At 37.1% G+C, this 508166-nt stretch overlaps 1 protein-coding gene across 9 annotated transcripts; it reads left to right on the top strand.

Moving 5' to 3' along the window:
• The first annotated feature begins 35518 nt into the window (after positions 1 to 35518).
• Positions 35519 to 498626, top strand: UTRN (utrophin). 9 transcript variants are annotated; one of them, XM_088795414.1, is made up of 76 exons: positions 35519 to 35704; positions 36193 to 36357; positions 41046 to 41216; positions 129766 to 129827; positions 143459 to 143551; positions 144745 to 144822; positions 145191 to 145283; positions 147416 to 147588; positions 149945 to 150060; positions 150737 to 150897; positions 155368 to 155571; positions 156481 to 156662; positions 157367 to 157517; positions 158663 to 158782; positions 159754 to 159855; positions 162655 to 162762; positions 163048 to 163227; positions 164067 to 164236; positions 169078 to 169201; positions 173161 to 173248; positions 178275 to 178516; positions 178653 to 178833; positions 181235 to 181380; positions 182070 to 182282; positions 191444 to 191557; positions 192213 to 192368; positions 196156 to 196326; positions 197880 to 198059; positions 201039 to 201173; positions 202763 to 202912; positions 203847 to 204008; positions 204975 to 205100; positions 205791 to 205964; positions 207648 to 207803; positions 213040 to 213210; positions 217203 to 217382; positions 219473 to 219601; positions 219917 to 220087; positions 222184 to 222345; positions 222780 to 222917; positions 224080 to 224271; positions 225425 to 225597; positions 232052 to 232202; positions 233379 to 233554; positions 237634 to 237769; positions 239096 to 239245; positions 242487 to 242562; positions 244550 to 244764; positions 246874 to 246991; positions 253230 to 253435; positions 255017 to 255171; positions 269071 to 269260; positions 351212 to 351384; positions 361310 to 361466; positions 386178 to 386307; positions 400042 to 400310; positions 405673 to 405819; positions 408237 to 408315; positions 411446 to 411506; positions 426966 to 427027; positions 428636 to 428710; positions 437188 to 437389; positions 441841 to 441926; positions 446252 to 446409; positions 448392 to 448558; positions 453187 to 453298; positions 468476 to 468612; positions 474211 to 474249; positions 474476 to 474541; positions 475632 to 475697; positions 482426 to 482584; positions 482957 to 483197; positions 486428 to 486536; positions 487834 to 487926; positions 492162 to 492184; positions 496611 to 498626. In XM_088795414.1, exons 3-76 carry the CDS (start codon positions 41138 to 41140, stop codon positions 496617 to 496619), a joined length of 10299 nt encoding a protein of 3432 aa, XP_088651540.1. In that variant the 5' UTR covers positions 35519 to 35704; positions 36193 to 36357; positions 41046 to 41137; the 3' UTR covers positions 496620 to 498626. The 9 variants fall into 9 exon arrangements, with proteins under 9 accessions (XP_088651540.1, XP_088651539.1, XP_088651538.1 ...); XM_088795413.1 differs by lacking the exon at positions 35519 to 35704 and adding an exon at positions 35857 to 36067; XM_088795412.1 differs by lacking the exon at positions 35519 to 35704 and having other exon boundaries at positions 35857 to 36357.
• Positions 498627 to 508166: the final 9540 nt, after the last annotated feature.

Raw genomic sequence — 508166 nt, 5'->3', positions numbered from 1 at the left:
GATGGAAGTCACAGCCAGGGCCTGGAAGAGAAGTGAGCTAGAAAAAGGGTTTTCCTGATGTCTTCGTAAAGCCAAGCCACCATCCCGACTCTGGGCTACCAACCTTCAGACTTTCATGAAGACTGAAATAAACTGTTTTCTAAGGAAGGCTTCTTTATCTGCAGCCAATGCTAGTCCCACCTGATATTAGTATAAATTAGTATAAATATTAGTATAAGAAATACAAGAAAGCAGTCACTGCCCATCTCTATACTAGCACTTGAGCTTTTTCTTTTTATCACACATCCTCGCAATCCTGCTCTAAAAAACTGACATGCAGTTTAAGGGAATGATCAAATTTTCAACCTGTCCATCTGAATATTGATCTAGGGAAAAAAACCTCACATGCTTAAGTCTTTTGCTTCTAAGTGAAATTACAATAAATAATATTAAATGTCTGGCAAAGCAGACAACAGCCTCAACACACACACACACACACACACACACACACACACACATATATATGTATTTAATATATATATGTGTGTGTATATATATATATATATATATATATATTTTTTTTTTTTTTTTTTCTTTTTCCCTTCAGGACACTAAAGCATGAAAAGAGTTTCTGAAATTGAAGGCACTGGTCCCATTAATATGTTCCTCCTCTCTGGATCCCCCATTTTCTGCTTCCCCAAGGATCCTCAGGTATACGAGATTAAAATGCAGGAGAGAGACAGGCTAGAGATATAAGATGGGAGTCAGCAGCCTAGGGGTGGTAATGAAAGCAAAGGACTGAATAATACAATTATGGAAGACTAAGGAGATGAGCGAGGAGGGGGTCTCTGATGAAGTACTGTAGAAAGTTCACCTTTACATAACAGGTAGAGAAAGAGAACCCCCAATGAAGACTGTGAAGGAGTGGTCAGAGATGCTAAAGAAAAAAAAATTAAACATCAATGTCTTATTAATTCTTGATCAACTAACAGTATCAACTTCTTGTGATCTGGGAAATAAGATATGTATTGATAGGTTACTTGGATCTAGCAACTAGGAGATCACTGATGGTGGCCGATGCAAAAGACGTTTCAGTGGGCAAGGATGGGGCTGAGGGAGGGTTCAGGCAGTTGGAGGGGTCAAGGCTATGTCCAGCACGCAAACTTGGCTGCCTTTTGTTTGTGTTCAATGGCAAAGTCAGTTAAAAAGCTAGTTGTTTGATTGGACTTTTTCAAGTCCTTTGAAGACAATTAATATTTGTGTGCAAACCCAGCCTGTATTAAAGGAATGAGAAAACTGGAAAGCAGCCTTTCTTGGAGGGTAAAATTTTCTTTATGGCAGGTACTGTAGTCCTGCCAAAGTCCCTCTTACAGGCACCTGCGAAAGGCAGGGAACCACTAATGCACACCACTAACCTGAATATTCATTCACATTAGCCTCGAAAGGCATTCGAGGTCTATATCCAAAATTGAACATTTATCAGAAAGAGGGAGGCTGAACCCTGGGAGAGAAGAAATCTAGGCAAAGTGCTTGAGAAATTAACCTGCCTTTTGAGGGGTTAGAATTAGGACGGAAATTTGGAACTTGGAAGCATCTCTGTTTTTCCCCCTTGTTTGTATTTTCTATAATTATATCCTTTTTGCAAAAGGTTGGTAGTTTGTAAAGTTCTCCAATCATGTAAAGACAGTTTCTTCTTTTTATCTCTGTTTTTCAGTGCCTTGCATTATTGCACGCTAAATATATTTCACCATCTTATTTACTTTGGGCTCAAGCGCTGACACCATTATGTGACTTCTCTGCATCCACCTCCAAGCTGCAATTTTCAAAGATAAATCACTGTAATTATTTATTCTCTTGAAAAGGAGCAGGAGGTGTAAAAACCAAACTAATATGCACCTTTAGCCCACCCAAATGACATTTTAGAAACCGACTACTCAGAACCCTAAACTTTGACTCCGTATTTCTAGATTCTCTAATAGTATCAGATAATTGAGGATTGTGGAGTGAGTTGGAAAATTTTACTTATTTTTCAAAGACTGCCAACCATAGCTACATATTTATAAGGATTTTTATTGAGTCCTACAGGGTTAACCCTCAGGGTTGGTTAGCTCATCAGCAAATTCCGAAATAAACTGAAAACTAGAGATCTGGAATTCAGAATGAACCTTCAAAGCTAGGGCCAGGGAAGTTTTTATTCAGTTGATTTGGTTTGTTTTTAGAAGACTTTTTGTTTTTTTTCTATCTCACTAGCAATTTTCTTAGGTAACTTAAAATGCAACCATAATTATGAATTTGAATCCCTTAACTTTCATGGTGGCAGAAAAAGAAGTTTGCTAAAAATCATTTCCTATTCCAGTCTGAGGTAGACAGAGAAGTTTCCTGAAATTTTTTTTCCTCAGGTGGATGGACAAAAAATGGTCCACATAAGTACCTTGAACTGACTTTGTAAGTATAATATAACGTCAATCACTGTTTTCATTCAGGAAATGGACCGGCATCAGGGCCTTAATGTCAAATACAACTTCTTATCCCAACATCAGTTGCCAAGTTCTGCTAAAAAAAAATATATTTATTTTTCTACTGCAAAAATGTCTTGGTTCATTGTTCTCGAGTACCTCCCAGGCCCTTGGGAAAAAAACTTGGCTCATCAGAACTGGTTCATGTTTTTCTCATCTGTACTCCTGCCATTTCTATTTTAAACACTTTCCAAATGCACTCTCTTAATTGCACGCTACACAAGGAAATGGTGGTGGTGGTGAGGAGAGAAGCAGGATCCCAAAATGGCATCACTCATGCTAAAAGCCCATGAATCCAAACTTAGATGTAATACCTGAGCTAATTGCAATTTCACCTCTCCCATAAACCTAATATTAATCAACCAGTCTGGAATTTTCTGGTCAAGCACCAGTAAGGTAGTCTGTCACTTGGACCCTCCTCTATTTCCCACAGAAAGCAGAGGCAATCTGCATATCTTCCTGTTCTCTTCTCCCAAAGAAAAGGTGTCCTAGTCAAATAATTTCTTTTCTTTTGTATTAGTTCCCTTGCCCCATTCTTCCTTCTTCAGAAATCTTCCATTTTGTACAACCCCTCATCTAGCAACCCCATTCTAGTTGCTAGATGATATGCTGCCTGATTTATGAATTGCTTAATAAAACAATTGAATCTTCAAATTTATGCATTGAATTTTGTTCGGTAGAAAATATTAGAGTTTAATTCATTTTCACAAAAGCAAATGTTTAGAGATAGAAGCTAATCGTAAACAAAAACCAAGAAAATAATTTGCAGAATCCCAATTCCAAAAGCTCATTTATAGAATAATCTGATAGATCCAATTTATAAAATTTACTATTTGCTTTTCTAAAATGTTTGGTTTCTCAGATTTTCAGTATTTCATATGGGAATTTTTCAGTTCATACTTATTTCTTAATATACAGGATTGTTTTAGCTAAATTCTGATTTCTTTTTGGTAGTTTCAAACACGAAATTAAAATTTAAAGCTGATAGAGATGTGAAAATATTCCTGTAAAGCTAATTCATACGTTAGTAAAATTGATAAATCTGCTACTTGGCCATTTGGAAAATTTTCCTGATGCAAATTTGATGTGTGGTATCTGGATTAAGACATGGCCATAAGATGTCTGGCCCCAGCCATGTAGAATGTTCAGAGCTCCAGTAACTACAACAGCAATTCCAGTCTAATTTGGAGGAACCCACATATCCTAGAAATTCAAACTAAGGGGTTAAAGAGGGGCCAGCAGCACAGCCTGTAGAGTGTTAGCATCATCTGGAGGAGAATTTAAAAATCCTTGTATTCAGGTTGCACCCCAGACCAATTAAATGAAGATTCTTGGTGGGATCCAGGCATGGACATTTCTTTAAAAAGCTTCTTAGGTAATTGCAATATCCAGTTGTTGTATAATAAAACACCTGACTGGCATTTGTCCCCAGTTCCTTGAGGGAAGACTAAATTCTTGGAATTTCCTCAGTGATGGGGGGGTGTCTTTGTTATTCACGGTGGGCCTTTGGACCGCATCTGAGTTTCTGCTAAGGAGATGATTCAGAATGGAAACTGGTCATGACCAAAAAACCAACCATGTGATCAGATAGTTGAGTCTTTGAGCCACAGTGATATTAGCACCACCTCTCAACCTCCAGGAAGAGGAGGCGGGCTGGAGATTGAGTTCTCTCACCTGGCCAATGATTCAATCCATCATGCCTACGTAATGAAACCCCCAAAAAAACTCTGGACGTGGAGGTTTTGGGGAGCTTCCTGCTTAGTGAACACGTGGATGTGCTAGGAGGATTACGTGTCCTGATTCCATGGTGAGAGGGCATGGAAACTGTATTTAGATCCTCCTGGACCTCACTCTATTTGCCTCTTCATTTGGCTGGTCCCAATTTGTATCCTTCACAATGCAACTGTAATCATAAGCTTTTCTGCGTTCTGAAAGTCGTTCTAGCAATTACCGAACCTGAAGGGATAGTAGGAACTCCCAAAATTGAAATGCCTGAAATGAGGAAATCTTTTTGGCGACTTCCCTTAAACCTGTGGAATCTGATCCTAACTGTGGTTGGTTAGCCTGAGAACTGAATGATAGTATTTGCAGCAACCAAGTTGAGAACCACTATTCTAGGAAAAGGTGGTTCAGAGCATTAAGTGAGTGCCAGAATCAAATCATCCATCTTGGACAGGTCAGGGATACTATTAGGATCCAATTAGGATGAGGGGTGAGGTAGGTATGGAAGGAGGTAGAGGGAAGACAGGAATGAGGGAGAGAGGTGTGGCCTCAAAGACCCATATGGGAATGAGAGTAGAAATTATGAACCAGGACAAGGTCAGTTAGACAAAGTGTCTACTTATTGTGGGACACTGTAGGTCAGTGCTCTAACAAACTCCATTGTTCCCAGAAGCAGAGGACTTTGGTACAGAGTCACAGACTCTTTCCAGCATCACCATCACCAAACGTCATTGGAAAGAAGCTCCCTATTTAACCAGTACTCGTTTTATGATGAGGATGGCATTGAACCAACTGGTGCCAGAATTATCATTGCCATGGCTGGATCGATCTGGATCCAGTAAATGTAAGATTTAAATAATTAAAATTCTTCCCATAAGTGGCTTCTTAAAAATATGCCGAATATACCACAATTTCAATATGTCTCAGTGTCTTGAATTTCTTGATATTGAAGTCTGAATGAGAAGCTCTTGTCAAAGTCGTGTCGTCACTGAGAAAGTTCGGCTAACTGGCTGGCTTCCAAGAAGTATCACAAATTGGCATTTATCCTGAGGCATTAGCCACAGTCCACAGTCTCTTTCAGCTTTCCAGGTGCATAGTTTCCATCTTGCCACTACTCTAGAGTTGCTTCAACTTGGACAAGCCGACTCACACTGAGTAAACCCCAGGAGTCTGGAGTATACAAACCAGAATATGTGTTCATTCATAATCTATCGATATGACTAGGCTTTCTCTATACATAAAATTACTTGGGGAAACAAGTTTTGGAAAAATGTTACATGGTGAGCATGCAGTGAAAACAAGTCAAATCAGTTATACCTCACTTAGGATTCCTCATGGCCTGAAGCTCTCTTTGATGTATAAAGTCCATCTCCACCTTGGGGTGGTATGTACACGTGCAGTGACCGAGCTTCAGCTTTGCTGCACAGCACTGGTTAGGCCCCTGCGGTGATTGCCTCTGCAACTGTGCCTTGTCTTTGCTTTCTTTATTGATCCATGTTCTCTGTTGATTGAGTCTTCTTTCTTTAGATGTGTTACTAATTTTAACCAGGTGACTCCAAATCTTTCGGGCCTGAGAGCCATTCTGTCTCTTGATCAAGGTGACTTTACATAGCTCTCTGCTGGTCCATCAGTGTTTTCATGTTTGACTCTCAAAGGATAATTTTTTAAATTATCCTTAATTTTTTTCTCCTGATTTAAAAATACATTTTTTTGCATTGAGAAGTACGTAAAAACATAAAAATCATTCATAATTCCACCACCTAATTGGAACAAAATTATATTTTCTTTACTTACAAAGTTTGTTTCTGGGTTGCTGAGAGTATTCTGGGTTTTTAAAAAGTCATCTAGTGGGATATAATTTACATACAAAAATTCACCCACTGTAAGTGTCCAGATCAATGATTGTCATCAAATATGTGGAGTTGGACAGCCATCAGCACAACCCAATTTTAGAACATTTCTATCAGTTCACATCAATCCTGCGGGCCTATGTGCAGTCAATCACCATCTCAACCCCCAACTCTAGCTGCCACTAGTTTATTTTCTGTCTCGGTAGCTTTGCCTATCAAGACATTTCATAGAAATGGAACCATATGATATTTGATCTTTTGTTACTGGCTTCTTCTCACTTAGCATAATGTTTTTGAGGCTCATCCGTGTTGTAGTATTAGTACTTTGTTCCTTTTTATTACAGAATACTCTTCCATTGTTTGGATATACCACATGTATCCATTCATTGCTTGATGAAAGTCTGGATGGTTTTCCCCTTTTTTGGCTGTTATAAATAACGATGCTGTGAGTATTTCTGTGCAAGACTTTGCATGGACATACGTATTCATTGTTTTGGGTAGATACCTAGATATAAAATTGCTGTACCTCCTCCTCCTCCTGCGTCCCCTCCTCCCCTTCCTCCCCCCATTCTTTTTCCTCCTCCTCCTCCTTTTTCTCACCAGCTCATTTTAATTATATGCTTTGGATCTGGAAACCTTGTTGAAGTAATGTGTTCTATTTCTCCCACCATGCATGGGGTACTAGCACGAGAGAGCACTGGGAAATAATAGTCCCTGGGGTAGTTTCAGAACAGAGGACACTCTTTCACTCACCCCTCAGTCACTCCCATGTTGACATATGAAGTTCATAATAAAGGAGTTGATTTTCTTGATGTATTCCCTGGTCTTACTTCACCCAGGGTATTGAGTTCATATCTGAACATCACAATATGAGTTTTCTAGTAAACACAACTTGCTTTCCCTCTGGGAATACCAACTCTGTGATAACACCAAATCTATCATTTTTCTTTCCATAGTTAGAAGGATTGAAAAAGAATTGAATGGGCATTTTTTTCTTACCATGCAGTTCAATATTTTTAATGTCATGCCTATGTGCCACCTAAAATCATCAATCTGTTCACACATTTGGAAAGCCTACAGCCAAAGCCTACTCACACCAGTGCTTCCCACTCTTTCCCCATTTTTGTCACTCATGGAGAACCATATTGTGCGGCATGCTAGGGTAAATTAAGGCAGCTGCCTCAGCTCACCTAAGGTGGTAAATTAAGCTACTTCGGACAACTGGCCCAGGGCAGCTGACTTCAGCCCAGGCAGCGCCCTACCCCAAACCCCTCCGGGGCAGAAGAGATAGATATATTGACACACGAGTAACTCTTTCAGTGAGCATTCTATTAAGACTTCTTTTCTACAAGTCTATAATTCTACGCTGTTTACTCTTTAAGTTTCTGGAATTCAAACACTCAGCTTTAAGTAGTTACTTTTTGTGTGTATGTCTGTGAGGTCATAGGCTGACTAAGGACCATCTCTGCACCTTCTAGAAAATTCTCTTGTGAGATATTTGGCATCTCCCTCTATGCATATGACAGAGGAACAGCACTGATATCAAGTTACTATGTTACAATGGGAAAACAAATCCCATTTGCTCCCTGCCCACTAAATGAAACCAAAGACAGCTTTTCCTCTTTGATATATGCTACCCTTTCTTACAACTGATACAATGGAAAGTCTGACTCAGTGAAAATGGTGTGTGTGTGTGTGTGTGTGTGTGTGTGTGTGTGTGTGTGTCTTTTAAAGAAAACGTCACAGTCCTTCTAATGTGTGTATGAATGCATTCGTTCTGAAAACAATCAGTTCATTCTAAACTAAATAGACAATCAGGTAAGAGAAATTGTTGTCTAAGAGTGGTAGCTTTGGCTTAGGCTACCTTATTTGGAAGAATTTGGAATCTTGCACGGCTCTATGACTAGAGAACATCTAATACCAGTTTACAGATTCCGTGATTCATTAGATTTTGGTCTGTTTCAACTCCTTTAGTCTTCATCCTAAAGATTTCCCCCACAAACAGTCTTCAGTATTTTCCTGAATGGACAGATTATTTCTCTGAGTTTATTTGTATGTGTGTTTTCTGCATGGCTTTTTTTTTTTTTTCCTAATTGTGGTGATTTACTATCACTGGCTTTGGTCTTTTGAGTTCCCTTTTTGGGTGGTAGATTATTTTTGGCTTCAGGCTGGAATGTCCCCAAATAACTGCTTTTTAAAAGACTATTTGCGTGTTGCAATTTTAAGGAACTCTCATGGTTGAGGCTAAGATCTATCTATAGGCACCAAATAGAGTGGGAATATTTATATCTCTGATTTCTGCTTAAGGACTCCATTACTTCAAAGTACATTAGCTCAAATCTCTACGCAGCTTAGAAGAAGCAAAACAGTGGGTAGACATCTAAGAATGTGCTATAGACTGAATGTTTGTGTTCCCCCAAATTCATATGTAGAAACGTAATCCCCAATATCGTGGTATTTGATAGTGAGGGCTTTGGGAGGTAAATAGGTCATAAGGGTGGAGCCCTCCAGAATGGGATTAGAGCCCTTATAAAAGAGACCTCACAAAGCCACCTACCTCCTTGCTTCCGCTATGTGAGGACAGTGAGAAGCCAGACTGTCTATGAACCAGGAAGCTGGCTGTCATCAGACCTGAATCTGCTGGCACCTTGATCTTAGATTTTTTTAGCCCCCAAAGCACCTGCTATATCGAGGATCTTGTGTTGATCATTCTGGCTTAAATTGTAGTTGCTCTGCAATAAAGATGGCTGCATTTTGTGACTGTGCACTATTAGTTTACATACATTATTTCTAATAATTCAACAACACTGGTAGATGATCTCGTCATCTCCATGTTATAAACAAAGAAACTGAAACTTTGAGAAGCTAAGTGACTTGCCCAAAGTCACGCAACGAACAAATGACAGAGCTGACATTCACACGATGCCCTCCTAGGTGATCTGTTTTCTTTCCCATAGCAGATCTTCAGCAACATGAGGGAAGTGGCCATTTATCTTCATATCCTTAAATTAAAAAGAAAGAAAGAAACACCCGGTTGCCGAAGACCCCGTAGCATTTGTGTAACACTAAGGAGAAAAAACAAAACGAAGCAAAAGAGAACGAAAATCCCCTCCCATCTTGCTAGGGCTGCCAAAGCAGAACATTACAAACCAAGTGGCTGGAACAACAAAAACTTATTGTCTCCCAGTTCTGGAGGCTGGAAGTCTAAGATCCAGGTGTCTGCAGGGCCATGCTCCCTCTGAAGGCGCTCGGGAAGTGTCCATTCTGGGCCTCCCTCCCAGCTCCTGGGCGTTCCTCGGCTCGGCAGCATAACTCTAATCTTCACGTGGTATTCTCCAATGTGTGTGACTCTCTGTGCCCACATTTCCCCTTTTATAAGGACACCAGTCATATTGCATTAGGGGCCCATCTTGCCGACCTCACCTTAAAGAATTACATGGGCAACAATCCCATTTCCAAATGAGGTCACATTCTGTGGTACTGAGGGTGAAGATTTCAACATATAAAATTTTAAAGACACAATTCAGCCCATAGCCCATTGCTACTACATAGGTTCTATCACAACACTGATCCCGAAACCAGGAAACCTGAAGTAATTGTCCTATTGTACTTTTATAAAATCTACATGGCAGAGGGAACAAAGGATCAATTTAAACAGTTTCATTGCAACACAACTGAGCCTGGTTTTAGCTTTGATCTTCAACATATTCAGTCAGCCTGGCACCAATGTTAGTCTTTCATGTTAGTAAAAGAATTCATTCACCAACATAGCACCCAGAACTCGGTCTGCTTTAAGTTACCAGAACCTGTGATTCCCACTGCCCCTCACTGCACAGGTGCGGTGATTGCTGTGAGGTGAGATACCGTACATTATGATCCCTAAGTTATAGCCGATAATCTGTAAAACACTTAAACTTTATTGTTTCAAAGTGGGTTTAGCGTAGTACATTTCAGTAAGTTTCAGCAGTAAAAGGAAATGAAATAGTATTATCAAGAAATACTATATTGCTATCAAAAAGGAAGTGACGCTGGTCATTTAGGAAACCCTAAATGGGAATGGCCTATACAAAGTACTTCATAGTGCAAAATAGGTTATTATGCTGCAAAGTCAAAATTTTAAATATAAAATCCAACCAACCACAGAGTAAAGGGCATGTAAATGTTAAGAATATTGAATAGGCCAATTATGGCTTTCGTTCAATAGATTGCAGAATTCCTGAGGAAGGGAATTCACTCATCTGACTCAGTTTTTATCCCCAACAATGCTTAGCCCAGAGCACTGAACAGAACAGATTTTTGTTTTTTGTTTGTTTTTTGAGGAGGGCGCAGCTCACAGTGGCCCATGTGGGGATCGAACCGGCAACGTTGGTATTATTAGCACCACGCTCTAACCAATTGAGCTAACCAGCTGCCCCCCAGAACAGGTTTTAATACATTAAATTGAAAGCAGTTTGTTGCTGTGGTGGTTGTTTTTGTTGTTTAAATTGGTTTATCTCTCTTAACAGTGAGAGGAAGCATTCAAAGTTAAGTTTGAGAAATTAAGTAAAGATGGGTAATGTTTTACTACATGCCAGGAACTGTTCTACATACAATCAAGCAATGAGGTAGATTCTATTATTTCCATCTGCAAGATAAGGGAAGAGAGAGATTAAATACCTCACACAACTAGGGAAGGGGAGGCATTGGCATTCACACCTAGGCTGTTTACATTTATAACCCACATTCTCAACCATTGCGCTATATGGCAGTTAACACGACTGGCGAACAGCCAGAGCTTCTCTTTTCTAAGGAATTCCTCCACTGAGTTGTTTACTGTCAGCTAACCTGTGTATTCCTCCTGTTAAATTCAAGAAATGCAGTGTCGTGATTGAGCATTCTACCTTTGCCATTGCTCTAGACTTAAGTTCAAACCCTGGCTTTGACATAGCTTGGCTGTGCAACCCCGTTACTAGACTGGAGACTACCTGTTTAACACTTGTGGCACAGGGCTTGGTACATACTGCAAACTCCATCAATGATATATCTAAGAAGTATACCTACTTTGTAAGTAATATTTCATTGTATGGATATACATCATTTATTTATTCACGGTTGACATCCTTTTGGGTTGTTTCTGGCTTTTGACTATTACAAATAAAGCTGGTATGAACATTATTACACAAGACTTTGTATAGACTTATGCTTTAATTTCTCTTGGGAAAATACCTACAGTGGAACCAGAGATATGTTTAGTTTTTTTAAGAAACTGCCAAAGTGTTTTCTGAAGTGTTTGTACCATTTGATATTCCTACTAGCAGTGTATGAGAGTTCCAGTGCCTACACCACTTTGTCAACACCTGGGATGGTCACTTTGTCTATTTATTTATAGAAATTTTTTAAAAAACTGATTTAAAAAAATCATAACATTTACCATCTTAACTATTAAGTGTACAGTTCAATAGTGGTAAGTGTAGTTACATTGTTGTGAAACATCTCCAGAATGTTTTCATCTTGCAGAACTGGTACTCTATACCCATTAACTGAAAACTCCCCTTTGCCCTCTCCCCCCAGCTCCTGGCAACCACCATTCTTCCTTCTGTCTCTACGAATCTGACTACTTGAGATACCTTGTATAAGTGGAATTGTACACTATTTGTCCTTTTGTGACTGGATAATTTCACTTAGCATAGTGTCCTCAAGATTCATCCATGTTATAGTATGTGACAAGATGTCCATTCTTTTTAATGCAACATAGTATTCCATTGTATGTATATGAGTACCATATATTTTTTAGCCATTCATCTGTTGGTGGAAATTTTTTTTGCTTCCACATTTTGGCTACTGTGAATAGTGCTGCTATGAACGTGGGTGTGCAAACATTTCTTCTAGACCATGCTTTCAATTCTTTTCTATATATATGCAGAAGTGGGATTGCAATAGGCAGATGTGGGATCATATGGTAGTTGTATTTAACTTAAAATAGTATGAGTATTTAAATTAGTATTTAATTTTGAGTAACTAATTGACCAATTAACATAGTAATTAAAAATAGTATGAGGAACTTCCACAGTATTTTCCAAGGTGGTTGCAACATTTAAAAATCCCACCAACAATGCATAAGAGTTCCAACTTCTCAACATCCCTGTCAACACTTGTTCTTTTCTTTTTTCTTTCTTTCTTCCTTTCTTTTTTGATCTTAGCCATCTTAAAGAGTATGAGGTGATATCTCATTGTGGTTTTTATTTGCATTTCTCTGATGATTAGTGATCTTAAGTATTTTTTCATATGGTAGTTGGTCATTTGTATATTATCTTTGGAGAAATGTTTCTTGAAGTCATCTGTCCATTTTTTAATTAGGTAAACAGAATTTTTTTGTTGTTGAATTATAGGAGTTCTTTATATATTCTGGATATTAACCCATTATCAGATATAAGATTTGCAAATATTTTCTTACATTCTAAAGGTTGCCTTTTCCTCTGTCAATCATGTCTTTTGATGAACACATATTTAAGTTTGATGTAGTCCCATTTGTCTATTTGTGCCACTGTTGCCTGTGCCTTGGTGTCATATAAATGAAACAAATGCCAAATTCAATGTATGAAGATTTTCCTCTATATTTTCTCCTAGGAGTTTTATAGTTGTAGACCTTATGTTTGGGTCTTTAACCCATTTTGAATTAAGTTTTGTCTATGGTGTAAGATAAAGGCCCAACTTCATTCTTTTGCATGTGAATATCCAGTTTCTTCAGCACCATTTGTTGAAGGAATTGTCCTTTCCTCATTGAGTAGTCTTGTCATACTTGTCAAAGATCATTTGAGCATATACTTGAAGGTTTATTTCTGGGCTCTGTATTCTATATCATTGGTCTATATGGCTGTCTTTATGCTAGTATCGCACTTTTGATTACTGTAGTTTTGTAATATGTTTTTAAGTCAGCATGTGTGAGTCCTCCAACTTTGTTCTTCTTTTTCAAAGTTGTTTTGGCTATTTGGGGGTCCCTTGAAATGTCATGTGAATTTTAAGATGATTTTGATCTATTTTTGAAAAAAAATTCATTGAGCTTTTAATAGGAATTGTATTGAATCTGTAGATCACTTTGGGTAGTATGGCCATTTTAACAATATTAAGTCTCCCAATTCATGAGCATGGAGTGTCTTTCCATTTATTTGTCTTCTTTAATTTCTTTCATCAGTATTTTGTAGTTTCCTGTGTACAAATCTTTTACCTCCCTGATGAGGTTTATTCCTAAGTATTTTATTCTTTTTTGATGCTGTTGTAAATAGAATTATTTTCTTAATTTTTTTCCAATTGATAACTTTTACTCTGTAGAAATGCAACTATTTTTTTTTTTAAGAAAATTTAAAAGTTAGTTTATTTGATGGCTTTCTTTTCTTTTTTTAGCTTTTTTTTTTTTTTTTTTTTAAATTAGTTTCAGGTGCACAAGACAAAGCAAAACTTAGACGTTTATCATTTATATCCCTCACACTGTGTGAACCCCCCTCCCCCCATCCACTATCCCTCTGTACGTTCCCAAAACCTCTCACCTTCCCCTTATCCCCACCCCCCCGCCCCTCTAGCAACCCTCTGTTTTTCCTCCATGTTTCCAAAACTGTTTCTGATTAGTTCATTCACTTATTCTTTTCTTTAGATTCCGCATATAAGTGAGATCATATGGTATTTGTCTTTCTCTTTCTGACTTATTTCACTTAACATAATGTTCTCTAGGTCCATCCATGTTGTTGCAAATGGTAAGATTTCTTTCTTCTTTATGGCTGCGTAATACTCCATTGTATAAATGTACCACTGTTTCTTAATCCAGTCATCTACTGATGGGCATTTCGGTTGTTTCCAGGTCTTGGCTATTGTGTATAGTGCTGCAATAAACATAGGAGTGCATAAAGATTTTTGAATTGGAGTTTTGGATTTCTCCGGATAGATACCTAGGAGTGAAGGATTGCTGGATCATAAGGTAGTTCCATTTTCAGATTTTTGAGATACCTCCAAACTGTTTTCCATAGTGGCTGCACCAATCTGCATTCCCACCAACAGTGCACCAGCGTTCCCTTTTCTCCGCATCCACGCCAGCACTTGTTGTTTGTTGATTTATTGATGATAGCCATCCTGACTGGGGTGAGGTGGTATCTCATTGTGGTTTTTATTTGCATTTCTCTAATGGTTAGTGAGGTTGAACATTTCTTCATATGTCTGTTTGCCATCTGTGTGTCCTTTTTAGAAAAATGTCTCTTCATGTCCTCTGCCCATTTTTTAATTGGGTTGTTTGTTTTTTTGGAGTTGAGTTGAGTGAGTTTTTTATAAATTTGTGATATTAACCCCTTATCAGATATATCATTGGCAAATATCTTTTCCCAATCAGTAGGATCCCTTTTTGTTTTATTGATGGTTTCCTTTGCTGTGAAAGAGCTTTTTAGTTTGATGTAATCCCACATGTTTATTTTTCCTCTTACTTCCCTCACGCGAGGGGATATATCAGTAAAAATCTTACTCCGGGTAATGTCTGTGAAGTTTCTTCCTATATTTTCTTCTAGGAATTTTATGGTTTCAGATCTTACATTTAAATCTTTAAGCCATTTTGAATTTATTTTTGTATGTGGTGTAAGGAGGTGATCCAGCTTCATCTTTTTGCATGTGTCTGTCCAAGTTTCCCAGCACCATTTATTGAATAGACTGTCTTTACCCCACCGTACATTCTTGCTTCCATTGTCATAGATTAAATGGCCATATAGGCATGGATTTATTTCTGGACTCTCTATTCTGTTCCATTGATCTATGGGTCTGTTTTTATGCCAGTACCATGCTGTTTTGATTACTGTAGCCTTGTAGTATAATTTGAAGTCAGGTATTGTTATACCTCCCACTTTGTTCTTATTTCTCAAGATTGTTGAAGATATCCGGGGTCTTTTGTTATCCCATATAAATTTTAGGATTATATGTTCTATTTCTGTGAAAAATGTCATTGGTAGTTTGATAGGAATTGCGTTGAATATATATATTGCCTTAGGCAGTATGGACATTTTAACTATATTAATTCTTCCTATCCATGAACATGGTATGTGTTTCCATCTATTTGTATCTTCTTTCATTTCTTTCTTCAGTGTCTTATAATTTTCTGAGTACAGATCTTTTACTTCTTTGGTTAAATTTATTCCCAGGTATTTTATAGTCTTTGGAGCAATTGTAAATGGAATTGCTTTTTTAATTTCTCCTTCTGATGTTTTATTATTGGTATATACAAATGCAACTGATTTCTGAATATTAATTTTGTATCCTGCTACTTTACTAAATTCATCTATCAGCTCTAATAGTTTCTTGGTGGAGTCTTTAGGGTTCTCTAAATATAGTATCATATCATCTGCATATAATGACAGTTTTACTTCCTCCTTACCGATTTGGATGCCTTTTATTTCTTTTTCTTGTCTGATTGCTGTGGCTAGAACTTCCAGAACTATGTTGAATAGAAGTGGAGAAAGTGGGCAGCCTTGCCTTGTTCCTGATTTTAAGGGGAATGGTTTTAGTTTTTCCCCATTGAGTATGATGTTAGCTGTGGGTCTATCATATATGGCCTTTATTATGTTGAGATATGGTCCCTCTATTCCCACTTTCTTAAGGGTTTTTATCATGAATGGCTGCTGAATTTTATCAAATGCTTTTTCTGCGTCAATTGATATGATCATATGATTTTTATTTTTCATTTTGTTAATGTGGTGTATCACATTAATTGATTTGTGGATGTTGAACCACCCTTGCATACCAGGGATGAATCCCACTTGATCATGGTGTATAATCTTTTTAATATATTGCTGAATTCTGTTTGCTAGTATTTTGTTGAGGATTTTTGCATCTATGTTCATTAGCGATATCGGCCTGTAGTTTTCTTTTTTTGTGGTGTCTTTGTCTGATTTTGGGATCAGGGTGATAGTGGCTTCGTAAAAAGTGTTTGGGAGTCTTCCCTCCCTCTGGATTTTTTGGAAGAGTTTGAGGAGAATAGGTGACAATTCTTTTTTGAACGTTCTGTAAAATTCACCTGTAAAGCCATCTGGTCCAGGGCTTTTGTTTGTTGGGAGATTGTTGATTACTGATTCAATTTCCTTGGTGGTAATCAGTCTATTCAGGTTTTGTGTCTCCTCTTGAGTTAGCCTTGGGAGGTTGTATGCATCTAGGAAATTGTCCATTTCTTCCAGGTTGTCAAATTTGTTGGCATACAGTTGCTCATAGTAATTTCTTAGGATTTTTTGTATCTCTGCGGTGTCTGTTGTCACTTCTCCTCTTTCATTACTGATTTTATTAATTTGGGTCCTCTCTCCCTTTTTTTTAATGAGTCTGGCTAAAGGTTTGTCAATTTTGTTTATCTTCTCTAAGAACCAACTCTTGGATTCATTGATCTTTTGTATTGTTTTTCTGGTTTCTATTTCATTTATTTCCGCTCTGATCTTTATTATCTCCTTCCTTGTACTCCCTTTGGGCTTATTTTGTTGTTCTTTTTCCAGATCCCTTAAGTGTGAAGATAAACTGTTGATTAGTGATGTTTCTTATTTCTTTAGGTAGGCCTGCAGTGCTATGAACTTCCCTCTTAGGACTGCTTTTGCGGCATCCCATAGATTTTGGGTTGTTGTATTTTCATTTTCGTTTGTCTCGAGATATCTTTTGATTTCTTCCTTGATCTCCTGTTTGACCCATTCATTATTTAGTAACATATTATTCAGCCTCCATGAATTTGTGTGTCTTCCAGTCTTTTTCCTGTAGTTCATTTCTAATTTCATAGCACTGTGGTCAGAGAAGACAATTGGTATGATTTCAATTTTCTTAAATTTATCCAGACTTGCTTTGTGGCCTAACATATGGTCTATCTTGGAGAATGTTCCATGTGCGCTTGAGAAGAACGGGTATTCTGCAGCATTGGGGTGGAATGCTCTGAAAATATCGGTTAAATCCAAGTGGTCCAATGTGTCATTTAAGGCTGTTGTTTCCGTATTGATTTTCTGTCTGGAAGACCTGTCCCTTGTTGTCAGAGGTGTGTTGAAGTCCCCTACTATGATAGTGTTACTGTTGATCTCCATCTTTATGTCAGTCAATATCTGTTTTATATATTTAGGTGCTCCTATGTTGGGTGCATAGATGTTTACTAGGGTTATATCCTCTTGTCGAATTGATCCCTTTATTATTATATAGTGTCCATCTTTGTCTTTTAATATTTTCTTCATTTTAAAGTCTATTTTGTCAGAGATAAGTATTGCAACTCCAGCTTTTTTCTCATTTCCATTTGCATGGAATATCTTACTCCAACCCTTCACTTTTAGCCTGTGTGTGTCTTTTGATCTGAGGTGAGTCTCTTGTATACAGCATATACAAGGGTCTTGCTTTCTTATCCATTCAGCCACCCTATGTCTCTTGATTGGAGCATTTAAACCATTTACATTTAAAGTGATGATTGATAAGTACATAGTTATTGCCATTTTAAATATTTTTTTGTTTATGCATTTTGTATCCTGCAACTTTGCTGAATTTCTTTATTAGTATTAACGTTTTGTGTGTGGAATCACATAAAACGTAGGGTTTTCCACATAAAAAATTTATGTCATTTGCAAATAGAGATAATTTTACTTCTTCCTTTCCCATTTGTATACCTTTTATTTCTTCTTTTTCTTGCTTACTTGTGTGGCTAGAACTTCTAATACTGTGTTGAATAGAGGTAATTGGAGTGGGCATCTTGGTCTTGTTCCTGTTCTTAGAGGAAAAGCTTTCCAATCTTCCAACCCTGAGCATAATATTTGCTGTGGGCTTTTCATATATGGCTTTTATCATGTTGATAGTTTACTATGAAAATAGTTTCCTTATATTCCTACTTTGCAGAGTGTTTTTGTTTTTCTTTACCATGACGAAGTGTTAGATCTTGTCAAGTGTTTTCTCTGCATCAGTTGAGAAGATCATGTGTTTTTTCTGTTCTTCATTCTGTTAATGTCTTGTATTATATTGATTGATTTTAATATATTGCTCCATCCTTGCATTCCAGGAATAAATCCTACTTGGTCATGGTACATAATCCTTTTAATGTGCTATTCAATTCAGTTTGCTACTGTGTTGTTCAGAATTTTTGCATCACTGTTCACTAGGATTGTTAATCCCTAGTTTTCTTTTCTTGTAGTGTCTTTGTCTGGCTTTGGTATCAGTGTAATGATAACTTCATAGAATGAGTTGGATGTGTTCCCTTGTCCTCACTTTTTTGAAAGAGTTTGAGGAAGACTGGAGTTAATTCTTCCTTTAATTTTTGGTAGAATTTTTTAGTGATGCCATCTTGTCTTGGGTTTTCTTTGTTGGGAAGTTTTAAAAGATATATATATATATATATATATATATATATATATATATATAGAGAGAGAGAGAGAGAGAGAGAGAGAGAGAGAGAGAGAGAGAGAGAGACAGAGAGACAGAGAGACAGAGAGAGAGAGAGACAGAGAGAGAGCAAAACAGAGAGACAGAGAGAGAGAGACAGAGAGAGAGAGAGAGAGACAGAGAGAGAGAGACAGAGAGAGAGAGACAGAGAGAGAGAGACAGACAGACAGATATCTCCTTGTCCTTAGAAACTATAAAGCCTATACACGACTTGGAAATGAAACTGTACCAAACAAGGGCCAAAGAAGAATCATCCATTCCATGCCTTTTCTTTCGTTTAGTCACTCAGACATAAAGGTTATCAGCTATAATTAATGTTGCTTGTCACTTCCAATTATTTTGTGTACTGACTCACTCTTCTTACTAGGTATTGTTCTGCACAGGTTTTCTTTTTCTTCAGGATTCAGTTTTAGTCGATTGTGTGTTTCTAGGAATGTTACTATTTCTTGTAGATTATCCAGTTTGTTGTCATACAGTTGTTCATAGTACTCTCTTACAATTATTTTTATTTCTGTGGCGTTGGTTGAAAGAGCTCATCTCTTATTTTACTTATTTGAGTTCTCTCTCTTTTGTCCTGATTAAATCTAACTAAGGGTTTCTCAACTTTATTGCTCTTTCCAAAAAAACCCAACTCTTAGCATTGTTGATTTTTTTTTCTATTTTCAATTTCATTAATCTCTGCTCTACTCTTTGTTATAGCCTTAATATGGTAAATTTCATGTTGTGTTTTTTTAACCCAATTCAACAAAATTTTTAAATCTTTTAAATCTTTTTTTTTAATTTAAAAAAAAGAGAGAGAGCAAATCAATTTGTCCAGGGGAAGGTATAGGAGTGAGGAATTATGAAGGACTGTGAGGAAACTTTTCAGGTTGATAGATTTTCGTGATTGTGATGATGATTTCACAGATATAAACATATGTCAAAACTTATCAAATTGTACACTTTGCACATATGCAGTTTATTGTATGTCATTATACCTCAATAAAACTGCCAAATTGCAGATTTTCTAAAAATAAGTCAAATATTTAAATATTCAGGCATACATTATTCTAAGTGATTTTTTTCTAAGTGTAGTGTATTCAAAATTTTTAACTGAAAAGTCAATATGAGTAAATTTGTCTCTTTTACTTTACATGGTCATAGCTTTCCAATTTTGATCCTGATCTGCTGTTACAATTCTCAGTTCATTCATCTTAGTTTTCGTCAGAAGGAACAGCACTATCAAAGGACTTAAATTTAACAAAGATATGCTCTCAACCATTTCTCAATTAGACTCTTTCATTATCATGTTTTCAGATGGGTAGCTATGCCATCGAAAGAGGATTTTCCATAAAATAATATTACTCTCCCAGTTTTTTTCAAGCAGGTAACATTTATGATGTTATTGCTGACACTCCATACGTTGAACTTTGAATATTCATTTTTCAAGAGCTTTTAAGATGCTAATTGTGTTGTTGAAATTATACAGTTTAAACCTCAGATGTGACTACTTTTACACTAGTACTTTAAAAAAATCTAATACCCCTCATTGTTAAAATACCCTGAACTTAAAACACTAAATGTACTATATAATAGATAAAAGATGTTTTATGATAGCCAGACTTTGGTGCAGTTTGACATTTTTCTCTTTGACTCCTAATGGTTATGAATGTAATCACACCATGTTCAATGTAATCACAAGATTATTCCCTGTTTTTGCTTTCAAAATTAGAAATTCCCTCTTTTTCACTTAATTAATTCCACTATATCACCACTACCTTGTACACATACAGCAACTCCAACTCAACATAGTGGCTTAATCTACAATTTAAATCTTACTCTAATCATCCCTGTTGAAGACTATGGCTTCAACATAATGTAATAAGCATTTTCTTCAAAAGATATTTATACTATGTATCAGGGCTCTATACCACAGACAAGTAACAAATAAGAAAAACATAGTCCATCTACTGGAATTTGTTGTCTAATTGGAAGACAGATATTGAACAAGCAGTTGTAAGATTGATGAGAGTAACAATAAAGGAAATACAGATGTTTGCTATGGGAAAATCTCTTTTTCCTCTGGGCCGCAGGAGGAAAAACCACCAGGTTAAAAAATAACTGTATTCCCTCCAACTTCCTGCTCCTGGCAAACCAAAGGAAAGATTCCACATAGGGAATGTCTGTATTGAGAAGTAAAAACAAGTTCCTATGGCTAAATTTTTTCTTCCTTTTTAGGAAGGTAGAAACATCCTTCTTAGCAATAGGCATATTTCCAGCTGCTGACTGGGTAAGACTGGGTATTTATAACACTTCTAGTTTTCTCTTGGTGACTAAGCTGTTCCACATATTTAATAAGTATACCTGCCTGGGAGATACTTAGAAACTACCCTTGGAAAAAAAAGATTGCGTTCCCATGTTTTTAAATAATAGTTAAGGCAGTTGTGAGGCTATATGTACAAATTGGTTTCATGAAAGCCTTGAAGAGATTTTTTTTTCTTTTGTCTTAGATTTCTTGAACTTACTGGAAGCTCTCTGAGAGAAGACTGTTGACTTAAGTGCTATGTTTGCAAGTCAACAGTACAGAAACATTTTTGGTATGAAAACGATTTGGTGGATCTTCAAGGAGAGTTAAGCTTGTCAGAGAGTAAGTAAATGAACAACTCAGGTATCTCCCAAAGGACCCGTGGGTTCGACCTCAATGCCCGTGTCAACAACAGCCGAAACAACAGAAAAAGAGGGTCATGTCTGGTTAAAAATACAAAAGAGAGATAAGATGCTTCCAAAGGCTAATTTAGGATTATCTTTCAACCAGGGCTAAGCCAAACAGAAGATAAATGACATGTTTACATGCAGAATCCTATAGTTTTTAAGCCAGACCAGAATCCAAGCCCGCTTAAGTGAATTACTTTTTCTCCATGTTTGTCACCCTGTTCACAGAGATGGTAGAGGAGCTTTAGTACCTGCCACTCAAGTCTTCCCCCAAACTTGAGCCTTCTAACATCCCAGGTGTGCAAGGGTGGATGTGTGAGACTAGTTCAGCATTCCTGTTGAGTGTATAATTCTTCGGGCTTACAAGGACAAAACATTATCCTGGCAGTAGACCTGCAATAATAATTCACACAGGCAGCGCTTCTCTGTGAAGGTTAGAATCCTATAGTACAAAGAGCCCTAAACCTTTGGAAAATTCCCATCTCCTCTTGGGTCTCATTTTTTTCTTGTTTTAAAATGGGCTAGATTAGAAGATTGCAATCTAAATCACTGGCAATACTTGTTTAAAATAGGGATTTCTGGGCCACCCCTGCAGATTCTGATTAGTGGTCTCGTGTCAGGATGGCAGTTGGGGGTGGTCTGGGTAGGCATCAGGTTAGAGATAGAAGTCTGGGTTGAGATCTATTTTCTAAAAGCTCTGCTGGTGATTCTGTGGATGACCAGTTCAGTTCTGCTCTAAAATTCTCAGAGATGATTGCAGGAAACCACAAAGTTCATATTCCAAGTAATATACTAGTGTTGTACTATGTAAACTCTCACAATCTGTGCTGAAAACACAATATTTGTTGCTCTTTCCTCCTATCTCCCAGAGACTAATCTGGGTTGACCCCAGGGTTATAAATAGTAATAAGGATAATAACAAAATTTGCTACATGCCAGGCACTGTCCTAAATACTTCATATGCCTTCATACAGTTTTCTCAATGACTATGAGATCGAGTATTACTATTATCCCCATTTTACAGATGAAGAAACTAAGGCATAGAGAAGTCAAGTAACTTACATATGGTAACCCAGATAACAAAGTGTACCAGATAGATTCAGGCTGGCTCAGGGCAACTTTTGGTCTGAAGAAAGCCAAGTAGCTACCCTCTTACATTGGGTGGCAGCGTGGTTTTATGGAAACGCTTTTGGTGTCAAACACATATTCAAATTCTGGTGCAACTACTCTCTAGCTGTATGATCTTGGGGGACCTTACTTAGCCTTGCTAAGTGTCTTTGTCACATCGGGCTCCTATAACAAAATACCATAGACTTGGTGGCTTGAACAACAGATCTGGAGACTGGGACACCCAAGACCAAGGTACTACCCAGTTCAGTTCCTGGGTGAGAGACCTCTTCCTGGTTTGCAGAAAGCCATCTTCTTGTATCCTCATTTGGCAGAGAGAGAGAGAGAGAGAGAGAGAGAGAGAGAGAGAGAGAGAGAGAGAGAGAGAACTGGTCTCCCCTCTTGTCTTATAAGGGCACCCATCCCATTGTGGGGGCCCTACCCTCATGACTTCTTCCAAACTTAATTACCTCCCCAACGTCCCTCCTTCAAATACCATCAAAATGGGGGGAGCAGAGCTTCAATATATGAATTTTAGGGGGACACAAACATTCAATCCAGAGCTTTAAGCTTCCATTTCTTTATCTTCAAAATATATACTGTACCTATTTGTAAGGTTTGAGAATGACATAAGATTTTTATAAGGCTTTTGCTTAGTCTTGTAATAAAACCAAAGTAAAGCACTCAAGAAAAAAAAAAGACCATATATCAGGCACTGTTGAATAAAATCTAAAGAATAATGACCATTTATTGAATACCATGTGTTTCAGAACAATGCTAAATGCATTTATGCATTGTATTCATTGAATCTTTCATAACACCATTATGAGGTAAGTGTTATTATTCCTATTTTATAGGTGAGGAGACTGAGAGGTTAAACATTTTCCTGAAGCCAGAAGTGGTGAGTGGCAGAGCTGGGAATGGGACCACAGTGTGTGCTCTGATATATGGCTTCTTCTGTTCAGACAGGCATATATATTATTTAACATTTTTCATGAAATAAATCTAAATGAACATTTTTACCTAAGAGTTCTGAGGTTACAAGAAATGTTTACTATGAATCTCAGAAGGAGAGAATTCAGTCTTTTCATCTTTATGATGACTTTATTTTCTGACCAAAATTCAGGATACACAGGGAGGGGGAATCAGGAAGATACAGGTCAGAGGGTACATAGTTTCAAGAATGCAAAATGAATAAATTCTTGAGATCGACTGCACAGCACAGTTCATATGGTTAACGATTCTGTACTGTATACTTAAAACTTTATTGATAGGGCAGATCTTATATTAAATGCTCATAAAACAAAGAAGACGAGAGGGGCAAAAGAGAGACCAGGATTCCTAGATTCCTTTTTGGCCATTATCCCACTGAAAGATCATGTATCTTCATCTTTCTTTCCTTTTTTCATTTATGATTGACATACAAAAATGCTGCACGTATTCCCTCTCTTCCTCCCATCCTCCACTTGTGACATCTATTACCCGTGGCCAACTTTGAGGGAAGAAATATAGCTCTGAAATTATTAGCCTGAGGGCAACATTCTTTTCTAGCTCTAGAATTCTTTAGTGTATGAGCTGTCACCCAGCCCCTAGTTTTCCGTCTTTGATTCACTAAAGCAGCGTAGAAACATTTATACTCTCTCCTCTTGGAAGAATTCTGTGACCTTTTTCATCTCCAGCCCAGCCTGTAGGCTGAATATCTTTGTTAAAGATAGAAAAGCTTAGTTTTCAGGGAAACTGATAAACACACTGGGATTACGTTTCCTTTTTAGGACAAATTTCTGGATTAAAAAAGTTACTTTTAATATTTTAAAAAAATGTGTTGGTTATGGAATGCTTGGAACAAATATTAAGTGGTATTGAAATTTTCCGAAGAAACTACAGGGTAATCACACAACCACACAACTGGTATTAGAAATGAAAGTGCTGACAGAAAAGCCTCTTTTCCAACATAACCAGGAACAGGAATATAACCTCTGAATCTATTTGGCAGAATCCAAACACTCGGCTACTCCTGGTAACCACTGGAAAGGCTGGAGGTGCCACAGAGAAACCACATTATCCATTCAGCCAACTTGAGGCAGTTCATCCATCACCAAGACAGAAAAATGAACACTAAAACTTCCAGGATTTAAAGACATTTACCCCGGAAAGTTGTTGATGCAGCGACCCCTCAAGTTAATACCGAACAAAGCACACCATTAGCACAAAGATGATAAGCAAAATATGTAGGGCTCAGGCGCAGCTGGATCGAGCCACTTAATGGAGTAGCTCTTGGAGAAGGTTCGACTAGAAATGGCCTGGTAACAAATAACATTTTGTGATAATTAAACAAGGATTGCTATTCACAGTGATTATGGCACAACACCAAGAAATCAGCAAAAATTTACTCATATGTGTTTTAACCTCTTTCCTGACCTAGCTTATCGTTCCAACCTATACTTTTAATTTGGCCCAGCTTTCCTCATCCACTAAGTTTCAATTTTATTTAATTGTTATATAAACAACCTTAAATCCCATAGAGAAATCAGCAGATCACTAAGTAATTACTTATTAAGGCAGTGACAGCAATAAATTCTCTCTCTCTCTCTCTCTTTCTCTCTCTCTCTCTCTCAAACAAAGATCTGTTGTCAGTCTGGTGATCTCAAGCCTAAAGTATTTGGCTTTACCCTTTGTTCAGGACTCCTGGTAAACTGGGGTGAAGGAATGATCTACAATTAAGAGATAACCCCACCCCCCTCTTCTGCCCAAGCTTTGCATGTATAAATTGAGCCTTTGGAATTTTACAACATGCTAACACTCTTAAAGACTATTAATATTATTGCCTTTTTGGTTGACAGATTTATAGTTATTGTAACTTATTTGAGCTAAAAGATGAACTAGAGATTTTTGCCAACTCAAACAAAACCTACTATTACTTTGGGAAAAAGCAAAGAAACAAACAAAAAACCCGAAAGACTCAGCATCCATAATTAATTTCTAAGGACAATTATCAGAATAGTATTCTTCCCCCCCACATACACACAATGGGAAATTAAAAAATATATATGTATTTTAAAGGGTTTTGCAATTGCAAAGCACACAAAAGTCCCACCACTTAAAATGTGAAGTTAATAGTCTGTTCAAAAATCTTGCTAAGTTAATTAACGAGACCTCTTTCCCCAAGTACTCCCTGATATGTTTGTAGTTGAGGGGCAAAAAGGCTCCTTGCCCACCCGTCCCCCAACCAGCAGGAAGAGCTGGAGGCCTGGTAAGGGGCCAGCAAAGGGAGGGGTTTATTCCCTCCCTGTTGGGCTGGGTACTGTGAGTGCTACCAGGACAGGATGCTGGTTGAGTACAAGCCTGGTCAGAATTCCCAAATGAGACACAGCCTGGGTGGGGCAGAAGCACAGTCCTGCAAATTCACAGCTGCTATCAGTTTCCCAAACTGTTTTTAGAATCTGCAGAGTTGGGAGTGGACTAGGTTACACTCACTTAGTATAGTTTGGTTTGTGAATCTGGGAAGGGAGCCAGAGAGCTTTCTCCCATAATTCTGGAGATGATGTGTGCTCTCCAGAGAGATACAAACTTACAGACTTGTAGAAGTGGGCCTTTGGGGATTATCTAGTGACCCCATCCATTCATTTTACAGACCATTCAACAGAGGCTCGAAATGTTAAGACACTTGCCCAAGGCCGTCACATAGTTGGTCTCTCAGAGAGCTAGGACTCGAATCCAGTGTTTTTCTTCCAACTCATTTATGTTTAATAAGCCAAGTAGATGACAGTACACTACAATATTCAGATATAATTTGAAGATATATAAAATATGGACTTTGATATCTATCTATCTACTTTTAATTGTAGTAAAATATATGTAACATAAAATTTACATTGTAATGATTTTAAGTGTGCAGTTCAATGGCATTAAGTATATTCACATTATAGATATGCATATATGTGTGTGTGTGTGTGTGTGTGTGTGTGTGTGTGTTATAATGCTCTGTATCTACATGGAAATGGAAAAGGTCAGCCAAAATATTTTTCCCTTATCAATCAATTGTTGAATGGACCCATACTATGTGACCAACACCATGTTAGGATCTGACAGCCTCTGGGCCTGCCTTGAACTTATAATTTGTTCAGGCAACAATGTTAGTAATAGGAGGCTTTAAGTAACCATAAAAGGCAGTATATGATGCAGTTTAAATGCATGGTACTGTCAATAAGTGTTAAGAATCCAAAGGACACAATTATTACGGTATGAGTATTCAAGAAAAGAGAAGGTAGACTCGAGCCACATTAACAAAAGGGGAGGAGAAGTCACAAGAGGACACTCCAGAAGAAAGCACAGGGTGGAAAAATCCATGAGAGGGGGCTTTTTAAAAAAACAAAAAAGACTTTTTAAACAAAAAGTGGAGAGAAAAGTCTAAGAATAGCAAAAGTATAGTATGCTACTAGACTCAAATGGCTGATTTTATTCTGTGGGCAATTGGGAGCTGTTGACGACTCTTGAGCAACATGATTACCATGTTAACAAGTTGACGTGAAGGCAATATGTAAAATGGATTGAAGGAGGAAGAGTTGGATGAGTGAGGCCAATAAGGAGACTATTACAAAAGTTCAAGTACAGAGAAAGGGTGATAGGGCTGGGAATGGGTAACACAGCTTTGTGAAATATTGCAAAGGAAGAATCAATAGAGCTTATTAACCAATTAGATATTGAGAGTGGGGAGAAGAGGCAGGAATCCTAGGTTCAAACTAGAGTGACCCGAATTGTGGTACCAATTGAGTAGATTGGGTAAGTCAACAGAGGGAGATAATAATAAAGGGACGTTCAGTTGTAGATATGCTGACATGGAAATGATAGAAAGACTTGTAAATAGAAAAGAGAAAGTACTTGGAGAAATGTATAGAGTTTCAAAACTGCAGCGTATCATTATTCAAAACGTTTATAAACAATAAAGCTTTGTTTGCTCTGATCCCGGCACTGTTAGGACAAAACTGCTTTACACGATATTTTATCTTGATTTTCTAAATTTATTTCATAGCAATTATATCATATTGAAATGCTTGAACCCAGCAGCTTAATGTAAACCAATATTAAACTTGGATGTATTTTTCAATTTTCCGTAGGCTTATTCCCAACTGAATACAATGTTAAAAGTCTTTTATGTCTCCAGTTCTCTCTGCATTATTGTAAAGTGAACCTGACATTTGCCTTTGAGTTACAATCTTTATACTTCCATATGAAGAGTATGTCATTCATTGTGATGAGCTTAATCATTCCCATTTCAATTGGTTGAGGCAATCAACACTTTGCTCCCAAAGATGCCGGTGAAAACTAAAATTATATCATAAATGATTTTAAATGTTGATAGTATAATGGTAGGTGCCCACAAAGTCAAAAGTGCCTGAGACCCATGAAAGTCACAATGCGGCCTCCTTCCCATCCTAAGATCTGGGTCTCTGGTTCTAATCATAAACCACTGTTTTTGTACATTTCTGAACAAGCTTGTAATGTTATGTCTTGTTTGTTTTTTTCAGGTTTAGGTATCATTTATTGACTTTCTATAATGAAGAAGAGGATTAGAAATCTTGTCCCCTCCACTCTTACCAGATTCCGTCATACACTCTTCTCAGCTGTCGATGCTCCTGACTGAGGGTTATTGTAATCTTGATAGACTCAGGGTTGAGGATTAGCAATACTATGACTCTGTAGGCTATTTACTGTGGAGTCATGTAGTAAACTATGATTACTTTTCCTTTACGGCACAACTTGTCGTTTTCCCTCAGTTAAGAATTGTCTCGTTTTTTGCCTAGTTTTCTATGCACTTATCATTTCTATGTACACATGTCCACCCGAGCTTTAAATATCTTCTTGATGCATTCATTTGTATTGGGCATTAGATCAATTTTATCTTCTTAAGTCTCTTCTGGAGCATTTAGGCTTCCATGAGTCTGGGTGGGTTGCCCCCATGCTTGCTGCATCATCTTGGGTGTGAGAATTCCTTTTGCATTTGTTCTGTGTTGGCTATGTTTTATCCCACAATCGTGCCTTCCTTTTTCTTGACTTAATTCATTGTTTTGGTTGTACATACCCTTCAGTAACTCTCTTAGAATGGCATGTGTGTGTGTAGGAGAGCTGAAGTTTTTCACTGAAAGATCTTTACCCTTACACTTGAAAAGTTGGTTTGATAGTTAATATTAGTTAGAAATCATTTCCCTTCAGAAATTTGGATGCATTGCTCCATTTTCTTCTAATATCCTGTGTTGCTGTTGAAAAGTTCAGAGCCATTTGACTCCTGTTACTTTCCATGTGATTTGTTTTTCCCCCATCTTTTTGGAAACTTATAGAATTTTCTTGTTGATTCCTGTGTTCTGACATATCTCTAGGATGTGTCTTGGTGTAGGTCTATTTTCATTGCTAGATACTCAGTGAACCCTTTTACACTGGAACTGTATATCATGAAATTTTCAGAAATCTGAAATTATTTCATTGATGAAATAACGGTTTCTCCAGTCTGTCCTTGAGGAACTTTTCCTTGACTAATCTTTAAATTTGTTTATGCTTTCCCTCCTATTTTTCATGTATTTTTCTTTTTGTTTGCTTTCCGCGAGATTTCTTCTAGTTTATCTTCTATACATTTATTAAGCTTTTATTTCTACAACCATGTTTAAGTTTTTTCTCTCTAACTTTATTGTTTGGAGTCTCCTGTTTTTGTTTCATTAATTCAAAAACCTTCTGCTATCTTCTGTAGATATTAATAATAGTTGAAAAAATTTTTTCCTGCCTGCCTAATGATTATTTCCTTCAAGTTGCCTTTTTCTGTTTTACATTTTATTCCAACATTTAGGTGAAGGGGTATCCTCAGATGTCTGATAATTCTGAATTGTCTGTTCATGATTAAGGGTGTTAGAATGAAAAGCTGAGTGGAAACTCTCAGTGCAGCGGTGAATTTCATTGTTTTATGATGCGGGTGATATGGCTTAGCTGTTTGTCTTGGAACCTCTATTGTGTATCTTTAAGTGTTTCTTCTTGGGCTGTTGAGGTTTCCCCCATGGAATGCCCCCATTCTCCCTTGTGGAGGACAAAGACATGGCAGCCTGTATTCTGGAGTCAGTCAAGAGAGGAGCCTGGGGATATCAGCACTGAGCATACATACTCAACCTCCTTACTTGCGGTATAGTTCCCCTATGATTTGATCCCTAGGTCCAGAGATTCTCTGGCTTCCCAGGCCCAGAGAGTGCATTTTTGACCTTCTGCTGGGGTGGGGAGAGGCGGGTGCCCAGCTGTGTAGGGGGAATGAAGGAATTGAGGAATCTAATTACTTCTTCCAACCATTCCTTTACGAGCGTCTCCCTCTCACCCTCCTCTTTCAGGGTACCTGGTGTTTTCAATGCCCGCACTTTGGGCCAACACTTCAGTGGAAATTGGACTTATTCTCAGCTTCCCTACTGCTAACTTAGGGTTAGGTTTTCTCAGGCCTGAGAAGTCAATTTATACTTGCCTGCTTCAAAACTGTTGTCATTGTCATAGCTTCGTGTGGTCTTATGCCTTAAAATAAGTCTTTCTGGTATAGTTTCAATGGAGTTTTGGAAGGAGGAAGATTCGATGGTGTTTTTAATCTCCAATGTTTCCCTGGAAGTCACTGCAATTGGGTTTTTGTCTATACAGAGCTTGAAGTATTTAGCTTTTTATACACAGACAGTGATTCACGGGGCGGTTGACATTTTTGATAATATTTTATAAAAACTTGTGATCACAATGACCAGTCTTAACACAGCTATTGTGTGTGTTAACCCAATGTTTTACTAACTCGAGTAATGTTCTTACCCTATTTAAGAAAAAGTAAAGTCTATAGACTCTGGCACGAAGTTACATTATCTCTATAATGTTACTTAAATGTGTACAAACATAATTATGGACTATTTATGCTTATAGATCTTACACATGTATTTAAGCAAAACAAAAAAACTAACAATATAACAAAATCACATATTTCATTCAAATTAACAACATAAATTTAATGTGACAGGTGTTATTTTCATGGAACTAAATTGCTACTCTAAATGTAAGTATGGTACTTATTGCTGTGTCAAGGGTTGTTTTAAGTCCGCCATCCATATACTACCATGTGTTGCATGAGAAACAAATGTACCCATATCTTTGAATTTGAAATACAAGGGAACCTTTTTTCAGATAGCAAGATTTGTTATCATATGGGCATCATTTATCAAGAATGCATCTTCAGCCTATTGAGCCGACGTTTGTCCGTTTTATGTTAGTCTCTAACAAATAAAACAGCAGTTCACGATGCCAAGGGAATCACAAATGCAAAGAAGAATTTGGCCTTTATTTTAATTTAGAAGTATTGTCTGAGGAAAGCTCTGCCTGCACACATGAGTTGACTAATAACCTTAGGTTCTTAGACCACTGGGACGCCCCCTTGGCTGAGGTGACTGCTGTGACACAGCAGGCACAGAGTGTGTACCTGTGTAGAACTACAGAAATGAAAAACACCTTTCCTTTGCTTTCTTTGCAGATCTCCGAATAAAGATGCTTATCGGAGTGAGGGTACATTTGACATACCGTGTTTCCCCGAAAATAAGACCAGGTCTTATAATAATTTTTGCTCCAAATGATGCATTAGGGCTTATGTTCAGAGGATGTCATCCTGAAAAATCATGCTAGGGCTTATTTTTCAGTTAGGTCTTATTTTCGGGGAAACATGGTTGTAACATGATTTCATTCTAATGCAGGTCTGTGGTGGTTGTAACTACACTGAAAAGCAGTTAGTCCTATTTTTGTAAAACAAAATAGTTTATCAAAATAATCACTATTTAAAATTACATGGATAATACCAATAAAATACCAAATATTTTACCCTTTCATTGTTATTGGATCTTTGGGCTCTTCCTCAGGTCCACATGGCAGGAAAAAGATGTGGGCAGAGGCAAGACAACAGATGTCCTTTATAATTCCTTGTCATCCATTAAGGCTCAACTCAGGTGTCACTTCTTGATACCCCTTGTTTCTGTCTTCTTCCTATTGGGTTATGTGTTCCTTTCCTGGCTCATGTTACCTCTTGGCGGTACTGGCGTCCCCATATTAATTGATAATTGTCTATTTATGCATTGGTCTCTGTCACTAGACGATGAGCTTTGGGAAGACAGCCACTGTAGCTTATTTTATATTTATATGATATATATATATATTATATATTACTATATATTATTATTTGCTTTTATTATTATTTGTTATTGTTTATATATTATTATAATACTTTATTGTCATTTATTTTTTTATTATCGTAACAGGAGTTTGAGGACTATTTTCAATAAAATAACAAATGAAAATGATCACAAAATGGCAGCAGACCCGCTTGCATTAGCAGAAAAGAGAAGGAACATAATAGAAGTAAAAATAGTACCAGGCACTGTGATAAAGGCCTTATATTAAGTAATTCATTTGACTCTCACAACAACACTTGAGGGAGGTATTCTTTCTGTTTTACAGACAGGAAGCTAAAGGTTAAGCAAGTTCCACAAGATCATACAGCTAATAACTGTCAGTATAATAATTAGCACTTAGGTGACTTAAATCCAGCCTTGTTCTCTGTCAGCTGCACTATCTCTGTCCTCCCCATTCCCTCCTCCTCCTCCTGGTTAACAATGACCTGATATAACACAGGGATACTCTCTTTTTACTTAGTGATTTGAACATTTCCCCCCAACAGATTGTTTTATTTTACCTAAATGCACTCCCTAGCCTGTTTTGCATCTTTCATTTGTTTCTTTATCCACAAAATTAGAGCCTTAAAGGAGAGACTCTGCAACACCGTTTCCACTACCAACATTATAAAATTACAAAGTAAGTGAAACCAGGTAGAAGTAGCAAGTATGATAACCCCCAACACAAGGCACCTGTTTGATTCAAGAAGGCTTTCTGGCTCTCGTTGGGCAGACACCGTCCACTCTCTCTCCTTGTCTTTTTCTTCTCTTTCGGAGCCTCCTTTATGCTCCTCTTTTGTTTTATCAGTTGCTCTTTTCTCCCCAACAGCTTAGTCCTTTTATTTTGTCCTAGGCTTCTTTGGACCCTGAATTTAAGCCCCCATAGCCTCAATAGTCCTCGCCTCCCTGCCCTCCTGCCATCAGATGTCTCTTCAAAGCATCTGGTCAGGACTGGGGCCAGGCTTTGTACCTCAGCGCAGGTTGAATTGCCCAGGATGCTCCTGAGGTGTTAATGACCCTCACTAACCTCAAAGGTGATCACAGCTGAAGGAAACACTTGAATTCAAAGAGATAAGGCTAATGGTGGGTATTTTGAAATTATGATTGATCCAGTATGGATTTTTATTTTCTGTTAAAAGGGCCAGTTCTAGACCCCTGTCCAATCATTCAAAGTGGCCAATTTGAGGCCCCTGGGAAACTGGCTCGAAGGGCCATTCTCCAACTGTTCCTGACTCAACCTCGTGAGTTGCTTATTAAAACTGCAGCTTTCTGGGCCCCACCAGATCTAGTAAATCAGAAATGCTGGCAGCTGGCAGGCAATCTGAATTTAAAATATACATCTCGGTGATTCTTAAGCTCACTACATTGTGAGAAACTCTACCTTGTGCTAATTATTTTCTAAAAGTTTCATGCATCATTAGCATTATTATTTCCTTAATTGTGTCACAAAGGATTTTATTCATATCTGTCTTCAACTTACAGAATTAGTCCTAGATGCTTGACTGAAGAATTCCGCAGCAATTTCAGCAAATATTCTAGTATTTATTATATATAAGCCACAGATCTAGAGCTATACTTTCTTTACCTGAAAGAGGTAAGAAAGAGAAAATTTCCTAACCTTTGTCCTTCTCTTAAATGCTTCCATGTAGGGCTTTATTCATAGTCAACACCAAGGGTAAAACTGAATGAGTGTCTTGCTTTTCATACATTATGCATTTCCCCATGTTTCAGCTGTTTATAGAGAAACCGCATGTATATGCCCCTGCACAAAGTTTAGCAGAGAAAGCATACTTTGGCTCTTATATTACGATGCAGTTCCCTGTGTATGAACAATATCTATGTGAAATCATGTCTCTCTATATTATATATACATACATATGCATATATACATATGCATTACTCATATCATGATGTTTCCTCTTAGGTCACGTGTTCCAAACCAATGACAGCAGTTCAATTTTCTTAAATTTTCACTGTTCTGTGGTGACTGTTGGGCAATTCAAAGTTTGGGTTAATGGTAGGTCCAGGGCCTATCACTTTCTCCTAATGCTCTAATCGATCTTTGGAGCAGGCAGATAAAACCCCACTGAGCACTGTCATTACAGGCCCATGAACCTGCTGTGTGAACTGCAGTGGAATGCTGGTTGCAGGTGCACTAACAGCTATCCTCCTCCTGGTGGTCTGGCTCCCCTTTCCCCCCAATGCAATTCTGAGGTTTGGAAGGAAAGTCACACGGTCTCCTCTATGGAAACATAGCCCACTGTGGTCAAAATCGTCCACTAAATGTGGTTTCCCCACTTATAAAGGAAACAGGGGGTAGGACTAGCTTGGGACCTCTTGGTCATCCATCCCATCCATCGACAGAAGTTCTTTGTTCTCTCTCGCCCGTGGCCTACAGAGATTATCAGTCTGGGTATGAGGGGAGAAGGGCTAGAAACAGAGCACAGTTCCCTAGGTAACGCACCATAAGCCACTGAAGCTGGTGCGTGGAGTGGACTCACATGGTGGCTGTTGTCCCTACTGACCCTTTCCTTATGGCCTTTGGAGAAGCTTAACTAAACACGCCCTTAGAGCTTAAAAACTCAGAAATTCTAGGTCCCCAAATGACTGGTTTTCAAAAACTTTCAGTTAAATACATTAATATTTGTGTAACACTTTGCAATTTGCAGAGTGCTTTCCACTTATATAATTTTAACTAACGAACTCCTCAAACACCCCAATGTGGTTTTATTTTAAAGGAGGGAATCTGAATTTCCATCAGCTCAACAGGATACAGTGCACGATGAAGCAGCTTTAAGGGTCTGCAGAATTATCAGTTCAAAGGAAACCTCAATCTCCCTTGATATAACCAGACTCAAGTAGCACTTGATCTGTCATTTTCTTAAGATACTTACTGCTGATCTGGCATATCCTTGTTTACGTGCCTTATCTTACTAGATTTGAAGTTTTGTAAGGTAAGATCTCTATCGGATTTTTATTTGTATCATTCACAGTGACAGGGGACCAGGCAGGCCCCAAATTGGTGTCTGTTGAATGAACAAATGAAAGTGAAGGAATAAATCATAACCATTTCAAGTTAGTTTTGTGGATTTTATTTGGATTATATGAAGAAAAACTCTCAAGGAAGGAAGCTAAAAGAGACTATAAGAAACACTGTATCTTTCAGGACATCGTTCCCTCCCTCCCCCCAAAGCAATTAGGGACTGTAAAGCTTTCACTTTACAACTAATAAAAGGCTGGTGAATTCTTTCTGAAAAATTAATTGAAGGCCCCTAGTGGTTTATCTTTACTAACTTATACATTGTTAACTCTCAGATATTAAACCAGCAATGAACCAGAGCTTGCTTTATCAATCACCATTTCCTCTTTGTTTACAGGAACTAGAAACCTAGGTTGCTGTTTTTCTTTCCCCTCCCAAGTGTGAATTCCTTTACTTAAAGGAATTACACAAACATAGGGAAAATACGTAAATAAGAAAAACGCACACACAGTACAAATTCATTTCTTCTCAGGTATTTTTTGACCAACCCCTCAGACTTGAGACAGGCTCTGTAATAGATGTATGTATGTGTGTGTATATACTAGAAAAATAGAAAAATAAGGTCAGCGCAAACACTATTTTTAGGTATGAATGAGTATGAAACGAAATTTCAAGTTTGTCTTAGTATTAAAAACGACACCGAGAAAACTATATAAATATATCCTTGGAACTAGGACCCCAAATCAGCAACACCAGCAAACTGAGACGGGGGTGAGTGGAGGAGTAAATGGCAATTTATCTCTAAAGGAGAAAAAAAAAAATCACCCGAACTACCCGCTTTGCCTGGAGTGGGGGCGTGACTCACATTTTCGGATAATCTGAATAAAGGGATTGCATGCATGTGTGTGTGTGTGTGTGTGTGTGCGCGAGGCATTCACCCCTTCTAGCTCCGGACTCCCGAGCCGCGCGGGCGGGCAGCCCCAGGCCAGCCGAGAGCCCGGCCGGCTGCCGCGGGCAGGGAGGGAGCGCTGGGCGGGCGCTGATTGACGGGGCGCTCGGTCAGGTGACCCGGAGCGCCACGTTCCCGGAGCCCAGCCGGCGGTGGCCTCCTGGGCTGGGCCGGGGCCGCACCGGGAGCCGAGAGGGGCTTATCTCCCGGAACAAAGTTGGGGGGCGGGGACGACGACCGGGAGCTGGAGCGGCGCGGGCCGGCGGGCCGGACCTGCGCGGCCTCCTCTTCCTCGAGAGAGCGGGTCCCGGGTGCGGGCCGCGAGCGGGGTCCCAGGGGGTGGCAGCGCGCCCCGGAGCGGTCCTGCGCCCCACCCTCCTCTGCCTCCGGTGCTCGGCTCCAACAAAGGGGCAGGCCCGCGGGGGGGCGGGGAGGGGGAGGGGCCGGCCCAGCGAGCGCTGGCGCACAAAGTTGTGGAGCCGCCGAGCCTCGGAGGCGGGGAGCGGGCGGCCGCAGCCTGCCGCGGGCTTTCTCCCGCCGAGGGGCGAGGAGGAGCCTCCGGCTCCCGAAGCCGATTGGGGAATCACCGGGAGCGGTGCCCCCCTTCTTTTGGGTCATTTCTGCAGACGGAAAACTAGTGTTTGGCAAACTTGGTGCCTGCGCGCCTGTTCCAGGTTTGCACTTGGGACTGTTTTGTTTTTGGCGGAACTACCGGGCAGGAGGATTGCACAAGTCAGAGGCATTTTGAATCGGGTGTCAAAAAAAAAAAAATTCCTTTTTTCTTTCGGACCTTGTCTAGGTCTCCACATTTCATTTTTAAAGAACGTCGCACCACAGAACTCACGCTCGCGCAGCCCCCCCGCGGTAACTACGACCCAAACACATCCAGACCAGCCCTTGGCCGCTGGGGACGCGGCGGCGGCGGCGGCTGGCAGGCGAGGCGGCCCGCGGGTCACGGGAGCAGGTAAGTCCATGCATTATTGAAGCCCCGGGCTGGGGAATGTGACCACAACCCCGGGGAAACGGGGCGTTGGCTGCGGCGAGGATGAACTTCTCTGCGGTCCTGAGCCCAGGATCAAAGGCTCGACCTCCTTCCCAAGAATGTGCCTAAGATGTAATCAACTTTTGCGGGCACTTTCCTCGGAACCTGAGTTCAGCTCCCCCAGGGGCGCGAGAGAATGCCAGCAACGAGGAAAGAGGAGGGGTTTCTAGGAATCCGTATAGTTGCGAATGATCCAAACTCCTCTGCCTGGTTGGGGGCTACCCTATGGCTTCCCCCGATCTTCCTCCCGGCGGGGGTGTGAGAGTCGCGCATCTGTGCCTCGCGCAGTGAGGGGCGCTGGGCCAGTGATCTCCAAGGGGGGACGTGGCTTCCCAGGAGGGCCTGTCACACACGCCCTAGCTTCGGAAGGCGGGGCTAGAGGTGTCCGCTAAGAGAGGGTGGGGTAAGGGTGGCCGTGGTCGACGGGCAGGGGAGCAGTTCCCAGCCGTCCTCCTGGCAGGAAACGTGTTCGACCTCCGGGCCATTGCTGCTCGGGAGGGTGGGGCTCCGGTAAGGGGACGCGGGAGCCGAGTCGGTGCGTGGTCCAGTGCAGCCTCTTCTGCTGGTTTTCCGGACGCTTGCCATCTCTTACTGCAACTGGTAAGGTAATTCATGCCCACCTTTGGCTCCAGGTCCGAGGCTCTGGTTGCCCAAGGCCACTTACAAAACCAACAAAGCACGAATTTTAGGTTGTGCAACTTTTAGAAGGCACGCTGTTAAAAGAGACGTTCCCCCAAGCTCCGGAAAGGGAGTTGTTCTAGGGAAGGAGAAAACGTGCCCGACCTTTCAGAGCCAGGGGACCTGCAATTTGTTTTACACTGAATTGGAGAACTCTGGGTCTAACCTGGGTCTAACGGCTCCGCTTTCTGGCATGTCCCGGGGTGAGCTTCCTCTTTCCCAGCCTCCAGGTCACCTGGGTCACCAGGGCTTCGCGGGTCAGTTCCCCGTGTCGCGCTTGGGAGAGTCCGTGCACCGGTTGCCGCGACCGGAGCGCACAGAGTTCGCGGGGAGCCCGGACTTCCCAGGTCCGGATAGGAGCTCGCGGACTCTGGGACCTGCGGCAGGAATCGCATCCATTGCTCTGTAACTTACACAGGCCTCAGGAAGTCGGGTTGGCCCCTCCGGGCTGGTTGCTGGTGGGCGTGAGGGACGCAGCCCCGCGGATAGCGCTGCGGGCCAGCGAGAGATAGAGGAATGCGCAGCTCCTGGGTGCTTCAGCCTCCAGGGTAACAGGCGGCGAGGGCCGAGGTTTACGCGGAGTCATTCCCTACCCCCTCGACCCGTACTTATGGGACCGATGAGACCGCTCTTTAATTCTCCTTTGGGTATTTACACACAATTTATTGCCCCTGTAAACAGTATTAATCACTGTAGTATTCACCTTCCCTGGGAGCTCAGAGTGAATGGCAGGTCTTGGCACTGGGTGTCTTTTACTGTGTTTCAAGCAGAGCGGCAAACTCTTGCCCCTTTGGCTTCCCTTTCCACTACGTATCTCTAGCTAGGTTTTGGTTCCCAGTGTTAAATAATTTTTGCCCAAGGACCAGCATTGCATTTGCATCATAATTGTATATTGTTGAACATATTTGTATGACATTGTATAATTCCTATATTATTTTAAAGGCAAAAACTTGAGCTTTCCTTTTAAGGCCACCCTCTCCCGTCCAACTTGGTTTATTGCCACACACTCATGGCTTCAGGTCCCCATGACAGCCAGAGATGATCTGAAGAAAATGTTGGTGAACGTAGAGTTGAATGTATTGGTTTCAGTGAGAAAGATCTGGCTAAACTTTGGCACATAACCCTAGAGTCGTGGTACAATAAGTTACAGTTGTAAAGGGCTTAAAGCTTCGAAAGCAATGTCCCATTCATTTGTTCTGTTTCTTACCTCACTGTGTGTGGAAGGTGGCCTTCCCTGAGTTTCATAGATGTGAAAGTAGAGGGACACCCAGTATATTGTTAGTGACTAAACTTTGATTCTTTCTCCTGACAACCTATTATAAATCGCTGCTGCGTTTAGCGATTTAGAAGGAGGTATAGTATCTTTTTTGCCATATGTTACTCAACCTGGAGTCCCCAGCCATTCATGCAACAAGTGGCAGCCTGTGGCTATCACCGTTTAAATGGTCTCCGTCCTTCCCATTCTGTTCTTGTCCTCTGACATCCCTTTCTGCTGCGTCCTTGTAGTATAAGGGATTTTGATTATCCAGAAGAGAAAATTTGAGAAGTTATCTTAAGGAGAGTGGCAAAATAAAATATAATGAAGAACTTTAATGTGCAAATGGAATAAATTCCTGTGTAAACAGTTTACTTTTTTTATGGAGTGGGAAAAGTCTTTGGGAAGATTGAAGTGAAGACCTTTGGCTAACACCAGTTATGAAGGAGAGCATTAGAAGTATCTGTCAAAGGGAATAGTTGTGTGCCAGTAAAGAGAATTTTGTTGGGTGAACCTGATTTTCCATAATAAAATGTTATATGCATTCTTCTGAACAAAGTTGTTTGGTTTTTGAATATAATAAAATACAATTAAGAATTCAGTAAATCTTTTACAAGTATGTACCCCAAAAAGGGAACTTAATCACATAATAATCCCTAAAGTCTTAACAGTAATAGAGCAATATAAAACATGAAAAAGTTCTTTATAGTCATAAAATTTGGCAGACATATAATCTAATCCATATATTCCTCCCTATTGGAGAGGAAATTATTCCCGAAGTTTTAGAAATCTGCCACAGTTTTCATCTGCCTCAAACTCTTTAACACTTAAAATCTTTTTCTAAGGTAATTTTGACCTTTTTTTATTAGAACACACCCTTTTCCTGACTGATCAGGAAAATAATATAATAGTAATTATGTATTACGTATATTTGTATTATTATAAAATAACATGGTGTTTCCTTGAATATTATATATCAGAAAACATAAAATACTGAATATTACATAAATATACAAAATGAAATATAAAATAATACCATATGGTGTGTCCTTTAAGAATTGGCTTGTCTAATTCTACCTAGCAGTAAACTCTGGTTCTGATACATGTTGTAATATGTGAATTAATATCCATTATTCCCAGATTAATATTTGGATGTGTTGACTGTTATATTCCCAATTAAGCAATTATTTAATGTATTTAATTGGCATTTGCAGTCCGCAGAAGGGGCACTTAGGATAGAGCCAAGTCCCTGAACTTAAAATTGAATTCTGATTCTGTCTGGGTTTTTGGGGCAGTGTGTTTCAGAAAGTATTCAGGCCATGCAGTGCTCTGACATTCTTAAAGAAAAGGTAGTAAGTATTGCAGGATAGAATTCTCAATTCTTTAATTTCTAAAGATGCTCTGACTAACTACCAAAGATTAAAATTATTTTATTGAATTATAGCTATACTCAGCAGAATTCATGTGATGTACCTTCTAGAATAAAATGTGTCAATGATATAACATATAACTACCCAGATTTATGTCTAATCTAGACCATTCCTGAGATCAGACCTGTATATCCATCTGCCTTTTTGTTATTTCCATTTACATGTTTCAGAAGCACCTCAAACTCAGCAAATCCAAACTACATTCATTATTTCTTCCTCTGGTGGCTTATGCTTCATTACTCCCCAGCTCAGTGAATGACTCACCATCTACTCAATTGCCTAAATTGGGCAATCATTTTGTCTCATATCCAACCAGTTCCCAAATCCTATTGACCTTCTTTATTTAATATTGAAATGTCCCACATATCCACCCATTTCTTTCCATCTACTGTTGTTTCGGCCACAATCATTTCCTGCCTGTAATATTACACTAGGAAGAATAGAAGACTAAACACCTATATATATGCTCTTTAACTACATTTCCCACTTAGCATTTTCCAAAGTTCTTGCTCTCTGTCTCTCTCTGTCTCTCTCTCTGTATATCTGTATACATAAGTACAGAAACAGATATAGATAGGCAGATAGACATGCATAAATAAATAGACAGATATATGCTGTCCTGCTTGAACTTAAGTTGAAGATATTATCACAATTCATTGCTAAATATTTCATCACGTGTCTCCTACCATCAGACATTTCTTTGCATAATGACAAAACTATTAACCAATATTAAAGAAGTTTAATACTGATAGAATAATAGTGTCTAATATACAGCCCAAATTCAGACTTTTCAAATTATCCCAAAATATCTATTTTAAAAAATTCTGCATTCAATCAAGGATTACCTAAATTCTGAATTCTCATCCTTGAAGGCTTGACTCAAATGTCATTCCTTCAAGAAAAGCCTTCTTTAATTGCCCAGAGCAGGTCAAATTTCTTCACTATATGGTGATATTACTCTATGCTTCTCCTTTGTATGTTTGTAGCCTATCAGAAATAATTTATTGTATAATTAACTGCTTTGTGTCTATAAAGTTCATAATGGCAGAGGGGCTGTGATCTTTTTTTGATAGTCTTATCCCCGTTGTTCAGATCAGTGCCTTATACATGGTAGGCACTGAATAAATATTTGTTGAATGAATGGGTACTATATGTAACTATATATGACTATATTAAATAATATATGTATATATGTGTGTGTGTGTATATATATATTTTCAAGTCAATACTTTCTCTTTTTTCTTTAGCTATTGATGTCAAACTGGAGCATTATAGAAAATTGACAGTCTTAAAAAAGAGGATTTAGTGAAGTCTTTGGATATATCGAAACCCAGCAAAGATGGCCAAGTACGGAGAGCACGAAGCCAGGCCTGATGATGGGCAGAACGAGTTCAGTGACATCATTAAGTCCAGATCTGGTAGGTAATGGCAGCTTAAGAAAATGGCAGATTTTTATGCGTAAACTACTTAGAAGACGTAGGTGTTTGTTTGTTTGTTTGTTTGTTTGGCTTGTTTTATACCGTTCTTGTGAGAGAAACTTCTTTTGAGAAACCTAATTCTGACAAATGAGCATCATATTGTAAAAGGGAATATAATGTCTCTGAGTATCCCTCTTAATTTCTCCACCCCATTTCCTCTTATCATGTGTTGATTGGGATCGCGTGGTGATGGTGAGACTGTTACTTGTAGTTGGATGCTGTTCGTTTGTAACACGACCCCCTTTCAACACAAAAATACAGCTGGGCATTTGTTTTTTTCCTTTTCAGCCTGTTTTATGAAGTTGAAGGGATTATATGCTTAAAGTAGGAAGTACCATGGTTTCTGGCAGGATGGATCTTCCTGAGTTTTGCTTTATGACCACCTGTCCTCACCCCCATCTCTTTTGGTGGCCAGGGCTAGGCCAACAGGTGTCCCAGCTTTGCTTCCATTTTTGAAACTTCTTGTGAACCTCTCAAGGTACAGTTTTCACCTGGGTAATCTAATAAACTAGACTAGGACAAATTAATGGGTTTTGTATGAACATTTAAATTGGGGACCTAAGGATACCACTCTCCCGTCCCCAGTCTTTTTTATATAACTGAGTGCTTTTCTATTCTGACTGTTCAAATAAATCAACTGGGGAGCTTCTTAAAAAAAAATGCAGATGCACTGGCTCTTCTCCAGACAAAAATTTGTGTGTTTCTGAAAAGCTTCAAATATGATTCTGAGACAGGCTCTGAGGGGAGGTATTTTTGAGCAGGCAGAGCCTTTCTGAGCTTTGAAAATTACACAGCACTCCACCCTGGGTGTGAACACTATACTTAAGTAACTTTGAGAGTTACTCTGAGATATGAAATTACAACCAGTGCCACTTTTAAAAACAAGGAAAGGAACCTACAGCTTGTTTTGCTCTGCGCCATCTTTATATTATGTCAGGAGCTTATTTTTTATTATTTGGAACTGCAGAAATATGCACCAAAAATAAGTGCTAAATTAATAGAGATATACATTTAGGACACACATTTCTCTCCATGATACTGGTATTAGTTGATTGGTAATGATTTTGCTTATTACAGTCTTGGCTCTAAATATGTAGTTACTATTGCGTAGCTTGAAGGATCTTTTGGGGGTATAGCTTAATATCCTGTTTTAAAGATTGCTCTGAGGATGTTTTATTCCACTAAAATTCTTTTTGTTTTACATGCTTTAGTAATATAAAGTACTATGTAGATATAAGGGATTATTAATATCTTCTTAAGAGTATTGAATGTATATCCAGAACTGTGTAACTGTAACAAAGAGGAAAATGAAAGCAAGACAATTCAATATATATGGATGTTCTATAAATTGTGCGGAGGTCTATTCGTAAATGGTTTTCTGAATCAACCTCCATTACAGTATAGCCTTTGATATTTATAACTATGCACTTTATGTCAGTAAAAAAAGTAATTATGTAAGTTTAAAAATCCTGGGTATATATGATGCATACTCATATCTTCCAAACTATTCCTTAAATTATCATTTAAAAAGACTGACAGTTCTCATACACCATCATACACTATTGGGCAGAAAGTGTCACGTTTTTAACATAGGTATACCGATTGGCCCAGTAACTCTCTTTTTAGAGTTTTTCCCTAGGGAACTCACAGAAATGTACAAGCAATAAGTTGATCACAGCATTTTCATAATGGAAAAAAAATTGGAATCACCATAAAAATCCAGTATGGAGGATTAGTTAAGTCCTAATTTCCCAAAGTATTTTGAAAAGAACACAAGTTCTAATGTGTAATTAAAAAAGAATGGCATAGATAAATAACTTTTTGAAATAGTGGTTAACCTACTCTTTTCCTTTAGTGTAGGGCATCTAAAGAGATCATATAGAATATCAGTGGAGCTAATTGCATAAGGTTATATCCATAAAGTAGAAGATTATACATTCATAAAAATGTTATTGATGTGTGTATAGAAGCATAGAAATATTGATATTATTAAGTAAATATGTGCAATATGAAGTCATTTATGTGAAAATCAGTTTTTCAAAACAATTTAGCAGGGTGTACACTCAAGTGTTACAAGTGGTCATCTTGGCATTTTGGGATTATTATTTTTCTCTTTTTGCTCATATGTATTTTCTAAAGTTCTTCAATGAGCCTGTATTACTTAGTTCTTATATTTCTAAAGATTCTCAAATTGCTTAGTGTTTTAATGCCAAAGCTATGACTGTTACTTTTTTTTTTTTTTTTTTGGTGGCACTTACTTCAAAACACATTGAAAAGTTAGCTGTTGCATAGCTGAGATATGAATCACATTCTTTTGGCTGGGTTATGTTGCAAAAGCCAGTAGATAAATTTGGATTTGAATGGGCCTATTAGTCCCAATCTTGGCTTTCTGGAAGGCACAGTTTTGATTCTTTTAAGGTAAATATTAGTACACAGTGGTAACGTTTCATGGTATGCCAAAATGTGCATATTGAAAAGGGATTTTTAGTTCAGATTACATCACAGGAATTATCTACATATAATGCATATTTTCAAAGATCCTCCGTAGACATGTTTTATGCTGAAGTTGTTGCTTTGTCATTGTTTTAAAGGAATGTTTTCCTATGGGAGAACTTTGCTTCTAATCTGCTCTTCTAGGTTTCTGCCTTTTGGGTATTGGATATGGGGGAGGGAGCAAAGATTAGGATGGAAAAAAACTAATGTTGAGAGTATATTGATAAGTTTAATTTCTTGGTTTATGAAGGTTCTTCTCTTCTCCCCCCTCCTTGAGTTTGGACAGGTTAAAAGCCTGGCATAATAAAAGTATTTGTGCAATACGTTACGTTATTGGGATTGTTTATGTTGCCCTCATTCAATATCAACTTGCTTTATGATGTATGTGAGGTTTAAAAAATTTTTAAAAGTCATTTCCACCATCTAAACAGAAATGAAATTTTCAAGGGTAGGTGATAAAATAGTTTCATGAATATATAAAGCCTTACATTTCTTTATGGTTTTAGTATATTTGCCTTGGACTTGAGTGAATTTTAGAAAAGAACTTGAAAGAATATGACCTTTAATGACTAAGAGCTTGGGGTGGGGTAAAAGAGACCTTCCTTTCCCTAACTCAAAGACACCTATGTCAAGTTTGTCATCAATGGCTACATCTTTGACAGCCCGAATTAGGGGGCTTCAGAAAGCTTAACAAGTTAGTAAATATTTTGAGAGAGTACTGGTAGGCCAAGAAATAGATTTTTTTTTGAAGTGAACTATATTGCCAGTGGAATCTATGATGTATAAATTTCGTCTTGGAACATTTTAAACGTGACATGATAAAATAGTTTGTGATGCATGTCAATCAAAGAATATGCTCCTTGTTACTTTAGTCTGTCAATAGCTAACACACGGTTACAGCTAGTATAGAACAAGTCATCCTTTTCTGTTCTTCTCAGTGCTGTTGTGGTAGGTTTTAAGCCAGACCCCCCTAATGAGGCTAGAGCTCAAGGCTAAAGACAGTGTACCAACTGCCTACAGGTGGGGAGTTTGACACTTTGGGGATTCGAATCACAGACTCTCAGATGGGAAAGGGCCATTCATTGAACGAATTAGTCATGTAAGCTCCACATTGTTACATGATTCAATGTGTTCTTAAAAGACCGTGGGCAGGAAGCCTGCATGTGATAGTTGTATCATTTTTTTCTCTTCATCTTGTCCAATCCTGGGATCTAATTGCTGAGGGAACCTTAGAGGCCATATAACTTGGTCACACCTGTGAGGTAGTTTCCCAGGCTCTGCTTGAACATCCCCAGTGATGGGATCCCACTGGTGATGATGATGGTGCTGATTCTAGCTGCTTCCATTTACTGAACATAGACTGTGTACAGATATGATGCCTCAGAGTTTCATCCTTGCAGCCACTATTTCACAGGTTACAAATGTGAGCCACACAGAAGTAATTTGCCACACTGGCCTTCCTTCTCTGTCTCCAAAGGCCCAGTGGTGCCTGCCTCAGGGCCTTTGTACGTGCCTCTGACCTCTGTCTTTGTGTGATGAGCTCCTTCTTGTCATTGAGATCTAGGCTTACATGGCGTCTCTGAGAGATCCTCCCAGAAAGCTCTTTGGAAAGTAGCTCTCCCAATACAGTAGCTGCATCACTGTATTTAAGTTCCGTCTGTGTTCTTGTTGCTATCTAGCATTTGTCTTGTTTTGTGTGTTTGTTAATGGCCTTCCCACTAGAATTTAATTCTACAGGAGTAGGAACCAATATGTCCCTGGCAACAAACCCAGTGCCTAGCTCTTAGGAGGTGAGCAATGAATGTTTATTCAATGAAAAAGGCTACAGAGCTAGAAAGTGCCAGACTTGGGATTAGAACTCAGGTGACCTGACTCCAGAAACTGCATTCGACCTCTACATAGTGCGGGGGCCTTCTCATTTACAAGGTAGATTATTCCGTTGTTATTGGAGGAGTCTTCTTTGTGTTATGCCTAAAATCCATTGCTATTAGATGATTCGTCTTCATTCTATGCCTAAATCTATTGCTTTCAAATTTTTCACGGTTTTAATTGGATTTACACATCCCTCGGCCTTTTTCTTTATGGTTACCAAGGTTGGAACCCTGGGCTGTGAGGTCGAGCTTGTCTAGACCCCCCCTTTGGCATCCTAGCCCCTTCCTAGGGAGGACTGATTGGCGGAGACATGGCCTGCTGCTCCCAGACTGTCCTGCTTCCCTGGCCTCTGTCAAGAGGTAGCAAAGGGGAAAATACCAGAAGACAAGCAGTCCTTTGGGTGGAAGGTAGAGAAATTGATAATCTGTTTCTGACGTGAATTCCCTTTTCTCTTTTCCTTCAACTGCCGCTCAAGGGTTTTCACTGGCTGATGAAAAAAGGTAGTGGATTTCAGATGCACTGCGATTTGGCAAAGTTTCAGTCTTGGTCTGATGCCCAGATGGGTATCTGTGGGATTGAAAGAGTTGGTAAGAGGTGGGGGAAGGGGGAAGGAAGCAAAGAGAGGCCAGTGAAATAAAAATAAATTGAATTATTTAAGATGGAATATTATACTTGGTTACATTTAAAGCAAGCCTCCTAAAAAAAGATGCTATATTTGCAACAAAGTAAACTTTCTTAGCAAGATTCAGTTTTATGAAAGTTATGAGGAAGATTACCTTATTTGTTTATCTTTCAGAGGCCTTTCTTTCCTAAGGACAGTGGTTAAGTTGTATTTCAGAGAACCATTGGTCTGCTTCTTTCTCTTTCATTTAAAGAATTATCTGTGAGGGGATTTTTCTAAGGAGCATAAGAGACTGACAAATATTTCTTATTTTTCTTGTTCTCCATCTTCTTCTTCTTTTTTATTTCCTGAAGCTTACTTGGCTGGAATACCTGTGCTTTGAAGGACGGTCTTTGAGCAGGTTTGGTTTTTTCCATGAGCCCTGGGGATTTGTGGAGAGGGACAAGTAACCCTGATGGAAATTCAACTCGGACAGAGTTGAACAGCTATTCTTGTAATGCATGTAAAAATCTTCTCCGTGTTGTTAGCCTCATTATGCTGTAATAGTGCAGTCATAGCAAAGTTTGCTATGCTAATGCGATTCTCATGACTTGTTACTGTGGTTGTGAAAGCTCGGTAGGTGATCCATCCACGATTGGAAAACGTGAATTGCTGAGAATGTTCTAAGCGTTGGAAGTACATTAATTATATAGACAGGATGGAAAACTCAATTTTATTGAACCTTATTTGAGGCCAGAAGTTGAACTAGATGCTGATATGATGATTTGCTGGGAACAAGGGAACATGTAAGGTCATTGAAGCAGTTGTAAATATTAGTTAAAATTTAATTGTGAAAGGGTACTCAGGTGGTTTCAGATGCATTGGCTAGATTTTTTTTTTTTGTCTCTCCTTAAGCTGTGTGTGGAGACAGAGATATTTTCTAGGTTATTATTATTTTTTGCCATAACTGTATCATAATAAATACACTCAATTTAGTATTTGAAATGTGAGTCAGTGAGAGTTTTTAAATACATATCTATTTCTCTCGAGTCGATGGCTTGTGGACTGAGAAATCTAAGCCAGATTCAGCTCTTTCACTTTTGCTTTATCTGCCCCTGAATTTGCATGTCACCTGCAGGAGGCTCCCATGTAGCCTTTGAACTAGCAAATACCTGAAGTTTATTAACATCCTGTGGGGCTGCTCTATCAGAAGCTTGTACTCCTGGACTAGTTAATAAGGGGAATAGTTTGTGCATGCTCATTTGGCAGCTAAGGTTAAGGTTTGGGTGGTAAAACCTCACATCGGTTTTGAGAACTTCAAAAAAAAAAAAAAAAAAAAAAAAAAATCCTGTCTGTCACAGTTGTTGAGCCCAAAATGTAAAGTAGGAAAATAACATTTCATAGGTGAATACTTTCGAATGAACTTTTTTTTGGTGGGTGGGCGGCTGGCTAGTTATTATGATTTCTATAAAGTTCAACACTTTAAGCGTTTACTTATGTAACCAAATTTTTTTTTCAAAGAGCAGAAAAAAACACATAAGGACATTTCTGATGTAGCTGGGAATCCAATAAAAAATATATCACTTTGTATCTCTAAAGTGGCACAATTTTGCAACAAATACAGCTATGGTAGTTGCAAAAGTATCATGTATACATGGTCTCTAATTCCATAGTTTTAATACTTGAAAATTCCTTCTGTTCCATTTTCTAATTAAGATTTTGGTGTGATCTTTATGTGACGAAGACTGGGGTGGGGGGTGCGTAGTATGTTGAGGTTGATACTAATTGATTTGTTCTCTGGCTCCTCATAGGCCTGTGTGAATCATGTCAACATTAACTGAGTACTTACATAGATGTATGCATATGCTTTTATTCTGAAAGTTGGGTTTTGGGCTCATCCTATATGGAGTTCCTAACTCAGGCTGCATGTCAGAACCACCTTTGGGATTCTGATTCAGTCATATGGGTAGGGTCCCAGCATCTGGAGTTTTCACAAGCTCCATGGGTTATTCTGTGTAGTGCCATTGATTTAGGGACAAAGGAGGCAGGCTTAAGACTCCTGGAAAGAAAGAGAAAGTGGTCTGCGCATTTCAGAGGAAAAGGAGAGCTCTAGTTAAACGTTGAAGACTATTTCACTTGTAAACATTTCCCTTTAAACAATTTAAAAAGGTAAAAGCTATCTTGGTATTGGACATTTTTTTGTTTTTGTTTTGTCTTGTATTTTGAACAGTTGGGTTGTGCTGAGCAAAGGTAAAACCGTGGAAAGTGGGTCAGGAGAGGGATGAAACTTGTTGGTGCATTTCTTATGGCCCATTGAGTCAGATCATACCAAAATATTCAGCACCGAAATATTTCTTCATTGAGGTCCTTTGTCTTCCCCTCATTATATTTAACTTTTTCCTGCCGTGAGACTAAAGTCATGTGCTGAATTCTTTCATGGAATACTTGGAACAATTCATCACAAAAACTTACCATGTATATTTTCTAAGAAATTATTTCCAAGATAGATGTGTCTTTGACTCACGGTGTGGAAAAAACCCTCACATCCATCCTTTATGCTAGTTTTCATTTTTTTCTTCTTTTTAGTTGTTATAATTTATTCATACAATGGAATACTTTGTAATGAAACACCACGAGTTCTTTTTGTATCGATAAAGGATGATTTCTAAGATATGCTATAAAGTATATAAAACACAACATTATGCGGGGTTTCTTCTTGAAGATTACAGAAAAGCATTACATATTTATTTGCCTCCCTATTTTTGTAATTTTAAATAGGTGATATCTAGTACTTGTATTTTCTGTAACTACATTTTCTTTTGATATAAAATCATTTGCTTACCATTCTTTTAAAATCAGAGAATTTTAAAAGATGAATAATGATGTTTATGTCAGTGATAAACCAGGATTTAAGTGACTTATGGATCATCATAGCAAGTTCCCCAAAGGTCTATAAATCTTGCGATGTCCTTATATTGTTTTCAGCAAACTAAACCAAACACCAAACTCCCAATCTCTTGTAGTCCTTGAGTTATTTGCAGTAATGTCTTGGAGCACTAATCTTCAACCTCTTTTGAACATATAGGAAATGATCTTCATTTTTTCATTGATTAAACAAGCATCAGGGTGATTTAAGATACATAATTGCTTCCCCTTATGTCATTGTGTGGAATTTAAGATCACGTCTCAGAATTTAATGGGACCTGTTCCTGAGATAGTTTAAAGATTGAGGCTTAGAAAAGGACAGCCTGGTAAGGCCTGAGTGGGAAGATCATTTCTAGTTGCGCACAGATTTCTGTTCAGAGGTCGGCCGTGTGGAAATGTGGGTAAGTTTTAATGAATGACTTAGGAGGAAGCCTTTTTATATTTATGTGCAACTAACAGACCACAAAATAAAACCAGTAAAATTTACCCCAAAACAAATAGACTTAAAAACAAAATTTGGTTCTAAGTTGTAAACGTTCCATTTTTTCAAAGTGAATGGTTACATTATCAGTTTTAAAATTATATTGTCGTTTCAAAAATTGAGATGTAATTGACATATAACATTATATTAGTTACAGGTGTATAACGTAATGATTTGATGTTTGTATATGGTGTGAATGATCACCACAGTAAGTCTAGTTGACTTACTAAAATCCATTTTTCTTGTGATGAGAACTTTTAAGATCTATTCTTTTAGCAACTTCAAATATGAAAACCAGCATTATTAACTTTAGTTACCATGATGTACATTACATCACATAATCTATTTGTTTTGTAACGGAAAAAGTTTGTACCTTTTGACCCTCTTCACCCATTTTGCTGACCCCTCACCCCTGACCTCTGACAACTAACAGTCTATTTTCTGTGTCTATGAGTTCAGCTTTTTTAGATTCCACATATAGGTGAGATCATATGGTATTTGTCTTTCTCTGTCTGATTTATTTCACTTGGCATAATGCCCTCAAGGTCCATGCATGTTATTGCAAACGGCAAGATTTCCTCCTTTTTATGGCTGGATAATATTCCATTGTGTGTGTGTGTGTATCTCACATTTTCTTTATCCATTTATCCATTGATGGACACTTAGGTTACTTCTCATGGCTTGGCTATTTTAAAGAGCATTGCAATGAACATGAGGGTGCATGTACCTTTTTGAGTTAAGTGTTTTCGTTTTCTTTGGATAAATGTCCAGAAGTGGAATTGCTGGGTCATATAGTAGTTCTGCTTTTAAGTATTTGAAGATCCTTCATGTGTTTTCCATAGTGACTGCACCAATTTCCATTCCCATCAACAGTGCACAAGGGTTCCCTTTTCTCCACATTCTCGCCCACACTTGTTATTTCTTATAATAGCTATTCTACAGGTGTGAGGTGTTATCAGATTGTGGTTTTGATTTGCATTTTCTTCTCTGGTGATTAGTAATGCACCTTTTCATGTACCTGTTCACCATATTTATGTCTTCTTTGGATAAATACCTATTCAGATCCTCTGCCCATTTTTAAATCAGATTGTTTGTTTTTTTGCTATTGAGTTGTATTTATTCTTTATGCGTTTTGGAGGACCCATTGGAGGAGGTCCTTGACAGGATATGACTTCCAGGTGACCCTCAAGCTGGACCCAGGCGATCACAGGCTCCTTTCCCCTGGCCCCTGTTTTTGGAATGTATGGTCCACCCACTGTTCCCGCACTGGGAGCCACTTCAAGGATGCAGCCTTCAGAGAGTGACGTGTTATTGAAACCACCTGGACTGTACTTGTGTATGTGGGTGAACCCCAGTAAGGCCTCTGTGTAAACTCTTTAAGATTCTGGTGGACGGGTGCTGAGAGCGCCTCGTCTTGCAGCAGCCCAGCTGAGCCTCGTATGTACGTGCCCTTGCTTATGATACCTGCCACCTACCAGTCTGCGGTGGTCTGCCTCTTTCTTGGTCTTTCCTTGCCCTCGGTGTACCAGGGCCAGTTTCAAATTTCAGCCAGGCAACTCCCACGGTTGTGAACCAACATAACCCCTTATCAGGTTTATGATTTACAACATATTATCTTTTAAAATTAAAAATGCAAGTATTGACTCAGAGCTGGGAGAATGAATCTGAGTCTTACTTGGTGTTGAAAGCTCATGGCCTTACCCAGTAGCCACACACAAGTAAAACTCCATGTGTGTTCTAGTTTACGCTGTTACCCTATGTAGTTCCTTTATAGGTGTTTAGAAAGTGTTGTACTGCAGAATACGAAGATGTTTACTTACTTTTGTGTTTTTACATGTAGTATCAGTGGCCAGTTCTATAACATGTAACAAATTGGACCCTTAATCATATATTAAATTCTGTGTTAATATTGTGCATATACAAAAAATGAGAGAGACTTGAATTATTTTAACTTACATGTGCTTTTTCAAGAGATGTAACCTGTTATCGGTTAGAAGCGAGTCGGTATTTGGAGGCCACAGAAGCACTTCCTTGCTCTTTCTCAGGCCGGCCTTATTGAGCAGTCAGTGTAGGACAGATCTTATTCTGGGGACCTTCCATCAAGGCCTGTTGCTCAGAGAAGGGAACCCACTTGCATGCGTGCTGAAATGAACAATGAGGGAAGTCCCATGCCATCCTGTCTTGAGCCCCTCCTCCCTTCCCCAGTGAAGGAGGCAAATGGAGCCGTGTGAGGACCTGCCCATGGTCCTTTTCTTGCCTTTGGGAAGATGGCTTACGTTGGTTTCTGTGCTTGATTGTTCTTCTCCCCTCCCCACCCCTTACCCCAGTTTTGAAACCTCCATCCTTCAAACTTCAGCATAAATGCCACAAGGCATTCTACTCTCCAATCACCAAGCCAGCATCCATTTTTCCCTCTCGTTCACTCTTTATTTCTATTTTGGACTCTTCTTGCTTGTGTATACGTACATGCTTTCCTGATTTGACTTTCTGATGCCAGCCTGTAGCTTAGTTTCCACAAACACGAAGTGCTCTATAAAGGCTTACCGTGCACTTTCATGTTAAGAAATCAGACTTGCGTCTATACATACCTTATTCCCTCAGCAAATGGTGCTGTTCAGTCCTTGTGCTGGATGATGGGCTCAGAGGTAAGACATGCCTGTGTTCTTAAGGTGCTCTCAGGCGACGTGGGAAGAGAGGCATACATAGGCATCGCTGCACAAAAAAACAACAGTGCAGTGTACACAATGCTGTGGAAACACGGAAGGAGGAAGCACAAGCGCTTGTCTTGGTGGGAATGAGGGGGCTGAGAAGAGAGAGCCCAAAGAGAGGGGGAATGGAGGTGTGTGCTTTGAAAGATGCATTGGAGGCAGCCATGTGCGTAGTGAGGGAAGGACATTCTGGGTTGGTGGAAAAGAACAATGCATTTCAAGTCTGTAGCTTGTAGGTGAGTGTGGTGGGGGTGTTTTGGGTGATGGGAGAGGGAGGGGCCAGGTTTTGAAAGCTTGTTTGGAACAGGAGATGTGATCTTTTCTCTGTAGGGAGTCACTTTGGGATGTTAAGTGGTTAATGACTGGCTCAGTACTGTTTTTTCAGAAAGAGAACTCGGATGGCCCTGTGAAAGATAAATGGAGAAGGGAGTAGAATGAAGGGAGCAAATAAGAACTGAGAAAATGTAACAGAGGTTAGAGATTATGGCGGCTTGGACCAGCATGGCACAGGTGGAGATGGACTAGGGGAAAGGATTTGAAAGATGGTTAGCAGTTAGTCACAACGTATATAAAGCCATAATGTAAATTTACCTTCATGGAATTTGTTTTATATTTTTAGATCAGGCATACCATTTTTCAAATCATGTTATAATTCATGTTCTCAACAATTTCAGTTATAAGCTCTTCTTCCAGAATTAATTTTTTTAACTTGATTAATTTCTTAATATTTTAAAGGTAGTTTTATACCTTAGTCAAGTTCACTACTGCTATTTTTCTTTCATTGCCTCTTGGTTAGTTTATTTATGAAAGTTTAAATTGAATTAAGTTTCAATAGCATTGATATTTTCTCTCTGTATACGTGTTCTGAAAGACAGCTCATGCTTCAGATAAAAGTAGATTAATTAAAATGAGAGAAAAGAGAAAGTTTAGTTGTGTTTATTCAGTATAATATGAAAGTTCTTTGAAAAGATGGCAAAGAAAGGTAATATTAATCTCATCTTAGGTGAAGATAATAGCCTTGGGCAGCTAAAAGACAATTTATATGCAAAAAGAGCCAGGAAAACTATTTCCGAGGGACTTTAATTGACTGAAATGTTTCATGTGATGCTGTGAACATAATTTCATCCTATATTACTAATTTCAGCTGCAGATAGGATAGAGATAGTACAGATTAAAAATAAATTAAGAGCAGATGCTGAGAAATACCTTTCATTTTGGAAATCAGTAAGTGGTGGAAAGGTCATTGGAGTTTAGTCAGTAAAGTTGGGATGCTTAGAAATTATAATTATTCAGGCAAAAATGCTTTTCTTAATGCGAGGCTCTGCTTTGAAGGTCTGGGAATAGGAGAAAGAAGAGGCTGTTATTGTCATATTGTTTTTAAGTTCTATCTTTCAAATCCTTATATTCTGCAGGCTAACGTATAAATTCTGGTACGTAGGCCAGTACTTCAGAATTGTGGTTTCCTTGACCATTAAGAAAAAAAAAAAAAGATCTTATTTGAAAACTTTGCATTGTTGGGCTGTGCATTGGTGATGCCTACATTTTTGATTTGGCTAGTTGAGTTGGCTGTCTTGGCTGTGAATCTAGCTTTCTTTAAGATTCAGCTCTATCTTAAGTAGTGGAGATAATTAGAGAAGGACTTACTTGTCTGTCTCTGTTTATCTCTATCTATCTATCTATCTATCTATCTATCTATCTATCTATCTATCGATCGAAGATGTTTTTAATAGCATTTTGTTACCTTGCTTCTGCTATGTGTCAGGCACTGGGATTATTGGCCCAGGGGGAATCACACACTCTTCCAGCTGTCAACTATCTTTCCCCTACAGAAGCAGTTGCACAAGTTTTGAAGTAAATGGATTCAACAGGCAGTTTACACAGTTTGAAAAAGTAAAACAGCACAGGATGTTGTGTGAGTTCATGGGAAGGGTAGCTAGCTGATGCTTAGGGGTCTCAGGAAAGCATCTTAGAAGAATGGATGTCTACCTTAAGACCTGAAGAATGAATACAAGTTAGAGAGAGGGTGGGGAGCTGGAGGGAGGAGGACTGTTAAGACTGAGGGGCTCTGTGGCATATCAGAGGTTTGGAAGTGAGAACTGTGACTTATTCAACGTGGTTCAAGAGAGATGTGAGCAGTAATATACAGGCTGGAAAGTTAAGCTGAGACCAGTTGAGGAAGAGGGTTGTAAGCCGCTATCAAGAATTTGGATTGTATCCGAAGGGTACCTCTGAAGGATGTTTTATTTTTTAATTTAAAATGTTAAATTTAATGTCATTAAAAAAAGTAATGAAGTAGTTAATATAAATAAATGTACAGGAAGTGATATACCAAATACATGTGTGCCCTCCTGTGAAGAAATTTCTCAGCTAACAATATTTTGGCATAGTTGTTTTAGACCATATTTTAAAGAGCTAATTATGTCACCATAGGTAAATCTTGAAAACAGGTTTGAGTATAAATGAAAATCAAGCTGCAGAACATACTGAATGGTACCATATATTAAGTCCAAATACCTACAAAAATTATTAGGTAATGTTTATGTATTCATAAAGACATAAAAAAATGCAAAAGCTCAGCTGCCAGCACTTTGAGCTGCTGGGGAGTGAGTGTGCGTGTTGCCTCTGTCTGGAAGGCCAGTGTACCACGGCGCCACCCACCATGCTGTGTCCTGTGTCATTTTACTCTTGTCTACAAGTATTTGCATGCTTCAAACACTTCATAGTTTTTCAAACTTCAGCATAAAACAAAACAAAACCTTCCAATTTCTAGGTGCTTCCCACATTACTTCTCCAACTCTCTCTCTCTCTCTCTCTCTCTCTCTCTCTCTCTCTCTCTCTCTCTCTGTCTCTCTGTCTCTCTCTCTCTGTCTCTCTCTCTCTGTCTCTCTCTCTCTCTGTCTCTGTCTCTCTGTCTCTCTCTGTCTCTCTCTGTCTCTCTCTGTCTCTCTCTGTCTCTCTCTGTCTCTCTCTCTCTCTCTCTTCCCATCAAGCCCAATTCTAATATCAGGTCACATACTGTTTGTTTTTCTCTGGCAACAGGAGAGATGCCCACCTCTTCCTCACCTGGTGTGGGGAGACCTCTCTGCCTCCGAGAGGCCTTAGGCAGAGGGCTGATCTGATTGGATTTGTTCTTCAGGAAAAGAGATGACTTGGGTTGGGGTGGTGGATGGGGTGTGGCTGGAGGCCTCGAGAGCCGCTGTGTGACTGCCACAGACTAAGGGTAAGAGATATTGTTGGCCTGAAGTAGGGCGTGGTGGTTGGAATGGAGAAAAGGGAGAGCTGGAAAGCTTTAAGTAGGAGACAGATGCGATGGGACATCGTGGCAGGGGAGGAAGTCTGCATTCTGATTTCTGCCTCTGTCAGGGGCAGTAGGACATGCATCCCAGGACAGTGGGTGGCCTGGGCTGGGATCACATCTTTGAACATTGGCAGCTGAAGTCTTGACTATTTTCCTCAGTAATCCATGGAGCTCTTTGAAATATATTCTTAAAATTCCTCAACATTTCATCAAGAGCTGTTTAATTTCCTCTCTGTATTTTCTGAGATTTTTGACCGACCCTGGAAGATGAGGAATTAAGAAGTGGTTTTTGATTTTTAATACTTTTATGTCCAAGAGTCCTACGTAGGAGGCTGACATGCAGCTGTCATTCTAGCACACCTGGTTGGCTTGGGGAGGGAGGGAGTGGGTTTACTGAGAAATGCTTGCAATGTGTACAGATTTTTTATCTACTGGTATGTACCTCTGTACATTTTCTGGGAAAAGTGTTTACAGTTTTCTTTATATTCTCAAAGGAGGTCTGATCCACCCAGAAGTTGAATTGTAGTAGGGTTGTGTCTCCTGGTATTTCAGTCTTTTCTGATGGAAATTAAATTGGCATTCTGATACTCTGGCATGAATTTAGGGTCCCACAGTCTTGCCACTACTCAAATTCTGGGCCTCATGTTGCCTCATTGTCTCATAGCTATTTGAACAAAACACCTGATTGCTAGAATTAGGGTGAGTTGACACAAAGTTTGAAGGGCAAACTTTCTGATAATGTTTGACCCAGTTTTGCATATAATGAATTTTTATTTGTTGATGAATCTCTTCCTTTTGTTGCTAAAAGTGGCAAATAATCAGACATGAATTACTAATTAACAGTCTGCTTCAAATTTTTTTTTAAAAATTAGTGGAACTTGTGTTTCATCAGGCGCAGGTGGAGTGGGTATCACCTGCTTTATTTTTTCTAACATCAAAGGTAATTTCTTTTTTTAAAAAATGTTGATATGTCTGTCACTTGAAAATAGGCCAGTCAGTCTCTCCCATAGCCATGGAAGAAGAGTGGTGGTTCTCACCTGAGGACCCTGCTCCCCAGGGCCTTTCAGGTACTTCTTTTGTCCCACCTGCCTCTTACTCCCAGAGACCAGTCGTGCTTTTTCCCCTTGCTCCTCATTTCACATCTAGACCAGCACCGGCCCCCACCACATCCCCCACCCCCCACCCAGCTTCTCTCATGTCATCTAATTGTATCATCAGCTCAACCTTATTGTCGAAATGCCACTCTGTCCTACCATTACTCTGCTTTCTCTGTGATTTTTGTTCCTGGTTCACTGCCACTCTGTCTAAAAGTTATTCCTGTTTTAGTGATTTCACTGTGAACAGAGATGGTCCTTCTAACTCTACTCTCTCAGTTTTCGAACTTCTCTTGGCCAGCCATGTCATCATTTATGACTGCAGCCCCTCCATAATCTAGCAGGTTGATGCCAAAGTCATTGCAGTTTAAAAGGTTAAAAAAAATTGCAAAAACCGCAATTATTTTTGCACCAACCTAATACATGTTAAATGTTGTGCTTTCTACTTCCAGTTCACACCCTCCTGTGTCATAACTCTAGCAATCTCTGTCTTCAGTGGGGTCCATCGTCTGTTGGTCTTATGACCATTATGCTATCCCCTTCCCCCCTGTCCTGTCTTTGCTCTTTACTGAGACTCCATGGTCAACTGCAATCACTCTTTTGCTCATGCCTTCAATTCCCTTGCCTTCCTTGCATTGTCACCACTGTGTCAAAGCCCATGCCTGGCTAAATCGAACTCCCCACCTATTCTGTACTAGCCTCCATGCTGAGGAACGTGGCTGGAGAAGAACACAGAACCCTAATTCCTTGCCTCAGTGTAATTCGTGATTGTGTGTGAGACCTTAACGCTGCTTGGCAATCACTCTCCCACGGTCCTAGATGATTATTTCATGCTGACTTCTCTGTCCTTGTACCTTCTCCCGGTTATGACTCTTGGCTGATGACTTTGCCGACCCTTGTCCTAAGAAAATTGAAGTCAACTGAAGAGGAATTCAAACATCTACCTCACCCAGCCCCTGCCCAAGGCCACCCCAACTGTGTCATGATATCTCATCTTCTCTTGCTGACTCAAGGATGTCTCCCCTCTCCCTTCTGCATCCCTACTCTTCCCCTCGCTTGCAGGTCCTTTTCATCAGCCTGCAAACTATTGGTTTTCTTTTAAAAAACTTCTCTCTGGATCCCACCTCTCTCTCCAGCTCTCACCCTTTCCCTTTCTGAAGGAGTTCCTCGAAAGGGTTTTATATGCCCACCGTTGCAATTTCTCTCCTTTCATTCTCTCTTAAAACCATTTTAAACAGGCATAGCCCCTACCATTCAACTAAAATTGCTCTTGGCCAAGTGACGACAGGCTTTCCGGCTGCTGAGTCCAGTGGTCAGTTCCCTGTGCTCATGGAATTTCATTTCTCAGTAGCTTCAGCACCGTTGATCATTCCCTCCTGCAGGAAGTACGTTCTTCTCTTGGCTTCCAGGACACACCACACTCCCCGGTTTGCCACTCATTCTCCTTTGCTGATTCTTCTTCCTGACATGGGAGGGCCCAGGGTATCGTTCTTGGACCTCCCTTTGACACCTCCCCAGTCTCCTGGCTTTAAATGCCATCTGAACATTGGATTCAGATTTCTGTCTCTCCCGCCGAACTGCATATTTTTATTTTTAAGGGCCCACTTGACATCTCCACTTGTCCATTTGTGTGTTCAAATCTGAACTCCTATTATCCACTCAAATCATACCTGATCCCACAGTCTTGCTGTGGGGACAGAGTCCCAGAGAGCAGTTTCCAAGCTCTTGGCCTCACATGGGTAGCAGATGGCCGTCAGCTGTAAGCAGTTAGCCATTAGCTACTAATATAACTGCCGTGGCTGAGCTAGCAAACGCAGGTGTAGCTAGCAAGTGGGGCTGGTTGGCAGAGAAGTGGACGGTGGATTGTGCATCCTGTGGCTTCTGCTTCCTGTGTCTCCCACCGGCTGCCAGCGAGACTATAGTGGTGTGACTCCCCTACCTATGGCTCCGGGGGGGTTCCTTTTTGGCCTCACCGTATCCTGCATTGTTGTGTGGGGAGCAGGAGCTGAGTCCCTGCATGACACATGGCGCAGCGAGCAGGGTATGGTGGCTGCTCCTTTCCAGCCTCCATGCCTCCTGGGTTCAAGCATTACACTTGCCCATCTCTCTGAAAGGCAATCTGATTCTCCCAGTCGCTCAGAAATTTTGGACTCATCCTTGTCGTTCTTTCTTTCTCTTATAACCACACCCAATCCCTCAGCAAAAACTGTTGGCTCTGTTTTCTGCATATTGTTTACACAGAATCTGGTCTTATTTCACCGTCTCCACCACCCCTGCCCTGGCCCAGCCTGGATTTCTGCAGTCACCTCCACAGGCGTCTCCCTGCTTCCCCCTTGTCCCACCGAGGAGGGTCTCAGCCAGCAGCAGAGGGAGCTTTCTCAGCACAGAAGTGCATCCGGTCACTCTAGGTTCAGGATTCTGCAGTGACCTCATTTTACTTACAATAAAGGCTAAAGACAGTGACCGACTGGGCCCTGAGCAATGCTGCCTGGCCTTACGTTGCTCAGTGGAGACAGCCTTTATCCTGGAAGGTGGCCCCTCCTGCCTCAGGTTGGCTGACTCCCTCCTCTGTGCAACTTGCTGGACCATCTGATTAAAACTGCACACCCTCCCGTCAGCATTCCCCACCCCCTTTAATTGGCTTTATTTTTTCCGCAGCACTTTTCAGCGGGCAGCGCCTCCATCATTTACTTGTTTGCTGTGCAGATGACTGTCTCTCTCCTCTAGAATATAAACTCCATGAAGGCAGGCCTTTTGTTTGCGTTGAATCATTAGTATCTAGAACAGTACCTGACACATAGTATCTACTCAGTAGATAATATGAGTAAACAAATTGCATTTTTTGTTGCTTTCAACAAATGTGTGATCCCTGAGACAAATAACAGTTTAATCTTTATTTGTATCTTTCTTGCACTGAGTGATGAGCTTTAAGTTAGTCTAACACTGTGTTTCCCAAATGCTGGTTGGCAGCACTTGATATTTTCAACAGTCAGGCATGAAATAAGAAGTCTAAGGCCAAGGTAATGTAGGTATATGTCAGTGTAAGGTTGTCAACTGCCTTTTCTTTTCCAAGATTGTCCTTTATTCGGAGAGTATGTTCATTTTTTTTGTTTGGCATGAAAATGTTCATTTAATGAAATGATGGTGTAGTTTTTTTTATGAGATGACTTCTGGTTGTAAGAAGCTTTCTTCAGATTAAGCATGCCAAAAAGGGCCCAAGTATAGGGTTCTTGAAAGTAAGGATCCCTAATCCTTCCCTTTTGAGGTGATTTAGAGCCCTCTCTCCCTCCTTCCTTCCCCCCTTCCCTCCCTTACTTCCTTTTGCCTTGGCAGTTTTCTGAAAACAAGTTTTAGGAATGTGACAATGCATTGCTGCTCTCCTTAATGCAGGGCTGACAGGCAGAGGGAAGCTTTCTATAAAGCAAGGTTTGGGGCGGGTCCATCCCAGGCACCGGAGGGTCCTCCATGGTTTTTGGACCATAATTTAATATCACTGCTTCAGTTGGTAAATTCTAGAAAACTCGGGTGCCTTATTAAAAAGGAAGAACTTCTGTTAGTCTCAGAGAGGAGTTAGGTTCTAGTTTTAGTTCTGCAAATAACCAACTTTGTGACCTTGAATAAATCAGTCAGTCTCTGCACAATTGATTGATTGATTTGTAAGGTAAGGAGCGTGGACTGGATGACCTCACACTGATCGCTATATAAGCTCCAGAGAACCAAACTGTGCAAGCTTAATTGTCAAAGCCATGCTAGCAAAGGGTTGCATTCTATTACCTTCTTCCTCACTGCTGTCGTATCAGTTTTGTCTGCAGGGGTCTTGTCACCTTCCCAATTATTCTGTGCACTTGGACTTTTAAAGCAATCTTGTTGTTGGGATTATAGGATGGCATTGAGGATAAGCATTTTATCTCTAAAGTGGGTTAGGTATGAAGTGTAGCATGATATTGTTATTTTATACAATATTTGAAAAGCAGAATAGACAGTCCTACACATTGTAAAATTCTCATTAGCACTCTCTTGTGGTGATACCATAGGGAGTGGTTCAGAGATTTACCAGATGGTGTGGTTTTGAATGTAATTGTCAGCACCTATTGGCTGTGTGAACTTGGGCAATTTGCTAAGCAGCTCTGTGCCTCAGTTTCCTTATCAATAAAGTGGGGATAGTAATAGTACCTATTTCCTTGTGTTGTAAAAATTAGATAAACTAATATATGTAAAGCACTTGGGTGCATAACAGCACTTAATAAATGTTAGCTATTACTACCACACCAATACGTATTATAATGTGGGTGGATTCTTTCTAGTCTTTTAAAATGAACATGTAAAAATAGTTTGAATGATATAACACAAACAAAATTTGTATTTTTATTTCTTAAGTATATCTAGAATTTGTTTTTTTTAATTTTTATTTTCTGCTCTTTTACATTTAGTCAGAAGACATTCTAAGATAGACTGAACATTTTCAGGTCATTTTACAGACCTTTAGGTGCTATGATTAATTCTCATGTGGAACTCTTTTGTTTATTTTTTCTTGTGTGTTTAACTATGGGATACATTTTTTGGGTAGGATTTTTGAAAAAATAACTCTATATCCATATGAAATCCCTCCTCCCTTTCCCCACTTTTTAAATTCTTGCTAAGGCTTGGTATTACCATTTTTTTTTCTGGTCTAGGATCAATCATTGACTTATATTGTATGCTTAGTGTACCCCTGCCCCCAGAAAAAAATCTAATTTACAATCAGTTTGTTTAGATCATTTGCAAAACATATTAGAGAGAGGCTAAACTGGCAAACCAAAGAAACCTTAAAATTCTGTGACTCAAATAAGGTCAAAAATATTTTTTCTGTAACCTTACAGTTCAGAGTTGATGGGTGGCATTGGTGGCTGTTCTCCGTAAAGTCTCTTAGGGATCCTGAATCCTTCTTTCTTGTTCTGCCGTTACTCAGCATTGTCTCATCTTCGTGGTAAAGGCTGGCCCCACAACCTGATGTCCAAGTTCTAGTCCAAGGAAAGGAGAAAGAGAGGAAATGAAAAACAAGCAGTTTCCTTTTTAAAGGGTGTGACCGGGAGGCTTCATTCATGATGTCTTTTGCCTTCCCGTTGGCGGCAGCTTAGTCACCAGGCTCATCTAGCTGCAAGGGAGGCTGAGAAATGTGGTTTGTGGGAAGGCAGCTATATGCTGAGCTGAAACTGAAAGGGAGCAGGGAGAAGGCTGGATTTCTGCTACCAAGAAGAAGGGGACAATAGATAATGCCATATATGCTTTTATAATAGTTTGGTGGGCCGGGTTTGAATTCTGCAACTCCTCAGAGTTCTGTGACAGAACATGGCGACAGGAGAGAGCTGGCACGGACTTACCCTTTTGTTTTCCCATGTTGGCTCCATTCTGCACTGAGAAGGGCATTGCACACAGGTCGGGGGTCCCCCTAGCCAAACATGCGTGGTCTCCCTGTCACACTTGCAGATAGTGATGTGGCCCACCCTTGGGCTCCTTTGGGCAGGATTTCTGGTATCCTGGGTCCCTAGAGTAGGTTTTCGAAGAGGTTGCATGGATTCTGGTGCACACGTGCCCTTGGCCTTGTGAGCTCTCTGTCCCATGGGGTAGGGTGCAGCTGGAAGAGGGCCAGAGTAGGGCCCTCGAAAAGGCATGGTAGGCGGCAGGAGCACTTGTGTCTAGGTCTAAGGATGGTACTATAAACAGAAACATCAACTTGATTTAGTTCTCAAAGTTTTCCACTTTTCCCCATGCTACTGCTTCATTAATACTCATATTTATTATTTATAGCATACATGTTATCCACTAAGAGTAGAATATTTTTGGAATGAATGGAGTGTCGTTTTAATGGATGGTAAGGGTGGGGAAGGGTGCAGTGAGGGAAGCTGGAGAATATTCTCTTATTTAGTGTAATGTTTCAACAGCCTGAAAGAAAAAAAAAAAAAAAAGGCTTTGAGTAGCCCTTGTGATTCAATGGCAGTTTGCCCAGACTCGAGGGAGCCAGTGTTGGGACTGAAAATTAGACTCACTTTGAAAATCGAGAAAAGAAGTGACTAAACAGCTATAAGAATATGCCTGACAGTGTGGGTTCTCTGCGAGCCCACTGCGCTCAGCCTTGTCTCCACATTCTCTCTCTGCTCAGCCTCTCAGCTCCTCCCTCCCCACCCCCTGTGCTCACCCAGTGGGGCCCCAGGACACTGATTCTGACCTGTCCCAGGGCTGAGCCACTGCTGCGCTCAGACCTCCTAGGAAATGTAGTTGAAATCTAACATATAAGACTGTTCTTGGGTTGATTCAGCAAACCACCACCTCTTTCAATTTAGGAATGTATATGCAAAACCCTTGGAACCAGCTATGTTTCAGAATGAATGATTTTTGGTTTCAGAGCGCTTGCATCCATATCCCATATGTTATGAAATATCTCTGGGGCAGTTTGGGACAGCACCTGTACGTAAATATTTTAATATTTCTGTAGTGAAGTGTATGAATATTCACACTAAATGGGACATAAATAAGGTTATAAGTCATCTCAGGTCAATTCAGGTCATGTTTTGCTGCCAAATGGGTTATAAAATAAACTTTTGGTTTCCAGGACTTTCCGGATGCTGGCGGCGTGGATATGGGATTATGCACCGTGTTTAATGGTGACTTTTTCCTCCGGGTTTGCTCTGTGCCAGACACTTTCATGAACTGTATTTTGTAGTTCTCGTAACAGACTGAGGAGGAAGGTCTTTTATCCTCCCTCCCATTTCTCATTTGCTTGTTTGAAACTTTGGAATAGAACTTGGCTTGTGGAGTCCCATTTCACATTTAGTGGCAGCTGGAAGCCAATACGGCCCTAAAAGTGCCTTTGGGGATGATCATCCTCTGTAACCTTGTTTCTTGAGAACATGCCTCTCACAGTCACCCAGCAGGCACAGGAAGCAAAGGCGGGGAGCAGCCCTGGGCTGCAGCTTTGTGGTTCCTCCTCCAGGCCGGGCAGGGCCATCGCTCAGGGCACTGGTCCAGGGCCGACAGGGGTGTGGGCAGGGCGTGGGTGAGATGGAGGGCACAGGCAGAAGAGGTCAGGAATTGGCTGAGATTCTGACATTAGTTGGGCAGGGCCCAGTTCCAGGCCCTTGTTCCTGTTTTCATAGCGGTCGCCATGGGTGCTCCAGAAAAAGGAGAGATCGGTGTACGTATATTAGTCAGGACTTAGGCTTGGCCATGTTTTTGCCTTTATGAATATTGGGTCAGAGCAGCCCCTCTGGGTGGACAGTTGGACGAAGGTGGCCTCTCTGGAGAGAGATGGTCCGATGGACACACTTACTTAGTGGGTTGTGACTTTGTGCAGAGCAAAAGGTGTTCTTTTCCCTCCTAGTTACTGTGCTGGCTGGGTTTCAGCCCCCGGGGCCGCACTGGCCTGGTGCCTTCAGCAGTCGGCAGACTTCACACTGGAACGTGGCAATGTGATGTTAGCAAGGGTCTGCCTAGAAAGTGCTCTATGCACATGAGAATCCTTGGACTCGCTTTCTGATCAGCCCGTGGAGGGGCTGTGACACCATTTGACAGATGGGAATGCTGTGGCCCTGCGAGCTGCTTGAGCTCCTCTGAAGAGTTAGAGGCTCTGAGTGGTCACGGCTCCCTTGCTATCCTGGTCTGTTTCCTGTCTCCGAAATGAAAGCGACAGCTGAGAGGTTTCAGGATCTGTTTTCCCCAAGTGTTTCATCTTTCACTACTTCTCTTCTTTCATTTTTATATTAAGAAACGTACAGACTGGCAATGAGTCCTGTTTGGACCTAAGTGACAATTGGTAGCTCTTACGGACCCCAGGGCTGTCATTCATGTGGCTTGTATTACAGTGGGCTCATTGGGATGCCATCTGAATTGGGAAATGCAGTCATGGTAGAAGAAAACATCAGAAATGAGAAGGTCTGGGTAAATACACAGAGGGTGCCAAAACAATGTATACACATTTTAAGAACGGAAAACTGTATTAAAATTGTAATAATACATACTGATAACAAAAGATGAATACAAGTCATGTTTGACTTCTGCCATTACAAGAGGTGCTCAAAGTGGTTACCATCAGCATCCAGACACTTCTGATTATGGCGAACTACTGCTTGAGCAACGTTGACCAAAGTCCACTTGTGTACGTTTTTTTGGCACCCCTGTTATTAGTATACTAATCTCTTTGTTAGTAGTATCTTCATTTATGTGACCCTCATTTAAAATTAAACATGATTTGTTAAACTTTTACTTCATGTAATGTATGGGTCCCGGAGTCTTAGCCAAAGTCGGTGTTTTTTATGGAAGCATCTGGATATACATTAACATTTTAAAATTGCAACCAGTTAGTTACACCATAAAAGTTAGCAATGTGTGAACTAATTGCTTGCTTGCTAAATCCAGAGCACCTGAGGAAAATTAATTTGAGCTTGAGGAAGTCTTTCCTACAAGAGTAGAAGGAGGCAGAGAGCTCAGCTTATGTGCTGGGAATACATTATTTTATTTGCTCCCTACAGTAATTATATGGGGAAGATGTAATTGGTTCTGTTTTATAGATGAGGATACATCTAAGTTGTCAATCAGGTCTTACAGAAACTTTTTGTAATATTTAAAAGACTTACAATCCACCTAATTTCAGATTCCTACAGAAAGTCACATAAGAAGTAGAATTTGAAAAAAGAAAAACCAACAAAAATGCAGAGAGGGGTAGAAATGAATTGATTAGTAAGATAAACACAGAAATTCTGCCTGTTTTATATGTGGTGCCTTATCCTATTGTTAAACTTTAGATGCAAATTTACCTCAAAGTGTTACATTAGGGAATGCAAAGAGGACAGTGATTAGTTTTAAGGTTGACATTATCCATCAATTTTCAAAAAGACATTTGTTAATGTGACGGGCACAGTTTTCTTTTATTAACTCAGCCCCGAGGTTCCAAAAATCCTTTTGCCTGGAACTTTATGATGGGACAGTGAATAATATGGAAAAAGATATCTTTTCAGCTATATGTGTTATTTGGAATAATAGAACTCGCACTTGTGACATCCTTTATTGTCAGCCAGGTGGAAATTTATAAAGTCATTTTTAAAAATACAGATCGGAGGAAGTTCTGTGGTGATTTGCCTTACATCAGCAAACAATTTAAACAATTCTGTTATCTCGATATGTCATCAAATTGTCATAATATGAGGATAATACCTACCCTTACCTTTCTTTTCACAAATTAATTTTTTAAAAAGTGGTTCCTTAGACTTCCCTGTCAAGACACCCTTTGAGATGCGGTCACATGTTGTGGTGCTTTTTTTTCCATGGTTGTGTATAGATGTCTGCTCTCACAGTCAGTAATTCGTAACATAGCATTCTTTCTGGGTTAGTTCTTTCCTTCTTGTCTTTCCTGGAAATAGCTTCCAGATGGGATTATTTTTTTTGACAAACCTCAAGTCCTTATGTTTTACCATTTTTTGACCTATTATCTCTTTTCATGAATTTCGTTTTTGGCTTAGGTACTGTTTTTAGGATTTTTTTTTTTGTAATACTCTGTACCATATGCTGAAAGTACTTGGCAACTGTTACGAGGCTGCACAATAATTCTGGTAGTTTTGCAGTGCCCTGGACTTCTCTGTCACTCCCAGTTCTTGAAGGACAAAAACCTTCCTATGGTCTAATCCTTCTTTCTTACTCCTTTAGGTTTACTTCGAAGGTAGTAAGAAACGAAGTGATCCTTAGTTTATTCTTTATAATGTCTATTGAAAAAAATAGAAAAAAGACAAACTTTAAAAATTGTTTGAGTTAAAGTAAATTTTTGTAATATTTAATTAGGCTTTTTTTTTTTTGCATTACTCTTGTATATGTTTCTAAATTAAGCCACATGCATTTCACCCATTTAATGTCATGGTTCAAAACAGTGTGTCTGTCGATCAGGCAGCGGGTCTGGCATTTTCCCAGGAGTGCCATTTTTGGGTATACCATCTTTTCTGTACTTGCATGGTGCTTTCTGCCAGCGACCCAGATGCTTAATGATTTGTTGATAAAATGCTTTGAATTATTTGTTTTATGAGACTTGGTGCTAGGGATTTAGATTAAGAGCAACTCAGTTCACTAATATCCTTCTGCTTCCTGTCTTCTCACCGTTTCTGTAAAGAAGGGAGCCTAATAGGTTTTCCTGTAGAATCTTATGTACCATGAGATTGATTTGAGGTGTGTATTTCTCTCTTCAATGTTTGGTCCCACGTTACTTAAGGTACATTTTTCAAAATGTAAATTCTGAGGACTAAGTAACTGTTCTAATGGATCAGCAGAGTTGCTGTGAAGATTAATTGAGTTAAGAGTGTTTGGCTAATATTGTCTGAAGTTCTGGCTTTTGTTGTTGTTATGGTTACTTCTTGCCTTCATCCCTACCCTCTCTTCCCCTCTTTGAATCACTTGCTCTTGATTTTCCGCAGGTTGTTGAGGGAGACAGAAGGTCTATCTCTTGGCCCAAGTTACCAGGTCTGGCTGAATGGTCTCCGAGCCATGTTTCCAGCCACTAAATTGGCTGGCAAATGCTCAGACATACACAGTTTGGCATTCCGGTTGAATTTCACACGGTAGGGAATATGGGACGCAGCAGGCGGGTGAGGAAGTCTGTCAACTAAGGTGAGAGTGGCATTTTGGAGCAAGGGACAGTTTCTCATAGGGGGGATTACAGAAGTAAAAACATTAAAACAAATTAGTGTAAAAACATGAATCAAAAAATTTGTGCCATCCACTCTGTTGTCCACCCTTTCTTTCAGACGTGGTGTGAAATATATTAGCATTCAGGTTGATGATGGACTCGCATAAACTTTATTTAATACGGGGAACATTCACCCTAGTCAACTTTTTAATCTGCCAAGTCATTTCCCAACTACCGAGATTCCAGCTGTGCGTTCTTTACCAGCTTCTCTTACTGCCTTTTCCTGCTGATGGGGATGGAGCTGGGGAAGGTGCTGGCTGAAAGCACGGGGATAAGCTTATGCTTATAAGCTTGTGCAGCAGGGGCTGTGTGGCACAGGTGTTGGAATCAGCTGATCATTTTAAATCATCTCTATCTGATCATACTAAACACAGTTGCAAATGTTTGGTGTTTGCTTAACTTTAACCTGAAACCCCACATGCAATAACTTGGTGTATAAGAAGCATTGCAGTAACAAGAAGAGTAGCTTAATGGTTTTTGCTTCACCACTGAACAGTTTTACTATTATTTATTTATACACACCCACCCATATATGTGTATGTGTGTTTGTACACACATGCGTGTACATCTATAGACATACACACATATGAATTCATTGAATTTTCACAACAACCCTCTGGAAGGGACACTTCTATTTTCATCCCCACTTTTTAGTCAAGAGGCCAAAGCACCGCGTGATTAAGTAACTTACCCAACGTAGCACGTGTAGTGAATGGCACAGATAAACCCCCAAAGCTGGAACACACTCTTAATTACTACTCTGTAGTACTTGGCAGTGTGTAGTCTATAACTGCAAGCAAATAATAATTATCGTAAATAAGTTCAAAGTTATCTTATTGCGAGAGCATCTAAGAAAACTATGTAGTTTTTAAAGTGGGACGTGTTTTCTGTTGCTTAGCACATATGGGCCTGTGTTTGGGATTTGGCTATTTCTGTTTGTTCTATACAGACATTAGTAGTGTGGATGTTTGTGTAACAAATGACCTGTGTGACTCCCTGCAATGTGTCCTGTATTAGTGAGCAGCGAGCCAGTGTGTCCACTGGATGTACCATCTTGCCTCTGGGAGCATGTATCAGCTTACCCCAGAAAGCCTGCATGGTCTTTCACAGCTGCCCTGCAGGTGACTTTGAGGGCCAGGAATTTATCTCAACTACTGAACTCAGGGATGTAATTCATCACCTAGGGCTTCTGTCTCTCCTTAGTAGGTATTGGAAATTAAAGACACTGACTCAGAAATGTTTTCCACACAGCGGCCCATTGGATGAGACTAATCTCTTGGTGGGCAGAGTGTTGGAGTGAAAGTAAAAGAATTTCGTGGACCATTTTATATTACTGCCTTGAGCAGTGCTTGACACATAGGGGCTGTATACTTGTGTAAAGGATTGACAAAAACGATACTTGAAGCTTAGGACAGGAAAATGTGCAGGGAGTATTTGATTTTGATCTTTTTAGAAGGTAAATCCTATTTAAGTGTAGAGGGTGGTACTATTTTGGCTACCTTAGGAAGTCAAGGTCCAATTCCCACACGTAAGTAATAAGGACAGTTGTAAGGATGTGGGAAACTTGGTAATTCTTAAATTTGGTGATTGGATCAATTATACTTCCTTCGGTAGGCTATTAAATTGTCACGACCGCTGAGTGAATTGTGGATTATAAATGTTATTTGTGAATATTCCTCTCCATTCCTTTATCAAGATGGATTGATTATACTTAATAAAATTATTACCATTTGAGATTGGAACAGTCCTCCTGCTCAATTTAGTGATGTGATGGGAAAAAGCAAGGAAATAAATTGTTGAGATACTCCATTTTGGTAATGTTAGGGGGTCTTAAGTTTCCTGAGTCAGAATCCGTGGAGCACACCATTAATATTTATTTTGCTTTAAGTTTGAACTTAGTAGTAGTAATTACCTGTATTTTTTACTTCAGCTATCACAGAAACAGAAAGGTTTAAAGAAAATAAAGGAAAGAATATATTATTAAAGTTCTTTCTTTCTCTCTACTGCTTAGTATCTTTTTGTGACATATTAAAGATGGATCACAACTTGGGCAAAATAGTTTTTACGAGTTTCCATGACTTCCAGTGATTCAATCAAACTGGTTATATATGAGCTACCAACCCACATCATTTGGGCTAAAGTTTGCAATTTTCTGAATAGGTTGGAAAACCTTACTTTTATTAGTTTCCACCCTCCTTAGGTAGCCACAGTCAATTTCACTGGGTTTTATGGGGGATTATTGGCATCCAGCCATGAAGTTCTTTCTGGTCCACAAGGAAGTCTTGAAAAATTATTTCTGCACTTTGGCATGTTACAATCAGAAGCATATATGTTCCCTTTCAGCCAAGATGGGAACTGCTTTTTGTGTTTTTAAAACTTATAGGCAGTCCTCTCTGTAAGTGACAGGTTATAGGACCATTTATATTGGGTATCTTTTTCATTCTTCGTATACTTGATACAGCTATAGTTTTTTGCTTTAGGAAATATAGATGAACTTTGGGTTTCTGTGTTTATTTTAGCATATACTTTCAGAGATAAAACTTATTTAAATTTTTAATAAAGTTTTAATGCAGTTTAGTATTTTCAGTTCATAAAATGAATGTGAACTGAGGTTCTCCAAATCGCAGTTGTAATTTGGCTGCACTGAATTACTAAACATAAAGTAAAATTTCACATTTGAAGATAAAGCAAGGAAATGTAATATGCTATACCTGTAAAATTTTGCCACGTATGAAATCACTTTGTATCATATTGTAAATTTTGAATTCAAATTCCAAATTAATCATGAAGAGAATAATTAACTGACAAATATATCTGATTTTATGACTATTACTGTACAAAGTCTGCTTTTGACCATAAAGTATCCAGCCAGGTTAGCTTTAGGAATTCGAGGCCGTGAGGACCAAGTCTTGCCTGCACACTGCCACCACGTATGTCCTCCCAGCTCATGGGAAGGAGACCATGCTGGGAGTCTCCTGAAGGATAAACTGAAGAGAGCAGAACTTGTAGTTAAAAGCGGTGGAGTGGATATGTGCTAATCAGTGCTTGCTGCCATAATGCCTCTATAAGTATGGCAAAGAACAAAAAGGAATAAAGTCATGCGACCAGAGAGAAGAGGAGACGTACATGTTTCCCTGAAAATAAGACCTAGCCGGACCATCATCTCTAATACATCTTTTGGAGCAAAAATTAATATAAGACCCAGTATTATATTATATTATATTATATTATATTATATTATATTATATTATATTATATTATATTAGCAGGTCTTATATTATAGTAAAATAATACCGGGTCTTATATTAATTTTTGCTCCAAAAGATGTATTAAAGCTGATGGTCCGGGTAGGTCTTATTTTCGGGGAAACACAGTAGCTATAGATAGGCAAGACATCACATGTTGGAAGATGGTGGTGCAGTGGTTACTACTGAGGGGACCAGAGCAGGGGGTGATGGCAAGAGGCTTCCTGATGCACCTTCCAGAATTTGCCAACCCCCTGACTTAGAGTCACCAGTAACTGTCTGAGGTTGGATCAGTGGGAAGTGGGAGAAGTTTGGGATTAAAGACTGGGAGTTTAGTTTGGTTGAGATCTGTAAACAGCATACTTTGATGCCCTTCTTCCCCATCCGCACAGGAGAACAGAGATTTATATATTCTCTAGGGAAATGGGACTGTGACTTGGGGTCCCTGGTCCAGACAGGATGGCAAAGTTCTGGTTTGACATCAGGAAGATTAAGGGACTCCAGGACTGTCCCAGAATTCCTGAAGCTCCAAATCAGTGGATGCTTTTGGGAGTACAGTATAGTTACAGCATGGAAATGCTTACCTATTTTGAGCCCATCAGTTGGCAGGTGGCACCCAAGCTCATAGAACTTGAGCGTTTCATGACCTCATTTTGAAATGCGAGGGGCTGCCAGCATCCAGGTATTTGAGGAAACCCTCCATCTTTGATGTTGTACCAAACAAGCAACAGGAAAAAAGAATTTAAGTGAAATAGAGGAAAATAATTTATAATATGGTAAATATCCTCAAAGAGATGGGAAAATATTTACATCTTTGAAACAAGAACAGAATGCAATAAAAAAATATCAGATTTGGAGAATAAGAAAGATATCTTGGAAATTAGCAGTATGATATCGGAAAGAAAAAACTGGATAGAGACTGGATAGATTGATATAGGAGAGGTAAATCCTTAATTACTGTAATAAAAATTCTGTAAATAATGTCTGACTTATCTAGAAATAGTATAAGCGAAGTATTTAGAAATACATAAATGAATGTCAGAACAAATAGATAACAGAAGACATGGGTGGTCCCTTGAAAGCATGACTGAGTCAGGACTGCTGCATTTTTAACTATGCATTTATGACTTTGATAAAAATTGGGAAATAGTATAATGGGAGATTTACTTTGGAAATCATTTTGTTGAGAAATTTTATCGACACTGTAGAAAATGTTGTGCAATATGACTTTCGGCAATTACATAAACCTCTGTGAACGATAGGGTGTCCTACATTTTTTCAGTAGCTGTCTTTTCTCAGCACCTATTTCTTGCTGCTGTTAGGCATGGTTATCCTAACATTTCTTAGACCTTCTGCCAGGCCTGACAAGCTTTGTGGCTTTAGAAATCATTTAATGTGCATGTGAATTGTAAATATCCAAATTCATTTGAGACAAATTTCTCCTCACATGACAGCCACGTACTTTCTGTATTGCTGGTGGTTATGAGAATGTTTTCTCTTAGGCATTTCACACATTATAGTATCTTTAGCTCACTAGCGATGAAATACAAATTAAGGATCTGAGAATTCCGAATGAGTGCCAAGAGTGAGCGGACCTTCAAGCTGAAAAGGTTGCTTTCCAGCATCGCCTGACTTATAAATGATTTTTAGAGGTAAGTGGCCTCCTTCTGCCCTTCCCACTCAAAACCATGGATGGCTGTTGTGGCAACATGGACCTTCACGGAATTTTAGAGCTGGAAGATGCTTTAAGGGACCACCTAGTCAACTTTCTTTGCTCATTGAGGAAACTCAGTCAAAGAGGCAGGAAAGGACTTTCCAAAGATTAAATAGTAATCCCAAACTTGGCATTCTTTCTGCGGCTCTGGGCTTCTTGCGCTTCAAGGAAATGTCTCAAAACTCACTTTCCTTCAAATCTCATTCTGTTGTTGATGGGTGCCTGGTGAATTTGTGTCTCAAAACAAATACTTTCACAGATTTCCAGAAATTTTCTGCTGGGGCTGTTGGGGTATATGAATTTCTTGGAGTTATTTAATTTTACATTTACTGTGTGAAGTGTAGGGGGTTTTATTACTAAACTGAAAGAGACATGACACATACCTGTGGATTACAACAGACAGGCCATGGGCATGGAGTCTTAAGTTTTAGGGTAAACAGGAAGAGGGTCAGGGAGAGGGGGAATGGGAGGAGGAAGAACAGAGCAGGGGTGCGAGGACTATTTCCTTCCTGTTATTTTCCTTTTGGTAACTGGAGCTGCTGAACTGAACTTGCCAGAAACGGTCTTCATTTGTGTGAGAGTAAAACTGTGGTATTCAGTCTTCCAGAGCAATCCTAGAAGTGCAAGTAGGACCTGCTGACTGCCGTCGAGGTTCTGCAAAATTTGATTTATATGCCATCTCTGAAGTGTTTTCTGCTGACCCGGCCTCTCTGCATTGTCCATTGGCCTTCTAACTCCAGGCCTGGCCGCTCCCCTCTCTGGCTCCCCTCTCCTTTTTTCTCGGAGTGTTGTGGATGTTAAGGTTGGCTGAGTAAAGCGACTCACAGTAAGGTGTTAATGAGTACTCTGTGACTCCTCCTGCTGGGTATGTGCGTGTATTCATAGAGCTATTGCAGAAATAAGATGCGACACATCTCACACTTGTCTATGAGGGAGACCATTTCATGGATGGTGGAGATGCCTGACCACTGCGCTGTACACCTGAAGCTGGAGCTGAACAATAATGAATGTCAATGATAATTTAATATATATACATACATATATATATGTATGTATATATATATATATATATATATATATATATATATATATATAGTCACAGGATGTGGAGTACAGCATAGGGAATAGAGTCAGTGGAACTGTAACAGCCATATACGAGGTCAGAGGGGTAGTAGATTGGGAGTGGGGGGTTATCACTTTGTGAGGAGTGTAAATGTCTAACTATTGCATTGTTTTGTACAGCTGAAACTAAAAAAAAAAAAAAAAAAGATGGGACGCATCTCCAATTGGTAGGTAGAAATAGGAGTGTAATATATTTTGTAATCCTGCCTGCCTAGTATCCTCACTTTGCAAGCCTCGGGCTCAGTGGCTTGAAGATAACTTTTTCTGGAAAAAGTGGGAGAGTTTTCATCATTATCAGGACTATGTCAAGAATATTTCATAGTTGAACTATATGATAGCTATTAAACTATTTAAATGTCCCCCAAGAATTTCTTCTTCCACAGTTGTTTTGTACTAAAACTAATGAAATGAAGATTTTTATTTATTGTAAACATGACTTTTCAATTTAATAATTCTGTTTTGAATCATCTTTCTTTTAGAACCTTTTTTTTTTTTTACTTTTTCTCAGTAAAACTGTGTTCAATCCATTGAAAACAGAATATAAGTGTTTCTTTGTACATCAAATGTTGATATCTCATGACAGTTATCATTCTTTATTCTCATCACCCTCCTCCCCCCTTTTTAAAAAGCCATGGACCCCTTTAGCAGTTTGGTGAATAAAAAAAAAATGCATAAAATAAAATATGTAGCATTACAAAGGAAAACCAATTCTATAGAAATTTAGTTACAAAATACTTACGAAGCCCGTGATAGAGTAATATTTGTTTGTTGGTTAGTGCGTTCAGTGACAAGATCCAACAGTGGGTCTGGTAGCTGTTGTACTGTCCTGAGATGATGATGGGCCAAGTGATTTTTTTCAGCTGAAATGTGATATGAAAAGGGCTGTGATTTTTGTTGCTGACACAGTCAAAAGAACTACTAATAGTGTGCTTTGTGACTTACGTTTGTTAATAGCAGGGGAAGCACATTTCTGTTAATGGTTAGTGAAAACTAATTTTTTTCCTGTCCAGGTTCATGGACCCCCGGCCTTGTTAACAACCCCTGCTGAAGTTAATGGCTTGAAATGAACATTTGTTTCCTTAGAGCTTGGCAGTGACAGCCGTGTGCCACAAAGACTGTTTTTATAGAGACAACAATTTGAGATGGAAATAACTCTTTGATGAGTCAGGCTCTGTACTGGGCAACGTCAATAAAACGGATGAATGCTATGGCCATGATGCCCAGCTTCTGGGACGTCCAGAAACACAGACATCAAAGTGTAGAACGTACACGCAGTTGTTTAATTGCCGAGGGGATGAATGTGCTGCAGTGCTGGGAGAGTCTCCCGATGGGCCTTTCCCTGGCCTGAGAGGGGCGCTAGTGGGGAGGGAGGCCTTAAAGAAGCCATATCTAAGTGGACATCAGAAGAGGATGGAGGACGTTGGCTGAGGCCAGAGCCCGTGTGCAGGTCCCGAGTAGGGCAGACCTTGGCCTTCTGGAAATGCTGAATGAGGACAGAGATTGGGAGTGAAGTGAGCAGCGGGCTATGTGTTGAGGTTGGCAGAAAGATGTACAGTTTGCGTGTTGACTCGATAGTATTTTTAATCCAGGTTGAAGAGGCCGTTTACCTTTCAGCTTGATGGCATGTATTTAGTATATTAATGGATGGCTCCCTAAGAGCTTTAGAGATTCGTTTGGAATATGTAAGCTGAAAAATTGATTGCAAAATTTAGGAAAACAAGCTCGCTGGCGAGAGCTAGATACTGAGGAACATTTAAAAAAATTGTTTAATTTCTGAACATTTTTCCTCACCCAAAGTTTCATTTGGCTCGAATGGAAGAAAAACCTGAAGTGAAGAAGAGCTTGGCTTCTCTGCATTATTCTAAGCAATGTGAACAGCAGTGTTTGTAGAAATGCATACCTCCCTGTTCCTAGGCAGATCAGTGCTGTCACACGTCAGGATGTCAGGATTTTAAAGTGACAGGCTGCAAGGCTTGGCAGAAGCTCAGACAGAGCAGACCAGGATTGGGTGTGCACAGAAGCAGGAATGTCACCATTCTGGTCGGGGCAGTTGGGAGGGACGCCTCTCTCCACGGTTCCCATACTGTTTCACTTTGTTTTTCAATTTGACTCCATCAAAGCACGTCCAGCATAACTTTGTGACTTTAGAAATCATGCATGGTTGGTTCGTGAATCTCAACGGCCTTTGGAGGACATGCTGAGCCAACGAGAAATGGAAGTGACATCTGATTCCACACATGGAGACGTCCAAGAGCCACAGGCAGGTAAAGAAGGCTCGCTTAGAATGCCGTGGTTACTTAACCTTTGGTCCATTGGTTGTAGAAGGGAAACCTAGGCATGACTCAACAGATTCTAAATGATTTCGTACTCTGGTTGACCTTGGCATTTTTTACAAAATGTTTTCTCTTAATATTATGAAAGAAGTAAGTTACGTGTGAAGAATCTTACAATGTCAGTTATTAACCTCCTTTTGGAGATGTGTTCTCCTTACTAGCCTTGTAGATCTTTTAGTTCAGGGCCACTGTCCGCCTCAGAGCCTAGCACAGGGCCTGGCACTTAATGCATCCTTGTCCCGTATGAATGGATCGGTCCTGATGTCTAACGATACTCTAAAAATTATTCTGTCACTCCTCTGTGATACAAGGAGATTTGCCCTAAAGTGTTTATGTTGTATGAAACACAGATGGGAATAGAAATTACCTGCCCCCCAAACTATAAATGGGTTAATGAGTTGTAACCATGTTCCAAACCTCCGACATTGAGTCATGAATTAGCATTGGTGGACTCCTGCCTTCACTTAATTTGTCCATTCCTCTCTTGGTTTGTTCACTCACTCACATGTCATTTATTGCATAACTGTTGGTGCCAAGTTCTGTGATAGACTGCTGGGAAACAAAGACAAACAAGGCAAGATCCCTGCTTATAGGCCCTTGAACACAGCAATTCAATGCAGTGTGGTAAGAGGTGTGGTAGTGGCACGTAATAGGTGCTGTGGGTCCACAGGTTAGGAGAGATTCACTCCTGGAGGTTTGGTCTTCTTTGGAAGGTCAGGGAATGTTTCTCAGAGGAGGGACCTTAGAGGTGGCAGAGGAGAGAATGGAAGGGAGGGATTCCAGGCCGAGGAGAAAGTGTGTGTAAAGCCAAAGGTGTGGTGGGTGAATCACATGGTGAGAGGCCATTTCTGTATGTATAATGCACCTTCTGTCTCTCTGCCCATCGCCCCACCTGTGTCTGGCTTGTAGCTCCAGGAACACCCTCTTTTCTCTGCCTGGAATACCGCCCCTCCAGCTCTTGGCTGCTCCCTTCTACTCTTTCTGGGGTTGGGCATCAGATTAAATTGCATCTCTTCCAAGATGCCTGTCCTGACTACCCATCTGAAATAGATTTCGTCCTATTAGCTCCGACACCCACCTCTCCTGTTGCTCGCTTCAGCACAGTTGGCACGATGCTAATTGCTTTGTTTACTTTGTTGTTGGTAGGTCTCCAGACTGTGATCTCTGGAAGTGTAGGGGCCAAGATTTTCTTGTTTACTGCTCTGTCTGTAGTGCCTGACACAACCGCTGGCCTGTAGGGGTGATGGATCCTTGGAGTGAATGAATGAATGAATGAATGAATGAATGAATGAATAGAAAGATGTCGTTTTTAAAAAACACTCAATGGATTTGCTATTCCAGTTTATTCCTTGAAGTTTCAGCGAATTCTTAACTAGGTCCTTAAATCTCAGCTAAGGATTTTATTCAAGACCTTTGGGTATTACCTTGAGGTAAAAGAAAGTGAGAGTTACTTGGCTCTTGGAAGGAATGACTTGAAAAACCTAAGGATTCTTTAAATTGCATACATACGTAGGGATGAGAGAAATTCTACTGAGAATACTTAATACTGTTATAAACAAAAGAGAAATTCATGAATTTAAAGAAAATTGAATGAAGAGTGTCATTACATTGAATTATTCTTCACTGTAATTTTGTAAAATTATTTATTACAGTATATTTTTATTTGTACTTCTCAGTTCTCTGACATCTTCTGATGATTTTGATGATATATTCTTATCTGAGCTCTGAAACCTTATTCTTATAATTAGTATCATTATTTAAACCCTTTATCTTATATGAATTAGTGATGTTCTCACACTGATAATGTTCTTTTTAACACAATATTCATATAACAGACATTCTTCATCTCTGAGCTCAATTTCATTGCCATTTCCCCCCACCCCTTCTGTCAGTTTTTATAGCTCATCAAATGGCTTCATTTCAACTCCATCTTAGCCACACTTACATTTTTCTTACACATATCACATATAGCACAAGACATTTTACTATAAGATATAATCAGTGGATCGTTTTTGTCATGTTGAAAAGATTATACAACAAAATTTATTTTGTAAACTCTATAGTAATGGCATGTGGAGAATGTTATGTACAATGGCATATTGAAAGAAACGAAAATCTAAAATGGCATATTGAAAGGAAGGTAGATCGCTCAAATGAGTATGATTGTTTTTCCCACTTGGTCTTCTCCAAGTGAAAATTCCCTGCATAGATCGCTTAATCCCAAAGGGCTTCAGCCAGAGGATGGGTGATTGGCACATTCTGAAATGTTCATTGGCGGAATGTCGTGCTCTTGGCTTCTGACTCCAACGTTTTGTTCTCTTTTTGGAGACATGGGAAACAATACACTCATACATAACCCGGAAGGTAAAACTTTGGTTATTGCTATTTGTGAAGACAACGTTTTGTTTGTTTCATTCATTCATTCGGTAAATATTTATTTCCCTCCTTCTCTGTGCCAGCCACTATGCTAGTCACTAGGCATTTATATATATATAAATATTATATTTATAAAGTAAATATATAAAAATATATAATATATATATTATATATATAATATAATATAAATTATTATATTATAATATAAATATAATATATAAAATATTATATTTATATTGTAATATATATAATAAATATATATTAAATATATATATATTTAATGACCAACATTTGCATTATTTTAGAGTAAACTGTTTTAGGAGAGGACTATGTGAAAGAAGTCATGTGTCAGCAGAAAAATATTATTTGGTCCATTGGCTCATTATTTTATTTTTTTCACAATTGCTGCTGGTGAGAACATGATGATTTGAACTTCTGATATCATTGCTAGTGTTGGATTTCTGTGCTTGGGTCGTGTGCTGTGGAGGCAAAAGACGTTTGGGGAGTTGTCATTTCACCGGAACGCTGCACCTGTTGCTGGCTATTCTTGCATATGAAATTCACAGCCTAGAGTCACTTGCTTTCATTTCCTTTTCCTGCCCCCTCTTTCCGGTGCGGAGGGGGTCGGGTTAGTAACTCCCGTGAAGAGGAACCACCTTGTTCCTTCAGGGCTATGATTTTAATGCCCTTGGGAGTGGCATTGTGGGGTTCTTTTTTCGTTCTGTTGCTGAAAGCCTCATCTGAGAGGCCTCAGGTTCTCAGGCTTGTGTTTGTGCCAGCTGGGGACTGCGGTGGGGGTGGGACCAGCTTTCAGCAGCTGCTGCTGCTACCTGATACATGGAATCTTATTGCTGTTGAGGAACATGCGTTTCCTCTTGGTGTCACCTGGTTTTTGGCTATGACTCTGAGGAAGAGAGGAAGTATTGTACAGTATCATTTACTTTCAGAAAAAATAACTTTCAGATCTCTGGGCTTCAGAACTCTGCAAGCCAGGGAGCTTCTCTGGAAGTCCCATGAAGGTGGAAGGGAAGGCTGTTGGTTTGGGAGCTGGGAGCTGGTCCTGACGTGAAGAACACCCACAGCATGAATTTTGTGTTTTACTCTGTGTGAACAAACCTCAGTTACTTCATTTTTCAAATAAGAACTGAGGTATTGACAGAGCTTAACCTGTAAGTATTTTGCAGGCACCAATGAAAATAAATGTGCAAGAACTTTCAAGTTCAGAGGTCCCGAAAGTTGGTCAGCTTTTATGACCAAATTATATACTGATGTTCCAACAGGAACACTGGGAGTTCTAGCACTCTCCTGAATTGGCAACCGCCGGGAAGTTATTCTAGTCCAAACTCCTAATTTAAAACCAAGTTTGTTGTATTTGCTGTATTTATACTTTCATAGATAGACCAATTTACTCATGGAAATTCTCTGGAGGAGAGACGTTTATGGAAAAGGGCGATTTGTGTGAAACAGCACGTAAATGGTCCAGACCTGCCAACTCCGGGATGGCTCCATCAGGCACCCCCCTGGAATAAGAGGGCCTGACTTTGCTTTTCCCTGATTTCTGGGTCACTCTTTTCTCTTTTGTTGGACCTTCTGGTATTGTTTCCAAGTGCCACTCTCCCATCTTCTTGTCTGTTCTTTGTGACTTCTCAGAGTATTTTAATAGTCGGCTAGTTGTGCATTCCTTGTATCGTGTTTACTCCCACCCTCTTCCCTCTCCGTGCTTCTCTTTGCAGGCTCCGGCCTGTCTCAGTGCTTCAGCCTGGTCCCCGAAGCAGTGATAGCAAGTGTCACAACACTCCCTTCTATAGCACTGGCTATTGCGTCACTTTGCCTGGCCTGGGAACTGGTTCTCTTTACTGCAATTTGTGGAACAGAGTAGGCGCTCAGTAAACAAACCACTTAGCAGACAGGCTCTCTCAAGTGCTCCTCCCTGGGCCTTGAGCCCGGGAACCTTGAACCTTGTTGCTGAGTCCCATGGCTAATAAATTCTTGAGTGATGCACTTGACTTGCATTCTCTGTTCCTCACCGGGTTACCTCTTGGAAACTGTATCATCTTAGAAATCCCATAACTGATTTAAAAGCCTGCTGGTCAGTTCCTCGGCATCTGTTCTGGGTAATTCTTACCTGGATCCTTCATTTTCTCCCCATTCTCAGCCCTAAGTTGCTACGAGTAGATGATTATGCTTCATTCTCAAGTGGAGAGATATGACACGTGGGATGTGGGTGGTCGGACAGGGCTATCTGTGTGTGTTCTCTGCTGCAGGCTGAATATACAGATGACTCACCCTGGTTAACACCCCTGTCTTCTGGAAGGCCAACATCCTCAGATTTGCCTAAGGGAATAAGAACTCCATTGGAAAGACATTGAATTGAGATTGTCACTGCAGGCGACCAAGGGACAAAGTGTCGTGTGTGACATACCCTGATCCACAAGCCGTGTGCCCTATGGGACACTTAGGTCATTTCTCCCACTAGATGTTTTCACTGCTAACAAAGAATAACGCTCATTCTTCTCTCTTCACACCTTCCCGTGAAACTTGAGGGTTCTAGAACCCTCTAGAAAGTAGAGATGTTTTCCTTATGAGGCCAGCAGTTGCACTTCAAGAAAACTCACTTGCTGACCTTGACTCCATAGTTCAGCAGAATGCTGAGGCTTCTGCCTCTAATTGCACAGCACGTTTATTTCCAAATTAGTCCTTTGGTAAACCCGCAAGTGCCCTTCTTGCCTGGCACAGCTGTCTGTCCCCTGTGGAGTCCCTTTCTGCAGCAGGGAGATTGTTGAGTTTGCCCCAGAGCTTTTGTTTTTCACTTTGCCCTTGTCATGGACCATGCCAGCTCCCTTCTGCTTCAGGGTGGGGGTCGCATGCACTGTGCTCTTTGGGTGTGAGAGCTGGCCGGGCCTCCTCTCACCGTCCTGGTCGCTGCTGCTTCTGCTCTGTGTCATCCCCATCCACTCATCTCTCTTCTTTCAGTAAATGTTCATTTATGGAGTCCTTACGATGTGCCAGGCGGTGCGCTAAGGGATGGCAATACAAAGGAAACGGAGAAAAGATGTTTCGTTTTCACTTTATTGATAAAAACAGAACATGTAGAAGATTCAGAAAAATCACCCCCTTTTTCTTTCCTTTTAAATAATGTTTTAAAATTCCTCTTTCTTTTTAAAGCATTTGAGTTTTATTCATTTCTTTTAATATCTCTGTAAATAACTATTCCTGCTCCCGGAAGAGCCCTGGCAATGACCTTCCACCCTTCTGTTAGAAGGAGATGTTTGCAGCTGGAGAGGCTGTCCCAGGATGCCCTACTGTAAGCAGCGGGCACTGCGGGGTCCTTCCAGAGCCCTGGCAGATTGGGTCCTGGCATCTACAAAGTGGCATCACCCACTGGCTGCCTCACCTCTGTTGGTTCCAGGCAGTTGGTAGTCTGTTTGGAAGCAACTCGGCCTGTGAGAACCCCTGACACACCCTTGCGCACCCCCCCTCACCCCCAGACACCCACAGAGAGGAGGGTCACGGTGGGAGGGAACCCCAAGTTTCCTGCTCAGAACCCCCTCACCTCTCTTGGTGTCTGTGCATGTGCAACCTCTTTCTACCCCTCTCATTAAGAGATATGGTGACACTGTCTTTTACCTCTTAATCTCACTACTTCTATGCATTTTCCCCGAGATAATTGTAAGGAAGGTTATAATTTGATCCTTAAATACAACTTGTAGGAATTTTTCTTTCAATTCATCATTCCAAGTAGGTGTTTTGTTTACACATTAGAAAATAAAACCAATAATACTTAAAATATGATTTCATTCCTCTTTCGTTGGCACGTTCCTGCAAGTCTGCGTATGAGGTCAGCCTCTGCGTGGTTCGGGATAAATTCTCAACTCTTCTTGGGGGGAGGGGGTTGTTTAACTCTCTCTAACATGATTTTGTTGATTATAATGTCATTCAGTTCCATTAATATACTAATATGGAAACAAAGGCATGATTTCAGATTTTATTTATATCTTCGTGCTTTGGAAAAAACAATCTCATGAGAAATCACTCAGCCCATTAAATACCATCCTTGACGTTACTTTTTTGGGTTTGCTTGTTTTTGGAAAAGTTTTCCTGGCTTTTGCTTTTCGTAATTGTTTTCACCATACCAACCCTAGCGTAGTGAGTATTTTTAGACATGTGTTGTTAAAATCATGTGAAAAATGCTTTTTAAGTCAACATGTGGGATTTTGTTAGTAATGTGGGAGTAATGTTAGTTAACGTGGTCAAGAACTAAGGTAGAATTTCCTAGTGAGAAAAAAAAGGGGTTAAAAATCCTGATGTGTTCTTTGACTATTGGAGAAGTTGTATTCCAAAAAATAATTCCTTTGGTGGAAATGTTAAAAAGAAGGAATTAGATTGTGATAATATTGATGGTGGAAATGATGCCTTTTCCATTTTTGTGTTCTCCTTGGGTGTAATGCTGTGTGTAGATGGGCTGTACCGTCAGGGGACTGGCTCAGATGGTGGAGAGCAGTGTACACCTCACGAAGATTAGCCCCCCACATCCATCCATGGGAAATCTTTAAGCATTTTGAAGCCAGGGAGTTAGTTGTAGGTGTTTTAGAAAGATCATTCTGGGGGATTCGTGGGGGTGGGGTGGTATTGGATTGGAGTGGAGAGAGCCTGGAGGCAGAGGGGACATCACAGATTATTTAGCCAGGAGAAGGAGTGAAAGAGGGCATGGTGAAGAAGGGCAAGAGACGGATGAGGCCATGGATGTCATAGGTCCAGGTCCAGGACCCCACACTTGCAGTTATAGTAGCCGAAGAGGGTTCTGGAAACCAAAAGGTATTTTCTTCGTAATTCAGTGGGCAGTAAAACCTGAGTTTGGCCTGAACTCATTTGGTGGCAACATGTGACCTGAACTGCTGGGATGCTTTTAAAATCTTTATTTATCCCACTCACCATTCATAAAATACACATATTTGCTGCAGATGTATTAATGTGTTTAATTAGGGGACATTTCTCTGGGTCTCACTGTTTTTTCTTTTCTTTCTTTTTTTTTTTTTAAATGTAATATATGGCCTATGTGCTGTGTAACTTTTCTCAAATGGGAAAATTTCTGATTCAGGAACACATGTGACCTGAGGATTTTGGACAAAGGATTGTGAAACTATTTGAGCTATGTTTACAAGATAAGGTGACAAGATTGACAGATTAGCTCTGAAGAGAATTATGGAGGGAAAGAACATTTCTAGCCTGGAAGATTCAGTGGTTAATGACGACACTGCCTCATCAGCATAAAGGGAAACAGAACTTTTGGGGGACTCAGAAATGTTCATTAGATAATGCATGATTTATTAGAAAGGATGGATCCTGGATTTTTAAAGTGTTGCTTTTATGCAGGATCTTGGATTGTATCATGTTGCAGAAAAGAGGGAGCGATTGGAGAAATTTGAATAAGATCTGTAGAGTAGTTCGTAATATTGCATCAGTGCTAATTCTCTGGCTATGTAACGATGGTGACATTTGGGGAAGCTGGGTGGGTGAAGGGAATAGGAGAACTATGTGTACCACTTTTACAAGTTTTTTGGTAAATCTAAAATTATTTCAAGTTTTAAAAAATGAGACAAAAAGTTGCCTTGTTATACCAGGAAATGGCATCAGCTATGCTGCTTTTAAGTAGAGAATATCTGTTAGCAGGAGTGTGGTTTTCTTGGAGAATCCGAAGTCTAAAAATGCAAATCCAGTAAAATCTCAAAGTTTTCCACCCCTCCCTCTCCAGTTTTTTTTAAAGCTGACCTTTTTTTTTTTTAATCATAAGATGAATTTAGTATTTTTCTGATCTGAGGAAAATGCTTGATTCTAGCTTAAGTGCAGACAGAGGAGTTACAAAATGAAACCAGTCGTGTCTGGAGAGGTCACAGGAAGTGCTGAAACTCCAGTGTTCCCTTGTACTTGGTCTCCCTGGGACTGGAGGGTGTTTGTCTCTAGCTTTTGTCTGTTGCTCAGCCGGGTTAGAGGTAGGTTCATTAGTTAGGACTGACAGTTATAAAAAGATGCTCAAAGCCTAGAGGGTTTGCAGAGAACAAGGAAGGAAGACAATTCGTGGCTGTGCTGATGCTGCTGGGAGTATGTGTGTCTCCCCGTTGGAGAGAGGATTAGTTTCCAAGTGACTTTGCTTTGCTCTCTCACTTCTACACCACCTCCTGTCCTGTCAGCTGATTTGTTCTGAAATTTTCTCTGCAGTCCAAGCTTTCTTTCCTTTTTGATGAGAGCAGACAGAGGCTGGCAGCCAGTTACTGGTGAGCTATAATAGAGCTAGTGGTATGTACAAAATTTGATTACTGCTGTCAACACCAGATTGAATAAGAACATGCATACCCTAGGCAGATCCTTGCAACATAAATGGTCTGTTGATTTCACAAGAACTGGAAATGAGGCCGGCCGTGGAATCTAGCAGAAGAAGGGGTCTGTGGATGGAGAATGGGTCCCGACACTACAGAGCAGTGTTAAAAAGTTTCCTTCTATTAGATCTTCTTAGAAGAACCTTCAGATGACTTCGATAAATTTACCGTTGCTTTTGAATTACTTCACGGTCAGGTATTTACTGAAACTCCAAGGAAGCTTTGGTACTTCTATGTGTGTTCAGTGGTTTGCCTTTTCTAAGTAGAATCTTGTGTAGAAGCTATACTTGTTGATACAGACCGTATTTGCTCCTGAACTAGGATGACATTTCTACTTAGCTTAATATGAATGTTTTAGAGATTTCCCACAATGGAAAGTTCTATTTGACACAGGAAAGATCAGCGGTCAGTCTCATAGTCAGCTGTATGCCAAGAAATAATGAAAACAATGGATTACATGGTGCAGGCTTAGGACGTGGAAAATTTCTTAGAAGATGAGTGAATCATATTATTAGTACATGTTGCAAGGCCTGAGGCCTTATATTGGAAGAAGGAAAAAAGATATTTCATATATATATATATATATATATATATATATATATATATATATAGTATATATGTATTATAGCTTGTATATTGTGTATTATAGTTTGTATAATATAATATATATATAATATAATATATATATAATATATATTATAGCTTGTAGTGTTTTGTATTTTTTTATTATGCTTTATGTAGATTTTATTCTGTTTAGTGTTTTTAGGGATTAAAAAATTAAAATCCTAAAATAAGATATTTCAGGAAGGAGATAATTAATATTGTATATGAATTTGTTCAAGCATCGTGTAGTCTGAAAAAAATGATTATCCCTCTGAATTAGATTAGATGTTTTGAGTTTGATTGGTTAAGAACTTGAATTAGAATAGGTACTACCCTTCTTCCAATATCACATTTTTAAGAGGGAAGGAGAAACTATTGCTAGTGTCTAGGTCCTGATTTGTTGTCTCTCTGGGCTACTTTCAAAATTTGTGAGCTCTTCAATCTTCAGATCCATCGGCTCTAAAATTTCTTCCTGTAAATAATGAGGCTATTCACTTACAAAAGGCTGCTTTAATTGGGCCTGCCTCTATTTAAGAAGAAGACACATACAGAAAGACAGGTGGGAAGAACTGGTTAGAAACTATTGAGGTGTCATACTTCCACTGGGAATCTCATCATTTTATAAGTTTTCTTAAGCAGCGCTTTGGTAGAGCAAGAAGGGACAACTGCTTTAGCAGCTTCTTACCAGAAGGCCAGCAATATTCAGCTGTTATGAATCTGTACAACTATACCAAATGTTGACATTCTCTTATACCTGTTTGAAAATAGCCACTATTAAAGCTCTACAACTTCCAGGTCTTGCTTTAGCACTGTAGCCAGTATCCATTCTGATCAAGTGGTCTTCACGCCTTGCTGGTTGTTCTCAATACTCAAAAGTAGGAGTATTTAGCCCTGGCTATAAAAATGCAGACATTTTGTGGCTACTGGTAAAAATTGGGCTTTGATAACCATCAAGGAACTGCAACTCAAACCATAATGAGATGTCACTTTATATCTGGTAGGTTGGTTACTATAATAAAAAAGAGATGATAAGTGTGGCTGTGGAAATGGAGAAGTTGAAACCTTCATGCACTGCTAGTGGGAACAGCCACTTTGGAAAACTGTCTGGCAATTCTAAATATTCACCATAAAGTTACTACTATATAACCCAGCAATTCCACTCCTGGTGGTATATACCCAAGAGAACTGAAAACATATGTCAACATAAAAACTTGTGCACGAGTGCTCATGGAATCATTATTCATAACCCAAATGTAGAAACAACCCAAATACCCATCAACTAATAAATGAATAAATAAAATGCTGGATGTTCATACAACAGAATATCATTCAGCCAAAGAAAGAACTGAAGTACGGAAACATGCTACAACATGGATGAACCTTGAAAACATTATGTTAAGTAAAAGAAGCCAGTCAAAAAAGACCATATATTTTATAATTTTATTTCTATGAAATGCCCAGAAGAGGCAAGAAGTAGATTTTTGTGGTTTGCCTGAGGTTGCCGGGGGGGGGGGGGGGGGGGAGAAGGAACTGGAGCGTGACTGTTTTTTTGGGTGATGAAAATGTTCTAAAAGTGATTGAAGTGATGGATGCACAACTCTGTGAATATATGAATAATCATTTAATTATGTCCTCTAAATGGGTTAACTGCATACAATGTGAAATATACATCAATAAAGCTGTTACCACAAAATTAATTGGGCTTTGATAATGTGACATGATCTGTATCATTGTACTCGTCTCTTACGTCACAAGACTACAGGTGAGGTCACTACTCCCATTTTACAGATTTGGAGATTGAGCCTTGGAGTATTTTGCCAGAGTCATGCAGTTTCTAATCTTGGAAAAATACAGGGATAAAGAGGAGGAGAGTGGGCCAGCTACTCACTGTTTCTCTTTTCTATACCATAGTCAGTAGCAGGGAAGGAGATGTTTTTTAATTTAAACACTGTTTCCTGATAAAGGTACATATTCTTTGAAAATATTTGCTGATAAGTAGGAAGTTTCTATTTCAAAGAAGGCGAGAAAAAGAACAGGTGAGGTAACATGGGTAATGATTTTTCTTGCTTGTTATAAGTATATAGATTACATGTGTATAAGTGAGAGCAAAATAGTCTGGAAATATGAATCAAAATTGTTACCTATCTTAGAATTCTGTGTGAATAAGTTAATTTTTTCCACTGTAGCAATTTATAAGGAATTAAGAAATCCTTTTGAGTTTCATTTCCCCAAGATATACATGCATACTAAAGTGAAATAACCCGTCCAATTTATTCTTTGAAGTATAGTTAATGTGTAACCAAACTCTTCAGCCCCGTTGTATAGCCAGGGCAAAAAGCCTCTATTTATACACCTAGTGGGTAGAGAGGTGGGTGGAGGTGTCCCTTACCAGCTGATGCTGTGAAAACAGGAAGCAAAGTTATCATCTCTTTGTAGTAGATCAGAAATATTCAGAGGCTCTTAGTTATGATAATGAGAAAAACAAAACCAAAACCAAAAAAAAAAAAAAAAAATTAAAAAAAACAACAACACTCCAAAAGACCTAAGGAGTTTTCACTAACTGTTAAGTGTAACTTCCTGTCTGGTATTTAGAGGAGAGTGGGTTAAGTTTAGTCAGATCCTCTCATGGGAAAAAGAAAAGCCACCCTAACACAGGACATCCCAGTGTGCAGTTCGAAAGCTGCTTTTGTTGTCCACTTCCTCTGCATCTTTTTCCTCGTCATTCAAGCAAGTGTAGGTGATGAGCAGCCCGGCAGCCACTGCATTTCGTTGGAAAAAGTGCAGATTTGATTTGCTAGGGCAAGGAGCTCGCCGGGCTTATAAGCAATTGCCAGGTAAGTTTGTCGTCTTGTGTGACTACCCGCCTGTGAGATTTTGAAAAGAGGACGTCCACAGAGACAAGGCTCTCTCAGTCACTTACTGAGCCCAACTTGTTAAGTAACAAAGCTGCTGAAGGCAGGGCCTGGCTGGTGACAGGAACAGAACAGGCTATTCTTCCTGACGCCACATCTATTGTGGACTCTAAATAGTGGAGACCAATGCTGTCTGCTTCATCCTTTGCTTCAGAAGGCGATAATTTGCCAGATATTGGCTTATTTGGAAAAAGCACTCAAGGAACCATCACTTTGTTGTGACAAATGTGCTTCACTTTACCTCCCTGTATTTTCAAAGCAGCTTCTTACGCGTTGACTGTCTACTGTCGTGTAAAGAAAGTTTCCTCTGTGCTATAGAATAATGATAGAGATGATTCCATATTGTATTTGATTGTAGTGTTGGCTAAACAGATACTTTACGTTTGAAAATATATCGTTCAGAGCTGACAAAGGGGAGAATCGGACGCTTATTGTTTTGTGGGGGAGGAATGTTAAGTGAAGAGGTTTTTGTTTTAATGCAGTCTCCTCCTGGAGAAGTGTCAGTGCATAATTTGACATTGCTTGTGGTCATGTACTTTTCCATAATTGGACTTTACTTCCAGGGTGACCTCATTTTCTCGATGAGTTCAGATGTCTCTATCTTGTTCAATGTATATATGCGTGTACTGGTCATATAGGAGTAAGCTTTTTGAGGAAAAAAAATGATGCATTTTGTTGGATTTCACACTTGAATATTCTCTATGGGAAAACTTTTCGGCTGGTTAGAATGAAAAAAAAAATGTTTTTCTTTCCTTTGGAATTACTCTTTGCCTCTCAATGTTTTTTTTCCCCTAAGTCTATATGAATGAGGTGGTAAATCCACGTCCCTATGGAGTGCCTTTAAAGTGAAATGACTGAAGCAGCCCATATTTTCCTTGTAAATTTGGTTTCTACACCAAATATAATAGGAGATCAGTGTGCTTTAATTCTCTTCTTTGGCTATTACTTTTTTATTTATAGAACATGCGGTCTCAACAGAAAATTAAAATACCTTTCAGGGACATGAATTAAAACCCCATGCATTGGCACAGCAATTGCAGTATTGTGGCTTTGCAAAGATACTTTGTGACTCTCACTCAATCCTCTTTCTTTCTCTGGCACTAATAGTTTCCCTATATTTTGCTAGTTTGTATCTCATATTCTTGCTAATTATGGTGGTCAAAATCAGGTGACAATTGAAAGAGAAAACACAAACAAACCTTTAAATAGTCAGCAAACGTTAAAACAAGTAGATTGCAGATTTAAATATGAATTCTGGTCCATTTAGACAGAATTCTTTCCTGCCTTCTGACCATTGCAAAGGCTTTAGGAAAATAGCATTTTAAAAAATAAATTCTTCAGGGCATGTTATTTTAATAAAAATAGAAAACCAATGGGTACATGATTTCAAATTCCACAAGGTTCTAGGCTCTCTTCAGTTGTTATTGAACTGATTATTTACTTGTATCTGCAGGGTAGATCTCTTTAGTGATCTTGTTAGAAATAAAGATATTAAAAAATACAGTTTTATGGATGGAATATTCCATTGCAACACATTGCCGTTTTTGGTCTTCTTTATAGATTAAACTTTGGGATGACTCCTTTATTTCTAGTAAGGTAGAAAGTGAAACCATAAGTGAAACCGTCTTTTGCATTAAACTTTTGACAATGCAGAGGTTGATATTTCAAATGACTATTGCAGAACCTCAATAATAAAACAAGTAATGAAATGGAATAGATTTAAAATAAATGTTTGCTCAAAATGAATCTTTCTCTGCTATTTTTTTGAAATCATCAGTCCTTTGTTCTATCTTGTCATCTAGAGTGTGGAAATCTAATTTGGTGTGTTTGCCTCAGCTACCCATTGAAATGTAACAGGGAAAAATGGAGTAAGGTGAAATGTGAATATCTAGCTATCTATTTATATATCTATCTATCCTTCTTTGATATAGAATCTTTTTATTTTAAGATATTTACCCTAAACTTTTGTTAAAGATTTCCTTTCCTTTTCTTAATTTTGATATCTGTGTGCAAATGACCAAATGTTAAAAATAATCTAATTGAGGGAGATCAAAGTTTCTTTTTAAAAAAAGGCTTGAAAATACATGTGAAACGAGACATTATTTGGAGGCATTCTAAGACTTACAGGCATGCGCTAATGCACAGATGACTTATGTCTAGAAATTGCCCGGCTCAGGAAGCCACTCCTGGGAGGCCCTGCTTTTCTTGCCATCCTTCCTGCCTTCCTGTTGGCTGACAGGCTTCTATGTCAGCTGTTTCCATTTTAGAGGGACAGGTTAAATGCTTCTCAACCTTGGCTCCACATTATAGAATCATCAAAGTGCTGGAGACCCACACCCGGAGATCCTGATTTCATTGGACTGAAGCCTTGACTTTGAAGCTTTTCAAAAATATCCTGGTGCTTCTAATGTGGATTCAAGGTGGAAGAGCACGGGGCATGTTATTCGCTCCCTATTAGACTGAAAGCTCCATGAGGAGAAGGACAGGAAGGAAGCTTTGTCGCCATGGTACCCAGCACCTAAGTGTGTGCCTGGCCTGCAGGAAAGGCTGGGGTCTGCTTGTGGAATGGACGAATACATTCCTCTGAGCAACAGGAAGGTGGGAAGAGGGTTGGATCTCTTAATTTCCGGTCTGTGTTGACGTAAGAGAGGTATGTTATATGAGATTATGGCCCGTCTGAAGATAAGCTGTCATTTGGGAAGAAGCTCTTGGAAGAGTCGCAGGGGAACAGGCAAATCTCTGGGGATGCTGAGCAGACCTCTCAGAAGAGACAAGGCTCCCGGCGGGTGCTGTCTTCATGAAGCAAGGCAGGTGGAGAACAAGAATTTCATCAGGGGCTGGGGTGTGTGTGTCTGTGAATGTAGAGGTGGGGCCGGTTGGGGACACTATAGGAGGGTCTCCCGAAATGACTCATGCTTTGTCGCCAGATGAGTTTGAAAGGAAGGAGTGTGATTGTCTTTGGCAGATACTAGGGGCTGCCTGACCCATCAGGGGACTGGATCAGAATAAAGGAACATAGAATTTAGATCCGAGTGTGGTGAGGTTTGCCTGGGAAAATTTCTCTGGGCTTGTGAATTTTTAGCTGAGCCAACTGTTTACAAAGAAAATGAGTTGGTTGTTAGGAAGACCACGATAAAATGCTTCTTTAACATGAGAGTAACCCCAGATGGGAGCCACACCAATTCCTGCCCAGCTCATCATTCCAAAATAGGTGGAATGTAATTTACAGAGGCTTGAGAGAGAAACTTATTAAGTTGGGAGAAGAGGTTAGAGACAGAGTGATTTGTTTGAAACAAAAGAGTTTAGGAAAATGAGAAGTATGAGCAACATGGTACTGAACAGTTGTACCTGAGGCCCTGCATCTCAGTTCCTGCTATGGACTGTGTACGGGACTGACCCTCTGAGACAGGTCTCCCCACCAGCAGAATTCCCTCGGGGGGTCATGGTCAGCATTCACGATGTAATACATTTGAAATCACCTTGAAAGCTATAGGTAACAGTTCTAGGAAAACAGGAAAAGGAGTAATAAGTTCTATAACAATTATAAAAATCTAGTCAGTGGATAAAGAGCTTTGCCTGTTACCTAGAGCCTAGGAATAGGAAATCCACATGTGTAGTTGGCATTACAGTACTTAAAATATATTTCAGCTGAAGTGGCGTACCTTGTCATCTTTTTAGTTGTGTTTTTCCGTGGCATTACTTGAAAGGTATGCTCATGACATGGATCCTGGGGCCGTTTCATGTTTCATTTGGGTTCTCTGACCCCTATTTCGACGGCTCCATCTGCTTCCTATTCTGACCATTTGGAGATTCAGGATTTGGTCGGAGGGCCCCTGAAAGGACTGGCACAAGAATTAGATAGGATCTGGGCACAGTGACACCTCGCTCCTGCCCCAATATTTTGACCTTGATTTGAACAGTTCAGTGCACTGGCAACTCAAGTAGTTTTTTCCCACTGAACTAGAACTTTCATTGTTGTGAGAGGAAGATGAGTCATAGCCCAGTTTTACCATTGTGCCGAAGTGAAATTTTAGTCTAGGACTAAAGGAACACAGGCCAAGCTTTCTGTCCAAAACACAGAGTATTGAAATTTGGATTGTGAGCTGGGCAGGAATTGGTGTGGCCCCCATCTGGGATTACTCTCATGTTAAAGAACCATTTTATCGTACAAATGTTTTGATCCCTCATGTAATTTTTTTTTCTTTTAAAGCTACCAAACTATTTAATTTCAGTGACTAATTTTCTCGAGATGAGCCGTCGAACTTTCTCTGGGACATTTTTCTCCGTAGCTTCAGTACCTTGTCAGTAATATTTAAAAGTTGACGTGGAAGTCTAAGCAAAACGAATATTGTGCTGGCAAATTTTATTTGTCAACATGGCAGGGCCACAGTGCCTCATGTAATTTTTAATACTGTATTTAAAATATCTTTAAAAAAATACCGTAAGTCGTCAGGCTGCTTCTTAAAAAAATTCAATGCAGAATGAAAAAAATACGTAAAGTGGAAAATTGTCATTCCCTCTCCCCCTCCATAACCATTGTTAATAGTTTTGTTGGTCCTGCCACACTTTTTTTCTATGAATATACAAATTTACAGCTTTATATTTCAGTTCCCACAATCACAGTTTTACTTTCTGAATCAAAGTTGAACCATCCTGTAGTAGTGCCATCCCATTTTTAAAAATTATTAAAAATAATGACCTGTGTACACATCACATCTTAGTTCATTTGGGTAATTGCTGGGGCAAATATGCTTTTACTGTGAAATAGCTATCCACAAAGAGTAGAGAGATGAAAAGTAGAATTTAATTGTTGGAACTTGTGTTTTCTGTTTTTTTTTGGGTTTTTTTGGTGTGAAATCGAAGTTTTCTGCATGTGTTTATTGCTGTTTAGAAAAATTTCATCAGTGTATTGCCTTTCCATGCATTGCCCATTTTCTTCTGTTGTATGCATCTTTGACTTTTAAACTCTTAACTAATTCTGAAGGAAATTCCTGCAAAATGGCAGATTTTGAATGCCTACTTATTTGAGTTTCTTTTGAGTTCTAAGACAGTTACCTTCTATTTTTAAAAGACAGACATGACGTTTGGCTCACTAGGGCAAAGGTTCGAGTCTTTAGATTTACATTCTATATTTTCCCTCTTTTGGGTAGTGTTGAGGCTGTCATTATCCCAAACTATGCCGAAGTCGGTAATTGTTTAGGTGTCCTCACTACTTTAGTCAGCTTTCACATGCTAATTATTATTTGAAAATAATTTATCATATTCTTTTCATAGGGATGGTAAACCAGAGTTAATTACAGAATAACTCATTTCCACGTAATTTGTGGAACACGTTAGGGTCAGCAGGAAGAGACTGAATCCCAGTGATGCTGCGTCCCGAGTCTCAGTTTCCTCATTTGCAAACTGGAGATAAGGGGGCTGTTGTAAGTCTTAAAAGGTGTATGCATCTAAAATCTTTTGCAAAGTACTGGGCAAATGGCAAGAAGGATTATAATCAACGGTGGCTGTTTTTGTTGGTAGAGACTTTCAAGTTAGTGCAGGAAAAAAGAATACAGCTTCGATGTTAAATGAAGATATTAGCCTAAACGAGGCCCCGTATGCTCCATCATGCTGAAAATTTACATTTGTCCTCATTCCTCAATCTAGGTCTGTTAGTGATTTCTCCCATCAAAGCATCGAGGCTATAATTCTATGCTGGGCTCATTTAACCACAGATCCAGTACATGGCAAGAAATATAGCGCTATACAGGATAGCAAATGGCCTGCAGTTGCTTGGAGAATATCTTTGTGGCAGGGTGCCTAAAATGTTTTGCTGGTTTCAAAGTTCACTGTCATTTGTTCAGAAAGGTTTTTATTGTTTGCAAGCAAGCAAGGCAAGCAGAGAGAAAGGGCACACAGACTCCCGTATGACTCTGTACTGTATGACCTATTTGCCTTTTGGTGCCTTATATAAAAAGCTTTATTTAGTCTGCAGAGAGGACTAGTTCTCCAAATAGAGGAGAGCTGTCATAATGGTCTGGAAACATGATAGATTTCAGTTTAATGCCACTGATCCAGATACTGGGAGAGGCTGGGCTACACAGCAATTGTAAGATAGGCATCTTGCACAAATTCTTCCAGGTCACCTGCATTATCATCAATGGAAATGCCTCATCAGATAGCGATCCTCTTGGCCCTCTGAGAGACAGCTCCTCCTATCACACCAACATTGACCCTTTTCTCCTGGTCCCGCCAGACCCTAGCTAGGAATCTACTGCCAGCGTGAGTCTCCTGGCTTTGGACTTGGCCTGTTTTCTTGTTGGACTCCTGGATTCTGTGCCTTTAGCTTCTGTTTTAACTCTTAGGAAATAACTTCCTTTCTGGTGTTAGTAGTTCCTGGATTGTGTTTGACAGAAGAAATTTATTTCCCCAGTGGATTCACTTTCTCCCTAGATAACTCTGACCCACCCAGGCAATCTGGTAGTTGACAATACTCTCTGAGAGCTGTTTAGTCAGTTAATAAATATTTATAGTGTAACTCTGAATAACTAGTGTTACAGGAGGAAGAAGAAAAGTATAGTGTGTGTGTGTGTGTGTGTGTGTGTGTGTGTGTGTGTGGTTTATGGGACATTTAGGAATAAAGGAGAAAAAAATTAACATGAAATGAAAATACTTATTACATTTTATCTCTGCCCTTGCGAATTCTATAAAAGAACTATTACATTCTATCTTTGTTCATATGCATTTTACAAATCATGGTGCATTTCATAGTGATGAATTTTAAATTGAGAGGTTATGGATATTTTACAAGTGTTTTGAGAAACAGTTCACGTTTTCCTCCTCTCTGTCCCACTGGACCCTTGGACCCTTCTTATCTATCCATCTGCCTCCTACCCATTTCTTTTGCTGTTACAAGGAGAATCTTGTTTTGTGATGAGAATTTATTTTGTGGCTAATTTATTGTGTGCCCTATTTAAAAAAAAAAAAAAAAGTCCCTGAGATTTTATTCTGTGTATTCACTGAATTTGTTGCTAGGCTTTATGCTGTAAAACTTTCTCCGAGTAATAAAATCTAAATAAAAATGAATGATGGGTGTTGAAGGTAAATCTACCCCTTGATTACTGCAATAAAAAATTGACATTTGCTTCCCACAATTTGGAAATCATTCAGTAGGTAATATTTGCCTATGATAAACAAATGGAGTTATATGGTGAACAATTCTTAGTATATTGGGTTGGTATTAGGAAGAAAGTAAGCATTGATTTCCCTGTGATTTTCTAAAATTTCTCGTCTCATTTTGTTTCTAAAAAGAGCAGTGCTCAGTTTTCTGTCAACATCAACTGCCACACAAGGCTAAGAATTAAAAGTAAGGAAAAAAAAAAAGGAGCGTAGAACAAATGAATTAATAAGATGTTTCTTTAGACCTGCTGTTTTCTGTGACTTGTTATAGTTGTTGGTGTGTTTGAAATCTGGTTTTTTAACTTAGAGAGTCTCCTCCCCGGCAGCCCAGAGCTCTGTGTATGTCCTGCAGACTGCACTTAGGTTTCCGTGGACATTTGTCCCTTGGAGTGTGCGGTGCAGGGACATCAGGGAAGTGCCTTCGGTATTCATTTAATGACTGTTTTCTTGATTCACACTTACGTATTTAGTTTCTAGAGCTCAGGTGGCAAGAAGGGTAGCGAGCTTGAGTGCTGCTGAAAATTGACAGCATGACAATGGATGAGGTCTGCTGATTGTAGAGGAGACGAAAAAATAAAGAGCAGCGCAAAAAAAAAAAAAAAGGCTCAAAACCAAGCAGCCTGGGTCCTATTTCACTATATGTTGCTACTAAAGGAGGGAAAATTGGGAAAAAAAATTAGCACGTGAAAAAGCTCTTCCATTGAAGTGACTCTGCAGGGAGAAGGAAGGCGGTATGGTTTTGTTTTCTAGGTTGCAACATCCCATCAGGCGCTAGAATCCTGTTTGCATATTTTGTCGGTTGCAGTGAGTGAAAACAAAGCCCCTTTCTGGCCCTGGAGTGGCCCGAGTTAGGCTATCTGCACTGCTGGTTTCCAGCTGCGGTAGCCAGTGTTCGGGTTCTTTCTTTCGGAAGCACTGTAAATGTTCTTGGGACGGAGCCATCCCCGTTGTAAGCTGGGTGTGTCCTTTTGGTTTTTCTGCTGTTAGATCATCAACAATTCACTCCTATGGTTTATCGAGTACACCTTTTCCAGGAATTCTTTCCTCACCTCCCCTGATTGAAAGCATGTAGAACAGCCTGTCGCTGCCCCAGTAAGTGCTGTATAAATATTTGCTATTATTTTTGTTACTGTTATCTTCCTTCATTTCAATTATTTATTTCTAATAAGTTAAAAAGCATACAGCTAAGAAAGACATACCAGGATTTCTTTATATGGTGATATCACCATATGTATTAAAAATAAGGTTATGTTTACTCACCATTTGTCAGAGACGCATGCATATGGTAGGAAGATATATATAAGCTCCATCATTGAGGAGGTGTTTCCCCTTTTCTCGTTTTTTCTCACCTGCCATCTTCCTTTCTGATATCAGAGCCCATTCAGATAGCTTGTGGGTGTGGAATTTGGAGACCAGTTGTTGCCCAGCCTCCTTCACACCAGCCGAGAGCCTGCTCTGAGTTAATAGCAGCTCAGCCAGGCTTGAAGCTTGTACTGTTTGGCTCATGCCAAATTCGCTTCATTTCCCCATGATGATATGTTATTAGAATCCTGATCCCTGTTATTTGTTAAGTTAATCTGCACTTCAGGGATCTCAGAAGATCACAGCATTTTGTTTTCAGTGACCTCATTTTGCATTTTGTAATATACTGGGTAGGTGAGACTAGAATACAGACATTGAAGCCGAACAATTTAATATCTACACGTAGTGTTTTATATTTAACCTTCCTATCTGTTCCTCTTCAGCGTTGTAGAAACAGATGCTTCAATTGTGTAAGCAGAGAGTTCCTTGGTACTTATTCTAAAGTATCCATTTTCTTATTGACAGGATATAGGCTTATTTTTTTTAATCCTCAAATCCATGGGAACAGAATATCCGCTGGATACGAGTGAGGATCAGATGCAATCCCTCATGTTAGAATCATTGATCGCAGGACTTCCTGTGGAAATTCTGACAGCCTTATTTGTTTTCGCTTTTGAATCTACTCAGCTGTTTTTGATTATACAAATAATTATTTAAAATTTAAATAGGAGATAATGAAATTTAAATGTAGCAATTTAAAATTATTTAAAATATGAAATTCTTTTGGTTGAATTGTTGATTGTTATGTCTACTCAAAGTAGGAAACATACTTCCAAAGGCAGGTTTTACATCCCATATAGCAGATATGATCCGTTCATTGCTGTAGGGAGAGAAAGAGGGCTAGAGCCTATCTTTTCCTTCCCCCATCGTTTTCTCAGGCACACTTATATTTTGATTTGAGAACTTGGGCTTTGGAGTCAGGCTGCCTGAATTGCAATTCAGATACTTCCGTTTACTTGCTGTGTATAATCTAGGCAAGTGGCTTAACTTTAAGTGTCTGTGACCTATTCTGAAAAATGTGGACCATAAAAGCATTTACCTATTGTGGATATTGTGGGGGTTTCGTTATATATTAATTTATATAGGAAGCATTCAGTACATGCTCCTAATAATAACAAAGTCATAATGTTATTATCACTTCACATTCCTATTATTAATACATTTAAAACCATAGTTTAAACTACCTTATATAATGGAGCTGCTAAAATGAATTAGACTTAGGTGAATTGAAATTTGATTCTTTTAGCCTATTCTCTTTAGGTGATAGTGAGCCATGAAATAACTAAAACGTAGAAAGAAAAGTAGATTTAAAATCTAGATGATTTTTTTCTTACACCGAACAGTAATATTATGACTTCAGAATTTGAAGAATTTGAGGTGCTAGCGTTTGTTGCTGCTCCATGGAAATCTGTATTTCACATTTCTTGATATTAACTATCTTCTTAGCCTGTTAACTCTTGTGTTGTTATAATACGATGTTCCTTATTTCATTAAAAAAATAGATTTTTGAAAGAAAATTCTAAATATCTTATCTCCATTGTTGAGTGTTTTTTCTTTTAAAAACCACATTACTATCAAAAAATATTAGGAAACAAAAAATATCCCTTATTGTACTTACCATCTTAACACAATAGTAACTGTTATGTCTTCTTTTCCATTTGGTTTCTACATTCATATTTTAAAATACTTGTAATTATGCAATACTTTTAATTATTTTGTCCTAGTGTTTTAGTTTTATATTATTTCATAAGTGCTTTACATGTTTCTATTAAGTAGTTATCCTGTCATTTATTTAGCTCTTCCCCTGTGTTTTGGGATTTAGTTTATTCCTAGTATTTCAACATTATGCATAACAGTGCAGTGAAAAACTGTCTTTATTGATCTGTAAGATGGAGATAGCAAAAATAATTACTGTAGGGTTGTTCTGAGTGTTATATAAGTGAATAGATTTAAAGAAAGGTTTCTCAACCACGGCTCTGTTGCCATTTGTTCCAGGTAAATCTTTGCTGTGGGAGCACTCCTGTGCATTATAGGTGTCTAACAGCATCTCTGGCCTCTTCCCACCAATTGTAACAAATAGAATGTCTCCAGACATTGCCAAGTGTCTCCCATGGAGCAAAGTTGCTCCCAGTTAAAATCACTTCCCGTTGAGAAGCTCTGATCCAAAACACTTAGAACAGCCTGGCACTACCCTAGTGAGTGCTATGTAAAATTTGCTATTACTGTTATTGTTGTTGGGACAGTCTTCATTTCAGTTACTTATTTCTTACAAGTGTCTAGAAATAGAATTTCTGAGACAAGAGGTTTAATTTTAGGGTTTTTGACATATGAGGTCGAACAATTAAGTTCGTGAACTCATCCTAGAAAAAGTGCTACATACCTCATTGCTGAATATCACTGTGGTCACCTTTGAAGTACTCCCCTTGGGAAGCTATGCACAGACGCCAGCGCCTAGTCCACCCTTCAAAGCAATTTTGGAACTCTTTTTCTGGAATGGCCATCAGAGCTGTTGTTATCCTTGATGTCCTGAATGTCATCAAAATGTCTTCCTTTCAGTATTTCCTGCATCTTTGGGTAAAGAAAGAAGTCATTGGGGTAGCCAACTAACATCTTGACTTTTTACTTTGAACTTGATGAAAGAAGTGGAAAAATCAGGCCAAGAGCATAGAAATCTTTTGAAGACCTGTCTGTATAGGAGTAATAGAAGCGTAGAGGAGCTTAGTCTCCTTGATTCAAGAGACAATTTGGACAAATAAATACTCTCTGTATGCTGCTGCCTAGGGTGTCTCAGGAAAAAGTCTCCGCCCTGCCAGGCAGGGTGGGTTTCAGTATCCCTATCTGATGTGACTTCTTTCATACCATGGAGTTCTCAGGGGCCTGCTGGATTTCAGAAGGTCTAGTTTTCAGTTTGTGGCTTTCTCCACAGAGAGACTAACTAATATTAGGAAGAAAGACAAATCCTCATCTGTTGCTTTCCTAATTTTGGCCTTGTTTTTGAGATAAGTATTAATGCCTTGGGAAAATTTTTTGGCTTGCAGCTCTGCCAATTTGGCAGGCAGGGCAACAGTAGTTTTCATTTCGGTTTTAGTCTTGGAGGGCTGTGTTTGAGTTAAAACCATCCAGGAGTTGAGGGAAGACCTGACTGGTCTATTTCTGATTGCTAAAAGGGGCTTTGCAGGGCTGATAAGGAAGTGCCTTTTACATTGGAGGCACAGGTTGATTCCAGGGATTTTAGTCATTATGTTGCCACTTCCTTACTCCAATTTAAAGACTAAAAACAAAGGCCAAATTAACAAGAATAATAATAGTAATGGAAACAAAGAAAATGAGTAAGATAAATAGAGTTTTAAATATTTGCCTTGTTAATTAAAAAAAAAAATCAACTCATTCGATGGAGCTGATTTCTAAAAAGTCCAATTTGGCTAGATTAGAATGGCTAAATTTCTTTACATGAGTGGAGTCAGAATGCTGAGGCCCTGATGTGGGCCACCCACGCCAGGGGAGACATTTCCCTCTCAGGAGCTTCCTGAAACGTCCCTCTCAGGGAGGGTAGGTGATCAGCCTGTCCGTGAGCACCTGTTACCCTGGGTCCCTCCCACCCTCCCATCTGCCCATCACCCAGCTGCAGTGTTTCAGGGCACCCTCTTTAGACTGCAGGCCTCCAGGAACACTTGTCTTAATTAAAGTCACGCACCATAGCTGTTTTCGTGCCAGCAACATGTTGAATGAATGTAGGTTTTAAAAAGCTGAGGTCATTCCAGAGTCTTCCATGACCCTAGCTGTGAGTGAATGCAACCCAGAGTGACCAACTGTGAATGCGCGCCAGCACAGGTTTCACATTTTCCGTGTGAAAGTTCTTCCTTTGTTGTTTGTGATTAATAACCGAATAGGATATAAAGCCAAATGATTTCATTGTTGAACACAGGCTTGAAGGTCATGAGAAAGTTCCTGTTCAAATTAAACTTGGCCAAGATGTGGTTCAAAGGTCTGCATTACACCTGCATAGTTTTGAAACAAGGCAGAAAAGAAACAAACAAAAAAAGGAACATTATTTTTTATATGCTATGAAAATTGATTTCAACTAGATCAAGTGATGTATTGGAACTATACAATAGATGACCTGTGAGGCTGAATTTGCACTGTGAGTAGCATTTGAAAACAAAGGTGTATTGAGGACTTACTGTGTGCCAGGTTGTTCAGAATGAGTTTGTTGTGCCAAGAAATGTGGTAAAGAATTAGTTGTAAGTAAGCCTACTTTGTTAATAGCTTGATTTTTAAGTTTTACATCGTATTGGTTCGTTATTTGAAATAGGATTTTGAATGAAGTTTCTTAGTACGTAACACACTCTGCATTTTATTATTTTTTTTAAAAGAACTTAATAGTCTCACAATAACTGACGAAAATACAGTAGTACTTTAAAAATAGAGACACCAAGGCACATGAAATGCGCTCTCTTATGTTTTGTATCTTTTCTATGTGTTTTCTAGGCTTTTGAATCAGCAGGTTGGAAAAGTTTGGCTTCTAGTCTGTCCACTTTTACTTTTCCCACTTGGAGAAGAAACTGCCCCAGCTCTTAGTTTTATATTTATATACGTATGTCCATTTGTATCATGAAATGCCATGCGATGTAGCCGCTATAACTTTTAAATCCTAAAGATCAATTCATTTGAAAGCGACACACTTGAAATCCTGGTTTTCCCAGGACTGGTGCGATGTGAGCTGGTTGAGGGATGACGGCCTGGTTGGGTCCTGTTCCTTCCTGTGTTAGTACTTGCTTGCTTTCCAGCTGGGTCTTAAATCTCCTCTCCCAGGACAGCTTTTAGGGCCCAAGACAACTGGTAGGAATTTGATCATGTGGTAGGAATAACTGCAGATGGGTAGCGATGCACACTAGTCACGAAACAGTTCCCATTGGAATTTTTCCCTGCCTAAAGCAAACAAACAAAACAAGACAAAATAAAAAAAAACCCTCTACAACATTATAATTTGATTGGAGTTGAATTATCCCTATTAGAGAAGACATTTTCTTACATGGCTAACTCTTAATTGCTTCTGAACGATTAGGATTTTGTTCCTGTTTTCTAAGGATCACATCAGGTGATCTTTTGGGTAATTCAGTAAATAGTTATGGTATATTGATGGTGTATAAGGAACCACATGAAAGAGGCCAGGGAATAAGACAGTTTCTTCCTTCAGGCAATTAAGTAATGTCATCAGGAGGGGAGATCAATGTGGGCATACATGTATGTAATATTAACTCCCTAAGCTCCCCAAATATTTAGTTATAAGAGCAAAATATCATGTGAATTGGGTAGATGGGGGTGGGGTGGATAGAGGGTGGGAGTGGGAGGAAACTCTAAAGCCTTCAGGAAAGAGGGTACCATGTGATACGGAAGCTGCTGGGAGAGCTGGGGATGGAGGAAAATATTGCTTGTAGAGGGCACGCACCGATTAGTAGGGGTTGGCTGTAGGAAAGCACGCTCAATGCCATGAACTCTGTAACATACATATGTACCTGACTTTGATGTTTGGTAGGTTCTTTGCGTGCAGAATCTCATGATCATAAGAATTAATCTTTAAAAAAAAGGAGAATTAATCTTTCAAACGTGTTCAGGATGCAAATAGGAGGATGATAGTATAGGAGGTTGTTGTAATACATCAAATGGAGGAACAAGACCCTGCGGCTGGTAGCTTGGGAATACCTTTGCTCTGCTGAAGGACCAAATTGAGTTATGGTAAGGCTCACTCCCTGGTTTTTAGTATTTAAGATTCTGCTGCCAAAAGCTGAGTTCATTCTTCTCTTGGGTGTAACTGTGACTGAAAGAACGTGTGTGTGGAAGGTTCTCTCTTGTAGAGTTTCTCGTGTAGACACTCGGCTGATACCTGCAGAAATTGCTTTTGAATATGACCTGCTTCTGCCCCCTGTCTCGGTTGTGCTTTTCCAAGTTATTTTCCCTTGAAAAGTTAACAGGAGGCGCTTATGCTGAATTTCATGCCTTGGGGTCTGTTTGTGTGGCTTTGCCCCTTGTGCGGTTTTTGTTTGTTGGTGCCGATCTGTGTATTTTGCCCCGTTAGGGTTAGAGACCTGCTTAGCTGTGGAGGTGTCCTCCAGGCTTTGTGCTGGTGGCTACTTCTGAGCTTATGTTTTAGTTTGTGATTCACAGGCAGGGATGAATGACTGAGAAATGTTGCTGATGAATGGGTGGGTGTGTTTGTTTCCTGTCGCTGCTGTAGCAAATTAGCATGAATTTGAATAAGCTTTAGAAGTTTTAGAAGAATAATATTTAGAATAATTTTTAGGAAATGTACATTTCTGAAATATTCAGGTTACTTTTAGAATTAAAGTAGGGTTTTGTCTTAGACAAATAGATGTCAGTTAAATAACCTACAGGCTTAGACACTGACTAAATCTTTTGTTTTCCTATGATAAATTTGATTAGCTTTTATTTTCAAGAAGAAACTTACCATATTTTGCCGTGTATAATGCGCTCCCAGGTATATTGCACACCCACGTTTTTAGCCTAATTTTTCAGGGAAAAAAATCTTTTGTTTTAATTTTTTAATTGAAATTTTTATTTGGTTACATTTATGTACTTGTTTTTTGTATATAAAAGAATTTTAGCATTTATATTTTAACACATTATAGTACAAGAAATTTTATGTAACAGATAATTACAAAACACAAGAACAGATACAAGGTACAATAAATTTTATGTACCGGTAAAAATTTACGATGTTTATGCATCATAGAAGGCCAAGAACTCTTTGTCGTTGCGTTTGTCGTAAATTCAAAAAAACCGATTATCGTCTTCCAGGGTGTTATTTTACATACGGATATCGTTGTTGATTTCTAGAGTTACACTTTTAACTCATAAGCATAAATAAAAGAATTAAAAACACTTATGTAGATACAAAATTAGTACTACCCATGTATAAAGCACATTCTTATTTTTCCTTCACAAATTTGGGCAAAAAAGTACGCATTATACATGGAAAAATATGGTATCTTCAAGGAGACAGTTATTTGTTGGGTGAGGGTCAAGTGAAAAAGTGTAGCCATGCTAAGTCCCTATAAAAGGGGAAGTTTGTGTTTCTTTTATTACTGATAATCCTTAGTGACCTAAGGATTGAGAGCCTATAAATTTGTCTGTACATCTTCCTTTGCATTTCCTATAAAAGCCATCGTAGAGGCAGTTGGGAATTATCACATGGAGAGTTAAGATGCCTAATCCTAGACATTCTTTCCATCATTTTCTTTATTCTGCAGCATTTAGAAGAAAGAAGGACAACCCTGGGATAGAACAAATAAAGACATTAAGTAAAGAATAACGAATCTAGCTTGTAGTAGATACTCAATTAACAATTTTTAAAGGAATGAACCAAGTAATTTGTTTGTATATGTGGTTAAAGTTAGTTTTTACAGGGTAGATTCTCTTTCTCCCTCTCTGTTTCCTTTTGCTTTAGGAAAGGTGTTTGTGTTTTAGCTAAAAGAAAGGAATACATATCTTTAACATTTAGAACTATAAATTATAAGCTTAAAAATAAGATTACCATAGTGTCATCCAAAGAATTACAGAGGAGAACCTAAGAGAGATCTAATGATTATTCTTTCATGGTTTAGAAGGAATGTCTTTGCTGTGTTTGGCTTAAGAAATTTTGTTTTGTTATTTGATCCCTTAATTTCTGTCTTGACCTTTCATAAAATGAGACCTTAAAATATTCTTTTAAGATAATGTTCTAAAACTTTTTTGGGGTCAAAGGTCATGTAGAAAATTGATGGAAATTCTATCCTCACTCACAATCACATACCTAAGTACATAATTTTTCTCACAACTTCAAGTAGTTTGTTAGCACTAAAACTTATCCAAATATGGACCAAAATATGAACTTTTGTTCATTTTATTCATATTTGTCTATTCATTTCCATGGCTCTTAAGGCTTGTAAGTTTATCTGACAGAATGCTACTCTTTGTTTTATTTAAATAAAACACTATGTATATATGTTAAAAAAGTCAAATTTCATCACATAAAAATTATGCCTTACGCCCAGAGGGGAGATTTTTTTTTTAAATTTGTGTGTATATGCTAACATATATATTATAATATGTATTCACACTGCCTATTTTTAATACATAAAAGATTATGCTATTTGTATTGTTTTACAGGCATTTTTTCCCTTAGGTATACATTTTAAATTCTTTTCCATGCCAGTATGGGTAGATGCAGCATATTCTAGGATATGCTTTTAAACCACGATTTTATTCTTTCTTTAGTGTAAACATAATTTTATAGACATTCTAAAATAATTTGTAGACTGCCTTTTGTATTTAACATGGTTGGTGGAAGAAATAAGGGGAGGATAAAGAGCAACTGGTTGGAATGACATCTTAGCTGCTAAAACTCTGCTTTTGTTCCTCTTCTCAGTGTGTATGTGTAGGCATACATACGTTGTGAACAGAGGCTGTTGTTGGTCAAGAAATAAGCCTCCACCTAACAGAACACCCACTGGGATGATTTACAATGTTTGAGTCTCAGCAAAAATACCACTTGTATTTCAGATTCCTTTGTTTTCAGCTACATAACTCAATAAGAAAGTAAGTTTCCTACAATTGAAAAGAATAGACACTGTTCAGAGGCCAAGTTTTGCCTTTTAAGGCTGAATGTGCTTTGTTTTAAGCTACTCCTTCTTCTCAAGAAGACTGGGATAAACAAGAGGAGGGGCCTTGGTATTTCTATGCAAAGCGTCAGTAATACTGTTTATTTTTAAATTCATCCTTTTAAATCCTGGTTATGTATTTAGTGCCTGTTGTTATAGCACCTAAGGAGTTCGCTGAGTTTGCTGTTTCTGACGGTACATACTACTGATGAGAGGAGGCAGCTTGCTTCGGTTGGAATCCCTGTTTGAACTCTTATGAGCTATGAAGTTGCAGACCAGTTTATTAACTCTGCTTCCTCACCTATAAAATGAGGGATACTCATAGTACTATATAATGGTTATTGTGAGAATTAAAATACGATAATGCAAGTGTAAAGACAACCCAGAGAATGGGACAAAGTATTTGCAAGTCTGATAAAAGGAAGGTAGCATCCAGAATATATAGAGAATCCTTACAAGTCACAGTAAAAAGACAAACAGCCCAATTGAAAAATGGGCAAATATCTGAATAGACATGTCTCCAAAGATACAAAATGGCTAATAAGCCCCTGAAAACATGTTCAATATCATTAGTCTTTAGGGAAATGCAAATCAAAGCCAGAATCAGATTTCATTTCACACGGAGAAGGAGGGCTAAAATAAAAAGTATGGAAACGCACAAGTGTTGACAAGGATGTGAAGAAATTAGAATACTCATACTCGTGCATTGGGGGTGGAAATGTAAAGTGAGTACAGTGGCTTTGGAAGGTTTGCAGCTCCTTAAAAGTTAAATATCACCTCACCCTGCAATTCCCCTCTCAGTTATATGCTTAAGAGAATTGAAAACATATGTCCACACAAAAATTTGTACACGGCTGTTCATAGCAGCGTTATTCATGATAGGCAAAAGTGGACAACCAAAGCTGATGAATAGATCAACCAAATGTATTCTTTTCATATAATGGAACATTATTCAGACATAAAAAGAAATATAGTAGTGATACAAGCTACAGCACACACGAACCTTGAAAATATAATGCTAAGTGAAAGAAGCTTGGCAAAAAATGCCCCATATCATATAATTCTATTTATGTGAAATCTCTAGAATATGAAAATCCATAGAAAGTAGATTAGTTGTTGCCGAGGGGTCAGGGGGATGAGAGGGTGGGGAATGACTGCTAATGGATACAGAGTTGTGTGGGTAATGAAAATGTTCTGGAATTAGGTAGAGGTGATCGTTGCACAACTTTGCAAATATACTAAAAACCACTGAATTGTACACTTTAAATTGATGGATTCTTATGGCATGTGAATTATGTTTCAATTGACACAAAATAATATAATGCATGGCAATTGGTACCATGCTTTCCTCACATGGCATGAACTCTGCATATATTAGCTATTCCTGCTAGTGCTATCATCATCATCAAATGATAATTGCGTGTAACGTGGTTATGTATTTCTAGTTGTTTTTCCAAATTACACAAATACTAGCAAATTAGTGCTTGCAAAATGTTTTTAAAGATCTGCGTTTATGAGCCGATTCTGTGATGGAAGGTCTTTGAATTATTGTGAGTGTGTGTGTTTTCCCATTTGCTTGCACTGCATCTTCTTAGATAAAATAAAGTACTTCTTGGCAGGTCATATGGCATTTATAGATTTTTCCCCCTTTTTACTCTATTTCATTTGATTTATCTGATTGGACACACTCAACTCCTGTAATGGAGAGAAAGCAGAAACACCAAAAATAGGAAAATCTAGTGGAATTCCTTAATCTTGATGAAATGTCCTTTCAATATTTTCCCTCCTGCAGTTAAAGGAGTTTTTAGTCTTCTGGGCACAGTATGTATGAGACTTACAGTAGTATATACAATATGATAATATAACCGCACTTGGATGTTTTTTGAAAACATTTTATATAAAATACATCTAAAATAGATTCTTTTCTTTAGTCAGTTATATGGAATAACATTTGGACTGTGTTTGCTAACTATTGTGCACCATAGTCTAAACACTGTGATCCTTTTAGAACAATTGGTAGATGAGACGGGGGCATTTTATGGTTTTAAGGATTAAATGGTGTTTATGCAAATGTATAAACTTTAATAGAATAGTTTATAACATGTTAGCATATTTGATTATGGCAAGGAAAATGCACATTGTTTGCCTATAGTAGATTCTAAGATTGATCAGAACTGTAACTCATTTCTGGATTTACTCCCTCAGGCTTAAATGGTGTTCTAGTTTCATTATTATTATCATCAAGACAAGATCATTTCAGTTTCCTTGTAGCTGGGCTACATGGTGGTTTTTTTTGAATGTGTGACATTGTTTGACTTTGATGGTTATAGATCTCTACCCTCTGTCTGCTTTGTCTTGCTACTGACTTGCTATTTCACTTTGACCTTTGATAAAGCTGTTACACTGACTCTTTACGAGTGAGGACCCACCTCGTTGCCTGCCAGCTGGATGCTTTGGTTTTGCTTGCTGGTTGGAGTGTGTTCCTTGATGACCCTAAATGTTGGTATCCGTGTTTCCTAACTCTTGTCTGGGTGCTGCTTTGGGGCCACTCTCTTTTGTTCTAGTGCACAGGCTGGTTTCCAAAAATTACCACCTTCTGCGTGGCAATTTAATGAGATGCTTTTTGTTTTTTTCCACAAAGGGTAGCAGCTTTTTTATAAATGGTAGCATGTTTAATGTGAGTATTAATACTAACATTTTGTGTATGTAGGAATAAGTTACATATGGTTATTGTTTTGATACCCAGTGTCATTTTGAATTGAATTTTTCTAGAATAATTACTGTGTTCTAAACATTTATATCATTTATTTTCTTTACCCCCATTGTTCAGAAAAAATAATTTAATCAGCGAGTTATGATCATTTGTACGTTAAAGAATTATGTATACAACCACCATGGGTGTCTATGTTTAAATTCTTTTTTCAAAATTTCACTTGTAGTGAAGTGAAAAATTTACCACAGTAAAAATGGTCTTGCTTTATTACTTGGTTTATAAATTAAACAAGTCATAGTTAATATTTGTAATGTTAATATTAATAATGTTAGCTACTCTGAGCTACAGATAAGAAAAATATGTGAACCTCATTTGTCACAGTGAGTGGAATGACCAAAGCTATAGTTTTTCAAATTCAATGATTATTATATCTTTTCCTCTATCAAATAACATTTATTTCTTGGTGTATAAGTATATAATATATTATACATGTGTTTATATATAATTAAGTTTATCATAGTCTATCACTATGTAGTCACATAAATTTATTAAGTTAAAATATGTGCCATTTATCGGAGCTTGGCACGATTATGTGTTCACACATAAACCTGTGCGATCTTGGAATTAGCATCTTGGTGCTGGGCTAATGGTCTCTATGTATGAATGTGGGTGGAAAGACTGAAGCCTGCTTTATATTTATTTCCATCATGAGTGCCATGCACAGTTCTTTCTGGTTAATTGCTGCCAATTCAGCTGTTGGTCTATTCCCTGTGTGTGGCTTTGCCTCCCAACCCACACTGTGTGCTCTCAGCCCTACTCCGTCTCTGGTTACAAGTCAGCGCAGTATTTACTGGAAGTGAGTGACTGGGCAATGTTGCTTTACTCTGTGCCTTAGCGTGCCCTTACTGGTATTTCTTGGTTCTCCCATCAGTGGATCTCTGATTTCTTCATCAAAAAATAATCTTGTGCAGCAGAATCATGGTCCTCCTGGCTTTATAAATCCACTGGGCTGAAGAAAGGCAAACGATTATTCATCAAAACCTTTAACACCGGGATCAAATGTTCCTATTTAGATGAATCAGGGGTCAATTTCATTTTCTAATGAGCTTTAGAATTGGTCCTTTTGTTTGCCATTAGGGACTATTTTAATACCAGCTTTTCTTCTTTTTAATGTTTCCAGACGGCAAACTTTCATTCCTTGTCAATTAAAAACAGATCTTTAAACATGAGAAAAAGAGGAAATGAGAAAGAAAATCAGTGGGTTGTCTTGATAATTGTGATTTTAAAATTTTGCAGAAGGATGAAAGGGCCATATAGATATAACAGAATCAAGATCTTTTACTAATGTGGGCAAGTTAGAGTTCTAGATTGAATTACGGTCAATACATAATTTGTTTAGATTTAGCGAATACAGTAAGTAAACTCAGCAATAGTTTTTTTTCTTTTGGACAATTTGTCTTGGGAACTGCATATACTATGGTGAGCAAAGTAGACATTTCTTGCCCTCGTGGACTTATATGTATCAATATGTAATCAAATTGAGATAAGTACTAGGGTGCAAAAGGAAACAGGATGCTTTGAGACATTGGGGAGGTCTAGAAATCAGGTCTGAAGAAAAGATGTGTAATGTTTAGACCTGAAATAGCCATAGGAATTAAGCAGATTGAGAAGGGGGTGAAAAGTCCTTTCGGCAGACAGAGCAGCATGAGCAAATATCCTGGGGCAGGAAAGGGCTGGGTGTATCTGAGTAACTCAAAGGCCAGTGTTGCTGGAACTGTTGAGAACAGAGGAGAGCACTGCAAGATAAGATTTGGTATAGGTAGGGGTCAGATGATTCAGAGCTTTGTCAACCATGTTAATTGAATTGTTCCAAAGTTCATTGTCAAGCTGGCTACCATTTAGAAAGTGGATTAAAAAGGAACAAGAACAGAAATTAGGAAGCAGTGTCAGGTTATTGGCTTTAGTTAGTGGATTCCAAGCAAGAGATGACAGTACCTTGGACTAGGGGATGCCTGGGAGATGAAGAGTTGTGGATGGATTTGAGGAATTGGAATCAATAAAAGTTGGTGACGGATTCTGGTATTAGGAAGATTGTGGAATGCCAAGGATTGGTTTCAGGGTCCTGGCATGAACAAGTGAATGGATGAAAATGTGTGTACTGAGTTAAGAAAAACTGGAGACAGAATTGATTTTAAAGAAGACTGGCAGTTCAGTTTTAGATGTATTAAGTTTGAAATGAGTTTGTGAGATATCTCAGTGGAGATGTTAGGTAGGTGTGGTTGTGTGATTTATGTCTTGTTGCATAACAAATTACTCTGAATCTTAGCAGCAAATCTATATTTTAATCTATTGTGTATAGCAAATTACCCCAATGTTAACAGTTTAAAACAACAGATATTTATTATCTTTCGCAGTTGCCTGGGTCAGGAACTTGGGAGTGGATTTACTATGTGATTCTGGTCCAAGGTCTTCCGTGAGGTTGCAGTCAAGCTGTTGGCCAGGGCTGCAGTCATCCGAAGGCTTGACTGAGGCTGGAGGATTTGATTCCAAGATGGCAATGCACATGGCTTTGGCAGAAGGCCTCAGTTCCTTGCTGACGGTTGCTGGTGGGAGGCCATAGTTCCTCACCCCGTGGAACTCTCCGTAGTGCTACCCAAGTGTCTTCATGACATGGCAGCTGCCTTCTCCTAGCGCAAGTGATATGTGCGAGTACAAGCAGGAAACTGTAATGCCTTTTACACAAATCTCAGAAGTCCTACATCATCACTTCTGCCATATTCTATTTGTTAGACCTGAGTGACCAAATTCAACCTACATTAAAGGGGCGGGGAATTAAGCTCTACCTCTTGAATGGTGGACTAGCAAATCATTTGTGAACATATTTTAAAGCCATTACTCGTAATTTTGTAATTTAGTAGAGACGTTTGGGTTGGAAGTACACATTGGAACTTTTACACGTAGATGGTGCTTGAAACTATGAGAGTAGACTGGAGACTATGTAGTAAGAATGAATAAATTGAGATGAGGCCTGGGACCGATTGCTTAGGAAAGCTGACATTTAGGGGACCTGCTGTAGAAGAGCAGAGGAGAAGGAGGAAGTTGAATTTGGAAAGACAAGGAAAGAGTGTTATGAGAGGCAGAGAGTGGTTTATTTTGTAGAAAGCTACTGTGATGGCGATCTGACTTTGACTTTAAGAATTTGTCCTTGAATGAATGAAAGGATGATTAAATAAATAAGTAACGTATGTGTACAAAAGTTTAAAGCTAAATATGTTTATTACAGAAATGCTGATAAAATTAAAAACAGGAAACAGCATTAAGGATGTACAATAACAGGGTGGTAGAGGTAAATAAATTGCTGAATGTCCAGTCAATAAAATGCCTGTGGAGATTTAAAAATGATGTTATGAAAGAGTATGTACTGTCATGGAAGCATGCTCATAATGTATTTTTATTTTTATTTTTAAAGAATTGCCTTTTTTTTTTTTATTTTTTATTGGGGCAGGGGAACAGGACTTTTATTGGGGAACAGTGTGTACTTCCAGGCCGTTTTTCCAAGTCAAGTTGTTGTCCTTTCAATCTTAGTTGTGGAGGGTGCCGTTCAGCTTCAAGTTGTTTCCTTTCAGTCTTAGTTGTGGAGGGCGCAGCTCAGCTCCAGGTCCAGTTGCCGTTTCTAGTTGAAGGGGGCACAGCCCACCATCCCTTGCAGGAGTCAACCAGCAACCTTGTGGTTGAGAGGATGCGCTCCAACCAACTGAGCCATCCGGGAGGCAGGTGCCGTGTTCAATCTTAGTTGCAGGGGGCGGAGCCCACCATCCCTTGCGGGACTCGAGGAATTGAACTGGCAACCTTGTGGTTGAGAGCCCACTGGCCCATGTGGGAATCGAACCGGCAGCCTTTGGAGTTAGGAGCATGGAGCTCTAACCGCCTGAGCCACCGGGCCGGCCCGTCATAATGTATTTTAAGTGAAGGCTATAAAATGCGATGTATTTTATTTTTCATTTAATTTTTGTAAAAAAACCCCACAAAACAGCAAAAACGAAAAACCCAAAATGTCCAGGAGGATGGACACAAACACATTAATGGGGGTTATCCCTGCGTGGAGGGAAAATGGGTGATTTAAATGTTCTTTCTTTTGCTTGTCTAAATCTGCCTTAATTCATGTAGATTGATTTTGTGATAACATGTTTTCAGATGTCCTCCCAAAGCGAAGCCAAAGAGTTAAAATAGTACTTACACCAATGATACTTAAAATGTGACTGAGGAGAACTGTAGTAGCAGCCTCTGCGCTGACCCTCCTGCCAACCAAGACAGTGATACAGTGAGTGTGTGAAGTAGCACCGCTGTCCGGGAGAAAGCAGAACTCTGATTGGTCGGGACAGCCTGCCTCACTCCTGGTCCCCAAAGTGAGAGGATGGGATGCACATGGCCCTGTAAAGCCATCTCACATAAACGACTGAGATGTTCTTAAATCTTAGTGAAAGCGGAGAGCACACGTTTAAATGCAGGCTCTGTGAAAGCAGTTGTGTGGGCAGGAGGCAGAGTCCTCTGTGTGGCTTCGGCTTCTACGCTTTCTGGTGGTTTGGTCTAACAAAGTGGTGACGATTGCAGTATCCTGAGAAAATGGTGGTTAGCATTCCCTTAGACCGGAGTTGTCACCACATCTCTGTACGACTGGGTTCCCCCTGACTCACCAAGCCTGGTTTGGGTCAAGGAATGTGTATTTTGAGGACATTCTCCAGGGGGTTCTGATGTTTAGCTGTATCTGAGAATTTGTGCCATAGGCTATTCTTTGTGACAATGACGATGACAGTTACTTTTTATTGAGAATTAACCATGTGCCCCTTGCTACATATTTCAAGTATATTATCTTTTATTCTCTCTTTAGCCATGTCAGTGTTGCATTGTTTCTCCCCCTTGTACTTTGGAGGACAATCAGAGCTGTTGAATGAGTGAAGGCCCAAAGCTGTTAAAAAGCAGTAGTGGGACTACAGGAGCTACCTTGTAAGGGTGTTGGGATTAAGTGAGCATCCCTTTGTCTGGCCTCAGTAAACATTTAATAAATGTTAGTTTTATTAAGAAAAACGATTGCAAATAAAAACCACAATGAGATACCGTAACCTGACTCCTGTCAGAATGGCTGTCATCAAAAAATGAACAGACCCTGATGAGCCCTGGAAAAAATACGGTTCCCCCAAATTCCTGTTTAAAAAAGAAAGAAAAGAAAGAAAAGAAAGAAAAGCAGGTTCTGGTTCTAATCACTGACTCAGGTTTCTATCAAGTGCACAGACAAGAAAGCAGCACACTGATTGCTCTGCTCTGCTCTGAAAGGCTATGAAGGTGAAAATTGAGGGCTATAAAAAAGGTTGATTTTCTAAACCATATGGATATCACCAAAATTAAGTGGTCCAAAAAATGTACCTCTATATTTGTAGAAACCAATGAAATCTTTCTACTGAGATGAAAAACCTAAAATTAAACCGAGAGCTCAACATTTAAAAAAAAAATAAAAAAAAAATGAACAGACAAGTGCTGGTGCGGATGTGGAGAAAAGGGATCCCTTGTGCACTGTCGGTGGGATTGCAAATTCGTGCAGTCACTATGGAAAACAGTATGGAGGTTTCTCAAAAAATTACAACTAGAACTAGGTTATGATCCAGCAGTTGCTCTCCTAGACACTTATCCAAAGAAATCCAAAACACTACTTCGAAAAAATTATGCAGCCCTATGTTTACTGCAGTGCTATTCACAATAGTCAAGATATGGAAAAACAACCAAAATACTCATCCATGGATGATTGGATAAAGAAGCTGTGGTACATTTATACAATGGAGTATTACTCTGCCATAAAAGAGAACGAAATCTTACCATTTGCAACAACGTGGATGGATCTAGAGGATATTATGCTAGGTGAAATAAGTCAGACTGAGAAAGACAAATACCATATGATCTTATATGTGTAATCTAAAGAACAGAATAAATGAGCAAACAAAACAGAAAAAGACTCGTAGATACAGAGAACAAACTGATGGTTGCTAGATGGGAGGGGGTGGAAGGACGGGTGAGAAAGGTGAAGGGATTAGGAAGTACAAATTGATAGTTACAAAATAGTCACGGGGATGTGAAGTACAGTAGCAATAATGTACTGTAAAGACTATGTAAGGTGTCAGATTGGTACTGGGCTTATTGTGGGGATCATTTCATAGATTATATAAATGCCTAACCACTGCACCGTACACCTGAAACTAATATAAAATAATATTGAATGTCAACTATAATTAAGTATATAAGTGTGTGTGTGTGTGTGTGTGTGTGTGTGTGTGTGTGTGTGTGTGTGGTCATGGGATGTAGAGTACAGCATAGGGAATATATTACAATGGTATTATAATAGCTATGTATGGTGTCAGAGGGGTAGTTCACTTGTTGGGGTTATCACTTTTTGAGGGGGTGTAAATGTCTAGTCATTATGTTGTTTTGTATGCCTGAAACTAATGAAAAAAGAAAGAAAATATTATGTGTGGATTGAGGCTCATGACCATCGTCCATGCACTCATCTCACTAATCTAAGCATCTTTTAGCATTACCTCTCAGATGGGGTTAGTGACGTGGGGGCTGTTACATTTTAGTCTTATCAGTGTTCCTTATACAAAGGTAGATATCTAACTCCATCTCTAGATTAGAAATATTCCTGACTTTCTTCCCTCAGACTTATTAACTCAGTGGTAACAAATTGAAATACAAATGAGTTTACCTGCGAGTAAGAGAAACCCTACTACTCTGGCTTAATTGAGAAGAATTCATTTTTCTGCAGTAACCTTCAGTCTGTAGGTAGGCAATCCAAGGCTGGTTACCTGTTCAGGGACACTGGCTGCTTCTGTCTTCGTGGAGAAAGATGGAAGGCCAAGGGTAGAATGTTCACGCCAGCTGAATCTCGTAGTTTTTGTCACGGAAATAATAGCTTGGCTGGAAGTTCCACCCAATACCCTTTTGCTCACCTTTGGCCAACACTGAGCCATATGGTTATCCCTAATTGCAAGGGAAAGTGAATATTGTCACTGCCCACTTTGCTTCAGGGAAAAAATGAGATTAGACTGATAAGAAAGAAGGGGAGAAAGGGTGTTGGGGGGGAACAGTATCTACCACAATGAGTTTGAATAGACATTTCCCTCTTCAGTAATATATCTAGAGACATGGTCATGGTGAAAACAACTCTGATTCTAGAATTTAGAATACCTGCATTCATATGCCAAAACGAATGATACGTTGAAAATAAGAGTTTTAAAAGATGAAATTGGAACCAAGTGAAATTTCCCCCTTTGTCTTGTTGAGGAATGTATGAATTGAAACATACTCAATATCTCTTTGAAAATCAAGTTGAAACAAAAATGAAAAATGTTTATTGCATGTGCTTCCCCCCATTTTTGGGGGTACATTGCATATAACATAACATTTACTGTGTTAACCATTTTTAAGTGAACTGTTCAGTGGTATTAAGTACATTTACATTGTTGTGCGATCGTCATCATCACCATCTATCTCTATAACTCTTCATCTTGTAAAATGGAAACTCCGTCCCTATTAAACAATAACTCCCAATTCTCCTCTCTCTCCAGACTGTGGCAGCCACCATACTTCTTCCTGTCTATATAAATTTGACTACTGTAGGTACCTCATATAAATGGAGTCATATAGTATTTATCATTTTATGACTGGCTTATTTCACTTAGCAGTGTCTTCAAGGTTCATCCATGTCGTAGCATGTGTCAGAATGTTCTTCCTTTTGAAGCGCTGACCAATATTCCATTGTACGTGTATACCACATTTTGTTTATCCATTTATCCATCAAGGACATGTGGGTTACTTCTACCTTCTAGCTATTGTGGGTGATGCTGCTGTGAAAATGGATTTGCAGCTGTTTCTTCGAGATCCTGCTTTCAGTTCTTTTGGGTGTATTATTGCATGTGCTTTTAATTGGACTCAGTCAGGTTTGCTGTCTTACCCTTGTCCTGAGAGAATGCTAAAGCTTTCAAGAAAGAGTATCTGTCTGAACCTTTTTATTTGATTCACTGTCTTGCTAACTTCAAGAAAAATTTGTCATCATGAATTATATTTTGTATAGTCTAGGATCATGAAAGGGAAGGAGTAATTGTAGTGTTCTCACAAAGCATTGGTCATTGAGTTGCTGCAGTGCAAAAGGATCCTAGTTTTTAGGGTGTCATTAGGAAGGAAACAGGAGAGAAAATATAGGACATTATCCTTCCTTTGCAAAGCTGTGTTGACTGTACACAGGAGTTACGCTCTGAGATTCTGGTCTCTTAAGAAATGATTTAACAGTGAGAAACGTCTAGAGAAGGATACCGAAATTCTGGATTTCTATTTTTCTAAAACTTACTAAAATGATTAGGACTCTTCAGGCTACAAGGATGAAAGTGAAAAGAAATTATAATGACTGGCTATAAAGCATTTATTTCAGAAGAGCAAACAGGAACTTGTTCGTCTCCTCTTCAACTCAATTAATCAAATTAATCTTCAACTAAGTTAAATTAATCGGGACTTTTTGATACTTAAAAGAGGTACATTTAAGACAAAAAAAACAAAAACAAAAACGGAAGAGCTGTTTTACGTGGAAAATAATGACCAAGTTTGCTATACCCACAGACTGAATTTACAAATTTTCAGAAAAGACAAACAAGTGTCAGGCCCACAGAAGACTATTAAGTAAAGGTAGTGCTGACTTGAGGCAGCTCCTAATTTTCAGCAGTGACTTAGGATAAATGATCATGGAGGATGACATTGGCATGTTGGAGAGTGGCTTGAGTATGAGGTTTCTTGCATTTTTGTTCAATCTCTGGATTTTATCTATGTCCCTTGTCCATCCCTACCTAAATAAGCTTTTCAATAAAAAATATTAACAGCTCATGCAAACTTTTTACACAGCTATGTAAATTGAAAGTGAGAGAGGATGCATTTTTCAACATGATACTAAATAGTTGTTATTTTATTCATTGACTTTCAGCTTATATACTTTTAAGTGAAGAGTGCTATGCCTCATGGACCAGTTTCTTCACTGTGAGGTCCATGGGAAAAAATTTTTACCGCTGGGTGTTTCAAAGGGAAACATGGTTTTCCTTTCTGGCTTGTTTTCCCTGCTCATTATAAATATTTATCTTGGACAAAGGACTGCATTTTAATGGACTTGAAATTTTGAAAATTCAGTTATTAAACTGACTCTCTCTCTTTTGAAAATTATCTCACATCTTTGTTTTAACTTGTCATGGCTCACCATTTTAACTCTAAGATAGAAAAAATTTAAAAAGTACTTCTAACATATTCAGTTTTTCTTATTTTGAAATTTATATTTATAGCAGGTGGAATTTCATTAAAATATGTGAACAAAGAACGGAGACTCCTTATTTTGCCCCCAGGTGTATGTTCTTTCTACGAAAGTGAGTGAAATGTTAGGGCCTTGAGAAAGTCTAGGTAGTTCGGCATGATCGGTAGTAACATTTTTTGTTTGCATTAATCTTCTATTTTCTGTATTTTTATTTTAACAACTGATCACTACCCTGACCATTTTACCTAGAAATCCTTGAACTTACTGCAGAAGGTGTATTTTGAATGATGCAACTCTGTCTTCAACAGTGTTTCCATAGTGAATAGGCTAGAAGATGGGAAGAGAGGGCACTGTTATTTTACATCTGGCTAATGACCTCTTCAGACTGAAGTAGAAAAATGACTGGAGAGGTGGATATAAGTAAAAGCAACTTAACCTGGAGGGTTTCATTTTTAGAACTATGTGACCTTAACTGCATCTAGCTGAGGAAGGTGGCTCCTGATATATTTCTCTCCCCCATCCTGTGGGGTTTGGCTCCTTATTTAAGAGAGCCCTGTTTGTGTATTGAGTGTTGGCATCCGAAGTCCCTCCCTCCTTCCTAGATCCTTCCTGTCTACGTGTAATTACAGATATGCAGAAGTCTCTCTTATTCTTGCCATCCCCCTCCAAAGCAGACAGACAGACCTTCTCTCAGCCCCATTTATTTTTTAGCCGCCAAATTCTTTTCCCTTCCTACTTGCCTACATTCAAGTGGAGAAAAACACACCTTTTGCAGGATGGGTGCTTTAAAAAAACAACACAGAAGTATTATATATTTATTATAAAAATTAGCATGTATAGCTAGTAAAAATAGAATATAAGAATCTCTCTAGGTCTTCTTAGAAATAAACAGTGCTAATATTTTGATTCTTGTCTTTCTAATCATATATGCATGCAATATATAAATGAAACACTGTATAGAGTCTTTAATGACCAACTCTTTTATTCCTTAATATGTTGTGAAAATCCTCCTATTTTTTCTTTAAATAGTCTTCCTTATAGTGTCATTTTTAAGGGCTGTATTTATGCATGAAAATATACATTTAAACAATCTCCATGAATGGACATTCCAATTGTTTACGGTTTCTTCCAATTATGGAGAGTACTTTGAAGAACATCCTTTTAAATTTATCTAAATATTTGTGTGTCTAAGTATTTCCTTAAGATACATTTCCAGAATTTCTGAGTCAGTGCTTATATAATGTAAAAATATTTTTGTTTGAAATATTGTCATATTGCTCCAGGAAAACTTATAATAATTCACATGTCTGCCAGCCCTAAACCCAGCTTCTCTGTTCCTCACCACATCGTATGCCAGCTGGTTTTTAGCGGTCAAATTCACTTATCTTTTTTCAGGCCTCATTTCCCCGACTTCTCCCGTTGCTTGCTTTAACACTGTTGAATATGCCTTTCCTTTGAAAAGGTGAGCTTCTGAGCTTTTGAGATAGTGTCTCTTATGTGAAGACCGTCTCCTGTCTGATCTAGTCTTGCGTTTTCATGGACTTGCTTGATACGCATATCTTCACCTGAATATCATGCTAATATTTAACTCATTAGGGACAAAGAAGAACTGTCTCCTCTCCTGTGCCTTTTTTCTTTTTTTTCCCCAAATGGAGAGGCACTACCATCCTTCAAGTTACCCCAAAGCCTGGGAAGTTTTTTGACTTCTCTCTCTCCTTCATTACCCGTACAATATTTTGGTAGTCAGGTTCCGTCAACCTTACCTCCATAGGTCACTACCTCATGCATCCATCTATTCCTTTCTAATCTCACTGCTACTCTACTACTTACGGCTTTCAGATGTCTAGCGTGGGCCGTTATAATACGAAGCCTCAAAATAGCTTCCTTTCTCCCAGTCTCTCTCGCTACTAACCCAATTTTCATATTAAACTCATCTACAGCACACTTACGATCGCATCACTCCTTTGCTCAGAAAAAAAATCAGTGGCCCACATTGCTTGCTTTGTTAAACCCTTAGCTTGATATTCAAAACCCTCTGCAATCTAGCTGCAGCCTATTTCCAAAATTCAGTGGCATTGCTGCTCTGTTCCAAAAGCCATCCAGCCAGAAAAACTACTCAATTTTGTCTGTGTGTCCTGCCCTTTCATGCCTTTTAAACTTGGCGTCTGCTGTTCTCTGTTCCGCAGATGCCCTTTCCAACCTTTTGTACATGCCTCAAACATATCAATGCAAGGCCTAAATCAAATGCGACTTATTCCTTGACTCTTTCTCTGATCTCCTCTTCACCCCCATCAAGAAGAAATACTTTTCCTATGAATTTATGAAGGTATTTGTACCTAATACGTAAGTTACAATTATCTATATACTTATCTCACCCTTCACCCCATAGCTTCTTGAAAGCAGCACCTGGATCTCTTTTTGGACAGACATAGGAGGTGTCCAGTAAAATATGATCTGGTGCTCCCTAAATGGTACTCTTTTTTTCTTTGTACAGTGTTTTCCACATAATAGATTGAACAACTAATTTTCATTAAATGAATAGGACGTATAGAACTTTAAGTGATGAATATAACAAAGGGTTGAAAATATTTCCAATTCTTATTGTGTCTATTTATTGGACTAGAAGTCTTACAAAATGATTTCAACCAATTTGGTCGTGCACAATTGTTAATTTTTGCTTTCTTTTTGCTCAGTAATGTTAATTCCCAGTGCTTAAAAGTTGGGTGTGGGGGATACCCATTGTCCCACTGTCAGGGTTATAACAGAGGCAAGCTTCAGAGCAGATCTGCCAGGCACATTGGCATTCGTTGAACGATCATTATTAGCAAGCAGGTTCAACAGAGTTCACGCAATCCATTTCGTAAGCTTGGTAAGCTGCAGCTCTCTGTCCTTTTGCAGAACAGGACGTTTTAGTTCAAGTAACTGCAGCAATATTTTAGTGCTGGGCAATGCAGGGCTATGGCTACTGAGCCCCTGAACTGTACGTTCTCTGAGTTGAGATGTGTTGTAAACGTGAAACACACACTGGATTTCAAAGACTTAGTAAGAAAAAGAGAATGTCAAATATCAGTAGTTTTTGAAATATTGAGTATATGCTGCAATGATAATATTTTGGATATATTGGGTTAAATAGCATATTACTAAAATTAATTTTACCTCTTTTTTCATGTAGCTACTAGAAATTTGAAAATCATGTATACGGCTCACATTGTATTTCTATTGGACAAGGATGTTGTAGAGAGAGGACTTAGTTACAGGATTTAGCCAGCACCGCGTGACTAGAATCATCCTAGCCAATGGCTGAACACAGGGCCTTGAGGTTCTAGCCTCCCTACACTTGCTAGATTTTTATTCTGTTTAATCAGGGGTGGGAGATGTCAATAAAATATTTTGGCCAATTCACGTTCACTAAATAACATTAAATTCACCAGTGGGAGAATGTTTCTAATGTTCTAGTTTTGCCAATTCTCAAGCTACAGTAAAAACACATTTATCACATTCATTAAATTAATTAGCAAAGTCTCTGGTGTTAATGGTAACAAAGATAGCTGGTGCCTTTCTAGTGGCCACCTCTAGAGTTTAGCCTTTCTCATTAAATTGCAGCTCACAATTTTCTTTGGAGTGTTACCCTGGATTGGGACAACTGCGAGCCTCTAGAGCGGTTTGCACACAGGAATATGTGTGTCGCCCTGGGACCAGCTTTTCCAGTAGTTAAGGATCTGAGGAAGCCTCTTAGGTACCTGCCTTCTCCTTTCCCATCATTCCTTTCAGGATTCCCTTCCTCCACTTTACAAAAGAAAGAAACACCTTTCTCCCTCCCCAAATCTTACTGAGTTACATTGTGGTGAGGCACCAAATTAGGGGACAATTTAAGAATGCAAAGCCAATAATAACACTCCCTTAAAAATTATTAAAATGGTCAGTGCCTAATTGCATCTGGGACAAGGCTTTGTGCCCGCCATCTTTATCCATCCATTTTAGAATGAGAATTCTGATGTGAGCTGTTGCCCGGGAGATACATATGAATGTGGTTTTTAAATAGAAAACTAAAGTCATACTTCCCTTGTCAGAAATTAAGTGTGATTTAGCTGATTAGTTTGACAGTGAGGACTAGTTTTGCCAATTAGGGTACTAGAGGAGACGTTTTCTATTAATTGAATGAGCTAAATTTGCAACTCCTTAACAGTATGCTGGAAATTACATTTTCTTACCTGTTTAAATTCACCACAAATATTAGTTGTTAACTTAAAAATGTGCATGGGAATTCTTTTAGAGGTTCAGGAACACACAATGTTTGAAGCCTCTGACTTAAACTAACAGAAACATAACATTACCCTTTGTATGTTGAAATCTTTTAACATATGAATATACGATAGACGTCTCACAGGAGATTTCAAGAAGAGAGAGAAAAGATGCAAAAAGATATGCCATAAAAGAAATAGAAGAAACAGACTCACTTGGCACTTGGATTGTTGCAGGGGAGCCAGGACCCACGCAGGCAGGAGGAAGGCAGGCCCTATGGCTGAGCATTGCAGAATGATGACCCAGGCCAAGGCAGGTCCAGCGATGGGCATTGTAAAAGAATATTCAGGGAGGCAGGATGGAGGAAGGTTTGGATGTTCAAAGAAGCGAGGCGGGCAGAAGAAAGAGGTGGGTACTGAAGATGAAGAGGAGAGAAAGAAGGGAAGAGTCCCAGCCCCCGTGACCCTCCAAATGTTGGGGTGTTGTAAGAAGCCTGGTAGCTCTGTTTGCAGGAATGTTCATCCTCTCCGGTTGTCTAGACTTTTGCAAGGGTCTAGAATCTTGGAATATGTTTTTTTTTTTTTTTTTTTTAATTCTCAAGTTCTTTGAGGTCACATTGCTCTTTGCGGCGACCTGGGGACTTTCTGCTTAGCTCAATTGAAAGACAGCACTCATGCTTATATGGGTTGTTGTTGTATGGGTCTCCCTCTGTCCCAAGGTATTTATATGGGCCCTGACACAACGGAAGTAGTTCAAAGGAGGGAAACCAAACCCTATTGCCACGCCTTTTAATGCACTGGAGTTGTTGGCTTTGGAAGGTTATCATTGGCATCTACAAAGCTCATTCACTGATTAATAAATATATGTATGTATATATATCTCATATCTACAGCTATATATATCTCTGAATGTGACGACCCAAAGTCGTGATTTAGAAGACATACTGTACACAGGTAAAGGTTTTCTACACCAGCTCTATAGACAATAATAGCATTCCTACGTAGGAGTGCAGGGAGCTATGTGAGTACTGAAAGTGTCGTCTTTTTCTATAAAATTTTTAGTTTGAGAATTACTATTTCTTGGTTATTTTATTGTTTTATCATATGGGCTTATGAGGACTCTAAAAGAATCTCTTGGATTCCTCATAATATGGGGAAAATAATAAAGTAATTAAAATCAGAAAAACACTGAATGTTTAGCAGTCTTGAAAAGACATGTTGTTTTTTCCTATTTTGGAAATTAGAACTTGTCATGACAAAGTCTGAAGTCAGGTCACTGGAATGTTTTTTACAGTCAGAAAATTTTTTTCTCCACTCCCATGAAAATTCATGCAAATTTACATGAATTTTCATACATCTAGAGATATATGTATATGAAACAGTCACTCTTTTTTGAGACTTCTGTAGACAGTTTGTAGAACACAATAGATCTTTAATAGGAATAAAATGAGGAATCAAATTTTACAGAAATTTTAAAAATAACTAACTCTTGTCAATAAATAAAAAATACTTTCTATTGGCTTTCCATGACAGTGATTCATCATCCTTATGACTCATTCAGCAACTCCTAAATAACCTCTCCTTGTCCTGTGACATTTCAAGTGATTTTCATAAAACTCTTTCGTTCCCAGGACCAAGATCCAAAGTGAAGTGTTTGTATGTAAAATGTACAATTTCTTTTCCCATAAATTGAGTCCTTATTTTTTTGCATTTGCAAAACACATACTATGGTTGATGTCAAAGGTGTTAAGAGTTTTCCAAGGGATATTTCTGGAGAGAAGGTTTCAAACAAGGCCAGATTCCTATAAATCTCCCAGAGCTTCTTCAGGTTAAGTTTAGCAGCTCTAGAAAGTGAAAGTAGGAACACATTTTCACTTGTCTTCCTATGCCTTTGTTTAAAAAACTTGAGGAGCTCCTCAGGGAAAAAGTAAGTAAGAGATAAGTAAACTCTAAAATTAGAAGATGGTCAAGAATTAATAGATATATTTAATTCTGAAAATAAATCTTCGGAAGTAGATTAATCATTTCGCAGTATCGTGTGGATTAAATGCAAAAGAGCTATCTCTGCACCTCAGCTACTTGGGGTATCATGCTATTGAACTTGGGCTTTTCAGAAAGTCTTCAGGATATCTCAAAGTTGGAGTTTTTGCATTTTCAGAACGCAATCTTATGGTCAGCATCATTACTCATTAGAGAAATGCAAATCCAAACCACAACATACCATTGCGCACTTACGAGGATGGCTATAATAATAAAAAGAGGAAAATAAGTGTTAGTGAGGATGTGGAGAAATTGAAACCCATGTACAATTGCTGGTAGGAGTGCAAAATGGTGCATCTGTCATGGAAAACAGTTTGGCAGTTCCTCAAAAATCTAAACACAGAATTACCATACGATCCAGCTGTTCCACTCCTAGGTATAGTTTATGCAAAGGAACTGAAAGCCACTTAAGGGACTTAAACAGATACCAATATGCCAGTTTTCTTTGTAGCCTTATTCACAATAGCCAAAAGGTAGAAACAACCCAAGTGTCCACCAACAGATGAATGAATAAATATAATGTGGCATCTACATGCAACAAACTATTATTATTCAGCCTTAAAAAGGAATGAGATTCAGACACTTGCAGCAGCATGGTTGGACCTTGAAAACACTATGCTAAGTGAAATAAGCCAGACAGGGCAGGACAGATATTTTGTGATTCCACTTCTGTGAAAAATCTAGAAGAGGCAAATACACAGCGAGAAAGATTAGAGGTTACCAAGGCCTGAGGGAAGGCCCTTACAGAGTTTCTATTTACGTGTATGAAAAAGTTTGGGAACTAGATAGTGGCAATGGTTGCACAACACTGTGGGTGTCATTAACGCCACTGAATCATGCATTTTGATATAGTGGCAACTTTTATGTTATATGTATTTTACCACAATTTAAAAAATTAATAATGTAATATACCAAAAACCACTGAATTACAAACTTTAAATGGCTGAATTATATGGTTTGTGACTCATATCTGAATATAGAGATTAGAAAAAAAGGTAATGTTGAGAGCAAGAGGAGTATTAGGTAAGGAGACCTGGCTCCTGACTGGATTTGTAGAGCCAACTAACTGCATAGCATGGGATAAGCTTCTGACAGTTCTGGTCTCAGGGTGGGGTTGGATCAGGTGCTCTTATAACACTGTGAATCTGTGATAGTAAGGTGGGCGGTTTGGGTGGATTGGGTTGGTGCTCAGCCGGAACATACATTGTCCTCCAGTGATGAAAATGATGCGAATTCTGTATTCAGTTAAGATGGGGCTCCATCATTTTAATGAGTTTTGGTGCAGAGTGGATGGGTCATGCTAACTAGGTTTCGTTTGTGACTCTACTACTTGTTGTTGGGTACCGGGGTGATTCATGTAACTTTTGTCCCTGGGTCTCAGCTTCTCATTTGAAAAGTGTAGTTGTTTCCTCTTCTTTCTCACTCCATCCATCTCCATGCCTCCCAGAGAGACCATCAACTTGTTTTGTCCAGAGTGAAGCAAACGTCTATTTTAAATGCAGTTTTTAGCTTGAATAACTTCAAAGTATAAATGCGATAAACTTACAAACATGTCGTTTGACATGTTAATTGTCTCAATGTCTTATACACGTAAGTAGTTTTGACAGTTTTGCAAAGCACATTTTCAGTTTTTATGTTTTCCCTCAGGTCCTCTGAGGATGTCAGATTTTGAAACGAACTCCGGAGTTTAAGTACTCTGCTTGCTAATCATCTGCTTCCTCTTGTCTCTGCTTCATTGCCTATATATTTATAGTACTTTACAAATCATTACATAATATTTTTGTTTCTGGATGATATTTTAATACATATTGTTTGAATAAATGAATTGGTGTTTTTTAGAGACCAAAAAAATTGGGACTGAGAAAATAAGACAGGAGAATGACATGTCCAAGCTTTAGTAGTAGATTTATTTTGGGGTTGTTTCAAACAGTACTTAGAAAAAGAGGTGGGAGTATGGTCTGAAATGCTTTCATTGCTTCCAAAATCGTCTCTTTTGCTAATGAGCAACTGACGTTCTAAGTTGTATTAAATTTCGTGAAAGAGGCTTCAATTTTAAAATCAGTCCAAGTTTGTGAAATCATCCAACAGGACATTTCTTTTTTGACCTAAAGCCTAGGGACTTCTTTTCTGAATAGCTGCATTTTATGGAACTCAGGGTATCGCTAGTGAATTGGGCACTCTTCAGTTGCTTTGAAAATGTTAGAGGGTCCTGCTTTCTCTCTAATGGTTGAGTTTTAATAGTGGTGCACGTGTTCCTGAGACCTGTGTGTTTCCATAGGGCAAACAACTGCTAATTCTCTGCCATATTTCCAGTTTAAAATTTAAATTGAGGTTTGTTGCTAAGTTCTGCTAAAGGAATTTTTGATATGCCTTTGAGCTGGTGAAGTGAAAAAACTTTCAAACTAGTTCTCTTGAAGATTTATCAGGCAGATTGGCTGATGTTTCTTGCTTCATTTCTTTTACCCATCACAGAAATAAAATTCCAGGCGAGGCAGCCACCAAGGCCCTTGGATCTGCATGAGCATGTCAAAAGCATTTTAAGAAGAGCAAAATATTTAGAGGAAGAATTTGTAAAAGCCTTAAGGGATTTAACACATTTTTCTTCTCCTAATTCAGTCTCATGTTTGTCCCCATAATGGAGAAAGGTCGATAATGGGTAAGATTTACTAAGCCAGGAAGGGCTTTCAAAACGAAATGTTTTTCTAAAATCCAAATTAAAAAACAACAACAACCACAAAACACACTTGTTTGGAAACCTGAAAGAATATATTTAGAGCATAAATTAGACTCATTCATTTAATACATATATAAATAGCTATGTGTAAGTTTGTGTTGTCTGCACACACATTTTTGTTTTGGAGAAATTAAAATAATTAACGGCTTGATAATGGAGAGTCGAGCAAATTTGAGACTTGAAATTCTGTAGTAATTTCTGGGGAGGCAAAATGATTGATCAGAATGGCATGACTTAGATTTTTAGTTGTCTTGCTACCACTTTGGCAGCATATTTTTACCTCTCTGATACGGAGACCTGGGCTAAGTTTGACACTTTAATTGTTGTGGTGTGGAAGGCGGTTCTATACTAGTGTGTGTTCCAAATTTGTTATATTTTTAATCTCATAATTGAAAAGCTGCAGGCAAATTCCTATTTAACTGAATTCCTATCTGGTAGGAAATAAGGGGTGAGTGTGTGTGTGTGTGTGTGTGTGTGTATACGCTTGAACAAAGGCTTATTGAAATATGAAACTTCTTTTTTTCCTCTTTAGCTGTATCATGAAAGTGAATATAGAGTTTTATATAAATTCTGAAGTATTTTTGAAATGTTTGTGTTCAATAATTTATATTTTACAAATACTTTATTTCATGTCAATTACTTAGGTTCATATTCAGACTTTGATTAGACCCAAAGATCAAAGACCTTATTAATTTTTTTACAAACATCTCTGTATGGTAGTAATCTATTTTTAAAATTTGATTTCACTCTATATGTGATAAAACATTTTTTTTTAAGATTTTTTATTGGGGAAGGGGAACAGGACTTTATTGGGGAACAATGTGTACGTCCAGGATTTTTTCCAAGTCAAGTTGTTGTCCTTTCAATTATAGTTGTGGAGGGCTCAGCTCAGCTCCAGGTCCAATTGCTGTTGTTAGTTGCAGGGGGCACAGCCCACCATCCCTAGCGGGCATCGAACCAGTAATGTTATGGTTGAGAGGACGTGCTCCAACCAACTGAGCCATCCGGGAGCTCAGCGGCAGCTCAGCTTAAGGTGCCGTGTTCAATCATAGTTGCAGGAGGCAGAGCGCACCATCCCTTGCAGGAGTCAAGGAGTGAAACTGGCAACCTTGTGGTTGAGAGCCCAATGGCCCATGTGGGAATTGAACTGGCAGCCTTTGGCGTTAGGAGCATGGAGCTCCAACCGCTTGAGCCACCGGGCCGGCCTACATGTGATAAAATTGAAAGGCCTTATTTATCATTTGATAAGGTGACAGGCACTAATATCTTTGTCTACTCTATACCTGGAGGGGAACCTGTATAGTATTAGATAATTTAATATGTTTTTGAAAATAAGAAGGCAAAATGCCTAGAAAAGAGGTTAAGAAAAAAAAAAGTAATATTTATCCCTTACAAATTTCCCCATTTTTATGATCAAGCATTCTTAAGTTGTATGAAGATTAGAAATTTAGAGAATTTATGGGCATTATGTATATATTTTGTTCATAGCATTAAAGAATCATAGATATGGCAAAATTTATAAAAATAAATGCTTGTCAGGTAGTGGGACAAATAATTACATTTTCCAAGTGCTCCAAACACAAATATTTAATACGGAATCCATATTGGTGGGGCTGGTGTAGTGCCTCTTCAGGTTGGTGTCTGGCTGCCTTATGTTCTGTATATAATCTCAGGTTTGTCCTTCTTGGGTGTGATGGTCAAGGTTGGGACATTCAAAGTGTGTAAGCAAGTTCTCTTGGTTAATAAATGTGTTATATGTGGCACTGATCAGATAGCAGAAAGCCTGAAAGCGGGGCTGATGCTGACTACCTTGTCCTTTCTGGAAGGAAGGCCTCCTGTCAGCACAATTAACATCAAGAAGTTTCTTAGAGAGCAGTTTTGTTTTTCATCCAATTGCCCCCTTTGTGTCTTGGCGTCAATCTCCAATTACCTCTATGGATCTGTTGAAGTGTACTCTTTTCTGAAGCTGCTGCTATATTTATTCCAGGAAGGGCCTTTTAATGACAAACTCTCCTTCCAGCAGAGAGTAAGCACCAAAGATACCACAGACGTGGTGAAGTAGGGGGTGAACTTCCAATTCTGCTGTTAGAGATGAATGAGGTCTGTGTGGAAGGAAGCCCCTTCAGACTGACACATGCAGGGCAGGGCCTTCTCTGTTATTTGTTCCTGTTGTCATGTGGGAGGCAGCCTGGCAGTGTGGATGGTAGTGGAACGAGCAGGTTATATAGCTACACAAAACCACAGCTTTCTGCACTCTTCCAAACCCTCCTTAGGCAGCTTTCAGAACTACTTAGAGATTGCTAACATGCTGCTTTGTAGGATTTAAGCCAACGCGTCTTGCTGGCTGTAACAGAGAATTGGAAAGCAGTTGAAACGGATATGATTAGAAGTAAAAGAAAGGGTAAAATTGATGTTTATTGGCCTTGTTTACACGTATATTATAATAATTATAGCAAGACCAAGAACAACAGAACTGAATACCAGCTCTTTGCCGAGTGTTTTCTGTTTATGTTCACTAATCCTCACTGTGCCCTTACAAGCTGGGTGCTATTCATCCGCATTTTACAGATGAGAACTCGGAGATGTTAGGACGACTTACCAAGGCCACAGGATAAGTAGTTTGCGATGTGGTCTGTGTGCTTTGAAAGCCCCTTGCTCTCTTAGGTATACCACCCAGTCTCCTTATAACCAACTGAATAACTGCCCATCTTCAAGAAGTTCAGGATGCTTTAGTGTTTTAAAGTCAACTTTCGTTTGTTGTGCCTTGGAAAATGAATTTGTAATCGAAACCAAAGTTGATCATTTTTTAAAAAAAATGACCGATTTCTCTATTTGCAAAATGTGTAGGTTGTTTTTATAGAATAAGATCATTAAAACCTTGCCAAGTGAGTTTTACTACAGGAAAACAGGTTAATTGACTATGAACCTTATATTATACTTACCCTAAACCTTATACTAGTTTTTTCCTGGGAGGTGTAGGACTTGTATGAAAAGGAGGGAAACATGAATTTTTTGATTAACATGCAAACATTTTTATCATGCTGAAATTTTACTTCAACAAAATGTGACTCTGTATTGCATATAGTAGTTCACAAGTGAGGTCCTGGTTCTATCCCACAACGGTGGATTTAATGGCTGGTGGCCGTGTGTCATCGCTTAGGGTGAAGAGCCAGCTCCCTTGGGCAAGGTGCCTGAGACTCCGATTGCTACCGGCTTTCTCGGGCTCCACATGCTGACCCGTCAGCCATCACGTCCTTCCTTAGCTGTGGATCATTGCGTCTCATGAACTCTACTAACAGCGCTATTTAAAATTGTCCAGGATGGAGATGATCTTATTTAGCACCCTTACTAAAGGTACAATAGCTCATACTTTTCTCTCTCCTTTTTCCCTTCACAGATGAACACAATGACGTGCAGAAGAAAACTTTTACCAAATGGATAAATGCTCGCTTTTCAAAGGTAACGGAGACTTTCAAAAATTTTATGATTGAAATGCCTTATTCTGTTTGATGGAGTTTGGTTGAAAGTGCAGTGAACTTTTCCCATGGAATGTGATCTAACAGAAATATACAGTTACATTTATTCTTCCTTCATACTCTTCTAAAATAGGTTGATGTGGACATTCTGATGTAAATGCATTCATGGTGTAAACAGCTCTTTATTTTTACCTGGCATTCTCTGGATATCAAGCCAAAAATGTTCTGCTTTTTGACTCTGTGAATCCTGGGAACATTTAGGAAATGAATATATCATTGGGAAAATTTTTTGTTCACTTAGCTGAAAAGATAGTGATTTCTTTTGCCTGGTTAAAATCAAATTGTTATTATTCAGGCAGCCATTTAACCCTATGCAGAAATTTTAGGGATTTTTCATACTTATGGATGTGGCTAATGAGGTTTATTTGCCCTGTGGTTCTTTTCTTGTGAACCTCCTCACTTCTTTCCCCAAAGATCTGTTCTTTCCCAGCATTTCTAACTACTTGGGTCATAGTCAATGTTTTGATCGATATATTTTTTTTAGAGGCAGAGCAGGCTGAAGAGTGGAATTGGCAGTGCTATTTTCAAACTTGTTCTAATACAATTATCCATTGGTTATTGAACCAGTAACCTTACTGGTTCCTTTATGGTGTTACTAGGTCATCCAGAGGCTACTGGGATTTTGTCCTATAAGTCTGAGATGGGAGGAGAATTTTCAGGTTAATGGATTATAGGATGACACTATAGAGCAAGACGAAAAATAAACGTTTCTCTGAGAAACACCATTATGGTATTTTAAAAGTATGAAAGCTATTTTAATTAGTAATTATTTTTCAAAATTTTCTATTTGAGAAAGTTGCAAAGGTCAAGAAAGTAAGCATTGGTATTTCTTTGAAACCAAATGAGAATGTTTTAGGATTACTTTGAGTAACAGTGCAGTGTGAAAATTGCTCCACCTCCCAATGTTTTCAGTTGTTCATTTGATTGCAGTATGTTTTTAGGTTTGCAAGTTTTTGTTGAGGAATATTTTATCTTGTCTCTGAGAATGTAAGGAATGTGAAAACTGTCTGACTTTGACAGAAAGGTCAAGAATAAAGGAGTGCTTGCATAACTGGTGGTTTTCTGTGTAGGAATATTCCAAAGTAGACATAGCAATTTTTTGATAAATTAATTTTGTTCTAGAGGCACAGGTAAAATCTGGGTGCTTTGGATTTCCAGAAGTACCAGAATAATTTACTTCATGAATTTGATATTTAAATTTGTACATTTATCATGTATATACAGTAAGTGCCAAAAAAATGTATACACATTTTAAGGAAGGAAAACTGTATTAAAATTGTAATACTCAATATATACAGATAACGAAAGATGAATACAAGTCACATTTGACTTCTGCGATTACAAGAGGTGCTCAAAGTGGTTGCTATCAGCGTCCCGACACTTCTGATTACAGCAAACTAATGCTTGAGCAACGTTGACCAAAGCGTCCACTTGTATACATTTTTTTGGCATCCTGGTATTATTTTATAATACTAAATGTCATACTATTTTATAATACTAAATAAGTTCCATGTAAATTATTTGCCCCAGGAAGTTTGTAATTATGCCAAGACAATGAAAAGACAAGGTAATGTTATAATTTTTAGTAGCAGCTGCAGTTATGTAAACTGACGAAGCTGAAAGCTTGTGTTTTTTTTTTGAGAAATAGTATAAAAGTAGAGCTGACCCTGGAAATATTTCCTTTTAGATAACTTCTAGTAAAAAAATCCAAGTCAAGAAGGAGCCTGTATGTGTCTAGAATAGGTTTGTCAAATAAGTTATGAGTACTTACATATAATGAGATGGAGGGCTAATGGCAGTGACACTAAGCTTCATCCATATGTTTTTCTTTTCTCTGGCTGTCTTAGGACCATAAGTCAGACTGCTTCCGTACTGGTGGCCAGGAAAGGGAAAACATTCTAGACTGGGAGATTTCCCTAGACTCCTTACACAGTTTAACTCCCCATGATCTGGCGTAAGGTTATGTTTGGGTATAGTGTCACTAGGTAATCTAGAGACTAGCACAAGAAAAAAAATCCTGTTGAAGGGAAGGCATTTTATGTCATTTCTATTTTCTCTGTGTCCTTTGGTATATCATGGTGGAGTTTAAAATAGAATAATTGACTGAGTCTGCTGCTTCCCTGTAATGTGGGTCCCTCTATAGAGAAATAGTGCCCCTGTGCTGAGAAATCCAAACAGACCCTGATGGCATCTCTGCCACTTAGGAATTTGTTTTAAATTCCTTCCCTGGATATTTCCTTTGTGGCCCCCTTCCCAGCCAAAGTCTCAAACACCAAGTCTTGTTGATTCCAGTACCATATGGATTCAACATTGTCCATTTCTACCCATCTTTACCACCTCCTTTTGCCAAGTCATTGTTATCTGAGTTAGGAAAAATGGTGAAAGACTTTAAGATGAGCAGGAAAGATTAGTGGGAGTCCTGCCAGCACATCCATCTGGGTTATCTGCCTTCCATTATCTTTGAGCTGCTCTACAACTCTGAGCTGTGGGCACAGATAACAACGCAGATGATACTTAATCATAAAAATGAAAAGTAGTTTGGAAGTCAGTTGATTATTACCCTTGGATAGACCTGTTTTGGCATCCATTGTAAATGTGTTTTAGCTTTCCTTTATTGCATGTAAACATGTGACTTTTGGAATTCTCCCATGAACCAGTTGTAACCTAGTGGTTACCTCATTAATTAGTAAGTGGAAGTCTTTGACACATGTTAATATTATATTTGTAGGAGATTCATGACTACCTTTTTTGAAAATGATCCCTGACCATGGTCATCTGCTAACTGGCTCTTCCTTCCTTTCTTCACCTTATTTATCTCCTTCCTTCCACTTTCTATAGAGTAGCTGGACTGATCTTCGAGTGTAAATACCTCCTTAAGCCGAAATACCTCCTTTCAGTAAAATCTTTCAATAGCTGCCCACTGTTATTAGTTGGCTTTTAAAGCCCTAAATAGTTACCGCCACCCCCGATTTACTCCTGATTTCATTTTATTATACCTCACCCCCTAATTACGCTCTGGCCACATTGTCTATGTCCCCTTCCCCGATGGGTCTTCCCATGGCTTTTACACACACGCACCTTCCTCCATCTTTTTCTGGCCAACTCCTACTCTTCCTTCGTGCCTGAGCTTGTATGTCACTTCTCCAAGGACACCTTTTCTGAGCTCCCAGAGTAAGGTAGGTATGCTCTGTACTCATAAAGTGTTAGGATGCACTTATCGTAATTGTAATTTAAATAACCATATCTGAAAATATTTGTCTCTCCTCTTCTAAACAGTGGTATGTTCCGTGGGTGCAGAAATTGTCTATTTTGTTTACTGGCACAACTTCTAGCATTTAGTAAGCACCCAGTGAGTATTTATAGGCTTCATAAATAAATGAATGACAATGATAGGAACATACATTTAAATGCCTAATGTTATATATATCCATAAACCATTTAGAAGTGGTTGTATTGGAAAGAGATAGGAGTGTGGAACTGAGAGCAAAATAGCATAAACTTTTATTTCATGGATGTGAATACATCAGGGCTTTTACTGCATTTATTCACAAAAGCAAACAAACAAATCCAGTTATGCAAAGTTTCCATATTTACCTGTTTTCTTGGAGTTGTGCTGCAAAGATTGTTAATTCACCATTGGGACTTAATACGTATGATTCTCTTGTTTACTGGATAGGATTTTTCAAATAGGACCATGTATAAATTTACTGTAGGGAAAAATGAGATTTCAAACTTAAATCGGCACAACTCATTCCTTAAGGGATTTGGTAAAGAGCTTAAGAATATTGAATAATATGGATGTAAAACCACATTTTGATTTTTATATATAGAAATACAATAGCTAAGACAGCATTCACTATAAATACGTGTTCTTTCTGCTATAAGAGCTCGTTAATAGCTCATAGGGTACACAATGCTTTGGAGTTTAGGTATCGTGAGACGTCACACAGTGTAGAAAAATGTACTAGATTTTGAAAAGTTATGAAGAGCTGAGAAGATTATCTAAAGGAGCTAACAGTTAGGAAATTAAACACTTCTTCCTGGATATGCTGCTCATTTATTTATGACCTCTGGCAAATTATTAGCCAATTTTTTTCAGGTCATTTCGTTTTTATTTCTCTAGCTACAAAACACACTAGATCATAATTACTTGAGTCACATTGCTAAGAAATATCGAGGCATTATTGTGAAACGTTATGGGAGATCATAATTACTTACAAATGCTAAATTAAAACCCTGTCTGGTACTTGCAGGGAATAAGTCTGAATATGTATGCCTGGTCTGTGATATACATATATTTTAAAACAGAAATGGAAAAAAATTAAGCATTGGCTCATGAAGCCCAGTTTATTCCATTGCCTGGTGGGTAAAGTGTGAGTGTTCTGTTCCCTCTGATTTGAAACCTTTAGTTTGTTTGTGGCCTGGTCTCCTGAGGGTGGTAGCGAAGGCCTCTTGCTTCACTGTGGGGAAGTGTGTTCTGACTTTAAGCCTGCATTTTCTTTGGCTGGCTTTCACAGTTGCTCATCTGGCAGAGCTGAGACATACAAATTGCAGAAGCATTTTTATCAGTTTTGTGAAGCGATTCTCAAAAAAAATTTTAACACTTAAAGTTTAGGTAGAGAATATGCAAACTTAAAATTGCTGAACTTGAGTTCGGGCAGATATCTGCTTCTCCCCTTTTGAAGACAAAGGTGAGCCAAGTTTTCATTTAGTTACTATTGCATATCTGAAATTTCAATTGATAGAACATAAACGAGGAAATCTGTGGAGAATTTTTTATAGATTTCACGGTGAAGAGCCATTCAAATGTGTTCCTTTTGGAGGCAGTGGGACATTGCTTTTAGTGTGCTATAGTTTTCCCATTTTTCTTTTCATATTAGCAGTTGATGGCCACAAAAATAGAAGTGGGGAAAGAACAGGGAGATTTGTAGAGGAGGGTTCAACAGAGGCATCTCACAGGTGTCTAAGCCTCTTTAGCACTGTGAAAGAGATTGTACAAGCTCCCTTGTGTCATGATAAACAGCATCTCTAGCAGAGATTTGAGCTTGAGACTTGCACACTCGGTCTACCATTGATTTGTTTTCGTGACTATGGGTATGGCAACTCAACTAATTGTTTTAGGGGCCATAACCATTCAAGTGGTTCCTTAAGAAGTTTGAGTTTATGTCTATTCACCAGTACCTCTAAGAAGCATACAGTAAAATATATTCCATATTCCTAAACAGGTTCCAAATAGGTTTTGGCTATCTTATGTAAGTTTGCTTGTTGTTTTTTTTCCTGTTGTTTATTTTCATTCAATTTGATTTTTTTGTTTGTTTTGGTTCCAAACATACTTGCGAAATGACTTTCACCAGGCTACTATGGTTAACGTAAAAAAAAAAAAAAATATTTCACATGCTGTGCCAAGTACAGAGTGAGTACTTAATAAATGATTTTGACTGAGCCTATTAGTATTTGTCATTGTTAAACACATTTGGTAGTATATGCTGAGTCTTTGTAATTGAAGATCAACTTTGGGATCGATCTGCTGAGAGAAACGACTTTTCACCCTCCACCTAGAAAGGGGTGAGCAGAGCTCTTCCATTCAGCTGTGTGACTCCAGCATTTCCACCTTCAGAGATGGGCCCTGATTGGTGCAGGGATGGGTAGGCCAGTGAGCTATAAAGAGAGGATTGTTGCAGTGGTGGTAGTTGTCGGGGAAAGAAGCTCTTTCTATTAAGCAGAGCTAGGACACCCATTTTCAGCTGCACCTGGTCCAGAAAGCTTTTAGCTCCAATTGCTACAGGTAGCTGTCCGCTAAACATGAGGGGAGCCAGACTGAAGGGTAGGGTCAGGGGGAGTTCACATTGTTTTCCCTGTTGGGGAAATAAAAAATTATGTCAACAAAAAATCCCCTATTCATTATAAAACACTGAGAAAACACAATTTATTGTTGAATATACAGATTGGGTGCATGCAGGCAGTTGGTAAAAGACTGGAAAGTCTGAAAGAATTTCATGCAGCTATACCATAACGTAGAAGAAAGTGCAATGGGTACTTACCTCTTGGAGAGACAAATGGATGCACCTTGTGGGGGGTCTCCTGTCTACCTCCTGAGAGATTCCTGAGGAAAGTTTGAGGTTTTTGTTATTTTGCATTGGAAAATTAGAGACAATTGATCTAACTCCTGACCAAAAAGTTGGGTCTCATATGTTTTTAAGGAGACACCCTAAGGGGAAGGAAGGGGCAGGGCAGCTGCCCCTCCTCTATCAAACCAAGAAAATGTCACTTACCTTTCTATGATCATTATCACGGCCATGAGAAGGCCTCGCTCTGGTCCCGTGGAGGCCTCACCATCTTTTGAGGAACTGCTTCTTCAGACGTTGCCACTGCTTTGCCAGTTGTGTATGTGGGTTGAGCTGCGCTGTCTCCTGAGTCTGCCTCCACGCGTGCCTGCTGTGCGTGTGGAGTTGGCTTTCTTCAGCGTGCAGATCTTACCTGGTTGTTTGCCCATGGAGTATACACGTGGCCCTGCCTCTGGCCGCCAGGTGTGGGAGCCCCACATGTGGTTTCTGATCACCCCAGTTTGGTCAGCGTGATCTCAGTGACTTGACTTACCAAAAACTGTGTTACTTGCTGTATGACTTCTGATGCTCGTGAAAGGTATTACTTGGTTTAGCTTATGTTTTATAGTATATTGTAATTTTTCAGGTAAATTTTCATTGATTGGATTCCCACATGAACGCTGCGTAAATCCTGGCTCTGTGGGTATTGTGGTGCTAGTGTGACTCCCTGAGCCATCTGTTTCTCTTGGGTGTGTCTCTCCCTCCGTCCTTCCAAGCCAGCTTCGAAATGGACTGTTGTTCAGCTCGCTGTAAGATCTTCTGGTGACAACCATGATTCTTAAAGAGGAAGGCTGAGAGCTGTGCACGCACTAGTTCTTTCAGTGACTGTAGCACATCCTGCTGGTTTGCCTGGTCAAGGGCTTCCAGACCTGTTGGGGCATTTCGTAGCACTCATTGTGCTTCCAGTCAACAGCCTGGCTGCCTTCGTTCCTCCACCAAGGGGTTAAATCACAAAGTCTGTGCTGAAGATGATACAGTCTTCATTTCATTGCTTAAACTACACACTTCAAAGCTGTGATAAACCTCATTTTATCAGTTTACTTCATCTTGACTAGAGATAGCATTTTAAAAAATCCATTATTTAGTTACACAATAATACATATTACAAAAATATAGGTAACAGAGAAATAAAAAAAGAAATTTTTTTCTTTCGCCACTTTTAATTCTACTACCAAGAGAAAAGTATAATATTTCGTTGTTGTAAAATATTTAAAAATATATATTTATAAGTAGACGCACTGTAATCAACCAAAATGGGATTGGACACTGTGTTCTCACACTGATGCATTATTGATTTTGAGAAAATGAAGAATCACAAGAGCCAAGAAGGATGCTACATTTGTGTCAGTGCTGAGATTTGGGATTCATAAATTAAAGATTCTGAGTCTAAAAATATTAAAAGAAATATTAAGTTAAATTACTCATTTCTTTTTGAATTTTTAAAATAACCAACCCGTTGCAAAGAAAAATCACTCAAAGGAAAATAAAAGAGAGTGAGATTATAGAATTTACAATATGTTATCAGATGCTGGAGCATCATTTTTCAATTGATCGGGGGCATCAAATGAATCTGAAAAGAATGCAAATACATTATGGTATATATACTATATATGTTTGTGTATGTGTATATGACATATATACACATACACTGTAAATAGTGGGGATAGTAACTGAATTGCATGGGCCACCTTGAATCCTGTTTTGAAAATAGGCAGGGCATAAATAAATATCAGAATAGCCGAACAGTGTCAGAGGGCTCACATTTATTATTTGTTTGTAAGATACCGTTATCAGACATGTTAGTGGTGAAAGCATTTAAAAACTTATCTTTTCACTCTTTATTATACACAGTTCTAACTTGATTCCTTATAATGGGATTAGGTAACTCACTGCACAGATTCTGTCTCTGTACAGTGTCTGTTACTTGGTAGACATTTGGCAGAACCAAGCTAGTTCATGAGTCTCTGTGAATGTGCTCACATGTTTGGTTGGGCCTGCTTGTGTTTACATGTGTTTGGAGTCTGAGTGCCTTGAAAGCAAGGACGGCGTTTGTCAGCCTGACTGCCCAGTGTCATCACAGCACACCACAGAGAGGCACGGATCCGTCTTCCAAATGGAAAATCCAAACCCCAACTTCACCTCTGGTTTGTTTGTTGTCGGTACAAAGAATTAGCCCTTTGCCCTTTGAAGAACTCCAAACTGCACTTCCTGAATTTTCCCTTCTTATTCAATCATTTATAGGTATTTTTCTATTACTACTACTATTGTTGCTGAAAAACTTGACCTATGATGGAAATAATGATGTTTTGGGAATATTGAGGAAGAGGAAGACTATTACAGTATCAGACTAGAGAGAGGATGCAGCCTGTGGGGAGAATGTGTTTTTGAGGTAGAAGTGAGAAGTGGGGACTGAGTGACAGGGAAATAATCTGGCGTGATTCCTTTGTTTTTTGGTATGAACAAGTATAATGACTCTGCTGGTACTTTGCATTCAGTTATATTCCCTAGCCAAGGGATGGTGTTTTGTGTGTGTGTGTATGTGTGCGCGTGGGAGCACGTGTCCTTTCCACAGTGTTTCTCAATTCCTCAGAGGATTCACTGTTGACTAATCTTATGCTTCACCCATATGTGGTTGTGCCTTCTGCAGAGATTGCTAATCAGTCACCCTATGATCTGGGATGCTTGTACACATGATTTGTGTATCTGGCCCAATGTTTTAGAAAGTGACATATATCAGGCGATTACACATATAAATTCAGATTCCCAGCTTCTTTTGAAAAATACCGAAAGTCCAAATGACACTGGGCTGGAATTCCCACATGCCACCCTTAGCTGGAACTCAGCACTGGCTGTTGCTTTCAGCCTTGAGAGCTGGCCGATTCTGCAGGTGTGATGGGACCATCAGCTTTCCTTCATTCTGTTGGACCATCACTTGGACACGTCACATGTATTTGCAGCTCCTACCCCCCCACAGATCCCACCTGCTCCTCGTGCAGTGTGATGATATTTACTTCTGTCCTCTGACACTTAAATCCAGGAGCTTCAGTATTCCAGCTGCAGGTATTAATGAGAATCCCTGTTGTCAAAATTGTGGCGTTAGAACTGGTGCTATGAGCGTGCAAAGAAGTACAGGGAAAAAGGGGGTGAGAGGAGGGGGCAACCAAAGCCGGTTACCTGGGATCTGATACCACAAACCGGGCTCCAAATCCGTGTTCTCAAAGTCTGTGTATAACTGCTACTAAAATTATGAGGGCACAGGACTGCCACATACAGGGCATCTGTCATCTGGACTCATATCATATTGCCTTTTTAATTTTTTTAAGTTTACATGCAACCTGAGGCTTATCTGCTCTCTAAGTTCATTTGTATTGCTTTGTGTTTATTGGAAAACTATGGAAATCCTCTCTTGTGAATGGGGAGGGAGGCCAGAATTTGGCATTTCTGCAAGGCCAGTCACAAAGGAGATATTCACCCAATATTTGTCTGATTGAATTATTAAACTGTATTCTCTCTCTCAGAGAAGTCTCTACAAATACGTCTTTACAAAGAATTAAAAATCTAAATAAGAGCTTGACTGTCAGGATGACTCAGTTTTTATTTTTATTAAATGTTGACTTCTGACATTTTCAGACTGCTCCTCAGGGTGGATCTCATGTTCAGAGCCTGTGATACGAAAGCACCAGATATGCTTTAAAACTGAGTGCTTTGGAAAAAAATAGTCTTCATTTTGAGTTGATTTAAATGTGATGTACATATATCTTGTTGCTCTTTTTGTGAAATCGCTAAATATAAACCCTTCTCTTCTTCCCCAACCCCCACCCAACTGATTAGATCTTTCCTGCCCCGTATGTGGCAGTCCTGTGCCCTCATAATTTTAGTAACAGTTATACACAGACTTTGAGAACACGGATTTGGAGCCCGGTTTGTGGTATCAGATCCCAGTTGTGCCCCTCACTTCTCATGTCACTTCTAGGTTTGTTTCCTTACATTAAAATACTATTATAAAAAACAAACACTACATGCAAATAACACATCGAAATCTCTTAAAACATCTGAGCGATTGCTATTACTATGTTAAAGAACATTTCACGTTTCTACTCTGGTTTTGTATGGCCCGTGAGCTAAGAATGGTTTTTGTGTTTTTAGATGGTTGCAAGAAATCAAAAGAAGAATGATACCTTGTGGCACGTGGACATTACATGAAATTCAAATTTCAGAGTCCACAAATAAATTTTACTGGAATGCAATCATTCTGATCAGTGTATTCCTTTATGTAATGTCTGTGACTGCTTTCAAATTACAATAGGGTAGAGTAGTTTCAAGGAGTAATTTCAGTAGAGCCCACCTGGCCGGCAATGCCTATACCAGGTTCTCTCTGGACCTGTACAAAATAAGTTTTCTGACCTCTGCTCCAGGGCTCAAAGCACGAATCACCACACCTCCAGGTGTTACTCTCCCGAATTGTAGGTGGAACTTGCTCTTTGGCATAGGCTGGTTCTTTCCATTCATATCTGGGACGTTCTTAAATTGTGTTTGTCAGGAATATGTAGAATTTTGTAGTGATTGGCCGTGTATGTGGTGCCGCTGTGTTTTCTGTGTAAGTTTTAAACCACAGTTTTGGGTTTGTATGAGCCCAGGTACTTTCCTTCAGTCTGTCAGGGAGCAGATTCACAGGTTGGCTGTGTTTTCCTCTCTTCAGCCATCCCGAAGGTGGACGTGGAAGGTACCAGCTAGGAGTACACCCCAATAACACCTCCATTAGGGGTGGGGTGGGAGAGTGTTGGGAGAAGGGGATACAACACGAAATATATTTCTTACTGATTGTCATCAATGTTTATCTGAAATTTTGAAACAGAATAAAGAGAGAATTGTTGTTACTGTAGGGTTTTTGCTTTTGTTTTCAAAGAAAATAAAGTCATTGGTTACCTCGGGTGAGTGACGATTGACTTCTAGAAAGACAGGGTGTGTCTCGGTCATCTCTGTTTCGACAGAGTGCTCCACAGGGAACCTTTCTCCAAATTTGTTGTTCAGTAAAGAAGTGAATGGAATGGATCAGAGAGAAATGAACAGCGTGTCTCATCCAGAAAAATGAATGCTTCCTCTTAATTAATGCCTCCTCCTTCACCGTTGAGCAGCGGGAGAGTTTAAAGAATGATCCAGTGAGTCTGAATTACGCCCTGTCTCATGGTGCGTTCCTAAGTGTGCTCCTGTATGATTACGTTCATTATTTTTGAATGGGAGGTATCCCTAGGGCTTGCGATATTAGTGAATTCAAAAGAGAAAGACTGGGAAGGTCTTTCTCTGTGAATTGACACCAATACGTACTCAGGTTCACAGGCTGCTTTTACAGTCCTGGGAGGAAGTAGTGCTTATTTGCTTTATCCATCTTTTCAGATAGTGTTGACATTTTATGGCACCTTTATAACAGTTATGCTTGTGACATGAATGAGGATATCAACAATTTATTGAACATTTGTCATCTTAGTTTTTAATAGATGAGCAAATAGACACAGAAAGGCCAAGTAACTTGCCCAAAGTTATACAGCAGGTAAGAGGTTTCCTGTCTACAGTGAGGTCATTGATGGACATTCAGAATTATTTGTAATATGGACTAATGTTTACCTGCACTTTGTTTTATATGCTGCTGTTTTATGCTCTTTATTTATTTTTGGAAAGTGGGTAATAGATTTGAAAAGAGTTAAATGCTGCCCGGACGTTACTTAGCTGCCCTTGTCATCCGTATTTCTGACGATCCTTTCTGAGCTTAGATAGCCCTATTTGTGTCTCCCACGAACTTTACCTATATTCTTGTCTTTTCTCTCTAAGATCAGGGTTGATCAGCTCTCCCTGAAAGGGAATCTGGTTATTTGGTGGCTGCTTTGCTGAAGTGTAGTTTGGTTGGTTTAGAGAGGGGAAAAGGTCAGAGGCAGCAGATGACGAGGGCCACTTCTCCCCTGTACTTTCACTGACAGCGGGTAGGAAGTCTTTCATGTGCAAGAAGTGTCTCCTTGCTGTGCCTCCGGAAGGATTTCTGCCTCTGGCAGGAGTCTCCTGTATCATGCAAATCTGTTTGTTATTGCAGTCTGTGGAGATGATCTGTGTGTCCACGTCCCCATCGCTGCTCACGAAAATGGCCACTGGGAAGAGAAAAGCAGCTTTGTTTCTGACACGAATAAGTTAAAGTTTACTCTTTCCTGTGTCCGTGGTGAAAACTTTACCATACTTCCCCTCATTTAGACTATATGGATTATGGAAAAGCCACATGTTAGAAATCATTAGCTGACTATACATTATACTTAATTAAAAACGTAATGCATCAGGAGGAGAGGAAAAAAAGGGACAAATGCCAAGTTTCAGGAAACCTCAGGATGGGTCCGTCTCCCCTCCTCCATTTCAAGCTCAGAGTAAAATTTTGCTTCATATGACTATGTGTGTTTTTTTAAAGTGAGAAGGTTATAAAATGTTTTTATTATTGACAGGACTTAGAGACTATTAATCTCTGTGGAGATTTTATATTAGAAGGGAATAATTTGATATAACATAATGATACAATATTTATTGCACTGTGCTTTATAGTTTTCTGGACATTTTCACATAGTATTAATTATTTGATCTTTACTAGAACCTGTGATTTGGAAAGAGGTTAAGTAGCTGACTTAGGTTCGCCAGTAAATTAATGGTCAAACTGAGGTTAAAACGGAGCTTCCTGATTTTCTGTGAGGTAATTGCCCTGTTGCACATAACCGTCAGATCACACACACACAGACAGGTCCGCATCTGCCTGGAAGGGATTGTATCTTCTGGCTTCAGACACTAGAGTATGTTTATCGGTGGAAGCTGATGCTATTTATCAATCAGGGATGAAAGTTTAAGAATTCTATAAGCTTTGTCATTCAAGACACTGGACTGGGACTGGACTTAGGCACAGAGCCCAAAGTGTCCTAATCATTCAGAAAGTAATAGCTAGAAATATAGACGTAGCACCAAAGAGCTGAAATTGATAATGAAATGACCTGTTCCCATAATGGAAATGCAGAAAGACAGCATCATACAATGAATGTCAAGGGCAGTGATGGAATAAGAATCCACACACTTTCCATTGGCCTCTGTACCCAGGTGTCGTATCCTCATTTATATTTTTAATGCATCTTTTCATCATGTCTTCTCAGGGATGTATACCATCGTCAAGTCATATTGACATTAACCATAGTTGTATTCACTCCCTTTCTAATAAATAATACAATTTAAATTTTTCAGCTTAAAACATTTCTTAAGAGATTTCAAAGTCCTCTTTATTTGTACTTGTTCTTTCAATTCAAGGCAAACTTCAATAGTCTGCTGATCATCTAGAATTTTTAATTAGGAAAAAAAATGAAACCCTTCATTTGTTTCAGGCATGTATGGAATTTCAGCTACTGAATTAACTGGTATTTCACTGTTTCTTATACAGAGTGGGAAACCACCCATCAGTGATATGTTCACAGACCTCAAAGATGGAAGGAAACTATTGGATCTTCTAGAAGGCCTTACAGGAACATCACTGGTGAGAGAATGTTTGAGAACCAGCTTAATGGAGTGTCTGTCTCTGATCATTATTGATACCTGAAGACTCACTGTGCGTACTTACAATGTAAAGGCTGAAATAGGAATATTAAAAAAGAGTTTCTTTATGAATTCTTTGATAGAGCAATATTTAGGCTTTCTGGAAGGCTCCATTTTTATCAAAGATAAAAATTACCTTAGAAGTTTATTGCTCTCAGATAGCCCAGCAGAGAATTTCAAAGAAGAATGGATATGTGAAGAGGGTATAATGTGTTGAGTAATAGTGTAGAGACAAACAATAAACTGTTATTCAACAAATACTAAAACAAGGTTGTTAAAAGCTATGACATTTATTTTTATTCATGTTTTCAGTATTATCTCTGCATTTGTTTCTTCATCAAATCCCACTCTATTACTTTACGTGTGAGATACTGTGCTGTCACACAGAAGTAACTCTGCTAATGAAGGGGATGCATTTTGTGGGTGCAAACTTGAACACCAGAGGTAGAATTACTATAAAAGGCATAGAGAGATGCACTCCCGGAGATGAATCCCTTTCTTGCCAAACTGTGGGTTGTTACACTCTCCCTTTTGCATTCCAGATGGTGGGTAGACCCTGTTGGAGAGGCTGATCTCTGTCAGATAAGATTCCCTGGCCAGTGAGGCAGAAAGAAGCTGCCGAGATCACCTTTCCCCAGGTGGCGATTCCTGCCTTCCCAGTGAACCCTTGTAATGCTAGCTGGAACCTGGGAGAGTGCTTCTGAATCCCCCTGCTCTGTGCCGTGTGGAGGTGATGCGACTTCTAAATCTCTCTGCATCCAGACTGATTTAGATAAAGGAAACTTTGCCCCCAAACTTGTTGCACATTAGAATCACCAGGGAAATCTTTCCGTGAGTTCCAAACCTGAACTACACCTGAGACTCACTAACTCACAGTCTTTGGGGGTGAGGACAGACAGAGGCATTGGTATTTTTGGAAGCTCCCTGGGAAATTCCAGTGTACAGATAAACTAGGGAACTAATATCTGAAGATGTTGTTGGTGAGGGAGTTTGCGTTCTGTCGACGTTGGCCCGCACGTGGCCTGAGAAAGCAGCCAGAGCAGCTGGCACCGATGCTGTTCTCTGTCCTTCTCAGTGTCCGTGTCTGAGGAGGTGCAGGGACTGTCTCATTTGATTTTGTGTTTTGTTTTCCAGCCGAAGGAACGTGGTTCTACAAGGGTACATGCTTTAAATAACGTCAACAGAGTGCTGCAGGTTTTACATCAGAACAATGTAAGTTTGCCGTGTGACTTTTGGAGGTCTTTGGTGCCTCCCAATGATTCATTGTGAAAATTATTCATTCATTCATTTATTTGTTGTGAAACCAGCCGCCTACTCTGTGCATTGGCCTCAACTAATTTTTGGAAACAATTTTCTTAGGAGAAGTATTGAACCTTATCAGTGAAGGAATAGTTGTGCTTTTTCTGATTGCTTTGTTGATCTAGGGTACAAATCATACATTTTTGAGATTTAGGTTTACCTGATTCTCTAAAATGAAATTTCTCTCATCATGCACTGGTATTGCTGTCCAAAGGTGCTAAAACAAAAACCTGGGCTTCTGTGGAGAAATTGTCCTAAAAGTCCTGTTTTCATTTTCTTAGGTGGATTTAGTGAATATAGGAGGAACTGACATTGTTGACGGAAATCACAAACTGACTCTGGGGTTGCTTTGGAGCATCATTTTGCACTGGCAGGTGGGAAATTTTTAATCACTTCTTTATAGGAATTGAAAATGTATCATTTGTGTATTAGTTTCTTAGGGCTGACATCTTAAAGTACCACAAACTGAGTGGCTTCAGCAACAGAAATTTATTTTCTCACAGTTCCAGAGAAATCTGAGAGCAAGGTGTCAGCTGGATTGGTTTCTTCTGCGGCCTCTCTCCTTGGCTTGCACACGCTGTCTTCTCTGCAGCCTCACGTGGTCTTCCCTCTGTGGGCGTCCATATTCTAATCTATGCTTCTTATACCAAGATACCAGTCATACTGGATTGCCCCCCACCCCATATGGCCTCAATTTACCTTATTACTTCTTTAAAGACCCTATCTCTAAATACATTCACATTATGAGATTACTAGGGGTTAGGACTTCATTCAAAATATGAACACAATTGAACTCATAACAGTTTGGAATGGAAGAGACTGACTGCTCTATTTTCCTGGCATAGAAAAACAGTATCTTTTTTAATACTAAATTTAAAAATTGACATAATTTTAGTTGAAAAAATAGCTCAAAGAATTCCCAGATACCTTTGACTCAGATTCCGCAGATGTTAACAGTTGTCTATATATCTATGTTCTCTCCCTTTCTCTTAGCTTAAATACATCATTGTGCATTTTCTAAAAAGCAAATCATTCTCCTGAAAACAAGGAATTCTCTTGCGTGACTACAACATAATAGTAATATCATAACATAAAATGTATATAATAATAGTGATATTTATCGTTAATTTACTATGTCTTGTTAGTCTTCTTTATCGTGTAATAGATTCTTTCTTTATGTTTCAAATTTGGAAAGTCATTTTTGAAGAATACTGGACCGTTATTTTGAAGACTGGCCTTCCATGTTGGTTTGGTTGATACTTTCTCATGCTTAGATTCAGGTTACTCATTTTTGGCAGGAATGCCACGAAAGTGACATTGAGTTCTCAGTGTACCACATCAGGAAGCATGTACTGTTCATTAGGCCTTTTCTGGCAGTGTTAACTTTCAGCATTTGGGTCATGTCGCTGCAAGTGTCTCCACTGTAAAGTGACTTTGTTATTAAAATATATCTTGTGGGATATACTTTGAAACTGTGTAAATATTCGGCTACTTATCAAATCTTTGTCCATTAGTTTTAAGATCCATTCATAATTCTTACCTGATCATTTATTGTTATGATGCTTGGCAAATACTGATATTCTAATTTCATCATTTCTTGTACATTTTATTAATCGGTTTTCTACTTGTAAGGAAGAGCTTTCCCGTATCTCTTGTTTATCTATCTATCCATCTATCTATCTATCTATCTATCTATCTATCTATCTATCTATCTATCTATCTATCTATCTATCTATCATCTATCTCTATCCATCCATCCATCCATCCATCCATCCATCCATCCATCCATCTATCTATCTATCTCTATCCATCCATCCATCCTTCCTTCCATCCATCCATATATTAGTGCACCCTCAGGGATTTTTACTTATTTAGTAGGTTATAATTTTCTACTCTCATTATTTATTTTGATGTTCATATTGTCCTAGATTTGGCCCATGTGATCCACTTAAATCAGCTCTTGTTTCCTTTTGATATGTCCACATCATTCTTTGAGCCCTTACTTAAAACACATATATTACTTTAGACTAATGTTGTAAAATATTAGTTCTTGATTATAATTGTCAGTGCCACTAGGAAAGGTATAGCAGTCTTTCATCTTATAGTCAGTCAAAAGTTCTTCCTTGCATCCTTGTTTTTGTAGAAAATAAAAACTGAGTTTTATTCCTATTAAATGGTCTTTGTAAATATATATTATTAAAATATTACTTTTTTAGTGACTATGAAAGTAATGTTCATTGTTGCCAAACCTAATATAAGTATTGCTTAAGATATAGAAACTACTGTAATGTGTAAAGGTGATGTAACAATCATCTCCAAATCCTAGTACCCCAAATAATTCCTGTTCAAAATGCATTTATCTTTCTAATGTTTAAAGGAAAGTTTGAAATGAAATGAATACCAATGACCTCATCCTTAATAGTTTATTAATCTAATATTCCGTAATCAAGGACTTGATTCCAGTAACTGTTTTAAGTTATAGGCAGGCATGGTTTCTCTTCCACAGGTCAAAGATGTCATGAAGGATATCATGTCAGACCTGCAGCAGACAAACAGCGAGAAGATCCTGCTGAGCTGGGTGCGCCAGTCCACCAGGCCGTACAGTCAGGTCAACGTCCTGAATTTCACCACCAGCTGGACGGATGGACTTGCCTTTAACGCGTTGCTCCACCGACATAAGTGAGACATTACTCAGACGCGGGCTTTCCAAATCTGTGACTCCTCTCTGCTTCTCTCTTACTACTTCTCCCAAAGCCCTCTCCCCACTACCACCGCTGTCCTCCCTGCACACGCGCTACCAAAACATTAAGAAAAGAAAGGTCATGGAAGAAAACTACCCATCCAGTCTTCATTTCTGTAAGACTTAAATGGCACCGTGCAACCTCCATGGTGCCCTCTACATCTTTATAAGTTAAAAAAGTGTAAAATGATTCACATATTACAGTTCAATCCTACTCATTCAGCACTAACCAGTAATATGTACAAAGAGTTGTGTTAGTGTTCAATCTCGTACCAAAAGGAAAGTTCTATAAATTTAATGTAATCCCAATTAAATACAGAAAGTGATTTTTTTTTTTTCCATGAAACTGGTAAACAGATTCTAATGATATGAAAGACCAAAGGTCCAAGAAGAGCCAGTACACTCATAAAGAAGAAGATCCAGGCTGAAACACTTCTCAAACAGGAAACCAAAATTAATTATGCAGCTATGTTAATTAAGGCTATGTAGTACTATGAGTACGCTAGTGTAACTATAGGCTGAACCATGTGAAATTGTTAATATTTGACGCTATTGGACATATAAGAATGGCAGTTTCATATATTGCAACCTGACAAATAAAGAGCTCACATAGCTCTATCCTGACACATAACTGAACCGATATTTCAGATTAATAGATGGTATGGCACAATTGGTTACCCATATGTAAATAATTTATTGGATCTCTACCTCACGATACCCACAAATAAATTTCAGATGAAGCAAGGATTTCAGTGTGAAGGCAAAATTTATTATATGTTTTATTACTATTTTAAATTATTTATTTTCTCAAGTTTTGATTCCTGTATGTTCTTTGCTGGTCTATAAAAATACAGTTGACTTTTTACAGCTTAGATCTGGAAACTTGTTAAATTTTTACAAATTTTAAATTTGTTTCTGTGGACTGAAAAAATTTTTTTGATAGACTGTCCATGAATTATAATAGGTTTTTTCTCTTCTCTTTTCTTTTCCCTTCGTTTGTGCCTCATCCTTCAATACAATGTTGATTTGAATTGGTGATAATGAGCAGAAAGTTTCCTTCTTGATAATGAGGGAGTGGTTTTAATGTTTTACCATAAGAATGATATTTGCTGTAGCTTTTTTGATATACTTTTTATCTGGTTAAACAACCCCCAAACCCAATCTTCTTTCACTTCTCCTTTATCAGTTTAAGGAGGTTACCCTTTGTTGCTAGTTGGTTAAGAGATGTTGTTAGAAAACTTGAATTTTAGCCCAAACTTTTTTTCATTGATTACTTAATTGATTTATAAGTATGTGTGGAGTACTGTCTCTGTGCTAGGCACAGGTTGTATATAGAGAACAAAACAGGCAAAAATCCCTGTTTGAGTTTACATTCAAACAGAGGGGAACAGACAATAAAAAATAATAAGAAAAGAAGCTGTAAGTTGTACAGCATAAAGAAGTGATAAGCATGCTCAAGCAAAATTTACCTGGCAAGAGGGCAGGAGATACTTGGTATGTAGGAGGCCAGGGGGTGCAGTGGCATGAGTAGGGGGTGTCATAGGAGATGAAGTCAGAGGGAACTGGGGTGGGAATGGAGGAGGCAAATCCCGGAAGTTAGGTTAGGTAGGTCTAAGACGCAAGAACAGATAGAGTGCAGGGAAAAAAAAAAGATAAACTTTTGGTTAAGTCAAAGCAGTAGTAATGTCCAGTTTGAGGGATTAAAATAAAATCAGGATAGAAATAAAATACTAGACAATAGGAATATGGAGGAGGGTGACTGGAGGGAAATTCTTTCAGGGCCTTTGTTTTAGGAGCAACCTGTGAGCAGATTGAAGCTGGATTTTTCTACTCTGCTAATCTTGGTCTTTTAATTGGAGAATTAGTCCACTAACATTGATGGTGATAATTGATATATTTAGGTTCATTTTTACCAATTCTTTTGAGCTTTTCATTTCTCTTTTCTGTATCTTTTTTCTTTCTTGTATTGGTAGGTTCTCTCCCTCCCCCCCTTTTTTCTTTTACTATTTAGGAAATATTATATGACATTTCTAGTCTTTTAGTGGTTACTTGAGAAATTTTAAATGGCGTATTTAACTGACACAAAAACCTTGGAATGTTTTACCTGTTGTTTTCATATTTATAAGTTATTTTAAGATATTATATATGAGACAAGTCTTTGAAATATAAAATTAAACTTTTAATTTAAACTCACAAATAAAATCTAAAACTGAAATGTATTAGATTATAATCATGACCACTTTGTTTCCACATATTTCATCTTTATTGCATTTTGTTTGCATGGTGATATTTCAGACCTGAACTCTTCAGCTGGGATAGAGTTGTCAAAATGTCTCCGATTGAGAGACTTGAACATGCTTTCAGCAAGGCTCAAACTTACTTGGGAATTGAAAAGCTGTTAGATCCTGAAGGTATTGTTTGGTGTTTAATGTCAAGTTTGATTTTGCTTTACAATTTTGAATACTTGAAAAGCAGTGTTTTTCTTTTTAGAAGTAATTATGAGAACTGAGTAGTGATTTTCCTTTTGAGGTATGGTGCAAGTCATTTTATTGCAGACAAGTTATTATTACTTTTGTACTAAACAGTTTGTAGAATCCTTTGGGAAGAAATTTAATTACATCATTGGAGAAGAGTTATTTGATACCAGTATAAGATTTAAAGTTTTAGAAAAACAGAATTATTAGATAAACAATTCAGTATTTGGTTTATTTCATTACAGTGCATTTTTATGTAAGCTTTTTGCATGTGATGTAAAAATTTTAGTTACAAATGTTGTAGAGTTGAAGTCTAGACTTATTTTCATAATATAAATAAAATCTGTGGCATTACCTTAAATGGTAGCTGGTCTTTGAGCATTTGGGGGAAGCTTTCAGGGAAGAATTTTAAGAAATGGGATACTGAACAAAAATAAGTGACTGTCTTTGCCTTTGTCTCATATATGAAATAGAAACTTACTGACCTATGGTATTGCAAAGATCATATAATTGTATTGTTTATGGGTACTCAGGATAGTTATATCTACCATTGAGCAATTCACATATTTTGGACATCTAATTTAAGCTGATCCTTATTTTCTTCCACTTTCAGATGTTGCTGTTCAGCTTCCTGACAAGAAATCCATAATTATGTATTTAACATCTTTGTTTGAGGTGCTCCCTCAGCAAGTGACTATAGATGCCATCCGTGAAGTAGAGACACTGCCAAGGAAATACAAGAAAGAATGTGAAGAAGGAGAAATGAATATACAGGTACAAGTCAATTTTTATTGAAATGTTTGACTTGCCGTATTTCTTTTCTCTTAGGTACTAGATAAAAATACTTTTAGGGGATTTTTTGTCTTACCTGAGAACATCTTGGTTTGTCAGCTTATGTAAGCCTCAGAAGTTCAGTTTATCAGGAAGAACACTGCCACATGTCACATGCATGTAATGGAAAACCATGGCTCAACTGATTTTATTAAGAAGGAAAATATATTATTTCACACAATAAAGCTGGAGTTAGGGTCCAGAGCTGTGATCATGCTCCCGCTTCATGACGTGCTTAAGAACCGATGTTTTTCTTTTATTTGGTCGCCATCTTTTATCACTGTCATCATGTGCTGAAGATGGTTTTGCTCATGTCAGCCTAGCTTTGTTCTAAGTACTAATTTTCCTTTTGCCTCTAACAAAAGGATGTTTACCGTTATGTTTTCACAAGGACTATCAAAATACAAGCTTTATTTTCCCTTTCATTTAGGAGGAATAATTGACAATATGTTACTTGGGGAGTTTTTCACTTGAAGGCTTGCATTGGTTTTACTCATTACGATATAAATGAGTTTTGTTTTTTTTTCTTGTTTCTTTTCCAGGAGATATAAAGTCATGAATTTTTCTTCCTGAATTATCCTGCCTTGAATCAATCTATATTTTATCTTAATTCTGTTTTAGTCTAATTAGTCCTCTTCACAAAATGAGAGAATCTTAATAGTTGAGCGAGATTTTTAAAACGTCATTTGGTGCAACACTTTAGCAACCAAGAAAGATACACATGAATTTCAGAATAGGAAAAACACTTTAGAGGGCAGAAAACATGGGCGTTGAAGCTTAAATTTTATCCCTGTTCCTACTTGTTTTGGATTGGTTACTTCCCTTCTCAACCACAGTTTCATCTGTAAAATCTGGATAAAACCATCCAGTTCATAAAGATAATGAATTCAGAGTTTCTAAAATAATATTAATAAGCACTCAGTAAGCAGCAGCTATTATTATTGTAATTTTTCCTTCTCAGTTTGTTTTGTTATCATTCATTCTCACTCAACAGGTTCCTTTTAAAAAAATGTTACTTAATTCTCATATAGTGATAATGATCTTGAATTGGCATAGCATCTCTTTTTCTTTCTCCAAGGTTCAGAAAACTTATTATTTCAGATTTTTTGGGGGGTAGTAGGTACCAGTCCTTTTAATTTGTTCATTTAAAAAAAATAGCATGATTTATAGGAAAAGAAAAAAAGAAACTTACTGAGGAAAAGAGGGCAAAAGATGGGGCCAGATTGTGAACCAAAGGCTCTTTTTAGTTTTGAAAATCAAATGATGCGGAGGAAAAGCTGTAATTTTTTATAATTGACTAAAAAAATGCTGAGAAGCATTTCCCTCTAGTAATATAGCTATTATCCTGCATTAACGATGCACCCTTTTAAGTGGCTCAGAAAACCTTCTGAATTTGCTTTTTGGTTTCAGAATTATGTCTTTATTGGATTGGGTTCCCTTTGTTAGAAAACTGGGGTATTTTACTTCTTATCATTAAGGCCAGTCTCTCTTAAAAAGGAAAATTTCATTTGCCTTTTATGATGAATATGTAGATAAAATTAGTGCTTCTGCTTAGGGTTTAGGGTGGCATGATAAGAATTGCAGAATCCTTTTGCTAAAGGATAAAGAACAAGCGTATTAACATTAACCTCTTCATTTGCATGCTTTCATTAGTGCCTTAGAGATTGAATTAAGTTAATTGAAGAAATAAATGTGGTCAAGTTTTCATCATCTCCTCTGACAGAGCTTGCCATCTGCTGCTTTGCAATGAACACTAACAGCCAGCCTTCTTCCCTTGCTCTTTCTACGAACCGGTGCTGTAGAGCATTAGGTGGTCAGCAAATAATTCCTGCATTTCTCTTTAAATTAATCTCTCACTCTTGTTTTTTAATTAAAAAGTTTCCTCTTGTGTTTTAATTAATACCTTCTGAACATTTGCATTTAGATAATTCCTTTCATCTCCCACCTCACAGATCCTAGTGTGTATCTCATAGTGTGTATCTCAGCGACCTTTGGCTGGTCACTCACTCACTTTCCTAGTTCTTAGATATTCTCATTAGAGTATAGAGGTTTGGTACTAAGTGGTCTCCAGGGTTATTTTGACTCTACAGTTTCAGAATTTTAGGTCCAGAGCTTAACTCATTTTCCCTTCTCTGTCTTTGGCACCATCTATCTCCTGATTACTGAGTGTTTTATCTGTGTGTTCACTGATTCATATTTTTAAACCCTGTCTACAGTTTACTGGGTCTGTTTGTTTTTTCCTCTGTAATGTCTCTGGGTTATATTTTCTTTGTGTTCCAGCCTTCATGCTAATGAAAGACCTAATCTTGTCCTGTAGTTTACAAGACCCAGCCTACCTCCACAACTCGTCTCAAGCCACTGCATTGTAGTCACGTGGACTTTTTCCTTTCCTTCCCCAAGATTCTTGTACGTGTGGGTTCCTCTCTATGAAATGCTCTTTCACCCACTAACTGCATGGCAAGCTTCCCGTCTTCCCTCAGTTTCAATGGAACTTTTTCAGAAAAGTCTTCCCTGATTAACCTATTGAAATCCAACCCTACACACGTACACACTCACAATCACTCGCTCAGTTTCTTGCTGTTACAGTGTTTTTGTCAACTATGTTAAGAATTTTAAATTGTATCTTAAGAGCATTGAGAAAGCAGTGAAAAATTTTAAGTGGGGAATCTTAGGATGTGATTACATTTTCCCCCGAGATCATTCTGGCAGCAGTGTGAGAAGTGGATTGTAGAGATAGGAGTGTGGGTGTCAACGGGAAGTAAGAACCCAATTAGCAGGTTAGCAGGCTATTGTCCTGAGGACAGATGGTGGTGCTTGTGGAGATGGAAAGGTCTGGATGGACTGGGGTCACATTTTGAAGGTAGGAATGGCTTACATATTAAATGTGAGAGATGAAAGAAAGAGAAACCAAGGCTGGCTCCCTGGTCTTTAGCTGGAGGTGGTAAGCGCATGAAGCAGCCATTTATTGAAATGGGAAAGCCTGAGGAGGAACAAGTTTGGGGAAACAAAGGGTAAATATAGACATAGTTTGATATGCTGATGACTTTGAAGCGAAGATGTTAAGGTAGTTGGACAGAGGAATTAGGCTTTTGGGACCAGTAATATAAAGGCAAATGTCTGTAGGATGTAGACGGTTCTTTAAATCCAGTGGGAATGAACAAGTCCACTCGAAGTACACAGAGAGACAAAAAAGGTCCCAGGACTTAATTTTGAGGAGATTCATTACTTACAGATTGGCAAATGCTACTGAACCAGGAGCTAAACCTATGTGGTATTACTGAAGTGGGGAGAGCTTCGGGGGGATGGGGGTAGGGGTGCGTAGCCAGTCAGGTAGAACGCTGCTAAGTGAGAAACAGAGGGTGACCAGATCTCTGGGTTTGCTTGGAATGGTTCTGGTGTATGTGTATTGCCCTAGCACTGTTTTTATAAAAAAATGTTCTAGGTTGTTGATTAATTACATGGTCACTCTGAAGATGAGGCTAGAAAAGTGGTTTGTCAGTGGGAAGGTTATTGGTGACGTTGGCAAAAACCTTTTCAGTTGTCTGGTGGGGTTGCATACAAATTTGAAAGGGAATGTTAACAAACTGTAGCTGTTAAATACATGAGCATTTCTTATATTATTCTTTATATATTTTTGTATGTTTGAAATAACATAAAAACTGTGGGTGATAGGCTATAGGCAAATTTTTAAAGTAGTTTCGCTCTGAAAGGGAACAAATGAATGGGATAGTTCATTTGATTGTAAGATTCTGAAATATGTAAGAAAATATTGCTTTGAAAGAGCTTGAGAAAATTTATTCCCATGGGCTTTTCAAAAAAAAAGAAAAAAAAAAAGACCAACAAGTAAACTAGAGGGTAACTACCTCCAAAAAAAAATACTATCCGTGCAACAGCCTGTACGTGTGGCAGCCTTTCAGTGTCTAAAATAAAATGCTAAAAATTGCATTTGAGTAAAAGCAGTTGAACTAGGGTTAAAGCAGAGTTCTGATTTTTATCTCTTTTTCTTTAAATTATATTTATCTTTCAAGGCCCAAGGTGATGCTCAATGAAACATTTCCTGTTTTAGCCCTTGCTGAGCTCATGTAGCATCTCTTCCTGGAACCATGGCATTTTTAACTTTGCTAATAGCCATTTTATTTTTGTTCAGAAATGATTCATGTGGGTTATCTTACTCTTCCTGACGATGTTAGAATCCCCATGAACACAGAATCCAGGAGTGCCTGCCGCTTTTGCCCTCTGCCATCCCAGCACATTGAATAAATGCGTTCTGACCAGTTCACGGCCCTGCTCACCTTGCTGAGGGCCTGAAACCCAGGGCTGCCTACCTGAGGCTTCTCCATACAGCGTGTCTTTGTCGACCACCTTCTCGTCCTCATGACGCTCGAGGGTGTTTTCTTGGCTTTGTTTTGATAGAGCTCAGTGCCAGAGGACGAGCATGACAGTCCCCGGGCCGAAACCCCCAGCACTGTCACAGAGGTGGACATGGATCTGGACAGCTATCAGATCGCCCTCGAGGAAGTGCTGACCTGGTTGCTTTCTGCGGAGGACACTTTCCAGGAGCAGGATGACATTTCTGATGATGTTGAAGAAGTCAAAGATCAGTTCGCCACCCACGAAGTAAGTCGTCTGTAGCCAATGAGCAAACCTGTCAGTGGTGGCAGCTGTGCTGTGATCGGGGCCTCTCTCCTGGCAGTTATTGTTGACGGAATTCTGCTCCACAGAAAGGTTGTGGCATATTTCAGGACTTGTGACACTGAACTAGGGTTTTGTTATAAAGTTGGCGTGGATGGTTAACTGCATTGGAATTAGATTTCAGATTTTAATCTTATCATCGTAACTTGTATAATCTGTGGAGCCACTGACAAAAATCAGTGCACAGCACTGCTTGTTCTGAAGTGTATTGTTATAGGTAAAACACAAAATGACTAATGAATACACCAAATCTTTATATTTTCAATATTCCCCTGGACATGATTATTTTTATTTATTGTATGATTAAGCCAATGTTATGTTCAGTGTTCGTGTATAATTTTATACAGTGAAAATTTTCTAATATTTCAAGGATGTATTATATTACTGTGCAGTGACTTGATTAGATGGAGATTTATTTACTTTGTTGATTAAGTACTTTTTTGGTTAATTGATAGGCTTTCTTTGCTGTTCTGGTTTGAAAATAATAGAAATCATCTTCTTTAAGCAGTTCCTCTTGGGTGCACATGGTGTATTTATTTATTATATTTTCTCATAATTTCATGTTTACAATCTCTCAGTAGTATAATCAGCATTTACTTGAAAATAACTGGTATTATCAGATGCACTATTGCCCTCTTTGATTTGTTCCCCTTTTTACTTAGGCCAGCTGCTTATTTCCGATAGTCAGAGCGTAAAAAGTTGGATCAAAGTCCATTTTACTTGCACTCTACGTAGCTACCTTTTTCTGTAGCTTTGATATGTAGGCATTTACAATTTATTAATTTTTTTTTTTGCCATGATCAACTCACAAATTACTATGATGTCTCTTTCCAGGCTTTTATGATGGAGCTGACTGCACACCAGAGTAGTGTGGGGAGTGTCCTGCAGGCAGGAAACCAGCTGATAACACAGGGCACTCTGTCAGATGAGGAGGAGTTTGAGATTCAGGAACAGATGACCCTGCTGAATGCTAGATGGGAGGCACTGCGGGTGGAGAGCATGGACAGACAGTCCCGGTGAGTGGAAGCAAAGAAAGTGACATGGGATTCCTTAGACTGCGTTGTCCAGTTTAGCTCGAATAAAGGTTTGCATGCCGGTGAAAGTGAGATAATTACAGAACTTGTCTTGTAAAAACTTGGCTCTTTCCGTAATGTTGCTGGAATTTTATATGATCTTTGTTTCTCCTTTGATGTGTTTACCAAATTAAAAGGTAAAAGCTGAGAGTACAGACATTAGCAAAAAGGGAAAAGGCATTTCAGATGGATGGTTATCGATTTGCAGCATTAAAATTGGCTTCCATTAACTCAATATGAAGACAGGACTATGTACTATTTATCTACAGTTCCATTCTGTAACATTTTTTAAAGCGTTTGTCCCTCCATGTTTCATTTTCTTTCTTGCAGTGTGTATTAAGGAGCAAAATGCATTCCATTGCAATTTCCACCTATTTAATAAGCAGGAATTCCTGACTGAAGAAACAATGATTCTGATATGAATACAGGGTGCTGTTATTTGCATCCTTTGAATGCATTCAATTGACTCCACTTAGGAAGAAAAATAAAAGTTTTTTGCTTGTTTCTATATTTAAAGACTAAATGCTACTTTGAATGGTTAGAGAGGAATGCATTTCATTGCTCATTTCTTTGCTGCCTGGAATGTGTATTTGCCTTTGCAAAGGGAAAAAGCAAGTGGGAATAATGCCATGTTCCTCCACGGACAGGCTGCATGATGTGCTGATGGAACTGCAGAAGAAGCAGCTACAACAGCTCTCTGCCTGGTTAACACTCACCGAAGAACGCATTCAAAAGATGGAAACTTGTCCCCTGGATGACGATTTAAAATCTCTACAAAAGCTGCTAGAAGATCATAAAGTAAATCCGGCTCATATTTCTTTTATACCTATTTTAATCAAATATGAAAAGGGAGCTCTTAGCATTCTCAGGGGCTGATGGCTTCTATCATTAGCACAGAGGTGGGCCACCTCTCAGTGTTGGCTTTTACTCAGCGACTTAGAGGGTGGAGTCCATGGGGGTGTGACTTCTCTGGGATGAAAGCACAGGTAAAATATTATATGGCTATGGATACTTTTCTTAGGAATGTACATCGCTTTTATAAGATTCTCATGGGTTGTTTCAGACCTGTAAGTGGCTAAGAAGCCTGGTGTGTTAGCATTAATGTGTGTGGGTAAAGTAGCAGAACCCTGGATTTGTCTGTACCTAATCCTTGAAGGAAAGCTACTGCTTCTTCTCTGAGTAAGTGGGAAAGTAGCGGGCACTAGGTGAAGAAGCAAAATGTGGCAGACAATTTAATTTGGTGACAAATTTAGGAGATAACTTTTCATAGTCAAAGAAAGGTGGAGTAAATAGCTTCTCTGCAAGTTGTTTGAAGAATTTGATTTTTCAATGAAATACCTAGATAACTCATGAATAAAATGGTAGGGATATTTAAACATTACCCAAGAGGCATTTGACAACACTATTGGTAGTGTTTAAATAAATTACCTATATACATACATCTTAGGACCTGCCATGCTCTTCCCACAAAAGAGGTGAGAATGGAAGGTACCTGTGTATCCTTAATTGCTTTCCTGGGCAGCTAATCAGAATAGCTTCTGACTATCAAATAGCATCTACTTATCTCTCACTTTATACCATGCTTCCCTAGAGAAAATGACCTCTGATTCTATATAGTTAAATATGGGACTTTTTTGACTTAAATTCTACATTCTTATCTTAATTCCTAGTTTAGGTGTTGCCAGAACTTGGAATAAAAGTAATGACATCCCATTTGCAATCATTCTGACATTGCATTTTCAAACTGCTATGGTTCATAATGAAATGTAAATATGTATAACAGGCTTATTTCATTAGTGGAACACTTAGGGTAATGATTGGAAATTTAAACATGATGCCTCATTAAATGTCCTTAATTACTATTGACAAGTGAGTGGATTTTAAATAGGCAAATGTGAAAGAGTGGAAATAATGGTAGATCCTAAATTTTTTTTTTCCCCTAGAGTTTGCAAAATGATCTTGAGGCTGAACAGGTGAAGGTAAATTCATTAACTCACATGGTGGTAATTGTTGATGAAAACAGTGGTGAGAGTGCTACTGCTGTTCTAGAAGATCAGTTACAGGTAAGGACCTTGAAAAGGAGGATAATCCCAAGGGACCTGTGGTCTAGACCCGGTTACGTGTTGCCCTGACTCTTCATGTCCCATCTCATTGTTTATTGAGAAGAGTAGAAGAACCTACGTTAGGCTGTACTTCCCAGTACGGGTTCCACAGCCTGTGGGTTACAGGAGGACCTTGGTATCATTCCTTTACTTCAGCCCCTGGGGTGAGTGGGCAGGGTTCCTTGTGGGCCTTGGTCCTTGTGGGTAATACTAACACTTTGGGAAGCACAGGAACTGATCTCAACAAGTGGTCCACAGGCTTCTTGTTCAGACTCATTTGAGGGATTTGTTAAAATGTGGATTTCTGGGCTCAACGCAGACCTGAATTCCTGGGAGTGGGGCCCAGTGGATCTGCCCTTTAAAAAAATGTACATGCATATTGAAGTGTGAGAATTTCAACCATGTGGGATTTAATATCCCTGTGTCTTTGGTAAATCGATGTGTGAATTTCAACAGTTTTGAGAACCCCAACAAATTGCTTCTTTTTGCACAAAGGCTACTGTGTATCTTTGTAAGTCTTTATAAAGAGATTTATTGGTATTTCACTTGAACAATACTTTAATTACCAGATATGATGTTGCTGGTTTTTGATTTTTAGTAGCTTCCAGAATGTAATTTCATCACATGAAATTATATCATCATTTGTGTCATCATTTAAAGTGGGCCAGTACGGTAGTTCTGAGACTTTGGTGCACAAGTACTTGCTAGCTATGTACTATAAAATAATTAATTACATTCTATGGGAATTAGTTTTTCTCATCTTTAAATTTATAGGATTTGTCCATATCATTTTAAAGCAACTTTTATAAAAAACATATATTTTTTATAACTTGCTGCTCTGTAATAGAGAACAACAGATATCAAGAATTCAAGGATCTTGATAACTGTCTCTTAAGGCTCTGTTGACACAGGGTGGTTTCTTCCTTTCCTAGAAACTCGGTGAACGTTGGACAGCAGTGTGCCGGTGGACTGAAGAACGTTGGAATAGGTTACAAGAAATCAATATATTGTGGCAGGAATTATTGGAAGAGCAGGTATGAAACTGTTATCCATAATGGTCAAAATAGATGGTGAAAAGTAACTCATCTTTAATTGTGGCATTAGAAATAGAATCTTGTTTGCTTTTCTTCTAATGGAACATTTACAAATATTTATAATTTTTAAAGTTAGATTTGTATCCATTTTATCATGAAGCTTATTCAAAGAGATTGTATTGTGTGGCTCCATGGTAATACCAATTTGATCTGTGTTTATTATTTAGGATGTTAGTATTTAGATATGCCACTTTCAGGATTTGCTTGACATAATTTTCATTGCATTTGTGATGGGTAATGTATTTGATCTTGTACCAACACAGTGCCGAGCATATATATATATGGTTTGTGCTCAGTAAATCAATAAACAGATCCCTCAATACATTGTGAACTTTGAATCACAAGAATTTTTATTGATTTTTAACCAGACTAACTACTGAAATTAAGTAGAAAATGTTATTTAGCAACACCATGGATTTACATTCAGTTAATAGTTATTTTTTCCACTAAGGATTCCCACAGCAAACGAACCTTTGGTACAAAGCTGCCACCTTAAGTTTTCAGTCAGAGTGGTGGCCCAGAAAAACGGCCATCAAAATAGAATGCAAATAAGCAAAGCTTTTCTCCCCAAATGCCAAACAGTTGTGGTTTAGAAAATAAGCCGATACTCTAGTCCCATATCTCTGTGCCCATTTTGATTCTTTTAAATGCATTTCATTTCCATCCACAAATAGCAACTCTATTCTTTTTAGAGGATAAAAACAAGCGTATGATGTTTTGTGGTTTATTAAATATGGTGGCAGATAGAACATCTTAAAAAGTAGGCTGCAAAATTTGTCCCAATATAAATTGTTAATCACGACCCTCTGCCCCCAATCATGGGTCAGAATTTTCTTACTAAGAATCACATAATGGACCCGATTCTTATTTCTGAAATATTTATATTTCACTTTACAAATATGTACATTTACTCAGACCCTTGTATTCAGGTCAATGAGTCGTATCGATATAGGTAAAATTTTACTTCAATAATGACAGTAGGAGACTGTCAGTTGATTGCCAGAGAAAATTGTTGTGTTACTCTTCTACTAAGTAAACTAACTTAAAAATTGGAAATAATTTTAATTTGGTAGTTAAAAACATTTAAAAAGAGGGAGTGGCTAGTATTTTGGCCAATTATTTTTTGTTAAAAACTGACCTTTGAATGGCTTTCTGCTAGTGATATAGAAGGAAGAATCTTGTGAAAAAGTAGAACTGAAGGAACATGGGTACTTAATCTAGAGACAATTTGCTGTTGCAGACAGTGAGACCAACTGTATCTGAAGTAGAAAATCTTTCAAGGATTATTGTGTACTCAGTTGCAGAGGCTTTAAGATAGCTAGAAATGGGCTCTGAGAATTAGTCCCAAACTTCTGCTGCATGGGCCACGTTTAAATGTGGCTTTTAGGATATTCTATAAAGGATTCCAACTGACCTTTCCAGCCTTAATTTTCCCTTTGTCCTTCCATGTACCCAGTGCTCATACCCTGAATTCCCAGTTTGTAGGCCATTCCTGTACTGCTGACACCACCAGAGTAATGAGTGCTAGTTCTTTTTCACTGCTGTGTCCCAATGCATGGCACCTTGTAGATTCGTCATGGTTTTTGTTTTCATTTTTTGAAACAGTGGATGCCTTTCATGTGTTTTCTAGCCCCTGTTTTTGTTTAACGTGTGGCATCTGCCATGGAATGCCTTTAAACTTATCTCTTCATCTTTAGGTCTCCCCAGCCATCGAGGACCATGAGATCATCTATAAAACCCCTCCCACTCCCCGTTTCTAAACTAGAAGTGATCTCTTTGTAGTTTCTGCACTTTCTGTTTTGTGCCATAACGTAGTTATCCCTGTGTATATCTTACTACATTTGAGGGAAGGATCCATATTTGTCTTTTATGTTCTTCATTTGATGTGTGGAATATACAGGCAGGGAATAGTTGTTGAAGAAACTGATAAAAAAAAAAATAAGAGAATTGATTCCATTGCAAACATAGAACCAAGATTTTGTTCCCCTCCAGCTCTATAGGAAAGGGTTTCTGTGGTAGACACTACATTTTGGGAAGAATTATCCCAATGCAGCCGTATTGTTTCCCACCCCTGCTTCAAGTTGATCTCTCTACATTACTGAATATCTTCTGCCTAAATAAAAAAGAAAAGCATATACTGTTGGCCAGTGAAGTTGAAATATCTTTATGTTGGCTATGCTACCCTCATATTTCCTCGTCTAACCATAAATGTTCTTGAACCTGGAGCATGAGTGTGGTTTTCCTGCACGATGCTGTGGAAAAACCATTGGCTTTGGGGTGTGGGTGTTTGATCTGACTCTTCTAGTAACTATCTGCGAGATCTCGGCCAGGTGACTTTGGCTTCTCTCTGTTTCCTCCCTAAAATGAGGGGCTGAGACAAGATGATCTCTGAGCTACCTTCTGCCTCCAGAAGGAAAGAGCCACATAGTGTGATTCTTTTAGAAACTCGAATAGCTGAATTCAGCCTTTTAGATCCACCTATTCCCTGAGTGTTAGGTTTAGTTATCCAGGTAGGAGGCTCATTTCATGTTGATCTGTTCCACATCTGGGAAAGATAATATTGGAAAAAAATCTTTTTCTGTGACACTCATGCCTCAGGCTCAGGTGTTTGGAGTTCTTCTTACCCAAGAGAAGGATTAAGCCTCTCAGAACATAAAACTTAGAGATGTGGGAACTTGATTGAATTGAATTACCCAGTGATTCCCCAAATGTATTTCTAACTTTCGTTACTATTTGTAGTGCTTGCTGAAAGCTTGGCTAACCGAAAAAGAAGAAGCTTTAAATAAAGTCCAGACAAGCAACTTCAGAGACCAGAAGGAACTAAGTGTCAGTGTTCGGCGACTGGCTGTAAGTGATGTCATTGTCAGCATCTGTCTTGTAAGCCTGTACCATTGTAGCATTTTATAGCAATGGTTAATACGGTTTTGTAAGTACCGATTAAGACTCATTAACCAGCGTTGGACTGTGCTACCATGTAATTATCTCGAACCAGGAGCCTTATGTTTTAGCATTAGTGAATTTCAAAGCAGGTACATTTTCCCATAAAATACACATATTTACATTTCCTGACTGGGGAACACGAAGATAAATTACTATAAAAGGGAGTTATCTAATAAATATCTGAAATACTAGATTTTGAAGGAAGACATGGAAATGAAACGTCAAGCATTGGATCAGCTGAGTGAGATTGGCCAGGATGTGGGTCAGTTGCTTGATAATCCTAAGGCGTCGAGGAAGATCAACAGTGACTCCGAGGAACTGACGCAGAGGTGGGATTCTTTGGTCCAGAGGCTAGAAGATTCCTCCAACCAGGTACCTTTTGCTTTGGACAGTATGTGGTGCTACTAGGTAGAAATTAGTATTCGGGTTAGTTTTAGTTTTTATGAAACAAAAGAGTAGTAACTAAACTAAAAAGGTGGTTCCTTATACCCGGTTTACTATGAAATTGAAAAATTGACATGTGAAAATCTTTAGTTTTCTAAAGTAAATTCTAATAGATCTTCAGAAAACTGATTCATGTCCAGTAATTTAACCCTTAGTAACTGATAACAGTTAGACATGAATCCATTAGAGATCTTTAAATCTTAAGTAATCTTATTAATTTAAAAGCATTTTAGTGAATTGATCAAAAATAAAACTTTGGTTTGTACATGGATGAGCATTATTCATAATAGACAAAAAGTGAAACAACTCAAATGGCCGATAATAGATGGATGGATAAACAAAATGTGGTATATCTATGCAATGGAATGTTTTTGGCAATGAAATGAAGTACTGATACATGCTGTAACATGGATGACCCTTGACAACATTATGCTAAGTAAAAAGAGCCGGTGACAAGAGTATGTGCACTGATTCTATCTGTACGAACTATGCAGAATAGGCAAATTCATAGAGACAGAAAGTAGATTAGTGGTTGCCAGGAGCCAAGGGGGAGAGGGAGATGAGAAGTGACTGTTTAAGGGTACGGGGTTTCTTTTTGGGTTGATAAAGCTATTCTGACATTAGAAAGTAGGCAGGGTTGCACAATTGTGTGGATATACTAATAACCATTGAACTGTCCATTTTCAAAGGGAGAATTTTCTGGCATGTGAATTATATGTCAGTAAAGCTGTAATGAAACATGAAAACTTTGGCTGATTTTATTTTAGGTGACTCAGGCTGTAGCAAAGCTGGGGATGTCCCAAATTCCTCAGAAGGATCTTTTGGAGACGGTTCGCATCAGAGAACAAGTTACTACAAAAAGGTCTAAGCAAGAACTGCCTCCTCCTCCTCCGCCAAAGAAGAGACAGATCCCTGTGGACTTGGAAGCTAAGAAAAAGTGAGAGCAGACAAAGAAATTTTCCAAACCCAATACCGCACACAGTGTATTCTGTGCTCAGTACTTACTTCCTACTAATCACTAACCGTATGCAAATATAGGCATTATTATTGTTATGGAAATTCAACTACTGAACCACTCACTAACCCTGAGTCTTTTGAATATTCTGCTTCACACATCTGCATGTCTCAGCATCTCTGTTGTCTCAGAAGGTTGTATTTATCCTGTGTTCAACTTGAACTTTGTGTCCAAGCCCTTTTTTCTTCCTTTCCTATCATTTACCTTGGAAGGATATGATTGTCCATGATTCCTCATTTATTCTTTATTTCATTATCACAATTCTGACAATGTTGCTTTAGATAGATCTCCTTATTTGTTGTTTGAGAATCTCCTTCCTCTTTTTTGCAATCAAAAAATAATTCAGGGAAGTAATTCCTTTTGAAGTCTCCATTTTTCCCTCTTCCCCTCCCCATTCTTTTTTTCATGTTTTCTTTCCCCTTTTGTTAACTCTTTGCAAGATTCATTAACAGATTCTTCATGTTTGGCTTAAAGATCCATGTTTGGCATAAAATATCTTTTCCTCTTATTGATTCAATGTAAACTTGAGATCTTTAGAAGAGGAATAATCACTCCTGGCATATACTGATTGAGCTTTTACCAATGTCAGCTACTCTATTAGGCTATGCTGTGCCCTGGGTACTGTACCTCACATGTGTTATAGCAGTTAACCCTCAAAACAGTCCTCGAGTAGTACTATCATTCTTTCCCTTTCATAGCAGAATCCCGGCGCTTGGGCAAATGGGCAGTTAGCTTTGCCTGAATCAAAATGATGTGATTTCCCCAATTTTGCTTTTGTTAGACAAAGCAGGAGTTCAGTTTGACCAGATGATTTTAATTTCGATAATAGGGCTATATTTCTGCCTCCTGATTCTCTCCTTGCAGGACCAGTGTACCTCTAACTGGCAGGCCTCCGCTGTGGAACTTTCACTTTTAGAGCCAAGGCAGCAGATGAGGAAGAGACTTCTGATGTTCCTAGTGCCACGGGCCTTTTGTTTCCCGAGTGTTTATAGTCTGCCAGCTGTATCTGGCAGTGTGTCTCTGCAGTGCTCGCTGTGTGCATTTGGAAGCAGGGAAGGTTGTAAAAGACTAGGGTGTATGTATAGGTTCTGGTACAATTCTAATGTGTGTGTGTTTGTGTGTGTGTGTGTGTGTGTGTAGGCTTCTCTGCACCAACAAGCAATTTGTGGGACACCACCCGGGTGTCCTGGAATTTAATTCATTTCTGACACTTCTCTATTGGATGACAGTATCAGGTCCCACAGGGTAAGTGTTCAGTCCCCCACCCTGCAGATGACAGTCTTTACCCTAGGTGTAACCTGTGGTTCTGACCGACTGGCTGTAGGTTAGAGGTGCCCACAACCTCCTCGTGAGGTTCGATTAATTTGCTAGAGTGGCTCACTGAACTCAGAGAAACATTTACTTACTAGATTCATTGGTTTATTATGAAAGGATATATAACCCAGGAACAGCGAGATGGAAGAGATGCACACACAGCTTCCGTGGCCTCTCAGAGCAGACCACTCTCCCAGAGCCTCTAACCTGGAGTTCTGTTCACTAAATGGGGAGCTCTCTGAACCCTATCCTTTTGGGTTTTTATGGAGGCTCATCACCTAGGCACGACTGACTAAGTCATTGACCATGGGCAATTGATTCAGCTTCCAGCCCTTCTCCTCTCCCTGAAGGACCGGAAGTTCCAACCCTCTGATCTCTGTGGTTGGCTCTTCTAACAACCAACTCCCATCCTTACGTGGGGGTCCAAACACCCCACCTTATTAACATAACCAAAGACTCCTCCATAGCTGTCATCACTTAGGACATTCCAAGAGTTTTAGGAGCTCTGGGCCAGAGATGGGGACTAAGACCAAATATGTACTTCTTATTATAAATCACAATATCCCAGGGCATAACTCTAAAATGACAGTGTTGTAGAAGGTGCATTCTACTGCAAGAAACAGAATACTGAACCCAAAGTGACTCAATGAGTCTTATCTCCCTTTATAAGAAGTCTGGAGGTAGAGCGTCTTTAATGGGAGGGTGTGGCTCACCACCCTGCCACCTGTGTCCTGTGTCTGCCTTTGCTCAGCATGGTGGCTTTCACTGGCAGGCTTGTCTTCTCACGGTCTCAAGATGCTGCAGCAGTACTGGGCCTACCATGACTGCATACCCTGCTTTATGGGCAGGAAGGGCAGTTTTCCCTTATTTGTTCTTTGTTAGTTTTCTTGATCAGGGACACAGTCCTTTCCTGGAAGACGGCTGCTGACGTCCCCCCAGGTCTCACTGGCCGGATCTCAGTCACTTGCCCATGCCCTGGGTGCATGGGAGGTTGAAGCTGTCCTGCCTTTTAGTGTCTGGAATTGTGTTTTGGGGAACTGGGATAGCAAGCTAGAAATGTGGGGAGAGAGGTATGTGCTGGGTGGGCCACCAGCTGTGAGGACCATGGTCTTCTTGTGTACAAGGTGATTGACGCAGAAATTGCTTTAGTTAATTCCTGGACAAACAGAGGCTTGAGTATGTCCATCCAGTTCCTTATGCCACAAGGTAGTGAAATCTCATTAGAAAGTATGCCCAGACAAAGTTGGCCCTTTCTCAGTCTACCCACGTGTGCTGGTTCTGCTTTCTGGGGCAAGATGGAGCCACACCACCCCTTTTCAAAATGTACCTCGTCGGTATTTGAGGAGAGGTTTCCTATTACAATATCTATTCATTGTCCTAGAGTCCAGAGTATCCGCAACCATTCCTAGTGTGAAATGGTTTCCAGACCCTTAGAAACCACTACTAATGAGTCTTCAAAGGAGCTGCCCAAGCAGCTGTGAGCCTTAAGTAACTGCAGAGCACAGTTTATGATACGTGCTTCAGAAATGGTGGTTTACTTCCGCTTCTCTTCTCTTGATGCTGCACGTGGCTGTTTTGACCAGTGGGGACGGCCATCTCCTGTCATCTGGATATTGTGTTATTGTGACCCTAGATCATTCATGCTCTGGATGTAGCTTTAGCATCACTCTGCTTGTATTGAGGGCAGGAATAGACTAAATCTCTAAGGTCATTTTAAACGTGTGATCTGTGGATGGTGCGCCTCTTCTTTGAAAGATTAAGTAGAATCTGCTGTTATGATGCAGGAGCAGTGAACCACGATTTAAATGACATCTTGACCCCTGGTTATTTACCTAGAGTGTCACAAAATCCCTCAAGTTACAAGGAACATTTACCTTGGTGAAAAAACAAATACCAGGGTTGCCAAACAAATGTACACATTTTAAGAGATGTTATCTATGTATTACTTTTTGAAGTTGAATTGAATAACGGTAGCAATGTGTAGTATGACGTTTGCTCAAAAGATGGCGTTAATCAAATAAATGCTAGCGCTGTTCATTGTATTGCAATTTTAATAGTTGTTTCCTTTCTTAAAATGTGTATACATTTTTTTTTGGCACCCTCTGTATTCATAGTTCGTTAGAACACTTTAAGCTACGTTTCCCAAAAGAATCAGCAACGACAACCGACAACCTGTGCTTACCTTAAAATATCCAGAAGTTGTTTTGAGAAGCCCAGTGGGTAGAGTGCTGGTTAAGAGGACAGACTGCCTCGGTTTGAATCCCAGCTCTACCATTTATTACCTTTGTCAGTTCTTTAACACCTCCCTGAGCTCATTTCCTTTATCATTGAAAGGGATACTAGGAGTATAGACTTCGTACGGTTGTTGTGAGGACGCCTTCAGTTAAGAATTCACATAAAACGCTGATAGAATATGGCCAGCAATCGGAACATTTCTCTTCTTGCTCCTTGTCATGGTGGTTTTGACCGATTTTCTCAATGCCTCTCAAGTCTGTACACTCCTCTTCTTTCCCACGGTCACTGTTTTAGTTCTGGCTCCCGTTACTACCTCAGCCTTTTCTCTGGTCTTGCCTCTCTGCATTCTTCTTAGTGAACACTAATGGATAAATATAATCCTATCAGCCCTATACTATAAAATAAACCCTTCGCTGGCTCTCAGTTGCCCTTTGGCTAAGCCCAAGCTCCTTCATCCATCCTGCCCGGCCTTCCAGTACCGGTGAGTGTGGCTGTCTGCCGCATTCCCAGCGGTCCCTCCCTGCCTAGCACTCACTGTTCTAGCCGGACCTAACTGTTCATACTTGTAGTGTATGAGTGTGGGCCTTCCTTTCTTTGTACTCTCTTTTCTGGGAAAACTCCTGGGTATAATGCTGCTGTTTTACTCCAAGAAGCCATCCCTCCCTGATTGGATTAGAGGCCGTCCTGAGAATTCCTGGAATTAGCACCTAGTGAATTTTTATTGTGATTCCCCATGACTTCCCATCGCCCTTGCTAGACCGGAAGCTCCCTGAGGGCTGGCAGTGTATCTGAATTGCTTTCATGTCAAGAGCCCACACCAGAGCCTGGCATATAGTGGGGCTCTACTCAAAAACATGTTGAATTAGAGAAGGCATCAGTTTTAGGAATGTCCATACTCGTTCTTTTCTGTGATTGTCTAACCAAATGTGTTTTTCATAATCTATAAGAGTTTATAAAAATACAAGTGAATTCTTATAAAGTTTGAAAAAATGTTAAATTATTTTCTTTATTAACATTATAATAGTACTCCGCTTTTCATACTTTTAATTATAAATGTCTGATCATATTTTGTGTAGTTTTTGTATTTCCGGATTGCCTTTTGTTGTTTTGTTTTTTGACACTCCTGATGGGTGTTTTGGTTGCTCCCTTTCTTGAGCCAAATGAAACAATGAAACAAAATGAATTACAAATGGTAACATCTGATCTTAAATCAGGTTTGATGCAGTAAGCGCAGAGCTGTTGGACTGGATTTTGAAATCAAAGACTGCCATTCAGGCCACAGAAATAAAAGAATACAAGAAGATGCAAGAGACTTCAGAAATGAGAAGGAAGTTGAAGGTAAAACATAAAACAAAAGCATACTAGTGAATAAATTATTTTATCAGGATAGATTTGCTGTTGGCATAAAGATGTGATAGGATAGAAAAGCTTCATGTAAAATAAATGTTGCCATAATGTAGCTTTTAGAACATCGTAGTAAATTTTGAATTGATTCAGGCTGTCTGGTAGCAGATCCCTGTGTGAAGGAAGAATGTTTGTCCCTTCCTTCCTTAACCATTGAGATGTGTAGGAAGGAACACTTCCTATGGTGACAGAGCTATTTCTGTTTTTAGCTCGATTAGATTTTAATCTGGTCCCTAGCAGTTGATGACTGTGTACGCAGATGTTTTGCTTTCTGAACACAGCAAACTACAGTGGTCCTCCCCTATTTGCAGGTACCAATGATCAACCCCGGTCCAAAAATATTAAATGGAAAATTCCAGAAATAAACAATTCATAAGTGTTAAATTATGTGCCATTTTGAGGAGCATGATGAAATCTCGTGCTGTTCTGCTCTGTCCTGCCTGGGGCATGAATCATGTGTCTCCACGTTGCACAGGCCACCCCCCCGTTAGTCACTTAGTAGCTGTCTTGGTTATCAGATGTAGTGTCCAGATATCGCAGGGCTTGTGTTCAAGTAACCCTTATTTTACTTAGTGATGGCCCCCAGCATAAGACTAGTGAAGCTGGCAATTCGCATATGCCAGAGAGAAGCTATCAGGTGCTTCCTTTAAGTAAAAAGGTTAGTATAGTACAATAAGATATTTTGAGAGATAGTGAGACCACATTCACATAACTCTTATTACAGTATATTACTATAGTTGTTCTATTTTATCATTTGTTATTGTTAATCCTTTACTGTGCCTAATTTATGAATTAAATTTTATGTTAGGTATGTATGTATAGGAAACATCATATATGGAGTTTGGTACTATCCGTGATTTTAGGCGTCCATTAGGCGTCTTGGAACAATACCTCCCGAGGACAAGGGGAGACTACTTTATTTCAAATCTCAGCATTTTTTCAACACAGTCTCTTAAGAGAGGAAATGCAGTTTTTAAAAATAAATATGCCTGAGATGTGTGGGAGCTTCGCTTGGCTACTTGGTACCCATCTGTGTATTCCTGAGTGTTGTCACAGGAGGTTGTAGTGATTTATATCTTTGGTGTTTGTTAAGTCTCTGTACATCCTCGCATGAACTATTTGGGCATCTAGAGCAAGTCTGTATTGCCGTCTACATCAGCAGTGGAGTTCGTCTGTAAAGAGTGTGGAGAATGTTTAAAAACCAGGATGTGTGTAAGTTTTGCTGATGTAAGTGAGAAAGTGGTGGGTACCATGGAAATTGAGAGGAGGCCAGGCCTGCAGTCATCTCTATGCCCTGGCGAAGTCCATGGGCGAGGGGACACTGAGCTGAAACTGAAAGAGGGTGATTACACCTGGGTGGGAGGGCACACCACGCAGGGGTGCCCCAGAACAGAGGCATGGAGGGGGTGAGTGTATTGTGATCTCTGGAGCAATATGTAGTTGTGTTTTCTGTCAGGTGTGTGTGTAAAAGGAGTAGAGAGTTCAGGTTGGGGAGGTGATTTGGGGTGAGACCTTGGCCGACTTCGAATGTTGGAATGAGAAGTTGAGACTGATTTCTGCCTTATTATTCCATTGTAACTGCTCTTTAGAAGTGACCATTGACTGTTGGTTTGTTAATCCAAAGGATGGATTTCTCTTCTCATCGGAACTGTTTTCTTTGCAGCATTTTCCACCGTTTACCCTTCCTTTCTAAAATTCTCATAGCCCTTGTCTTCTGTGACCAATGATCATTCTAAAATATACAGCTGGTCATGCAGCTCCAGCGCAGGGCTTGCAATTAATTGAATGGCTTCCCATTGTGATGGGGATAAAATATAAAGGCCATAGTGGCCCAGCATACAAGGACCTTCCAGATGACATGCTTCCCTTCCTCTAAGCAAGGCCTTCTTACCTCTTGTTCACCCAGCTGACCTCCAGGCCTCCTGACTCCTACTCTTTTCTCATTCCTCTGCCTTCACCATGTGCTGTTTTCCAGAATGGCTCTTTATTAAGGCTTTGTGCTATGTGCTGAAATGCCTTCTATCCAGTAAGCCTCCCTTAGCCTCATTGGGAAGACGTATGTGATTCATCTTGGCTTCCATATTGCTTTCACCATACCCTCTGTGAAAGCCCTTATCACATTGATGTTATTATTTGTTGATATGCCTACGGCAGGTGCTTAGGAGGTGAGGACATTTTTTCCATTGAACCCTGTGTTTTCAGCACTTGGTAAAGTTCTTGGCTTATGGAAGGAGGGAATGTTGACGGTGGGCAAAGGGAATGTGGAAGGTTGTTAACGTCAGAGCACTATTATCCGAGCCCTTTAGCACAGGGAGTTGGGATAGCAAGAAACGAGGGCTGGGTGCCATCATTTCGTAAGCTTCTTCCAGTTGTGAAAGACCCATAGATGATATTAATGATCATTTAACAATCCCATTCTCAACGGCATTAAGGTGGCAGGGAATTTGGAAGTGAATGTGATCTTTATGGAACAAGTCCCGCAAACTATTGATAAGTTAAATCCCACCCTACCATCTAGGAACAATTTACTTCCAGAAATGGTTACTATAATATTTGGGAGGATAAAAATAACAATAGTGTATGCTTATGTAAGACATGCCTGACAGTTTCTATATTTTTCCTCTAATATTTATAAGTTCATTTATTTTGTTGTTTTAGATCAGTAGTAGTAGATGCCAAAGGGTTGGAAAAAAATGTAAAATGGAGAAAATTTAAGTTGCTTTAATCTCTAATTTTTCTTGAAAATGGGGGAAAGATGAGCTTAATTTTGTGTTAGTAAAATAAAACCTTGTTCCAACTGGTGTACTATCTGCATGGAGAATTTCTAATCCAAGCTACCATCACCATAAAAAGTAGGAAAAAATCATTTTGTGTAAAGCAGGTAACACGTTTTCTTCACTTTGATGGTGACTTTTTGCATTGGTAATTAGTTTAACAGAAATAAATGGTGTTTCTTAGACAGTTTGGTTATTTCTTGATCTTTGGCTATAAAAATGGTGGTTTTGCTTAGTCTAATGTACAGATTTTAGAAGTGGTGTTCTTCTCTGGGATGTCTGGTTGCAGTAATATGGGTTGCCTAGAAGTTTTGCTAGTGCTATTATGCACACTATTTGAGTAGTTAATTAATAGATAATTATCAATTGTGGATTGAAGAGTGGGAAAAGTTGCAGATACGTGTGTGTGTTTCAGTGATTTTACTCTGCCCTTTCTTAGGAGTTCTGGAAAGAGTTTGTTTTCACATGTCCCTGAGATATAGAAACATTGAAAATATCAAACCATAGAAACAAATATTAAAATGAAGAGCTACTTCTCATGTGTGAGGAAAAAAATGCTTTAGTTTGAGTCTTAAAGCTTATTGTCATTATTTAAAAGTTTCATATGAATTATTCTTGTGACTGAAGTTTACAGTAGACTCTAGACTTAACACCAACAAAATATACTGAGACTTGAACTATTTCTCTTTTCTTGTTAATTTTTATTCAGTGATCTCTGTCATAGCACATTCAGCCCATTTGACTCAACCAGTTGTTTTTATGGTGTGGCATATACGGAGGCTATGTATGTGTATTGATAGATATCCTGGATCTAAAACACTAGTTTGCTTTATTTCCTCTTTGAAGGAACTCATAATTATGGTGTATAATTTTTTCCTTATTAAAGAAACCAAAGTTTTATATTGTTTCTTTGAATTTACCTGTTAAAATTTAATCATCTGTGGTGTTCTGGAGAGTTGCCTGGAATTGCATAGTTTTCTATTGCAGTATTGTCTTGAGTAAATTTTGTAACATATAAAGACGATGTGGGAGGGACATTAAACATTAAAACTCAAAATAATATCAGCATTACATTGAGAAGAAAGTTTGCAGATTTTTATACTGGGATTTTATTTCCAGGGAATAGAAAAAGAACAGAAAGAAAGAAGCCTCAGACTGGATGAATTAAACCAAACTGGACAAATCCTCTTGGAGCAGATGGGAAAAGGTGAGACCGTTGATTTTTAAAAAAATGCATTTTTAGGTGGTGGCATTGAATATTATTTACAGTTTGACAAATCAAATATATATATATATATATATATATATATATATTAACACTCTAACCCTCTTTGCTAGAAAAGTGGTTTTCAAAAATTTTTTTTTGGCAGAATCTTTTTTTCAAATGAAATCTTACGCTGAGGCTAACTATATAAAACAGATAAAAGCTTTTAGGTAGGAAGCTCGGGAAACTTAAAAGCCTGATACCTTAAGAATTGTTAAAATCCACTTGAGTAGAAGATTTTAAAATCTCCTCCTTTGGGGTTAATATATTGGGGATTTTTTGAAGGAGGTTAACAAAAGAAAATTTTACTTTGGCAACATTGGAGAAATGAAGTTACAGTAAAAATGAAGTTAAGGTAAATTCTTTAAGGTTATTTGATTTTTGATCACTTATAGTGTACTATATTAACTGGGCACAGGTATTTCTTTGTAGTGAAATTTGATAAGATGTTATTTGCATTTGAATTTTTTACTTGAATTTAAGAACTTTTTTTTTGTGCCATAGACCCAGCGACTCAGGGGAGTTTAAAGATTAATATATTTGCTTTGCAATTTTGCATATGATTCTTTCTTTGGTCTAGCTTTGAAAGACATTTCCTGCAAGCCCTATTCCTTATTCCAATGATGATAAGTGCTTTGGAGGTCTGTTGCCACACTCCTTGACAAAAGCCACAGACCTCAAAGCTGAGTTAGGAATATTAATTTGATAAGAATCTTCAAAGATGTACTTTTCAATCTTTATTATTTTACTTTTTGTTACAGACAATGTAAATATATACAAAGCAAGTAGAATTATATAAGGAGCCTCCTTGTACCAATTACCCAGCTTCAATGGTTAACAATTTTCTGCCATTCTTAATTATCTGTATCTCTACTCACTCCCTTGATTATCATTATTTTTTATGCTTTCTTTTTAAAGTAAATTTTTTTTTGCATTGAAATACATGAAATTTAGCTGTGCTGTTTTGGGAAACCTACACACACATTATCAATATATAGAACATTTCCATCTCTCCAGAAAGTTCTTTGGTGTCCCTAGTGGATCAGTCACCCTCCCCCACCCCCAGAAAACCACATTTTCAAAAACTTCAAATTATGTTTTCCTCTGCCTTTAAAAAAAATGCTGATTTATTTTGTATATAGAGTGGGGTCATGCACACTTACACAGAAATATGTATGTGTTTAGTATATGTCAATTTATTTAGAAATGAATGGAAATGTACCACCATCATTGATTGTTAGTAACCTTTTCTTTTCTTTTCTTTTCTTTTCTTTTCTTTTCTTTTTTCTTTTCTTTTCTTTTCTTTTCTTCCTTTTCTTCCTTTTCTTTTCTTTTCCTCCTCCCCTCCTCTCTCTTCCTCTTCCCTGCCCTTTTCTTTCTTTCTTTCTTTTTAAGGTAAAAAATATAGTATTATCATTCAAAAATCTCCTCTTGCCAAGTGTCTTGTTACTGGCTCTGGGCACCCCCCGTGGAGATTACTCTTCTAAGTATTTACTTGGAGAAAGACCAGGCTTTCCCCTGACATGCTGATTCTTTCAGTAGTTACAATAAGTGGTATGTTGAATTTAGGTTTGTTATTATCGTAGATTAATTTCTACGTCAACCCTGCAATGCAGGAATCGGACATTATCTGGTGTGAATATGGGTGATTTCATGAGCCTGCTAAGTGATGTCACCCTCTTTTCTGTGTCAGCTGTTAGTCGGTGTGGTAGAAGTCGAGTGCTAAGATTTGTGGGGAAGACTGTCCAGGAGAGAAGCTGGTGAGAGGTGATGGCTGGTAGTGAGAATAGCAGTGAATTGGGAACTGGGAGACCTCAGAGTCCCCTGCCTTTTTCTAGTTTTGTGTGCTTTTATTTCTTTGCTTTCTTGACTGCAACTCTCGTATAAAATCTTCCTGTGAATAGGCTATCCTGAAATATATACACTGGAAATTGAGTTTATGTGAAAATGCTATTTGAAAAATATCAAGTGCAATCATGAGGAATATACTCATATGTGGCTTTATGAGGGTATGAATGTTGTGACCTAATTTATGCTTGTTTAATTTCAAAAGAAACCTTTTATATTGTGCATTAGCATTTTTTTTTTTGAGCTTTGCTAGGGATGGAAATGCATTTATTACAGAACCTTAATTCTGTTCAGTTAAAAAACATATCTGTTATTAACATTTTTTAGGATGGGGTGGGAAACTGTGAAATGGGGGCATTGTTCAGAATAGGGTCTGTATGTTCTGGGTTTAATTTTCTCCTTTTTTGGAGGATGTTTGCTTTTTGTTAGTGAGAGAAAAAATGGTGTTTTAGAATCTCTTCCACCGTTGTCCTGTTGTCTGTTATTCTACTTTTATAGTGTTGCATATTCCCTCTCCCCACGTGCTTGGTCCCCGTAACCCTACGGCTCCTATAAAACCAGAAATGTTGAACGGAAATGAAAGCATACTTGGGTAATTCTCTCCGTTCCCCTCTTTCCTCCCCTAGAAATTTAAAATACATCCTTGAACACAACAATTAGTATAGAGGATGTTTTTCACAGGGTGTAGTTTGGCCACAGTCTGCCTAAGTAAGGAGGCAGATAAATGATTCAGTTCAATTAGAAAAACATATCAAACTCTTTAGTAAAACAGATGTTCAAATAGTTATGTCCCTGGTTTCCTCAAACTAGTTCCATCAAAAATCCCACCACAGTGAAGTCTGATAAGACTTTTTTGGTCAATGCATCTGAATTAGGTTTTATGACATCACATGTAACATAAAAACGTTTTTAAAATGAAATAATCTGTTTCATTTGATGGCTGCTATACCTGCTTTTGTTGGCTTAACTTATCTTGTTCCTAGAGATTGTCAACAAGTGTAACGCCATAGTTGGGCAAGTGGATGATGTAGTTTTATGAACTGATGCTTATTATGACTGGCAAAGTATGTAGGCCTGATGATCTATTGTTTTGTGAACATTTCCCTTGATTCCAATAGTGATTGATTAAAAAGGGTAAAGTCAAATGAGAGGAAGTGACAGGCATAGGTTATATTTTATCCCTGTTAATTAGTAAAATGATGGACTATTGATTTTTGCTTTTGATTAGTCATCTACGAGTTGGGTGTTCTGTAGAAATAGAAAAGTTATAACTCTGGGTCTCTGGGAGCAAAACAATTCTTTTAAAAGACAATGTACAGTGTTTCTTTTTATATAATACAAATTGTATTTTAATTATTACTTGATATCGGTCCCACCTATCTTATCCCAAGCTTAGAGAAGGGAGATTTGAATTTAGAGGATTGGTTTGAAAGGGCAACATAAATGGATCGTGAAATACCACCAGTGAAAAAAAAAAGGAAGGAGAAGTTGTTTCACCAAGTACGTGCAGTGGGTAGCTCTTGCCTGTTTTCTAGATGAGCAGCAATACTTTTTCATCTCACAAGTTTAATTTACCAGCTTGATTTTCTTTCTTGTTTAGCATAGATGCTGACATAAAGATGAAGTGGTCGATGTTACTCCTTAGGCCACCTAGAATAGAAATGACCTGGCAGAAGTACAGCTAGATCTCCATTGCTCAGATAGTTTGTCAGGAAAATGGTAATTTGTTTTGTTCATCATCCTCATTAACAGGGATGATTGTGGTGTGACTATTTCGCCCAGGTCTAATTAGTATTCTATTACCTGTGTGATGGTGGACAATGAACTTTAGCAACTGACATGGGTGACATATTCAAATTATGTCATGTCATGTTTGCATTTCTAATTTTCAGTGGATACAGTGTGTTATAGAAAGTTTTACAATTGCATTGTTTGTGTTCATACAAGAATGTTTGCTTTACATACCTTTTTTTTCCCCACTTAGGGCTCTTATTACCCTGGATTTCAATTGCACGTATTTAGAAAGCACAATTGTTTTTATTGCCTCCCTACTCAACTAGAAAGATGTTAAGCCCATCTTCCCAACGTGCATACTCATCTCAGGAGATAAAGATTCCTTTGCAGATTTCCCATAGTTTTTTCGTAGTAATTTCACATGATTTGAGGGTATTTTATATTAAGGGATAGAGTATGATAAACATACTATCATATATAACATTATTATTTCTACTAACATTCTCTACCTCTCAAAAATGTAAGATAAACAAAATTATATATAAGATAAATAAGTCCTGGGGATGTAATGTACCCAAATAAATACAACAGTTGGGGAGTTCCTGCTTAAAAAATAATTGTATCAGTGTCATAAACATAATGGTACTTTTTACTGACATGGCTCTAAATAGATAATCCGTCAGTTGCATCGACACTTTGGTATTTGCTGCTCTGTGTGTAGCGTGCCCAGTAGGCTTGCGAACGCTCCGTGGGCCTGGCTGCTGGCTCAGTATTCCCACAGTCACCAGGGTGTTCCCAGCACTGGGAATTCTTGCCTTTCATTTGCAATTCATATGACACTGTGCTTTAGTCATCAAAGACTTGAGCTGCCTCCTAGTTTTTCTAGCCAGCTGTCTTTTTTTTTGATGAAGAGGATCTACTTTTTGATGTCAGAGCCCCAGACAACTTTAGACAGTTCATTTTATTTTCCCGGCTCAGACTAGAAGCGAGTGGAGTGCTAGGTGCCAAGGATGCAGACACGTGCAGAAAAGGCAGTGGCTGAAGTTCTAAGCTCTACTGATAGGCCTTTCATGATCGTCACACGACTCCTGAAACACTATTTCAAGCTCCCCCGCTCTCACCTTGGTCAAGGAATTTGAAGAGTTATTTTTATGTTTGTCATCATTTTTCATCGTTGTCATTCATATTTTACATTTATTTTATATTATTTATTTTGTAATATTAATTCATCATTATAATTTTTTGTTGTATTAAAAGGGACTTAGGGAGTGATCATTTTTTGTGACATTGCCTCATTAGTTTGAATACGTTAGGAGGTTTATAACACATTCCAAACAAGTTCTGTCATAATATGTGAAATGCCTATTTATTTTTCTTGTCTGTGTAGAAGGTCTTCCTACTGAAGATACAAAAAACATTCTGGAGAAGGTAGTATCAGAATGGAAGAGTATATCTCAGCGTTTGGAAGATGGGGCGAGAACGGTTCAGCTCCAGGAAGATATAAATGCTTACTTTCAGCAACTCGATGAGCTTGAGAGGACCATAAAAGCAACGGAGGAGTGGGTTAAACGCACTCCCTTCTCAGAGTCTCCCCAGCCGTCCTTGCCCCATTTGAAGGACTCCTGTCAGGTAACGAGACAACCATTCGGGACATGAAAGAATTCTGCACCCAGTCCTGTATTTAAAGAGATGCTACTTGTATCATGAATATTACAGAGGACATTCATCTTCAGTGAGTTATATGACCATATTTTCTCCTCTGTAGAGGGAATTGACAAATCTCCTTGGCCTCCAACCCCAAATTGAGATGGTGCATGCCAGCTGCACAGCCCTGACGTCTAGGCCTTCTGCCCCAGATTTTGTCCAGCAGAGTTTCGATTGCTTTCTGGGCCGCTACCAATCTGTGCAACAGGATTTAGAGGACCATCAACAACAGCTAGAGAAGGGTAAATGTACCGTCTTCCTCTCGTTGTGCCTTCATTTAAAAATGACACCCAGTATTTAGACCTTTTGCACACTCACTTGTTGTGGAGCAGACTCACTCTGTTTTCCTCTGCCTGCTGCTGTGCCAGGTCTTAAAGGATATTCAGACTATTTCCTGGATCCACACTTGTTTATAAAAACATGGTCAGCTTTCACATGTTTTAAAATTGTGTTAGTAGGATATCACGATCTTTAAGCCTTTTTAGAAGGATGCTGTTTCTCCCTTTTATTGAAGAAGGCCAGCTAATATCATTACTCGTAGGGATAAAAAGAATGATCACTTACTTTGTTTTGCTTAAAATGGTTCAAGTTTTAGCAATAACATGTTCTTTTAAAAGAAATTGTTCCTCTTTCGAAGCGTGAAAAATTTTGGAGTTTTCACTTTTGGAACAAACCTGGTTTTGGAAAGTTAACTGTTAAAAGATTTGAGAGCCCATCACTCATGTGTTATATTTTTTTCTCATTTGCTATTGTTTAAGTCAGGAATTGTGATGTATTAGAAAGTTGGGTAGTGCATGTTAAAAAGATATGCATTTACCTATACCCTTACTTATAGCAATTGTAGATTTTGTATTGACTTGTCAGAATTTGTATGTGTGCATGGCAAACAAATGTGTCATGTTTCCTTTCTTCTGGAAAAGCAATTGGACACTGGACTCTTAGTTCTTTGAATTCAGTTAACCTACAATGTGAATTGTTTGAGATTAACTCTTTTTAAATTTATTGTTGCAAAATATGCTTTCATTTTTGACGAGGATCAATAGGTAATTTAAACATTTAGTTTCTGAATTTAAAAAATAGTTTTAATTTATTTTTTTTGTTTTTAATTGTGATAGAAAAAATAACGTAAATTTTACCATTTTAACCATTTTTAGGTATAGAGTTCAGTAGTGTTAAACAAATTCACTTTGTTTTGCGACCCATCTCCAGACCTCTTTTCATCTTGTAAAACTGAAACTCTATACCCATTAAACAGCAGCTTACCATTCCTCCCCACTCTCTGTAGCCCCTGGCAACCACATTCTACTTTCTGTTTTAAGGAGTTTGACTATTCTAGATTCCTCATATAAGTAGAATCATACAATATTTGTTTTCTTGTGACTGGCTTATATCACTTTGTATAACATCCTCAAAGTTCATCCATGTTGTAGCATGTGTCAGAATTTCCTTCCTTGTTAAGGCTGAATAATATTCCATTTATACCACATTTGGTTATCGATTCACTGTTGATGGGCATTTGGGTTGTTTGCACCTTTTGCCTGTTGTGGCTAAAGCTGCCAGTTTCTTAACTTTTTTTTTTTTTTTTTTACGATTTTATTGGAGAAGGGGAACCGGACTTTATTGGGGAACAGTGTGTACTTCCAGGACTTTTTTTCCCCAAGTCAAGTTGTTGTCCTTTCAGTCTTAGTTGTGGAGGGCGCAGCTCAGCTCCAGGTCCAGTTTCCGTTGCTAGTTGCAGGGGGCACAGCCCACCATCCCTTGCAGGAGTCGAACCTGCAACCTTGTGGTTGAGAGGACACGCTCCAACCAACTGAGCCATCCAGGAGCTCAGCGGCAGCTCAACTCAAGGTGCCGTGTTCAATCTTAGTTGCAGGGGGCGCTGCCCACCATCCCTTGTGGGACTCGAGGAATTGAACTGGCAACCTTGTGGTTGAGAGCCCACTGGCCCATATGGGAATCAAACTGCAGCCTTCGGAATTAGGAGCATGGAACTCCAACCGTCTGGGCCAATGGGCCGGCCCCGGCCCCCAGTTTCTTAACTTTTGTTGCTAGTTGATTTCATCGTTTTGTGCTTCAGATGAGCTTGCTTCTTTTCCACACAGTGTTGCTTGTCTGTGATTTTCATGTTCGTAGGTGAAATAACATCATTTCAGCTGGCTTTTGCAGTCAGTATTTCTCAGAGTACTTGGCAGCAGCCTGGCTAGCTAGGTGTTTATATAATGTCCACTGCACTGTAGATAGCAGTTTGTGTGCTTCAGCTTAGAGGAAGACTGGTTGAAGGGATCTTTGTTTCCTTTTATTCTTTGTGTAGCTACTGGGGGAAAAAGAGATTATATGAGACAAAAGGAACATTGTAGTACCATCTTCAGGGAGACTTTTCATCATGACAAAATGAAGACAAATGAGACTGGGTTAGTTAATATTTCAAATATCAACATCTGTGGGAATGAAGTCACTGTCTGGCTCTCAGAAATAACAATTGGATGGTTTTAGTAACTAACGGGGACCCTTTTTAATTTTAATTGTGTAGTTTAACTTGTTATGTATTAGAATTCACTTATTATATAAGGAAGATTAATGGTATATATGATCCTATAGCTTCCTAACATTGTTTTCTCAAACTAAGTATTTTCAAATAAACAGAATTGAAGAGCCAACCTGGAAATGCATATTTGGAAACATTACAAACAGTGAAAGATGTGCTAAATGATGCAGAAAATAAGGCCCAGACATCTTTGAATGTCTTGAATGATCTCGCAAAGGTGGAGAAAGCCCTGCAAGAAAAAAAGGTAATCTGTATTTTAGGTTTTAGAAATCTAGAATCATTTCTAATATACCACGTCACATATTTGGAAATATTTTTTCAACTATTTAGAAAAATATTTGTCACTATTAGTCAAAATTGGTCAAAAATTCCTTGCAGTTTGAAGGTTAGTTACTATAGGGTAGCACCTAAGCTAAAAGAAAAGATAATTATATTAAGCATTTTAAGGGAATAAAACCATATTTCTTCCTATTGTAAGGAGCTTAAAATGCTCAACCTGTTCATAATCTACTAAAATATCTGTAATAAAATGAAGAATATCAATTGAATGGATGTATTGTTGTTTTTCTATGTTGAATAAAAATGCTTCCCTGGGCATTTAGGATAAAGACTCTGAACCGTTTCATGAGATAAGACAGGTCATCCAGTGAGCTTACACACTGGGTCCTGCCTGGGGTGCTGTGCCAGGGGTTTGTAGTTCAGAGAATGGATTACATCTGGCCCACATACAAGTCATGAAGGGAGAGCCTTCCCATTTTGGACTATGCTTGCTCTTTTTGTTTTTTTTTGGTTTTTTTTTCCCATGAGTTTTTCACAGTTCTTTTTTGATTACATGCTTTTAAAAAATTACTTTTGACTATGTATAACTCATATTATTACGTACGTACAGGCAAATTGTTGTGCATATTTTTAATCTTAAAAATTTTTTTCCAGGCCCTTGATGAGTTCCTTGAGAATCAAAAACCTACTTTATATAAACTTGCAGAAGAAACAAAGGCTTTGGGGGAAAACGTTTCAGTGGATGTAGAAAAGATGTATAATCAAGAATTTAATGAAGTTCAAGGAAAGTGGAACAAACTAAAGGTCAAGGTTTCCAAAGATCTGCATTTGCTTGAAGAAATTACCCCCAAACTCAGAACTTTTGAGGTAAACCCCGAGGCCATTAGGAGTATAAGTTTATTACAGGGTAAAATAGTAGTTATCCTGCGAGGCTTTAATATCTGTTATGTGAGTGTTTTGTATTCTTCCTAGTCCCACATTTATTATGTACTTAAGTTGGGATTTATAAGTTGCTTATCAAAAACATACTTTTAGGGTGCTGGAGAGCACAGAGATAAGGGAAAACTGCTTAAAAGGTCAAAATAATGTTTCAGGGATGAGAAGTATGCACGATGTACAGACTGGTGACTAGGCTTCAGTGGTAACTGAGAGCCGTAGAAGTTGCCCAGGTAGTAGCAGATAGCTTAGTCCTTGAAGCTGTTTTTTGTAAGGTTTTAGACATTTGGAGTTGAAAATTCTGAATTGGGCCATCAACAAACAGTGTCAGATTGGAAAAGCAGGTGAGTTGAGGTGCATGAAAATTCAGAAATAGGAGCTTTTGCTACAACTGAAAATGTCGACAGATGAAGCAGTGATAAAATTCCAGAGCAAATGATAGACGTAAGGACGTAGGGGAAAGGGGGAAAAGGCAGTCAGGATTTTAACAGTATACCTGTGAGGAAGTTGGAGAAGTGGTTTCCAACTCACCTGGTTTTCCAGTCGGGAAGGTCTGGATGAAAAATGAACCTATCTCACTCCCCTCCCCGCAGGCTCCCTGTCCTCCCAAAGCCGCCTGACCGTGGCCAGTTGTGTGTGTTGTTTTGCACTGAGGTATCCTAAGATGTACTTCTAGAACAGTGCCTGGCACGGAGAAGGCACTCAATAAATATTTTTCAATGACTGAAATGAAGATTAGTAATAGGAGATTTAGATTTGGAAATATATATATATATTTAGATCCCCAGAGAACATATATAAGAGATTATATATTTGGATTTAGATCCCAGGAGAATTTGTGTAAAGGATGTTGCTAAAAAAGTGAAAAGATTGAAAGTGAAAAAAAAAAATGATTGAGAATGATGTTTTCAAAATCAAAGATGTGGTAGACGAGGGCGGGTAGACTGTACAGGTCAGCGTGGAGGGATCCAGAAAGATGACCGAGGTGACTACTGAGCTTGGAGGGAAGCTCTTTCATCCAGGAGCCAATGGATAGTGAATGACCCGGAGGAGAATAAAGATAGCTCTGTGTGTGTGTGTGTGTGTGTGTGTGTGTGTGTGTGTGTGTGTGTGTGTGTTCCCGCTTTGTGGTACTGAAAGGAAGTGGTTTTCTCTAATTATAAACTGCAGTTCTACACTGAGTTCTCAGAATAAACCATCACTTTTGAAGAGGAGTGTTTTATGTGTAGCTATGTATTTTTGAGTCATTTAACTTTATGAGTGGATTCACTTCCCCCTTGTCTGTTTTCAGTTGTAATTCTTTCTAACTTTAAAAACCAGACTTACCCTTATTTATGATTCTAAAATTTTTGGTTATGAGCCAAGCATTGGATTATCAGTGTTTCCCAACAGGAGGCAGTTTGCTCTCCCCTCCCCCCAATGCAGGACATTTGTTAATGTATAGAGATGTTTGTGGTTGTCACAACTGTGGGGGGAGGGAAGGTGCTATTGGCATCTAGTGGGAGAGGCCCCAGTGGCAGGTAAACATCCTGCAATGCACAAGACAGCCCCAAAGAATGTTTTGGCCCCAAATGTCAATAGTCCCAAGATTGAGCAGTGCTGGATTAACTATTTCCCTTCTTTTCCAAAGAGCATTGTTTTGTTTTCAAATGTAAGTCTGAGATATAGTTAGGGAAATCTTTTGACTCTTAAAAGCATATTTTAGGGTTAGCTAAATGTGTGTCAATGTTTTAATATGGAATTTAAAGAGAATAACTATTCTTCAAAACACAAAAGAGAGTCATGTGGTTACAGTAATCGGACTTGAGGCTTTAGTGGGTTGTTGTTACTAGTGTAGCAAACTCAGGCACTTAAAGTGGCCAGTTGGAGTGCATGCTACATTTATTTCCATTAAAAATAAACCACATCAAACATGTGTTGTCTGGATAGATTTTTTCCTTTTGTTATTACAGAATTGTGATGTCCAGTTGTTTTTGGTTTACTGTTTGTGTCCTAACTACAAGATTGTTGACAGTGTCTGTATTCCCTCCTTGTGCACCTTCTTATGGAAATACACATTTTTTTTTTTTAATTCCAAGGAGCACTTTTACTCCTTTATTCGCTTTGAAGGAATTGGTTGTTACGTAATTATGTACAATTCATTTAGGAAAACTTTTGATCTACCTGCACCCCGCCACTAAGATAATTACAATAGATATTCATTTTCAGCTTAGCATTGTTTTCCCTTTTTGAATTATCTGATTTAGAATGTTTTGAGGCATTTAAGTTCTATTTGTCTTTAAACATGAGGATAGTAGATTTTTGATTCAGTGCCATTTTATGAGGAGGTTTCTGAGGAACAAAGTGGTTGACGTGTTTATTTGTAAAATGCGTTTTGAATTATATAAGTAATACATAAATAATACTCATCAGAGAAATTGAATAATAAAGAAGCATTTAGGGTGAACTTTTAGAATTCCCCTTTCTTCCCCAATACACTTCCGTTCCTGGAGGCAGCTAACATTAGCAGTGTTTCTCGCTGGAGGTTAACATATTCACAGTAAAAAGGAAAGTTCACGAATATTACTAATTCTAATCATATTTTTCCTCACTAATAAGAACAAATGCTAGTGGAACTCCAAGGACATTTGACTAGATAATACTCAAAAATGCATCTGCTTGGAGTGTGAATTTTCTTTATTCAAAATAATAATGCCTTCCTGACACAGCACATTGAAACTTTGAAAGTATTTTCATAGCTAATGGGCTTACTTTTTTTCTAACATCCTGACAAGTAAGGTGATCGTGTTATTTGTGTGCAAATTTTCGTTCTTTTGTTATTTGTTGGCAAATAGTGTTTTCCTTATGTGCCTCCATTTCCTTTGTCTACCCACTGGTTCCTTTTGCACAGGTGGAGATTGGACCTGCGTGCGCTTAATCACAGTTTCCCCGTGCTCAAATACATTCTTCAATTTTTCTTTTTTATCTATTCCATGCCCATGTAATCACCCCAATTCCTGTACTTAATTAAAATGTTAATTGGTACTATTAAAATTACCTCATGGAAAGTCCTCTCACTTCTTTCAGGCAGCAAAACATTTAAAAATACACGAGGAAGGTCATTTGTTATCATTGATTTTACTGACATGATTTTCTTATGAGTTATGGGGATTAAATATTATAAAATCTTAAGAGGCTGCTATCTGCATGAATAATATCTTTGGATTCAGGGACTGCAAGATATTTCCTAGGATTTTCTTTCGCTTTTCAAGATCTCCTATAGTGTGATATAACCGCAGAATCATGAAACCACCTCTAAGGCCCACACAAATCTTTGTCTTACATTCATCACCACTCCTGCGTCTTCGGACCCCTCTACCAGCCCCTTCCTGCTGTGTTTCGACTCTCATGTAACCTCTTGGCCTGACAGTCTCATTACCCTTTAAATCTGACTGTTGCTTCTAATTTTCTCCCTCTTGAATTCATCCTCCCCACTGGTGCCTGAGTGACACTTCTGGAAAGGCTCTGGTTGTCTTTGCCACGGTAATACAAAGTGTTTTCTCAAAGGTCTGGTAGCTCCTGCCCCTTCCTTGCCCCAGAGCCCTGCCTGTGTCCTCCCCTGTGAGCTGAGTTGGGTGGGGACGCACCCTGCTGGGCCCCAGAGACCACACTGGACAATTGCTTCTCTGGAAATGACCCTTACTTGTTAGGAATTTACGTCCTCCTCTTCTCTGCTCATGTTCACCATCCTTTAAGAGGAAGCTTCTTCTACAAGCAGTCTTCCGTTGGCTGACCACCATGCCCGCAGCTAATTTCCCTTCCTCTGTGATTCTTCTCTGTGGTGTTTTCACCTTCACAATAACCCCACCTGAGGCCAACCTTTCTTATGGCTGGACCTGTGAGTCTCCTCCGCCAGTCGGAACCTTGTCTGGCATACAGCGAGGAAGCGGATGTGAATGTAACCGCTTTGAAGGGACCGTCAGACATCTTACTCACTCATACCTCTTCTGGTGAGGTTGGATCTATTAAGATCTAAATGCTTGCCTGTTCTAAATGGCAGGACACCTATGTAGTCACGTACCTTCCTTCAATTGCTGAATGGTCACGGGAACAGACGTGCTGTGCTGTGACCTAGTGTGGAAGGGACATGCTGGGACTGTGAGAGGCACAGGACCAGGGTTTGAAATCAGTTTGGAAAGCATTTTAGGGTGAAAACACAATGGTAAATACTTGCTAGAGAGTAATATGCAGTATGGCTGATTTAACTCTTGAGGTAACATATAAGTGATACAGTTATCCCATAAGGGTCCCCCCCCCCCCATTTTGAATACATTTTACGTATTTCATTAAAGGGAATATTGGTGCATTCTAAACCTCAGATTTAAGAATTCTGTCAGTTTCAGGTAAAGAAATGTAGTAGCGATGTCATTGCTGGTCTTCCATACTAAATGAGGCAACACCTTGTAAAGGGTGTTTTTGAGGTTAATGAATATAAAACCAAACAAAATAGAAGCCCTGTTACCTTAAGTTACTGTTTTAATTCTGGTTTCACAGTTCTTGTTGCCTGTGTCTTGGGTTAGAAATTGACTGCTTAAAGGGCTGTGGACATTCCAACAAATGGGGGAGAAGCAAAATGAAATGCCGAGAATTGAGCTGTAAACAAAATCTCGGGAGGCAGTCATGCACCTTGCAATCTTATTGTCCTAAATCCGGAGCTTCAGATTTCCTCCACCTTTAGCTCAGGGGCTGGGCTGGGAGATGGGCTGTGACAGGGGAAAGGAATTGTTTTCATAACCTTGCTTTTCCATGACCCAACAGCAGGTGTTACCCATCCAAAATGCTGACAGAGCAGTGCTTTTGAGCAGTAATGGTCAATTAGAATTTTTGCTCTTCTAAACTAGAATACTTGATGCTTCGGTTTTTCAAACCTACCATATTAATCATTTTATATTTGTTTGAGAATTTTGAATATAAATATGAGTGAGAAATGGCTGCCCTGGATTAGTACTTGCAGTTTATATTTTTTTATGTGAAATAATGACAGACGTTTATTTTAGAAATTTATTAATAGTTTTTCAAAGAACTGAGGTCCCCCAAAGAAGATAGAATGTTAGAAATGACCCAATCTAATGTATATATTCCTATATTCATGTTAATATGTATTCATTCTGTAAATGGATGGATGTGGAGAAAAAAAGTACTCGTTGTATATTAGAAACTCACCAGTGCATCAGCTCAGTGATTTTGAAATGGACAGAGAAACTCTGCATGTGCTCACTTTCATTTTCTTGGTAACCTCTTCGCTGTATGACTGGCTGAAAGATGAACCAAGACTTTTGGTATTTTTTTTAAGGCACATGAAACATTGTTACAAGTGGCTTGAGACAATCTTTCCCTTCCAAGGAAAGAGGAGATGCTGAGGACAGAGAGAGCTCCCTATCTCCTGCCCCCACCTGGTACTTAGGATTGATTTTAGTGACCTAGTAATGCTTTCCACAAGGTGGGGCTTTAGGGTGGGGATTTTATGTGAATCTGCCAGCAGGCATTTCTAAAGTTGGGCCTTCCCTCATTTACTTGGGGTCCTTCTGCTGAGCTGCATTCAGCCAACTATATTCAGAAGTAACCTAAGCATCGCTCTTTGAAACATTATTTTTAAATAGTTATATGATAAAACAAGCATTAATGTTCGCAGGCATGAAAACCTCACGCGTATACAAACATAGATTCACCCTGGCTGCTGATTCCTGGGGAGTCTCTGATGGGAATAAACACCAGAACTTGGAAGTGGTAGCTCTTTTTATGGGGTTAATCTTAGTAATAAAGAACGTGGCTTTGTAGATCTTATTTATAATAGCTACCAGTGATTGCATGCCTGCTCTGGACCAGGCACTGTCCAAACATTGTCTTTGTTTTTCAGAACAACCTGGCAAGGTAGTTGTTATTCTTATTCGATAAATGAGCTTCTGAGGCTCCAAGAGAAATTAGTTTCTTAAGGCCTCATGGCTGGTCAGGGGCGGAGTTTGGAATTCAGTCTTTGGTTTCATGGGGCAAAACTCCTCTCCTAGAATTCCGCGTGGTCAGGATGATGAGCAGGATTTTTAGTAGTGAAAACAGCTTTGCAGGTTCCTGTTGCTTCCTTTTATTTCTGTGGGTGTGATGGATTGCTGTCCTTGGCTTGTCTGTGTCTGTGGCTTTCCTCTTTTTTTTCCATATTGAAGTGTAAGAGAGAGAGAGAACAGGAGCCTGTGAATTGCATTTGCTCACATGAGTGTGTCTGAGAGAGGGAGCAAGGGAGGGGGTTGGTGCCATAACACTTCCTCTCAGATGCCAATGACTGAGATTGTTGAGGCTTCTGACTTCAGTTAAGGCTGAGTGTGATGATAACTTCCTTGGAATATAATGCTTCCACAGAAATGTCAAAAATCCTTGTTCTGGGAGGCTGTCAGTTTTGTTATTCAAGACTAGATTTAGTGAATCGTCCAGTTAAACAGCAGTAGTGCTGCCGTGAATTCTGAAGAAGTTCAGAGTGGGGATTAATAGTGCAAAAAGTGGCGGCAAGTTCAATGGCCAGATAAAAGACGTTCTTCTTGATCTCTATTGATATTTTCATACTTTTCCTCTCTTTTGCACATCCCGCCCCACCCTGCCCTGACCGTGTCTTCCTAAGCAGTGTTCTGTGATTAGATCTTAGCGTTCTGGAGCAAACACATGGACGAGATATGCCGCCAATTAAAATAATACTTCAGGGTAAGAGTGGCAGGGGCCTGTGGGAAGAGTGACAGACAGGAAGCTTGAGGGGAGTGCGCAATGGGACTGAAAGGGCTTTCAAAGCTGTGTTGGAATAGGGGGGATGAGGGAGTGTTTGCACAGAGTGGGATAATACTAACAGAGACAGAAAGGCCTAACCTGAGGTGTAGCACTTTTTGCTTCCCGTCCTCCTCAGAGAATGCAAACTAGAAAGTGTGGAGTGGTCATTACTGAGAGTGCGGTAGAGCCTGAACTTTATGAGTTAGACACAACATCTACACAGGTCATTCAGATGCCTAAAGCTGCATCCCGAATAACGAGGTTTTAACCCATGATCTCAAGGTCACATGTATGCATCTTGTGAGAAATAACCAGAAAAACAGAGATGGATGAATGTCCTAATTAAGGGGGTGGGGATTATTTTCTGGACTCCAGCGACCTAAAGTAAGATTGATATCAGTGTCTGGCTGTAGGAAAATGACCAACCAGAGATCTTATATGTGCTTAGAAAAGAATGTGCTGGTCAGTAGGAGTCAACATGGATACCACTAATCGGTCTTGCCCAGATTCATTTCCTTTAAGCACTGCTTTCTTTTATTTACTTTATGGAGAAGGGATACTAGATTGTTACATAGTCTCACATTTCATGTATGCTCATTCAGCTTAAATAATGCTACAAACTTTCATTTTTGGCAAGTCTTGATTTCAGTAACATATTTGAGAAAATCTCTTATAACCTTATGAGAAGGAGGTAGAAAGCTAGTTAGATGCTAGGATAATGTAGATTCCCACAGTTTGCAAACTAAGCCGAAAGTTGGTTGGTTAATGAATGACATGGTGTCTTTATGGGGGAATGCTCAGGTAGGCGCTGTCATTTGCCTTGTTTTTCACCTGAAAAAAATCCCAAAACCCAACCAAAAAACAACAACAAAAAAACCCAACCCCCCCCCAAAATCAAATCATTTTGTTGGCTTTTTATTGTATATTGTTAACTATTAGTGTTAACATAACAAGACAAAATTTAATATTTATAAATATCAAATCCTACATTTATGACAGAAGTCAATGGAGCAATATGAGATAGGGGACATGTAATTTTGATGTAGTTATGGGAAATTTAGAGTTCCGCTAACCATAATATTATGAATAATATATCTATAAACGAACAAAAAAAGCAAAAAAAAACCCAAAAAACAAAAACCAGCCCTACAGTAAGAAATATAAAACTTAATTTTAGATGATATTTTATGAATGTAATTACCCGTATGTGAAATACCAGTTAGATTCCATTGTTGTCATTCATTCCAACATCGTAAGGATAAGAATACTTAGTTCTGTGTGGCATAGTATAAGAACATTAAAAAATTGATGTAGTTTCCAAAACGCATTGATCAGAGTGGAGAGTGGAACAGCTGGATATAATGGTCTAGAGCCATCATGGAAGGATTATGGGAATATTTAACCAATGGAAGACTCAGGGAAGGCATGGTGGCTGGCTCCAAATCTGAAGGTAGTTTTTTGAACAAGATAGTTAATTTGTTTCCATTTCTGGAGATATGGGAGATGCAAAGAATTGAGGAAGGTACAAGGAAACAAATTCAGCTTAATACAAGGGAAATTCACAAGTCCGACTGGCCACTGATGGAGCTGGAGGCCTTGGAAAGAAATGACCATTACTTTACTCCAGTTTTGGAGATCAAGTTGGACCTACTTATTTGCATTCTTTAAGGGCCAGTTCTCATGTTGCTGCCTCTCTGAAGTCTCTTTCTCTCTGCAAAATGTTTCCTTTCTCATTTGTTTTTGACCTCCCAGCACCATATACAGAACCAGATTATAGTGGGTGACTAGTAAATGTTGGACAAAGGAACGGAGCTGGGCAGCAGACTGTCCTGGGCTCTCAGATATCAAGGCATCAAACACCAGAGCTAAGGACAATCTACTGCATTCCCTCTACTATGCTATTTATTTCTTCTTACTCTGAGTAGCTAATTAGGAGAAAATTTGTTCTACATGATATGAGAACAAAAGGGTTTTAGCTGATTATACCTGTTAAAGCATTGATTTCCTGTAATTTGAATTTTTAATCATAAATATTGCTCACATTTAAGCAAAATAGCTTGGTTCACTGGAGCAGTTTTTGACGTTTTAGAATGATCGTTAAACTGTCATCCCATGAGGTTTTAGTCAATCGTGAAGAAAATCAGTATTTTCAAAGTTGGGAGATTTCAGAAAAGAAATCAAGTAAATGAGAATGATGCTATCAAAGTTTTGAAAAGCTGTCTTTTTTCCAGTAGCAATAGATTTTGAGATGTTGTAGGTTGAATGTCACTGAGTAATATCCCCCTTTGTTATTGTGCTTGATTTAGGCTGATTCGAAAGTCATTGAGAAGTGGGTGGACGATGTGAAAGACTTCTTAATGAAAGAGCAGGCTGTCCAAGGAGATGCCGAAGGGCTGCAAAGGCAGCTGGACCAATGCTCGGTGAGTCCTGCTGATCTAGGGACCCTATTGTAATAAATTGCATGTTCTTCTTTCCTTTATTATTTGCTGCTATTATTAACATTGTAACACTATGATACGATGATAAACCTAGATAAAATATCTGTCATCGGAAACCTTTTTTGGCTTTATAGTTAATAAAAAATGACTGATTGTATTTTATTTTTGGCCACGGTTATAGAATTTTGGATATACAGAATGAGAGCAATTTTAGTTCATTAGGAGCTGCTATTTTATGTTACGATGACAATCTTAGTGTCATAATTACCAATTGTATATTGCTCTTATTGTCCCACATGGTGAGACATTAGGAAACACATATTTAGCAAATGAAATTTGCCAGTAATACTGCATGCAATTTATATACTTGGTGAAATCATTAGGCTTCTCTAAATTAATTAAAAGTGCTAGTTCCTGCTGAGAGTCAGGTATTTCCAATCTAATTTGACAGATGGCTATATGAAGCACCTAGATGAAATGAATTCCTTGAGGCATAATATTTCTGAAGTAGTTAAAAGTTTTGACTCCAAAGCAGTCTGTTCTGATAATATTTGCAGGGATAAGAGCAGACAAACTATAATTATGGCATACGCTTCTGTGGGAATGAACTCAACAAGGGCTTGTTTTCTGTGTTCAGACATTTGTTAACGAACTAGAAACAATCGAATCATCTCTGAAAGACATGAAGGAAATAGAGACAAGCCTTCGAAGTTGTCCTGTTGCTGGAATCAAAATGCGGGTGCAGACAAAACTAGTTGACTACCAAACCCAGCTGGAGAAATTTAGCAAGGAGGTAAATTTTTCAACTTTACTGTCTGTGGTTTTTAAGAGATCGATAGATGAAAATGATTGTACAGCCCATGGAGTTAGAAAAATAGTGGTTTATATTATACTAACTACAGCATGGGTGGCAGTTTGGGCTAAGAAATAGATAATTAAAAAGAATTAACGAAAGGTACTAACTGTGCGTTTTGGCTCTTCAGTGGGAATGAACTTGACATGTGTAATAAAGCACAGGACAGGCATTGTAGCTGGAATAGAGTGAAGAAAGCAGTTAGTGGGTGGGAGAATGGTGAGCTTTGAGGTCTGAAGGTAGGTGGGGATGGATTATAGATGGCCTGGGAGGAAAAGGCTGTGGATTTTATTGCAAGTATGACTTCACACAGAAAGCAATTTGAGCGTTTTGAGCAGGGACGTGATATGTGATAGATGTTATAAGATCACTCTGGATTCCGCCTAGATAATTTGCTCTGGAAGGAGAGAATGAAAACGGGGAATATACTTAAGAGGTTATTGCAGTCTTGGAGGGAGAGTCCTTAGACTAGGGCGGTAGTGGTGGAGGTCATGAGAAGTGTTAGGTTTGGATTTTACGTTGTATGTAGAGATAAGAATCTAGTAATGGATTGGATGTGGGATATAAAAAAAGGCAACAGTTGAGGACAGGTTAGGATTTTTGCAAAACTTCCACTTTGTGTGACTTGGGTGCTATTTCCTGAAATGGTAAAGACTCAAGGAGAAGCTTTTGTGGGAGCAGGTGAAATCATTTCTATTCTGGAAGGGTTAAATTCAACATCCTTACTAGATATGCAGATGGGGTTCTTCAGCAGTTACCTCTGGAAAGAGGAAGGGACAGAGGACAAAGATGCTAAGAAGAAAAGCTCAGCCAGAGGAGAGAATCCAGGGGAGTGTGTGATCCCGGCGGCCAAGTGCAGAAAGCTTTCCACAGGCCCCAATGCCGAGCCTTGCTGGGCCCAGTCAGAATCGAAAAGCAAGCTTTAGATTTGACAAATGGAGGCTTTTAAAGACCCTGAGAACGTGCTTCCAGTGGAATCGTGGGGAAGAAAGTCACATTGGAGAATGTCGAGGAAGGAATGGAAAGTGAGGAACTGGGACGATAGCAAATATAAGTAACTTTGAGAAAATTCTCTATTCAAGAGAGCAGGGAAAAGGAGTGGGTGAGGAGATATGGGGATCCAAAGAGGTGGTTTTATAATTTTTTAAAATAAGAGATATTACAGGATATTTGCATGCTAAATACAAGGACCTCACCTAGAAGGAGAAAATAATGATGCTGAAGAGATTGAGAGAAAATAATTTCTGAAGTGAAGTCTGTAATTATGAGAGGGGATGTGCTTTACTCTCTAAGTGAAAGAATTGCTGTTACAACAATGTTTCTTAGTTAATGTTTGTAGGGATGGAGTCCCAGGGAGCAATTTCCAGGCTCTCGGCCTCACATGGAAAGATGCTGGCTCTGGTAGTAGTTGGCCATCAGCTGTGATCAGATAACCATTAGCCACTAATATAACTGCTGTGGCTACGCTAGCAAATGCGGATTGCAGCTAGCAAGTGCCAGCAGATTGTGGATTGTGGGTTGTGTTGATCCTACTTCCTGTGTCTCGCTCGGACGCCAGTGAGACTGGGGTGCAGGAGGACCCCTCGTTGGGGTCCTGGCAGATGTTTGCTTTTGTGTCTCAACCAGCCGCCGTCGAGAATAGAGTGGTCTGACTCCCCTGTCTGTGGCTCCATTGTTGTTCCTTTTTGGCCTCACCATATCCTGCAATCTTGTGCGGGGAGTGGGAGACCGTATATTACAATGTTTATATAGGAAAAATGTATTTCTGCATCCTTGAGTAGTTTGTTTTTACCGTTTTCCCCCAAATTCCTTATTTTGAGCACATTCAAACTTAAAGAAAAGTTGAAATAATGGTACAGGGAACACCCATCTATCCATTTCTAAATTTGCCAATTGTTACTGTTTTACCACGTTTGCTTTCTCACTCGCTCCCTTGCTCTCTTTACCTACATATATATATACTTTTTTTTTGGGTCTAAAAATGTGCTTTTTACAGGAAGTTGAAAATATGACACTTCACTCTTAAATACTTGAGCGTGCTTCTCCCTTGTCTGAGGACACTCTTTCACAAAACCGCCATACCATTGCCACATGGCACGTGCTTGCAGGGGGTTTTAGGGAAGTAAATAGGGGAAATGGTTTGGAAGTGGCAACAAGGAGCAAGAAAGGCAACAGATATATATATATATATATATGCACGGCTGTGTCTATCTACATGTGTATATAGCATCCATATGACACAGTAGAATTAATTGTGAATTATTACTGATTTAAAGTATGGGACTAAATGTACGGGGCCATTTTTAAGGGTCCTCAGCAAGGAGGCTAACATGCATCGTGTGTAATTATCTAGAGCCGTTCCACTATTGTATATCACTGAGCAGTGAAAAGGTTGGAGAAGTTTTAGCCAAACATAATGCTGCCAAATTTTTATTTTGCTAAGAAACGATGGACATATAAAATGAACCAACAGACTAAAAGAGTCTATCTCAGCTATTATACCCATGAAATTATGAAAGAAAAAACATTTTAATGTCAAAAATATAGAAAGTATATAATTTAAGGGTAATTATAATTTTGAGCTTTTTGTTTTTTTGAAAGTTTGCTGTAGTTTCTTTTTCTCCTTTCTCTACAGGTCCATGAAAATTAGATAACTAAGTAGTGTGCCGAAATGACTAGTAAAGAGAATTTTCTGGAAGTGGGGCCCAGGGAATCTGTGTTTGTACATAGTTAGAAAAAAAGTTGAACAGGTGAAACCTGGATCGGCCAGGCTTTGGAACTAGGGCTGAAGACATTGCCGGCAGCAGGCTCCTACTCAAAGCTCCTGTGTGGTCTCTGTCTACTTTCATGGCTGTGATCCTGACTGGAGAGCAGGAAAGGATCGGCCCAAGTCTGGTCCTTTACTCTCGGGAGAGCCATCCTATTCCTGTACTGGCCTTTGGTCCCCATCAGCTTCACAGTCAAGCAAAGCCCCCTGGCCATGTGACTACTGCTCGCGAGGTTGAATTGGTGCAGGAGGTTGAGTAGGGAAGTGAGCAGTTGGCTGTTCCCTGTGGGATGGAATTTTCTCCCACAGCAGAAGGCAGTTTGTAATTGGAGGGAGAATCTCTCTCAAAGTGTTTGAGGAGTCTCTGCAGTATTTCACCAAGATATTGAAGCAGATTGAGAAAAATACATCTTTTCTAATGTCACTTGTTTTGTGTCTGTGTGGATTATACAAGTAAAATCTCAAAAACAAAATTTCACACAACAGTGTTTTATGAACACTGTAATGCCAACCTCCTCTTCTGTACTTTTAAGAGTGAAATCTTAACAGAATCCTGTTCAAAAGGAGAAAATGGACATTTTGGTTGTTTTCAGGGTTTTTTTTTTAAATGAAGAATGCTACAGTAAATTTCCTTGAAATATATCTCTTATTGCTGTAGGGTTAGATTCCTTCATTTGGGATTACTGTGTCAAAAGTTATGCATTTTCAAAATTATAATAGATATTTCCAGATTAGATTAATATCCAAAATGTGACATATGATCCCAGTTATAATTATTCTTTTCCTTATTGTTTAAATTTCAAAATATCAGCACAAATTGTATAAAAGCCTTGACATGAATTTCAAAATATAAGACTCTTTGTGGTAAGTTCTCACTGTGTCTTTAGCTATTAGAAACTAGAACTTGACATTTAGCGTATTAACATTTATTCACTTGGATAAATGGCTTTTCTTTTCTAGATTTCTATTCAAAAAAATAGGTTGTCTGAAAGTCAGGAAAAAGCAGTGAACCTGAAGAAAGACTTGGCAGAGATGCAGGAATGGATGACCCAGGCGGAAGAAGAATACCTGGAGAGAGATTTTGAATATAAGTCACCGGAAGAACTTGAGAGAGCTGTGGAAGAAATGAAGGTGAGATTGGACAATCAGTGTCAACAGGCTTTATATCCCCTACCTTCCCTCTAAAGATCAACTGGTCAATCGATCATCTATTTGGCTGTAAAGCATGTTATGTACAGTTGGCTATTGAACTGCAAGGGTCTACTTATATATGGACCTTTTTCAATAAGTACTGAAAATCTATTTCGCTTCCTTATGATTTTCTTAGTACCAGTTCCTTTTCTCTAGCTTACTTTATTGTAAGCGTGCAGTATATAATACATATAACATACAAAATATGTGTTAATTGACTGTTTATATTATTGGTAACAGTAGGCTATCCGTAGTTAAGTTTTTGGGGAGTCAAACGCTACTTGTGGATTTTTGACTCCTCGGGGGGTCAGCACCCCAAAGCCCTGTGTTGTTCAAGGGTCAACTATACATGTAATCTTTCATAGTAAGATTTCAAATTAAAAACAAAAACAAAAACATGGAAGGGTAGCTGCTTTGATTTTAGTAGGGAAAGGAAGCCAAGACTCCCTTGTTCAACTTGGCCCAGGAGTTGTGTCCATGAAGACCCTGGAGATGTTTCATTATGTTAGAACCTTGGGGAGCCACAGAGAATGACTCAGAATCAGTGGCTTCAGTCACACTCACAATATTGTGCAACAGATGTGTGCAACCAATGTTGTGTAACCATAACCACTATTTCCAAAAATTTTCAGGAAGAATTCTTTTCATTAGAAACAACAGAGACTTTCCAATTTGGTTGGGGTTTATCCTTACTTCATCCGATGTGTTCTTCCAGTTAATACATGGGGCACACATGAATATAAAGATTTCGTTAGAGCAGGTAAGAGTAGCAATAGGAACATTGCCAAGGGATTTAGTATCAGTTAGGGTATTTCCCTGTAAACTCATATTCCTGTATCAATAGTCTTGAACTCTCTCTTTTTTAATATAATAAAAGAAGTGGGCATCATTCCCAAATTTCTAACACTGCTTCGCGTCTCCAGTGTTCAAGCCAAAGGAGATAGTAATTAAAGGCTTTTTTAAAAATAAGGTTAAGCAACACATTGACTGTTTTATGCCAACGTTAACTTGCCTAAAAGTGTAACTAAGGCAAAAATATCTGTGCAGATATTTGAAAAAAAGATATTTCGTTGCTATATTGTTGGGTCTGAGTAAAAGTAAATGTGACAAGAGACTTTTATTGTAGTTGTAATATTTTCATTGACAAATCTTTTTTAATGTGGCTTTTTAAGAAAGCTTTTAAACTATTCAGTACATAAGGTATTTTAAAGGTAACCTACCATGTTAAGAACCATCTTATTTCATTTATTCTCTTCCTTTACACTATTGGCAAGGTAGTTTTATGTTTTCTTAAAGTCACTAGGGATGAGAGTTTAGAAAAATAAGATTCTTATTTCAAAGCAGTCTCTGTAGTGACTATCTAAATAGTGTTTCAAATTAGGTAGGTAGAATCATGTTGACGTTTTAATTTTGGTTTAGTTATTTAAAAAAGAAAACGATATTGCTTAATGAGAAAGGGAGACATTTTTCAAGTTCATCGTTTCTTGGAACAGAGGGCGAAAGAGGATGTGTTGCAGAAGGAGGTGAGAGTGAAGATTCTGAAGGACAACATCAAGTTATTGGCTGCAAAAGTGCCCTCTGGTGGCCAGGAGTTGACGTCGGAGCTGAACGTTGTGCTGGAGAATTACCAGCTTCTTTGTAACAGAATTCGAGGGAAGTGCCACACGCTAGAGGTATGTGATTTTTTTCAGTGATGCATTTCTGAGAGTCAAACTTTGTAATGTACCAACCGTTTCCATATCTTGGAAAAAAACTCAATTTTTTCCCTCAAATTTTGGATCATAAAGGAAAAGTAGTTCTTGGATGATATGTTGATAAAATGAAACAGGGATGAAAAAATAGGAGACCAAGATCTGTCCCCAATTAGTGGAAGGTCCTTGGGAGAGTCATTTAATATCTTCAGACTTTCCTTTTTTTTATACGTGAAATCAAGGTTTTCATATCACAGATGATCTGTAGCATCTATTCCAGCCCTAAAATTCTAGAACAATGTACTTTAAGCACCTCTTGTTTTGTTTTGCCTGATTAGTAAAGATAGATGAATTGAGTTTGTTTATTTAGAGTAGTGTCTAAAGTTAAAATAATCTTAAAGAAAGCAGAACTTGAATATGCTGGTATTTTGCTGGACCATTTCCTGCCTCCCCGCCCCCCCCTCCCCCAGCCATTGAGTTTAAGATGTATTGATAGATGATTCTATAAGTGTTTTTTTAATAGAGTTAGGTTTTTGCTCGTTTTTTTTTTTTTTTTAAATATCAGTGTGACTTTTGTTATATATTGTTGGAAAAAATTTAAGAAACATTTCAATTTATAACAATTTCATTTACATTCAGTTTAACCTAAACAAATGATTGTATTGTGGTAGATCTAAAATGGTAAACAACCACAACTACAATATTCAAATTAAATTTACCCATTATTTGCTTGTTCTGAATCTACCTTGTGCTAAGTATGGATAATTGAGACTAGTTAATAAGAAAGCTACAATTCAAACAAAACGTCATTTTTTAATATTAATATGTTGTCTAAAATGAAATACCTGAGATTACTCATTTGAGAAATTAAAATTCTGTAAATAGAAGATACAACATTTTGTATGCCTAATCTTAACTCCTGGTGAATGATCCTGGAATTGAACTTTACCGCGTTCTTATCCATGTTTTCTTCTCTGTCATAACCACTCTTGACTTTGCTCTTTTTTCATTTCCTCATTATTTATAGCCAAAATAACAAGTCATAATATGTTTACATAATGAACGAGTCCCTGAGTTATCTATCCCAATCTAACAAAAGACCACGACCTGTTATTCTGTGTTATTGTATTCTGTGTTATTTCTTCAAGCTGTCTTTATGACCCAGAGGTGACAATTTGAGAGTGAGGAATGAAATAAATGTTCTGAGGGTTTGGAATTCCTTTGAGAATTCCTTTGGAATTAGTTTGAGAGAATTACTTTGAGAGGACAGAAGGAAAAATGGAAGAAAAAAACTGATATAGCTGAAAGAGAAAAGATGAGGACTTGATACCTTTGAAATGGGAAGTGTAAAGAAGGAAAAAGAGGTTTAAAAATGTAAATGCTTTAAAAACTATATCACAGATTCCAACACAAATTACTTAACCCTCTCCCAGGGCCTCCCAAAGTCTTACCCAGTACAGTATCAAGCTTGAAATCCAGTTCTCTTCATGACCAGCATCAAGTCCAAATGCAAATGTGACTCCTTGGGGCAGTTTCTCCAGGGGCAGGTGTCTGGGTGTGGCATCTCTTGATCTGGTGACCTGGGCACTGAAAAATTAAGTTATTTGCACCCTATATACCCAACATACAGTGGTGAGACAGGCACAGGAAAACCGCTGCCGACATTCAAAAAAGTTGGGGCAGTGGAAGGTAAATAGCAGTCACTTTTAATAGTTACTATGAAATCTAATAATAGAGTTCTGAAATCTAGCCAGGCATGTGACGTCAGGGCCCTGTACTCTAGGGGCAGAGACTGCTGTTTGATGAGGGACCAGTTCTGCTTCTTGGGCGTGCTTCTCGGAGAGCCATCCTCCCTTTCCCATAAGAAACAGGGCTCTGCTTGCACTGGAATACATTTCTCAGTCTGCTTTCTGCAGAGGAAGCAGAAACCTGAGGGGCCAGACACATCTTTTCTCTCTCAGTCTTATTCAGGCGTTGACACATTATAGCCTTAGGGTCAAATCTGATTTGTGGTTTCTTTCTGTATGGTCTGTGAGCTAAAAATAGTTTGTATGTTTTTAATTTTTAAAGGGTTGTTAAAAACAAAAACATACCTACAAAATAAAGAAGATTCTGGCAGAGATCAGATGTGGCTTGTAAAACTTAAAATATGAACTATCTGGTCTTTTATAGAAAAATTTGCTGACCTCTGACCTGGTAAGCCTATCCTCACTCGGAGTGCAGGCTACAATGTGGATGGAGGCTCCGTGCTGAACTCTTTTATCAATCGAGTATGAGGAGCCTGTTTTATCAGTCAAATAGGAGAGGCTGTTCCTCCCAAAATTTTGCTCCTAGAAAGTGGGGAGTATAAATTTATACCCCTTCCCCCCCCCGAAACTCCTCATAGGAATGGGGAATAAGTGATTGCAACCAGTATACTAAGTATAATATAACTCTGTTTTGGGTGAAATGTGGTTCTCTACGTATATAGACACATTCGTATGAATTTAGAAAAAAGTCAGAAAGAATATACAGCAAATTGTGGCATCCATTGGCTCTGAGTTGGAATAAGGTAGACCCCAGGGAATTCGAAGTTCCTATATAATTTTAAAAAGCACGTTGCCTTCTCTTTAGAAAACAGACAGCTAATGATTCCCTCCTGGTTCCTTCTACCAGTTAGATAATTTTATTTTTGACAAGTAAGCAGATCCTTCAGATTTGTTTTCCTGTAAAGAGTGAGGCAGCTCATTCCTCGTTGCCCCTCCCCCACCCTGTCCTCCAATTGTTCTACTGTGATTTATTGAAGAATTCGATTTTATTTCCCTTGTTTGACATGCCAAATAAGTGACATAAATCTGCATGTATGAGTATACGCCTATCTAAATGAAATGATTGCTGCTCAGGGAGACTGTGTAGCACTGGAGATGCATGCCTCGATAAACGGCTTCTATTCCAATTTAACTTTTTTCTCGCCTCCTTTAGGAGGTATGGTCTTGCTGGATTGAACTGCTTCACTATTTGGATCTAGAAACCACCTGGCTAAACACTCTGGAAGAGCGGATGAGGAGCGCAGAGGCCTTGCCTGAGAGGGCAGATGCCATCAGCGAAGCCCTGGAGGTGGGAATGTCTTCTTGTTACTGTGAAGACTGATGAATATTAAAACACCTTACACCAGCAAATGCGTGTGCCTCCTCGGGAGTTTTCAGTGTAACTTGCGTTGTCTTCCGTTGCCTGAACTATTTATTCAGTGATGTGTATTTAGATTATCAGTGACCCACTAACTCAGCCTCCTGAGATGGTTGTTTGCTAATTAGTACATTTGAGACATTGTAAAGCACTCTAGTCACTTTCCAGCTTGTTTTTACCAGTCCTTGGATAAAAGCCTGCCTTGTGTTATTGCGTCTTGTTTCTTCATAAAGTTATTTTTGTTCATTAGCTACGGCAATGACCATGTTTACAATGGCTTCTACTCTGTAATCTTCAGACGTGAAAAGTTGGAGGACAGGTTGGGGAGGGCGCAGTTAGAGGCATGGGATCCTCTCAGAGGAGCTTGTCCCTGCCTGCACTTGAGCTTCTTGAGGCCAAGAAATGTACCTGATTTTTCCTTGTTCCCCAGTTACCAGCACAGCGCGTGGTACATGATGACTTAATAACTGTTTCTTAAATGGATTAAAATGTGGACAGCATAGATTTGCTTTTTTTTGTTTTTTAAATAGCAGTAACAGGGTAGATATGCTTTTCAAATTGTAGGTACATGATGTGATAATTAAGGAGAGGACTGAATTGAAGGTCAGACATAAGTCAAATGTGGTACCTAAATTCCAGGAGCCAGATGCTCTGCTGGAGAAATATGTCACTTCTAAAATAGCAGAATGAGAGATTGACAGCATTAAAAAAAAAGTGAATAACTTACTATAAAGATACATATTTTCTTAACATGAGAGTTAAAACATGTGCATTCTAGAAATATGGAAACTGGGGAAAAACATAAAGCAAACTGTAAGATAAATACTTTTAAGCATTTCGATGTGTTTCTTCCTAATCATTGTTATTATTTTTTAACATATACATGTTGGAAGGTAGTACATTATAGTAACTAGATCACAGGCTTTGAAATCATAAGGGCTTTGGAGTCAAGTTGGAATCTTAGCTCTTCTGTTTACTGTGTGTGCATAGGCAAATTAGTTAACCTCTCTGAACTTTAGTTTTCTCATCTGTCATATGGGAATCGTATATAAACCTTGTGGTTAATTATATTTACGTATAGGTAAAGTGTGTATATAAAACAGTTCCCAGTATATCTTATATCGTATATCTTACAGAAAAATGAATACCTATTTTTAGTAATATCATCAATAACGGTTTGAGATAATTTTGCTTGTATGGTATTGTTTTCTGCTTTTAAACTTTGTATTATGCCAGCAAACATTTTCCCATGTAATAATCATTGAAATTATTTTACAGAATTATATTATCATATATTATTCATGAAGATATATTGTCATATATCATCATTCATTCTCAATTTCATACGTTTTTGAATACCATGATGGATATTTTTGTGAATTAATCATTTCTGGTCTTGTTCCTTAGGCAGATGTCTATAAAATGGAATTACTTGTTTAAAAAATGGACCTTTTTAGGATCCTTGATACATACATTTTGCCTTAGTAAATGCATTATTTTTCCCCCCTGTCCCTGTTCAGTCTCTAGAATCTGTTTTGCGACATCCAGCGGATAATCGTACCCAGATTCGTGAACTTGGCCAGACTCTGATTGATGGAGGGATCCTCGATGATATAATCAGTGAGAAACTGGAGGCTTTCAACAGTCGGTATGAAGAACTGAGTCACCTGGTAAGAGCTGGGACAGGCCTGAGTGTTGATTAGGTGTTTGTCATATGGAGCTGTCCTCAAGAACTTTTACCAAGGGGAGAGGTTGATAACCAATATTAACGGGGGTGTTGAGGGCTTTGAAATAACCAGTGGGAGAAGAGTAGACCTAATACTTCTAAGGCAGGCAGAACTTGATGATTCAAAAAAAATCTATCTTTGAGATGGTTTCTACTTATGAACTATTTAGTTTCCTTTGAGGAACATATTGTAGCTGTATTAAGATAATGATTCATATCCTAGTAAATATTAGGGCCATCAGAAGTTGATATAAGTGCCTAATTCTCTTAGGTACCTACCAGCATGTATCCCGACATGTGTGTTCATGTCAGTAAGTAGAGAAAGGAGAGTTTTTTTGTATTGGAGGGTTGGGTGGACATTAGATGCTTTCAAACACATATTAAATAATAGCTGTTGATGCTTAGGTCATGAATAGAATCAAGCTTAATTCAAAAGTGCTGCAAACAGTCATTCAACACATATGCACATCTGTACAACTTATCTTAGACTTTGGAAAATAGAGATTAATAGGTTCACTGTATTGATAGTCATGTTATATTTTGTGTTCTTGTTGATAGGCTTATTGCTGATTCCTAAAAATGCCCTGAACTTACAACAAATTTTATTCTCTACTTAATATGTTAATTAGGAAATCTTTACATTTTTATATATTGTCATTGTGTGTAAGTAAAAATTAGTAGTTCACTGCAAGATACATACGATTCTAGAGGGACTTTTTCACTGTTATCATTGCTCGTTATTATTTATTTGTACTGTAGGCCAAAGTCTTGAACTAGTGCTTCTATTTCTTTTGGTAGGCAGGACATAAGGATTTTCTTACATTCAGCTATTTTGATTTGGCTGAGTGACTAATGATTCAATTTTATCCCCTGTGTAGGCAGAGAGCAAGCAGATTTCCTTGGAAAAGCAACTCCAGGTCCTGCAGGAAACTGATCACACGCTTCAAGTCTTGCAGGAGAGCTTAGGGGAGCTGGACAAGCAGCTCACCACGTACTTGACTGACAGGGTAGATGCCTTCCAAGTCCCACAGGAAGCTCAGGTACTGCCATGGGTGGGAGGTGTTTGAGTCGTAGAAAGAGCATATGTAATTGTCTCCTCACCTGCAAGAGAACCAGCCCCTTCTGCCACCCCAACCCTATAGCCAGTGAGAAAGCTTGACCTTACTAATGGGGCAGCCTGTGGGTTTTGAAGTTCACTTGGTCTTTATGTGAGACCCTGATAAATGGCCATCATTTTTTATTTTTTTTTAATTTTTTTATTTTTTTAAAGATTTTATTGGGGAAGGGGAACAGGACTTTATTGGGGAACAGTGTGTACTTCCAGGCCTGTTTTCCAAGTCAAGTTGTTGTCCTTTCAATCTTAGTTGTGGAGGGTGCTGTTCAGTTTCAAGTTGTTGTCCTTTCAGTCTTAGTTGTGGAGGGCGCAGCTCAGCTCCAGGTCCAGTTGCCGTTTTCTAGTTGCAGGGGGCATAGTCCAGCATCCCTTGCGGGAGTCGAACTGGCAACCTCGTGGTTGAGAGGACATGCTCCAACCAACTGAGCCATCTGGGAGGCAGCTCAACTCAAGATGCCGTGTTCAATCTTAGTTGCAGGGGGCGCTGCCCACCATCCCTTGCGGGACTCGAGGAATTGAACCGGCAACCTTGTGGTTGAGAGCCCACTGGCCCATGTTGGAATCGAACCGGCAGACTTCGGAGTTAGGAGCATGGAGCTCTAACCGCCTGAGCCACCGGAATGGCCACCATTTTTAAATTATGTATCTTTCTTAGTTATACAACTGGGAAAAATCTTTCTTTATAAATAATTGGTGAACATTAGAAATGACAAATGCAGACAGTTTGCCCAGCACTCAATAGTCTTACAATATTGGTGGACCATACTATTAATTATATTGTACTGCAAACTAATTAAAGCTTGTGTAGGGCTCAACATATTCTTATGCATTGTACGTCTATATGGAACTTTAAAAAAAAGGTCATTCTCTCCCCTTTCTAATCTCTTTGTAGAAAATCCAAGCGGAGATCTCAACCCATGAGCTTACTCTAGAGGAGTTGAGAAGAAATACACGTTCTCAGCCTCCATCTTCCCCAGAAGGCAGGACCGCTAGAGGAAGTCACATGGATGTGTTGCAGGTGAAGAGGCAGAGCAGCATCCTTTTACTTTTCAATGTGTTGGGCATAAAAAGAAAGTGAGGCGCAGCTGATTACTTGGATGCCTTTGGTTTTCTGTGTGGCATAAACAGTGGGATGGGAGTGATGTATTGAAGGCACACTGCGTTCCAGTCAGGGCAGCAGAAACAAATTGTTGCATGTGTGGTGAACATTGAATCTGATTTTTATGGTTGAACTGAGAAGAGATAGCGAGCTAGATTTGGAAGTTAGCTTTCTAGAGTCCTTTCCCTCAGTGCAGAGCCCCTGTCAGTTCTGGTGTGGCTGATACGCGGAGCAGGCTGAGTGCATGGGAGGCGCACCACGTAGACTCTTAATGGTGGACGTGACATTGACTTTCACTCTGAGCTTGTCATGAAGAGTACTTTGAGTTCTAGGTTTCTGCCTATATTTTTGCAAACAGGTGAGAAAATTAATGAGGTTTTAATTCCAGCGAGGCCAGCTTAGTTTTTTATTATATTGAAGACAGAGACACTGAGTGCCAAGTAACTCATGACACTGGACTGTTCACTCCGGTAACCAGTGACCTCACTGAGTTCTTTTAAGGAATTTTGTTTTACAGCTTTTTAGCCGTGTGTGTTTTACTAATACCATCTGCTGAGGGAGGTGATTGTCTTGGTGTGAATTGCTTATTCTTTTCATTTCTTCAAACAGAGAAAACTTCGAGAGGTATCTACAAAGTTCCAGCTTTTCCAGAAGCCTGCTAACTTTGAACAGCGCATGCTTGACTGCAAGCGCGTGCTGGATGGTGTAAAAGCAGAACTTCATGTTCTGAACGTGAAGGATGTGGATCCTGAAATCATCCAGACCCACCTGGACAAGTGTATGGTGAGGCCATTGTGTGTTTACTGTGTCCAGTGGGTTTTCCAGCAGCTAATATGGCTTCCGCTAGTGCTTACTTATGTACATGGTTTGTTCAATAATTGTACAGTGTGCTCAGAATAGCAATCAGTGATGAAAAAAACGTTAAAAAATAAGAAGTGTAGTCCTTTCCTTGAAGGAGAGATAGGAGCGATAGCTAGGAGAGAGTCAAATCAGCTTTTACAATGTAATGAGATAAGAAAACTAGGATAGACAAGTACAGAACATGATTTAAAAACAAAGGAAACACGTCTTAATCGTAATATGATGTTAGAGAAGGCTTTAGCAGAAAGTGACTAATAAGCTAACTTTTACAGGATAAATTTGAGTTAGCTGGAAGAACCATACTTATAGAACGAATGTTAGGAATATTACATTGTAAAAAATAAAAATCATTCTTAAGGAAAGTAAAATTTTAATTTATAAAGTTTAAGCTTAAAATATGAAAGGAGAAATTATGCTTAGATGTCAGGGATATTATTGCATAAAAAAATCATTCTCTAGGAAAATTAATTTTAAATCAAAGTTTAAACCTAAGATGTGAAAGAAGAAATTATTTAAAAAGCCTCATCACGATTGTAATCTTGACCTTTAAAATTCCATTGCACAGAAATTTAAAAATAGTGTGGCTAAGCAAATACAGTGTTAGAATTAGTGTTTTGCTTGAGAAGAATCATGAAGACGCTGAAGATGACACTTGTTAAGACAAGAAAAGTCTGGGATGAGTTCTTTGCACTTTTCAAAAACTGTAATCTTCACGTGTCTGTTAGACACCAAAAGTTGTTTGATTGCTCAAAAGCTGGAATGGGTGGAAGAATGAACAAACAGGACACATTTTTATAGATTAGTGTGTACGCACACATGCATGCATGTGCTCATGGATATATGGAAGCACTTATCTAGTTACTGAGATATAGAGGTCACAAAGTAAGTATTGTGACCTCATGTAACATAGTCCATTTGTCTGTTGTTATGCGACAGAGCCATGTGATATGTTTCAGGTCAAGATCACTCTGAGTGGAGACAAGAATCTGCACAAAATAAAGCTTTTTGATTGTAGGTAACTAGGATGAATACAACTCTGAATTTTACTTACGTAACTCCGATTTCTTACTGTCATATACGTCTTCGTATATTGAGTTATCATATATTTTTTCATTATAGAAGTAATATGTACTGATTGTGGTAGACTTGGTACTTCAGAGAATTGTAAGAAAAAAATGAATGTCGATACTTCCAAATTCCAGCAGCCAGAAATACAACCAGTGTTGTGTTTTTTGTTTGTTTTTTTTAATAGCATTTAGGATTTTGTAAAATTTAATTTTAAAAGTGATAGATATTCAATTTTTAGTCCTAATATTTTCCTACTTCAGGTAGGAAAAATATTCGTAAACTTTTAAAATACACATCTCGGTTTTTAAAAAAAAATAAATATAATCTCTATTTGTTTATTTTCTTCTCCGATTTTACAAAGTTATTACAACCTTGATTTCGTTTTACTTACCCTTTGAATTGAAATCTGGGGAAGATAAAGCCCTTTGATCTCCATGGTTAGTTCATAGCTGTCGATCAGTATAAGCTGTGTTCTGAAATCATTCCAAGTAGCAGATTTTCACTGCTGTGTAAACTTTGTCTTGCTTTATTTTTCAGAAACTCTACAAAACTTTAAGTGAAGTCAAGCTTGAAGTGGAGACTGTAATCAAAACAGGAAGGCACATTGTCCAGAAGCAGCAAACTGACAACCCCAAGGGGATGGATGAGCAACTGACCTCGCTGAAGATCCTCTACAACGACCTGGGTGCTCAGGTGAGGAAAGCAACATGCTTACATTTCACGGCATTAATCATATATGCTTTTGGTTATTCCAGTAATTCTTGTCATATTTCTTTAAATGTATGTGTTAATATTACAGTTATTACTAGTGGTATTAGAATTTAATATTTAATCCAGATTCATTTCGTATTGTCAATGATGGTGGACATTTCAGAAGGTATGCTAAGGAAACTTCAAAAGTAATGATCCCTGAAAAAAAAAAAATCCATTTAAACTCAAGTTACCGGTCTTTGGCTATTTAAATTGAATAGTCTACTGAGAATGTGAAAACATCAGGACTCGAATAAATATTCCGTGACAGGAAGGTCACGTTAATCTAGCAGGATTGAAAACCCTTTAAAGAAACATCTATACTTGGGACATTTTAGTGACTCCATGGGGGAGTTGTTGGGCCATTTACTGTGACTGACTGACTGGATCCTCTAGGCTGAATGTGTTCTCTCTTTGAACGTCTCTGCCTTGAAACCATGGAAGCACAAAAATGTGTGGAAGTGAAACCTTGGCAATATTGAAAATCTGTGTTAGGTAATATTTTAGATCCTTCTTGGGTTATTAAGTAGTAACTGAGTTTCTACGGGAGCCCAGAGAAAACTAACTGAAATGTGGTTACCACTTTCAAATCAGTATGAATGAACAGTCCATACATTTCCAGGGCCATTTTGACCTTAACTTCTACAAGATTAAGTTGTTGATTTTATATTATTTTGATGCATCGCACCACTGGAACAATATCTCAGAGCTTCTTTTTGGGATTATACAGCTGAAGTTATTTGTGAAATATTATAATTATTCATTGACGGGGCATTTTATGGATGGGAATGGTGTTGCTGGTTTTTACACCAATTCTCTTACTGCGACTATAGTTTTAAGAGTGATATAATTTTCTCATTCAACATAATTTAAACTTTAATGTGTGTCAGGAGTTGTACAGGCAATAGCGATACAGTGGTGAGCAAAAACGAATGATCTCTTTGCCAAATGGGGCACAGGGTAGTGAAAGAAGAAATCATTAATCAAGTAGTCACACAAAGTGATATGAAATTGTCAGTCTGAAGTGCTATGACAGAATGAACATGGTGCTTTAAGTGTGGATGTCATAGGGGGATTCGGCCCAGTCTGGGGTGAGGAAAGCTTCCCTGATGAAGTGGTACACAGAGTGAGATCTGACATCCGAGTAGGGAGAGCCTGGGTAAAACCAGTCTGACGGAATAGCATGTGTATAGCCCTGTGGCAGGAGGCGGATGATGCATTTGTTTGGCAAAAGGAAATGTAGGGAATGTGGTGTTAGACAGATGGGTGAGACCAGACCCCACCAGTGTCTTAGAGTTTGTGGGAAAGATTTTAATCTCTGTTTTAAGAACAATAAGCAGTTATTGCAAGGTTTTAGCAAACAGATAACATGTGTGTTTTAAAAGATCACTCACTATAGTTAGGAGGATGAATTGGAGAGAGGCAGGGATGGATGTGAGAAAACCAATTAGGAAGGCATCATCATGCTCTTAGTGAGAGATGATGGTGGCTGGATTTAGGGTGGAGCAGTGGCGTTGGTGTGAGTGGATTGATTTTAGCTGTATTTAGGAAATGAGTAGGATTTGGTCCATTAGATGGATTAGATGTGGGAGTGCAGGAGAGGGATACATGAAGGATGACTCCTGAGTTTCTGGCTTGATTATGTGGAATATCATGGCGCCATCACTGGGATGGGGCGCTGGAAGGAAAGGCAGTAGCATGGAGAAATCATAAGCAAGTATTGGCCATCTTGAAATTTTAAGTGCCTTAAATTAATGGAGAGAATTAATTGTGTATGTGATGTACGAGTATTCATGAAGTTATTAAAGTCTGGAGATTATATCTGGGCTGAAGATAGGAATTTTAGGAATCATCTGCATATAGGTGGTAAAGTTTTCAGTGATGATGAGATTGCCTAGGTAGAAGATGTAGTGGGAAAAAAAGGGACTGGACTAAGTCTTGAAGAACTACATCATTTAGTAAGAAATTTGAGGAAGATGTGCTTGCAAAAGAAACTCAAGTGTGTATATATATATATATATATATATATATATATATATATATAATATATATAATACTATATTAGCATATAATATCTATTAATATAATGTGCTGGGGGCGCCAAAAAATGTATACACATGACTTGTATTCATCTTTTGATACAGTTTTTTACTTTCTTAAAATGTGTATATATTTTTTGGCACCCTCTGTATATTATAATATATCTCATACATATCTATGTATATATGTCATATTTCCTTTATCATTCATCTGTCAGTGGATACTTAGGTTGTTTCCATACCTTAGCTATTGTGAATAATGCTGCAATGAACATGGGAGTGAAGATATCTCTTCGAGATACTGATTTCATTTCCTTTGGATTGATACCCAGGAGTAGGATTGCTGGATTATATTCTAGTTCTAGTTTTAATTTTTCTGATGAACCTCCATACTGTTTTCCATAATTGTATACTTGAAATCTGCTAAGAGAGTAGATCTTAAATGTTCTCACCACTGAAAAGGTAACGATGTGAGATGATGGCTGTGTTGATTAACTTAATAGTAGTAATCATTTTACGATGTATATGTATATCAAATTATCACATTGTACACCTTAAAAATCACATTGTATATACAAAACTATAGTAAGTATCAAGAAGTGGTAGCACAATAGGAGAGTGCTAGGTCTGGGAAGCCAAGGGAAGAGGGCGTTTTGAGAATGAGTATAGGGAGCTATTTGAGTATTATCAAAAGTTAAATATGGCATCCACTTAAAAATGTCCATTAGATCTGTTGTCATGGGAGTCATTATTGAACTTAGCAAAGATAATTTCTGTGGTGTGATGGGGGTAGAAACCAGAATGGCATGGCATGAATTATGTGTGGGAGGTTAAGAAAATGGTCTTGAGTGTTTGATTGGAAAGGTAGGAGGGAGGAAGGTCTTTAGGGGACTTGGGGCCAAAGAAGGGTGTGTGTGTGTGTGTGTGTGTGTGTAAGAGAGACTTGAGTATGTTTCATACCTTATGAAAATGATGCTATTAAGAGAGGATGGTTGAATATTCAAGAGGGATAAGAGGTGATGTTTAGGTAAAGATTTACAACTTGATACTGTCCAATTCAACATGCATCTTAAAACATATTGATTAGTCTGAGAAGAATGTAAATTGTTATAAGTTGAACTTTATTCTTCCTGGGAGACACAAATTGATAGCATTACATTTTATGATAATTGTGTATCTGCCTGGCATGTCAAAGTGAGATAAGTTTCATTTGAATACATGCTATCTTTTAATCTAATTCACTTATTTGTCTCTTAAAGTCTGCATTGAGGTGCTATTCGTTTAGAGTCCTGAATTTTAATTAAAGTCTACAGAAAAAAATTTCACTTTGAAGAAAGAAATAAAAATAAAAATAAAAATCATCAATCCTTGAGGTATGAAAGAGTAAAACTGAACCTAGAAGACTAGAAAAAAAGAAATGTAATCCCACATTCCTTATTAAGAAAATTCCGTCTCTGTGTCACTTTATATTATCTCAGAGAACTTGCATCGCATACATGGCTTATCATTCTACTAGAGGTAATGTCATGTCTATACATATGTGCACATGCAAGGAAGAACATGTTTTTATGGATGTATTGTGTGGTGATATCCTTTACAGTGTTATGGCAACCTTAGATTGTGAACGATGGTTTAGTTTGAGAGTGCCGTCATGTAATAGACAGGGTCAGAGCAGGCTCAATGCAGTGGCCGTGCAGCCCTGATCTTGGCCTTAACCTCTTTAAGCTTCACTGTCCTGTTTTGTAAAATAGAAAGGGTAGTGCCTATGACAGAGGCCGTTGTGGGTTTCATTGCGTAACATGTGTACAGTTCCTTAACACAATCTGGGAGCTGTATTAAAAACTTGGTAAATGATAGTTTGGTTCATTTTACTTTCTGTCAACAAAAGTAAGAACAAAATAATAATAAAAGTTTGTGTTACATAATCATGTACTGTATTTTAAATTAAGTGGTTAATTGTAAACCATATGATTGTGAAAATCATACTTTTCCCCCTCAAATTGACGGAATATAATGTGTGTGTGTGTTTAAACAGTCTTTCACTGAGAGGATTCTAAGGCATCTTCTGTTCAAAATGATAAAAGATACTATTTATCGATCCCTTAACTTTGTTATAAGGACTGGGGGTATGCCCTTTATGTATATATTTTTCTCATTTAAAACTCATAACAGGGGCAGCCAGATGGCTCAGTTGGTTAGAGCGCGAACTCTGAACAACAGGGTTGCTAGTTTGATTCCCACATGGGCCAGTGAGCTGCACCCTCCACAACTAGATTGAAAGACAATGAGCTGCTGCTGAGCTTCCAGAAGGGCGGCCAGATGGCTCAGTTGTTTACAGCCAACGTTGCCAGTTCAATTCCTACATGGGATGGTGGGTTGCGCCCCCTGCAACTAAGATTGAAAATGGCAACTGGACTTGGAGCTGAGCTGCGCCCTCCACAAAATGGGCCCTGGAGAAGCACACTGTTCCCCAATAAAATTAAACAAACAAACAAAAAACTCATAACAGCCCTTTGAAGACTATACCTCTACCAAGGACACTTACAAAGTAAGTGTAGAGCTAAGGTGAAAACCTAAGGTTGCCCAGCACTTGACCACTATGGTATAATGTCCCCTTGCAGAAGTGCAAGAATTGAGTGATTCTACCGTGTTTCCCTGAAAATAAGACCTTGCCGGACAATCAGCTCTAATGCATCTTTTGGAGCAAAAATTAATATAAGACCCGGTCTTATTTTACTATAGTATAAGACCTGGTCTTGATAATACGATATGATATGATATAATATGACATGATATGATATAATATAATACCTGGTCTTATTTTACTATAAGACAGTATAATATAATGTAATATAATATAATATAATACCCGGTCTTATTTTACTATAAGACCCTATCGTAATATAATATAATATAATATAATATACTATAATATACTGGGTCTTATATTAATTTTTGCTCCAGAAGACGCATTAGAGCTGATTGTCCCGCTAGGTCTTATTTTTGGGGAAACACGGTACGTGCTAGAGATAAAGGTCATGTATGTCTTGGGGATTAAATATGAGTTAGTGTGGATCCTAAGTTTATATGCTGATTCATTTCCACTCATGGTCAATTCTCTCTCCCTCCCTTCTTTTTAGGTGACAGAGGGAAAACAGGATTTGGAGAGAGCATCACAGTTGGCCCGGAAAATGAAGAAAGAGGCTGCTTCTCTCTCTGAATGGCTTTCTGCTACTGAAGCTGAATTGATACAGAAATCCGCTTCAGAAGGTTTGCTTGGCGACTTGGATACAGAAATTTCCTGGGCTAAAGTAAGTTGTAGTTCAGATGAACCACCAGTATTATGCCACTGTAACCAGTGGCATTCCGGTCAGGGCCATCTGGGTGGATGTCATTTCTCTCCATTTCATATGAAGTACAGTCTTTTCTTGTTTCCATTTTTCCACTTCTCTGTCCTAAGAAAAAAACAATAAGAATATTCTAAAAAAAATCTATGTAAAGAAGCTGTTTTTATCTTGATTCCAAAAGTGTTGAACTCATATGCATCATCAACAGGACCTTCACAGGCTTATGCTTATAATGAAAACATAATTGTCACCTCAAAATTGGTGACATTCTTTGAATATTCATTCTTCACAAAGTATTGTGTTAAATTTGTTTAATTCTTCTATAATAACTTTTGTACAGTCACTAATCTTTCTATTCCAAACTAATTGATGTCAAGAGCATAGGAACAGAATTTTCAGAAAGGAAAGAATTAATAAAGGATCACAGTTACTTTGAAATCATAGAGATTTCAGCATTGATTTGCCAGTTCTCTTTTGAAATGGACAAAGAATTGAGTGGAATACAAAGTAGTTTTTTTCCTATGCATTCTCATTTCCCACACTTATTTTCTAAAAAGCATGTATACTGATCAGTACAGTGACAGAAATCTTTATAAAAGTCATAGTACCAGTTTTGACATCCTCTCCAGGTGTCGGACTGTGGGAAGTAAAGTGCTATGAGACCTTAGGGTGATATTACTCCTTAATTTGCATCCTCTCTGGAGATAAAAGTTGTATGAAAGTCAAGATATTAGGCACCAGAAAGAATGTCCTCAGTTTAGAAAATAGCTCAGGAAAAGCATGATTATGCCATGGGCTGTGTGAAGTAAAAGGGATGTATTAAGGAAATGAAGAATGTTGGAATTTATGGGTGTATTATGGACGAATGCAAAGGTACCAAACTTTATTTTTGTTAGATGTAACTTTTTTTGAGGAACTATTATCTTCGTACAGTACAATTTGAAAGCCCTTGTTTTCTTTTTAGTAAATGTAAGTCATATACGCTAATGAATGACATTTTCATAGTATAATAAAAAAAGATAGGAGCAAAAATCATCTATCATGAAAGAATACACCCCTATTGTTTCATTCTTTTATGGGCACATATGGACACACACAGGCAACAAACATATATTCATAAAGAATTTTATTGTATCTAGAGTTTCATAACCTTCTTTAAAAAACTTATCTTTAATGTTTCCCTTTACCTACAAGTGTGTTTGTATCACATATTGGAGATAGGCATAGTATGTTGATACATATTTTATTTTTTATTGTCCCATTCCTCCATTCATGTCCATTTAAATTACCAATTTTCACTATTGTAAAAAAATGCTATGAGGAATATACTGTTAGCTAAATCATAGCAGACATTCATAATTATATCCTGAGGATAAATTATTAGTCCTGAAAATATTTGGTCACGGGATAGATCCATTGTAAAGTCTCATTTGTATTGTGAAATTGCCCTTTAGAAATGTACCCAGCAATTGTCAGTGAGAATTCCTTCTTGCTTGTTTTAACCACACCTTTGACAATGATAGGCAAATAATCATGTTTTTGTTATTTAATTAGAACATTTTCCATCAGTTTGTAGACAATTTGTAGTTCTTTCTGAAAAATTGCTTTTATTGTAATACTGACCATTTTCTATCACCAGTTAGGTCTCTTAATTTAGAGCTCTTTACCTGCTACAATTATTATTGCTCAGTATGTTGTCTGTTGTTCCCAAATTGTTTTTTTGCCACTTTAGTTCCTGTTCTGTATATTTTTGAAAATACTGTTATTATATATTTTTAAAGGATAAAATCATCTTTTTCTTCATTATTTCTGCCACTCGTGGAGAAAGGCAAACTCTACTCCAAGGTTGTGTAATTATTTGCTTATATTTTCCTCTAGCTCTTTTATAGTTTCATCTTTTTACCTTTAATGCTTTGATCCTTCTGGAATTTATTTTGTGTATATAATGAGATAAGGCACTACCCTTTTTTCCAAATAGTCAACCAGTTATCTCAGCACTGTTTATTGAGTAGCTATTCTTTCCCCACTCATTTGACATGCTAATTTCATTTATACTTTTTGCATGTTGATTTCTTTGTTTTCTGCTTCACTGATTGGATCCTCTGAAATGTTCTTCAGCTGTTTAGCTATGTGGCTATATTATTTATTTTAACATGTATTTAATGGATTCCCTGTCTTTACACTTCTTTTTTTTTTTCTGGATACACTCTTATGAATTTTAAAATTATTGTGCTCTAAAAAAATACTGTTAGAAGTTTTGATTTAAATTTATAGATTTGTTTTGAGGGCAATTTACATCTTTGTTATATTAATTCTTTTTAGTTACATGGTATGTCTCATTCCCGCAGCTCCCCCGCTCAATTCTTTACATAATTTTTTTGGTTCTTTTCTACATAATGTTTTTGTTCTTTTCCTCGTAAACATTATGTATATATGCAAAGAAGTTTATATATACATATTTATTTTATATACTATAAAAGTATGCCTTTTCTCTTTTTTACTAATTGCTTATGGCTGGTACATAGATGATACTTATTTTTGCATATTTAATTTTTATTCATCTTTGTATACACATACATTCAATTAGTTTTTTTCAGTTGATTCTCATTTTTTTTAAAGGTAAAGACTGCAAATAATGATAAGTTTGTCTCTTTTGGAAGTACTCACTCTTAAATTCCTATTTAATCTTATTTCAGATTTGAAATAATAAAGATGATATATACAAATCATGAGTTCACAGCACATTTTATTCACTAGAGTAAATCAAAATAGACATCAGTATGTAACATTATCATCCATTTTTTCAACGTTGTGTTTTCAGATTTAAGAAACATGCATATTTCACATTTTAATGTATTTACACTTAAAAATAATGTAAACTTATTTTCAATGCAAAATTTAAATAACATTTTCATCCTGAGCTTAATGTTTTTATTCCATAATTTAAATATCGTTATTTTCAATATAGTCATTTTCTTTACAATAAAATCTATTAGCATAGATGGTAGGTATACTGCTTCAATACTTGAGAGAAACATTTTAGTGCCTTTATAAATACCAGTAATTGACACGGCCAAGTTAAGTGTTTAAAACCTTCGTTCACTGGTGAATTTGCAATTTTTATGCCTTCCAAAATATAATTTAATGATGTGAGATTAACTATAGACTTGAGCTCCTTTAAATGATTTGTTTAAATAGGTGCAACAGCAGTAGGGTAGATATGCACATTACTGTTTGATTGAGAGAACTTTGTAGTTTTAATTTTGGAACCCAGCAGTCTCTCTATAACTCTGATTGCAATCCTTGCCAAGTCAGACTTATGAACTTGAGAATCAATTTATCATCATACCATCCAGAGGATTACCTTTGCATATTACGACGATTGTAAGACCAAAGCTTAGACATGCTAGTTCTATGATTTACTAAGATGAAATGGTTTTGTAGTGCTTATACAACAGATTATATGTTAAGTCATCTAATTACAGGATGTAATCCTTGCAAGTAAATCCAGTACACATCCTGTGTCTCCTGTAGTAATCAAGGAGATAAATTCGTTATTAATTTTTTAGAATTGTGAATTCCAGGATAGTTCGGCTTTGCCATCTTGTAGTTATAGAAAATAAAAATGATTCTTCACATGTAGAGTTATGATGGAGATAATGAGTGTTTGTGTGTGACAAATGGAATTTATACTTAAATTCAGATTTGGTAATTATTTTAGTGTTTTAATACATTCCTTGGTATTTGGATAATTAAATATTTTAATTTGTATTAGTAACTTAAGAACGCTCACATATTAATAAGTTGTGGAGTTTGGTAAACCTTTGTCAATTCTCAGTTATCTAGGGAGTCATAGGCTACTGTGAGTGGAAGAAAAGTTTTTAAAAAATTAAGGTTGTAGAAACTTTTATAACGCTCTGAAAGCTCAAGGGGGTCTTGGTATTTTTATTTTCTAGAATATTCTGAAGGATCTGGAAAAGAGAAAAGCTGATTTAAACACCATCACGGAGAGTAGTGCCGCGCTCCAGAACTTGGTAGAAGGCAGTGAGCCTGTGTTAGAAGAGAGGCTCTGTGTTCTCAACGCTGGGTGGAGCCGAGTGCGCACCTGGACGGAGGACTGGTGCAGTACCTTACTGGTGCGTTTTGGGAGCAACTTAATGATCACATCTTCTCTCCTTTAATGATTGAAAAATGAATACAGTTTTGGTTAGAATTCCAAATCCTATTTTCCATGTGTCGCAATATTGTTTTGCTTGTGAATTAATTTCGTGAGACTACATTTTATTTTTTCCTTTGAAAAGATACCAGAGTTCAAAATGTCTCTCTTAAGGACTAAATCATGTGTGATATACATAGAAATAAGTACTTTAACATCTTAGTAAATATATCTAATTTTTTACATTTTAGTGATTTATTATTGTATTTCACTTTCACATAATTATAAACTATATGTATAATATTTATGATGCCCTAAGCATGGTATTACTAGTTAAGTGCACAGCCTCTAGTACCTGATGGCCTAAATACAAATTTTAACTGTTAGCTGGGAGATATCAGTCAAGTTACTTAAATGCTCTCTAAATCTCAGTTTTCTTCTATGTAAAATGGGCATTATTAGCATTTCTACCTCATACAGTTTTGTGATGATTATACGACATAAAAAAAATGTAGTGCTCTTACATAACTGTACTTAAAACAACCAATTTTAGATATTATGATGATTATGATCGTTGTTAAATATCATATGTTGTTAGTCTTTGGTTATACCACTACACTTAATTATTTTATAAAATTTTGACCATTTAATTTTCATAGTGATTTTCAGACCCTCTTATACTGCATTGAATATATGGCAATCTCACCCTTCCCTCCCTTAGAGGGTGTTATCATAAATTTTTATTTCTAACTTATCTTAGATACTTCTTCCAAATTCGTAGAACGACTGGCTAATGGACAGAGACAGAGAAAAATAAATCATTGTGTGTTTGAGAACTTATTAAGATCGATCAGAATGCGTAGGGCATTGAAGTTCCTGGGTTTACACCATGATTTGTCAGATTTCATATCGGGAGTCCATCCATGACTTAATTATCTGCATAAACTTGTATAAATTACTTAATGTCACTAAGCTTTAATTTCCCAGTGTATAAAATGCAAGTAAAATAATATACTGACAGAGTGTTAAATGTTGAATAATGAATGTGAAAATCTTGGCTCATAGAATATATAAAATATTTTATGTGTTCATTTTTGTTATAACTAGATTTCTTCCACGTTTATGGTCCTTACTTCTGTATGCTTCAGTCTGTACCTTCCAAATTCTCCTTTCAAGTAGTGTCTTTCTAGTCCTATTAAACATTTGATTTACCTACATTATTGGGGTAAATAGTCTGTCGCTCATCAGTTCTTCTTACTTGGAATCCAGATCATTGTCTGAACTTTTCTCATGTCGTTTATTAGTTCTCCTTTTATTTTTTCAGCTATTTTCGCATATTATAGATTAATAATTTGTTTACTTGTCTTTTAAACACTTTTCTTCTAAGATTTTTCCCCCTAGTTTCCTTTATCCTATAAAATAAAGTTCTTAAAAGTTGTTAATTAGTAAGGCTCCCCCACACTTTTTGATCTTGCCTTAACCTCAGCATTTTTGCCCAGTTTTATTCAGCTTAACTGTTTGATTCTGTATTTAAATTTATTATCTCAATGACATTTTATATTCTACTTTGAGAAATATTACTGAGGTCTGTGCCAGGTGTAATATAAAATGCTGTAATACGGAGGTGAAAAGACACAGGCCCTGCCCTCTAAGCAGTTATAGTTTTTTGAGCAGGGCGAATCTTATTCAATCTATGTTTTAATCATTTGTCTATATTATTACTTCCTTAAATGAGTTTTTAACAGATATGATCAAGTGGGGCAAATGAGATTACTTATAAAAATGAGGAATAAAGAATACAAATAAAATGAAAGTGAAAAAGAAACTTTCACCTTTTATTATTCTTCAACTTTTTATTATACTGGGGTCTAAATCAAATAAATTAGAAAAGTACTCTGCCTTAGCTGTGCATTTTTAGGAATGAGATTTATTCACTGGGAGAGATTTGCAGTAAGGTGGAAACTCTTTAAATTCAGCATACAGTTAGCTCTTTGAAGGACTTTTAAATCTTCAAAGATGTATCGTCTTAAATATTTCATATGATTGTATCAATGTTTTATTCCTTTCTAGGACCATCAGAACCGGTTGGAAAAATTTGACGGGAATGTTGCTCACATAAGTACTTGGCTTTATCAAGCTGAAGCTCTCTTGGATGAGATTGAAAAAAAACCAGCAAGTAAACAGGAAGAAATTGTGAAGGTAATGGACACAGGGATCAGTCCCACCTCTCAGAGTGGCAGGTTTTGCTGTAGTCTTTTCTCCTGTGGAAGGTGTCAGGTTACCGTGCACACATTCTTCCCATGAAGTAGATTCATTCACTTTTATTTTGGTGGGCGAAACTGAAGTCTTGAATGAGTCTTAATATATGAACAGCTTACTCAAGTTGATTGTGTTGAAACCCTTTATTAAGAATCAGACCTTTATTTAAACTACCTTGAATTCTGAGTTAGCATTGTGGCTCGTGTTTGGTTTTGATTTTTCCCGTGTGATAATTTTGTGTTTTCTTACAATTAGCGTTTACTCTCTGAGCTGGATGATGCCAGCCTCCAAGTTGAGAAGGTCCGCGATCGAGCCGATGTTTTGATGAAAGCTCGTGGAGGCTCAAGCAGGGAGCTTGTAGAGCCAAAATTAGCTGAACTTAATAGAAACTTTGAAAAGGTGTCTCAACACATCAAAAGTGCCGAAGTGAGTAATTATATTTTTATATAAAACTATTTTTCGTGTAATTGTGTATCTAAATGATAGACGGTTGATTATATGGCATATACATCAACAATTTTAAAACTAAATTTAAAGCATGTGTTCTTATTTATGATTTTGCATATGAAGGAGAAAAAATATGAAATGAGTATTGAAGAAGACCACCCAGTCGAGAGAAGTTTTCAGAATCTCCACTGAATGTTAAAATTGACTAAAATAATGAGACTAATTCCCAGGCTAGGCATGAATATTAAACTCAATATTTTGTAGACATACTTTATAAACTCGTGCACACTATATACTTGTGAAATTGTTTTTGTGTTTTACATGTTGACACATTGCAAGTAATTTCACAATTTAGACCTGGTACAGAAAGCTACTACCTGGTTTTATAATTTGAAAAAGGGCCTTATATGTATAAATAAGAGAATAATAAATAAGAGCATTCCTAGAAAACAGTATTTATTTATGCTTCCATATTTCAATTTTTCTCCATGTGTATATCTTTTCTCATTCTCTTTCTTCTTACCCTTGTTTCGTGAGGGGAAGAAATGCAACATTTTATTATATGGTGTTCTCAAGGCGGGGCATGTGGTTTGTGCTCAGTAATAATATTTTTATTTCATGAAAACATTTTGAAGATTTGCTGGGGAAAAAATGGAAACAAAACCACATAGCAGACATTGGAATTTATTCAAACCAGAGGTATTCATTCTGACAGAGGATTTTGAGTTTTTTAGGATCTCGAATATGGCCATATGATGGCATGTTTTAATTAATTCCACCTCTAGAGAGTTGTGTATTGAAATTATTTAGGAGGAATGATCCTCTTTTTTTGCAGGGAGTAAATATTGTCTAACTCTGCTTTAATTGGAAATATGACATAATAGGCCAACCTATCTTTCATAGCATATGAATATATTTAGATTAGTCACAATTGAAGACAAACAAGAGTCTTGCTTTAACTTTTGTCTTCCTTAGCCTTGACCTTACCTCCTTATCGCCTGACTCATGCTCATTTATTTTTTTCAATAGCTGTATGGGAGATTTTTCTTGGCATAAAAGAGTAATATATGAGACATAGGGATGGAGTGAGAGAGAGTGCAGAGAAGCAAAATTATCATTGGCCCCATAAATAACCTCTGTTAACATTTTGGCATACATGTCTATTCTTACTCATATGTACATGATATTAAAATATCACAGATTTTATATTGTTTTATATATTCTCCTTTGACATGGTTTTTAAAGACTATGGAATATTCCATTACATAATCTGTTATAATTTTCTAACTCAGTGTTTCCACTTTTATTGTGCTTTTATAAATACTGCTTTGTTAAAATACTTCTATGCATGTCTTTTTGTTCCTCTCTTAATATGCCCTTAGGATCAGTTCTTAGAGTTCCTTGAAACTGTTGCAAAAGTTGTATACATAAGTACTGTTAAATAGATTTTCTGAAGACTCCTACAGAAAGTTTGGACCAGTTTATACTTTCACAATCAGAGTGTCAACGTGCTAGTTTTCCCATGTTCAGCCAATACTGCATGTCATTTTCCTGCACAGTATTTGGTTTTATTAAAGTTGTTACACTGAGTTTAGTCGCATACATGTAAAGTCTTTCTAAACATATATTGTCTGAAAATACTGCATTGAAAACTGTGCATTTCTTTGCATTTTGAGCTATCAAAATCCAAGGGGAATTCTGGGGAAAGGTAACTGGAAGACTTTCTTTGGGATGTACCTGTACTGGGTGGTGACCCCTCTTTTTGTCTGTGGCCATGGCAGGGATGGCTTTTGGATCAAGGTACCATTTGCTCCTGTGCTCACATATGGTCTTAGAATCCTTCACATAGCATTTGAGGCCACCACAGTCATTTGCATACGACTTCGCATCCCTTTCTTAGATTTGGGAGAAAATGAGTAATTCAGAGAAGCCCACATTGGTGAAATCATTGCTGTATGAATGAATTAAAGTCAATTCAAACAAATGCTAGTTCTCTCTTGACATGCCATCCCTCTTATTAATGATGGAAGGTCAAGTTAAGAATATTGTTTCAAAGAACACTTTTCCTTCTACAGTTGCTGATTGGCCAAGAACCATTATCATACCAATGTCTGGACACCACTGAATCATTTGAAACTGATGTGCCTTTCTCTGACTTGGAAAAATTAGAAAATGACATAGAAAATATGTTCAAAGTTATGGAAAAACACTTGGAAACCAGTAATGAAGATGAAAAGGTTGGTTCAAGGCGATTTCCAAAACTGTGGTGTACTCACTTTTCTTCACTGTTAATTATATTTTTACATTAATGTTTTTTACCCAAATGTCTGCCACACATGACAGAACAGATTCAAATGTGATCTTCTGATGAGTGTCAATGTAAGATTTGCTACATGATTTATATGATGCTTTAAAAAAGGAGACACTGTACTTTCTGAGTAAAGGTAGTGTTACCTTAATGCTATCTAACTTCCTCTAAACTAGCATTCTTTATGAGATATTTTAAGTTCAAATATAAAATATGTCAAGAGACATGAATTTTTATTGTATGTAATTCAGATGAACATATCTTGACTTATACTTTATAGCTTAGTTCTCCTATTTGGGTACTGATAGTAAGTGACCCTATGCATTTTTCTTCTGAGCAAATGTTTTCCTTTTAAACATTCAGATGGATGAGGAGAGAGCCCAGATTGAGGAAGTTCTACAAAGAGGAGAACAAATGTTACATCAACCTATGGAGGATAATAAGAAAGAAAAGATCCGTTTGCAGTTACTACTTTTGCACACAAGATACAACAAAACTAAGGTATTGTTGTGGGACAGTCTCTGTCCATTTACATCAATAACTATTCAACCCTGTCATTCAGATGTTCGATGTTGTATTCATGGACACCCCAAAACAAACCAGTGGGAATACTATCTCCTTCTCCTTTCTAGTATGTATTGCTAGATACGTTTATATTTCTGGATGGGGCAAGTGTCAAAGAAAATAGTAACATAAAACATCTCTTGGTTTTCTGATAATGTACTAAACCTTTAAAGGGATCTATCCCTTTTGGTTGTGGCTTGCTCCTTTGGGTCTGTATTTTATATGTAGAAGTCTTGACTACATTAAAAATTTTTTTTCTTTTTACTTACTCACACCTCGTAGAGAAAGTGTCAAGGAAGCTACCTTAGTTCATCAGTAGATGAGCTGTGGCTGTTTGCAAGTAGTAGCCAGCATTTATTAAATTACGGCCATCTAGGAGTGAAAGTCTTAACTCCTTGAGGACTAGTGGCCCATCCCAAAAAAACATTTTATTATTTACAAAGCTCTGATTAGGACACAGAAAATACTATTATTAGGGCAACTAAGTAGTCCTCTCAGCCTAGCTTAATTTTGTCTGAATTTAGCGTGTTAGGACTTACTGTCTTATTTAGGATATTCATGTTCTGTAATATTGTTCTCAAAGGTTAAGATTATATTGAAACGCCCATTGACTTTCTTATGTTACAAATGCATGTTTACTTTACTTATGTTTTCAATAGTGAGGCCCAAAAGTGTTTAATCTGTGAGATTTTATAAATAGGTAAAATGATAATGGTATTAAAATGTTTTATTTTATATAGAACTTCATGATTTGCAGCGTATTCTCATTTCCTCAATAAACTAGAAAAGGACCCGTTATGCTTTCCTGTTTGCTAAATGTGTTTAGGTGGCATAGGTGAAACTGCTCAAGCATTAATTTATTTATATTGTTTAAGAGCAGGCGACAGATAAAACTTAGAATAGAGATTGTTAAGGATTTATATATAGCAAAGCAGGGCAAAAATATAAAAAAATAAAACTTAGCTTTTAAATTTGGGTTTAGGGCATTGAACTTCTGCACCAAAGAGTCTTATTTCTTTATTTTTTTTCAATTTTCTGTTATCCCTTGTGGGGCTATTTTAAGAGGTGTGCGTTATTATTATTTTTAATGTTTTTCCAGGCAGTCCCTATTCAACAGAGGAGAACAGGTCAACTAGCTTCTGGAATTAAATCATCATCGCTCCCTACAGATTATTTGGTTGAAATTAACAAAGTTCTACTTTCCATGGATGATGTTGAATTATCACTTAATATTCCAGAGCTAAGCACTGCTGTGTATGAAGACTTCTCTTTTCAGGAAGACTCTCTGAAGGTAAATCTCCAGGCAGTGCATCAGAATAGCCACAGTTAAAGTAGAAATAACCAAGGAATTTGTCAGTGTGCCTACTGATATGATATATAACTTAAAATTTGTGCTGAGGAATTAATAATGTGTATGAATAATAAATCTTTCTTGTATCCACCAATGATTTATTATTTTTACAAATTTAATTTTTTAAAAGTAGGTATGATTTTCAAGTTATTAATTCTTTGCACCATTTGAGACATTTTTTAAATCAAACACATTCACAAACCATATTCCTTTCTTATAAACTTGATTGTCAGTTGATGTGTAATGTCAGCATGCACCTTGCCACCTATAAGGATTTAAGATTGGCCAGTGGCTGGGGTATGGGATGGCATGCTGATTGTAAGTTAATTAGGGATCTGGAAGTTTTTAATTAATTCACAGAAGTAGTAAATATCGTCAAGGCTTTTCCATATAATCTGATTGCTCTCATGTGTAAAGTCACAGTAAAATGGCTGACAGATTTGATAGCTTTGATTGTTTGATAGCTCATTTCTGTCATTTTAATTAGCATTATTAGATATTTGAAAATATAAATAATTTTAGCTTCAAAGACTTCATTACTGTTACAGAATATTATTGAAGCTTTTTATATGTTATGTACAAATGCCACTTGGAATACCTGTGACAATTTTTTTCCACCATTGGGATATTATGTAACATTCCTCACACCTTGACCAACACAGGGTGTTATTTCTTTTAATTTCTAGATTTTTGTTGTTGAATTGTATGAGTTCCTTATACATTTTGGATATTAGCCCCTTATTGGAAGCGTTGTTTGCAAAAATCTTCTCCCATTCGGTTGGTAGACTCTTTGTTTTGTTGATGGTTTCTTTTGCTGTGCAGAAGCTGTTTAGTTTGATATAGTCCCATTTATTTATTTCAGCTTTTACTTCCCTTGCCTTTGAGGTCAAATTCATAAAATCCTTTTTGAACTCAAGGTCCGTAATTTCAGTACCTATGCTTTCTTCTCTGCAGTGTCTAGTTTTGATCAGCAACAATTATTATGTCTCATTATATTTTAAATAAGTGTTATACAACATAGTTTTTTGGTCTGTAATTTCATTCTTTTTATCTCTTTGCTGGATGTTGTTAATGTCTGACAATATATTTGTAGAATGTCAAAGACCAACTGGACAAACTCGGAGAGCAGATTGCAGTCATTCATGAAAAACAACCAGATGTTATCCTCGAAGCATCTGGGCCTGAAGCCATTCAGATCCGGGATACACTTTCTCAGTTGAATGCAAAATGGGACAGAATCAATAGAATGTACAATGATCATAAAGGGTACGTGTAAATTAAATTAACATTTAATTTAAAAAGGCCATGACAAAGGGCATTACTTTAAGATTAATGAGAATATGTCTAACATCCTTGTAATAGGCCGTGTTTAATTGTGATAAGTGTAGTTCCTTAAAGAAGGAGGAAAGAGATCACATACAGATGATCATTTGCAACACAGCATGTTAATAATTAAAGGAAGCACCTTTAATGTTTCATATCGAAATAGTGTCTATTTCCTTTAAAAAACTTAAAAAGGATTTTCATTCATGTTCACTTTGTCTATGCACTTGTTGATTAATGGGAGTGGAGAACAGAGACAGGTACAGATAATTGGAATCCATGTATAACCCCAAACCCATTTTAAAAAAAATCTTCCGTTTAACAGAATGTTTTTGAGCTTCCTTCTTTCTAGAGTTTGATTGACCAGGGACATTAATAAGTAGAAATGAAGAAATAATAAGATTTTTGCAAGCAACTGGATATGTAGTGGAAAGACAAATAAGATATGAAATACCCCAGTATAAAGTACCGTGTAAGAGGAAAGTTAACACAGAAAACCACGTTGATAAACTTTAGAGACATACACAAAACAATAAGGCATCAGGTTCTTCATTTGTTTGTTTGTTTGTTTGTGTTTTAGCTTACATATTTCATGTGATTATACTGTCTTTGAAGAGATAACTTTTAATGGCCTTTTGGTATATTCCTTTGTATGAATTTTTAAATTTATCTCTGTACATTTAGAGAATATCATTTTATGTATCTCTTTATACATACTTCTGACTTGAATTAGATTTAATTATTAGTTGAAGACTATATGGTTGAAAAATGATATTTTAGGGCTCTGGATTGCATCATGAAATTGATGATTATATCCTTGCCAGCAGTGTATCAGTATACGCAGAAGTATCCTTCTTACTGAACCCTTGTTAGCATTGACAGGCCATTTTATTTTTTTTAAGACCGTTGCCAATTGTGTAATGATGGATTACATATCAATTTTATTTTCATGTTTTTGATTATCAGTGAGATTTCAATATTCTTACATATGGTTATTGTCACCCGTGTTATTTCTTCTGTCAGTTGTTCGGTCCTGTTCTTGGCTCCCTTTTCTATTATGGCATTACTATGTACTTATTAATTTGCAAAAGCTTTTTTCTGCATTAAGGATATTAACCATTCATATTTTTGTTTATTGCTTAATTGTTCACAGCTTTCCATGTGCCCTTTAATGTGGTTGATGGTGTTTTTGATGTCTAGAAGTTGTAATTTTATGTAATTAGATATTACAATTCTTTTCCTTTGTGATTTCAGTTTGTTTATAGGCAGATAAATTACAGTTCACTGTGAGATTATTTAAATATTTATATATATTTAAAAAATAATTTTGTTTGATTTAAAATTTACATTTAATAACCACTTGAATTTTATTTTGATACATGTTTTGTGTCAGTGGTTCTTTACACTGACTCTTCAGTATCAATAGTAGGGTTCACGCATCTCAACTTTTTAAATACTCCTCAGATTATTTTTGTGTGCAGCCGGAGTTAAGAATAATCTGTTCTATTTTGCTTTATTTTTCTTAAATGAACAACCAATTTTCTCATTATTTTTGTTGACTAACATAGTTCTTCCCTATTGTTGTTGATACTTCCTTGATCATAATTTTAATGCAATCCTATCTTACATTTATTTAATTTTGCTAATTCTGCCTTATCAAACCAGCAGTTTTCATTTAATAACATAACATTTTAATTTTAAAGTATTCTTATAAAAGTTTTTATCCAGTACAGTAAGTTTTATCTTATTATAACTTTAAAATTAATATTCTTTTTCTACATTTGTTCTTTCAATAACATTTTAGTCATTTCAATCACTTTGTAAAAATATGATCAATTTGAAATGAAGTCTTTCTCTCATTGGTTGATTCCTTTTCTGTGTCCACAGTAGAATTTTGAAGGTTTGTCTACGCCTTTTTCCAAAGGACTATTACTCTTGGTAGTTTTGTGCTTTCTTTGTTTGTTATTATAGAGTTGGTATATGGTAGCTTTCTTCTGCACTGTGTGTGTGTGTGTGTGTGTGTGTGTGTGTGTGTGTATAAAATTGATTTAATTAGCCTTTTTCATTATACATTTGTATATGATGATAACTTTTTCTTTTAAAAAAATTATCCTATTTGCATATATGCCTCTGGCTAATGTGGTAGAACTTCAAGAACATTGTTGATTAGTAATGTTGATTGCAGACATCCATGCCATTTTCTTGTTTATAAAAATGTTACCTCTTAGAAAATAATATATTGCATGGGGGTTTTCAAAATTCTCAGCACTTGATCATATTCTCTTATGTTAGAAAATTCTCCTCTATCATTTCTTTTATTTTATCATATTGTATTCTTTGTTTGCTTGATTACATTTGATAGAAGGTTATCTCTCTTATTCTGTTTGTCCCAGCACTTGGATATATTAATTGATTTTGTTCGTATTCCTATTCCTAATTTTTGCCTTATTTTTCTCACCCAACCTTAGTACCTATCCTAAAATATTAATTTTTCTCCATCCCTATTTATCTACTTTTTACAACCAGTAAGTTGCTTTCCATTCTGTTCTTTTTCATAAAGCATGAAGGCCATGGTAAATGTCCTATGCTTTCATGGTTTCAGTTATCAGTCACAATCGTACTAGGGTGACCACCACGTCCATTTGTCTACGCCAGGTCTCTGTGCTGTTTTGCCTATAAAACTTTTCAAGCTTTGTTGGCCAGTAGTAAAAGTAAAATAAATTCCATGAAAAGAAAACAGATCATCTCTCTTTGAGAACTCCTTTATGGCCTCTTTGTAATGGTTCATGGCATTAGCTTTCTTATTTTTCCAAATAAGAAATTTTAGAGCCATGTTGGACAAATAATGGAGCTCTTTTTTCCCTGTCAGAGTTCTTCCCTTTCTTTAAGCCTGTTATTTCTTTCTTCTTATCTTGGATCCTTGGATCCTCATGTATCTTCTCTACTAAGAACATCTCCTCAGGTATATATCCGCTGTACCTTCTTTGCTGGCCCTCACTGCGGTGTGAACAAAGTTCAGACTTCTCATGTAGAGCTTAGAAGTTTTTTAAGAGTGTTCTCCAGATGGCCTAAATTCTAATACTTTGTACATAGTGTTCAAAAAAGTTTTCTTCACTCATTTCATATAAACTTGAGTAAAATTTTTTTGCTTTCTGTACTGTCCCAGTTTTTGATTCTTACTCAGAATTCCGTCTTCTACTAGAATAGTGGTTTATCTTAATTTCATCAGGCTTTCTTTTCCCATCATTTAACAAGTTTTTGAAATTCAATTTTACCATAAGAAGACTTCACCCATTCATCAAGGTCCAAAGTTGTATAGTATAAAACAGTAGACAGGGCCTTATAAACAGTGCATAGTGCTATGATGGGGACAATGCAGGAGGCCATGTTGGGGACCCTGAGAGGGAAGGCTTTTTGGAGATTGTGAAGTTAGTCAGGCGAAGGAATAGAGGGAATGCAACATTGCATAAGGTCATAGACAAGAGAGAGTGTGGTGCTTCTGAGGAATTCAAAACAGTCCAGTAGAGCTTGAACTCATAACAGAGAGAGAAAACCAGAAAGGTCTACAGGGACTGTCTCGGAAGGACCTTGTGTATCATGTTAAGTAGTTTGTGTTTTACTCTGAGAACATCAAGGAGCCATGGCAGAATTGTACCAGGGGGATGACGGTCTGCTGATTGTAGAATAGATTGGTAGAAGACAAAACTGAGAGCCAGGAGATGCATCTGTGCTTGACACATGGTGGTAACTTGATTAGAAAAGTGGCTGTGGAAGTGGAAACGAGGGGAGCATTTGAGAATTAAATTGTTGAATCAATAAAATCTGAGATTGGTGGGGCGTTGGAGTAAGGAAGAAGGAAGAGTAAAAAATGAGCCCCAAGTCTTTGGTTGAGGACGTAGGTCGGTGATGGTACCACTGTTAGAGACCGGAAACCTAGGTGGTGTGATGAGTGTGTGGCGGAAGGTAACAAGGCCAGTTGGAATATGATAGACAGCAGATTTACATGTTTCTAGTTCAAATCCAGTCTAAGGCTGCCGTAAGGCTTGGACCTTGAGTCCTTTGACTCTCTGGAAGGCCTTAGCCCTTCACAATTCTGTGCTGCTGGATTCAGACAGGAGGTGATGGCTTTGCAAATTCTACCTGAACATGGCTCTCCTGTTTTTCTTTTTTCATTTTTACAACTCTTTCCTAGACTATTTAATCTAGACTGCTTAGATTTACTTGAAATTCACGTTCTGTTATGACGGTAATGATATTTACTAGGTTTAATGTGACACTTCTCAAAGTCTTTAGATTTTTGGAGCAGCCTTTCTAGCAACATTTTCTATTCATTAGTGCAGCATCTCAGAAGTCAAAATTTGTGTCTGTTGTTTAATTACTGCACATGTTTATAAACAGTAATGAAGATTGTCTTAATATCTTTTGGCAGTGTTTTGTTTGAAGTGCTCTTGTATTTCTCATGCCCAGTAGAATGTTGCTTCCCTGTGGGCACTCAACAAATATTAACTGAATTATCCAAGTGATTTTTATGGAAGAAGGAAATATAAACAGTTATTTAGGAGTTAGCAATGGTAGGGACCATTTTATTATTTTTTAAAAAATAAAAATCTTTTTATTATATAAAGTAAACGTTTCATTAACATTATGAAAACCTCAGAGATAATTTTCTAAACCTCTCCTAGCACTGCTAGTTTAAACAAAGGCTGGCAGTAAATTCTTTAGGATCCTAATCCAACAAAGCTTTTCCTTTTTATGCTTATTTTGTGTTCCAAATATGACAAGCACTGGAGTTTGACTTCGTCTTATTTCTGAAGGAGTTAGGTTTGGATGGATCTTGAGACTATCATGCTAAGTGAAGTAAGTCTGATGGAAAAGGACAAGAGCCTTGTGATTTCACTCATATGTGGGATGTAAACCAGAAAGCAATAAATGAACCAACAAAAACAAACCAACTCACAGACAAAGATAATAGTCCAGTGGTGACCAGAGGAGAAGAGCGGTGGGGGCAGGGTGAAGAGGGTGAAGGGGTTCAAATTTATGCTGACAGGGGGAGACTAGACTTTGCGTGGTGGTGACCATACAACACAATATACTGATGATGTGTTACAGAATTGTATACCTGAAACTTACATAATGTTATTAAGCAAGGCCACCCCAATAAACTTATTAAATAAAAAAAATAAATAACGGAGTTGGGTTTAACTAGACATCTCAATAGTCCTTTGTCTTGTTGCCTAACCTGGGCTTTGCAGGTCCTTCCATATTGTGCTATGTTCAGGTGCATGGAACACTGGATTAGTCTGCACAGAGTGTGTTAGTCTGCTAGGGCTGCCATAATAAGATAGCACAGACAAGATTGCTTAAACAACAACATTTATTCTCACTCAGTTCTAGAGGCTGGAAGTCCAAGATCAAGGTGCCGGCAGGGTTAATTGTTGGTGAGGCCTCTCTTACTGTCTGGCGGATGGCTGCCTTCTCCGTGTCCTTACACGGCCTTTTCTCTGTGCCTGTGCAGACACAGAGAAATACAGAGGGTACGAAAAAATGTATACACATTTTAAGAAAGGAAAATAAAAACTGTATTAAAATTGTAATACAGTGAATGACGCGAGCATTCAGTTGATTAACTCCATCTTTTGAGTAAATGTCATACTGCACATTGCTACCATAATTCAACGCAATTTTGAAAAGTAATACATAGATAACATCTCTGGTGTCTCTGCCTCTTGTCATTAGGACAATAGTCCTGGGGGTTAGGGCCCCGCTCTAATGACTTCATTTTTAAAATGATCACCGTAAAGGCCCCATCTCCAAAAAGTTGCTTGGGGGGTTAGGGCTTTAACATATGAATTTTGGGGGACACAATTCAGTCCATCACACAGAGATAATGAAGTGAAAGGAAATTTTGAAGTGTTTTGGCCTTTCAGATTTTGTTCTACCTGGGAACTAAGTGTCCTGGAAGTAAAACACCATATTTTTTTTTTTCTAAGAGAACAGTCATGAATCATATTTTACATTTTGTGGTATTTGAAATGTTAAGTGTTTAAAGTTGGGTGGGTTAACTGCCTGCCGCTGATCAATCTTGATTTTCCAAGCCTGGGAAGGCTGTCTTTTCAGTTAATAAGCTGTCTAGTGTGTGCAGGTATGTATGTGAGAGAGAGGGAGGCAGGATGGGGTGTGGGCTGGTTGTTTCACACTTGATATAATGCATGTTTCTCTAAAAGGAATCATTAACTATAATCCACTATGAAAACTAATCCTGTAGAGCAGTGAGCTGTGAATTTACTCATTTGCGGGCTCTCCATTTAAATGTTTTGAATTTCCTTCTTCGAAAAATTGGTTCTAGACAGCCCTGGAAAGTCGGGAAACTTATTTTATTTTGTTTCTTGTCCTCTAGTTATTTTGATAGGGCTGTGGAAGAATGGAGACAGTTCCATTGTGACCTTAATGACCTCACACAGTGGATAACAGAAGCTGAAGAATTACTGGCTGATACCTTTGCTCCAGATGGTGGCCTGGACTTAGAGAAAGCCAGGATACATCAGCAGGTGAGTGCTTTCCATCAGCGAATGGGGATCTGCTGAAAAGGTGGCATGTTTGTCTAGTATGTGGCATTTAAGACAGATGTCGAAAGCAGTGGCTAAATATATTAATTTTTGAGGAGCATATAGACAATCTGTAATTTGTGTTCCAGTTCTAGTTTCAAAGGTATAAGAAAAATTGCTTATTTATAATTTTTAATTAGGATTTTGAAGAAACTTAAAAATATTTTTTCATGGCTAAAACAAAAAACAATTTTATTTTTAAAATTTTATATTCAGAATAGCATTTGTAAAATTTTGTGCCCCAGACTATGTTAAGGACAGAAATATATCAGCATACCTCACCTCTGTTTTCTGTACTTAAACATTTAGGCATCTTATTTTCTCTTTTATGGATAATTATCATAAAAGTTAATTATTCTTGAGTTGTATCAGGGCAGCTGCTCATGTAAGTCTAATTCAGTCTTGGAAAATATAACAGTAACTAAATCAGGTCTTTAAAAATAATGGTTGAAAGCAAGAAAAATTGCAATTTACCATTGTTAAAAATATTTCCTCTTTCATTAAACTTGAAACTATATTTAGTATAGAATGTTCATGAAGAGTTAGCGAATGCTTTTATTTTTCTCATATACTTGTTAATGCATTTTCTTACTTTTAGAGTTATAGAAAAGTGCTTAAATTTTACTTTAAAATAATCTCTTTTAAATCTGTTGCTTAAAAATTTACAGACCAGTGAAGCAATGTCTCAATAAAATGCACATTGAGGTTTACTTATATGTGGGAGGACATAAGGGTATATAGGCTTATTTTTCTTTTTAAGAGATGCTTTCAAGCACATATTTCTAGATAAGAATCCGCTTTAATCAAACATGATGGATGCTTATGCTTCAATGTTGTAAACAGCTGTTATTTATTTTATATTATTTGTCCTGTTTCACTGTATTTTGACTGATGACATTCATGAGAGTAGGTTAGATTTCAAAAAAGATTTTATTAAGTGTGTTCATTGAAATGTAACTAAATTGTTTTTAAAATACCTTCTTCGTGAACATAAAATATCCTTCCAGGACTTTGTTCGTCTAATCCTTAAATTGACACCATGGTACTTGGGGGGAATCCATCTCATCAGAACAGTTTAGTTTAGCAGTAGAATTAATTTTGGATTGTACTCTGTTATAGGAACTCGAAGAGGGAATCAGCAGCCACCAGCCCAGTTTTGCAGCACTAAACAGAACTGGGGACATGATTGTCCAGAAACTGTCCCCCACCGATGGAAGCTTCTTGAAAGACAAGCTCGCAGGTTTAAACCAGCGCTGGAGTGCGATCATTGCAGATGTGAAGGCTCGGCGGCCAAGGTGATTAAGACACAACTTCAGGGCACAGGGGTAGAATTATTTTGGGCAGAGCCTTTTTAAGATACTCTCACATGAGTTCAAAGTTCTTTTATTGTCTGATATTACAATAGGAGTTTGACTGTCACTTAAGACCGCCACTGTCCATATTCTGCATTTTTAGAACACTGTCCTTTATTTTCAGGCAGTCCATAAGGTCTCACTTTTCTATGCAGGGATCATATGTGTAAAAAATGCCTTATTCCTTTTATTTCTGCTTATTATGACGTGGTGACCACATGGCAGGAACTCGAAGTAGTTGAAAAAACATTCTGGACTTTCAGTCTGAATACGTGGGTTCAGGGTCAAGCGTCTCACTTGCTAATTTCCTGACTGGGCCTTGGGATCTTCAGTAGATCATTCTTAGTGTCAAAGGGTGCACTGCAGCCAGATACAATATCAGTGCATTGTAGATACCACGGTTTCTCTTCTAGACAATATAATAAATGTGATGTATTATTGTTTGTTTTTTATGTCAAATTATGTTACAATGTCCCGGATTTTATTAGGGTGGATTCTGGTTCTAAACATGTTTGCCAGGGAATATAATACTCTATATTATACATATTACTTTAAAATTATTTTAAGTTATTTTTTTGAGATGGTCAATATTTAATGATTTCTACTTTGCTTAATACATTCCATCAGATAAATGACCTTTTTTGGGGAGTTAATGGTAGTTTTCGGTTAAAAAATTGCAGATATGTTTTTCCTGCTAGTTTTAACTCTGTAGATGACGTATTATTTTAGTGATAAGCTATTATTTTGTTAAAGGCTAATCTTTTTCAAGTCCAATAGAGGCGTACCTTGGGGATACTGCGGGTTCGGCTCCAAACCACTGCAAAAAAGCAAATATTGTACTAAAGCAAGTCACACAATTTTTTTGGTTTCTCAGTGCATGTGAAAGTTATATTTACACTACACTATAGTCTAAGTGTGCAATAGCATTATGTCTAAAAAACCAACTGACATACCTTAATTAAACCGTACTATATTCCTAATAAATGCTAACCATCTAAGCCTTCAGTGAATTATAATCTTTTTGTTGGTGGAAGGTCTTACCTTCAATTTGTAATACAATGCCATATCTGTGAAACACATTAAAGTGAAACACAATAAAAACGAGGTATGCCTATATTATAACATAAAATATTCAAGTATGAGTATTTGACGTTTGGCTGCTTTTTATAAAATAACATCTATTTTTTTGTATTTTGGTGAGAGGCAAATAATAGTTTGTGTGTTTTGGCTGAGAGATTGCCACGTGGCAGAGAAAGTATTTGGCACCCTGTACATATTGCCTCACTTAATCCTCACAGCTACTTTCTGAGGGGACTGTTAGGCCCATTGCACAGCTTTGGAAACTGAGGCTCAAAGAGGAGAGGTTACATAACTTGTTCAGGCTCTCACAGAAAGTGATGGTGCTTAAGCTCTCAAATACTGTGCTGTGCAAACTTGGAAGACCACAGAGCTCTCTGGCCGAGTTTCCTCCTCTGTAAATGAGAACTGTGGTATCTTCTCAGAGGAGTGTCATGAAGATAAAATAAAATAGTGTTTGTAAAAGGCATATGCCCTAACTATTCATAGTAAACACTTAAAATATCTGGTTCTTATAATAGGAAGTTAACCTAGAACTTATTCCCCAAGCATGCCATTGCTGAATTTTGCCAATGTTTATCGATTGATTTGATCAATATTTATTGAGTCTTGTGTTTGGCCCTGAGGATACAGATATAACTAAAGACTAAGAAGAAGAAAATAATTAAAGGGAAAAAATGCTATGGTGTGATTAAAGAACACATCGTTAAGAAGGTACAGTGTTGTCCCAGAGGCAGGGATGGTGGGCTGTGGAATTGAGGCATCACAGGGGAGGGATCCTGAAAGTGAGTTTTGAAGCATTTATAGCCATTTCCCATACATACTTCTTAGGGAGGGTCTTCTAGGGAACAGAAGAACAGGCAAAGGTGGGAGGCATGAAATAGTATGGCCAGGTAAGAGATCTGCAAAAGTTAGATGGAGAGGAAGGTTCAGGGACCAGGGCCAGGATTGGAAGCTGAGGTCCCATAGGATTTTCTATGCCACGCTGATGAATATGCATGGAGAATCCTTCTAGCTGGAAGATGATCTATCTCCCAGTATTCATAAGGAAAAAGATACACCTGCTGGCATGGTACTAGCAATAAATGCAGAAATTCCTCTAAAGATTTTTCAGTAGATCTCTGTGGAGGGTGGGTAATTATTGCTCACAGAACTAATAATGTGAAACTAATACGTATTTTACTGTTTTTTTTTTAGAAGAGAAACAAATAATGAATCTCTTCTCTGACATCTTATATTTTAACTAAAGCAGTATTTGTTTTCATAAATTTATGTTTAACTTCGCTTCGTGTTGTCACTTATCATAAATTGGGGCCACCTTGGCAGTTTAAGAGCTTATATGTGTACTGTTATCAGAGTCACAGAGAAAGCACTCAGTTTCATCTGTTTTTGTATTGCGTGCCTGTAGTGAAGAGTTCAGCAACTTACGGTCTTATTCCTTAATGAGCAATTGTTATCTACTGTTTGAGTATGAATTTACAACTTGTTTTTACTCTTAGGGATAACGTTGAAAAATATAGATATTATTTAGCTAGTTTGCAGATGAAAATCTTGTGTGACTCACATATGTCTTATTGAAATTACTTGATAAAGTTAGTTTCCTTTGTAGATATATTTTCAAAATAGTCATCATTGTTAAACATGGGAATTTGAATTCCAACATTTTTTTTTGGAAACACAAGGTATGTAATAATATTTCAGGTGTTTTCAAAAGTTATTTTACTTAAATACTCTTCGATACAAAGGGTAAATTACCTGTTTTGGTATGGGTAGTCTTAACAATTAGTACTATTGCTCGATTTATTTATGTTTTTAATTTTGAAGCCATGCTCTCTCCTGATGGATACTTAAAAATGAAAACTTGTGATTCTTCTGGCGATTTTCATTCTTTTTTTAAACATTAAATGCTCTCCTTCAAATATTACTGATTATTAAATATATGTGTTTATTTTGCATTTTATTATATATATGCCACGATTTAGACCTTTTTGTGATTAAAAAGACAAAGTCATAGACATAAAAATGTAAATTCTTATTAAGGATGACACAGTGTAATTCATTAAAAATTGTATTCTATTTTTAAATCAGTAGCTAGTAGTAGGAGATATAAAAATAATGATGCCACCACCAAGCTCTAAATAGCTTTCAAACCCTTTTTAAAAAATACGTGATTTGGTTTGTCATATAAATTCAAATCATATTCCCATCTTCTGACAGATGGTTTATATACTTATAAATGTTATCCTTACAACATTTGAAAAATCTGATTAAGTAGTTTTTTTTTATACTCACATAACTATTTGTTTTCCTATATCCTTTAAAACTTTTGCTTTGCATTTTCTAGATCTCTTTTTATAACTTGGCTATATTCATAAATAATACCTAGTTTAGTGAAGTCCAGATTTGCATTTTTCTTGTATTTTCTAATACTGGTAAAAATTTTTCATTCTCAGTATCTTGCTCTGTTCTTATTTATTTCTTATGAATAAAGAAGAGTAATAGCTGCCACCAATGTGAATAATATGTTACATAATGATGTCTCCAAGGAATACGCAAAGAGAATTATGTGTTTTTCCTTATTATTTTAGATAAAGACATTTTTCATGTTATTTTAAGTCCATTATGTTGTACAATGGTATCTAGCTGTCAAAAACATCTTTTGTATTAAATTTCTGTATAATTTTTCATAATGAGAGAAGATAACATTTAGTTTCAATTTTTTTGAATTTAATGAAGGAAAAATTTTTCTTCCATTTCAGATAATCTTTTGTATTGCAGAATGTATACATTACTATTAACACATGTAAATACATGTTAAAATAATTATTAGGAGTTATTTCTTTTGTGATGTATGGAGTCTGGATATACAAAGTAAATATGTAATGTTCTATTAATACTTAAATGAATAATTTTTCTCAGTATTTTTAAATAATATATTCTTTTAGGCTAAAAGGAGAAAGTAAGCAAGTGATGGAATACAGAAAAAGACTAGATGAGATTGTCTGTTGGTTAACAAAGGCTGAGAATACTATGCTAAAGAGGTCCACCACCGAGCTGGAAGAAAACCTGAAAGAATTAACAGTAAGTGGTTGGTCTCTATATTTGTCAACACTTTTTATTGCACGGACATTTGCACTAAAAATAAGGTAAACTATTAGAAGAAGGAAAGGGGAAGAAACTGTGTACTTTGTGGCATATGTGGTGACCTTTAAAGAGGAATACCTTTTTCTTTTTTTTTTGAAAGATCAGTTATAATTTTTTTCATGCCAAAGTAAGGCTTCACTCACACAAAGATAATAAATCATGTGTTTTTAGTATTAGACCAAAAGTTTTTAGGATATTTTAAACTGACTTCATCATTTTAGAATATAATATTACTGTGAAGTACAGTTTTTGCTTTTAGGTTTAGAAGATAATTACTGATGACTATTTATAACATTGAATTTTATAGAAACTCAAGAAAACTCTAAGTGATGTGAGAGTAACCCAGCATAGTTTACTCTAGGCTTATATGATGTATTAATGAAATGCATTCATGAAAATTTTTTTGTTGATCTGCAACCAACAAGAATTGGTTATAGTTGTATACCTATATAGATATGTAAATATACCCAAATATCCATACATTTTTATATATATAAATTATGTTTTTTGTGTGAAGAGTTAAAATACTTGTTGCAGAACAATAAGCATAATGACCTCATATTTTTATTTTAAAAATAAATTGTGTGTACATATACACACAGGTATGCATCAAAGTATACCTAAAATGATATTCACTTATTTGATAAGAGATTTTGTCTAAAGGAGTATGATTGGGGCATTTTGGGAAAGAAACTATTAGTAATGATGAAAAATATTATGTGGTTAAACAATTACTATTTTTTTTCCAAAATGTGGCAAATAGCTAATAAACTTGTTCTTGTTGTAACTAAAAATTTCATTAGTTTCTGGAACATCCCTTTGGTAAACAATTTGGAGACAATCACAAAAGTTGGGGCAGTACAGTAGGGTAGGTGGAGGTAAAGTAGAGACAGATGCATAAAATGTTCCTGCTGTTTTCTTTTTTTTTTTTTGCCTTTCATTAAATAGACATAATTTTCATTATCTAAGAATAGAATGTTACATTATAGATGTAAATATGATGTAATATGACCCTGTTAAGAGCCAGGGGTGGGGGTTGGGAGCACACAGGCACACAAGTGTGCACTGAAGTGGGTGGTCATTCCCATATGTTACAGTTTGTTGATATAAATCTAGGCTTCTTATTTGTTTACTTTCCACTTAAAAAAATTAAATGTCCACAATGTAAGAATACTTTCCCAAACTGGGTTCTTTCTAGTACAGTTCTTGAACTTTCTCCAGTATGACCACCTTCTAACCACACCTCTCTTCTGACATCTTTAGAACTTAAACGAAGAGATGGATGTACAAGGTGAAAAACTCAAATGGCTGAATAGAACTGAATTGGAAATGCTTTCAGATAAAAGTCTGAGTTTACACGAAAGAGAAAAAATTTCAGAAAGCCTGAGAACTATAAATTCGACATGGAATAAGGTGGGCATTCAGAATTACTGTGATACTTTTCTCATGTTTACTGATTTTGTTGTTATTGATTTTCTCATGTTTATTCATTTTGGGATCATGTAACTGTTTTAAGGCTGTCCAAATATGGGCACATTTTTCTAATGCTTATAATTATTAGTTTTTTTGCATCTGATATGGCCAGAAGCATATATTCTCAAAGAATGCTTTTTGTTTTACATGTCCTTTTTTGGCCTAGGGGATTTATATGTTACATAGTACATTAAATAAAGAATATGTATTAGAACAGGGGTGTCCAAACTGCGGCCCGCGGGCCAACTGCAGCCCGCGATCCGTTGTTAACTGGCTCGCAGCAAATTCCAAAAATATATTTAGTTTACTTACATAAACCAGGTGAGGCAATACGTACTTCACCTCAAGTGAGTGGCCCGGCTGTTTGTGTATTTTACCGCATATGGCCCTTGGTGAAAACCTTTGAAAAAAGTTTGGACACCCCTGTATTAGAATTAGGCAATAAAAAGCAAATAATTGTACTCTGAAAATGAACACATTTACACTTCCTGATGTTGCACTTGACTTTTTATATATGTATGTTTATTTTTAATGATTACATTCATTCAGCATGTGTTTACTAGGTTCCAGAACGAATGTAATGGCATGTGGCTACAAATAAGACTAAAATAAGGTCCTTTTTTCATACTATTACTTTCTTTGCAGTGGGAACAGTAACAGGCAGGCAAAGCCAGATTTCTATTTATTTTGGTTTGACACATACCATGTCAGAGTATGAGGTCTGTCTGGGACATTGAATGGATATGTCTGTGCCCCTGGTTTGGATGGACCCATATCAGTCATTTTCTCCCCCCTCAGTCCTCTTAAAATGGTAGCCGCCAACCTGTATCTAATGATGTAGGTGCTTTATTGATCTAGCCTCTCTGATTGGAATTTCTGTCTTGATGAGTCACTGTTACATCTGTGTCCTGCACCTCTCTCCACACTCTGGACTTGCACCTCCATCTGCCAGCTCAGCAGCTCTACTTGGATGTCTGCGCAGGCATCTCAGAGTGACGTACAAAACTGAGCTCCTGCTCGCCACCTCCCTCCTTCACATTAGTGTACTTCTGCCCCAGCTATTGATAATTATATCCCTATTGGTTAGGCCCAGAACCTTGGACTCAATCTTAGGGTATGTGACTTATATCTCAAAAACAAACAAGCCAAAAAAAACCAAATGTTGGAGTTACTGTTATCAGCGTCTCCTTCAAGATACATACCTAACTGATGGATGACTGGAAAACTAGATGCATCATGAAGCAAACGTAGCAAAATATTAACACTTACAGATATTGGATAGCACATGGGTATTCCCTGCAATTCTTTCAACTTTTCTTAGGCTTGAAACATTTCATAAATTTGACTGCTTCTCACTACCCCTATTTCCACTAACTTGTTTCAAGCCACTATCATTTCTGTTTTGCTCACTGCAAAGGCATTTTCACGGGTCTCCCTGGTTCCTCCTTTGCCCTTTGTTAATATCTTTTCAACAAAGCAGGGAAAATACTTAGTAAAACATAATTCAGATGAAGTACCTCCTCTGAGCAGAAACCCAGTCATGGTGTTCTGTCTCAGTCAGAGTAAAGGCCGAAGTCCTTACTGTGACATCGTAGGCCTTGCGTGTACTGGCTTCCTTCTCTCTCTCTGACCGCATCTGCTACTCTCTCACCCTCACACTCTTTTCCAGACATGTTGGCCCCATGTCCAATGTGCCAGGCTTAGCTTGTGCATATTCAGTCAGGGCACACGTATTTATTTAACACAAAGGATACTACTGGGTATTGTGTAGAATAGGGCATGGCGGACACTGGGAGCAGTATGTTAGATAAAGCCCAGGCTTCTCTTATCCCAGGACTTAATATATTTTACTCAACCTAGGTGAATTCTGAATGTCCAAGACCAAGCGATGCTTATTGTGCAGAGAATTTGGGAAATACTTCTCAGGGGTGTTTCTTTCGTTCATGCGTTCATTCACTCACTGAACAGGTTTTGATTGGATTCTCACTTGATGCTGGGCACCATTTTAGAACTAGGAATACAGCAAGGAGTATGTCACTCCTTCTAGCCCAAGGAATTTATCGTGGTGAGACAAGTAGAAAAGCAATTGTAACAGACATATCTGCGGGGACATAAAAGTAGGGTTCCTATCTGGCTTTGGGGGGTAACCATGGAAGATTTGTGGAAGAGGTCATACCCAGGCTAATTTAAAAGGATGGATGAGACTTGGTCAGATGAAGAGTGGGGGGAAGGACATTGCAGGGAGAAGAAGGAGCAAGTGGAAGGGACTGGAGGACGTGAAGGAGCACAGTGCATTTGGGTCCTGGACGTAGCCCAACATGAAGTGGAAGAACAAGAGTTGCTCGCGGAATCCATATCCTAGAGGCCTCAGCATGCGTCACGAGGAATTTGAGCTCCGTCTTCAGAACAGTTCACCCCCTTGAGGGTGGTGGGTAGCTATTGATGGGTTTTTAGCAGGAGAAAATTTTGAAAGCTCGCACTATAGCTGAACTGTAGAGATGGATGGAGTGATCCTAAGAATGGATATCCTAAGGATATCAGGGCATCAAGTAACTCCTCTGAGCAAAGCCCACTGTGCAGAGCAGAATAACTGATCTGGAAAGATCATTTAAGCATTAGACAACTCTGTGAAGGGGTTGTCAGGGAGACTGATGATGAATTCAGATTTGGACATGTCTGACTGAGAGCCAGACTGAAGATATATTTTAGGGAGTTTTCAGCCTCTTAAAACTCTGTGTGGTAAATGAAACCATTAGAAGCCAGGACCCAGGGAGAAAGGCCTGAGTCAACGGTCAAAAGAACAAAACACCTACCCTGTAGAATGTTAGCATTTGGTGAATGGGCCGAGGAGAATGGGCTGGTGAAGGACACACAGAAGATGCGTCAGAGAGGTCGGAGGAAAGTCAGGAGGGCAGCATTCGCAGAGTTCATGGGAAGGGGCATGGCAGCATTAAATGTTGCAAAGGGCCAGGCCAGCAAAGGACTGGGTGGCCTTCTTGATAGTCCCGTCTGTGGAGTGGGGGCTCAAGCAAGATGCAGTGGGTAGTGAAGGTGGAGACAGAGGCGTTGAGGAGGAAGGAAGGCAGCCGAGCTGTCATTTAGAGGAACACTTCCTCTTTGGAAAATGTATCCTCTTTGTTAATCTAGTACTCTTCTCTTTCTCTTTGGCCTGATGCTATAGGTAAGCAGAGAAGTGCCGAGCGCACTGAAGGAATGCATGCAGGAGCCCTGTTCTGTTTCTCAGACAAGAATTGCTGGTAAGATACACTTTATTCCTTAACAGATGTTTCAACATAGGAAAATATGATGGTTATGAGCATCATATATGAATTAGAAAAACTTTGCTTAAAAACAAAATGCAATTGTGATTTGTTATCCTACTTTCAATTATTTGAAAAGAATGCCTTCTTTAAACCCAGTGAATATTTGTCTCCCTGTGTATGCAAGGTACCTGTGGTAGATAAGACTTTTTGCCTTTCTTGGGACTAAAGTGGGACCTGCTGAAGGGAAGGGATGAGCAAGGTGGGGAAGTTGGGAACATGCAGTTTTTCAGAAAATCAGCGATACTCCGTGATGCTAGCATGTTCTAGGGGTGTGTAATTAGATGTTGATTATGACTGTGAACAAAAGGTTTGGATATCCTTGGAAACAGGTGGGAAATGGGGATTTAGAAGAGTCCCCCATCTCAGGGGCACTGTTTACTGACAAATGCTGATCACTTAGATGTGGAGAAAGAACAGTTTTCTCACTGTTTCTTTCCTTCTCTCCTCGTGTGGATTTGAGTGCAGGCTCCAGCACCACGGCTGTGCCCCACTGCCCTGTGCTCTCTCTGAAACACCCTGCCCTGCTCTCCCTTTGTTGCCTGTTCTTGGCCCTTTTCTGTATTAATGTATTAATTTTAAAATCACAAATTTGTATATGTGATTTTGTCAAGTTACACGCAAACCTGTTGGGATTTCTAAATTCAAGTTGTGCTGAATTTACAAATTGACTATATTTTCTAGAAAATCATTTAAGCCTTGTCTAATATACCATATGCTAACGTGAGTTCCAGATGGGTTTAATAATTAATTCCACTACTTCTTGTATAAAACTAAAGAAAAGTGGTAACCAGCCTCCCATCATTAAAAACAAAAGCAAACAAACAAAAAACGAGAGAGAGAAAATACTCATCCAATCTTTCGAAGAAGACAAGAATCTCTAAGTTTAAAAGTTCTGGGAAAATATCTCCCAATACTGATTTATGGATTTGATCACCCAAGTTTAATAACATCTAAATATTAAAAAAAGAAAAAAAAAGCATTGAAAAATCCATTTTCAGCAATATGGCAATGGTTCATTTTTTTCTGTAAAAAGAGTTCATGCAAATCGATAAGAAAAGCAGATAAAGAACACAGACAGTTATAAATTATACCACGTTTGGCTAACACACATGAAAAATGTTTCCTCTCACTGACAATCAAAAAACCATTAAATGAAGGCCACGGTAAAAGCTGTGTGTTTATCCATTGAGATAGACAATTGTTGGTGCGGATGCAGTGTTTATAGTTCCACACATTGTGGCTGCAAGTCTCCGTTTCCAACTTCTGAGGAAAGCAAGTTGGCAATAAGTATTAAGTACATTAACTTTTTTCATATTTTCTAAACCATCTATACTCACGTGGTGATCAGAAATATGCAAAACATTGTCCTCAAAACGAGTTTTTCCTTGCAAGTTCTTTTTTTAAAGTAAAATTTAAGGAGCAATCTAAGTAACCAGCTATAGGAAAAGGGTTAATTCATGGTGAATATGTATGTAGATGATTATATAGGCGTTCACAATGATGTCTGTTAAGAATAACGATGCACTTGTTATAAAGTTAAACAAAAAAAGAAGAGAAAACCATGAGAAAATTGGCTTGATTATTAAGGTAAGCATCTTGATAAAATAAAATACCACTCCTAATTTTCTCACAGTTGATGTATTTTTTATTTTATTTTCTCAGGGAATCAGTGTTACTCACTTCTGAGTTATTGCTGCCCTAGAATATTGTGAGACCATGTGTTTCAGTGGCTTTCTGGCTACCAGAGACTTAGATACTACAGGAATACCATTGCCATTTTCAGAATGAAAACATCACCAATTCCTACCATTGTTTCGCTTAAACTAAATGTTACATGAATACACACACACGTCACCACGACACCACCACAGTCAGAATATCCCGTGGATGTATTAATCCTTTGCTCCGTTTTTAATTTCAGCTCATCCTAGTGTCCAAAAGGTGGTGCTAGTGTCCTCTGCGTCAGACATTCCTCTTCCGTCTCCTCGAGCTTGGGAAATTTCAATGCCGGCCGATCTAGATAAAACGATAACAGAACTAGCCGACTGGCTGGTATTGATCGACCAGATGCTGAAGTCCAACATTGTCACTGTCGGGGATGTAGACGAGATCAATAAGACGGTTTCCAGAATGAAAGTAGGTGCACGGTGTAAAGGCTGGTCGTGGAAACACCACAAAACACAGGAAGCTACATACAGGCTGTTTGAATCCCCTTTGTTTATCCTAAACTCTGGGAGAACGAGCTTTAAAACATTCTTTATCTGTCAGACAGCTAGCTCGTTTTCCCTGTCCCAGACTAGCTCTGAAGAGGAAAGCTTTTCTTGCATTTGCACTGTTTTGGTAAGATCTGTTTTTACCAGTACAGCTGTAGACGCCGTATATTTTAAAAAATCAAAACCAATACTGTAAATCTAGCCGCATCGTTATAAATATAAATTAGTGTTGCATTTAATGCCTAGTGTGATGGAGGATAATTTCCTGAAGCACCTTTTCAACTTATATTTCATAATGAGCTTACTTGTTTCATTGCTGCCATTAGCAGCGAGTTTTCCTGATTATAATTTATTAGTATACATAGACTATCCAGTATCAATTTGTAAAGTTATTTTCCTGTAGTCAGTGCATGCTAGGTCCTGAGCTTTGTGTTGGATAGGGATACTGAAAAGAAGATACCAGATAGAAATTGGGAGTGAACCGTAAAATAATCATAACAGCTGTTACTAACTTTTATTAAATTTCTATGTGTGCTGGGTATTTTTCTAAGTAAGTTACATGTAGTACTTTGTTCAGTTCTTTAAAAATCTTGTGAGGTATGTACCGAATTTATCCCCGGATTATAAATCTGCCCAAACCGAGCTGGAGGCACTGAAGGCACTTAAGTAGACAAATCTTTGTGGCAAAGCAGAGGGTACTAAAAGCCTCAGGGCAGGTACAGGTGACCTGCTGGGGGGCCTGAACCAGGATGGGAGTTACTTCCATAGTGATAGAAGGCAGACTGTGGGATTTTGACATCTAGAGACAAAGTAAGTGACATTCCTGATGTAGGGATCAGAGTGAATGAAGGTATGAGGTGGGGGAGCATGAGGGAAGCTGGGTCAACATTTGTGCAGTAAAGAAGTGTAGTGGGGAGTCAGTAGCAAAGGCAGCTCAGGTTCACTCTGTGAAGGAACTTGTAGGCCATGCAAAGCCCTTCGGACTGTTGGTCTGTAAGCACTGAGCAAGCATCTTTTCTCCCTTTTTCTTTTTAAAATGGTGCCTGGAGACTGATGGCAGCAATGCTGTGCTTTAGTAGAAACACTGGGAATTGTGCAAGAGATGCTTAACTCAAGGAGAAGAGGCCTTTCTGGGTGGCTAAGATGATGCTGTTGCAATTAGTGGAAATACGGAAGAGAAGAAATGAAATGTGGATGAGGGTTTGATTGATTGAGTTTCGGATATGTTGTCTTGAGAGGTTCTTAGGCCCTTTAGAAGGAAATGATCAGCATTCACTGACATGTCTCTCTGGGAATTCAGGAGTAGAAGTTGTGAACAATCCATTTAGAGATAACATTTGACACTGTGGGAGTAATTGAAGTCTGCAAAATTAGTGAATTCATAAAGAGGAAGAGCTGGGAGAGAGAATCTTTGCTATAATATTTATACCTATTGGAAATTGTCTTTCGTAATCTTTATGTATTTATTAGTTCTATACTTAAAACACACCGTTTTCGTGATATTGTTAACTTTTCTCCCCAATTTATCAGTACTAAGAGATAAATTCTAGAGCAGCAGTTTTTCATGTCTAAAATGATTTAATTTGCAATTATTCCAATTAGCGTTTTTCGTATACCTCATCCCCATCCCTGTAGGTGACATTAGTTTGTGTTCCTATTTGATGTAGGAGAGATAGGCAAAGCATCATCTGCAGAAACCACTGCTAGTGTTTTCAGACCATTTTTCAGTTTCTAAAGGGATTTTCTTCATTTAATCTCCTTAGACTTGAGCTATAAGTATTTTATTATTTCCTTTTGTGAAAACAAAAAACAGAGGGGAAGTGCCTTGCCTGGTGACCAAGATGATAAGTGCAGAGCTGAGATTGAACCTAGGACCTCTAGACTCCAAATCTTGTACTTTCTCCCACATCACTGATGGCTCACTGTCCCACATAGGAGAAAAATAACTTGGATGTCAGCACACCAGCTTTGCTTCATTAGTATTCTTGTATGGCCTATTGACCTGTATTAATAATTGCTTCTTCTTAAACAGATCACAAAGGCTGACTTAGAACAACGCCATCCTCAGCTTGATTATGTTTTTACACTGGCTCAGAATTTGAAAAATAAAGCTTCGAGTTCAGATGTGAGAACAGCAATCACAGAAAAATGTAAGTTTAAAAAAAAATTATGTGTCTTCATCCACTTTCACTGAAAATGGTCACACACATTCAAAGATTACTCAACCAGAAATTATTATTATTTGATATATGATACTCTATTAATAAATATAGCTTTCCCATGTTTTTCTATTTTTTGTGAACATTGTCATGATTCCCTTACAAATTCCTTAAAGTATTAACATCATTACTTTTAACTAATTACTGATTCATTGGATTATTTGCTTTTACGTAGGATTTGCTTTGAAGGAGCCAAGAAAACAAAAGTAAGAGAAACCCATAGGAATGCAAATCCACCCATCCTCTCATTATAATTCATTAACTAAAACCAGATCTTGCCATATCTTTAACTCATCTTTGCAAAATTCATCCCCAAAATATTTATTGAGCAACTACTATGCGCCTCTCTGCTTGGCACTAATTTGGGAATACTTGAGTTAAAAGCAAAATAAAGCAAAACAAAAAATAAACATGGAAAACAACCACAGCCAAGATCTTCATTTCAAGTTTGCTCTCTGGCTTAAAAGCATCTGTTAAATCTGTATGGCATGTAAGACAAAGTCTGAATTTTCAAGAATGTCATCTAGGGACAGTCACAGCTTGCTTTCATCATCCCTGTTCCATTACAGCCTTTGGCCCCTTATAACTATTCTGTACTCTATGTATTCTTTAAAACGTCCTGACATTTTTAGTCTTCTTACCTTTATTTGCATTGTATGTTTTTCTGTCTCTGCCTTTTCTCCCTAGGTGAAATTCTACTCGGCTACTAAAATTGTCACCCCTTCTTTGTAAAGTCTTTCTCACCCTCTTCTAGTCCCTGGTGAACTGTATTTTCTGTCTTCAGTTCCTGCTGTGGCCTTTCCCCCCATAATTTCATTATGGGTCTCATAGTTACTTTGACTCTCTCTCTCCCCTCCATAAATTATGAATATTCACCTTTCTGGCCCTGGGGCCTCTGAGAGTGTCCTGTACAAATTATGTACTTAATAAATATTTGTGGCAGAATGTAAACTGGAATGTATTTTATTACCTTGGCTAATATTTCTCAAGGGTAGAAAGTTAACTATTCCTCCTATAAAAGGTGTGTTTCAATTTCAAAATAAATGGGGCAGCAACAAGGTTGTTATAAGAGATGAGTTAACAGAGAACTTTTAGTCTCACAATGTTGGTTTATTTTTTATTGCATTAGCTATTTTCCTTCTTTCTCCTTCTTTACATTGATTGATTATTGATTGATTGCTGTGCCTGTGATGGAACGTTGGAGAGATCCCATTTCCCGTCACGTCAGGGGAGGTTCTCTTCTTTTCCAAATTATTTACCAAGCCATCTCCATTTTGCTTTTTCTATTGTCTTACGTTTCCCACCACCACCACCACCACCACCACCACCACCACCACCACCACTTTGTTTGTCTAGAGTTTCTTTTAAGAAGACACGTTCCTTCTCCTAAATATCTTCCCTATCCAATTTAACTCCCTGTTTTTTCTATGTATATATGTATTTGTGTGTGTAGAGACTGCAGTCTTTGTCACTATTTATTATATGAAAAACCATTCTCTGCTCATGTGTACTACCAATAGTAACATGCTTTTAGCATTTATTCACAGTGAATAGAAGAATTTGCTTATTAATAATAAACTTGTGGTATTTGCTATCACTTAATGTCTTTAGTTTTATTTGTTTGATGTTAAGGATTCTATTAGTAATAATTGGTCGTAAGTACTTTATGTAGCATTTTAACTGACAAGTAAAGCATTATGATAGATTTGTTCTCTTCTTAAGTTAAAATCTTAAAAAAATTTTTTTCAATTATAGTTGACATTCAATATTATGTTAGTTTCAGGTGTACAGAATAGTGATTAGGCATTTATATAACTTATAAAGTGATCTTTCCTGATAAGTCTTCTACCTACTTGGCACCATATGTATTTATTACAGTATTATTGATTATATTCCCTATGCTGTACTTTACATTACTATGACTATGTTGTAACTGCCAATTTGTACTTCTTAATCCCTTCACCTTTTTCACCCAGTCCCTTAACCCCAGTCCATCTGGCAACTATCAATTTGTTCTCTGAATCAATGAGTTTGTTTCTGTTTTGATTGTTCATTTATTTTGGTTTTTAGATTTCACACATAAGTGAAATCATGTAGTATTTGTCTTTCTCTGTCTGACCTATTTCACTTAGCATAGTACCCTCTATGTCCATCCAAATTGTCACAAAAGGCAAGATCTCATTCTTTTTTATGGCTGAGTAATATTCCATTGCATATAATGTACCACATGTTTTTATCCAATCGTCTGTCAATAGACAGTTAGGTTGCTTCCCTGTCTTGGCTGTTGTATATGAAATGTCCTTCTTTGTCTCTTGTTTTAAAGTCTATTTTTTGCCTTTGTTTTAAAGTCTATTTTATCTGATATAACTATTGCTACTCCAGCTTTTTTTTTTTTTCTTCTTTCATTTCCATTTGCGTGAAATATCTTTTTCCATCCCTTTACTTTAAGTCTTTTGACCTGAAGTGGATCTCCTTAGGCAGCATGTGTATGGGTCTTATTTTCTTCTCCATTTAGCTACCTTGTGTCTTTTGATTGGAATATTTAATCCATTTACATTCAAAGTAATTATTGATAGGTATTTAGTTATTGCCATTTTATTATTCATCTTTTTAATTTTTTTCCTTCTTCTTAAAGAAGTCCCTTTAATATTTCTTTTAGTAATGGTTTAATGGTGACAAACTCCTTTAGCTTTTTCTGGTCTTGGCAGTTCTTTATCTGTCCTTCAATTCCAAACAATAGCCTTGCTGGGTAGAGTAATCTTGGTTGTAAGTCCTTGCTTTTCATCACTTTGAATATGTTGTGACAACCCCTTCTGTTGAGAAATCAACTGGCAGTCTTATGGGAACTCCCATGCAGGTAACTAACTGCTTTTTTCTTGCTACTTGTAAGATTCTCTCTTTATTATTTTTTTTCTTCTCTCTTTGTTTTTAACCTTTGACATGTTAATTATGATGTGTCTTGGTGTGGGCCTGTTTGGGTTCGTCTTGTTTGGGATTCTCTGCACTTCCTGGGCTTGTATGTCTATTTCCTTTGCCAGGTTAAAGAAGTTTTCCATCATTATTTTTTCAAATAGGTTTTCAATCCCTTGCTCTCTCTCTTCTCCTTCTGGTACCCCTGTGATGTGAATGTTGTTATGCTTGATGTTGTCCCAGAGATCTCTTAAACTATGCTATTTTTTTTTCAATTCTTTTTTTTTTCTTTGCTCTTCCAATGGGGGTTTCCCATATCTTGTCTTCCAAATTGTTGATTTGATTCTCTGCTTCATCTAATCTGTTGATTCCATCCAATGTAGTTTTCATTTCAGTTATTATTTTCTTCATTTTGGACTGGTTCTTTTTTATGGTTTCTGTCTCTTTGTGTAACTTGTCACTGAGTTCATCTATTCTTCTGCTAAGTTTATTGAGCATCCTTAAACGAGTGTTTTGAACTCTGTAGATTGCTTGTCTCCATTTTCTTTAGTTCTTTTTATGGAGTTCTGTCCTGTCCTTTCATTTGGGACATGCTTTTTCCCCCCTCATGTTATCTGCCTTCCTGTGTTTGTTTCTATGTATCGGGTAGATCTGCTACATATCCCAGTCTTGGCAGGGTGGCCTCATGCAGTAGGTGTCCTGTGAGGTCCAGTGGTGCATACTCCCTGGTCACCTGAGACAGGTGTTCTAGGGGTGTCCTTTGTGTGGGTTGTGTGGGCCCTCCTGTTATAGTTGAGCCTTGATTGCTGTTGGCAGTCAGTAGGTGTGATTGAGCTTCAGGCTAACTGACATTGAGGACTGGCCATGACTGCAGTGGAGGAGCTGTTGTGTGGGAGCTGACCCCACAGAGCAGGATTTACTTTAGCAGGACTCTGGTGCTTGCTGAGTCTACCCCTTGGGTGTATCATTTGTGGAGCTAATTGGGTGGTGCTGTGGTGTGGTCTGAATCTGGCCACCAGGTATGTTGCTTCTGGGGCCTTTTGGGAGGGGCTCTGGTACAGGCCCATGTCAGCCACTACCTTTGCCTGGCCCAAGGCCACCAGGTAGGAGCCACATTGTGGTCTGTGGTTGGTAGCTGCCTGTTCTTGACTTGGAGGTGCCTGGGAGAGGCTCTGCTGTGATCCAAGGCTGGCTGCCACTACCATCTTTCCCTGAAAATAAGGCCAGGTCTTAATATTACCTTTTGCTCCATTAGGGCTTGTTTTCAGGGTATGTCTTATTTTTTCATGTATAACAATCTACATTTACTCAAATACAGTCATGTCATCTTCTTCTGGAACATCATCATAACGTACTAAATGCATCCGTCTGGCTGAGATCTTAACTGGGGCTTATTTTCAGGACAGGTCTTATTTTTGGGGAAACATGGTAGTGCCAGGGGCAGCTTAGCAAGGGGTACAGGGCATGCCGAGGCCAGCCACTGCTTGTTTGGGTCTTGTGGACCTTTGAGAGATTTTAGCAAAGTCTACCATGTGGACCCAGGCCTGCAGCTTGTGGGGAAATCTTCTGAAAGAGGTTCAGGCCAGTGCGTGGTTTGGATGGGGTGGGGGCTCAAGGAATCATGAATGTGGAGCGATTAGTGTTAGCCAAGTTGATGGTGGCTTAGATATGGTGCCTTGCTTCACCTGCCAGATGTTTGGGGGGAGGTCTCAACAAAGGAATGATGACTTCTGCCAGCATTTCTGTCTGGGAGAAAGCTGCCTCTCCAACCCTTGCCCTGAAGCCAGGTAATTCAGTTCCTCCCCATATGTCCCTAATGCTTTTCAAGCTGCTGTCGCTTTTCTGGAGCTTAGGGCAAGTGTTTGTGAACAACTGAGTCTCTGCATGGAACCTTTAAGAGGACACCTGGATTTATAGCAGCCCTTTGTTTCACTTGAATGGAATCCCCACTGATTTTCACAGCCAGATGTTGCTGGGAGACCTCTTCTTGGCATGAGGATCCTAGGCTGGAGAGCTTAGTGTGGGGCTGGGACCACTCACTCCTCCTCAGGGAAGACTTCCACAGCTGAGCTATCCCTCCTGATTCTTAACCGCAGGACATGGGTATGGAACCTGCCTGTTTCGTGTCTCCACCCCTCCTACCAGTCTTGAGGTGGCTTCTTCTTTATATCCTTAGTTATAGCACTTATGTTCAGCTAGTCTTCAAGTAGTTCTCAAAGGTAGTTGTTCTATAATTTACTTGTAATTTTGAGGTGGTCATGGGAAGAGGTGAGCATAGTGTTTACCTACTCTGCCATCTTGACTGGAAGTCTACAATCTTAAGCAATTTACTTAACTTTCACTCAGATGGTATAAAATAGATTAAGCCATTGAAAATTGTTTTAGAATTATTACATGTAAGTATAATTTCCAGCTTTCTGAACAATCTTGGTTTACTATAACCCTGTATTATCCCAAGAATGTTACCAAAATGTTCCATTTTGACTCAGCTGGAATGTTATCTTATAGTTAAGTTCTTCTTGGCCTGGTACTTAACCACAGCCCTAAGTCTGCCTGGCATTCAGAACATCTTCTAGAAGTTTGTTTTTTAACTCTCTACCTATTTATTATCAATGGATTGTTGAAGATATTCAAAGCTATTGCTTACTGGTACTTCAAGATCATGAACTTTCCCTGGAGTAATTAATCAAAAGTTTATTTCCTTAGATTAGGGTTACTCTTGAACTTGAGCATAGAAAAATACTTCCTTTTAGCAGCTTTAATGCTACATAAAACAAATGTGAAAAGTAGTCTTAACAAGTTTTTCTTTTAACATTAAAACTACCTTAGAGCATCTTTTTTGAGGATGGTAGCTGACTGTACATGTCTTAAAGTTCTATCATAAAGTACTGTTAAACTCTACCTTCATCAAAGCCAGTTCTGTAAATATAAAATTTGATAGGAAATTATTTTCCTGTTTTTTTCTCTATCAACTTATAATAGTAGATATTTTTATCCTGAGATAGTGTAGTGTGTTTAAAATAGAGTTTAAGAATTTTTCTTCAAGGATGGTTTCAGAAATATATCAGTTGTATCTACTATGACTGATGTGTTAAAATTCCTTTAAAATTTACGTAGTAACTTGCTTCCTTTCTCTTTTGTATTGATAGCCTTATTTGTGATAAATTTGGTATCAGGTATTTTTTTTTTTCCTTTCCTGATAGTTGCTTTCTGGGATTTTAAAATTAAAAAAAAAATTTTTTTATCATACCTCCTCCAGTGGAAAAGGTCAAGAACCAGTGGGATAACACTCAGCATGGCGTCGAGTTACGGCAGCAACAGCTGGAGGACATGGTGATTGACAGCCTTCAGTGGGATGACCACAGGGAAGAGACTGAAGAACTTATGAGAAAATATGAGGCTCGCCTGTATATTCTTCAACAAGCCCGAAGGGATCCACTTATCAAACAGATTTCTGATAATCAAGTAAGAGTCGGTGGATATTTTTTGGCCATATCTATTTATTTGATATACTTTTTTATTCTGTTCACTGTACTTTTTCGGACTCTTGTCATGATGTTTTCCCAAGGTCTTAGAATATACATTGAAGTTTATATAAAGAATTTGACCATGAAGGTTTCTGAAAAATTTCTGGAGGTATAACAAATAGAAATGTACATATATCTTAGATTTACAGGTCACTGATTCTTTGCAAATGGAACATACCCACAAACCAGCACCTAGAAAGAGAACATTTTCAGAATCCCAGGAACCCTCCTTTTGCTCCCTCCACATTGACCCTAAAGTTTATTTTTCTTTATGAAATTTCCTGAGACTTTCTTTGAGGGGCACTGTGGTAAACAAATCAGGTAATAAGTAAATTCAGTTTCTTTGAATACCTTCATAACCAAACTGTTTTATCAGTATCATCAGAGTAGGTACCTTTAATGTGATCAGTTTGATTGTAGAGTTGATGATACTGAACATTTATGGTATTTTTAAAGTGGTATTTTAAATTATCTCTATAATCATAGAAAATATTCTTGAATTAGAGGTTATGGTTTATTAGGTTACATTTTGGAGTAACATTTATTTACCCTTCTAATAGCCTGTGATGAAAGTGTACATTTGTGAGCAATATAATACGTGGGAATCAAAATCTAAAACATGAAAGTATGTTTTTTGTTCTTCATACATAAAGACTTTCCAGGGTTACAGTTTAAAAAGCAAGTGGCCGGGTGTCCTGACTTCCTGGATCATTCACTGTGTTTATGATATCTGTTGATTGTTTTCACCAAATGATTCAAAAGTAATAATCGGCAAAGCCCCTGACACTTAACTAAAGGAATACGATTAAAAAGTGACATCAGTGCTTCGATCCTGGTATTCAGACTATTCTTTGCTAATTAACAGTATGGTTATTTTCTTCTGAAATGTTAGGGTGGATTTTTCTGTCAATTGCTGCAAAACACTGTAAGAATGTTCATTTGTCATTTAGATTTCATGGGGAAGTATGTTGATCCAGGGGCTCTCAGAGATTGAAAAAGTGTGTTAAGAAACCAATGCCAATGGATGTACTCAGCATCAGTTTAGCTATTCAAGCAACTCTCAGTAAACCTTGCTTGCTGCTTGATCCACAAAGCAGTTAACTTTATGAACATACACAGTGATTGAGGGGAAAGAGAGAAGATTTCCGTATTGTTGGTACTTATAGGGAACTCTACTGTAGATTCATTCCTGTACAATGCAGTTACTATGTGGATCAGATGTATAGCAGAAGGAATGAGAAAAGACCAATGGTTTGAGGAAATAAAATATCTGAAAGAGGAAAAGACAATAGTTTTTTAACTGTCATCTCCCATGTACTGATTCCTTTCTTAGACATTTTTCTTTTTTACTTCTGTAATTGTTTTCGTTTAAGCTTAGATGCAAGAGTTTGTCCAGTAATTTTTCTTCTTTTGATATCTGTGTCTAAAATATGGTAAAAGCTACAGGGAAGCCCAGGTCTTGGTAATACTGGTTACTGAGTGACCAAGTCTAACAATTACACCTGAAATTACACCTTAGATACTGCTTCAAGAACTGGGTCCTGGAGATGGTATTGTAATGGCATTCGATAACGTGCTGCAGAAGCTGCTGGAGGAATATGGTAATGATGACACGAGGAATGTTAAAGAAACCACCGAGTATTTAAAAACATCATGGATCAATCTAAAACGAAGGTAATGCTAAGGTCCTGGCAGGCGAATGTATATTGTGAAGTTAAGAATTTGATTGCTTTGGCTTTCTCATGGAAACATACCCAAATATGTGACTACTAGAAGTACATTTTATTATTGTTTCTATTTTTATACTGTACTGAGTTAGTCTTATCATACTTACACAGAATGTATATTTGTACAGAATCGACTTCAATTTCTGCAATGGTGTTTTTCCTTGAATAAGTCTAAACCTTGCCAGTTGTCATTTATGTGTGATTTTTTTTTCCCTCTTGATACTACCCAGAGTATATCTTGTAGTACTTTGATGGTAAGGAACACTTAGGTATTTATACCTGCATTAGGTTCATATTGTCCTTAATGGTAACTGAAATAGTGTCCTATTTGGCTGGGCCATCTTCAGTTGAGGCTGAGAACACATGATCCAACACTAGATTTCTGAAATACGCTCTTGTCTATTTAGGGCTTCAACTAATTTATTATTTTTTCTTTCCATTACTCTGTTTAGTCAGTATAATTTGATATAGTCTAAAATAGCATATGTATTTATAAGAGAGATTTTTCTGTCACTTGAACACAGGATTTGAGGACCTGTAAACAGTGGTTAGCATCTCTTTAAGATGGCATATTTATATTCATCATCAGTAAAAATGTGTTTACCTTCTGCATAGCGCTGCGAGTGCCTGCGTCTAAGGGAAATTATGGTTTCACACACATCTTTATATATTCAAATGCAACTGCCTGAAAGCAATCAGAGATTTCAAAACACATTTATTTTGCAATGAATAAAATGGATAATGTTAGAACACTTTATGATATATATTACTGGTAATAAAGCATGGCCAAGCATTTAATAACAGTTTGACATGGAAGCATTTTATACGTTTTTGGAATGTCATGTTTAGTTAGAATTTCTAAAATGGATTTTCGGAAAACTCAAAGAAGAGAATTATGAGGGAAGAATATGGACATGAGTATGAGGCTGGAAAGACCTAGGATTCTGGAGGAAGTGACTGGGGTAGCAAATACAAAACTTCATAAGTGGTTAAAGTAGATCGTAGCTATAATACTGATCTTCCTAGCATTTTATACAGCTGTAAGTATTTTATACAGCTTTCATTGTAAGAGATTATTAGGGTATATTATATAATAAGTATCCCAAAACTAAAGCAGGGAAGAAGGTGAATTAAAAACAGCTTTGGAGGGGTAGGAGTCTGGGTGAAAAAGGTGAAGGGAGGAAGAAGTACAAATTGATAATTAACAAAATAGTTACGGGATGTAAAGTACAGCATAGGGAATATAGTCAATAATATTGTAATGACTATGTATGGTGCCAAGTGGGTGCTAGATTTATCAGGGGATCACTTGGTAAATTAAATGTCTACCTAACTATGCTGTACACCTGAAACTAATATAGAATAATATTGAATATCAACTGTAATTGAAAAAAATAAATTAATTAAAAAAATAGCTTTAAGGTACAAACTTACAGTTAGAAGATAAACATATTCTGGGGCTGTAATATATAGCATGGTAACTGACTATAGTTAACAGTACTGTATTGTACATTTGAAAGTTGCTAAGAGGGTAGATCCTAAACGTTCTCATCACAAGAAAAAATTGTAACTGTAGTGATGTATGTTAACTGGATTTACTGTGCTAATCATGTTGCAAAATATGCATATATCAAATCTACATTGTATACCAAAACTAATACAAGGTTGTATGTCAATTACATCTCAATTAAATTAAAACCAGTTCTAACATTAAGAGAGATGGTCCTTAATCATACTTAATCTGTGTTTCCAAAACTCATGAGTAAGAGTTATGACTTTGTTTTTGGTGTAAACAATACCCAGAAAAATTGATCACGTACGGATGTGTGGCCTGCTTTATTTAGCACCTCCAATTCTTTTCTTGCTTTCACTTTGTAAATATTTTAAGACAGTCTACATCACTAGTTAGATTAGATGGAAGAGGCAATTAAAAATGAATTATATTCCAAGGTAGTCTTTCATTTATCATAGCTAAGGCAGCCACCGTGTTCCAATTTTATGGTAGTTACAATACTTGTCCTTATTTTCATTCTCCATTTTTTTGGGGGAAACAGTTAAGTATATTAATACTTAGACATGATTTGGGTATACTGTTATCTGTAAAGCAGGGAGAATACAACAAAAGTGCAGCTCACGGGATCCCTTCATGAGGGACAGTTGGGATTTCTAAGTATTAAGAGGAATTTCTCTTTTAAACACAATGATATTTACAGTTTTTAACTGTTTTAATTGGAGATTTTCCTAGAATATACAAATCTTTCCTTCTTAAACAAAGTGTGTGAACGAATATTAAACATTTTTGAATTCTTGGCATTATTGTTGTGAAGACAGAATTAAGGAACTTTAAGAGATGCACGCACTCTTACGGTTCATTTAAACCAGTATTTTCTCAACTTTCTTTATGTCGACCCCCTAAGAAGCCTTTTCAGATCCCTGCCCCCATGCAATTTTAATACCGTGATATACTGTGTATTTGTTTCTGTACTTTATAGTTGTCCTTTACACATAAAAAGAGTAAATTTTTTGCACTCCCCTCCCCCACCTCACCCTGCCAAAGAGTCACTGTCAGCTCAGTTAAGAATACCTCGTCTGATCTAATGCTTTCAGGCTCGGAGACGTTTCAGTGACATGTTCAGAGTCACACAGCATAACCAAGAAGATATGTTTCTATACTAAATTATGATCATGCTCTGCATTCTAACGAATTGGTGGTAAATTTATGCAGGCTGCTACGCTTTGTGAGATTTTGTGCTGTATTTTTAGTGTGTAAATTTTATTGGGTATCTTCTCATTGTCAGGCGCTGTGCTCAGCTCTTCACATGCACTATTTCATTTAATCCTCACAACAACCAGTGGAGACAGGCAGCGTTTTCATCAGCACTATGCTGATGAATACACTGGAGCAGAGAGAAGTGAAGCAATATCCAAGATCCACAGCTCCGACAGGCAGAGCTGGGATTGGAACCCAAGCCTTTGTGTCTGTGTGCTCAGGCTCGTAACCTTGTTCACAAATAGTTTTATTTTTCTTCTTTGCTCATCAGCATGTCAGCTACTGCTGGTGATTGCTCTGTGTACCCACCTCTTGGATCTGTCCAATGATTCCACTTACTGATTCTTATCTGAGTTGAGTTTAGAAGCCAGCTCTGATTAAAGATATGGGCGCCTCTGCAATGACTAATGTAACACTCTCCAGGGTGTGGCCATCGTGCCCTCTGGAATGGCCGCTGAGAGGCCCGAGACCATAGCTCGCCTGCTATTTCCCCACTCTATTCTGAATAGATATTATTGGCAGCCAAATTCTGGAGGGGTGAAGCGTTATTGTACTTACCCATGCATTAGTGTTATTGCAGCATAATGTGTGACATTTAATATCAGCTTTCAAAGGAAATGTTTTCTGTGAATTGCAATTGGCCTAGGTAATTTGGCCATTCAGAGTTACAGGCCGACAATCCCTTATCGGCAGTGCCAAAATCCAATACTCTGTGATAACAGAAAGCTTTGACTTGACATGAGACTATTTATTATAGTCTTTATTATCCTGCTTGGTGTGAGTAGCCTTGTTCCTACTGCAGAAAGAGTAATGTGTTTGCTGCCTTAGACCCTACTTGGGGGTAATATGTCATATAGATACATTCATAATAGTTTTCTTATGCACAGAAAGTTGTAATTCTGAACTGGAACTGGCTCCCAATATTTTGGTTTCTGATTACAACAGGTTTGTCTCTAACATTTTAAACTAATTGACCTATCTTGGCCATTATTCTTTTAACCTGTGAAATTTTTTCCCTTATATCTCTTAATGCCAGTTAACACACGTTTTAGTGCAAAGTGAGATAGCGATAGTTGAAATGTGCTTATAGTAACTTTTGGATTGGGGTCTGAAATTTTATTTTAACTCTGGACTGCCTATGTATATGTAAATGTATGTGTATGCACATAGGTATATTTATGTATATACACACATACTCCCAGGCACACAAATATACATACTTATAGTTATTTATGCTGAAATATTATAAAGGAAATGAGACAACGTAACTGTTTGTTGCAAAGAATATCTTATATATCATTAATTACTATTTATTTTTCTCTTTGCCCTTATCCCTTGGAAGCCATATTTTGCTGTGACTCTTTTAAGGCTAGTCCTGGTTTGTGCAGGAAGAACGGAAGCACTTTGGCTGTGGCATCTGGCAATCCTTGATTAAAGTCCCAACTTATTCAGTTACCATCTCTGTGACTTACCAATCTTAAGCAAGTTATTTCAGATCACTGAGTCTCACTTTCCTTGGTTCTAAAGTGGAGAACACATCTAACGTGTAGGATTATTGTGAGGATCACCAGTTATGTATAAAAGTTCCCTGTACGTGGTATGTGTTCAGTAACAGGTTACCCACATTATCATTATATGCCCTGTCGTATTATGTCTTCCTTAGAAATCCATTGCCCATAGTCTGTGTTACAGTAGTGTCTACGGTTAAATTAGCAGAGGGTCTCGAGTCACTATCAGTTGTTTATAGTAATTTTGAACAGTCTCTACATGTTAGGTTGGTGCAAAAGCAATTGCAGTTTTTGCAATTATTTTTAACCTTTAAAACCGCAATTACTTTTGCACCAACCAAATACATTAATGATAAAAGAGGTGATTGTGTGATTTACTGAATGCAATAAAGATCGTCTAACTATTTATTACCAGATGAACCTTTTAGAACAGGCAACTTTGTTTGTTAGTATCTTCGTCCATTCAGGCGGTTGTAGCAAAATACCACAGTCTGGGTGGCTAATAATCAACAGAAATTGCGGAGCCTGTAAGTGCAAGATCAGGTTGCCAGTGTGGTTGGGTGAAGACCCTCTTCTGGTCCCAGACTTCTCACTGTGTCCTCACATGCCAGAAGCGGCCAGAGAGCTATCTTAGGCCTTTTGTAAGGGCATTGGTGTCATTCATGAGGGCTCTGCCCTTATCACCTAACATTTCCCAAAGGCTCAAGTCCATCACATTAGGCATTAAGATCACACAATACGAATTTTGGGAGAACAGACACATTTAGACCACAGCATTCAGTAAAATCGTCATGGGTGCTAAATTTACATTGTATTTACGTGTTTTCTGCCTTAGCAGAAGCCTAACCACCCTGGAAAGAAAAGGTGTAGTATTTAAGAAGACCTTGTTTCATATGAAAGCCACCAATACAAATTCATCTAGTGAAGGAACTTTATTGTCTTCTTTTGCAATGACAGTGTCTTTCTAATGAATGTTCAGTGATTTATTATTAATGACCAGCTGGACATGTAGAATGTACATAGTTTACAAAGGATTATATAAATACTGTGTCTACTAGAGACTGAATTTGTGAAACCCTTGACTATTATGAAAACAGATTACATTCCAAAAATTTGAATTTACTTTTGATTGCTTTCCCAATTATTTTTGTTGTATATTTTGAAACTTTTATTCTTTCTGTTGTTACTTTTCAGTAATGGTTGTTTATTGTCCCTATAGAGTAATAAAAGTGAAACATTCTCCTTCAGCCTTTATCTGTTGTATATTTGGTCAATTCCTTTTAACAATGACCAATAGAAGATACTCATATTGGGATTGCGTCTTATGGCCTATCATCAACGAGGCTCAACCTTTATGCTCTTAAAATGAATGCCATAGCAGCTGTCCCCAATGATCTATGGTGTTTTGGTGACCTATTCTTATTACATTAAGATTGGGTAATTGTCAGGCACTTAAAAATTCACTCCATGGGATTTAAGGAGGCTATTCTAAGCTGCTAATGCCACACCACCTAGGAAGCTCGAGAGGCCGCCTACCCCACACCCACACCCTGGGGATATCTGCAGTGACTAATTCTTCTTTCAATCAACTGCATTTCCCCCCAATGGTATTATAATAGATTTTCCAGCTAAATGTTATTTTATTTACCAAAGAACAAAATTAACTTGTGAAGGTGCCCATTGAAAAAGCTCAAAGAATGTCTCATTTTCAGTGTTCTACATGCCACTAAAACTACTGATGCTACTATTTTTCTGCTCTAAATAAGATAAATATACTTAAATCTCATGTAATTGTACAGGTCACCTTTTAAGTACATCAAAATTTAGCAGCACATATCTGTGGAGGGTTCCTAAGATGCTCTTTTTCATTAATGTCTAAAAAAAAAAGAAAAAGATCTATTTATGTTCACTCTTTTGACCATGAACACTTGATTAAACAATATATTTTGTAGCTTAAAATATCAAGTATTATTTAACATCTTTAAACTATTTTAAAAAGTCAGTTATGTGGGTGGCCACATTTTGTTATGCTACAAAATAACTGTAAGCTATTTTGATTGTTACTGTAAGCTATTTTGTAACATCAGTTGCCTTTATAACAGAAATCTCTTTAAAAGCTAAGAGTTTACATTTTAAAAATCCCAATTCCCTTAAATGTAAACTATTATAAATCTGTCACACATGAATTCCTTTAATCTTTTATGAAAGCTATTTATGTTTTTAGTGTGCACCATTTTTTATACTAAAGAATCTATAGTTTGTTACTTCTGTTGGAAGTAAAAATTCTTCTTTCTGCTCAAGTTACCCTTTTAATGTCAAATGTTGTATCTTTTAGGTTTTTAGCCTGTCCTTATTCTTTATGATTTATAGGTGAAAAAAGATTTTTATAAAACTTCTCTTCTTTGCCTTTGTCTAGTAGCCACAATTCTCTAAACTTAAAATAATTTTTTTCTATTATAGTTCTACTTTCCCTATGTTCTCTCATTACATTTTTCAGAACGTCCACTAGTTCTCTTCTCATCTTGCTTGAGCTGTAACAACCAGAACACTGCCAGATACAAACTCTGCATTGAGAATTGTCGACTAATATTAGTTCCGAGCTGAGTATCATCTTCGGGAACGTCCATATTAATACATCCCAGCCATGCACCTATTCCCGTCAGTAACATTTTATTTACATGCCGTGATTCTCAGTGAAGCTAAATTTGAAGCTGGAGGTGGGGGTGAGAATGGAGGAACTCTCCTAGCAGGTTTTATAGTCTCTGTGATGTGATGGATTATGTAGTTGTAAAAGGACCTCTGGAAATTCTGAAATGGGTCCTTTACTCATCCAGTCCAAGCCACTTATTTTAAGGATGAAAAAAAAAAAACCACGGAGATTTGAAGTGATTTACCCAAAGCCATATAGCTAGTAAGTGGCAGAGGTGGTAGAATTAGGTTGTTTTCTTCTGTGAACACTGCACCAGTGGCATTAATGGTAATTTATTAGCCTGTGTAATAAAGTGTGTGCCAAAAAATGTATACACATTTTAAGAAAGAAAAAAACTATTAAAATTGTAATACTCAATATATACCAATAACAAAAGATGAATACAGTCATGTATATACATTTTTTGGCATCCCCAGTATATATATACTATGATTATAAACATTTTAAATGATGTTTATTATAATGAAGATAATTTCGACTGCTGTAAGCAGAGTTTAGTTTTCAGTATGTTCATTATTTTTAGTCGTTGATTACATTCATGAGAAAAAAAATGACACCAGATATATGTGAACTTAAAAGATTCCCCAGAACATTTATTATTCAATTGCACATTTGCATGCTATAAACAAAATTAATTTTTAAAAAATTAATTAAAAGAACAATTGCTCAGTATTTCACCAAATTCATATATAAGATTAGGGAAAATAATATTTATTGAGTGTTTGCTATGTTTATACATTTATGTGTGTATACCTCATTTTCTCTTTACAATATTGCAGGGAGGGAGGTATTATTCTTACTTTTGTATTAGTTTATTCAATAAATGCTTGCGAAGTTGCTACTGTATGCATGCCCTGGGGGTACTAAGTGCATTGATGATTCAGAAACTTTAAACAGACAAGAAAACGGTCACTTTCAATCGAGATCGTAGGTACAGTATAATGAAATAGGCAGAATCGTGGCTCCCAAAGATGGGGAGACTATCTTGAATCATCTGGGTGGTCCCAGTTCCATTAATGGGTCCTTAAAAGTGGAAGGGGAAGCAGAAGAATGGGTCATAGAGACGTGACCTGAGGACTGAACCCCCTCCTGCTGGTTTTGAAGAGATGGGGCCACAAGCCAAGGAATGTGACGATCTTTAGAAGCTGGAAATGGCAAAGAAGCAGATTGACCTCTAGAGCCTCTACAAAGAAACACAGTCCTGCCTGCTGACGACTTGATTTTAGTCCAGTGAGACCCCTCTCAGAAACTAACCTTCACAACTGTGAGATAAACTCTGTTACTATAGGCCGGTGTTTGTCGTGCTTTGTTACAGCAGCGATGGCATGCTAATGACCATGGGAAGGGACATCCTGGGTGCTCTGGGGTAAGGTAGCACAGGTTTGAAGTCATCCACACCAAGTTCTGGAGGATAAAGAAAAGTTGACCCGGTGGGGCGGGGAAGGTTAGTGGGGGGAGGGAAGAGGAAGGCTATTGAAGGGAAATGAAGTAAACAGTAAAGCTCTGGATGTGACAGAGACAGTGATGACTTTGAGGGTTAGTCATTGGTTCATTTTTATAAGGAAATAAAGCTGAGGCTTGAAGTGATGAGCTGATTCTTAGGGAGGTAAGCAAGACTCAGGCCACATGTGCTAAGTGGGTGAAAATGATGCTCAAGGGGACAGGCACCTGCTCAGGCTTTCACAGCCAGGCGGTGATGGAACCTTTTCTGCCTCGATTCAAAACGCTGCTTCTTTGGCTTTCATGACCAACAAAGTAGAGTGCCCTTACATCACCTCACAGCTGTTTTTCGACAAAGTGAATATTTTTAATGCAGAATCTCTTTCCCACTGACGGCCAGGACATAATTTGACAGTTTTACAAGGAATCTCTTCGTTTCTGGATTCAGCATGTTCCACTGGTCACCAAAGTGTGTCGCTGGTATTATTCGTCCCAATGGATGCAATGCTCTCCAAGGCCACATGCTCCTGATCCTCTTGGCTCCCTTTTCATCTGAACCGTGACTTTAGGGTTTTCATCTCTCCTGCTAGCCTGGTCCTCTATGCTTATTTGGTATATAAATTTCTCTCCTGTGATGGGAATCCTCTGACTTTGCCCCAAGGGATTCTCAGACATTTGCATCCTTTTCTCCAGTCTGGGTTTTCTTGGGGTTTAATAGAACTAATCTATAATGATCTGTTTTTACATTAGCTCCTTGCCACCTAGCCTATTATGTGCATATGAATGTTGTTAAAAATAAAGGATACTGATTACGTAAAATGAAAGTGTTTGACTTTACTAAATTTTATAATTACTAAATTTTTATGAGTGTTTTTAAAATAAGAATCATCTGTTTGTGGTTGATTAGTTGCACGTGTGTACGCCTTTGAATTTTTGCTTTCTAGTATCTTTTTGGCACAGCCTTTATCTGGCTATTTCTGAATTTGTTTTTTCTGTTGATATTTTAATAATTGTAAATATGAGCAGGGTTAGATGGAAGATAAAACACCACCACTACCACTAACCGAAATTCTGGTAGGTAACGTCTAAATTTTAAAAATTAAAGAAATGTATATGCACATGATTACAAAAAGATTAAAAGTATTACAAGGTTTATAAAAAACAAACCACAATGATTCTCTTACTACTCAACACAAAACTTCTCCATAGGGGCAACAATTTTTTTTGGTCATTTATATATTTCCATATTCTAAATAAAATGAGCATACCATTATCTTTCAATTCATCAATATTAGACATTGTCTATTGACCTTCTATTCTGGTAAATATATAGGATATAGCTTTCTTATGCTACTATTCTCTTTCTCATCATTGATTTTGTTTTCACTTTAAAAAAAAAATTGTGGTAAAATACACATAGCATAAGATTTACCCTCTTAACTATTTTTCATTATACAGTTCAGTGCTATTAAAAACATTCATATTATTGTGCAACCATCACCGCCATCCATCCGTATAATTCTTTTCATCTTGTAAAGTGAAACCCTTTACCCATTGAACACTTAAGTCCCAGTTCTCCCTTCATCCAACCCCTGGCAGCCAGCGTTCTACTTTCTGTCTCTGTGTGTTTGTCTAAGTACCTCAGCTCAGTGGAATCATACAGTATTTATCTTTTTGTGATTGGCTTTTTTCACTTACCGTAATGTCTTCAGGGTTCACCCATGTTGTAACATGTGACAGCATTTCCTTTTCCAGGCTGAATAATATTCTATTTATTATATGTGTATACGACATTTTGCTTACTATCCATCCGTCGATGGATATTTGGGTTGCTTCCACATTTTAGCTACTGTGAATAATGCTGCTATGTGCATTGATGTACAAATATCTCCTTGAGACCCTGCCTTCAGTTCTTTTGGGTATATACCCAGAAGTGGAGTTGCTGAATCTTGTGTTAACTGTATTTTTAATTTTTGAGGAACTGCCATATTGTTTCCACAGTGGCTGTACCATCTCATCACTGAATTCGTAGGTAAGCAGATATTATTCAGTGTTGACACTATTATGCCTGTCTAAACATCAATGACAGCCAAGCACTGAAATTTGCTATAATTTCGCTTCCTCTCTGTTTGTTTTACCTAAAGATAATAATTGCCTTGTTTTTGTATTCTTAGTTTTCTTTGCACCAATTGCTAATTCTTCCCACATTTTTCCCATGATCTGACAGTACCCATAGCCCACAAAGTCAGTCACGTTAAGCAGTCTGTCACTTCTAATGTTTTTCCTCGGAGATGTGCTTTCTTGGTCTGCCACACAGCCCTTCTCCTGGGGATTTTCTCTCTTTTCTTCCTAGTCTGTAATCCCTATTTCCTGGATCTTATGTTTTTTTCTTTCTTTTTTTTGTCCTATTTTGGGTTATTTTTTTGTTTTGTCAAGGTGTTTCCTTTGTTAATTTTGTCAAATTTAAACAAGAAACATGGCAGTTGGAATGGTGACGCCAGCCCTTACCTGATCCAATTTGGATTCATCACCCCTCTTTTCTGAGGTCTTTCCCCATTAGCATGGGCGCTTGTATGCTTCTCCCTGGGTTGGATCTCTTGTTTTCATGCTTCTCATATCTTCTCCTTTTGGATTTACAACCTGAGTTTTGTGGAGCACATATCTCAGTAGCTTCTTTAAAAATGATATTTGGGAGGTAATTTTAAAGGCATATTATAAATCGATCTTCATTGTTCTATAAATGCTTATTATAATACCATAATAAGGACTCTGAGAAATATGGAGATACAAAAGACTGCTTCTTACCATAGTATGTTTATAGAATAGGTGGACAGACAAGAAATCTCCATGGTACAGTTACGGTAAATTTAAGAGTGAAATAAGATCACAATCTAAGGGCTTTCCCAGAATACATGTGACTATTTTCTGTATAAAGAGGCATACTAACATTTTATGAACTCAGACAAAGGAAACCTAATTGGGCTGAGATGTTTTGGAGCAGGTCGTCCTTAATCTTTGAAAGATTAGTAGGATTTTTATAAGTGGAGATGGTTGAATAGGTCATTCATATGTAGATATAAATTTTTTATGTGGACATAGTATTAAGAATATTCTTGAGAAAAAGGAACATTCCATTTGACTTGAACAGAATACTGGAGAAAAGTTAGGGATAAAGCTGGAAAAGTAGATTAGTGATAGTTTATGGAGGGCACTGAGTCCTAGGAAAACCAATGTAAATTTATTCTGTAGGCAGCCAAAGTCTACTGGAGGTTTTTAGTAAGCAAATGCTGAGGTGAGGTTGCTGACGTTCCAGAATGTCATATAAATGGAATCATGGTATGTAGCTTTTGTATCTTTCTTTCACTTAGCAGAATGCATTTCAGATTCCATCCATGTTGTTTCATCTATCAGTAGTTTGTTTATTTCTCTGTCTCAGTAGTATTCCATTATATGTATGTACTACAACTTATCTGTTTACCAGTTGATGACATTTGGGTTATTACCAGTTTGGGGTCATTATGAACAAAGCTGCTATAAACATTTGCATATGGATTTTGTGTGGATATATGTTTTCATTTCTCTTGGGTAAATACTTAGGAGTAGGATTGCTGGATTGTATCTTAAGTGCATGGTTAACTTTATAAAACAAAATGCCAAACTTCTTCCAAATGGCTGTTTCATTTTCTACTTCTACTTGCGATGTGTGAGAGTTACAGTTGGTGCGCATTTTCACAGACTCTCGGTATCGTTATTTTCTTAGAGCTGTTCTAATATGTAATGGTATCTCATTATGGTTTAAATTTACGTTTCTTTGATGATTAATGATGCTGAGCATCTTTTTATGTGCTTATTTGCCATCCATATATCTTTTATGATGATGTGTCTATTTAAATCTTTTATCCATTTTTTAAAGAATGTTTATTGATCTGTAAAAAAGATACCTGTTCGTTATAAATTCGAAGAATGCAGAAGAGTATCAATAGCAAAGTAAACCACGTTAAATCTTAGCACCTGGAAATAACTATTTCAAAATTAAGATAACATTCCAGACATTTTTCCTTCTATATATGCAAATAGAAGGACAAATGGATGGATGTTGATGAATGGATGGATCAGTATATGGACAGATAGAAAATATGTATAAAAGAGATCATATTATGTGTGCTGATTTTTAAATTGTGATATAATTCATATACCATGAAATACACCCTTTTAAAAGTGTACAAATAAGTGGTTTTTAGTGTATTTACCATGTTGTGCAAACATCCCCATACTCTTAATTTCAGAACATTTTATTACCCCCCGCCCCAACCCCACCATTCATTAGCAGTTCTTCCCCATTACCTCTACTCCCCAGCTCTAGTCAACAGCTAATCTATTTCCTCTCTTTATGGATTTACCTTTCGGTGGTTTCATATAAATGGAATCACACAGTATGTGGCCTTTTGTCTGGCTTCTTTCACTTGGTATAATGTTTTCAGTGTTCATCCATGTTGTGGTGCGAATCGGTACTTCATTCCTTTTTATGGCTGAATATTTCCTGTGTGAATATATTGCATTTTGTTAATCAGTTTCTCAGTTGATGGATATTCGGGTTGAGTCTACTATTTGGCTATTATAAATAATGCTGCTTATAAACATTTATGTACCACAAGTGTTTGTATGGACATACATTTTCAGTTCTCTTGGGTTTCAATACCTAGGAGTGAAATTGTTGGTACCCATTTTTTATATTGTTTGTTTTCTTATTATGGAGTTTTGAGGTATATAAAGTTTTATAGATTGAGTTTAGAGGTGTGTACATCTCTTAAATCATGCAACTCCAGGATAGCTCTGTTTCAATTTGAATGTAGATTTAATGAATGGTTTATAAAAGCTTGGTTGTCCAATGTCTTCCAAATATAATGTTATTAAATCATCTTGAAGAAACAATTTATATTGATCTGAATTGTTTAAAATATGTAAAGTAAGCCCTTTAAATTATTTTTATTTGATCTTAAATGTTTCTTCAGATTTTTCTTCTTCCTGGAATTCATTTAGTCACTCCTTGTATGAATATTTATTGATAGTGCCTTTTGAGTGTCAGGCATTATGCTCAAGTATTGAAATAAAATGTTTAGGGAATAACTGAACATACACTTACGAGTTATGAAATGTAGCCGTAATTATTTTATATTACGGTTGTGATTTTGTTCATATTTATGTGTCTCTCTCCCTCTCTCTCCTCACAATTCACATTACCCCTCCATTAAGGATGACTCAAGACACACGTATAAGGAAATCTCCCAGTTATGTTAGGAACGTAAAAACATAAAGGTTCTTTTGAGGCTGTCTGTCCATTTTTCCTTGAGGGTGTGCCTGATGTGGACTGTCACGCCGTCAGTAATGGAGATGTGTCTGTCATGTTGTTCCTTGCAGCATCGCTGACAGACAGAGTGCCTTGGAGGCTGAGCTGAGGACCGTGCAGGCCGCGCGCAGGGACCTGGAGAACTTCCTGAAGTGGATACAAGAGGCAGAAACCACAGTTAATGTGCTTGCGGATGCCTCTCAGCGGGAGAGTGCTCTTCAGGACACGGTCTTGGCCAAGGAACTCACACAGCAGATGCAGGCAAGTGCTCGGGGCGGCTGCAGCCAGTAGTTTTAGTTACACTGTGCTTGTTTGATCCAGCTCCATGCAAAGTTACTACCATGCAAGGTGAGCTTGTCACCTTGTTCTGCTCTGGAATCCATGTGCCCCTGTGAATAATTGGTTTCTGGAAATAAGATCTATAAAGTACTTTTACTTAATAATTGGGGAAAAACACCTTATTTTATGGAAGTAATAATTCTTTACTTAGACTTATAGACTCATAGCTGTTCTGTTTTCTGTCATTTTAAAGCCCTATTACAGTTAGTCTTATTGAATCTTACATTATAAGAACATTTCCTCCTAATATGAAGTTGTTTCTTTCTCCATTTATTATAAATACTTAATATAAAAGCTGCAAAGGCTCTATGGGTTAGTTTACAACCAAGAACATTGGGCTTGAAGGTATTACTTTTATGTGTTTAGCTTGAAAAATACCATATATTTAGTCTGAGGTTCGAGTTCCTTCTACACAAAATGTGGGAATACAAAATCTGTCGTTTAAAAAATCCGTATGAGGACTCTTATGAAGCCTACCTGAATCCTTTTACTGCCCCCAAGTACAAGTGCATTAATGCCCTTGAACGCCCATTTTCTTTGTGCAGAATGACCTACTCTTGCCAATCACAGGCCTTCACACTTAGAACTTGGTTTCAAGTCTGTTTCAGTGGAGAAGTCTCCTCGTCTGCCCGTTTCACAACTGATTGCTTCTTTATGCCGTGGCATTCCCACATCATTCTGACAGTTATTATTTCTGATGTGCTGGTCAACTCATGACCCATTGTCATCTGATTCGTGTCTCCTCCTGTCCCAGTTGACTACATAGTTCTTCAAGGGCAGACATTTACATTATCTCATATTGTGGCCCACACTGTGCTCTGTCTGCAAACTCTTAAGTAGATACCGACTGCTGCCCTTGGACCCTCGCTTCACCATTACGGAATTCAGTACGATGACCTTTTGTGAATGCTTTCTCAGGGACGCTTTCCCCTTGAAACGTCAAAATGTTAACAAATACATGGGTCTGGATAAAAGGGCACAGACACGTTCTTGGAACTATCTTATTCTTGCACGTTTGCTCTAAGTTTGAAATTGTTTTCATTGAAAAGTTATATATATTTTTAAAAGGACCTTTTCGGAATAGTTTTATTTATAACTTGCTCCCATGCATGCAGACCACTCAGGTGTATGGTTGACTTCACTAGTTTAATTTAACAAAAATCTGTGTGTCCTTACATTCCTTCTTATTTCTTACTTGTTGCATAATAGACATGTGTCTTGGTAATGAAAGTGACCAGGCACGTATCGAAGTTAGATATGTTCTTTTGTCTCACCCTCTAGAATCTCATCTGGTCACCTTAAATGCCAATTGGTAAAATCGGTAGTGATCACCTTGTTTTTAGGGGATTATAGAGGGCCCTGAATGTGAATCGATGCTAAAATGTATTAATTTTTATAACTTAAACAACTATATAAGCCTGACCTACAAAGGCTCATGGATACTTAATTTATGTAATGGTGCTAAACTCACAAGATACCTAGCCTACGCATATGGTAAGTAACAGCTTATAGACAGTGAGCAAAGGAGGCTTGAAATAAACTCAGTGATGGGCACCAGCAAAACACAGGCCTGCCTTAGGATTTAACAATGTCTTCTGACACATTGGGATCTAGTCTTACCATAGCCCAAACTCATCTCAATATTTGATGAATATTCAAACTGTGGAAATACATGTAAATAGAGCTGTTTAAAATCTTTCTAAATAAAAATAGCTATGCACAGGATTACTTGTCTTACAGCAACCAGCATCAAGAAAGAAAGGTTGCTGACTAAACTACTAAAATACATTACAATGTGTAGAGTAAATGCTTCTCAAAAATAATTTAATATTGGTAAAATAGTCTGTTTTGCTTCATAGGGAACATTAAAAAGGGTATTTATTAAGAGCCCATTAAAACTTCTTTGTTTGTCTAACGACAAACACATGCATTTGTTTATATTGAACATGTTTGACATTGTGGTAATGTGCATGATTTTTTGCTCCTTTGCTCCTTTATTAACTGTTCTTAATTTTAAAACGTTCTGTCCATTTCATTAAAAAATAAAAATTCCTTGGCGTTATTTTTGGCAGCTTGTAGGTTGATGTTTTTTAGAGACCTGATGCCTTTTGCTGATAATAAATAGATTTTCTGGCGGCGTGGTGGTGGTGGTAAGGAATGTGGACTAAGGACCTCAGAACATGTGAGCTCTGTGCACAAGGGGTGTACGTGGAACTGCTTACACGACACAGTCACTGGTGGTCCTTGTTCGTGTCTGACAGCTGGACGCAGGACCATGGGAGTATGTTGTGCAGACGAAGTTTATTCTGTATTCAGTGTGAGGTGAATCGGGGTACATTTTGATGAAGGATAGTTTGGAAGCACAATGGAAGATGAAGATTAATTTCAGAGGGTATGCTCTGGTACATGTCATTTCTGTTAAGGATGGGTGATCATTTGAGTTTATGTATTTTTGTGTCACTGCCCTGCTGCAAGGCAGTTAGTTTGACTGCTCTGTAGAGGGCTATTGGCAAGAGAAAACCTGATCCTTAGGAGATTTTTCAAGAGAGTGAAGCTTCTGGAGAGCTGTACAGGGTCTTGTGTGACTTGCTAAGTATTTTGTATTTTAACCTGTTGGCAATGAGGAGAAGTCATTAAAGGACTTTAAGCAAGAGAGAGGGTGCAATAGGATTTGTATTTTATAGGAGAGTGGCTGATGGTTATGAGGAATGGGTTTGAAATGAGCAAGACTGACAGCAGAGCAGTCCAGTAGGATACGCTTGTAGCCATCTGGTCAGAGGTGATAATGACCAGGAATGAGGCAGTGGCGAGGGAGTAGATCTAATAACCTGATAGTATGGGTCCAGTAAGGGCAGGGGAAGAGGTAGAGAAAAAGAAGATTGTCAGCTGGCATTAGAGCCTGAAGTTGGGAATATAGGAAAATACAAGGCAGCCTTACGAGTTAGTGGGGTGTGTGATGGGCTGGCACATTTCATTTTGACTATGTTGAAATGAGGCATTTGAATAACATCCAGGAGGAGATACCTGCTATCTGCGCAGTTGTCACTGTGGATCTGTATTCAGATGAGAGACTTTGACCAAACATGCAGAAACTTTTTTTTCTTTTCTTTTGAATGTAAGTCTATTATTGACTTCCCAGTTTATCTATTAAGTTAAATGCATTTATTCTTAATTTTCATGCCCACATTCTAGCATATTATCATTTTAATTATTTGTCTTAATTGTAAGCTTTATATTTCAGCATTACCAGTTAACTGAAATGTTCTTATTCTCTCCTGGGTAAGATCCTGCTGCCCTTCCAGGGTGTTATTATAACAGGTGGCTATTTTTGCTCTCTAACAACATGAGTTTTGGGTTTATTTTCATCGTCTGTGTTCTCTTCCAGTCTGATTTTCACCCTCTTGTTCCATAGGTGCAGACTTTGATTGTTTAGATTGTTTCAAATCTTCCCCTATACCCAGCTCCATTTTCAGTTTCGTATTTAGGGGGAGAAATACCTGTATCGTGGAAACTTCCTCTGCTGGTTCAGAGACAGCAATGACAACTTCATATAATTTTGATAATAGCTTTATTGATGTACAATTCATATACCGTCTACCTAAAATGTACAATTGCATTGCTTTTAGTATATTTAGCATTGTGCCACCATTATCACAATCAAATTAGAACATTTTCATCACCTCAGAATGAAACCCTATTCTCCTTAGCTGTCAGTCCCCCCTTGCCAACTCTCTAATCTCCCCACTTCTAAACAATCACTAACCTATTTTCTGTTTTTGTATATTTGCCTAAAAACAATATTTTAATTACACCATCAGTTGGCTACTTCTAAGTTTGCCTTTGCATAGGTATTTTGCCATTGCTAGCCTCTCCAGAAGGAGGCAGTATACGTTCTCAGTAAAAATCTACAGGGGGAAAAAATACACAAGCAGAAGCTCACAAAAAACACTGTTTGATAAACACAGCTCTGTAAGACCCAATAGAGGACTTTAAATCATGCTGAAGTGAAGGACGGAGAGGGCAGATGAAACAGAAGAGCACCAACTATTTTAAAATACTGCGTTTCTTTTAGAGAATCATGACAGGGATACAGAAAGGTGAATGTGTGGATTGTTAGTTTGAGCAGGACACTGATAATGAGAAACATCTGGTTTCTATTTTTGGCTGTGCCCTTTGACCGAGTCATTTAATCATTCTGAGTTATTTTGCCGATTTCCTAATAGTACTTTACTCCACTTGGTATTTGCAATGATATCAAGCTGCAGTAGAAGATAACATCTCAAATTGTGCACATGCACATAAGACTCAAAAATTCTGTACTTGGCTTTTTACATCATATAATCACGTCTTATATTTCTTACTCATTAAATTAAAACAGCTTTATGACAAATAAAATGAGATCACGAAGATGCCGTCTGAAGGGAAATGTAATTTGGAATGTTTATTAGTCAATTACAGACTTTTATTTTTTTTTATTAGCTTTTGAATTAGACGAGTACTAACCTAACATTAGACATTTGATTTTTCATGACTTTCCTCCTAAGGCATGCATCTGTGAGCCCATGGACTACTCTGCTTTTGGGGTGTCTTAGGTAAAGCCACATACCCCCTGCAGGTAATTTTGTTTTGTTTTGTTTTAGATGATCTTGTTCTGAGACCTGTCTGGAGGTGATTTATTAGCACTTAACGTTCAGGCTGATATCATTAGAGTCAGGTACCCTTCTGCTCTTCTCAAGATGTATTACAGGGTCTATTCACTCATCACACAGCACCGCCAGAGCTGCGTTTAGTCAGGTAGTGAAGGCATCCCTCTTTAGAGTGAGTGAGTGAATGCCACTGGATCTCTTAATATAAACCGGCTCCGGCTCCGAGGCAAGCGCTGGTGGTGGTGATGTGTTGAATCTCTGTTCCCAGGGGATGTCTGCTTTGTATCTGCAGCTTTAATGTTTCACTTAATATCCTTTTTGGCTACTGAGCGCACTCCTTTCCAGCAGCAGGCAGCGTTTGGCTGCTCAACTTGCTTCATTTCCTGGCCATGCCGGGCTGAGCAAGTACTAGCTGTGAGCATCTGCTGGGGGGCTTTCTGTGTGGCATTTCTGTACGTTTTTTAAATTGAGAAGAAGTTGAAGTGATAGCAGTCGCCTTTTGCCTAGAACGTGAGCCCCTGTATCTTTCAAATGCATTCCTGGAAACGAGCATGCTCAGACAACTGGCAAATCATTGTCCAGTGACCGGGAGGAAATGATCATTGCTCTTCATTTATAATGCAAATTCTGAGGTGTCTCCAGAAGTGTGGTAAACTTAAAATGATGGCTGTGGTGAGAACGTCTCTGCAGAAAGTTGTGGTTTTGTTACATCGTTTACAAAGGATGGCAGTTTCTTCTCCTCGGTATCAGAAGCTCTGTAAGGTAACTAACTGAGTGATTGAAAATAAGGATCTCTGGTGTCTGACAATTCTACTGTGTCTCAGGCTCTAAAAACTAACCTTTCAGGGTTTTTATGAAGGAAAAAATTCCTTTTTTAGTGACTGATTGTAAAGCTGTTAAAATGAACTGCTAATTCAATGTTGTTTAAGAATCAGGAATAAGTCCTGTTTTGTGCTCATTTGATTTTGCATCTGACAAAAATCTTGTCTTCTGAGATGGGCTAGTGAAATACAGCAAAACTACATTCGTTAAGACCTGTTACCTCTGTGATACTTTGCAGTGTCTAAATATTGAATGGCACATTAATTTTACATAAATTTCAGTAAATTTAAAAGAAGAGTTTAAAATAATCTTTCAGCAGGTTACTTAGAAACTGTCCATCTCTTTCAATTTGAAAAATGAAAGCACGTTTCGGAGAGTATTAGACAATATCACCATACAATATTCCCTATAGTCTTGAATCTTCCCAGTTAAACTTAAAGAACTTAATTTTATTTGGACAGGTGGGTTAAGTACACTCTCAGGAGGCAACTTGTTTGACAGTTGCAAATTTCAAAAACTACGTCATCCTAACCATAAACCATTGAATGAGCTCCTGTATTTTTTTAAGTTAGCTATTATATTTTTGGTCATAGTTTTGTTTGATTTAACCTATACTTATGCCATCTTATTACTTTTGTCAAAAACTGTGGAGATTTGATGTAAAAGGAGGGAAGGACTTATAACAGGAATGTTAAAGCAGTGTATACAGCATCTCAGCACAGGATTCTTCCATCATAACATATTCTAGTACCGTTTCCAAGAATGTATCTTATTGTCTTGTTAGCTGCCCAAACTCATTTGTAAGTGGAACCTCTGTCTCTAGGACAGGATTATATTTCTGATGATGTAAAATATGACATGTCCGAGCACCTAGATTGTGCATATTATGTGGCAGCAGATTGGTGGGGGACAAGTATTCTATTAACCTTATCATGTTTTTATTCCTTACAGTTTGGTCAATTAAATATATTTCTGTCTGGAAACTTTTTTTCTTTGAGAAGTTTTAGGAGACAGATGAAGATAGTGGGGTATTCTTTGCAGAAATACTTAGAAGTGTTTCATTTGCACAAGAAGTTAATTAAACCTTAATATGACTCAATAATTCAGTTGTAAACATTTGTAAATTAATTATTTTAATGTGCTGTGTTTTGGTCCACTTCAGAGAATGAATTTGTTCTGGTCAAATATTTATGTATTTCATGAACAGGTAGTTTTGATGACCGAGAAGGAAAGCACTTTCACTACTGCATGCTATTTGTTATTTTATCTTTTTAGCTACAGGTATGACTGTAAATTATCCTGTTTTTATTAGCTGGGCCATTTTTCTGATTCATTTCTATGCATACTTTCACAAAATCAGATCTTTTTCTCAAGTCATATGACCAATGTATTAAGTTAGTCTGAGGTATGAAGCAGAAGATGTTCAAATACTGGAGAAAGTTGCTTAATTCGCTGTATTATTATACCCCAAATAAACAGAAGTTCATTTTGCTGAAGTCATTGCATAAATTCATTCCCATCAGAAATACTCTTTGGGCAGATTTCTTGAGATTTATGATTTCCTAAAGAAACCATTGAAATTAAAATGTTTAAGATAAGTGTTACTCTTTTCTTTTGGAAAACTAAATTTGTGTTATTTGCGGTTGAAATGATACCTTCTAAATTTCTTTTCACAGATGCAAAATTAACAGATGCAAAATTAAAATTAGATAATGAAATGAGAAATATACAATTCTGGTACTTTCCAGTAGGTGTCAATATAAGGCAATGATATATGAGATTTTGTGTAAGGAACTGGAAATGCAGAATAAGAAGTGGCAAAATTACTATGAAATAAGTCAACTAGTAATAGATATTTATTTGCTTGGTTACATTTTGAAAACTGATCTTAGTTATTTACTATGTTAACTCATATGATAAAAATAAAAGTTTAGTTGCAGACTTAAATATTAACAGTTGCCATCTCAAATATTGACGTAGATATCTATTCCAATTAAAAATGTAATGCATTTTAATTATCAATAGTCTGCATGTAGTACCTCAAGGTTTAAATAAGTTTGTTATTTATTTGCTTTAAGACACTATAAATTCTCTTCCCCTTAAATTGTAAATGCTAAAATGACTTATACCTCCTACATTCTCTAAATTTAGTTTCTTAGAAAGAAAATGCTAAAAGTTTCAGTGTTTCTTCCTTAGGATATAGAGACAGTCCATTGTAAATACATTACAGACTCACATGAATGAGAAAAAAATGTTGCATAATCTGAGGGAGATATGACTATTTTGAATTCATATTGACATTTTAATACCCTCTCTTGTTCCTGTTTAGGATTTCTCTTTTTACATATTACATGAAAACTCTGTCTTTTACCAGACTTTTCCCTCTTTGTACCTTGTCTTTCTTTACTTCTTTTCAGACTTCTCTTGAGCATCAGAAAATAGTTTATGCGTTACACAATTGAAAATTGGTGTTAAATATTCTCGTTTTGTAGTCTTTCCTTTATGTTTTGAAGAGACGGGTAGAATGAAAAGAGGCACTTGGAATTCATGGCTTTCAGAATTGCAATATGCTTTCCCCCCTCTCAACCTACTCACACATTTACTTGTATTTTTTGCTTTGAAAAATATTTCTTCCTGGCTATACATCCCATAAAATTTGGGCAGGAGACTGAAGCATAAGCACTACTTTCTTGGAGATGTATTTAGCAGCATTGAAATTGCCCTGATGAATTAAAATCACTTTATGCTGGATGCTAATTTTTCCAGATTGGGTTTTGATTGCTTATTTCCTTTAAAATATTAATGACTATAAAAGTGATTTTTCTCCTAATACAGTACAGTAAAAGCAAAGCTGACTGTAAATGATTTAAGAAAATAAAATTGACTTTAATTTGTTTTCATTGTTGTATGATTATTTGGGATATTTTATCCTTCAATCTTTAGATTAAAAGCTGACTGAGTTTATGTTGGATCAGAAAGGAATTTTGTAAGTCCTAATGTCTTTTTTAGTGCCAATTTTCATAAAATATTTATTAATTGAGGACATGGTATGAGCAGCTTTTTGTAAAGTAGATTGAAATATGAACCAATATAAAAAAATTAGAAAAATGTAAAATTTGTGTTGTAAATTGAACTTCTCATGATTCACACATTTAAAAATTTTAATTTATGTAATATAACTCTTATTTGCCTGCATATATATTTAAATCACTTTAGTTCACATGACTTTAATCATCTCCAAACTTTTTTGATTCATGTAGTCCTAGCAGTAAAAATATTTTAAACATCTGTCTGTCTAGATGTCTAATCTTACCTTACCTTACCTTATCTTATCTTATCTCATCTTATCCAATCACACATACGCCATGGTAAAATCACATATTAAATATTAGTAGAGCATAATTTGGTTTTGCTTTCTACAGTTCTCTTCTTGCACTCCAGTTGGTTTTCTTTCTCTCTTTCTGTGGTATATACACTGCTGTTTTGGTGACTACTGATTCACACATACAGTGAATGTGTGCTGATCTCAAAGGCATGCCTGAAAAACCATTTCTTTCATGGTATCAGAGCAGCTGCCTCTGAGTACTCTGTGAAAAATAGACCAGAAGATTCCACCCAACAAATCTGGCTTGACAGGTGATGTCCACAAAAGGCTTGCTCTGTGTGTGTGTGTGTGTTCACGTGTAGAGATCTATGTAGAGGCTTACAGTGCCAAGGGGCAATGGTGAATGAACACAAAGGCACAGAGTCTCTGAATGGATTTTCAGATTTACTGATGAAGTAAGTTTGCACACCATTTTTCACCTACATGTGTGGGTCCCCTTTATTTAGAGGTAGTTAAGGTTGAGTATGGGTTTTTAAAGAAGACACAGAATGGAATGGTGTATTTTCAAATGATTTACACCCTGTATAGTTAAATTACATTTTTTAATTCCCCCAAACTCCCCCATCTTGTTTTCAGATTAAAAACTATGCTATCCTTGAAGAATTAAATCCTCAGGTGTTCTAGGGTGATGGAGCTTTACTTTGTCTTGATCTGGATGTTGAAGTGTATATATTTTAAGATCGGCTCTCAGATTCCCTCCGTAATCAAATCACTCACATATCGTTTGAACCACAGAAAAGGTCAGTCATGGTCTCTAGCCTGGATGTAGAACTCTAGTTGATCCTATGAGCATTGTCTCTTCTTGGTTTTATGAGAAATTCTTGGTTTCTTTAGTTCAGAAAATTTGTGAACGCTGAGGTATTTAATAGAAATAAAATGCCAACTGTGGAAGGATTTGCTGACACCTAACCCATCTCCATTGATGCCCCAGGCATGTTGCATCAGAGCTCTGTGAGCACATGAGCACATTACTTCCCTTTCTCATCCTCTATTTCTGTATTTCTTCAGTGGATTGAGATTACAGATTAAAGTGAGACAATACCTACATCCCTACTTGTCATCAGGTACAGTAGTCCCCCCTCCTCCACACTTTTGCTTTCCTCAGTTTCAGTTGCTTACGGTCAACGTTGGTCCGAAAATACTAAATGGAAAATTCCAGAAATAAACAATTCATAAGTTTAAAATTTTGTTCCAGTCTTAGTAGCATGATAAAATCTTGCTCTGACTAGATCTGTGCTGCCTGGGACGTGAATCATCTCTTTGTCCAGCATATCCATGCTGTATATACAGTACAATAAGATATTTTGAAAGAGGGAGACCACATTTGCATAATTTTTTTACCGCATATTGTTATAATTGTTCTATTTAATTATTACTTATTGTTGTTGATCTCTTACTATAACTAACTTACAAAATAACTTTATCCTAGGTAGGTACGTGTAGAAAAAAACAGAATTCATAGGGTTCATATTATCTGTGTTTTCAGACATCTACTTGGGGTCTTAGAATGTATCTTCTGTGGTTAAGGGGAAAGTACTGTGTTTTCTGTGGCTTCCAAAAGCTGCAGTGCTATTTTAGATGATTCCCTGATCTCTGTTTTGCTGTAGCTCCCTAAGACAATGTGTATTTAAAAAAAAAAAAAAAATCAAAACCAACAGTTATCTAATTCAATAACATTTTGTTAATCAGAAAACTCATGCCATCAATGACTTTTAGCTAAAAACAGTCTAATTAGATGTGATATAATGCTTTGTCACTTAACTAAAAAAATAAAAACACTCTACAAGATTGCATTTTAAATAGTTCTTTAACAGTCAAGATACTATTTGTGTAAGTCTTATCTGTGATCTCCAAATCAGGGACAAACAAAAAGTCATTCTGAAGTGTTAGAATAGCATTATGAATATGGATACAAGATGCTTACTTTTAGAGTATCATTTGATAATTGTGACTAAAATGTTGACGATTTGTTTTTACCTGGGGGTAAAGTTATTACATTTCAAGGGGAGATTTCTAAGTTGAATATACTGCACAGTATATTCAGATAATGTATAGACATTATCCGCTCCCTCTTACCAGTGACTGTGAGCACTGCCAACTTGTCTTAGTATACTTGGTAGTTTATTTTTAGCTCTCTAAAATAAGCAATTAGTAGAACTTCTACCATAGAGATAGAAGAATATCGAAAATTTCATGCTGTGGTAGCTTGCTCAGTTTCACAAAGTTTATTCATTTCTGGGCAAGGTAAATGAATCCAAATAATTGAACTTGGAAAGGATATGAAGTGCATCAGAGGGTTTCTTTTCATTTTCCCTCTTCTAATTTGTTTAGTTCTATGGAATTCTAGAAGGTTAATTTATAACAAAGCTCACTTATAAAAGCAGATGGTGACTTTTATTGCTTAATAAATAATAGGCTGATATAAAAGTATGGCTTGATAAAGCTTAAGCAAGACTTTTTGGAAAAACATCAAATGAAAGAAGACATTGAACTGTTTTTCACAATAGACTATTTTACTCTTGCTCTAAGAAAATTGTAAAAAAAGTGGCCAAATACAGCAGTAAAATAACCGCAAGCTTTCATGGCTGAAAAAAGGCTTATTACCACTGATACAATGTACTTTTTAGAGTATTTTACAGTTTACACTGTTTTCTCATATAGTTCATCATTAATACAGGGTATTAATTAGAATTATATTATTTATCCTTAAGAGATAGGTAGCAAAGAAATTGTCATTATTTTACCACCGAATAAACGGCAAAACAGGTTTTGTAAATTGGCAGGTTAAGGAACACGTCATTGATTGTTCAGCTAGTATGTGGCACAACTTGAACTAAACATAAGTATTCTGATTCCAGATCCAATGGAATCAGTTACATTTAGTTTCCAAAGTTTTCTGATAGTTTTAGGAATTATACTGGGCTAAAATGAGCTATGCACTATACAAGGTTTGGAAAGAGAAATCAAATTAAGTAGTAGATATTGTTTCACTCTAAATTATCTTGATGCGTATTTCATTATCTGAAGAGATATAACCGATAGTATTTTTTAAGGCATGAGCTGTAGAAGCCCAGAGCATGAGGAGATGTCTGAAACCTTCTAATTCAACCGTTTCATTTTACAGATGAGGAAACAGACGATCTATAATGGATGTTTCATTGCTGCTAGTTTTGTGGGGGTAGGGATGTACTTGTTTTCTCCTAGAAGTTTAAACATAATGAAATATGTTCATTTCTAAACGATTTTGGTATTTGAGTTCTGGCTATATAATTTGAAAAGAACAAAGATTTTGGTATAGTTTAAACTTGTATGTTGGATGCTTTTTTAGTGGGCTCATTGTGGAGTATGTAAAAAAGATGGATTGGCTCATTTTAATGCAAACTAATATAGTTGGTTCTGATTTTCGTGTTGTAATTTAGTTTGGTTTGAGTCTCCATATTACAAGTATGGAATTATATATTCACTGAACCTAATTCTCTACACTCAAAATGTAGTTTTTATCAATTTATTTAAAAGGGCCTACTACTCCTTAAAAAGTAAATTGAAAAGTCAGTCGACTAATTTTCTAGACTGGGACTTTTCTATTAGGAATTTTTTTTTTTTTTTTTTTTTAAGACTTCAACTCAACACGCAATGTGATATATAGATGATATATTACAGAATTGTACACTTGAATCCTATGTAATTTTACTAACCATTGTCACCCCAATAAAGTTTAATTAAAAAAGTAAAATAAAAGATTAAACACAAACAAACAAACAAACAAAAAGACTTCAACTCCAAGGTCATGTATTGAATGGCTGTCATGTGCCAAAGGTACATGTTAAGCACCGTAAACACAGAATACAACATTGTATTTTCCATGTAAAGCAAGGACGTTCTCATAACTTGTTCTGAAGAAATTTAATGGTTAAGAGAGTTCACACTTGTCTAGAGTTAGATATTGTGAAGTCCATTCATCCTGGCTTTGCTACTTACCAATGATGTGACCTTGGGCAGGTCATTTAATATCCGCAGCTCAGCTTCCTTTTCAGAAAATGGAGTTGGAATTAATCTCTCTCTCTCTCTCTCTCTCTCTCTCTCTCTCTCTCTCTCTCTCTCTCTCAGAGTGATTGTGAGAATTTTAATAGTGTTTATAAAATGGTATCACAGAGCCTGACACAGTTAGATGCCATGTGTGTAGGTTAGTCTTGTGACAGAGGTGGCTATTTTTGCTATGATCGCGGTTATTCTAATACATTGGTTGTGTGTGGATCAAACGAGAGGATCTAAGTGATGTGCCCAGCACAGCGACTTGACCATCGAGATTCCCTAATGTCTCTTGTGTGTTGGGGTGTTATCATCATTTTTATTATCTTTGTCCCTAAAGGAACCCTTAGATCTTAACAAGGGGGTTCACATCAGTTATCCAGGGAACTTTCCCAAAAGATTCATGCCCCGCAGTCTTTGACTTACTGGGTCTGAGTTGCAACATGGGCCATCCATACTTTTAACAGTGGAGTAGGGAAAATGAGTCTTCAAAATTTTTCCCAGTTTGTTATTTTCTCTGTTTGAGACTCAGCTTGAAGAAGTGCAAGAAAAAGCTTCCCTTGACCAATGAGCTTGGCACCGAAACTCTTGTGGGCACAGCATTCCCCAGTTGATGAGGGCTCCTCTAGATTGTGGATTAGGCTGCTAGATAGCACCTAAACATCTAGTTAACCCACAATGAAACTGATATAATCCTAATTTACATAAAACATCTTATTAAGAAACTCTGTTTCATTACCAGAATTGAGCAAAGAAAAGGAAAAAGTTATCTTTACTGTGACTGAAACTGGAGGAAAAACAAACATGTTTGCTTAGAAGAGAATGAAAAGAAATACAGAGACTCTTAAATGTATTCTCAACACTTATAAGAATTATGTTTTTTGATGCCATTAGTTTTGATTCTCAGTGCACTTCCAAAACATCTGACTGTACTGTTTTTGGTATGGAAAGTTCCTGCTGTGTTTGGCTGAAAAACAATATAGAATGAGTTGTTTTCTAGGTGCGCATACATCTATCCAGTGTGAGCTGCCAGGGGACTGGCTTCCCTCGTGCCAGGGTGGTTGTAATATGCCAGCAAGGGATGTGTTGTTTGTGGTTAGGTTTCTTTTGGGACTTTACACCCTTCCTTTTAGACTTCACACATCATGAATGTTTTCCTGTGTCATCAAACATTTCTTATATGTGATTTTTAATAGGGTAAATAAAAGTCTATTGAATGGCTGCATGATAACTTATTTAAGTAATCCACCATGGCTAGATAACTACGTTATTGCCAGTGTTCTCATGATAAATAATTCTTGATGAACACCCTCATAAATCATTGAGTGCATCCCCATTATTTCCAGGATATGTTTTTAGAACTGAGTAACTAGACCAAATGAACATTTAATGACGTTTGCTATATACTGCCAAATTTCCCTCTTGCAAGGGAGTACCTGTTTACATGCCCACTAGCAACTTGCGTGCCTAATTTCCTGTTCCCGCCCAGAAAATAGGTGATATCAATTAAAAATATTTTATGAAATTGTTAGAGGAAAAATGCAACCATGTTGTAGATTATAAACTAAAACCTCATGAGTTTAACTGATTTGCCTAAGTGTGGAAGCAAACAGTCTATTCCCAAACTGTCTGAAATCCAGACGCTGAGCTAGGAACACAAACACTAATGTTTAAAATGGGGTGTGACAAATGCCACATAATAAAACTAAAAGTTGTTTGACCACAAAAGAAAGTCATTTCTGACTTGAAAATGTCAGGGAGGGTTTAGAAAGGTAGTTAGGAGTTGTGAAGAGTACGTTGAGTTGAATAGGTAATTCTGGGAATAGGCAACTGAGTGTGCAGACACACAGGGAGCGAAAGTGTGCTCATGACATTCAGAGAACACTGGGTCCTGGCTTATCGGCAGTAGCTAGGAAATTCACATTTTCATCGCAATGAAAAATGACTCTTGATTGCCAGCTCTGTATGCCAGATCATCATTGACTTTTGACTGTTTCCAAAATTTAGTCCCGTTTTAAAGAAAAAATGTTTGTGGATATTGGAAATATTCAAACATGGAGAGCATTTCCAAATGGGGATTTTAAAATGGGAAAATTGAGTAATAGTCATACCTTTGAAATAAGAACAGAGTTCTTCTGTCTCCTTAAAATGGAATGACCTTCCTTTGGTGATGCAAGTCATTTTGGTATGAGAGTGACAAAAAAATTTATGCTTTTCATTGTGACTCAATTGATGAGCAAATGACACAATATTTCAAGCAAAAATGAAAAATAACAGTATAAATCAGTCTATCTAGTTTTAAATCATAGATTGATAGAACTTTAGAGTTAATAGAAATTATAAAAATTATTTGACCAGTTTCCTCATTTAATATATGAGGAAATAATGCCCTAACGTTTATGTGGAGGGTTGGTCTTAATGTGCTTTAATATATTATTTTATGCCACCCAAGGTCAGACAGCCCAGTGACACTTGTCTACATAGCTCAGTTCCAGGAGATGCCTCTAGTGTTCATTACATTTCATTATATCTATTGTACTTATTTTTATAGAATTTACATTGAATTTTGCCTAGTATGATAGTTCGCTGTTTATTTCTCTTGAATTTCAATTTCTTGAATTTAGGGCCTTATTTTAGAAGAGTCTTTTGAACTCTTCTATTTGTAAATGAATAAATAACCCAATTTTCACAATTTACGATGTTATTATAATATAGCAGAAATGCTCTCCTTTGACTTTTTAAAAATAATTTTATTAAGATAGAATTCGTATACACTAATTCACTCTTTTAAAGTGTACAAGTCAGTGTTTTTCAGCATATTCACAAGGTTATGCAACTATTACCACAATTAAATTTTAGAATTGTTTTCTCCTTCCTCCACCAAAAGAAACCCCATATCTCTGAGCACTCACTCCCTATTTCTTCCCATTCCACTCTCCCAGCCCTAGGCAGCCACTGATCTAGTTTCTGTCTTTGCTTTTTAACATGAGATTTGGGAGTAAGAATTTGAAACCATAAATGTTCAGTAAAACAAATGGAAAGTAATTCTAACTTACTGTGACAAATTTACTACTTTATCTTACGGAAGTTGATAGTTTTTGTATTTTAATTAATAATTAGGATAGCTTTTGTTGTTATTTGTAAACCTCGCATCATTATAATATATAACTTATTTTTCATATTCATTATTTAGAGTACCTTAAAAGTAAGTATAATGGGAAAAATTCTGAATTGGGAGTTAGAAGACCTAGGTTTGATTACCTTACTTGCTGTTTGATCTTTTGTGATTCTCAAATAATGTGCCAATCCTCAATTTCTTCATGTAGACAGTGAGAATGATATGCATTCTATTAGAAAGCTATTATAGGATCAATAAGTTACTGTTTATGAATTTGCTATACATAAGGGCTAGAATATTCCTAAAATTAAGATATTAAATTTTCTGTAATTTCTTGTTCTGTTAACCAACCACCAAACACAATGACAATATTTAGCCACATGCTTTTACCACAGTTTGCTGCTGGAATAATTTTTGAAATGGTGAAAGAACATGCTATCTAAAAGCTTCTGTTTGTCTCAACTCAGGAGGCAGAATGTTGAATATCAACCACGTCATGTCTTTCTGCAATGCAGGATCATTTCATTTTTCTTCTTTCTTAAGGCACCAAGCCAGCTTTCATATTAAGGGTGCATCTTCTGCCAGTAAAATCATATTATTTCTAAACAACTTAGATTCACACTGGGGCTCCATGAAAGACCCCATGTCTTCAGAGCAGGACTGATGTCCCCTGAAGGGCAGTATCTAGTCAAAAGAAATACACTGAAAAGTTTTATTCAATCCAAAATTAGGGCAGCCATAATTGTTATCATCTGTACTTTATTTATCTCAGATGCTAGTGTCACATGTAAAACATGGGAAGACTTGAGGAAGGTCTTTCCTGAATTTCAGTAATTATTAAACATTCTGGTAATTCTCAGATGATTTTTTAATAATCTCTATTTGGTGAGGGAGGTTTTGATAGGAACTGAATAACCTGAATTAATGACCAGACTGACTGATTGCTGTTTTCCATTAATTTTTGAAGCAAATCCTAAAGTGCTTCGTTGGATAACCTGTCATTGTGTAAGATCCTTACGTGGTGTGGTGGTAAAAAAGGGAAACATTTTCTCTTTTTGAAGTAATTGCTTCTTCTAATGGAAGCCTAATGACTTATTATGCTTATTTCTAAAAGTTGAGCTGCAAAGCTTGACAGGAAGCTAGTGAAAGATTTGAGAAATTATAATATAAACGAAAAATTTCAGGAAGTCTCATGTGGTTGAGAATCAATACTTTATGACAATTACATGATTCAATAATTCACTTGTGCCAAATGTCATCATCCTTATTTTAAAAGCTGGAGTGATTTCTAGAAATACATCTGAGTGTTGGAGTAGAAGGCTGCTCCTGGACCGGTGTCTTGCCCATTTTAGGTATTTTATGGTTTCTCTGAATGTCATATTGCAGGTTGAACAAGGAAGTGAAAGTAGAGTTTTCTTGTTGATATTGAAATCATAAAAAAAATCACTGGTGACTTCGAATAAGTGGTACCTCAGTTTTTTAATGTAATCTGTTCTGGAAGACCGGTCGAGTTCTGAAACGTTCAAAAACCGAGGCACGGTTTCCCCATAGAAAGTAATGCAAAATGGATGAATCCACTCCAGACCTTTAAAATCAACCCCTAAAACTGCAAATTTAGCATGAATTTTACTATCTAATGATACCATAGATCCATAAAATTTACAGCATTTGTAAACTGAAATGTTCATCTACAGAGTTTATTAATGTCTGGTGTACAAAACAATGTAGTAGTTAGACATTTATACCCCTCACAAAATGATAACCCCCCTCCCCCAATCTACTAAAAAGTTTTTTCACAGCAGAGGAGACCATCAATAAAACCAAAAGGAGAAGGTATTTGTCAATGATACATCTGATAAGGGTTTAATATCCAAAATTTATAAAAAACTCATTCAACTCAATACAAAAAAAACCCCCAAAACAACCCAGTTAAGAAATGGGCAGAGCACATGAAGGGACATTTTTCTAAAGAGGACATACAGACATATGAAAAAATGCTCAACATCACCAATCATTAGAGAAATGCAAGTAAAGACCACAATCAGATACCACCTCACCCCAGTCAGAATGGTTCCCTTATTTTTTAAAGATGAGAAGACAGAAGTTTAGAGGGGTTACATGAACTGTCCTGGAATGTATTAATAGTGACAATGGCTGAACTATTTTGATAAGGATATAGTCATTATTTTTTGGATTTTATGGGACTATTTTATAAAAGTATATTTTATACGTTTCTGAGATGGACTGTTAACACCAAATGAATCAACTTGTTGGTGTGAATGATTTCCTTGGAGTTGGTTCCTGAAAATAAATAAAAAAGAATCTGTCTTAGATAAAACCCATATAGTAATATCTTAACAGTTGTTAAATCTGGTTGTCAGCATATGGGTATTTGTTTTAGTGTCTTTCAACTATTCTGTTGCTTGAATATTTTCATGATAAAATGTTTTGGAAGTAATAGCAACTCTACTATGATAAAGGTTGGAGAGATTACTTGAAACTCTGAAAGCTTAACTCTTGAGAATCATAAAAAAATTTAATTGTTCTCTTTGTGTGTTCTTCACATTTTGTTAACTTAAGACTGTGACAAATGCAAAATAGTTTAAGAGTCTTGACCTACCTGATGATAAATATTTACTGAGCCTGTAGCTTTTCTTTCTTAGCTCATTTAAATTGAACAAGTCGTTTTAAAAAAACTCAATTTTCCTTTACAAAAGCTGCACATGCCTACAGCAAGTTTGTGACTTTTCAAAACATGAAATATGTAGTGTTGATAATCTCATTTATTGTAGTTTACTAATTCCTGTAGAGATTGGAAAGAAAATTGTCCTTTCTTAAGCATTCATTATTTCAAATTCAAATATAATAGGAAGGTTTTGTTTGCACCCCTATTTAACAAGATTTTCCAAATCCTGTTTGGAACTGGTAACTGTTTTCCAGATAGGCTAAGCGGCCCTTCCATTTGCAATATTGATCTAATGTCTTTGTCTTTCATATGTTCAAGGTTAGTAGAAATTTATAAAGACTCAATTATTAGACTCCGGGACTATCTTTGTCTTTAGTTAGGAAAGATACATAGGCTTTGTAAAAGGAACAATTTATTCATAATAGGTTACTGCAAAAGCCATTCATATTTGCATTTTGTTTGGTTTTTCTCATTCCTTCTGAGTTGGTACTTAAAGCTGCTGCTTTGTAATTTGACGTAATCCTATATGGTGTGGTTCTTTTAGGACACATGCTATTATCTTTGAGCTTTTTGTCTTTTATAACTCAGCATATATTATACTTTTACATTGCCAGATAAACTGAAATTTCTTATCTGGTCAAAGAATGATAGAAATTGTACTATTTGAACCCTAATGTTGTTCCTTATTTACTGAAAACTGTATGGCACACACTTTATGCTGTTTTCCAAGAATGAATTGGAATGGCATATTAATAATAGTATAAATAACGGAAAAGAGTTATTGGGAGATTTCAAAACATATTTATTTATTTGTAACAAGTAGTTTGTGCTCCTGATTAATTGCTCTTGATTAACCTCCTTGCTACTTAAATTAAATCAAAATAACAAATATGTATTTCAGTCTGGGAGAAATCTCATCTAAAGCTTACCGCACTGTGTAGAGAGCAGCAGACTTGTTTCCTTGAATAAAAGCCAGCTATTGAAGGGTAGAATCCAGTACCCCACTTTCTGATATATACCTGTTTAGGACAGATGTGCATCAGGAAATGGGGTGGTTGATTAGGGCTAGAAGGATGTGAGGAAGGGTGCTCATTGAAATAGTTCTCTGGAGGGGCGGCCAGAAGGCTCAGTTGGTTACAGGGGGAGCTCTCAACAACAAGGTTGCCGGTTCGATTCCCAGATGGGATGGTGGGCTGCACCCCCTGCAACTAAAGGTCGAAAACGGCGACTGGACAAGATTGAAAAAAAAGAAATAGTTCTCTGGGGTATCATTTTACATTGAAAAAAATCTTTATGGGAGGTTCAATAAAGAATGAAGGTACTTGTGAAGCAGTCAGTGATGGGAGCGGAAGCCCTAGAGTGGGAGTGAAGAGATTATCTGGACAGACCTTTAACTGTATTGATCATAATTGCTGAGCCTGGATTTTTCATCTTGATGTTGGTATAAAACTCGTTTTAGAAAAATTTGTGCATTATATTGTCAAAGAAGTATAATGACAGCTTTTGAATATGCACATATAGCAAACCACCTTTAATTTTGTTTGGCAAGTTAAAAGAGCTTTCATTAGTTTTTTTTTTTTTTTTTTTTTTTTGCTTTCATTAGTTTTAAAAATAACATTTACATTTTTGCTCCTGGACATATTAAAATGAAAGTTCTCCTTTTGTAAAATGCTGAAAGAAAGGAGGAAGAAAATAAAATGTATCAGTTAACTCTGCTTACTTACAAGGAAATATTATTAACATCTTTCTCTATTTCATTTCACTCTATATATTTGTATAAAGTATACTTATACAAATTTGGAAACATATTTTATAGAATACTTTATGCCTTTTTGAATATCAATTTTTTTCCTCCTCTCATAACAGTGTATTGTAAGCATTTTTATAGTTCTTGATTTTAAAAATCATGATTTTTTTTTTTAAAGATTTTATTGGGGAAGGGGAACAGGACTTTATTGGGGAACAGTGTGTACTTCCAGTACTTCTTTTCCAAGTCAAGTTGTTGTCCTTTCAATCTTAGTTGTGGAGGGCGTAGCTCAGCTCCAGGTCCAGTAGCCGTTGCTAGTTGCAGGGGGCGCAGGCCACCATCCCTTTTGGGAATCCAACCGGCAACCTTGTGGTTGAGATGATGCGTTCCAACCAACTGAGCCATCTGGGAGCTCAGCGGCAGCTCAGCTCAAGGTGCCATGTTCAATCTTGGTTGCAGGGGGCGCTGCCCACCATCCCTTGCGGGACTCGAGGAATCGAACTGACAACCTTGTGGTTGAGAGCCCACTGGCCCACGTGGGAATCGAATCGGCAGCCTTCCGAGTTAGGAGCACGGAGCTCTAATCGCCTGAGCCACCAGGCCGGCCCAAAAATCATGATTTTTTTAATGGCAGTGTTAGGTATTTGATTTTGTTTTGTGAAATGGACAAATAACTTTGTTTCTAATTTTGTATTTATAATGCTGCAACAGAGTCATTGTGTATAAATTTTTGACTCCAACTATTGTTATTTTTTTTGTTAGGATGAGTTTCTGTAAGTGGCTTTGATGGATCAAAGGCTATATATGCTGCCAGGTGGCTTTCCAGAAAGGCTAGCCCAAAGTACTCCAATGAGAATATGAGTATATGCGTATACAAGTATATGAGAATATTGGTCTCACCGTACTCATGTTAGCCTTGCATTTTATAATTTTAAAATATTTGTCAATTGGATAGTTTTACATTGCAATCACTGATTACTTGTAAGAATGTTTTTCTTACATTTCTTGGTTCTTTGTCCATGACAAGATTTTGATTTCCTTTGAGCTGGTGTACATCTGTTTTGATGTTTCAACACCTGGTCAACATCTATTTGATGTTAGGGGATTCAAATTACTGAGGAAGCAATTCTGTCATTGAAGTTATGAAATAAATAATTTCATAAGTATTTGAGAACAAAATAGCAAGTCTAAGTCCCTACAGTAAAAAAATTTTGACATCTTATGAAAAAAGTCAGACATTCCAAATGATTTATTAAAAAAAATGTCAATTCTCAGATGTATCTGATAGTGCCCAAAATGAAAGCAGAAGTTACAAGCATTATTTAAATAATTAGTATTTCCTGGAGAATTCACTTCTATATTTTTAATTAGTTCCAAAAGGGTCTAGTCTACTTGCACAGCAGTCATGTATCAATACTCACATTCTCATAAGCTTTAAGTTAATAAAACGTGTTTAAATTAAATGTCTTAGGGTGTGGTTGAAATATAAGACTTTCCAAAATATGAATTATACTTTGCTGTGCTCTTTTCCCCCCTTCTGTGTTTCCATGTAACTCCAGAGCCTTTGATCTTTGAAGTTGGACACTCTATTTTGTCACTTTGAAGCTGTATGAATCTTATTTTCCACATCTATGTGGTAGAAATGGTAATTCATATCTCTGAGAGCTGTCCCTCAGATAGACTATGCCTGCTAAGGACCTACAGAGCACACTGCCTACAAATGTAGGAGGTAACCCATACATGTAGTTACACCCACCCTAGTGGTCTTCAGAAAGACCAAACAGGATTAGGGGAGAAAAAGGAGAGTGGAAAGTGGGAGTAACTTCTACCCAATTATGAATGATCTCGTCTTAAGAAATCAATGGCCTGATTTTAAGAGGTTAAATAATTAGAAATTGAATGTTGTTTGAACATAAAATTATGGACTGACCTTCAGCTGTAAGTGACATATAACATTACGTAAGTTTAGAAGCTTTCAAGTATATACTGCAGTATTGTTAACTATAGTCACCGTGCTGTACATTAGGTCCCCAGAACTCATTCATCTCACACCTGGAAGTTTGTCCCCTTTAACCAGCGTCTCCTCATTTCCCCCCCCCCCACCCGCTAGCTCCTGGCAACCACCATTCTAGTCTCTGTTTCTATGAGTTCAGTGTTTTCAGGTTTCACATGTAAGTGAGATCATGTAGTATTACAAGGGACTTATTATTATTCCACTCAAGGTAAGTTCTTTCATTTATGACAAGTTATCATTTTTTCCATCGTGTGTCTCCTTAGTATCCTGGGTGGGACATTTTGTGATTGTTTCTCAATTTACAATGTTACAGTTTGGTAGCCTGTTTGAAGGCTTTGAGAGACAAAAAATAAAATCACTGAAGTCTGCAAATATTTTATCTGAGCCTAGTCTCTCATAACGTCTATGGAAGGAGCCACTCATCACAGTCTGTCCTTGGCTCCTCCACAGCTCTGCTGCACTTGAGTAAAATTCTGCCGTCCTGATAACGTTCTTCAAAGTTCCCATACAAGAGTTCTCCTGGCACTGGCTTGACATCCCTCTTGGTTCTTGGACCTGAGGGTACTGCCTTTGTACCACCTTATAGGACCCACTGAATTCATCGTTTCTTTCTGACCATTCTATTCAAAACAGCAGGGTGCAACATTTTTACGGAAAATAAATTTGTTTTTATGTATCAAAATTCTGTAGCACATCTGTCAAATGTTTGCTGTGCACAGAAAACCATTGCCTTTAGTTTCAACATTGGCACATAATAGATATTTAAAAATATTTGATGAAATGAATTAAGATAGACTATCAGTTTTCTAGGCAGGGCATTGATGATAGGACTTCCCTTACAGTTTCATTGTTAAACTCCAATGCCAGATCCGTTCCCACTCTTCTTTCCCCAAAAATAAGACCTAACCGGAAAATAAGCCCTAGCATGATTTTTCAGGATGACATCCCCTGCACAGAAGCTCTAATGCATCTTTTGGAGCAACAATTAATATAAGACCTGGTCTTATTTTCGGGGAAACACGGTATGACTGAATACCTTTTCCCTTATCATTTCGGCAAGAGATAATGTGTCAATTACTTGTAGAAAATTACTTAGAAATGAATCAATATTCTATTTATTGTGTCGCCTCTACTTTAAAAGCTACAGCCCTGTGTTTCTTGCAGCTAACTTCAGAATTCTTTAACTTTAGCGTGTGCATCAATTCTTTTTGCCTTCCATCATTTATATCTAACAACTAAAGTTAACACTATGTCTGAAGAAAGAAATCTTCATTTTCAGATTTTATTAGTATAAATACAAGGTCAGATAAGTTTCCTGACATCTAGGATATTTAGAAATTAAGCAGAAGAAATTATTTCAAGGGTTTCAGATCGCCTTTTATTCTCAGTTTGGATCTCCCTTTTCTTTCTTTGTAAATGGTTGCCTTTGTGAGTTGCTAAAAATAATAATTTTCAAGTTATAGTCCTGTTTTTTTGTGGTATTTAAGTTCACACTGCAGTGACTCTTTCTTGGAAAGTTAACATAGAATATACTTTTGTGATTTTTTTTTTATGCCTTAACATTTTAATTTGCAGGTATTTGCTTGTTAGAACATAATGGAAATAAATTCTGATTGTATGCCATTGACCTGAAATGAGACAATGAACAGAGGTTATAGATGAACTTCATTTTATTCAGTACTGTTTATAAAACAGTGTTTAACATTGGGAAATAAAATAACTGATCTCTTTGTTATTTGGATGTGGTGACATCATCCTACACAAAACACAATTTCAAACCATATGCAATTTATACATGCCCAGATGTAATTGCTAATACAAACCAACGAAGGAAAGGGGGGGGGGGGGAGAGAGAGAGAGAGAGAGAGAGAGAGAGAGAGAGAGAGAGAGAGAGAGAGAGATTAGGGCATATAATAATTAGCACTTTCAGTAACAACATCTGTTACTGGCAATATTGGCAGAATTATAGAAGAAAGCAATCATTAAAATGAGCTAATGCTCAGTTTAAGTGCCACACAATGTACTGACATTTTCAATATTTTTACTAGTTTTGCATGTTCTCATTCCAATAAATATGTGTTTTTGAGTTTGTATGAATGCCTTGTATTATGTTAGAAGTGTTCTTCAAACGGCTCCAAATTGATCTAGGGCTAAGGCTTATATTTCAAGTGAGTCAAAGTAGCGTTGATGCAAATTGTCACAGACATTTAGTATCCAACACACGTGAATGGATCCCTCTGGGAATTTGATCCTACTTGATTTAGATCCCCTCTGATTTAGAAATTCCTCCCAACCTGAGGCACACATTTTCCTCAAATCTCATTCCCTTATCGTTCTTGATTTTTCATCTTGCAATTTCTCTTTGAGGTCGGTGTCAATATGAACTTGAACACTTTGGTGGAGTGTAAGTCATTAAATTAATTTGACAGCCAACCATTGACTCCAACCTGTGATTCCCCACTTGCAGAGGGGTGTGTTGCCCACCACGCCTCAGGTAAGCACCTCTCAGGGGAGGAAAGTGAGGGGCTTCTGCTCCATCACGTGATGCCCTTGATCTCCTTGTACAGCCTTCGCTGCACACGTGTTTGCTAATTTTGGAGTTTGTCAAAATGACCAAAGAAAAGTAATCCATATTTTCTTTAAAGGTGAAACTTCCCAGTGAATCAACATTTGAATCCTATACAAAGATACAAAACAAATTTGGAGTCTGCATAATTGCTTATAAGAATAAACACAAAGGCAGAAATCATGTTCTTGGACATGTTTTGATGAGCTGAAATATTTCCCATGTGTATCTTGTTAGTCCTGTGTTTAACAAACTGGGTAGCTGTTGAACCTTGTTCTGGGAGATGTTTCAATGTGTACCTTGAAAGTAATTTCTGTGGTCCAATTAGCTCGGAAAATTCTGCAAATTCTGTCTTTTTTGGTGTTGCATGATGCACACTCTATATTCAAGGCTGTGAAAAGCCCTGCAGTAAACATATTTAACTTTGATCATCACACTGTTTTTCCAAACACTTTTTTTTTCCCCCTGAGCTAGTGCTTATCATGAAAACCAGTTTAGGAAATGCTGTTCCAGCCATTCTAAAGTTGAACTGCTACTCGTGTTTGTTGCAGGTTGCAGAAAGGGCTTCTGGGTAAAGGCTAGTAGTCTCACTTTGGGCTCTTTGTGATTCTGATGACAGTTTCATGACAGGATTGACTCTTGGACTTCATCATTATACACAGAGATGGACACTCGTGATAGAAAAATTCACAAGAAACTGCTGTATAAACCACAATGAATTTATTTATTTATATTGGAGGATCTCTTTTCCGTAAGACTGGTGTGCTCATGAACATACATAAATGTAACTTAGATGGTTAGAGATAAGATGGGAGAATTATCGCTAAGTTTAAATGAGAATAAACACTGATGATGACATATCATTCCCTATAGGGTGATTTTGTCCAGTTTTGCTTGAGACTTTCCCAGTTTCAGACATTGAGGTGCCCTCATCCTGAGCTACCCCTCTGTCCCAGGCAACCAGGATGGTAGGTCAACCCACTGCCCTGTAACAAAAAACGCATTTGCAGTGGCTTCTTGTGCTCCCACATTTCATTTTTCTCTCCCCTCACAACTTGTGATGGTTAATTTTATGTATCAACTGGGCCAGGCTGTAGTACCCAGATATTGGGTCAAACATTATTCTAGATGCTTTTGTAGAAGACTATTTTAAAGATGAAATTAACATTTAAGTTAGTAAATCAGATTAGTCTTCTCTATAGTGTGGGTGGGCTTCATCGAATTAGTTGAAGTCCTTAAAAAAAGGCTCACTTTCTGGGAAGAAGAGGGAATTCTGTCAGCAGAACAAATTAGGGGTACTTGAAGTGCAGCTCTTCTCTGGATCTCCAGCCTGACAGCCTACCCTACAGATTTGGGACTTGCCAAGCCTCCACAATCATGTGACCTAGTTACTTAAAATTAATATCTCACCCCTCCACCCCATCCTGTTGGTTGTGTTTTTTTTTGGTTTTTTTTTGTTTGTTTTGTTTTGTTTTGTTTTTTTCCGTGGATAACCCTGACTAATACAAATGTGAAGGACTTGTTTTCAGATTTTGTTCTTCTGCTCTGTTGTTTTTCTTACATTTTCCACCATTTTTTTTCTTACACACATTAGTAACCTTGATTAAACTACTCTCATACCTACCAGACCCAAGGGATGGGAATTCTCATTATTATTATGGTACAAATTTAATTAATTTCACTTTTGAGGCTAATTTTCTGGGAGGTATCTCTCGTCACTACTGTGTACCATTTTTTTTTTTTTTTTTTTTTAATACTGAAAGTCTAAAACAGTGAAAGTAACCAGGTTTTGCCTACGGAGAAGGATTTGTGATATTTAATTATTCGTCATGATACTTAATAATGTTATTATAGACTCTAGCTCTAGGAGACATCTCACAAAATCATATAGTCTTACAACGAAAGAGGACAGTACATTCTTAACTTTTATTTTGTTTTTTTAAACAGTGTTCAAGCAGAATGATTCTACAGCTTTGTTTGGTAGCCCATCCTGTTCTGGTGTTTAATAATTTTTACCCTCAAACAGATTTTCAGTTTTTCAGAATCCATGTGATCTTGTAATTAAAGTCATTTTTATTTTTTATTTACAGATCCCTTTTTCTTTTGTAAATAATAAGGCCAAATACCTAAGCTATTACAGTGCTAAGGAACATGAAGGTGAAAAGCGCCTTTGCCGTGTGTGCTAACCACCAACACTCAGAAAGACAATGATGGTTTGCTGGGATCTAAACCTTATTCAATCCCAATGAGATTGAATCAGGCAAAGATTTAAGCAAATTTCTACACACTTATAAGAAAATGAAGTGTAGAATTATAGGACAGAGGAAACTCACTAATCCTTGCTCATTTCAGTTGAAGGGGGTCCACAGAAAATAGTGTGATGGGGAAATTTTGGGAACATCTTTAGCTTTGTCTGTTTTTTTTCCTTACGGAGGGAAAATGAAGCCAAATGCTGCCTTTTCAATAGAGCCTCATCCTTTTCTCTTCCTTCACTCGATCCAAGGAGGGTGGCAGTATTGTGTTTTTAAGGTCATGTTTTGTATTTCCTCATCCCCTAGGGAAGACAGAAAACCAGGCAGACACACACACACACACACACACACACACACACACACACACACACGATAGTTTTGAGGAAGGGAGAAGAATTTGAGAATGATTTTGTTACCGGAGTGGCCCTAGAGGTGACTCTTGCAAGGCCTTTGTGTTTCATAACAATGTAGAAGGACAGTTAGCCTGGATTATTTGCAGAGAAATGAGATAAAAATGGTTTTGAAAAGTTAATATTAGTAAGCAGCCCTAATCTGGGAGGGTATCTCTGTGTTGATACACACCCGGTGGCAAATGCATTCCTTCCTTCATTTATGTGTTCATCATCCATTCCCAGATTCATCGCAAAGCATCCTCAGAGTACCTGCTAAGGGGCAGGTACTCTTCTTGGGCTCAGGATACAGCAGTGGGCAAGTTCTCCCACAAAGGCCCAGCTGCCTGGTGCTCACATTCTAGCTGGAGAGTGGGGACAAATGCTGTTGGCGTGAGGGGTAAGCTCCTTTTGTGAGTCCTGGGAAGAGAGACCATTTTACTTGCACAGTTCACGATCCAGCAATTCTGATTACCCTCAACTGTGTTTGGAAAAGTAACAAAAGCTGCTTTTGGAGATATTTTTGCCCTTCATACGAGCTAGAGAGAGACATGTCAGTTTTCCATATATAGTGAATATTGTTTCCCATATATTATGAATATTGTTGTTGGCCAACTCTTTTATAAAATACATAGGTTCTCAGAGAATTTTCACCAAAGTATCACTGGAACTTTACCAAAAAAAGAAAAAAAAAATCATAAAGTGAAAGTTCCTTTAAAGTTCTAAGTGCCAGCTAAAATAATTGTCGAAAAATGGCAATTTCATAGTCAAAATAATATCAAGAGTGACTTCCCCGGCTTTCTATGTGATTCTTTTCCTTGGTGGACAAGAAATGGATTGAAAGTTCTCTATGGGTAGCACTAAATTTATGTGAAAAAACAAACAAACAAACAAACCACAATGAAATAATACTGGTTAATGACATTTTTGAAAGGTTTAATGAACAAATGAGGATAACATATGTTTTTCACATGTAAGTCTGTAAAGCTGTCTTTTTTCACCTATCTGTTGTAAACTCTTGATTTGATGGTGAACTTGAGCCTGTGGATTACTTTTGAGCTTTGGGGTCCTCGATGGAGTATGAGAGGCAGAAAACTGAGAAAGGAACTTAAAAAAAAAATTGTGGTAAGATTTAATCATATTTTATGAAGTAAAAAACATACATACCTATACACATTAAAATGTATACATATGTACATACATATATATTTTTAAAACAAACACTGTGTTCTTTATTCTGACTATTAAAAAATACTTGCCAGATTGTCACTAATTTCTCCTCACTCCCCTCACCTGGTTACTGAAGGAAGGAATGGGTTCTTTTCTTAGGAACCAGAGCCTTTTTTTCCCCCCTGAGTTTTCCATAATGCTATGCACTTTGAGTGCTCTCAGCAACCTACTTTGCCCATCATTAATTTCTTAATGGATTATAATATATATAATATATTACGTAGTGTAATGCTGGTAGTTAATGCTTTCCACCTGTTCCAGAACATGCTGTTTTCAAATGTGTTGAATGAGATTCTTGGCGATAAACAAGAACATAAATTCAAATGTTACCTTACAACAGAAATAGTAAAGCATGGAGAAAAGATCCAGCAGGTTCAAGAGCAAATGAAGGAGAAAAATAAGTGAAAAGATAAAAAAGATTTTCAGGACTCTCCCCCAAGGACAGATTCCTGGGAGGGTTTCCAGTGGGTTTTGAACCTAACCATTAAGTTAAATATGTCATTTTAGTTCAGCTAGCCTTCCTAAATAGGTAGAAATTCTAAATTAATTACATGGATTATGTGTCAGTTGCATGTTCCCCAAACAATGAATGAATGAATGAATGAATGAATGAATGAATGAATGAATGGATAAAAGGAGCCTGGTGTCATCTTTCTTTGGCCTGTGCTGCTTTCATTTCCAGCAGTTGGTTTATCAGGTTCAATCCTACCAATAACTCGCAAATGAAATACAGTAGTTGAACGTCTTCTGCATAGCGGAATGTGTGTTACGAAGAAGGATAAATTTCTTTTAGTACTTTGAGCTATGGAATCTGCATAAGATTAGAAGTATAACCTTTTCCTAAGTTGTCCCCTACCAGGCAAGCTATTTACATGATAATTATAAGAGTTTAAAAGCAATTCTGATATTAAACAAAAATAACTTCTCTTTCAATATATGAATCTTTAAGAAACCCTGAATATTTCAGAAGCAATACAAATCAGAGCACTTTATTTCCTTTTGTCCAAGGCTTCACGTTGGTTAGTACAAATTAAGAGGCTCCTCTTCCCTGGTGTTCATTTACAGGGGGTAAAATATTTGATAGAGCAGTAAAGATACCGAAAAAATACTAAATTGTTATAAAATATTGTTACAAATCAATCGTAAGGGTTTTAGTTTATGAAAAACTTAGAATTATTCAGAAATACTTCTATCAAAGGAATGTCCCAAACTGGGAGATCGGTAGTTTCAGTGAAGAGTCTGTATGTATATTAGATAATATTGCACACTTCTTAATGGTGCACTTCCAAAAGTCATTTCCTTTACTATTTGGCCATAATAATATATTAATTCTGTTTCTCAAATGTTGGGACCTAATCTTTCAATTCTGAGTCTTCACAGGTATTATTCCCTCTGACCATGTAGAAAGTTCTCTTTAGGATTCTCTTGTCTAATTCTTTTAGTTGCCATCTCACTTCTGGGAAGCCCATCCCGACTGCTTCCCCCTTTAGACACCTGGCCTAGGAGTTTCTCTGCACTCACGTGTTATCTTCTCCACCCTGTGATCTTTATCTTGGCTAGTTTCTGACTTTTTAGCTCAAAACAAAACCCTATGAATAATGCTCGCTTGTTCATTAGTCACCCGTCTTAACTTCCCACCTCTGTTCAGTCCACATCAGCATGCATATGGGTCTACTTCCAAAGTATAATCTCAGTCAGACCATTTCTCTCTGTCTTCATTGTTCATTAGTCAAAGCCAGGCCACTTTAATTGGACAAATGTAGGAGCCATCCCAGTGTTCTTTTTGCTTTATTATTACTCCATTACAACCTAACCAGCAGCCTCAATGATCTTTCGGAAACATAAATCACATCATGTCAGGTCCCTGCTCTAAACACTCTACAGGCTTCCCATCACACTTAGAATAAAATCCAAAGCCCCTAACCTGTCCTGGCAGGCCCCACATGATCAAGTTTTCCTTGGTCTCTCCAACCTTATTATTTTAAAAAAATCACTCTTCTGCTGCATTTGAGCCACATTGACCCCTTTTTCCTGCACGCACCATATGATCTCCCATCAACCTTTGCACCACTACCCCCTTACCCTGAAGCAATGTTCACTGATTTTCATTTGGTAATTCCTCATTAGTAGCAGCCTGGGACTCTTAGGGTGTATACTGTTTTATTCTGTGTTGATTTCAGTTATTCTGAACAAGATCGGCAGTGGGCCGGCTGCACTGCATCTTGAACCATTTAAGAAATTTATGACTGAATGATCACTTAAATAATTCTCACAGTTAACTATAATTAGCATTATTGCTTAATAGCTACTTAATAAAGTAGGGTTTGGGGCTAGAATTTAAAGACAATTTATTGGATATCTTCAAATCACAAATACGAGTCACACAGATGAGAGAAATAACTGTTAGCAAGTCTTGGATTAAGCCACAAACCATAGTAATTTGCTGCAGCAGGCATTATAATTCTAATCATAATTGTGAATGTTATATTTGTTTCTTATTCAATCATGGATCAGTTTCTTTGGATGTTTGCATTTTCTCTGATGGGTTTTGCTTTGATAGCCTTTAGCCTTTTCTTTTTTCTTTCTTTTTAGATTTAAAAAATTGAGGTGAAATTTACATAACAAAATTAACCAAAATGAACATCTTTGATAGGATTTAAACTTTGTTTTTCACTTGTGTTACTGCAGTTATTTAATAGCCTCTAAAAAGACCAGAATGTTTTTCCAATGTTTGAAAAGAATTATTTTGTCTCCCCAATTCATGTGCCCACTGGCTCATTGGATAGTCTATCTGAAATCTATGCCAGTTCTGTTCTTGTAAATTGTGAGCCTGCGTTTCTGGTGCCAGGTTCTACTCCAGGCGCAGGTGGGCTTGGGCAAAGCCAACCCGCCATGACACTCTACCACCTGGTGAAGAAATCTGTCAGGAATGAGAAGAGTTCTCATGTCTTTTATAGATTATTCCTTTGTCCTCGAATCTGTGAGCAGAAATCCATGATTGAATAAAGGACCATGAATTCAGTTCAGACCCTGCCATTATTGATTTTCAAGCAGAACTAGTGCCATAATATTGTTATACTGTTGGTTACAGTCAGGGTCAATAGGAATGAGCTCTTGAGAAATCAGAGGGCTGTTTTCATTGGGATTAGACAGGAATAGATTCTGTCTTTCATCTGTCCATGTGTTTTAAGTTCTTAATGATTTAATACCCCTTTTGGATGAATTAGATCTACTGCCTTCCTACTCTGGTGAATGAATAGAAACGGAAACATTCTCTAGTATGCAGATGACATGTTTAGTAACAGAAACTAAGAGTATTTTTAATCACCCACTGACCTAGTTATCCAAGCCCTGCCATCAATTCATTATTCTTTCTAAAGCCACCATTGTGATTTCACTTGGTATTCCCTGTACTTAAACTAGTATAACTGGAAGACTGAAAAAGCAAGTTGTCTCAATTTGGTACCCAGGTTTGCATTTGACAACTAATTCCTCTTACCAGCGTCAAGAAATACATTTCTTAAAGCTAGACTTGCTGAGGTTATGTTAATGAGGGCCATGGCTCTGAGTGTTGGATTATATTTGCTTTGAATATCTTCCAGTCTGCAGTCATTGTTGGCCATGCTTTGTGGATGCGCTGTAGGGATTTTATGGCCTTGGGTTTCATTAGTGTGAACTTAGCCCTGGCACTTCTTCAGGTCATCTCAGGAGAGTTGAAGTGGATCTCATTTAGAAATGTGTCCTTTTTATTTAGTTCTCTATGAATGTCCATTATCCCTGCTCTACATGGCCATGTTGTTGAAGCATAATCACTTTGTATTTAAAAAACTGCATAGAGTTACTGTTCTACTAAGGAGTATACTTGCAGGAGAGCATAATCTCAAATGTATTGCCTCCCACTCAGTACCATTCAGAGCTTACCTGTGAATTTAGGGAGGATTCTCTGAAATACGCAGTCCCGCCATTCCTCTAAATAACCAAAATCTATCCCTAGATTTAGCAGACCATTGAGTAGTCAGTCCCTGCTTTGTATCATATTGTCTTCTAAAAACTTGCTTTGATTAAATTGCACCTTGGTATTTTAAGAAGAGAATATATATGAGTGTAATGCACTTACATTGTAATTCAGAAGATGGATCTTCTTTGCAAACTAAATTAAAAGGTATAGCGACCATTCAGAGGCGCCATCTGTCGCTATTGAAAGTTATAATTAGGATCATATTTTTTAATGTCATTGTCATATGTTGGAAAAGGAAAGCTTTGGGACATCAATTGGAGGTTCTCCCCCTCCTTCTGTAATCCTATACTACTTCAAAATTTGGAAATCTTTTGGCTGAATATTTTTCTTCCATTTTAAAAATTATATTCATTTTTTAATTGTTGAAGGTACTGGGCACAATGTCTTTTTGCATATGGTATTTCTTAATATTTCTTCATATATTTTCTGTGGCTGAGACGGATACTCAGCCACAGCAAATCTTCAATTTGAAATTTGAATTTATACTTCTGTGTAATAATTAGCTAAGTAGAAAACACAGGAAATTAATAACTGCATTTTAGTTACAGACTAAAACACTTTAGAGTAGATTTTAGAAATCCATTTGTTTCAAATAATTTTACTACTCAGTGGTTAACCAGGACATTTTAAAAAATGACCCCCATTTCAATTTTATTTATTTGTCCAGCTATTCATTCATTTTGCAGATATATTTTATGCCTCCTATGTACCTGGCACAATGAAAACCTTCGCTCATTTATTTTCCTCTGTTGTAATTATTTAATATTTGGAGATTAGGATATTCTATGCTTATAGGCTTTATTAATTAGAGCTATGCACAAAGCTTTATCACCGAACACAACAATAATAACAGCCCACAACAGAAAATATGCACCAAATATATTTTATTTATACTCAAAGATTTAATATGATATATTTTGATGTAACATTTAATAAGTTTCATGTTCCATCAGAATTTATATTCTTTCAAGAACTATTTTGAGAATGAAATCAACCATGTACAATTCTTTATGAAATTAAGCTATTTAGTCTTTTAAAATTGAACTATTTGATTTCGGCACTTAGCAAATAACCCATTATATTAAATATAATAGCTTTGTAATCTCATAGTAAGTTTAAAATCATAAATGACTCTCTCAGAGTCTGGAGCGTACTATGGATTTGCTATCTATGTGAGTAAATAAGCACAACAATTCATATTAAATTGATCAATACACATGTTTTATTATTGTGCCACGAGACTGGTCAGCTTTTGGGTTGTTATTATTAATTTTTAAAATCAATAAGTGAAAGGATGACCACAATTTCTTATTTATTAGTGAAGTACATCTACTTTATAAGCTATTAGGATAATTTGGCATTTAAGCTGTGCTTTAAATGATGCCCTTATTATTTGAGAACTCTCCCAATCAATTTGGTCAGTCTAGAAATGCAACCCATTATAGGATGAAATAGAATAATTACCTAATGAGGCAGATTATAGCTTTACAACCTCCTAAACCAGAATATGGCACATGTCCAATTTATCCTTAAAACGATTTTGGTCTCTGCATGGAAAAAGGTGTTTATGTGCCTTCTGACATTTCTCAGGAATTCACAATGATAAATACATCTCTTGTTCCACATGGTTTATTTCTGGAGAGTTTCTTTAATCTATGTGAAGTTGCCCTGGAATTTGGTTGAGTTTGCCAAAATGTACCAAAAATATAAAGGATCCCACCTCCATGATTTATAGCACATAATCTAGAGAAAAGTTAGACTGGCTTCTTCGTAGGAGAGAAGAGAATTTAAATGACCTGTTAAGGTCTCTCCCAATTCTGAGAGTGTGATTTTGTGCATTAATGTTTATATTACAATTGAGTTAGAAATAAGGAAGCGTTTTAAAACCATGTAGGTGATTAAACTCTAGACCACCCACGAAGGGCATTTGGTGTCTAAAAAAAAGGTCTGTAAACCTTTAGTAGCTCACCACACCTATTGTTTAATTGTGGACTTCCCTTTAGCCAGAGCCCTACGCCAGATATCCAGTGTGCCTATATGAATGTATGTCTGTCTGCCCCTCTCTTTATTTTGCTAAGAATACAAAAGAAGTGTAATATACTGGATTCCTCTTGTATCATTAGTTTGCTTTAGTTGCTTTCTGCTTTTATTGAGCATGGCTTATTTTGGGTTAGCTTGTGAATTTAATGAGATCATAACACGTTGTGATGGCCATGATTGCAGAATGGAAAATGTCACTACTACATGCCAGTTCATTTAAATCAATTTTAAGTACCCACCTGTGCTTCTAAACTCTCCATTTGAATTTTATTGGCCAATAGGTTTTCACTCCAATTTCGAGTTCTTGAACTCTCACACGTTGGTGAATTATTCTGGGTATGTGTGCGTTGTTGCCCTTTAGCTTCTATTCTTGTTCTAATAAAGACACCATCTGCTTAATTGTTAGACATATAGGCCTTTTGTATTTTATTTAAATGTTTAAAAATATATTTTAATTTAAATTTAAAAAAATTATGGTTGACCTACAATACTATATTAGTTTCAGGTGTACAACATAATGACTCAACATTTATATCCCTTACAAACTGATCACCATAAGAGGTCTAGTAACCATCTGTCAGCGTACATAGTTACCGCATGGGCCTTTCTTATTTTAAAAAATCAATTTGAAAGATTAGTTTCTAAAGGGCAAGAAGAACCGTTACACTTTAAAATGCATTATTTGGGAGTTGTTCAATTTCTACTGTCAGTGTGTTGAATTGTAGTGAATGAGAAACAGCATCCAAAACAATACTGTTTTTTTTGTTTGTTTGTTTTACTACTTTGTTTTATCTCTGTGCATCTGTTTCTGTATTTCATGAAAATATCTGCTTTCTCTGGTAAAGACTTGGTGAGCTGGGGATAAGACAGCTCTGAGGATTTACCTGTCTCAGCTGGACTCTGTACTCTTTTTTTTTTTTTAAATCCTGTTGCCCTGTTTGTGACATTACCAGAATGACAAGGGAATAAGGGATTAGTGTAGAGTGAAATGACAACTTTAAGGTCTGAAACATAAGAGGAAAGAAGGAAGAAGAGAGGAGTGGAAAAGGATTCTAACTGGAGGCCGGAGGTGAGTTTGGGTCTGGGATCCCCCTTCTTTTGGTCCAGAATATACATAGGTTGGGCAGGCTTGAGGAGATGCTTGTATAGTAAGAGCGGGCCTGATGCAGTGTAATTAGGGTTGATGTTTCAGTACATGGGTTAAAGCTTGGCACTAGGGCATCCTGAAGTCAAATTTTGTGACCTTGACAATTAGTTAACCTCTCTGGGCCTCAGTATCTTCATCTGTAAATGGGGGTAGTAATAGTAGTGTTTCCCTCTTAGGTTTGTTGTGAGGATTAAATGAGCTATTATTGTAAGTAAAGTGCTTAGAAAATGCTTATTTAATTGTAATATTCATATTTAATAATTATCATTATTACAAGTGGTAATAGCAATGTGGGTGAGTTAAAAAACATGAATTGTGATCCATTTTAGAGAGAAATAGTTATTTTATTACTAATGTAAATAGAGCATACAGGACATCCAACTTTTCATGAGTCTCCAAAGATACCATGCATTTTTCTGACTTTGGGTCTCTTCGTTTTGCCTGGAACGTTTTCCCCGGGGAACTTTTACTGATCTTTCACAAGTCATCGCAAATGCCATTTCCTCAATGAATTCTTTCTGAATGCCCCCAGGCAGAGTTAGATTACCTTACCTGGAGCTCCCACGGCTCTTATAAAGTTAATATCTTTACTATAGTGCTTATTGCGGGGAGATTATCTTCTTACACACGTGTATGCCCTCATGGCTGACAAATGCAGAGTCTGATAATTTTAATAATCCACATGTGTCATCTGTGTATATGGAACAGGTGGATGTCACTGATACTTGATGAGGAAAAGCCTAGGATTCCCGTAGTGTTCACAGGTAAGGTTCTCGTAATGCGTGACTCGCTGCCAGGCCTTTTATCCTGCATATGAGACCCCGTTTCAGAGTGTGATAAATGTCGGCTTCATCGGTTTCAAGAGAAACGGTTACTTTCTCTTTCTTCCTCCTCCTTCTCCCTCCTTTTCCTTTTCCATCACTTCCTCCTCCTCTTTCTCTTACTTCTCTCTCTTCCTCCTTTTTACAGGTACAGGGAGTTTATTTAAAGCTCCTATTTATTTTTGCTCATTCATTTAGAGATTGACTTAATCGTAGTATAGATTTTCATTATATTCGTGAAGTATTTTATCACATTTTCATGAAATTTTAATTAATAACCGTTGAATATATTCTGTTTATAAACTACTTATATATGCATGTTATATTACCCCCCCCCCAAATCCTGCTATTGTATCTGTGTTTTATGTTGCAACAGATGGTGTCAGTAGTTAAGAAAAAAACAGTACTATTATGACACCAAATTTAAGAATAATAGCCATTTACAAATTTGTGGGATTGGCTGATAAGGGATATATACTGGTTTATTATTCTTAAGTGGATTAATAATATGTGTTTTGTTCTGATATCTTTATAGGCATATTAGAAATTATCTGTATTGTAATGTTGTATCATCTAATCCAGGGGGAAGTAAAGCATGTACCTGGATAGGCTTTTATTTAGAAATGGATCTTTTAACTATGTTTCCTCACAAAGAGGAAATTTAGCTTTAGAAAACAGGAAAGGATTGTAGAAACTCCCATCTGCTTTGGAAAGTGACTTTTGCACTCACATTGGGCCAATGATTGCTGCAGATGATGATCTATTTCATTTTGAATCACCTCTATTTAAACATTAGATAAAACAAATTAATATAAGCTTGAGGTTATTAGCAACCCCATAATTATTAGTGTAAAGACAGTGCTGGTAACGTATATTTAGAGTGCCAAATATGAGAGGCGTTATAAATACCATGACACTATGCCTGATCAACCTAGTTTCTTCCTGAAAATTATAAAAGAATCTTCCATATAAACGTACTTTCTTACTATTGTGTTTTACCACCCAAAGCAGTGGCTCTACTGAGTAGAGGACTGAACCTGTGCGTGTGGGTCCTGATTTTGCAGCCAGCTGCGTGAGTTGGGTCAAGACATGTAAGCCTCAGTTTCTTCATCTGAAGATGAGAAATGTCGAAATAACTGATGATTAAGCGTAATGTTTATCAATCTTAATGGAAACATTAGTGACATCAGTAAATCTTGAGCCTATAAAGTCATGAGTAATCATTTAAGGAACTTAGATACAAAATACACCTTTGGAATTCTTTACCGAGAGTTGTGTTTGTAAATGTCAATCAAAGATTTAGTGCTTACGGCTATTTTGCAAATGACATTAAATGATTCTAATCACCTAGTACTCTATTTCACTCTTAGATGGAGATGGATTCCCATTAGGACACTAGAGAAAGCTGCTTTTAATTTCATTCTGGCATACAGAATTTAGTATGAAGAAAAGGACATCCCTCTTTCAGATAGTTACTAAGTCAGCTGTTTGCAATTCTTGGTGTAATAGGTCCCAGGGTCCTGCAAGCTATAGCAATGGGAAATGTATTCACTTTCTGTATTTCCAGTTCATTCTTTTCTTTGTTAGTGTTTTACAGATTTCAAGGTTGTTTTTTTTTGATGAATATTCATGGAATTTGTTCCCTTCATTCGACAACAGGTTATAGCACACATCTTGGGGAAATTGTAGGGGGGGAAAGATATAAAGATGAAAGATACATGATGCCTTTAAAAAACACACTACAATTTTGGATGACAGATAAAACTATACCATTGTAGCAGTAAAAGAAAACAAGTAGAATGAAGTTATTGAAAGAGAGTCTATACTAATTCAGACCTGGAAGACATTACTTCTAGTTGTGAAAATTGGCAAACTGATGAATGTTTCTCAAGATGAGAATGGTGGGAAGGGAGAAAAGGGCATTGGTCGCAGAGGGACAGTTTGAGTAGTGGCTTAGGAATGGGATGAGCCAGTGTTGCCAAGTAGTACTTATTAGAAGGAGCATAGTGGGAAAATAAAAATGGAAAAGTAGGGTTAGGTCAGATTGAGAACTTGGATTTCTTGTTAAAGAATATGAACTTGATGCGTTCTAGATTTGGGGAAGATAGTCAAGGTTTTTGAGCAAGGGAGCACAACACTGTGCTTTAGAAAGATTAATCTGGCCACCGTGTGTAACACAGAAGGTAATAGGTAGAAGAGAGTCAAATATGATGGCGTTGTTAGCAGGTTAGGCAAGAGTCAATAAACGACTGAAGAATGAAATGTCAATGAAAATCAACAAGTGGGAGTTGAATTGGGTGGTTAGAATTGGTAGAAAATACACCCCTGATACTTGGTTGTCAGGGGTGTATGAGAAAGGCAGAGGGAAGACTTAGAGCTGTTTCCGGAGTTCAGCTTAGAGGACCGGAAGGGGTGGTTGGGAGGACTATTACCAGGAAGAGAGAAGTAGGGTTCGGGCTGGTTGGGCAGAGGGAGCAATGGGAAGAGATGAGGCATTAACGTTCTGAATTCATTGAGATCTTGACATAGAAGTCAGCTCTTCAGCTAGAGATGCCCAGCAGGTTGGTTGCTGGCAATGCAGTTCTAAGCTAGTGTAGGAAGTCAGAACTTAAGAGGGCATTTGAGTAAATGACCTTAAGAACTTAGATTAACTAGTCAGTGGTTGATGAGGCATTGAGTGTGTGTGTGTGTGTGTGTGTGTGTGTGTGTGTGTATAAATAAATAAATATATATATATATATATTTATATATATATATATATATATATATATTGGCAATGAAAGTAAACAAAATGCCATAAATAGGTTGAGGGAGTAATGGGGCTGAGAGATTTCTTTTCAGGAAAGTAAGATAGTTGAACGAATTTCCACACTGAGGGAAAAGAGCCAGTAGAGAGGACAAGATACAAGATATGAGAGGAAAATAATGCTTGTGAAAGTCTGTTTCAGTTACAATAGCATTGGTTAAAATTGAAATTAAGGTGCCCAAATGGCTACCATGATTGAATTACTGAATTGGTAGCAAAGGCCTAATGAAATTATTAGGATTTATACCCAGTTAGACTGTATACATGGAAGAATTGGTGAAATACTACTGGAAAGAAACTAGTGGATGGAATTGAACTTGATCACATAAGCAAGCTGAGCTTTACATACAGAGCACGTACAGTATACTAGGTCAACTGTGAATTAATACTGGGTAGATTTCTTAGGAAAAATTCTCTTCCATGTTCATCATATATTCCCGATACTCATACAGGGTACCTGGCTTATGTAGCACTACATAATTATACAATCCTGAGTTGTATTTTTATGGTTTATCCTTTCCATGGAGAAATTTGGTAGGATAATACGTTGGTGAGGTGTTTATTTGTGTACTTGATTCCTCACCTTTCCTGTGACTTATACACTTTATTAGTTTTCAGAATTAAAAATTTGAACTTTGTTAAAAAAGCATTTTGTTTATCTTTGGTTTGTCAATAACACCCAACGTACAATCACTACTATTAGATTTTTCAAAAGAGGTGGTTGAAAAGCTTGAGGATTCAGACAAAGAAAGTGGTATGCTTTATTCAGTGAAAAGCTGCCAATTTTATGAGGAAATGTAATAATAAAAATGTTTATAAACTGATTTGGTATAAATATTTAAAGTATCATTTAATCCGCTATTACTTATCAGAATCAGCCCTGTGTAACATGGAACAAAACCTAAATGCACAACTCAACTACGGTTCTTTTTGCTTTCTTTGGATCAATTCAATAGAATATATTTCACCTTCCTTTATGTGTGCATATATGACAAAATGAGCAACATTGAATGATGCTCATTATTTTGAAAATATAAACAAAATTGGAGATTTTATAAGGCCTGGTTCAAAAACTGAAATGGAAACAAAAATGAATTTCTAGCTGAAAATCTTTCTGTTTACACTGGTGTCAACTAAACAGTTTTCTTTTTGGACAATATTTCTTTAGCTGTATCACAGATATTTGAGCCTAAGTGTGGCTAGTACACAGTTCATTTTCATTGCCTCAAACTTTTAAGAAAGCAGATAGGGACTTGGAAAATCATTGATTAAAATATATGTCAAATGATGGGTATTTACTTAAATAATTAATGAGAACCCTGTTTTACATTTTTAAACTAGTCTCCCTATTACCTTTCACCTTTCCAATTTTTTCCCGTGGTATTAAAAAATTAATTTCCCATAAATTTGAAAAACTCTGCCGATAACAGCATTAGTGATAAACGGTCCATTTTTTCTTAGCATGGCTTTCAGAAATATCTGTAATTTTCGGTCCACAAGGTACCTCTCCAGCCTCTCCTAACTGTAGATTTCCCACTAGGTCAAGGACCAGGTTTTATAAATACTCCAAATGGTCTCCTACCTGAAATGTGTCATCTGCTCGCTTTCCCCACTCTCTGCATTTCTACTCCATCTTCAAGACACAACCCAGGGGCCATGTTTTATGAAAAGCTTCATTTCCATTAGCTCAAAAAATAATTTCTCTTGGAAAATTGGTAGTTTTGGTAACAGTGAACTTATATATGGCCGCACCTGCCTGGAAGTGCGCAGATGGTTCCATGCTGTGCTGCTTTCCAAGATCCCTACTGGCCCCTGTGCTTTTTCCAACACCGAGGTTGTCGCCTGTGTTGTGGTCGTTGGTGCTGTGGTTTTCCTTACACACAGATCACTTTGTGCGTTTACGGTACCTGCACTTCAGTCTGCAGCCACTGGTGTATACTTGATGTCTGAGTAGGTCATTGAAGAATGCGATCTGATCCACACCGATGAAACACTGACCCAGTGTCAGTTTCCTGTCAGTAATCTTTTGCCCCATCCGTATGCGCATGCGTGCAGGCACCGGGAGGGTGAACGGGTGGGATTAGTGCTGGGGTTGCCTCCAGGAAAAGGGCTGCTGGGCACAGTTGTGCTTTGTGCCGGGACATCACATCTAAGTGGCGTCATTCCCTTTGTAAAGACCAAAGATCTGTTGAACTCTAAACAAATAAGCTGGTACAAAAATTTATCAGTTTACTCTGTTTCTTCACATGGTTTCCAATAAGGTCCATCTTTTGAGTAATATTGGTAAGCTTTCTCTTTCTGTCTTTGAGTTCACGGCACTTTTTAGTTACTCTGACTATAAACATGACCTTTTATATTATGGTAAAATACACGTAATATGAAATATACCATTTTAACCACTTTCAAGTGTAGAGTTCAGTGGCATTAAGTGCATGCACAGTGTTGTACAACCGTCACCACTGTCCATCTGCCAAACTTTTATATCGTCTCAAACTGAAACTCTGTACCCATTGATCAATAACTCCTCATCCTCCCCTCTCCCCAGCCGCTGGGAACCACCATTCAGTGTCTGTCTCTATGACTGTGACCTCGCTATGGCACCTCATGGAAGTGCTGGGATACAGTGTTTGTCCTTTTGTGACTGGCTCATTTCCCTGGGCATAATGTTTACAAGCTTCATCCATGTTATAGCATGTATCAGAATTTCATTTCTTTTTTAACATCAAAGCTAGAATATATTAATAGTTATTTTGCATATAGCCACGGGAGAAAATAAGCCTATGTCAAATCATTATAGGTTTTATGTATATATAAATTCATGAAATTATGTAGATATAATGTTAGTAACAGGTGTATTATAAAGTAATTGCTTTGGCACCATATTGGCTTATTTTATTTTTCGATTGTGTCTAATACACATAGCATAAAATTTACCATCGTAACCATTTTTATGTGGACGGTTCAGTGGTATTAAGTACATTTACATTGTTGTGCAACTATCACCATCATCCATCTCCAGAACTCTTTTCATCTTGCAAAACTGAAACTCTATGCTGTTAAACGATAGCTCCCCCTCCCCCCTTTTCCCCATGCGCCATGAGTTTGAATACTCTAGCTACCTCATATAAGTAGAGTCGTGCAGTAGATGTAGTTTTGTGATTGGCTTATTTTGCTTAGCGTAATGTCCTCAAGATTCATTCATGTTGTACCATGTGTCAGTTCCCTTCCTTCTTAACGGTGAATAATAATTCCATTATATGCCTACAACACATTTTGCTTATCCATTTATCCATCAGTGGACAGTTGGGTTGCTTCCACCCCTTTATTGTGAATAATGCTGCTATGAACACGGATGTACAGTATTTGTTTGAGTCTCTGCTTTCAATTCTTTTGGAAATATATGTATATATATACATATATATGTATACGTATATGTATTATGTATATGTATATATATGTCAAACGTTTTAATCAGATATTTTATTCATCTCTCATAGATCTTGTCCCAAAGTATATCTGTCTCTTGAAATCTACATGCATAGTATTCTTTCATCATGTCCTCTTAGGAGGGTGGTAGCCCCTTTCTTTGAAATATGTATAAAGCTCCAGACTTGTAACTTTCATCTGAAACCATTGATTCCTATCCCACAAGAATCCCACTGAACCTCTGCTCTTGAGAAGCTTTGCTGCGCCATTTAAACTATGCTTCTTTAGAACTTCCAACACTGTTAACTTGCCTTTAACTTTTTCTCTTTTAGACGCACCTTAGGTAAAGTGCCTTCATTTATTGGTTGATGTCTGAACTGGATTTCCTGGTTTACTGACTCATTATCTAATTTGAATTATCTAAATAGAGGACACGGAAACATTCTGTTCATTTTATTTCAGTTGGTGTGTTGAGATTGAGTGTTCTTACTCTGTGATGGCATACAGTATCCCAACTAAGTTCCCAGTCTGAGCAATCTGAAGCCCACGGTTCTAGATTTGAGGGTTCAGCCCTCATCTCTTTGGGATACATCAACTCTTGTTGTAGAGGAGATCAGCCTGTCCTGGGAGGTGGGAGGATCTAGGGTAGGACTGGTTTAACTAATCATGACACTTAACCTGTTTGGAGATTCTACCTGTAATATGTCATGAATCTTTGGGCTGTAGAAATAAGGCTCTGCAGCTGTTAAATTTGAATTTGATTAATGTGTGGGAAATTATTTATTACATTTGTAGTTGTCTTTTTAAAAATTGTTTTATGCTGAGCATGGTCACTAGCAACACTTACTCCTATTTTTGATCTTTTACTTTAACCGTGAGATAGAAATCTTCATTACCTACCCTCAGTTTTAATGTGATGAGCAAAGTTTGAACCTATTTACTTATTTATTTGCTCTTACTTGTTTTTTGAAAGGTGCTACACATGTTTGGGCTTAAAAAATAGTGGAAAGGATGTGTAGTGAAAGATTTCCTCCTGTACACAGCCACTACTACCAGTTTCCTGTATGTTCCAGAGATGCTTGCTGTGTTGCTTTTAATTGTACAGTACAGCATACATACAGAATGGTATAACACACACACACACACACACAAACACACACACACACACACACAGTATAAAGAGTCATAATAAAACAAGCCTTCAGGGAAAAGTTATTGCTGTTCTTTGAGGCTGTCTCTTCACTAGGTGAGCCATACCCCTTGGCCTCTCTCAAGAAGTAAGCAGTATTCCAAGTTTTGTGATAACCAGTCTCTGTATCCAGCAAGGAAGCAGGGACATTGAATCGTAGCTTCCCTTGTTACATACAGTATTTAAATGTAGAAACTAAGCCTTTTAAACCCTGATGAATTGTTTGTCATCTTTTTCGACTACATTGCAGATGCTTCTGTGTAATTACAGCGCACATCATTTGAACTGACACTTTGCTTCTTCTTGAGCCATGACGTGATTTAGATATTTGGAATGTAATTCTACCTATAAGAGCACTTGAAATTTTAATGTATTCCTATTATTTTAGGCATACTGCACATCTGCTAATATAGAATGGAAATTTGGAAAATGGAAGACAATTATTAAAAGTTTAGAGCATTCAAAGATGGCATTTTGATTAGGAATTACTAAATTTATATGTTATGGACAGGATCAACAGAAAAGAGCCGGTATTCTTAATTTTCAAGATTTTCAGGTGCTTGATATATAACAGGTTTTTAATAAATGTTTATTGAATAGTACAGAACTGAACTGCTTATCATAGCTGCATGCTTAAGTTTTTTTGCACATCACTAATACTTTTTCCTTTGTTTGGTGTCGTGAAGATATGGCTTGAGTTCAGTATTTATCTGACTTTCTGTCCTGTACTCCAGTTGTCCCTCACTCCTCTTCCCATCTTTCACAATAAGCATCCTAAGACTTCACAGGTTTCTTTTAATCTGTATGAGAAGAAAAAAGAAGAAAAGAAGACACTTTCATTATTCCAATTTTGGTTCTTCTGTCTTCCCTTTGTAGATACAATTGTATTAGAGGTAATGTTGCCCCAACCCTGGGTGAGGTGAAGCAGAAGCAGAGACTTGGCAGACTAGCTGCAGTGGAAAGACCCTTCTTAGTCTGTTTTTGTTCTGAATCTGGTAACTGATGGTCCCTTCTAGATGAGGCTGCAGGACACACTTTTGGGATTGCTGTATTAGAGGTAAAGACACAAGTTTAGGTGAGTTTATGACTACTCCTTTTGCGATGTCCTGGACAATTCCCAAGTAGCGTCTTGTCTGCCGTTCTCTGGGTTCACCTGGCAAACTCCAGCTATGCTGATCCTGCATAGTTTACCACAAACGTCTGTTCCAGTTGTTGGAGCAAAGAGAGGAAACTTGTAAAGAAATTTCATTTTACAGAACATGGAAAATATTCATGGCTTGTCATTCCTTTTTTTTTTTTTTTCAATTTATTTTTTAAATTTATTGGGGTGACAATTGTTAGTAAAATTACATAGATTTCAGGTGTACAATTCTGTATTACATCATCTATAAATCCCATTGTGTGTTCACCACCCAGAGTCAGTTCTCCTTCCATCACCATATATTTGATCCCCCTTACCCTCATCTCCCACCCCCCCATCCCCCTTACCCTCTGGTAACCACTAAACTATTGTCTGTGTCCATGAGTTTCTGTTTCTCATTTGTTTGTCTTGTTCTTTTGTTGTTTTTGGTTTACATACCACATATCAGTGAAATCACATGGTTCTCTGCTTTTTCCGTCTGACTTATTTCGCTCAGCATTACACTCTCAAGATCCATCCATGTTGTCACAAATGTTCCTATATCATCTTTTCTTACCGCCGAATAGTAGTCCAGCTTTTCATTCTTTAAATTCTAAAAATGGCTGGGTAATTTGTGGGAACAAATAGTTAAGGAAAAAAAACTGTGATCGAAAGGAGGAACAGGCAGGATAGAGAGCTTGGCGTACGTATTGGAAAAATCAGAGTATTTAACAAGTGATCAAAGATGTTGAGAGCTTGTCATGATTTCAAGGGGCGTGTGGAATACTTTCTTTTATGTCATCTACTGTGGGTCAGTTTTCTATTTCATTTCTTCTTCCATTTCTTGTCTGTGAGGGCTTTGGGCTCTTTTTTCCTTTTAAAAAAAATATTTTGATTTTGTTTTAAATGATAATTCCTGTTGGGCTTGGTAAGACAGTAATGTCTTATGTTTTTCACCATGGCATACTAATGCTCTGAAAGGAAGAAAAATAATTTAGAAGGAATAGAAGCTATATTTTCCATGGTGAAGTAAGTAGTCCTGAACTTTTCTAAGTAATTCTAGAAGACTGACATTCAGATGAAATATGAAAAAGTCTTTCAGACTCCTTTACTTCTAAGGGAACTGAGGAGGCCCCATCAAAATGTAAAGAAATTTGTTAGAACACACATCTCCATAAGCTTTCTGAGTTCCCAGGGGATCATCGAACCTTTAGTGTACCTTGAGAGAGAAAGTTGTAGTGATAAAACTCAATTTCCTCTTAACTCAGTTTTATTTGAAAACAACTTAGGTCTCAGCTGTTCTAAAGGATATGTAAATGAATCATCTCTTATTAATTTGGTTTTTGGTTATTTATATTGTCTGTATTCTGTATGACAATTGTATCTTACTATTAAGCAAATCTTTTCTAAATATAATGAGACTTTAAAGGAAATCAATAGTTGAGAAACATTTGTGGACGTAGTTACAGAGTCTCAATAAGAGATGGACATGTCCCCAAATATAAGATCTCGGAAATAATAGAAACTTATAGACAGAGTTAGGTACGGTTTTTATCTTAACTACTTTTTCCTTGGGAAGTTCCAGAAATATGAGTAGTGAAATAATAGCAGACATGGCTTCTATATCCTAAGATCTTTCAATGGTTTCACTTAGCAAAGATATGAAATTTTGTAAAATATTGTTTTCAGTATTGAACCATGCAAACTCGTTTCTCTGATGGCTGCAAATATTTAATCTTACATATTTATTTTCACCTTCTGATAATAATGAGAACATACTAATGATTAGTTTTCACAAATGTTTGAGATGCTGTGGAAGAATATACATCATTCTATATTCTAAATTTTTACCTTTTTAAGGTATGTTTTTAAGCAGTTAATATATGGCATGATTTAGTACTTTCCCAGTACTTCATTGCATATTTGCAATGAGGCATTTAACAATAAATTGGAAGTGTATATTTATAATTCTTTTATCTATTCAGTCAGATAATGTATTGCTTAAGGATTAAAAAACCTTGAAATATAAACTGCTGCTTCTCCATTTTTGTCACAATATTATTATTTTTTTCCTCAGAAGTTTGGCATTGAATTATCCATTGTTTTGTAATGAGGATGTTATCTCAGTGAACATACAATTTTTTCAGATAATCACCATAATAATCATCAAGGAAAAGTGGTACAATTTAATGCATTGTACTACAAGAATATTGTTTTGAGATCCATTTGAGGAATCGACTGGATATTTTTATTAATCTGTTAGAACAAGTTTCATTCTTTTTCTTCCCTTCAGTGTGATAAAGTCTTTCAAAATGATTTTCTTCAACTGCATGAAACTGAAAATAATTGAAAAAAAATGATTTTGCAGTTTGTCAGAAACTATTTCATCAATCCTTGGTTGTCTTGTAATCTCCACCACTGTTAGTATAATGTCTGCCTACGAGGTCAAAGGTTCTGGGGTTAGATGAGCTGTGATAGGCTTCCTGTCTACCCAACGATGTCCAGCTGCAAATCTGAGCATAGAGGCCCAACCCAGCATCAGGTCAGGTTGCCCAAGGGAATTCCCATTGTCCACCCACCTTCAGGCAAAGGATAGGATCATGCTGTTTTAACAGTTTCCAAGCCAGTGGGTGGAACACAAGGACAAATCCAGGCATGGGATTTGTGGACGTGAAGTCTTGGCAGTGGTCAAGAACTCAGGAATTTAGAGCCCATAAATAGGGTTAATAGAACTGGGGTTTAGAAAACTCCTGCAGCTAGGTTACCAAGAAGTATCTTGCCCTGAGGAATTGGGCATAGAACCCCGTTATCAATTGGAAGCACTTAAGTGCCTGTCCCTTTGAGATTGCCTATTGGGGACAAGGAACAAACTTTACACGAATTCCCCAGAGAGTCACGTCTGGGATGGTGTAGATTCTTCCTGCCTCTGGCACTGTGGCTCTGGAACAGGGTTTATGAGGCTGAGATCAATGAAGAGTATATAGTGGAGGGTCTTGATTTGTTATATGTTTTTCAGTTTTTAACAGCTTTGAAATAATTCACATACTATGTAACTTACCCTTGTAAACTGTGCAATTCAGTGGTACTTAGTATATTCCTAGCGTTGCACAAACGCAACCAGTCTATTTTAGAATATTTTTATCACTCCAAAAGATCCCATACTCCTTGCCAGCATTTCCTAACCTCCATATTCCACCAGCCCCTGGCAACCTCAAATCTACTCTCTGTTTCTATAGATTTGCTATTCTGCATCTTTCAAATTAAAGGAATCGTACGATATGTGATCCTTTGTTAACAGGCTTTTTTTCACTTAGCATCATGTTTTCAAGATTTATTCATGTTGTAGCTTGTATCAGTATTTTTTTTCCTTTGATTGCTGAATAATATTTCCATAATGTGATTATGCCATATTTTACTTACCCATACATCAGTTCATGGATATTTGTGTTATTTCCTCTTTTGGGCTATTATAAATAATGCTGCTACGAACAGTCATGCACTAGTGTGGACATATGGTTTTATTTTTCTTGAGTATTTCACCTCGGAGTAGAATTGCTAGGCCGATTAATATGTTTTTAATTTTTTTGTATATATTTGGGAACATTGTCAGCTGGTGTGAAATGGATTTTAAATACAATGAACAGTATAAAACCTCTAGTTAATTGTGGTTGCCATTAAAATGCTTTTTACATTTTCCTTTTGGTACAATAATGTTTTCTGAATTGATAGACCTCTCACTATTATTGATAGCGAGCCCTTCTTTTCTATTCAAATTATTAAAATATTTAAGCCTAGTTCTCAATTTCTTTGGCTTGTGACCTGTTAGACAATTATTTTGTTACTTTTTTATGAGAATGTGATGACGTTAACACCATATATGGGTGTTTGCTTGTAATTTATATGCATGAATTTTAAGTATCTTAAAAATGATAATATATGTATGATAGTATTTTTAAAAACGGAAAATTCTAAGATATACTGTGTTACAAGTTATTAATAAACACTTCCTTTCCATTGAAATGCAAACTCTCATGACTTGATTTGTAACTTTGTTATGCTTGTAGTGGGATTAATCATTTTTAACTGGTTTCTCCAACAAAGTTTTCCTTTAATAATGAAGGTAATAAAGAAGATAGACTTTAGCAGCAGAAATAGTCTTTGCTCCACATTTCCAGACATTTTCACAGTCATCTTTATAGTTTATTCCAGTGCCATAACTTGGGATTATAGTTGTTTGCGGTATAGAATTTTATATATGTGGATTTTTATTTGCTTCTTGTGAGTCTTTCTGGAAACAAATCTTCCTTGTTCCTTTCTCTTTATTCATTCTTTCTCTCTCACTGGTCTTGTGAAAGAACATGATTGGATTTCTGCTTTGAGCTATCTTTAAATTGGATTCCAAACTATCATAGAGTAACACTGAGTTTTTTTATGGTAACTGTTTTGTAATGGTGTGGTTGAAATCATGCTTCTTTATTTTTATCATATTATCGTGTTCAGGATCTAAAACAGTTAATTGGCGCTTAGGTTATACTTGCATCTACTATTTTCTGTATTACTTTATATTTATTTATATTAGATTTTTATATTACAAATTAATGCATGTGTCTTGTAAGAAAAATATGAATATAGTAATATGTAAATATTACAAAGTGCAATCGCTCCCACACTGATTCTCTACTTCCCAAGTATCCCAACCCAGAACAACCAGTTTCCTATATGATCTTCAGAAAAATTTTGATATATATACTAGCACTATTATTCATATACATTTTTTAAAAGAAATAGTGTTATTTTACGTATTACATGTCCTTCAGTATCTTGTCTTCCCTCCTCCCCCACCTATAATTGATATCGTATAGTGATGAAACTAATTTCTGATTTTCTGTTTGCTTTGGCAGCCAGGGAGCTCTGAACTCATTTACAATTGCCAGGGACCCTGTGCTCAATTATGGTTACCTACTGTAGCCCCAATTTTGTGGTTTAATTTGTCTCACTTTAAAATCCCTTTTTTTGGTAGGGGGTTTATTATGCCTTCTCTATGTGAATTATTTAAACAATTTTAGTGAATAGAATTTAATAACTATGACTAGTAGGAGAGATATAATTGGCCTTATGCACCAGATATGGTCCGATGCTAATTTGTGTTTGGATAATTTTGGCACTTTGGAAGCTCTAAATATCAAGATAATATTTAGGAAATTCTTTTTCAACATGGCAGTTGGTCCTGATGGGACCGAGGTACTCCCCAGGGTTAGTGTAGTTCGCAAACTCAGGAAAGCTCTTTGTCTTTTTATTACTGAGTTACTTTGTCTTTTTATTACTTAATATTACTGAGATATTTTTTGGTCTTTTAAATGAGAGCACTATTAAAAAACAAAACCAAAAAAAAAACAAAACACTAAAGAGTTTTTAGTTAAAACATTTTAGACAATTTTAAAGTGTAGGATGATTTTTTTCAACAGCAGTGACCGTTTCATCCTTGATATAAGCTATTGTGCATCTGTCATTATCCTTATTGATATAATTACACTATTTTTGTTCTTTGGCACTGTATTTAAACAGAAAAAATATATTTCGTGGTATTTTCTTGTTCTCTCAGTCTGCAGTGTTTTATTTTGAATGCTGTAAATATTTATTTTATTACCATTGGGACTGCTTATCTCTAGACCTCAGGTGCTTCCCTTAAACATGGATTCACAGGTGGTAAATCACTAGAGTTTTTGTTCAACAATGAAACAAGTCACTTAACCAAGGTCTGTCCTTTTTGCCATTGTAGGTAGTATTTCTTAGCATAGTATCCATTTTCTTCGCAAGGAGATGAGCCCTAGGATATATCTGTTTGAAAAGTTAGATTAGAAATGATTTTCAATTAATTACAGTAGTTATTTAGTGCTCTGGATTACCAAATGGTATTCAAAAATTATTTTTGGAAGTTGTGTTTATGTGTGTTTGTTTTCTTTTCCATGTGTGGTAGAATACCCAAGTATTAAACTGTGGCTCTTAGTTGTGGTCCTTTTAGAGGACAATGAGGTGAACTGGCCAATTTGTCACTATCAAGTAACTAAGTGCTAGGATTCCAGCTATTTCATTAAAAGAGCTCGAACTAGAATTACTGTTCTTAAATTCTCAAATTACATTTGTTAGTGTTTAATTCAGCCAACTTTACTTTTTAGAGTTTTATGGATCGGTCAGGATAAGCTTAGGTATGTGACATTCATTGATGCATTCAGTATTTCTTTCACAGTGAACCTTCTTGAAACAACTTTCTGCTCACTTCGTCTTGACATCCTCACTGCCCATTTGCCCTCACCATAAAGCAATCGAGCTTTTGCTTCAGACACAACAACCACATGGCCATTGCCAGGATCGTGGACGGCTTCCTTGCTTCCCTCCCCCCACGTCTTACCTAATTTTATCATTCTGTACCATCTTCCACCGCCAATATTCCCCTTGAAGTGTTCTCAGCTCTTGGGGTATCCCATTCTCTTAATTTTATTGTTTCAGTTGGTCGTTCCTTCCCTTTACTCTTTGTTGGCTTTCTTTTTTGTGTTCAATATTTCACTAATTTCCCAGAGTCCTGTCCTCAAACCTCTTTCGTTTTCATTTGATGAACTCTTCCCTGGCCTCTGTAACTAACTATTTACTGATGACTCCCAAATCTTTATATCATTATCTCTAGGCCTTATCTTTCTTGAGCTCTAAATTCTTTTTTTCGATGTTAGTGTGTTTTATTTAATTCAGTATATCCAAAATGTCACTTGTACATGTAAATGACAGAAAAATTATTACTGAGATATTTTTTGTTCTTTTATTACACTAAGTTTGTGAAATCCAGTGTGTATTTTACACTGAAAGCTCATCATAATTTGGGCTAGCCCTATTTGGCCACCAGAGAGGATGGTGTGAGCTCTAAATTCATACGTGTAACTGCTTACGGGACCTTTAAGTTGGTGATTTTACAGACCCTTTAAAACATTTCTTTTACTCTATTCCCTTGTTTGGTTAATCTTGCCCACTTACATAAGCCAGAATTTTTGGTATCAGTTTTGAATGCTTTCTTTCCATCACGCCCCACATCCAATGAATCAAATATAATACCAAATCCTGTTGCTTCTTACTTGTATTTTCTTGCCTTACTGCTTTTACTGTCACTATTTCTTTAATCATGAAGCCCTATAAACAGATAATGTGGCAGGTGTATTAGGGCTGGCAGTAGGTGCTGCTATGGGGCGGGGGGACATTTAACCAAGTTTTGAGATGTCAAAACAGACTTTCCAGAAGTGATCCCTGGCAGACAGTTCTAAAGAATGTGTTGGCATGATCCTGGCCAAAGGGGCATGAGGTATTGTCAGCAGAAGGAAAGAGATGGGCTAGTCCCAGGAAATACTTTAGTATGTGCCAGAGACTATGCAGGCAATATTAATATAAAGTCATAAAAGTTAGCACTTAAAAGGAATATGAGAAAAATGGCTTAGTGAAAGAAAATATTTTAAGCTAAAAAAAAAGAGATAAAACTAAGGAGTCATGCTAATTACATTCAAATAGAGAAAGGGTCGTCTTTTGAAAATGTGAGTTGATTCTGTGATATCAGAAGGGGATAGTAAGACATATCATGTAGGCACTCTTTTCCCTCTTTATTATAAAGAAGAAATTTTGGACTATAATGCATTGAGAGGCAATTCTTCATTGTATCAAATGTTCATATAGAAATTGGAAAATACTTATTAAGTATATTATAGGCGGGATCATTTTATTGATTATTATAATGATCATACTAATAATATAATAACATGGAGTAATTATATAAAAGCAGACTAGGGGATCTCTAACATTTATCCCAAACCTAGTATACTGAGAAGATCCTTTAGTCTGATACTAAAGAACCTTAGAAAAATTATAGTTTATTCGTAAGCTTGAAAATATTTGCAAGAATATACTACTTAATAAGCAAAGTCTAAATTCTCTTTTACATCTATTTTCTCAACAGGTACCATAAAATAAATTATGTATTTATCTCTACCAAGATTATTAGGCTACAATTTCTTAAGAAATTGCCAGGGGAAAAAAAAAGTCTTAATTTAATTTTTCTATCCCTTAAAGAGTATCTTGCAACATACAGATTTGAGGCAGGGAGGTATATAATCGTGAGTATAGTTTATATTTATTTGTTCAAAGCTCTTGTCTCGTTAAAATTGCTATGTAAATACTTGTTTTAACAACTGTTGTTATTAGGAATTTGTATGAAATTCTGCCAGCATAGTCCCAGTATTTATATTATAGATCAAAATGTTTTGAAAAGAGTTGCTTCTCAACTGTGATCTTTGTTGTTTTTAAAATCCAAAAGGTACTAGAGTTATTTTCATTTAATGTAGTTGAAATAGTTTCTATCGCCAATTTTCTTTTCTCCTCTTTTATTTAAAGACCAGAAGATCTTGGACAAAAAATATCTATTTCAGACTAATAAGTAAATGAAATGAAATAAGATAATTTTTTTCCTGTAACTGAGGAAGTTGAATTAATAAAAATAAAGCCCTTGTTAGTGTCCTAAGTGATCCTAACACATTCTCATCAATGATAAGAACCTATTATTGAAATTATTCTTTGGCCCTAAGATAATTATAGATTCTGGATATCAAGCTTTTATTAAATGACATAACAAAATGCTAATTTTAGAGTTTGAGTTTTTTCTATGCTTTCAGTAAATTCAGTAAGCAGAACCCAGTTATTAAGGAAAAAAATATTGAAGACCTGAGTTATATTTCCATCCATAAGGTAATAAATTTGTGATTGGTTGATTTTATGATTTTAGGTTCACAGAAATCTTTTTGCTCGGGAATCTTGACACAGGCAATGCAGGTGTTTACATGAATATAAAATTAACAACTATATTTAACAGTAATTAAAATCTAGTGCGGTATATAAAACCTGTTTGTCTTTGACTGGAACTTTTTCCAAGTTAATGAGATCTCAGACAAGGCAGAGTGTATGTTCCTTGTTGAAAAGATGATGATATTTTTCTAATTACTATCTGTGTGTGGGTTAGCCAATTTTAACTCAGTTAAAAAGCTTCAAAGCATGGTCTGAAGGTTTTATTTATTTTTTATTATGGCTAATTTTCCTTTAATTTTATACTACTTGTACAAATACCCTGTATTATGAGTCAGGAAATTTTACAGGTGTGGATTTAATTTGTGGCGTGGGTCCATAGAGTTTGTACATATTGTATAAAGCCTCAGAGTCTTTTTTCTTAGATGTCCTACTCATTTTTAGATCTTCTTTCCAGTCAGTAGTATTTACTGCCCTGATAATCCAACATCATTTTCACTGTAATCAGTTTCTTTTCCTTTGTGAGATCTTTTGTTCTTCTAACCCTAATCTGAGTGGGCAAAATTGATATATTTTGAGGAGTTTGGGAGGGATGTTTCTTAATTTCTGACTTATGTGTTTGCTTTCTTCCCTATCAGACAAATTGTATGGCCAAATTCCAACTGTTTTCTATGCTACTGACAGAAGGTCAGTTTGGAGATGAACTGTCACAAATCTACCCATCTCCTCTACCCTCTCAAGGAACTCTGTATCTTCCCATTTTTAAATCTTTTTAATTGAAAATACTTTCTTTGGGGACAATGAAAAACAAAACAAAACATTGATACAATATCCCCTGCTCATGGCAGAGGAGATCTTTTTCTAATAGGCAGTTGGTTTATTTTGAATATAAAGTGTAGTCACCTCTAGAATTAGGGGAATAAATATTGGTATGTTTTTATTATATTAATTTCCCTGCATTAGTTATATTTATGACTATGCAATGTATGATGGGATGTTGTATAATCAGGGAAATTTTGACCCGGTGCATAATTAATACTTTTTGGCTCCTTCTGGGTTTACACAGACAAACTTATAATATCCCACAGTGCCTATCAGCACCCAGCGCACTCTATTTCAGTCCCCCTTCCATGCAACATAATCATACAGTTTTAGGGAAAATAATAGTAGATTGTGCTGAAAAACTTGTTTATGCACAGAGATAAAGTACGACGCAAAAGTTAAAGGTACTGTGTCGAAGGGCTCTTGTCTCTATTACGGAATGGTGGAGTCTAAACACTGAAATACACCATTTTCGAAGTAGAGCTAATATCATGGAAGAAGTGGCCTTTAAAGGTAGAAGTTTAAATTTGGATTTATCAAAGTGCAGTAGAAAATAATGTATAATAAGGGAACTACAAATACCCAAAGTCTAGGTTCAGGTTTAAAGTTTTGCATGTAGGAAAAATAGGAAGGAAATGAGTTTAAATATGTCTTGTGACAGGGAAGTTTGGATTGAATAGTTTTTATGGAAATATGCAAGTTTCTGTTTATTTTGTAAATAATTAGATTTGTTAAAAATTTGTGTTAATTTTGTGGAAGTGTTAATGAGACTGGATCAAAAATTGTACTACTTTATACTTCTACACACATGCGTGCATGCTTTTTAAAATTATGTTTTACATGTACAAGTGAGTCCTTTGTCTCTCTGGCATGCCATATTTGTGGTGTAGTTAAGTATTTTCATCATCTTCCTAAAAAGGGCAAAGTCAATGGGGAATTTTTCTCCTTAACATTGTGTCACATGTGACTCTAATTTATTTTCCCATTTTCAAAGGAGGGATATATGTGAATGAAAGCATGGATCCACAATTGCTAAAGCATATCAATGTATTTCTAGGAAAAGCAAAACCTTACAGAACCATGTACAAAATTAAATGGTAAAATTCCTTAATCTTCATCCTGCCATTTTAAATGAACTCTAAAATTAATACTGAAAAAGTCTCTGTGACTAGTTCAAATGGCTGATGTTTATAAGTCATTTTGGATCCAACAACCCAAAATACAGAGTTGCATACATAGGCACAATAATTTTCTAAACTGAATTAGGCTTTTGGTATAAAATACCAGGGTATTCAAAATTATCTCTCCTCAGAGTGATTGAAAATTTAAAAAATATTTTATAACAAATGTGATATTATTTAGTTTTACAAGCTGTTAATATACTAATAATCCAAAAGGCTTTAAAATGAAAATTATGATAACTAGGTATATGTTTACATCTGTATTTGGTTATATATTAGTCATACATTTATTTTTACAGGCCTAATTTATATTTTTCCCTAATAGTTCTTAGTTATATTATTCCATAGTGTTTTATTTTAAAAAGCTAACTATGGTTTCATAATTTGCAGTTTTTCAGAGAAACTAACTTCTCAATTTCAGTAAATAGTGGTAATGAATCCAAACCTAGTTGGCATAGATTTCTCTAAAGAAGTGCTGGAAATATATCCATGCCAGTGATCAAATTGAATTCTTATTCTTGTGTAATTTTTTTCTTGAGGGTACTATAATTTAAAGAATTACTTTTGTCCTAATTAATATGCATAATTTTGTTTATTTAGTGCAATATAAGTGTAGTTTACCTTCTTTTTTTGAACGGTCATAGAACTTAGATACAGTTTAGTCACAAAATATTTTGCTTTGAAGATGTGTTTAAATTTTATGGGTCCAAAGATAACTGTTGTATTCCTCCTTGGGCCTTGTTCTTACATCAATTGGAAAAGAATAGAGAAAACACAAAAATGTAGGGAAATGATGGAAATGTGATCTATATGGTAGAATGGTGCTTTGCAATATTAACAAGGTAGTTATACAAGTCGACAAGCGAGGTTGACCCTACCTCTTCTATTAATAACAGGAGGCAGAATCTTAAGAGTTAGAGGAAACACATAAAAATTTGAAAAAATAAAACGAGCCAGAGAAAGCAGCCTTAAAGTTGGCAATTGAGAAATCTGTGTTGAACATAGGAGCTGTTGGGGCTTAAGGGTAACAAAGGAAAAAAGGGGTGGGGTTAGGGAGACATGTAGAAAGCTGTGTTGGTGATACAAGTGTTCTCAGATTCTTCCGACTTTGCCAGAAAATGGGAGGTGCCGTAGAAGCCTTGACTGCTAGTGAGGGGAGGAGGGAGAAAGCACCTCTTTAAAAAAATTTATGTCAAAATGGTGTTCAGTGGTCCATCCTGTTGAATCAACACCCCTTTATGGAAAACATTATTTAGCACACACTATGGGGGGCCCATTTCTCTTAATGCTCTGAACTTGAAAGCTTTTTCTTGTTAATCTTAATATGGGACACTGAACAGAGCCGTTTTACAAGATTAAACAAATGGTAACAAGACTTAGGTCGGCTTCTTCTGTTTTACTGTGCTTACTTAACGGTTCACTTTGTCAAACTTCCACCCGCCTTCAAGATTAAGAAAATTAGTGGTTACAATGTAATGTAATTCTGTTCAGCTTGAAAAATTATTGAGGTGTATCTTCTCCCATCATTTTAACCTTCATTTATTTGTTGGAAGAATTCCCTTATGTGTAAGATGAGTCAACATTTCATTTACTTAAGTTCAGTAAAATCAAAGTATTATTTATTTTAAAATGTTGTAAATCATGTGCATTGATAATGTTCTTTCCTTAACATTTAATTGGAGACTTTTTTCTCAGTTAGCTCACAAAAATTTTCCTCTGTGGCTGTCTGCTATTTGAATAATTAGAATACTAGAAAAGCATGATTGTCATTCCTGCATTTTTATGGGTTTTTTTTAAAGGATTTTTTTTTTTTGGAGGAAGCTGTACTAAAAATGTATTACATTACTAAATATAACATCCATATTCTTATTAAGGCACTTTTTCACCTTACTTCCAGGCCAGTTCTTTATTCTCTATTATAATTCTAATCAAGACATGGATATTTTCTCAAGAAAACCTCTTGTGCATAAAAATCCAAACTGCTGAAATAAATATATGGGGGGACTTTAATTTGACAAAAGATCTATATTACAAAAGAATTTGCTTAAGATTACTTCAAATAGATAACTCCCTTAGAGTGCTGAGAATCAAATCAAAGAATGTTCTAAATTTTAAACATTTTCTTTTAAGGGCACACCTGTTCATAATATTCATATGTAAATGGTAGCTATTTACATGTATGTCCCAATGTGGTGGATAAATGAAAACTGGTTTGTGAATTCCTCGTGGCGAAATAGTCAAATGGTTTAGTCTGTGTTACTATATTGTTTTGTGCTGTCAACCAGTCCAATCTCAGAGGACAGGATGGGAGGGAAAGATCATTCTAAGGTATACTCTATGGAAAGAGAGGAAATGCTATTGGTTGACACTAAATCTGTGGGGTTTTTTTTCCTCCTAGTCTAGTTTTGCTACTTTTAGAATTGAGATAATGTATTATTTGTCACTCAAGTAAGTTTTTAGTAAACTGATATGTTTAATTGGATCCTTAATGCCAATAGGTTTTATAGTCATTTCTGTGAATCATAAATCTGCTCACATTTGTTCTTCATGAAGTCATGGACTGGTTTTCCATGGATTTTCACGCATAGCTCAGAATGTAAACTTCTTCAAAGTAATTATTTTTGCATCTTTTTCACGGTACTAAGTACCTGTGCCACATGATAGATACCTGGATAAAGGATGACATATATTGAAATTGTTAGACTTTCTAAGGGAATGTATTGTTTAAATGCCTCTTACAAATGTAATCATATTTTGGCAATAGTGTTATTATTAGTTCAATCTTTAATACGCATTTACCATGTGACAAGGAGTAGACTAATTATTTTACCTCTACTATTTCAGTGAGTCTCAGCATAAATCTATGTAGTTTTGGGTATTATTAAAATACTTGCTTTATATGTAAGTAAGTGGACGTAAGACAGGTTAAAACTTGCCCAAGGTCAGAAAGTGACTTGTGACTTCCCATGTTGTCACCGACTCATCCGCTTCCTCACTGGCTTTGCTCAGTAATGCAATATTAAAAAACTACAATCTTTTATTCTTATAGTGAAAACATTCCAGTCATTCGTTATTTTCCGGGTACAGTAGTTGTGAGGAGTTGACTCTGATGATCCATTTTTCATTTGGTTGAAAAATTAACCAAGAGCATGAGGGAGAGACCTCAGGGGAAATACATACAACTTTGAGATAAACTCTATTTAGTTTTAATGTTAAATTTTAACTTTTAATTCCTTTGCGATATTTACTCAACTGTCAGTGAAATGATAAATCTTCTACCTCATTTCACAAGAGGGCAGCACTTTCTTTTAAAATTTAAAGTGTGGCTATTAAATAGTACATTCAAATTAACTTTTTCTGTCAAGAAGTTCAGCTTGAGGGGCAGAAGAAGGACTGAAACATGTCTTTCTTTGGAGAAGTTTATAGATGAGATAAAGCAAAATACTTAGAGTAACTTGGGTTATTAAAATAACCCCTAGAATTTTTTACTTGAATGTTGAATTAGATGAGCTATTTCAATAACTTTGTAAATGTGTAAGTGTCTGCCAAGATCATGGCTTTCTTTTCCATTGTAAAGTCACACTGAGGATGTAAAATTCGAACATATTCTTTTTTTTTTTTTAAGATTTTATTGGGGAAGGGGAACAGGACTTTATTGGGGAACAGTGTGTACTTCCAAGATTTTTTTTCCAAGTCAAGTTGTTGTCCCTCCATAGTTGTGGAGGGCACAGCTCAGCTCCAGGTCCAGTTACTGTTGTTAGTTGCAGGGGGCAGAGCCCACCATCCCTTGCGGGACTCGAGGAATTGAACTGGCAACCTTGTGGTTGAGAGCCTACTGGCCCATGTGGGAATCGAACCGGCAGCTTTTGGCATTAGGAACACGGAGCTCCAACTGCCTGAGCCACCAGGCTGGCCCCAATTCTAATGTATTCTAATTGTTTTATTCTTGTCAATGAAAAACTATTTACTAAGCAATGGTTGTATGTTTAGCATTCTTCAGGTCATTTAAGGGACAAATATATTCAACTGTTTTCTTCTTCTATCAAAGAGCTTGTTCCCTATTGAGATTAGAAGAAAGGTAAAACAAATTGACAACACAGCCTGTAAATAAAACAAGGCAACATGTAAGCAAAGTGCAGGGTAGTGGTGCAGCATAATGGAGTGGACAGGAAATTGGGCTTTTAGTAGCGGGTGGGAATTGAATCAGACCTCTTTTGTTGGATAAAATTTGAATGAATAGAAAAAAGAGAGGCTATTATTTAAGGGTAAACGAATCCTGTCAATGGAGAAAAAGTAGAGTTTGTATTGGAGAAAGTTAAAAAAGCGCACATCTATGAGAATATTGTAAGGAAATCATGCCTGAGTGTATAACAAGACCACTAGCCATATGTGGCTATCTGCATTTAAGTTTGAATTAGTTAAAATTAAACACAATCAAAATTTAGTTTCTCAGTCACAGTAGCCACATCTCAAGTCTTTAATAGCCGTACTACTTTATTGGACACCAAAGACAGAGAACATTGTCATCCTTCCAGAAAGTCCAATTGGGCAGTGCTACATTACAGTTTAGATTTTTGAGGGTTGGGAGGTGGAGAGCCATTAAGGAAAGGTAGAGGGGCTAATATGATAGTATCAAGAATTTTGAATTTTAAAACTGTAAGCAGGGATTGTACTTTTCATCATTATTAAGTGCTTTCTATGGACCAAACACCGCTTGTCAGCTGTAAGTGTATGTGTTCTAAAAAAGTCATAGTTAATTTACATTTGAATTAGCTATTATTATACTAGTTTTATAGATGAGAAAATAGAGAATGAGATAAAGCAAGTGACTTTTTGATTAACGTAGTTTTTGAAAAGAATTTACTTTGGTTCGTCATGCTAATAGGATACAGAAGAGAATTTGAGGGTAGAGAGAGATAGGACTCAAGAAGGATGACTTGAAGTAATCATGTTAGGAGGCGAGTGAGAGAACTGAAGCAAAAGAGTATCAAAAATATTAAGAGATTTTGATATTTAAATAGTTAATTTAGGTGTTCTTATTGGTGATTCCTTGTTGTGTGAATTCTCAACATTTTATAAGCATATGTAGAGGTAGTATGTGTGACATTGATTCAGTAATTCAGTTACTAATTTTTGGTTGTCTACTATGTATCAGAAACTATTATAATCTCTGGGCTACATCAGTGAACAAAATAGAGTATAGTATTCCTATTTCTGGAACCACTTCACTAATGTGATGAATATTTTGTTACATATTGCTTTTTAAAAAGTAGTGATCATTGATTAACTTTTTAATAATTTATTTATATTAAATAATTTTGTTGCTACTAATGGCCAATGTTAACATTTCACAAGTTATGAACATTTTGGTGAAAATATGCAGAAATATTAAGAAAACATACACACCTGCTTCTCAAAATAGTCTGCTGTAATATATTTTTCAGAGTTTTTATTAATGTTTTGGAAATGTATGAAAACTTAGTAGAACCTTCACTTTTACTTCTACACACAGAAAACTCAATGCAGGCACTCCTCGTATTGCACAGAATTGTGTGAAAGTATTAAATGTGATGCAACTAAAATTATCTAACTATCAATGAATTTTTGTTGAAACTAATGACCAACTTTATAATGTACTAGTATACTAGTACCAACTTTATAATGTACTAGTGTACTAGTTCTAGTAAAGTACTAGTATAGTACTTTATAATGATAATATAGTACTAGTGAATATCTTTGTTAATTAATAAGAGTGTTTGTTTCCTGAAGTGTTAGAGGATCATTTTACAAAGAAAAATCAATGTCCAGACGAGGGTTCAAGTGTCTTTTTCTTGGTCAAGCAGCTAAATGAGTGTTGTAGATGAAATCATACCCAGGTTCCTTGACTCCAAGAGTATTCTTTCTTTCTTATCCCATGAAAGATATAATATAAGACTGGGATGTAATAATACAAATAAATCATCTAGTTCATATGTAATATCAATTATTACTTTCTCGTGTTGTTGAAAATGTTCTGTATTGCTTTTCAGTCTATCATAGTAGTAGTATGATCTGATTCATAATTTCTAATGAGAAAATTATCTAATGATTTAAATTCTTGTCATGCTGAGCTATGAGTGTGTATTGTGGGCTATAAGGTAATTAAGAGGGATTTAAAACACACACACACACACGCACACACACACACACACACGCCACAGCTGAAAAGGAACAGCTCTGGAAGTGGGACTACAGATGGGGTAGGATGAGTCAAAGAATATTCTTCAGAATGTTTTGTAGCAACATTTAGGTTGCATTAGGATGCTTTTCAGTATTACGCAGTCTTTGTAGCCCCTTAATGACATGCATTGTCTTTGGAATCTAGTTATTAATGATAGACCTTAGACTTATGAGTGTGTATCATGAGTGTGCACATTACCAACAGTCATTCAGAAGTGTCTGGTGCTCAACATGGGTGTTATAATTTTGGTAAAAGTGGCAGTGTAATTGAAAAAATTGGATCAATTTTATTATGTGGATCTTTCGTTAACTATAAAGGCATCTCTGAAGTAATATTCCGAAAAGGTTTTGTGCAAAAAGACATCACTTGGGTCTTTGTTTAGCCTCCCAAGGTTATGAATTTGAGGCCAGTACTCTTTTTATATAAATACAAGATTTGCTACAATCATCCCGTATTTTTATTTTAAAGCTAAAACCTCTGCCAGGTCAAATTCTGGATTTAAATTGAGCTTTAAATTACTTGGTTTGATAATATTTAACTGAGAGCTAGAGATTATAAACCTCCTTCTACCATTTCATAAAGCCCCAAACCAGAAGGTGCTTGATGTTGGTGTCCAGTGGTTGCTTCACCTATAGTGGCACATTCCCTTCAGTATTTTGTTAGCGTAACCTTCATAGCACATCAAGCACGTCTTCTCCAGAAATGACACGCAGGGCAGGGTCCATGGCATTTTCTCTCTCACTCCTGTAACTTAGATCCATGAACACAATTGCTGTTTGTCCTGCAGCCTGTCTTTAGCCGTTAAGTAGACACTCACACTCTGCCAGGTCAAATCATTTAGCCCAACTTGAGAGATGAAGCCACACTTCAACTGCCTTGAGGAAATCAGGCTAGACATTTGTTTTCGGGGTGTCTCTCAACTAATTTTATAAACATTGCAAAACATTTTATACCACAGGATATCACAGTATTAGACGACAATAGGAGTACTGGTTTCCTTGGAAAGAGAATGACTTAAATTATATAATGCCTATTGAAACACAAAGTTATAGTTAAATAAGCTGGAGTTACTAGTTATAGAGTAACTTAGGAGAACAAAAAGGCTTTGTCTCTGTCTCCTTTAGAAAAGTTTACTACTGACCAGCCCTCTGCTGCCAAAGGCTTTTTTCTATTGAGGGCTCACTTGCTAGAATGTCGGACCATCTGGCACTTCAAAACTTCTGAAACTTTCAGAGACAAAAATGATTGTCTCTGGCGGCATTTACCTTCAATTCTAATGATGCCACCATTTTTTGACTAGATTTCTACCTAGAAAGATAAATGTCTTTTACTTGGAAATATTTCATCTATATATTGATTTAATTTTATGTAGAAAAAGTACCATGTGCCTGTGGTAAAATTTTCACCCAGTATAAAAGACTTAAGATAAAGTGTCCCATTCTAGACACTTAGATCTCCAGGCCCTCTCCCAGAGGTAATCACATTCTATCTATCTATCTATCTATCTCTCTCTCTCTCTCTCTCTCTCTCTCTCTCTCTATCTATCTCTCCAGAAATATTGTCTGTATTGCATATATTATACTTTTATGTAACTATGTCAGTATCCCATTTTTGGGCTTATACATATATGTCCTACATACATACATATATATCACAGATTATTTCTTATATACCTTATATATCTCCAGAAATACTGTCTGTATTGTGTATTGTACCTTTATGTAACTATGTAAGTATCCCCTTTTGGACATATACATATAAGTCCTATATACATACATACATACATACATACATACATACATACATACTAGAGATTATTTATCAGCACATAGCCATCATCTCCTTTTCCATAGCTGAACAGCATTCCATTCTGAGAAATCTGCGATAATTTATTTACACAATTACCTATTGATGGACATTTAGATTGTTGGCAGCTTTTTGCTCTGTCAAATAGGACTTATTGAGCATTCTTGTACATATGTCTGTACACATGTTTGCAAATTAAATTCCTAGGGATAGAATTTCTGACTCAAAGGTTATATAAATTTTAATGTTTGATGAATATTGCTAAATTATCTCCAGCCCTAAATTGGGTGGATATTTAAAAGAGAACTCTGCTGCTTCCAATAATCTCCAGGAAATGTAATGGCTTAACTTAACTCTATCAGACAAAGGAATTCTTCCCTTTGTAATCAGCCTACTGATTTTATTATGAGCTGCATAATACATTGTCTGGGTTCACTGTCTATAGAATATTTTATTGGAATCTTTGGGAAGAAACAAAGTCATAACACAGAACTCATTGTTCAGAGTAAACAAATGAAGGAAGTGAGATAAAGGTAGAGAAAGTAAATATAACTAAAGACACTCAGGACACAAAAGGGAGATGATGGTTTATGACTTTTGGGGAGCCGTATTTATAAATACAGGTGGTTCGTGTGAGAAGTATATTGACTGGTTATTGGTGAGATTAGTGAAGATGAGTCATGATTAATATTACGCACACAGAAGCATAGCTGATCTCACGGGGTTAGTTTGAACTTCATCTGTGTTCACACAATGTCCAGTTCCTTAAATACATATCAGATTATAGGAATAAAGCCCTGCTGGGAAGAGTACACCAATGATATACTTGTGAATGAAAACAGGACCTTCAATTTTGATTTGTCTTGACATGTTTGTTGTTATTATTAAAATTTGTGTTTTAATTTTGGCTTTAATTTTCTCTACCTGGATAGCTGAGGAAAGTTGGGAAAACTTTGGAAACCTTTAAGAACCTCTTCAAAGCCCTGCATGACTTAGTTGCATATCCCACCAGCTTGTGCTATCAGGAGACATCTGGAATTGTGAGGCTTGGCCGCCTGAGATGGTTTCACTCTTGTCTGATGCCGCCTATTTCTTAGGAAGGATATGGTTTTGAAACATTAGCTTGTCTTGGAATTATTTTTAGTCACCTAATGATGTGCTCTCTGAATCATTAAATATTTAGAAGGTTGCTGAAGGCTGACCCCTGCACCTGGTTGACTAATTCAGAAGTAGATCAGCTGGGGTTTCTCTTCCTCAATCCTTACCCCATCCATCCACTCCCCTTAGAAGAAAAAGCTCTTTGTGCCTTTAAACTGTCTAGTAGAATCTTCTAGCTGTAGATTATGGAAATATATAAAGTGTTGAGTGTTTTTCTTAAGAATTATAATTTTTATCTCCCAACTGCCACCTGTATAATTATCAAACTAGATGACATTATTGAAGAAATGAACATTAAAAATAATTCTTTGTGTACAAAGCATATTGTCTGAACTTCCTGGGATAAAAGGAGAGTTCCGCCTTTCATCAAGGGGCTCAGGCCTCCATTTTAGATTGAACCTTCTGCCCTTTAGGGCTGTATATTACTTTAAATAGCTACCAGCTGACAGAGTTGTTTGCTGGCTGATATTAACTAGAAAGCTGTAATGTATTGAGTAGTCTCCCCTTAATAGAACTATAGCAGCAGTAGATAATGAATTGAAATCTCAGATCATGATTAGGGTCTTGAAGCTATTTTATTTTTGAATTATAAACCCCAATTTAGAAAGTTACGAAAAGGAGAATTGTGCATATTCCTTTTAAAGGTATTATAACCTGGATCTTTCCTTGAGTCAGAATGGGATTATAACAAGTAAATTTTTCTACCCATGCCTGAAGGTCTTCGTTTTGAATACAGCCATGATGTACCAATTTATTTGAAATCACCTATTGACCTCCATATGCTTCGCTTTAGAGGATCCCAAGAAGGCTTTTCTTTTCTTTTCTTTTCTTTTCTTTTCTTTTCTTTTCTTTTCTTTTCTTTTCTTTTCTTTTCTTTTCTTTTCTTTTTTCTTTTCTTTGTATTGACTATATAAAGAGAAACCTGTTAGGTTTTGCACAAAAAACATACTTTATAGTTTTTAAAAATTTGAACTTTATATGCAATTGGAAAGGTACATTAAAAGTCACTATATGGATTGTTTTTCTTTTTTTGGATTGTTCTTCAACAAACAATTTAGACTGCTTTTTTTGCTTGTATTTGACTGAATCCTAAAGAATGTCTTATTGCCTTGATGAAACGCTAAATAAGTGACTTTTTTTAAACAAATTCAATGAAATATAGTTTTTAAGCATAAAAAGTTTTTTAATGCCTTATCCTTTGAAAGTTTTGGCCAAAGCCATGTAGACATTTAGCTCTCTTCATTTGGGCAACGGAATGTGGTTTTTATTAAGTCATTTAGATTTAGACTTTATTAATTCTATTGTTGAGTTTTCCTGTGCTGCTGGGTGGTTCTGTAACCGTCACTTTCTCATGAATCTAAATCTCTATGTTTGAGACCTGGTTTGTTTCCCTAGAGAATCTTGGGGTACTGGGTGTTGAGCTGTTGCAATGATTGGTGGTAGTATGTTTATTACACCTCTTGAGGATTAGTTCACAATTTATTTGCACGCTGGGGTAGACTGGCAAAATGTGAACTACTCTTATTTTCATCATCTTCTCTTGATGCATTGCTTTCACTGGAGTCCTCTATTTTTTGTCTTAATGACTCTGGGATTATAGGAAATAATGTATCAAAGAGGTACTTGGTATAAAAAAAAAGGACTGTGGAGAGGTAAGGTATATTATCAAGATGGTATTTTGTATACAGAGTTTAAACTGAGAAAATACACTTATTTATATGTATCAAACACAAATACATAGTAAAATGTGCTCACTGTTATATAAGCAATTCACATTTACATTTTACAAGCCTCACTTCTAACATGTCACTCAGTTATTAGGTTGGTGCAAAACTAGTTGCGGTTTAAAAAGTTGAAATTGCAAAACCGCAATTAAATTACTTGTCACCAACCTAATATCAAAGAGCACAGTACTTTTAAAAAATGTATTAAATATTTAGCAATTTGAATTTTGTAGAATACCATTGGAGTTTTAAATAAGTAGTCCATTTGTCTTTGACACTTTACAAATAAGAGTTTTAGTTGCTTTCCAGTGTTTTAGTGAGAGTATAGTTACCCTGTTATAAAAATTAGGTGAGAATTTAAAAAAGAATTTTCTTTTGAATGGTTCCATGTTGGATCTTAAAGAGTGTGTCATCATAGCTAGGTTCATCCATATCTTAGTTCTTGATAGTTTATAAATGTAATTCAGGAAACATTATTCAAACCTTCTCTTTCCTGCCTGAGCCAAGGATGTCAGTTCCGAGAAGAGGGTATGGGGCATTTTCAGGGAATGTCAGGGAAGCTAGTATTTGGTCCAGAGGCACTGACTTCTGGGTACTCCACTCTAGAATTCCATGGGGGAACACACTCTTCCTCTCTTTCCTTATCCTGTTTTTGTCACTTCTGCAACACAGGTGCCTGTCGCGCTGATAAAAATGTCCTTGTTCTTATCTTTGGGGAAGACTCCCTAATATGCAGAATCCTTCTTCTTTTCCATCCTAGTGATCAGCCTTGTATAAGGATAAAATATATTTGGAGTTCAAATATCGTTCTTGTCTTGGTATAGGAACCCTTTAAACGTAAGAGTCTTTTTTAGAGAAATATTATGGTATTCTCTGTTGTTCCACAAGTTTTTATTTAATTCAGTCTTCAGATACGTGCATGAAGAATTGCATGTTTGCACATGTCTCTGATCACAGACATCCAGCACCCTGGGTGGTAGTTGGAAGTTTGCCCAGCTGAGAAAGATTGTTCTCTCTCTCTCTCTCTCTCTCTCTCTCTCTCTCTCTCTCTCTCTCTCTCCTTATTTTTGGTGCTGGTGCTGTTGGTGATGTTGGTGGTGCTGGTGGTTCCTTTTGTCTTGTATTTATGTAAAAAGTTTATTTGTTGCTGCTGAAAGATCTCAGCATGTGGCCCCAGAGCCCTCACAGATCGGGGTCAGCCTGGTCATTTTCTGTATGTTTCTTCGCTCCATTTCTGATTGGTCTTCCTGATGATGTCAATGCTTTTTTTTGATCCAAACTGCCCAGATTATTTTTACTTATACATTTCTGGATAATCATTAGCTTACCACACTTCTTTTTGAAATTAATAGTGTCTGTGTATATATCTGAATTGGGCACTTTGAGGTGAAACGCATTCTGCTAGAAATCTCATAAAGCCATTTTGCCCCTGGGGACATGTTGGGTTTTATGAATAAATGATGAAAATATTTTAAAAGCTTGTTAAATTTTGTGTAGATCCGCATATGTAAAACACATGTTATTTAAATACTGATATGAAAATAAGTTGGGAATGAAATGGAAATAAAAATGGTGTACAAATCCAAAAGGTCATAATCATATTGTATACTGTTCCCTGATAGGTTCTTGTTCTTTTCTGTTGTTAATAGAATCTCTTTCTACATATGATTAAATGAGTGCTAACAATTTTGACATTTAAGTAATTTAAATAGCTTTTTAGGAAATATTCTAATTTCAGGTTTTTTTCCCCTTTGTTCTATGCCCCGATGCAAAGAGTAAATTTAGTTATATTAAGATTAACATTCCATTTGAGATGGTGTCATTTTTAAAAGCGTTATATACTTATGACGAAATTCTACACACAGCTAGAGAAATACGTTTCCTGTGGACACATCTGTCACACTTAACTTTTGCTGGTATACTAAATAGCTATGTGGTGCAAAAAGCAAAATCACATTTTTGCCTTGGCATGATGTCCATAATCACAGTGCAAAGAATATATCATTTGAACTTTTTTCTCTAAAGCAATTACACTTAAAACTTTGCAGAAGATAGTGTTTCTCTGAGTACCAGTAATAATTTAACATCAAAATTGATGACACATTTTAAAGTAACTGATTATTACTTGCATTTTGAGTAGGTTCACTTATTAAGTTTTATTGCAGCAACCAGTAAATTCCCCAGATGATAACAGTCTGAATGACTCTTAGAGTATCAGTGAGATCAAAGAACTTTCCTTTATTTTACACATCATTGTACTGTTAAAACCTTTTCCTGAGATAATACAATTGATCACCCATATTTTGTTTAGTGACTTGTATTGTCGTGTACACCTTCCCCTTTTGTTTTCATGGGTGGGCTCCAAATTGGAATCTGAATCCTGGGATCAAGTCAGGATCAAGACAATTTGAGAGCTATGTACTGCATTTTGGGGCAGGGAGGCCTCCAGGAAGTGGGAGTGAGCTTTACTTCAAACTGTGTGAGGGGTGGTGGAAGGGAGGATGCTGATTAAAATAATAAACAACTGCTGGAAAGAGACGTGGATTACCACACCACTGTCAGATCAGCCAGAGAATCTGCCTGAGCTGACTCTGCCCCCCGCTCCGCATGCCACAAACTTTGCAAAGGGGGTCAGGAGATCTGCTGCTCGAACTTTTCTCCGGACCGATAGAACAACTTTTCAAACAGCTTAGTTCTGTTGCACTGACAGCATCCCTTAGGCATAGCCTGACCTAGGGAAATGGACTGAAACTAGCTTGGTGGTTACCATAGCAACGCAGGCTGCGGGTGTCTGGGAGAGTGCAAACCGGTGGCCTCTTGTCCCGTGTTTGGGTGTTTCTTCAGACAAGAGTACACTCCTTGCTGTTCGAACTCCACATAAGTCATGCTGTTTGAAAACTGGCTCTTTACCCAGGATTTTTTTTTTTTTTCTCTTTTCTTTTTCTTTCTGAAACCAGTCTGAATGGAGGAAGTTGGTAATACTTGGCTCATATTTTTTTCTTTTTTCTTTTTTTTTTTTTGCCTTCTCTCATGCAAGTTTCCAGGATATAGCTTCTTTTTGCTGTGTGTAATTGAGACCAAACTCTAAGCTTGGGGCCCTGGAGAGACCAGTTGTGGGCTGCAGGTCATTAGTGAGGTGAGCAAAAGGGAATCCTGGGCTTCCCAGAGAAAAAGGAGCCCATGCTAGCTTCGTGGAACACAGCTCCCAGAAATTATAGAAGCGGGTCTATTCCTTGTGAACTCCGAAGTTCATGAAAAAACGGACCCACGGTGGGGTGGCTAAAATGTCCCAGCATAAGCTGCTGCTGCTGCTCATGGACCATAGCTCAAGGGCAAGGCTTGTAAAGGATTTTACAAAGGATTTTAAAGTATAGCCGGAAAAGATACGGTTTTTGGAAGTTAAAGGCTGCTGTCTAAAGGAAGTTTGTTGGAAAGATGTAAACTTCAAGGGCTACTGGACGATGATTGGTCTGAACTTCAGCTTACGGGAATTGCTGACAAAATTTGAAAAGGTATGCAGAAAGTGGACTTCATGAATGTACTTTTTTCCCTTCTTTTTCTTGTCTTTTTTTTTTTTATTACTATGCATTTAGATGGCAGATAGTCTATTGACTCTGATTATTTAATGTAATTCCTAAGGCATATTTGATTTGATAGCCTCTTAATTTTTTTTTCCAACTGAAGAGCAAATGAGCAATTCTTTCCTTTAGTCAGGAAGGCTTTTCATGCTGCCTGTCAGTTTTAGAATTCCACATCAGAAGAGATCTGTTGTACTCCAGTCGGCTGGTAATTTAACTGAAAGTTATTTTGGAGGAAAAAAAAGAGAGAGAGAACAGCAACAACACTGGGTTTTCATGCCAGTGTCTGACTTCACCAGGCATGGGTTCTGTTTTCCTTACCCCTCAGGTTTATCTCCCTGCCTTTTCCAGCCTTTTTTCCTGAAGATTCAGTTCTGAGAGTCGAAAGAAGATGCCTCACACTGACGATGGCACATCGGATCTTAAACTTTCCCTTTTTATTTCTGAGTGCTTTAAATGTGAAGTGCTTGCATGCACTGTGGGGCTTTAATGCTTGGATCATTAATTTTGCATTTAGTTCTTTTTTCCATAGGAAAGTTCTTGGCACTCACTAGTATTGAGTCTAGCCTGCCAAATGCTACCTTACCTTTATAGTTAAACAAAACAGAAAACCTCAACGTGCCATTCATGGGCTCCTGCCTGCCTACAACTTTGGATGCCAAGCACCTATTTCCCTTCAACTTCTAGTCTTTAAAAGAAAAAGAAAGAGGCAAAGGACTCTCATTATGTGCATAAATCAATTACGTATCAGTTGTTAAAGATGTGCTCAGTGGCTTTCACCATGAATACTCTATGGGTCATTACAAGTACAAATATAAGCAAGACTGTATTGATTCATTAAAGGAATAGTGGGCTTTTTTTCTTCAAAATTACAATTGCCAGAGGAGAAAGGCGTAAAACCATGTTGTTTGAAAGCTCTTCCAAAACGTTGTAGTTATTGCCTTCCTGCTGATGATAGAAACAGTGTAGGGGGCAGAGTATGAGGAAAGAAGAATTTAACTTCTCCTGGTTGGATGCACCATCCTGCCCGCATCTCGCCCCACACCCCAACTGTAAAAGTAAGGATTCTATGCAGGGTGCACTCTGACCTCTTGCTTTAATATGTTGTTAAGCACTTAAATTCCTGAGAGTAAAGGATGGGTCCCAGTCAACTTTTTCACCATTTAAATGGGGTGGAGGAGGGAGAGAATATCATTTTTATGGTAGCTGGTAACAGCAGGTGACAAACTTTATGACCATAAAGAGGTCTGTTAGCTTGCTTTGTGTAGATTTGTCTGTTTCTTCCTAAAAAGGTATAGGACGTATGATACATGAATAATTCATTATTTAGACCCCCTGAGAGGCAGTGATTGTGGGCAATAGCTGGACTTTTGTATTATAATTGCTGCTATTAGTCTTAAAAGCCTAGGTCAGATACTAGAGGTTAGGAACCTACCTCAGCATTTTGGCCATTTTATTGACAAAGTGACAAGTTCTGGTCATATGAGTATGTTTCCTCTTTTAACTCCCAAGCCTTAGTATCTACATAGTAGTTCTTATCCTTATTTTAGTGGTTAAATTGACAGTAAAAGAAGTCTACTGGCTTATTCCTGTCAAAGGCTGGATTTGGGACTTTTTTGTGTTTGTTTTTTTTGAGACAAAGGGCAAATTCAAAGAAACAATCCTGCTGCAATTCACAGTCTGAAGTTCTCCTTACATGTTTATTTTTGTGTTAGAGGCCTTTATAAAAATCTATGTGAAAGTTAATCTCTTTGCCATATTTCCCTTGTAGAAAGTTGTCATACATGAATGTATTTTTCTCTAACTCAAGTATTTGAAAAAAACCCTTTGTGTGTTTTCACAAAAACCCCATGTATTTAGCTTATGCTACCTTGATTCATTGCCAGGAAAACTGGTATTATGGAAAGGTACCACACTGCCTCACACCTCTCAAACTCAACTACCTGCCTTCCCTCAACTCTGAAAGCCGTAATGCCATTTCTAGGGAATGGCCAAGGCTTAGTGCTGTAATGCAAAAGCCATGTGATATCTTTAGAAGCTGAATAACAGTCTTTCCTTAGTTGCTTTACTCTGAATTCCCTAAGCCCTGTCTTTTCCTCATTATTAGTGATCTGCTTCTAGAGAGAATACTAACCTTTGTGATTTCACACTTTTCATATCAGTTATTGTAATTGTTTGGTCTGATGTTTAGGTTGTCGTAGCAAAAAGGGTAATTTTGCTGTATTCCTTGAAGCCATTTCAGACTTTAAGAAAGCTAAGGGTTCAAGGTTGGGATTGTGGTGGGTCTTCCAATGATGGTGAATCAGAAACGTTGTAGACTGGTCAGATCATTGAAATTCCCGGATGACAGCAGACCTTCAGCATAACATCAAGACAGCAATTTCTTTGTGAGGTAAATTCTGTTAATATTGAATTTTAGAGAAATCCAGCAGTTTTGTGGTTTATACTGGGTGTCTGTTCATATATATAAGTATGTTTGGCACCTGGGTAAGATCTATATTTGGTTGTCTAGTCCCAAAAACATGTGTGCACAGATAATGATTTGCCAGCACTGACAGGAAAGGCAGTTGTACTTGAAGCTAATTTCTCATTTCCTAAAACTAGAAAAGAGAGTCCTGGGAGTCCCTGGGGTCCAGGAGACAGAAGCATTCTCTACTGTTCCCTCCAGGTGACAGCTCACCCAGGATCAGTAAGCCCCAATTGGTAGGAACCATGTGTACCCCAGAGTGGTCCTAAAGAGGAGGTTGAGATGAACTCACCAGAAGAGGAGGACCTTGTAACAAGATGTGCCTATCAGCAAGCAGGTCCTAATTATCTAACCAGGTGATGGGTGGTGAGTGTTGTGATGGTGTGCCCAGGTGACTATCTGGAGAGTTCGAACTCAAAGTTGACTTGACACAGAAAGCTGTTCCACCAGCGTACTTCCCTGAAATCTAGTTTATGAGTTGATTTTATTGTGGTCTGACTTTAATGAATTATTTTTCTCCTTGAAAGTACTTCATAAAGGAAGCATCTGACAGCTTTGGTGGCTGTTAATATACTGTTATACTTCAGCCATTGTATACAGTTCTGTTTATTAATACTCACAGATGATAGAGTGATGGATAATTTTATTTCAGTGACATTTTGGGTGACTCTTGCCTTTTATTAATTTATGTATGAGGAGTGATAAAAAATACAGTCAATGTTTAAATAAAAAAAAAATGATTACAGTAAAAGACACATTGACATTAATCCCCCTCAAAATACTCCCCCTCACTTCGAACACACTTATCTCATCGTTGTTGCCACTCTCTGAAGAAGTTCTGGAAGTCCTCTTTCCTGAGTGTCTTTACTCGTGCTGTCATAGCAGCCTCTATGTCTTGAATCATTTTGACTTTGGGGAAGAGCCAGAAGTCACATGGTGCCAGATCCAGTGAATAAGGTGGGTGAGGACACACAGTAATGTTTTTGTTTGACAGCACTTGCCATATACCAGAAGCGATGTGTGACATAGAGCGTTGTCATGATGGAGGATGATTGACGGCACACTTTAAAACACACCTTCTCTCAACCATAGCTCACACCTGACTGAATGCATCAAACAAGTTGAAACTTGTCACACACTGTTACTAAGGTGCAACACTCCGCTTCCCTTATTGAAGTTCCCCGCCTTTCGTTGGATGGCTCTTGGCTGAAGCATTCACCATATTTTTTGATCATACTTCGTAGTTCTACTACTAGATGATTAATGATAATGGTATTTCTTGAAGGGTGTGTGTTTGTATGTATCTGAGTGCTACCACTCTCTTTGTAATCATTTGGCAAATGTGCTTCCCAAAGTGATAACATAGAGAGAAACCACTGAGTGCTTAATTTTCATCATGGCATTTACCTCCTTTACTTCCTCATAATTTCTAAAATTATAATTTGAAGCTATATTTTACAGCTCGACTTGCAATGTCTAATTTTAAAACACATGTGTCCTTGAAGACACAGTAAACGTCCACTTTCAAGGTCTATTCATTTGTTCAATATTTAGTAAATATTTGTGGAGTGTTTGTATCAGGCACCGGGCTGAGTTCAGGGATGGAGTGGAGAACAGGGAACACTGCCTGTCATTGAGCTTACAGCCTAGTGGGAGGACACACGTATTGAACAAGGAAGTTTTGCACTACAAGTGTGTGATTCAGCAAAGCTAGGGGGATCTATAAGAGTGATAGCCCTAATGTAATTGGGGTGTAGTAAAGTATTTCTGAAGAAAGTACATTGAAGCTGGGATTTCAAAGATGACTTTAAGATTCAGGTAGGAACTGAGATTGTGTGGTGTGCATACGTGTGTGGGTGGAGGCGTGTCAGGAGAAGAAACTGAGTTTTCTGGGCAATAGGAACTGCTTTTACACAGGTGAGAAGTGAAGGAGTTGGGTGCCCCAGGATTGTAGTTTTAAACATTTAACATGCAATAATCCTTGACTAGGTTTCAGATCTGTTCATTGCTGATTATGCTATCTGATTTTGATAATTAAAGTGGGACAATAGTTCAGCCACATGAAACATTTAATCACTGTTCTTAAGAAACTTGTGTACATTGTGAGATCAAACCTGCTTATATTATGTGCACCTTGGAAGGCCCCTGTATTTTAATTCACTAGGATGTTAGTGTGTTTTAGTGACACTCAGTATAGAATCAAGATCTGGAATTTTGTTGTTGTTGTGAAAAATGTTTTTGTTAATAGCAATGTTTGCTGTGTTGGAATTTAAAATGTAGTTTGTTTATTCTTCACCATTGCAAGTTGGCTTGTTCAAATTGTTTCAAAAGTAGTTAATTATAAACTTGTTCCACTTATTAATTTAACGTTTTTTTCTACTCTGTTTAACATACATTTATAATCACAGAAAATGGGAAAAGTACGTTACTTTTTAAATGCTGCTGCAGACCAGGTGATAACACTTTCTATTGTCTGTCAAAATGTGATTCCATAATTATTAATAGAGTGGGTAAAATCTATGAGATTAGTTGTTGAAAAAGTGGTAGTTTATAAATAATATCAATACATTTAATAACTGACTAATTAATTGCAATTACTCACTAGCCCAGAAACCTCACAAACTGTCTCAAAGCATATTTATATATCACATAATGACCTTTGATGATATTACTTGGTTTTTTGTTTTAGATTTTAGATAATATCTGATCTATTTTTTTTTTTTTTTTTAAGTCGTGATTTCTTGTTTTTAAAACCTTAAGCTCTGGCAATCATCCTTCTGAGCTCCTGATAATCAATCCTAAACTGCCTCTGAATTCTGGTCTGACTTTAGAAAGGAACAGTGGATTTCCTTTCCCCTAATGGTTAACTTTGTTGACTTAGCCTGTGCCTTGGGATAAGGTAGGGAAGTTGTTAATGTTACCTCTTTACCTTCAGGAAAGGGGTCAGGACTCCTTCAGAGAAAACACTGCTATGGCCATATAGGGTTAGGTGCATATGCCATGCAAAATTAAACCAGAATTATGTTCTTGAGGACCAAAGAGGAAGAATCTATTCTAGCACCAATTTAGTTGTTGACGACTTTTTAGTGGTGCTCTTCTATGTATCTGTTTTCTTATCCGAGGGTTCAAACAGTTCTGTTTATCATAATGTAAAGAAATATTTTTGCTTATATAGTTACAGCCACTACTTGATTTTAGAATATTATAAAGAAATAAAATGTATGTGTTATACATTATAAAGTATTTTCATAGAATATCTGTGTGGGTTATATCATTAAAGAAATGTCTAGTTAAGGGCAAAATTCATATTAAAATATCAATTGTTCAATAGTTAAGTAAATAAATAAAAATTTTCCTTTACTTGTGAATTTATTTTGATCTGGGTAGTGGGTGTTGTATACAGAAAGACTAACTGTTGATCAGGGAACCTCTGTGAGCTTTTCTAGCCACCTTCTGGAAGGTTCTTCTGTAAATGTGCATCTTAGGCTTTTGATGGTGTTTTACTTAGAGAAAAAGATGTAGCGTTTTTATTCTAATGCCTGGCTTTTCTTAACCTTCTACAGTATGCTTACATTGTTTGAAGGTACGTTTGTTTCAAGTCTTACAAGTGAATCCTTAAAATATTTCTTCTGTTTTCAAACGTTAATTTAACTTCTTACATACCTTGCTATGGCCCCTCTGTGCACATGACTGGCTTATGTTAAATGCTTGGAAGAGCATTGCTTTGTGTTTCTAGCTGGATTACATTCCCATAACTAATTATCAATAACCATTTTGTGCTGTTTAATGTTCAGAAAGGCTTTCAGGGGACAGAGGTAAGCATTAGCTGGACAAGGCTTCCAGCTGTGCAGTGAGAGGAAACCTTTTTTCATGGAACTGTGATTTATTTTGGCATTTGATGCTACATCAGGGTCATGATCTGACAGCCTCTCATGCTGACATCTTGATTTTAAAACCAGTGCATCATTGCACAGTGATCTATGAAGGAGCATGATTCATTAACTGCCTGTAATTCTAAATTTCCAGTGAAAAGCTTAGGCAAGGCTTTGCAGTGCAGGCTTCTGAGTAATTTTAGGTTTCCCATGTTAAATTTTTTAAATGAAGAAATTAAACAATGATTACTACATTGCTTTCTAATTATTTATCTGATGTTTCCTGGCGCTACAGTGGCTAATATGTCAATCAATCAAGATGAACTTATTCATACATTCATTCATTCATTTATTCATACATCTGTCTGTCTGTGTCTATCATCTAGATCTATTTTACATTAGGCTCAGTCACTGTGAAGGATACAGAAGAATTATTAAGATGATTTTCTGCCTTGAGGAGCTCTTGACATATTTGGCCAAATAAATATGCCACCAAATGTTAAATAAAAAATAATGTATGCTGATTTCCATTTCTCGATCACTTTCTGGTTGTTGATTTTCTTCCTAACCTTGGATGAAGCTCCTGTGTGGAAGGGTTTCCCACATATTGAAAGGTATAGCCCATCATGAATGTATGATTACTGGTAGTGCTCTTAACCAAAACTCTATGGAAATGCTAATAATTATCACTGGGCCAGCGATGTAGTTCTGTTTCCCTCCATCGGACTTTGTGGCTGGGTTGGAAAAGGCATCACCTGATCTGATGTGAGGAGCCAGATTTGTTGCATGCTTTTAGTATCCAAATTTCCCAATGTTGTGGAATGTTCTTGTGAAACTTAGAAAACTATTTATGGATCTTTGTGCACTTCTCTTTTTCTATGTCTCTTGAATATGGAAGGAAACAAGTAGGTCAGACGGCTTCAGGAAGTTGTGGCTTAACGTTGCCTTGTGATTTTACGTGTGGTCCATTGATAATGATGTTTAGGACAAATGTTATACAGGACGTTTGAGGCCAGATTCTTCTTGGCAGTACAGAGCAAAGACATGCCTTGCTCACTGTGTCATTGAGCTTTTTGAGAAGAATAACTGCCATACATCTATACAGCATAAGCTTAAAATTGTTGTTTTTAAAATATATTTCTTTAGATGTGTTACATGTATTTCAAGACCCTAAAATAGAGCAGTTCCGTCCTAAAGAATAGAACTATATTGCTCAGGAGATGACGCCAAAGAACCTTTCAGGAGAACTTTCCTTGTTCTTTTTCACTATTTCTATTTGAAGCATCCCAACCTAAGATAACGAGATTCTATTTTTCATGCATAATGTTGCCCAACCTAAGGACCGTGAGTCAGTATCTGGCTCTGTTCCCCTGCTCCCACGTCAGTGTCTGCTCTGCTCTCTCCGGGATGGGGGTGCTAGTGAAATGCAGACGAGTCAACAATCTCAGAGTTCTTGTGCAGTGGCTAACCCTAATTCTGGGTGTACCCAGATCATATTCATGAGGTTAACCTCATTTGGCTTTCTCATTAGGTTCAGGTAGCAGAGACCAGTGGCCTTGCAAATTTGGAGCAGACATTTTGCAGACTTTGTGTTCATCTCTCCCACTTTTCAAATCTGACCCTGTTAATGTTATGTTAGATATTGTAAATCTCCTCAGAAATGATAACACAGCAGTTCTGCCCTTTACCTTCTGCAATTGATATTTTCCTACCATGCTGGTTGGATGAGTGGGAGACAAAAAGCCCTTCCATGTGTCCTTCTGGCTATGGTAGGTCTGCAGACGCTTGAAGAACTATCACTTAGATGCTAGCCCCTAGGCCTTAGTTCTTGATGGAACGCATGGGTTACTTGTCAGGAGTGACTTCCAAATTAATAAACTCATTCTGAGTATTCAAAGAATTTCTCTTAAAATTTTTATTGTGCTAAGGATTAGGGAAACTTAGGAAGAGGGAGGCTTATAAAGGAAAACCAAAGATGAGAAGGGTAATAAACCTATAGTGTTTAAGAGTTTGTTTTCTCTCTATTAACTCAGATTCATTACCTGAAAATATGTATTTTATTTATGCAGTTAAGTTGCCTTAATATTCATTACCAATCAATTTCATGGAGACTCACCTCACACCTTCATTATCCCCTCTGGTGTCTTTTTCTCTTTGTAAGTTCACACTTACTTGTTGAATGGTAATGGGTGTCACATTATAGGAGGTACAACTAGATTGTTTCCATTTTATTCAGGAAGAAAAGATAATTGCCAAATTATAGATAATTGTGTTGATAACTTTATAATGGGAGAGTATTAAAAAATTGATAAGACCTTCTGTATTATAAATGTCTTATATTTATCTAAGTACAAAACAGGAAACCCTAGTTTTGTAGAAACTTGGACACTCAGAATATAAAGAGAAAAGTAAAATAATCTTTGATTCTCTTATACAGAGATTACACTATTTTGATTTATTTTATATAGACTTTTAATGTATGTTATGCAATGATGTACAAATCTATATACTGACTTAAAAACCTCCTTTAAAATTAACATAATGATAAATAGTGTTAATTTTAAACTCCATTTTAAACTTATATTATCATTAACGTATTATAATAGTTTCCACTTTTTTCCAGTTTTACTGAGAAATAATTGACATACCTCAATGTGTAAGTTTAAGGTATACAGCATGATGGTTTGATTTACAGATATTACGAAATGATTACCACTGTAGGTTCAGCTAACATGCATCTTCTCATATTGATATAATAAAAAGAAGAAAGAAAGAGAAAAAAATTTCTCTTTGTGATGTGAGTTTTTAGGATTTACTCTCTTAACACGTTGCGTACGGATCGCGAGAATCTTCACAAGGGATTTAAACCCGGCCATACGCAACGTGTTAACAACTTTTCTGTGTATCACATGGCAGTGCTCGTGTCATCATCACGTTACATCCCTAGTACTTACCTTATAACAGCTGGAAGTTTGTACCTTTCACCACCTTCCTCCAATTCCCCACACACCCCCTTCGCCTCTGGTAACCACAAGTCTGATTTCTTTTTCTAAGAGTTTATTTGTTTGTCTTTAGATTGAACTTATAAGTGAGATCATACAGTATTTGTCTTTCTCTGACTTATTTCACTTGGCATAATACTGTCAAGGTCCATCCATGTTGTCACAAATGGTAGGATTTCCTCAATTTTTATGGCTGAATAATATCCCCATGTACGTGTGTCCCGCAATTTCTTTATCCATTCATCCACCAATGGACGCTTAGGTTTTTTTCCCATGTGTTGGCTCTTATAAATAATGCTGCCATAAACATGGTGGTAGAGCTATCTTTTCAAGTTAGTGTTTTTGTTTCCTTTGGATAGATTCCCAGAAATGAAATTGCTTCATAATTTCCACTTTTTTACTTTACAAACAATTGATGTGATAAACGTATTTTTACATAAATCTTCCTAGAATAGATAATTTCAACAGTTTTAAGACTTTTGATGTAGATTGCCACAATGCTTTCTCAAAGTCTGAACTGATTTTTATTATTAATTTATAATAATTCTTATTTTACTTAAATTGCACTAAAATTTACTTTATAAAAATAAAAATATTTTCCTATTTAATAAGAAAATTATTTTGACATTAGTTTTTCTTAATGAGGACAAGGATTTTCATGAAAATGTTCTTTTAAAATTTAGAAATAGATTGGAAGGATGAACTATTACTGAGTTTCTTTAAATGTAAAATAAAAAATATGTAACATTTTATTTTAGCAACTTCTGTAAATCTATATTTTAAGGGGAGTTTTGTCAATGTGCAAATGGGAGAAAGAATCTGTCTGGATTTTAAGTAAAGTTCAATGATTTGGCAATAATTGTATATAATTAAAAGTTTTTTATTGAATATGAAATACTAACATCTAACCAGCTGATGCATGAAATTTACATTACAATACATTCTGTTTTAAGAACTGGGGAATCAATGTATTGAACATTTGAACACTATTTTTTAAGTTTTTATTATATTTACTGAGGTGACATTGGTTAGTAAAATTATAGGTTTCAAGTGTGCATTTCTATAATATATCATCTATATAATGCATTGTGTGTTCACCACCCAGAGTCACTTCTTTCATCACCATATATTTGACCCCATTTACCCTCTTTTACCTCTCCCCAGCCCCCTTACCCTCTGGTAGCCACTAAACTATTGGCTGTGTCTATGAATTTTGTTTGTTTGTTTGTCTTGTCTGTTTATTGCTTTCGGTTTTATATCCTACATATGAGTGAAGTTATATGGTTCTTGAGTTTTTTCTGTCTGACTTATTTCACTTAGCACGATAATCTCAAAATCCATCCATGTTGCCGCCAATGGCAGTATTTCATTTTATGGCCGAGTAATATTCCATTGTATATATGTACCACATCTTTTTTATCCAATCACCTATTGAAGGACACTTTGGTTGTTTCCATGTTTTGGCCCCTGTGAATAATTCTGCAGTGAACATAGGGGTACATATATGTTTTCATAGGGGATAAATGTTTTCAGGTTTTTGGGGTAGATACCCCGAAGAGAGATTGCTGGCTATTATTTATAATGTAAGAATTGTGGAAACACTGCATTTGTTACCATTTAAGGTGAAATTAACTATTTCGCTTAAAAAAAAAGAAGAACCCCATCTGTGGAATATAAAAAGTAAAGCTCTATATTGCAATCCCAAGAAATATTGACACTAATACCTAATATTGGCATTTTCTCTTTGCTTTTCCCTGTTTTAGGATATCCAGGCGGAAATTGATGCTCACAATGATATATTTAAAAGTATTGATGGAAATAGGCAGAAGATGGTAAAAGCTCTGGGAAATTCTGAAGAGGCTACTATGCTTCAGCATCGACTGGATGATATGAACCAAAGATGGAACGACTTAAAAGCAAAGTCTGCTAGCATCAGGTCAGAATAGTCAATATCAAAATAAAACTAATGGAGAAGGGGAGTTTTATGATTCATGTATATTATAAAGAGAACAAGAAGCCTTACTACCATGGTACTTCCTCAGAAATACTTTAAGATTTAAATGCAAAGACTGCTTATTTGAAGTTCTAGTTTTAGGCTCACTTATGTCCAGTGTTCTCTGCTAACGGTTTCTGATCTCAACTTTGCATATCATATTTTAAACCTGATAATACTAATAACAAGAATGTTAACTAACACCTGGTAATTACTGTTTGCCTTGAACAAGTACTATGTTAGGATTTTTACAAACATGACTTTATTTAGTACTCAAAAAACCCTAGTCAGGTAAATAGTAAAATCCTTTCTTAACATGAGGAAACAGAGGCTAAATGAATATAAGGTACTTGCCAACTTTTTGAACTAAAATGTGCCACGCCAGGATTTGAATCTAGATCCTTTGTACTCTTGCAATGACCAAGTTTTGCTTCATCATGCTATCTGCTAGCCAATTTGAAGATATATTTATAGAAATTAAATATTGCTGATGGACACTAATGTGGAATGCTGATGAGTCATATAGGCGTTTAGAGAGATTAAAGATAAATAAGGATAAATCTGGGGACCAGAATGCTGAGTAGGAAAGGACCTTAGAAAAATCCCTCTTGTGGTAATTATTAATGTATTGAAAAATGTACAACCTTAAACCAAATGATCATAAATTTTACTCTTTACTAATTACATACTGGTCTTCGGCAAGTCACTTAGACTTGCTGAGCCTTCGTTTTGTCATTTACAAAATCAAAATATAAATACTTAATCCATATGATTGCTGTGAAGATTGAATGGGATAATCTGATAATTCCTTAATCTATGTAAAGGCTGTCCATTGTAGCATCTAGTTGTTTTTGTTTTGTTTTGTTTTGATTACGTAAAGGAACCTAGTGGATCTACTTCAAATGGTTTCTAGATTTCATGGAATGACTTATAGAGAGTGGAAATCTTCAATGATTATTTATTGTGAATTGATTCTTGTTAATGTTTTCTGAAGAGATGTCTTGAAAGGTGTTTTCTGAAGAGATGTCTTTTTATTCTTCTGGGGCTCATAGAGGGATATTTGCACTTCTTTTTACACTTAAAGAAAGAGGTGATATAGCATGACTATGGAAGCTTCTGTGTAAAGGTCGCATTGGAAATTATGTCAGCATCAGCCAACTACTCTTTTTTTTTTTAATAAGAGAGGAAATTATGGAGTATTATACAGTGAGAAAATATGCTTGTTTAAGGCTGAATTTTTAACTGGCCAGAAGCCATTGGGGTGCACATTTCTGTTCCTCATAAATATAAATAAAGAAAAAGATGTAAATGTTAGCACATTTACATAAATGTTAGTGAAAAACATTCACTGAGGTTCGAGCAAAACCAGCATCTAGTCTAATGAACTAAAAGCCAAGTGTCTGGCCCTGGTAAAGACTGCATGGGGTGCTGGAATTTTGAGTTTGGAAGATGAGTTCTTTCTGATAGAGTGTTTAATGAAGGCCTACATCATAAACAGATCATTCCGAATGGAAAGCTACGGACACAAAAATCTTTGGCATTTCATGGATGTTAGTGCCTAACCTATTAAGTCACATTTTTTTCTAACCTGGAAAGAAATAACTCATAAACTACAACTGGAATATTATCTTACAAATAACTTCATGTTATTTTTAGAAGATGGGAGGATGAAATCTTTGCCGGTGGACTTCTGCATCACAATAGATGATACTTTCCCGTAAGATTGTTGTTAATGTGAAAATGAATTATTAGCTGAAAATAATTTTTAGCTTCATTACCCACCTCTTGAGAGTCAGGCATTTATTCAAGCATTTAATAAGGACTTTTGTGTTAAAGGCATTGCTAATCATAAATAAGAAATGGCCCTTGCCCCTAGGGGATTCACAGTGCTAAGAGGAGGGAGTGGCTACTTTCATTTCAGAAGTTCATCAAAGGCTTCATGAAGGAGGCAGTTCCTGAATTGAATATTGAAAGATATATAGTTATTCCCCAGATGGACTGGGTGAGGACTGGAGAAGGGCATCTAAGAAGGAGGCTTGAAATACCACAGTGTTTTCATGGAATAGTTAAGAAGTTCAGTCTGGCTGAGAACAGAATTTGCTGTTGCTGTGGAGGGGACAGTTCTCTTGTCTAGAGAAAAAGGCAGAGAGAGAGGTAAGACACAAATCCTGGGACGCCTGTGCGTACCATGCTCCAGTCCACTGGTAATGGAATTTGAACACTTTTAGGTGACGTGGTTAGTGACATCCCAACAAAGAGTATCGCTCTTTCCTGGCTGGATCCTGAACAAATACGAAACAAAGAGTATGACCAAGAGAGAACAGCAGTGCCATGTGAGTTACAGACGGACGCCAGGTTGGAGGATGTAGCTTAAAGTGAAAGCTATTAATTTAACCTCAGATTTAGGCAGAATTACCAGCGGTCACTGGTCAAGGTGGCCTCTCACATGGGAAACCCTACATGGAAGAATAGAAAGAGCTGTCCCCACAGGCCTGTTCTCAAAAGGCGAGGGCAGGCTGAGCTAAGCACATCCAGTTATGCCCCAATGTTACCAATCTGATTCCTCAGGTCTCCTGGACAGGGAGGGAAAGAGTAACGGCGAGGAGAAGAGGCCAGAAGTGTGCTTCCTGAGAAAAATCCCTTCGTGAGGCCTAGGGGCAGGGAAGTGTTCTCATTAACAAATATGCAGAGGCAGCCTGTCTCCCAGCCACCTTTTTTCTTCAGTCCTTACTGAAAATGATGCCTGTAGAGCACACTGAATTTCTGCTCCTCTGCCCTTTCCTCTCATTCTTTTAAAGCACAGTCTCCCTTTACAACTGACTTCTATGGTGAACACATTTTCCTGTGTCCTTAATATTTCTGCAAGCTCTTCTACCACTTTTTTTTTTTATTATAATTGACAGCTGGCTTTCCCTTTAATTGCCTGCTTTGTTTAAAAACACTCATTAATAGAGTTTAATTTGCACATTTTCCTCACCTGGCAGCCAATGGGAATATCCTGCATATTTAACAACTGCTCTGGGTACCACACTGTCAGAATGCCAGCCATACACTTCCAGTATGGCACCCGCACACACACTGGCTGAAAGGAACCTTGCCTCACAGGAAAAACAGGGAAAGGTGGCAGCCTCTTCACTATTTCTAAAGCATTGCCTCACCATCTGTCAAGAACTTCTTTTAGTTGTTAGTGAATGCATCCATTGTTCTACCTCGCACCATCTTATTTCTGCTTCCTCCTGATCTGTAGGCACTCTTCTACATTAATCATTGATTGGAGCACCTGACTTCTTTTTTATTTTCTTTCTTTTCTTCAGCTGTCATTCTTGATGTTGATATCCATACTGATAACTTTTTCTGTTTTGACTTCCAAATTTCATTTTACTTCATCTATAAAAGCTTGTATCTCTTTTCTGTTTCTAAGTCCCATAGATCTGGCCATACCTGTGACTCAGTTAATGTCCCATGTCATTTTGGCATCCCGGAGATGATCGATCTCCAGAAGACCAACGGCAGATTGTTCTATAAAGCCCACATTTTATTTTACTACATTCCATCTGGCCATGTGCATCTGAATGCCACTGATTTTGCCATGTTTGATAGAGAAGAGCCCACTGTTGTATCAAATCAGAATTGTTTACAACATCATCGATAAATCAACTTTCCTTCACATTCAAGTTATGGATCTTATGAAGAGGGTACCTTCCTTCGTTACATTATATACCAGGACCATCTCTATACTATTATCTAAGTTTATTGTTTTGTCCTGTGTATATAATTCATTTACAATATTCTAACTAGATTGTTTAAAAATGCGCATCCTCTAATATTTTCAACTGTTGAATTCTTAGCTTTCTTTTTATTTTTGCTCGTCTTCCTGAACCTGCCAGTCTTTCTCCTAATCTTTGGTTGCTTAAGCCCTTCTTCTTTTCAGACTCCGTCAACTCCTTTGCCAAGCTTGGATTCCTTCATAAGCCATTTCAGTAATGTTGGGATCTTGCATTTCCTCTCCACCTTGAATTTCCTGTGAATTTCCTGTCTGCTTTTCCAACCTCTGACACGCTAATGACCGCACTTTCTCTATTTCCTGCTCGTAATTCTGGGCTGTTTAGTGTTCCACTTGAAAGTGAAAAATGATAATATTTCTTTACTATGATTTGACCCTTTACTTAGCATTGGTATTATGATTCTGAATGATTTTTTACCCTATTCACCACGCTGCCTATTTTTAAAAGGTTTTGATTCCTTTTTAGCTCCCAAACCTCTCTCCAAACTCCCTCTTGGCAGGTGGCATGCTTCATTTTTCAGAGAATGAGGCCATCTGATTAGTGCCCCTTTTGTGTGTTCTGTATTTCAAATTGTACTAAAGTTGGTACTGTCATAACAGGGGACATTTGCTCTAATTTATCATTATTTTTAGAAAAAGAGCACCTGCCAACATTCACACTAACAGCTAATATTCACTGAACATGCACATGCCAGACCTACAATAAGCACTTTACAGGGATTACCTCCTTTAACCATTGTGTATTATAATATGTGGCTCAGTATCTTGGGTTCATATCTTAAATATTATTTTGCAATCTTTTTGGATGACTGTGATTAAACTTTTGAAATATTAAAATCCAAGGTGCCAAATATTCTTTTGCAATCCCAAAACAATACGTACAATTGTTTATTAAACTTAGAACAACATAAGAGAAGATAACTAATGCTTTGAAACTTCAGCTAGAATATAGTCTCTTAGGAACTTTAACAGTATTTTTTCCTCCCTGGAAAAATGTGAATTGGAAATGTACTAACAAATTCAGTAATGAGGATCACATGGTTTAAATTTTTATATGACATTTATTTAATTTCAGATTATGTTAGTTAAATATCCACTTATCAGCTTAGTAATGTTGAGTACAGGTCGTTATTAACATATGGTTTCAAAGACCAGTGAAATTGTCAAATCTAATGAAAACAGGGTTCAAAGATAAAATTCTATCTTCCCATTTTTTTATGAGCCACTTAAAAATTCAGGAGACCTTTTAAAAAGCTGTTAGAGATTAACCTTTAACATCATCATTACATCTAATGTTATCACATTTTACAATGTCACTGACACCGCTTTTAACCTTAGGTAGTTGATTTTGCTAACCAGGTTGTAAAACTACTAAAATTTCCTTTCCCCAAATCTAATAGACAAAGATTCTGCTGCCATCCTCTTTCTTTCTTCCTCAGGTTCAGTGCTTTCCTATGCAACATTCTGCAATGATGGAAATGTTCTGCTATGTCGGCACTGTTCAGTACGATAGCCACAAGCCATATATGGCGTGTTGAGCACTTGAAATGCAGCCAGTGTAACTGATGAACTTAATTTCAAATTTTATTTATTTTAATTAACTTGAATTTAGATTGAAATCGCTACATGTTACTGGTGGCTGCCATATTGGAAGCCCAGCTTTGGTGTTCGTTCAGCACAAACTGAATTCTGAGGACTTCACATGTTTCTCCTAGTGGGTCTCAATTCTCATTTTGGGAGCAGGAATAATCCCCCTTTCAGTTTGCTGGTTATTTGTGCACTAACAAATGTCTTTTCTTTCATTGTACCTCAATATATAATATATGGGTGTTACCATAAACTAAAAGGAAATTGCATTTGTCATAAGAATGCCAAATTTGACATTTAATTGTGTGCAGTCCTGACACAATAGGGGACAAGATGTTTTTGCTTGTCTTAATTTGGGTCATGATTTTCTTTGGGAGACTAACTTTCCAAATGTGTCTTTACTTGCCTGCAAAGATATATGGGCAGTTTCTATCTACCCTCTTAAGTGCTGCCCGGGATGAAAGCAATGCAGTGGAAAGAGCTTGGACTTTCGTTTGGATTCCCAATTCTCACCATGGCTTCCTGAGCAACTTTCTTCCTAGAGTTGTTATTAGGTTTCCTGTTTCAGAATACATTTGGTTTACTTGTCTTACACCTAACTTGACCCTAGAACTTTCTACCTAGTGCCAGATATCAAAGCAGGTGTTCCATAAATGTTTCTTTGTATTGAATAAATGAAAAATTGTATATTATTTTAACAAATGCTCCTCCTTACTCACTGACACTGCTTCCTCTCTTTTTCATATTTGGGAGAAGGACTAAAAACTGATTGGAAGAAACACTGAGAGGTAGAGGCTTCTGGTGATTTCAAATAAATATTAATGTGTAGCTTCTTCAGTAGTTCCTTTTCTACTATATTTAAATGATGGGACATCATTTTTATGGATCTTTACGTTCTAACCAGTTTTTACATATTGTTATAAATAATTTGTCACTTAAAAGTGTTCAGACAGTTGTAAAATAAATTATTCAATCGAAAATGAGGTAATTTTTATAGAGCACATTGGGTAGAAGACATCATTCTAGATTAATAACACATTTAATGAAAGTATCTATTATTTTGCCCCCGTCAAGTACCCAAAGAATGAACTGAAGCAGGTGAAAGTTAGGGTAGTAATAAGTCAATTACCCAAAATATGAGTGCCCACAGGTATGTCAAATACAGAAATGTTTTAAGATTCTGAAAACATGATTGATGACTGGTTATAAAGTCTTGGGGAAATGTAAGCTTTAAAATGTTTAGAGTAAAACTGAGAAAGTACAGCTAATACCGTACAAAAATTTAAAGATTCTTCTTGCAAAGTGTTCAACCCATTACTGAAGAAAAGGCTTTCATCTTGAAAGATGAAAGAATTAAATTTAAACTAGAACACTGAAAGCTACTACGGAAGCATGCATTTATTTGGGCATATGGTAGTAATCCACTAACCACATAGTTGTAATCTATTGGAGAATAACCAGAACAGAGTTTCCAGGCAAAGGTTTTGCCAGATCAGCTTGCTTTTTACTATGGAAAAAGAAAGATGCAGAGAAGCACATATACCAATGTTATCTTTTTTATTTCAAAGTCACTTCAGTATCTCTCTTCAAAAAGTATTGCCTTCATCTTTATAAATAATCCTTTACATGCCAAATGCCATAGATTCGATGATCAATTTCATTATCTCTGTGCAGTCAAAAGAGTTAATTGCATTGAAAAAGACATTTGCATGCTCTTTAATACAATGAGTATGTAACTGGATTTCAAAGGAATGTCTAGTTTTGTTATTGATTAAAGAGGTAAGCTACAGACATTGAAGGTGCGGGATCAATTAATCTAAAATAAGAGGTGAAAGTGCAAAAGTGTTTTGCACACAGAGATACTCAAGCACTTCTTGATGGACTAAGGACCTCTGATTTCTAGCTTTTTGTTTGTTTGTTTTTACCTTTAAAAGTACCAGAAAGGAATTGCAACAGGTCAGTCAGATATACTTACAGCAAAATCATTTGTAACTGGTACCAAGAGTTTTTATTTAATATTATGTAATTGAAAGTATTTAGTTCTGCTCTATGACAAGTAAAATAATTGTTTATCGGGGATAGGTAATTATATATTTGGCCTAAAATTAATCAATACGAAAACATAAAAGCTGGCGATCCAGCAGAATATGAATGTCATTAAGGAACAATTTAGTACAGCACAGGGAATATAGTCAATAATGTTGTAATAACTATATGTGGTATCACATGGGTACTAGACCTGCTGGGGTGATCCCTTTGTAAGGTACATAAATGTCTAATCACTGTTGTACACCTGAAACTAATACAATATTTGATGTCAACTGGAATTGCAAAATAATTTTAAAAGACTTAAATATAAAAAAGAGGCAACTCAAAAACAAGAATAACTTTGTAAATTGAGGTCAATTATAGCACCTGTAGAATGAATAGAAAGATTATAAATGCAAGAGAAGAAAATCGTATTTTTGATAATATGATTCTCCAAGAATGATAAAATACCTCAAACTTCTTTCTGTACCTACAAATTACTTTTTATTTATACCTAGTTTTTCTGAGTAAGACATGAATAAGATTTTAGTTTGTTTTCTGTTAGCCAGCTGACAGTGGCACTAGAACTAGATTGCAGGACAGTTGGCCTTTTGTATGTGACTGAATGCTAGTTCATAAAATTTTAGAGGTACATAGAACTTCAATTTTTTTTTTTCTTATAGTCAAGAATATTGACTGATAGGCTGTGGTCATTACTTTATGAATTAGAGATAAACTAGAAATCAATGATTTATAGTTGTTCTTCTGAAAATATTGTGAACTTTTAAACAAAGACTAGATATTGTTGAATGTCAGTTGCCGGGAGTACCAGATAATGTGATCAATGGGAAAATACGTGTTTGAATTATCTAGAGCAGAGCTATCCACTTTGAGACAGAGGCTCAGGTAGACCAGATGTCCAAAAAGGAAATCACTGGTAGGTCTGAGGGGCAGTACTGGCTGTGCCGGGTATCACTCAGTAAAACAGCAAATTTGTGGAAGTGGGGATCTTAATGCCAATGTCAGGGTGAGAGTTATTTGAGAGGATATGAAACCTGATCAACAGACGTTTCTTGCACCTGAAGTTGCCCCAGATCTTTCCTCAGCATAAGTCTTTAGTCTTTGGAAGCTATTGTGTAACAAGGCTGATGTTTGTCTCTATCATCCTTGCCCCTTTCTATCTGAAAGGTTAAGGTAATTCCATTTTACACAGGTCAGTGCTTAAGTCCACATTCACAGTCTGTCCACTGGGATGGAGCAGGATTGAGTACACGCTGATTCCTAGAGTCTCTTCAGTTGTTTCTGACAGATCTATCTTTTCAAATATACCCCACGTGGTGTGGGCTTGAGAACAGATAATGGGCTTTCTCCAAAACTCTAACAAGAACAACTAGCTTTTGTTTACATTTCTATTCTCAAGGGCTTTTACTCCTAGTGGAACCTTCATCACCTCAAAATATATTTCCTAAACATGGTTTCCTGATTATGAAGTTCATAATTTAAGAATCTGTAGGGTCTTTTCTGTGCCCAAACCAGAAATTATTATTGAAACAAAGACACCCCACCTTTAAATCAGAGTATAAAGTATTGTAAGCAATGATTTTTGCTCAGTTGTTTTTTATTTGCAGTGGACATTTTTCACTGGACATCACTCAGCCTTAAGATAAATAGTATTCTGTCCAAGTAATGCCTTATTGTTTTCCAACTTATTGAGGTAAATGTTGGTGATGTTCTGCTTTCAGTGTAATTTATTTGGTTAAAAGAGAAATCAAGACATTTGTAATTTCCTTTCCTAAAAAGTTAACTAGCCTTTTTTGGACCTGTTGTAAATATTCAATTAGCACAAAAATTATGTGTTTACTATGTTCTCAGCGGTAATTACAGCTGGTATATATTTTTCTAAACATTGTATATACATATAATTTCTTTCTTCTCTCTATCCCTCTCTTCATGTATATAGATGAAATGAGAAAAAATTATTTTGAGTGTGCATATATACTAGACATAAACTACTGAAACTTGTTTTTACAATTTTACATTATATCTTAGACATTCTTCTTGAAAGCCTCATATTTATGCCTTTGTGGTGTGGAGGTATACGTTTTAAATTTTGATAGGTATTACCAACATATCCTTTGAATTCAAAATAACTTTTTTCATGGGGAAAATTAGATATATGTGTGTATGTGTATATATATCTATATATATATGCATATATATCCACATATGCATATATATATGTGTATCTCTCTCTCTCTCTCTCTCTCTCTCTCTCTCTATATATATATATATATATATATATATATATATATATATATATAAAATTTATTATTATTATACAAAGAATCAGCCTCTTTATTGGATGTTAACATTAGTTGGTCATACAAGATTATTGCGCTAAAGGAAAGTATATAATTTTTCTGGATGTAATTCAAACTTCTAAATGTGGTCAGCATTATATCTCAACAGGGCCCATTTGGAGGCCAGTGCCGAGAAGTGGAACAGGTTGCTGACATCCTTAGAAGAACTGATCAAATGGCTGAATATGAAAGATGAAGAGCTTAAAAAACAAATGCCTATTGGAGGGGATGTTCCAGCCTTACAGCTCCAATATGATCATTGTAAAGTAAGTTGACAACATATGGTGGGTACCTCTTTAAATTAATTTTGAATTTTGGTGAGGGAAATACTCAAAATTCCCAATAAATATCTGAGTTGAACCAATTATCACAAGCTTTTTCCTCTCTGCTTCTAATTGTCAGTATTTAGGCTTTTACTTTAAATTGAATCCATTGCTTCCATTTGTTTCATATTAATTTTTCTCTTCACGTTTAACTATTTTTTTCAAACATTACAGATATCTCAAGTATAATATTACTTTCAGCTAATCATGAACTTTATCTAACTTTCCAACAGGTTTTAAGATATTAATATATTGGGGAAATTTTTTTTACTGCAAGTTAATCTTAAATTCAGAAGTCATAGATTCATAAAGAATTAAACTCTCTTGTTAATAATAAATGAAAGGGAAAAAAGTAAGGATTTGAACGAGTAAGAAAATCGTGCAATAGACTTAAATCTTACAGCAAATGAAGACCATAGTAGTTAAGATCACTTTGTATTTTTTTCTGAACTTAGACCTTTTTTTTGGAGTTAAATTGTTATTCTGCTCAAATTTCCATCTCCATGCAAATTTGTACTTTTATTCTAATAAGCAGATATGCTGAAATGTTTCCAACTGACTGTAATTCTTAGATCCTGTGTTATTTAAATTATTCACCTTATTAACTTTCTATTCGTTTATTTAATATTCCTTCATACACATTTTCTCGTATGTTACATACTAGCTTGTTTTATTATATATTTTTTTTCTTCACATGCAATGCAAGTTCTCATTCTAAATCTGTACATGCTAATGTGATGTTAGAATTCTGTTCCCATTTGAAAAATGACAAACACAAACACATGCATCTTCTAAAGGAAAGTGTCATCTATGTAGTAAGTTGCTTCAATGCAAAATAATAAGACCTTGACATTTATTTTATTTTGAACCCTTGTGACTACTTTATTCAAATTACCATTAGGGTAAATTTCCTTTTTCTACTTAAAAAGAGAATATGGTGAAACAATAGCTCTAAAGTGAGGAAAAGGAAGACGCTATTGGTGTACAAAATTAATAATAATAATGAATGATAATAATAATAAAAAGACTGATTTTAGAAAATTACACTTCATACTTTTTTAAACTTTCACTTCTATTATTCATATATACTTTTTGTGGATTCAGATATGAGTGACAAAACAGAGTAATGCAAAGTTTTCTAAGTGCTCCGTAAGGAATAAAATCTGCTTGTGACTGTGTACTACTATTTTTTTTGAAAACTGAAATCTTGAGGTATGAAATAATCGTCCTAGTCTGGCCTTAGCAAATAAAGTGCATATAAGCGTTTCCAGTAAGTTCTGCCTATTTTCTAATCCCTCCCTCACAGCAAGGCCCCTTGTGTTTCGGTCTATCTTAGAGCACTTTATGCAGTTGTTTTTCAACCCTTTAGACCCAGTCATTCAGGTAATAAAGGTAATACTGAGAGTGATGCAAGTATTTACTGAGTGCCTAATATTCACCAAGCACTATTCTAGGCAGTAGTGAATCAAAAATGAACGAGAAAAGGTCTTGCCTGATTCTGAGTATTAAGAGACAGACACTAGATAAGCAATAAATATATACTATGTCCCATGGTAATAAGTTCAATGAAAAACAATAAAACAAGATCAAGGAGAGAGCAGCAGAGGTGCTATTTTAAGTCAGGATAGTATCATCAAGAGGAGATTTTTGAGCAGAGACCCGAAGTAAGTGAGGCAGTAAGCAGTGCTACTCTGTGGAGGAAAAAATCTTAGGGAAAAGGGGACAGAAAGACACGGGCCATAAAGGCTGTAATGTTCTGGGCATATTTGAGGAATACCATGGATACCAGCTTGGTTGAAGCTGTTTAGCCAAATAGAGACAGGGGTAGGAGATGAGGTCAAAGTGGGGGAGGGGTAAAGGGTTCCGATCACATAGGCCCTTGAAAGCTCTTTGTAAGGGCTTTGGCTTTCACTCGGAACGACATGGGAAGCCATGCAAAGTTCTGATAATTATAGTGCTGTGATCTACTTATGTAATACTCGTTAAATTATGCAGAAGAGAATATAGAGAAGTTCAGGAATATATTTCAACAATCCAGGAGGGGGGTGGTGGGGACTTAGATAAGGGTGTAACAGTGAAGATAGTGAGAAATAGCTGGATTCTGAATATATTTTGAAAGAACCAACAGGATTTGCTGAAGCATTGGCTATGTGGGCTATGAGAGAAAGAGGAGTCATGGTGAGGAGTCAAAGGTGTTTGGACAAAGTAAAGGGAAGCGTGGAAGTGCCTTTCAAAGAGCTGGACAAAGTGTTAGATGAGCAGTCTAGGGAGCAAATTCAAGAGTTCATCTTTTGACACTTTAAGCTTACGTTGTTTGTTAGGCATGTGAACATATAGGTCTGAAGTTGGGGGAAAGGTCAGGACTAGATCGAATTTAGGAGCATATATGTTAGTCATAGAATTGGATGAGATCATTTAGGGAGTCAAGAATTCCAAGACATGAGCCCTCAGGCACTCTAGCTTTAGAGGTTGGAAGGATGAGACGGAGAAGGCAAAGCCAAAATGGTAGAAGAACCAAGAGAGGATAGAGGCTTGGATACCAAAGAAATAAAGTGTTTCACGAAGGAGGGTACAGTCACAAGGATCGAATATCGCTGAGGATCGAATATCGCTGAGGATAAGAAGAGGTCAGAAAATTGACCATCTAAAGACAGTTGTTGACCTTGACAAGAGTCGTCTCAGTGGCATCATAAAGATGGAAGCCTAGTTGGAGTAGATTCAAGAAAGAGTATGAGTGGAAGTATAGTGAACTCTTTCAAGGATTTTTACAGCAAAGGAAACAGAATTGAGACAGGAGCTGGTGGGAGAATGTAGGGTTGAGTCCAGTAGTCCCCCCTTATCCATGGTGGATACATCCCAAGATCCCCTTTGGAGACCTGAAATCAGGGAAAGTGGCAAACCCTATATATACTATGCTTTTTCCTGTATACACATATGTATAATAAAGTTTAATTTATAAATATACACAGTAAGAAATTTAACAACAATAGTAAAATAGAACAATTATAACAATATACTGCAATCGAAGTTATGTGAATGTGGCCTCTCACTCTCTCAAAATATTTTCCTGTACTATACTCACCCTTCTTCTTGTGATGATGTGTGATGATAAAATGTGTTATTAAGTCAAAAATTTTTACCTTTTCACTTAAAGGAAGCACTTTATGGCTCCTCTTTGACATATTCGAATTGCCAGCATCACTATTCTTCTGCTTTGGGGCTGTTATTAAGTGAAATAAGAGTACTTGAATGCAATTACTGTGATGCCGTGACAGCCGATCTGATAACTGAAATGGCTACTAAGTGACTAATATACAGGTAGCATTTATGAGTGGATACACTGGACGAAGAGATGATTCACGTCCTGTGTGGGACAAAGTGGGATGGTGAGAGATTTCATCACACTATTCAGAATAATGTGCAATTTAAGATTTATGAATTGTTTTTATCTGGAATATTCCATTTAATATTTTCAAATTGCTGTTGGCTGCAGGTAACTGAAACCACAGAAAGTGAAACCTTGGATAAGGGGGGACGACTGTAATGGTTTTATAAAGATGGGAACTAATTCAACATTTTTCTATGCTGATGGGAATGATCCTGTAAAGTGGAAATTCAGCGATGCAGGAGGGAGGGTACATCTAGGAATGGTGGCAGGTGGGAGCCAGTGCACAAGAGGAGCCCTTGGGCTTAGGTAGCAGGGTAAAGAGTTCATCCACTTTCACAGGAAGGAATGTGGACTATTTGGGGATAGATGAAGGTAATTGGTAGATTTCGGCGTGGGAACATAGAGATGTTCTTTTAATTACCTCTATTTTCTCAGTGACATAAGAAGCAAAGCCCTCAACTGAATATCAGAAGAAAGAAGAAGATGTAGAGACCTGAGGAGAGAGGAAGTAGAAAATGTAGTCTAGAAGTGGGGAGTTAATACACTAGAAATGTACAAGATCAGAGGGTGCCATGCAGGTCCCATGTGTGGTCACTGCTCATGAATTTAAAGTAAGAACAACCAACGTGAATGTTTGTCTTCATTCATGTTTAGTTGCTTCAGTGAAGGTGAGGATTACTTGAAGAACTGAATTTACCTAAGCACATGTGATGGAAGAAGAGAAGGGCAAGGGAGTTATGTAAATAAAAGGGAGTTCTGGTAATGATTGCACGTGGACTTGAAGCTGGGTGAGGGAAGATGTGAGGATATGAGAGAGGTGAGGGACATTAAAATGGTGTTTGAAGTCAGTCAGTTGGACACTTCAGTGGGCTGAGGAATTGTTCAAATTTGGAAACTGAGGGGGGCATAGCACATTCAGTAGCGAAAGCAGGTGGTGGTCACAGAAGGGATGCTAGAAATCAAGTTTATGGAGTGGTGCAATAAATTATCATTAATGGTAATATCTGGTGTCTATTTGTGAAAATGAGCTATACAGGTAGGGTGGAGAGCAAGGTTCTTAGAGGAGAGCAGGTCAAGATGCTGAGACGCTGGGGTAGTGGAGGGATCGCTTATATGGATGATAAAATTACTGTGATCGTGAGACAGAGCCTGTTGTCAAAATGGTGATTATAAGAAGGAAGGGTGATAGTATAGGTTGGGATTCTAACATAAAAATATTTTCACGTTCCTTTTAATCTTGGAGTCTTAACACTACTCAAAATACCCTTGTTTGGAGATGGGGGGAAGGCACAGTATAGGTGGGGTATAGTTTAGCCCTGCTTTCTAAGTTTCCTGGTATCTGCTTCTACACTTTTCTCAGGTTACTTACTGTTACCTCTTTATCATAATTGTCATCACTTAGCACGTGATGTAATACAGAATTGTACACGTGGTGCCTGATTCAAACTACAATACTGCGGAGGGACGTTCCTTGTCAATAAGTCAGGAGATTCAACAGTCTGTACTTCTTTTTATTTTATTTTATTAAATTTATTGGAGTGACAATTGTTAGTAAAATTACATAGATTTCAGGTGTACAATTCTGTATTACATCATCTATAAATCCCATTGTGTGTTCATCACCCAGAGTCAGTTCTCCTTCCATCACCATATATTCGATCCCCCTTACCCTCATCTCCCACCCCCCACCCCCCACCCCCCTTACCCTCTGGCAACCACTAAACTATTATCTGTGTCTATGAGTTTCTGTTTCTCATTTGTTTGTCTTGTTCTTTACTTCTTTAACTTTGTGAGTTATGTATTAGCTGGTTTATATGAATAACACTGAGTTTCTGAGTATGAGGCTGGGTTGCTTCTCATCTCATTGTTATATCCTTACTGGAAGTGGTTCTTTGTAGAGGTTCATGTAATTACATTGGTGGAAAAGTTATTGCGGTTTAAAAGGTTAAAGATAATTGTAAAAACCGCAATTTTGCACCAAGCTAATAATTCTCGGTTCTAGAATATGATACCTTTATTTTGGTCAATGATAGTCTGCCTTCTAATTTACCAAGAGCTCAAACTATGGGCTTTCTTAATATTATATATTATTAATGTGTTGACAAAAGTTTTATATTTAACTCTGAGAAGTAAGCATGCTAAGATGCTAAGAGAAATAAATATGGAATAGATTTTAGAGTAAAGTTCCTGGAGATATATATGAATTTGCTAGGGCCACCATAACAAAGCATCATTGGGTGCCTTAAAAGCAAGATTGGGTGACTTAAACACCAGAAATTCATTTTCTCACAATTCTGGAGGTTAGAAGTTGGAGGTCAGTGTATCAGCACGATTGGTTTCTTCCGAGGCCTCCTCTCTCCTTGGCTTAGAGACTGTTATCTTCTCCTTCTGTGTCTTCACGTGGTCTTCCCTCTGTGAGTATCTGTCTCAAATATGATAAATTCCCTTTTATAAGGACACCAGTCATTGGATTAGGGTCCACTTTAATATCCTCATTTAAACTAAATTATTTTCTTGAAGACCCTGTCTCCAAATACACTCTTACTCTGCCCAGCAACCTTCTTTTTCAGTTGTCAAGAGTAGTATTTCTAATTTATATAAATTATTACAATTAGGGTGAATCACTATGTATTAGTACAATTAGGGCAATATTTAAAGATGTGACGACTACCTCTAATTGTAGTTAACCTTTCTTACTGAACTTTGCCAGCCATAATCAGTGAACAGTCTCACCGGAGCTGACTCTCAGCCTTGCCAATATTCTAACTTAAACATTATTTTCTAATTTAGCCTCAATCTTTTCTTAAAATCAAAATCTCTAATGGGTGTACTGTTGTTTACTCTGTCAGGGCAGCTTTTTCTTTCCTATGTCTTTAGAGATTTTTTTCCCCTCTGCTTTCAGATTCTTTTTTTTTTTTCTTATCAAGGGAAGTCTTTATTTAGTGTGTCTGTGTGTGCAACTTAGAATTATCAATTATTAGAACTGGAAGAGACTCAAGGAATAATTTAGTCCAATCCCCATCTTTATAGTGGAAGGAAATGAGAGGCAGAGTATAGTTTAATGAAATCTGAGTTTTCATCCGTCCTTCCCTCTCTCACTTCCAACAAATACTTACCGTTTACCTACTATGTGTCTGGCAAGTTCTAGGACTCCAGAAAGATACTGGTACAGAAAACAGACACAGCCCCTGTCTGCGTGGAACTTCCAGTCAAGGGAGAGCCTGTGTTTGCCCTTCTCAAACTTACAGTTCCTATTTCTTCTCTGTGCGGTGAGAAATCCTTTCCCACCAGGACTGTGGCTGAGCTGTGAACTGAGAGCATTGCTATCCCAAACCTATGGTTGTCTGCCTAACCATCCTTTTCACTAACCCCCAATTTTGGTCCCTTGGTTATAGTTCAAGCATGTGTTCAGTTCATGTACACATTTATTTCCAATTATAGAATTCTTTTCAATTATAGCATGATGTGGCTTTAAACAGAACATGAAATAATTTAAAACTAATTTTTCACAGATACGTTTAGCATTAAATTTAGATGCCTTTTCCTTTAGCTTTGTCTATTATTACAAACTCTAATTTTTTTCTGACACTTTGCTATTTTAAGTAGTTAATTGTCATAACAAAGTTAAAAAGATATTTTTAACTCCAAAGAAGTCTAGCCTTACAGCTGAAAGTACATAGCTAGAATCAATCAAAATCAACCATAAATGGCTTGATACTAATATTAGACAAGATATATTATTCCCTAAAATTTTTTCATAGAGCAAGAGGGACCTTATATTTGATTTCTAAATCATTCTCTCATCTTACAGGTAGCTGTCTGAATTACTTTACTTTGAGCAACACAATACTATTTAGGGAAGTCAAGTTAATTTGATATGATCTCTCAATGCTAAATTAAAGCATTTAGAAATTACCAGATGAAAGTTTTTTAAGGAGACAAAAGCATTTAATACTGATTTGTGAAATATTTCAGGAGATATGATCTCATAAATGCAAGCCTTAAATGTCCTACACAAGTCTTTAAAGATCAATTTAAAAAGCAGTACGTCCTTCTGTTGTGGACAAGACAAACACACGTCCATTAGATGCATCTGCGAGACACCTGTGCTGATGTGACATGAATAAGCACTTAAGTTTTATATTAAAATTCCAGTGACATCGTTATATATGAAGTAAAAACACCATAAGTGGATGTGGGTTATTGCATGCTGGAAAACCAGTAAGTGAATCAAAAGTTGCTTCTAGGATGTAAACTCTGATGTCAAAGAGTTAGGTGATGAATTTAAATAAAATAATTATAAGTAGACATCTGACTAACCTATATCCTCAGCACTGTATGTATTCACGTTGACTGAGACTTTTTTGGGCTCTTCTCATTTGGCTAGTGGTACGTTATCCTCCATTCTGAGGCACCTTATTTTGGGCCTTTCTATACAAAGTTATTGAGCTTCGCACATGACCTTAGATAGACCTGGTTTCAATTCCCACCTCCTGCACTCACTAGCTCTGTGATCTAGACTTTGGGTCATGTTGGCCAATCTCTTCAGGCCTGTTTCTGACCATCAGTATATAAACCACTTAGCATAGTGCATATAGTAAGTCCTCAATAGCAATAGCTGTTGGAGTTATTTGTTAAACTAGGACTTATATTTTCTAGTATTTTTTAAATTTTAGTTGCTCCAAGTTTGCATTTTTTATTTTTTCATAGATTCATTATGTTTGGGCACTATCCGTTTTGATATCATAACTTACATTTATTATTTTAGCCTGTTGGTAGCTTAAGAGATACCTCAGACTACTCAGGAAATGGGGTGAAGTCACTGGAACGACAGTATTTTTGAGAATTTATAGAGGATAAGATATGAGTCTAGAGACTGGGAGATGATTTATTTCTCGTCTTAATAAAAGAATACAGCTTATCATGGAAAAACCAAGCCCATAAAACATATCTGCATGCTGTGCCTTTAGTTAACTTATCACAGGTTAATAGACAAATTATAAATGTTTAACCATGACTCTAATTACCTTTAAAGGTAATATTTTAATATTACCATAATTTATAAGTAAAGAACATAATGAATATGCATTATCTTACATTTGCATTTGCATGACTTTATGCTGGGTCTAGGCTTCTTGCACCATCACAGAGAACTACAGTAAAATATTTTGGTATCAGATTAATTTGTGCAGTCACCTCAGGTACTTATGAGAACTCATATATTCTCAAAGTCTTCTGACTCCCACATACATTTCTATATTCTAGTCCTTTATATGTGCATCAATGATGTGATGACACTTTTCCATAACCATTATTTGATAATGGCAGTGCCAATTACTTCATCATCCAGCCAGCCAGCCAGCCACTGACACTTCAGTGAATGCCTTATAGGTTGAAATTGATGCTGAATATACATAGGGTAATAAGGCTCTGCCTCTGTACTTCAGTGACATATTTTAGTAATTCCTTTACCTAAATGCTCTCTGCTTGTGGCTGTATCCAGAAGGAACATTGTAAATTTAAGTGTATAAGTGATGGCTCTGAAACTTCTAGTTAGAATGATACTGTAAGATCATGCTTCAAAGCATCTCGTCTGCTCAAACATCTAGGAATTATAGGTGAAATATCTTTTAAAACCCCAGAAAATCAAATATGGCAAAATTGGGCTCCAAAACATGACAATCCTTCTATAGGCCAGAAACAAAGCACAAAAGCGAAGTAGTTAGGGTTGATACTGCTGGAAAACTGTAGCCATCCTGGGTGATGAGTAAGCAGAAAGCCCCGCAGCAAAGTCTCTGTTCCAAATCTCTCTGACACATTGAAATGAATGACTCATGGATTGGCATCCTTTCCTTCTATAATGTAAATGTCTCAGAAACTGATATATGAAACATCAGTGTATTTTTGACCCTTAATTAAATGCCTATACGTTCATGGATGTTTTTAACCAGTGACTCAGTACACTATAGGTTTTCAGCAATAATAATAAACACTTTGTTCAATACTTTAACAACACAAACACATAGACACACTCATTAAATAATACTTAATAATAGTACTTAATAATAGTAATAATAATAATAATAATAATAATAACACTCAAGTCAAAGGGCCCTGACAGTAAAGTGTTTGGCAGGGGGCCGGGCACACAGTAAACACTCGGTAAAAAGTGATAGATACCTCTTTCCATAATAGCTGAGAATCTGTCTTGATAGTTTTGATCATTTTTGTTTGGTTGAAAATTGTCTAGGCTATATGAGTTGTTTTAATTTAATAAAAGCATAATATACCTGTTATTTACCATCTAGGGCAGCCCAGCAGAAGTAGCCCCCCATTAATATCTAGGATTCACTTATTACATTTACAAATATTAGTTTGTAAATAACACAATCATATTTTTTTCTTCTGGGTACATATTTAGTTCCCTTGGTTATCAAAATAAACTACTACTTTAAAATGTATAGTGTTTTAATGACTATTTTAGAATAAATGGATAAAGTTGAATTTTCCCATCCAATGAATTACATTTTTAGTATCATTTTTAAAGTTTCAGAGAAAGTGAGGTCACTTATATACAGCTTCAGTTTTGAGAGTGTGAGATTGTCATCCAATCAACAATTATTTGGAAAGTACCTACAATGTATGTAGCGTTCACTTGTAATGTTATGGATTTACTTCAGTTAAATACATTAAGATTGGATAAAATTGCAGGTGCAGATTTTGCTGTCCAATTTTCACTTCATTTTCACACCAATGTAAATAGTAAGTCATGTAGGGACAGTTATCAGAGCTCTAACACCCTGTCTCTAATCGAATGCATGTTTGATTTTAGAAAAAGAAATCACCAAGAATAATTGCAAGTGTATGATTCGGGTATTATTTCTTGTAGTTTTGTCCATTTCCTTAGGAATACTCTGTCTTTTGCTCAACCCAGTATAATTCCTGTGTTCAAATCTCATATATGAATCAGGACATTAGGGCCTTAAACTGAATTGCCAAGATACATTAGCAGACTTTCTCATTAAAATTTCAAATTCTAACATTATCTTTAAAGCAGCAACACCCCACCATAAAATTTAATCTGTGTGTGAGTGTGTGTGTGTGTGTGTGTGTGTGTGTGTGTGTGTTCCCCTACTAAAGCAATCTGAGACTCCCTCAGCAAACCTGTAATTTCAAGGTCTTGATGTGTTATGAGGTTACTTGAGGTGGGAAATTGGCCTTTTGCTAAAATTGCTTAAAATTAATTTCCAAGTTCCCTCCTACTTTGTCACCTACATTGGTTTCCTTCTTATCAAATATTGAATGCACAGTCCCCTAAGGTCTGTTAGTAAAGCTGTTACTCGTGTGCAGAACTGAAGCAGTAGTTCTCGAAGTGAGCCTGCACCTACCTGCCACAATCCATTTCATTGTGTGCAGTCAAATTTGTCTCCTAAGCTTGGTAGGTATACTTGGAACCTCACCTCAAAGAGTTTTTCCAAGTTTAGAGGGAGGAGCAAGGTAGCCTAATAACTATCATTCTCTGGTGGTGAAATTAAGGGTAGAATACAAATGTAATCAAGAAACAGGTCTGCAAAACCAAGCGATACAGTCCACCCCTTTATTCAACCCATTCCTAATGAACTGCCTCTGGGTATCTTTAGATCAGAGTCAATTTCGTTTATTTAGCAATTCACTTCTTCATTCTATATTGAAACTTTTATGCTGCACCTGATGTTTGTCACATACTCTGCTAGGTACTGGGCGTGTATCTGTTTATGACTATTTTTGCTGTCACAGATTTCACTGTCTAGCAGCAGAGATGGGATGGAAACCAGGTAACGGTGGTAGATATCACAAGCCCTGTAATGTGAGCATGAACACAAGCCAGGGAGGTACAGATGAATCATGATTATTTGTTCTTGGGAAGATTGGCTAAGGCTCCACAGAGCAAGTAGCCGATGAGCTAGAAAGAGACCGTGGAATAAGAATTCACTACAGATTTTTGTAAAAACTTTTGGTGGGAAAATTCTCTAAATTAGCCATGGAATAGAGCCAGAGATGTTGCTTACCTCCCTTTTTGATTATACATAGAATAAGACTGAAAGAGAAAGAAAATGCAAGTTCACCACCTAATACAGTGCTTGGTAGTAGTAAATACCGAATATATTTGCTGGATAAAGAAAGACATTAATGTGTGCATATATTTTTTAAAGCGTAGGTAAGGATACTGTTTTATTATTCTGAAAAGCTGGAGGATTTTTTAGTGTCAGAATGCATACTTAGTATTCTGATTCAGGCATCATTATTTTATGTCAACGGGATGGAACCAAAATAAATTTATATATTAAATGTTCACTTAGGAACGTTAAACAAAACATCTAAAGAACTGTGAGGTGTTTTTTTTTAATTCCGTCTGAATACTAATGAAAAGTCAGCCTGTTTTCTTTCCCCTTTTTCATGTAGTTTTATTAGTGCTATTAAATTTAATGACTCTTCTGCCCTTTTTTTGCTGTCATATTATAATGGCTTCAGATCCATATATGCTGATTTAGCTTTGAAAGCAAGTTAGGGAAAAGAGAAAACTACGTTTAACAGATTCTCCTTATGTTTGTATCATTTATTTTTTCCTGCTTGAATTCTCCCATAAGCAGTGTTTAGTTTAGTTTAGTTTTGTTTTGTTTTAAATCCAAATCTAAGGAAGCCTGTGGTACCAGCAATACTTCTGTTTGTTATAGGTCAGATGCCCTTCATCTAGAGCCACTTCCTGGGTATGCATCCCATGTGATCATGGTCACACAGGGCCCCACTCTCAGAAGGACCCTGCTCTTGGTTTAATGCTCTACTGCCACCATCTTGAATTTCTGACCCCTGTTGAACAAGGGACCCTGCAATTTCACTTTGCACAGGGCTCTGCAAATTATGCAGCCAGACCTGCTTGCATCAAGAAGGAAAACATTAATGTATATGTTTTGACATACATAAAACAACACTTACAATAATGAAAGCTTCTTGAAACTTACTCTAAGCACTCTCTTTCTTCTCACATAAACCTTCCTGAGTCCCCTCTCTTCCTTACGTGCCCCTCATTGAGACTTATGTCTCTGTTTGTTAGTGTTGGCTGGATTATGATTAGTGCTTTATTTTCAGTCCTCCTTTTCCTATTGACTGACTGACTATTGTGTTCTGTCTCTACTTGACTTTTAGGTCACTACCTTGTCCTGATTTTCTTCTCATCCCACTGGTAGCTCCTTCTCAGTCTTCTTTGCTGGTTCCTCTTTTCTTTCGTAAACTCCTAAAATTGGGATGCACCGAGGGTCAGGCCATGCCAACTTCTCTAAAACCATTTTTCTGAACTTATCTGTCTCTTGGTATTACAAGCCTTCTATGTGCCAACCACTGCCAAATTTATATCTGTTTAAATGTTATCTTAATTGGGAATCTATTAGATGTCTCCAACTATATAATGTCCAAACAATCCCTAAACTTGCCCCTCAAACTTATTCTACCCGGTCTTCCTCATTTCAATTGATAGAATTCTATTCCTGTTGCTCGGTAAAAAATAATAATGACTTCAAGATTGTCTTTCTCTCATATTTAGTCTGTTAGGAGATCTTGTTGATTCTGTGTTCAAAATATAGAATCTGAATCTGACTACTAGCTCCTTGGGGACACAATTATCAGTCTCTGTTATTTTCAGCACAACAGCCAGAATATTCATACTCAAGTAAATCAAAACTCTGTAGTGGCTTCCTATCTAATTCAGAATAAAAGCCACAGTTCTCAGAATGATCTTTAAGACCCTAGGTGAGCTGAAGTTCCTCCCATTCACACCTTGCTCACCTCATTTTTACTGTTTTCTCTTTTGCACACTGGTTTCAGCCACTGTGGTCTCTTGATGTGCCTTCAGTCACAGCTCCATACTGTCTTCTATGCCTCGAATTCTCTTTCCCTGTTATCCACGTGATTAACTCCACTGTTTTCAAATGTTTGCTCTATGGCATCTTCCCAATGAATCCCACCCACACTTCTTGATTTGAATTGTAATCCCCTTCCCAGCATTCCTGGTCTCTCTTAACTTCTTTTATTTATTTCATTTTCCATAGCATTTATCATCTTCTAATATAACTACTTATTTGTCTTCTATTGTCTCCTTATCTATGCCTGGCACTCTAGATGTTTAAGAAATATTTGTTGAATGTTGAAGGAATGAAATATACCCGAAGATAACACGTTCTTTGGTATGAATGTTCCTTTTTCTCTTCGTCTCTCTATAATCCCTTTTTACTTATTCATGTGTGAAAGACTATTATATTTTGACAATATTTCTACTTTAAATAGCTGAATCTTTAATAAAGGTAATAGCTGACAGGAAAAATAAGCAACAATCTTTTCTCAAGAGCTAGACATAATTTCAATTACATGACATACATAAAGTTCTAAGAAAATTAAATAACACCATTATACTTTATGCTTTAAGATTAGTCAGTTAAAAGGTTATCTTTTTCCTGTCTTAACACTGCCTAAGTTATCTAAGTTATTCAAAACAAGAGTTGGAAAGATTTTTATATCAGGGAAAAGAGTTGGCATATCTTTGATTGTTGGGATAGCATTTAAAAATATAGCTTATTTTACCCTTTTGTGCTGAATACTGGCACATTCTCCCATTGTTTGTGCTTCTCTCTTATGTAAAAATTTGACACCTTGAAAACTAGATGAATTAGGACTCCTAACAAACATAAGGAATAGCTTAAACATATGGAATCTCTGATTCAGTAACTATGTTGTGATGTGTTACATTTTATAAATAAATCTAGCTTCAGAGAAATTATTGAAGTAAAACATAAGGAAAAGTTTTATAATTGTTACAAATAGTAAAAATATGCTTCTAAAACATATTTCCAATTCTTACTAATACTGTTCTTTAAATGTAATCATTTGTTCAGTGATAAATGAACTTGATTCCATTTGGTATTCCTTCCTTAAAAGTAAAATTTTTAATTGTGAATATATTATAGATTTTATAAAAATAAAGAGAAAAAAAAAAGGCTGTAATTTTACCAGTGTAACACAGCCATTTTCATTTTCCATTATTTCCTTTTTGCATATTCACCTTTCACACAGTTTTAATAGGGTACCAAGTTTTTATCCTGTCTTTTTCACTTGGATGTATGTCATCCCTATTTCTTCACATTACTGTGTAGTCTTTATTACAATAATTTTTCAAGGTTACATAATGGTCTCTAGTGCAGCCATACCTTAGTGAACCTAAATATTTTCCAGGTGTTAGGTGTTTAAGTTAGTTTCAATTTTTATTAATCATAAATAATGTAATAATGAAAACTTTTGTGTTTGAAGCTTTTTCTGGATCGTTTTCTTAGGATACATTCCCAAAGGTGAAATTCTTGTTTCACACAATATGAACATAGTAATGACTCTTGATATATTGCCAACCTACTTTCCCAAATGATTGAACCAATTTTTGGCCTCCAGCAATGTATGAAAGTGAAGTTTCACTGTACCCTTGCCTGTGATTTCTCATTTTTGTCGCTCCTTTGTAAACCTCATACTTTTTGCATTAAAATGCTGGTATTCCTTACCAGTATGAGAATTTAAAGAACAGTTTTAGGATGTCAGATGTCTGACTCAAGTTTGTCTCCCAAAGAGAAGGAAGAGGAGAAATGGTTGGATGTGTTTGGTTTAATTGTGCCTAGAAGGATAGAAAGTTGTCCATTGCTGAACTGGTCATTTGAAGAAGTTTGGTGTGATGTCATCTGGCTAACCGTTTTTTACCACCACAGAGGTTTACATTGCTGTTTTATTCTGAAACAAAATGGTACACAAAAAGACACTACATTTATTTGTTTGCTGCCTAAAAGTCTAAAGTGACATAAGAGGCTTGCAGCACAGTACTATGCTTACCAAATATTTTGGCTTATTCTTGGAAGATCACATAACTCCTATTTTTCTCATAATTAAATAGTTCATCTCTTAGAACAGTTAGATTTAGTTGTTCTTACTAATGGAGGGTTGAGTACTGGTATTGGTCACCTAAAGCTGTAGCTAAAACAACTAGAACTTTCCTTCATGAGTAACAGTCAATAGAGGCTGAGGAAAGAAATTTGGTCGTGGAGAATCGCTGAGAATGAGGGGGAGACTTTCGATTAGCATAGTGACTTAATATTTAATAGTAGCTAGTTATTTAATAGTATCTGGTTATTCTACAGCACTGCATAATTTCAAACTATGTTCATATTCACTGTCTCACTTGTGCTGTAGAATTTTGTTATCAACATGCAGAGAGGTTATGGGACAGACCCAAGGACTCGTGGTAGATAAGGGTGGGCCTACGTGGTGTGCACTGGACTGTAGCACAAGGATTGGGGCTGCAAGTCTCTGGTTTTACTATACCACAAAATATTTTTTTAAATGCCTCCTGATTCTTTCATACATAAATTCATTGAGTTTCCGCTCTCCCCTCTGGGGCATAGATGTAAGCGTTCAGAGAGGGTTCACTGCAGGGTAGGAGTCAGGTCTGCCAAGAGGCCAGAGCAGGCATGTGTGGTGAATGCTCGAGCAAAGCAGATGCCAGGAGTTGTAGCGGTGCGGCGGTGGGAGGGGCTGGCCCTGTGGGGGAGCCAGGTGATGTTTGTAACTATGGTAAGGGGGGATTGGAGCTGGGTCGGTAAAGGTCAGTAAGGATGACCCTAGTGGATCTCCTTTACTTTGACCAGTGAGGGTCGGTGAGCTTACTAAGGAAGCACACAGATACTGTGTTTTGAGAGAAAACTTTTTCTTTGAAGAGCTGTAATTAGATGACTACTTCTCTGTTCTACTGTTTAGAGCTATTTCATGCTGATTTCTTCTACAGACCAGCTTTGTACGAGCTACTCCCATGCCCCAGGAGTTTCTTTCCTTGATTCCCGCACTTTATTTCAAGTTCATTTACTTATTTCTTCATTCATTCATTCACCCCACAGGTATATTTACTGTTGTGATCTAAATAATGAGAAAGTGCCAGGCATTGAAGATTTAAAGCAAAAGCTTTCTGAATTGCCAGGGCCATGACGTGGGAAAAGCTTAGAGTATTCTAGGAATGGAAATAAAGACTTTGAGGTTAGAAATGATTGTGTTAGTAGCTGAGGTCAGAGAGCAAGGAAAGTCCAGTTCTTGGTTGGAAGTTTAGAATCTGTTCTAAGTGCAACAGTAAGCCATCGGGAAGTTTTAGGCAGGACAGCAGAAGATCTGATTTGTCTATAATTTTAACATTATGATCTAGAAACCATTAAGAAAAGTGCATCCCAGTGAACTTTGGCACTTGATACACAGGCAATTTGGGTGATGGCTTTAGATTAAAGAGAAGAAAGAGTTGTAATTTAAAGACAAGCAGATGACAGGATTTAGTACACGCCGATGTTTGCATTTCTTCTCCCTTTATCTCCATCCACTATGACAGGTTGCCTGTTTAGGGCAGAAGAGGATGGCGCAGATGCCCCTCCTTGCTAAAGGTTCTCTCAGACCCTGCTTTCATATTAACAGATTTGCAGGATCCTGTCACTCCCAGTGCTGCCAGGAATAACTGCTATTTGCTTGGTGGCAGTTCAGTCATTGCAGTGAGCTGATGTCATGTTCATGATGCAAATGAAGGGCAGCTGATTGACTTGCGAGATTGACTGAAGTCAGTCAGTCACTTCTTTATACCTCCTTATCCCTTAATCCCCTGCTCTTCCCACCGAATTATAGCAGGTGGGGAGAAATGTTCCCAGGCCATTATAGGAAGATCATTGAAAATCTTCAGGCACTTACAGGTGAATAACGAGTAATTTACTCTGATGTCTGGCAGCCGCAGGGACACCTGAGTTTGAAATGGGCAGAGAAGTGGTAGGAAAGGTGCTCTTTGCTAAAGGTTGGGCTTATAGACATCGTTGAGAATGACAACTGTGATTTAGTAGTTAATTCTGGTATTCAAATCAGGGCTTCATTAATCTGACATTCCAGAGCTTCATTTTGGTTTAAATGAGCATAGAGAAGCTGCTTAACAAGCAAAACAATGAGACTAGATTACCTTACCTGTTTATTCTGTTTGCTTGAATTGTTTTTCCTCTAATTACCTTTAATCTAATTCCAGTTTCTTTTTCAACATACAGTTCCCATATTTTGAGCAGGTTGCATGCAAAGAGCTCCCCCTCCACGTCCCTCCTCTGTGTGCTTCCCCAGTGCCTTATTTATACCTCTCAAAGATTTGTGGCACTTCCCACATCCTTACTAGCATTATTCTCTCCTCTTTAGACTAGTGTAAGTTCCCTAAGAGTAGGGTCATGGCTTATTAATTGCTGTCGTCTCTTGTCCTGGCATATTTCCTTGTGGATTGTATGGATTTAATATGTGTTTTAAAATTTTTTCTTTGGTAGAAATCTTTGTTGGAAAATTCTGTTATACATTCTCATACTACCCCAGAGTGGGAGAGAAGTTTAATATTTTCTTATGGCCATGGGACAGTCATTGTGCTCTCCATTTATTACTCTTGACTCTTGAGGATCTGAGACTATATTCCCTTATGTTAAACACCTTGGAGCATACAACTGTCACAACACAATTTCAATTTTCCGTTTTGAAATTGTTTTGTTATCTTCCTTCTTGTTAAGCTGATTCTAGTCTATTGCTTATAGACCAAAGCTTCATTTTACGTGTGTTTGTTTGGGGGAAAGATTGAGGCTCTTTCCCGCTAGGTACTAGAATGGAACATGTGTAAGCTTTGTGACTGGTTGCCACACAGAGCACTTTTATGTCAATGGCCGAGGTTTAAGTCAGCAAGGTACCTGGATGTCTGCTGTCTGGAGAAGTATGGGGTTACTAGGTGCCTCTCCCATCAACCATGAAGACTTGTTTCCCTCTAACTTTCATGATGTAAAATATTTCTACAGATGTAGTCACCCTCATCCCCTACTCCCTCAGCTCTGACAGTGCCAGCCTGCTAAGGCGGGCAAGCACTTCCCTCGGTGCCTTTGAACTTGTAGTTCCCTCTCACTGGAGTGCTTTTTTACCAGATATTCTTATGGCTTCCTCCCTCACTTTCTTCAGATCTTTCTTCAAATACCACTGTCTTTGAGATGCCTTTGTGACCACTTATATAAAATATGATCAACCCCCATGCAGGCCCTAACCTGCCTTTCCCCCTTATCCTGTGTGGTAGACTGTTATGCTCCTGAACCATGCCCCTCTCTATATAGGTCCCTGTGCAGAGGATCGTTGCTATTCCCTCATCAGGAGAGTCAGTATATTTCTCCATTCTCTTGAATCTGTGTTGGCCTTATGACTTGCTTCAAACAACAGATTATGGCAGAAGCAATGTGCAAATTCTAGAGCTGCATTGTCTAATATGGTAACCCTGAGCCACATATGGCCATTCAACATAAATCAGTTACAAACAGGTGAAATTTAAAATTTAGTTCCCAGTTGTGCTAGTCATATTTCGAGTCCAAAATTGCCACAAGCAACTCATGGTTACCATATTGGTATTGGACAGTATAGTTTTAAAACATTTCTCTCATTGCAGAAAGTTGCATTGGACAGAGCTGTTCTAGAGTCTTTGCCGTAAGAGGCCTTGCAGCTTTCACTCGGCCCTTTGGGAACACTAATCACCATGCTTTGAAGGAGCCCAGGTTAGCCTACTAGATAATGTGAGACCATACAGAGGGAAACCGAGGTGCTCCAGCCAATATATAGCTAGTAATGATTTCCAGATATGTGAGTGAGGCCATCTTGGATTTCTAATCCCATTCAATCTGCGGATGACTACAGCCTCAGAAGTAATCTCTGGTGGCACCAGCAGAAGAGCTGGTCATATTGCCAGACAGGAAAAATAAATTGCCATTGTTTTAAGCCAGTAACTTTATGTGGGTTTGATACGCAATAGTGATAATGGATGTAACCTTCAATCTAAATACTACAATAGTTCTGAAACTATTTGAAACTATGCGCTGTGCAGTTAACGCATGGATAGGATGTGGTAAAAAGGGGGAAGTTGGAGTAAGCCCATACCATTTCTTTCAGTGAGATCAGTTCCTTATTTATCTGGGGAGAGAAAAAGATATTTGCTATTAATAAAGTAATGACCAACAGCAATCAGAAACATTTAGTACCTACTAGCTGATAGATGAAAGGAGAAAACTAACTTTGCATCCAAAAATTATTTACCGATAATTTGCCAAGCAGATAGTTCAAATAATCCAGAGTTTACTGGAATCCAATAATTATTTCAACGTAGGCTAGTTGGATTTGGGGAACTTTGGTTTATCTTGCTTAGCCATATTTTGAAGTACTACTTGGCATTTAATTCTGAAAGGATTCCTTCTTTTATTCATTATTTCCCAAGCATATATTGAGTGCTTTCTATATGTCTAGGCAGGTACTGACAATATCAAAGGATTATGACATGCCTTACCTTAGGAAAACTGACAGTACATTAGGATAAGCTATGTTAGAGGAATACAAAATGCTCTGGAAACACTGAGGTGGGAACGCACTAAATGTACCGAATGAGCTATTACTTTGCAGGTAGGTGGGGATACAGGTTAGAAAATAAACATTACCTAGAGCACTTTTTTTGAAAGAAAGAACAGAATTATTTAATAAAAATTTTGAGATAGTCACATAATATAAAATTTACTCCATTAAAGTGTGCAGTCAGTGGCTTTTAGTATATTCCCAGAGTTATAACCATCATCAAATCTAGTTTTAGAACATTTTCATTATCCCACAGAGAAACCCCGTACCCATGAGCAGTCAGCCCCCCTACCTCCTCCTAACTCCCAGTTGTAAGCAATTACTGATTTATTTTCTGTCTTGATACACTTACCTATTTGGGCATTTCATAATAATGGGCTTTTGTGTCTGGCTTCTTTCACTTAGCATGTTTTCCAGATTCATCCATGTTGTAGCATGTTTCAGTATTTCATTCGTTTTTATTGCTGAATAAGATTCCGTCGCATGGATATGCAGCGTTTTGCTCATCTGTTCACCAATTGGTGGATGTTTAAGTTTTGTCCACAGTTTGGTCATTATGAATAATATTGCTGTAAACAATGTATATAAGTTTTTATGTGGACATACACTTTTAGTTCTCTTGGATATACACCTAGGAGTGGAATTGCTAGTTAATATGGCAACTCTATGTTTAACATTTTAAGGAATTGCCAAATAGTTTTTCAGAATGTCGGTTCCATTTTATCATTCCACCAGCGGTGTATGAGGTTCCAACTCCTTCACATCCTGGCCAATACTTGTTATTGCCTGAGAACAGAATTGTTTGGAATGAAAATATAAAGTCATTAAAATAGAAAAAAATTCCAATTAGATTGTGTGTACTCATTTAAGGCTGCCCATATATAAGTCACGTGACATCAGAACTCAGCTGAATGCCACTTTGTAGCTCTGTATACAAAACAACTCTGTTGGAATTTAATTATCTTATCATTAATGTTCCCAGGTGCTTAGGAAATGCTGCTTTTCTTTTATGTCTAATTGAGAAGTAAAGGGTGGTGAAATGATTGTATGTGTAATGCTGTTGCAGGGTAAGCCGATTTCTGACATGTAATTAAATATAATTGAAATAGGACAAATTGAACAACAAAATTAAATTTGCAAAATAGAGGATGAACAGATACGATTAAATGCATGCTGTCCTCTAGGATATTTGGGTGTCGAGTCGGCATTGGTGCAGGAGGGAGCCCCACATTTTCACTTACGTGGTGTGGTTCCCACCTGCCCACACTTGCCTCCTGTACTTCCCTCCCTTGGCATATCAAAGGAATTCATGAGACATTCCCACCAACACCCTGTGCAGAGCAGATTGTTTTATGCAGCGCCCGAGTTTCATGTGGTCAAGAAGGAAAACAGACTCTCTAGTCCTGTGTGGCTCTCTCAGACTCAGACTTGTTTTTCATGAATCTAGGAGCCTTTACAATGATAGCATAAAAAACAAAAATGTAAATCTGACAGTGCTCCTCCCTGCCCCGCCCCCTCTCCTGCTCTTCAGTGACTTCCCAGCGCCCTTTTCTGGTAAAGTCTTAGACGCTGAGGACACCATACGTGGTCTTTGTGACCTGTACCTGCCCACCTCTGCAAACTCGGCTGTTCCTGCTTTACCTGTGCTAAATAGTTTTAGTTCCTTGAGTGTATACAATGCCATACTGTCTTATTCTTCTGCTAGTGTTTAGTTTTCTCTATTGGGAGTACCGTTCTCTCTCTGCAAGAGTCAGTTGAGACACCACCTCCACCAGGAAGCATTTCAGAGCTGCCTAAGCTCTACTAGGTCCCAGGGCACTGATGTGGGTGCCTTGTTTACCACAGTGAAATAAAAACAGAAAAGGTCCTTGGCCTTGTGCAGATGATATTTTATCTGAGAGAGACAGACAATAAGCAATAAACATAAGAACTAAATACCTACCGAGTATAGTACATTAGGGATGGGAAATGTAGTGGATATAAATATATATCTATATATCTATATATATATCTATATATATATATATATATATATATATATATATATATATATATATCTGTGTGTGTGTGTGTGTATTTTTGAAATTCTAAAAATAGGTTCAAGACAAATCTCCTTTTGCCATCTCCCATTCCCAAACCCCTCCCCAATGCAGACTTTGAGGACTACTATAGAACTGATCCAGAACTCCCAGTTAGAAATTACTGTACAGAAATGACTTAGTTGTGTGCGTTATATTATCTTCTTTCTCTACCGTAAGACCTGGAGTCACCCACTGTGAAATATATGCCCCATAATCATTTTAGGTTTCCTGAGGACCAGTATTTCTTCTGCTCTCCCTTCTTTGTGTCACGTTCCTTTATGTTCTGTCTTCTCTCAGTTTTTAATTTCCTTCCATGTCATCAACCAATTGGTGTTTGCTGGGTTCTCTTTTGTGCCAAGTCTCTAAACACAGGCTGTGAATCCTTCATCCCCTTTGATGAACCAGAGTGAGGAGGTGTTTTTCTAGCTCCTTCATCTCCTAAGCAGCTTGTTTTCAATAGATGTATTCCTGACACTTCCCTTTCAAGAAAGAAGAAACATAGCGCTTGCACATCATTTAAAAAATCTTTACTGCTCCCACAGTTATTGGTTGGGTTTGGGTTTCGCAGAGAAATACTCTTGACCATTCAAATTTTTAGAAATAATTCTGCTACATTGCCTACTGTTTTTTCTGCTATCTTTTATGTAACATTATTTCATATTTCTAGGTGGTTTTGAAAATAAATACTAGGAGTATTTTTGTTCATCTGGAGCTTCTTGCTCTAAAAGTAATCTATATTAAAGGAAGATCTGACTCAACACCTGTATGTATATATATATATATATATATATATATATATATATATATATATAAAACCAAAACAATGTACACATTTTAAGAAAGGGAAAAAATGTATTAATATTGTAATACTCAATATATCCTGATAACAAAAGATAAATACAAGTCATGTGTATGCATTTTTTTTGCACCCTGGTATACATATATATGTGTATCTATAGATATAGATATTTCTGGGTTAAAAATGTATTTTTCCTATTTTTCTTCTCTTCCTTATTTCTGTATATCAGAGACTTTACATGTCAGAAAATCATCTTGTTTTCCTGCAGTGTCACATTTGGGACTTCTTCACAAGTTGAATTTCTTAAATAGACATGGTGGAGGTTTCGTCACTTCTCCCCCAGCGTAGTTATTTCATGCTCATAGGTGATAATTGATCTGAGAATTTCTTGCCTTGTGCTTGCTTCGTGGTCAGTCTTTGGTTATATAGATGCTAGGGAGGACACATAAACGTTACCTATAGATTTTAGAGAAAATTTTTTACATCTCATAGCCTATACTTTATTACTGTGTGTAAATTGTGGATTGGTATACACTTTTATTCTTTTAGTTTACATTTTTAATCAAAGTCATAACTGTACACAATTTAAAAGTCAAAAATATTTACAGTGCTTATCACAAAAAAACAGCATTCTGCCATTCCATCTCTTTTTACTCCTCACCAGCTCTTCACTTTCCTCCCCACCCCCGCATGGTCTTTTTCAGCTTCATTACCAGTGTTTTCTACTGTTTAGCTCCAGTTTTTTTAATGTTTCATCATCAGATAAAACAGATTTCGGTATTTCTACATTTTTAATGTTTACTTTTAATTTACCATGGAAGATGAGGTTTTAGCCTGGAAATCACTCATCATCCCAACATAATTATGTCAAATCCTATTAAAAACAATAGTTTTGTTCAGAAGGAAAGACTTTATTGATTCTAAAATACTACTAGAGTGTGATATTTTAGAAAATAAGAAACAAGAATTTTCATAATGTGTTGTTGGGGAACTGCATTAAAAGCAAAATATTAGAACGAGTAGGTGTTTATATGCATAATTTAAGAGGATAACATTATTAACAACATTTTGATATAGCTACAGCATTAAAATAGCATATGAGAAAATCTTGGTTTACTCTTATCTTGCAATAGTCACAGGCTGAGTTTGTTGTTTTGAAATTCTAGTCAATTAGAGTCTTAATCACCAAACATTTCATAGGAGCAGGGGATGGAAGTTAACCCTAGTTAAAAGAACAAAAGTACTGAAGACAAACTGTTCTGTGAATCATAGATTTGCATGAAAAACTTCACAAGGGAGAAATGCTAATGCCTCGGCATGAGAGATGGAACATATTTTAAGATAATTGGAGACTGTCTTTTATGTGTTTTCTTTGGTTTAGTTTTGATTTCATGTACTTTAATTTGTTCCTATCTCTTATTTTTTCTTTCTTAATATATTCTAAAGAATGTAAAACACTTCTTAGGATCTCATTACTACCTGTGCAATTGCCTCTTCTGTACCTTTGGATGTAATATTTTTTGTCAGTCAGTCATATTAGAAAACACTGTTTTAGAACAGGCTATTATCAAGCTATTATATTTTAGCAATCTGACAGCAGTGACAACCTTTAAAGTACATTTTGTATAAATGCAAATATACTGTAACAATTTCCCTTAGGTGAATATTGTAAAGTGGTTGTTTTTTTGCATATTTAAGTTCTGCAGGAATCATTCTTTTGCTTGTATTCATTTGTTTCAGCATTCATATGTGTAAAACTTACATTTTTTACTTCTAACCTCCGTCATATGCTAGTTATTAGTTATCCCCTTGACAAGTGTGGTCAGAAGGGGTCTAATTTAAGATGTTCCATTACTTGGTGAACACATGAGTTTACAAAATCAACTTTTCTTCTCTTTGCAAAGGCACTGAGACGTGAATTAAAGGAGAAAGAGTATTCTGTCCTGAATGCTATAGACCAAGCTCGAGTGTTCCTGGCTGATCAGCCCATTGAGGCCCCTGAAGAACCAAGAAGAAACCTACAATCAAAAACAGGTGAGACTGGTTTCTTTGGTACATCATAAAAACACATGTGAGGAGAACAAACAACCAGAATCAAGCAGGAAGTTTCCTTAGAGCATTTCAGGATCTGATATTTAAAAACTTTTTCTAGAAATTATTGAATAAAATATGTTATTATTTATCAAATGTCTAAATTCTTAAAAATAAAATGACTGTGTACTTAAGTATTATTAAAAAAGGAAACGAACTACAGAATGTTTATTTATTAAAAAGTGTACTGGAACTAAAAATAATTTAAGATATAAAAACTTACATTTTTTATATTTAAACAAATTACACTGTAAAGAATTGCAAGCAGAAGAATGGTATTTAAATATAATAGTAAATGTATAAAATATTTAAATATCTACGAGTATAAGATAAGTTTGTATTAAAGTTCTGTGTTTTTTTAAGATTAATTTTGAAATTAAGACACTAAAGTGCCTTTCTTTTATAAGCAGATACAGAATTTATTTAATTTAAAAATAACAACCTGTACTATTTATGTACTTTGGCTTAAGATTGAAATAGTAACTACCTTACTAACAAACAGCAGTAAATCACATAGTAAATTTAAGAGATGAATTTTGGCATCAGCATTTATCTTTAGTATGATTTTTGCATTGTTGGCAGTAAAAGCATTCTGATGCATTTTTTAAAATAAACATGCCGTTCAAAAAAGTTTTCAATCATTTACTTTACATAGTAAAAGCCAGCCTGGAAGACCGCCTCATGCTCTGTCCATCAGTGTAATGCATGAAGATTTTTTGCTTGTAAGGGAAGTACAGTTGGAAAATGCTTTCTTTGACTGTAGCTGGAACTGAATCAGATGTTTGGACAGGTGGCCATTTTCCTATTCAGCCATTCTCGGGAAGTGCTACTTCAGTCTGAATAAATTTCCCATCAAGGTCATGATTTTCTTGACCCTTTAAACCTAGTTTCATATGTGTGTCTGTGGGACACACGCACACCACTCAGACTATCTTTCTAGCACTAGTTTTTCTTTTCCACTGGTGGGATCTCCGTCTTTCCAGGCAGCCCACTGAGGACCTAAGTCCTTGCTGAGTGGCCACCTTTCAACAAACCCCACAGTTTTCAAATCACTCATAAGTGCCATTTCTACCTTTGAAGAATTATTCCTTTTGATTACTTATAGATCAATCATACACACACACACACACACACACACACACACACACAGGCTCACATAGTAGGTGCTTACTACATAATTGTTGAATGAATGGATGCCTGAGCTGAGCACTTTCAGGCGTGGTAGGAAGTGATTTGGTTCAGGGAGAGGGGTTGACCACTCTGGGGCGGATCATGAGAAGCTGAGCGGCTGTGTGTTGGGGAAGTTGGTCAGCCCGGCATGGCGGTCAAGCTCTTGTGCCTGGACAGGAGGTGGCAGTGAGGGGCTTGTACGTGCCATCTGGTTCAGATTCCAGAGGCCCTGGAAAGTTGGGCAGAGCATTCCAAGGTAATTCAACAAGAGTGAAGGCTCTATTGTGGGTTGTGTTTTTTAAGCTTGGAAGAAAAATAACAAGTTGGCTTGTCTCATCTTAACCAATTTAAAGTGTGCCTTAAATCTGCTTTTCTCATCTCCTTGCATCCCCAGTACTTTCCAGAGAATAGATGACACATTTTTATAATAAGCAATTTTGTAGCAGTAAAAAAAAGTGTTATTATATCACTAAAGCTTCACTATGTTATGAATTTTCCTCCTCAGTAACTGTCAGTCAGTTTAAGAGGTAAAACACATACATACACACACACACACACACACGTGCGTGCACACACACACAATGTATTTTGAATTCCTATTTTGCTGTTATATTCAGGATGTTTCTATGCCCCATGTTCACATGCTATCTTTGGGAAGCAAGGGGAAAAAATAAGTCATGTTAATTTAACTTTATGACTTTTTTGTTTCTTGTTGTTGAGATTAGCAATTTTCATACTTTTTCCTTTCCTGGTATTATTTTCTGTAACGCTGGCTGATTTTACCTACTGTTAAAAGTAAATGAAAGAAAATTGTCCATAATAGTCTTTATACTTTCGTTGTGTACCACGACTTGTGTAGAGCTGCTATCAGAAATAGAGAGCATTTGAACGTTAGTTATCTTGTGTGATGCTGCTCCAAATACTCAGTGTTGGAGGGGGTGGAGCAGGGAGAAAGCATATCATAATTTTTAAATTCTATTTAATAAACATTTGTATACTGAGTATGCTATGTGTACTGTGCCATAAAGGCACACCAAAATGGATCCATGTCTTTACTTTTAAGTAACTATTCCAGAAAATACTTCTCTCCATGATTTTTTCCTCTCAATGCCTTTCTAGCCTTGGCTCCTTTTTAAATTTTGTTCTTTTATCAATTATAGTGTCGTATGTATATATACATAGATATTTTTTCATGGTCGCCTATGGAGGTTTATGTTATTACTGAGTAGCACAGGTATAAATTGTTCTCAGGCATTTGTTAATTGATACGTGTTATTAAAAACAAGCAAACTAATTAGTTCAACCAGATGATCGGTTGCTGGCAAAGAATCTCATCAGGTATGTTTGCTAGATATTTTCTTTTCCCCCCAGTTTTACGGAGCTGTAATTGACATGTAACATTGTATGAGTTCAAGGTGTACAACGTCATGATTTGATAATTATATATATTATGCATTTGTGATCACCACAATAAGTTCAGTAAACATCGATCACCCTTCATGGTTACAAATATTTTTTCCTTGTGGTGAGAACTTCCATGATCTACTCTCTTAGCAACTTTCAAGTATGTGTATTTTAAATATTTAAAAATCACTACTAATGTTATAATACTTTCCTCATTTAGGCCCTTACCATTTTTTGTTAGGACTGCAGAGTGCTTTATTAGTTGGTATCTCTCCATCAACGTAGACACAACATATCTAAAACACAGAACTGAGCAAATGCCAGTTCTTGGTTTGAAAACCGCCCATAACCCCTGGGATGGAATCTGAGCTTCTTTATCTAGCGTACAAGCTACACAATGATTAGGCCTCAGCTTTGCTGTGTGGCAGCATCTCCTGCCCCTCTCTGTCCCAAGCTAGTGTCCATTCAGCACCAAACTTCTCATGATGTTCTGCAGGTAGTGGTCTGACTTGCCTTTAGCCTGTTGCTCATCCTGTTTTTTCTGCCTGTGGGTCCCTCTTACCTGATTTCCAGCTCCTTCCACGTTTGCCTGCCCAACCCCTGCTCATCTGTCCTCCTCAGACCAGGCTTGTGTCTTCCTGGCCCTTTTCACACCCCGCTGTCTGTGCTTCCTTGGCACCCTGTCATCTCTCTGGCTGTTACCAGCATCTGTGTCTGAAGCTCCGCCCTCCCCTTGCTTAGTGACCTTTCTCATTAATCGAGAATCTCCACGAGTGTGAAAAATGATCTGAGCAGCTATGATAGATGTTATATAGAAAACATAGTCAAAATCCAATTAGCTCATAGAAAAGCCACTCTCTCAGAAGTATTGACCCTTGAATGACATGGGTTTGAACTGCATGGATCCACTTACATACAGATTTTTTTCAATAAATAGTGTAAATGTATTTTCCCTTTTTTATGAGTTTCTTAATAACATTTTCTTTTCTCTAGCTTCCTTTATTGTAAGAATACAGTATATAATACAGTTAACATACAAAATACTGTTTATGTTAGTGATAAAGCTTCTGGTCAATAGCAGGCTAGTAACAAATAAGATCAGACATCAAAAAAGAAGATATGCAATTTTTGAATGCGTGGGGGTCCACACCCCTAACCTCCGTATTATGCGAGAGTCAATTATAATTTTTAATTGAACTAAAATTATCCGAATAATTACAGAAATTTTACAAAGTTCAGAACTTTGTCAGTGTATCTTGTTTGAGCCATAGGGAACTACTTCATTTTATTTCATCTATATCATGTCACTGTATCATCATCATTTATATTGTTCTTTTACTTTTCGAACCCCTTTCAAGATCTCTTATCTCAGTGAGTTGGGCAGATCATACAGTATGCCTTCTGTTAAAAAAAGAAAAGTGAGATAAAAACACAAAGGTCAAGAAAATATTGTGATGCTGACCAAGGTCATCAGTTAACGTAGGAGAGATTCAGGAACCGGGCACTACTCATCTATGCTGGCACCCTTCCCTAAGCCCGGGGTTTGGGGCTGGCTTTTAACTCATCCCTTCAGTTTTCTCTCTTCTCGCTCACTATCTGCTCATGGGCCTTTGACCTCCTAGCTCCTTGTTGACTTTCAGTGTCAAGACCCTCTTAACCCTGCACAGATGTTTCTTGGCTTCGCCCATGTTCTTCCAATGTCGCTTTGAAGTTCTCAGTCCCAGTTTTGAATTTCTTTGAAAACCACATCGGGCTTAGTGACGGTAGATGAGCAAGACATCTCTGGGGATCAGGCACCATTGGCCTTAGCCCATTCCTGCCCCCAAACCCCTTGAGGTAATCGGGGAATACATGTGTCTACTTACGTATTTATTACCTGTAATTTAGGTTAAAAGCCAGATTTGCACAGGGGAGTTAGAGCCTTACATCTTTATGCCTCTCTCCACACGACATATACATGCAGGCAGGTGCATAGACATGCAGATGTGGACACACACACACACACACACACACACACATTGTATGATTTGGAGTTACGGTATCAATTACTAAGTAAAACTGCTAACGCTTTAATAGGATATTTCACCTCTGAAAGTATTACAAAATTGTACAATTCATTGTATATGTGGATGTAGTTAAGCTCTTTTCCTCTGTTCAGCTTTTGATTTTAAGACAAAAAAAAATGATCGCATTATTTTGCTCATAAATTTCTCTTTAGTCTTCTTTAAAATTTATTTGTCTAGGCATTACTATTAGTACAACTATTATTTTATTCCAGGCTGTCTGAACATTATTTTTTTTTCAATCTGGTGTAGTTGATTAGTTTCTTTTGTTTCATTTAAATGATAGTCATACAAAAAAAAAAACACCCATCTATTACTTTAGTGTGTTCATGCACTTATAGTTGAGTGTGGTGTATATGTGTTTTTTCATACACACCTTTACATAGTTGTATATTATTGTAGCTGTGAATAATGGTGAATAATAATCATCTTTCAGATAAAAATTATATATAGTTTAATATTTTTCCTCTTTGGTCTTTGACAGCTGGCTGTGTATATTTAGTAGTAATTAATATTTCAACTCAGGGTTTACTGTTTTAATTATTAAATGTTTAATTATTAAATGTTCATAATATATCGGACAGCCAGTTATTAGGACTATTTTTCTTCTATGTGAAATCTCATATATTTTATGTTATAACAAAGAAGTCATAAGTGACGTTTTCCAGTCCACTGTGTCAGTCCATTTTCTGCCAGTATTAGCAAACTTGTGCAAATAACATTTCACGATTATTAAATGAGTACAAATATGGAATTAACATGCAGTTTAGTAGAAGTAACTTTTATACTTATTCTCAGTGTGCCTTAAGGTTATATTAAAAAGGAGGCAATAGTTATTTTCTCTCATCTCATAAAATGAGACCAAATTACACATAACCTAAGCAGTGAGGCTAGTAAAACTAATGGGTGTTTTGTTCACAGGGCATTTTTTGTTTCCCTAATAACAGCTTTATTAATTAGAATCCCATTCTATAATCATGGGTACAAGGGGAGTGGATTAGCCCCCATAACCAGATTACAGCAAGGGCGAGGACACAGCTGGCCACAGCGACTGGAGCACCACCCAGAAGCCTTTTCTCCATGTCTTCCTTCCTGCCTCTCTCCACATTTTCTTAGCTTTCTTATGACTGTGTACCTCACACCCTCATACCGGAGAAAGGTAGCCCTTCTTTAGGTTTAGCGCATTCCAGGAGAGGGCTCTGATTGACTCAGCTTGAGTAAGATGGAGCTCAGGGTCTGCTGGGATTGGCAGACCCCAGGTATAAACACAATGTTAGATGAAGGCAGAATCAACACCCAGAAAGGAAGAGAGAAACATTAGTAAACAGATGTTCACAAGCCAGCATTTATCAGGTGCTTACACTGTGCCGGGCTTCATGCCAAGCATGCCACATACCTTGTTTCCTTTCATTCTCATACAACTTATTGAGCTGTGACTACTCTTACCACTCATTTGACAGACAAGGAAACTGAGGCTTTGAGAGGTTTGGAAGCATACTGTCACTTGTGTGACAGAGCTGACACACCCACTCGGACTTGCTATGAAACTTGCTGCACTTAACCACCATAGTATACTATCTTAACTACCCCAATAAGTATAAGAGCTTTGAGATATTCAGTGGAAATATGATTTTATTTTCTATTTTTTATACTTTAAAATATTTCATGCAATAATTAAATATGTTTATAATTCTTTGCTTTGCACTTTACTGTTCTTTTTTTTTCACTGAAATATCAGGCTGCTTGATAGAATGACAAACCAGTTCACTGATTTCCTAGCATCATGGGAGAAGGTTTTTAGACAATTGTAGACTTTGTCTTTTTAATTCTCATATAAAAACTTGGAAGGTCAATAATTGCTTTCAGGCCTATAGATCAAGACAATAATTTAGTTAGTGTCTCAAGTCCAAATTAGATTAGTAAAGTTGTAATGTGTGAAAGAGCACAGAAATATATATTACTGTCTTTTCCAGTGTTCTTAACTATATAGCAACAATGTGTTCCTTCCCATTTTAAAGCTCATAATATATGGGTGAATGTAACGAATCTAGTCTTTAACTTCTCAAAAATACATGTGTAATGAGCTGGCTCAGTAAGCCCATTGATTGGGGAAAAATTTCAAAACTTTTTGGCCTGCTAATGAATACCGTGTAATGAAATCTGATTTAAATAAACAAATCAACATTCTTGATGAAGAATTATATGATAACAAAGGTTAGTTTTATGGACACAACATCTTAAATTAATTGTTCACATCTGTTATGTTCTCTAATCACTGTTACAACCATCCATAAATCACATTTGCATCATAAAAAGATGGTAATAATTTACATGTATGTATTTTATTGTAATCATCATCTGGGATGTTACTTTCAGATTTCAACATAAAGAATAGGAGGATACTCAACTCTTTTAATGTGGTGGTGTACTTACTTTGTTGTTTTTGTTCTTCTTGAAAGCTGGGATCTTCCAGAGTGAATTAGAGGGTTTGCCATTTTTTACAGTGTAATCCTAGCAAAGATATAAAGTCTCTTCTTCGGTTAAACTCCTCACTTATTGGGGCAGTTTATAAATATGAGACATACCTAACTTCTTTTATAGGAAGGGCTTAGGTTGGGAGGAAAGCTCAGGACTTCTTGCGTAGCTTGATCAATCATTAGCTGTGGTGTTCCTCAGGGAAGCAGCCAGGGGAGAGATGGGAAGTAGTGCAGCAAGAAATGAAAGACTTTTAATTTTAATCTGAGACTCCTGTCCTTCAATTCTTGAAGGAGAAATGGGAGGATTTGTTTTTTCAAGTCAAAGATATTGTATAGAGATTTATTCATTTATTTAACAAATACGTAATGAATGCTGGCTACATGTCAGGGGATAGTCACAGCAGTGAACAGACATATCCTTGCCCTCCTGGAACTTCCTTTCCCATCTTCTCTTCTTCCCTCTCAGTATTACCCTGCTGCCCCCAGTGCTCTGCCTGCTGCTGTGCAGCACAAATATCTTACTTGATTGAGTTACAAAACTACCATTAGTGTGAGGAAATGCAGGGAATATTCAGTTACAGAAAATCGAAAGCTAGATCTCAGGTTCCTTAGCGAGGTCTGTTCTAGGGACTCCGTGCTATTCCTGCTCCTTTCCTTGGAGGTTAATCATCTTTCTTCTTCCTCAGCTCAACGCTGGGTTTATTTACTTTGGCCCACTTTCCAGGAAGAGTATAACTTAGAAGAGTTCGGTCTCTAGTTCTACCTTCATTAACTACTGGTCAGAGGGGCCATTTATCTCCCTCCACAGTGTGATCTACATTCCTTTTTCTTCTCCATACTCTTCCCCTCTCATTCCCCCACCACCGTTGATATCTTGCATTTTGGTATTGTGGAAGATACTCTTTATTTTGGAGTTTGCTTTTTCCCAAATGCATCTGTTCATGTTCTCAGCTCTAATCCCCCCCCACCCCCCAACCCTGCCTTTATTAAAAGGATTTGAGGAGTCCCTTGGCAGCATGGATGGGTCCATATCGTCTTTATCATAGCCCTGCTGAAAGATTTAGGCTACACGTTAGCTTGTTAATCTACTCTGAGTAGCCTCTTACTGTCATCATCTTTATCATTTATTAGATGAACATAATTAGAAACATTACAGTAATCAGCTAATGACACTTGATGATGTACTTGTAATCAGGTTCATAATAAATTGTTGTCATCAGTCACCGTACAGAAAAGGCAGTGGGCAGGGTCCTCTTAAACACTGATCATTTCAAAGAGATTAAGTTGATCTTAATTACGCAATCAGAAGAGATTTTCAGAAGATTTCCCATTATTTTAATGAGAAGCATCTTTTGGTCATGAAGAAGGAGAGAGAGGAGCAGGGAGAAACGGAGGAGAGGGTGAAGAGAGAGAGATAGGGCAAGTTGAATCTTTAGGAATTTGGGGATGCATTGTTTTTTTCCTTGAATTCTTGTCCAATCAACTTGGTTTGCTTATGTGAAAATCTCTACAGGTGTCTAAACCTCCCAGATTTAGTAATATAATAATAGAAGGACTGAAAGAAATTAACTTTTTTTTGAAGCCCTACTGTGTGCCAGGTATGTGCCAATAGCTTTATAAAAATTAACAGAGGTTCAAAGGGAAAAGGACGATATCTATGATTACATAATTAGGTAGTTTTGGAACTGGCATATGATATCCTAATCTTTCCTTGCTCCACATTGTACAGGAGTGAAGATGCTACTCTGGAGAATATTTTTCTATATTTTTTATATGTGTTTTTCTGTATTTGTTTTTCTTAAAAGTTGTTTTTCATCTCTTGATGGAATACAACAGTACGATTATACATACATGCAAAAAGAAAGCAAATAGAACAAATAAGATATTTGGAATGACACTTGAAATGACTGTAAAACATTGCCTTTCACTGTAAAAGCCTTTTTATAAATTCTTTACATGGGTGTGAGGAGGAAGAAGGAAAAATAAGTAGAAAGATTTTCATTTAAAATTATGAAGTCGAACTTTCTCAATAAAGACTAATGCTAAAAATTCCATTTGAGCCAATTCAATTCAGTAATTATACCTTGAGGACAACCCGTCTCTAGACAGAAGTCTGCAAAACCAAGATGGAAAGACACACATGACATAAGGCTTTATACTCTAAGAATAAAAAGTCGCAATGGAGATAATTGTCAGTACCATAATTGAGAAGAAAATACAATAAATGGGAAATCTTTATTAAAAATAACACTGAGCTTATTCTGATAGATTTCTATCATTATTTCATGGATGAAACATGAAAGTTAAGTTAAAAGACTTTCTTCTTTTTAAGTTAAAAGAATTTTTTTGCATAAGTACACCGAGGGAGATGTTTTTTTCCTCTACTGGTATGATTTCTTATGGCAGCTTTGCCTTTCTTATATAATTGAATTTTAGAGGTAAAAGAGCTCCTAGGTATAAAATGTTTACCCAACATGAAAAAATAGGGTTCCACTTGTTACAACTGGGAAGTGCAGGTCATGTGGCTTGCTTCAGAGCAGGGGGCAAGGTGGGCACAGGACTGATGACAAATTCTAGTCTCTGCTCCTGATCCAGGCTGGTTTTCTACCTGTATGTCTGTGAGCCATATTGCAGTCTTTCTCCCCGAGATATAAAAGAAAACGTGTTGTAAATACTGTCCAACTGATTTGCATATTTGTAGGATAAAGACAACTGGACAAGAGAGAAAACTTCAGGATTGGTCATTCTTTTCTTCTTCTTTCTCTTCCTTCTTCCTAAAAGATAGTTATCTATTCTTTCTTAAATATCTTTGTAACACAATAAATTGCTATTTTAAATTGCATAAATATGAAATATATGTAATATTTCCAGTATATTATATTATATCAAGTCTATAATACAAGAATATAAATATAGAAATTAAATGTAATGCCACCCTCAGTATTTGGCCGGTTAAATGGAAAGACCTGAAGGGAGGAGAACTGAAGAATGATTGAAGAACGGAGCATGAAACAAAGTTCTCCCCCACAGACACACACACTTATAAGGAGTGGGAGAGTGATAGGGGAAAGCATTTCTGGTCTGAGGATTGTCAGTAAATTTACTTCGTTTTATGCTGCCGGTTCCGTAGTCTCTGGATTAGCCTCTATTACTGCCTTTTCAAATGCAAACGAGATTACCCTCTTCTCACTGAGCTTCACCTCCTCTCTTGTCTTCAATGTTAGTGGCTCTGCTCTGCGTGGGAATGACAGCACTCACTTGAGTGGAAATACTGTTGAGTGTCAGCAGAAGGGACCAGAGAAATCGATTTATAAGCCAGTGGACTGGCTTAAAAGGTACTGGTTTATAAACCAGTATTCTGTCCTGGCAGCACATTACAATCACCTGAGGAGCTTTTAAAATACATCCATGCTGCCCTTCATCCTAGACCAACTAAATTATAAATTTTTAATATTTTGGAGTAGGGTCCCTGGGGATCAGCATTTAAAAACAAACAAAACACAAATAAACCAACTCTCACGTGGTTTCTAATATGTCACCAGAATTCAGAACCACTGATCGAGAAGATTCTCCACTCTTGCTTGAAAGTCCTAGAATTCATCACAAAATATATTTTCATGAAATTTGAAACAAACTTTGTCCTTTGATTTTCAAATAACGAGAGGATTTTTCAATGTAATTATTTCCATCTTTTCTGCTTTTTTGCTATTTTACTTTGTTTTTCTAGTTCCATACTCCAAATTGTCGTAAGTTGATATTTCACATGTTGCAGCTTATTACCCGTTTCACAAATGTTCTGGAAAGTTTTTGTTTGGTTATGTACCTCACTGTTCTCAGTTTAAAGTTATGCATTAAGCTGAGATTGCTGCTGCAATAGGAGGCACTTTTATTCTGACTCTTGATTAGTTAATATGTTTCCTTTCTGGCAAACAGATGGTGAATTGAACATAGAGTTTGTATTTTTTTCTGAATAGCTGTTTGAGTAGGGATTATATAATAAATACTACAAAAGGACTGCTCAATCAAAAGATTTTATGTTAAGAGAAGACAAAGTCACAGCCAATGTCGGGTATTTTGTTATAGGACAAAGAAACTGTGTGTTTCCCTGCCAGGTTAGTCAATGACTGACTCAGAAACAGTTTTTACTTTATCCAAGGAAAATCATCATAATTAAGTTGTCTGTTTGGAAATTGGGCCTGTACTTTTTTTTTCTTTCTTTTTACAAAAGTGAAACACAAGGGCTGAAAATATACTCGTATCTTTGAAAAAGCCCAAGTGACTTATTAACAAATACAGGTGTTGCCATTATAAAAATGATCAACTTCTTTTCTTATCAGGCTATTTAAGAATTTTTTTTTCCATCTCACGCATAACATTTTATATGTATATAAAATAAACTATATATATAAGTATTATATATTATCATTTTCTAAATATCTTGAAGGTGTAAGGTTTCAAATAAGGTTTGCCTGATGACATACCTTTTCTCCCAGAGTTTTTTCTTAGGAACCTTGAAATCCTGCCATGTGGCATGTTTGAGGACTTTTCTCCAGGTTTCCTGATTCTTCCCCTGACTGTTGTACTGAACTGTATCTCAGCTTAAGCATTCCTTGAAGCTGGGTCTCTAATTCATTTATTTTCCATATTTCTCTTTTACTGGTATATTATCATAACACTTTTTATTCTTGTAATCAATTCAGTTGCCGAGGGATTATTCAAGTCTCTCTATAACCTTATGGCACTTCAGTAGGGCAACTCAGAGGTCTGTGGTTACGAAATTCTTCATAGTCCATTTGGGTCCCATAGATTTATTAGTGCTGCTTTTAAGTCTAAATATTGATATCCGGAAATTTAGATTGGTAAAAATATGTGTTCTGTCCCCTTTAACTTGACTTTTAAATAATAGTTAAATGAAGACAGGCAGATACATTTATGTTGAGTGTGAAAGTTACAGTTTAGAAGAGATTGTTTCAGTTCCTCTTACCAGGAAGTTCACCATACCAGGAAGTTTGATGAACCCCAGTTCATTTTCCGATGGTTTGGAATATTTTGAGGTGAAGTGGATGCTGCTGATGTGACTGAAACCGTGTTTCCCCGAAAATGAGACCTAGCCGGACTATTAGCTCTAATGCGTCTTTCGGAGCAAAAATTAATAGAAGACCTTGTATATGTTATGTTATGTTATGTTATGTTATGTTATGTTATGTTATGTTATGTTATGTTATGTTATGTTATGTTATGTTATGTTATGTTATGTTATGTTATGTTATGTTATGTTATGTTGTATAAGACCCAGTCTTATTTTACTTTTAGTAAAGTAAGACCGGGTCTTGTATTAATTTTTGCTCCAAAAGACGTATTAGAGCTGATGGTCCGGCTAGATCTTATTTGCAGGGAAATGCGGTACTAAAAGATGGGATGTTATCACAAAGAAGAATATGCATTTCTATCTTAAATTGATCGACAATATACCTTGATTGTATGTTTCTGACCTGTCTCTATGTTTCCAGTAGACAAGCAGAACAACCTTGGCTGTTGAGGGTGGTGAAACCCAGGAGGGTTTAGATGGTGATCTATCTAACCTGCTTTGAGAGTGCTCTGTGTCCATCACATTCCTCTGCCCTTGTCTTGTCAGCTTCTCATCTCTGTTTCTGACCCTTGGTTTTGAACTTGACTTTCATTTCTGTCTGTATCCTTTGCTTATCTTCTAGACCCTTAGTCTTTCTTCCTGCCCCTTACCTGAGGCAGGGCCTTGAATTATGCCTGCCCTTACCGGTCTTAAAATGTAACTGTACTTCAGACATTCTGGAAACCCCCTTGCTCTGATAAATATTTAGGATGGCAGTTGCAATCTTGCTACTTTCCTCTTGAAATGTTTGTGATGTGCTACACTCATTCTAGACTACAGAAAATGCCCTGTATTAAAGATGAATTGCCAAATAGACTCAGCAATGATAAAGTATCTATAATATGTTATTTGTCTTCAGTTACTTATTTTTTTTTTTAGAAACATGATAAATTAATCTTATTTTCTCAGTTTTTCCTCATATCCTAAAGCTCTGTCTCTCTTAATTATACTTCCCATTTCTCTTAAAGACAATGAAATGAAAAACTGTGTTTGGATTTTACATAACTAAATTTATGTTAAAGAAAAGTTGGTTTATTTCTTGACTTATATTGTGACAGTTCAAGGTTTGCAAATACATTAAAATTCAAAAGTCACCAAAACCACTGGGCCGCTTATTACTCTGAGTAACTATTTTCTTCTTTTGAGAAATAGCATGGAATTAGTAGAGGAAGTATGGAGAAATTTTTTTCTTCCCCCGTTTGGTGCAATTCTGTCTCCGTGTACCCTGTTAACAACTTTTTTTTTTAAATTAAAGTTTATTGGGGTGGCAATGGTTAATAAAGTTACACAGGTTTCAAGTGTACAATTCTGTAATACATCATCTATACATGGTAACAACCTTTTGAAAGGTGGTCTTCACACTTGGCTATAAAAGATATAGAGTTGACCAGGTTTCCAACCATTGTTTTTTTTTGTGTTTTTTTTTAAATCACAGAATTGACTCCTGAGGAGAGAGCCCAAAAGATTGCCAAAGCCATGCGCAAACAGTCTTCTGAAGTTAAGGAGAAATGGGAAAGTCTAAATGCTATTACTAGTAATTGGCAAAAGCAAGTGGACAAAGCACTCGAGAAACTCAGAGACCTACAAGGAGCCATGGACGACCTGGATGCTGATATGAAGGAGGCCGAGGCTGTGCGCAATGGCTGGAAGCCCGTGGGAGACTTGCTCATCGACTCGCTGCAGGACCACATTGGGAAAACGATGGTCAGTGCCACTGCCTCAGATGGAGGCTTTTAGGAAATGTTTTATTGCTAATAGAACACAAGTAAAGAGAGCTACATATATGTATTGTTATAAGGGATTGTTATAAGGTCAACACCATTACAGCCCCTACCAAAATCAGCATTTCCAGTCACAACAGATGTTTTCCATATGCCCCTCACCATCAAAACCCCTTGTCCCTCAAATAGCAACTAATGTGACTTTTACAATAATTTGCTTTCATTTGTATTCCTTTTTTTTTCCCCACTCAACTGTGCATCCCCTAAACAGTTGGTTAAAATTTTTTTTAAAGTCTCTTTTAATATCCAGATTTCCCCTCTATCTTTTTATTTTTTCAATGCATTTGTTAAGGAAACAATGAGTTATTTGTTTTATAGTGTTTCTCACAGCTTGGATTTTGCAGAAAGGCATCCACATGGTGTAGTCTGGCAAGTTCCTCTCCACTCTGCGTTTCCTGTAAATTGGTAGTTGGATTTAGAGTTTGAATCAAAAGCACACTGTTTTACAGGGAATTCTTCTCTATACATTTTATCTCATTGTCTGAGTCTATTAATGAGGATTCATTTAGTTATAAATTCTCTTACTATTCAGGAATTGCCCAAAGTTAAGGATGTTAGACCTGCCTTCTAGACCCCCTTTGGCTCCCATATTCCAGAACATATCCAGAAAACAAAGTTAATGGAATTTGGGCAGTAAGAGGCACAAATAACAGATTTAGCAGGTAGTGGGATTTATAATAGCATAGTAAAGTATATACTGGGTAGTCATAAATCAAATCAAAAAATAAACCAACGAAAAATCAGAAGGTGTTAAACTGACAATATCTATCATGAATGGGACTTTTATTGCAAAAGACATGCCTGTTTTGTACACCTATATTGGATAACACTCTCCCTTTGTACTTCTGCATGTGGCTGAATGGGAAGAGAAGCAGGGACTAGGAAATTAACCTAATACTTCGGCAAATTACATGAATAAATACATATGTGTGTGTGTGTGTGTGTGTGTGTGTGTGTGTGTGTGTATGCATATGTATTTAGACATAGGAATAATATAATACCTAGCATTTATTGAGGCTTACTATATACCAAGAACTGTTCTTAGCCAGTTTACATATATGTCTCTCTTAATCCTCACACTAACTTAAGAAGATAGGTATTATTATTGTGCTCATTTTACAAATGATGAAACTGAAGATGTTGCTGAAGCCCACAGAGCCAGTAAGTGGTAGAGTTTTCCTGATTTTTTTCTGCTCTTCTCTTTTATCGTAGAGACCTCATTCATAATTATGTTATTAAGTACAATTTCGATCAACTGTTTCAATTCAAAGATTTAAAAGTTACATATTAAATTTTAAACTTAAAAAATACTATTACTAAAAGAGTATTGGTACCTGCCATCTTTCATTTTAAATATACATGAGTTTCCAGCTACCCTGTGAATTAACAAGTTTTCTTCCTAGAGCTCTAGTACACTAAAAACCATTTCCATGGGTGGATCTGAGTGTAGAATAACCAATTGAAAATAAAGCTTCTTTGGAAGTGACACACTTCTTGTATTTTAAAAAAATGGTTTTAAATACAGATATTTAAGTCAGTGGTTTACAAAAAGTATGTTCTTTTGGACTGCAAAATGCCTCTTGGTTGGAACAAGAATTTATCCATTTGAATTTGAAAGTATCAGCTTTTAATATAGGATGATTAATGATGGATGAAAAATGAACAGTTGTATCTGGGGTTATTAAAGACCAAAAAGTTTTAGAGTTGTTAATCCCATTTGAGTAAAGAAATTATCCACCTCTGCATCCAAATCCTTTTCTTCAAATCACTGCTGGTGATGAACACACAATGGGATTTATAGATGATGTAATACAGAATTGTACACCTGAAATCTATGTAATTTTACTAACAATTGTCACCCCAATAAATTTAATAAAATAAAAATTAAAAAAAAAAATCACTGCTAAAGTGGAAAGCTAGTAAAACTACAATTAATGTTTAAGGGAAAGGAATAAACTGTGGGTTAAAATATTTTTAACAATTTTATTAGGAAAAAATAAAATAAAAGCTCAAATTTCATTAAACCAAGTAAAATGGACTCAAACTCTAGGGTGTTTCACATGTGTTCTAAAGTATATCCCAAGTCCCATTGGAGCTATATAGGCAGATGAAAATAAGCACTGATGATTGCTAAATATTATTAAATACGCCAAAGCAACTGGGAAACAAAATCTTTGGGGTAATCAAATAATTTTAACTGCCCCAAATTATTCTCAGTCAGTCTTATTTGCAGAATACACACCTTCTGACAGGAGATGGGTTTGGGATCACATCTGCCACCAGGCTTCCAGTCAGCACCTTTAATACTAGCAGATGTTTCTGTTTTTATAGCAGGGAAGACTGCATAGACCTTTATTCTTCTATAGGAACATGCAGCCAAAACATGATAAATTGCTTCTTTATACTAGAACACATGGGAGATCCGAAATTATTTTAAAACTTGCTTTCTTTCAAGCCCCTTAGTTCGGAAGCTGTTAAAAGCCCAAAGATAAACTCTCTTAATAGATTTCTTATTGCCATAATACACTTGACCAGAACAACAAAAACAAAACCTACAGATCTTGTTTGTCAAAGATCTTTTAAAGTTTTCAAGTGTGGTTTGTAAGAGGAAAACATTAATTTTATAGAGGAAAAGTTAAAACTTCTTACTACAGATTTTTAAAAATCTGTCTTCAAGTTCAATGGAATTAAAATATTTTAAATCACCTTTTGAAAGAAATCTGGCTATTTGAGTATATATATCTGAAAACATTTTCTAGCACCTCATTTTTAATCTTGAATACCTCCATTTTGGTATTTCACAAAGACATTGATTTTAAAGGCTGATTAAAATTCTCGAGTCCCCCAAGGTACTCAAGGAGAGAATATTAATGTATAACATTAAAATCACAACTGAAGAAACCTTGAAGGATTTGAGTTCTGTAATTATTCTCAAGCTGAATTTTGAGCACGTCAGTTCTCTCCAAAGTCCAGGCTGAAAAATTCTCTTTCCCCACCCTAACTCCCACTTTTCTCTATCCTATGCTTCTATTTCAATTATTAATTCCTTAGACCTATGTTATGTTAACAAAATGTTAATGATATAACTGCTTTTCTCATTGAATTGTGTTGGTGCATCTTTTGTGTGTGCCCTTTCCATCATCCACAAAAGACCAACATCTGCAAGCCATGGAGAAAGACCATCACGACTCTGAATTCCTTCTCTTTCCATTTTGCAGCAATTCACATGTCTATGTGGGCTTGCCTTCTTCTTCCAGCTTTTGAAATGCTGAAGTCTTTAGAATTCTGATGGTATTTCCTGCCTTTTGCACGTTGGCTTTCCTGCTCACTGTTTCAAATGTCATTGATACACGGCTACCTCCAAAGTCCATATTTTTTACTCCCACTCTGGCTCCAGGCTGTCCCTTCTGACTTTCCACCTTGAACGTCTTCATGTGGCTTTTGGGCATATTCCAATATTTTGAAATACTAAAACATATTTTCTGATTTAACTAGAATTAATTTCTTTTAAAAAATAAAGTTATAGTCTTAATATTACTTTCATATTTATCAACCATAATGATTATTTTTAGCCTATAGGTGTTATATAAGGAGGAGTTATATAGGGTAATTAGAAAAATGTTGGAAGAGAGAAGGCAGGAGGGAAGTGGTTAAAGAGGCTTTCTTTTTATTACTCATAAGGAGAAAGCCAAATTAATACTTGCAGTGTTTTAATAAAACCTCATGGTCTTCAAAGTACTTTAATACATATCATTTCATTAACTAAACTTAGAGTGGTGACAGAGGAGAAGAAAGGGGGCTCACAAACCTACGCCTCGTCTCTTAAGGGAGGGGATTATAGAAATGATAAAACCTGAGGGCTGATGCTAACAGTATGTTCACAACTCCTAATACCTATAAGGTAAGTTTGGTACATGGTTAACTCTAATTTTGTGATGTACCAAAGAAATACAAAATACAGTGGTTTTTTTTTTAGAATCCAATTCTGTTCCCAATTTCATATTGGCTTAATCTTGCCTCAAATATCATTGTTGTGGGCTTTTGTCAATAGAAAGAAGTTCTGCCCCTCTTGTATTACAAACTTTGTGCTGAACACTGCAGGCTATCTGTTCTCAAGAAGCTTCCATTCTGCGTGGGGGACATTAAGAATATAGATGCTGTAATACCAAATACTAAGAGCTTTGACAAGGAATGATATTTAAAATATATAACACTGGTTTGTACGGCCCCAAACAATTAGAATGGCCTCCACTATAAAACCCAATTTGTATGTCTCTATGAGTGTGACTGGAAGACCTGGCTGGGTTGGAGAAGGCAGAGAGAATGCTGGGAAGCACATGGGAGGGACCTCTAGGTAAGATTGGTGAGAGAAAGGCCTCAGGGAAATCTTTTCTGAAATGAGATGGATGGGTGGGGCAACTGAGTTGAGTCTTTTAAAGGATCAGTGGGATCTAGGCAGAGACTTTGTTGGAAAAAGAGAACATGAAGTTAGAGGCAGGTAGAATTATGTGCAGAACAGAGAAAGCTTAGTGTTTTCATTACTCTGTTTGCTCTCACAGGACATGTTATTGTTATTAGCCCTAAATTTTTTTTGTTGTTTTCTTCCCCTTTTCACATACACTCCCCACCAGCTGTCTGTACTGTGCCCACAAGTGGCATCTGTCAGTTCTAAGTTTCATTTACCTCTTTTCTTATAGACTCCACTCCTTCTGCCCCACCTCTAACCACAGACAGAGATCACAAATGTTTTTGAAAAGGATAGACCTTATCTCTAGAGTATTTAATAGGCATAGGTTTTGTGGTTAGGAAAGTTGTTTTTACTGTGCACTTTCTAACTTAATTCTAAATGGAAGCTTGTTCAAATCAAGTTGTTGTATCAGGTGAAAACTCATTATGGTAGCCATATTAAAAAAGAAAAAACGGAAACTATAAAAGGAAATTAAAAATAGAATCAAGACTAGCGATTAATAAAGTAGATAATAATGACATTTTCCAGACTAAATTGCACATAATGAAAAATTTGAAGGAAATACATATATAATCATTTAAATGAGTTTGCATTATAATTTTTCTCTTCACACCCCTTCTTAGTCTGTCTGGGTTATAAAGGATTACTCTTTAGCTGGTGGTCCTCATTACAGAAGACCTGACTTGAGTCAGCTTTTGTTGAGTGAGCAACTGTAGTTGGCCACTAAGCTGATCTTGCCATTTTCTTGGAAGGAAAGTTCAAAATGCTACCTTTGGTTATATTCTTTTCTGATGTCATTTTTGTCCTTTTGTTCCAGGCATTTAGAGAAGAAATTGCACCAATCAACTTAAAAGTTAAAACAGTGAATGATTTATCAAGTCAGCTGTCGCCACTAGACCTGCACCCATCTCTAAAGATGTCTCGCCAGCTAGATGACCTTAATATGCGATGGAAACTTTTGCAGGTATCAGCTGATTCCTCTTCATAATCCAGGTTCACCCCTTGGTGGGTCTTTAAACCTTACCTCACTATTCTACCAAGCACCATCATTTTTTTCTTTCTTTAGTGCTTATATTTGGTAATGGATTCACAGCATGTGACATCAGTTGTCTTTCAATATCTTGAACCCAAAGGCTTCATTTATTTATGAGTATAAGTTTTAGTGTAATTTTTTATGTACTATTTATATGATATTTGTAGAAAATTGCAAAAGGTCAAATAAATCATAGTAATTGAAACCTGTGGTAGGTCACAGAAAGATTTTTTTCCCTTAATGGCTTGGAAAACAGTCATTTTTCTTACTTTAATCATGTATTGTTTATTTCTTTTGAAAAGTTAAGAGGGTCTCCATTCTTCTTCTTCCAAATGCTTGCTATTTAGGTGTCTTGCTCAATGTTTCCAGCTAGCACATTTATACTGTTGTACCACAATCCTTCCCTTTAGCCCTGAGATCTTAGCTGCCCTAATGCAGTTGTTTTAATGACTCTGGATCATACTTGCTTGTCCTAGAGTTAATAGAGCGAAACCAAGAAGAACCCTCTTGAGTATAACTAGGTATCAGCATTTGCAAGTCACTGCTGCCCATGCCAATCAACAGTTTTGGGCCCAGCCTTTGTGAAGCTTTGTCACTTTCAATGGCCAGTTCCTACGTCATAATAATTGTTTTCTTCCTCTGCAAACTAGCAGGATCATTTCAGTGAAAGATTGAAAAAATTATTCTTACTAATTTCACTCTATACTTTTCGCCTAAACGTGATATTTAAAAAGGTTAGTATGCAATTTTGAGGTGGTACACAGAAGCATTTTATTTTAAAGATATAATAGATTTCCTGAATTAATTCAAACACTGAATACCCCATGGTTCATATTTTCTTCATGAAACTGAAGAGGTAAGAAATGAGCTGTATAGTATTAGACAGTTTTTTCTGTCTTTGAAAGGAGTGTTAATAATCTGGGATTAGTAAAGCAGGATATGTTAAACTCATATGGGCTGTTCTAGTGAGTGGAACACAGAAGTGTTTGACCTATACTCTTTTTTTTTTCTTCTGCTTTATGTCTCTAATTCATCATCTTCATGTAGTTATTCCTGTGGTCCATCTTGATTTCTTTCCCATTCTGTTTCTGTTACCATCATCTCCAAAGATTAGAAGTGAGGGAATACGTTATGCTTGAAAAAGGATATGTATTCTGTCAGCCTTATCTTTGAGCCTGGTAACTGCTAGAGCTCAATATTAGTTGCTGGTTGCACAAAATCCGTGCCGGCAGACAGCGTTGTTATATTTCTTTAAAGCAGTAGCATCTTCTTTTCCCCTCCTGAATGTTAAGTGTGGCATTTGAATGTTTTTCAGCCTTAATGAAAGAAAAATACTTGCTAATGCAATTTAAATAGCTAATCAGGAGAAATTAGAGCTGTCCAGTGAGCCAGAGATACACACATTTCATTTAAGGGCAGCTGAAAATAAGATTGGCAATCTAAGTGGAACAGCTACTATACTACACTACACTATGTAGAAGACCAGGAAAAAGGACATGGAAATGGCGGTAGGCTGTGTGCAATTGTTATTGATTGGCCATTAGGTTCTCAGTTTACCAACTCTTTGTATCTTCATAATGTAGACAGCTAAAAATATGGTGTGTGTAAACAAATTATATAGGGTATATTAATCTGCTATACCTCCCAATCAAGTGCTTGGACACAAAATTGGTGGAAAATAAGAAGACATCCCATAATCATGTATATCCTATCTATTATCTATCTATCTATCTATCATCATCTAATTCTGTTGTCTCTCTTGCTATCTATTTATCTATTTTTCTTCCTTAGAGTATTTTAGACTGCTTTCTCATTTGTTCCTTAGCACTTAGTTTTGCACTACATTTGTTCCCTGTAGCACTTTCTTACAATAGAGAGATGAGAAGCCACTGACCCCATTGCCACATCTTGACTTAAGATGCTATAGGCCTTTACTGCTTTGGAGGCAATGCAGATTAATAGCAAAGGCATAGCCTCTGGCACCAAATGAACTGGGTGTGAATATTAGCACTGCCACATACTAACTGTATGTCCTGGACACCTCTTTGCGGCTCAATGTCTTTCTCTGTAAAATGGTGATAGTAATAAATAATGCTTACCCAGTACGGATATTGTGAGGATTAAGAGCTAGTTCTTATAAATTGCTTAGAAGAGTGCCCGGCACTGTTTGCTGTTACTCGGTGCCAGAAGGAGTCTGTTTTCATACCAGTGTTTTCATTTTAGAGATAGAGGAGTCTGTACAGCACTCATATCTTGGGCAGTAGTCTCATTTATTATAATACTTAAATCAAGGATATGCTGAAAGTCATTGTTTTGAAGTCAAATTATTTCTTGTGTGTGATGTGCAGGTATCTGTGGATGATCGCCTTAAACAGCTTCAGGAAGCTCATAGAGATTTCGGACCATCCTCTCAGCATTTTCTCTCTAGTAAGTACTAATGAACTTGACTGATCAAACAGATCAGAATATTATTTCACTCAAGAAGCCATATTCTGTGCTGTACGTGTATTTACTTATAGAGGTAAATATATGAAAGGAGGTATTAACATTAATAACTATTGTTTGTTGGTTATTATTTGTAGTCACCTGGTCAAAACTGATACGTTTTTTGAAGTAAGAGCAAAAGTCTTTAGGATGGTTTTTCACTGAACCATTTTTTGTAACTAATATAACATCATACAATAATTGCTATTTCATATGCAAAGTTTCTGAACTTTTTCCACAATAAAGAAATCATTTTTTATATTTTAAGATTTAAAATAATTTTTATCCTTACAATGTGCTTATTAGTTTAAAATGCACCTTTAAAAGTAAAACATTACCCTTCACAAACTTTAAACGAGAAGATTTTGGTTTATTAGGATCACTGCAATCATATTTAGCTTTCCTTCTGGTCAACTATTACAGATTTAGCCAAACCACATATGTAGATTTTTATGTAATATTCTCCAACTGAACTTTTTATTTTATTTTATGGACTATTCATGAGACCTTGAATAAGTAATTTGAACTCCTACTTTATTTATCATTTACTGCTGAGGAAACTGAAGAATGTAGGATTCAGAGTCACCCAGAGTGAGGTTAAAATACTAATTCTCCTTTTTACTAGAACTGTGATTTCTGAAAGTTCATTTCTTTATCTTAAAAGTATTCTAATAATGCGTGTTTCCTTTGATTGCCTTGAAAATTAAAGGAGAAAACATATCGAGTTACACAAAGCACCTAACACAGTTCTTGGCACAGATGCTTTCACTAAATGTCAATTCCTTTCCTTTTATTTTTTCTGACAAACACATGTAACAAAACAGTTTGTATAATTCAATTAAAGTGAAGTTTAAAACTTAAGGCAAAGCTTATGATAACTTCTTTGCATCTATAACCGTAGAGAGAACTGAAGCAATACCACGTCTTCCAACTAAATTATATTTTCTCTTAATATCGTCATGGTTGGCAATCTGCTTTACCTCAATTCAAAGTCGTTTTTTTTGTGTTTTCACAATTTTGAGAATCCCAATCAGTGATTTCCTGCCCTTCTTGCCCTGCACCTCTGTAGTGCGCAAGCTCTCTCTCCCTCCACACTTACCTCCCTGTCTTTCTCTCCTTCTCTGCGCTCCATCCCTTCCTCACCACCCTGTCCACCCCACCTGTTTCACACACCTGACCCCTAAGATAGTCTATCTTTGAGTGACTTAGAGCCCTTCCTGGGATTTACTGTCTACTTTGGTGCCAAGATGCATTTGTAAAGTTTGTATACCATCAATGTTGACCAAGTAAATAGGTTTGCCATCTACTCATTACATAGGAATTACTCCAGATTTCTTAAGCTTAATTTTATAGAATGTAAAGCTGTGCACTAAGATCAAATTAAAGAGGAATTTGACAAGTACCTGAGACTCTATTTATCGTTCTGTTATAAGGGTTAGTCATCTCTTAATAGTGATGAAACCCTACACTTTCTCCTAGCAACCATTCTTTCATAATAAAAATCAAATTCATGTTCTTTGGGAAATGAAACATTGTAAAAATTGTGAAACCCAAGTACATAGCCTTTTATTGTCTAACACTGACAGTCAAGGAGGTGAAAGTTGTTCAAATCAAAACAATTATTAAAATGAATGGAGAAGTGTAAACAAAATCCCGATTCATAAGTGTAATAATTGTTATCCCTTACTTCTTAGAATCTTTCACTTCATTATATTTCTTGGACGTTAGCCATGGGTATAAAAGGAGCCTGTTTAGTTAGGCGCAAATAAAAACTGATCTATTAACCTGGTGCCAACACTGAAATGAGGTTGGCTCGAATGAGAAATTTACCATGCCCGGTTCCATATTTTCATTCCTTTTTTATACTTTCATGGAGATGGCTGAAAAAGGGAGTACTCGCATTTTTATGAAGAGAGGAAGAATTTGTTGAACAGAAAATTTGCTGAACTCGTGTTCAGAAATCCTGAGATCACATCTGAGTTCAACCATTTATTTATTGGGCAAATTACTTCACCTCTGAATATTTAATTCCTCATAGAAGAAATGGAACTTTAATATGTATCTTGTTGGCTTCCTTATTAATAGATATATTCAAAAATGCTTTGCAACATTTAGAATGCTATATATTTGTAAGGTATTGATATGACATGAGATTCAGGAAAAAAATCATTGGTGACAACTGGTTATGTGAGAGTCGAGCGATAGTTGCAAAGTTTTATTTGAATTTGCTTGTTTATTAGTTTATTTAGAAAAATTCCTTAAGAGTTCTAGATTCACATGTACAACTCTTCTTAACTAAGTATTAAAATAATTAGTTTAATGTGGGAATAATATATTGTTATAAATAAGGAGTGGCTGGAATTGTAAAAAATAAGTACCTCAGTGAAATAAAACAAAATCTCAATCATAGTAATGGCAAGTGGATAAGTAGGAAACACTATTTTCTGTGCATTACAGATTAAAATAAGTATTTGGTATTCTTCTATCCAGATAATTGCCTTGGTTCTTTACAATCCTATGTCTATTTTATATTTTAATTTCTCCCTTTTTAAATTCATATAATCAATTTTGTTTAAATGCCATCTGTTCTTAATAATTATTCCTGTGAATATAAAGCAAAGATGTTATTAGTGATCTGAAAAATTCAGTCTTGAGAAATATAGTTTATTATTTGGATATATTAAATAATTTTGGTTTAAACTGGATCAAATTAATTTTGATTTTAACTTAATCAAAAAATACATACAGAGTACAGTTTCCAGGTAGCACTAAGTTTTAAATTGTGTTGGTTATAAACAATAAAACTTAACTTTTTTCCAAAAGTGCTTTTATCAATAGGTTCAATTAGTTAGAGGTGGCATTAGAAATTGAGCCTGTCTTGTTTCTTTCCTTGCTTCAAGTGAATTTTTAAAGTGACTCTTTGTTTGGCCTTTCAGATTTCATAATTATAGGAATCCAGCTCACAAACCAGAGCAGTTCTCATTGAATTTGCTGTAAAACCTTCAGTTGTTTTGCATTAAGGCATAAAGCTTTTGGGTTAGCAGTTTCCAATAACCTCTCTTTGTTTCCTCAGCTTCAGTCCAGCTGCCATGGCAAAGATCCATTTCACATAATAAAGTCCCGTATTACATCAAGTAAGTTGATTTTAATTTTCCTTTATGACACCAAGAAAATAAAGTTATATTGATAACTCAAGAGGCTTTTCCCCCCTGTAACTTTTTAAAATGAAATTCATTCCTAGTAGCTAAAGGAAATTGTATACCTATATGTTTATATAGATAATACATATGTTTACTATTTGAAAGAAATTAGTTAAAAGTCAGAATGATATTTGCAGTTTATTAGGTTAGGGCTATAGGTGTGTTTAGCTGCCTTTTTTTTTTTTTTTTTTTTTTTTTTAGCACAGATACTAAAATATTTTGAGAAAAAAACTTCTAAATCCCGTTGACATACTGATGTTTTTCAAAAGATGTTGATTGTAAACCATTTTTATTTCTCCCAGAAAATTCCTTTCAAAATTGCTTGTACTACTCTTCTCATTTTATTTTATTTTTAATTATTAGTGTCAGGTGTACAAAACAGTGTAATAGACATCTATACCCCTCACAAAGTGATAACCCCCCGTCCCCCAATCTACTACCCCTCTCACCTCGTATATAGTTATTACATTTCCACTGACTCTTTTGCTTATGCTGTACTCCACATCCTGTGACTATATATATGTGTGTGTGTGTGTGTATATATATATATATATATATATATATATATATATATATATACACATATGTATTATATATACACATGCATATATATAATATGTATATCTATCTATCTATCTATCTATCTATATATATATATATATTAAATTATAGTTGACATTCATTATTATTCAGCTTCAGCTTCAGGTGTACAGTGCAGTTATCAGGCACCGACACCACCCATGAAGTGGTCTCCCTGTACTCTTCTCATTTTAATCCACCAAAAAGAAAGTGTTTCGTCATGAAAAACTTTAATATTTTCAAGTTTTTCTTTGACTTATGGGAACTACGTGCAATATTACTTTAGGCTTATCATTCTTCATTTTTATTATCAACTTGACAGCTTCTCCTTTTTGCATACTAAATGTCTCCTTGTTGTATAACATTTTATAGATTTTGTATAATTTACACAGGGTCTGGGTAGGATTTTATCCTTGGCTTAGTCTATGTGTTGTCACAGGACAGAATGATAAAATACAACTTCTACAATCCCTTGAGTTGTAAGTTAGCAAAGCTCTTGATGTACAATGTGATAAAGTGATGAAGAGTCGCAGTTGACTATTTCATGTATAAGGTGAATGACATCATAATTGTGAGAAAAATGCTGACTTATTATCAAGAGACAAATCTGTCTCAGATTAGTTGTGTGACCTCAGGCAAGTCGGGTAAAGATCTCTGGGCCAAGTTTCTTTTATATTCTTCCTAAAACAGCATGTGGTATCTCCAGAAATCATGCCAACACTAACAGTCTGCTCTTCCAATATCCCTCCTCCTGAAAAATTTGTTGTGAAGTCAGTGTTTATGGAAGAATATTTCCTAATGAAGGTTTTATTGTAGTCTGAGATTATGCTCAGAATGAAAAAATGATGAGTAAATTTGCCATTACACATAACAAATATAATAAGCAATATGTGTTACATTGTCTTAAGGGAATTTAATACTTTTATCAGTGTAGTCTCTGTAGTGTACTGAGTTAGGATAAACTCAAGGATAAAGCAGCAAATCAGCTGATTGGTGTCAAAATTGTGCAAGCATGAATGGGAAGAAATCAGAAGCTAGGCAAATGACATGTCTATTGAGAGAAGGTGTGATAATCTGATCCAAATTTTCAACATCTTTTTATTTTACATTATTATTCCAAATAATAATAATAATAATAATAATAATAATAATAATAATTGAGAATTTTAATTTACTGGGTGAATATTGACTTGAATTGAATATTACACCTTTAGGCATAAATCTGATGTAAAATCATGGCTACACAAACATGACCCACATCCTGGATGTAACTATGTCATCTATGCCAGGGAATGCAGGCAGGTTCTAGAAGCTTCTAGAAGGAAGTAGGATTCTCTCTTAGGACCTCCAAGGAGAACATCGCCCTGACAAACTTGATTTTAGCTTAGGGAGATATTTATTTTGTGATAGTTTGTTACTGCAGCGATAGAACACTAATACATGTACTAATTAATACATGTACTTACCTATCCATACAAATTAATTGAAATTAATTAATTTGCTGACTTGACCTAGAATCCTATATCATCTGATTGTTTTAAAATGTAAATTGGATCCAATAATTGACAGATTTTCATTTTTACTAGATAAAGAAAATGTTAAATCTCTTGCTTGATTATATAATGCAATGGTGATCTATTTGATTTAGCACTTTAAAAATTCTTCCTCAATTCATTTGCACTAGTATTAAAAGGGATTTCTGTATGTCCAGGTTGTTTATATATAATTGAGAATTACATAGTGTAAGTCAGAATTTCACTAATTCAGAATTTTTATAGTTTTGGTAGGGTCTAGCGGGATTGTATTTTTACTCATGCTATGAGTTCTTATGAGGCAATCAGTAGAGTAAAAGCTAATTTATTTGGCATCTCATTGGCTGGAGCATTATAACCAGTACTTCAAAACATATGTATATAATAATATAGTGATGGCCAGTATTTTTAACGATAACCTGTAGTATTGTAGCACCCTAAAATATCTTCAACATCATTTGTGAAAGATTGGATTTTCTTAAATATATGTAGTTTTAGTGTTAAATCTCTTTTAGGGCTTTCAAATATTTAGAAATCTGCCCATGTGCACAGAATGAGTTCTCTTATTTTCAGAAAACGTTTTTTTGCCAGATTCTTTCATTACTTGCTCTGTTGTGCAACTTAGCAGTTTATTTCCTCATAAAGAAGGAACATCAGTCTTGAGAGGTAGGGTTATGTGAGCCAGTATTTTCATTCAATTGTTATGAAAACAAAATTTAATTCCCAAATAAATTAATAAGCAAGTGAATGATGAATGGAAATGCTTTTCATATACACTTCCCTTTGCATGGCTGCACAAGTTAGTAGAAGAAAACTGTTAAAAACAAATTTAGCAAAAATTTCATGCAACTAGAGTTTCCTAGAGTTTGTTAGAATCTATAAATTTGACCAACAAGAAAATAATATTTAGGTGGAAATATTAAATATTTTCAATTATTTAAGTATGCAGTTGTATATACTCCAATGTCAGAATATAGCAAGAAAGTTGAGAGGAGAGTGGAATGGAAAAGTTATTTTTATTTCACATTTTAATTTTATAGATTAGTTAAAACCTACTTTAATGGCTTCCAAATGCATTTCTTTCCCTCTAGATAATCCTTTAGTAATATTTTGAAGTGTACTGCAGTGGTTCCATGACCCATTTGTTTCTAGAAAATGACAGACTATAGATCTGAACTGTTAAGAATATATGTAGTATGAATCCCTCTATGTTTACATCTTAAATTGAAACTCATATGTTTAAATTATATTTGCTGCCTCGAAGGCAGACTTTCCCAAACTGGTCTAGTTATTTTTCTTTTCTCGTATAGTCCAGTGACAGCTCAGTCTTCTGTGAATGTAAGAAAATATGAAATACCTCTTGTTACCTTCACAATATACAAAAATCTTACAAAAAAGCTAGCTCTTTCTTTGTGAATTTTTAGTCCTATGTTTGTGTTTTACAAAGTTGTTCATTTCCTCAACTAAAAGTTTACATCCAGGGAGTTTCATATATAAAGAGAATGATGAATAAAAGCTTCGGGTTGAACTTTCCTAATGTATCACATTAATCATGTAAAATTCATTGCTTCTCATTTTGTTTCAGAAATATTAATAATAATGCTAATAATAAATAAAAAGAGTCATAGAGGGTAATAATAATGATCACTGTAATCATTTTTTGAATGTTCATTTGCCAGCCACTGAGCTAATGCTGTGTATGGATGATCTCCTTTAATTTTCACAGTAGCCCAGTGAGGTGGAGGTACTGTCATTACCCCATTTACAGACCAGACTTAGATAATAAGTACATACTTAGTCTGCTTGAGCTCAAAGGGCCAATAAATGGAAGAGCGAGGAAGTGTTCACATCCAGCAACTGACTCCAACTCCTGAATTCTTGACCACTATGCCCTGCTGCCTCCTGTTACCAGTATGATTGAGGCAGAGAATAGAAATTTTTAGTCACGTGGCAAATTTGGGTAGGATGAAAGATTACAGTTAGAAACGAGCGATCAGGTGGAAAAAGTATGAGCAAACTTCCTTTTTTCTGTACTATACACTGGTTATCATTTATTATGTACCTACTGTGCTCCAGCATTGCGCACAGAGATGTCCAAGGGTAAGGCCCATGCTTTCTCCAGTATTCACACTGCCTTTCCTGTAGGCTTTCTCGAGGAGAGTTCTGTAGGCTAACATATGTTTAAGGCAATTTTACACTGTGGTCTGGTAATGGACAAATGCTTTTCTAGAGATAGGAAGATGTCATTCTCCGCAGTCCTGCCAGACAGATGTTGACAGTTCTGAGTTGGGGAAACAAACTATGGCCTACCATTCCCTCTCCTCATTCAGAGGGTCAGGAGATTTCTATCATTCTGTCACCGAAGCTGGCTGATAGGTCCCATGGGACTTTTAGCGTAAATGATTGAACACATGTCCAGCCCATTGGTAAGCCATACTGTTTCATAGCAGTTAGTAAGTTGTAGTTAAGAAATAGGTGTGCCTTGCTTCCCCTACAGTGTCTTCTCGAATGCCCAGTACGTGACTTTTCAGTAAGCCTTTGTCTTGGTACAAATGATTATTCCGCTGTCGTGACAGGCTTCACGCTCACGTCCTAAGACTTCTATAGCTCTGTTTTTCCCACTGGAATCTGAAGTGCAAACCTTAGCTCTTCATAGAATCCTAAATGTAATCCCACACATACAGCTTTAACATGAACACTTTAGTAATCTCTCATTATACAGTTAATACATATTACATTCTCTAAAACTGACATTGCTCAGTATTACAAATGTATTAACTGGAAAGAATTAATCTGTATCTACAAAAACCACTGTCATGCATTGTCTGCCTTATTCTAACTGCCCTGATGAGCAGGCCTAAGTCAAGATTTTCCTCAATTTATTACGTCTCCTGTATTTTCCTCACTTTCCTTTAATTTCCTCGATTTCCTCAATTTATTACATCTTCTTTATTACATCTCCTCTTCTATTCTTGTGTCCATATGGATAATCCTGCAGTGAAGCTCTTTCGACCCCCTTCTCGCCTCCCCAGGGCACCCTGTCCATACCTAATCCATCAGTTGTTGAAAAAAAAATTAAGTGTACAGTTGTAAATAAAATCTTGGAGAACACGTGCTGTTCTTTATATTGGTCATGCTGTTCATTTGCATGAACTGCATATACTTGTCTGGGTATATGTACAGTCTAACGGAGAGAATGAACGCTTAGAGGAATCATGGACCCTACTTAGGTGACGCATGGGAAATATTCCTTTCCTAAAGAAGAGCAGAGAGGAGTGGCAGTAGTGGGATATCCAAATAACAAGCAAGTGAAAGCTAACAAAAGAATAGCTATAGCAATAACAAAAAAGAACTGAACATAAAGCATTTTATTTTTAAAGGTTACAGATAACTCATCCCAGAACAAACTAAATCCATAACAAAGATATAATTAACAATGAAAGATAAACTTAGTTCTCTCCGAAAGACTTCGTACAGCAGTCTTCTCTCTTTTCATCCTTAATCGAGATGAGGAATGGCATTCTTTCAGTTCCGGGTTTTTAACTGGAGATCTTGGGACATACTTTCAGTCTTTTTTTCCTGAAGTGGACCTTGTGTTTTGGTTTAAATGATAAAGAAATAAATGAAATAGAAGCATAAGAGAATGTACTAAAGAGTCTGTTTTTCCAAGAAATGGTCTGTGCCTCTATCTTTATTGAAAATAAATATTTAAAACTCAGTGGGCCAACTCTGCTGATGAGGGTGTAAGAACGAAGTTGCTTTATGAGAGAATGTAAGCACTTTGGAATCACTAAACTTCCAGGGCTTGGAGGCAGCTTCAGACAAGTGAGCATACCTCGGCTAACTAGAAAACTAAGCAGCAGACAGCCTGCCCTGCATCAGCCAGAATTTGGAGAAACCGTAATTGGGCAACTTCTAGTGTATTTACCAGTGTCCTGGTTTGTTGAGGTAATTTAGGTGGAGTGGACATTGTCTTAGAAAGCTACGGACTGGTTCAGGACATAAGAAGATGTCACCTTTCCTGACATTCATCTTTACATTGCTGGGGCCAGAGTTCTTATTACTGTGAACTGGAGTTTGGGCGTGGAATCTTCTAGATGACTCAGCTCCATGTGTTATAATAAGAACATTAACTTTAATGTATAGTTTGATTTTTAGGGTCAGAGATGCAATTAATGAAGGTCTACCATAAGGCACAGGAAGGATCCCCGTGGGGCCAGTAAGAGAGGAGAAAAGATATCTGTACGTTAATTTGTAAAGAGTATATTTTTAAAATTAGCAAAATTACAGAAGTAATAATGATAAAACACATGAAATAACTAGAATGTCTTTTTCTGTACTGATTATAAAGTGAAAAGATCCAGTAAAAGATTCAAAATAACCACATAGAAAAAAATGATATTTTCTCCTTTAAAACACATGAGAGAGATAAAGTCATGAAATTTAAAAAAATGAAATGATACAAATTAGCTTTAAAAAAAAACAATTATAAAAGGATACAATGATAAATTGAACTCTGGTGAGAACATAATCGTGGGGGTACACACCCACATACACGGCTCCCAGGGCCATGCAACAGCAGACGACCTGCTGGAGTGTTGACTGACAGTCTGATTCTCCTGAACTTGAGAACTCAGAGAGACATGGGGTAGAGGTGGGTAGGGGTGGGGGACTCCCTTTGAATTCTGGGCCCAAGTAGAGATATTACAAGATTAGCAGCTCCTCTGGGTTTAATGAATGTGTATATACATGTTTTTTCTTCCAGACCATCTTCCAGTACCCCCAAAACAAGTATCACCTATCCCTCCAGTCACACCCAGGCACATCCATTTTGGTCATTGATTCTAACACTTTACTGGAAAACAAACATAAACAAATCTTGTCTTATTGTTTTATAACAAATGTTCTATCAACCATGCCTGGAATATTGACATTTGTATTTTGGGGTATGCTGTAACCTCTGTTTCTATATAGCCCTTTACATGCTGTGTCTTTACTCCTGAGTGTGAAATTATTTTAAGTGCATTTTATAGTCAAAGCCAACAGATTTGGAGTTATCCATTGTTTACAATGTTGTCTTCCTGCCTTGTGTCTTCGTTACTATGATAAGCTAATGGAATTTTTAAAGGAAGAGTGTGTGCTTTTACAGTATCTATTATCAAGTAGGATCATATATCTTATTTGGATTTTGAACAGAAATATTTTTTTTTCTTGAAATGTTGGCATTCAACCTTTACGTTGTCCCATAGATTTATTCATATGTTTTCAGAAGTATAACCATGGGTTTCTGGGCTTTAAAAGCATGGAGGATGGTGGAAAGTATTTGTGAAGGTTCAAGAAGTTACATGTAACCTGAGGGACATATAAGTTTACCCCCATGGAGCTCCCTGATCTACAGCCCCAGGCCCTCCCTAAGGGCCCCCAACACACACACACACACACACGCACACACACAAAGAATCAACATTACTGATGGAAGTACTCCATATTCTTCATATATTCTGGTCTCTGGTGAAACAAAATTGAGGGGATTATGAATTCCAAAATGAGACTATCACCTCTTAGATCTTTAAGAAGATATTACTCTGATAAATTGTATCACATCAGATTGCCAAAATTTGTTTTCACTCTTTATAGTTTAGTCATCTGAATGCAAATTTGGTTATTTGGGAGTTTCTGCTTGATTGCTATATATAATTTTATAAGCATATGTGAAGACCGTGTTAGCAGAGCCTGCATTTTCAACTACTTCATTTCCCGGAGGTGGTATTTTTTTGCATAGCACCTCTCAGCTTCTGTTGTAATATAGTTTGCTTAAGAAGTTTATTGTCTCTTCCTTGTTTTTCCCCACCCTGAGGAAAGGTCTAGTGAGAGGAAGACAGAGAAGCAGCCATTCCTTTAGCAACATGAAGTTCATTGATAATTTTGATAGGACTAATTTGGGTGGAAGAGTGAAGTGACAAAAGCAAATAGAAGTGGGCTGAGTTGTGAATGGGATATGAAGATGTGCACCGCTGATTCGAGAATTTTATGAAGAAGAGGAAAAGGGTGATTGGTAGTGGGGAATGGAGATTCCAGGTAGGGGTGTGTATGTGTTTCAGGATTGCAGATCTTCAAATGTTTATATTCTGAGAATAGTCTTATTGAGACAGGGGTTGATAATACAGCATACGAGCTTTTTCAAAATCTTTGGAAAGAAATGCCCTTTGATTAGAGGGCAGACAATTCCTCAGTTAAAGGAGAGAACACTATCCGGCAGATGGAGAGAAGTTTATTTATCTGGTGGTGGGAAGATGGAGGAATTCTAATGTGGTGTTTTTTAGATTTTCAGTTAACTGAGAGATCAAGTTCTCCTTCTTTGGGGAAAGAGAAGGCAGCAGTAAATTGTTGTCTTGGGGACCAGGAAAGCAAGTTTAGTAGGCAATGTAGTGCAGTTGCTAGCAGTTGGACATTTGAATGCTGAAGTCAGATATTTAGAGTAAAATCAGTCAGTCTGTTGAGTGAGTTTTCTCCCGCTGTATTCATGCCACTGATCAGGTCCAGAGAAGGCAAGTAATTGAGCTGATCCATGCTTGAGTTTTGCAAGGAGTGAGAGAGAAGCAAGGGAGATGAGGTTGTTTGTGACGATTATAATGATGGACCATGGACTCAAATTAGGTAGAGGGATTCCTCAGAAGGATTTTAAAACCACAATTATGCAAGTATACTTTCATGTTAGGGACTCAGTTTTGTGATCAGACCATCTGGGTTCAAATCTAGTTTCTGCTGTTTACGAATTATGTGACCTTGAGCAAGATATCTAAATGCCCTCTGCCCTAGTTCCCTTCATCTGAAAAATGGGGATAAAAAAAATGGGGATAATGGCACTTAACTCATAGAATTGTTATGCAGATTTAGTTTACACATTGAAAGAGTTTGGAAGAGTACCTGATACAAATGGAGCACTGAAATGATAGGCTGTTGCTATAATTAATAGTATACATCGTGACTAACCAGGCGTGTGTTATCTTTCACTCTGCATAGTAAGGAAGAAACTTCTTTTTCTGTGATCGTCTCATCCCAGAACAATGTGGATAGTTCTTTTCCCCACATATGCATTTTTAATTAACTCACCTTTAATTTCTTTCTATTATATGCCTTTATAATTGCAATTGGAATGGAATGATAAATGGCAAAACTCACAAAATCCAGTTTCAAGCATACATTTGGATAGATAAGTAACAAATCAGTGTGTTTAGCTAAGTGTTGGTTTTGGGACAAGCAGGATACCTTCTCATCATCTGTTAAATTTTCATGGAAAAAACAAGACCACTCTAATGAGAACAAATAGGTTTAAAAGTATCTTCCCTAGAGCAGTTTTTTGCCTGGAAATCACTATCTTATCAATCTGTCAAAATTACATGCATTTTCCTATTGATTTATTGTCTCATTTATTGGACAGTTTCATAACACAACATTTTTGTGTTCTATTCATTGGCATATAATCTTGTGTTTTACTTTGTTGATTTATCAGAATACATTATGAATCATAATAAGTGGGAGGATATATTACTTATTATTAGCCTTATTGGTTCATTTTAAGTCCACTTAATGTAGGGACCATACATTATCCCAACTGGGACACTTAAGAGAAAAGGGACACTTTTAATAATTATATGGTACAGCAGGTGTAAAGCAGGACTGTCCCAGGTGTGGAAAGATAATTTCAAAGAGTAGGTAATGAAGATGTAATGCACAGCATGAGTATAGTTAACAATACTGCATTATATACTTCAAAGTTGCTGAGAAACTAGATCTTAAATGGTCTCAGCACAAAAAAGAAATGATAATTATGTGACGTGGTAGAGGTGTTGCCCTGTTTCTCTGAAAATAAGACCTAGCCGGACCATCAGCTCCAATGCATCTTTTGGAGCAAAAATTAATATAAGATCGGGTCTTATATTACATTATATTATATAAGACCGGGTCTTATATTATAGTAAAATAAGAATGGGTCTTATATTAACTTTTGCTCCAAAAGATGCATTAGAGATGATTGTCCGGCTAGGTCTTATTTTCGGGGAATCACAGTAGCTATGCTGCAGTGGTAATCATATTGCGGTATATAAATGTATCAAATCAACACCGTAAACTCACACAGTTTTTTGTGTCAATTCTATCTCAAAAATAAAAATTAAAAAAATTTAAATAAAATAAAGAATAGGTAAAACCTTGACTCATAAAAGCAGCGTGCGTCAAAGATTTTATTTAACCCACTAGTTAATAAGGGAATGGGTAAGAAGTTAAAACAGGTTCTAAGAATACTAATTACTGCATCTTTATAGTCAAATAAGGGGTGCTAAAATGAATCAACCCATAGACGCAGAGCTGACAAAATGGTCAATATCCACAGGACAATAATCAATTGCATTCCAGTGGACACAATTTGCATTTCTATGCACAGAAGTTTGCATTACTATCATTTTCTTCAGTATGATGAGTTTAAAATAGCTCAAAGACAATTTAAACTTCACAGGACAACCACTAATTTTTTGTGAATTGTACATTTTTTACAGTTTTCCCTGTACAAGCAAAAGTTGGGTACCCAAGTTATATGTCACAGATTCTCACTATTGTTTGCTTGATATGATTTTGGATTTAACTGTTAATTGCTGCTTTGTTAGATTTTTAATTATTTGTTTTCTTCTTGGACAGATTCCCGTGTTTGTTCCCTCTTAAAAAGAGGATTTTTCCAACAAAATTGCAGTTTTATTTTATAGTTTATCAAGCTATACAATATTAAGTCCCACTCCTCTTTCACATTTGAGATTGACCAGCACCCAAACTGTTGTTATTGTTGGGGGGAGGGGAGGGAGCGGGAATGCTACTTTTCTCCTGTTTTGGTTGCCCACTCAGGGAGGACTGGCGGCATTTTGGCTGGATGAGCTGAGCAATCTATCTGCAGCTGTTCAAATACTTTGAGCCTTTGGGTGGATTGTAGATTTTGCCTTAAACTGTCCCCTTTAACACACACACACACTTAAAAAAAAGAAAAAGAAAGAAAATCCAACAGCCAACTGAATCTACTACTTTTTTTCTTTTTTTTCAACTGTTGTTTGGTAAGCTGCGGTTACACATTTGTAACCAGAGGCTGTGTTTATTTTCAGCATTGGCGGTTCTGCCTAATGAATCAACTGGTAGTGAATTCACAAAAGGGGATGCCAGTTTTCCTCCCTCCATCTGTTTGCCAAATGTGTGTGTTCCCTCAGTTTCTACTAGTGGTTTCACTAAAAAGAGCTATTTTCAAACATATGGTGATGGAAAGAGAACTGACTCTGGGTAGTGAACACACAATGTGATATATATACATGATGTATTATAGAATTGTACACCTGAAATCTATGTAACTTTACTAACAATTGTTACCCCAATAAACTTTAATTTAAAAAAATACTATAAAGAGAGTGATGAAAAGGCATATACAGTAAGAGGTATAATTTGAAATACATATAATTGATAAAAATCTAGTTTCTAGCATAAATGAAGAACTACAAATTAATAATGTAGAGACAAACTACTTATGTGAAACCTTTAAACAGATATTCCACCAAAAGTTAAATCCATATAGTCAAAATTACTAACTCAACTTTTTTAGTAATTAAGGAAAGATTGAAAAAAAACAATGAACTATTACTCCAAAACCATTGTATTGGAAAAATTAAAAATCAGATCAGTTCCCCCCCCAAAAAAAAGAGCTATTTTAGCAAGAGGTGTTCTCACTGAATTCTCAGGCCACTGCCTGATTGCATAGAGGTATTTTCACCTCACTTTTCCACAGGGGTTGTTTGTCAAAACACCATACTTGGGACTCTGGGGAAAATGTACTTACATTTCTTGTGTAAGTATAAAATTTGGCTCTGCATTACTCATAGCTTTAGTTCTGTTCTTGAGCCTTGGTTTGGTCCTTCACGATAGGATGTCTCTCTCCAGATGGTAGTGTTACCATGGGGATTGGAATTACTCAAAAGAGGAGACAGGAGATCAAGTGAACACTGGTAGGCTGTCTAAGACTGGGAGCCTGTGATGAAATTATTGGAATTACACTCAATTTCCAGCCTGTTGTTCTTTAATTCTTATTGATGGTATGAAGGTAGTTTTATTAGAGAAATTTGGAGGTACCTTTCTTATTTATTTGTTTGTTTTTTACTTTCAGTCATTCATTAAAAGCTATTTACGTCAGTGCTTCTCCCACTTGAATGTGCAGATGAGTTACCTGGGATTTTGTTAAGATGAAGGTTCTGATTCGGGAGGAGTAGGAGTCCAAGATTCTGAATTTCTATCAAGCTCTGGGCCACATGACCAGTAGTCAGAATTATAGGTCAAATAACTTTAGTATTTGCTCCGTGGTCTTTGGAGCAATTTAGATAGTAAAAGGGTAGAATGGGTTTTTGGTCTTTAGTAGCAGGGTATGAAGTTGAATTATTTGCCTCTGCGTTGTTGTCAAGAACCAGGAAAGGAGGCCAGACAATTTTCCAGCCCTTCCCAAGACAGATCTTCACATTGTAGGTATGTTGTTTTATTTGAGATTTTGACATTGCCAGGATATTTTACATACCTAATTTTAAAGCTAAGCTTTAAATATTTTCAAAGCAAATCATGAGTCATTTGGGGTTCTTTTACCTGTGTATACATAACAGTGATATCCTTTTTCCTTTTTTCCAGTGACATGCCCCACTTATTGATATATTACATAAGTTTAAAAATATAATTTCTCTCAAATTTGATTGTATGGATATTTTAATATCACTCTAGTGTACTGTCCCATTTCACTTACCTTACTAAACTCTTTTATAAGAACTGAGGGTCATCCAAGAAGTCTTTTGAGTACCATAAAATGTTATGACTCTATTCTGACCTAGATAAGCGACTGAACTATTTTTAAATATAAGGCTATTGACCCATTGAAGTTAAGAGCTGTTCAACACACACACACACACACACACACACACACACACACACAATGAAGGACCCAAATTTAAGCACTACATTGATCTGTTTTAGCTTCATCTTATTCTCGAAAGACTTTGACTTAGTTTTGGAATTTATGGAAAAGAGAAAATATAAACCTTTCTTTTAAAGTGAAAAATAAGGATCATGAGAAAATAGTGTTCAATATCTATATAAAAAAACCATGGTATATAAACCAAAAACTACAAAAGAACAAGACAAACAAATGAGAAACAAAAACTCATAGACACAGACAATAGTTTAGGGTTACCAGAGCGTAAGGGGGATGGGGGGTGAGAGATGAAGGTAAGGGGGATCAAATATATGGTGATGGAAGGAGAACTGACTCTGGGTGGTGAACACACAATGGGATTTATAGATGATGTGTTATAGAATTGTACACCTGAAATCTATGTAATTTTACTAACAATTGTCACCCCAATAAATTGAAAAAAAAAAAAAAAAGAAAGAAAAATGAACCTTGGAAAAAAAAATTACGAATAGAATTACCATATGACCCAGCAATCCCTCTCCTGGGTATCTACCCAAAAAATCTGAAAACATTTATCTGTAAAGACACGTGTGCTCCAATGTTCACTGCAGCTTTATTTATGGTGGCCAAGACATGGAAACAACCAAAATGTCCTTCGATAGATGAATGGATAAAGAAGTTGTGGTATATATATACACAGTGAAATACTATTCGGTGGTAAGAAAAGATGAAATAGGACCATTTGTGACAACATGGATGGATGTTGAGATTATAATGCTAAGCGAAATAAGTCAGACAGAAAAAGCAGAGAACCATATGATTTCACTGATATGTGGTATATAAACCAAAAACAACACAAGAACAAGACAAACAAATGAAAAACAAAAACTCATAGACACAGACAATAGTTTAGTGGTTACCAGAGGGTAAGGGGGGCGGGGGGTGGTAGATGAGGGTAAAGGGATCAAATACATGGTGATGGAAGGAGAACTGACTCTGGGTGGTGAACACACAATGGGATTTATAGATGATGTAATACAGAATTGTACACCTGAAATCTATGTAATTTTACTAACAATTGTCACCCACTAACTTTAATTAATAAAAAATAAATAAATAAAATAAAAACCAGTACTGGTTAAGTGAAGGAGGAATGTGAAATCAAAATAGCAAGAGAGAGACGCATACCTTAGGGGAATAGGGAATCTGCCTAGATACATATGGAGGGAGTGTCAGGGAAGAAAACAACTTTTACTCTACCTTCTTAGGTTCGATTTCTGGGAGCCTGTGAATTAAACTAACAAAAGGCAGATTAGCAAGAGAAAAGAAAGAGTTAATTTATGTGTGCCTCACACATACATGTAGGAGTGCTCAGTGATGAGAAACTCAAAGGGAAGGTTAAAATTTGGAGCTTATGTACCTAATTTAGTAGGAGTAGGGGGTTGGGGAGAAAAACGCTTCTATGAGGAAAACCTGTTTCTTTAGAAAAGACTTTTTTTTTTCCTGCTTTGTTTTTTAGGAGAACTAGCATGAGATAAGAAAGTTTATGATAATGTTTGTTTATGCAGGTGTGAGTGGTTTGTCTGTTTTATTCATGGCCATGAAACTCCCTCTAGGAGAGGGGATTTATGGCAGCCTCATTTCCCAGAACTTGGTGCTGTTTTTAGTTGGATAAAGGAAACTCTGAGAAGGCTTCTTTCTGCATCTGTTGAATCTCATGTGTCTTCAACTTAAAATTATCTTTATCCCAACTCTGGAGTTCTCGGTGGGTCCCTATAGGGGTGAAAGGGAAAATTTCTATTAAGGAAGAGGAGACTCAAGGTTGAAGACAGAAGCCCAGTAGATTGTGAAATGGAGTTGTTATTCAGAGTTAAACTGTTCATTTCTCTATTCTTTGGAAATTTGATTAGGACTTCTAAAGTTGAGCGACTTTTCACAACATGTCTGCTTCAGAAGATTTATTCTGAATGAGAATCTACATCTATCTGCCTAACACAAGTACAATTATTCTGGAACCCAAGGTCAATGACAGTCAACTTTAGCTCTCGGTTTTAATTTTCAGTTGTCAGAATTCTTTTCAAATTTTTCATCTACGTTTCACAATATAATTGCTCAAATAAAAATTTATTGTTGCTTCAACGATTAAGTAATAATTGGGCACCGGGTTTCTGAGTAATCCATCCCTGGGATAATTTTGAATGGATTTTAAAAATTTGAATGAAAATTCTAGTTGTGTATTTTCTGTGTGACATATGTTATTCTATATGTTCTTTTATTTAGATTTATTGCTTTTTTTTTTTTCAGCCATCAAACACAGACAACCTGTTGGGATCATCCTAAAATGACTGAACTCTTTCAATCCCTTGGTGAGTGTTGTTCTATTTCATGGTGATGAATTAACCTAAACGACTGAAAATTGTACGTTCTTAAATGGAAACTAATCACTAGCTATTTTTTACATGGTATGTTATGTTTAAAGCATCAGATCAGTGATATATAAAAGAAGTTGAATTTCTAAGGGCAATGAAGTAAGTAGGTTTTACTTTTCTTCTTAAGAGAATGTAAGGTTTGAAATAGCATGGGCCAAAAAAGCATGATGTTTAAAGGAGGAATGCAATTGGAAGTTTTAACTCTCTCATACTGAGTCATCTGAAACTTCTGCTTTGTGTGAAAACAAAACAATTACAATACAGCCACCTCAAATCTGCTGCTTTAAATTTGCTTTTAGCTCACTTTTTATTTAGTAAATCTTACTGAATTCTCTTGCTTAACTTCATTTTGTCTAAGGGGTAATGAAAAGCTAAATTCATTTTCATATAAACATGCAAGAAAACACATGAGATGAGAATTCTGATCTTGGAGATTTCTAGTAAAATGTGACTTTGAACTCATGATTTAGCCTGCTCCCTTCAGGTTGATCCAGTCGTTTTGAAAGCATTTTTCTCCATGAGAGGCAAAGGTGCTACTGCAGAGGGAGAGCAGCACCTATGCCCACTCCCATTTCAACAAGTGGGGAGCACCCCTTTTCATCTTGTTATATATCCGTTTTCTGAGTGAGCTTTCATTTGGGCTGGTGAGGGCAGCCTCAAAGGTTGAAAAAGTGACAGAAAAGCCCCTGGTTGGTTTAGTTTGTAAAAGGAGAGGGCATATTTTGCTGATTTCTGACTTTTCTTCTACTCTGCTCATCATTAGTACCAATACTCTGTTTTTTAAAGACAGAGAAAGAAATTGCAATATCTATTATTTCCATAGATTTGAATATTGACTATAGGATCATTTTAACCAGATCTGTAAAAGGGCAGAAGAAGCAAATAGATCAGCATGGTGGAGTAGAGAAATAAGACTAGCTTTCTGAGTATTGAGATGAACAGCCTGGTGGACAGAAAACTGTCCTTGGGAAAAATGCCCCTGAAGGAGAGTTCCTCTTGGCAGTACAGAGGAAGGGACCTCTGTCTACAGTGCGATGTACAGAGGGTTCCAAAACAGTGTATACACATTTTAAGAAAGGAAAAAACTGTATTAATTATAATACTCAATATATACCAGTAACGAAAGATGAATATAAGTCTCATTTGACTTCTGTAATCACAAGAGGTGTTCAAAGTGGTTACCATCAGCATCCAGACACTTCTGATTATGGCAAACACTGCTTGAGCATAGATAACATCTCTTAAAATGTATATACATATTTTGGCACCCTTGGTGTTTATTAAGCCATTGAAAGCTAACAAGCTGGGTGTGTCTCCTTTTCCTTTCTTGGAATTTTCTGTGTCACATGGCTTTGGAATGTATCTCACCATCGTGCTCATGAACATTTCATTATTTTCTTAAATAAAAGGTTGGGTTTTCGGAGAGACTTTTTAATGTGAACAGACATACTTTTCCATCATCTGAAAGAAACAAACACATTCATGCCATTCAGTGTAAGTTAAATACTAGGCATGCTTTTGAATGTCTTCCCTTTTCCGTTTCAGCTGACCTGAACAATGTCCGTTTCTCTGCCTACCGTACAGCCATCAAAATCCGAAGATTACAGAAAGCTTTATGCTGTGAGTCCTTCTACCAAAGTTAACCACTCTGGGTTTTGGATTACCTTTGGGGTTTTCTTAAGACAGAGATCAATGAAGAGGGCGATGTGTTTGTAGAGTTAATCTGATCTTTAGCGTACCTCACTCAAGGAGTTGGCTGTGTTTCTATAAATGCTCTATTACTCGCCCCATCAGCGTGCGTGCGGTAGTAAAACAATGGAACATATGCCAGTCTCAGACGTAGAACAAAATTAACCAAAACACAGCAGTAGCATAAGTATTTTTCAAAAATTGTATCTCTATCCAATTTAGGAGGATTAAAGCAAGGAATCACAGTATATAGGGGATCATTGCTGTTTTAGTATTTTGCTACCTGTCTAGAAGTATACGGTTCAAAACAGTTTGATTCAATACAATCGTATAATGAATAAACATTAAAAATATCACATTCCTGATCCAAATTTGAACTGGCACCTTTGGAAATTAGATAAAAGGCTCTGTTCATTTAAATAATGTCTCAAAACATTTGGTATTATCAATATGAATTTTCCCTGCAGAGAGTATGTTCAGAGTGATATTCTGTGATAGTCATTTTACTAAAGGGTTATCCTCCCACAATCACCGAAATTTAAGTAGAAATAGGAATGCTTGCAATGGAGTATAGATTGAAGCTGTCCAGATTCAATTTGTGGTTGTAGTTTTAATGATTGAGTCTATTCAAAGAACATTTAGACCTTGTCTGATAGTTAATATGGAAACCGTCATTTGCTCATACTTTTAAGACAGGGTAATTTGCGTAAATCCTAAGTATTCTTGTTTGCTGCCTTTTGTCAGTTGTTATATATCTAGGCAGTTCAGTGAAGCTTTGAAAATTACCCTGAGGAAAATGATATATTAAAGTTAAAAATCTGCTCCTTTAAAGTCAGTAGAAATTAGAAATACAATTTCAGCTGGTTACATGAGCAGAGTTGAGGAAAGAGAGTGTAGAATCAGTCAGAGAAAATAACAGCAAGACTAAGCTTTTAAAAATAAGAAAAACTTAAGCTGTACGAGTAAGTGGAAGAAAAGTCTGCAAAGGGCTGCCAAACACCTCCAGATGAAGCGACAGAAGAAAGGATGAGATGACCTTCATGCACATCATCTGTGGCGTCTCAAACAATTGGCAGGTAGTAGTGACTGCAGCAAGTGTTGTGCAATTACCAGGACAAAAAAATAAAGCCAGCACACTCTGGCTAGTGATCTGTATGTTGAACCAGAAGGAAATAGGAAGTGAATTGGGAACACACAAAAGGGATGGTCAGTGAGCTCGCTGCGTGCATGGTGACAGCCGTTTTGAAAGAGGCTCAGCTGCCTGTCCAGGATCCAGCAGACAGATCTGGAAGGTCTTCTCGGGCCTGATGAGCTATAAAATGAGGACAAATGACAGCCGCAGAATCTCCATTGACAGAATACTGCTTTGTATCGTTAAGAACAGGGTCCCCGTTTTCACTACACTGCTGGGGGTGTAAAGAGATTAACGCTTTGGGTGTTTTCTTCTGTTGATTCTTTTGAGTCCTAAAGAAAAAACTTCCTCCTTCAGGCTCATTTCTTCAGACCTGAGAGGAGCCGAAGAGTGATGCCGCCTTCCACTTATAAACTAACTGACAGTCAGTAGCGCACACTTAGGGAAGTGCTGGGTTGTGTTCGAGTGTAAATATTTGGCGTGATGCTTTTAGAGCCGCCTGGTCTGTACTTTTCCCACTGCTCGCGAGCCTGGGGCCTTTGTGCCACCTGTCAAGCTCTCCTGTTTATGATTAATCTGCTCCTTCCTCTCTCATCCTTTCTGTTTACTTGAAATTCCCAGACCCTTCCTCTGCAATGGTCTGGAACCCTTTATTCCTCCCTAATACTGTTAAAAATTTACTCCTTTTGGAAACATTTATGAGCTAATCCCACCTGCCGCCAGTTTTGCCAAAACTTTATGATTGCCTCTAACAAATGTTTCTCACATAAGCGCCATGTGTGTGCCTTTGTGTGATAGATAATGTGAGGACGTTGCCCCCGCTCCATTGAGAATGGCATGAGGTCAAGGGTTGTCTCTCATTTTGTATAAACCTCCACCCACACAATGTCCTAATGCGAAGGGTACAGTCGTTGCTCTGTGGTTGCTCCTTCATTTGTTGGGCTCTCAGACTGTGCAGGAGATAAAGTAACATAAAGAGACTTGGTTCCCACACTCAAGGAACTTCAATTTGGAGAGAGCACATTACACATGGACACAACTCTCCTGCTTACCAAGATTCCTGTGGCCATCAGAATGGAATGGCCTGTGACTTGGCCCGTCTCTCCCTCCACCTCATTCTCTGGGCTCCACAGAGAGCTCTCGTCAGGTCTAGTGGACCGCTGAGATGGCCCACTCTGTATTCTGTCCCTCCTGCCTGAAAAGCTTTTATCGTAGCTCTTTGTGCTCAGCCTCTTGCCCTGGCTTGTACGTTCTCTTCCTTTAGGTCCTAGTTTAGCTGCCACCTGTCTTTAATGAGGCTTTCTTGGCGGCTTGACTCTCAAGTAGGTCACTCCTGAGATTCTGTCTCACAGATTCAGTTCTTACGTGGCAGTTGTCATAATGGTGATATTCTGTTTATTGACTTACTTACTGTCTGTCTCTCCAAATGCACTAAGCTTTCACATGAGGGATGAGTGTTTTCTTCTCCACTTCTGGTGTCATGCAACTGCTAGCACAGAGCAGCCTTCTGGCACATATTGAGTGAATGATTTGAGTGTGAATGGTATAGGAGTACACCAGAGAATATGGGCAAGAAGGTTTATATTTGTACTTTTTAATAGTAAAATTGTTTAATTTTGGCATATTCATAAATGTGATTTTTTGATACAGCAGCAAAAAATAAATGAACCAGTAATCAGCATCAACATGGTTGAATCTTAGACCTATATAAAGGTAAATGAAAAAAATCAAGTAGCAGAAGAAACATTTGCAGTTTGATTCCATTTATATATAGTTCAAACCCATATAGAACTAAATGCTATATTATTTTGGGACGCATATGTACATTCAGTAACTGAAAGTGAGATACCGAGGTTGATGTTCCCCTGTGATTATGAGGATGGAATTAAGGAGGTTTTTCAAGTGACATCCAAGATATCAGTAACTGTCTATTTCTTTAGCTGTGTGATGGATTAATGGGTGATGGTTCTATTGTTTTGGTTTAGACCACCCATATGTATTATATGTATTCTTTTGCATTTCAATTTCAAAACTCTATGTGATAGGCAGTGACAGAGAAGCCAAAGGGAAGTGCTGTCAGAGGAGGGAGAGATCTCCTTCATCATGAAGAACAAAGCAAGCTTTCTTGAGTAGGAAGCGTACTAGCCAGGCCTTAGAAGACACATAGGAATTACACACATGGCTGGAGTTAAGGGTATGAGGGAAGGGAGTTGTATGCATGAGACTCGCATTCCTGGATGGAGTTCAGGGGACATCAGGTAATAATGGAGTCTAAATGCAGTAGCTTATGAGCTATTTGTCCAGAATTTAGAAATGTCCTTAACATCAGTTTAGGTCCATTTTCAAGGTCATTGGTGGTTTTTTTTTGAAACGTTTTCTGATTCCTTTATATTTTTGTTGTTCAGGCTCTCCTAATGTTGTATTTAATTTTTGGATTCTTTTTATATAGAGTGGGGTACTATAGGACCTTTTTTTTTGTTTTTTTTTTTTTGGGGGGGGTGTGGGATTCAGGAGATAGAGCCGGTTGTGAATGTATGCTTGAGACAATATCTACGACAGCTAGAAGGACCAAGGGAACAGAGGACAAGCAAACAGTTCAGGAGAAAGATGATGGAGGCTGAGCTGACTGGCGGTAGTAGGAGGGGAGATGAGGGTGTGGATTTGTAAAGAGGAGAAAGAACTGATGACTGCTGGAATTTGGTAGTTGATAAATTGCAGAGGGTAAAAGGACAATATGAGGATATCCTAGGATTTGCAGACTGATGGTCTATGGGAGGTAGTAATCCCATTACTGGCTTTCAGCATAACAAGAAGGCAAGACCTGTATTTGTTAAGGTGGCCAGTGTCTAGAAGAGAACAGTACAGAGCAGTGGGAATGTAGATCACGTGTTCAGGCAGGAGATCACAATGAGAAAATAGAATCTGGAGTCATCCAGGAAGAAGTAATAATTGATGTAATGAAAGTGAGTGAGGGCATGGGGCTTATAGAGTGAAAGGACAGATAGGAGACCTTGGGCATGGCGCCACCTCTGTTTCTACGATGTCTGGGGAAGAAGAGATGGGCAAGATGCTAATGAGCAGCCATGGTCAGACAGTTCAAGAACAGAAGAGTCATAGAAGCCCAAGGTCGGGTGCTAGACAGTGTGTGTTTTTGCAGAACAGGAGAATGATGATCCATTTCTATTTGATCTCCTATGCCTCACATGTGGGATTAAAGAAAAAGTTGGTTAGAAAATGATTCTGCTCTTTGTTTCAGTTGCCACATGACTGAGCTGTCATTTGTCTTCCTTTGAAAAGAGAAGATAATAATTTTCTGTGATTTAAATGTAGTCAATTCTTTAAAGGTACCTACATGTGACACATTTCTGGAAGATATACTCCTTGCTTAGGCACTAAGGCAAAGTGTCAGAGTAAATCACTAAAAATTGAAGACATGATAGTCTGTGGGATGTGGCAAATTACTGTCATAGCTACAATGTGTATTATAAAGGGGACTTTTCTGGAAGAAATACAAGGACAGCCTCATCCAGGAAACGGTCATCATTTTAGAATTGGGTCTATTGTTACTTTATGCCATGTGGAGAGATATAATAGCAGTGCTGTGTTACTGGTATAATTAGTGTGGGAATTCAGAAACTTAGAGCATTTTGGCAGGATTTGAATAATTTTTGTATCTATATGGAATTATAGTTCTATAGCTACTGTCATTTATTAAGCCCTTCCCTTTCAGGCACCATGAAGAGTAAATTTGAATTTTGCTCCTGGCCTATGGGAGTTGATCATTGAAAACAGTATACAATGCCAAGAAAAAGGGACAATGAAAATTTCAGATGGTTCTCAGGTTTTGTTCTGACACCATCTCTAACTCATGTGAACCTTACTTAGTTATTTTATATATTAGCTGAAAAACCAATGATGCATTTGACATCTGCAGGAAATGGATTGACCTGTTATCTAGACTTGTGTATTTTATATTTGTCTTTCTCTCTTTTTAAAAAGTGAATTATTTTTAGAAATGATTTTAATGTAGTCCCTATTGAGTTGTTCTAGAAATAATTTTAATCTGTGTGATTTTTACATAGTTCTTTTCCATTGTAGATAACTTGAAAACATAAATCGTTCTGTGGTGTTTAAGCAGCCAGAGTGGACACATTTCTTAAATCTCTTTAAAAATTCAAAATTAGTGTTTATTCAATAGTCAAAAATAGGTAAATACAAAGGAAGCTATTTGTTATTTTATTTAATTGTCAAAAGTGTCATATTTTTTGAGGGAACACTTTCACATCTGGCCAAGAGAAATTAGTTGGTTATAGTTCTCTAAAAATCTTCCCTGAGCTTATTTTTTTAATGTTAAAAGTTAAATATGGAGATAGGGGAAGAATTTTACAAAGCAGTAATTTCCATGAGCAGACCTTGAATTCTGTAATTTTCTAAACCCATATGGTCAGAATTAGAAGAGTCATCTCCACACTTAATAAATGTATAGATACATGGAAGTTTGATAATGTGTGTTTCCCTGTTTTCAGTTAGCTAATGAATGACTCAACATTGATTTAAAAGAAAGATTATATAGGACTTTTTTCTTTTTGTTAAAATCTTACTCCTCACCTTGGAGGGCCGCCCCTGGGGCAGTGTGTGCCGCCCCTGAGCTCCACGTCGGCCTCACGGTAACCACATGCCACTGATGAGTGAGCTACACACCATCCGTCCACGCTGCCATCCGTCATCCTTAGAGCTCTCCTGGACTTCTTTTAATTCTTCTCTTTTCTCAAGCAGTTCTGTCCTCCTCGAGTTCTTTCCTTGTTTTACATGGGTCTCTATTCTTTTAAGGCCCATTTCAAATCCCACCTTCATAGGGCGCCTTTTCCAGTTGTCCTTCCTTCCACTCCCCTAGCAGTAATAGCTGTAGTAGAAATGTATGGGGTCGCACAATTACGTTCACGAACTCATCCTAGAAAAAGTGCTACCTACCTCATTGCTGAAAATCACTATGGTTACCTTCGAAGTACTCCCCTTGGGAAGCTATGCACCAATGCCAGTGCCTAGTCCACCCTTCAAAGCAATTTTGGGAGTCTTTCTGGAATGGCCATCAGAGTTGTCGTCATATTAACCTCCATGTCCTGAATGTCATCAAAATGTCTTTCCTTCTACATTTCCTTTACCTTCAGGTAAAGAAAGAAGTCATTGGGGGCCAGATCTGATGACTAGTGAGGGTGTTCCAATACAGTTATTTGTTTACTGGTTAAAAACTCCCTCACAGACAGTGCCATGTGAGCTGGTGCATTGTCGTGATGCAAGAGCCATGAATTGTTGGTGAAAAGTTCAGGTCATTTAACTTTCTCACGCAGCCTTTTCAGCACTTCCAAAGAGTAAACTTGGTTAACTGTTTGTCCAGTTGGTACAAATTCATAATGAATAATCCCTCTGATCTCAAAAAAGTTTAGCAACATCGTTGCAACAAGTTTGTGAACTTAATTGTCTGACCTCATATGTATTTTTCTCTTGGGGTGCTTTCCCTCCTCCTTTTAGTAAACTTGTCAGTGTGCTTATCCTCCTTCTCAGACTGACCATCTTTGAGGCCAGGGCCTCTGCCTTATCCTTCCTTGTCACCCTCTGTGCTCTAGCACCAGCCATGCTCACTGTAGATGTCCTACATGAAGAGTAAGGATGGGACCAAGTACATGAAGACCTACGCATGTGGGGCCTTACCTGCCAACCTCCACTAACCTAACTACCTGCAAGTTGTCTGTATGCCAAAGCATCTTGGGAAGCAAACCGAGTTAGGGCCAGGTTGTGAGGGCCCTGTATATCAGGCTTGCTTCAGTAGGCAGTGGGACACTATTATTTTTCTACAGAACCTGTTTGTTGTTTATTTAATTTATTATTTATTGAGATAATAAATATATATATATATAACATTATATATTTCAGGTGTATAACCTTATAATTTGATATTTGTATAGTGTGCTCACAATCAAAAGTCTACCGTGTTTCCCTGAAAATAATACCTAGCTGGACAATCAGCTCCAATGCATCTTCGGAGCAAAAATTAATATAAGACCCAGTCTTATTTTACTATAAGAACCGGTATAATATAATGTAATATAATATAATATAATATAATTAATATAATATAATATAATATAATATAATATAATATAATATAATATAATACTGGGTCTTATATCAATTTTTGCTCCAAATGATGCATTAGAGCTGATTGGCCAGCTAGGTCTTATTTTCGGGGAAACACGGTATTTTCCATCCACACTGTATATTTGACCCCCTTCACCCATTTCGCCCTATCCCCACCCCACTTCCCATCTGATAACCACCAATCTGTTGTCTGCATGTATGCTCTTGTTTTTGTTTTTGTTTTGTTTGTTTGTATTCCATGTATGATTGAAATTATATGTCTTTTATTCTTTTCCTTCTGATTATTTCACTTAATAATCTCAAGATCCATCCATTGTTACACATGGCAATATTTCATGTTTTTGTGTCTGAGTAGTATTTCATTGTGTATGGATATACCAGACCTTCTTAATTCATTCATCTGTTGATTGTCACGTAGGTTGTTTCCATATCTTGGCTACTGTGAATAATACTGTAATAAACACAGGGGTACATATATCTTTTTGATTAGTGTTTTTATACTCTTTGGGTAAATAACTAAAAGAGGAACTGCTGGATCATATGGTAATTCTATACTTTTATTTTGAGGAAATCTTCATACTGTTTTGCATAATGAAAAGCCCATTTTTTTAAAACACTGAACATCTTCAGCAAACTTTGTATCTCATGAGGTACATGTTGAGAAATTATTTAAGAATGATGAGTCTGGCAGTGCTATAAAGATGAATTGGGAGGGTGGTGAGCAGGCTGTTCTCAGGAATTAAGAGAAGGAAAGCAGTGTAATATTTGGGACTTCCTACCACTTGGAATAGTTTTAGAAATAATATGCCTGCCTGTATTTAAAAGTAGAAAGACATTGGAGAGAGGAAAGCCAAAAAACAAAGTGGGAAAAATCGATATTCCAAAGACTAAAAAATGGGATTAGATTGAAAAGCAACATAGCTCAGATTAAAAAACATGGACATTTGGATAAAAGGAGAGGTTAAAAATGCTATTTATTACTTTAAAAATGTAATTAGCTAAAAAGGATACATTCTTAAGGTGAAGAACAAGCCAAATACTTAAGACTAGAAATGTTTTTGTTCCCATGTTGTTATATAATGTAATAACTGTACATATACCCTTTTTTTCACCTGATCAGTGGATCTCTTAGAGTTGAATACAACAAATGAAGTTTTCAAACAACACAAGCTGAACCAAAATGATCAGCTCCTTAGTGTTCCAGATGTCATTAACTGTCTGACAACAACTTATGACGGCCTTGAACAAATGCATAAGGATCTGGTCAACGTTCCACTCTGTGTGGATATGTGTCTCAACTGGTTGCTCAATGTATATGACACGTAAGTTTTCCATTTTTTTTGCAATTAAAATAGACATTGAACAAAATATCTTAATAATACAAAGTATGTTTTTTTGTATTCTCAGACAAACAAAATTCATAAATTTTTAAAATGAATTCTTTAAAGTAATTTCAAAGTGTAAATAGTGATATTAATTTTCAAAAATGAATGACTTTCCAAAAATTGAGTACTTAACCAACGATAGAACAAAAGAGAATGTCTACGTATTATTTTAAGATTTTTTTCCTTCAATTATAAAAGTTATAGTTGTAGGCTTTTTGTTTTCTGTTTGTTTGTTTTTTGTCACCATGCTAGGGGAAGCTTAATATAAATAATTTCGATTTCTTTCTCATTTCAGGATTTCTTATAGTATTTTTTGAAGACATTGTTTTGTATTTATTGTTACGAATTAAAATAATTGGTTCATAATAATCCACTCTGCAATTTTTTGTGACAACTTAAGAGCAGTTTGAATGGTAATTAAAGGCATTTTTGAATGTGTCTTTTGGTATTAGCTTTATTTATTGCAATGGTGGTTATATATATATATAGTATTTTAAATAATTTATGCTGTAGGGGCACTAATATCAGTAATTGAATTATGTACTCACTGTTACATAAAAAGTACTCTCAACTTTCAGCATAACTCGTTTGCCATTAATTTTGGGTTTTTTGAATGTGACAATGCATTTGTGAAATAATTCTAGGAAGACCTGCTGTGGGCTGACATTTCTGAAACATTAGGAATTATTCATTCTTCCAGCAGGGGGTTAAAATACGCAAAGATGAAATAAGAAAATTGGAACTGTTGTTTTTCTCTCAGATTCTAAGAGTTATTTTCCATTAATTAGCTGTATGAGAATTTGTGTTTATTGGCCTTTTATATGATTTAGAAAAAAAGAAGATAGAAGATAGTTCATAAATACACACATTTAACAGTTTATTCTGTATAAGAAATAAACAATGACGACAGTAACTTTAGTGATGATTTAATTAAAATTTTGTTTATTCTTTTGGTTAGAAGAATCTTTCTTTTACAATACTCACAAATATCGACTTTTTTGTTTGTTTTTTAATAATCAAATAGCCTTTGTGTTCTTGAGGGTTCTTAAGAAATTCACTGAACAACAGATAGCATGAATCTCAATTACCATAATGAAGGTGGGATTTGCTATATCCCTATCTGACATATATTAATACAGTTCATTTTAATGGAAACTTATCCTTCTATGGTAAAATATAACTGTTAGCAATTATGCACTATTAAGTTTATTTTCCATTTTTTAAACCTTTATAAGAGAAATATTCTATAGTAAATTCACTAAAATAGCTGGTTAATTAGGTGTTTTAACTACAAAGCCTATAACTTAATTTTACGTCCCAGGAAGAATGTTAAATTCATTGGATACTTAGGAACTTCATTAAGCCCTATGGAGTAGGGTTGAGGTGCACATCTTCAGCCATATTTACAGAAAGAACTGAGAAAGACGTCAAATCGCACCCTCAAATTTTCTGTGGCTCTAACGTGCTGTATTTGTTTGCTCGGGCTGCTGTTAACAAAGTACCACAGACTGAGTAGCTTAAACAACAGAAATTTATTTTCTTGCAGTTCTGGAGATTAGAAGTCCAAGAACAAGATATCAGCAGGATTGGTTTCTCCTGAGGCTGCTTTCCCTGTTTTATAGATAGAGAGCTGTTATCTCCCTGTGTCTTTACGCGGTCTTTCTTATGTGTGTGTCTGTCCTAATATCCTGCTCTTATAAAGACACCAGTCAAATTGGGTTAAGATCAACACTAATGACCTCATTTTAACTTAGTTACCACTTTACAGATCCTAACTCCAAATACAGTTACATTCTGAGGTATTGGGAGTTAGGACTTCGGTGTATGAATTTTAGAGAGCTATAATTCAGCCTATTGCACATGCATATGCTGTTTTCACTGGACAGCCTGAAGGGGATAGTGCCACTTAGTTGGGAAGGAAGCAGTGTGTGAAATATTGGGATTCATATTCTAGGAAGTTGAGTGTTCATATATTTCTACCTTCCACCATCAAATGTGAACACATGGGAAATGCTTCATCACTAAGGTACTGTTTCTCATTTAGAAAGACAGTATCTTGAAATTTTCCATTTCAAAGGAAAAAAATCTTTTAGGATGTACTTCCTTTTTATGCCGAAGAAAAAATAGCAAAGAGCATGCTGGGTTAGAACAATGTCTATTCTGTCTAGTTTTCTATGTCGGAGAGGAATATCATGAATTAACCTTGGGAAGAAACACATTCACTCATGTGATGGTAGTTTCTGATGACCAGAGTTGATTGGCTAAATTTCTCTAATAACTATGACTTGTTCACTTGTCTAAATAAGCGTTTTTAGCTCTTTTCAAGCCATTAGTTCCCTTTGAGAATCTGATGGAAACTATGTTCTACTTTTTCCTATGCACCGGAAAATAATGGACCCCAAAGAAGTCTCTGAAACTTGGAAATGGTACCACGATCTAATCCTTCCATTTATTCAGCTACCTGACATTCATTCATTAACCATTTATTTTTGACTGTCTTTGTGTAATATAATGCAGCTGGTACTAGCATTTTCAGGTCTTGAAGTATATTCAACCAGCTCTTGAAATAATGAGTGATGCACCCATAGCAGATCATAGATTTCTAAAAGTAGGATTTTGAGGATCCTCCATTTTGCCCTCTTCATTTTACTGATTGAGACACTGACCCAGTAAGACAAGACAGTTTATCCTCGACCATATTACATATTAGCAGTAGACATGGCACTAATATTCAAATTTTTTGATAATTTCCTGATCATTCTTACCATATTGCCATGTCTCAGAAAAATAGTACTTTATAAATTATTTTGAAGTTACTATTTCTTTCAAGTTTTAACATGTACCCCACTTCTCCTAATATTCTAAATTTTGTTTTAAAAATCCATTTTCTTCTGTTGTGGATAACAAGAATCCAAACATTTGGTTCTGGTTGCTGTGTGGTTTGGTAGCCACTTAACTTTTGACATCTCAATTTCTCATCTGAAAGATTGAGATAAAATATTTGCTTGGTTTATCACACATAGATGATTATGAAGGGCAAATGAACTAATATGTAGAAAGGTCTTTATAAACCATAAAGATAAAATTGATTCCATTCATGAGTTCACAACCTTACTCAGTCTTTATCTTCCCAGGTTATGAAGTCTTAATTTTATAATCTTCCTCCTAGACTCAATGGTAATCAAAATTATTTAAATTATGACTTGAAGCAATAGTCTAGAATACTTAGTTTAAATACTTTTGTCTCTACGGAACATATTAATGTCCCTTGCTCCGGTGTTATTTTTTTCCATTTTTCCAAAATAGATATAATTTTATAAGGTGCATATCTTTCCAGTTAAACTAATTTCAGGAGTTAATTATGAAAACTATCAGGAAACCAAGTACTTAAATATTGGGTTATGTTACTCACTAATAATTTTCACTCACTCCCTATTGTCTCTCAAATCCAAATATCTTGTTTAACATCAAAGCCCTCCATCACCTGACCCAATATAACCTGGACAACTTTATCAACCATTTAGCCTTGATGCAAGCCCTGGCAACACCTGAATGCATCTTGCTACCCCCTTACCCCTGTTCTCTTGCTCAAGCTTTTCCTGTGATACTCCACTTTCTCCTAGTTGAGAAAGTGAGCCCTGTCATGCCATCAGTATCCAACTTATTACCTTCTTTATCAAATGTTGTCATACTAGTGACTACTCAGACTAATCACCAATCATTAGTCAGCCACAATTATCTTGTACTTGATTATTTCCATACGTAAAGGTTGGTGTCATATTTTCTTAGGATTCTCTAGTTGTTTCTTATCTCACTTCCCAGCTAGTGTGTGAGCTTATGGGTAGGAAATGTGTCTTACTTTTCTGTGGGTTCCTATAGTACGTAGAAGTATGCTGGTATCACAGGAGGCCTTTGTAACTCTTGATGGTATGATGAATGGATGATTGCCATTTTCAGTGGTCCTTTCTTGCTATATTAACTCACATACATATTATATAAGCTCTAGCTATCTATTTTGAGTCTTGCATCTACAATTATTAATAAATTTTCATTCATAGTGTTTATAGAAATGAAATCTTTTCAAGCTTTATAATTAAAGTTTTCATTTTGACTTAATTTGTTTTCCTAGCTCATATGTTGTGTGTAAAGTGACTTCAGGTTATATATTCTTCCAGCCTAGGTCAAACATACTATTAAAATATGTCATGAAATTGTGTGGGTTTAACATTAATTATTAAATGTGAATAGAAAAGTTATATCTTTAAGATACAGTCGTTTTTTAATTGTTTACCCTCAAGAAAATAGATATTCAGAAATATCAGAATATTCAGAATATACTGTATTCAATTTTAAATTCATGTAACACATTGAGATTCTTATAATTTCAGGGGTCGGACTGGAAAAATCAGAGTGCAAAGTCTGAAGATTGGCTTGATGTCTCTCTCTAAAGGTCTCTTAGAAGAAAAATACAGATGTATGTAAGATCTTTCCTATACCAATGTGTTTTTAGTAATGATAATGACAGTTTATTGGAGACTTATGTTATATGAATTGTTGGTAATAATAATTCCCATTTCTTTAACCCTTACTAAATATGTCGAGGCTAGGCAAAGGGTACCAGTACAGAGGTGTGAATTTGTGTGAAATGAAAAGTAGATTATAGGATCAAGAAGTGAGGTGCCTTGCTTGAGTGAGAACCAACCACAAATTATAGCTCATTTAATTCTTAGAATAATCACCCCGTAATGATATAGGCATTGTGATTTACATTCTCCAGCTGAAAAAATTCAATGCTGAGATAGGTTAAAAATCTAATCAAAAGCTGTAGTGACAATAAATCCTCGAGCTAGGATTAGATCATAGAGTTTTCTGACTCTAATGCCCAAGACTTTTCTATTTCTGTGTACTTCTAATGTTTAAAAGAAATAAAATTAAGACTACAACCTTTATATTAAACTTTGTACTAGAACCTGTGTACTTAAAATACTTAAAAAATTAATCAAGATGGACTAGAATTTCTGTAGACACAGTCAGACAAATAACTCTATAGTGTAAAACTTAAAAAGTGATAAAAACATATTTTGTTGTATTTGTTTTGGTGGTGTCCCTTTGTTAGTGAACAAAGAGCATCTTGACATTTGGAAAAGGACAGACTCAGGAGCCAGAGAGACCTGCCTTCAAACTTCACTTTTACCACTTAGTGGCTAAGTGACTGGGCAGGTTACAAGCTCCCACTGAATACTACAGCTAAGACATAATATTACTTCCATTTCATGCTTCAGGAAGCTGAAATTTAGCGAATTTTCTTCAGCTAAACAATGAAGCTAATAATTCTTGCTTTGAAAGCAATTAGAGATAATATGTGAAAAGTACCTTGAAATAGCAGTTGTTGAATAAATTGTAACAATTACTGCTGTGTCTCCAAACTCTTAACTACTGTAAAATAGCTTTTGATTCAATTTTGTCCATAAAATGTGAGTTACTTGATCCTGCCATTTATCTTCCCAGATGATTCTTTACAGATCTATGCATCCATTTGGGGGAGAGGGCTGGGAATACTTCTTGAATGGAGAGATACCCAAAACAAGAGGATATTTGATCACAGGGACTGTACATTTAGTCAAGTATTGCGTTTTATGTGAACAGACATATCTTTTTAAAAAACATTTATTTTCTGGGATGGCTGTGAGGTGACTTGATATTTAACTTCAGGTCTAGATCATAAAGGCTTTTCTTTCTTATGCAGTTTGACAAGAATGTCAGTGAGAAGAGATGTAGATTTGTATGAAAAGAAAAGCTGATTATAGGATCGGGAGGTGAGGTGACTTGATGGAATCATAATCTAGTAAACCGGGCAGAAAAACGCTTTGCACAAGGCTTTTGTTTGGTGGCACTTTTAGTTATCCAGAATTTAAATCATCTTCCGCATCACAATTGTCAAAGGATACCATTTTCAAAGCTGAAAAAAGCTATTTCTAGAATGAGTAAGAAAGAAAAATGTGGAATGAAAGCATCAATGTACCAAAATTAGAAACGGACTTTTTTATCATCTGTGATTTGGGATTTTCATGTGCTCCAGAAAGAATGTAGGGTTCTCTGATTGTGACAATTGTATCATGGTACTCAACTTACTCTGAAACAAATGCAAATTCAACCTCAACGTTGATCATGCATCGTAAATATGTAAGCGTGACCTGTATTTCCTAAATCACTAGTTCCGTCCTCCCTTTCTTTTTCAAGCTGATTATCAGGGAGTAACCTGAAACCAGCAGAAAGAGTTACAATATGGTGGCTGTACTTACAGAGCAAAAACAAATTCTATGCAAAATTATATATAAAAGATGTCTTTTTTATATATACATACGTTCAAACGTATTTCTGAAATGTATAATCTTTCAAATGAGGAGGGTATTTCAAGCATACATGTACTCAGACACTCATCCTATAGTGGACACACTTTCTGCAAATGTTTGGAAACATAATACTCTGTATAATGCGACATTAAATTTTCAGATTATGCAGGAAAATCAGAAGACCCTGTCATAAAAATTTCTGATATTTAATTTATTCCACAAAGTTTGCCGTTTTAGAACTTAATTAAATAAAAATCCCTTGGGTTGAAATTAAATCTAAATCTTTTTTGGGAGTATTGAGATTCAGGAAATGTTCTGAGGTTTTGTCTTTTTTTTCTTCCTTTGAGGTCCTTAGCAATTCTGATTCCAGTTTTGATTTCCCCAGTGATACCAGACTAACACTTCCTTGGTATTATTTCCTTTGTTCAAGTGAATGTTTAAGACAATTTGCTCTCCAAACTCACCAACAAAGGTGCCATCTTGGGTCATTTGGTTATCTGTCTGAACACCGATTTTGCAATGGCTAATGTCGGTGTCTTTTCCCTGGTGACACCTCCCTCTCTCCTCATGCCTTCCTGAGACTCTCCCTTGATTAGGTTCTAACAACACCTTGGCCTTCCTGCTCCTAGCTGGTGGCTTCTTAGCGTCATCAAAAGCACATTGATCGAGATCCTTTTGTATGGCCTTTTGCATTTGTCCTGTGCTAATTGATTAGAACTTGGGTTTTAGATTGTGACTTTCCTCTGACCCATTCCCACTTTCTGACACTCCTTTTTATTTCTGACTATAACATCAGAATGTGAACTTGTATAAAAATTTAGAAATACGTCAAAATGTTTAACGTTAATGGTCATCGTTTCTCTTATGTTTTGTGTGTAGTTTGCCCTTTAGAGTGGCATAGTAGTATAGCTGTCTGCCTTAAAAGAGGAAAAACTTGGCACTGTTTCCTTCCCTGAAAATGTGCACTTCTGTGCACAGATTATTATACATACGTATCGACTCTGTTTACCTTAGTGGCCTCTTCCCAGGAACAGGTTTAAAATGACTGTGATAGTAAGAATCCTGGATAAATGTTTTCTGGCTATGATAATCTTATTTTTGACAAATGAAAAGAAACAGGTAGAACTCTAACTAAATCTAAGTGAACAAACTATAATAAAAATTAAATTTATCTTAACTGGATTTGCTTTCCCAACGTATGCTTATAATTAAATCATATTTCATTATAGTTACTGTGTTAATATCACTAAGCTTGGGTCGGTTGTTTGAAAATTCACTGTTGACAGTGTTAGATCTAGCATTATTCCCCTTAAAATAGGGGAGAATGATACAGTTTGATCTGATATTCATTTACCACGTATTGTTTGAAAATGGTTTTTAGGATACAGTAAATATTTACTCCTCTTTCTTCATTCTTGGAAAACTTAAATGAAAAATATTTACAATTTGTGTGATTTTGAATTTTCAGAACTTAGAATTTTTTTCCACAACTTATTAGTTTTATAATGAAATGGATTATTTTTATGTGAAATTTCTCCCTACTCCAAAAGTAACTTATTTAAGTATATTAGCCTTATTGCTGGAAGTACAGTATAATTTTAATTTTCAAACTATTACAAGTGGGAAATAGAAGATAAACAATACCAAACAGTTTTAATTTTATTAAATCAAGTTGAATCAAGAAAGTAATAAAGCAAAGTTAACGGGGTTTTTTGTTTGTTTGTTTGTTTTTTGGATGACTAGAAAAGCCTAAGAACTATGTGAAAGTATCCATGATTTTTGTTAATAAATCCTTAAATTTTAAATGAATGTATTTTATTACATGAAATGAAGTAAAACAAAAATAATTTTAACAGCTAATGAATAAGAGACTGATTGGGCCTAAGGAAAAAAAAACAACCTAAAAATAAAACATACCTCCCTGTACTTTCTAATGTTTCTTATATAAAGAGATTTGAGTATAGAATTCTTTAAAAGAAGTAAATATATATGTATATTTAACAGAACATTAAATTTAGGAGTGAAAACAAAATTTGACAGCAAATGTGCTACTTAAGGTACATTTATCCCTTTGACAAGTCATGAAGAAAGCTTCATTTTGGCTCACTTGTCTTTCTCAATAAGAAAGGAAATCCTTATTGAGACCATTGAATGAACCCACATGTATTTATGTGCCATTTGAAAAAGAAATTTGTATTCATTGGTGTACTTACATGTATTGACATACAACAGTAGGTCGTTTTAAGAAACATGTGGGTTAAACAGTCCCTGATTATAGATGAGTAGAGTTTCAAGGTTGTCATAATTCAGGAGACGACTGTCTGACTCATGTTCCTGTGTTTCTTTTTAAATCTGCATTGTTCAATCCCCATAACCAAAGATACATTTTACGTAAAAGAATACTGTAGGCACGTGGACGTTAACCTCTTGCCTCTCATCCTTATAGATCTCTTTAAGGAAGTGGCGGGGCCGACAGAAATGTGTGACCAGAGGCAGCTCGGCCTCTTACTTCACGATGCCATCCAGATCCCGCGGCAGCTGGGGGAAGTAGCAGCTTTTGGAGGCAGTAACATTGAACCCAGTGTTCGCAGCTGCTTCCAACAGGTAAACAGGGAGGATCGCTGGTATACAGGGTATGTCGGGAAAGGGTTTTGAGGATGTTCCGAGAAATGGAACAGCGAACTTGGCCTGGAGCCTCATGTAGAAGAGGCTGGGTACTGTCCCATTAGGTTTGTATTTTATTCCTTACGGTGTATTCGGTTCAAGGAATAGCCACGGCCTCAAAGAGACTGACTGTTTCTCAGTGTATCCATCCCAGATTTTTAACGTGTGCTATCAGCTGTCTTTTGCACTCATCCCCTCTTGCTCGCTGCTTTCCAGCCGCACTGTCTTAGTTCTGCCACTCCTGCCTTACTGCCTTTGGACGTATAAACTCTGTTTAGAATGTTCTTCCATACCCTCCACCCACAAGCCCCCTTCTCATCACTAATCCTTATTCAATCTTTAGGTCTTTGCTTAAATCTCACATCCTCTGAAAATCCTTCTCTCACCCCTTCAGATGAGGTGTGTCCCACTATATTACCTGAATTGCTTCTGCCTTCTTATGATGCTCATTGCAATTATAATTACATACTGAATTGTATAGCTGGTTGGTCAGTGTTTTTTTCTTCAATACAAACCTAAGCTCCATGAAGAAGGACTGTTTCTCTCCTCTTACTATTGTATCCTTGAACATCATAGCTACTTAATAAATATTTGCTAAATAAATGAATGAAAATGCCCTGACTTCCTTGTAGGCAACATTTTTAAAATATGTACATTAAAGATGTTATTAAAATAACAGTCTTTTTTTTGAGAACATGTGAACTAAAGGAGAATGATGTACAAAGTTTCATAGTGATCTAGGTAACTCATGTTAAACTGGAAAAGCATTTTAGTCTCTTTTTAATACTTATTGCATATAAAAGCATTTTAGAACTACCGTGTTTCCCCGAACATAAGACCTAGCCAGGCAATCAGCTCTAATGAGTCTTTTGGAACAAAAATTAATATAAGACCCGGTCTTATTTTACTATAATATAAAACCATGTCTTGTATAATATATAATATAATATAATAATATAATATAACATAATATAGTACAGTATAATACTGGGTCTTATATTAATTTTTGCTCCAAAAGACACATTAGAGCTGATAGCCTGGCTAGGTCTTATTTTCAGGTAAACAGAGTATTACTACTGGTGTTGTAAATATGCGTAAAATACAAGCCTATAATTATTTTCCCAAAGCATAACCAGTGATTTATCATTGCTGAGAAAAAGAAATGCTCATACGATCTCTTTAAGGAGAATTGATGTTATGGGTTATTATGTTTTATAATGGTCCTTTTTCTTGTTTTAGAGATACAAAACATACCAAATGAAAATTCTAAATATTATTTTCCCATGTGCTGTTTTGTAGAATGACCTTGACAAAAGCAAGAGAAAGATTTTGGTATAAATTTAACTTTGCATGTATAAAAATTACTTAATATTAAGATTTGAAGAAAAACTAAGACATTTCATGCAATTCATCATGCAATTCATAATTTGGAAATCTGGCAAAGTACATTCAGGGTGATATGCCCCCCAGAGTGATGTTATAACAGGACTGGAACAGGACACAGAAGTAACAGTTTTTTTATTTGGCACTTATCATGGCCTTCAAGTTTAGGGCGTTATCAATGAGGTTTTAGTTTCACAAATTTTCACTGTTTTAGATAAATGAATTGCATGGAATTAAAATGTTTATGTGACAAGAGTAACTTGTGTGGGTTTTGTTTTTGTTTCGTTTTTTTAAATCTGAGTATATTAAAGTATTGGGATTTTTTTTTTTCTTTTTTCAATATGACAATTTCTGCTTTTTCTCTTTTTAAATTCAAGAATTTTCTTTCCTTGAAGAACCTTAAATGTTTTGTGATTTCTCCAACCTGGAAAGAACTATGTATAATTTTGCACAGATTTTCAGATTATGAAGCAATAACACTTGCTGCAACTTAAACGAAGAAATTTTCTTTACTTTCAATATGTTTGTTTCCTCACCAGAATAACAACAAGCCAGAGATAAGTGTGAAAGAGTTTATAGATTGGATGCGTCTGGAACCACAGTCTATGGTTTGGCTGCCGGTTTTACATCGAGTGGCAGCAGCTGAGACGGCCAAACATCAGGCCAAATGCAACATCTGTAAAGAATGTCCGATAGTTGGATTCAGGTAAGATGGTCTACAACCAGGGGCAGCAGGAGATTATGTTCTGTTCTGTTTGTATCGTCTCAGTGTATGTCCATCATCCCTTTCATTTATTCCTATTTGGGGGTTTGCCTCCTAAATAAAGGAGATGTTCTGTATATTACAGCTATCTGAAAATGGCATTTCATCTTATAGCCACTACATGAAGCTTATTTATCATTATGGCTGTTATTTGTTTTATTTTGCCCCAGAAGGAGATTTTTCTGAATTTCTATTTGTATAGGTCACACAAATATTCATTCATGATGACTGCATGAGTGGGCCTGATGGAATTTGGTGATGTTCTGAAGCCTTTGGGATAAAACTTAGTAAGCAGAGAGCAAAATTTAAATACTAACTGAGAAGTTATCGAATTACTTTGTGTTACTTCTGCCAAGTTCTGTGTGAAGTAGATTAATGCTACTATTCACCATCACCCAAACGCCATACTTTAATGTAATCAGTGTGTCGGGTTCATTAGTTTGTGGCCCCAAAATGGACTGTGCAGGGTTTATGGTTTGCCCCAGGATGCAGTACCTTGGCTATCATGTTCCTTTCACCTCTTTGTCTTTAGGGGAGTATGCATTTGACCTTTTAGCATAACTATAATATGTTTCTCTTCTGGGAGGAATCTCGAAAATGGCAATCTAGAAAATGGCCCATTTAATTTGAAAATCTATTACTGGATTTGTTGTGTATAGTATCAGTATCAGTATCAGTATCCTCAATTAAACAGAATTGTTTTCATTTGACTGACTTTATCAACTTTGCTTGCATGAAGAGTGTCATTGCATTTTCTGTGGATGGCTAACTAAGAAATAGAACTCAGATTTTCCATTCTTCCGTAAATTGTGGTATGTCAGGGAGCCACTCTAAAGTGTTGTAAGTTCAGAGTGCCTTGGTACCAGTGAAGATGTATATTCTCAGAGGATAAAAAGGCAGGTGGTCAGTGTGAAGCAGAATCAGCATGAGACTGACAACCAGGATGACAGCATGGTCCAGTGGAAATCAAAGGACAAATGTTGCAAAGGGGAGGATGGAAAAGATACAGTTTAAATGCAGCAGGTTTCTTGGAGAGGCTCAATTTGAAGTACCTAGTAGATACAGATGGACAGACCAGAAAGGAAGTAGTTGGAATGTGGCAAACTTAGGATACTAGTGGGAAGACAGTCCAAATGAGAGATACAGTCATCGGAGCTAATAATCGCTGCTATTTATCAAATGCTTACTGTATGCCAGGCATTGTGCTAAAATGTGTTGCATTTACTCTTTGTAAGAAACCTGTAATATTAGTAGGATTATCTCTTCTTTATACACGAAAGAACTAAGACTCAGAGATTAGGCAACTTGCCCAAGTCCAGATATCCAGTAAGTGAACACAAAGCTAGGATTCAGACACAGTCCTTTTGACTTTGGAGTTCATGTTCTTAGTCAATATGGTATTTTTAAAAAGCAGGTTAGATTTTTAGGCCAGGAGAGATTTGACATTAAGAAGCAGTTAGATGATACTGAACAGAACAACTGATTTAACTCATTGCTTATTAGACCACAAACATTATATCTTATATAAAAAGTAATGTAAAACCACAGGAAACATCAAGATTAACTGACTTGGGAAGACTGGCTTGCATAAAACCAGCCATGTATAGCCATTGCTATTGCCCAGAGATTTGTGGTGGGACCAGATTTCTCAGAGGCTGTGGACATGGAGAGTGAGGATGGGACAAAAGACTCTAAAAAATATTAGCATTTGATTATACCTTTAAAGCTTTATTTCCTAAATAGAAAATGACCTGTAACAACTACAGCATAACATTAAGATTTATCAAAGTTGAGAAGTGTGTGCCTGGATGTTTATTATATTATTCTGTTTTTGAATAAACTTGAAATGTTTCATAAGAGAAAAATGAAAGAGCAGTTACAAAAGGTGAACTATGGTAAGCGTTGAATTTCACGTGTTTCAGTTTCCAATATTAATGTAAAATTCATATGTAGCTATCTCTAATATAAAGTATGGAGTTGACCCGGTCATCAGCGATCAAAGCTACAGCAGGATACGCAGGAGGCCGTGTATTGAGAACTGGCTCTGGAGTCAGGCTGCTTAGGTTTGAGTTCTGGATTGACTGTGTAACTATGTGACTTTGGATAAGTTACTTGGCCTTCCTGAACCTGAGTTTCTTCAACTTCAAATTCTGTGAGTGTTTCATTACAGGAATAGTTAGTACCTGAAAAATGACTAGGCAGTGCCTGTCATAGGAAGAGCAGACATTCAATAAATGTTAGCTTTTTTTTTCTTATTACCAATAAGTAATAATCATTAGTGGGATAGTAACTCAGCCTACAAGTGATACTGAAATGTTTAGTGAGCTGTCCTTAAACTGTTCCATTAAGTGGAAACGCCAGAAAAGCCTGAACAGCAGTGATGCTCAGTAGAAGGCAGGGTTGAAAAGAGGGAGAGAAGATGATCGGGATTCTTAAGAGAAGTAACAAATCATAATGTAGAAATCAAAAAGAGGGCTGGAGAAAGATGGTAGAGGTGTTTGTTAGGTGTAGCAGAGATTCTAAAGATCATATGTGAGAACAGACCTTTGATTCAGGAGAAGTCCTCGGCAATTTTAGAGAGAACTCTATCCATGTCGTGATAAGGATGGGAGGCAGGTCTCAGGCTCAGAAAAATAAGTAGGTTATTATGTGCAAACCACTGGCTCAACGAATCTAGCTGTAACTTGAAGAAAATGTCAGTTTTGAAAATGGTAAGTGACCAGTGATGTATCAGCTTCCTTTTACTTGCACATATATATTTTCCCAGTTTTCTATTTTGTGAATATAGTCTATTTCAAGTTTTAAATTTCTGAATGAAGGAAAAACATGTCTGGGGTTGACACCTGGTTAATGAGACTAAGCAAAGATTTCTTTAAACTAATGGCAATTTAATGATTATACAAAGATTATGCATGGAGGAGTCAATGTAAGAACAATTCCAATAATACAACAGGGCCAAGATAGAATGGGTCTGATTAGCTCTTAGGGTTATCTCTTTCTCTAAGCTGCAAGGAAGAATAACGAACCAACTCTAGAAATAAAGGCAGAGGAGTATGAGCGTTATGGTATAACATTAACTTCACGCAGCTTGACTCCGTATCAAGCTACCACTTTAGACATATACATTTGAACTTTTATCAATACTGCTAGAGTTTTTCTTTAATTACTTCCAAATTAAATTTGAATGAAATCTTAGATTTGCAGAATGTTTTACTAGTTGGGAATTGTTTCAGTTAGGATAACATACAGCTGCTTAATAGAAGCGTAAATAAATTAGAAGCTTAGTTTCCTTTCATGTAAAAAAAAAAAGTCCTAAGATAGGAACCCAGGATTGAATGGTGGCTTCCCAGGCATCTGGGTTCATCGTTTTTTCCCTCCAGCTTTACTGAAATATAATTGACATATGACATTGTGTAAATTTAAGGTGTCTAACATGTTGATTTGATGCACTTTCTGCAAAGTGATTACCTCCATGATGTTAGCTAACACCTGTATCATGTCCCATAAGTACCATTTCTTATTTGCTGTGAGAACATTTAAAAGCTACTCTCTTAGCAATTTCCAAGTATATAATACAGTATTATTAACTATAATCACTATGCTGTACATTAGATTCCTGGAACTTACTCCTTTTATAACTGAAAGTTTGTACCCTTTGATCAACATCCCCCCTTGTCTAGTTCTGGCTTTATGGTCTGTCATCCTTAACATGTGGCTTTCATCTTCAAAGTCACTTCATGCTAACAGAATAGCCCTTCTTGATGTCAGGTCTATTTTCTAGGAAGGAGGAAGAGGGACCATGTTTCTTCCCGCTGAGTCAGTTCCTTGAAATCCCAACTCACCCACTGACTTTGACTTGCATTGCCCTGGGCACCACCATCAACAAGAGAGACTGAGAAATGCATTGTTAGCAGGGCACACTGCCCACGGTGCAAGGGCCTAGTACCAGTGAAGAAAGGGAGAGTGGCTTTCTGCCACGGAGTGATCAGCAATAGACAAAACTCTATTTAGAAGAGTCATATTTTTCAATCCATGCCGATAGGTCAAGGAGCATTATTAGTGTAGGTGAATGTTTCAAACTGATTGCTTTCCTGCCAAAATAAGCTGGATGTGGTATATGCCAATTAATTTTCATGAGATCAATTTGCAAGTGATTTTTTCAGGTCGTTTTAGAAGCTACTCGGCACTTAATAATTTACCATATTAACTTCACATAACCTTTACATTTTGTTTCCATTTTCATTCTGTTAGTCCTGTTACTTAATGTTTTTTTGATGCGATTTATTTATGTTCTTAGTTATTACCTGCCATTCTGGGAGATGGAAGATCTGGGAGGTGTTTTCCACTCTGACCCACAGAAACATAAAATTTAGAGTTTCACTCCTCTAAGTAAAATTCTGCAAATGAAGAGCAATGTACTGTGTCACTACGCAAATTCCACATTTGTAGCCAATATACACGTACCATTTGTTTCCGTGGTGATTTGGATGAATGAAATTCCTTCCACAGATGATTGATTTGAACTGAATAATAGGCATGCAAGCCAATGAATTTTATTTTCTTCTCTTTAGATATAGAAGCCTAAAGCATTTTAACTATGATGTCTGCCAGAGTTGCTTTTTTTCGGGCCGAACAGCAAAAGGTCACAAATTACACTATCCAATGGTGGAATATTGTATACCTGTGAGTACTGCGCTACTGTTTCTTGTTTGGGGGGGGGGGGTATTTTTATTTTATTTTATTGATTTTTTTGGGGGGGGTTCCATTTTTATTTATTTATTTTTTATTAGCTTCAGGTGTACAAAGCAATGTCTTAGTTAGACATTTATCATTTATATCCCTCACACAGTGATAACCCCCTCCCCTAATCTACTACCCCTCTGACATCGCATACACACATTACATTTCCACTGCCTCTATTCCTAATGCTGTACTCCACTTCTTGTAACTATATATATATATATATATATATATATATATATATATATATATAATCATATATATATGATTTCCCTATATATATATATATATAATCATAGTTGACATTCACTATTATTCAGCTTCAGCTTCAGGTGTACAGTGCAGTGATCAGGCATCTACATCATCCCTGAGGTGGTCTCCCTAATGAGACAAGTGTCCATCGGATACCCTACAAAATCTTTATAACATTATTGATTACATTCCCCAAGTTGACTTTCATATGGGGTGTTATTTTTAATGTATTGCTCGTGAATTAACCAGTGTCTAAAATAAAATTCAATTTATTTAGACAACTTTTTTTTGGGAAAAATGACTTTTAAGATTGCTTAAACATATATTCATATTTGTTTTGCTTTAAGTAAATATATGTTGAATTCATTAACACAGAATAATTATACCTTTTTTTAGAAAAATTAACTAATTGAATTTTATTTACATCTGTGTTTTTATTTTAGACATCTTTCTTGGCAGCAAAATCTTTTAAGAGCTCATGCTGTCCTATATTGAAAATTATACTATGTAATGAGAAATCATGTTTCTTTTAGACATATTTAAAAAGATTTCCTAATTACTTATTTACATTACCAAAAATGTAGAAAATGGAGAAATTAAAAAAATCCTGAATAAGCTACCTTCCAATACTTTTCCATGTCTCTGATTTTAAGATTTTATTTTTATATTTATGTAATTTTGATCCTGCTTTTTTCACTGACCATGTTGTATAATAAGTGTTCCCCCATGTTGTCACACAGTATAATTTTTCCTTGTTACAGAATATTTAATTGAGCAAATGATTCTAATTTATCTAGCCAGCCCCCTAAATTTGGACATTTAGCTTATTTTGAATTTTCTAATATTATAAACAATATTCACATGTCTTTGTGAAGAGATCTCTTTCCATATACTACATAAATTACATTTCCATAGAATAAAGTACTACAAGTGGATAATCTGGGTCAATGAATATGAGTATTTTCATGGCCAAAATACTTCATGTCATTTTCCAAAAGAGGCTTATATCACTTTACATTATTAACACATTTTGTTAATGTCCTGATTTTACTATAGCCTCACTAACATTGGATACTGATTCTTGTTATTCTTTTGATATGAAGCTATTTTTTCTGAAGTTATCTTCATTTTCTCTGAACAGCTATTTTTTTAGTCTCCTTCCAAAGAGTGAACCAAAATTTATTCATAGAGCTATACATTTTCTTTGGTTTAGGGAACTGAGTTACTTTTTGGATCAAAAATTGACAGAAAGGCAGAAAAACGTATAAAATATACACATATAAATCTCACTTACATTCTGAGGTATCTTCTCAAATAAATAGGTACCCTGTATGTGGAGAGGAAACTTCCAGACAATGTTGCAGAACTATAAATGAAATACCCATAGTGCATAATAATTTCAACTGGGAAAAAGAATTTCCCTAAGAAATATTTTGGAGCACCATTTATTACTATGATTAATATATTTAGTCACTCAACAAATAAATATTGAGTACTTACCATGTGTCATATTTTTCTCAGCTCTGATAATTCATCAGTGTAGTATCAAAATAGATAAGATTGCTCACTCTCCTGCTACTTTCCATTTAGGTAGAGGGGATATGTGTCAACAAGCAAGGAAACAAATGAGATTACAGATTGTAGTAAGTGCCTTTAAAGAAATAAATGGATAACGAGAAAGAAGATTAGAGGAGAGACTTTTAGATTAAAAAAATCAAGTCTGAGAAGTTAACAGTTGAGATTGAAGGCTGGGAAAGAATCGGCTGTACAGAGAACTAGTGGAAGGATATTTCAGAAGAAGAGACAGCACACAAGATGATCTGGAGATAGGAAAAAGGTTGGCATGAAAGGGGCACAGGAGAAAGTAGAGCATATTCTATAAGGGGAGTGCGGTAGGTAGGACTGGTTATATACTTTGAAGTGTCCAGAGCAAAATGAAATGTTAAAAAATTATTACAGCTTTCAGGATGACAACAGCAGAGCATTAAGCCAAGCTCAGCGCATTTCTAAGCATGGACCCATGCAACTGACCAGGTCATACATCTATGAAGCTGGCCCTACGGTGGGAAAGAGATGGGAATGGAGAGTGGTAGGAGATGGGATTAAAGAGAAAGGCAGGTATCAGATGATACAGAACCCTGTGGGTCATTGTAAGGAATTTGGATTGGGGAGAAATGTAGTATTGATAGTTACATAATCATAGCTAGAAATTTTGGAAACTGTATAGTTAATATCAAAATGGGAAACATCATAGAGTGAATATATGTTAGAAGATGTGTAGAAATGACTACATATTTAACCATGTATAAAGTAAGCAAAGATGTATAAAATTACTATTTTCTTGGTCTTAAACCTTTTTTTTTCTAAATTAGGCCTCTTTTATTTTTTTCCTTTTTTTATATTTTTCAATGACAGTTGACAGTCAATATTATATTAGTTTCAAGTGTATGCATAGTGGTTAGACATTTATGTTTAAGTTACAAAGTGATGCCTGATAAGTCTAATACTCACCTGACACCATATATAGTTATTACAATATTATTGACCATATTCCCTAAGCTATACTTTACATCCCTGTGACTATTTTGTAAATGCCAATTTGTACTCTTTAATCCCTTCACTCTTTTCACCCAGCACCCTTATCTGGCAACCCCATTCCGTCTGGCAATCATCAGTTTGTTCTCTATATCTATGAGTTAGTTTGTTTATATGGAAGCAACCCAAGTGTCCATCAATAGATGATTGGATAAAGAAGATATATATATATATATAATAAAATACGTAACTCGACCATAGAAAAAAATGAAATCTTGCCATTTGTGCAACATGAATGGACCTAGAGGGTATTATGCTAAGTGAAATGTCAGGCAGAGAAAGATAAATACCAAATGATTTCATTTATATGTGGAATCTAAAAAACGAGATAAATGATCCAACAACCATTTTTAAATTAAATGTGTAAATTACCTAAAGCACTTCTTGTTACATAGTTTTCCCAAAGTCACTGTTATCGTGTCTAAGATTACAGCTTACCCTGCATTGTACGGTCAGCGTCTCTCTGCAGACATGCTGTGAGAGGTCCTTTGCCCCTTTCTGAAGTTTTTGTGGTGATCTTAATCAGCATCCTACTCATAAATTATCTCTAGTGACAAGTTATTTTCTGTATTTGACCCCACAACTTTTGATAAAATGACGAGCCTTTGAATGGCACAGTCTTGAATGTAATATTAATGAATTACTTGATTTAACTGCTTTCCAAAATTTCTCTTTTCTTTTAAGTGAGCTCTATTTATGGTGCATCCATCTTTTACCCAACATTCCCTTAAACTCTTTTGATATCTTCCTTAGAAAATGAACATAAGTATAGAATTTTCAATGCAGTGACAAACACCACGGGAGTATTAAATGGATCAGACCTTTCCAGATGGATCTTTATGTTTGTATTTCTCATAGTCCGTCTCCATTTATAGTTAGGAAAATGCTATAGTCATTATTCCTGACTTGATTTCTTTCCCTTTCAAGTTCCTTTTTTAGCTGAATTTCAATGTTTCTATGTTAAAGTCTTTCAGAAACTTAAAAGTCTTATCTTAAATTGTCAAAGCTCCAGAAATATTTCTTGGAACGTAACAGTTACTATCTATGACAATATTTGTCTTTAGATGTAGGAAGATTAATGATGCATGAAGTATCTATCATAATTTATGAAGGTATTTTATGAAATTGATAAAACACTTACATATAGAAACGAAGTGGAATTTTTCTCTAAAAAATGATTTTTTAAAAACTCTTATTTTCCCTGATCATTCTCTAATCCAAATTTGTACTTTTAAGAATTCTTTCATTAATCTAAATAAGAGTTTATCTAAAACAGACAACATGGCATTATATTAAGTGCCTATCACCGTTCTCCCTCTATTCATTCAAATCCCACCTTTTCACAAAAGCAGCTCAACTCTTACTTTGTATGTGAAATCTTCCCAAACTCCTGTGGTTTCTGCTCACCAAAATATATTATTTGGTGATTTCTACTAATAGCCCCTACTTCACCAGTTAGTGTTTGATTCTGTTATCTTCTATTGTTTTTTGTGTGGTGTCTTTGCCTCCTCAATTGTCTTTTTAACTTCTTGAAGACTCTTTTCTTACTAGACTTGGTTAATTCTGATCCATAAAAGCTAAATGAGCTCATGTCTGACGTTATAAACACTAATTATAGAATATTAAAGCCTGAAAGGATCTAAGGGGTCATCTAACTCATTCTCATTTTAAAGAAAACACTAAGTCTTAGAGAAAGTAAATGATTCATTCAAAGTTAGTGGCATGGATTTCATGATTTAACTCCATTAGGGAAATATATACCCAATTTAGCACATAAGCACATGTTTTCTGTATGTTAGAATGTTATATTCATGGGGGACCCCGTTATATACAAGGCATGTTGCTGGGGACTAGAGATAGAGAGAAATTATAATGAAGGAGAGAAGACCTCTATGTGGAGAAATTCAACAAAACTGTAACATTTTTTTAAATGACTAAGCTTAAGGATCAAAAGTTTTTCTTATTACCTCAGCACTACATGTTTGAATTTGGAGAGTATCATTTATTTTTAAATTAGGTACATTTTATATTATTTTCATTTAATTTCACAATGAAAATTACCCTCACTGGAGCTTTTTAAACAACCATCACTATTTCTGTTGCAAATAACCAACATTTTATTCAATTTAGAAACATTTTTGTGTATTAGGACATGTAATAGTCCTTTAAATTAGAGAGAGAGGATGATGTACTTCACATGTGATTTATAAGAGTTTCTCCAATTGCTGACAGTGAGAGAGAGCTGGAGAGTGTTAAATATGAAGGAGAATGGAAAACGTTTTGAGTTTTTCCTGGCGGCAGGCATGAGTCACCAAGAAATGAGTAAATTGATTGCTACATTGCCACAAGAGTGCGGTTGAGGTTCATTGGCAAAGATTTGCAGTCTGTGACTCCATAACGGCTCAGCCACTTTGGAATTAAAAGATGGAAGGTGTAGTTAAGGGCTAAGGGAGTAAAGGATTCAAAGGTGTTAGTGATACTGGGATGCATTTGTGCTAGCCCCGTGCTGAAGAAGTCTCAAAGGGTATTGAGGGGCTAGAGATCAAGATCCTGGGGGCAAGAATGGATTGATTTATATTTTAAAAAGTAGGGGCAAGGTTCATAAGGTTCAAGTCAGTGAAAGATTTTTTCCAAGTTAGAGACTTGGGACTGAAAGATGTTTTGATTTATGTTGGGGCCTGAGGTATGACCGTATCCCAGTATGTGGTCGAAGTGGGACGTGAAACGTTAAAGAGATGAGATTGGCCTTTCGAAGATTATCAGTATGTCTCCAGAAGTGACAGTTAGTAGCTACGTCTGGCCAAGTCCAGTCAAAGGGGAGTGGACAGGCCCATTGATTTTAGTTGGTGTTCAGGCTGAGACGAAGGGGAAAATAGTGCACACTTCTCTTTTTCTTGGCATTTGTGAGGGAGAGATTATACAGCCCACAATGGAGGTGATTGTAGGGGACAGAGTGTTGCCATGGGAGCATCAGGACTCACTGAAGGAGAAAGGTTGAAATTTCAGTTTGAACAAGATCTAGGGGAATGTGTTCATAAGTAGAAGAACAGAGTCCATGATAATGAAGAAAGAAAGGTAAACAGACAGAATCTATGTGCATCTGTTGAGGGGTAGTGGCCCAATCCTTGTAGAGGTAAAAGGAGAAATGGGGAAAGACAATAGGAAAAGACTTCCCCGTTGGTCAATACACATATCAGGAACTAAAGGGTTAGGCAGCATAGGAAGGGTGTTAGCTCAAGGAGAAGGGAAGGGATATTTGCAAATTGTATTGTCAGAAAGGTCAGCAACATCAGCTACCCCCAGCATGCAAATTGTTGGAGGGGGGTCATTGCAAAATTTGCTGCTTACACACTTGTTCTGGACAGGACTAGCTTGTACTGATAGTTTTATTGAGATTTTGGTGGGTAGAGGGGAGGACAGGAAAAATATACCTAGATGGGAAACAGCTCATTAAGTTAATAAGACCTCAAACAGATTTGTCTTGCATTTTCAAAGCAAATGCATGTGACTTTCAGAGCAACAAGTTCCAGCATATTCTTGTCCATATTGATTAATAGGTGGAGAAATAAACCAAATAGTTTCAGTGTTTGTAGAAACTTTAGAAAAATCAGTTTTCTAGTGAAAAAAATATAGAAAACGTTTTCTTTTTAAAGTTTAAGTGAAATTACATTCCTTTTTTTTTTTTTTTTTTAACTATACGTTGCTGGCAAGAATCAAAAAGAACAAAGGGAAAAATAAGAAATAGTTGATTTGTCCACTCCTCTCCACCTCTGCTGGCATCAGTGTATCTGTAGGACTATAAAAATCAAATATAAGAAAATGCTGATTCTTTCTTTGAAAAGCTCTATATTGGGAAGTGGGTGGGAGATGAGGGTAAGAGGGGTCAAATATATGGTGATAGAAGGAGAACTGACTCTGGGTGGTAAACACACAATGGGATTTATAGATGATGTAATACAGAATTGTACACCTGAAATCTATGTAATTTTACTAACAATTGTCACCCCAATAAACTTTAAAAAAAAAAAAAGGAAAAAGAAAAGCTCTATATTGAGTCAGTATAGTTTGTGTTTGGCAATCTTGATTCTTCAGATGAGACCTCAGATGTTTGCCAATATGCAACAAGCACAATGTCATTGAGATTTCTCTGACCTCAGCATCCCAGAGTGGTTTTTCAGTTCAGGCCCACCTTACATTGTTTTCCCGTTAAGCTGAGTTCATTCAGAGTGTGTCATTAGCTCTTAAGGTGAGGGTTGGACCGAATTCATTTTACTTTAATGATTTATTGCTCTGCTTATTCTTGATGCTTTGGTGATTCTGTTAATTAGTGCTAATCCTTTAGGTTCATATTTTTCCATTAGAACTTGAAAAGGCTCCCAGCTTTTCTGAATGATTTCATCTTGTCCATGCAATTTAACATGTCTGAATTTCAACTTGTTACAAGTCAATCAAAACTGAGAAGTTGTTTTGCAACTTTTAAAAACTATTGGAATTGTCTTTAAAATAAGTCATATATGATAATGAAATGTATTCCTTAGTAGTATGCATTCCTTAGTAGTATGCATACTTAAGAAGTAAATTTTGCTACTGAGTATGCTGTTCAACAAGGATTTTTGCATTTATGCCTGATCCAACTGATAATGTTTAATAATTCTACTCATATGCCAAATGACTGTGTTGTTTCTTATAAAACTTTGGTTTTCCTCTTTGTCTTCTTTTCCTCTGTCTATAACTTATTTATATTTGCAGTCAACAGTTAAAAATCTAATGTTAGAAGTAATTGTTAAGGAATTAGATAATCCTGCCATCCCAAGTTATGAATTGACCAAAGAAATTTGGGGGAGATTTAAAATGAATATGATTTTGTTTCTGTATTTGCAGTTCTTTTCGGTGTTTTACGTAAGTTGCTAAGTAATTAGAAATTGGGTGTTTTGGCCTTTAGGTTATTTGACATCATTGTAATACCCCCACTTTATGTTTTGCTTTATGATCTTTGGTGTTAATAAGAGTTTTCTGAGCTGAAGTGGTAAAGCCATTTATTCAAGGACCTATTCGGCTATAATGCTATGAGGATTAACATTTCTGAATTCTAGATTTTTTTCTTTCTGCACCTTAGCCTTGCTGCGCCTTGTGATTCACATTAATGAGACGAAAAAGACTTGTAGTCATCTGTCAATATTTTTGAAGTTCAATAATGCATAGAAATCAGCAATTATGATAATATACAGTTTGAAATATGAACATGGATGTAGATTAATACACATGCATTTATATGTAGAGATATAGACACAAGCAAAAGGTAGATTAACTAAATTTTGCTCTATGATGTCTACATTTGTTCTCAATCAAGGAATTAAATGGAGGAAAATTTAAAATACTCCCAACCTCCCCTGGCAAATAGAACTGAAGAGTGAAAAATCATCTGATGCCAGCTTACACAGGAGTTTTTAAGGTTTTGTTAGGGAGTTAAATGGAGGGACTTACCTCAAGGTAGATTATAATTTAGTAAAACTGTTTAAATATTATATTCATTCATTTGTATTAGTTGGTGGGGAGCAAGTCGAGAACTAATTACTTCTTCTTATCCAAATATGTTTTCATTATTATCTCACTCTTAACAGCAGCATAGCGGAGGGAAGTATAATTTTGAGTATTTACATGCCCATTTGTCTGTGTAGGTTTAGTTCTAACATATTTTTCCCAATGACTCACCTTCGTTAGTTTTCCAGAAGTGACAATTTGAAGGACAGTCCTCATTTGGATAAGTGAGTTCTTATGTGCTTGTTAAAAATCAATCCAGATGGATTTGGGAAAGATGGCAGTAGCAGTGGCTTGGATTTTTTCAATCTCTTTTGCCTTTGCCATTTTCTTCCCATTTGTAAAGTAGTTACATAAAAAAAGACAGAGAAACTACCGTGTTTCCCCGAAAATAAGACCTAGCCAGACAATCAGCTCTAATGCATCTTTTGGAGCAAAAATTAATTAAGACCCAGTATTATACTATACTATACTATACTATACTATACTATACTATACTATACTATACTATATTATGTTGTATTATATTATACCTGGTCTTATAGTAAAATAAGACCAGGTCTTATATTAATTTTTGCTCCAAAAGATGCATTAAAGTTGATTGTACGACTAGGTCTTGTTTTTGGGGAAACATGGTAGATAGCAAAACCAACCCCCTGGACAATGTTTATAACAGAACTAGGTAACAAGATATCCCCCAAATAAATCTGGGTGAAAACAAGCCATTTCCAGCCACAAAACCTGCAGGATATCTGTAAGAGGTAAGAAAGGGAAGCAAAGGTTCTTGAGAACTGGAGAACCCAAGCTAGGCAATAGGTATTCAGTGAAAGCTCACAGGGTCGGTTTGGAAACACAGCTGAGAACCTGGGAGGAGCCCGGATGAGAAGAGCTGAAGGTGCTGGAGGCCCTGAGCCTCTGGGGCTCTTAGATTCTTAGACCTGAACCACCAGGCCTCACACGGGATAAACTGCTAGGAATGGAACCACACTGAGCAGGTTAGAGCAATGGAGATGCAAGAAAGAAATGGGCAAGTCCAAAGTAGGGGAGGGGAACAGGGCCAGGGAATCCCCAAACTCAAGTGCCCTATTTTTGAATACCCCACAAAAGCAAAAGAAGAGGGAGCTCTGTGAAGTTAAGAAAAGTTTTCCTGAACTCCACTTCATTCTAAAAGTTTGGGAAAATTAATTAAAAAATAAAATTGAGCAACAGAAAGTATCAAGATGAAGTGTCACATAAGACAATTATAAGAGAAAGATATAAGAGTAAAATAATATCACTACAAATAAAGCATGCCAGAAACATGTGCTCATCGAAGAGGTCTGAACTATAACCAACTATTTTTTTTAATTAAAGTCTTTAAAAAATTTTTTTATTTTTAAATTACAGTTGACATTCAATGTTATGTTAGTTTCAGGTGTACAGCATGGTGGTTAGACATTTATATAACTTATGAAGTGATCCCATTGATAAGTCTAGTACCCACCTGGCAACATACACAGTTATTACAATATTATTGACTATATTCCCTATGCTGAACTTTACATCTCTGTGACTATTTACCATTGGCAGTACAAACTCCCAATTTGTACTGTGAAGGAGAAGAAACTCAGTGTAAGAACAAACACTAAAAACGAAAATTCAAAAAACCCTCCCCCCCCCCAAGAAAACAAATGAAAAAGTGAAATTATGTTCTAAAAGAGTTGATCACATGCCTGAGAACATGGACTCAGAATGATTGTATTCGATGGCATATTCTAGTAAAATTACTGGACTGTAAAGTAAAAGAAAAAAATCCTTTGGTCGTTTAAACAAAAGGAAAAGCATTACTTCAAAAGGAAAGAAAATTAAATAATCATCAGACTTTTCAACAGCAACGCTTTATACCCAAAGAAAATGGAGGAACATATTTAAGAAACTCAAAGAAAAAAATACGTGAGCCAAGGATTTTTTATCCAGAAAAACCAACCTTCTTGTATCTAGTAAAGGACACAGGAAAACTGATGTCACTATGAAAGAATTGAGGCTAACTGCTGGCCTAAAATGGAACAAACTGAGCTTCAGTAATGATACTAATTTCAATAAATCAAAACTTATCAAATAAGTTAAAACTATAAATTCATAATGATATTTAAAAATAAAAATAAATGTTGGTCATCTTTGGACAACAATAGGAAACTAATGTGTTAGTGGGAAAATTGGTCGATAAAAGGGAAAAATTAAACATGTCATCCTACCTTTTCTAAATGAACTCTACTGCTGAGTGACTAAACAGTAGGTGAGGGGATGTGTCTTTATAAAATTATTTCAGCTAGTCAGTGTAAATAAATGATAGAATTAGAATGTCACCAGTGGAAGCCCCATTAGGTGAATATAGCATGGAAGCTGCTAGCATCACATAAGAGAGAGCATCAGACATGATAGGCCTCCTGCAGTCCTACCAGACACCATTGATGGTCTTGCCATAAAATCAAACTCGAGTCTGCTGAATTCTCTGGATCCAGCTGCCAATTTGCAGGATATCCAAAGCACTGAGAAACATGCTGCATGTGCAATCAGCAAAATACAGACTCTGGGAAAGTCTACAGGTTAAATTGCCTTAATTTCCCAACAGATAAATTGTAAGGAAAGGACAACTATGGAGGAGAAACCTATAGATTAAGAGTGACTTAAAATATATCCGACTTTGTAAATGCATCAGGCTGAACTGTGGTATCTAAGGATAGGCATTGGAGTGATAAAATGATTTTTAGAACACAAAAAAGTTATCCTTATAAAAATGAGGATAATGTTATGGAGAGTGGGGAGGGGTTATGACTGTGGAAGGGGCTTCTGGAACGTCTGGCAAAGTTTAATTTCCTAAGTGAGGGTATTCACCTTGGAATGATTCATTAAGCCATGCATTTGTTGTACCTAGTTTTATATGTCTGTGTTTTATTTTACAATAAAAACGATTTTAAAAGATCAGTCCAGTTACAAACATTTTAAGAGTGGTTGTCTCTGGGTGGTCAAAAAGCTGGCAATTTTAATTTTCCCCTTTTTTCTCTAGATAGTGAGGTCTATCTAGTTGTAGATTGGAGATTTCAATGTAAATTTTGTAAAAATGAGCCACAGGTATCTTAACAGTACTTAATATAAAAGGAAGGGAAAATCCAGAATGTGATGATAAATATTTTAGTCAATGGCTGTGTGTTTTTTCTCTTACAAAACTTAAAACTGTTTCATTTTTCTGCGAGAAGTGTCATAGTGCTAGTGTGATAAAAAAGACCCAAGTTTGCAAGAGCAGCTTTCTCCTTACTGACCTTGTAGGTCTGGATCTCTGAGAGCTTTAGTTTCCTTATGGGTTATAAAAGTAATGATAATCTCTGTCCTTGATGGTAAAAAGAGATGGAAGGAAAGCTATTTATAAGGTGCAGAGTTCTATGCCAATATGTTACCCTCATTTCCTCTAATGAGATCTACAAAATCTTTTGTTCTTTCTTTTCTTACTGCAATAGATGAAAACCTAATCTTTCAAGAATGCATAGATAATTTAAAATGTTGGATAATTTATGTATTAATGAGTGATCCTTTCAATTTCATCTTCATATCATGGTATAGTTATTTGCTTGAAAAAGAATAAGAACAAAGTAGTATACCTAGTGTGAGGAAAGAGTTGAGTTAGATTATATTCATTATGACAGGTGGGTGGTCCTTTTTTCCATTTTTTTATCAAACCATTGTTCTAGCACTTTAAAGCAGAGAAATATTAGTTACCGTCATTGGGTAGCACATTTGACCAAATATGTATAAATATCTTAATTGTTTTGGTGAGAAAATAGGCTTAATTCATTTTCTTGACTCTATCCCAACTAAAGAATTACATTCTACTAACCTGGATATAGTACCTGTTCCCGTGTAATGAATTACTTTTCACTTTTTCTTTTAATATTGCCTAAAGTTTATGGCATTAGTGAATTTAGTGCCTTTATAGTACAACTGTTAGTGGTCGTTTTTTCCCCCTCAATATGAAAATTGATCAGGAAATAAAAATGTGCCATTTCTGTATGAGTACATACTTTTTTCAAATATTCAATTTGAGCATTATTAGAAACTATTTCAACCGCTGCTATATAACTGTTCAGGAGGCAGGTAGGTTTTGTTTGTTGGTTGGTTAGATGGTTGGTTGGTTTTGCTTTGTTCTTCCATGTATTCAATGCATTTAGCTAGAGAATATATGATGTGGAATAGGATTTGCACTTTTGAATGGTGTGTCATTTTCTTTGCCCAAAGTGAAAGTTCATGTTGAAACCCAAATATAGATAAGCTAGAAGAATATTATGGTAAATGAAAGAAGCCAGTCACAAAAGACCAGATATTGTATGATTCTATTTATAAGAAATATCCAGAATAGGCAAATCCATAGACACCGAAAGTAGATTAGTGGTTGCCAGGGGCTGCAGAGAGGAGACCGTGTGGGAGGGGGAATGACTGTTAATGTACAGGCTTTCTTTTAGGGTGATAAAGTGTTCCGGAATTAGATAGTGTGATATTTGCACAATTCTGTGAATATACGAAAAACCACTGTATTGTACACTGCCCTGGCTGAGGCACATTGGTTGTGTCCCGGCACACCCACCCCTCTCAGAGCTGCCTGAGTTGAAAACCTGGATATGGCTTGAAAAACCATGAGAGAGGGCCTAAGCGATGCAAACCTTTCTGTTGCCAGATGGAGAAAGCCTAAGTAAAAGTTGGGGCCCATTCCTTCATTATCTCCCTGTATATTAACAATGTGTTAAGAGCAGACATAAAAATAAATTGGGTCATAAATGCTTGTCTTTGCATAGGGGCCTTCTTTTTTCATTTCCATCATGGAAAGCTTCTTCCCATTTTTTTTCTCCTTTATCAAAACATTCCAGGTGAACAGATCTGTAAACTTAATGATCTACAGTTGTGATACCGATTGTAAAAGACCCAAATGTCCTTTACAGTAGGTGATATCCCCTTGGCTTTATTCTCTGTCCCAGGCATTCCTTCTCTAAACACTTCCTTCTTTACACTGCTCATTTCACCTATTCTGCCTACTTAAATCTTAACACCCCCAAACTGTCGTCTCTCATAGCAACCCTTTTTCCTCTACAGGGTGCCTTGGATTCCCTTTCTTTTCATTAATACTTCTTTTCTACACTTCTCCTTTACATTTGGGGAGATCTGTATCCATAAAACTACTAGTTATTGTGTATTAATAGTTTATTGTCAGTGATACTCAGATAAAGATTTGACATTGTGTGTGTAATGGCAAGGCCTAGTGATAACATGGGCTGTCCTTACTATACTTTTTAATAAAGTGAAAATTGATGAACTTTAGATTATGAAAAGCTTGGGCTTCTCATGTTTTCTCTCTGCTCTGTAAGCCTAGAGAATCAAAAGTTCCCTTATTATTTGCTAGAAGCAGAAATATTTAGGTGGAATGGGAGCAGATAGAAAGGAGTACAACTACGTAAGTGTTGACTCAGAATTTAGTTATTTTAAAAAATCACTATATTTTGTAAGTTTCTATTTGCAAAACACTTTTGTATGAATCCTGGGCATGATTGTCATGAAGGAAAAGTTAGGTAGACTGGGGAGGGTGCAAGGAAAGAAGGGCAGGCAGCAGGTAAGCCAATGTATTTAGCACCCAGTTTGTTATTATAGAAAATTTCCCTGGTTTTGTTTTATAAAGAAATTGTAGTGAGGTCTTCCGAGTTGTAGATTCGACAGCCAACAAGGAGTCAGATGATCGTTTTTAATTCGGTTCTGTGCAAATAATGTAAATATTTTAAACACATCTTCAGAAAAACTGAAGTTGATATCAGTATAACATACTGCCGATAAAAATTAGAGTTGACAATAGAACGTAGAAAACTGGGATGAGGGAGGTGGGCATTGGGGTAGATTTCAATCCACCTCTAAAGTCTATTGTACCCATTAGCAGTCACACCCCCTCCACCCTCGTCTTCCCCCCTCAGCCCCTGGCAACCACTGGTCTACTTTCAGTTCCTGTGGATTTGCTTATTCCGGGCATTTCTTAGAAATGGAATTGTACAATTTGTGGTCTTTTGTGACTGGCTTCTTTATCACTTAGTAATAAATGATGATTAAAACTAATCATTTTGAAATACTAAGGAAACAGTAACATTTCACATCACCATTAAAACTTCAGTCCGTGTCAAAATTATATTTTTGTGTGGTTGGAAAAGGACAAAGAAAGTGACCGTATTCCTTACAATATAGAATACCAACGTGGCACTGCTCTTTTCGCTCATTCACGTTCTCTTTCTCTATACTACAGTATATGCTAGCTTGCGTGACATCAGTATAGGCTGCATAGCTCGCCCTCATTTCTTCACCTTAGTCAAAGCCATGTACTATCCACAATACTTTGTCATCACTAAATGTTTAATAACAAATTGCAACCCAATAACATTGCCAAAACTAACTTTACTTTTTGGCCCAAATTTTAAAGTATTGGGCCACTGAGCTAGTTATGGTTTTATTTTCAATCGGAAATAAAAACTTCTGAACTAATTGCTGGGTATATTTAATGACGAGTCCCGACTGCCGTGTATTTTTCATGACATTGTGTGTTATTCCAAAAATACATAAAGCTACTGAAACTGTTGTCGTTTAATTGCATCAATTTATATCTGCTCTAGTTTCTTGTAGATAGTTGCCTCCTTCCATTTTAATGAGAGAGCTGTAATTTTTTCAACCTTATAGACAACGTCTGGGGAAGATGTCCGAGACTTCACAAAGGTACTGAAGAATAAGTTTAGATCGAAGAAATACTTTGCGAAGCATCCTCGGCTTGGCTACCTGCCTGTTCAGACAGTTCTGGAAGGTGACAACTTAGAGACGTAAGTTTAATTTTAATGTTAACATTTCTACGGACTCATATCTGATACTGTCTTTTATTATGTTAGTGAAACAAGAGAAATTGCCTGATACCAAAAAGATTTTGTGTTTGCTTTCGACACAGCTCAAATTAATTTTGCACATGTTCCTAAACTTTAAAAAGACACATTAGTGTGTCACCTGTTGCATTGGTCATCTCTTTTCCTCTTAAAAATACTTAAAGCAAATAGTGGTAGTATAATATATACTCTGTCACTTTATTTATTTTCTATTTCCCCCCTTTGGGGGATGTTTTACCATTTCTTATAGTATGTTTCACACTTATTTTACATAATTTTAATATAAATTTATTAATATTACTTAGTTTCTTGCTTCCGATATCTCCCTATATGCTAAAAATCTCATCAAAATTTCATATTACATTTCTAATTTCTTTTTTCTTGAACATGAAGACAACAAAAAATGAGATAGCTTTATGAAATAGACAGCATTTCTTTAAATGCTATAATTTGAGTTTACAAGCCTACATAAAACAGTTTCAAGGTAGCCAAATTACGATGGGATTTTAAAGCAAAGGAAAATAACAATTTAGAGGCTGAAATGAAAAAAAAAAAGAAAGATTTCTGAAAATGAGGCTGAACAAATACAAAAAGTAATTTTAAATTACTAAAGTATTGCTTATCAAGATCCAAATAGATATGCTATTAAATCTTTGAATCAATTTTTAAAATATGAGCATCAATATGCTTGCCAAAGTAATTTTGTGTGTGTGCTTGAATCTTGGGGAAAATTAGCTTTTATTGCACACCATCACCAGAGTGCCTAGTCATAATAATGAAGCTCTACTTACAGAAAGATGCCCTCTCACATAACTATAGAAGACAAGCTCAGAAAGGTGAACTGTGGAGTTTTCTAAGTTATACAGTAGAGAAAAATTGTAAAAAGAAATATAAAAAGTGTGTCAAGTACAATTTTTGTGAAGTCAAACTTTCTTTAACCTTCAAATCTCATAGAGAGATAATCAGAGGGCAGTTATAGTGTACTGTATTACGACATTTCATGCCTCAAAGATGTCAAAAGTGGAAGGATGGACTATTTGGCCTGAGTGTTTTTCCTAGATAAAGCTCCGTAGACCAGGGACTTCACTATGTTTATGTGCAAATAAATTTTTTTCTTTTTATTTGTGGAACTGCTCAGAAGTAGAAGAAAGACTACAGCCAAAGTATATTGGATGTGTTATCTCTCTGTGTGTAATATTATGGGTGTGCATACAGAAAGAAATATAACACAGCTGTATATGTAGATAGGTCCAAAAATACCACATATACGTTTAAAGCATGTGAAAAAAAATTCAAATTTTTTTAATACGTTTGCTCGGTATCAAACTGTGTACAATTAAGTTATATGCCTCCTAGTCATTTTTGCACAGTACATTTTAGAATGAATTTTACTGAAGCAATTGCAGTTTAAAGAGAGCTATTCAATTACTTAAATCCACAGGAAAGGTAGATTTTTGGTCCTCACTTTGTTCTGTAAATATATTCTTGTCCTTTTCTTCATCGGTTGTGTGATAATACATTCTTATTTGTTTAAGTATCTAATATATAGTTTAATTGTGCTAAACACTTCATGATAAAGACAAAATTTGAGTAATCTTGGTATCAGATCTAATTAACCTTTGGAGTAGCTACATGAAGCATAATTATCACATGATGCTTTTATTTATAGGGAATTTGATAGGTTTGAACTAGTGATGGGCACATCACTGTTTTGATAAACTTTAGGCATTTTGTGTCTCAAATATCTATCACATTCCTATGAATTGTGCCAATAGATCTTTAGTACTCTTTAAGCATTTTTGATAATTTGCCTTTTAGTGTCAAAATAATCATTGACATCAACCATTGTATTCTGACTGACATCAATTAAAGTGAAAAAGAACAGAAAAGCATGCCAAATAATTTTATGACATGATTTTTGGCTGTAACTCTGAAAATGTTTCATTTCATCTAATATGCATTTACCAGCATTTTCAGTGAGGAAAACAAGAGAAAGAAAGGAGAAGGTTAATATGAAATCAGAGGTCACAAGATGCATTTTGAAAAAGATTTATAAGCTACTAGAAAGAATGGACAGATTTTCTTCTTTTTTTCAGTCCTACAGTGTGTTCTTGGACTTGGTCTAGTTCATTTTTCTGCTGCGCCCTTGCTGTTACAGGGCCACTTAATCTTCTGGCGTAACAATTTATGTGAGTGGGCAGCAAAAAAGTTTAATTTCATTTATTCTCCTATTTGTGGGAGGAGAACATTGGAGAAAAACCAGCGAAGTGGTAAATGTGTTGAAGTTATTTACTAAGCTTATTAGAATTTTCTTGTCCTTTTTTTTCTTTTATCCCTGCAAAATTTAATGTCTTATCCCCTATCCAGTAATTATACTTGCATGCATGGAGGGGATTTACAGAAAAAAATGAGTTATTACTAAAAGGAGGTAAACAAACGCATGCCTAGGTTTATTCAATTAATTTTATAACTTTGCAAGATTTTTCAAAAAAAAAAAAAAATCAAAGTAAATGAGTCGAGCTTGATGAAAGAGTTACCATTGGAAATAAACCTGAGAATCAAGCTAAAATAGTACTAAAAGTAGTTTGAGAACTGTTACAGATTATTATTGGCTAAAACGATATGTTGGTTTTCCTAAAGATTAAAGAATCAAGGAAGACACCTTTCCCTGATGTTGGCTAAGGTGGAAATAGATGATTTGCATGGTTTTTTAAGTTCTTACTGTAGGAAGAACCACCTCATAGTAAGTGTAATTATGGTTTTGGGAGCACTAGACTGGGAGGAAGTGACAGCTAAACTGAGGCCTGAAAGATTAATAGAGCCAAACATTCAATGTTTGGTGTGGGGGAGGAGGAAAGGAAGAGTTTCAGGGCAAAGGAAACATTTTCAAAGATGTGAAGCCTAGATCATTTTGGAAACTGAGATAGGAAACTGGGAATAGTGGCAAGAAAGGGAGAGAGAAGCAACCAGATAATGAAGGGCCTTAGAAGCCATACTAAGGTGTTTGGAGTTTATCCTGAGAGCAGTAGGGAGACATTGCATTGAAGGTTTCTAAGTTAGAGCACATTGGGACCCCCACTTACCCTGCTCTGGGACGAACGGATAAGAAGGCAAAAGACTGAAAGAGTAAGGAGCAGTCTGTTTAGAATCTAAAGCACTAAAAATGTCACTAAGCTTTTCAAAGCAACTCTGGGTTATATTTCATATAATATTAAATATATTTAGTAAAGTCTGATTCCTTGTATATTAGTATGTGATATACCATCAGCCCCCATTCTGGAAAGCAGGGATAAGCTGCATTACCGTGTTTCCCCGAAAATAAGACCTAGCGGGACCATCAGCTCTAATGCGTCTTTTGGAGCAAAAATTAATATAAGACCCGGTCTTATTTTAATATAAGACTGGGTATAATGTACTATAACATAACATAATATAATATAATAATATAATATAATATAATATAATATAATATAATATAATATAATATAATATAATATAATATAATATAATATAATATAATAATATAATTAATATAATTAATATAATGTAATATAATACCAGGTCTTATATTAATTATTGCTCCAAAAGGCACATTAGAGCTGATGGTCCGGCTAGGTCTTATTTTTGGGGAAACACGGTATTACGTCAAGGCGAACACACAGATTGATCTTATATTTACCCCTTTTAATCATTGATTCTACTGTACAGTGAGAGCATTGCCTTGTTTCTTCCTTCCAGAGTTCAATGAGAAAGCTTATCACTCTAAGGATTTTTTTCTTTTTTTTTCCCTACAAATCAAAATACTTTGTAGTCAATGAAGCCTTAAGTTTAGTTTTTTTAATCTTTATTTCTTTTCTTAGAAATTTTCTCAATATATAAAAAACTTTCTTTTGAGAAACTTTTCAGTTCAGCTTTATGCGTCTGCCATTCTTATCTTAGTTCAATGAATCACTTTTGTGCTAACTGAATGAACTTCACAAGAACCAGTCAAGCAGTTTTGCAAAGCTTTCCAAGTTCAATTAAGATTAAAAAAAAAAGATTAAAAGAAAACAACTACGTGTTTTTCTTGTGTTTAAACTTCACGACAAATGTTATGATATGCTTGAATTTTAGAAATGATCTCTCATGCAGTTACAATTTTTTGGAATGTATATAGCAAACCATTCACCTGACATTTAACATCCATATTTCAGAGTTAATGAAAAGTACTGATGTAAAAAGATAATTGAATAATACTTCATTGTTTTATTGTTGTTGTATCTATTTTATACGTGGATAATTAAGTCTATTTATATAATAGATATTCTGATAAACATACACTGGATAAATACCTGTTTTTGAAAGTAGGTCCAGCGATACTTAACTTTCTCCCAATAAAATGACCTTCCATCTCTTTTTAGTCTTTGCTATTCAGACATCAAGTTGTGCCTCCCAGTAGGAGATAATGAGATCATTAACTTTTTCATATGTATGTACGTATGTATGTATGTATGCATGTATGTATAATAGAAATAGGAGAATCAGATACAACTAAAATAATTTAAACTTTCTTCTTTGTTTCAGTCAGGAGACTTTTGTAGGAGACTTTATTTAATTAAATAGGGAACTAATTTTCTTTATACTTTGAAATTTCCACATTGATCAGTAACCCCTCCCCCCAAAAAAAAAAGAAGAAAAAAAAAAGGTTAGGGTTTGAGCCAGCTTTTTATTAGGATCAGTTGTTTTCGAAAGATTTTCATGGAGACTTGGCGCTTTCTAGGCAGCGCTGTAATGTTGGAGGGTCCCCCAGAGCCAGGAGTAAGTAACACTGAATGATCAAGCTCCAGACTGACACCCTGATTCAAACAGAACTCGTCTCCTTTATGTTTCATAGATTGAACTTGTGAATAAAATTTTGTTTGAAGAAAGTGTGTCATGATCTAGAAAGTTGCTTTCAGTTTTATTGATAATGTGAACTTTTTGGTCGAGTGTAGGGGAGATACCTAGCTTGCGTCTTTTTTCAGTGCATCTGTGAGGTTGAGATACTTATTGTCCTCCTAGATTTGAAGGTTTTTACATTTAAAATTGGATAAAGAATCAGTTTGATTGCGACTTTGCTGTCGATACATAATATAGTCTTTGGTATTTAACTTTACCCTTCTGACCAAGTTTCTTCTCCAGGAAAAACAAAAATATGATTGCATCTCCCCTTAGTATATTATGGAATATTATCTTTAAAATTTTTCCATAATTTTGAGCTATGTTGGAACATTCTGTTTCTTTTCACTAAAACTATTTAAGGATGTGCTTGCTATCCTGTAAGAAATATCCTATAATATGTGTGAAAAGACCCCTGCAGGCACCTGAATATCGGCCTCTTCTCTAGAATAAACAGTGGTTTCTGTTACTTTTGATTTCCCCATGGTGGAGCTCAGGGCAACCTAACGTAGCAGAGGAAGACCATTGAGAATGTTCCCCCACCCTCAGCCCCCACTGCTTTTGTCTTGACTTGCTCTAAAGTGTTTGTTCTGTGACTTTTGTTTCCCTCTCCCCTCTTTACAGTCCTATCACACTCATCAGTATGTGGCCAGAGCACTATGAGTGAGTATGTACAGCTCCCTGTGCACAGGAGGATGTTCTGATCAGTTTTATGAGCATGGGGATGATTACTAAACTCTCGTTCTAAAACAATAGTTCTGCGTCCCGGGTAACAATCCTAGTGGTGTCTTTGCATGGCAAATTCATTATTTAACTAAGCTAACATTTCTAAATGGAACGTCTATCAATATGTGGGTATAAAACTGTTTATTTGCTTTTTCCTTTATAGCCCTTCACAGTCTCCTCAGCTATTCCATGATGATACCCATTCAAGAATAGAACAGTATGCCACACGGTAAGAAACTTGGATAGGAGCCTTCTGCTCTACTGCCACCCAGAATGTATCTATTTTTATACTAATCTTATACCATTAATGTGCCTTGACCTAAGGGAATTCGTTTTGCAAGAGTTGTGATTCCATTACCTTTGGAATCTGGGCTCTCATCTTCCCATGTTGTAACTTGCACTTTACCAAACACCTGCTACACAGTCTATAAAGAGTATGAAGAGGAACGTAATAGCATGTGATTATTGAGCTCATGAGAATCCAAACACTGTACAAAGAGGAATTAGAAAACAATATAACTCGGTTTCCTTGAATGGAAGTAGGGATTGAAAGTGTTCGCAGGAGATGGTATACATATGAGTTACAATGTCTAATTAATGTATCCTAATGCTTTATTACAGGGGTTTGTTTTAGAGTCCCCCCAAAATATAGACTATAAGCTGGTCTTGATGGTATGCAGAAACTTGCAGAAAAGAAGTGTATACTAGGCATCCACGGTGCTAGTAACTAGCTATGCCTATAAACGTTAGTTCAAGTGTCATAAAAATAGTAACATTTGAACTGGGTCTTGGCCAAATACAACTTCTGGGAAAAGGCAGGCTTGGACTAATGGAAAAACACTCAAAGCATTGAGCTGGAAAAGAACGTGACTTGTCTGAAGAACTGCAGGTAGGCAAAGGGTCAGGGTTGAGGATCAGAGGGAGAGAAGGTGAAGTCCGATAATGAAAGACCTACTTGCTAAGGGGCTGGATTATGTCCTTAGGTAATGGGGAGTCATGGAGAGTCTTGCAACATGACAGGAACATAGATTTGTGTGACAGTGAAGATGGACATGAGGCTCTGGGAGATCAATTAGGAAGCTAGGTCAATTCGGAGGTCAATTATAACGTGGTATAAGACAAAGGCCTACAGGCCTTAACGCAGTGGTGATAGAAATGTAACTCAGCATTAGCTGTTGTTTTAATGTCACAATCCTGTTAGGAGATTTGGACCTTTCTGTGTTTTGTGTGAATTATCACAGTTGAAGAATGACTGAGGATGTACCTCTAGGTGACTGTGCTCCATGTGACCAATTACGTAACTTGTTTTCATTTTTCAGACTGGCCCAAATGGAAAGGACTAATGGGTCTTTCCTCACTGATAGCAGCTCTACCACAGGAAGTGTGTAAGTAAATCAGAAATTTGTGCTTTCTGGGAAGGCTAGTTCTTGTATTATGACTATCAGAAATAACCGTCACTGATTGTGGTTCTGGATTTTGATCCCAATCAAAATTGGTGAGTGTGGTTACAAAAATGTCTACATAAATTTTATGCTTTCAAGCCATGGTAGTAAAAGCTGGATATGTATACTTATTTAGTTTCATATAAGTTAATGAAAAGAATCCTGCATTTGGTAGCTAATCTGCTTCGGGAAAATCAGATTACTTTATTTATAAATAGAGATCTAGATATTCACTCCACTGGTCTTATATTTCTTGTTAGCAATGTAATTCCAGAGAATGACATTATTAAATCCTCATTCTTCTGTAAAAGCCTCATTCTTCTGCTCACATTTCCTCCATAACCCCTGCCATTTAATAACTGTGACCCACACACTCTTGGACATATGCTCCCCACACTTCATTGACTAGTGTTAACTCTTTTGCCAAGATTTGATTTTATTAGCAACTAAGAAAAGCCTAATTGACTTTAGAATACTTTTTAGAAACCTTTCTAGGCAGACATTTTATCTGACATTGTTGTATGTCATCTTGCTTTTGGAACTTTTCCTTCCACTATCCCACCTTGAAATTAACCTTTTAAATTCTGAATGTTGTCTAAAAGATTTCAGTATTGTCAAGTTTACTTGACTTACTCAGTTTCATTGTGTTTTAGATCCAGTGGGAATCTGTAAGGTGGCCAGGAAACTTGTAGAACATAGTACTTAGGTGTTTTGTACTAAAAAGGACCATGGAGAGAGCCAAGTTGAAATACCCTAGGTACTCTAATATAGAATTTCTCCCTGTTCATATTTTTAAAATATTTTTACTATCATTAATCTTATAAATAAATATTCTAAGGAGATTTTTCAATTTTACACTTCAAAGATTAGCACGTTAATACTTTACAGTGATACAGTAGTGATTTATACATTATTATTCATATACTATAAGTGTGGAACAATTCCCAAACCACAGATAATAGCATATTCATAATGCTTGTTTCATATTTAACCTACTAGTGTATATTTCATATAAAGTAGTTACAGCCTCCTAAATCAACGTAATTTCCACTAAGGTTGATAATAGCTAAAGAATTAAAAGTTCAAAATAATAATTGAAACCAAACTAATTTACACCAAATTTAAATTCTTTAAAATGTGTTTGTCATGCCTCATAAACAGAGCAAAGCTAATGCTCACATTTAATATATCCTATCTTCAAATTAAAATAAACACTATATTTAAATTTAACACTAATGTCTGAAAAAAAATAATCAGATGACTAACAGCTAAATACACTTCAATATACTACCATATCAATAGATGTATTAACTCATTCATCCATCTAACCAACATTTATTATATATCAACTGTGCAATGGTATACTGGAGTCAATTGTGAGAGCTGGTTATGAAATTTTCAAGAAGTTTTAAGCTATTTATTAAACAGAATCATTATTAAAAATTAGCTTATGTATACTTACATAGATTAGATTAAAATCAAATCAAAGATAATACTCAAAACTCATCACGCCCTAATTTACTTCATTTTATTATTATCTTTGTTCTTGGGGTAACTTACTCTATTTGTCAGGTGATGTGCGACTGACCATCTTTTCCCAACTCCACATTCAGTGAAGTCATTAGCTTAAGTTGGCCATATGAGAGTGTTTAAACCATACAAATTGAAAATGCTACAAATCAGGGTCTTTTCACTTATGTTTTAGAAAACCTGCTGTTAAACATTTACCATGCACCCGATATTGTAAAGGGCTACAGATATGGATAGTGTCTTCATGAACGTTACAGGCTAGAGGGCAGATAGATAAGTGCTTCTACAGGGCAAGAAGATGGTGATGGCATTTGTGATAGAATGAATATTAGCCCCCAAGAGAAGTCCACATCCTAATCCCTGCAATCTATGAATATGTCAGTTTATGTGGCCAAAGGGACTTTACACATGTGATTAAGTTAAGGATCTTAAAATGGGGAGATTATCCTGGATTATGTAGGTGGACCCAATGTCATCACAGGGATCCTTGTAAGATGGAGCAAAGTCAAAGTTAGAGGAGGAGATGTAACCATGGAAGCAGAGCACAGCTGTAGAGAGATTTGCAGACGTTACACTGCTGGCTTTGGCCATGGAGGAATGCAGGTGGCCTCTAGGTGCTGGAAAAAGCAAGGAAACACATTCTCCCTGATGTGTAAGATTAAATTAATTCAATAGTGTAAGAAGGTATAAACCACCAATGAGCAATTGTTTCCCAGTCACTGGTACATCAATATTTTCTTAATGAATATGGTAATAAATATTATCTTGATAATATTATTTGCCGGTTCTGGAAGTTCTTAGCTCATTCCCAGTTTGAATAACCATACTGGGGTTCTTGTTTTGTGCCCATGCAGGGATGCTTCTGGTCAGGTGACAATGCCAGCAAGGACTCTGAATCATTAAGCCCTACTCTGGACCTAAACTCCAGCAGTTTGACTTAGAATGGTCACCTTTCCTCCTTTAAATGTATAATGCTTACTTATTTAAATACTTCCATTTTAATAGGTACTACTAACTTAACAAGACGAATAAGTATTAGTACAACAACTATCTTTTCTTGTTGATTATTACATCCTTCGGGCTGATGGTACTCCTTGGGGTTTGTGAAGGAAGGGTCAGGAATTTAGCCTCACCATTTCTCTGGTTCTCCTACTGTGTTTCCCATAATAATTTAGCATCTGGGATCATACGGTGGAGGAAGACATGGGGGCTGCTCTTAACAGGAGGCGGTGCTGTTCCTGCTTTGCTTTCCGCTTATATCAAAGCTCATCTGTGTCTTACAGGACCAATTATAGTAGCAGGCAGTATGCAACATACTCTCACTCTGGCCTGCCCCTGGAAATTCCCCAAAGTTCCAATGTTCACAGGGTCATGATACAATCCCAAGAGACAACAGATGACAGTTTTTAATACTTACCTAACTATATCGCCAGCTTCCGGTTGAGGGGTCAGTGTTCCTCAAGGCAGCCTTGGCTCTTCCTTTCCACTCTCAGGTCTGTCTTGAGGCAACCAACATCAAAACATTCGCAATTTTGATTATTGTGGGGAAAGATTAAAAACTAACTCAAAGTGCCTTGAGCAAAAAAATGGTATAAGTTAGCAAATTTCTGCAATACTTTTTGGAATTTTTCTCTTTTGAATTCTCCACCTTTCCCCAAGGCCCTCTTGAGTTGAGGTTGTTGTTGTTCTGAACTGGGCCATAAAAATGTTATTAGATTTCTCTTGAATAATAACAGTAATGATACAAAAGCAACCACCATCTCCTCTTTGATATAGAGCATCCTAAAAGCCAGACACTATTCTAAGCACTTTGCCCATCTGTGCTTATTTAATCCTCACAGAACTCTTTGCGATAACACTCTTGTTCTTGTTACCACCATTTTCCAGATGGATAAACTGAGGCTCTAAGAGGTTAGGAGCTGCCCAGGGAATCACAGTCAGTAAGTGGTAGCACTAGAATTCAGACCCAGGCAGCCCAGCTTCAGACACAAGTTCCTGACCACCCCTGACCACCCTACTGTCTCAGCTGCTGCAGGAAGTGATGGCTTCCAGGATGAGGGAATGGAGTGGGATCAGAGCATCTGATGATCCATCCTGTCCTCCTGGAGGTGATCCCTGTCCTTGCCCCACTTGCCCATTGTCCACTGACACCTCAGCTTCACAGTCTAGAGCTAACGAAGACTTTGTAACTCAACATCTGCCGGACCAATCTCTTGTACTTGGTTTGGGTGATCTCAGCCGTCGGTAATAACAAAAAGTCCTATGCTTTGAGGTCTGAATTCTCTCTAAGTTATCCAAGCCTCTTTAGTCATTTGTGTCTTCAGAAACAGTTTGAGCTTTTCTCTGTCCCTCAAATTGTGGAATCAATCCCCTGGCTCCTCAGGGCAGTTATCTTCTGTGAAGCTGGCGAGTTTGCTGTTGCACCTCCTGCATCATGGGCTGCTATCTCCCCAGCCTGGACATAAACCAATCTCACATCCTTTTACCCCACAGAGACCCAAATTCCAATACTCCCTTTCCCTTGAATGTCTGCCTTTGGACAATTTAAACGGGCATTCATTTTAAGAATACGCATTTTCTTTGAAGAAGGAATTGAGCAACCATATCTGAAACAGAGCCAGGACCCGGGATAGTCCTGGGGAATCTCAGTGGCAGGAACTGAAGGACACCTAGGCCACTGCCATCAGAATGTTTCCTTCATCTGCCATCTGCTCTTGAGTAAAGAACAGAGTTTTATGTGAAAGGATGAAATTAGGAGACTAGAGTGGTTTGTACTGGCACTGTTGTTTGCTCATCTGAAGCCTGGAACAGAATAATCTTTTAAAGGAAGGAAAGTATTATTATTTTTATTTATGTCTTGCCTACTTTCAAAAGGTCATTGGATGAATCACTGTTCTTTTGTTATCCGGTATGTACTAATTTTGTAATCTAGATAGTATTTACTATGTATGACTTAAATATAGTATAATTATAGTCCGTCTAATGGTATTTCGTTGGTGTAGATCTTTATTTTTACGTTTTCTATTTTAGCACCAGACACACTATTGATGTTTAATGACCCTAATCTGGTACTTCATGTTCTGTCTGTATTTAAAGGATGTGCTCTTGGTTTTCACTATATATAGTTAAGAACTTGACTGTATCTATATTTACATTTAAATGTTTGGCCTAATAATCTGTGGAAAACATGTAAGACTAAAATTATAGCTTATATATAAATGGTTTCTTTTTGTAGAAACTGCCTTAATTCCCTTCCAACATACCTTAATGAAAGAATGTAATCATAGTGTTGATGATGATAATTATAATAATATGTTAAACCCTATCAGCTTCCCGAAAGAAATGAATCTATGTAAATGTTGACAACAAAATGCATCTCCAGTCTAATTTTGACAGATCTGTGTGTTTATCTGTTTCACTGATGTTTTTCTGAAGCCCTATCCAATAAATCCATAAATTCCAGGATTTGTTTACCAAAAGCCATCCAAACAGACCAGGTACAATCTGCTAAAGGTATTCTGTGGCAGGACTCTCCTGCCAGCGTTAGCCAGGAGGTCCGTAATGTGCACATTTATGAGGAGATCTGACTGGATCTCCTCATAAAAGAAGGAAGGGATGCAATGCCTGCTGGTAAGCGTTTCCTTCTTGTGAACGTATCCATCTTGTCTACTTTGTTATGCATCTGTTTCTGTCAGTCATTAGATTCAACCACATTACTGATATGTCTAGTTCATTAGACAAGCAGTTAGAAAAGTGGGGGAATCCAAGTGAATTAATTGTAGTTTTATGTTTTAATGAAGAATGATTGCTCCTAGAAATGACATGCTGATGATGTCAAGTAAAATATCTGTAGATGTTTTAAAAATATCTACAATTATAATTTGTGCTGAGTTATTTAAGTAAAAAAAGTATGAGGATTATATTCCCTATTTATGGGTTACAAAACTCTACGAAATGGCTTTCAATCAATTGCTAAAGACAGTGAGATCAGCTTAGGTCTAAGTCCATTCATTTGGGCTGCTATAACAAAATGCCATAGGCTGGGTGGCTTCTACACAACAAACATTTATTTTTCCCACAGTTGGAGGCTTGGAAGTCTAAGATCAGGGCTCCAGCAGATACGATGTCTGCTGAGAGCCCACTTCCTCGTTCATACATGGCCGCCTTTCAGCTGTGTCTTTACACGGTAGAAGGGGAAAACTGGTCTCTTCACGCCCTTATAAAGGCACTAATCTCATTCATGAGGGCTCCACCCTTATGACCTAATCACCTGCCAAAGGCCCCACCTCCAAATACAGTCCCCTGGTATTCTCAGGGGATTGGTTCCAGGACCCCCCCCCCCCTCGGATAGCACAACCCACAGGTGCTCAGGTGCTTCTTATAGAAATGATGTAGTATTTGCATGTGACCTGGATTTGCCTATAGACTATATAGCAGGATGTTCCTGCATATCACCTCATCCAAGTGAATTCAGTGTAGTGCTCAGCACATGGCAAATTCAAGTTTGCTCTTTAGATCTTTCTGGGATTATATATATATATATAATATATATATTATATAATATAATATATAATATAATAATATATTATATATAATAAAATATATATATATATATATATTTTTTTTTTCCAATCCATGGTTGGTTGAATCTGTGGATGTGAAACCCATGGATATAAACAGCTGACTGACTGTACCATCACATTGGGGATTAAGTTCCAACATATGAATTTGGGAATTTGGGGGAGAAACAAACATTCAGTCTATAGCAGTTTATTTTTGATTAAGGGTCTTTTAATCGACTTGTTTGGCATTCAAGTATTGATTTTGCCTATAATATCTTTTCTAGTAGCTGTCTTCACATTGTACTTTATTTTATAACCTCCTCTGCTGAGTACAACATCTGTTCTGAGGTGTGTGAGATATACATATTAGACTAAGGCAAAGCACGAAATGTTGGTATGTGTAGCACACATACATTATTAGATAAATAGCTTCTCAGAGTTTTAAAGGGAGGTCATGGGGCCTCCCACTTTAAGGCAAATTTGGCCCAGCAGCCATCCTCATCATCACTGTTTCTACTTCCTCTATGTCCAAAGACTCCATGTCCAGATGTGAGCCTCTGTGTTCCCCTGTCTCCCCAGAGAGGACGAGCATGCCCTTATCCAGCAGTACTGCCAGACACTCGGCGGGGAGTCGCCGGTGAGCCAGCCCCAGAGTCCAGCTCAGATTCTGAAGTCGGTAGAAAGGGAAGAACGTGGAGAGCTGGAACGGATCATTGCGGACCTGGAAGAAGAACAAAGGTATGCCAGACCTGGGAGAAGATGATATGTTATCCTGGGAAAACTTGTCATGGGAAATTCTTTAATAATAGTTTTCACATGGCTCGTACCCATTCTCTTTCAAACTATCATCCAAGCGATCATGGTGGAGTCAGTTTTAGAGGGCATTACCAAGATGGGCTGCTGGCTTTACAGCTGCATTTGGGTTCTAACAGCTACAGATGCCTGTTAGAACAGTTGCTTAAAGCTACCCTTTTATTCATGCTTGCTGTTAAGAAATGGTTTTACCTGGGAGGAGGTACGTAGCATGAGCTACATGTGGAGCTCACAGACAAGTTGGGGTAGAAGACGATGTACACACTAGGAATTCCAGCTTTCGTTTTTCTGTATTAGAAATTTGCAGGTGGAATATGAGCAGCTAAAGGACCAGCACCTGAGAAGGGGGCTCCCTGTCGGTTTACCTCCGGACTCTGTTGTATCTCCTCATCACACGTCTGAGGATTCAGAACTTATAGCAGAAGCAAAACTCCTGAGGCAGCACAAAGGGCGGCTGGAGGCTCGGATGCAGATTTTAGAAGATCACAATAAGCAGCTGGAGTCTCAGCTCCACCGACTCCGACAGCTGCTGGAGCAGGTAGCGTGTGCAGAACGTGGTGCTGGTCCTCTCCGTGCCACTCGTCCCAGCCCCGCTTGGTCCCAGCATCACTAGAGCGGTTCACTTTCAATTTCTCACCTCCACAGTTCATTTCGACTGGTGTAGAAATCCCTCTTCAAATGGAAGCATTAAATTCTCACTAGCATGGAAGAATGTGCTTGCTCAGCTTGAGATGGAATGTCCCACTCTTCTTTAACACTGAAATCTATCTCAGCTCTGAACAGTTTAGGGGAAAAGAGCCTATAAAATAGGCCTGCATAAATTAAATATAGGAAATATCTGTGAAGATAAAGGGATGTGACCTGAACTCTTCATTTTAAAGCCTTTCTTTCAATGAGCTGTTTTCAAGGAATTAAGTAACAGATGTTTATTAGTTCACTACTATTATTTCCTAACTTGTTGTATGACAGTTGCATGCAAAATGTCTTGACAATAAGAAATACAATTTACAGTATGATGAATACATACATGTATGTAAAAAATTAATAATTCCTATTGTAATGATCTTATTTTTCATTTTTTCCTCCTTCCTTCTCTTCCTTGCTTGCCTCCCTTCTTTCTTCCTTCTTTTCTCTCTCTCTTTCCTGCCTCCCTCCTTTTCATCTTTCTTCTATCTTTCTTTCTTAGTTCTGGTCAGAACAAATTAATTTGATAACTCATCAAAGGGTAATAGCCTGCAATTTTGAAAAACACCATTCTTTAGGATGTAAGTGTCTGCCTTTTTGATGCCTGCAGTCTTGTTAAGGACCATACAAGATAGTATGTTATATGAGGTCGGACAATTAAGTTCGTGAACTCATCCTAGAAAAAGTGCTACACACCTCATTGCTGAATATCACTACGGTCACCTATGAAGTCCTCTCCTTGGGAAGCTATGCACTGATGCCAGCACCTAGTCCACCCTTCAAAGCAATTTTGGAACTCTTTTTCTGGAATGGCCATCAGAGCTGTCGTTGTATTACCCTTGATGTCCTGAATGTCATCAAAATGTATTCCTTTCAGTATTTCTTTTATCTTTGGGTAAAGAAAGAATTCATTGGGGCCAAATTGGCTGAGTAGGGAGGGTTTTCCAATACAGTTATTTGTTTACCAGCTAAAAATTCCCTCACTGACAGTGTCGTGTGAGCTGGTGCATTGTCGTGATGCAAGAGCCATGAATTGTTGGTGAAAAGCTCAGCTCGTCTTTTTTCACACAGCCTTTTCAGCACTTCCAAATAGTAGTAAGCTTGGTTAACTGTTTGTCCAGTTGGTACAAATGCATAATGAATAGTTCCTCTGATATCAAAAAAGGTTAGCAACATCATTGCAACAAGTTCGCGAACTCAATTGTCAGGCCTTGTATAACAAGATGGTGTCATACGTAAAAACAGCACACTGTAGAATTAAGTACTGGATTGCATCTAGCAGTTAAAGAATAGGAGTCATGTCACAGAACTAGTACAGAAGATGCCTTTACAGCAGATGCATATTGTATAGAATCCTAAAAATGGGCCTGGGACTTCTCTACCTTGAAGAACCCCTGACATCCAATATTTGTATTATCTTTTGCCTTTTTCTTTGGCCTTTGCAGTGTAGGGTGCCTTGACAGTGAATAGAAACGCCTTTCTCCAGAATGATTTATTGAATCAAAGGCAGAAACAAGTTCTCTCCAGTGATTTTCTCAGGTGTAGAAAACTGTATTTTCACAGTTGCTCTCGGTATTTTTTAACATGTTAAGCATCATTTAAAACAGTGTGATTTCGGCATTACTTACACAGTGAGCCACAAATTACCCCTCATATTTTAACCATCCACTTGTCTGTATACCTGTCACCGTTTCCAAATTTGTATGAGACTGTTTTGGGAATGGCATACTTCGGGACTTCCAAACTTCCATCATTAAAAGTAATAGTTCCCCGAGAATGACTCACTGCCTGGCTCTCCTCTCTCTAAAGTTCTGTGGAATGTCTGATTTTGACCTTGGAGCCAGTCACATCTTGACCTTGGAGCCAGTTGCATTGTTAGCATTGTGAATCTGAAGTTTCTGAATGGTGCCTGTGTAAGGGATGAATTTGCTCTTGAAAACTCTTATTTAGAATATGGAGGGTTGGTGCATAGATAGAATCCTTACAGAAGGCAGCCACACTGGAAAACCTCATTTTCCATAGCCTGTTGATGTTCTGCAGAGAGCTAAATGCTCTTCTGCTCACCTTACTCCCCGCCCCCCCCCAAACACACACCCTCTCCATCCCGTCAGACAGAGCTGCCTAATGGATCATGTGCCGACAGAATTGCATAGTAATCCTTTTAGAGATAGCTGATACCTGAATAGCTCTGTATATCCCAGACTGTAGAGCTCTTATCTCCTTAATGACAGCATGATGCCAGAAGAAGATAAATAATTCAACTCTGAAAGAAAAAACTGGCAAAACTACCAGGCTTCAACTAATATAGATTTAATGAAAAAAGCAGCATCAAAAACTTTGTCACTTCTGCATTCCCTCTGCAATGGATCACACTTTCTAATTTAAGCATGTGCTTGTCTGATACATCCATCACCATTTCAAAGCTATGTGTGAGAGTACATTGACCACGTGGTTGTAGGTGTCAGATTCTGTTCTAATTGCTTTAGAAATACTAATTGATCACCACCTCAAAAAACCCTGTGACACAGTACTGATATTACCATTCCCAGTTTATAAATAGAGTCCGAGGCTCAAAAGTTTAAAAATTTGCTCAGAATTACACAGCTTCTGAGTGACAAAGTTTGAGTTCAAGCATCTGAATCCAAAATTATACTCTTGACATTACTATTAAGTATTGATTTAAATTTAAAGATGAGCTGATTTTGAAATTGAATCAATTTACTGTATGATAAGCAGTGCTCATTTTTTAAAAATGAATGTTTCTAAATTTACTTGTTTGACAGGCAAATAATAGAAAGAACAACTGAGGGATGAAACTGACATTGATACATAAATCTTGTAATATAACCAAGTGAGTTCTTCAGTGTGCCCAGACTGAAAGGGAAGGGCCACTTGGTGCTCAGGGGAAGTTCTAGTGAGTTCATCCAACTGATGCTAAAATGTGTTTGAAAGTGTCTAAGGGTAAAGAACTCTGCATGATTTAATTTTCCGTGGTGGGGGAGGAGAAGTTAGAAATGGAAATGGTTTCCTTAATAATCATTTGAGTCTATTCTCTGCCCTAACCTCTGAATGTAATTCTTCCAGCCTGAATCTGATTCCCGAATCAATGGAGTCTCCCCCTGGGCTTCCCCTCAGCGGTCTGCACTGAGCCACTCCCTGGATCCAGACCCCAGTGCACAGTTGCACCAAGCAGGTCAGTGTCCCCAAGACTTCGCTATACCCTCACGCTCTCTGGGCTTTGCCATTTGTTTGTTTTTCATTTTAAATAACATTCTTACACATGGGTGCTTTAGGGCACAATGGAGGTTTGTTTTCTCTTTGGTCTCAGATGAATACAAAGCCATTTTAACAATACCAAAAAAAAAAAGCATTTTAGAATAATAGCTGTAATAAATGTCCATATATAGTGTGTAGTAGTGGATTGAATTTTGGTGAAAGATGAAAAAAGTGTTCTTTCCTTTTGGGATGAGCAACTGTTTAAATTCTTTGCTTTAGTAATGATTAATTAGTTAATTATTTTTTTTTAGTAGATTTTCTGTCTCTAAAATTTCACATTTGTACAAATTGAGAATACAATGCTAAAGAATATTATACCAAACATGGTTTTCTCTGCTCAGGTCTCGGAACTCAGTATTCTGCTTTCTCCATCTCAGTCTCTGTAGACATTGCCATCTCCTTGCCCCCCAGTCTGAAGCAGAGGTCCCATCCAGTGTGTCATTGATCTCAAAGGGAAACTGTCACTGCTGCTAAGAGGGACTCTGTCAACCAAGATTCTGGAATGACATTTCCTTATTGATAAAATCCAAGTTTTCCTGAGGACCACAAACTTGAACCAAATTAATTTGTTTCTGGGATATCTTTTCCTACATGAATCAGTAGAAAACCTAAAACATTAACATTATTATTATTTTTTTTTATTATTAAATTTATTGGGGTGACAATTGTTAGTAAAATTACATAGATTTCAGGTGTACATTATTTTAATTAAAAAAAAATAAGAGAATTATTTTGCTACTGATTATAGACTAAAGAGCATGAAAGTATAAAGTCTCTTATAAGATACCTCTAGTTTTGTGGTAGCATAAGCAAGCTTATGCTGAAGTCTCCAAAGAGAAGGAAGGAAAACGAAATTGGTACAATATTTTTCTCATATGAGAAAATCGTTGCAATGCAAAATAATTAAATTCCAACTAATAAATTGAAACAAATATGGCTACATTACATATTTTTCACTCATGAGTTTTCCTCTGGCATATGGATTCTTTCTACAGAAATATCTAGTACATTTTATTTGTATATAAAGTTATACTACCAACAAATTAATACAAAAATGGTTTTGGTATTTTCCCCCTAAAATTGTCCTTTTTTACTAGAACAATTTGCACCTTGGTGTTTAGAGGCCAGATCTAGCATTTTCTCCTGAAGATGGATTTTGGTGGAAGGTCGCACATTAATTTCAGGATGTCTGTTCTTTTTATCTGCTGTCCCAGCGTCAGAGGACCTGCTGGCTCCCCCTCACGACACCAGCACTGACCTCACAGAGGTTATGGAGCAGATCAACAGCTCGTTTCCATCTTGCTGCCGTGAGTACGAACGGTCCTGACACCACCACTAGCCTTTTCCTTCCATTTCTTTTTTCCGGCGTGGGGCCCTTTGTCTTCTTAGGTAAGATAACAAACACCAATATTAGAAACAGGATTGAGTATTATTTGGAACCAAATCAAACATTCTATATGTCGACAAAGCAAAGGAAGCTCAACTTCGATACCATCACATCCCTCGGGTGCAGTGACAATGCAATTGTGTTCTCTGAGACTTTTCGGTCTGCGTTATGAGTGATAACGTGAAGGCAAATAAAATAAATCTGGTTTTAAGATGAAATTATCCTCTTCAGTGCAAGCTATAGGGAGGAATGTGTATTACTTCAAAAAACGTTAGTGGCATGCCAACATGGTATGAAAATAGCCTTTTCTAATATAATTCCCTTTCTTTAGACATTGATCTCTCATGTCATCAGATGCAGGTACAGAAACGGATTATTTTTAGATATTCCTCTTTTTCCCCCCTTCTGATTTCTTTTCTTATGGAATGAAATAGTCACTGTATAAAGGCCAAACCATTTAAAGCATCACAGATCATGACCCTGAAATTTCCATATGAACAACCAAGAGCCAGAAAGTAATCAAATAAAAACAGTTCAATTCCCAGAGGAAATTATTAATGATTCTTACTTATTGATTGATTTTTTTCCAAACATTTTGTCTTTAGCATCTTGCCACCTTGCAGTTTCTGCTGAGCTCCCAACAAAACACTTCTGCTGGTTCACACAGAAACAGTTGACTTGTATATGCATACATACTACTTCATGCCATGATTATATTTTAAATGATCTTTTAAAGAAAAATTTATAATTTTTAGGGTGATTTCCTCACAAATTGATTTTTAAATCTAGGCAGCCACTAAGATAATATTTTAGTGTATATATATATATATATATATATATATATATATATTATCATATGTTTGTAATATATATAGATAAACAGCTTCTGATCTTACCCTTTTCCATCTTCTCAGAAAATACCATCCTAAATGAGGAAAAAGACATTATCAGGAGTGGAGATAAATAACATATACTGACTTCATTAAAAAAGTATTCTTCAATTTATGCTACTCTGCAGTTTCCAAAATTCCATCATTAGCAGAAAATGGAAACAGCTATTTGAAATACAGTCTTCTCTGAATTTTTAGAAGTATTTGCCTAAGGGACATATTACACTTTCCACAAGCACATAAATATGTTACATTTGGGAATGTGTCATTTTCCGGGTTATTATTTGTAATTCTATGTCTCAAAATTTACTAAATCATATATACTATATATCAGCCCCCACAAAAAGCATGTGCTAGCATATGTACACATACACACACACACACACACACACACACACACACACACACACACGTTTAGCCCTGTAGAGACTTACAGGAACATAAGTCCGTAGGCTATCAGGTTACAGCTTATTTTCTAGGCTCTGTAACAGCCATAAAATATAAGCAGATTAAATCTTTTATATTAATTATTCTTCAAGGTTGAATTCTGGCCCCATGTTCTCATAGTCTTAAGTGTGTCCATCCTCAAATATTTATAATATGTATAGTTTTCTGTAGATGAACATTATGCATCATGTGTTTTTTTGAAGTGCTCAAGTATATTCCATGTAAGAAATGATGATCAGTGTATTTTAGAATCTTTTGAAATTAGGTCTTATTGTTTTTGGTTTCTGCTATTAGTTTGGGTTTAGTTTGCTCTTCTTGGTATTTATAGTATATATATTCCTTTAATACCATAAAAATCTCCAAGATAGGGATCGCTTTCCATAAAAGAACTTAATTGACTTATTTGTAAACTTTATACATATTTTTTAAATTCTGCCTAAAGTTATTATACCTTTTAAAAATTGGTACAGAATAGAAATGAGCCCCTGACATGGACTTGGTGTCCGATACATGTTTCTGAATTAAATGAATGACAACATTTTCCCACTTGGATGGTTTAGTGGTTGAGGTTTCCCCAGATAGCACTCAGAAGATTCTGTAGGATTCACTTGCTTTGTTGCCCTTTTTAAGTTGCTCAGCTAGCAAATATTTTAATAAGCCTTCAAATTCCCAAAGCTTACTGACCCCCTTTGGAAAATTATCCTAAGCAAATCGGCTTTGCACCCTCCGATGCCAAGCCAATCTCCCGAGCCCTTATAACTAATGAGCACTTTAAAATTACTTCTCACCAGCAAACAATGAATTGATCTGCATGTTAATCTTGACTTTTGATCCATTGTGGATTAAAAATTAGCATGGTCACAAGTGATTTTCTACTTCTAGCAACCTTGGAATTAAAGTGAACCTGTATTCATAAACCCTAATTGCATGAATTGTCTACTTAAACATGGCTTCTTTTTTTTTTTCAGTGTATCTATATATTGTCATACATCATACTTTAGAATTCCTGTCTTAAATATATACCCCAGTTGGTCCTGATAGCATCCTTGAATTATGGTCTTTTAAAGTCTCCTCTTAATTATTTATGTTGAATTTCAGAGCAAAGACTCAGGTACTTCCAACTTTTCCTGGCAAGGAGTTAATGAAGGAAGTGTAATTGTGTTGCCTATTGACCAATGTACATACTAAAATTTCCACTGACTGCTGGACATTTTTTTAGTGTAAAGTCTTTTGTCAGTTTTTTCATTTATGTCATCTAAATATATGGGATACTAGTAGTAAGCCCAGTATTTTTCGCTGATAGACCAAAAAATACTTCTAAAATTATTTTTTATCTACAGGCATATTTTCACTGTGAATTGCCTATGTTGTTTAAACTTAAGTGGCATTCATAAAAACTCAAAACCTACTGAAATGAAATGATTTCCTGATTTCTTTTTTTTTATGTGAACACATTTCAAAGTTTTTATTTAGCTCTTAATTAAAGAAGGAACCAATAAGGTGACTTCTTTTAAAAGTATGATTTGTTCAAGGGAGTACCCATAGCCTTTTATTTGATAAAAAGCCCTAGGGTTAAAAATGTTGGTTTTGAACAAAATAGATCAGATTTCTGTTTGGATTTGGCTATTTGTTACTCAGAAGAGAAGCGTAACTCTACCTGTGTTGTACTTACTGCTAGTGCTCTCCCTTGGGTGTAGCTCACGTTTGGGCTCCACTCTTTTTCTTCCTAGTGTAACTTCCCTATCCAGTAGGACTCGGCTGGTGTTAGCCTGATTCTTCCCCCACCTACTACTGGGGCTCACCCTCTCTCTCCAGGCATCATAGGAAGGTTGCCCTTCTTGCTTGCTCTTTTTTCCTCACAAAGCCACTGGCACCCACTGTGTGGTCACACATATCTTGTTTTTTCTTAAGCACAGGAAGATGAGAGAGGGCAGGTGTGCAACATGCCAGGTGATTAGGGACAATTCTTATTTGACCCAGAACAGATATTACCATTATTGGAGGGGCGGAGCTCCCCCTCCTCCCTAGGGTCAAGTATGAGAGGATGTAATTCGGAGATTTCCCAGTGAAAGGGAGAGATGAAAAAACAGAGGCCTTAGAGAAAAGTTTTGCTAGTGGCTGCCCTCCTAGAGCCCATCAGAGCAGCTACGCTGTCTCGTGCCCTCTGTAACCAGGGAGGAATTGAGCTGCAAATTAGATGCAAAGGCAAATTAGAGTTTATATTCTAACTTCTCTGAGGCTCTTAGCTGGAGCCATCTAAAGCTCAAGTATTAGCCCAAGTTCCTAGAACACTGTCAAGGATTAGGCCGGCCCTTTCCTTGATGCGAGCACAGTGCCATCATCTTTCTAGCCGTTGGGGCAAGGCTGAGCCAAGGACGGCAGAAATGAAAGACCCATGCACTTTCATTCCCTTAATGACTTCTTGGTCAAAATTTGTACTATTCCGCAAAATACACAGAATTTGCTCTGTTCTGATATATAAACCAAATACATGGCAATAATTCAGTGGGAAATTTTGAGAATTTTCTTTTTTTACAAAACTAAGTACTCACTGAATGCTTTATTGTATACTTATTTGAGACAGCCAGCATGTGTTTTGCATATTTTGGTGGAATTTTTGTATCTTAAAAGTAGTTGGGATATGAGAAATTAGGAAAACTAGCCGTTGTTAAAGCATTTAGGCAAAACAAAACAAAAACAAACACTGTTTCTTATTTTCTTATTAGCATTCATTTAACATGCTGGGAATGATGTGAGAGGGGGAACCAGCCAAGCAACAGTACCACCTTCAATTGATTTCTTTTGTTTTCTCTTTCAGCAAATCTCCCCAGCAGGCCACAGGTAAGAGATCATGGGTTTGTTAACAAAAATTCCAAAAAAATTAAAAGAGAGTTTTATTCGTATATGATTTGCAAATCAGGGACGTAGCCCTCAGTATGGAGCCAAGACATGTTCCAAAATGGAGGGCATAGGGCAAGATTTTTAAAGGCAAACATTGCAAGGAGCTGATGATCAAAGAGATGCATTGCTAGGGAAAGCTAGATGACAAGCGTACATCATTCGTTTTCAGATTGGTGGGAGCAGCTGGACTTTGAACAGTTGGCCGACTTAGTGGGCAAGCAAGTGGGGCTGTGAGATGAGAACAATGGTTAACGTATGCTTAGCCATTTGTCAGCATCCTAGTTCTTGTCTAGGTTTGTAGAACAAAAGCTTTTGGGATACTTACCAACACCACAAAGTGACTGCTCATTTTTCAGGCAGTTTCCAGGTCCCAGGAGCAAAGTCATCCCCTGTAAGCAACCCCAGAGTTCAAACTGCAAAATCCCAATGTTGGGCCAGATATTATGATATTAAAGTTCCTTGAAGTCCTCAGGTTGATTGGCTCAGGTATTGCTGATTACAACCTACCGTGTTTCCCCGAAAATAAGACCTAACCGGAAAATAAGCCCTAGCCTGACTTTACACAATGACATCCCCTGAACCCAAGCCCTAATGCATCTTTTGGAGCAAAAATTAATATAAGACCTGGTCTTATTTTCGGGGAAACATGGTAGAGAAGGCAGATTAGCCACCATCCATTTTAGTGCTACTTTATTTCCCTTGTGAAAATTAAACTTGGTTGATTCTTAATGTTAGTTGATTCTGTACACCGGTTTGTCAGTCGGAGGAGGGGGAACCCCTCCCAAGCCCGTTCTTCCTGTTCTGCCCCAAATACCCAGTGCTTGATCCTTTGTGTTACATCAGCTTTTGAACAACCTCATATGTTCCTTGGAAAGTTAGCCTGGATAAATTTGGCTGGCCACTGTTCTCCCAGATACCTACCTAAGGTAGCTACCACAGAACATTGACTTAAAAACACTGACTGGAGCGGTTCACAAAGGTGGTTCTGTTACTTTGAGAGGGGAAAAGTCTTGATTTTTCATTTCAAAATTTGCTGAGAACTGTTGGCAGCCACAGCCTTATGCCTTTCAGTGTTTTCCTTATCCAATACTCCTCATAATAATGTGCCACAAAACCACTGATCTTTGGAGAAAATTTTCTTCCATGAACCTATTTATTAATCTTTCTGATTGTGTTCTTGTCTTATTGACAAGAGGGGGCGAGATCTTAATGAGACACCTAGACTGTCTGAGTTTGTCTTTAGTAAATGCAGGAAAGACACGGGAACATAAAGTAGATACGTGGATGTGGTATAAGAGCTCATGAGACAGAAGGACCTCACTCGAGAGGGCAAAAGTTATCTTCTGGTTGCTTCTGTTGTCCTAGTGAACCGGAAGCCAGGGCTTCAGCAACGAGTGAGGACAGGAGGAGGTATCATAGGTGTGAGGAGACATAAGAGGATGTGCTGTAGCTGCTCAGAGAACAGAGAACACCTGGTCTCTGGAACAGAGTGTTACTGACTGCCAGGCAGCATCCAAGGCCACCAATTAAGGTGCCTATTTGTGAATTTAACATGAGGCACCATGGTCTGCGGGGCTGTGTGTTGCCTTCCAGCTACATTCAAGTTCATGAGCACAGGCATCAGAGTAGGCCGAGGATTGCGGTTTAACCAAAGTTGAGATCTTGGTTTGGCCAAGAGATACAACAATTCAAGGGAAGAATCAAAGAAGTGATGATAATGATTGAACCAGGCGTCTAGTGAGTTGGTAGGGAGTAAAATGAGGACGCCTTAGGTGTGGAGACAGCAAAAAAAGCTGGGAGAACCAATTGCAGTATCAGAGGATAGATGAAGTTGCACCCTCGTGGAAGTAAGCTGGAAAGGTAGAGGTGGGTGTCAGAAGGCAGGATCATTGAAACTGAAATGTTGGAGGGGCTACAGGTATTGGCAATGGTCCATATTTAAGACTTTGAGTGAGTGGCTGAGAAGGTCATTGGAGGAGAAGAGCTCAAGGAACTGAAAGGTCAGAGTATTAGAAGAATCATCTGTATGGATGTTGAAATCATTAAGATTTAAGAATAGCTTCAAACATGACGGCAATGAGCCATTTGTCCTTCAAGAAGTAAGGGAACATGACCCCAGGGGTCAGAAGGTGACTGCATAGTGGGTGGTATAATCTGTTGGCATGACATTCAAGGGTGTTTTTAAGGATGAGAGAGAAAAAATGCCCTGAGAAACACAAGGAGGACCTAAGAAGGACTTATCCAATCTATGAGAAGTGTGGGAAATGAAAAAACACTCATATATGTGTGTGAGGGTAATGAGGGAGCTTGTGTCTTCAGGGGAGATCCAGGTATTGAATAGAGCAAGCAAGTGAAAGATGCGTTTAGAGAAGAGTTTGAGAATATGGGTTTTAATGGTGATGGACCATGTGGTGTAGAGGGCACACGGGAAGGGTTTCAAGAACTAGGGAGGACGAGACATGGGAACAGAATAAGGGATATGCAGATCTCTGTATGGAACAGAGCACATGAGATGAAAGGTGACCAGTCGTCTGGAGCATTTCATGGCGGCCAACGATCATACAAGGATAAAGAACATGATGAGATGAGTGGTGATGGTCCCAAGGTAGGGGCAAGGCCATGAGTGAGGGGGTCAGGAAGGGGACAGGGAAACCTTCTTTTAGATCCTCAAATACTTTATAATAAATATGTTGAAAGTGATCTCAGAAAACTTCTCCTTCTACTTTGTTTTTAGATTTTAAGAAATTGAGTTGAAAAATGTTCCTGGTTTTTGCAGCTATTTAGTGCAGCAAATATTTCCCTCATTCCAGGAGGACCCTTTCCTCCTTTTTACCTTCTCTCCACATTCCTTTCTTTTCCCCTGCAACATTTGCTCCTAGTTCCCCTCACTTTCCAAACCTTGGAAATTCAGGAAAAATTGTATGTTTTCACCTGGATAGTTGTGTTAATATTTACATTGTGTTGACTTCAATTTTTAGCATTCTGACAGCTAAAATGAGAATTATTGTGCCCTGCTTAGTAGACATTTATGAAACTTTAATACAGAGGGGTAATAAAGTACATAGAAATAATTGGAAAAAATCCTTTTAGTCTTTATTTCAACATGAATCGGCACCAAAGTTTTAGTTAGTATGTATTAGGTTGGTACAAAAGTAATTGCTGTTTTTGTCATTATTTTCAACCTTTTAATCTGCAATTACTATTGCACCAACCTAATAACATGTTCCTTTCCCTGGTAGAAGGAATTCCTCTCCTTCTCTGTTCTCAACGTACTTGGAACTTACTGCAGCTGGCACTTACCTCCTATTAGAGTTGAATGTGAGTGCACTGCTGAGGTGTCTTTCTCACCCACCTCCCTGTGAGGGTCTTGCCTTGGTACCCAGGAGCCCCACACGTCCGAGTGGGTGAACCATCAGTGTTCACTAACATTTTGCTCCCTCTGACATGGCCGTGAAATGTTCAAAATATAGAAGCAAGTTTCTGAAGAGTCCAAATTTTAATAGTAATGGAGAATAAGCTCTAGGTGAGAGTCAAGTGAGTCTGTGGCTTCTGGCACAGCTGGGAGGAGAAGGGCCCCTTGGGCAGCTTTCTTAGACACTCGAGGAACACAGTTCCAGAGACCATTAGGGCTTTGCCTTAAAGTCCTCCATCAGATAAGGGCAAGTAGAAAAGTGTCTTTTCTGCATGTTACTGAAAGGCCTCTTGTGATTTAGGAGGCATGGCCCCAGTTTCGGATTATTTCTTTTAAAGGTAATTTAAAAAAAATAATTCCAACTTCAAAATACTTTTAAAAAGCTACCTATTAGACCTTTCCTTCAAAAGGTTGAAGCCACTCCCCTGAGGGTGGCCCAGATTTATGTCTTCTCTTGTATTGGTCTTGCATTGGCCCCGAGCCTTTGATGGGCGCCACTGCACACCAGTAGACTCAGTTTCCCTCTTGCGTTACTCTTGTCTGGACCCCAGTTTGGGACTCAGACTTAGAATTGTCAAGGGCACTCCCTCTGCAGGAGACCTCTAACAGCCCTCCGGGGAGAGATGGGGTGCTTGCACCAGCCTACTTCACTCACCATTAGTACCTTGAGCAAGGAAAAGCCAAGTCCCCTCAATTTTAACTTGATTTCTAGCCAGGGCAAGAGATCGGTCTTCCATACTTCGTCTTTATCGGCTGTGGTGGTAACAAACTAGGTGACTTCAGGATGAGAGGAAAGGACCTCATCCAAGGAGCCAAGGGTCCCCTTTGAACACAGCAAAATAGAATTTGACTAGTTCTGAAAGAAGCACTTTTATTTCCTGGAAGAGTTGACAGATCTTTGCTACCTGTAATGGTTAATGTCAGTGTTGTTCTGACTGTTTTCCCTTCCCGCAGGCAATGTGAAGTATTCATCTAGCCAAGCAACGTTTCCTGACTTACACCATTGCCCTTTCCAGCAAATGCCAGTTCCAAGCTCCATTTAATCAGAAGCTCCATGGCTCCTTGAAACATGCTATTGAGTGCTGACTGTGGGTTCTACGGAAGGAGTAAAACACTGACTATCCAAAGAGAAAAGGATATTTTGTTTTTATAATAACCATATATTATTGTTTTCTTCTTCCCTTTCTATGCAACTGTAAATTGATGAACAGAATGGTATTTGGAAATGATAATACATTTGTCACTGATTTGTATACTGTATACAGCATTGGGAAAGTGGGTGGGGGCTTTCTAATACGATACCTTCTTTTTAATAACCGTGACAGAAATTGTATAAGAATTAGAAGACAATGTTACATTTTTACATTCCTTCATATTAGCCTTGTACAATAACTTCCTTTATTTCTTCAGCTCTTTCACCATTATGTTTTGGTTATTTATAATTCATCAGCCACATGACCAAATAGATTTCCTATATTTGTTTTCATGATTTGGCCAAATTAATAAGTTCATATATTTCAGTCAGTTATATGTGTATGTATTAGGCTACGGCTCTGTGTATACTGTTTAACTTTATTTGCCATCATACACTTACTTCTTTAGCGACCACTTGGATAGCTACAATCAAAATCCTGTGGGCCTAACTGGCATTTCTACTGGGAGTTTTTTCCCTGCATTTTATTTCCCTGCTCTTTATAAATGCTCTTGATTTCTTTATTTATTTCATGTCCCAATTTATATCACAGAAGAGGCTTAAAGCAGGATTACAGTAATCTCAAAGATCATGTTACCAAAGGCTGCCCATTTAAGCATACTTTCATTTTGGCATAGAAACAACCCCTTGGTACAACATTTCCTAGTTCCCAGGTCTTCATTTTCATCATTAATTACACAGCAGAACTTGACCTAATTGTAATACCAGAACACATTGTTGCCTTCAGTTCCCTTTGAAGAGAATTTTATTGTTGTTTATATATATATTAAGCCCTTTATAATTCTTGAAACTTCCAGTTATTTTCTTTCTGAAAGCAGACACAAATTTAATGCATGTCTCATTTTACCTTTTGGGTAAATTAACAGATGTTTTCTTAGCCTTCCTGTGGTCTATACATTTGGGAAGGATGTTTATCAAAAGCCTATGTCACTGCTTCTTCAGAAGAATGAAATTCATGCTTAGATGGTCATACCCTGCCTATACTTTGAGTGCTTTCAGTTAGGCATTTGGTGCAGCTTCTGATTTAGCATTTAATTGATTCGTTTTAAACATGTTATATAATTACCATATGTAGAGAAACCAAAAAAAGTTAAAATAATATGTTTTGATTAAAGCATATGTGCTTTTAAAACATCAGGACATTTTAACTTTGGGTTCTCTTTAACTGGGCTCTGGCCAGAAGGAGGCTTAAAGTTAGAAATTCCTATTCTTTTAGAATAGGTTGGGTGGGTTGGGGGGGCAAGGGTGTCTATTTGCAGCATAGATATTTTGAGAAGAAGAAAATTGTTTTATACAAGAGGAAAGCCATGACCACCTTTCTACCTCAAATCCATCTTCATCCATCGTGTTGGAAATAGCTTTATGCCGCTACAGTCTGTAAAATCTAGAGCTTTTATCAGGCCACATCATACCCAAGAAAATTACCTATTTAAAGAAAAAATGTTCCCTGAATTCTGAACTACAAGTTGTAGATTTGGTGTCTTCTTTGTTCTTACTTTGAAAAGTTATGTATTTCTTTTCCTGCCTGTAATTGTATGCAACACGTCCTCTATCTGCTATTAAGGAAAAGCTACATGAAACACTACATTGTAACCTTCTATGTAATAATAAATTAAAAGAAATATATTGCAGTAACAACAAGGGGAAATAAGTATGTAGTTCTTTTGAAATATGTGGTAAAGAACTAATCATAGACTATCATCTAATCTGGTTACATGTTGTATTTTTCATCCTGAATAAAATTAATTTTAACACAAGATGACTTTGATATTCTTCAGCTGTGTTCATTGATAGACTCCGAGCTTTGAATGTACATCTATGAAAATAAAATATAAAGAGAACGTATATCCTGATAAATCTACATATTTTTCTGCATTTTCTCTCATACACACTAATAGATTCTGTCATTTGCTCTAATTCTCTCTCTCTCTCTCTCTCTCTCTCTCTCTCTCTCTCTCTGTCTCTCTCTCTCTCTCTCTCTCTCTCACGCACACACACACACTCTGTTCCTCTCTTCTCTCTTATATGTATAATTCTCAATTTCCTTTACAGATGGAAGACTTTATTGGTAGGGAAAAAATAACGTTGGATATTGAAAACTTGTACGTGAAGCCTCTTGATCTTTTGTTTTGATAACAGGTGCTACTGGTATGTAGTCAATTACCCTTTCAAATCTTTTAGCCTTATGCTCTTAACTAATGTGCTGTTTATATGTGCACTGGATTTTAACCACTCCAGTAGTTAAGTTTAATCCATCTCTGAGGCCATCCCATGGGAAATAGTGTTGAGAATCATGTTACTTGATTATTAATGTAAGAGCTATCTATGAAATGGAAAAATCCCAAAACATATAATTTGTTAAAATAAAGAACATACATTTTAAAATCCTGTTCAAACCCAAAGTAATATTCATATCAAGCATTCCTAAGGAAACAACAGTTGGTTTCTAGCAACCTCCTGCTGAGTAGGTAATTGAAAATGGAAGTGAGAACAAATGAAAACTTTGATATTTATATTAAGTCTTCAGCTTGTTACTTCTCTCTATCATTGAGATTGTGTGTGTGTGCTTTTTAAGAATGTAGTTTGCTCTTGGTTATCTCCCCCTCCCCCACCCACCACCATCATTCACCTGTTACAAGAGACCAACTTTTTCAGAGTCTTTCTTAATTCACTAGTTGGGAATTTAATGAAAATACAGTAACACACCACTAACACCACACCACCTAATACTAAGCAGAGTTCAAAAACTTCATTAACATAATATCAGCTTGTGTTTTTGTGAGGTCAATTAAGTGACAAGGATAAGCCTGCGATGGAGGCCAGGAGCCAATCACAATCACATTATATCCACTACCTGTGGTAGTTTTTTATTGCCTCAATAATGCAGCGTGGCAGCCATAAAACGTCAGTATTAAGTATTTATTTAGCTCATGGGATTTGAGGTTCAGCTGATCCAGGCCAGACTCTTCTATCCCAGCTAGACTTACTCACGGGTGTACGGTTGACCAGCTGTTGAGTGTTGTGGGATGGCTAGACTGGGATGACTGGCAACTCAGCTGGGTTCTTTGGTTCATTAGCAAGTCAACTGGGTATATTCTTATGCAATGGCTGAAGTGTGGGCGTATAAATGGAGGGCTTTGCTGAGAACTGGCACACCATCACTTCTACTGAATTCTGTTGCTCAAAGCATATTACAAGGCAACATATGGGGACTAGATTCCACCTCTTTCGTGAGAGAGAAACTAGAGTCACAGGATACAGCTACAGAGAGGGGCCTTCAGGTTTCACCATGGAAACTTGAGGTAGGCAAAGCAGAGACTTTGACTGGGATACTGCAGTGTCTGTTTCCTTGGGCATCATGTTCACTGCTTCAGCGGTATGGAAAGGAAGTAGCCTTTTTACCAGACATCTTTTAAAACAAAGGTCAAGGAGATTAGCCCCTTCCCCGCAGACTAATCCAATTGCAGAAAGAAACAGGTAGGGAAACTTAGCACGCGTCTGCCCAAAATCCTATGAGAAGATCTCAGGACTGATAATAATGTTAAATAAAAATAAAAGCAAGAGAGAAAACCTAGATGAGAAATGGAATAAAGAGGGTATTATCATAAATGGCTCAGAAGAAATTTATTCAAAGTGAATTGTTCATTTTAGCTGGAAGAATACACGATAGAAAGTTCTTCACTTGGACTAAATAAGTAGGCGCATGTGATATTGTGCCTCTGCCAAGCGTTTGTTTAGAAACATGCAATTTATTGGCACTTTGTAAAAACTCACCAACTAGGTACTAATCTCTCATTTTGAAGGTATTCAAGTTGGTGACACAGTGTTCGTATTTTATAATATTTGCAGTGTATGCTTGGGTTGAGATATTCTTTTACAGACAGTTTATTTTTTGGTACTGTTTTGAATTTTGTATGTGGGTAATTAGGAGTAGTGAATTGACAGTTTGCCCTCAGCTAGCTCTGTCTTCAGTCCAGAAAGCACAAATGTTGAATTTATAATTAAATGAGAAGAGATTCCAGGCTTCTGTGGGATGCAATTACAGTTAGTTAATGGTACTACTTTTTAAAGATCATTTTTCAGAAGAATTAAAATACTGATTTTTAAAATTTTTACTGAAATCAATTGTATTTTTTAAATTTAGATAAAATGACACAAAACTACTGGAAAGAATGGAGTCATTCCAATGTAAATCTGACCTGAGTGAGCCTATTAAAACCTAGAACAGCCTTATTCGTTATACTCCAAACCTCATGAGCTGTGTTTACCCCATGGGAAACTGTGGACAACCAGTTTCTGCGAGGATAGCTTTAAAAGCTCACCCCTGCCCCACACTATCTTCCTGTTTCCTGTTCTCCACTCCCTACATCTAGCTGCACCAAGCAGGTTTATATTGGCAATGATATCTAATATAAAATGCTGCTTTGCACAAAACAAAATGCACACTAGATATCCTATCCCCAACATGTCAATGATGAATTAATCAAATTAAAAATGGGAACAGGGTCTTATGGTCAACTGGAAGATATTATCCATGGATCAAAATCCTGCCTTGACTTGAAATTTACTGGCTGTAACTGCATGGAAAACAAAATGTCGTGCCTGGGATGTGCAAAGCACAGTTTGTTGCCAAAAACAGAGTGAGGGAACGAATTGTGGCCGAGAGAAATTGCTAATCTAATGGACGAGACCAACGATTGGCAAGTGGTTACGACAATAGTGATGGGAGCTGGAAGGAGGATTAATAGGTCCCTGTAAGAATGTATAGTACACTCCAGATCCCCACAGGATGCGTACCCAAATATAGGGATACAATTCAAGCAAAAAAGTATGAAATTAACGATCACCTATAGAATCATATCCCAGAAATGTCACTGTGCTATGTCAGTGTGCTTGCTGCTGATGCTGAGAGTCCTAAGAAGACATCCCAGTGATCACTTAACATGCAGTGGGTGGAGCAGTATTTCCCGAATAAAACAATTCCCTGGTTAAATAGTTTGGAGAAATACTGCATGTTCTAATGCCCTGAGAGATTCACAATGCACATGAATATAGTAAAAGCTCTGAGAAATCCTGAAGTTAAGCAACCTGCCTAACTGTATATCACTTTGCATTTCTAAAGCATTTAACCACAGAACCCTTACCTAGTGACATCCTGCAGTGTACACGTCGGATGCTAAATTAATGTCATAAGTTTTAATCTTGCAAATATATAGAAGATGACAGGGGAATACTAAAACAATTATCAGTATTAATTTAGGATTTTAAAATGGAAAGTAACCTTGCATGCCAACCAATATATTCCTGTCATTAAAGAGATATGCTAAACCATGGGTCAGAATCAACACAGTTGGCCCTCAGCTGAGCTCTGTCCTTGATTCAGAAAACATCTCTAAATAAAAATGATTTCTATTTCTAAACTCCATGTCTTCCTAGATGAACCATGCATAGTAGGCACTACTAAACCAGAGAAGAATTACAAAAACAACAGGATCTAGAAATGACTGAGGTATCCAGAATTGTTTCCTGAGGTCCCATTTTTAGTTAATTATTTGCTTAATTAATAATGGGAATTCCTGGTTTCTGCTAAAACTGATGAAAACATTATATAATCAAAATGTGACTTCCATGTAATAAATGGAACAATAAATACCATTTAGTTTCTATCCTCCAAAAGACCTTTTCTTTTGAGATATGACTTCTTTGCCTGCAGGTAAAAACTCTGTCATATGTCCTTCTAGAGCCATTCATAAGATTAAGATATATATATATATATATATATATATATATATATATATATATATGCATGTATATATGTATGTATCTATATGTATGTGTATATATATAAAGTAAAACAATGCTCTAGATTATCATAACCTGTTTGAATTATTTTCTAAATCTATTTCTTTAGTGTATTGAGCAAACATGCAGTGATTATTAAATTCATTTCCCACATGTGATTGATAACAAAAAGAGGAGTCCTAGATAGCATGTATTGTAAACGTGCACGGTGAATGTGAATGGATCTTCTTGAGATTTGTTATCAAGCATCAATATTCGTGAGTTTTATATCTATAAATAAATTGTTTAAGTGGAGTTCCTGAGTGGGGACAGTTTAGGACCAAACTCATGAATAATGGGGTCAGAGGATAGCCACTGCGACTGACCTAGCCTCAGAAACTAATTATCTAGTTAATTTAATCTTAACTTTTTTCTTGTAAGGTTAAACAGAACTAGGTGTTAGAGCAGTAAATTCTCCTTATATCACCTTCCTCAGAATCACCTGGAGTCTGATTAGTTCCTTCCTAGACCTAGTGCCTATGAGGTTCTACAGGTCATGCTCAGGAATCTCCATTCACTGTGCCTGCTAGTTCCCCAAACACCAAACAACCTGTTGATAAGACAAAGCTGAGTGTAATTGTAAAAGCAATAAGGGAGAACACTACTTGACAGGGATTGTGTCAAGTAGGAAGGACGAACACAATTGCAGAAGGAGGATGACATACTGGTCTAGGATTGGCAGGCAGGGCAAGGTTGAAGGTTTTGAGGCAAGGACTTTAAAGAATTTGAGGGAATACAATTGTTTGATGCTGTCTATTGAATAATTGAACGGTTTGATGTTCATATAAATGGGTTTTCAGGAAGTCTTTGGAATAAACAATGAAGTTACAACAAAGTCACGTTGATGAAGACGGAGGAATACTAAAGCTACGTTAGTGAAGACAATGGGCTGCGAAAGTCATGACAGTGTAGACAAAGTAGAGTGGGTGTAGATGCTTCTCAGATGCTTCTGCCTGAGCTGAAGGATAGACCATTAATATCTGAGAGCAGAATCAAGCCATAATTTTAGGTGTTACAGTCATATATCATGTTTCCAGGGTGATTTTTTCAACTGCTGGAAGTGTCCGGTTTTCTAGTTCTTTTTGTTGGCTAATCATTCCTTGGGTCATTAGATGGGACAGCGGCTACACACAGTATGCAAAACTCTGCAGATTACAGATCTGAATCCAGACAAACAGCAAGAGAAGGTTTATGCTCAGAGTTTGCAGTCTACTTCTCAACCAGGAGCCACAGGTACCCAAACTAAACCAACAGAATAGATCCCATCAACCATCTGAAGTGACTGCAGAATAGGGGGTTATTAGCAAAAGTCTCTGAACTCATGATTTCTTTGTCTGCACCTTGATCTTGCTAGCAATATTTTAGCTACCAGAGAGGTCTGGAGGGATGTAATCATAACATTCTTCCCCTAAAATATCACCTGTTCCCCTTGAGAGGTCCATATTACTTTTAAAGCAACTCTATTCAGAACTGCCTGATATTTCCTTGTTTCAGTAGTAAGATATAGCCTATCAACAAACAAAACTTGATTTTCTAAAGGAGTTTCTAGCAAATCTATTCAAGTCATGCTGGATAGTTTGCAGAGTTTAGACAGTCATAGGTGCCTCCTTCTTAAAGATAATGGAACAAGAGTAGCAGGATTCAACACACTAAGATGATGCATAGAAATATGTGAGGGAGAAAATAATAGGATTTCCTAGAACGTAAGCCTACTTGCAGAGAGGCGTTCATTTTTAGTGAGCAACGAAGAATGTGCAACATGAGCGATTGTCAAGTTTAGGGGAGACCCTACGTACAAAGTCAACAGTGCCTCCTCTAGTTCAGCTGCTGTGACTAGTGCCCTTAACAAGATGAGTAGACGTTTGTCATTAGTTCAACAGAGAAACTGTAATAAGCTATTTGTCTCTGATGAGTCACAAGAAGTTGAGTCAGAACACCCAGGGCTGCTCAAATCTCTCTTATTACATATAAATAGACAAATAATTGGGTCGGCCCAGAGTGGGAGGTTTTAGAAGAGTTAATTTTAACTCATGAGAGGAGTTTTTATCCTCCGACTCTTAGAGAAGAGGTTGGTTACGGAGGATTTGGTTGAGTCACACAGTGATGTGGAGATTCAGAAAAGCTCAGAACTGCAGTTGCCAGTGAGATACAGGACTTCTCTTAATTGTCTCTCAGGTACTGGCCTGGGAAAGTTTTAAAGGCCAAGTCTGTTAAAAGAAAGGAATTTACCTCTATGGAATAAATCATGTTCTAGGTAATGAACTTTACTCTGACAAAATTGTAAGTTCTTTGGAAACCTTATGCCCTTCCTGAGCTAAAACAGTAAGCAGATAGATGGAATCAATCTTAGACCTTACCCCCTCTTAAGAACACAACAAAAGGTCATCCACATATTGCATGAAAATAGTCACAAGGAAATTTACGTCCTTGAGGTTCCGCTGAAGACTTGTAAAAAGTAGGAGGGTGTTTCAATAATATTTTTGGCTGTAACAGTCTAGGAATATAGTTGATTTTTCTAGAAAAAGGCAACTAAGTATTGATTATTTTGACTTAAAAAGACATTAAAACAAACAGAATATAGATGTATTATTACCGTAACATTATAGCCTCAGGAATCACCAAAAAGAGAAAAACATTTGAGTTTGGTACTACCGGAAGGCAGAGAATAAGTTTGTCCTATACAAATGTACACACCCCATTTCCTTGGTTGTTAATGGGTGTTTCAGGGAATGCTACAAGGTGTGATGAGTGCTTTCTCTATTAGACTTTGGATGTTGGTTGCAGTCCATCTTTAACTCTGGTTAAGAAGCTCTTATGCTAGTTTGAGTTGACTTTCAGATGGGGTGATCGCAACAGTTATGGGCCCAGCCCCACTCATGCTACCTTTATCGGTAGAATATTTTGTCCACAAGAAGTCTGGTGTCTCCCTGAGATCTGCAATGTGGGCTTGATTTATATACATAGACATTGGTAAGTCACTGTCCACATTAGCTCTACCATTGTGATGAATAGTGGCCCTTAGGGATTTCATGAAAGGAACTATTAGCATATTTAGTCTGGTGATTCAATTTGCACAGTAAACCCCTCCCTATAAAGTTAACACATTTGTATGTTCATTAAAGAGGAAAACATGTTCCTTGGTTAAAGAACTAAGGGTGACAGTTATGAACTGGGACGCAGGGAGTGTCTGAGGAATGTTAGAGACACCCGCCACCTGAGTATTCTAATAGTTCTGTATTCTGTTTTAATATATTCTAATAGTTCCCTCCAAAAGTGAGGTTGTAAAACACTGGTCGAGTTGCAGCCCCTATACCAGTACAAAATTTGCAAGGTTTCCCTTTAATATCTGGAGAAATTTCTCCTTGCTAATTTAAGGCTAAAACAGGAAATTGGGTGCTCAGTTTCCCCTTGGAACACCATCACTGATTATTCATTTCATTTTTTTTCTCCTATAGTTTCTTGGCTACCACAAGATAATTCTTTTTCCAATGAATTCCTATTGATAGTAACTACTCATGTCTTCATCATAAAATTGCCTTTTCCCATATAGAATGACTGGGGGTGGGAGCATCTAGTTGTTTTTTGTTTTTGTTTTCTGCAAAGCCATGAATTTATCCTGAGTCTCGCTCTTCTTCTTCTAGTTTTATAGAGAAATAATTGACATACCTCACGGAATAAGTTTAAGGCATACAGTATGATGGTTTGATTTACAGATATTGCAACAAGATTACCACAGTAGGTTCAACTAACATCCATCTTGTCATATAGATAATAATAAAAAGAACAGAAAGAAAACAGGAAAAAAATTTTTCTCCTTGTGATGAGAACTCATAGAATTTACTCTGTTAACAACTTTTCTATATATCATACTGCAATGTTAGTAGCTATAGTACCAAGCCCGGGTAACTCTGCAGAAAGCTAGGACACTGTGAGGCCTGCTGCCACCTGCCAGCATCCTTAAGTTTCAGCCACTGATAAAGTCTCATGCGGTGCATGAGTTGGGTAGGGCAGGGTTTCAGGGAATCTAGATTGGAAATAGCTGTGGTCTCCAGGTTAATGTAAATTCTGATTTGGGGCCAGTGCTGAGCCTGGAGCTACTCAGCAAAAGTCTCAGAGCACACTTAGGCCATTCACTGCCTGCCTGGGACCCACAGTCTCCAATAGTTTTCCAAGAAATTGCAATGCAGTGGGGCTGGCTGCTTGCTAGAGAAAGTGCCTCTGGCATTGGGGGAATTAGGTGGGGTGGGGTCCCAGTGGAGTCAGTGGGGTGGAGCAGCAGAACTCACCAGACCAATCAGACTCAGATTGGGCTGTGTGGGGAGGCGCTCCACACAGAAAAGATGGCGCCTGCCTGCCTGCTGGCTGCATGGGAGAACTCCACACAGGGAAAATGGCTACAGTCCTCCAGCCCTCAACTTAAAGCCACACACCTCAATCTGCACCCTGTATGCCTCTGACGTCCTGTGAGTCATGGTCCCTACGCCGGAGCCCAGGGTGAGTGCCTGCGAGTGAGTGAGTCTGTGCCCAAGACTTTTAAGAGGATGTCTGGGTTTCCCCGCATTCTTCTGTCCCATCTGGATGGTCAGAATTCCCACTGTTTTTCACAGCCAGATGTTGTGGGCTCTCCTCTTCCTGACACTAGTACTCCAGACTGGGGGTCTTGGTGTGGGGCTAGGGTCACTTGTTCTTCCATGCAGAAACTCTGTGGCTGAGATATCCCTCCCAATTTTCATCCTCCACACGTGGGTTTGAGGCCGGCTCCTTTCATGTCTCCTACCAGTCTCAATGTGGCTTCCTCTTTATATCCTTAGTTATGAAACTTCTGTTCAGCTAGAGTTCAGATGGTCCTCCAGGTTTATTTTTCTATAATTCAGTTGTAATTTTCATGTGTTCACAAAAGGACGCAGGCACAGTGTTTATCTACTCTGCCATCTTGGATCTCTGTGATCTGAATTTCTTTTAGATATTTCCTTATATGAAACAAATTTGCAGACAATTGGATGTTTGAAATATTGTTCTTTTTTTGGTTCTAAGGTGACTCTCAAATGAACAATTTTGAGTATACTAAAAGTTCCCCCAAAGTGACCACTGCACTTCTAAATTATCCTTAGTGAATTTTGTCAATCAGAAAGCTAAGCTCATGATTTGGAGTTATTGAATAAAAAAGGTGAGAACTAGACATCCAGTCCCAAGAGGATGCAAATGTATAAGTATGGAGACAAACCCATAGGAGTCTGGGGAAAATAGTCAGAGGGGTGGTTTGTGTAGCACATGGCTCAAGCTCATCAGCTTAATGGTCAGGTCATTTCTGTTTAATCACAGAAGATGGAAAAACTTGGTGAGATTTTTCTCAGACTTGGACTCCTATGGACAAAACAAATCAAGACTGAGGAAGGTGACCAGGCTTGGGAAGTGACTAAGATGGTTTGCTTTAAGGATAAATTCTGATAAGAAAC

Source organism: Rhinolophus sinicus, chromosome 2, assembly GCF_057876585.1.
Source record: "Rhinolophus sinicus isolate RSI-liver-muscle chromosome 2, RSI-T2T, whole genome shotgun sequence".
In the NCBI taxonomy this organism is placed as follows: Eukaryota; Metazoa; Chordata; class Mammalia; order Chiroptera; family Rhinolophidae; genus Rhinolophus; species Rhinolophus sinicus.
The sequence above is the reverse complement of the archived record's forward strand: the minus strand, read 5'-3'. Positions and strand labels throughout refer to the sequence as shown.

What these genes read in the sequence shown, in the direction of transcription:
- UTRN (XM_088795411.1), top strand. Translation starts at nt 87,958, where the DNA reads ATGAGCAGCCCGGCAGCCACTGCATTTCGTTGGAAAAAGTGCAGATTT. An exon ending in TTCAGGAAGACTCTCTGAAG is followed by an intron (nt 224,272 to 225,424) that starts GTAAATCTCCAG and finishes ATATATTTGTAG; the next exon opens with AATGTCAAAGACCAACTGGA. An exon ending in TGCGATGGAAACTTTTGCAG is followed by an intron (nt 405,820 to 408,236) that starts GTATCAGCTGAT and finishes TGTGATGTGCAG; the next exon opens with GTATCTGTGGATGATCGCCT.